This window comes from Mustela nivalis, assembly GCF_964662115.1.
Source record: "Mustela nivalis genome assembly, chromosome: 10".
NCBI classification, from domain to species: domain Eukaryota; kingdom Metazoa; phylum Chordata; class Mammalia; order Carnivora; family Mustelidae; genus Mustela; species Mustela nivalis.
This window is the reverse complement of record NC_139029.1, coordinates 60,512,908-61,021,466: the sequence shown is the minus strand read 5'-3', so window position 1 is coordinate 61,021,466 and position 508,559 is coordinate 60,512,908. Positions and strand designations below refer to the sequence as shown.

At 38.1% G+C, this 508,559-nt stretch overlaps 2 protein-coding genes across 9 annotated transcripts; one reads left to right on the top strand and one right to left on the bottom strand.

The window, feature by feature from the left end:
* The first annotated feature begins 29,842 nt into the window (after window positions 1–29,842).
* Window positions 29,843–425,751, top strand: SLC44A5 (solute carrier family 44 member 5). Of its 5 annotated transcripts, none has more exons than XM_082686573.1 (25): window positions 36,271–36,309; window positions 60,339–60,406; window positions 92,340–92,415; window positions 208,438–208,473; window positions 246,451–246,499; window positions 300,599–300,672; window positions 326,662–326,746; window positions 353,266–353,350; window positions 368,278–368,406; window positions 369,262–369,322; window positions 372,755–372,878; window positions 374,513–374,596; window positions 377,647–377,759; window positions 389,568–389,699; window positions 393,137–393,236; window positions 395,364–395,456; window positions 395,919–396,006; window positions 396,709–396,971; window positions 397,494–397,588; window positions 412,044–412,147; window positions 413,196–413,269; window positions 413,878–413,948; window positions 414,069–414,157; window positions 415,691–415,775; window positions 418,848–419,023. In XM_082686573.1, the coding sequence occupies exons 3-25, from the start codon at window positions 92,403–92,405 to the stop codon at window positions 418,958–418,960; spliced, it is 2,160 nt and encodes a 719-aa protein (XP_082542699.1). In that variant the 5' UTR covers window positions 36,271–36,309; window positions 60,339–60,406; window positions 92,340–92,402; the 3' UTR covers window positions 418,961–419,023. The 5 variants fall into 5 exon arrangements, with proteins under 5 accessions (XP_082542696.1, XP_082542700.1, XP_082542697.1 ...); XM_082686572.1 differs by having other exon boundaries at window positions 208,435–208,473; XM_082686570.1 differs by lacking the exons at window positions 36,271–36,309; window positions 60,339–60,406; window positions 92,340–92,415; window positions 418,848–419,023 and adding exons at window positions 29,843–29,926; window positions 422,506–422,642; window positions 425,514–425,751 and having other exon boundaries at window positions 208,435–208,473.
* Window positions 425,752–467,494: 41,743 nt separating this feature from the next.
* Window positions 467,495–493,279, bottom strand: LHX8 (LIM homeobox 8). Of its 4 annotated transcripts, none has more exons than XR_014299642.1 (10): window positions 492,987–493,279; window positions 490,927–491,013; window positions 490,371–490,532; window positions 486,382–486,503; window positions 484,152–484,372; window positions 483,548–483,651; window positions 478,296–478,391; window positions 472,349–472,532; window positions 468,457–468,668; window positions 467,497–467,569 (listed from the first exon to the last, which is right to left on the bottom strand). XR_014299642.1 is itself a non-coding variant. In XM_082686587.1 (10 exons), the coding sequence occupies exons 3-10, from the start codon at window positions 490,999–491,001 to the stop codon at window positions 468,592–468,594; spliced, it is 1,041 nt and encodes a 346-aa protein (XP_082542713.1). In that variant the 5' UTR covers window positions 491,002–491,013; window positions 492,728–492,800; window positions 492,987–493,072; the 3' UTR covers window positions 468,005–468,591. The 4 variants fall into 4 exon arrangements, 3 of the variants coding, with proteins under 3 accessions (XP_082542712.1, XP_082542713.1, XP_082542711.1); XM_082686587.1 differs by lacking the exon at window positions 467,497–467,569 and adding an exon at window positions 492,728–492,800 and having other exon boundaries at window positions 468,005–468,668; window positions 492,987–493,072; XM_082686586.1 differs by lacking the exon at window positions 468,457–468,668 and having other exon boundaries at window positions 467,495–467,569.
* Between the last annotated feature and the right edge of the window lie 15,280 nt (window positions 493,280–508,559).

Below are 508,559 nucleotides of genomic sequence, written 5' to 3'. Positions count from 1 at the left end.
GGTTGGGGAAGCAGGCTCTCTGCTCAGCAGAGAGCAGATGTGGGGCTCCATCCTAGGACCCTGAGATCATGACCTGAGCTCATGACAGAGGCTTAACCCACTGAGCCCACCAGCCACCCCTATTTCTTAGTTATCTAGATTTTAAATTCCTAGTGGCCAAGGTATTAATCATAAAAACAAGAACTACATCAGCAAAACAATGCTATTTGTTAAATGATTACAACACCTCAGGGATAGTGTTAATCATTATATACACTCCATTTAATCCTTTAAATAGATTTAGGAAAGGTGGTAGTGTTATCTGAATTCAAGATTAGGGCTTAAGAGTTAGGGGTAACAGAGCATGTTCGGGACCATATTCTTTTTTTTAAGATTTCATTTATTTATTTGACAAAGATCACAAGTAGGCAGAGAGGCAGGAAGAGAGAGAGAAGGGGAAGCAGGCCCCCCGCCGATGCAGAGATCCCTATGTGGGGCTCGATCCCATGACCCGAGCTGAAGGCAGAGGCTCTAACCCACTGAGCCACCCAGGTGCCCCTCGAGACCATATTTCTAATGAATGGTAGCATCAGTGATAGTAGGCTGGTTGGGTCCAAGGATTCAATGGTTCCCACAGAACCAGCCAAGTGGGTTCTTGGCATTGCGCAGGGTTGAAATCAAACATGAGTTGGGAGGGAGTGAGAGCAGAGTATATTGAAGATATGAAGAGGGTGCAGATACAGACAAAATGTCTGGGAGACTCAAAAAGGAAAGAAGAGTTAGCCTCTTCTTTCCTCAGGCTTTGGGGTTTTTACTGAGGATTGCGGTCTGGAGTCTATGTCTTGTCAGACATCCAGAAACTGGTTAAAACAAAAGCGAGAATTTAGATATCCTCCATAACTCACTTATACTCTGCAGTCAGGGGTTTTGCTGAATCAGTGGCCTGGAAAACATACCCGATGACCTCACTCTGTCACTCCTTAGACGTTACTCTATTGTGCTGGAAGAATCTGAAGAAATCATTAATTTCTTGACCTTCTCAAGTATAGGTCCTGCTAGGTATAGATCCTAGCAGTAGAAGAAGCAAAAGAAGCAGTCCTTAAAAAAAAAAAAGCAGTCCTTCACAAGGTTCCTCCAGTTACACTGTTTTGTCTTCTTGCTATGGGATTTTTATATTTCCAACAACACAAGAAACAAGATATGTTGGTGAGGATGCAGAGAAAGGGGAGGTCAATTACACAGTTGTTGGGACTGCAAACTGGTGCAGCCACTATGGAGAACAGCATGGAGGTTCCTCAAAAAAATTAAAAGCAGAACTACCCGGGACACCTGGGTGGCTCAGTTGGTTGGACAACTGCCTTCAGCCGAGGTCATGATCCCAGAGTCCTGGGTTCGAGTCCCACATCGGGCTCCCAGCTCCATGGGGAGTCTGCTTCTCCCTGTGACCTTCTCCTCGCTCATGCTCTCTCTCACTGTCTCTCTCTCAAATAAATAAATAAAAATTTAAAAAACAAAAATAAAAACAGAACTACCCTATGTCCCAGCAATTGCACTACAAGGTATTTACCCAAAAGATAACAAAAATACTGATTTGAGGGGATACAAGCACCCCAATATTTATAGCAGCATTATCAATAATAACTAAATTATGGAAAGAGCCCAAATATCTATCACTTGATGAGTGGATAAAGAGGTGATATATATACATACAATAGATATTACTCGGCCATCATAAAGGGTGAAATCTTGCCATTTGCAAAGATATGGATGGAGCTAGAGAGCATTATGCTAAGCAAAATCAGTCAGTCTGAGAGAGCCAAATACCATATAATTTCAGTCATATGTGAAATTTAAGAAATAAACCAGGTGGGGTCACCTGGGTGGCTTAGTAGGTTAAAGCCTCTGCCTTTGGCTCAGGTCATGGTCTCGGGGTCCTGGGATCAAGCCCCACATCGGACTCTCTGCTTGGCAGGGAGCTTGCTTCCACCTCACAGCTGCCCCCCCCCCCCCCCGTCTGCCTCTCTGTCTGTCAAATAAATAAATAAAATCTTAAAAAAGAAAAGAAAAGAAAAATAAAACGGGTGAACTAAAAGAGAGGTAAACCATAAATAGACTCTTAACTATACAGAACAAACAGATGGTTACCAGATAGGAGATGGGGAGGGGGAGGGGCTAAATGGGTGATGAGGACACTTGTGATGAACACTGGTTGTTGTATCTAAGTGATGAATCACTAAATTCCACCCCTGAAACTAATCACACTGTATGTTAACTCACTGGAATTTAAATAAAAACTTGTAAAAAAATATATGAAGAACCACTTTGGGGGGAAAAAAACCCCACAAGTTTTTCCTTGACTGCTATTATCAAATTCAAGGCCAACCTACTGTTCAGTTGTTGAAATAATCACATGCCCATGGGGTCTTGTTACTATCCCCAGTATATGGTAAGACTGCACAAATCCAAAAGGTGAGCCTTCAAAACTGAATGGCCTTTAATATCTTGACAAGGAGGGACCTATGCTCTCATTAAAAGAGAGTGTTGCCAGGTGCCTGGCTGGCTCAGTTGGTGGAGCGTGCAACTCTTGACCTCAGGGCAGTAAATTCAAGCCCCATGCTGGGTGTAGAGATTACTTAAGAATAAAATCTTGAAAAACAAACAAACCCCAGAATGTTGCATATATATTCCACATTATTCAAAAAATATTTAACTGAAGCCATGAAGGATTTAAACAAACACATCACTGCTACAGATGCCTTATGGTTGATCCTTTTGGCTGTTAGGTAAATTTGATTCCTTTCAAATGTAAATATACTTTGCTAAGCCTTCTTTTATTTGTTGTTCTCCTCCTCTTTGATTGTTTTGACTTTTTATCTATCAAACAGGAGTCTGTATTATTTAGATTAGCTTGGAGATGCCTTTACTGTTCTCTGCAGTGGGAACACAAGAAACCAAATTCTCCCACTCTGTCAAACTTCCATTGCAAAATCTCTACATCATACCTGGTCAGCAGGAAGTAGCTACAGAAGAAATGACTGTGGTTTGTTTTCCTTCCATATAGGAATGAAATGGTGTTTTGACCATGCGGTTCTGAAAGAGGAGTTCAGCTGCCTCATTTTGACTTTAAACTTTTTATTTTTACTATTTTTTAAAAAAGATTTTATTTATTTATTTGAGAGAGAGAGAGAGAAAGCACGAGAAGGGGGAGAGTCAGAGGGAGAAGCAGGGAGCCGGAAGCAGGACTCATTCCCAGACTCCAGGATCATGACCTAAGCCAAAGGCAGTTGCTTAACTAACTGAGCTATCAGGCACCCAACGTCAAACTTTTGGGCTCTTCTTTCCAGCTGCTCTCGGCTCAGGTGGAAGACTCTGAGGCAAAGCATCCCGTTCTGGGAATGGAAATACCTCCCAAGCAATAAGGACTGCCCTAAGCAACTTCTGTGATGGACTCCAAGGCAATGATCAATCTAAACTTTCACTGCCAACCCGTGTGTCCCGCATTTTGCTTATGTAAACCTGGAAGTCTGCAGCATTTTGGATAGCATTTGAGATACTAGTCTACTGTCTTCCCAGTGATGGACTCACTGAAAAAAATTCCTTTCTCGTTTTACCACCTCTTGTCTCTCTGCCTTTAGGTTTTACCAGTAGTGAGTGGCTGAAGCTGGTCTGTTTGGACACCTACCCCCCTCCCCCAACCAGGTGCTCTTGCGTTGCTGCGCCCTGCCTGCAGCCGGGTTCAAACTCCGCTCTGTCAGGTCCTCTTACAGGTCTGCTTACATTATTTTATCAACATTGCCTTGGGAAATCCTTACAAATAATCTAAGTTAACATATATTGGTTGTTTACTATGTGCCAGATCTTATCGTTAAGTCTACTTCAGGTATCCCCAGGTGGATGAGTAGAGAGAGGCCTTTCAGGTTTATACTATTTATAATAAAATAATTTTCAGGTATATAATAACTTAGTTCTTTCAACGATCTTATGAAGTAACAGTTGTTATCACCATCATTTTACGTAGATGATAATGAAAGGTACAGGAAAGTGAAATTCGAGTTAAGTTCGCTTGTAAATGGCAGAGCCAGGATTTGAACTGAAGTAGTCTGAGTCCAGAGCTTTTATTCTTAGTAATTGTATTATTTATAAATTTATAAATAAATTTAACCAACTTCTGCTGAGTGATTATGGGCCAGGCACTGTGTACAGTGCTAGGGATTTAAAGATAAATAGAGCAGTCTTTTCTAGGGGCTTCCTCTACTAGAAAGAACCAAATAAAAAAATCTTGTCATTAGTATGAAAGTTACTGAATGCAACTACCACCACCACCAAAAGACGAATAATGAATAATGAATATTTTCCAGGTGCTATTTTAAGTATTTTGTGGGCATTAATTCACTTAGACTCACAACAACTTGGTAAGTTCATCATTCTTATTATTCTCATTTTCAGATCAGGAAGCTGGGTGGCAGCGATGTCTGATCTACAAAGTGGGAGAATTGACTTAGGAACACAGGCATTCTGGCTCCAGAACCCAAGTACCTAAATGAATATTACCTGCGAGTAATAGAATTTCAACTTTCATGGAGTGTGAACAAGTAGTATTATATATAGTACATTAAAAAACTGGCTTTAGGCAATATTAGGAACTTGGAAAAATGGTACTCATTCTGAAATGAGATTCAAGAAGTTGCAGTTACTAGAATGACCAGCAGAGGGTGAAAGGAGGCAGCATTCCTGTCGCGCTGCTACATTAAAATGAGGCGAGCTGCAGAATTATCTCTGAAGACCCCTTGCTCTTAACAAGCCATGGTGATACTTGTCTGAGTTTCATTAGTTCAGCGCAATATAAAACACAAGGAAGAAAATGAAGCTGTTCCTTCTCAAATATGTGTAGGAGAGATGCTTTTTATCTGATTTAACATGGTATCCATATCAATATTTATGGAACGCTAAGAACTTCTCAAAGAACTAAGTACAAGATGGCCCATATTCTCAAAGAGCTCAGGGTCTTACTGAAGTGGCAAGATAAATAAAAATTTAAATAGTGATATAAAACATATATTAATAAAGCTTTGGAGGATTTCACAGATAAGGAGAAATTAATGGGGCTGAAATGGAACGGGACTATTTCATGGAAAAGGTAGCCTTGTTCCAGTACTAAGGTGGGGAGCGGTAGTACCTATATAGGTATAAAGGAAGGGGAGAGTTGTTTTTTCTTTAAAATTAAATTCAATTTCCCAAGCATTTATGAACTGTCTTGAGTGAGAGGGTGCCATCTCAGGCACTTCAGAAAAAATGAAGATCATGGGGCTCCTGGGTGGCTCAGTGGGTTAAGCCTCTGTCTTCGGCTCAAGTCATGATCTCAGGGTCCTGGGATCAAGCTGCCCATTGGGCTCTCTGCTCAGCGGGAAGCCTGCTTCTCCCTCTCTCTGTCTGCCTGCCTCTCTGCCTACTGTGATCTCTGTCCATCAAGTAAATGATAAATAAAATCCTAAAAAAAAAAAAAAATGAAGATCGTGATAGAGTTTCTGCCTGAAGGAAGTCACAAATACCCCGCAAGTTATACTGTAAGTCACAATATGGTAGACAAATAACTGGATTCTCTAATGGAGTTCCCAAAAACTAACAGCAGAGTAATATGTGCCTCTCATTCTAAACAAAGTTACCAAACCAGTCACGTAGAACTTTCTAAGTTCATGGTCAGAAAGTAGTTCTGCCTGCTTCAGCTATTCACTCATCTCCAGCCCATTTATGAAGCTGAAGATGAAGAGAGAGATTTTTTTTTAAAGAGGAGATGACAGAGCACTGGCATTTCACTCACCCTACTACCCCACTCTGATGTGGAAGGAGGAGGTTGTGTTCCTCTATGGTAGCAATCCCCTAAATAGACAGAAATTGAAACTCCTGGGTCCTGCACATTTTGCTCATGGAAGAGGAGATTGTCCCGGTGTGGAGACAGCAAGAATTTCAGAGCCTGGGGAATATGGCTCCTTGCCTTGCAGGGTTAAAGCCTTCTGTTGGTGCTCTAAGTTATTTCTGAGAATTGATGTAGCTGGTGTGAAAGACAGTGAGTCCATATCCTTCCTTGACCTGGAAAACTGGCAGGCAGCCAATTCCACTGAACTTCAGGTGGGCTTCTGTGGAATGTACACGAAGCATGGGGAGCTACATCCACTGAGCTCTTCTTACTTTATTTTTGCCAATGGCCGTTTATTTACTGCTTTGGGAATAAATAGAAGTAAAAGCAACCTCGTATAGAGGTCAGGTTATCTTTTCACCTGTCCTTGAACTTGAACCTGACAGCTCCTAGTGATGATGATGATAAGGCAGAATATGATAGATACCCCCCCTCCTTTCAAGTCAAGGGGAAGCTTTCCTAGGGAGCCACTTGGAAAGCTTTATGCTTGTCTCCAGGGACTTGAAGGTCTTACCAGTGAATATTCCAGAGGTGAGATGGTAGCTGGAACTGCCCTCTCTTGTGGCAAAACACACAGGTGATTTGGGACTGGGCTGTACTTCCTCCCATGGCAGGATAAATGTGCATGTTTAATTGAGTCTTGATAAGGACCCTGTGAAAATGATTCTAACCAGGTGTGCTGACTGGATGAACAGAGGTTGGGTCCCCTGTTGGAGGCTATGGCATGGTTGGAGTCAAGGATCAAACCAGGCCCTGACTTGTGTCTCCTTCAAAGTCCAGACACCTTGACAAGGTTAAGGACGGGAAAGTTGAGTAACACTGAGAAAAGGGTCTGTGCTATGTGTCGGGCACTCCCCTACGTGACTTCCCACACGCTCTCCCTACAGAAGGGAACAATGTGGTCAGGGTCATGAATTCTTAGTTGGTCCTTGTTGTTCTGTATCTCCCATAACCCACTCCCTGGTTGATTGTCTTGCTAATGGCTTTAGCTGAAACTACCTAGCATCAAGTTAATGTAAACTTGTTGTAGGAACTTGCGGTCATCTGACTAGGTACTGATGTATTACTCATCCTATTGTGGTCTGCCTTATAAACGATTGTAAGATGTGGAATAAAATCGGCACTGTTGGACGTCATCTTCAGTGTCCCTCCTGCCCCCATCTCTTTGTCTCTTAATTTCTTTTCACAATCCTCTAAGCCCTCACGTTTTCCTGGTCGATTTGTCGCACCGGCCGTGACAGTCCCAGAAATCCAGAAGCCAGACAGAAAAGAGGAGACCAGGCCACGACAAGATATTCACGAGGGAGCCACAAGGATACCTTATAGAGTCAATACTTGTACGTGGTCACCGGGAGGTCCCTGGGGGGTGGATTGGAAAAAGAAATGCTCCATTTGCTCAACACCTACCCTCCTACACCCCAGATATCAGAACAGTGACTGGCAAATTGGAGAGATGTAACCAGAAAGAAAGAGGTTAATTTTGACCCACTGTCCCACATAGGTTAGGAGATTTAAATTTGAATGGGTTTTGAGTTTGAAATTATATTTGATAGAGCTTTTTCTGTGCTTTTTAATTTTTTTTTTTTTAGTTCTATAATAGTTTTGCATGGTTCTTTGTTTTCTCAGCTTTGCATTTCTCCTCCCTTTTTTCTTTAATAGTGCTTTACATCTTATTTTTTAAAAGCTGATTTTGTTTCCTTTAACATCATGAAGCACTTGCAGGAGTTTTGTGTGTTGGGGGGGCGCTTTGCTAACTTATAGAATGTTTTATTTATTTGTTCTCTCCTTTCTTATATTTATTTATTTTTGCTGATATATACTTACAAAGTTGTGCCCTTTTTATCTTTTTCATATTGCAAATGAGCAATGTTGTTTACACCTTCTTCTACTTCTTCTTCTTCTTTTTTTTTTTGTTTACACCTTCTGTTTGCTTTCCAGTAGTGTGGGTGAATTCCACTTGCTTTTCTATCACCTTAAGTTCAGGGAGAAGGGAAGAACTCAAATGTGGCTGTATACAGCTTAGGTTGGAGGACTTCTGGCTCTGCTTTCCTGGGTTTATTAAATGTGTTGTGCTCAACTCAGTACATTTGTTGAGTTTTGCCTTCATCACACTAAGAAATATCATCATGCCCTGGGTTCTTTGCTTCCTTTAGAGCAAGTAATCTAAACTTTGATTTTGTTAATTGGGCTCTCTACTTCAGTGTTACCAATTTTCCCTTTCTATAGTTACCTATTTCTCCCCAACAGCAATTTCTCTTCCTCCCCGCCCTGGCTCTTTCTTCCTGGGGAAAACATAATAAATGGAGAGTTTTGCCCCTGTATCAGTAATATGTGTGTAGGTTACTTCCCTTCAGGCATTAAACATGCTTCTTCTCCACTTTCTTTTCCTCAGAGACTCTTGTCCTAATTATTCTCTCTTTTTTCTTCCCGTCTGCTAAGTCACTATTTATTGTTGGTGATAATTAACTCTGGATGTTTATGATTGTTCTGCTATCCTGTCCATTTTTCTCACAGCTGGAAGATCCTAAAATAGAAGATCCCAGTAGCTTCCTTTTCTGAAGACACAAAGGTAGCTGGAATGGGACTTTCCTCCCACGCAAAACTCTTTCTCTTCAAAGAGCTACCCCTCTCTCATCTGAATCTTGCTTTTCCATGCTGGGGTTCAGGTTGTCGAGCGTGCTTTAGAGTTTTCAGGGTTCTGCTTGTGGATCGTCCCTACGCAGAGCTCCTTTGGAGGATGATGTTAAGAGCCTTGCCATACCGCTCTGAAAATTGTTCCATAAATTCTTGGAAGTTCCTGCGTCTTTCCTTGCTTGATAGCCACCATTTTTTTAAGGTTACGACACAACCTTTCTCCTTGTTTGATTGCTATTGATATGTTTTTGCTGCTTTATAATGTTTTCCCCATTTGCCATCCATCTGATTAAGTTATGTGGAAAGGACATTTTTAGATTTGGTTGAAATCTAATATCTAAACCTTGAATTCTCGGGCACCTGGGTGGCTCGGTGGGTTGAGCCACTGCCTTCGGCTCGGGTCATGATCTCGGGGTCCTGGGATCGAGTCCCGCATCGGGCTCTCTGCTCAGCAGGGAGCCTGCTTCCCTCTCTCTCTCTCTCTCTGTCTCTGCCTGCCTCTCCATCTACTTGTGATTTCTCTCTGTCAATAAATAAATAAAATCTTAAAAAAAAAAACAACCTTGAATTCTCTTAAAAAATTTTTAAAAATGTTTTTAGTAATCTTTATACCCAACATGGAGCTGAAACTCATGACCCTGAGATCAAGAGTCACATGCTCCTCTGACTGAGCCAGCCAGGTGCCCCTAAACCTTGAGCTCTGTTATTCCCACTTATTAGTTGTAGAAACTAAAGGTCATAATATTGGATTTGCTTGAAACATGGCTTATCAAAGAAGGTGGCAGGGAAGAGTCATGATTTGAATCCAGACCCGTCTTTTATCCTGTAATCAGTACTCTTCTATAATCAATGGAGAGCAGTCAGGACTTTTAAAAAGGTGGCTAATGAAATAAAACATTCATTTTAGGTTTGGAAGCTGGCATGAGGTCTGAGGGAGATATGAATTTTCAGAAAGGGAACTATGAAAGCAATGAAACGGTTAGGAAATTTATATAAAGTCAGATATAAAGTAATGAGGGCCTGAAATAAAGAGGAACCTCTTTCATATTTTAGAATTTTGATTTTGGTAATCAGGGCCCTTTTCCTCATATGTTTCTAAGGTGCTGTCAGTTCATCTATCACATGCTCAAAGGTATAAGAATTTTGTATTAAAATTGGGAAGCTTTGTGTTAGGTAGCTAACCCTTTGGGTTAGATTAGCTTTTAGTCCTTTTTTTTTTTTTTTTGCCATATACTGTTGTAAAACCTACACCAAATCATTTCAATTTGCTGAGCCTCAGATTCCTTATGTTTAAGCTGGGGAACATTAGATGGGCAGATTATAAGTTCCCTTCCAGTTCATAGTAAACACTCAGCAACAGGGGAGTGACATTAAAATCGTAAGAGATCTCTTCTCTCTGCCCTCCCTCCACTTACATAACTCATTCGGCATTCATCCATGAACAAAAGTACCTCTGTAAGCCAGTGTCTGTGGGCCAGGGAGAAACCACAAATTGGAGCTATAGCTTCATCTTCTGGAAGACAAAAGAGAGATTTCTAGTAGTTAGCCTGGTGAGTTGTAAGAACCGAGTAAAATGGGGCGCCTGAGTGGCTCAGACCTTAAGTGTCTGCCTTCAGGTCCTGGGATCCAGCTCCGTGGCAGGCTTCCTGCTCAGCAGGAATCCTGCTTCTTCTCCTTCTCCCCCTGCTTGTGATCCTTCTCTGGCTGCCTCTCTGTTGAATAAATAAATAAAATCTTAAAAAACAAAAACAAAAAACAGGTAAAACATGTCATCTTAATAATTATGCCACAAGAGGGAGCAAGAAGTGTGGAGCAGGTATATCCATACAAGGCTGGAGAAATGACCAGATATAAGGTGAAGCCACAAAAAAAAATCTGCCAACAGAAAATAATAAGTAAAGATCTGGGGAGGTGTCTGCTGTTTAAATGCTAAAATAACAATGCAAAACTCCAAGGAACACGAGGAATCAAGGAAACGTCATCACCAAAAGATAACAATGATACTACAATGTCTAAATTCAAAGGCATGAAATGCTGACAAAGACGTCAAAATAGCTGTTTTGAGGAAACTCAAGGAGACACAAGAAAACACAGAAAGTCAATTCAGTGAAATCAGGAAAACAATTCATGAGCAAAAGGAGAAATTTAACAAAGCGATAGAAATCATAAAAAAGAACCAAACAGAAATTCTGGAACTGAAAAATTCAGTGAATGAAATGAATGAATGCAATAGATAGAGCAAAATAGATCAAACGGATGATAGAAACAGGGATCTATAGGATAAGAGCTTTGAAATAATCCAGTCAGAACAGAACAAAGAAAAAAAAAAGGAAAAAGAGTAAAGATAGCTTACCTGATCTATTGGACAGCTTTAAATGTACATGTAGTAGAATAGCTGGAGTTCCAAAAGGGGAAAAGGAGGGAATGGGGCAGAGAGTCTATTTTAAGAAATAATAGCTGAGAATTGTCCAAACGTGGGGAGAGATTTGGACATCCTAGTTCACTAAGCGAATAGATCACTCCATTACCTCAATGTAAAATGACCATCTCCCAGACACATTATAGTGAAACTGTCAAAAATCAAAGACAAAGAGAGAATCTAAAAGCAACAAGAGAAAAAAAGATTGTAACTTACAAAGATTCCCTATTAGGGTATCAATAGACCTTTTAGCAGAAACCCTATAGGCCAGGAGAGAGTGGAATGCTAGGTTCAAAAGTTTTAAAAGAAAAAAAAAATTCCAGCCAAGAATACTTTATTTGGTAAAGTTATCCTTCAGATCTGAAGGAGATAAAATCTTCCTCAGGAAAAAAAAAACAAAAAACAAACAAAATGCCGAGAGAGTTCATTACCACTAGATCTGCTTTACAAGAAATGCTGTAAGGAGTTCTTCGAGCAGAAGTGAAAAGATGCTGATTAGTAACATGAAAACATATGAAAATATACAACACACTGGTAAAGGTCAATACACAGTCAGACTTAGAAGCTCTAGTTATTTAATATGAGACTGTCCATTTAACTCTAGTATAAAGGTTAAACAGATGATTATTAAAATAACTATAAAATATATATGTTTTAAATTATAATATATATATATATATAAATTATAAAAATAACTTCAGCCTCTACAATTGAACACATGTACCTCTTTTTTATAAAAAGAGGTAAATTGTGACATCAGAAACATAAAAGATGGGAGTTAAGGAGTGGAGCCTTTCTGTGCAATCAAAGTTAAGTTGCTATTGGCTTAACAGGAACTTTTTATCCCTAAGATGTTTTCTGATGTAAGCTTCATGGTAACCATAATGCAAAAACCTGTAGCAGATGAACAAAAGGTAAATAGGGGAGTTTTCCACCACAGAAAATGACCAGCTCTCAAAGGTATGAAGAAAGAGAGGAAAGAGAAAAAATTAAAATACAAAACAACTAGAAAATAATAAGATAGTATTAGTAAGTCCTTGCATACCAATAATTAATAATCATGAATAAATAAATGTAAATGGTTGAATTCACCAATCAAAAGGCACAGAATGGCTGGATAGATAAAAGAAGAAGCAGCTGAATGCAACCTACAAGAAAGTCATTTCAGATTTGAGAACATAGGCTCAAAGTGAAGGGATGGAAAAGGATATTTCAGGGAAGTGGAAATCAAAAGGAAGTGGGAGTAGCTATACTTATATCAGACAAAATAGACTTTAGGACAAAAATAATAATGAGAGAAAGAAGATCATTATGTAATGTTAAGGGGTCAATTCATCAAAAAGATGAAACAATGGTAAATATATACATTCTGACATTGGAACACCTGGCTATATTAAACTAATATTAACAGATCTGGAGGGAGAAATGCACAACAATACAATGATAAGATGCGAGTTCAGTATCCTACTTTCAGCAAGAGATAGATCATCCAGACAGATAATCAGCAAGGGGACATTGATTTCTACCTTATATTATACTGAATGGACCCAACAGTCATATAGAGAGCATTTCATCCAACAGCAGCAGAATACAGTTTTCTCAAGTAGGACGTTCTCTAGGATAAACCATATGATAGGCCACAAAACAAGTCTTTGCAAATTTAAAAAGACTGAAATCATACCAAGTGTCTTTTTCAATCACAATGGTATGAAAGCAGAAATCAACAAGGGAGAGTTGGACAATCAATAAGCATATGAACACTAAACAACACACTCCTGAACAACGTATGGGTCCAAGAGGAAATTAAAAGGGAAATTTAAAAAAAAAACAAACAACAAGGCAAAACTAGAAACAAATGAAAATGGAAACACAACATACCCAAACCCATAGATAATGCAAATGCAATTCTGAAAGGAAAGTTCATAGTGATAACTGCATATATTAAATAGCAAGATCTCCAGTAAGTAATATAACTTTATTATATAACTTTATTATATTACTCTAGGAAATAGGAAAAGAAGAACAAACTAAGCTTAAAGTTAGCAGAAGGAAGAAAATAACAGAGATCAGAGTATAAGTAAATGAAATAGTGGCCAGAAATACAATGGAAAAGATCAATGAAACTAAGAGCTGGTTTTTTGAAAGGATATATAAAAAGACCCCTGGCCCAGTCAGTAGAGCATGTGACTCTTGATTTTGGGGTTGTGAGTTTGAGCCCCATGTTAGGTGCAGAGTTTACTTAAATATAAAATCTTAAAAAAAAAAGATACACAAAATTGATAAGCTAACTAAGAAGAGAAAACTCAAAATCAGAAATGAAAGAGTACCATAGCACTATATAGCATCATAAGAGACTACTCTGAATAATTATATGCCAACAAATTGGATAACCTAGAAGAAATGGATACATTACTGGAAACATACAATCTACTAAGACTGAATCGTGAAGAAATAGAAAACCTGAACAGACATATAGCAAGTAAGGAAATTAAATCAGTAAACAGAAACCTTTCAATGCAGAAAACAGGAGCAGAGGGCTTTACTGGTGAATTCTACCAAATATTTAAAGAATTGACACCAACCTCAAACTCTTCCAAAAATTGAATAGGAGAAAGCACTCCCAAACTCTTTTTAGGAGGCAAGAATTACCCTTGATACCAAAACTATATAAAGATACTATAAGGAAAGAAAGCTATAGACCAATATCTCTATGAAATTCTCAATGAAATATGATCAACCCAAATTCAACAACACATTAAAAATATCAGACACTTGGGGCACCTGGGTGGCTCAGTAGGTTGAGCGTCTGCCTTCTGCCTGGGTCACGGTCTCAAGGTCCTGGGATTGAGCCTCTCATCGGGCTCTCTGCTCAGCAGAGAGCCTTCTTCCCCCTCTTTCTCTGCCTGCCTCTCTGCCTCCTTGTGATAGCTGTCTCTGTTAAATAAATAAATAAAATCCGTTTAAAAAATGAAAATAAAAATATCATACATCATGATCAAGGGGGATTTATCCAAGGATTTACCAGCAAGGATGGTTCAACATATGTAAATCAATAAATGTAATATACCACATTAATAGAAGATAAAAATAATATGATCTTTTCAATAGATGCTGAAAAAATTTGACAAAATACAACATCATTTCATGATAAAAACCCTCAACAAATTTGGCATAGAAGAAATATACCTTAACATAATAAATACCTTGTTCTGAAATATCCACAGCTCACTTCATACCTAGTGATGAAAGACTGAAAGCTTTCCTTTAAGATCAGGAATACGACAAGAATGCCCACTCTCACCACTCTTATTCAGCATAGCAGACAGTCAAGAAAAGTAGAATGAATGAACGACATTCTAAAGAATAAAGGAAAATGTCTTTCCCTATATAGATGGGAAAACTCATTAGAATCTGTGGAATGAAAAGAAGATATTTGGATTATTAACCACTTAATTAAAAGGAATTCATTAAATATGTATTATATCCTAATGTCCTTTCTTCTTCATAACTTGACATTCAGAGACTCCCTGACTTAATCCCAGATTACTCTGTCTTTCCATACCATCCACCACTGCTCTAGCCAAATAGATTTACTTGTCAGTAATTAGTGGTAAGGTACCATTATAATGGCTAAGACAAAAAATATCAACCATCTAGTCAATAAGGAGGTAGACATCCACACAATTTACTAAGATGTAAGATAAATAAGATAAATATTAATAATAAACGCATAAACAACATGCTATGTAGTGAACCAAAGGAGCAAACACTTCTTAGCAGAAGATTGCAGTGAATATCATATATTCCAAGTCTTTAAGTATGAATCAGACTTTAATGGGTAGAGATAGAAAGTGAAAAAAAATTGTAGAAGGAACAATGTGAGCAAAAATGAAGATATGAACACACCTGACCTATGTGAGGAATTGTGAAGAGTTCAGTTTGGACTAGGACATAAAATGGTAAGGGCAAAAGTTAAAAGAAAGGAAGCTGGTAAGCTAAGCAGAGGCCAAACAGTGAAAACTTTGCATGACATAAGGAGCCTGTGCCTCTATTATATACAGTTTCAGAGTAGAAGAATAATGTGCTTTGCTCTCTGTAACAAGAAGACGACCAAGGCATCTGTGACTGTGAACATGGATCAGAGAAGTGAGAGAATGGAGGCAGCTTCAAGGAGAAAAGAAAAGAAGACAAGTCAATAGTGGGGTTGCTACTAATAGAGAAAAGGGGCCAATCTAATGAAAAAATAAGCTCACAGAAGACGAAAAGATTTGGTTAGAAGTCATGCTAGGGAGATGCACATGGAAAGAAAGAGAATAGTGCTAATTGCAACTCTATATTTGGATTATTTTCTTGCAGCCCAGTCTGTGCATGGTCTGAGTGTAGAGAGCAAAGGGAAAAGTGACACAAGAAGAGTGCTCTGGAGATAGTCATGGGACAGCTCATTTTCATGTAGGCACGTTGAGGATTTGGGACAATTTTTTATAAGCAGTAGAGCTGCATTGCTGTGATCTTAGCTGGAGAGTGAGATGATCAGGCTCCTCTTTTTGTCACAACTATCCCTATTCTGGCTAGATTCCAAAATACATTATTTCCTCTTCAATTTGTTATCCTTTTCTCAAATCATTGTCAATCCCTTCAACTTGTTACCTATCTCTTAAATCACTCCTATAAATCATACACTAAACCTTAATCCAGTTGTCTACATTTTCTAGTCCTATACATTGACCAAGTAAAAGAGCTTAGTTCTACTTAAATCAATTTTGTCCCTATATATGATGAGGGGTTAGGATCCAAAATCCATAAAGAACTTATCAGACTCAACACCCCAAACACAAATAATCCAGTTAAGAAATGATCAGAAGACAGGGATAGACATTTTTCCAAAGATGTCCAGATGGCTAGCAAACACACGAAAAGATGTTCAACATCACTCATCATCAGGGAAGTACAAATCAAAACTACAATGAGATATCACCTCACACCTGTTAGAATGGGTAAAATTAACAACACAGGAAACAACAGGTGTTGGCAAGGATGTGGAGAAAAGAGAACATTTTTACACTATTGGTAAAACAGTATGGAAGTTCCTCAAAAAATTAAAAATAGAACTACACTACAACCCAGCAATCGCACTATTAAGTATTTACCCAAAGGGTACAAAAATACTGAGTCATATGGATACATGAGCCCCCAATGTTTAAAGCAGCATCCTCAACAATAGCCAAACTATGGAAAGAACCCGTATCCATCAGCCGATTAATGGATAAAGAGGAACGGTGTATACACACACACACACACACACACACACAGGAAGATTTCTCAGCCATGGAAAAGAATGAAATCTTGCCATTTGCAACAATGTGGATGGAGCTAGAATGTATTACGCTAAGCAAAGTAAGTCAGAGAATGACAAATTCCATATGATTTCACTCATGTGTGGAATTTAGGAAACAAAACAGATAAATGTGTAGAAGGGGAAAAAAGAGAGGAGAGAGGGGGAGGCAAACCATAAGAGACTCTTAAGGACAGAGAATAAACAGGGTTGATGGAGAGAGGTAGGTAGGCGTTGGGCAAAATGGGTTTTAAGAAGAGTACTTGTTTGGATGAGCACTAGGTGTTATTTGTAAGTGATGAACACAAAATTCTACTCCTGAAACCAATATTACACTATGTGTTAACTAACTAGAATTTAAATAATAATTTGGAAGAGTAAAAAAAAAAAAAAATCAACTTGTCCTCAACAATGCTCAAGATTCTTTCACTGTTTCCTTGATTATCCCTTTCTCCTATTCTCCACAATAGATATGTTGTATCATAATATTCTTCTCAGAAGTTCTTCCCTACAATTTACTTCCTCACTCAGCGGGTGACTTTATTTCCTACTTCAAAGAAAAAGTAGAAGCCATTAGAAACTTTTCTAACTTTCTACAACTATGTCTGCAAACAGCATCTATACCCACCTGTATCAGTTAGGAAAGTGAGTGTATATATCAGGAAGCATATCAGCAGTTTAAACTTTAAGAGGTCATGTTTTCTCACATAAAAATATTGGGGCCAGAGACTAGAAGGGAATGGTGAAGACTTAGAATAGTAACTGGGAGACTGGGCAGGTGTACTGAAAATAAAAGGAATGAAAGACCCAGCATCACTGGCCATCATAACAGAAGATCAGTTAATGGCTACTGCTTTTATTTTTTCTACCATGTTAGTTAGCCAAAGTCACAAATCATATCAGTAGACAAGTTGTGACTAGACCAAATTTGTGAATTCAATATACTTTGTTTTCATGTGTGTGTGTGTGTGTGTGTGTGTGTGTGTGTTTAAGTAATGTCTACACTGGGTTCAAACTTAGGACCCTAAAATCAAGAGGAGCATGCTCTCCCAACTAAACCAGTTAGGCTCCCCAAGCCCAATTTAATGTCTTTTTTTTTTTTTTTTAAGATTTTATTTATTTATTTATTTGACAGAGAGAAATCACAAGTAGGCAGAGAGGCAGGCAGAGAGAGAGAGAGAGAGAGGAGGAAGCAGGCTCCCTGCTGAGCAGAGAGCCTGATGCGGGACTTGATCCCAGGACCCTGAGATCATGACCTGAGCCGAAGGCAGTGGCTTAACCACTGAGCCACCCAGGCGCCCCCAATTTAATGTCTTTTGGTAACCCTAATGAAGATAATGTTTTTGACCTAGGAAACCAATGCATATTTAATTCTTTGTAAAGCATTTGCCCCGTGGCTTCTTACACACTGAATCTATTACATTTATGGCTTCTAGGAGAGGATAATCCACCTAGAGAAAAAGAGAAAAAGGCTCTTTGCTTGGTCTTGAACCTCAAAGCCAACTTTCTGAAGTCCCTTGTGAAGCAATTGTTTTGAAATGTAGGCTTTTCGAAAGGTAAAAGATGCATCTGAATTCCAAAAGTGTCCCTTTACAAATCAAAAGGAGAGTTTAGTTATTTGAAAGTAGAGTTTTATAATAAGCCATTATGGAGAAAAGTTGGAGGATAGTATCCAAGGAAGTCCCACCATATGAAAAGTAGAAAGCACTAGAGAAAGAGTTAAGGATGGGTGTGTGAGAGACAAGGCAGGAAGAGATGAGACAGTGTCCTTCACTCACAGTGGAACTCAGTGGGTTGATAGTTTTGAGGGAAACTGGGGAGCACCACTTGTGGAGAGGTTAGAAGCCTCTGAGAGAAGCCCTTTGCTAACATGAGGTGGCTTCAGAAACAAACAAATAAAAAATTGGTATGGTATGTTAGGCAGAATAGTAGCTAGTTTCTCTCTTTTTTTAAAATTTTATTTATTTATGACAGATGGTGAGAGAGGGAACATAAACATGGGGTGGCTGGAGAGGGAGAAGCAGGCTCCCCACTGAGCAGGGAGCCTGATCTGGGGCTTGATCCTAGGACACTGGAATCATGACCTGAGTGCAAGACAGATGCTTAATGACACTGGGATCATGACCTGAGTGCAAGGCAGATGCTTAATGACTGAGCCACCCAGGCACCCCCCAGTAGCTGGTTTCTTACAGCTGGTGCACATTGCAGAGAAAATTTAGAGGTTCTTGAGCAATTCTGCAGAGATATAAAGGGTAATTTAGAAATAAGCATTAACATATTTTCCAGAAAGTCACAGCAGAGGAGATCTCAGTAGAGGTCTCTGTTCAAAGGAACATCATAGCAGTAACTATGAGTAGGCAGCTCCGAGTTGAGGTCCAGATGGAGGATATTGAGAAGTCTCAGAAGGTCAGTAGAATCATCAGCAACATCTTCAGTAGTGAAAATCAATGTAGACAGCCTGGGCTGCAGGAGATGGCTGAGTTTCTTGAGAGCAATCACCATGCATCGTCTATTCCAAGAGATCAGACTCTTGGTCTTTTTAGCAGAGGTCACAGTGAACATATAGTCCACCTCCCAGAGCCCAGGTGAGGCGAGCTATGCACCAGCCAGACATCATATGCATGCCTGGAGCGGACAACAAGAAAACCAGACAACCCCCCACACCTGCCGCAGTGTGCTATTGCTAAAATATTATAAACTTCTGTAACCACACCTCAAAAGATGAGAGCGTTAAGAAAAGGAATGGGGGGGTATCTTTGAAAAACTGAGCATTCCATTCAGTTTTCCCTCCCTTCCTCATGGTCTTCCATGCTATTGCTTATGTTCCACATAAGACCAAAACCATATGATAATTGTCTTTCTCTGCTTGACTTATTTCGCTTAGCATAATCCACTCCAAGTTTCATCCATGTTTGTTGGGGTCCATCATCAAAGGAACGAGACTGAGACAAAATGAAAGTTATGCAACGCTTTATTTTATGTCAAGCATTAGAAGTCAGACTGACCAGCCAGGGCCACCTCCGAAGAGAGGGATGACTCCCAGTCTTACAGGCTCAAGAATCGACTGGCTGGTCAGGGCTGCCTCTAAAGAGAGCGACCCCTCCCAGCCTCACAGACTAACTTTTATAGAGCAAAGGCCATGTGGTTAAGCTGGACATACAGGTGGCCAATGAGATTGTAACACACACAGAAAGTTGCATAGTCATGTTAATCCATATGCAGGTGCCCAAATAAATTACAATTTACCCGATAGCAGCTGTTTGAACTAGCCTGTCACTCTGGTCAGAACTGGCGCCCAAGTTTCGCGCCCAAAAGGCAGGGTTTACATTCTTTGGTGGTTAGGGAGATAGTATGTGTGCTTTTTACTGATTGGATGTCTCCACCAGGCCTGACTCATCCTTGTATTTTGGGCTCTGTTATTAGAAACTGGCCGACTACACTTCACTGCTTTCTCAGACTTGCTTCTAAGTAAGTTTCTTTGGGGGGGGGGATTAATTTAAGTTTACTGCACAAACAACAAAATGGCTGTTTAACCGAGATGGGAGTCACTCTGGCTAAGTAGGCCCTTACATGTTGATGCAAATTGTGGGTATTCATCCTTTCTGATGGCTGAGTAATACTCCATTGTATATGGACCACATCCTCTTTATCCATTCATCTGTTGAAGAGCATCTCCGCTCATTTTGCAGTTTGGCTAACTTGGACATTGCTGCTATGAACATTGGGGTGCATGTGCCCCTTTTCATTATGTCTGTATCTTTGGAATAAATGCCTTGTAGTGTGACTGCTGGGTTGTAGGGTGGTTCTTTTTTTTTTTTTAATTTTTTAATTTTTTAAAATAATTTTTAAAAAAATTTTTAATTTATTTGGCAGAGAGAGATCAGAAGTAGGCAGAGAAGCAGGCAAAGAGAGAGAGGAGGAAACAAGGCTCCCTGCTGAGCAGAGAGCCTGATGCAGGACTCGATCCCAGGACCCTGAGATCATGACCTGAGCTGAAGGCAGAGGCTTAACCCACTGAGCCACCCAGGTGCCCCTGGTGGTTCTATTTTTAACATTAAAGAAACTTCACACTGTTTTCCAGAGTGGCTGTACCAGCTTTCATTCCCACCTTTCTCCACATCCTTACCATACCTGTTGTTTCCTGTCTTGTTAATTTTTGCCATTCTAACTGGTATAAGGTAGTAGATTTGTATTTCCCTAATGGCTAGTGATGTTGAACATTCTTTCATGTGTGTTAGACATTTGTATGTCTTCTATGGAGGCACTCTTTGGCCCATTTCTTGACTGGATTATTTGTTTTTGGGGTGTTGAGTTTGAATCCTTTATAGATCTTGATACCAGGCTTTTATCTGTAATGGCATTTACAAATATCTTCTCCCATTCTGTAGGTTGCCTCTTAGTTTTGTTGACCATTTCCTTTGCTGTATAAAAGCTTTTTATCTTGGGGCGCCTGAGTGGCTCAGTGGGTTAAAGCCTCTACCTTCGGCTCAGGTCATGATCCCAGGTTCCTGGGATATCACCCCGCATAGGGCTCTCTGCTCAGCAGGGAGCCTGCTTCCCTTCCTCTCTCTCTGCCTGCCTCTCTGCCACTTGTGATCTCTGTCTGTCAAATAATAATAATAATAATAATAAAAACTAAAAAAAAAGCTTTTTTATCTTGATAAAGTCCCAAAAGTTCATTTTTGCTTCTGTTTTCCTTGCCTTTAGAGACATGTCTTGAAAGAGATCGCTGTGGCCAATGTGGAAGAGGCTATTGCCTATGTTCTCCTCTAGGATATTAATGGATTCCTGTCTCACATTTAGGTCTTTCATCAATTGTGAGTTTATATTTGTGTGTGGTGTAAAAGAATGGTCCAGTTTTGGGGCGCCTGGGTGGCTCAGTGGGTTAAGCTGCTGCTTTCAGCTCAGGTCATGATCTCAGAGTCCTGGGATCGAGTCCTGCATCGGGCTCTCTGCTCAGCAGGGAGCCTGCTTCCCTCTCTCTCTCTCTGCCTGCCTCTCTACCTACCTATAATCTCTCTCTGTCAAATAAAATAAAATAAAATCTTAAAAAAAAAAAAGAATGGTCCAGTTTCATTCTTCTGCATGTGGTTGTCCAATTTTCCCAGCACTATTTATTGAAGAGACTGTTTGTGATGTACTAATTGGCTGGCTAATTGAACATAATGAAAAAAAACTAAAGCCAATCACAAATTTAAAAAAAGAGAGAGAAAAAAAGGAAAATGGAGCATTAGTCTTCTGTAAGAGACTGAATCTATCCTAAATAAAAATTTTTTTTTAAGATTTTAACCTAATCTCTACAACCAACGTGGGGCTTGAACTCACAACCCTGAGATCAAGAGTCACATGCTCTACTGACTGAGCCAACCAGATGCCTCCTAAATAAACTGTTTTACCTTTAATAGAGAAAGCCTTATTTTTTCACTTTTTCTGCCCATTTTTCAACTTTATATTTTGAAAATTTTAAAACTAAATCAATAAAAAAGTTGAAAGATTTTTATAATGAACTTTCCTATTTTTCGCCAACATGCATCAGTTTTTAACATTTTGCCTTATTTGATTGTCTTATTTAGCTAGCTACCTACCTACCTACTTATATATCATCTATTAATTTTTTTTTTTCCTAACCTTTGAAAGCAAGTTGCAGACATCATGACATTCATGTCTTAATATTATGTTTAACCGTGTGAAATTGCTTATGTTTAGTAATTTTTGTATGTTCAACTCAATACTTCAGTGTCCATCTCCTAAGAATAAGGATTTTTCTCCCACACAACAATATTACTACCGTTGCATGTAAGAAAATTCAATCAGTTCTGTAATATCTAACATACAGTCCATATTTTAACTTTTTCCAGTTGTCCAAAATGTCTTTTAGAAGTGATTAGCCTTGCCCACTCTGGTCCAGAATCCAGCTGAGGTTCATCCGTTGCATTTGGTGTTTATATGTCTTTAGTTTATAGAACAGGTCTTTGTCTATTTTCATGATATTGATTAAAAATATAAAAGTACAGGCCAGTGTCTTCTAGAATTGTACATTTTGGATTTATTTGAGTTATTTCCTTGTGACTAGTTTTAGGTAAAATACATTTTTAAGTTTATTTATTATTTTTCTAACTAATCTCTGTACCTAACATGGGGCTCCAACTCTGACATCGGGCTTCAACTTCTGACTGACCCGATCAGGTGTCCCATAGTTGTAGGTCAAATATTTTTGATAAGAGAGGCACCTGAGTGGCTCAGTGGTTAAGCATCTGTCTTTGGCTCAGGTCATGATACCAGATGCTTGTTATCTCTCTCATTGGCTCTCAAATAAATAAACTAAAATCTGAAAAAAAAAATTTTTTTTTTATAAGAAAACTACATAGGTGACAATTGCATACTTACTGAGTCTCATTAACCAGACACATGACACATTGTTCAACTACTGGTGATGGTAAATTTGTTTGTTTAGTTAAGGTGGTGACCACACAGATTTTCCATTATACAGACACATTTTCCCCTTTTCAATTAGTAACTAATGTATGGAGGTGTGCCTGGGTGGCTCAGTCGTTAAGCATCAGCCTTCCGCTCAGGTCATGATCCCAGTGTCCTGGGATTGAGCCCAGCAGCCAGCTCCCGGCTCAACGGTAAGCCTGCTTCTCCCTCTCCCATTCCCCCTGCTTGTGTTCCTTCTCTTGCTGTCTCTCTCTGTCAAATGGATAAATGAAATCTTAAAAAAAAAAAACCAAAAACAGGGGCACCTGGGTGGCTCAGTGGGTTAAAACCTCTGCCTTCGGCTCAGGTCATGATCCCAGGGTCCTGGGATAGAGCCCCAGGTCAGGCTCTCTGCTCTGCAGGGAGCCTGCTTCTTCCTCTCTCTCTCTCTGCCTGCCTCTCTGCCTACTTGTGATTTCTATCTCTGTCAAATAAACAAAATCTTAAAAAAAAAAAAAAAACCAACAGAACCCTGATATGGAAAAATATTTTGAGACCATATGAATATCAATTCTAAAAACCTTTTATCCAAAGGCTTTAGCATCTGTTGATGATCCTTAGCTATTATATTGAATTGCCAAATGATGATTTTTCAAATTCTATCATTTCTTCTATACTTATTTGTCCAATCCTTAAAAAAAAAAAAGGGGGGGAAATAACTCAAATTCTATCTCTCTCTTTTGAATATCACTGTGGATTCATTCATTTTATTTTATTCAACATATTATAATCTATTATCATCATTGTTCTTTATGAGGTTCAAATTTTCTTTTTCTTTTCTTTTTGTTAAAGATTTTAAACAAGCAGGGTCAGTAGCAGACAGAGGGAAAAACAGACTCCCTGCTGAGCAGGAGCTTGATGTATGGCACTTGATCCCAGGACTCTGGGATCATGATTGGAGCCAAAGGTAGATGCTTTACCAGCTGAGCCACCCAGGTGCACCTGGTTCAAATTTTCATATATTTTATTGGTAGGCAACCACTTTAAGCTGGCTCTTTTATCTTCTTGGTTTGATCTCATTAGTCTTTGAGTATTTCCTTGCTTTCGGGCACATCAAGATGTTCCAGATTGACCCAGTACTTTGGGTTCTTCAGGGTTCTTCAAGTACTGGGTTCTTCGAGGATCGTTGTCTCCTTTTAGTGGAGAATGGTATTTAGAAACCAAGATCTGGGTGCTAGTTGTGTTCATTGCTGTGGAGTGCATTGCTTCTAAGCCTAGATGGGCTCCAGAGCACATCTGAGTCTTAGTGTGAAAACCTAACTCTCACCCAACCTCCAAATTATATTTATTAGGCTTATTCCAATGACTCATACAGTGATCAGAGTGGTATTTTAAAGGATTTTCCAGCTTAAAATCATCACATACTAAACTTCAGTCACATTGGTCTTCCTTAAGTTCCTCAAAAGCAATAGTCTCTGAAAGTGTTCAAAATAGTCCATTTTAAAAAACCTTATTCTTTAAAACTTTCAACTTTTTACGTATATTTTACAATGTACATTATGTTAATACATAGTACACACAATGTAAATATAACCAAACAAATATAGTTGGAGTTGTGCAAGCAAAAAAAATTTTTAATTGATGACATGCTCAATCACTTTGGAATTTGGAAACCACTGCTCTCATTCTAAATTTTCTACTGGGGGCCTTTGCTGTTTCCATAAGGAATTTACATGTTAATTTTGTCTGTCCTATAAAATTATGAATACCGTGTATGTATGGATCATGTTTTACTTCGTTGAATAACCAATCACCTAGAATAGTGACTAGCACATAGTATTATTCAATAAATATTTGTTGGATATATGTTCAATAGAATAAATAGAAAAGAGAAAAGGATGGGAAACACAATTTGGCCCATTGACAAAAATATTGCAGAAACAGTGATTTTTCATGCCATTTATTCCACATGTGAATTGCTCACTCACACATGAGGGAACCAGTTGGTACGTAACTGGTAGGCTGAATAAAAGACCACTGTCATAAATGGGAATAACCGTGGAGGGAGTTACTGCAGTTTTAAAACATTTAGAGGTAAATAGATGAATTAGAAACTAGAAGAGGTCACATTGAACATTCTGCCCTTGAGTAGGCCAACTGGAGTATCAAAACTATTTCAGTGTTTTATATATACTCCATAAAATCTTGATGGTTTAGCTGTGTTTCATACACAATGGACTATCGCTATCCTTGTATCTGTACTCTGCCTTATTTAGGCCAGGTCTGTGGCACTTCCCGCAGAGGAGTTTCTGGGTAATTTTTTTTTTTTAAGGTTTTATTTATTTGACGGACAGAGACCACAAGTAGGCAGAGGCAGGCAGAGAGAGAGGAAGGGAAGCAGGCTCCCTGCCGAGCAGAGAGCCTGACGCGGGGCTCAATCCCAGTACCCCAGGATCAGACGGGAAAGGCAGAGGCTTCAACCCACTGAGCCACTCAGGTGCTCCAATTTCTGGGTAATTTGAGTAAAGGCTTAGCTTTAGGGTTTCTTGGCTCTCCCAAATTCTTCTTCTTCTTGTTCTTTTTTTTTGTTTGTTTCTTTTGGGTTTCTGTGAGATTGAATTATAATAGGCATACATCTCACTGTGAGTGCAAAAATGCTCTTTGTTAACTTCCTTTTAGAGGGGTATAGTTCGAGAAGTTAAGTTACAGTAAAATAAATTCAGCAAAATTAAATGAAATTGTCTTGTGCACAGATTCAACATGATATTTTCAATTGCTAGTACTGATAGTGGTGTCATGGGTAAGTCAGCTATCTCTGTAGGAGAGGTTTGCTCTGAAATTAGTGGTGTTAGGGGATCTTTTTGTGAAGGTTTTCCTAAGAAACCTAGAATTTACATTTAAGCCCCTTAAATGATGTCTCTGAATTTGATGTCTTTCTGTGTAATTCAAATGTGCATAAGTCAAATTATACTTCTTGTGGCCACAGGAGAATTAGAATGAAGAGACAAAGACTCTATAAACTCTCATTCCAGGGGCCTTTCATTTAAATTCAGGTGAAATTTCATTATAATGAATCTGTGTCAGCCTGGTTACCAGAGATAAAGGGAAAAAGTGTTATTTAAGGCTTCATGCATCCATAGTGGTATGCAGGAAGGGGAAGGAAGACAGACTCCGTTTCCTCACTCCTTCACATATTGGATTTTGAGCAGTAAAGTCTCGGGTTTTGTGTTTTTTTTTTTTTTTTTTAATGCACTTGTTGACTATCCCACTCTCTTCCCATACACCATCCTTTCTTTCCTTTCCTTTTCTTTCTTTCTTTTTTTTTTTTTTAACCTTTTTTAGTTCTAGTCACAGAATTGTAGGTTCCCTTAAAACCTCTGCTGAGGTATTTTTTTTTTCTTTTTGCATGTCAATTTTAAAAATAAAAGATTTTTTTTTCAAAAGTGGATTCTTTCGACATCATTTGCTATTAACATGATTAAAATCATTGGGGCTTTTGTTTTCCCTTTTCATTTCCCCTATAGTAGTTAATTTGTAGTTAGACATTCAATATAGAATATTTCAGCAAGAAATACTCTTCTGACGATTATATTTTTCAACCTTTTTACTGCAAGTGCAGTAACATATAATTAATGCCAATTATGCCTTGTGTAGTATGAATTATATTTTCATTTTGGTCTTCAGTATAATATGTATGACAAGTTCATTTTCCCTGTTGAGCTCACTTGCTACTTTCAAATGAGGAACATGTATTCCTTTCCTTTATTCCGATTATCTTTTACTCTATAGGGAGTCTTGATAGGGCTAGAATGATCTAAGAAGAATGATTATACTATGTCTAACTAAAGTTGCCATTTTAGCACCATGACTATTTTTTCAAAGTATTCATTCAGAATATTTCTGTAAGGGAAATAGAGATTAGGCCAATTTTATCCTTCTTTTCTTCATCATCATCATCATCATCATCATCAAATAAAATGTGTAAGTTTCCTTATGCCCAGCAGAATCACATGTGACTTAAAAATTACTAGATTTACTGTAGTTATTCTCATCGGTGGCTCCAAGAACAGCCAGAAATGTAGAAACACCAATCTCTCAATATCTCTCTTTAGAAATCATGATTGATTGAGTCAAAATCTTGATCTTTAGTTCTGAGGGCATGTAGATAACATCAGAACCAGAACTATACCCAAGAATTCAGTTCCATCCCTGCTCTCTGATGATAAAACTCAGTTGATGAGATATAAAAACAGACCCAGAGACACAGCCCATAAGGCTGCAATGTTACTGGTAGATGTGGCTCGTTAGGCCTGCCATGTTTTACTTTGTTTTATGTGTTAATCAACATGAACAAAGGTTTGTTCTAGATTCCTGACTCCTACTGAAAAACCAAAATCCTGACCTCTCTAGGTTTCCATTCCTACAAGGTAACCTGGGAGTGTTGCACAGTCCCTATCCTTCAGTCAATACAGTAGATCTATTTAGACTGCTTGTGTCATATATTTTAATAGGCATTCTACTTGCAGCCATTAAACACAAATACGCAGTGTGAGCTAGTCAGGCAACACGTGGCCTGGGAGGAGGTGTTGTGACTTTGAAGTCCCCGAGTCTGTTTCCTCATCTGTTCAGTGGGGCTAAATAAAACCTCTAGATGATCTCCTGTGATAGTTGTGACCTCCAACTGAGAAAACACGTGTAAAAACACTTTGAAGTGCTACAAGTATAAAAACTTGTTAGTTACATCCATACACACACACACACACACACACATATATATAAATAATAGACATAATTTGTCAACTTAATCTTTGAGCTCCCTCTGCTGAGAATAGTATTATAACCATGGAAGGAGTAAGTAGAAAAAAAAGGAACCTCTCTCTGGTCTGAGGCAGGAAGATTTTATTTCATAAGTTGGTATCATGGGAAGAGCCTGGTATTGAGTTTGAAGGGCATCAAAGTACTGGAAGCCATGTACAAGTCAGTGAACCTTCATGAATCTCATTTTCTTACCTATAAAATATGGGAGACAGGACCTGCAGTCTAAACTCACAGGCATATAGTCAGGATTAAATGAAATAAAGGATGCAAAAGTAATTAATAAATGAGAAGACATTATTCTAAGGAAGGCAATAATTAGTACTTAATGATAACATATGAAACACATAAAATGGACTCAGAATATTTACAAGCCTAATACTTGTACACCTTAAGAGTTTGAAGAGATGACACAGTAGTTTTTTTTTTTGTTGTTGTTGTTTTTAAAGGAAACTCTACCCCCAGGGTAGGACTCAGACTCACCACCCTTGACATCAAGGATGGCATGCTCTTACTGACTGAACCAGGCGGGCATCCAGACAGAGAAGTTCTGGATTAAATCAGAGACTGGGCCTATTTTGCTAATTAAAATAAGCTTGTTATTTGTATTTTATATCCAATGCATACCTTTGTTGTTAGAGGGATTGGGTATTTCACATGTTCTTTAGATGACTTAATTCAATACACTACATGATGCAAATTCAGGAAGAGTGCAAAAAACGTGTTATGATTTTGGAATACAAAAAAAAAAAAATCTCAGGACATTTATTAGAGCTGGACGGAATCTTTGAGATGATATTTTACAGACCAGAAAACAGAAGAAGAGAGGACTTCTACAAGTTTTCAGAGGCAAAATTCAAAACCAGGCATTTGAACTCCAGTGTTCTTTCTGCTACACACCAGTGATGCTGGGGCTACTTCTGGCTAGTGGTACTGAATGGAATCACTAGATATTTAGATAATCTGATTAGGTTGGAAATGTAGGGAGGGAAGGGAAAGAAGTGTTAGTAAGATCACTGTTAATTAGTATGTGGGTTTAAGGGAAAAGTCAGCTCCTGTAAAGGGAAAAAAAAAGATTTTGTATTCTTTTTGTACACTGGTAACCCCCTCATTACTCTACCTCTTCTGCCCTTCTTTTGAAGCCTGGTTACTACTTTTACATTCTCGGACGGATCTTAAACTTTTGCATGCCCTTGCAGTCCTGGGTCACTGGGGAGGTTCCTTCTCTTATCAGCACGCAAGAAGAGGACAGCTCCTCTAGGAAAATGAAAACTTTCCAAACTCCCAATTAGAAAGAATGCAACCACAGGGACAAAATTTGTACCGGACACCAAGAAATCACTCCACCTCCCCCCACCCCAGTCCCCCCAACATCTGAGAGCTTGACGTTTTTTCCCTCTATTCCTACAGCCCCAAGGGAACTGTCTAGAGTCCTCGTTTTAAAGAAGTTTAGGGCGTGAACTAGGTCATTCCTTCCAAGTGTCTGGGGGAGGGCTGCGCCTGGAATTAGATTTCCCATCTCCACTGTCTTCCAGTGTTCCTCTTCCCTTTTTGGTTCTGGAGGGGCAGAGGCATTCGCGCGCCCCTGGGCTCATTCGGAACTGGTTCCCGGAGGAGGATTTTGGGGAAGTCGGTGGCTGGGCCGAGTTGCTCGAGCCCGTGCTCTTCTCTTGCAGTTAGCGAGAGTTCTTTTTGGCCTAAGGAGACGGGTGTCTTTCGCGCCCGCCCCCCGGCCCCCACACCACGTCCAGCCGCCTGGGAAGGGGTTTCACAGACCCGAAGGAAAGCTGGCAGGCAGAATGCGGGCCTCACCGGAGTCGGGCAGCCTGGCTTTCCACTTCCTGGCCCCAGAGAGCCGAGGGCTCCCAGCTTCCCCCAGCAGCCCCCCGCTGCCGCCACCACCGCCTTCCCCAGCAGCGGCTGCTAGATGACGGCGTCGTCCCTGGTTGGATTGGAGGTGGCGGCTCAGACGGGACACCGGGGTGGGAGAGTGGGGGAGGGAGGGTGTGGGCAAAGGGGAGGTCAGCTCTGGGCGGGCGCTCCGGGGACCCTGCGCTGCCCCCTCCAGCAGCTGGAGCGCCACAGCAGCATCAACAGTCGCCGCCGCAGCCACAGCGGCCACAGCAGCGCTAGCGCGAGGCTCGCAGCGCTGCGCGGCCGAGACCAGAGGGGCGGCGGCGCCCGCGCCAGACGAATCGAGCCGAGCCGAGCGCGCAGCCTGGCCGCCGCCGCCGTCTCGCAGATGCCATCACAGCAACAAAGGGCTTGCTGAGCAGAGAGCCGCGGCGAGAGCTCGCCTGGAAACCGCCGAGCGGGCTGCGGTAGCCCGGCGGCCGCCGGAGGAAACGCGCGGGGGGTCTGGGGGAGGGGCGGGGGCAGAAGATGGCTAAGAAGAGAGGGCCCCCCAGCATCAAGGGTGAGTTCCGCTTCGTTCTCACCTCGGCCCAGCCCACCTCCCACCCGCGGTGCGCCCCGGGGTCCTGCCTGTTTACATCCAGACTCCGCCAGGTGGAAGGTTGTCTGTAGGGGAAGAGTTTGCCTTCTCTGGGAGGTGGAGGGACCTCAGCACTGCCTTTGCCTCCGGGGAGACTCTGACAGGAGTTTGTCTCCTTTTTCTAACCTGGGGAAACCTGGAGATTCTTTCTCTCACCCCACCCCTTTCCTACTCCGAGAGCTTGGGTATCTGTTGCGCGTTCCCCCCCGAGGGCACTGGGGAGAAAAGAGACTCCTGGCTCGTAGCGTCTCGTCCTTTTAGGAAACAGGCTGCATATGTGTGCGTGTGTGTGTGTGCGCGCGCGCGTGCGCGCGCGAGTGTGTGTGCAGAGAGTGAGTTTTTTCCTTGGTCTTTCCTATTCCCTCCTCCCAACCTCCCCTCTCCTACCGCCCCTTCATCCCTAGGGTGACAAGTTCTGCATCCATTTTCCCAACCTCCAGCCCGAGGAGGTAGTAGCTGTCTGCCTGTCCTTTCGCCCAATGCTTAAGAGGAGTTGCTACCGGCCGGGTCCCTGCACGCTGTTTCCCCCTTCCCGACCTGGGCAGGCGAGCAGTGCCCCCTGTTGCTCCTTTGGAACCGGGGTTTCCAAAGTTGGGAAGTTCAGGGGAGGAGAAGCGATGGCAGAAAGGACAAGGAAGAGCTTGTTGCTGGGGTGGTCCAGGGCTGCAACCGGGAGGGAGCCTCGTGGGCAGCATCCGGCTTGGCGGGGTGGGGGACGGAGGGGTGTGTCTCCGGGACTCGCCGAGCGCTGCGCAGCGGGAGCTCGTGTACCGGCCTCAGGCGCGGGGACTCCTAGAGGTCGCAGGTCGACGGCTCCCTCCCACTCCCGTGCTGTCGCTGGGGAACCGGCGGTAGCCCAGAGGTTGTACGCAGCACTGCAGGGAGGTGGAAGTCAGCTCGGTAACCGCGCACGCGGAGGACCGCTGTGCGCCTGCGGGTGGGGGGCCGGACCTCAGTAACTTGGGGAGGAGGAAGGGCCGGTGCTTGAAGTTGGATTTCGACCCAATGGGCCTCTTGGACCGGTAGGCGGAGACATACGTGCTTTAGGGTTATATAAAATAGGACCACCACTCTGAGATGGGAACCTGTAAATTATTGAATATAACGGCTAGGTTACAGCAGCGCGCTCGGCTTTGACATGCTTCTTGCTTTCCCCCCAAGTCCTGCTTGTTGAAACTTAGCTCCACTTTAGAGGTCACTTAGCGGGACACAACTTCATCTTGGTGATTCAGCTTTCTTGTTAATTGCTCTGGGGTACTCAAATCACTTACTAGAAGGGGTTTTAAGCCATAATCCTTAATCTTTTGGAAGATTTTTGGAAGATGTTACTACAAAACATCTGGGATTCTGTTTGAAACTGATACACACACACACACACACACACACACACATATACAATACATACGTATATATGTATGTATATATATACAGAAAAGGCCTTAAACCTGATTTTTTATTCTACCAATTAATTAGTATATGTTTATAGTGGTAGACGACTTGAAGAATGAGAGGATATATTCATCTTCAATTTCTTTATGGTAATATCAGATAATTCCTCTATATCCAGATTGACAAGGTGCATTAGTTGCACTTTTGTTTAGCTCCTTTTTTATGGAACCATATGGCCTGATGAGCAAAACAGAAGGATTGTTTTTCAGCACTGCTGATGGGGCTATCCATTGGCAGGAATACATTTCATTTCCACTCCAAACCTTGCAGATTGTAAATGGTCCATGAACAGTAGAAAAAATTTTACAGTTTTGCAGTACATGCTTAAAGACAACCTTACTCTTGAAGTTAACCTGGACAGAAGCACACACACACACACACACACACACACAAATCCAAATTAATGAGAAGTGAACCAGTATAAGAGGTTTGATGAAAAGACACCTCCTCTTAATTCTCTCTAACCCACCAAAAAACACCCAAGAAATTTTTGCTTTGGATGCCATGGTAGGATTGTGTGTATTTCCTTAAATTTAAGTTGATGGTGAAATAATTGAAGAATAGTGGTTAATAGAGTTTTGTCATTTAAGTGTTAATAGTTCTTCTGGAAGAATTAATAACCAAGCTTTCCTAAGATTTGTGGCTTCAAGAAATTTCATTGCAGTTTTTAAAAAATAAGGTTTTCTTATGCTACATGTTTTCCTTAAAGGGAAAGGTATGTTATTTTGCTCTTACTGACTTGTGGGCATTTTCCCCCTCTCTGCTAATGTTGAATTTCTCTTTCTTTCTTTCTTTCTTTCTTTCTTTCTTTCTTTCTTTCTTTCTTTCTAAACCAGCTTATTTAATTCTTAGAAGGAAAGATGCTTGTTTTTCTTTTTTAAGCCTTGGAGTTTCACTTTGGCAAAGCAGGTTTAGTAGTGATACTTTGTAGATAACAAAAGCAAGCCCAGGAAGTTGTAATCCGTTGACCTGCCTCAATTTTTCCTTTTAAAAAACCAGCTCTACAAAAGCATCTGACTGCAGGCTTGCAGAACTGCTTGCTTTCAGACATCTGCTTGTAAGCTACAACTAGCTAAATGGAGACTGCCTGGTAGAAAACCAAATTGCTCGATTTCTGGACTTTTATTTTTATTTTAATTTTTTTTCTTTTGGCAGCCTCCTAGGGTAAATTTTGCAGAATAATAAACCATAGGTTTAAGAGTATTCTATGCTGTGTTGGTTATTATCTTAGGAGAGCTGCTTCTCTGCTTAGATACACTGCATAGGGCCAGAGATCATTTGTTGGGGCATGTGACAAGCAAGTTGCTCATTGGCTTCTGAAGTCCTAGCAATGGATACTATATACATAGAACAGCTAGAAATTGGCCAAAGGGAAATGTAGTTTCTTAACACTGACAGAAGAATAGGAAGAGTTGGCAGCATTTCTCAAGGAATCCTGGCATTCATTTGTGATATCTCATCAAAAGGACAGCTTTTTAGGGGCGCCTGGGTGGCTCAGTGGGTTGGGGCCTCTGCCTTCGGCTCGGGTCATGATCCCAGGGTCCTGGGATCGAGCCCCACATCGGGCTCTCTGCTCAGCGGGGAGCCTGCTTCCTCCTCTCTCTCTCTCTCTGCCTGCCTCTCTGCTTACTTGTGATCTCTGTCTGTCAAATAAATAAATAAAAAATCTTTAAAAAAAAAAAAAAAAAGGACAGCTTTTTAAAAACACAAGTGGAGGGGTGCCTGAGTGGCTCAGTGGGTTAGGCCTCTCTGCCTTCAGCTCAGATCCTGATCTCAGGGTCCTGGGATTTAGCTCCACATCTGGCTCTCTGCTCAGCAGGGAGCCTGCTTCCCCCTCTCTCTCTGCTTGCCTCTCTGCCTGCTTGTGCTTTCTCTCGCTGTTAAATAAATAAATGAAATCTTAAACAAAACAAAACAAAAATGCAAGTGGAATATTTATCAATCCAATATTTATATTTTATTGAAAAAATGCTGTAGTCCATGATCAATAAAAGTCTTATAAATACAAGGTAGTTACATTAGTTATAGTGACCTTAAACACTGTGCCCCCCTTCCAATATTAGTGCAGGATTTCTCAGTTATTTAAATTTAAATGTTAAGTTATGCTTCGATTCATCTTCATGCCTTCATTTAGCACATATTTACTGAGCACTGAACACATATCACGTTCTGTGCAAAACATGAGGGACACAGGGATGAGCATGATAGGCAACGCAGATTAAGTGCATTGGTAGGGGGCCTGGAAAGAGCAGGTAAACAATCACATGAACAAAAAAAAGTCACAGTTATGATACCATGAAGAAAATAAAATAAGACAAAGAGGCAAAGAAAAAGAAAAAGAAAGAGAGACAAACTCAGAAACAGACTCTTAACTATAGAGAGCAAACTGTTGATTATAAGAGGGGAGTGGATGGGGGAGATAGGTGATGGGGATTAAAGAGTACACTTATTGTGGAAACAAAGAAAAGAAAATAGGATGATGTGCTAAAAAGTGATTGTAGGATTACTTGAGGTTGTCTGAAGAGGTGACAGTTGAGGTGGGAACCAAATGAAAAGTAATTTACATGCCAAAAGCTGGAACGTAGCAATGCAGGTCTTAAGGCACGAATGATGTTGCAGTTTGGCATGTTCAAGTATGAAAGGAAGAGGGCAGTTCAGCTGGAGTGTAGTGCATGAGGTAAAGACAAGTAGGGAGTGGTTTTTGACCCTCAACAGGAGTATACGTTTTATTTTAGGTGCAGTGGGAAGCCAACTGGATGGTTGAGGTTACTTTCTTATCCTTGAGGCTGATATCAGAAAAAGCAGCTTTCATATGTCAGGGAGCAAGAATTCCTGTTAAACCTCAAAGGTCCTTCTAGCAGGACTAAGAAATTATTGACCTGGGGCGCCTGGCTGGCTCAGTTGGTGGAGCCTGCAACTCTTGATCTCAAGGTTGTGGGTTCAAGCCCCGTGTTGGTGTAGAGTTTACTTAAAAGTAAAAAAAAAAAAAAAAAAAAAAAAAAAGAAAAAAGAAAAAGAAACAGGAACATCTGGGTGGCTCAGTCATTAAGTGGCTGCCTTGGGCTCAGGTCATGATCCCAGGGTCCTGGGATCAAGCCCTGCATCGGGCTTCCCACTCAGTAGGAAGCCTACTTCTCCCTCTCCCACCCCTGCTTGTGTCTGCTCTCTCGCTGTGTCTGTCTCTGTCAAATAAACAAACTCTTCAAAAAAAAAAAATTGACATGAAGCAGATTAACAGGTTAAAGTGAAATTTATTAAGTATATATACGGAGATTTCACATAGATATGGAAATTCCAAAGACAGGCAAAATGAGGTATATATGTCACTCTGAACTTAGGAGAAGGAGTTAGGGGTCTGGAGTTCCAGAGGAAAGGAATGCATTTCACAAGGCAATAAGGAGAGCAGATGTTTATAATTAGATGTTTGCCCTACCATACAGATAGATCATTCAGATAAAATTGATCTCTATTAATAACCCTTATTCTGGGAAAGACCTCCAATTTGGTTCTTCTGTGTGGCTAAGGGAAGGACATAGTTTTTCTTGAGCTTGCAGGTGCCTTCATCTCAAATCAATCCATATGGCAAAGTGGCACATTGTGTGTGTGTGTGTTGGGGGCGGGGTTTATTGGGGGTCTGTCCAGAACCCCTACACATATATCAACTCCTTAGGCCAAGTAAAGCAACCCAATGGACTTCACTTTTCTAAAAGGCCTAGTTATAGTCAAGTGTCCTCTCCTACTGCTTACCAAAATACCTACAATATTTTGGGCAGAGATGTTGATAGAATTTCTAAAAATTTCTGCTTGAAAAACAATTCTAAAGAAAACAAGTACTAATTCAAAATTGTGGTAATGATTGTTGGGTTAGTTAGCCACCTAGCAAGACTCACAAAGAAGCCTAATCTTTGGACAAACATACTGTAATGTTAGAAGGGAGAATTGTAAAGAGTCTGGAACATGAGTGTGGGTAGGTGGAATGCGGAAGGCAGCAGGAGGGACTCCTAGGTAACGGAAAGGAGTCCATGAAAGAAGAGTGATGGTGGGAAAGGGGACATAGGAAAACCTCTACAACAACATCAGCCAATTCATGATTTTTGCCAAGAGAAGCGGAAGCTTGATGTGAGAGTGTTCCAAAAGAAACACTCTAATTCCAACACAAAGGAAGTTCAAATCAGGGTACCTTTATGCTTTTGACTGATCTTTTACTTGTGAAGCATTTATAACAAAGCATGCAGGCTTTTAAAAGATCACTTTGATTTTACTTAATCATTATTAGGTTGTTCTTATGGATTACAGATCTCACAGATGAAAGCAGCATGAAAGAATGATAAAAACTGTCATTTGTTGGAGGGAGCTGCTTGACAGCTAGTTAGCAGGGAAAGTTTACCCTTGGGTCTCTGATCTTATCGTGGAGATATTGGCAGGGGGTAGGAAAGTATGGGGTGTTTTGGATGATTTTCTACTCCCTAAGCATTTGTTATTAGAAAGTGCTATGGTGTTTAGGAAAGATATAAATGATAAACATTTTAAAGCCCTCCATTGCCTTTTTCCAACTCCAAACTGTCTACTGCTTTGCCAAAGATTAATACTGAGAATATACTAAGAATTTTTGTTGTGTTAGGGCTTTGTTTAGTCCCCTCTGTCTCTTTCTTTGAACTCTAAGTCTCTCTTTTGAGCCTAGCAAGGCTGGTAGGACCTCAGGGATTATGTAACTAAGAATGGATCTGGCCCTTAGTGATACTGCAACATAATGCGTTTGTGACATCAGCTCTTTTTCATAGTATTGAGAATCACAGTATGTTTGAGTTAGAAGAAATGCTCAGTGTCCACAGAGTTATTAGAAGAATGATAAAGAGGTGAGTGATGGCTGCCACATATGAATAGTGTAGGTCTGTAGGAATTTGATCAAGATTATTATTTATAAATATATATTCTGTATAAGCCAAGATTTATGTCCTGATTGTATATATGTGTGTGTTTGTGTGCACATGTATATATACATGCATGCATATTATATATTATATGTACATATATACGTGTATATAATTTAAGTCCAGAAATATCTATTTCAAATTTGGTTAAGTTTATTCTCTTTTTTTTTAAAAGGACTTTTCATGTATTTATTTGGGGAGAAAGAGAGCAAGAGAGTGAGCATGAATGGGGGAAGGGCATCTGGAGAGGGAAAAGTAGACTCCCCACTGAGGGCTGGATCCCAGGACCCTAAGATCATGACCTGAGCCAAAATCAGATGCTTAGCCAACTGAGCCACCCAGGTGCTCCAAGTTTACTCTTTGTAAAAACATATTCTGTGTAAGACAGATCTATATCTAGCTCTATTTATATCTCTATCTTTATATGTTACATATATATTTACATATGTATGATAGAGCTCAGTTTCCAATTTACATTCATACTTCACTCTTTACATATGTGAATGAATATTATTTGCATTTTACATATGAGGAAATTGAGATACAAAGACATTAGGTGCTTTCCTGAGGTCTAGGAGTAAATTGTATACTGTGGATAGAGACATAACCAAGTCCAGTGACTCTTTTTACATTGTCTACATCCAGTATTTTTTTTTTTTTTACATCCAGTATTTTAATATCTGTTCATTTCCCTCAAGGTTTATCAAACCTAATGTAGAAAGGTAGATCATGTTTTTTCCCTTCTGAATCAAGAGGATGATATATCTTCTTATACTTTCCTCAGAAGTGTCACAACTTTATTTCTTTTAAAATTAAAAATACATTGTTAATAAAAAAAATGCTCACAGATGTAAGATGATATTGTATAATGGGTTTATATTATATTATGTATTATATATATATATCACATTATATTTTGCCTCTCCATCACTAGAGATGGAAAGGCAAAACAAGGTGAATAAATGATCACACTTTTTGAAGTGGTATAAGCAGGAAAAGATGCATCCACGTCAACATTAAGATGAATTGAGATTATTTTTTTATTTTTTAAAGATTTTATTGATTTATTTGACAGAGAGGGAGATCACAAGTAGGCAGAGAGGTAGGCAGAGAGAGGGGAAAGCAGGCTTCTCCCTGAGCAGAGCGCCCGATATGGGGCTCGATCCCAGGACCCTTAGATCATGACCTGAGCTGAATGAAGGCAGAGGCTTAACCCACTGAGCCACCCAGCCACCCCTGAATTGAGGTATTTTGCTGTTCATGTGACAAACGATTTTACTGTTGTGGTAGCCAGCCTTCAAGATGTCCTCTATGTCCTTTGTCTACTGGTATTCATACCCTTACATTCTTCCCTCTTACACTGAATCTGGGCTGACCTGTGTGACCAGTAAAGTATAGTAGAAAGCTACATTGTACATAAAAGCATTGTAGCTTCTGCCTTGCTCTTGTGTATCTTTTGCTTTCCTATCTTGCTTACTTCAGGGAAAACTAGCTGATGTATTGTGAAAACATTCAAATATCCCTGTAGAAAGGCCCACTGTGGGAAGGAGCTGAGCCCTCCTGCTAAGAACCAGCACCAGCTTGCCAGCCATATGAGCGATCAACCTTGCAAACATACCCTCCATTCCAGTTAAACCTTCAGTTGTCCATTGCCTCAGTCAACATCTGACTAAATTTCACAAGAAACCCTAACCCAGAAATGCCCACTAAGCTGCTTCTGGATTCCTGTATCACAGAAACTGTGTGAGAGAATAAATGGTTACTATTGTGTTAGGCCACTAAATTTTGGAGTAATTTGTTGCATAACATTAGATAATAATATATTTGTAATTTATTATTTTTGCATCTCTCTCTTGGGAGATCGAGGCCCTCTCAGGGGTATATAAATATTAGGGGAGATGTGTGTGGAAGAATATATATATATATATATATTTTTTTAAGATTTTTATTTATTTGACAGAGAGATCACAAGTAGGCAGAGAGGTAGGCAGAGAGAGAGAGGAGGAAGCAGGCTCCCTGCTGAGCAGAGAGCCCGATGCGGGACTCGATCCCAGGACCCTGAGATCATGACCTGAGCCGAAGGCAGCGGCTTAACCCACTGAGCCACCCAGGCGCCCCAGAATATATATATTTTTAAAAACACTCTGCTACAATGGGATTAATTTACTTATTTTGACAGTTATCTTGAACCCTATCTGTCACTTTCAGTCTCTTAAGAATAAAAGGAACACTCTAGTTCACAATCTTTCTTACTAATCTCAGGCATGTCCTTGAATTTTAGACGTCTTTCCTACTGTAGTGAATTGGATTGAAAACCTAAAGTTCTCTTTTCCTGTTTTCCTGGAGTTTCTTTTAGCAGCCTGTCACTTTCCCATATTTTTTGATCCTCATCCCTAGCTCCTTTGTTTCTCTCAGTTTAGAAGATACCTTCCAACCAGAAGCCCCACTGAACTAAAAATCATAGTGGTAAAGAGAGAACACAGAAGTCCTAAAATCCCCAGACAGCCTGAGACTTCACAGCTGAAACTGAAAAGACAAAAAGTCTCTTAAAACCTATAATCTACCAGTAAAAAGGTCTCCAGTTATATTTGTCTACTCCTTCCTACCAAAGAATCCCTTCTCCCTCCCAGCCCAGCTAGTGCTTTGATGTGTAACCAGGAAAGTGAGAAAAAGGATAAAGAAAAAAAAAAAAAAAAGAAGAAGAAGGCTGCAATCCCTTCTATTTCAGAGTGGGATATTCATCCATTTTATTTCACTCATTCATTTGACAAATATTAGCTGAAGACGTATTCTGCGCTAGGTACAATTCTGAGGGACTTACCAGAGAAGAAAATGGAGGCTTTTTTGAGGTTTCCATTCTACATAGGGAAGATAGGTAATGAATAATAAACACTAATAAGCAAATCGTTGATATTAAAAATTGAAAAATGTTGTGAAAAAATGTAGAGCACGGTGAGGAGGATTTGGAACGCTGTTACGGGATGATGGAGAAGATCAGTTGTGGGTAGTAATAGGATGCTTAGGATAGACCTAATTGAGAGGTAATGTTGGAGAAGGTTAAATAGTTACTCATGGCAGGGGAATAACCTTCTAGATAAACAGAGAGCAGGTTGGGTGAATTTAGAAAGGTTAATCTTGGGTTCATGAGTTCAAGCCCCACAATGGGTATGGAGATTACTTTAAAAAATCACTAGCTTATTAATTAAGTGAAATAAATTACTTTGACTTTAACCTTGAAGGTTTTCAACAGGTTTTTAGCAGAAGAGTGATATGATATGACTTACATTTTATTTTTTTTTAAGATTTATTTATTTTAGAGAGAGAGAGTGTGAGCATGAGTGGGTGAGGAAGAGAGAATCTTGAGCAGTCTCCATGTCTAGTGGAGTGCCCACCACCACTGTGGGGCTCAGTGTCAGGATGCCAAGACCTTGACCTGAGCCCAAACCAAGAATCTGCTGCCCAACCAACTGCACCACCCAGCTGTCCCATGACTTACCTCTTGAAAGAATTGTTGGGGCTACTGTGTTGAGAGTGTCCTATAGGTGCAAGGAGAGAAACCAGAAGAGACTAGTAAGATGTTTGCAGTATTTCAGTTGAGAGATGCTAGTGGCATCCATTAGAGGAAAAGCACGAGACATGAGAAATGCAAGGACAACCGAATGTATTCTGAAGGTGAAGCTGATATGGTTTTCTGAACTAACGGTGTGTGGAGGGTGAGAGAAAGATAGGCATCACGGATGACTGCACGGTTTTTGGCTTGAGTGACTAATAGGATGGAGTTGCCATCAGTGTTATTAGAAAATTGTGGATGGGGCAAAGTTAGGGGGAAAGATTGGGGGTTCACTTTTAGACATACCTGGGTTTGAAACATTTATTTGATATTCAAGTGGAAGTGACAAATAGGAGGTTGGATATATGAGTCTGGAGTCTGGGAGAGAGGCAGTTTGGGTCATCAGAACATAGGTGGTATTTAAGGCCACAGACTGGCTGACTCACCAGGAAATGAGTGCAGACTGAGATAAATAACCTGAGCCCAGGCTTGCTGCGATATGAAGAGGAAGGAGAGAAGAGGAGGAAACCGGTAAAGGAGATTGAAAAACACTAACTAGTGAGTAAGGGGGAAATCAAGAGAGCGTGGGGTCCTGGGGCTAAGGGGGAAAGCGTGGGAAAGAGGAGGAATAATCAGCTGCCTTAAATGCTGTCCATAGGTGGAGTAAGATGAGGCGGACTTAGAAATGGCCACTGGGGGACGCCTGGGTGGCTCAGTTGGTTAAGCAGCTGCCTTCGGCTCAGGTCATGATCCCAGCGTCCTGGGATCGAGTCCCACATCGGGCTCCATGCTCCGCAGGGGCCTGCTTCTCCCTCTGACTCTGCCTGCCATTCTGTCTGCCTGTGCTCGCTCTCGCTTGCTCTTTCTCTGACAAATAAATAAATAAAATCTTTGAAAAAAAAAAAAAAAAAGAAATGGCCACTGGATTTATTAACGTGAAGGTGACTGCAAACCCTGGCAAGGGTGGTTTCACTGTGGTGGCAGTGATGGTCTGAAGGGACCAGGTTACGAGAGATGGGCGGAGGATTAGAGAAGCTTCCTTCGCTCTTTTGAAGGGTGTTGTTGCAAAAGGGGCAAAGCAGAGGTGCTGCGGCTGGGAGTGGGAGGAGCCCTAGAGAAGAGAATTTGATTTTTTTGAGATGGGGGAAATAATAGGTTTCGTTCCGTGTTGTGTGTTACTCTTTGCTTTTTGAGATGGACTTTAACCTCTCTTTTACTATTTTACATTTTTTGGTTGCTTTTTTGACAGTTTCCTGGGGAGATAAGGAAGAGTTCGTGTAGAACGACTTTCTGTCACTGAGTTATGTTTCTTTTTATCTTTATTTCTTTATAGTAAATATAGCACTAAAAGAGGCATATAAATGGACCTCTGGGCAAACTATTTAATAAAATATGCCACAATAGGAGAAAGTTGCCAGGAGAGAACGGTTTACTAGACATCATGTTTCTGGCTGTAGTAGTCCATTCTCTCAGGTGAAAAGCTCAAAAGAACTAAAGAAAAAATAAAAAATACACTGGAGTCACTTTTTGTAGTGTCTGGAGGCCGTCTTGTAGTGTCATGACTGGAGTAGTGGTATTGGGATCTAGTGAGTCGACACCAGAGAGACTGGTAAACATCCCAGGACGCTCAGGACAGACCCTACAGCAAAGAATGACCTGGTTTGAATTGTCAATAGCACGGAGGGAGGTTGAGAATTTCCGGGCTAGCCCCATTATTTTTCTATTCTTCCAGAGGGGAGCTAGGAAGCTATTTCTGAAAAAGGAATCCAAAACAGTTGGCTTTACCTATCTCATTATTCTGTTTAGACGAGGCACAACTTTTTAACAATTAGGGTTCAAAATAAGAACATTTCTCTCTTTGCTTTCTCTTTGCCCCCTCCTTTCTCCCTCGTCTGTTGGTTGCCATTGCATCTTACAGTTTTTCAGTAAACTTACACTGTTTCTCATTAGGGTTCGTGATATTAAAGGAACATTAAAGTCACAGTTAAAAATCGCTAGTTCAGTTGAGGTACCACAATTTCACATTGTTGATTCCTGTTTTGCATATGTCTGAATATTTTGTGAAAGAAAGGATCAAAACCACAATGTTTTGTTAAGCTCTGGCTCTATCTCTCTTTAATGTGAAAGATGAGTAGCCCCCAAACTACTTTTCTGTGGCTTCTTTTGGCCATTAGGACTTTAGCGGAGAGCTGCACTCTTACTAACCCTATCATGTAAAGAACACCAGTCAGGACTGGTCCTAAGTGCTTGAGCAATTTTCCTGTAGGAACAAAACATAATATTATATGTTAATTATACTGGAATTAAAAAAAATAAAATAAAAATAAAAAGATTAAAAAAAAGAATTGCCATATTCAGTGCATTTTTTTCCAAAATCCAGTTTTATAAGAAGCAATTTAAAATTTGTGCATTTTTAAGAACTTAAAGGATGGATTTTGGGGTGTATTTTGTAGATCATTTGCCTGTGTTTCAGTATTCAAATCATGAGAGAAAAAAAAAGATTTTGTAATTGACAGTAAAATTTTATTTTATTTTATTTTTAAGAAGTTTTTAAAAAAAGATCATATTTATTTATTTATTTGTCAGAGAGAGAAAGAGAGAGAGTGTGCTCAAGGCAAGCAGACAGAGTAGCAGGCTGAGGCAGAGAAGCAGGCTCCCTGCTGAGCAAGGAGCGTGATGGGGAACTCGATCCCAGGACCCTGGGATCATGACCTGACCTGGCTTAACCAGCTAGCCACCCAGGCATCCCCACAGTAAAATTTTATTAAAAAATTATTGTCACTCCAGGTTTTCCTTACAAAGAACTTAAAAGTCATTTTAAAGTTAGGCTATGATCGTGTCCATTTTGTAAATATTAGTTGAAAAATACCCAAAGTCACAAAATGAAAAAAAATATTATAAAACATTCTTAATAGACATTAATACTACACAAATTCAAGTATTAACAGTATTTTTCAGTTTGAATTAAGTTATTTTTTCTTTTTATTCACTGTTTTCAGCCTCTTATTCACAGTTCTTTTGTTTGGCTGCACAAGAAAGTCATCACATTCTTTTCCCATGGCAGTGACATTGATTCTGCTGACCTAACACCTTTACTGTAGTGCAAGAGTATCAGTGACTAAAGAAGAACCATTAAGTTGTGAAAAAATTTTTTGGTCATAAGTAAATGTGTCCAGAGGTATCTTAGCTGTACGGGGTAGGACAGACTTGTAGTTATAACGAATAAAATTGGAATCTGCCTCTTCCCTCATCCTTCTTACCCGCTACAAAAGCCTTACATTGAAATGCATACTTCGTGAAACTTCATGGAAACACTGCATTGAATTGTTATCACACTTCCCACACATTAAACTTTTATTTAGTAATCTATAGAAACAACATGAAGACAAAAGGAGGACGTACACTTCACATGCCTAATTCTAAACACTCCTTATGTTTTAACCTCTGTAGATTCTCACTGCTGGATTCTGAATTAATGCCCTAGGTATGATGAAGAGTAAGCAAAGTAATAGATTATACACAAGTTTCTGTGGGTCAAGAGAGGCATTGTAACCTGTTTAACCTACTTGGGAAGCACAGTTTTCAAGGTTTTGGCAGCACTAAATGTTAGGAAATTATATACGTTAGAAACAATTTTTTTTTTTTAAGATTTTATTTATTTGACAGAGACTGTGAGAGAGGGAACACAAGCAGGGGGAGTGGGAAAGGGTGAAGCAGGCTTCCTGCTGAGCAGAGAGCCCGATGCGGGGCTTGATCCCAGGACCCTGGGATCATGACCTAAGCCGAAGGCAGACACTCAACGACTGAGCCACCCAGGCGCCTCGAAACAACTTTCTAAAGGAAGTCTTCGAGGAATTTCAATGGGCATTTTTTTTTTTTAATTTTTAACTTTTTATAAACATATAATATATTTTTATCCCCAGGGGTACAGTCTGTGAATCGCCAGGTTTACACACTTCACAGCACTCACCAAAGCTCTCAATGGGCATTTTTAAAGCTAATTTCTTATATTAAAAAGATTGAAATATCTTTTGAGTATTTAGAATTTTTGTGAGTCTAGACTTCTTTCCTGTAATTCGTCCTGTTTAATGAGGTTTTATTCTGTATCCTGTATTTCTGAAAAATGGGGTTTTTAATGTATTAAAGCAGAAAAAACTCTAGAGAATTGCCATTGTTAAAATAGCAGTTCAATAATCAAGTCTTTGATTATTGGAGGGCTCTTTACGAAGGATTTCCTGAATAAACATGCAGTCCTTTGATTCCTATAGATATGCTAAAACTTTTTCTTGGAGTCAGCCAGACCCTGAAATAGCTCTTTACCCAGCTTGGGCTATTTTGGCCCCCACAGACGTGTTTTTGCTGATTTGTGCTTAGTTGTTGTAACATTGATTGACATTGAGATGCTTGACATCCTATTAAGTTTGCAGGTATTGTTTCTTGTGCTGATCACTATTTACAAAAGTATCTGTGTTATGAGTATCTGATGGAGAAGATTCTCGGAGAAGCCACTAGCTAACAGTGGATAAACAGAGTTCATGGCGTCTCTTACTATGGGTAGACAGCTAGGAAGCTCAGAACTGAGTCTGAGAGTTCACTCAAGACTTGTATATCAGACATTTGTGGATTTATTTTGTTTCTCGTCGTCTCCATATACTTTGTTTTGTTGAATTGTAGGTATTTCTGAAACTATTTTAAATCGTCTTCAAAACGAGAGGAATTATAAACAAATTAATATTGGCTGAAAATAAATCCATGGAAGTTAACTAATCTATTTAGTTATAAACTAGTAATTTGCATAGCCTGCATTTAAACCTAGATGTAGTCCCAAATAATTTTGTATGTACAATAGAACACTGAAAGGATTTTGGGAAACCATCCTACTGTCCTAACCCCCACTTTTATTTTATTTTTTTTCATTTAGTCTTTGTTCATGTATAGTTCTCCATAGCTGTGATTTTATTTTATGGCATTTTTATCCACTTGGTTTCACAAGCTGAAAATCTGAAGTTATCCTTCATTTTTCCATGCCCCTGCTTAGCCCTGATCCAGTCAGTCACTACTGTCGATCCTAAGCATCTACTTCTCTCTAATTCCAAGGTATAACTGAGCACTCATCATTTCTAGTATGAAACGAACCACCTGTACACTAACAGGTCTTCTTGCATTAGACTTTCATCATCTACAATTAATTTTTTCACTCTATTGCAAATCTTGTATTCCTACAAGGCAAATCTGATCACTTCACATCCTTAAAATCCAATAATGGCTCTCTGTTACCACCCCAGTGTAAAAATCAGAATTTCACAACAAGGCACACAAGGTTCTCTAGAATCTGACCCATAATTACCTTTTCTGCTTTATCTCCCACCACCTCCCACATCTATCCTAAGTTTAATGATCCTACCATTCTAACACTGGGGACCACACACATTCTTTTGTGCTTCTCTGTCTTTCTGATACTAGATTTTTTGGTTATGATGAAAATCCCTTTTTATCTTTCAAGCTTCAACACGAATGTCCCTACAGTCTCAGTGAAACTTTCCCCATCTTCCCCTCTGGCACTCCTGCCCTGCCCCTACCCTATAGCCGAGCTAAGCACTTCCTCTCTGGGGCTCCTGGACTTGCACATGCTTCTATTAGTGCTCCCAGATGATTTAAATTGTAGAGTCCATCTCCTTTCTCAGTCCTGTGGGTCTTCAGTTTTGCCACTGCCCTGAAGCAAAAGGAACCAAAAAATCTGACAAAATCAGTCAGCGCCTTAACAACCCAGGGTCGAAACATCGCCCGTGCCATAGCTGACTCCTGCACCCCTGCCTCCCACTGTTCTGGTGACACCATCAGGCAGTTCAGGCCAGCCAGTCTGTGCTTGGTGCCTGAAAGAACAGCACCCTTTCCCAAGCCAGTTGTCTGGAAGCATTCTGCTCTGCTCTTTGGTAGGGCTGCTTTCTGTCTTTCTGTATCTTGACTTAGTTCTCTTGGATCAAACCTGGCTTTGTGTAGGTTGTCATGTGCCCCAATTTGGACCTGCATTTTACTGGATTGCAGCAAAGGACTGCTGCCTCGCACAGCTTGGGGTTTACACATGCCCGTTTGCTATCCACTTCTTTAGGGCCCTCCATAGATGTCCACGACTACGCTGTGAGCTCCTTGAGGGTTCTGATTGTGTGATATTTATCCTATAATCCAAAATGTCTGGTATAACTCTGGGCATGTCATAGATACTAAATGGCTATAACATTGAATAAATCAAACATACATATTTCTCTATATTTTTACATAGTCTTCATAATTTTTATGGTTTAATGATAATCAGTAGCATAACTAACATATATAACATTTATAACTGAATATATATATACGTATATAAAACATATATAGCTGAATTTTCCAGGTTTTCTCTGTGTATACAATGTTTTAATAAACATCTGTGTGTATATGTGTGTGTGCATTTACCATGTTGAACTATCTATTTAGATTAAAGAGGCTCAGTAGCATCTGAGTCTAAAAGTTAATGTGGCCCATTAAAGGGAAAGTGAATTTATTATTGATGTATCTAGGGAATTGTACTGATTGGATAGTACAAAATCCGATGTTAGCTCCAAATTGTGAGAGTATTATCTTGTAATAATGCTATAAATTAGAAAGTTAGCTAGAAAATTATTCCAAGGTCTGATATAAAATAATAGCTCAAGTTCTAACAAAAAGGTACAGAAGAAAGTGATGCTAAATCATCTTCCTTTAACTAGAACTCCTATAGTTTTTATATTCATTTTTCTTTTTGTCCTATTCTTCCTTTATTGACAGTACATTTTCACATGAAAATGAAATTAAACCATAAACTTTTTTATTTTCAAAGTATGCTGCCCAGCATAAGCTCATTTAAAAAAAAAAAGATTTTTATTTACTTATTTGACAGAGAGATAGAGAGAACAAGTAGGTAGAGAGGCAGGCAGAGGGAGAGGGAGAAGCGGGCTCTCTGCTGAGCAGGGAGCCCAATGAGGGACTTGATCCCAGGATCCTGGGATAATGACCCAAACTGAAGGCAACTGTTCAACCAACTGAGCCACCCAGGCGCCCCCTAAAGTATAAACTTCTTAGAGACTAGTAAATTTTTATTTTGATGCCTAACACTTAGTAAGTGTTCAATAATAATTAGTTGAATAAATATGTGAGTGAATTTTAGGATGTAGTTCTTTTGCAGTGAATGGAATAGAGCACTTATGCCTGCTCCTAAACTGAGACTGATAGACAGAGCTCAGGGCAGGTGTTCCTTCTTCCCATAGTAGGAAGAGTTCCCCAGACTATTTCTGAATAATCTATAATGTGAATCTGTTTCTGGATAATAGGAAGCTGTTACTGTCTGTCTGTCTGTCTTTCTTTCTTTCTATTTTATTTATTTGAGAGAGAAAGAGAGGGCATGAGCAGGGGGAGGGGCAGAGGCAGAGGGAGAAGCAGACTCCTTTGTTGAGCAGGGAGCCCTATGAGGGGCTCATCCCAGGACCCCTCAGATCACAACCTGAGCCAAAGGCAGATGCTTAACCGACTGAGCCACCCAGGTGCCCCTACTCTTTTTATTCCTTTAAGACTTAAAAGAGGGAACTGTTGAACTCGTCTGCAGAAAAACTTATTGCATAAAAAGTTGGTTTCATGATCTACAGGGAATAAATAACTTCTGTGTCAGGGCCTTTGAGATGTTTTTGAAACACTGAAGTCAGGTATGTTTAGACAGAAAAATTCTGATTTAAAAATGTAGGCAATGGGATGAGAGTGGTGAACAAGGCATGAAAGGCTGCCCTTAGGCAGTATCTTTTCCAGAGGATATATCACTGTCACCTAGAGATACTCTTCAGTTTCTAATAAATGACTTTTCCACATTTGGAGTCTTTAAATCCCATTACTCTGGAATTATTTTTGAAATACCTGGAGAGATATTTTTTTCTCTTCCCTGCCTCTCATCCTCCCGCCCTTCTTTCCTTCCTTCCTTTGGTATAATTATTTTCTTATTTTGGGTTAGTCTTGGTTAATAAAAAGTAATTTATTGAAAATGGTTTCATTAAAAACCACAGCTATTTAATACCAAGTATAATTTTAAGGATTGTCAAATTAATTTATCTATTTGTATTTAACTATATACGTTTTGGTAAGATCTGGAGCTAAATATTATATCTTGAAAAACTAACTTGATGTGAAGGTTGTTATTATTTGACATTGTGATTTTAATCTTTCTTTTCTTATTAATATGATTTAAAAGAAAAAGGTACCATATGACCTGCCAATATCTGTTGCCTTGTTAGCTTTCCTCCAAGGTATGAAACCTTTTAATTGTTAGCTCATTAATCTTCAGGAGGGAGAGAAAATTTGTAGATAGTATTTTCCCCATTTCTAAAGATAAAGAAAGCACTTTCACCAAAGAATTTTTGTTGCTTATTATCAATTTACATAGCACTGGATGATTTCATTATAACTTTGAATGTCAGTTTATTTGTGACATATGGACAGTTTTTTAAAAGGTTTACCTGCAAATGGGATATTATTCATACTGAGGTTCAGCTTTCCTAACTTTTAATCTTGTTATTTTTCTACTCTGTAGATAGTCAGATACTATGATACAAATGAGAATTCTTTTAACATTTCATTTGAAGACACTAATGACATTTAGATCTGACTTAGACACTCTTATGCTATATTTAAACATGTTCTTTTTTCCCTTTTAGAACTTCATTTTTCATTTCAATTTTTTAAAAGCTGATGTATTTCCATTTGTGATGTCAGTTTTTCTTACCTTCTTTAGTATTGATTGTGAAATTCATGTGACTAGGGCTCAGCATATTTTTAAAATAATGTACCTTGAAATACTCATCAATATTAAAGTCTAAAATTTTAAGATAGTTTTCAATCAATTTCTGATTAGCAAGTTATGATACATAGTTAGAGATCATTAGAGTTAAAACTCCAGGCTGTGTTAAAAATGGAAGATTCTACCAATGGGTTCGCTTAACTTCATTTTGGATAAATAAACTTTGGCTCAGAGAGGTAAAGATTACTTTCCCAAGTTACACAGCCAGAACTTAGGCAAGTCTAGATTAAAATGACTTTAGTTCAATGTTGCTTTCACCACGTGCTCTGGAATTGGCTCTATTGTCTGTAGATGACATGGCAGGTAGGGCAACAGAGGTCTTTCATTTATGGACTGGAATTAGAGTGGTGTTTGTGTGCGTGCACATGCACACACAATACAAGAAAGTAGAAAAAAGGTGCTTTAATTCTGCTTACTCATGCTTTAAGTCCCTCTATACCTCCTTAGGCTTTCACTTGTTACAGCATTTATCAAACCATTTTAATTGTATGTATTATTGAGGAAATAAATGTATATATATATATATATATATATATATATATATATATATATATTTAAATAAGAAAAACATTATGGAGTCGATATGGGGATCAGATATCTTATTCTAGAAAGAATAATCCCACATCTCAGGGTCCTGGGATCAAGCCCCATGTCAGGCTCCCGCTCCACAGAGTCTGCTTCTCTCTCTGACCTCTCCCCTCTCATGCTCTCTCTCACTGTCTCTTTCTTAAATAAATAAATAAAATCTTAAAAAAAAAAAAAAGAACTGAGCCACATAGCTGAAGAAAAAGTCATAAAAATAAGCTAATTATCAAAATACCATCTGAAGGGAAGGGCTCTCCTGACATAGGCCATCATCTTGCCTCAGTACAGAAAGTGAGCTGTCAGAGGTGAAGCAACTACTGATGAGGTTCAGATTAGATAATAGACCAGGTGGCTAAGAGTAAAGAAGGAAATCTTAAAAAAAGAGTGTTTGACTCAGAGTGAGACTATTTTTTTTTCTTCTAATCTACCACTAACTAACTTTGTGATAGAGCCCCAGGTTACAAAGTCTGTTGGTAAAACAAACTGTTATATGCTTGCCAATTGTTGCTATTGGTATTATTTCTTTGGTTTAGGCCAAACTTTTGTTTAGGAGGGTGGTAGGAGAGTTTACCTCCTTTGAGAACCTCTGCTCTAATGAAAGAGGTATGACAGGGAGATGGTTGTCTGTATACCTCTAAACTTTACCGTGGGGTTACCATGAGACTACAATTAAAAAAAAAAATCACAAAATTACTCTATGCCAAGTGAGTTTCCATTCATTCATTAAGCATTTTATTGAGTGTCTGCAGGCACTGTGCTGGGCTCTGAGGGTACATAGATAAGTATGACCTGATCTCTACCTCCAAGGACCTTGCTGTCTACTAAATGGAAAAAGTAATGCTTTACCAGTTCATTTCCCTACAAAGCTAAGTGCAACGACACCTGGCAAATTGATACAAATTGCAATGGGACTGCAAAGATGTGACCTTCCCATTCACCCTAGGAGTCTTCTGAGGCTTTGTTGAGAAAGGTGTCATCATATAAGACTGTATTTCAGATCATCAAACAGTTAAATTCGCTGACATTGAAACTATAAAATTTTGATACTGTATTTCCTGACTATTGTTTGTTTTCATTTTATACAGACATAATTTTCGGATGTGATTAATGTTTCTCTAACGCAGTATTTTCTCCAAGTGTCATGACTTGGACAGCTGCATCAGTGGCATCTGGGAACCAGCTAGAAATGCAAATTCTTGGGTCCCACCTCAAGCCTACTGAATTGGAAACTCTGGGGGTAGGACCCAGCAATCTGTTCTTACACGTTACCTGACATCCCACTAGACTCACGCCAAAGTTTGAGAAGCACTGCTTTAATAATTCACTGATTATCTCATATGTTATATAAAATATTTTTATAAATATGCATAAAATAATGTTTTAAAAAGCAGGATGTGAGGGGCGCCTGGGTGGCTCAGTGGGTTAAACCTCTGCCTTTGGCTTAGATCATGATCTCAGGGTCCTAGGATCGGGCCCCCATCGAGCTTTCTGCTCGGCAGGGAGCTTGCTTCCTCCTCTCTCTCTGCCTGCCTCTCTGTCTACTTGTGATCTCTGTCTGTCAAATAAATAAATAAAATCTTAAAAAAAAAAGCAGAATATGATCTATATACTTATATGAATTAAGTATGTGTTCTTAATTAAGTATCTGTATGCATCTCCTCATTTAATCTTCACCATAGCTTTGAGAAGAAGCTTAGTGGCTCTCACTTCTGTGTTATTTTCCAAATACGTGTGAAGCATACAAATACTATTTGTCTAGACCTTGCCTCAGACCTACTGAGTCAGAGACTAGAGTTCCTCATTTGTGCTGTGATTGAGAATCACTGAAGTAGGTATTCTTATTGTATATTTTACATACATGAAAATTGAAGTTTGGAGATGATACACAATTTGACTGGAATTCTGACATAGGATGAGGTTGAACAAATATTTCATTATTTGCTCAGCAAATACCTACTGACCTTGAGTAATTGCTGAGACTGTCTGACTCCAAAGACTGTGCTACTAGTCATTCAAGTAAATTCTTCTTATGTGATCTAACAGAAAAAAAATTTTTTTTTTGAGAGAGAAAGCTAATATTTGCAAAGTGGTTTACAGTTCCATGACAAAGCATCCCACTGTTGTTATCATTGCTGTTATAAATTGGAAACCAAGGCTGAGTAAGAGTAAGTGATTTGTCTAAAATTATGCAGCCAGTAAGTTTCGGGGCCAAGAGTGTGAATGTGGATTTTCTGAGTCTGGATTTCAGCTTTTTCCCCAATTCTATCTAATGGCAATTTTATGTACAAAATTAGAATAAGGAAGCTAGTTACATGATATTTACAGGATAGTTTACTTTCCTGATCACGAAGTTTACTTAGAAATTGTAAACAAAATAAAACTAATGTAGTGTTTATAGTTGGATCTTATTTTCCCAAATCTTAAAGAAAACATTTGTGAATCATCCATCTTCTAAATATGCAGACTGTAGCTTTTTTTTTTTTAATATTTTATTTGTTTATTTGACTGAGAGCTAGAGAGAGAGCATAAGTAAGCAGAGCGGCAGGGAGAGGGGGAGATAGAAAAGCAGGCTCTCTGCTGAGTAGGGAGCCCGATGCGGGGCTCCATCTCAGGACCCTGGAATGATGACCTGAGCGGAAGGCAGCCGCTTAACCCACTGAGCCACCCGGGCGCCCCAAGACTGTAGCTTTTTAAGTTTACTAATAGATAATACTGATAGTCCTAATTCATTGCTAATGCAGGATACATTTGTCAATTTTATTATGGTCCAGATTTTTTATTTTAGTTGATAGATACCTGGGCTAGTTTATTAATGTAGCGACTGAAGCAGATGGGTTTATTTACACCAGGAAGAATGTAATTAGGATAATGTGCTGCTCTTTCTATCGGCCTTTTAATTACCTTTGCCTTATGCCCTTTCCACCTGGGCTGAATCACAGAACAGTTCAATAAAAGGACAGTTTCTAAGGAACAGAGCCATTTCAAGTGAGGGCCTTCAGCCTCTTATTTTGGATTTCTCCTTTTGAGGCAGTTGGGTGGCAATTCAGAAAGACAACGTCATAACATAGTTTTATTCGAAATCACATCTATAACATCTGTAACATCTGTTACATCTATAACAACATAAGGAATGGTAGATGTTCTGTTGTTTTAAATACTTGAGAATGCAAAACTTAGGACACTGGGTGAGAGTTACCTCCCTACTTCAAAAAAGAGGTGCTAGACACAACCCAACAGGAATTACTGAAAAGGGGTCAGATCACCAATCTGGGTATCTGTCTCTGGTCTATTCAGAAGAAAGATTCATTTAAATAGCGAAACTATTATGAAAAGATTTCTGAAAGGGACGCTGTCAAGAGTAGAGGAAGGGAGACCCGATGGAGAGTGTTTGGATGAAGTGATGAGAGAAAAATGAAGCTCGCTCGAGTTCATGAAATAATGGATAATGAAGGTCCTCTTTCTCTAACCGATAGCTTATAAGGAAAAGAAAAAGATGGAAGAGGATTCTGCTTTCTGAATTATAAACAATTTAGAATGTATAGGAACACTTCATTTAAAGGAGAGGCTGAATTAGATCATTTCCATGATACCTTCAAACTTCAAAAATCCATACCTTTTTGGTGTGTGGTGTCTGTGTGTGTGACTTTTTAATGGGTTGTGGCCAAGAATAATTTTTCAGCTCCAAGTATGCTTTTGTATATAAGTGGAGCGCAAATATTATTTTTGGAATACTGTCTACCTTTCCTGTATGATTATATCCCATATACATCATTTTTATGAGTTATTAGAGGAGAGTTTTCATTACAAATTTTGAAATTACATTCTTCATTGCTGACAATGCAGCTTTTAAATTGTTGGTCCTAATAGTGGTATTAACTAGTTGGCATTTTTATTATTTTGTGCCAGTGGACCAAAATGACTCAAGCTTTTTGAATATAGGCCAGTTCATTCATTCAGCTAGATCCATTTCTTTAAAGCCAAGATACACCATGGAACAATTTTAGCAGGTAGATTTCATGACCAATTTTTAGACAATGAACTTTGGTTTTGGAAAACTTGATCATACATTGTAATATAAAGTGCTACTTTCCCCTCCAATTTCTGTTTTAAGCCTCAGACTACTACTAATGCTAATGGTCTCTCTAGGTAATGAGAGAATTAAATCATTGGAGTCATTATATGGTGAATGTGGCTGTTTTCATCAGCCTTCAGGGTCTGGCCTGTCTAAGTTTTAAATGGGCGAAGTTGAATAATACCCTTTGTTTTTAAAACTTCCAGTGCCTTAGGCTATTTCTAACTTTTTGACATGTACCCAGAGCTAGGCATCACAGGTAGTAGGTATCTGAGAAAAACTTTTTTCTCCCCTTAGGCACTAATCTTGTATTTTAGGTTTTGATTTAAAAAAAAAAAAAAGTAGTCTCTGAAATATATTAAGTTACTGATCCTAACACGTTATTCTCTCTAGAGCCAATGAATTCTTAAGCAGTATAACTCTAGGGTGTCATGGTCCTTTCTTCTAATAAGCCTGGTTATCTAGTGCTTATCCCGTTTCTTCTCCATGAGCAGAAGACTATGGACTATACAGACTATAGAGACTATATAGACTATAGACAATAGAGATGATGTAAGAAAACATAAATACTTGCATCTGACTCTCAAATTGCAAGTTTTAGAGCCAGTCATATGAGAAGCTCACCCTCTTTATTTTACAGGGTGATAATTTGTTGTTTAAGATGCTGCAAATTTTGCTTCCTATTGTCTAGGCTCATAGATCCTACAACTGTCCATAAGTATTCTTTAAAGCTTAACTTCAGATTTTGCTTTTTTTTTTTTTTTTGCATCTTATAATAAAAGTAGTATATCTGAGATTTAGATCAGCATCTTTTGACCCTAGAAATATAATCACTTTACTCTATGCTGTGGGTAGTTTTGTTGTTGTTATTGTGTATTATTTTGGGAAGTGTCTGAATAAGACTCTACTTTTAACGTTTTAGCAATAGATGCTTATGTAATGTGAGTACAGTTGCAAAGACTGAATTACTTTCGGTAGTTTTCCAAGTGTGACACTCTCCTGATTACAACCACCTCTTTCCTGGTAAATTAAGGGTCATAATTCAGAGTCCATTTCATTTCCTGATTGAAATCCCTACCTTCAGGGTTTAAACTGCAGATTTTAACTCTGTGGTTTATAATAAGCATTTAAAGCCCAAAGATCCCAGTTTTTAATCAAGAATACTTTTATTGATGAGAATACTTATGATAATATGTCCAATTTTAGTTCACAGGGTAGATTTTGTATGCCAATGTTTTTATATTTCAAGTGCTGAAATTTGGCAACATAGATTTTTTTAAAACTTAAAGTACTTTGCAAAAATATATATGGCACAATATACCTATATTATTGGTTAGGAGGGAGAAAGAATGAGACATTTAATATGTAAAATCTTGGGTTAATTAAAGGTTATTATATATCTATATATATAAAACATAAGTTGGGATTTATTTATTTATTTTCTTTTTTTTTCTTTTTTTTTTTTTTTTTAGATTTTATTTATTTATTTGACAGACAGAGATCACAAGTAGGCAGAGAAGCTGGCAGAGAGAGAGGAGGAAGCAGGCTCCCTGCTGGGCAGAGAGCCTGATGTGGGGCTCAATCCCAGGAGCCTGGAATCATGACCTGAGCCAAAGGCAGAGGCTTTAACCCACTGAGCCACCCAGGCGCCGCTTCTTTTTTCTTTCTTTTTTTTTTTTTGCTGAAAAGTTTCCATGCCCAATGTGGAGCTTGAACTCCAACCCTGAGATCAAAAGTCACATGCTCTACCAACAGAGCCAGCTAGGCTAGGCACCTATGTATATTTTAAATTAGTAAGTGATTTGGCAAAAATTGTATTACAACAAAATGCCTAGGCCAGCAAAGTTATGCAAAAACAATCAAGGTTTTCTAATAGTGAGGCAGAATATCTACTATGAACACTTGCTATCCTTGTGCTGTTGCTATGGAGAGATGCTAACTCAGAGAGCTCTAGCTGTGTTGGTTTCCAAACAGCCACCTGAGTACTATTCATATTTTTGACTTATGATCCTGTTTTGTATGGAATTTAAAAAGAAGCAACGAGAATGATAGAAGAAGATAATGGTATGCTAGATTGTTTTCTTTGCTCTTTATGTAATTTATTTCAGTGCTTCCATAAAATTCTTTTAACTAATTGTTTTTTTTTTTTAAAGATTTTATTTATTTGTCAGAGAGAGCGAGCGAGAGCGAGCACAGGCAGACAGAGTGGAAGGCAGAGTCAGACGGAGAAGCAGGCTCCCTGCAGAGCAAGGAGCCCGATTTAACTAATTGTTTAAACTCATTTAGCTGATAACACTTAAGAAATCATAGAAAATGAATAGAGAAATATATACAAATTATGTATCTAGGACTTTTATATATAAATATATATATAATATATATAATATATATTAAATTAAATAATTAAAATTAAATTTAATTTATTTAAATTAAATAAATTAAAATTATATATTATATGTTACATATAATATATAATATACAAATTATGTATCTAGGACTAGGACTTTTTGTAATTCTCCTTACATAAAATATACTTAGGGAAAATGTATTTAGAGACTATTTAAAGAGATAAAATATGTATTTAATGGCTATTAAAAGCTAATTTTTAACTGATCATCCTTGTAGGGAATGTCGTTGGACCTTTATGATCAAGAGTTTTTAATGTTAGATTAATTGCATATTGAAGACAAAAAATAACCCCAAACATTAAGGAACAATAAAATGCTTTGAAGCTAAAATAATCTATGATCAAAGTATATACTGAGGAGACTTAAGAAACTAGAAGTCATTATATAAATGAATACACTGAATAAATAATAGCTAATACTTAGTATATACTTAATATGTATCAGACATTTTTAGATGTTTTGTACTTATTAACTTATTCAATTATTTAATAAATATTTATTGGGAAATGTCTCTGTGATGGGTATTAGTTTAGACTCTGGGGGATATATACCACCAGATAATTAAAAAAAAAAAAACAAAACCTCTGCCCTCTGGGGATTTATATTGTAGTGGGAGAAGACACGTAATAATTAAAACTAATAAGTAAAACATCATGTGTTATATGGTGATAAGTTTTGTGGTTTTAAAAAAAAGGAGTAAAGGAAGAAAGGGTGTGTAAGTGAATGTGGGAATTTTTTTTAAAAGATTTTATTTATTTGTCAGAGAGAGAGAGAGAAAGAGTGCACACAAGCAGGCAGAGTGGAAGGCAGAGGCAGAGAGAGAAGCAGGCTCCCTGCTGAGCAAGGAGCCCAATGTGGGACTCGATATCAGGACCCTGGGATCATGGCCTGAGTTGAGGGTCTGAGCCACCCAGGAATCCTGGGAATTCTTTAATTTAAAGAAGTTTAGTCAGGGAAGGCCCCCATTAAAACCATGACATTTGAGCAAAGACTCGAAATAGGTGCTGAAGACATCTGGATAGTTGGAAGAAGAAAGGCCGAGAAAGAGGAACAGGTGCAAAGCCTAGAGGAGGAAGTAGTTTTGCACATTCATTCCCAGTATATCAGAGAAGCCCATGAAGTGGGAACAGAGCAAGCAAGGAGGAGACTAACTGGAGATGAAGTTAAGGAGAAATGACGGAACTGATCATTTAGACTTGCACTTTCATTTTACTTTCTTTTAAGGATTTGTTTATTTTAGAGGTGGAGAGAGGGGCAGAGGGAGTGTAAGAGAGAAACATAAGCTGACTCTGTACCGAGCACAGAGCTCTGTCCCGTGACCCTGAGATAGTGACCTGAGTGGAAACCCAAAGTGTTGCCCAACTGGAGCCCAGGCTTATGCTTTTATTTTAGAGGCTATATGAAAGGTTTGAGCAGTGAAGTGATACAACCTGGCTTACATTCTAACAAGATTCCTCTAACTGCTATGATGAGAATAGACTATGGGGAGCAAAAATCAGAAGAGGAAGTCAATTGGGAAGCTGTTGGAGGTCTCTAAGCAGAGATTATGGTTCTTGGAATGGAATTCTGTAATGGGGAGTGAAGTGAGAAGTGGCTGGATTCTGGATGTGTTTGGAAGATAGAGCCAATAGGATGTGGTGCCCGAGAGGAAAAGAAGCATCAGGTATGACTCAAGGCTTTTGTCCTGTGCAATGGAAAAAGAAAACTATGGTGGAGATATGAAGACTATGGAAAGAGCTGGTTTGGAAGAGGAAGATCAGTGATTCATATTGGGCATAGTGAATGGACACAGTGAATTTGAGATGCTTGTTAGCTATGCAAGTAGAAATGAATCCTCACTACTACAGTTCTATGAGGTAGTTAGTATTGTTGTCCCTTTTCTACAAAGCATCAGTCTAGAAAGATTAACTTCTCTTTATTCACACAGGAAGGCTTGAAACCCAGGCAGTCTGACACCACAGCTTTTGATTTTAAACACTGAGGTGTCTACATCTAAAGAATTTAGAAATGAGGATCATCATGTTGTGTTCTATAAAATCATGACATGATGAAGTCCTACCATTAGGGCGCCTGGGTGGTTGAGTCAGTTAAGCATCTGCCGTCCGATCCCGGGGTCCTGCATTAGGGCTCTCCTCTCAGCAGGGAGTCTGCTTCTCCTTCTGCCCCTCCTCCTGTTCACATGTGCTCTCTTTCTCTTTCTGAAATAAATAAATAAATAAATAAAATCTTTATTACTTTAAAAAAATGAACATATAATGTATTTTTAGCCCCAGGGGTACAGGTTTGTGAATCGTTAGGCTTATACACTTCCCAGCACTCATCATAGCACATACCCTCCCCAATGTCTATAACCCAACCACCCTCTCCCTACCCCTCTCTCCCTGGGAGCCCTCAGTTTGTTTTGTGAGACTGAGTGTCTCTTACAGTTTGTCTCCCTCCTGATCCCATCTTGTTTCATTTTTTCCTTCCCAACCCCCCCAAAAACCTCCCACTTTGCCTCTCAAATTCCTCATACCAGGGAGATCATATGATAATTGTCTTTCTCTGATGGACTTATTTCACTAAGCATATTTACCCTAAAGATATGAATGTAGTGATCCAAAGGGGCACGTGCACCCGAATGTTTATAGCAGCAGTGTCCACAATAGCCAAATTATGGAAAGAACCTAGATGTCCATCAATAAATGAATGGATAAAGAAGATGTGATATATATATATATATATACATATATATGTATATATATATGTATATATATATATATATATATATATAATGGAATACTATGCAGCCATCAAAAGAAATGAAATTTTGCCATTTGCAACGATGTGGATGGAACTAAATAAAATCTTAAAAAAAAAAAAAAAGTCCTACCACCTGAGATCCGGGGCATCTGGCAGTATAGATGGCTCTATCTATGTCTGTGTTTGGGTCTATATCTATCTCTCTCTCTTAATCTTTATCCTAGAGAGCTAGTTCTCTGTATCTCTTTAGCTGGAGTGGGAAAGGGTTTTCCATACTGCATAACTGTAAAGAAATGTGGCAACAGTTCCTATTTTGATTACTCTATTTCTGGTACTGTTTGTATCTGATACTGTTTGCCTCTTAATCTCAAGCTTTCCACTATCTTAGCTTCAGAGAAACTCCCGTGATTCCTGATTACCTCTTGAATGTTGGTTGACACAACATTCTGATTGCCTAGATGTCCATAGCTAACGGCATTGTTCAGGCGTAGTATATCTTTATGGTTCCATTTGGCTCAATGTGCTCATCATTGTCCAGCTTACCACATGGCAGTTGCTTAGGCTTCCTTTTGTAAGCTCATCTCTCTACACAAGCCTTACTTGTGTTGCTTTGTGCATAATTCAGCAAAAAAAATTATTACCATTTTAATATATAGCCTCTGTATTAAGTAAGATAGCCTTAATGTGGACTATACTCTATATAATTTGTACAAAAACTTGTGGAGTGGAAAAATTTTAGTTTTTAAAGGATTACTTATGTTGTCGGCTAAGTTTTGTACTAGCTCTTAGGAAATGTTTTATATCTTGGCATGATATCCTTGGAAACATGTATTTGTAAATGAATGGCTGACATGCCATTAACTATTCAGCAATACATTCACTAATCAAAACAAATGTAGTGCGTAGTCAATAATATGAATCATTTGTCACTTGGCAGTTGGTCCCATCACAGTAAGTACAATATTATAAAAAGCTAAATTTTTTCTTTCCTACATGGTATGCTGTGTTATTGCATGATTAAACCAAAGCATTAAAGTCTGAACTCATTATATTTCATACCTACAAATAAAAATACATGTGTCTGGAAGCACTTAGTGAAACAATGTAAATAATTGAGGGAATTTAAGCTTATACTGTAGTGAAGCTATGTATGGCTTGGAGTTAAGCTTGATTAATTATTAAAAATGTGTTGGGTGCAGAAGTGAACTAGTTTTAGGGAAAGAATATGATTTTTGGATTTTTACTTATAGAAACTTTAATAAGCATTTTAATGTGTCATAAATGTCCTCTAGAAAATGGGAGTAATGGCATCTTTCTTTCCTGGACTACACTTTTTGGAGTCCCTTTCCCTAAGACTTCCCTCTTTCTTCACTGTCCTTGTTTATCACCCCAAAGGCATGTGTAGTGCTGCATTTTGTGTTTGACTCCTATTAGTTCTCAGACATGTTCCCTATAAATATTCATAAAAGCATAATCAGTCCTTCTCCTTCTGTATCTTTTTTTTTTTCTTTTTAAGATTTTAAAGTTTATTTTAGAGCAGGGAGAGGCAGAGGGAGAGGGAGAGAGACACTCAAGCAGACTCTGCCCTGCAAATGGAGTGGATGTGGGACTCCCGTCTCCTGACCCTGAGATCACTACCTGAACCAGAAACCAAAAGCCAGATACTTAACTAACTGTGCCACGCAGGCACCCCTCTTTCTGTAGCTTTTATTGTTTAAGTAATTTTCTTATGTTACATAGATACCCACGCTGTGGGCTTAATGCTTCTGCTAATGCCTGGGTCTAGGAGAGGACAGAGCCTCATTCAGGTGAGTTGTGTTTTACAAGGTAGTAGCCACACTGGGCTGATTTCGAAGGGTGCAGGTATGGTTTGTGGGGTGTTTGTAGGAGTGAGGAGCTCTGGTAGAGCTGGGTCACTGAAGGTTCCTTATCCCACAGTTTTGCCTAAGAGCCAGATCTGTTTCTGCTCTTTCTGTTATTAAACAGTTTGCTTTATCAGCATTGCTAGGTCATAGTTTAATATCAGGAATATTTATTATTTTCAATATTTCACCAAGATTTATCTGTTTATCTGTTATTTAAAACTGCATAAATTTCAGGTTGTACAGAAGAAGAAAAGTTCTCGAATTCAGTCACAGATAATAACTTACTATTAGGATATTCTTGCTTCAGTCAGGTACACCAAAGCCAGGTGTACACCGTTTAGATCACTTACTAAACAATATCAACGTATATTTTCTGTCCAGGCTTCCTTGAGATTAGTTTGCTGCAACACAGTCCACCTGGGACAACTTTTGAAAATGAAACTTAGAAAATGAGTGAAGCCCGACTTCTTACCAGGAGGACATTGTTCTTGTCCTCTAGTTCTGCTGTTTACTTCTAGGTGTAATCAAGGGTGCTAGTTCGGACGTGTTCTGGTTTCTCTGCTTGTTAGCTTTTTCCAAATGCCTCCTCATGAAGCTTATTCAGCTGAGACTGAAATGAGTTGAGACTTTTGCTGACATTGTCTCGATTTGCTGTGTTTGCTGATGCTTTGGGTGCACCAGTGCATGGGGTGCGTAAGTATCTTTACTGTAAATATTGAATGTAGATAGAAGATGTAGGCACTCTGTTTGAATCTCAGTGTAGGGACAACATGGACATGGTTCTCAAAGCAGCGAGTATTCTCATAGGAAGTGGAAGGAAACTTTTTTCCTGGCTTCATTGCTTGAATGATAACCTCATTTCTTTCTTTCTTTTTTTTTTTGTGCTAATTTACATAATATTTATTAGGGTGGCCCCTGTTTGTTTCACAAAATTAACCTGCATCATTTGTAGACCTAGGGCTCTTTTGGGGTGGGGCCACTCCTCTCGTGTCACCTTTAGTTGTCAGAATGAGACTCAGCAACCTTTAAACACATTCATTTTACATTATCTGTGAGGGGAACACTGTGAGGAATATTGTCATTTCTCCATACATTGATAAACATTAGATTTTATTGAAATAATAAATTCATGTGGTTAAAGAAAGTCCAACAATACAGAAGAATTTACAAAAAGTTACAATATCTCAGAGATGCAGTGGTAAGTAACTACTAGAAGGGTCAAAACAGAAATGTTTTAAAGCTGGTCATCCCTGTGGGTAGGGAAGGAGGTGGCTCAATATTGTGGAGATATATATATATATATGAAGAAATATGTTTTGTTAAGTAGATACACACACCACTATCAATTTATTTTTTTCTTTCTTTCACTGACTTTTAAAAAATTTTTTTATTTTATTTTTTCAATGTTCCAAGATTCATTGTTTAAGCACCAAACACAGTGCTCGATGCAATACATGCCTTCCTTAATACCCACAACCAGGCTCACCTAACCTGCTACCCCCTTCCGCTCCAAGACCTTCAGTTTGTTTAGTTTGTTTCTCGGAGTCCACAGTCTTTCATGGTTTGTCTCCCCCTCTGATTTCCCCCAATTCACTTTTCCTTTCCTTCTAATGTCCTCCATGTTATTCCTTATGCTCCACTGGTAAAGGAATCCATATGATCATTGATTTATTTAATTTTTTACAAATTTTGTTTCCTTCTTGATATGGTAGATTAGGACTGAACTGCTTTTCACCTCCTTATTGTCCTATTTGTACATATAATAATCAGTAGTCTGTTTCCATACAGATCACCTTTCATACTTGAAAAGCATAATTAAATCTTCCTTTCCTATTCCATTGACTGTAGACAGTGCTCTTAACTACTCACTTTATAAGATAAACATACTCCCATTTCTTTTCACCTTCCACTTCCCAATCTTTCAAGTCAATAAATAACATTTTCATTAGCATGACCAGATAAATATTATTTACTGTGGAGTCTATATAGTGAGATGGTATTAACACTTCCTTCCCTGTGGGTCTTATGTTGGGACTTCTCTGCCACTCAGTGCAGAATGTTCTTAGTTTCAAATCCCAGGAAGAATGAACTCGTTAAACATTCGACCAATAGACTTTATCATATCCTTATCTTTTTCAGAGTTCTCAATCCATTCAGTTCCCTCTTTTTCATCCCTCCTGGGACACTGTGTCTTTTGGGTCCTGTCTATACGGACTCCTCTCTAGGGTCCTGAGTCTTATTTTCTTTCTCTGAATAACATTCTGTTTCTTGGGTAGTATGTTTTCTCTCTGGCTTACATCCTCAAATTAACTTCTTGAGGAAGGGCACTCAGGAGGTAAAATGATCAGAGAAGATAGCTCAGATTTTTTGTGTAGGGTTAAGTGTCTGACTTCAGGCAGTCTTAATTCCTGAGGTGGGGGAAGGGCTTGTATGACAATTGACTGTTCTATAAACTGAGAGTCAGTAAGTGTTTTCTGTAATGACCTGGTGGTAATATTTAGACTCTATGGATTACATACAGTTTCTGTCAGATAGTCTTTTTTTTTTTTTTTTTTTTTTAAAGCAATGCTTTAAAAAAGTAAAAACTATCTTAGCTCACTGGATATACAAAAGCAGGTGGTAGGCTACAGTTTGCTACTCCCTGCAAAAAGACTTACAGTTAATTTATTTTCCGCCCTATGTTTCATTCTCAACCTCTGAGTCTCGATTCTGAGACTGGGATACCACAAAGTAGATTGAGCCCCAGACTGAGCTTTCCTCCTCACTTTTCCTGGGCTTAAACATTTCTCCCTGTGTATTCTGGGCTGTGTTTATGTTTCAGTCACTAGCTTTCCATCTTCTTTCTGTCTCCCAAGAATCTGTTGAAAATTTATGCCCACTTATGGCTCCCTCACCATTCTTTTGTTATTGTGTGTGGTAGATGCTGTTGGTACCTATATCCCCTCTTCACTTCCAGTTTCCCAGCACATATCCCATTTGCAACTGCCAGCACCTTCAACTCTTAGAGGGTTCTGTCTGGTTGTAGGAGTTTCCTTTGTCTGCCCATGGGGTAGGCTGGAGGAGCCAGAGACTGTCTGCTCCCCCCAGCCCTCAACTGATGTCTAACAAGAATGCATGAGTAAATACCCCAGCTCCCTCACACTACTGCTGGGATAACTCTAAGGTGCATGTTGTAGACTGGCTCTAGAGTTGCCTGGCAGGATTGAGACATAGGTTCTAATCTCTTGCTTGATAATGAACCCTTTGTTGGCTCTTCTCTGTTCCATGACTCATTTTCTCCTCTCCCTAAGTTTCTTGGGGTTACCTCTCACATAAATTCTTGATTCAAGGGACGCCTGGGTGGCTCAGTTTGTTAAGCGGCTGCCTTTGGCTCAGGTCATGATCCCAGGGTCCTGGAATCAAGTCCCATATCCGGCTCCTGGCTCAGCAGAGAGCTTGCTTCTCCCTCCCACTCTGCCTGCTGCTCTCCCTGCTTGTACTCTCCCTTTCTGTTAAATAAACAAATAAAACCTTAAAAAAATTCTTGATTCAAATCCTTATCTAGAGTCTGCTTCTGAGGAACCTAGATGGAGATACCATGGGCTAGTTTTTTAAATGATTATTATAATTTTAATGAGATCTTAGAAGAGCAGATAACTTTGGGTACTTATTTTTTATATTGAATCTGAATTCAATGAACTAATGTTATATTCAACATTTACTATGGACCAGGAATTATTCATGGGGTAAAACAAATAAATTTGATATGGATTCTACCTACAGGGAGCTGAGGAGATAATCCACACAGAATGTTTTATGTGTTGTTAAGAAAGGTTAAGATGTACACATTGTGGGGTTTTGCAAGCATGGGAAGTTATTTGCTGATGTGTGATGAGAGATGACTTTAAGGAGAGGTGATATTTGAATTCAGTAAAGAGGAAATTGATGTGAAAACAGAATGATGACTGGGTCAGTTGGTAGAGCATGTAGCTCTTGATCTTGGCGTCATGAGTTGGAGCCCTATGTTGGGGGTAGAGATTTTACTTTAAAAAAAAGAGAAAAAAAGAGAATGATGGGACTGGGCATTCCTTGGGAAGAAAACAGAATGAACACAAATCCTCTTCACGATGCACATAAAGAGGAATGGTTGACTCAAGAGAAACCTTCCATTTCTGAGAAGAGGACAAAATCATGTAAAACAAACATGAGTACACACACACACACACACACACACACACACACACCTTAATTAAAATTGTAGGGATATGCTCATATGAATATTCCTGAAGATAGGTGGTAAATGATTTATGTAATTAGGAGTTTGGATATGATGTGGGAAAAAATGGGAGCCATCAGATTCATCTATGAAGGGAAATTAAAAATATCCTTTAAGGGAGAATGTTGTGATACGAGATGTTTTATTCTAGTGAGGAATAGATTGAATGGAGGTGAGGAGGAGACCATTGCAGGCAGGTGCTGATTTTTCAGTCCGTGTCATTGTGGGGGACTGTGAGACTAGGTACTAAGGGCTAATTTGAGAAATATGGGGGAGAAATCTGAATTGCATGGAGAATGGGAAAGCAAGGAAAAGTCAAAGGAAGAGGTCAAGCTCTTCCTTTGAGAGGAAGAGAAATCCCTTGAAGTGTAAGGATACTAGAGCAGAAGAGAGGAAGACCTGTATCTGGGAGCTGGATGGAGCTCTTTCTGCTTTACCTTCCATTTGCCCTGTCACTATTTCTAACCATTATGCCCTCCAGAAGAGTTGGTGAAGAACTGTATAAACCAACTTAGGTTTCAGCTTTGGGTTTATTTAAAAAAAAAAATATATATATATATATATATATTTTTATATATATATATATATTTTTTTTTTGTTGTTGTTGTTGTTGTTGTTGGTACCTGTCCTCTAAAGGAGTTTGAATGAGAACAATTTTTTTAAAAGGTTTTATTCATTTATTTGACAGACAGAGGTCACAAGTAGGCAGAGAAGCAGGCAAAGAGAGAGGAGGAAGCAGGCTCCCTGCCGAGCAGAGAGGCTGATGCGGGGCTTAATCTCAGGACCCTGGGATCATGACCTGAGCCAAAGGCAGAGGCTTTAACCCACTGAGCCACCCAGGTGCCCCGAGAACAATTTTTTAAAAATAGAAAGTAATATATTCTTCACTGATAATAAAGTCTTGAGCCCAAGTGAAATACTCCTAGAGCCTTTAAATCGAACATGTGAGTTTCTATTTAAACTTGTTTACTGATGTAGTCATAACATTTACTTTGCTGATTTCCATGAGAAGCCTTCCTGTATACAGAAAAAGTACAAAATAGAATCTGCTGCTTTCCCACAATGTTAATTTCTAATATATCAATCCATGAATTAGTGTTATTAGTGGGGAAGGACACCCTCTGTCTAGCTATGTGTATTTAATCACACGCTGAAAAGATATGCTCATTATTGCAGCTATAAGGTAGATCTAGCTACACTTTAATAAGTTATGAGCTGCTATGTCAGAGAAATTGCTCCACCAATAATAAGTAGCCTTTATTCTATTTTCCTTCTCCCTTGAATATCTGCATGGAATAAATTAATTCAGAAAACAATCTCAGAGAAGTAGGAAAGCTTAAATCATCTCCAAACCCACTTTCGCTTCCATTCCCCAATCTTATCAAGCCGCATTTGGAATTATTCTAGCCTATTAGTTGCTCTGTCAGACCCTAAACTGTTAAGTATTTGTTTTAGTTCATATATACCTTCAAGGTTGCCTCCCACTACTTCTTCTGTTTGCAACTGGTAGAAGTGTTATCACACTCTTCTAGTTTTCTTTTTTACCTATCAGTCATTTACTCTGAAGATTCTTTCCTTTCTTCTTACATCCAACAACATGAAAGCTGACTATCCTCTAGGAATTCAGCTCTTTTCTTAGGACTTTAGAATGAGCAATTCCTGAAAAGCCCCTGGGTACTCCAAGAACACTTTTCTTTTAATTTCACTTATTTTTTTTTAAAGATTTTATTTGTTTATTTGACAGAGAGAGAAAGGTCACAAGTAGGCAGAGAGGCAGGCAGAGAGAGGGGGAAGCAGTCTCCCTGCTGAGCAGAGAGCCTGATGTGGGCCTTGATCCGACCTGAGCTGAAGGCAGAGGCTTAACTCATTGAGCCACTCAGGTGTCCCTCACTTTTTTTTTTTTTTTTTTTAAGATTTTATTCATTTTTTTAGGTGGATGGATAGCTAGCTAGCTAGCATGAGCGGGGAGCATCAGAAGTGGAAGGGGATATGGGGAGGGAGAGGGACAAGAAAACTCCTTGCTCAGCACAGAGCCCCTAGAGGGGCTTGAATCCAAGATTCTGAGATCACGACCAAGCAGAAATTAAGAGTCTGATGCTCAATCAGGGCACCCCTGATTTCACCTATTCTTTTAACAAATGTATCATTGCTTATAATCCACTGTGATAGAATATTGCTGCTTAGTTACTGTCAGATATTTCTGCTTAGCAAATTATGAGAAAGGTTCTTTTTAAATATTTATTTAAGTAGGATTCAAGTACAACATAGGGCTTGAACTCACAACCATAAGATTAAGAGTTGCACAGTATGAGAAAGGTTCAAATATGAGGGCAGAAGGTACATCTTCTGGGAAACTTCTAAGGTTGTCAATATATATGGTGTAGAGTTGTGCTTAACAAGGTACCATCTTTTCTGTTCCACATTTAGCTTTGGAGAGTGTGCAACATCCTGAAGGAATCAGGGATATTTGAATACTTGCAGTTGTTGTGTGACTCTGCCTGAACTTACCCACTTCCAAGATCATATAATCATTAGGCTAAGGAACTTGAAAGAAGAGACCATGTAGATTTGTGTACCCACCTCTGCTTTCACTCAACGTTCCTATCCAGTACTTGGCCAGTGAAAATATGAGGCAAAGATGGGACAACATAACATAGTAGCTGAAGTGTGAGTTCTGCAGTCAGACATTGAAATCCAGGTCTTTCACTTACAATTATATAATTTGGGGTGGGTTGATTAATCTCAAATTAACCTCAAAAGCCTTAATCCCCTCAAGCAGTAGACTAGTCATTAATAATACCTACACCATTGAATTGTAGAGATTAACTGAGGGATCTATAATGTCTTAAGTATTAAATAAAGTGTTAGTTGTTGCTATTTGTTACTTTCAGAACATTTAAGGGCCATTTCCTTAAGTTTGTGCTAAAATCTTTTATGGCTCTCATTAAAGAAATGCCTTGTGGGGCGCCTGGGTGGCTCGGTCGGTTAAAGCCTCTGCCTTTGGCTCAGGTCACGATCCCAGTGTCCTGGGGGGCCTGCTTCCTTCTCTCTCTCGGCCTGCCTCTCTGCCTACTTGTGATCTCTCTATCAAATGAATTAAAAAAAAAAAAATCTTAAAAAAAAAAAGAAATGCATCGTCAGTCCAACTTTTTGAATGAAATCTTTTGTGCTCTGTTCTGCATTGTATCAAACTAACTTAATAACATAATTTACATATTCAAATGATGTATATACATCTTTGAGTTATTTTTAAAAATCTAGCTATGTTTTCACAAAGTTTTAATAAAAAGGGCATTAGAGATGATAAAATATTTATCTTTTATCGGCACAGTTTATTTTCATGCTGTTATTAGGGCTCTGCACCAGTGCTATTTTATATGACTGCTTAAAATTACAATGAGAAAAACTGCTTTTTTACTATACCTGGCATTGACCTTTTTTCCATAGGCTCAGCCTCAGACCTTTGAAAAATAAAGACAGTTTTACTGATTATTTGTTTTTATCAAATGATTTCTGAATCTCATAGAACTTTAGTTGTTCAAAGTAGACTTGTGGTGATTGTCCCATGTATTTTTTATCCTAATATAACTAGAAATAACTGGAATAACCCCTGCCCCTTTTAATTTTGTGTTAGTTGGTGCTGTAATCACCAGGCACTGAGTCTCAGTAACTGCTGGTGACCGTGTGTTTTTTCCCAGTTCTCACAGGCCCCAAACACTTACTTCAGAAGTGCCTCATTACTGCAATAATGTTCCTGGATCATTGTCATGAACAGATAGCCTGAAGTGGAATGCATGCTATTTAAAGATAGCGGTGTTTTCTTTTTCTTTTTTACATTTGAATAATGCATCAGTGTGGAAAATAGCACTTTCAATATTAAGTTTTGGAAGAAAAATTGAATTGTACAAAATTTCAGAAGTTTGTGTCTCAAATGCTACTTTACTTCTTATAAACCTCTCTCCATACCGGGTAGGGAAAGCATCTCATATTTATTTAGTAGCTTTCCAGTGCCAAGCACTTTGGATAAATTATATCATTTTATTCTCATAATAGCTCCTAGAGGTGTAGGAATCATTACCCTCATTTTATGGAGGAGGAAACGGAGTGTCACAGAGGTAAAATGATTTGCAAAAGTAGTAAGTGCAAAGCTAGGACTTGAACCTGGATCGGACACCTTTCCACTCTACTGCCTTGAGTGAAGGAGAAAGAAATGTGTGCAGCGAAAATGCAAATGAGTATGACCATCTGGAAGGATAGTTCTGCCAAGTTCTAATACGAAAAGTGCTGGACCTCGTTATGGCAAACATTAACATAAAGTTGTACCCATTTACAGAATGATCCCAATTCCTATGAAACACTCTGATACGAATTTAAGTTCCGAGTTTTGTTCCCATACATGAAGGTACAGTAATGGCCATAATTATTGCTGTTGTAACTTTGTACATGAATGGTGATTTTGTAAGACTAGATGAATTTTTCTATTTAGCATGAGCTTGATTGTTCTCTCTAGACTTCCTTTAATCTCCTGCTGAGATCTTGTTAAACATTTTGAGGATGAACTAATCAGTGTTTTGCATCCTTTCAATAATGTGAATGCTTGTTTTTTTGGCATAATTTAATGTGAGACTATTCAGATGGAAATAGATGGAAAGATGCTCTCACCAGTTATGGTCTGGGAAAATGGGCTGGCTTAGTGATGCTGGTGAATAGGTGACCTAATTAAGATTTAACCTGGAGTAGAGGTTTTAGATAAATGTTTGTAGTGGGCAACAATTTATAAATACTTACTAGTCATTTATTCTCTCATTCTCAAAATTAATGGTTCCAGGTCAATTGTAGATACAGAAATTCCCCTGGGGTTATTATGAGAGGAAGGTGAGGATTCACAAAATCCTCATAGCCAAACTGATAAGCTTCTGATAGGGTCTGTTGATGCTTGAAAATCAAATTCGCTCTTCCTCCCACCCCAGTGGATCACTTCAGCATAAAATTAGAATGCCTAATTTGAAACTAATTCTCCCCGGAGGAGAAACAGGTCTAATTTTCCTGTCGAGGTTATTGGTACTTCTTTGGATCTAGGGTGAGTCGATTACAGTACTTCCCATGTTGCTCCTGGGTCAAGATCGTCTCCTGGTGTATTACAACTTATAACAAGGAGCCAGCATGTATTTAAATAGTATTTAGTATTTCAATGTATGAGATTAAAATATGTTTTGATGTCTTTGATGGCAACAGTCTTTAAATATAACTTTATACTATTTGAATTTGTAGAGATGGGGGTATAAACCAGTCTCTCTTTATTTTTCTATATATTGTACGGTACAGATTCTAAATTTGAACGGTATAATTCAGATTTTTGTCTTGTGTTCTCTGTTATTAATCTGAATATTTTCCAAACTTTTCAAGAGTTCTTATGATTTGGTTTAAAACAGAGTTGGAAATTATAAGCTGTTTATATAATTTTCAGACACCTGTATGAAAACTGAAATGGTCAAATGCCTAGATAAATAATATAATGGAACAGTTATGCTATTTTTAATTATTATGTGGTATAGGATGATGAGTTTACATAAATGTAACCATTTCTCTTACATTTGAAACCAAGATCATAACTCTGTCTTGTCTTATTAGGGGAGACTTTAAAATTCCTTCAGACCCATATATGCAAGCATGCTCTAAATTATTTATATTTATATCTGTATCTGTGTATAGATATTATGCTCTAAATTGAATATATACCCACAACTCATCTTACAGGATTTGTTTAACTATTCTTTTTTTTTTTTTTTAAGATTTTATTTATTTGAGAGAGAGACAGTGAGAGAGAGCATTAGCAAGGAGAAGGTCAGAGGGAGAAACAGACTCCCCTTGGAGCTGGGAGCCTGATGTGGGACTCCATCCTGGAACTCCAGGATCATGACCTGAGCCGAAAGCAGTCATCCAACCAACTGAGCCACCCAGGTGTCCCTTGTTTAACTATTCTTAACTAATCGGTTTGGCTATCATTTAAAATATTATATAAAAATATTTTTTCTAGGCGTGCCTGGGTGGCTCAGTGGGTTAAGCCTCTGGCTTCTGCTCAGGTCATGATCTCAGGGTCCTGGAATCGAGCCCCACAAGGGGCTCTTGTTTAGCAGGGGGCCTGCTCCTCCCTACCCCCTCCTGGCTTTCTGCCTATGTGTGATCTCTCTTTCTGTCAAATAAATAAATAAAATCTTTAAAAAAATATTTTTCCTAAATAGTATTAAAGATAGTATCTGAACTGGAATGACAGTACAACATTTCATTCAAGATTTTGGAGTCCAGACTACATAGAACAGATAAAAGACTTCTTTTACAGAATAGTTTCTAAATAAGTGAAGTTATCTTCACTGTTATAAAACAAATTTCTATTTTTTCCTTTTCTGTTGCCAAGAAATTTACTACTAATAAATTCTAATAGTATGGAGTTTCAGACTACAGTATAGAGTTTCTGAAACTCCATGTCTAATTACATATAATTGATTTCTCCACTTTTTCATATGTTGCAAAGAACAGATTATGATTCTAGGAAATTTGGATCATGGTGAGAAAAGATTTCAGATAAAAGTGGTCCATGAAAATATAGACTGACATCTTGCTTGCTACAGAAGCCACAATCAAATAGCTCGCTGAGTGCTGAATTAGCCTATGGACGAATGTACAGGATTCTTGAAATAGTTTTAATTAGAGGTGATTTTTAACCCTATCAGATTATTTTCATTAGATGTAGCTAAATAGAATTGAATATTTAATTATCAACCTGGTTTAGGTTTTGACAGTATACACTGTCAGTATACATCTAAACTGTAACTAGGAGTGGAATTGTTGGGTCATGCGATAACTCTATATTTACCTTTGTGAGGACTTTCAAAATGTTTTCGAAAATGTCTGCACCATTTTATAATCTTTTTTCTTTTTTTTAAAATGTAGGGCTTGAACTCATGACCCTGAGATCAAGATTTGCATGTTCTACTAACTGAGCTAGCCAGGTGCCCCCCATTTTACATTTTTATCAGCAATGTAAAAGGGTTCCAATTTCTCCATATCCTCACTAGCTCTTGTTATTCTCTTTTTTATTATAGCCACCCAAAATGTGAAATGATCTCTCATTGTTTTTGATTTACATTTCCCTAACTATAGTAATGTTGAATACATTTTCATGTGTTTATTGGCCATATGTTTATCTTCCTTGGATAAATATATATTCAGTATTTGTCCATTTATTTTAAATTGGGCTGATTTTTATTGCAGAGTTGTAAAGGTCTTTATGTATTCTGGATACAAATCCTTTATCACATATATGATTTTCAAATATTTTCTCCCATTCTGTGGGTTGTCTTTTCACTTTTTTCTTTTTTTAAAAATTGAAGTATAGTTGACCTACAGTGTCTTCTCACTTCCTTGATTGTATCATTTGCAGCACAAAAAATTAAATTTAGTTGAAGGGCCCCTGGGTGGCTCAGTCAGTTAAGCAACTCTTGATTTAGGCTCGGGTCATGAACTCAGGGTTCTGAGATTGAGCCCTGTGTCAGGCTCCACGCTGGGCTTAGAGCCTGCTTACGATTGTCTCCCTCTCCTCTCTCCTTCTGCCCCTTCCCTCTTACTCTTGTTCTCTAAAAATAAATAAATAAATAAACAAACAAACAAATAAATAAAATTTAGACGAAATCTAATTTATCTAGTTTTTCTCTTTTTTGCTTGTGCTTTTGATTTCATATAAAAAACATTTGAATAGTGTAGTCAATAAGCACCTATTTATGCTAGGCGCTATAAAAATTTTAAGCATGGGTGATTCCAGGGATTGGCAACTTTTCTGAAATTACATCATAAATAATCATGAATAATTTCATTATATTTCAGAGGATGTTTGTGATAAGGAGCACAATGTTTATGAAAGTGCTATGATTTGGAGTGGCCTGATGAAACCACTCAGTAGACATATGGATGGGAAATGCATTGAAGGTAGTATTTTTAAGAGTACTAAGAAGATTCCCTTCCCTTTAAGATTGAGAGTGTGATCATCAAAAGAAATGAAATCTTGCCATTTGCGACAACATGGATGGAACTAGAGCGTATCATGCTTAGCGAAATAAGTCAAGCAGAGAAAGACAACTATCATATGATCTCCCTGATATGAGGAAGTGGTGATGCAACATGGGGGCTTAAGTGGGTAGGAGAAGAATAAATGAAACAAGATGGGATTGGGAGGGAGATAAACCATAAGTGACTCTTAATCTCACAAAACAAACTGAGGGTTGCTGGGGGGAGGGGGGTTGGGAGAAGGGGGTGGGATTATGGACATTGGGGGGGTATGTGCTTTGGTGAGTGCTGTGAAGTGTGTAAACCTGGCGATTCACAGACCTGTACCCCTGGGGATAAAAATATATGTTTATAAAAAATAAAAAATTAAAAAAAAGAAGATTGAGAGTGTGAGGTCTGACACTGGCTCTGGATGGGTCGGTAAATCATTTACGTGTCATGCACTTTATCTAAATTAGTCATTTAATTTTCATTAGATCCCATGACCAACTTCTCCAATTCTTCAGGAAACGAATATTCAGGAAACTAATTCTTCCGTAGAGCTTCCCGGAGCGGGAGCTGCTCAGTCTCGCATGGTCCAAGTATCATAGATCCCAGAAATCTCATTTGAGTTGCACGCTATCTGGAAGTCACTCCCCGTCTGTTCTGTTAGCTATAATTTACTGGCACACTGGTTACTCTCTCATGCCCATCAAGGCTTTTGCACTTTGCTTGCGGCTTTCCCCTCCAACTGGAGACTTACCAGTATTGTGGGTGGGCATCTTCATCTGTTATTGAGCACTTATTTCTTCTTTATAACACTAGTCGATTTCATTAGATCAGATTCATACCTCTCCATATAATGCTCAGTGCTCCTAACTTAACTATCGCACAGTATCGTACCCAGCGCTTGGTGCCAACTGACCGTGAAAGCCAGTGTTACCGTTTTTGTGACCCAGACACTCCTACCACCTCTGTATGCTTCTAGCTTGTACTTTGGTTTATGCGATTCCTAGCATTTAGATTTATATTTTGACTTCTGATTCATATTTTGTCCATCATTAAAAAACCCTATTCCAGTTTGGCTTTATTTTCCTTGACTGCCTATTACTATTTCCTATTACTCTTGTTTGAGCCAGACAATTAAAACTTATTAGGAGCTATTTATTTATTCTAGTTTCTAATATTCTGTACAGTTCAGTTTAAAATTTTTTTTAAAGATTTTATTTATTTATTTGACAGACAGAGATCACAAGTAGACAGAGAGGCAGGCAGAGAGAGAGGAGGAAGCAGGCTCCCTGCCAAGCAGAGAGCCTCATGTGGGGCTCGATCCCAGGACCCTGAGATCATGACCTTAGCTGAAGGCAGAGGCTTTAACCCACTGAGCCAGCCAAGCGCCCCTCAGTTTAACATTTTAAGAATAGTACAATCTTATTTCCTCATGGTGCTGTGTTTGTAAGACTTCTTTTCAGTAGAGAGCTGGCTTCTTGTGAGCACGTCAGTGTCTACACGTCTATCCCATGGTAGTTTGGCAGATGGTCAGTAAGCACTTAATATACTGACTCCCCGGCCCCTTTGGGAATCTTGACTCTCTGTCAGTGAGATGATGAGTTTTAATTAATAATAAGTACGATAATAATAATAATAGGAAGAAGAACAAGAAGAAGGAGCAAGAGGAAGAGGAGAAGGAGAGGTTGAAGGAAGATGAAGAGATGAAAGGAAGGAAGAAGGGGAAGAGAAGCTATTTTATTTTTTGTTGATTTTGGGTTATAAATGTGTGACTAAGATCACTCTGCACTATTCTTCCCTTTGGGTGAGTTGATTTCAGGTGAATATGTGTTTCTCAGATCAGACAGTGTTGGTTTTATGATAGTGACTCAATATTGAAGTCTCAAGACCTGCATCAGAATATCACAAACTCATTGATCATAATAGAAGAAAATTATATACAGCTCATGTCCTATAGTTCTACATGAAAGTTTCCGGATTTTCTGAATATGCTCTTTATTTTCTTTTGTCTTTTTAAAAAGCAGCTAACCAACCAACAGTATCAAGGCAGCATTTATGTATGAATGTTTCCTTTTCTCTGAGTGGAATAGCAAATCACCAATGTGCAACTGCCATACTCACAGATGCCAAAGGGCAGGAAACTGTGCCTGTTTTGAATACCCACTTTTAGTACAATGTAATTTTCTGTGCTAATTTCTTGGCAGCATCTCCAACAGAAAAGAACTGATATGTATCTGTAACCAACACACTTGATCTTTGGCAAAATAATGTGAAAATTTGTGTTCCATTTTATCAAGTGCTAAAAGTTTTAGGTAGGATGTTTTTAAGATCTCTCAGGCATAAACTCCTCAGTGCTCTTATTACTTGATGTTCTTGCTCATCTATCTTGCTGTTGTTTCTTCTAAAGAGATGTTAAAAATGAAAAAATGTGAAGGCAACAGAAATCAGAATTAGAGGGACATTTGCTGTGTCAGTTACATACACCGGCTCTACCATGTATTAAACTGTTATTAGATCGTGATTTTTTTTTTTTTTTTTTTTTTTGAGGCAGGGACTATGCTTTATTTGATTTCTGAACCTAGCACAATGCATAGCTCACTGGAGATGCTTAGGAATAGATGTTTGCTGAATTTTTCCATATGTTTTTGGAGTGTGCTAATATATAAAATATAATCTTTAATAATTTAGACTGAAAAAGTGAATTCTTAATGTTTGACTCACCGACCAAATATTATAAATTAATAGATTCATAAAAAGCAACACTCACTCATATTTTATACTTGAAAAAATGTTCTTCATGTCTACTGAATTCTTGAGCAAATGAATGACATCCATTCTAATTGAACAGAATACTGGGTACTAACTGTGTAGACATAAAATGTCCAGGCTTGATATCATAGGTAGAAATGAATAGAGATTTGCTTGTATTTCAGTCACTGTGGAAGCATTTAAGCCTTCTAAACATGAACCATGTTTTTCTCTAGTTCATTAAAAAAATTCATTTTCTTAGATATGATGTTCTGCCTATCTTGCTTCTTCACACCCAGATTACACTTGTGGAACTTTCACATTTGTAAAAATTGCCCTGATAGAACATCAGAGAACTATCTAGATATGAAACATTCAGGAACTGGTACTGTATCACAGGGCAACACAAGAAGCAAAGCTATTGGGGGCACCCTGAGTGACTCAGTTGGTTAAGTGTCTGCCTTCGGCTCTAGTCATGATCCCAGGGTCCTGGGATCGAGTCCCATGTTGGGCTTCCTGCTCAGTGGGGAGCCTATGTTGCCCTCTCCCTCTGCTTGCCAGCCCCCCTGCTTGTGCTCTGTCAATAAAATCTTTTTTTTTTTTTTAAGATTTTATTTACTTATTTGACAGAGATCACAAGTCAGTAGAGAGGCGGGAGAGAGAGAGGAAGGGAAGCAGACTCCCTGCTGAGCAGAGAGTCTGATGTGGGGCTCAATCCCAGGACCCTGGGATCATGACCTGAGCCGAAAGAGGCTTTAACCCATGGAGCCGCCCAGGCCCCTCTGCCTAATAAAATCTTAAAAAAAAAAAAAAAAAAGCAAAGCTATTGGAAAGAAAATGTGTGACGTTAAGCCGTAGATCATCACTTCCCAACAATCCCCACTGTCATAGTCTCTCCTTCCTTTCTCTTCTGCTTTTTCCTTAATTATGCTTACTTCCCCCATAGATAAGAAACTGATCTGTCACTTAACAAATACCTATATGTTCCTTGTAGCACTCAAAGTGTATCAAATCCATGTTTCTCAGGATTAAATTTCTTACCCATATTTGGCATATTAAGATGCCTTTAGAAGAATTTACAGAAAACTATATGAATAATAGCATCATGGTTAATAGCCCAGGTTTGGGAAATAAATCAAGGTCAAATCCTGACTTTACCTGTTAGTAATTGTGGCAGAAATTTCTGGTTTGCTCCTCTGACTTACATTTGCAATCCTTTTCTTCTTAGTGACCTTACAGTTAGGGGAGGCCCTGTGAGATAATTCTAGCCAATTGTATATAAGCAAAAGCTTGCTGGGTAAGGCTGCTGGGAAAGCTAGGAGATTGAGCTAATGTCACTCTTTTCCCATTCTTTCTGCACGGAGTCCTGTGATGCCTGAAGGCATAGCAGCTGCAATGTAACTGTGAGGCAAGTAGTGTGCCACCCTTGTTGGAACAGAGAGCCTTCTTATCTTTGTCCACATTGTTTAGCAGTGAAAACAAATATGCATTGCATACCTATAGCCCTCTTGTTTTTTTTTTTCTGTTTTGTTTTGTTTTTTTTGTTTAAGATTTTATTTATTTATCTGACAGAGAGAGGTGTGTGCGTACAAGCAGGGGAGCAGCAGAGGGAGAGAGAGAAGCAGGCTTTCTACTGAGCAGGGAGCCCAATGCGGAACTTGATCCTGGGACCCTGAGAACATGACCTGAGCTGAATGCAGATACAAATCTTTCAGTTTTTTTTTTTTTTTCTTTTGTGTTTACTTAGTCGGTTACCATTTTATTTACACAAGATGTTAAAGAGTACAGATCTACAGCCAGGTGAAGAAATAAAAAGGGCAGGTATGGACAAAGAGCATGGAGTTTCCAAGCCAACCAGGTGCCCCACTCTCCCAGCACCTCCATGTGTTCACTAACCTGGAAATTCTTTGAACTCTGGCCTTTTAAGTTTTTGTTTTTGTTTTTTTCCTTTATGGTCTAATATTTAAATTTTTTTTAGATTATAAAACATGTAATCTATTATTTACCTCAAGAGTACAGGTCTGTGAATCATTAGGCTTACACATTTCACAGCACCCACCATAGCACATACCTTCCCCAATGTCCATAACACAGCCACCCTATTCCTACCCCTCCAACCCCCCAAACAACCTCAGTTTGTTTCTTGTGAGATTAAGGGTCTCTTATGGTTTGTCTCCATCCTGATCCCATCTTGTTTCATTTTTTCCATCCCTACCCTCCACAACCTCCTGTCCTATCTCTCAAATTTCATGTATCATAGAGATCATATGAATATTGTCTTGATCTGATTGACTTATTTTGCTCAGCATAATACCCTCTAGTTCCATCTGCATCATTGCAAATGGCAAGATTTTGTTTTTGGCTTTTTGATGGCTGCATAGTATTCCATTTACTATGAATACCACATCTTTATCCATTCATCTGTTGATGGACATCTAGGTTCTTTCCATAATTTTGATGTTGTGGACATTGCTGATATAAACATTTAGGCGCATGTGCCCCTTTGGATCACTACATTTGTATCTTTAGGGTAAATACCCAGTAGTGCAATTGCTGGGTAGCAGGGTAACTCTATTTTCAATTTTTTGAGAACCCTCCATGCTGTTTTCCAGAGCGGCTGCATCAGCTTGCACTCCCACCAACAGTGTAGGAGGGTTCCCCTTTCTCTGTATCCTTGCCAACATCTGTCACTTCCTGACTTTCTAATATTAGCCATTCCAACTAGTGTGAGGCAGTATCTCATTGTGGTTTTGATTTGTATTTCCCTGGTGCCAAGTGATGTGGAGCACTTTTTCATGTGTCTGTTGGCCAACTGGATGTCTTTGCAGAAATGTCTGTTCATGTCCTTTTCTTGGTTGGATTATTGGTTCTTTGGGTGTTGAGTTTAATAAGTTCTTTATGTATTTTGGATACTAGCCCTTTATCTGATATGTGAATATCTTCTTGCATTCTGTCAGTTGTCTTTTGGTTTTGTTAACTGCTTCCTTTGGTGTGCAAAAGCTTTTGGTCTTGATGATGTCACAACAGTTCATTTTTGCCCTTGCTTCCCTTGCCTTTGGCAATGTGTCAGGAAGAAGTTGCTGTGGCTGAGCTCAAAGTGGTTGTTACCTGTGTTCTCCTCAAGGATTTTGATGGATTCCTGTCTCACATTGAGGTCTTTCATCCATTTTGAGTCTATTTTTGTGTGTGGTGTAAGGAAATGGTCCAGTTTTATTCTTCTTCATGTGGCTGTCCAATTTTCCCAATACCATTTGTTGAAGAGACTCTCTTTTTTCCAGTGGACATTCTTTCCTGCTTTGTTGAAGATTAGATGGCCACAGAGTTGAGGGTCTATTTCTGGGCTTTCTGTTTTTTAACACTGATCTATGTGTCTGTATTTGTGCCAGTTACATACTATCTTGATGATGACAGCTTTGTTATAGAGCTTGAAGTCTGGAATTGTGATGCCACCAACTCTGGTTTTCTTTTTCAACATTCCGCTGGCTACTTGGGGTCTTTTCTGGTTCCATATAAATTTTAGGATTATTTGTTCCATTTCTTTGAAAAAATTGATGGTATTTTGATAGGGATTACATCAAATGTGTAGATTGCTTTAGGTAGCATAGACATATTTACAATATTTGTTCTTCCAATCCATGAGCATGGAATGTTTTTCCATTTCTTTGTGTCTTCCTCAATTTCTTTCAGGAGTACTTTATAGTTCTCTGAGTAGAGGATCTTTGCCTCTTTGGTTAGGTTTATTCTTAGATATCTTATGTTTTTGGATGCAATTATAAGTGGGATGGAGTCTTTAATTTCTCTTTCTTCTGTCTTGCTGTTGGTATATAGAAATGCAATTAATTTCTGTGCATTCATTTTTTTTTACTGAATTCCTGTATGAGTTCAAGCAGTTTTGGGGTGGAGTCTTTTGGGTTTTCCACATAAAATATCATATCATCTGCAAAGAGTGAAAGTTTGACTTTGCTGATTCAGATGCCTTTAATTTCTTTTTGTTGTCTGACTGCTGAGGCTAGGACTTCTAGTACTATGTTGAATAGAGGTGGTGATAGTGGACATCCCTGCTGTATTCCTGACCTTCGGAGAAAAGCTCTCAGTTTTTCCCCATTGAGAATGATATTCGCTGTGGGTTTTTCATAGATGGCTTTTATGATATTGAGGTATGTACCCCCTGTCCCTACACTTTGAAGAGTTTTGATCAAGAAAAGATGCTGTACTTTGTCAAATGCTTTTCAGCATCTATTGAGAGTATCATATGTTTCTTGTCCTTTCTTATATTAATGTATTGTATCACATTGATTGATTAATTTCCTGGTGACCCATTCATTCTTTAGTAGGATGTTCTTTAGCCTCCATATGTTTGAGTTCTTTCCAAATTTGCTTTTATGGTTGAGTTTTAGTTCCAAAGCGCTGTGGTCTGAAAATATGCAGGGAAGGATCCAAATCCTTTGGTACCAGTTGAGACCTGATCGGTGACCCAGGATGTGATCTATTCTAGATAATGTTCCATGTGCCCTAGAGAAAAATGGGTATTCTATTGCTTTGGGATGGAATGTTCTGAATATATCTGTGATGTCCATCTAGTCCAGTGTGTCATTTAAAGCCTTTATTTCCTTATGGATCTTTTGCTTAGATGATCTGTCCATTTCAGTGAGGGGGGTGGTAAAGTCCCCCACTATTACTGTATTATTGTTGATGTGTTTCTTTGATTTTGTTATTAATTGGTTTATATATTTGGCTGCTCTTATGTTAGGGGCATAGATATTTAAAATTGGTAGATCTTCTTGTTGCACAGACCCTTTGAGTATGATATGGTGTCCTTCCTCTCATCTCTTATTACAGTCTTTGGCTTAAAATCCAATTTACCTGATATAAGGATTGCCTCCCCAGCTTTCTTTTGATGTCCGTTAGCATGGTAAATTGTTTTCCATCCCCTCACTTTAAATCTGGAGGTGTCTTTGGGTCTAAAATTAATGTTTTTAGACATCATATCGATGTTTTTTGTTTGTTTATTTGTTTGTTTTTTAATTGATTCTGATACCCTGTGTCTTTTAATTGGGGCATTTAGCTCATTTACATTCAGGTTCACTATTGAATGATGTGAATTTAGTGTCATTATATTATCTGTAAGGTGACTGTTACTGTATATTTTCTCTGTTTCTTTCTGGTTTGTTAATTTTAGGCTTTCTCTTTGTTTTGAGAACCCATTTCGATATTTCCTGTAGTGCTCGTTTGGTGTTCTGCTATTCTGAATGATTGGTGAACTTGGTCTTGGCTGGATATTCTTGCTGATCTTCCTGGGAGGGGCCTCTTGCAGTGATTCTCAAATGTCTTTGCCTGAGGCAGAATTGCACTGCCCTTGTTAGGGGCTGGGCTATGTAATCTTCTCAGGTTTGGTCTCCATAGCTTTTTTTCCCTGAACACTTTCTGTACAGCTTTGGAGGAGGGGAATGAGGATGGCAGCCTCAAATCTCCGCCCTTGTAGGAGCTGGAAGCTTGGGACCCCACTCCCCAGCGCACCCTGAGAGAAAAGTAGTCAATCCTTTCTGTCTCCCTGGTCCCCAGCTACACTCTGAGGTCACCTAGCCTGTGATCCAGAGTTTCTGTCTCTGGCGCACAGCCCCGTTTGGTGTCTCCAAACCCAGCTGGTTTCTGCAGCGTGCTCCTGTGCCTCTCCTTCCAGAGGAGGAAGGTGAGTCTTCCCAGATACACTGCTTGTTGGGTCCCTGCCTGAATAGAAGTGGCTCAACGGTGCCTTGGATCATGGTTTAAGGTAACCCGGAGCTGAGCGCATACTCCTTGACTCTATCTCTGTTGCCAGCTTCCCTGCTCCGATACCTGGGAGCTCTGCCACACTCAGACATCCCTGGTCTTTTTGTGACCCCTCGGGTCCTGAGACCACACTGTCCCAGCGAGGACTCTGCCCCCCACTTAGCTTCTGGAGAAACATCCCTGAGTGGAGCAGACTTCTAAAAATTCTGATTTTGTGCTCTGCTACTCTTTCACTTTCTGGGAGCTGGCTCCTCCCCATGCAGTCTATCTTCCTGTTGCTTCTCTGTATGTCCTAACTTCCAGAAAGTGGTCGATTTTCTGTTCCTAGAATTGCCGCTCTTCTCTTTTTTCTCCCGTTGAGTTTGTAGGTGTTCGGATGACTGTCTAGTTGTCCTGGGATCCAATGACATTTCAGTCTCCTACTCCTCTGCCATCTTGCTTTCTCCCTCCTCTTTTTTGGTATTTTTGCTCATATATATATATATTTTTTTTTAGTAACAGTGGCAACGATTTCTTTTTAAACCATTGAAGCTGGTTTTTCTGCTACTCACAGTTGAACACATTCGTAATTCTGTGCCTTCAGTTTCTTCATTTATAACTTGGGGATATTAATACTATCTATTAATAGTGAAGTGAGAGACAGAACAAAGTGCCTGGTTCATTGTAAACCCTCAATAAGCATTAGCCAATGTCACTATTCCAACCTGAATATTTTTTTTCATTATTTTTATTGTTAGAAATTTATGCTGTAAATACAGATCATGTGTTAGTTGGTATAGGTATAGCATTTTATCTATCTCCTCTCCCAAGATTGTTTTTAGTATTTTTTTATTGCAGTTTTGTTGAGATATAAGTGACTACATAAACTGCATATATTTAGTCAGTTTGATAAGTTTTGATGGATGTATTACCTGTGAAACCAATATAAGTCATAGAAGTAGAACAGGATAGAGCATGATTCATTCTGCCTGGAAGAAGAGGGGTCAGAAAAGGTCTGAAACTCTCACTATCATTAAGATAATGGATATATGCAATGATTTCTTCATTTCCCTTTGTAATCTCTCCATTCCTTCGGGTTTTATCTCCTCCTCCCTATGGCCACCACCCTCATCTGCTTCCTGTCACTAAAAATAAGTTTTCATTTTTTGGAGTTGTATATGAATGGAATCAATACAGTATGTCATCTTTTTAGAGGAAGCTGGGTCTGGCTTCTTTTCATTCAACATAGTTATTTTTAAATTCATCCATGTTTTTACACATTCAATAGTTTTTAAAAAATTGTTGAATAATATTCCATTGTGTGGCTATACAAGCATTTGATTTTCGCCTGTTGATGGGAAATTTGTAGTATTTTTAACTATTTTTAAGCATCTTTCCCAGAACACATTGTTCATAATGCTAGTAGAACATATCTCAGAGCATATATGTTTATATGTGTGTGTGTGTAAATATATATATATATATGAAGGTTTTTATTTGTCAGAGAGAGAGAGCAGAAGTATGGAGACCTATAGGCAGAGCAGAGCAGGAAGAGGGAGAAGCAGACTCCCTCCCTGCTGAGCAAGGACCCTGATGTGGGAGTCAATTCCAGGACCCTGGAATCATGGCCTTAGCCGAAGTTAGGTGCTTAACTGACTGAGCTATGCAGGCATCCCTCAGAGTATGTTAAACTAAGTTATTTTCATATATCCTTCATTAGACTTGTGCTTACCCTTCAAGATTAGGGAACTCTATCTTATTTTTCCTTGCTCTCTCAGCCTCTTGCATAGTGAGTATGGAGAGCTGCAAATTGGCTCTCCATATAAACAGCTTTCTTAGGTGAAGCCCAAACTTTTTCTTCCTCCTCTACTGTCTCCATTATTGCCACTTACTGATTTGTTCAAGTCAGAAACTTGAGAGATATTTGCTTCCTATTTTTAACAAAATCTACTTTGTTTAGATGTAAGTTATATACAGTAATACTCATCCATTCTAAGTATACAGATCAGTTTCTTTGAAAAATGTATAGACCTATATAACCACCAAATCATTTATTTGATATGGAACATTTCATCTTAAAGGTTTACTTTTGTACCTTTGACTATATAAGACTGGCTCAAATGATCAGTCTCTTGTACTAACTCTGTTCTAGGCAACCACTGATTTGATATCTATCAATATGAGATGTTTTTTTTTGTCTGATTTAAACTTTTCATATAATTTCAGTTATTAAGCATGTACTCTTGGTTCATTTCTTTCACCCAGCATAATGTTTGTGTGATTCAACCATATTGCACTGATTTGTCCTTTAAATTGGGGATGTTTAGTCTGTTTACATTTACTATGATTATTGAAATAATTGCTATATTATTGCTATATTGCTATATTGCTAGTTTTTTAATTCTGTTTCTTCCATGTTTTCTTCTTTTCTTGATTTCTTTGGGTTAAATGAATTTGTGTGTGTGTCCCATTTTATTTCCTCTATTGGCTTCTTAACTATACTCCTCCTCCTCCTCCTACTACTGCTGCTTCTTCTTCTTCTCCTTCTTATTATTTCAGAAGGGGAGAGGGGCAGAGGGAGACAGAGAATCTTAAGCAGACTCCATGCCCAGTCAGGGCCTAATGTGGGGCTCGATCTCATGACCCTGAAATAATAACCTGAGCCAAAATCAAGAGTCAGATGCTTAACCCCACCCCCCACCAGGCACCTTTATTATTATTTTTTAAATGCTTGTTTAAGGGCTTACAGTATATATCCTTAATATGGCATAGTCTATTTAAAGGCAATAGTCTACCTTTTCATATTTCCTACTTCCTTTTCACACATCCCACTTCTCATTTCACAAATATAAAATGTTAATTATTATTATTCATTTATACCCTTTCCCAAATTCACTTTTTCATTTAAAATCACTCAAATGACTGTTGTCCATTCTTTTCTGTTACAAAATTTAAACTCTTCATATGGCTTGCCAAATCCATAACATTTGGGGCCTTATCCACATCTCTAATGACCTTTGCTGCCACTTTACCTCCAGTAATACTGATTTTTCTTACAATTCTTCAAACACAGCTTGCTGTTTCAGACCTCTGTGTCTTATGCATATTGTTCCTTCTGTTTGGAATACCTATCCCCTTTTGCCATTGGGAGAATTTTTCTGAGGAACTTTAAGTCTGTGAAATTTTCCTGGCTCTCCTCCTTCCAGGCAGAATTAATCGTTCTCTACTCTGCTCTACTTCTGTGCCTCATATATGCTTGTTCAGTTCTCCTTGTGCACCACTTCAAATTTTCTTGACCCTTTTATTCCAGTCCATGACTGCAGTGACAACTTGTAGGAAGATGCTGTCCATCTTCTTGCAGGAACAGTCTGACAGTGCCCTGCCTGAGGGCTTTGCAGTTTTCACTCTCAACTGGTTCCTCCCTCCTCCGCCCTCCTTCCCCGTCCCCCTTCGCTTCCCTGCTGTCCCCCAGGGATTCTTTACTTGATGGTGAAGTAGCATGGGGTACCTCTGGGATTTTTCCCGGTGCTCATGCATGTGCGATTCAGGAGTGATGGGGAGTTAATGCCCTAGGGGTATAACCTGGACAAGGGAAGAGCAGAGTAATGTATACATGCTTTCTGCTCACCCCACCCCTGCTCTGGGGAGGTTATCAGGGTGTTCTATGAGACTGAGACTCCAGCCATCTGTATGGGTAGCCAGTCAACTCGATAATGAATCTTCTGACTCTCCTTCCTTCTCTGGTTTGCTCCCTCTTTTCTGACTCTTACACCCTGACTCACATTCCTTTGTTTTAGGATCTGTATTCTGGGGAATCCAGGTTGAGAAAATACAATTATTACTTGTAGAACACTGTATGGTATTTATTTAAGTGTCTGTTGCTTCCTCTAGACCAGTGACTTTTTAAATATCTCAAAACAATAATATCTTATATCAACCCCCCAAACACAGAACCGGTGAACGGAGAGAAATTCTGGTTGATAGAATGGGACAGAAGCTTTGAAAAACAAACAAAAAATAATGTACTAATTAAGCTGTGAACTTCATGAATTAGAAAATATGTCTTGTTAAACTTTGACTCCTAAGAACCTGGTATAGTGTCTGGTCCCCAGCAGGTAGCCAGAAATGTTTGTTAAATTGATCTAAATTGAACTGAGGGGAACGGAAATCTAGAAAACATGATTTTATTTAGGCTACAATGATTATGGATAAAAGAAGGAAGAAAAAAGAAGTATAGTTCTAATACTTTTCCTGGAAACTTGAGAGGTTTATTAGAAAAGACAATAAAACTTCTTCTGCAAGTGTGTTTTCTCATTCTTGACTTGGTGTGCTAATTTTCAAATTATTGTCCTGTTTTTGTTTTTTGTTTTTGCCATATACCAGCAGTAATAGATTTAAGTTGAGTTTTTAAAAATCCCCTATGTATATACAGTGGAATATTACCCAGCAGAAAGATTGAATACCTGCCATTTACATCAATGTGTTTGGAACTGGAGGAGATTATGCTAAGTAAAATAAGTCAGTCAGAGAAAGACAGTTATCCTATTGGTTTCACTCATATGCGGAACATAAGGAATAGCATGGAGGACCATGGGGGAAGTGAGGGAAAACTGAATGGGAAGAAATCAGAGAGGGAGACAAACCATGAGAGACTGTTGATTCTGGGAAAAACTGAGGGTTGTGGAAGGGGAGGTAGGTGGGTGTTGGGGTAATAGACATTAAGAGGTGTGTGTGATGTGATGAGCACTGAGTGTTATACACAACTGATGAATCATTGAACACTGTCAGAAACTGATAATGTGCTATATATTGGCTAACTGAATTTAAGTAGAAGTTCCCTACATTCTTTAAATTATTTATTAACAAAGGTGAAAAGGTTGGGAAAGTTATCATTTATAATTACTTCATAGTGACCAATGTGGAACAGGTGAGATAGAGAGCTAAAGATAATTTCTAGAAAGTAAATATGCCACTAAAAAATTGAAGACTTGGAAGCTTCTCTTACATCCTGTTATTATAATCAATACTGGATTGTGCCATCATTTCCTAAAAGTGATAGAAACTCCAGAAGGATAGCTATCAGGAGCATTCTGAGATGGGGAAAAAACCCAAATGAAAAAAGCTGGGCAGGAAATTTATGCATTAAAAAGGTATATTTTAAAAGTGTACTTCTGTATGTATTTTGTATAAAGCATTTTGCTTGTTGACTGACCCATCAATCCACTCCCTCGTTCATTCATTCATCCTCATGATGTTGAGGCTCGAACGTAGAAGCCTACATGAGAGTCTATTCTTTACCTTCAGTCAATGGATTTTTTGTCAATAATTTTTCTTTATACAAGAACTTTAAACTTTTATGGATAACTAGTGCCTGATATCCATCTTCTTTATTGTAAAAAATGGGTTTGTTTATCAGATTTTTGAACAAAATAGAATCTTAACATCCATTTGTCTAGTTATCGACCTAAATGTCAATCACACCTACTTTGTGCTAAGTTCTGAGGATTCAGTAGTGAATATAGTTAGACATGGCACAGTTACTGATTAATAAGACATAGATATACCTATATATCTATATATCTATATCTATATCTATAGGCTAAATGACTTGCCCAAGATAACAGAGCTTGTGAATAAATTATTCCTCAGAATTTATAAGATTATTTTCATATGCCACTTTTACTGGCATTAAGCCTTCAAGCATTACCAAGTGATAATCTATGAAAGCAGCCAGTTGCAAAAGTCATTACACAAATGAGAGAACATGAAAAAGGAAACTAGATTGGGGAGATTTAGGAATAGATTGGGATAAAGTGGGAAAAAAGATTTTATTTCAGTTCATCTGGAAATTTTTCAGACTTGGATTACCCCCCTACTGGGTTACATATGGTTTGCATATTAAAAAATATGCAATATATTGCATATAAAAATAAAACATAAACTAATGTTTATTGACAGCCTAACCTGTGCCAGGCACTATAATATTTATTAACACATTTAATAATTACCAGTATCTGTGAAATATTGTATTCTTATACCTGGATGGCCGTTTCAACCTGATATTACAGTGTGCGTGTCAAAAGTGACTGTCATTGCCCAGAGTCTGACACACAGCTTTCAGGTTTGAAAACTGGGTTACTATGGGGTCACCCAGAAGTTAATAGGCCCAGGAAAATTGATTCCTTCTAGCTAAACTTACAAGAGTCTGATTATAAACCAGAACATCACTTTACAAGTCTCTATGAAGAAATTAACTGCCAAGTAGTTTAGAATACTCATATGAGTTGTCAGCACATTTTATTCCCTGTGGAAAAGGAAGGTTGGAAAATAAAATTAAGGACAGAAAGATGCCAAGGAAGTATAAAATTAGAAGAAAATGAGTTGGATGCTTTTTTTTTTTTTTTTAAAGATTTTATTTATTTATTTGATAGAGACAGAGAGAGAGGGAACAGAAGCAGGGGGAGTGGGAGAGGGAAAACCAAGAACCAGGCTTCCCGCAAAGCAGCGAACCCGATGCGGGGCTCGATCCCAGGACACTGGGATCATGACCTGAGCCGAAGGCAGACGCTTAACGACTGAGCAACCCAGGTGCCCCTGGAGGCTTTTCTTTTCTTTTTTAATTTAATTTAATTTAATTTATTTATTTGACAGACAGAGATCACAAGTAGGCAGAGAGGCAGGCAGAGAGAGAGAGAGAGAGAGGGAAGCAGGCTTCCTGAGGAGCAGAGAGCCCGATGCGGGGCTCGATCCCAGGACCCTGAGATCATGACCCGAGCTGAAGGCAGCAGCCCAAACCACTGAGCCACCCAGGCGCCCCCTCCCCCCCCCCCCCCCCGGAGGCTTTTCATAAGGAAATTGTTGTGCCATTATTTGAGCCCAGCATGCCTTCTCCACCGTAGAAATGCACTTGTCTAGCTAAGGGATCTAACTATAATTTTCAGTCAGTCAGATCTCTCAATACATCTCTGAAAATGGCCAGTTGTAGCCTCAGCTGCAGCAAGACAGAGCAGATTGGGAGAGTCTGAGATTGTTCAGAATAGAGCAGGCCAGGCTCCTGCAGGTGCTGGAAGGAGGAACAGAGAGGCAACGTATGGAGTAAGTACAGTAATCAGGCCAAAGATTGTAACAATAATGGTAATCTCTAACAATGATTGAAGATTTATTATGTGTTAGAAATTGTGCTAAGAACTTTGTATCAGTTACCTAATTTAATTCTCAGAGCAACCATCTAAGGTAAATACCATTCGTGTTCCTGTTTTATAGATGAAGAAACTGAAGTCTAGAAAAGTTTAAGTAATATACTAGAAAGTATACATTTCTTAACGTAGGGTCGTCCAGATGGTGTTGGGGCATGTCAGGGGTAACAGATCCAAAGTGGAGTTCTTCATTTCTTCTTAAAACGTGTTCGTCCTCTAGGTCTGAAGCTTCTGAATATCCTCTCCCTTCTTCCTGCCTTCCCTGCCTCCCTCTCTCCACCTCCGTTCCTGACATCAGCAATCCCTCTAAATTTTCCTTCCAAAATACACAGGTCTTTCCCCTTTCTAATCTCTACTGTCACTGCTCTAGTGCAGTCACGGAAACCACTGGTCTACATTTCCTTTCTATGAATTTGCCTGTTCTAGACATTTCACACACGGGATTGTACATAGGTCACCTTTTGTGTCTGGCTTCTTTCACTAAGCATAATGTTTTCATTATGGTTCATCCATTACATAGCATGGATTGGTGCTTCATTTTTTTATGACTGAATAATATTCCCCCATATGGATATCATATGTTGTTTATTCATTCATCTGTGGATGGACTATTATGAAAAATGGTCCTATGCTTGTTTGTGTACATGTTTTTGTTTGAAAGCCTCTTTTCAACTTGCCAGGGTAATCTTTTAAAAATGAAAATCATGTGGTTTTCCTGCTCACAGCCTTCAATAGCTTCTTGTTAGAGTTATAATCAAAATTCCTTTCTGTAGCTCCCAAGGGTTTGCATGATCTGCCTCTCCTTTAACACATAAGTATTTTTCCTCTCCCCTCAATATATTCCAACCCCACTGGCTTTCATTTAGCTCCTCCAACTCCCTAAGCTTTTTAGGGTATTCACACTTGGTATAGTTCAGCCAGAAATCCTCCTCTTTCCAGTGCTTTTCATGGCTAGTTCTTTTTCATTCTCCAAATCTCCAACCTCAGTGTCAGTCAGAAATGCTTTCCCTGATTAAACTCCATTATTTCCTATTTGTTTCCTAATACTTTTCATACCATGTAATTACATGGCTGTTTCTTTGTGTACCCACTTACTGTCTGTTGACCTCAGAGGAATACAGTTTCTTAAGCTCAGGAGTTAAAGTATCCCCCCCCCCTTCTTTTAAATCACTACTCTCTGCACATGAGTTTAGCAAAATATTAGACATAGAAGAGGTACTTCATAAATGTGTGTTGAATAAATGAGAAAGATCACAGGTGTGGGAAGTGAGATAGAGCAATTCAACATGTAGTGGCAGAGCTATACGAACAAGAAGGAAGAGCAACCTGGTGGAGAATTTTTAGTTACACTGATATTTAAAGATCTAGGTAGGGGATTGGTCAGCAGATAGTTGTTAGTTCAAGATGGGGAAGTCTGGTCAAGGAGTCAAGAGCTGAAGTCAAAGAAAGTTAAGAGAAAAGAGCATGTTTAATTTGATGTCAGTTGTAGAGAGGCTGGCTAAATTTCATGTCTAAAATCAGGATTGCTTCTAGAAACCAGGCTGGGACTAAGATTGCAGCCATAGCTTTTGGGAGAGGAAGGATGCAAAAGACGGGGGAACTTGGCAAGGCTTGACAAACCCGAAATTGCGTTTTAGAAATAGAAGTGAACTTTTAATTATTTTTAATTGTTCAGTTGCTTAATAGTAAACACATTTTAAAAGATTATTGAATTTCAGACTGTTAACATCCCAAATATTTTTTCACTGAGGTTATTGAATCAGTGTGTTTTCTGAGGATTACATTTTGATTTTTGTCTGAACACAAAATTGAACTAGGGGGATACAAGGTTCCTGGTCCTTAAATTATACGATTGGGCTAAGCCTTCCTTATTCTCCACCATGTGATGAATGAAGTGTGATAAAAATGAGAATTAGTTTGTACAAACCAGAGATATAGTAACAAGATTCTTGGATAGGAGTTAGACGTTTTCCAGGACTAATTAAGTAGCACTGTCACGAGGCAGAGGTAGTCTTGGATTATAATTGGAAGTTTGAAGCAAGACTTAGAAATTTCAGTTTTATGAGGTAGGAAAAGGGTTAAATGGGGCAATAGGAAATGTCAGTTCTGGGCTTCTTTTTTTTTTTTTTAATAATTTTGATTTTATTTATTTATTTAACAGAGAGAGAGAGAGATCACAAGTAGGCAGAGAGGCAGGCAGAGAGAGAGGGGGAAGCAGGCTCCCTGCTGAGCAGAGAGCCTGATGTGGGGCTCCATCCCAGGACCCTGGAATCATGACCTGAGCCGAAGGCAGAGGCTCAACCCACTGAGCCAGCCAGGCACCCCAGTTCGGGGCTTCTTAATGTGTAACATTGAGAATGTAAAATTTTTAAAAGCGTGATAACATTTAACAAAAATGATTTAAAAACAACTTGAAAAGTCTTGAATTGGGACATACTTCTAGGAATAAAAATACGAATCAAGAACTTTAAGAGAAAGGAATGGTGACATCTACTAATAGATATAGAAGAAATAATGGAAGTAGAAAAAAAAACAACTATTTTGGAACCACTGTGGAAACAACTGACTCAGAAGAATGATTAGTGGATGATAAAAGTCTGAGGAAGAACAGCATATATAATATGTATAAACAGAATACCTCTGCAGAGAATACTTATTAATTGCAAAATGAGAAATGGTAGTCTATGGAGGAGAAACCTCACTGACACTGCCTTACTGGGAGATCAAAATTAATATCACCCATGACAGAAACACTGAGATTTGATTCCCATTGTGATGCACTGAGAACGTTAAAACATGGTTTATGTAGTATTCTGGCCCAAGAGGCATAACCTGAGTCTAGTCATGTGGAAACAGGTTAGACGGACCCAAAGCCATATTCTTCAGAATAACTACTCTGGTGCTTCTGGAAAATCGTCATGAAAAGAGAAGTGTGAAAACCTGTTCCAGATGAAGGGGACCAACAAGATATGCCAACTACATGTGGGCTGTGGTCTTGGATCTGGACAAGAGAGAAATTCTTTTAAGGACATTATTGAGACAACTGGAGAAAGATGATATTAGATAGATTAGATATTAGAAGGATTTATATTAGATAAAAATGGTATATAGACCTTGTCAGAATACACATAGAAGATTTTGATAATTATACTATAGTATAATGGACGATCTTAGCAGAGGGGAAGCTGGGTGAAGAGTATACATAACTGTCCATACTATTTTTGCAACTTTTCTGTAGGTCTAAATTTTTTTCAAAATAAAAAGTTAAGAGACATACATAGAAAAAGGATGGACAGGACAAATGACCAAATTTTAGTGGTGATTTTCTACCTGGTGAAATTAGCTTTTCCCTTTCATTAAAAATATACTTTTTTGTAATAAGTTTTCACAAAGAGTTATGTGTTGCATAATCATTAAAAATACTTAGCCTAAAGTTAGGGAAAGAAGAACTAAACGCAAAAGAAAAATGCCACCTACTACAACCCTTTTGTTGATCAGCGTGGCAGCTAAACAGAAAAGCATTGATGGGAGTGTTGAATAAAAGGAGCATAAAAGTGGAAGACAGGATAGAGAAATCAGCTGGCTAGGGATGTGTGTTACAGGTGGTGTGAGGTGTGAGAGTAGATAATAAAAATAAGGACCGAGATTTAGGAGGCTGTGGCAGAGAGAATTTTATTCCAGTAGTAAAGAGGAGAACACAGTTTCCTTCAAAGAGAGTAGATGCCGGCAGTATTTTATGTGTTAGAAGAGCATTAGGCTAATTCTCCCGGTTCTTAGGGAGTATAAATTAGGGTTGTGAGGGTTTTCCCCACATGTAGGTTTTTAATAAGTTAAAACCATTTGCTTTAGATAATCATCTTCATACTTGTTTTTATCACAGACTCCTTTCTAAACAACTCAACCTGGCAGTGACTCAGGCATCCCCCGAAGAAACAGCCTCTTAATGAGTGACAAAGGTAATCACCTACTCGGGTTAAGTCCCTCTTGCTCGAGACTTCTGCGTAAAATATTATTGGTTCACTATTAAATAAGGACAGTAGGGAAATGAATATCCATTGCGGCGTCATGAGGAGCGGCACCTGAAAGCCTGCAGCGTGGTAGGCGTGATGGTTCTCCGTCTCTTCCTAGCTCAAGACCTCTGAGACGCAAGGTACCCTCTCTTCTGTGCCTGAGGCCTCCTGACAGCAGGGTTGCTGGGGCAGGTGTTGGGACCGGGGGCTACGTGGTTTGTAAAAGCCCACCCCCACGCATACTCCAGTCACTTCTTGAGTATGGTTCCCCTTTTCCTGTGCCGTTCCCCCTACCTGAAGAGTTATTGCTAGAACTGGAATCGTTAACCTTTATTTCAGAGGATGATTATTTTCAGCCCCCTTTCTCGTATTGTGACACCACCAGAGCTTCGCTCCTTAGAGAAGCAACACGCTGTCACTTGTTCCATGGAGAGGGACCACGGGGCTCCACTTCAAATTTTAACCCCGATTCCTACTATTTCTATCTCCGTAATTAGGTTTTAAGCGCCTGGCAGTCACAGACTGGGTCTCATCTATCTTTTTTACCCTCTTCAGGCCTAGCCTTTTACTTTCGAAAAGCTAGTTACTTAGTAAATGTTCATTGAAAATGAACACTGTTTTCCTTAAGAGCACATTTTTTTCCTTCATGAAGGAAAATCTATTCCTAGCTATGAAGAAAGAGCACAATGTTGCCCGAGTACAAATTAAAATGGAAGATCTAGGATGTGTAGCTTAAAGCTAAGCCATGGCTTTGGCTGAGCATTTTGAAAAGATTAAAAGGGTTATTAAAAATAAGATCTAAAGATCTAACAAGATGCTTAAAAGGGGTCCAAGAATGTGTCTAAATGTGTGTAGGTTCCTGAAGGCTGTAAATGTACTGTAGTATGTGGCTGGCCACCGACAGGAACCCCTGCTCCTTATGAACCTGTTCCTGGGGATGGCCTGTTCAGAGATTGGCTCTGTGAGTGGGGGTGACAGCTGTTCCTTGAGTGTGAGAACTGGGGAATAGCCAACTCACAGGGCATTTTCTTTTATGCAGATGTACAGTGTTACTAACATACTCCTGTCTGGGGCAGATGACGTTAGTATTTTAGGCTGGTTTGCTCATCAGTAATTATCACATTGACCAAGGCCTGAGAAGTGGTATGTATATGTTGAAGAAATGGTGGTTTTTATGATTGTCCACAAACTGTAATTCAGAAGTGTGTTACAAAAGGTTGAATGTGGGGGTGCCTGGGTGGCGCAGGGGGTTAAAGCCTCTGCCTTCGACTCAGGTCATGATCTCAGGGTCCTGGGATTGAGCCCCAGGTGAGGCTCTCTGCTTGGCAGGGAGCCTGCTTCTTCTTCTCTCTCTGCCTGCCTCTCTGCCTATGTGTGATCTCTGTCTGTCAAATAAATAAATAAATAAAATCTTTTAAAAAAAAAAAAGGTTGAATGTGTTTGAAATCAAATTACTAAGGCTGTATTTTACTTCAACAACACTGTAGTTTAGATTGGTTTATATGAGCAAAGAGCAAAGCATTGCTACCATGTGTAACAGTGCTCTAGGAAAATAATTTCTCAAAGCTATACCGTTAGTATTCTCCTCGACCTTTGGAGCCATGCTGCACATGTGTGCTGAGTGTTACCTAGCCCTTTTGCCTGTTGCTCATTTGATATTTACCTCTCTCCTCTGAATATTGGCCACTGATGATCTGGAAGAGGCATCACAACTTCACAACTTCCACCACCAGAAAGAAACCATTTCATTCACCATAGCACCCCCTTTTTTCACTTCCACTAATCAATGCTTCTGTCGGCCTCCATCTCCAGGCCTTAGAATGTAAATTAATAAATGACTTTCTCTATAGCATTTATAAGTCAAACTCCCTGGGCTTGAGTCATTACTCAAATCACTCTGTAAGGACACTTCCCTTTTATTTTGTAATCCCATTTTGGGGGAGGTTTTAATGTAATAAATGAAAACAACCGATGATGATTAGACATCTATAGCAAAAGTTCTACAGGGGATAGCATAGATCCTGGCAAAAACTTGTCCATTTAGAGGACAATACTTGTCCACTTGTTCGAGTGGAGGAGAGAAGCTGCAGCGTCACCAACACCACCACCATCAGTACAAAATAGCTCGTAAACAAAATGACCAGTGAAGCTGTGCCAGGCAGCACCATAAGAGAAGCACATTGAGAACAAGTGACCAAGAATTACTTACACAGAATTGATAGATGTTAAACAAATATCTCGAAATGGCACTGTAGTTTTCACGATATTCAAGTAAGGTACAAATGAAATTTTGGCAGGTCGTCCCAAAGGCCAATTAGGTGACCGAAGTCGAGATTAGAGATAAAATTTAAGGCTTTTGTGTTTGTCAGATTGATCTCTATGGGTAACAGAGTGATTTTGTTCTTTTGAGTCTGTCAGGGGATAGGGCATTTCACTTTTGGTAGCCACCAGGACAGGATATCAGGACAGAGGCATGGAGAGTGATGGCTGTTATTCTTTGGAGGGGGTTCTTCAAGGAGAACCCTGACTCTGGGTGAGCCTGATACTAGTACCTGGTTGCTGATGGCTCATGCTTCATTTCCAGAATGTGCCATTGGCTCCTGTGACTGGGGGAGGGGTTAGAGAGGGGAACACTAGTTTTTTTTATGCATGTAGTTCTGGGTGGTGCATGGCTTCAGGGACAACAAAGAGGAATGCCAATGCCAGAGATAATCAAAGGGCAAATAATCTAGCACCAAAAATGGCCTCAGAGATGAATAATAAATTTCAATTTTCACCTGATGTGAAACTGATGTGAATTTTGTATTTTTAAGTGCACGTTAGCAACAAAACCAGCAAATACTTAAATTGGATTTTCAAGCTAATAGTTGACTCAGAATGTCCATGTTAGCTTAAATGGGAACGCCTCAATTCACTCCTCATTCAATTCTGCATTTGAAAGGAAGCTTTTTATAGTAGACCTTAAAGCACACTGAGCGTTGATTGTATGAACATCTTAATTTGGCTAAATGTCAATAAATGCTATGCCTTTGAGTCCTTCTTCTGTTAGAAATTGCCCTTAATGAAAATGTTCTATTGTAAAACTTAAGAATTATACTGTAACTCATATTTCCTGAAGCCAAGATGCTATTTCTGGTTTTATCTCTAACGTTGACAAAGGATCTACATGTATATCCATATCTGTATCTATTTGTGGCCCAGTGGTCACACACTCAAACATACTTAGAGAAAATAGAAGTGGACATGGTTAGATAGAGTTGATAAGATTAAAAATCATATAGAAATTAGCAAACACACACATACTGAAGAAAAAAGGACTGTGATAGTGAAGGTAGAGGCAGTAACACTTTTTCTTCCACCCTAAGGCAAACAAGCTGATTGAGACCCATCTGTTTGTTCTTAGATTTTCTGTTCTATCTCTCTGGTTGACCTCACTTCTATAGCACACATAACAACACTGATATATTACAGAGCTTAGCATAGCTCCTGTGCCAGGCAGACTCACAGATTTGTGAAGTTGGCATATTTTTGCATAGTTAATGACTACTTTCTTTGGGTTCCCACCCCATATTGTATACACATTGGCTGTCATCTTTCCGTTTTATAATTTTTTGTTTACTTCTCTGTCTCTCTCATGAAACAGAATTTTTAAAAGAAGGAACTTATTCCTTTTTTAATTAAAAAAAATTTTACACCCCATGAAAAAAATTTCAAATTCACAACCCCAAAATCAAGAGTCACGAGCTCTTACCAATTGAGCCAGCCCGGCACCCCAGAAAATTATTCTTTGGATCCATCGTGGCTAGCATTGTGTCTGGCTTCTAGGAAACACCCAGAAAATCCTTAATGAAAGAATAACAGGATGAATAAGAATTTCGTAGTTTGTGAATAAGAAACAGGAGGCAATTCTTTGTATTCATCATCATGTATTCATCATTCATCACCCAGAAATTGATTCTGAAACAGTTAATCCTTTTCTTCCCTCCTCACCTTATCTTCCTGATGACAGAATTTCTATTTTAGTGTGAAGCCCACATGGCCACCTCCTATTGATAACTAGTAGGCACAACTCAGTTTCATGATGGACAGATGGACCGGCCTGCTGTTGTTCTTGGCCATGAGACTGTTACTGCTTATTCTCTTAGATGCATCCAACATGACGTGCTTCCCCTCTTTTTATTAATTTCTTTTGCAGGACTGTACATATTTGCTCCTAACACTGCCTTGCTGTATTTGTAGTATTCAGAGGCCCACAAGCAGGTTCTGGAAGACAGATTAGCAGAAATACTTTGAGAGGTGCATGTTAATCTAACACAAAAGAAGAGGACTCCATGGAAAAGAGGTCATAAAATGTTGCCATTATTCAAGGGAACAGGGGTAGATCCTCCCCCTTTCCCTTCTAACAGAGTGGGATTGACTGGAAGAAAAATACAGTTGCAATATATTTCTGGGAAAAGGGAACCAGATTATGCTGCCAATTTGAATTGTTCAGCTAGAGGACTGCAGAGTTATTCATTGAAATTTTGTATATAATTACATATATGAATAGTAGCTGCTTCAGATTAGTTATATAAACAATAATTCATAGACATCTAAACGCTGGCATGTTACTTGATTTTTTATTTTTTAAAAAATTAAAAAAAAATTTATTTATTTGAGAGAGAGAGCGTGTGCGTGTGAGCACATGAGTAGGGGGAGGGGCAGAGGTAGAGGGAGAAAGACTCTCCAGACCCCTCGCTGATGCAGAGCCTGATGTGGGGCTTGAACCCACCACCTTGAGGTCAGCTGATATCAGGAGTCGGATGCTTTACTGACCAAGTCACCCAGGTGCCCCTACTCTCTTGTTACTTAATTTTTTAAACCATATACAGCACCCAAAAACATTTTAGCATGGATGTCTTCTTTATAAGAAAAAAAGGAAATGGGGGAAGAAAATTATTTACTTAGTTTCTCTCATGGGTCAGTCATTTTTATGCCTTTTCCAGTGTTTTTCATGTAATCTCAGAATAAGCTGTGAAATACATTTCATTATGATTATTTTATAAAAGAGAAAACAAGGGCTTAATGACAGTACTGCTCATGGTCACTAGGAATGATAAAACTAATAACAAGGCAAGTGTTTCCAACTCAAATTTATTCTCTGTTTACTGTGTTGTATGAACTAGCATACAGTAAGTTTTCAAGAAATTTGGGCTTTAATTATGTAAATAACAGTGTTTTAAAGAATTTTCCATATTGTGAATGGTGTCTTAGAAACTAATTTCTTCTAAGTTAGGTAGGGTACTTGTCCCCTTGGTTAAAAAAAATATTCAGTAGTGTGCTGCAGGGGAAGTGATTTCTGAATTTTTGGAATGCCTAAGCCAAAAATCAGAGTGCTCCAGTGTTTCACAAATATGCCTTGGGAACTACTGTTTTTCTAGAAGTCATGATTTCTCTTGTGTATTCTTTTTGCTTTCAGGATCCATGCCTGGGCTAACATGATGGGGTCTGACCAGAGCTCTTGGTTTCATTTTGTTTTGACCAAATTCATGGACCACCAGTGCTGAGCAAGGAGCCTGATAAGGGACTTGATCCCAGTATGCTGGCATCCTGACCTGAACCAAAGTCAGACGCTCAACTGACTGAGCTACCCTGGTATCCCATCAAAGGGGGTTGAGGTGAAAATCACTCCAGTTTTCCAGGAGGCTCTTAGCAAGCATCAGTTTATGGCCAGATTTCTCTGAGGCCCATTGCGATTGTTCCTGTGTATATCTAGACCCTAGGAGAATCCTCTTACTGACTGCCCTTTTTTGTGGAGCAGGGGCAGTACAGGCCTTGAACTTCCTCTGTGTGTGTTTCAGCATACACTCCTCCTCCTCTGGTGTGGTGGCAGGGTCTGTGTCGAAGAGAAGAGATTCACATATTTGCTCCTTTCCGCATCCTACCCTTAAATATGAGTCAGACTCATTTTCTCAGGGTAGAAGGATAGAGTATGGGACCAACTGCTGGTAGCCTTACTACTAAGTAACATAGTTGTGAAAATGGATTAACTCTGCAAAGTAACAGAACTGCCAGTTGTCATCCTGGTTTCCTTGGGTAAAGCAAACAGTGCCAGAGGCAATTTCTAACTGCGTTAGATGATGGTTTCTCCCCCCAAATCAGCTTCAATTATAGTATACCTAAAAATAAGGCTTAATCAAGACAGAATTATCAAATGTCTAGGCAAAAATTTGATGTCAGTTTCATTCCAACTAAGTTGCAAAGGCAATGGCAATATTTGGAAACTGTGCTTTAGGGAGAGGATCTGGAAAATTATAATTCCTTTTTTTTGACAGACAGAGATCACAAGTAGGCAGAGAGAGAGAGGAGGAAGCAGGCTCCCCGCTGGGGAGAGAGCCCAATGTGGGGCTTGATCCCAGGACCCTGGGATCATGACCTGAGCTGAAGGCAGAGGCTTTAATCCACTGAGCCACGCAGGCGCCCCTGGAAAATTATAATTCTAAAACGTGAGCATGTTTTCTGTGATGAGGAAGTGGTTATTATTTATATTAAAATAGATGTTTGTTTCTCTCCATTATTTTCTTTTTTCATATTCCTTTAAATACATTTTTCTTATAATTTAAATTTAGTGATTAATCTGAACTCCTAATAATGCATTGCCATTAATGAGAGAAATAACACCTTTTACAAGTTGATTCAGTAGTATAAGTTATTTTGGGACTGGATTTGAGCCCAGTTCTTTAATGAAAACTATTCCCTTTTCTTTTTCTAGGATAGTGGAATGGAAATAATCTGTTTTGTCTATTTTCAGTCATGACACATTCTAGGCTTAAGTAAATAAACCCAACTGAAAAATAAGAGACTAACCAACTCTGTCTATCACTTGACTCAAAACTGTCATTTTTCATTTCAACGTTATATTCATGAGCATTAATATGAAAACTCTCTGTCAAAGGTTTGCTGTCTGTATTTTGGTTGCTTTAGAATGGAAACTTAAATACTGCATTTCAGAAATGAATGAGGAGAGAGCATAGAGAGAATTCTGAAGAGGAGTCAGGATGATGGTTCTGGTCTTGGTCTGCTATCATGTATGTGCCTGGACAAGTCAATTTAAATCTCTTGGCATCAGTTTTCTTTGCTTTTAGAACCAGGGGGGTTAGACTAAGTTAGGATGGAAATAGGTGTCCCCTTGTCTGCTAGATCTGACCAACTGGTAATGGCTGCCTAGAGGGCCACATTGGGGATGATTGTGGGCCTCTTCCAGACATAGATGACAGGAAGACTGGGGGCCAGAAAGCCACTAATTTTCATTCCCTGAACTGATGTATTTAAAGGTACTTTGTAAAATGTAGAGCACTGTTTTTGTTATTTGAGGACTACATGGCTAATTAATGGTGAATTTTTCCTGGGATTCCTTTGAGGACTCCTTCCTCTGTCAGTTTTCATGAATGCTTATTGTATGACGGATGCAGCCTCTCTCAGTATATTTAAATTTCAGTAAAGTTGCTCTTTCCATTGGTAATTAATTAAGATAAGTTAAGTGCTATTGTATAGTATAGACAGTAGACATTCAGAGAGTTAGTCATCAGAATTGTCAGGGAATATTAAAGAAATAGAATTTGAGCAGGGTCTAAAATGAGCAGAAGTTAAATAGGAAGGCATTGTTAGGTATGGGACAGAATTTGAATAAAGCATGTAATAATACATAAGCATAATTTGGAACAGTAAATGGGAAGTATAAGCTATTGTTTTTCAATAAGAAATATTTGGATTGCTATAATATTAATATTGATAATCATTAACATTTATTCATTCCTTTATCGCACCAGTTGAGTACATGCAATGTACCAGACCCTGACTAGTCACTGGGAATATAGCTCTTAACAAATGGACAAAAATCCTTGATTTTATAAAACCTACATCTTAGTGAGAGAAGGCAGATAATAAAGCAATTAGTGGATATATGTTATATGTTAGAGAATAATAATTGCAAAGGCAAAAATAAACCAAGGGAGGGGAAAAAGGGAATGGTAAAGGTGGGTTGTGATTTTGGACAGAGTGGCCATGAGGTCCTCCCTGCAAGAGTGACAATTGGGTAATGACCTGAAATACATCGCAGGCATTCTGCTAAGTCAGTTACATACACAAAATCACTGAATTTTCACAGCAACTCTGTGACAATAGGTACTATTATTATCCTCATTTTATAGATGAGAACATGAAACACAGACAGCTATAATAATTCCTTAAGAATACACAGCAATTAAAGATTTAAATCTGGGAAGAGCTTATACTGTTAGTCTGTTTAAGACCTGATAACAAAAGTCCTTGAAAAGCCTGTTTGAGGTCCAAGAATGATTCTATTTTAGAGCCAGAGGGAAATCTACTAGTTGTCTAATCCAGTGGTTTTCACCTGGAGAATCACCTGGAGAGCCGGTTAAAACCCAGGTTTCTGGGGTGCCTGAGTGGTTTAGTTGGTTAGACAACTGACTTTTGGTTTCAGCTCAGGTCATGATCTCATGGGTTGTGAGATTGAACTGAACACTGCATAGGGCTCCTACTCAGCAAGGGAATCTGCTTGAAGAGTAGCTCCCTGTGCTCTTACTCCTATTCTCATTGCCTGTCTCTCTCTCTAAAAATAAATAAATAAATACATACATACATACATAAAAACAAAACCAAAACCGTAAAACCACAACCCAGGTTTCTTTACCCTGTCCCCGGAGTTTCTGACTCAGTAGGTCTGTGGTGAGGCCTGATACTTCTCATTCTAACAAGTTTCTGGGTGTTGTTGATACCTGGGCAGCACTTTGGGAATCATTTAGTCCAGTCGTTCTCAAACTTGGCTGCATCTTAGAATCACTTGGGGAGTTTTTGAGAACTGCCCATTCCCTGTTGAAGGTGTACTGACAGCTTGTATTTTCATTGGTCTGGGCTGAGACTCTCTAATAGGATGATGTCCATGACTGCAAGATACATGGAGAGTTAAATACCACTGGTCTGGTTTAGCCCTCATTTTAAAGATTTTATTTATTTATTTGACAGACAGAGATCACAAGTAGGCAGAGAGGCAGGCAGAGAGAGGAGAAAGCAGGCTCCCTGCGGAGTAGAGCTCTATGAGGGGCTCAATCCCAGGATCCTGGGATCATGACCTGAGCCGAAGGCAGAGGCTTTAACCCTCTGAGCTACCCAGGCACCCCAAACCCTCATTTTATAGATAAGGAAATCAAGGTCTCAAAAAAGTAGCTCTTCCCTTCTTGTTTTGGTTCCTAGCATTCTGCACATTGTTTTTTACTCACCTACTTGGTACTCAACTGTATAAAGTCAGGGGCTCTATCTATTTAGCACAGAGTACAATTTCAATAGATATCTACTGTTGAGTTACTAATGTTGAAAGGAATGGGGGACCACTAAAATTTTTTGACCAGCAAGGAATATATATTGGAAGTAATATATATTTATTTTTTGTAAAGTTTTTGTTTTTTTAAAGATTTATTTATTCATATCCAGAGAGAGGGAGAGAGTATACGTGAGTGTGGGGGGGGGGGGAAGGGCAGAGGGCGAGGGAGAGAGAGAGAATCTCAAGCAGACTCCCTCCTGAGTGTGGAGCCTGATGGCAGTCTCCATCCCGCAACCCATGAGATCATGACTTGAGCTGAAATCACAAGTTGGACACTTAACTGACTGGGCCACCCAGGTGCCCTGGAAGGACGTTACTTTTAAAGGGTGTCATTTAAAAGTGTCATTTGACCCCCCAATGTGGGGCTCAAACTTACAGCCCTGAGGTCAACAGTCCCATGCTCTTCACACTGAGCCAGCCAGGCACCCTGAAAGTAATATTTTAGGAGGATTTATTATTAGGAAGGAAAAGATAAAGAGACTGGAGATGTGATGATCTTCTTACCGCTGTGGTTCTGTAGAGCCTCGCTGCTCAGCATGTGATAGAGACCAGCAGCATCAACATCACCTGAAGCCTTCTCAGCAGTGCAGACTCTCCAGCCCCAGCTCAGACCTACTGAGTCAGCATCTACATTTTTACAAGATCATATGTGCACATACAATCGAGATGCATGCACATATAAGTTTAAGAAGCACTGCTCTAGGACATCCTATGACCAGTGCTGGACTTACAGGGGAGCCCCATGGGATCAAAAAACCCTGCAAATATGAATGGCTGGTCAGGTCAGCTTTTCCTTAAGCCTATTCCTTGAAATTACTGGTTCTCTGGGATCTTAATAGGTCAAAAAGATTTAGCAAATCCCAGGTTAAACAATGTTAAACAAGTTTCTTTATGGGCAGACTTCTTTTATCTTTTAATATGCTAATGTACTTTCTGAGTCACCAAGAGAAAAACTGTATTACATACACCATGGAATGTGTTTGGGGGGCATCTTTCCATGTTATTATTTTGTGTAGCACATCTTGGTAAAGTTGTAAAATGCCTTTGTGATATTTAGGGTCTCAGACATAAGATATTCTAGCCCCTAGGCAGGAAATGGTCTTACTCCTAAATTTAATAGATGCCCACTCTTTCTGTCACTGGCCGGGGTATGTCCTTTCACTTCTGACTCACTTTCACTGGCTGAAACCTATCTGGATGGCATCATAGGATAGATTCATGGGTTCTGTTAGTGCTGGTCTGGGGAAAATTTTAAGAGTTAGTTGCTGGTTATGATGTTTAATGAAAATGAGGAGGAGACCCTGGAAAATGTTAGGGTCACTGGTAACATACTGAATTTTAGTTTGTGTGTAGCAGTGAAATCGGGGATGAGTGATTACTAGGTGAACAAAGAAGACAAAAAGAAATTTGATTGACAATTACGAACCACATAATCTGTCAGCAAATTTATAGTCAAAAATGAAAAGCAGCAGATGAACATATACATTTTAGAACTAAGGTTGTTTTGGACTTAGGACAGTCCAAAATTGGTTTTTCAAAGTTTATTTCCATTGATGCCTTTTTTGAAAATTTATGGCCCATTTTACACTGACATGTTGATTATCCTGCATTTTTTAACTCAGAAAGCATTTGATTTTAAATCACACTCACCAATAAACTACCTATATTTTGGATAGTGCTTTGTTTTATGTATCCTTGACATTAAGTTTCACTTTTTCTTTTTCTTTCTTTCTTTTTTTTTTTTTTTTTGTAGCAGTATACTTCCTGCTCTTCATGGTAAGAGGAATGAAAATACCTTCTCAATGATACCCTTACTGTAGGCAGTAGCAACATCACTTTTAATTTTTTTCTTTCTGTTAATAAAGCAATATAAAGTATTTTTGATTTGGATCTGTCCTTTCAAAAGATTTACTTTTAAAAAAAAAAAGATTTTATTTATTTATTTGACAGAGAGAGAGAGAGATCACAAATAGGCAGAGAGGCAGGCAGAGGGGGAGGGGGAAGCAGGCTCACTGCTGAGCAGAGAACCCAGATGCAGGACTCGATCCCAGTACCCTGATACCATGACCTGAGCCGAAGGCAGAGGCTCAACCCACTGAGCCACCCAGGTGCCCCAGAAGCTTTACTTTTTATTCCCTTTTTCTGACATAAAAAACATCATTTCTTGCAAAATCAAGGAAGTACTGTTATTTCTACTTATGATGCCAGTATGCTTTTTCTTAGGATTTTTTCTCTTTAATGGATAAATTTAGATATATAAGCCTTTTTGTTGTTGTTTTTTAGAGAGGGAAAGGGGAAGGGCAGGGATAGAGAGAATCTAAAGCAGGCTCCATGCCCAACATGGAGTTGACACATGGCTGCATCTCACAACCCTGAGATCAGGACCTGAGCTGAAATCAAGAGTGGGATGCTTAACTGACTGAGCCACCCAGGTGCCTCTGGATATGTAAACATCTTAAACCTGATTCAACTCAGTTTCTCTTTACTGTACCCTTAGTTAACAGAATTACCTGCATTTTCAGAAGAAATTTTAAAGAGAAAGGAAGAAAATTTATGAAAAATCAAGCAGAATATATTGAATTAAAGTAGTCTTTGGTTTCAGAAACTTCTAGAAGATGTTAGTGTAGTTTCAGCCCACTTTTCTCCATGTCTAAAATTGACAGTTCCCATAACACTATGACTAGAATGGTGATCTGAGATTTTATAAGCTATTAAGTCATCCTAAAGAAATTAAGTTTTTCTTATTTTACTAGATTTACTAAGACAGAAAAGTAGACTAAAGCATTATGTAATGCCAGCCTTTGGAAGGAATTCTAAGATGCTTGAGCTGTCCTATTGGCAGGATAACAATGGTGGGAGATGCCATTTACTAGACAATTCTGCCTCTGCAGTGGAGTGGGACGGGGGATTTTGTAGCAGCTGAATGACTACCTCTGGGCAGGTGGAGAGGTCTAGATGGGTGCTATGGGAACACCAACTGCTGAACTTTGGATAGCATGGATGGCTTGTCCCAACTACAAGCCCTTGGAATTGGTAGGAAAGAGATAATAGAGGCAGCAATTGTCCCACATATCAAAGGTAATTTACTAATAATGCTTATTTAATATACATGCTGAGGGTTGCCAATAATTATTCTAGAAAGATTTTCAACAAGCATTGGAAATAAGGATTTAAGTTAAGCTTTGGGTCACTAGACAATCCCCTTACTTAAATATTTGTACAACATCAAGGTAATAAAGTATCAAGTATTATTAGGGGTCATGTTCTGTGCTAAGTGTCAGAATGCCAGTGCAAGAAAAAGATACATGTCACCATTGCTATCACCTTGCATGCTGACTAGCATGTGACACAGATAAATCAACAAGATGATATAACACAATAATATGCCATGAGAGGCGAAATAACAGGGAACCATGATAGTATACAGAAGGGGGTACTTGGCTTTTAGTGACGGAGCCAGAGAGGCAGAGGCATCTACATGAAGGATGACTAAGCATTGGATGGACCAAAAGGAGTTGGGCAGAAGAAGCATTCTGGGCAGGGGAAAAAAGCATACACAAAAGCTCAGAGGAAGATCTTAAAGAATGTTTTGTCTAGAGCATACAAATCTTGGGAAGAAGGAGAAATGGTAGAAATGAGGTTAGAAAAGTAAACAGAATCTTGGCATGTAGGGTTTCATAAACATTTGGGCTTTATTATAGATGGAATAGAGAGCCACTGAAAGGTTTTCCAACAGAGAAATTATTTGATGTGCATTTTAGGACAATGACTCTGGGGGCATTCTAAAGAATAGACTAGAGGGAGGGAGAGAATGCTGGTGAGAATGAGACCATTCTCATGGGGAGACTGTTGCAGAGGTTTAAATGTGAGAAGATGGTAGCCTGTATTTCACAAATGATAGCATTCTTCTTCTTCTTCTTCTTCTTTTTTTTTTTTTATAAAGATTTTATTTATTCCTTTGACAGACAGAGATCAAAAGTAGGCAGAGAGGTAGGCAGAGAGAGAGGGGGAAGCAGACTCCCTGCTGAGCAGAGAGCCAGATGCGGGGCTCGATCCCAGGACCCTGGGATCATGACCTGAGCCGAAGGCAGAGGCTTTAACCCACTGAGCCACCCAGGTGCCCCCCAAATGATAGCATTATTAATGGCTGGTGCTTTCTGACACACTAGACACTAAAGTTATTTATTCTTACTTTAAAAGAATAAAGTGTTTATTATTTTTAACTTTGTATTTCCCATGTTATACTTATTTAAGAAACCATTCTTATTTTTCCTTTCTTGTACCTTTGTTAATTATTATGTCTGTTGCTTCCTGAATATTCTCCTGTAAATGTCTTTTCTGTTCTTGCCATGTATTTTCTACCTTTTGTCGTTGTGATTTCTTTTCCTTTCCTCCCTTCCTTCCTTCCTTCCTAATTTCTTTTTCAAACTTGAGTATAGAGTCCATGACGAGAGAAAAGAAATTATGATTCTAGTGAATAGATATCAGTTATCACAACTAGGGATAGCCTGAGATTTCCTGAAAAGGACAAGCAGAAAAAAATTCAGTTTCCAGCACTGGAAAGAAAGAACACAGTTTAAAGACAAACAATGTTTTTGGAGGGGAAGTGGCTTGCTGTACAGCAATCAAGACAGTAGAATTAGAAAAGACCAACATGAATCAACCCCGAAGCGCAACAAGTAATTAAGGGCACAAAAAGCACATAATGAATGTCAAGTACAAAACAGAAGCTGAGAAATTACAGAGTGAAGTTCAGAGTTTAAAAATGACAGAAAGACCAAAGGTGGTAAATGACAAAAACATTTCATATAAGACTAACTAAAAGTGCTAAAATATCACAACCATATTACATAGGACACAACAGGTCAGGACACAGCCTTGAAAGATGTCTAATGGATAGTAAGGGTGAATCTTTGAGAGGGTCTTATAGACAAGCAAGATTAAAAGAATTCTTTGTCTTAGAACTTTCAAAAAGCTTAGTCTTGCTAAACAGAGAAATCAATGTAAAATGAAAGACATAAAATTGTTCTTTGGAAATGTTACCAACCAGTAAGTGGCCAAGAAATTGAGAAATTTGAATCTTCATATAGGATCAGATATGCTTGCTTTTAGGATTAGTGATGTCCAAGGCCTTTAGAAATACTTTATTAAAAAGTATGTTGCTTTTGTGTATTTTTTTCCCAAGTCACCCAAGGTAGGCCACTTTTAAGGCTTCCTTGGCTTTCTGTGTGTTAGAGTATGACACACCTGTCCCTTACCAGGTAAAATGAAGGAAAACATCAAGAGGATGTACAGAAATCCTAGCAAAAGAACTTCCAACCTATTAAACCTTTTGGGGGGAAGTGGGAAAGGAGGATGTGCTCATTATGTGAAGTGGAGAGCTGGAGGAATGGGAATGCTCTGGAAATCCTTTGTCTTAAACCCTTTGGGCTGCTATAACAAAACTATCATGGACTGGGTGGCTTAAACAAGATTTATTCTGGGGGCGCCTGGGTGGCTCAGTGGGTTAAAGCCTCTGCCTTCGGCTCAGGTCATGATCCCAGAATCCTGGGATCGAGCCCCGCACCAGGCTCTCTGTTCAGCAAGGAGCCTGCTTCCCTCTCTCTGCCTGCCTCTCTGCCTACTTGTGATCTCTGTCTGTCAAAAGAAAAAGAAAAAAAAAAAAAAAAAAAAAAAAAAGACTTATTCCTCACAGTTCTGGAGGCTAAAAACTTCAAAATTTACCAGAAGCCTATTTCACTTGTTTCTTGGCTTCTACAAGAAGTCTTGTAGACAGCTGCCTTATAGTTGTGTGTGTGTGTGAGAGAGAGAGGCAGACAGAAAGGCAGGCAGACAGACAGACACATAGACTAATCCCTTCATGATGGCTTCACCCTGATGACCTAATTACTTCATCTCCAAATACCATCACTTTGGGGATTAGGGTTTCAGCATATGCATTTGGAGAGGACCAGGAGCATTCAGTCCACAGCATTCTCAGAGATAGAAATTTTCCAGAGAGAGCAATGGTTCTTTTGAAATTGTATGTTAGCGGCAGGATTCAAAGCCTGGGTGTGCCTGATTAATTTATGCTCTATTCTCATTATGCTTGGGGAACAAGGACCACAAAAGACGGAGCAGGCGGAGAAGGTGGTAGCACCTGAGGGACAGGAAGGCAACTGAAATAAATCACAGGAACTGAGGGAATCAATGGAAATAGAACATGAAGAGCTGGTCTTAGGCAATGCGGAGGATTCTGAATCCTCTGCAGGCTGTCGCGGGTTCTGCAACTGTTTTGTATCTGGTCCTGGAAAGACAGCGGTCAACTCTGGAATTACTAATTATATTACTTTAAATGTAATTATATGACTTCAAATGTAACTTCCAAATTTTCCCTTAATTTTATATTTAAGCATTTTCCAAACATCAGAAAACCTCAAAGAATGATACAATATGAGCACTTACGTACTCATTACCTTGATTCAGTAGTTGTTTATATTTTGCCATATTTGCTTTAAATAACTATAAGTATATATATTTTTTCTGAATGCCTTAAAAATAAGCTGCAGACATTGTGATATTCACCATAAATGTTTTATATAACCATAATATTATCAACAGACTTAAGAGAATTAAATATATATAATGACACATGGAGGCTTAAGTGGGTAGGAGAAGAATAAATGAAACAAGATGGGATTGGGAGGGAGACAAACCATAAGTGACTCTTAATCTCACAAAACAAACTGAGGGTTGCTGGGGGAAGGGGGTTTGGGAGAAGGGGGTGGGATTATGGACATTGGGGAGGGTATGTGCTTTGGTGAGTGCTGTGAAGTGTGTAAACCTGGTGATTCACAGACCTGTACCCCTGGGGATAAAAATATATGTTTATAAAAAATAAAAAATTAAAAAAAAGAAAATTAAAAAAAATATATATATAATGACAGGTTATTTTCAAATTTTTTCAATTGTCCACAAATGATTTTTATTTTTTTTTATTATTTTTTAAGATTTTATTTATTTATTTGAGAGAGAGCAGGAGCCAGCATGAGTGGCAGGAAGGGGAAGGATAAGAGAGAGGGAGAAGCAGGCTCCTCACTGAGCAGAGAGCCCAATGTGTGGGGCTCTATCTCAGGACCCTGGGATCGTGACCTGAACTGAAGGCAGGTGCTTTCACTGAGCCACTCAGGCACCCCAACAAATGCTTTTTAGATCTCCTTTTTAAAAGCCAGTATTCAAAGAGGATTCAGAGATTGTAATTGACTTCTACGTCTCTCCAGTGTCTTTTAATCTAGAAGTCTCAATTTCTTTCTTTATAACTTTGACTTTTTGAGGACATTGCAGGACAGTTGTCTTTTGGAATTTCCCACATTCTGCATTTACCTGATTTCTCTCATTTGGTGGTGCTTTCCTAGTTCTGATATTCTCTGGATATCCTTCAAAATCAAAAAGTAGATCTAATAGGTTGATTAGATTCAAGCTAAACATTTTTTTTTTAAAGATTTTATTTGTTTATTTGACAGACCGAGATCACAAGTAGGCAGCGAGGCAGGCAGAGAGAGAGGGGACAAGCAGCCACCCGGCTGAGTAGAGAGCCCAATGTGGGGCTCAATCCCAGGACCCTGGGATCATCACCTGAGCCGAAGGCAGAGGCTTTAACCCACTGAGCCACCCAGACGCCCCAAGCTAAACAAATTAGCAAAATATTATGCAGATTATGTCCTTATTTCATATTATGTTACTGCAAAAGGCATGTAATGCCAGTTTTTCCACTAAAATTATATTGTTTGAAAATTTGGGTAATATGAAATCAGCAGATCTCTTCATTGAGAAGGCATATTTTTTTCTCTTTACGATTAGCAAGAACCCTGTGAGATAATACCCTGAAACTTTGTGAATAACCAGCAATCTTTCACCTAAAGATTTTATTATTTAAAAAAAAATATGGAATGCTTCACAAATTTTTGTGTCATTCTTCTGCAGCGGTCATGCTAATCTCTGTATCCTTCCAATTTTAGTGTATGTGCTAAAAGTGTTTGTGTCCAACAAAACTCCTTGCCTGAAACAACTATATCATTAGGAATTGCAAAAGTTGTGATTTTTCTAATTTATATATAATTTCTTCAACATTTATTTGCTGGCATTCTTCTGTGAAGAATAACTGTCTCTCATCAACTGGCTCTTGTATTTCTTTCTAAAGAAGCAGGACTCCATCCTAATTTTAAAAAATGATTATAGCAATTTTGAATATAGAGAAAAATAATCCCAGCTATAATCTCAACAGATAGTTAACCAGGGTTAACAATTCGGTGTGTTTCTTTCCATTCTTCTTTCAAAGCCTATAAGTATATATATTACAAAATTTGATACATAAGTTTTATATCCAGCCTTTTATAGTTCGTATTATATCATTATCTTTACTATGTATGCTGTTAAATATTCTTTAAAGTTTTTTTTTTGCTGGCTGTCTGCCATTTCATAATTAGGATGTGGCATACTTTATTTCCCTATTCCCTTACACCAGGGGGCCATATATCCTGCTTTGTCCAGGGCAGTTCTTATTTATGACTGTCGTCTTTGCAAAATTATTAAAGCACCCCCTTTTACACCCAGAGTCATTTCAGTTTGGAAGATAAATTATATAATCACCCTATCATCACTGTACCTGCAATTGGCCACTTGCTATTTTTAATTTTCTAATCTATCTACTCTTGCATAAATCTTTAGGTGCTTTTCTTATTATTTCATCAGGATAGATTTCTAAAAGTGAAGTGACTGGATCAATGTGTATGAGTATTTTTGAGGTTCTAAGTATTGCCTTGTTTGTATTTCTGTTAAATAAGTAAAACACTGTACTGTTAAACTGGACTCAACAAATTTCTCTCCTTTGCCTTCCCTTTGGAAGGATTTATCAATATTGGCACTATTAATATTTTAGCCCAGAAAGTTCTTTTTGTAGAGGGCTGCCTGTGCATTGTAGTAGCACCTTTGGCTTTTACCTCCTACCTCCAATGGCACTCCCACCCCAGTTGTGACAATCAACACAATCTCTAGGTATTGCCAGATATCCCTTGGGAGGCAAAATAACACTCCATTGAGAACCACTGGCTTAGAAATAATAAATGTTTCTATTCCCCCTTATCTAGCTTATTTGTCCTAAGCTCTTAGTTTTTCTGGTAAAGAATTGTCTGTTTAGCCCACTGGTAATAATAAATGGTAAAAGTTCCTTGTTCAAGGTTACCTGATTAAAAATGATTGAATAGGAATTTGGGCTTAGGTCTGTCTGTTGTCAGTCTTCTCCTCGGGTCCTGCTGCCTCATGTAAGTACTGTCATCAGGTACCCACTATAGCTACACAGGCCAACAATCAGAAAAAGAAGTGTTTTGTCGCTGGTGAGTTTTTGGTAATCATTTGGGATTTGTTTGATTGTTACCAAGATAGTTCTTATTTATTTTTATCATCTGTAAATGGGATTGGCTGTGTGAAATAAATGTATTGAAACTTGCAGTTCAGGTCCTGGTACACAGTGGGTGTTCAATATGTGCTGGTTTCCTCCTATACTTATATTGGGTTATCATAACCATCTGCTAATGGGTCTGCACAGGGCTTAACGGAGAAGCAAACGAAGGGGGGCTGATCACCTTTCCATCTAACTACTTTCAAAAGCTGCTCTCTCTGCTTTTCCTCAATGTTGAGGGCTCACATGTTGAAGAAAGAACGGGAGTCAGACTCCAGGGCATTGACAAATGAATGAAGGAAACACAGTTTAAGTCACTGAAAGTAGTGTTGATCCCTCTTTTAATCTTCTATTTCAAAAGCTGTTTGTTCAGAATAAGAAAGCCGTCTTCAAGCTCTGCATATGTGGCTTCATTCCACCTTGATGGGGACAGGTTCTAACACATAAACATAGGGCTAGTGAGAAGGGAGAGGACAGACTGGGGAGAATATCATCCACTAATACTTCCCAGAGTCACTCCACCACTTCTGCCAGTTTAGTCCAAGTGATGACGGGCCGATAGAAGGAATCTGGCTGACTCTTCCCTCCTAACATAGGAGAAGGAGGTTTGGCTGGAGTTCAGCCGCTAAACTCAACTTAGAACCTTAACTATGATTATTTCAGGAAGCAAGGCTGAACTAAAGCTAGTTTTATTTAGGTTTCTCTTAAATAGTGGACACTGCTGACCGTGGAGGTTTTTGAAAGGAAAAGCAGAGAGACACTATGACAGAATCACGTTTCCTCCAGAAGATACTAGACAAGGAAAGAAAAAAGAGACTGGATGTGAGATACAGGAAGTTCTCATCTATTCTTAACCTATTTTTAACTTCAGAGTGTGACAGTTTAGGCTTTACAGTAGTCTGTGGTTTTTAAAACATTTTCATGAGGGGCACCTGGGTGGCTCAGTCATTAAGCGTCTGCCTTCGGCTTGGGTCTTGGTCCCAGGGTCCTGGGATTGAGTCCTGCATTGGGCTCCCTGCTCAGTGGGGAGCCTGCTTCTCCCTCTCCCACTCCCTCTGCTTGTGTTTTCTTTCTTGCTCTGTCTCTGTCAAATGAATGAATAAAATCTTAAAAAAGACAACATTTTCATGAATAATAGCTTTTTGACCACTGTAACATGGCCTTGAGAGGCAAGTCAGGCAGACCCACATTCTGGAAGAAGAAATGAAACAGGGAGAAGTTGTGATTTTCCTCAGAATTAGAAATGATAGGGGATCCTTGATGCTTACATCAGTATGGTCTGCATTCTACCCCAATGCTTATATAGTTCTAGAGCTTACACCATTTCTCCGCCCTTAAGACTTTTTTTTTGTTTTGTTTGTTTGGCTGGCTTTTTAAACTACTCCATTTGTGAATAGTTGTTAAAAGAATTATTATGTGGTTGCCTCTTCCAACTTCAGTGCAGCATTTCAGAGTATGCCTACCATGTTGTCTGAAATGTGGGTACTACCCCCTACTCTATTCTTGTTGTCTTCTTTTGTTTCCTAGTGTAAGGCTGAGCAGGGTTTATTGCTATACATATATCACATTTTGAATTTATGATAGCTTTCTATTAATGGCTTGGATATTATTGTGTTTCAACCTCTGTGACCCTATGTCAGGACAACTCAGCTTGGGGATATATTGCTGAATTATAATTTAAAAACCCTTGGCCCTTCTCCCCGTCAGACAAACTTGAACATAAAACAGTGTTGTCTTAAATAGGACAGAGTTAGGACTTCTTTTTCAGTAAACGATGGATATTTGAAAAACAGCGTATGCTTAAAATAGCATGTGTTCTCCCTCCCTCCCCCCTCCCTCTTTCTCCCTTTCAGACTGATCACAAGGTATGAAAGCATAATACAAAGTGGGAAATGATCTGTTTTAGTTATCATGGTGCTGTTTTAAAAAAAATCTTACTATATCTTGCTTACTAGAAATAATAACATCAAGCACTTATGTCTTAGTTACTTTTAAAAAATTTTAATTCCAGTATAGTGAACATACAGTGTTATATTAGTTTCGGGTGTACAATATAGTGATTTAACAAATTTGTTCAGAACTCAGTGCTCATCATGATAAGTGTACTTTAATCCTCTCTACTTTTTTCACCCATCCCCCTACCCACCTCCCCTCTGGTAACCATCAGGTTATTCTCTATAGTTAAGAATTAGTTTTCTGGTTTGTCTCTTTATTTGTCTTTAAATTCCATGTCTGAGTGACATCATATGGTATTTATCTTTCTCTGGCTCACTTATTTCACTTAACATTATACCCTGTAGATCCATCCATATTGTTACAAATAGCAAGATTTCATTCTTTTTTGTGGCTGAATAATATTCTATTTCATATATATATATATCACTTCTTCCTGTCCATTCTTCTACCCATGGACACTCAGGGAGCCTCCATAATTTGGCTATCAGAAATAATGGTGTAGTAAACATATGGGTGCATATATATCTTTTCAGATCATGGTGCAATTTTAACTTCTAACTCTTAACTATTTTATTTTATAAATCTTTCAGACCCAAATTACCTTATGTCCTAAATAGTCTTCAATTTCAGCCAGTTGAAATTCATAGTTATATTACTCTCTCCCTTTTTCTTATTTCCCTTTTCTGTTATATCCTATACATCCATCCATCCATCCATCCATCCATCCATCCATCCATCTGTCCATCCATCCATCTGTATCTCTTAGTAGAGGAAGCCCCCAGGGTTAGCGTGCATAGAAGCTAAAGCAGCACAATTTCAGAATTTAGTCTTAAAAAGTATTCTTAAATTAAGCAAGTGTAAGTGAGTTTGAAATTTATCTTCTCACTTCTATTTTGGAAGTGTTTCATCATGATAATATTATTATCTCTTAAATATAATCATATAACCAAGTGCTCATAATTTATTGACTTTATGTGGTATCACATTAAGAAGCTGAAGAGGTTGAAATTTGAAGTCAAAATTAGAGTATAAAATTTAAAGAATTTAAATTTATTGAGTTTAAATGTATCACACTTATTTATTTTTATTTTTTAAAGATTTTATTTATTTGATAGAGAAAGAGACAGCCATAAGAGGAACACAAGTAGGGGGAGTGGGAAAGGGAGAAGAAGGCTTCCCGCCGGCAGGGAGCCAGATGTGGGGCTCCATCCCAGGACCCTGTGATCATGACCCGGTGGAAGGCAGACACTTAATGACTGAGCCACCCAGATCCCCCTAAATGTATAGAATTTAAAGTTGAAATTTAGAGTGCAGATAAAAATGGCTTTCTGTGTCTATCCTCGTATGTTGCAGTAACTGATCTTTATGATTTCAGTGGCTGGGCCATTTCAGTGTCTCTGCCCGCCTCCTTGTATACTGCCCTCACAGCTCCATCTCCTCACAGGATGGAGTCAGTCCTGCTGGTATCATGCATCATCACCCCCAATCTGTTGCATTTTCGTCAGTTACCTCAAGATTACCTTCCACTCCAGTCTCTGAAGGAAATTGACAGGTGGTCAGAGAGTTTCAGCAGTTAAAAGAAATGTCTTACTTCCTAAGAGAAAACTATCTATAAATTTCCGTCTTAAGAAGGTATTGTGATGAATTTAGATAACTTGGAGCAAAGTGACTGGAGAGTTATTACATTGTAAGGATGTATTATTTTTAGGAGATGAAGGTCAGAGTCATGTAAACTAAAAAGTAAGAAAAAAACAACAGCTTCAGTATCCACATGTTTATTATTTGTGAAATGCTGCATATTTTCCAATGTAAAAGAGGGTTACTTATGTTTTATTTTAGGAAGTTTGGTGTGCATTGGGGAGGAGGGTACAAATAATAATGTAGTAAATCCAGAAGAATGTCTACCTGGTTTATGAGCTAAGAAATATATCTTATTCTCACACTTTGTTGTAAAGTTGTCTCTACTGTCTTTTGTTGAAATATGAGAAAAGAAAAAATAAAATTTAAGAACATATCCAGAGGTACAACCCTGAAGGCCTGTTTGTGAGTTCAAACTGAAAAAAACAAAACAAAACAAAAAACCTTGTAATGAAATAATCTTTACCAATACTTAAAATACCTGACTATCTTAAACAGCTTTACTGAGATAGACTTTCATTTTATATAGTTCTATTTAAAGTACACAGCTCAATGGTTTTAGCATATTTACAGAATTGTGTAAACATCAATATAATCTAATCCTGGAATATTTTCATCTCATTAATAAATTTCTTTAGCATTCACTCCCCATCCCCTACCCCAAGGCGACTACTAATCTTTTTTTTTAATTGATTTGCCTACTCTGGAAATCTTACATAAATAAAAATCATAAATACGTCCTTTTTGGAGATGGGCATCTTTTACCAATGATTTTTTGTTATTATAGAAGATAATTGTTTTCTATTTTTTTAACATATGATTTTTTAAAAGAAGAAAGAACCACTTCTATCAAATAACTCCTAACAACTTTAAATCATTCAGTCTTTCTCGATTTGTTATTTTTTCCTTAATTTGTTTAAGAAATATTTATTGAGTACATAATATGGATCAATCACACTGCTGGGTGCTGGACATATTGAGGTATACAAGATAAGCAGCTTAAGAGTTGTTGATAGAATAGGTAGTAATGGGGGTATCTTGGTGGCTCAGTTGGTTAGATATCAGACTCTTGGTTTCAGCTCAGGTCATGATTTCAGGGTTTTGAGATCAAGCCCTGGGTCAGGCTCTGCAATCAACATGGAGTCTACTTGAGATTCTCTCCCTCTGTCCCACTTATTCTCTCTCTCTCTCTCAAATAAATACATCTTAAAAAACAAAAGAGTAGGTAATAATAACCATTGTAGTGAGTGCCACAAAGAAGAAGTATAGGCTGCTGTACTGTACAGCGTGGACCTAATTTAGTTTTTCTAAAGAAATTATTTAATGTATGCCTATGTATATGTGTTTTAAATAATTGGGATCATATGATATATAAAGTTTAGTGTATTTTTTCTTAAAAGTATATTATGAATGTTTTTCCATTTCTTTTTTTTTTTCTAAAGGTTTTATTTATTTATTTGACATAGAGAGAGAGACACACAGCAAGAGAGGGAACACAAGCAGGGGGAGAGGTAGAGGGAGAAGCAGGCTTCCCATGGAGCAGGGAGCCCGTTGCTGGGCTTGACTGCAGGATGCTGGGATCATAACCTGAGCCAAAGGCAGATGCTTAACGACAGAGCTACCCAGGTGCCCCTTTTTTTCTATTTCTTTAAATATTCTTTAAGAATGCTGTTTCTTTCTGGTGATTCACAGACCTGTACCCCTGGGGATAAAAATATATGTTTATAAAAAATAAAAAATTAAAAAAAAAAAAAGAATGCTGTTTCTTAAAAGATTTATTTATTTATTTCAAAGGGAGGGGAGTGGCAGAAGGAGGGAGAGAGAGAGAGAATCGCAAGCAGTCTCCCTGCTGAGCATAGACCTTTTTTTCCCCCAACACAGGGCTCAGTCTCATGTGAGATGATGACCTGAGCCAAAATAAAGTCTGACGTTTAACTAACTGAGCCACCCAAGCACCCTATAGAATGCTATTTTTAAAGGCTCCATAATTTTCTACTGGATGTATATACCAAATTTATTAGAAACGAATATCCTGGAATTTAGACTGCTCACAAGTGGTTTTCATCCTGAGGCTTATAAAGACAAAAAGTTCACATGTGAAAGCATATGAATTTGTAACCAAGAACTACTAATTAATTTCTTTTAATTATGTCTGCCTTGTACATTTTGCTTTAAAAGGTCTCTAGTATCAGGACTTAGGATTTATGGCTCCTGGAGATAAGAAGGTAGTTATAACACTTCTTGCCTTTAATAACCTTGCTGTCACTGCTTTATGATATTTGGGAAATCTCAGAGAATTAAAATAGAAGGGAAGACAAAATGATGGCTGAGCTCTCATGGTCCTTCTGGACTCCAAACTGAGAGCTCTTTCTGGACTTAGTGTAGGTATTTAGCTGATGGTGGGGAACTTAGGGACAGGAACAGATACTGTTGAAAATAAACTTTTAAAAGAGATGGTGACTCCACAATTGTTGATGTTTGGAAAGCGTTTTCTTTGATATTTATTTATGAGTTTACTTGCTTTTTATTTTTCCCTTCCCAACTTTGTTCTCCTTTTTAACGTGTTCCTGTGTGCTCCCACCTTGTTTTGTATGACATGCCTTCTGTTTATCGGAGATCATTTCTTTTGTGTGCGGGTCAGAACTATTGTCAGATGTCTCACTGGGGTGAAAGTCATCTGAACATAAATCTTTTTTGCTCTCTTGCTTTCCCCCTCCTCTATGCGTGTTGTCTTTTTCTCCCCCCGTTTTGCATTCCTTCTTTTGTTTTCTTGAGCTACTTGTCCCACCTTCTTTCCTCCTTGACTTTCTTGGGTCCTAAGATCTCTCTCTCTCTTTTCTTTTTCATTTATTTATTTTCAGCATAACAGTATCATTATTTTTTCACCACACCCAGTGCTCCATGCAATCCGTCCCCTCTATAATACCCACCACCTGGTACCCCAACCTCCTACCCCCGCCCCGCCACTTCAAACCCCTCAGATTGTTTTTCAGAGTCCATAGTCTCTCATGATTCACCTCCCCTTCCAATTTACCCCAACCCCCTTCTCTCTAACTCCCCATGTCCTCCATGCTTTTTGTTATGCTCCACAAATAAGTGAATACCTAAGATCTCTTTTACACTCAGTGGTATAGCTGCTTCTTTTCATTCTACTGTGCTTTGATATTCTGTGCTGCCTTTCTCTTTCTCCCATTCTCTCTCCCTCTCTCTCTCTCTCTCTCAGTGTATTTAATATGTGTTTCACCTTGGCTCTGCTCACTTGTGCTTTTGAATTGCTGCAGGAACTTCTCACACATCCTACGTAGACTGAGGGAAAAGACAGATGTTGTAGTCACTAATGGAACAGCGGCTCCAAATGCAGATTCACTTAGGAAAGGGACTAACTGAAGAAGGAAATTTCCCTAATATGTTTCCCCTATTAAGAAGTTCCCTGGCTGGGACTATATCACACTAAAAAGCTTCTGCACAGTGAAGGAAACCATCAACAAAACAAAAAGGCAGCCTGTAAAATGGGAGAAGATATGTGCAAATGATAAATCTGGTATGTAGTCAAAATCCAAAATAAATAAAGAACTCATACAACTCGATTACACACACACACACACACACACACACACACACACACTCAAAGCAAATGATCAAATTAAAAGAGCAAAAGGCCTGAATAGACATTTTTTCAAAGAAGGCATGCAGATGGCCAGTAGGGATGTGAAAATGGGCTAAACATTACTAACCAAAAGAAAATGCAAATCAAAATCACAATAAGATATCATCTCATGCCTATCAGAATGGCTATTATAAAAAGACAAGAAATAACAAGTATTGGCAAGGATGTGGAGAATAGGGAACCCTTGCACAGTATTGGTGGGAATGTAAATTGGTAAAGCCAGTATGGGAAACACTATGGAGTAGAAGTAAACTTAGAAGTACAGGGGTGGGGATGCCTGAGTGGCTCAGTTGGTTAAGCGGCTGCCTTTGGCTCAAGTCATGATCCCAGCATCCTAGGATCGAGTCCCACGTCGGGCTCCTTGCTCGGTGGGAAGCCTGCTTCTCCCTCTGCCTTTTCCTACCACTCTCTCTGCCTGTGCTCGCTTTCTCTCTCTCTTTAACAAATAAATAAATAAAATCTTAAAAAAAAAATGTAGTACGGGGTGCCTGGGTGGCTCGGTTGTTAAGCGTTTGCCTTTGGCTCAGGTCATGATCCCAGAGTCCTGGGATTGAGTCCTGCATCGGGCCCCCTGCTTCACGGGAAGCCTGCTTCTCCCTCTCCCACTCTGCTGTGTTCCCTCTCTCAGTGTCTCTCTCTGTCAAATAAATAAATAAAATCTTAAAAAAAAAAAAGAGTAGAAATACCATATGACCCAGCAATTCTACTTCTAAGTATTTAACCAAAGAAGACACAAACACTCATTTGAAAAGACATATGATTTCTTATGTTCATTGCAGCATTATTTATAGTAGCTAAGATATGGAAACAACCTAGGTGTCCATAGATAGATAAATGGATTGTGTATATCTGTATGTTGTGTGCATATATATAGACCTACCTATATACACAATGGTATATTAGTCATAAAAAGAATGAAGTCTTGTTATTTGCAACAACATAGGTAGGCCTGGGGATGCTTTACTAAGAGAAATTAGTCAGCTAGAAAAAGACAAATACTGTATAATTTCACTTATATGTGGAATCTAAAAAGCATAATAAAGGAACAAACAAAACTAAAAAGAAACAGACTTATGGATACAGAGAATAAACTGATGGTTGCTAGAGGGGAGGGGTTGGATGAAATAGGTGAAAGGGAATAAAAGGTCCAGCTGTCCAGTTATAAAATAAATAAGTCATGTGAATGTATCATACTGCATGGAGAATATAGTCAGTAATATTGTTAACAGTTTTGTTTGGTGATAGACAATTATGAGACTTACTGTTATGACCATTTCATAATATATTTAAATATTGAATCACTATGTGATATAGTCAAACATAATACAATATTGTATGTTAGTTATTCTTTTTAAAAATTTATTTTAAATTTTTATTTTGAATTCTAGTATAGTTAACATACAGCATTATATTAGTTTGTGACATATGGTGTTAAATTACTTTATATGTTAATTATTATTTAATACAATTATAAAAATAAATTTATTTAATAAAATTATAAAATTATAAAAAATAAAAATAATTATTTAATAATTAGTCTTTTTTTCAAAGAAGATCTCTAAAAATAGGCTGGTCCTCCAAATAGGATTATTTATGGAGCTGCACCTGAGTCTCTCTGTGAACAGAACTATTTTAGAGACTTGCAATGGGAAAGATATTCTAAGAAGCAGCTTCTTAGAACCACTTTGAAATAAGTTTTAAAAATTTCAAAAAAAAAAAATTCACACATGATATGCTTCAATACTCCACGTGACAAAAAGGTTATTCCAGAAGTCTTAACCTAGCTTGCAAGAAGAAAGGTCAAAGAGTCAATCTGACCAAACTTACTGTGGGGCGACTATGAGCCTTGTCTTGTTGTGGTTGCTGGAAATGGACAGGTGAGTGAGTAGGCATACGTAGTACCTGCCATGGTCACAGTCTAACAGAGAACTCACATTCATCTTTCAGCTCATTCATGTGTTTATGCCACATAAATGAACTGTTTTCAACCTTGATTTCACAGCCAAACTGTTGCTTACCGTCCATGGGAACTCATGCTTTAGATAAGGAACTCACATTTTGCATACAAAAAAAAAAATAGTATGTAAAATCATTGCATAATGTGCTATGGAATATTTCATTGATACCAAATTTCAGATTTTGGATTGATACAAAATTTTTGAAATAACCAAGAGCTTTTCATAGTGGCCCTATTATACTTAGGCAATTGGACTGGATAATTTCTAAGGCCCCTTTCAGTTATTAAAAAACATGTTTTCTGATTTTATTCATGTCTGTTTTATAATACGTTTTATTAATAAATTGCTCTCCATCTAAGAATCATATACCCAGGGAGACAAACCATAAGTGACTCTTAATCTCACAAAACAAACTGAGGGTTGCTGGGGGGAGGGGGTTTGGGAGAAGGGGGTGGGATTATGGACATTGGGGAGGGTATGTGCTTTGGTGAGTGCTGTGAAGTGTGTAAACCTGGTGATTCACAGACCTGTACCCCTGGGGATAAAAATATATGTTTATAAAAAATAAAAAGTTAAAAAAAAAATTGCTCTCACAATTAAAGAAAAAAAAAAGCTGCAAAAAAAAAAAAAAAAAAAAAAAAAAAGAATCATATACCCAAAAAACCTTTGTGTAACTCAGACCAGGTGAAATAGTTTTTCTACCCAAACATCACATTTTCTTTTCAGTTAAAACAGGTGCCCTCAGATAGTACTGGATATAAGGTCTGGGTTTGTCCTCATAAATCAGTGTAATTCGCTGGCCTTGAGTAATTATGTCAAAATAATTAACCTTTATTCATAATTGGATATTTAAATAAAAAGTCTGTCATTGCCTTTGCCGAGTCTGAAACAAACTGCTTGGTTGATGCAATCAGTATGTTTTCCAACAATGTGTGTTTGAAAATACTAATCACCTAATTAAGTACTAAAAAATAATCCTTTTCCAAATTTATGTTGGTAAAGGAGAAAGATTAAAACAATTATCTCAGGTTAGAGAGGAAAGGAGTCCTAATAGAAAAGAAGCTCATTCATTTGGTGTCTGTGTCTCATTTTTCACTTGGACACAATGGCAGCATTTTCTTTAGACTCTTTAGAGTCTCTGGCCCTTCACAGGACAGCGGCATTGACTCACCTGTAAATGTAACACAATTTTATAGTTGTTGTCACCCTCAGGATCGGGGTGTGACAGGAAATTGTTGGTTGAAAGGCCACTGTAGAAGAATGTGGATTAGCTTTGAAGGGCTCAAAAGTTAGACTCAAAGAATTATAGAGCCATTAACAAGTTTTGGCTAGGGATATTTGGTTCTAATACATGTTACAAAAGAGACTGTAAACAAGAGCCACTGCAGGTTAAACAGATTTTTTTTCATATTAATAGTGGCAAGGTATAATTCGAATAGGAAATGATAGGCTAGTGGTCCTTTACATATTATTGATTTAAAAATTAGAGTGAGATTCAGTCTACTCATCATGCAATAAAGAGAAGAGGCAATAGGAAAAGTATAATTTCCCTTCACGGGCTCCCCTTTGTATGGGGGATTAGACCTCCTCCTGCACTTCCAGTTAAGTACTGATCAGTATGGTTGACTAGCATTCATTTTCAAGAGATCGGGTGGCAGTCTTTAACCATGAATTTACATCTAACTAGAATTGTTTTAGATATATGGAAGGAAACATTTTTTGTTTGTATGTGCCATTTAAGATAAGCTTTAAGTTTACCGAGAGCACTCTGTTATATTTCTTCTATAAATTCAGCATGATTTATTTTTAAGCTTTTATGTTATAGAGTGGTTTATGTCACTCATTATCTAGTAAAAATGGCTGAAGTTATGAACAAAGATGCACTTGACACATCCTTAGATTATGAGTTCTATGAATAAATTATCTAACAATAGTCTGAATTTGAGAAACCAAATGATTGTATTCTGATAAACATGATTCCCCCATTAAAATCATATGTATTGGCATAGCACATTTGAGAAATGTGTTATGCCAATTTATCTAATTCAAGCTCTGACATGAGATTTGCATCAAAATTATAAATGATGGCCACCTACACAAGTCGTTATAGAGTTTCTTCCTTCTCTTTAATGTTATTTGTGTGGTTCAGACCTAAGTCTTCCTCTAATAGCACTGGACCTGGAGTCAGACGATTGAGATTCCAATTCTGGCTTCACTGATGACTAACCATGTGACAATGAATAAATCCTTTTATCTTGGGCTCAAGGTTCTCATAGGTGAAATGAGCCTAACCGTATTATCCTACCGAATTGATAGAGTTGGTATGAGGATCAAATAGAATTAAGTAAGAGAGTGGATTAAAGAGCTCTGAATACTGTAATCACCTCAAGTAAATTAATAATAAAAATAAGGTAGACAAACTTATCAAATAGTTTTTAATAGAAAATTTGATTTTTTAATAACATGAAGTGAAATTTTTCTGCCATAAAATATATAAGGGAAACATAACTATGGAATATGATCCCATGGATGTGCATTTCCTTCCTCACCCCTTTTTGCCTAGTTAACTTTACTCAGACTTACTCATAAGAATCTTATGCAACTGCTTTATCCTTCGCTCATACCCCATTGCAATGGGTAATTATGCACTACCCCCATTATACAGCCCAACACTCACTAGACTACTCTTTTTTTCTTCACTAGACTACTTCTACATAGCATATATGACCTTTGTCTACTTCTGTGCATATTTGATTATCTCTCCCATTAAGTCATAAGCTTCGTGAGGGCGTGAACTTGTTCTGCTCACATACCTGAACACCAAATCATCATTGCATGACTGTTGGATAAAAGTTTCAGCTGTTAATATGTTTGTCTAAATCAGTTTGAGTCACTAACCAAAAACTGGATTCAGGATTGCTCAAAAAGTCAATATAGTAATCTGCAGAGATGAAGGAATAGTCAGTCATTCTACTTGAACTTGTATTAATTATGCTTGCTTTAGCCCAGATGCAGATTGCCATCTTTGAGGTCCTAGGTTCAAAGTAAATTCAATTCTTTTAATGTCATATGAAAGGAATTTCTGGTTTTAGTACTATTTCTTGAACTGCATTCAGTCATCTTAAATGTTCAAATCTGCTGGTTGTAAATAAAATTTTTTTAAAGATTTTATTTATTTATTTGACAGACAGAGACCACAAGTAGGCAGAGAGGCAGGCAGAGAGAGAGAGGAGGAAACAGGCTCCCCGCAGAGCAGAGAGCCGGATGCGATGCGGGGCTCTATCCCGGACCCCTGGCATCACGACCTGAGCTGAAGGCAGAGGATTTATCCCACTGAGCTACCCAGGCGCCCCGTAAATAAATTTTGAGTCAATTTTTCGTTATTCATTTATAAAATAATTCCTTTACGTAGGATCACATTTTCAAAGAGAAATATGTATCTTAAGGGTTTTCTTTTCTACTTGAGCTCTGCTTATTTACATGGGCATGTTTCCAGATTTACTGAGGCCAAACCACAGTACATCAACAGGATTGTGAACTGGACCCAGAGGCTTATGAGTTCCTGTCGCAACTCAGCACGTAACTTCTCTGTGGCCTTGTGCCAGTCGGTAAGCACTTCTGAACTTTAATGTCCCAGTCATGTAACTGGGATTATAATATGTGTCTCTTTCCTGCATCACTTGAATGGTGAGGGGATTAATGAATAGACTGGCTTGACCCTACTGGTGAGAAAGAAGTAAATCACTTGCTTTTTATGGGGTTCATTAACCCTTTGAAGCTAGTAGCTATTTAGTGCTTGGAAAAGATAATTCACTAAATGACCCCAGGTTAGCCTCAAAGATGTAATGCATTTCTCCAAAGTGAGAAATTGTCTCCATCTTGATGGCAGGAGTAGGCATTCAAGCTTGTATATCATTCTGCAGGAGTGGGTCTCATAGATGTGCATATTAGTCACATCACTTTGTTAATACTTCATAAAAATAATGATGAGATTGTACTGAGAATAGATGAAAGTGGATTTTATAGGTAGGTAACATTTGTTCAAATGAGAAACACTCTGCTTACTTGATATTTATGTTATTTTGTATTCCTAATGATTTCCTTGGGAAAAAAGTGTTCAAGCAAGTTCTAAAAATCATATTTGCTTCTGTCATAGCAATGTTTGTTCATTCACCGCCCTCCCCCACACAGTCTTTATTTTTTTAATTAAAAAATATTCTTTAAATTAACTGATATAATTACCATGTAAAGGTCTGTAAAACACATTTTATGTTATGAAAGAAGTCCCCATAACTTGAAAAATTTAGAAAGTACTGTCCAATAACAAGTTTGACTATATATAGAATGCACATCTGGCTACATTTAGTGTTCCTGTCCCTGACTTAAGATTTAAGGTAACGTTTTGGATTTTCTCCAATGTTTTTACCACTTCTGTTTCATTAACTGATTTTCTGATCTTTGTTGATCAGAATTGGGTTCAGAGAGCAGGTATCTCTATTCTTCCTTTTAACTCCTCAAACAAGTATTCTCAAGGCACACCAAAAATTTATCAGATGCACCAATTTTAGCAAATGGACTTCTTTGAGACACATAGCTACCTGAAGCCCTCCATAATTACTGTATCTTGAGATATGCTATATGTGAATGTGTTCTACACAGTATCTAGTAGCAACATATAGATGTTAAGTAAATCTGTTTTCATTCCCTTTTTGCCTTTAAAACATCTGTATCAGGTGTGCGACATTCACATCCTCCAAATGGTCAAGTGGCCTGTGGTATATGCCCTCAGTAGAGTCAGGTCTCTTTCTTTTTCCTTTAACCCTCTTACAAGTTTTCTATTCACAGCACTGCCTTTTCTCCAAACCAGGTTTCTTTTCACTGAAATATGCATTGTCATCTCTGAAATCTAGCCGCAAATTTATCCTGTCAGGTTTGGGAAATGCATGATTTCCTCTGTCTTAAATGCCCTTGCACTTTCTGCTCTTCCAGCCTCTTATTTAAGGACCAGCTACTCTAATTTCCCCAACCCTCTGCTTTGATTCAGGTAACCCTCATCTCTTATGTAATGAAAACCCATATGTATCTCTATTGGTATTTAAAACATTGTAATTGTTGGCTCCCTGATCTGCTTCATCCACTAGGCTGTAGGTCTCAGCCACTGAGGTTCTTAGCACTGTATTTCATCTCTGTAACCCAGGACTTAGCACATGATGAGCATTCAATAAATATTTACTGATTCTATAAAGAAAGTTGCACTTATTTGCTTGTGTTAGTATCTTCAATTTATTACCCATTGTGCTTTGGAGTGTAGACATCTCAGCTCATAACTCTTACTCCTGCCGCTCCTTTATAAATGGATTTCTCATGTAAATTATTGAGTATTTCCTCCGTTGCAAGTCTTCTTCCAATATCATTCATGTCCTCCAAAGTAACCATTCTATTTATATAGTTTTAACTGAACATTTTTACCTTACCACTTAGATTTCCCACTTAAAGCCTTCTTGGTCAAAGCTGTTCATTTCTGGGCAAACATATAGATTCTTATATTTGTGTAATCACCATCAACATCAAGAAATGTGCATTTTCAGCCCCCTTAGAATCCCTCCAGCAGCCCCTCCCAATCACTACCACTTCCCCTCAAGGTAACTATTATTTTAACTTCTAGTACCAGTTATAACTTGCCTATTTTTTATAGACTAAGATTAAAATTATAAAAGCAAGAAACACCCATTTGTAGAATAAGATAAGCCTTGGGGGAAATGGAAATTTTGTATATTAATTTACCTTAAGAGAACTTTACTACAGACATACACACACATATATGAAGCCACTTTATCAACTTAGGGTCATAAAAATGTTGTGTGTGGCTCCATTGGCTCATGGAAGTATTTAAAATGGATCATTGGGAGATATGAAATAAACAGGAGAACAAAAATTTTCCCCTCAGCATACAGGGAAAAAATATGTAACAGTCTGGAAACAAAATCTGGGATTTTTTTTTTTTTAAAACTTCTTTCTTTTTTTAAAGTTTGTACATTCTCTCAGATTTTGCATCTGTAGCCTGCTGATGTGGACACATTAGAGACCTTTTCTAGCTCTTATTTGGTCACTCAGAGTACTGCAGTTCCATGGCCATGATAGATTAGATTGGCTGAACATTACTACCGGAGTAGTCCTATGGCTCTTTATGTAGACACAGTCTCTTTCATTGCAACCTAAATACTATGACAGGCCAATAATTCTGTCAGCATGTGAGAACTTGTTATTGCAAATGGACAATGGTATTACTTCAAAGGTTCGTAAGGTTAGTACATTTTTTTTTCAGGGAACGTGATTCAAGTACTGAGATTTTGAGTCCACAAATACAAATTATTAATGTGTACTAACATTAGTAAGGAGAGCAATAATTTGAAATTACTTGAGAGGAGATGTTGAGAAAGGGTTGAGATAATGTAAGACTATTCAGGAATTCTGAATGTTTTTATAACTAATCTTGTGGCTGTGTCACTTTGTTTTTTATTTTTACACATATAGATTTATTGGTATGCTTGACATACAATATCCTGTTAGTTTCAGGTGTACATCAGAGTGATTCAGTATTTTTACATATTATGAAATGATCCTCATGATAAATCTAGTTATCATCCCTCGCCATGCAAAGTTATTACAGTATTATTGGCTACGTTTCCTATGTTGTGCATTGTATTTTCATGACTTATTTATCTTATAATTGGAAGTGGGTATTGCTTAATCCCTCTTACTACTTTTGTCTGCCTTCCTGCCCCTCTCTTCATTCTGGTAATCACCAGTTTATCTCCTTTATGAGTCTGTTTTTGTTTTGTTTTCTAGATTCAGCATTTAAATGAAATCATATGGTATTTTTCTTTCTCTAACTTATTTCACTTAGCATGATATCTTCTAGTCCATCCATGTTGTCACAAATGACAAGATTTAATTACTTTTTATGGCTGAGTAATATTTCACTGTATATATTTATATACACATTTATATACCACATTTTCATTATCCATTCATCTGCCAAAGGATACTTGGGTTGCTTTCATATCTTGATTATTATAAATAATGCTGCATTGAGTTTAGGGGTGCATATATCTCTTCGGATTGGTGTTTTCATTTTTTTGGATAAACATCTGGAAGTGGAATTGCTGTCATAGGATAGTTCTATTTTTAATTTTTTTGAGGAAACTTCATATTGTTTTCCATAGTGCTATACCAGTTTACATTCCTGGTTTTATACTTCTGTGGTCAGGAAAAAAATGCCTGGTAGATTTCAACCTTCTTGAATTTACTGAAGCGTTTTTGTGGTCTGATACGTGATCTGTCCTGGAGAGTGTTTCATGTACACTTGAACAGAATGTACATTCTGTAGTTTTTGGATGAAATGATTAGTGTATATCTATTAAGTCTATCTGGTCTAATGTGTTGTTTAAAGCCAATGTTTCCTTATTAATTTTCTGTTTAGATGATCTACCCATTTATGCAAATGGGCTATTAAATTCTTTTATGATTGTATTACTGTCAATTTCTCCCTTTATGTCTGTTAGTGTTTGATATATATACATACTCTCATGTTGAGTGCATTAATATTTAGAATGTTATCCTTTTTTTGGATTAACCCCTTTATCATCATGCAGTGTCCTATTTTGTCTTTTGTTTCAGGCTCTGTTTTAAAGTTTGCTTTGTCTGGTATAATTATTGTTATATCAGCTTTCTTTTTCTTTTTGTTTCCATTTTCATGGAATATCTTTTTCTTTCTTTATTTTCAGTCTATGTATGTCTTTAAATATGAAGTCTTTAGATATGAAGATACCTCTTAGAGGAAGCCTTATATTTTTGTCTACTGGAACATTTAGCCCATTTGTATTTAAAGTAATTATTGGTAGGTACATACATCATGAGCAGGGGAGCAGGGTAGAGGGAAAAGCAGACTCCCCCATTGAGCAGGGAGCCCAGTGTGGAACTCGATCCCAGGACCCTGGGATCATGATCAAAGGCAGAAGTTTAACTGACTGAGCCACCCAGGTGCCTGATAGGTATGTACTCATTGCTACTTTGTTAACTGGTTTCTAATAGTTTCGTAGTTCTGCTCCTCTCTTCTCTTGGTCTCTTCCATGAGGTTTGATGATTTTCTTTAGTCTTGTATTTGGGTTCCTTTCTCTTTATTTTTAAATTTATATATAAATATGTATATATATACATATGTATAAATATGTATATATAAATATGTATATTTATATATAAATATATATATAGTCTATTTTAATATGATAATTGGTTACATTTAAGTGCATTCTAAAAGCAATATATTTTTACTACTCCCCCTCCATGTTTTGTTTTTGATGTTTTATTTTACATCTTTTTCTTTGTTTATCCCTTAACTTATTATTGTAGTTATAGTTGATTTACTATTTTTGTCTTTTATACTAAGTGTCACTTTGAATAAGACATAGAGTCAGTGATATCCTTTGTTTATATAACATATATAACTTTAATCTCATTTAATTCTCAGAAGATTATGAGCCTGATAAGGAAATTAGGGCTCAGGAGAGGTTGAGTGGATTGAGGGTGAACAGAAAAAGTTGCTGGCCACGCAAAGACTAGAGCTCCCCTCCTGAGCTCTTAGTGCCAGGATTGTTGTATCACAGCACTTGGATTTATTTCAGAAATATGCTAAAGCCCAATTTGAGCCACTTATAAAGAATAGTAAATCTTTGTATGTCAGTTTACAGGACAAAAATTTTCTATTTTAGAAAGTATGGATCTTGAAATTCATCCTTATCCTCTTCATGCATGAATATTAATTGAGGGTGCACAGGATGGTTGGCACTGCGATTGACTATTTTCATGTGAATTCTGACTTCCCATGAGGCAATGATAAAGGTAAATGGTGCTGGACAAAAACATGCTGGCAGATATATAGGCAAAAATATTTTTCTGTTTTTGATCAGTATTGGTTCCGGTTACTGAACTAAACTTTTGTCTCACTCTGCAGGCAAGCAAGACATAGTAGGCACAGAGTTGCCACTTAATTAAAAGAAGCTCTGTACTCAGAGAAACTCCATGGGTTTGTTTACATGTGTGTATGTATGTGTATTGTGAGATTTGGCCATTTATTTGGTGCATGAAATTGTTGCTTTTCCTCTGTTGCTTTTGTTAATAAAAACTATTGTTGGCACTTCACTGGTACCATGCATCGAATTTTACACTGGCTTTTATGACTTGAATCTCTCTAATGCATCACAAAGATCTTTAGTAATTTTATTCACCTTGTATCTGAGTGATCACCTTTGTATCTGTGTCTTGGTGTTGTTAAATCCATTTTTAGCATGTGTGTGCCTAGAGAGAAAGCATGTTTTTAAAAAGAACAGCAGGAGTAATTATTTTGCCATATAATGCTGTTTTATTAGGCATTTGGTTTTGGTATTATTCATTGACATCTGTCATTTCTCTTTGAGTGAAGCTTTTAATTCAGATAGCAATTCATCAGAGAAGAACACCTATTAAAAAAGAATACTCTGTGTAAGAACCTGAAAAAAAAAAAAAAGAATACTCTGTGTAAGAACCTGGAGTATAAACTGTTTCATCTGTCTTTTGGAGTTATGTGGCAGCTTACTGATGACTAACAAAAACACTGTAATCTCTCCTTGCCTCATGAAATTCATTACTGCAAGGTTTTACTTCTCCTAGGTATTACTTGATCATGTTTCTTTCATTATAATGAGAAAATGGATGCAAAAGTTGTTTGGACTTTATAGAATGCTTAGCAAACATTAGAGTATTGTTATTATTATTTGTTATGCCTATCATGATGCCCGTCCTAATAATGTAAGATTACCTTGAAAAAGGAAGAAGAGCTGTTATCTTCAGTTATGTACTGGTTAGTGGAATGTCGTAACAAAGTCTAAGCTTGCAAAGAGATATCTGATTTATTATATATATTTTTTACTGCTTTTTAGGCTTTCAGAGCTTGACAAAAAAGAATGCAACTGAGGAGAGTCAGAAAAATCAAGAGATAAGAGGGAAATAATTTCCCGAGAGACCTTCACTGAGATGTGATTGAAAGGCTGGTTCTTGGTCTCTCTTCCACCCTATTATCCTGAGCTTGTATTGTGTTTTCTAATGTCCACTGGAGTCAGTGATTGGAGTCTTTTATTAAACTAAATTAAATATAAATTAAAATAAATAAATTAAATATACCAACTACTAATTTTCTAAGCTTTACTTAATACCCTGAGCTTAGTATAGGATTAGGAAAGAGAGTAATTGTGCACTTTACTCAAGGCCCAACTGTGTCCTAAGCATGTTGTATATGTTATAATATTGTCAAAACAACTCTACAAAGTAGGGTGGGTTCTCTCCATTTATATATGGGAATAAGGGGGCTCCGAGATGATAAATCTATTTAATCTAGGCTCTACAACTAGTAAGTGGTAGAGCTGGCATTCAAGAATATGTTCTGAGAACTCCTTAACAGTGCTTTTAACCTTGTACCTAGCATACTGACTTTGAAATGAAATTCTTATTGATTTGATGTTTTCAAGGTTCTTTCACCAAGGTAATTGTCTCTGACTTTACCAATAATTGTGTTGATGGGCATAAATACTGGGTGCATTTTTTCAAATGAGCTTCAGATTGTTTTATCAGTTAAGATAGCTGTTGCGGCAACAAGTCTGAAAGTGTTTTATGATTTTAAAATGACAGAAGTTCATTTTTCTTTCATATAAAATTAAAAAAATCCATACTTCTAATTGGTGGTATTGGCTATTTTCCAAGCAGTGACTCAGGCACCTAAGTGCCTTCCATTTGGTGGAATCTCCATCTTAAACATATGGTTACCAAGACCTGCTGAAGAAAGGGTGTAAAGAGGGAAATAGTCATGTCAGAGATCACTGAGAGCTATCCACATGACCCTACTTAATTGCAAGGGGAGTGGGAAGTGTAATCTCTGGCTAAGCAGAGCCATAGGGTCAGTGGACACAGGATCTATCTTACAGGTTTTGGTAGGTGATAGTTTTACCAAGTGTTTTGCTGCTGTATACGATGGACCTCCATCTTTCCAGCCTCTGACATTAATTACTTATTATTCACTGCTTCTCCGCAAAGCAATGGCATATATTTTAGGTTTTTCTTACAATAATATCCCATTTGAATGAATGGCTTTTCTGTATTGATTGTAATAGACTAATTTCTGTACCAAGTAACCCTTAGAATTGTTATGGTTTAATTCAGTAGAAGTTTATTTCTTGGCCACATAATAGCAATGTGGGTCCATATTTGTACGTTGCGGGTGAGGGAAATCAGGGTTGGGGGACTGTGCTCTACACAAGTCATTTGAACATCCTGGCATTCACTGGTTTTCCACTTTTAACAAGATGGCTTCCAAGATCACTTGGGCATTGACAACAAGATAGAGATAGGAATGCTTTGTGGGAGGCCCTAGTAGTGGAGCCCATCACTTCTGCTCACATCGCATTAGGCAGAATTAAACCACATGGCCACATCTAACTGCAAGGGAGGTTGGAAAGTCTGATATAGCTTGTGCCCAGCCAGAAGGTTGCAGTGGTTTGGTGAATAGCTATTCTGTTCCATAGTGGATAATAATTTTTAAAGCATATTTACATTGGCTTATATATACATTTGGCAAAGGACTGAGTATGTTCACACGAACTGAGCAGGTATTGAAAAATATTCGTGTCATCATACAAGGAGAATGAGAGCTAGTACAGTAAAAAGCTAGTACAGTGAAAAGCTAGTACAGTAAAAAGGTACAGTAAAAAGCCTCTCCTACCTTGAAAAATATTCGTGTCATCATACAAGTAGAATGAGAGCTAGTACAGTAGCTGAAACCTCCTGTGTCTCAATTGAGTAAATAAGATGCATTGCCAAATATGCAAAACACTAGGAAAACTGGTCTGATTCTATTTGCTGATAGTAAAAATTTGACTTACAAAGTGCTGCATATAATTCTGTCATTTGAGAGAAGGAGTATATTTGCAGAACTATAAATGAGTTCTCTCATCTTGAAATTAGTCCAATTCATTTCATAGAAAATTTACACACTGCTGATTTAAAGAATATGATTTTAATAACAGTATTTACTTCCTACCACTGACCATATATGACTTTAATCCCTTTGCAGAGGAAAAACAGACTGATGGTGTGACTCCTACTCTATTATTAAAACAAAATATTTTTAAGACTAAAGTCAAAATAACTGTATAGCATGCAAATGTTAGCATCAGACTTGAAAACTTATTATTTTAAGGATAATAGAGATTTAAAATAGTAGAATGAATGCTATATTTTCCTATGCATATCTTAAAAATGCAGCACAAGGTTCAAACTTGTAAAAAGGAAAGAGGAAATCGTAATTAAATTGACTGAAATAACATCCAATTTTAGTAATATGGTTCTATTTCAATAATTTTATTATGAGAATTTATTGCTGGTTCCTTGACATGTAAATATTTAAGACTAGATGTATGGAAAACAGAAAGCTGACACTGAGCATGTGTGCCGTAGTGTTCCATCACATGTGACCTTTTGAGAACCATGGGCCAGAAACTAGGTTTTAAGAATCATTGGTTGAGGGGGCGCCTGGGTGGCTCAGTGGGTTAAGCCTCTGCCTTCGGCTCAGGTCATGATCTCAGGGTCCTGGGATTGAGCCCCACATTGGGCTCTGTGCTCAGCAGGGAGCCTGCTTCCTCCTCTCTCTCTGCCTGCCTCTCTGTCTACTTGTGATCTTTAAAAAAAAAAAAAAAAGAATCACTGGTTGAATAAATGAATGGTATATTTTCAGGCTGTTTGGTCCAATGTAATGACTGAAATAGAAGCCTTAATTTATACATAATATGACTTTTTTTTTCTTTTTTTAAAGATTGATTTATTTATTTGAGAGAGACAGAGAGAGGGAAAGCATGCATGTATGAGTTGATCGAGGGGCAGAGGGAGAGAATCTTCGAGCGGACTCCCAGCTGAGTGCAAAGGCCAATGCGGTGCTTGATCCCACCACCCCAAGACCCTGACCTGTGCCAAAACCAAGAGTAGAGGCTCAACCAACTAAGCCACTTGGGTCCCCCAAATCATGATTTTTTTCTAACAATTTTAAAGTTAGATTGTATTCTTATCCAACTATCCAAATGTGACAAGAACCTTAGCTGATTTAAATAGCCATTAATTAGTATCCTTCTTATATTTCTCTCTAGTTTTTGCTGTCTAGAATTTTGATTTTTCATTTTTTAAAAGATTTATTTTATTATTTATTTGAGAGAGAGAAAGCTCACATGAGCGATCTCAAGCAGACTCTCAGCTGAGAAGAGAGCCCAATGGTGGGCTTGATCTCACCACCCTGAGATCATGACGTGGGCTGAAACCAAGAGTCAGACACCCACCTGACTGAGCCATGCAGGTGCCCTCATTTCTCATTTTTTAAATCATATAAGTAAGTTCCTTTTTTGATAGTCATTAATAATTTATCAATACTCAAAAACTTAATTTCTATGATTATCATTATTTCTTATGAACTGTACTTTTCCTCTCCGTGGTTTTTTTTTCCAGATAAAGTATATCCTCAAGTGATTTTTTTAATGGATGGTTTGCTTTATATTCTATTAATCATTAGGTATATCTGAAGATGTCAGTATTTTATCTTTATTTATACATGTATTTCCTCAGGATTTTGAAGATGTTGTTACATTGTTTTGTGGTCTTGTGGCCGATGATTCTGTTGTAGATTTAATTACTCTCCTCTTGTGGTTAGCATATTTTTTTTTTCCTGATAGATTTCCTCTCTGTCACTGATTTATCATTTATTCATATAATTATATCAATTGTTGCATAATATATTTTGAGTCTTGCATTGTTAAGTGCATATATGTTGACAGGGCATGTGTATTAACTGGAATATAAATATACCTTTGTCCTTGTTGACAGCTGATTTGAACATAAAGTTTAAATGCTTTCCAGGGTTAATTATGCAGGCAAAATCGTCAGTGGTATTCTCTATGTATTATTACTCTTTCAGTTTTAGAAATTAGAAATCTAACACAGAGTAGCTTAAACAAAAAGGAATTTTTTAGTTCAAGTAATTGTAAAGGGCAAGGATGAAGCTGGATGTGTATGAAATTGGAACCTAAATGCTTCTATACAGAATGCTCCGTCCATTTCTCTGCATTTGGTATTTATTTTCTTCTACTGTAGATGGGCCTCTTCCTGTGATAGAGCCATGCCCTTTGGCTACTCAGGGTTTATATATGAAAGCTTTGCGATCATATGACAAAGGGAAGTACTTTGTGAGCTCTATGTACTGAAGGCCTAGGGAAGGGCTTTGGTCCTCTCAGCTTTGGACATTTGCCCATCCCTTGTCTAGTCTACTCTACCCAAGTGGGCAGCATAATGGACCCAGTCTGTCTGAAAGGCTGACATGATAGTCAGGCAGAGTAGAGGTGGGATTTGTTACCCAATGATAGGGGAAGGGATGCTAAAAAGATGAAAGCAGTAGCTTTTACACCCTGTTTTTTTACTTTTCCTTGTTAGGAATATGACCCATCCTTAATTTTAATCCTGTTCTATCAATATATCTCTATCTTTTTGCCTAAGCCTTCCTTTATCTTATCTATGTGTATTTAATTACTTCTTTGGATGTCTTCTTAGCAAGTTGTGTTTCCTTTATGGATTATCACTTTGCCTAATGTTTATATCTGCGTATGTCTCCCTTATTGGACTTTATTCCCTTTTTGGTGAGAAATGTTTCCTTTTCATTTTCGTGATCTTCATTTATTCACTCATTCAAATAATACTTAGGGAGTGCTGCCTTTGTGCCAGGCACTCTGATAGCCACTGGGCAAGTAGTGGACATTCCATAAATGCCTTCTTGAGTAAAGCTTTCTGTACATTCTGAAAAAAAAAAAAAAAAAAAAAAAAAAACCCAAACAAAAAAACCCAAAAACATTTGTTATGCTAGTAAGGTTTTGACAGGCCAGATGCTTTCATTTCATTTTCCTGTTGTAATTTAAAAGCACGAAGTCTAAGGAATGACCTTTGAAATGTTGCACATGATGTGCATTTCAAGGGAAAAAATTTGGCTTGGCACACCAACCTCCTGACTGTATTTTAAGATGTGATACTTCAGGGATGAGGCAAAAGAGCAAAGCAGGCCAAAATCTTCTCCATGGAGAGATGAACCACAGGCCTGATACATCCCTGTTTTCATTAAAACGGGGAAAATACCCATAATGCTCAGGCAGCGACAGGCTATTTGAAGACAGTTTTTAATACTATAAAGTCACTAAAATAAATTCCAGTGCTTCTCAGGGTAGCATCAAATGAAACAAAGGGTAGAATTAAAAAAATGGAAGACATGAAGACCTCATATTCTACCTTCTGGACTACACTTGTCATAATCAGAAAAAGCATATTAGAGCCATTTCGTTTTCTAAGATAAAAATCACTTTTCTTTAGAAATAGGCAACTAGGGATGCCTGAAGGGCTCAGTTGGTTGAGCAGCTCTGACTCTTGGTTTTGGCTCAGGTCATGATATTGGGTAGTGGGATCAAGCCCTGCGTTGGACTTTGCACTCAGCTGGGAGTCTGTTTGTCCCTCTATCCCTGCTCCTCCCCCTGCTCATGCTCTTTCTCTCTCTCCCTCAAATAAATATGTAAATAAATAAATTAAATATAAAAAAGAAATATGCAAGTATTATTCCCATCTTCCTGAAGACCTTGTGATATTACCAAAGATCTAATTAACACAGTGTGTGTGTGCATGTGTGCATGTACCTGTGTATGAGTTTGTTAAAATCTGTGGCACCCTAAACTCTAGAGGTTTTCTGAGAACAACTCTGTGTGTGTGTGTGTGTGTGTGTGTGTGTGTGTGTGTATGTGTGTGTGTGTGTGTGAATAAAGCATCATAGAACCAGGAAGTGCTTTAAAAAGTAGAAAATATACTTATTCATCCAGTTTTATCCCATAGAAGTGTTCTTTCTCACTATTCTTTTTACTTTATGCATCTTGTTTCTTATCCCTGTATGGCTCCTCCCCCTTCCATGTATCGAATTCATACTCTTCCTTCAGCTGCAAGTAATAGGAAATCCCTAACTCAGATGAATTAACAAGAAAATCTATTATAGGACCTAACCTTTCCAGGGTTGGTTAATTCAAATCTTATTAACATTACTGAGAACCTGGGTTTTTGCCATTTTAAAAGTTTTTGGTTCTCAGTGTATCAGTTCAGTTTTGACATCAGGCAAATTTATTTTGTGGTTGCAAGATAGTTGCAACCACAGGACATCAGTCACGATGTCCTAATGAAAAGTGTACATCTTTTCCCACATGTCTGTTTTTCAGAGTGGGGAAGTTCCCTATACGCCCCAGCTGACTTCCCCTCACAGCTCATTTGCCAGGATTGGCCAGATGCCCTGACTAAACCAACCTCTAGAAAAGGGAATGAGATTAATACGATTGCCTTGGATTTACAGAATTAACTTTGAGGAATAAGAGGGAAGGGTGGATCCTGAACAAAATCAGGATTCTCCAATGAGGATGAAAGGAGAATTGGGTACTAGGCAGATCACCCTTGGTGCTGGCTATGCTCACCTGGAACATTGCTCTTCCTGACCACTTCAGGTAAAATTAATCTTCCTTTTCTATGCTCCCAGTGCAAACTTGAATGAGCATTTTTTTTTCTGTTATTTGAACTTAAAAGAAGTTACTACTAACATTTCATATGTAGTTTATGCATAATATTACTCCATTTATAACCCATGCTACCTTTGCTGGTCAAAATGAGGATTCCATCACACCAAAACAGACACCGGCATTCAAACCTATTGCAGTATGATTCCTTATAGATACATTCCCATGTCATCCATTCCTATGTCAACAATACTGTGATGTTTTTGAAAATATACCTATAAAATATCAATGTTAGATGCTGTCCCATCCTGTCTCTCTGCCTATTGTGAACGTTTGCTGGAATAACGGAGCGGACCTGGTTAGGAGTATTGAAGGGTGGATAGAAAACAATGGAATCTGAGAGGCAGCAAAGTTTGTGTCTAACATGCGGGGATACATAGCTTAGTTTGGGGAGAGAATAAAACTCTAACATTATTTTAAAACATCTCTTTCAAATTGTTTTCTCTTTAAAGAGCAATAGTGGCAAGATCAGATGAAGGCTGTGGTAATAAAGCAGAAGTTGAGTAAATAGTCTCAATAATCATCCTTCAGATGTTGACCTGTGATATAACAAGGAATAGCTTGGAGAAAAATGTTCTTTTCATAAATAGTAAACATTGCTTCTATAGAGAGACCAGTCCTATTAATTTAAAAAATGCCTTTATCTCAATGTGTTTTTAATGGAAAACCAGGAAAAAAGAAGTCACTGATAGGTGATAAATCTGAGAAATCATGTAGATAACCCAAATGCCTTCCTTAAAAACATAGCCAAATTTAAGTGAACAAACACATTAATATCAGTATTTAAATGTAATGTTCTGTTAACTTAAGTCAGTAATTACTAGATAATGATTTTTCATATTCTTAGATATCCAATGCATTAGTCATTCCTCCTTTGGCTGAGATACGAGAGAATCAGAGTGATCATAGGTTTTATGTAGTGATTTATAGGAAGAATAGATTATTTAGATAAATATTAAATGGAGGCATTGTTGCCTCACTGTTTATTTTTTGTGATGTTTTATTAACCTTCTTTATTGTTCTTTTTTAAAAAATCATTTTACAATGTAATGTTTTCATGAGGAGCGGAGGTTCTAATGGGTGTGAATTTTAGTATCCTTATTAGAAATCAAATACCCTAAAGGGGATTCAGCATGTAATAATTTATGTGGCATCTTGTTCTTCCCTTAATTTTTCACATGAGTTAGTGCATAATGAAATGGAGTAAAGAATTAATATTCTTTCTTTGTACTTATAAATAATTTGTTTTGCTTATTAAAAGTGAGTAAATTTGCTGTTCCAAAAGCTGGTGACTAAAGTTATTGGCTCTTAAATAATCTTTCTTGAATATTAAAATCTACTTATTTTATGTCAACTTCTTTGAAAATTTGTTTTGTTATCTTTTGTTTTTTTGACCTGCCAGTGTAGTCCATTCATTCATTCACTTGGTCACAAAAGGCAATGGGACCCAGACTCCACTGGGACAAACAGACCACACTTGGTTTGAAGCTTCTAGTTGCCTCTTTAATGCTGCTTCTGGTTTTTTAAGGACTTAAGCATGAAGAAGCCCTGTATAAAAGCAAACAACCTGGCTCTAGACCCTTTTATTTTTTTAAAATTTTTTTTATTTCTTTTCAGTGTAACAGTATTCATTATTTTTGCACCACACCCAGTGCTCCATGCAATCCATGCCCTCTCCAATACCCACCACCTGGTTCCCCCCAACCTCCCACCTCCCGCCCCTTCAAAACCCTCAGATTGTTTTTCAGAGTCCATAGTCCATGGTTCACCTCCCCTTCCAATTTCCCTCAGCTCCCTTCTCCTCTCCATCTCCCCTTGTCCTCCATGCTATTTGTTATGCTCCACAAATAAGTGAAACCCTATGGATATTGACTCTCTCTGCTTGGCTTATTTCACTCAGCATAATCTCTTCCAGTCCTGTCCATGTTGCTACAAAAGTTGGGTGTTCATCCTTTCTGATGGAGGCATAATACTCCATAGTGTATATGGACCACATCTTCCTTATCCATTCATCTGTTGAAGGGCATCTTGGTTCTTTCCACAGTTTGGCGATTATGGCCATTGCTGCTATAAACATTGGGGTACAGATGGCCCTTCTTTTCACTACATCTGTATCTTTGGGGTAAATACCCAGTAGTGCAATTGCAGTAGACCCTTTTATTCTATAGCTATGGTCCTTCGCTGTGCACCATTAATGATAGAGCATCTGGGAGCTGGCTGCATGTTTCTGTTTTCCATCCAGTTGTTTTGGTGTCAACACACTTTCGTCAGTGAGGCAAGAGTTACGGAGCAGAAATTTGGAGAATCTCTATTTTTAGTTCACTAAAGCTCTCTGACCCTTCTCTTCCTTATACACATGAATTTTTATTGTTTGTTATATCCACTCTCTAAATTCACAGAACAGATCTTGGGCTTATTTTCACTAATGAAGGCTCCTTTCACTTTGGATTGGAGAATAGCTATCATAGTTTTAGGATTGGTCTCAGCTATCATTGATGTTCGACTTAATTATACACATTTTTAGCAAGTTGTATATATGTCATCAGAGCATTTCACCACAGAACGTATAAATTAGTCCTATAATTACAGGGAAATGTCACATGCATCTCATTATCACATGGCAGAATTTGTCTTAGAGAAATAAGTAATTTCATTCTAAGAAAAGGATAAAGTTCAAGTATTTCTGGGTACTGCCAACACCCTAATGCATAATTGAATAAAAATGAATCTGGAGGATTAAATATGAGAGATGAGAATGATTTTCTAAAAATCCAGATTTAAAAAAAATATTTTATTTATTTATTTGACAGAGATCACAAGCAGGCAGAGAGAGAAGGAAGCAGGCTCCCTGCCGAGGAGAGAGCCCGATGTGGGGCTCGATCCCAGGACCTTGGGATCGTGACCTGAACCGAAGGCAGAGGCTTTAACCCACTGAGCCACCCAGCTGCCCATAAAAATCCAGATTATTTGAACAGTCCTTTCCAAATCCAGATAGAAATTGCTCCATACTCTGTTATTTTTGTTTAGATTTGGCCAAAAGTCAATGGAGTATCTTGACCCAAGGACCTTATAGAAGTGATCATAGTTCAGTGAGATCTGAATCAACTCTTCAGGTAGCTCATGTGGATTATGTCTTGAGGCTCTGGGTAATTTCCTAGTTCTTCGACATCCTTTTCTATGCAGTACGTGTGATTCATACTTCTCTTCTTCAGATTCTTTGAAAGTGCCATATTTTATCTTGTTTCATGGCCATTGCCCATGCATTTTCCTCTGCCCAGAGCTATTTTACTTGTTTAATTTGCATGGTTTTTCCATTCTCATACTTGAAGTTGCAGCCAAGTATCATCACTTCTGAAAGGCCATTTTTTGACTATTCCATCAAACTCCCTTTTTCTGTTATTCTCATTATATTTGTCTCTTCTTTCATTTTACTTGTCATAGTTTATAATTGTGGACTTATTTTATCTCTGCCTTGTCCCTATTCTGACCTCTCAGGGACCATAAACTCCAAAGGGATAGACACACATAGTAGGTGTTCAATAAATACTTGATGACTGAATGTATGTTGCTGGTATCAGGGCTGGAACTGAACTCTAGATCTCCAAAATTTCTACTTGCTGTGCTTCAGCCACTGTGCACTTCTACCGCAAAAGATATTGAATTATTTTGCCTTTTCTCCATAAACGAAGTAAGGCCCCGCATAGCCTAAATTCAACCAACATGTCATTTCCATATTATATTTGGAAAGTGTAAAAGAAACAAGCAAGTAAGGCCTCCCTCTGTATATTACTGATGTGTAAAACATCATCAAGAATAGCAGGATGCTGAACAAAAAAGTGACAGTTTCTTTTGACAGCTTAAATCTTCTGCTTTTCAAAAAGCCTGATTGACTCTGAAGTCAAAAGCTACCTTCTTGAAAGATAAATCATTTATTTTTTGGGGGGGTTTCCTGTGAATTTTGGCAAATTGATAGGAAAAGCACAAAAATAGGTCTTATTTCTATGGAATTCAGCCTTATTAAGCTGTTTATTTTCTTAAAAAAAAAAAAAAACAACCGATTATTCAACACCATATCTTATATATACACACATGTGCCCAGACATGTACAGACACAGAAGCCCATCCTGCATTTTTTTCAAGCACAAATTATCCTGGAGGCTTACTTGATTGACTTAGCTGTGAAATAATTTTCTTGTCTGTGTCAGGGATAGATATGTCAAATTTTTTCAGATTTCTCTTAGCAACAGTCAGTTCATTCGCTATCTTGAGTAGAGCCTTCTGAAGTTTCCTTTGTGGAGGAAATAGCATATTTGAAAATATGCCAGCATTTTCTTTTCCTAAAAAAAAGAAAAGATTATTTATTTATTGAGAGAGAGAGAGAGAGAAAGAGAGAGCATGGGAGGGTGGAGGAGCCGAGGGAGAGAGACAAACAGACTCTCTGCTGAACTCTGACTCCCATGTGGGGCTTGATCCCATGATCTTAAAATCATGACCTGAGATGAAATCAAGAATCAGATGCTTAACTGACTGAGCCACCCAGGCGCCTGTAAAAATGTACCAGCATTTTCATATTATTATGTTATTACTAGATAAAGCAATTTATACAATTTTAGAATTAGAAGGCTCCCTAGAGATAATCTGATCCAATACCCTCATTTATTATTTTATAGTAACAAAGTGAACTTTTATTTACATAATGCTTTTTTGAAATATATTTGAAATAAAATTATTGTGCATAAAAGTCTTTAAATAAGGAATATTTAAACATTTTCTTTCCTCTTAAAATAGAGAGGGAATAGAGAATTTAATCACCTGAACATTTTAGCAACTTTTTATTCTAAGGTCTTACTTATGTCCACATTTAGATGTTTCATCTCATATTTTTTAAACCCTAGGTAGAGAATATCTGTTTCATCTTTTTTCAATTTATAAGGACTTTCTGATAAATAAGTTGTCCCATATGCTAGTAGATAATTTGTGAGTTTAGGGAACAAGATGTCTTTAAGCTTCTTTTGAGGTTAAGAATTTTGATAATAGAGTAGTGTAGTTATAAAGAACATGCTGATTTGGGGATCAAAGCTTGCTAGCTTTTTAATTATATTTAAGGACTCTCTTTACCTCGTAATTTCACATTGAGTAATCTCCCTCTGAGGCCACACACTGCTCTTTCAGGTAGGGCGGCCAGCACTGTTTTCCCTCTGCCCTGAGGTAGCAAGCCTCACGTTTGCATTAGGAGCTTTCCTAATTTATTATTACGCCCAGCAAATAGTAGATGCTCAGAAAGTATTAACTGAATGTGAATGAAAATGTAGTTGATTATATTTTGCCCATAAATGTTATTTATTCAATTTTCAAGTTTATCTAGCTGCTAAACTTAACACATTCATGTGACTTTCTATTACTTACTTGTAACGTATTATACCAACATATCATACCATTTATTCTATACATCAATTTTTTAGTGTGTCAGATTTCCCTGAAAATCTGATGAAGTAATATAGGAAGAAAAGGAAATATATCTGAAGGTGAACAATGAAACTTGTCCTTACACTTCAAAACAAAAGATTTTATGGTTCTTAAAGGCAGAGACTATGCTGTATGTTTATTTTATGATCTCCCCATTTTCATCCACTGTTCAAGTTAAAGAGAAGATTGCTATCTTAAAAAACAAGAAATTGTATTAGACTCAAACACTTGATATTTTAGGACCAAAGGGAATTTCAGAAATAGTCCAATCTAGTCTTTTCGTTTTTCAGATAAGGAAATGGAAACATAAGAGTTTGTTGCCATTTGCACAGTGTATGGATATAGGGACCAATAATAATTACGTGTATTCAACACTTAGGCTACTAAGTATGATTCTAAATGCTTTTCATGTATTACCTCGTTAATCCTCATAACTCCCTGTTGAGGTATGCTTTGTTTGTCGATGAGAAGAAGCTCTGGCAGGTTAAGTGAACTCCTCAGCCCCACATGGCTAGAGTAAGTGGTAAAGCTGGGATTTGGATCAACCTCTCTGAGGTTGATTTTTGTATTTAACCTCTCTGAGCCTTACAGATGCTGCATATGCTATATTGTCTCTCTTATTAGAGCCAATATGTTCTGAACCCTGATTCCTAAGCCTCTAATGTTTTCCTGTTCTGAAAAGTTTAGAGATGGCTGAGTGTCATTAGTGAGGAAGAGATATTAGAGCAGCAGTGGAAATACTGGGGGAGAATAATAAAAGGAAGCTGGTGAAATGGGAAGAGGATACCAGAGATCTCTTAGGAGGTGGGATGGTGGTGTGGAATTCTGGCGCCGGCGGGGCGGGGGTGTGTGTGTGTGGGGGTGGGGGCATGTAATCATAAAATAGATCTTCCCGAGTAGCCAATGAAATATTTGTTGGAGGAATTTAAACTGATTTTCTTGCTGTTAGATGGGTGGTCCTTCCCAAGAGGAGGAGCAAAGCGAGAGATAATTGCAAAGCTCATCTGTAGGAATCTCTGCTAGATACCTTCCTTATCGTGCCTTTCCCTCTTCTGAAACGAATTTGCTATTATGATTGTTATTTGTCTTTTAAAAGGATCCCTCAAATGATATTGGAAGGACACCTAGACAGAGGACATAAAGGCCACTCTCTTCATTTGGCTTCTTGCTGAGGTGTGAATATTTAAGAGATGAGGCGTAAAATCATCACTATTGATGTTATTTTGCCTTATGAGGGGTTCTTTCATAAATGGCACGGAGGGCAAGTAGGAAAGGACAAAGAACTTAGACTCCTCATTTAGTTTCCTGCTGACATGTGAATAATTCAGGGGTGGTACATAGCGTTTTTATTTAATACCATTTGTTAGCTCATGCAGGCAGTTGAATTGCTGGAGATCTCTTGCTGGAGGTCTTAGTAGGACCTTCTTAGTAGAATAGCACTAGGGAAGAATTCAGAACTATTTGCAAATTCTGATTACTAAGGGGTGCTTTATAAACCAAATTAAATGAAAGGGAATCTTATGTTATTTACCATAAGGTTAGTACAAGGCAGAAGTTTCTGGATTTTTTTTTTTTTTAAAAGAAACACACTAAGATCATGGATTAAATGTGTTTAAGTGAGAGAAATTCAGGGTATGAAATTCCACTGTATATGGTTCTCTCTTATATTGCCATTTGGAAAGAGTGCTTCAGCCACATAATCCTAAATCCCAGAAAGCAAACAGTTAAATTGGCCTCCCAATTGGCAATAATAAGACAAAACATTGTAGCCAAAAGTTACACAGAAGTGTCTTACTATCAAAGTTAGTTAGTGGCCTATATCTTAATTTTATGAATGACAGTATGTCTAGTTTGCTGATCACCAAGCCAGGAAATGTTAAAGTCAGAGAAAAATATTAGTATTAGGTATCTATTTGAAATGATTAGTATTATAAGATTGAAATAACTTGTTCTAATAGATGACTATAAATATATATAAGGATAATTATCCTGGGCCATGTCTAACTTAGCTTTATTATGCAGTGTTAAATGATTTTATTTAATAATAAAATACGAAATGAATCTAGTAGGTCTAGTCTGGACAAATTTACTATAGACAATGAGTGCCTTGGAAATGGTAGGTGCAGAATGTATGATAATGAAACAAAAATATATATTGTTAGAGGCTTTTGGCTTTCTCTTACCAGATTGTTACCATTTTTCTCCCCCAGATCCTAGAATAAAATCTGCTATTGACTGAACTGATTTAATGAAGGAATGTTAATTATTCAACAAGGCAGTAAAACCGCTCACATTTTTATTAGCATATAATTTTGAAGAAACAAAACAAGTCTAAAGAAAAGACAGAGTCTGAGAGATAAGCATAAAATAAGGTCATGTTTTATGGACTAAATTATTTGGCCTCTCTGATTTTCTATGACAGCCACATAGCAGAGCCATAGAGCTTGTACTTAGAAGATTAGTTCCATTACTTCATACTAAATAGTCTACTGACAGCTGGTTTAGACATACTGTCATTGGAAAAAGTCTGAAGGGGCTACCACAAAGGAAAAAGATCATCTTATTTAAAAAGAATGTAATTTATAAAATTGTCAGAAGTATGTGAGAAAAAAATAAGACAAAGATCAAGAGAAAGAGCTTCTAAAATAAGTTGTTGATATGTTAGAATCAGAGATGTGTTAGAATCAGAATCAGAGGATCAGAGAAGCTGAATATACTCATATACTAAATTATCGTCTCTTGAAAATAAACAGAGAGATGTTTCCAAAAGAGAGATTAATGAAACATGTACATGCAGATGAATTTTGAATGGGGTATATAGGTAAGTGTTCTTGGCAAAGAACAGCACAGATCGAGTCCCTCTCCCTCATAAACAGAAAAGTGAAACCCCATGCTCCTTTCTACCTTGCCAAAAACTGTGTGACATAGTTGGTTTAAACCCATGCCATCAATTTAGGAATTTTGCTTTGGAAACCAGCCAGTGAAGTTGGATTATATCTCCAGACATCGTCTTCTCTCTTTGGAAAACTACCAATACATTTTTGTTTTACAAGCTGTTTGTTTTAATTTTTAACCTGCATTAATTTATTCAATTCTTGGCTCTCGAATGTCCCTGAAGAAGTTTTTGAAGGATTATGCAAAACGCTGCTTGCTTTGGAACTTCCATGTAGGCCCTGGAGATGTTGGGAAATGCTTCTGAGTAATTTTCAGGCAGAAAAAAAGGACACCCAGCTGAATGCTCAACTGTAATTCAATTGGGAAGTTCTGATGGCATTCTAAAACTGGAAAGTACAGTTTGAATGCTTTATGAATAATACCACATTGCCAACATTGAATTACAGCTAGTATTTTTACTCAAGGACTAGGAATACTAGGAACATAAAACAATTTTATAGAGAGAGATGACAATTCATCACACCAGAGGTCTTTAGTGCATGCCACAGAGAAGGATTGTAATATGTGTAGGAATGAGGGCTTGCCACTTGTTAATCTATAAGGAGAAGGATTTTAATATAGAGGACACTGTGGTCGGCAAAGCGTTATAGGGATTGCGATATGAGGACAGGATTGAAATGCTTTTGAGGATACCCGGGTTGCCAGGGACACAAATCCTAGTCCTCATGCACACCACATTGATACTTTCATCAGAAGAATTCTATTGAGAGTAACCTTTCAGCGAGGGAGTATTATCTAAACAGAACACAGTCATTTCAGTTGTTAGATGAAAACTTACATTTTATGAGCCTAGAAAGAAGTGAGTTGAATGAGTTGAATGTTATCGTGAGATAACACATGGTCCTGAGGCACCCAGGGGTGCTGATATCTCACATCCCAGCACAAGCTCAAAAACCCTTACCCTGCCTGATAATTTGTCAAAGTTATTTTCATTTGAGCCATAAGCAATTATTTATGTAAAAATGTACTGCAAAAATGATAGTTGGAAAAAAGAGATGATAGTTGGAGAGCAAGAACATGAAAATGTATTTTTTTCAGCCTTGTTGAGATTAATGAACCCTCAAAAATGTTATTAACTTTGCAGAATGAGTACCAAGTCTAAACAGCTCTGCATTTAAAAATGTCTTGGCTTTCTTCTTAGGAGAATGAATTAAGTTGATACTCATGACTGAGCCGGAAATGTACTCGAGGCAGGTGCTCAGCACATTTTCTCCTGCATGGCTCACTCTAAGGATACCTTAATTTTGCCACAAAAATTCTAGTTTTGCTCTTGGGTCTTATTTTGATAGCTCTATTCCCAGTGGCAAGGGAGTATGAAGAATAAATGCCCCGTGAGGCTCATGATTCAGTCCCTTTGGCCTTATGTTGGGTTTCACTATTTTTTTTTTTTTTAAACCCAGGGATATGTGCTCTCCCTATTGTCCTGCTTAGCCAGAGCACTACTAGAATGTGGTGCCTAATCTCTCCCAACCTGCTTCATGGGGATCTGAGGAATCCTAGAGGACTCTCCAAGGACATGCCACAAAACGGACAGAGTAGGGGCTGGAAAATAAGAATGATTAGAAGGTGGTATTACAAATAAAGAACAGGGGGGAAAAAACCCCCTCAGTGGCTCCTTGGTTATGGTTCTTAAGAATGTGCCAAATTTTTGGACAGAAGGTGTTAAGTAGCTTTATTTTTTAATCTTCCCTGTGAATAGAATAAGAGTAAATGACCTTAAGCAATGACTCTAGGGGTTGAGACTGAACTAAGAAAAAGCTGCCAGTCTAAGATAGTCAGCAGAAGAAAATTAATAAGAACTAGAGGATAGTGGAATGCCAGAGAAAGGAAACACCTTGAAAAGATTAGAAAAGGAAAACAAAACAAAACAAAAAAAGGTGATATCTGAAAAAGAGTCATTAGCTGTGTCTGTATCCTCTCAAGGGGATGATTGCTTGATTGAAGGATTGTGTTCTCCTGGCCATCACTGGGAGACAAAGGATATGGTCAGGTAGAGACAATGATCCTGAAAGCTGCTTATGCCAGTCCTCCCTCCCTTTCTTTGTCCTTGTTCTGATGTAGTTCAGTGTGTGTGTGTGTGTGTGTGTGTGTGTGTGCATGCACACACACACGTGTTAGATCGAAAGAAGGATTTGAAATAACTTTCCCTTGTTGAAAGGAAAGTGTCAAATAGAATGACAGTCCCTCTTTCAGAAAAATGTCCATCCTGGGGATCCCCTTTAAAGGCAGAGATTCAAGCAATGATGAGAAAGGTGCCTTTAGACTTGCCCTGTAATGAGATGTTACAAGCCATTAATTTTATGAAACTCCAAAGAAACCACAACCAGGCCATTAAAAAGGGGGAGAAAATAGATCTTACAGGAATCACTGAGAAAATACTAACTTTCCAAGTTCAGTGAATGAATTTGACTGTATTTTCTTTTTTTCTTTTCCCTTTCTCTGTTGCATCTGAAGCTATAGTGTTTAATTAGCTTTTGCCTTTTCCCTGAAACTCTTGTAAAATGCTTTAGTTCTAGGGTTTTCAAGGCATCAGGGAGCTGGAAGCCCCAAGAAGAGAGGAGGTCAAAGAAACAGTCAGTCACTCGAGAGACTTCAGGAGCTCTCCATTGTTCTGAAGATGAAGCCCATGCTTTTAGTTTACAAAGAGTCAGAGTATCCTTCATCCTCTACTTTTATTTGTCTACCTGAGTCCCCTACCCTCACACCCATACTTCTCTCAGTGTTTTCACATGCCGTGCCTCTCCCTTCCCTGGCCTTGGAACATCCTGTTTCCTCTTCTTTAAACTCCTTTCACTAGGCTAACGCCTACCCATGGTATAGTTTTAGTTCAGGCCTCACTCTCTGCAGGAGGCTGAACCCCCATCCTACACCCTTCTCCTCCAGTTATGGCCTCTGGGGTGTGCTTCCACCACACCTTCCATATCTTGCCGGTCATCACACTATTTGATCATTTAGATGCCTGTTTACTTCACTGTGGTTGTCCTCACTGGACTACACATTCTACTGTTATGTGCCAGAAGAGTTCTTACAAACTAGCTTTTGTGGAAAGATTATTTCAAACCTGGAGGCTTACTTTTAGTTGTGGCAGCACGTAAGGAACCTTTCTAAGGGGATACCAACTATACAATACGTGTTTTCTCTGAGTGCCCATTCCCTTCCATCTTTGGGTATTTTTTTTTTAATGGGAGTTGTAAAGTACGAACCTGGGATTTTGATAAAAATGGAGGTTTTAGTTTCACTTGTGGATGGCATTCAGGAGTTTGCTGGTGGTGTTAAGTCCTTCTTGTCCTGAGGATGGATTGGAAATCTTGGCTTTTATCGAAAGCTTTTATCTTTCCGGGGTCATTCCTCAGTTGCTCTTGCAAAAACACCTGAACTGTGAGAATACCTGTAATGTGATGACGTGAAGTGGGTGTGATAAGTACTTGCCTCTAAAGAAAGTATTTGGTACTTAGGAGATATGCAAGTCATCCTCGAAGGCCTCCTCCCTTTGAACTGCAATTTTTCATTGTGAGAGGCAAGATATATCGACTGCTTTTCATTTGTCTTGTCACCAGGGCATCTTACCCCAATGACACAATATTTTTGTTCTGTTATACTCCATAACATTTGCTAAGGTTTTTAAGTTTTAATGTTTGCTAAGTTGTACACATATTGGTTTCAGAATGCTATACCAAAGGAAAAAAAGGGGGAAAATAAGCTTTCAGCTAAGGATGGTAATAAAATCTACTTCTAAATTGCATCATTTTATTGTCTTAAATTGCAAACACATAGTGTTAAAAAACAATGTGTATTATATCATAATTTATCTTACATACGTATTTTTTCAACATTCTGTCAGCAATCACTCTCTCTTCCATCTGCGTTATTCAAGACAGTAGCTCCCAGCCAGGTATAGCCTCTGAGCACCTGAAATATGGCTAATTTGAATTGAGATAAGCTATAAATGTAAAACACAGACTAGATTTCAAAAACTTAGTTAAAAAAATAAAAATACTTCATGAATAACTTTTATGTTGACAATAAGTTGAAACTGATGATATTTTAGATATCAGGCTTAATAAGAGATATTATTAAAATTAATTTCATTTGTTTCTTTTTACTTTTTAAATGCAGTCAAAGAAAACTTAAAATGACAATATTGGCTTGCATGTATGCCTTACATTATATTTCTATTCTACAGTGCTGGTCTAGCCAGTGTCTAAATAATGAAGACCTTTGTTTTCTTTTGCTAGAAAAGGAGGCTATTTAGTCACTATAGCAATTAAAACTTGGTAACTGGTTGATTTGTAGAAATGGGATCCCCCAAAGGCAATTAAATATCCCTAATGTCTTGGGATAAACCACTCACAATACTATTAATAATTATAATGACTCCAGTGAACTACTAATATGATTTACCTCTTTGAGTTATTTGAGATAATATGTGAAAACAGGTGACCTAAATAATAATGCCTTGTGGAGAGAAGGGTGCAGGTGAAAACTATCAGGGAGCAATGTAAAAATTATTTTCAAATATACATAGTAGTGATGTGCTCTGTTTTCTACGGGTTCAATGAATGTAGAAGAGAATAGGCTTCTTTTGGTTTATGTGAAGACTTGTCAGCTAGCAGCATTGGTATGTAGCTATACAATCTGGGTAACCATCCTTTTAAATGGTGTGTGGTATTTTATTTAATTGATAGATTAACCCTTATGTAATCATTCCTTTATTTTGGGGTGCTGGGTTGCTCTGGTCATTCTCCCACCCCACTATTAATATTGTAGTGATAAATATCTGTAGAACGCTTTCTATATTTTAGGTGATTTTCTAAGGATGTCCAACTGATTTTGAAGTAGATAATGAGTTACGTAGGGGTGGAAAAACCATTCAAATTCCTGGCTAATACTGAACAAATTATCCAAGTAGGAGGTAGTTGAATATAAGCTGTTTCTCATCTGTCTGACATTTCTAGGGTAGGAAAGATAAATGCGGCAAAGATTTACCAAATGTTACACGAGGTTGTTCCCATTGTGAGAACACTGGTCATCAAATAGTAATAAAACCAACAGATCTTTTGGATATTTCCATTTCAATATCTAGATCTTGTTAGAACTGAAATCTTGAATGTAGAGTTTTAGCCCCATTGAACAACTGTATCTAAAGCAGTCCAGCTGAGAGTGCCCTGCAGCTATATAAAGGCTCATAATTGAACAGCATCACATGTGAATTAACCAAATCTGCATACTGGGTTTGGGGCGAGAACATTATTTGTGTTTTAGACCTTTCAGTTCCATAAGAAAGGGTCTTGGAAGAAAGGTTTCATTTTGCCAATGACTATATGTTTGTAAAAGTTTTATTTTCAGAGCAGATGTTTAAAGGCCTGAAAGCTGCGTTTACAATTTGTGAATCTATTTATTGTCTTAATCACACAGAGCTTCTGTGACTGGTAGCAGGTTAGAAATTGCAACCCATTCCAAATAAAGTTGGGCGGAAATAGGAAGGCAACGCAAATTAAGGCAGGGCACTTTAATAGTGATCTCTTTTAAAATACAGCTTCTCATTATCATAATGTTACAAACCCCGTTTGTCGCCAGAGTTCCAGAGTTCAAGAGCAAGTGTTAAGAGCTCATTCATATGGAGAGAACAGAGCAGAGAATATATATTCAGCGAGGCCAATTTGTGTAGTTTATGTTCTATGCATATAGAGCTGTTAATTTTAACACAGTTACCCTTACTCTCAAGAACACCTGCTACCTGAATAATCCAGTTATAAAATCAACTCTCCCAAGATTTACTACTTCTGTTGCTTGGTTTGAAGAGCAACGCTTGAACACTGCTTCTATGTAAGAAGGTTTTGAAGTTTCAATTGCTGTGATACTGGTTGAACACGTGAAAGATTCTAGGCACCTTGCAGACCATGACTATTGCCCCTGCGTGGGACATTGTGAATTCTAATGACAGTGTGCTGATAATCTGACGTTGCAGGCATGGGAGGAAAGGTGTTCCATTTAGAATCAAAGCATCTGGCTTGGGTGCTGGCTCTCTTGGGCCAGTCACATAACTTCTGAAAGCTACTGAATTTCCTTGTTGGAAACTGAGTGCAGAGCGGATGGTCCTGATTGTTTTGGGATCTTGGTCTGCATAATTTGTTCATCTTTCCCAAACTTTGGGTTAAATAAAATGGAACTTTTGTTTTAAGTGGCATTCCTAGGACACTCTCTTTTGCCAGTACCTCCTCTCACTCTCTGAGCTCATCCATTCCCATTGCTTCTGTTATTCTGATGATATCTTACTCTCTTCCACTTGGTTTTCTTTCCTGAGCTCTACACCTATATTAATTTCAACTGCAAATTTCTACTTGAAAATTCCACAGGTATCTTCAAACTCATTAGGTTCAATACCAAACTCATCATTTCCACCACCTCCTTGCTTTTTCTCATCAGTTCGCATATATTATTGACTGCACACTTTGTGAAGGCTTTGGGCTAGACACTGGAAAAGGAGTGATAACATAGTTCCTTCACTAAGATCATCCAATAAATATACTTTAAACAAGTAATTTCAACACGTGATAGGTATTTTCTTCCTTAGTTTTTGGGAAACTAGTTACTACCCTTGATTCCTTTTCCCTATTTTTTATCCTTTCCAATCAATCAATCTGCCTTCCTGACTATCTCTCAAGTTTATTTCTATCTCTTCATCCATCTATAGTATAGCTACCTTAGTCAAGGCCTTCAGCATCTCTTAACTATATCATTGCAATAGCTTTCTAGTTGTCCTCCAAGCTTCTAGACCTATTTCCCTCAAATCTATTATCTGTACTATTATTAGAGTATGTTATGTTTTTCCAGATAGAAACTCTTTAGTAGTTCTGCATCACCCATACGATAACACTTAAGGTTTAGCAGGATATTAGTTCCCTTTCTTTTTACTCCAGTTTCATGACCAGACCTTTGTTTCATGCTTTGTATCCCAGAAATACTGAACTACTTATGTTTGGTTGCTATCCTACATATTGTGCCATTTATCTTCCTCAAACCTGCACTTTTCTTCTTCTCCTGCTGGTAATACATTTTCTAACTCTATGGTACCATGTTTTGGTTATTTCCTATTATTTTTTTTCTTCAAGATTTATTTATTTATTTTAGAGGGAGAGAGCACAAGCAGGGGGGGCAGAGGGAGAGTGAGAATCTCAAGCAGACTCTGTGCTGAGCATGGAGTCCCATATGGGGCTTGATCTCACTCACGACCCTGAGATCATGACCTGAACCAAAGCCAAGAGTCGCATGCTTCACCAGCTGTGCCACCCAAGTGCCCCTAATTATTCTTTAAGACTCATTTAAGATGAATCTTTTTAAATCTCTTCTAAGATGAGGTAAGTTCCCTTCACTGTGGATTCATTTATCACATAATGTTGGGATTCTCTGTTTATGTTCCAGGTTTCATTCACTAGATTACAAGCTTGTTGAGAATAGGGACTGTGTCCTATTATTCTCAGTGTCTGGCACATAGTGTTCAAAAAGTGTTTACTGAACTGAATCAAAGGCTCCTGCCTTTCTCAACTTCATTTTGTGACGTTTTCTTCCCACTTCACTGAATTTAGAGTTCTTTGGAAATGACATGGTGTAGCTTTTTGGCTATTTATGGGAATGATGCTGTTTCGTGGCCTGCAGTAACTTTCCTCCTGCTGCTCTGTGCAGTTTGTTACCATTTATTCTTTAAGTCTGACCACTAGACTTAGGTATCTCCTCCCTAGGAAGTGCCCATGCTTCTTCCCCAGCATTCCCATTTTATGACAGATTAGAAGTCCACTTTTGTGTTCTTTAAGTATTCTTTGCTATCACAGTACTATTTGAACTGATTGTCCTTTTAGTTATTTGTCTTTCTCCCCCACTAGACTAGGACCTCTGTGTCTATCACTCTGCCTACTTACAGTAGGCACTTAATAAAGCTTTCTTTAAAAAAAAAAGAGCATTTTTCTTTCTTACATTAAAAGGAGAAGAAAGAACAGGGTGCCTGGGTGCCCTCTCTTGATATCGGCTTGGGTCATGATCTCGGGCTTGTGAGATTGAACCCCACATTGAGCTCCGTGTGGGGCATGGAACCTGCTTAAGATTCTCTCTCTCCCTCTCCTTCTGCCCTTTGCTCCTCCCAGCCACCCCTTAAAAAAGGAGAAGAAAGAATTAGCATTTTGAGAACATAGTCTGTGCTATCACAGTGCCAGATATTTATATCGTTTTGGGAGAAGAGCAATTAGAAGAGGCTTGGCAAACAAAGCATTTGCAATTCCATAATCTTAGATCTGTGCTTACTCATAGACTCAGGAATCTACATGTTTCCCCCCATGTGCTATAAAAGTCTGTCTTTCTCATTAAGAAGTGTGTGGACCTACTGGGGATGTCCACAGATAGTTTATTTTGCAATATTCTCTGCTTTATTGCAGGAAATTCTATTTAAATAGACTATAAGGTGTTGCTTAAACTGGGGCAAGCATTCTCTTGGGAGTGTGAAACCACGGAATAAATAAACACATCTTCTCAGCATGTGAACATTTACTCATTGCTACAGATACTTCTAGTTAAAGAGGGTGGCCTCAAGCCATCTGATTGCTACACATAAAAACAATAAAACAAACAAAAACCACACCCTCCCTACCAAATCTCCAAAGAGTATAAAACAGAGGAGAAAACTCTGTTTTTAAATAATGATGAAAAAGTATCAGCCAAATATCATGAAATTTGGATCAAATACGGGAGACTACGGAGAACCCAAGTAAACTTTCTCAGACCTTGAGCAAAATAGATTCTAGAAACGTAAGTGTCAGAGACCAGTCGGCCCATTCAGTGATCTTTTGATTACAGTGAATAGACACAGGGGCAGGGGGAGGGCTACAGAAGTGAAGAGTGTTCCTGTGAAGTCCAAGTTCCGTACTCAAGCTCAGTTCCCATTCCACACCCAAGACTCCACGGGAATGGTACAGAGAGGAGACCACATGGGCCAGCGTCCCAGTTACCTGCCACCTAGATTCTTAGCTGAGGTAGATTGTGAGAGGTAGGGTTGAATAAAGGAATGAAAAATGGAAAGCTAATATTATCAGAAGCTATAACTTAAGGTTTTTCTCTGGAAACCGGACCAGCCTTATGAATGCCTGTGTGCAGACATGGAAAGACACCTTTGAAAGCTGCAGATTTCCCTAGATCAAATAATCACAAAAATAAATGTATAATTACAAACAGGGACAAAATTACAGAGTGCTAGGAGAGGGTTTAATGAGGGATCAGCATCATCTGTGACGGTGGGAAGTTTTCCCTGAGAAAGCAGTTTGGGTTGAAAGCTGAGGTATGAGTCAGGGGGGCAAATGGAGGAGAACATTCTTATCAGAGGGACTAGCAAGTTCAAAAATCTTTGTGGCAGGTGAGAGCATTCTGTGGGTGAGAAACAGAGAAGGCACATGTACCTGGTGTACAGAGAGAGGGAGTGAGATGGAGAGAGAATAATGAGAGGTGAGACCAGAGGAAAAGAGGGTAAAATATGTAGAACTTTAGTGTTCTCCTTAGTGAATCCTAAAAGCAATGAGAAGCAATTGAAAGATTTTAATCAGAGTTATGACGTGATTAGATTTGCATTTTAAAATATAACAAAACAGTTGATTTGGGAGCAAAGGAGAGTGCAAATATAAGAACCCGGTTAGGAGGCTATTGTAATAGAACAGGTCAGATGTGACCGTACTTCGGACAAGGGCTGTGACGGGGAAGATGGAGGTAAAGGGACAAATGGGAGTTTTTGTGAAGTATATGGGTGGCCCACAGACCTTACTTGATAATTACTGGATTTTAGGACATGTATGGCAGAAACTACTGGTTGTCCCCAGTATCTATATTTCTTTTCTTCCTTCTAGAGATAGTACTGACCCCACCCTGACTTTGAACCGTATTTGTGAGCACCTAACTAGAGTTTGCATTAGTCAAGCTCCCTTATAGTTAGATGTGATTATAGACTAAATTTGGGCCAAAATCCAGGTCCTTTCCTTCCTAAAATACAAGGTTGCTTGCTCTGGACTCGAACATGGATGTGATGCTGATGGTCTGATTTCCATTTACACAAACTAAAACATCAATTTAAGGGCTGGCAGAAGATAGAAAAAACTTAGGTTCTTCAGTGACCTTGTGGAGCAGAATCTCCCCCCTGGCTCAATTCTACTCACTTTGCATTTTTAGGCATGACGGAGATCATTTCCTATCCTCGCTGAGTCTCTGTATTTTGGAATGCTTTGTTTCAGCAACTTAGCCTAATTATTCCAGGTGGCAGGAGAGGACTGAACTGGATGACTGGTAATGTCATTCACTGAGATGAGAAGCATTCATTATCTCTTTCAGCTTTGAGTCATTTACATATTTGATTAAATATTATTTTGTATCTTAATTTGAGTAATTGATAAAAATATTTCAAAACTAGATGCCTCTTCCTGGGTTGTCACAGATTCATTCTTCTTGTAAGGTTAAGCTTTGCCAATTATAATTTTATCTAATTGTGCTATCACCCAGTTCATATTTCTCAAACTATTCAGGGATGATGTAGAGCAAAACTGACTTCAGGAACCCTAGATATATTTATTTTGATACGCTTGAACTGATTTGTCAATCTAGTTAAACAAACAACAAAGGCAGACAAGGCAAGAGAAATTCCAATAAAGAGGAGAGAAAGGAAAGAGAAAATAAGGTAAACTTAGAGTGAATTTATTTTTTAGTTTACCTCTAGAAATCACCACCTTCATTTTTTTTTTATTTAAATTCAATTAGCCAACATATAGCGCATCATTTAGTTTCAGTTACAGAGTTCAGTTATTCATCAGCTACATATAGGACCCAGGGGTCAGGCAGAGGAAGACCATTATCATATGGTTTCACTCACATGTGGAACATAAGGAACAGCACAGAGGATCGTAAGGGAAGGGAGGGAAAACTGAATGGGAGGAAATCAGAGAGGGAGACAAACTCTGAGAGACTCTAACTATAGGAAATAAACTGAAAGTAACTTAAGGGGAGAGGGTAACTGGGTGATGCGATGACCACCTTCTTTTTTTTTTTTTTTAAGATTTTATCTATTTATTTCACAGACAGAGATCACAAGTAGGCAGAGAGACAGGCAAAGAGAGAGAGAGAGAGAGGAGGAAGCAGGCTCCCTGCAGAGCAGAGAGCCCGATATGGGGCTCGATTCCAGGACCCTGGGATCAGGGCCTGAGCTGAAGACAGAGGCTTTAACCCACTGAGCCACTCAGGTGCCCCATTTTTTTTTTTTTAAAGATTTTATTTGTTTATTTGACAGAGAGAGACCTCAATAGAGAGGGAACACAAGCAGGGGGAGTGGGAGAAGGAGAAGCAGGCTCCCACTGAGCAGAGAGCCGAATGCCGGGCATGATCCCAGGACCCCAGGATCATGACCTGAGCCAAAGGCAGACGCTTAATAACTGAGCCACCTAGGCACTCCAACCACCTTCATTTTTGAGAGAGGTTTATGTACTCTGTACTTAATAGTTTACTTAATAATTTTGTTTGGAATTATAAACTACATTCAGTATTCAGAATCCATCTACTTTCCTTTTAAAAATCAGGACAGCAACCCCACTTACAGACTTCTAACATCTCTTGTTTTCTGTAGTGCTTCAAAGATTACTAAAAAACATTCTATCAAACACTTCCTTTATTATTTACCCTGAGATATAATTATTACATTATCAAAGTATCAGAAAGTATTCAAATCACCATGTTGTATATCTGAAAGTAATACAATATTGTATATTAATTATGCTTAGATAAAACACATAAAGTAGTAGGAGGTAAAACAAGTGGTTAATTATTATGAGAATTATCCCTACCCTACAAAATCTATATTAAATTCACTTGGAATTTTATGAAATTTTCCTCCAAGTTCAAAGATAAATCAGTGAAAGATCTCAATAGTTCCTGTAATAATCTTCATAAAAAATATTTTATGACTCCTGTTTTAATAATTCTAATTTCCCATAGAGAACTTATCTATAGATAATTCTTTGGATGTACTTTAGGGCAGCTGTTTATATTTAACAGAATTATTAAGTAACAGGTCTATATACCAACCAGAGACCAAATAAGGAATCTGCTCTGAATTTTCTAATGTCCAGTCCAGGGTACCCTCTGTAGGACTGTGCTGGATTTGGCCAGCAAACCTTGAGGTAGTGAATGAAAATATTACTCCAGACACCTAAACAGGAGAAAGGAAAGGGTGAATGGACCAGTCGCTCTAGTGGCAAAAGGTCTCAAGCCACATTTAGTTTCCACTTTTCTTGCAAGTCTTATCAATACATCAAGTAAGAGCAGAAAAATAGGAATGTTAAGCTTTAATAATCAAGCAGAGACGTATGGGGCAACGCATGATTGAAGTCAGTGGTTATGATGTGTGTGCAGGCTAAGGGTATGATGAATACGTGACCATAAGGTGAGAGTGTTTCTCATCTAAGTTAAACATCCAATCCTTGGGTGAGAGCGTTGAACCCCGGTAAAGATCTGGCTGTTTTTAGCTCAGAAACTTTAAAGGAGACCCAGTGTTCCAGGCACTCCTCCTTTGCTTTTCAATGGGTCTCACCTCAGGAGACATATTTCACTTAAATCTTATCTATGAACAGATATGAATCTCCACAGGACTGTGCTTTCTTACGGAAGTGGAAGTTCATCGTCAAGTTAGAAAGTAGTAGAAATTATTTGGAATGATGCTGATGAATGAGCTGATTTCATCTAGATAGTACTTTCTGCAGGCACTCCACTTCCAAATCTTTCAGAGTCTTTTTAAACATTGGAAAGTTGATGTAAGACATGATTATTCTTCTAGGAAGTAAGCTTACTTTAGAGTGTACAGTGATGCATAAATCCATAAACTTGATGTACACAGAATTACTTAAAAGATAGATTTGCCAATTAGAAAGAGACCATTCAGTTGTGACTTCCAAAGTTACTTGAAATGGGCTCTAACTCATTCAACCGAGTATCTTTGGCTGGCCACTGTCACAGTTCACAATGGTGAACAGGACAAAGCCTTTGCCTTCACAGAACTTTCCTTCTAGTGGGAGAGGTACACAAAAAGTGTGTAAAACCGAATGCCATCTGTGAAGTCAAGAAAACATAAAGCAGAATAAAGAGATGAAGAGGACTCTTTTGGATAAAAATATTAGCTTCAAGAGGTAATATTTAGCTGAAACGCTAATGAAAGGAATGGATAACCTGAAACTTTCTAGGGCACCATTGGAAACTGGTGCAAAGTAGAGATGAGCCGGACACCTACTAGAAACAGGGAAAATGCTGACACGGCTAAAGCAGAATGAGTGAAGTGGGAGTGGTGGGGAGAACGGTTAACAAACTAGCTGGGGCTAGATCATCTAGGGCCCAACAGACCAGAGTGAAGACTCTGGTCTTCATACTAGTGCAATAGAAAGAAAGCATGGAAAGATTTGAGCATGAGAGTGTCTGATCTGACATATTTATAAATGATCACTGTGGCTGCATGTGGAGAATGTCCTGGGAGTGGGGGTAGAGCCAGTATGGAGGCAGGGAACTATTGTAGTGATATAGAAAGGAAATAATGGTGTCTTAGAGCAGGGTAGTAGTGGAGGAGATAGTGAGGATTAGATTTGGGGTGTATTTTGAAGGTGAAGCTCATGTAAGTTGTTCATGGATTGGATGTGAGGTAGGAGATAAAGATGAATATAGGGCAAAACTGGGTTTCTGCTCTGGGCAACTGGAAAATGGTGGTACCATCTACTGAATAGTGGAAGACTGGGCAGAGAGAAAAATGGGCAGAAAAATTAAAAAATTATTTTAGACATGTTAAATGAGATGTCTTTTAGATGTCCAGGTGTAGACCTCACATGAACAGTTGGATATATGAGTCTGAAGCTGCTGACGGAGGGAGAAGCTGCCCATACCAATTTGTGAGTCTTTAGCATGTAAATGGTATCAAAAGCCCAGGGACTAGATAGGTTCACATAAGAATATAACAAAGAGAATATATCTGAGGACTGATCTAGGCATTCTAATATTCAGAGATCAGGGACAGGGGAGAAATCCAGCAAAGGAGAATTGATACAGAGTGGTCAGTGAGATGGGTGGGCAGGTGGGAGATGTCAAAAGAGTGTACATGAAGGAGGATGTCTCCTTACATTTTCTTGCTCAAATTTCTCCTCTACCCTCAAAGTTAATCATTTCCCTCCTTCTCTTGTCTTCTCAAATCTCTAGTCTTCTCTCATTTACCTACCCTACCTCATTATCATATATAACATATTGCATGTAATATATTATATGCGTTGAGGAGAATGTTATGATCTTCCCATCAACAAATATATTTAGCTATATTTACTCTGCCTACCCATCTGTTAAAACAAGTAAACTTTCTCTGCCATATTATAAGATGGACCACTCTGCTTAAGCACTCACATTTCTTCTTTCCTAACCAAGAACTTTCCTCTTGTAATTACCTTCTCTCCTTTGCATTATTCATCGTTCCTCTGTTATTTGTATCATCTCTATTACCATAAAAGCATGCTGTATTTTAAATAAATAAATAAATGAGTAAAAGCGAAATAATAGGGCTGCCTGGGTGGCTCAGTGGGTTGGGCCTCTGCCTTCGGCAAAGGTCATGATTTCTGGGTCATGAGATTGAGTCCTGCACCAGGCTCTCTGCTGGGCAGGGAGCCTGCTCCTTCCTCTCTCTCTCCTTGTGATCTCTCTCTGTCAAATAAATAAAATCTAAAAAAAAAAAGCACAAAATAATAGAATCCTTTCTTACTCCCTTGTCCTCTTCCACCGTTAGCCCTATTTTTTCCCTCTTTATGGTTAAGACTTAGGTGCGATGTCTGCATATGCTATTTCTATGTCCTTTCCTCCTATTCTCTCTCTTTTAGAAAAATGTTTTTATGCTGAAATATTTGGTATATATAAAAGATAATTTTTAACCTATCTGTAAGATATGAAACGTGATAATGAACACCCAACTAACTAGCATCCAATTTAAGAACTAAAATCATTAAATATTGTCGGACCTGGACCTTTGTACCTTCCCTGTTTTGCCCATTTCCTCCTCCCCCAGGGAACCTCCATCCATAGTTTGTGTTTTTAATTTGTTTCCCCATTTTTCCATTTTATCTCATATATATGACTTTACATATATGTATATATACATATATTTACATACATACACATATATATTTAGTCTTGCTTATTTTGAGCTTTATAAAAGATTATATATGAAAACATATATGCTTATTTTTGAGCTTTTTGAAATGGTACAAACTGCATGGAGTCCTCTGCACTCTACTTTTTTTCACTATATGATTATATTTCTTAGATTCTTCGAGGTAGCAGTGTTTATTTGTTTTCACTGATGTGTAATATTCTATGATGTGTCTATTTCAACAGTGTATTTATACATTTCCCTGTTGATGAATATTTGGGTTGTCTCCATTTCTTTTGCTATTACAATTAATGCTGCTGTGAATATATTTGTACACCTCTCCTGGTAAACTTAATAGAGGAGTTTCTCTAGGTTAGGATTTATAAACCCAGGCATAGAATTGCCAGCTTATAGGATGGATAAGGGAAGTTTAATTTTTTTTGAAAATGACAAATTGCTTTTCTAGGTAGTTGTATAAATTTACCCTCTTGCTAGCAGAATAGATGAGAATTTTTGCCATCCTATATTGTCAAGTATCTTATTTTTGCCAGTGTTTAATGGTATGTCATTGTGGTCTAAATTTGCATTTTCCTCATTATTAAGATTGATCAACTTTTTATATGTAAAATAGCAAATTTTTATTTCTTTTTGAGGGGAGAATGCTTCCTTATGTCTTAAGGTGGTTTTTTTTTGTTTATTTGAATATAGTTCACACAAAATGTTACAATAGTTTCAGGTGTACAACACAGTGATTTGGCATCTCTATACATTGTTTTGTCTAAGAAATTCTTTTCTGTCCAAATGCATGAAGCATGCTTTTGTCTTGCCTGTAAAGTTTTTAAGATTTTGCCTTTTACATTTAAGTTTTAATTCATCTGTAATTGGTATTAATGTATGGTGGAGATTATTTTTCTTCCTAATGAATAACTATTTGTCTCAGTATTATTTGTTAGAAAGCTCTCTTTCCCCCCAATGTTCTATATGACTAACTCTTATTTTTAAAGGTTTATTTATTTATTAGAGAGAGAGAGAGAAAGAGCATGAGCAAGGGGAGGGGCAGAGGAAAGGGAGAGAGACAATCTCAAGCAAACTCCCCACTTAGGAAGGAACCTGATGCCCAGTTTGACCTCATGACCCCGAGACCATAACCTGAGTCAAGAATTGGATGCTTAACTGACTGAGCCACCTGGGCACCCCTAACTCTTTTTTTTTAAATTAAATTTATTTATTTTCAGCATAACAGTATTCATTAATTTTTTCACCACACCCAGTGCTCCATTCAATCCGTGCCCTCTATAATACCCACCACCTGGTACCCCAACCTCCCACCCCCCCGCCACTTCAAACCCCTCAGATTGTTTTTCAGAGTCCATAGTCTCTCATGATTCACCTCCCCTTCCAATTTCCCCCAACTCCCTTCTCCTCTCTAACTCCCGATGTCCTCCATGCTATTTGTTATGCTCCACAAATAAGTGAAACCATATGATAATTGACTCTCTCTGCACCCCTAACTCTTTATTTGATGTTCATATATGAATCTCAGTCTATTTGGGGTGATTGTATTCTATTCCATCTGTCAACTTATCTTTTTGCAATAGCAAGCATACTTCTTAAAAACATTTTTTCTTTATAGTTTTCTGAGTATAGATTCTGTGTCTCTTTGGTTAGGTTTATTCCTAGGTATCTTATGGTTTTGGATGCAATTGTAAATGGGATTGACTCCTTAATATCTCTTTCTTGTGTCTTGCTGTTGGTGTAGAGAAATGCAACTGATTTCTGTGCATTGATTTTATATCCTGACACTTTACTGAATTCCTGTATACGTTCTAGCAGTTTTGGAGTGGAGTCTTTTGGGTTTTCCACATATAGTATCATATCATCTGCGAAGAGTGATAATTTGACTTCTTCTTTACCGATTTGGATGCCTTTAATTTCCTTTTGTTGTCTGATTGCTGAGGCTAGGACCTCTAGTACTATGTTGAATAGCAGTGGTGATAATGGACATCCCTGCCGTGTTCCTGACCTTAGCGGAAAAGCTTTCAGATTTTCTCCATTGAGAATGATATTTGCGGTGGGTTTTTCATAGATGGCTTTGATGATATTGAGGTATGTGCCCTCTATCCCTACACTTTGAAGAGTACTCATGAAAGAAATTGAGGAAGACACAAAGAAATGGAAAAATGTTCCATGCTCCTGGATTGGAAGAATAAATATTGTGAAAATGTCTATGCTACCTAAAGCAATCTACACATTTAATGCAATTCCTATCAAAGTACCATCCATCTTTTTCAAAGAAATGGAACAAATAATGCTAAAATTTATATGGAACCAGAAAAGACCTCGAATAGCCAAAGGGATATTGAAAAAGAAAGCCAATGTTGGTGGCATCACAATTCCAGACTTCAAGCTCTATTACAAAGCTGTCATCATCAAGGCATCATGGTACTGGCACAAAAACAGACACATAGATCAATGGAACAGAATAGAGAGCCCAGAAATAGACCCTCAACTCTATGGTCAACTAATCTTCGACAAAGCAGGAAAGAATGTCCAATGGAAAAAAGACAGCCTCTTCAATAAATGGTGCTGGGAAAATTGGACAGCCACATGCAGAAAAATGAAATCGGACCATTTCCTTACACCACACACAAAAATAGACTCAAAATGGATGAAGGACCTCAATGTGCGAAAGGAATCCATCAAAATCCTTGAGGAGAACACAGGCAGCAACCTCTTCGACCTCTGCCGCAGCAACATCTTCCTAGGAACAATGCAAAAGGCAAGGGAAGCAAGGGAAAAAATGAACTATTGGGATTTCATCAAGATCAAAATCTTTTGCACAGCAAAGGAAACAGTTAACAAAATCAAAAGACAACTGACAGAATGGGAGAAGATATTTGCAAACGGCATATCAGATAAAGGACTAGTGTCCAGAATCTATAAAGAACTTAGCAAACTCAACACCCAAAGAACAAATAATCCAATCAAGAAATGGGCAGAGGACATGAACAGACATTTCTGCAAAGAAGACATCCAGATGGCCAACAGACACATGAAAAAGTGCTCCATATCACTCGGCATCAGGGAAATACAAATCAAAACCACAATGCGATATCACCTCACACCAGTCAGAATGGCTAAAATCAACAAGTCAGGAAATGACAGATGCTGGCGAGGATGTGGAGAAAGGGGAACCCTCCTACACTGTTGGTGGGAATGCAAGCTGGTGCAGCCACTCTGGAAAACAGCATGGAGGTTCCTCAAAATGTTGAAAATAGAACTGCCCTATGACCCAGCAATTGCACTATTGGGTATTTACCCTAAAGATACAAACGTAGTGATCCAAAGGGGCACATGCACCCGAATGTTTATAGCAGCAATGTCCACAATAGCCAAACTATGGAAAGAACCTAGATGTCCATCAACAGATGAATGGATCAAGAAGATGTGGTATATATACACAATGGAATACTATGCAGTCATCAAAAGAAATGAAATCTTGCCATTTGCGACAACATGGATGGAACTAGAGCGTATCATGCTTAGCGAAATAAGTCAAGCAGAGAAAGACAACTATCATATGATCTCCCTGATATGAGGAAGTGGTGATGCAACATGGAGGCTTAAGTGGGTAGGAGAAAAATAAATGAAACAAGATGGGATTGGGAGGGAGACAAACCATAAGTGACTCTTGATCTCACAAAACAAACTGAGGGTTGCTGGGGGGAGGGGGTTTGGGAGAAGGAGGTGGGATTATGGACATTGGGGAGGCTATGTGCTTTGGTGAGTGCTGTGAAGTGTGTAAACCTGGTGATTCACAGACCTGTACCCCTGGGGATAAAAATATATGTTTATAAAAAATAAAAAATTAATTAAAAAAAACATTTTTTCTTAAACTCTAAAGATCTTATTTATTTGAGAGGGGAGGGGCAGAGTGGGAGGGGTAAAGAGACTCCCCACTGAGCAGGGAGCCCTATGCAGGGCCTATCCCAGGGTGCCAGGATCATGACCTGAGGCTTGAAGGCAGATACTTAACCAGCCGCAAAAAACATACTTAACTTCTATAGCTTTATAATGTCTTAATATATGATAGCACAAATTTCCACTTATTCTTTCTCAGGTATGTGAGATATTCTTGGGCTTCTTGTTCTTTCATTAATTTTAGAATGATTCCAAAGCTCTTTTGAGATCCTTATGGAAATTATATTGGATTTATTGATAAAAATTGGTGAGACTTGCCATCTTAATGATATTGAGTCTCTTTATCTATGAACATCATATGTTTTTATTAACTTAGGGCTTCCCAATGTCTTATCTTTGCTTATAAAAATGTTATCTTTTTAAATTAGCATTTTCTAACTATTGCTTGTGGGTAGAAATGCAGTTGATATTTATGGAATGATCACAGGTTCAATTGCTATGCTAAACTTTCTTTCTGATTGTGATCATTTATCTATAGATTCTTTTATTTTCTAAACTGACAATATCATCATATGCAAATATATACAATTTTGTTTTCTCTTTTACAATAATCATAGGCATTATTTCCTTTCTGTATTTGCTCTGCTGGTTAGGATGTCAGTAAGTGCTCAATATAAGCAGTGATAATGGATACCATTGTTCTTTATTTTAAAGGGAATGCTTCTAAGGTTTTATCATTAAGGGTGAGTTTATTGGGGGTGGTGCCTGGGTGACTCAGTGGGTTAAAGCCTCTGCCTTCGGCTCTGATCATAATCCCAGGGTCCTGGGATCCAGCCCCATATCAGGCTCTCTGTTCAGCAGAAAGCCTGCTTTCTCCTCTCTCTCTGCCTGACTCTCTGCCTACTTGTGATCTCTGTCTGTCAAATAAATAAATAAAATCTTTTAAAAAAAAGAGTAAGTTGGGATTTTTTAGTAGATAGCTATTATTAAATTAAGAAGATCAACTTTTATTCCTTATTTGCTAAAATTTTGAAAAATTATGAATGCATGCTTATTTTTGTTCATTTTACAGATGATCATATAATTTTCTCCTTGAATTGCTTAATGTAGAAATCTCATTTATAAATTTTTCTATCTTTTTTTTTAAGATTTTTTAATTTTTTCATTTGAGAAGAGAGGGAGTGAGAGCATGAGTCGGGGGAAAGGGTAGGTAGAGGGAGAAGAAGTGTCCCTGGGTTGAGCAGGGAGCCAAATATGGGGATCAATCCCAGGTTCTGGACCTGGGCTGAGAAATTGCTCAGGGAGAAATTGTCCCATACAAAATACCATTTGCATTTTCTTTGAGAAAACTTGCTCTACGGGTTTGAAACTTATACACTATTTCTACCCTTCTACTTACCCTTGAAAGGTTACCACAGACACTTAATCTAAAATAATTTAAAATCTTAATTCCCTCTTCAACAATTCAAGGATCCTACATTTGTAGTCTAATTAACCTTATGTCATATATGCTATTGTCCAGAATTTTAGCTTTGCCATTTTAAATTTTGAACCTAAGAGATTTTGTATTATTATCATTATTTTATGTTGATGATGTTTGTTTATAACAAAATTTCCAATATCACTGCCTACTCTTCCTTCTTAAATCTCGGAATTTTTTTCAGGGATTATTTCCTTGCTTCCTGAAATTCTTTTAATGAAGGACTATTGCCAGTAAACTCAGATGCCATTTTTCTGAAAACGTCTTTGGTCCTATTTATTTACTGCTGACTCCCAAATTATGTCTCCAGTCCAAACCTTAAAAATCCCACACTCCTGTATCCTCTGACATCTCCATGTGAGTAATACACATTTCAAACTTAACATGTCCCAAACTGATCTCCTATTCTTCCCTCCAAGCTGCTCTGTTCAGTTTTTCTCTTTAGAGTAAATGTCAGCTGCATCCTTCTAGTTGTCCATCTACAACTCCTCTATGTTATAGACTACTTCAAAACCAACACAAATCTTGTTTGACCCTTCTTCAGATCTGACCACTTCTCACCATTTGCATTCCTACGACCTTTGTAGATGGCACCGGGCTCTTCACCTTGATTATTGCAGTAGCTTCCCAGCTGGTTTTCCCTGATTCCCCTTTCCTTCCTAGAATCTATTTTGACTCAAGCCTTTCAAAATACAGATCAAATCACGAGATGGCTTTGTTCAAAACTCTCTAAGAGCTTTCCATCTGATGTGGAGTGAAAGCCCAAGTCCTAACAGTCATCTGGAAAGTTCCATGTGATATCCTTCCCTAGCTCTGCTGACTCTCCAACCTCATTTCCTACCGTTCTGGCTCACTTCCGCTGCTATAGCCATGTTGGCATTATTGCTATTCCTTAAACATATCTTTGAGCTGCCAAATGCCTTTCAACTTGCCATTTCTTCCTTTAATGCTTTCTTCATAGCCATCCACTTAGCTCCTCCAACTCCGACGTCCTCAGGTCTTTGTCTCAATACCAGTTTTCCAGTGATACCTTCCCAGACCATCATATTAAAAATTACAAACTCTCCCTTCCCTTGGTACTACCATCTTCTTTCTGCTCTATTTTTCTCCATATCATCTGACATATTTAATTAAATTTTTATCTGCCCCTACTAGTACAATGTAAATTCCATGAAAGCAGTGATTTTTGTCGGTTCCTGACAGAGTAGCTGCTCAGTAAATGTAAATGAATAGATGAATGAATGAATAGATGAATAATCTAAGTTGAATATTTTTTTCCAGTGCTTTTTTGAATACATTTTCCTTTCTCTCTTCTCGGCTTCCATTTTTTCTGTTAAGAAGCTTGCCATCAAGTTTTAGGTAACATCTGTGTTCTTTCTGAATAGGCTTAGATTCTCTCCTTGTTTCCACTTCTTTGGTTTTTTTACTCTAGTGCAGTTTGGCATGGATGTGTTTCATTCATCCTGTGTGGTAGACATTGTGCCTCCTATTCCTGTGGACTGATGTCTTTTGTTGATTTTGGAATATTCTATGTCATTATTTCTTCCAATGTTGCCTTTTATCCATTCTCTCATTCTTTCCTTCTGGACTTTGTGTAGAGGATTATTTGATCTTTGCATTCTATCTTTTATTTCTCTTATATCTCTTTACTATTATGCATCTTACATTTTCTGTGCTGCAGATAATTTATTCATGTCTGTCTTCTAATTACTGACCTCTCTTCAGCTTTGTTAAAATGTCATTATCCCATCCATTTCAGTTTTTAATATGAACAATAGTGTTTTTAATTTCTAAAAATTTAGCTAGTTATTTTTTTGGTCTGCTTGGTCATTTTTATTAGCTCTTACTACTTGCTAATTTTATACTTTCATCTATTATGTCCTTTTTTTTTTTACATACAAATTTTCCCTTGTGTTTTTAACTATTATTTTCAATGTATGAAGTCTTTGGAAAGTCTAAAACTATTGTTTGTTGTTTTGTTTGGTTCTTGCTCATTTGTTTGGTGATTTATTAATTTAATTTTTAATTTAATCTTTTTAAATTTGATCTTAATTTGGGGGAGTACTGCAGGCCTACATTGGAACACTTTTCTCTAGATAAGATTGACATTTTCTTCTGCTCAGGGTCCAGGATACTCTAAACCTAGGACCACTTTAGTTTCTTTGAGGCATTTGGATGATGGAAGGGTTTGAGGCTAGGGTGCTTGCAGTTGACCCATGGCTTAGTCTTAGTAATGGTGGTACCTGCATTTGTTTGCATTTGACTTATTCTATTTCCTTTTCTTATTTGGTATTGCACAGAGCTGCCCACTTAGGTTTCAGCTCTGGGTTTTTTTTTTTTTTTTTTTTTTTGGGTTTTAATTTTCAGTTGTGATGGTAGAGATGCTTAGATATTTTTCTTAGTTCCTGCAAACCCAGCATTTCTTAAAAACAGTATGTATTATTCATGATTTACTTGGTTTGTAGCAAAAAAGGCTCTTTTAGAAAGTCTGGTTTACCATTCTGTGGAAGCCATCATTGTGTCTTGAAGCCACTCCAATCAGACGTTTTTTCCTATCCAGTAAAACCAAACTCATCAAGATTATCACTAAGCTTCAGATTTCTGAATCCAGTGATCAGTTCTCATTTCTTTTCCTCTCTTAGTAGCATTTGAGTGACAACTTCAACATCCCTTAACATAACCTGTTGAATGGCTGGGCTTTGAATTGCTTGATTCCTATATGCATCTTTTGTATTAAAGTAAATAAGAAGATAGATAAGTGGGTTTTTAACAGTGCTCCACTCTGGAGGCTAATCCTACTCAGGGTCACTGTGGCCCACAGTTCATTATTCAAAGGAACAAATACAGTGCTTATAATAAATAAAAGAAACATGCAGTGGGACATCTGGGTGGCACAGTTAGTTAAGCATTGGACTCTTGGTTTTGGTCATGAGATAGAGCTCCACAAAGGGTTCTGTGCTCAGTGCAGAGTCTGCTTGGGATTCTCTCTCCTTCTCCCTCTGTCCCTCCCCGCCACGAGCCATGAGCCCACTCCTGCTCTCTCTCTCTCTCTCTCTCAAATAAATAAATAAATCTAAAAAAAAGAAACATGCATTAATTAAAAGCCACTACACTCATACACAAGTGAATGTGAAGATGATCTTTTAACAAGGAAGGCAATATTCTTTTCATAGTCTCCCCTCAGAAGTAGGGGTGGTGAGAAAAAAGAAAATACTGTTCTCTAGCAGATTCTGATAAAATTTCAGAAACGTCACAAAAAGTATGGCCCACCTATTAATACCAGCTAGTATTAGGGACAATAGTAATCGTTTTGGTGTTTTTGTGCCACCCTACTTTATCATTGCTGTGATTTTCCCAGAGGCCCTTCTGTACTGTGGATCCTATTACTATTGTGTTGTGCTGCTGGCCTAAGTGTAGTGGGGGATTCCTGATGACCTTGAGGAGCTTGCTCCAGTCTGGCTGAGGAAACTTTCATCTTCTCACCTGTAATGGAGGATGCAGTTCACTGTGTGCTAGAAAGAAGTACAAAGTGCTAGGGTATACAGAGTGGGGAACAACGATTTCTTTTGGGAGGAATTGGAGAAATCTTTATTGAAGAGGTGAAATTTTAGTTTGACCTTAAAAATTGAGTAGAATTTCCATAGGCAGAGATAAAAACCAGATATCCCTGGGTCACCTGGGTGGCTCAGTCCATTGAGCATCCAGCTCTTCGTTTCGGTTCAGGTCATTGTCTCATGGACTGTGAGACTGATCCCAGCATTGAGCTCCTTGTTCAGTGGGGAGTCTGCTTCAAGGATTCTCTCCCTCTGCCTCTCCCCCCCACACACTCTCATACTCTGTCTCTCTAAAATAAGTAAATAAATCGAAAAATAAAATAAAATAAAATAAAAGAGGTATTCCAAACAATAGAAGTAGGTAATAAAGGGTGGATTCTTGGAATAAGTAGAAAGAGTATATAGTGTCATAGTGTGTGTGGCTGGAGTGGCAAGTAGAGAGGCGACATAGGGTAGTAGGAGATCAGATAAAGCAGTAGATTCAGAGCAGACCATAGAGGACTCTGAATATCATGCTGAGTTTTTCTTTTTTGGTTACGAGAGTCACTGAAGATTTGAGAGCTGTGAATTTACAGGATCAGATATATGTTTTAGATTAGGAGGATGACTGTTGGCAGTGAAAGTTCAGTTCCACAGATATGTATTGAGTGATTGTGCTGGAAAATAAAAGGTGACAAAGATATTCTTGCTCTCAGAGAACTTAGTCCATTGCTATGAAAAAAAAACGAGTTGGGAAAGGATGAGATTGGTGGTGGAGAGATCACTTAATAGACTTCTGTAATGGGTTAGATGAAAGATGATGCAAATTTGAAGTAGGACAGTTGCAAGAGGAAGGGAGAGTATGGAGCAGAATCAAGAAACATTTCAGAGATAGCATCAACAGGACTTGAAGCTGATTGAAGTTTGAGGGAAGAGAGATGGCAGCCTCAAAAAAACCTCTGAAGTTGTTGCTTCTGTTCATTCATTCATTCTAAAGATGGTGCTTCTATTCATTAAAGTGAGAGCACAGAAGGAAAGTAGGCTTAAGAATGGGAGGGAGGGCAGATTGACTTCTGTTTTGGATCTACCAAGTTTGAGGTGCAGCGTAAGATCTATGAAGAGAGGTAAAAAAGGAATTTAGAAAGGCAATTTTGAGAGATAGAAGAAAAATGAGAACCAGAATTATAATTCTGAAAGGTGCTGACAGAAGAGGTAGTTGAAATTGGGTCAGTGGTTGAGAAATCCTGTTGCAAGAGCATAGAGTAAGCAGAGGGAAGGGTTAGAAAAATGGGTCATCCATGAGTTTGGGAGGATTGGTGATATAAGGATGGGGAATCTTATGATATTGCAAGGAAACGTGAGAAAGGGAACATTAATAATAGAGGTTGGTTAGCAATGTGAGTAGAGGTCAAATAGAATGAAGGGCAAGGAGAGCTCATGGATTTTTTAAATTAGAAAATTATTGGCTACCCCTGGAGACTGGTTTTAGTAGAGGAGTGGGCTCAGTAGTTTCATTAGATTGCAGTAGAATGAGGAGTAAATGTGAGATGAAGCCATAGGGAAATCGATTTCTTTTCACTCATTTAATCCATAAATATTTATTGAGAATTTGCCTCTCATTTGTGAAGTGAGGGTAAGAGGGGAGATGGGCTAGTTATCTTAAAGGGAAAATCAGGGTCAAAGAAAGATTATTTTTTGATGGGCAAGTCTCTGGCAGAGGGAAAGGAAGCAGTGCAGAGGGAGAGATGGAGGCTAAAAGATGAAGAAGTAATAGAGCCAAGATGCTAACAGATAGGAGGGGATGAGCTCCTAGGGATAGGTGTTTTACTGTGGCCTAGGGAATGTGCAGGTGGGTGGGAAACAGGGTGACATTGAACCAAAGCTCCACAGTGAGAGCCCTCACTTTAAATCCACACTAAAAAATGATTCCTTTGCCACATGTTATAGTTTGGCATACATTTGCAAAATGGCATAATAATAGTATTTTTTGGGGGGGTGGATCTTCACTTTTATCAGGTGAACAGGGTTCTCTGAACACCATCTGAAATATCATTGCGGACACAGTGTTGTTAAGACTCCCCCTGGTCATTTAAGACAATATTACAAGATGAAACTGGGTGTAATTTCCAGTAGTGCAGCCACACAGAAAGAGTGTCTTCCAAGCAGTAATTTACTACTATGTAGATCATAATGGTCATTTTCTGGAAATGACTCCTGTTGGAGTCAACTGATGGTCATGAGAAATAATAGCAGTGTCAGTGTCTGAATGTGTGATAATATGCATGATATTTAAACATTTATGAGAGCTTAAGGAACTATGTTTTTGTTCATAAACATGGGACAGTGTTTGGAGCATATCATAATCTTTGGAGCCTAAGCAAAGAGAACGTTTCTTTGTTTACGTTGTGAGACAGGGGTGATTATTTCCCACTATGTGAGCAGAAGAAAGTATCTGCAAGGGATTAGCTGTGGGACAAAAGAAGCTGGGTTTGTTGTAAAGAACATTCTCATTTCAATTCACTTTGTATCAAACCCACTTTTGCTGCTAAGGTGTTGTTTAGTGAAGAATCACCTGAGGAAGGTTCACCACGCAGCACGAGAAATGGATTCTGAGAGTGTAGAATAACTGAAGAGAGATCAGAATCAACAAAAAGACTTAACCTTGGTTTAATTCGTTATAAAAACTGTTCACTAAAATGAGTGGGGGCGGCTAAGAGGGAATTCTGTTTTCATTATTGACAAGAACTGTCTTGACATTCACATATCCTAAATGGCAACTGTCTACACACAGGCAAGAACAAAAGGAAGGCAGAAATGCTTTAAAACTTCTACATTTTAAAATAATTCCTCCCCCATGGGACACCTGGGTGGCTCAGTGGGTTAAAGCCTCTGCCTTCGCTCGGGTCATGATCCCAGGGTCCTGGGATCGAGCCCCACATCAAGCTCCTTGCTCAGCGGGGAGCCTGCTTCTCCATCTCTCTGTCTCTGCCTGCCTCTCTGCCTACTTGTGATCTCTGTCAAATAGATAAATAAAATCTTAAAAAAAAAATAATTCCTCCCCCAAAAAGGAATGAAATTTAAAACAGGCATTCCTTTTTGATTGTGAGGAAATAAAGCTGCTATACATTTGACCATTTACTTGAATTATATGTTTTCATCTAAAGGACTGGTCTGTTCCTCCCCTTCCCTTCAGATGGCAGCTTTTATTATTTAGTTTTTGCTACATCATCAAAAGTGTTCTATATTTCTCATTGGACATGAATTAATAATGCTTTACCTGCAACACAAAGAGTTACTAATGTGATAAAATGACAATGAGTGTATTTCAGCTCTCCAATAAAAACAAAAATCAACTCTTCCTCTTTCCCTCTAGACTATTAAATACTAAAAAATCCACAGACTTTCTGCAAAGAAAGTCACATTAAGGATCTATTAAATAAATACATTAATTAAACCTTGACATTCTGAAACCATTCTGAAAAGTTCTAATTAATTTTTTAACAATATTGAAATAATGACTTGGTACCTCACATTCTTTTAAAATATTATAACCCAATCAATCCCACACACAGTATGCCACTGTAGGCTGCTGATTTTCTAATGGTTAGAAACACAGTTCAATGGTCTCGGTGGTAATCATGATAGCTTGGGTCGAGGGGAGGGGACAAAACACCACTGAGGTTTCATAGAAGTGACTAGAATTTTTAATGGCTTCATTGGCTTTCCAACTATTTGCTTTGTTTCTTCCTTGATAGGAAATAATGTATTCAACTTCAATCCTTTTTACTTAAGCCAGTATGTAGATAAGGTGGTTGGGTCAACTCTTTTCACTGGATTTTCCCATTCAGTAAAATAGGTCTGGGTGTTTTCCCTATGGAATTGTCCAGTTATAGCGCAATTCTCCTTCATACTGTAGACTTCATAGTGTAGACAAACCACTTTGTAATCACTGGTAAGAATTCATCTAATTTTTGTTATTGTGGCTATTGCTGCACTGGCATGAGTTCAGGGTGTTTGAATGGAATTCTGTGCTTGGACAAGAAATACAAGAGAATTGGTGGGGACCTGTAGAGAGGGAGCTGAATCTGGCAGAGGCCTAGAGGCCTGAACTCAAGACCAGTGGTCTTTCTAAAATGGGGAGCTGTTAGTGAGACAGCCTACATCATTTGCAGCAGAGTTTCTTACCACCTGTTTGAGAGTTTCTGATGTGCTGATTAAAAAAGGCAGATTCAAGCAAGGGCTCCAGTTCAACCTGTTGAATCAGATTCTCTGGGGATGGTATCTGCATTTTTAACAAGATTCAGGTGGATTTTATACTTTAAAATCTGAGAACTTGACCTTAAATTTTAAGTATCTTCACACACACACAATAAAGACAGCCCTCTCTGAAGTGTTGTCCATCATCTCTCACCATTCCCAGACACTAACAGTTATCAGTAGGGAAATGCATGCATTTCACAATTTAGGATCCTCTGTACGAGACTTTGCTGAGAAATGCTCACTTGACAATTCCTTTTTTTTTAAATTTTAAATTTTTTAAAAATAAACATATAATGTATTATTAGCGCCAGGGGTACAGGTCTGTGAATCGCTAGGTTTACACACTTCATAGCACTCATCATAGAACATACCCTCCCCCAATGTCTATAACTCCACCATCCTCTCCCTACACCACTGCCCCTGGCCACCCTCAGTTTGTTTTGTGACATTAAGAGTCTCTTTTGGATTGTCTCCCTCCCAATCCCATCTTATTTCATTTATTCATCTCCTACCCCCTAACCCCCTGCCCATTGCATCTCCACTTCCTCATATCAGTGAGATCATATGATAGTTGTCTTTCTCTGATTGGCTTATTTAGCTAATCATAATACCCTCTAATTCCATCCATGTCATTGCAAAGGGCAAGATTTCATTTCTTTTGATGGCTGCATAGTATTCCATTGTTTATATATACCTCCTCTTCTTTATCCATTCATCTGTTGATGAACATCTAGGTTCTTTGCATAGTTTGGCTATTGTGGACATTGCTGCTATAAACATTCAGGTGCACGTGCCCCTTTGGATCACTATGTTTGTATCTTTAGGGTAAACACCCAGTAGTGTGATTACTGGGTCATAGGGTAGCTCTATTTTCAACTTTTTGAGGAACCTCCATGCTGTTTTCCAGAGTGGCTGCACCAGCTTGCATTCCCACCAACAGTGTAGGAGGGTTCCCCTTTCTCCACATCCTCGCTAGCATCTGTCATTTCCTGACTTGTTAATTTTAGCCATTCTGACTGGTGTGAGGGGGTATCTCATTGTGGTTTTGATTTGTATATCACTGATGCCAAGTGATGTGGAGTACTTTTTCATGTGTCTGTTGGCCATCTGGATGTCTTCTTTGCAGAAATGTCTGTTCATGTCCTCTGCCTATTTCTTGATTGGATTATTTGTTCTTTGGGTGTTGAGTTTGGTAAGTTCTTTATAGATTTTGGATACTAGCCCTTTATCTGATATGTCGTTTGCAAATATCTTCTCCCATTCTGTCAGTTGTCTTTTGGTTTTGTTAACTGTTTCCTTTGCTGTGCAAAAGCTTTTGATCTTAATGAAGTCCCAGTAGTTCATATTTGCCCTTGCTTCCCTTGCCTTTGGCATTGTTCCTAGGAAGAAGTTGCTGTGACTGAGGTTGAAGAGGTTGCTGCCTGTGTTCTCCTCAAGGATTTTGATGGATTCCTTTATCACATTGAGGTCCTTCATCCATTTTGAATCTATTTTCGTGTGTGGTGTAAGAAAATGGTCCAATTTCATTTTTCTGCATATGGCTGTCCAGTTTTTCCAGCATCATTTGTTGGAGAGGCTGTCTTTTTTCCACTGGACATTCTTTCCTGCTTTGTCGAAGATTAGTTGACCATAGAGTTGAGGGTCTATTTCTGGGCTCTCTATTCTGTTCCACTGATCTATGTGTCTGTTTTTTTGCCAGTACCATACACTCTTGATGATGACAGCTTTGTAATAGAGCTTGAAGTCCGGAATTGTGATGCCACCAACTTTGGCTTTCTTTTTCAATATTCCTTTGGCTATTCGAGGTCTTTTCTGGTTCCATATAAATTTTAGGATTATTTGTTCCATTTCTTTGAAAAAAATGGATGGGATTTTGATAGGGATTGCATGAAATGTGTAAATTGCTTTAGGTGGCTTGGAAATTTTCACAATATTTGTTCTTCCAATCCATGAGCATGGAACATTTTTCCAATTCTTTGTGTCTTCCTCAATTTCTTTCATGAGTATAGATTATTTGCCTCTTTGGTTAGGTTTATTCCTAGATATCTTTTGGTTTTGTGTGCAATTCTAAATGGGATTGACTCCTTAATTTCTCTTTGTCTTGTTGTTGTTGTAGAGAAATGCAGGTGATTTCTGTGCATTGATTTTATATCCTGACACTTTACTGAATTCCTTTACAAGTTCTAGCATATTTGGAGTGGAGTTTTTTGGGTTTTCCACATAATGTATCATATCATCTGCAAAGAGTGATAGTTTGACTTCTTCTTTGCCAATTTGGATGCCTTTAATTTCTTTTTGTTGTCTGATTGCGGAGGCTAGGACTTCTAGTACTATGTTGAATAGCAGTGGTGATAATGGACATCCTTGCCGTATCTCTGACCTTAGGGGAAAAGCTTTCAGATTTTCTCCATTAAGAGTGATATTTGCAGTGGGTTTTTCATAGATGGCTTTGATGATATTGAGGTATGTGCCCTCTATCCCTACACTTTGAAGGTTTTTGATCAGGAAGGGATGCTGTACTTTGTCAAATGCTTTTTCAGCATCTATTAAGAGTATCATATGATTCTGTTCTTTCTTTTATTGATGTGTTGTATCACATTGATTGATTTGCAGATGTTGAACCAACCTTGCATCCCTGGAATAAATCCCACTTGCTCATGGTGAATAACCCTTTTAATGTAACTGTTGTATTCTTTTTTTTTTTTTTAAAGATTTTATTTATTTATTTGACAGACAGAGATCACAAGTAGGCAAAGAGGCAGGCAGAGAGAGAGAGGGAAGCAGGCTCCCTGCTGAGCGGAGAGCCCAATGTGGGGCTCGATCCCAGGACTCTGGGATTATGACCCGAGCCGAAGGCAGAGGCTTTAACCCACTGAGCCACCCAGGTGCCCCTCTACTGTTGTATTCTATTGGCTAGTATTTTGGTGAGAATTTTTGCATCTGTGTACATCAAGGATGTTGGTCTGTAATTCTCTTTTTTGATGGGATCGTTGTCTGGTTTTGGGATCAAGGTGATGCTGGCCTCATTAAATGAGTTTGGAAGTTTTCCTTCCATTTCTATTTTTTGGAACAGTTTTAGGAGAATAGGAATTAATTCTTCTTTGAATGTTTGGTAGAATTCCCCTGGGAAGCCGTCTGGCCCTGGGCTTTTGTTTGTTTGGAGATTTTTGATGACTGTTTCAATCTCCTTACTGGTTATGGATCTGTTTGGGTTTTCTATTTATTCCTGGTTTAGTTGTGGTAGTTTATATGTCTCTATGAATGCATCCATTTCTTCCAGATTGTCAAATTTGTTGGCATAGAGTTGCTCATAATATGTTCTTATAATTGTTTGTATTTCTTTGGTGTTGGTTGTGATGTCTCCTCTCTCATTAATGATTTTATTTATTTGGGTCCTTTCTCTTTGCTTTTTGATAAGTCTGGTCAGGGGGTTATCAATCTTATTAATTCTTTCAAAGAAACAGCTCCTAGTTTCATTGATTTGTTCTATTGTGTTTTTGGTTTCTATTTCATTGATTTCTGCTCTGATCTTTATGATTTCTCTTCTCCTGCTGGGTTTAGGCTTTCTTTGTTGTTCTTTCTCCAGCTCCTTTAGGTATAGGGTTAGGTTGTGTATTTAAGACCTTTCTTGTTTCTTGAGAAAGGTCTGTACCGCTATATATTTTCCTCTCAGGATTGCCTTTGCTGTCCCACAGATTTTGAACCATTGTGTTTTCATTATCATTTGTTTCCATGAATTTTTTCAATTCTTCTTAAATTTCCTGGTTGACCCATTCATTCTTTAGAAGGATGCTGTTTAGTCTCCATGTATTTGGGTTCTTTCCAGATTTCCTCTTGTGATTGAGTTCTAGCTTTAGAGCATTGTGGTCTGAAAATATGCAGGGAATGATCCCAATATTTTGGTATCAATTGAGACCCGATTTATGACCCAGGATGTGGTCTATTCTGGAGAATGTTCCATGTGCACTAGAGAAGAATGTATATTCTGTTGCTTTGGGATGGAATGTTCTGAATATATCTGTGATGTCCATCTGGTCCAGTGTGTCATTTATTTCCTTCTTGATCTTTTACTTGATGATTTGTCCATTTCAGAGAGGGGTATGTTAATGTCCCCTACTATTATTGTATTATGGTTGATGTATTTCTTTGATTTTGTTATTAATTAGTTTATATAGTAGGCTGCTCCCATGTTAGGGGCATAGATATTTAAAATTGTTAGGTCTTCTTGTTGGACAGACCCTTTGAGTATGATATAGTGTCCTTCCTCATCTTTTATTACAGTCTTTGGCTTAAAATCTGATTGATCTGATATAAGGATTGCCACCCTTTCTTCTGATGTCCATTAGGTAAATTGTTTTCCACCCCCTCACGTTAAATATGGAGGTGTCTTTGGGTCTAAAATGAGTTTCTTGTAGGCAGCATATTGATAGGTTTTGTTTTTTTATTCATTCTGATACCCTGTGTCTTTTGACTGGGGCATTTAGCCTCTTTACATTCAGGGTAACTATTGAGAGATATGAATTTAGTGCCATTGTATTGCCTTAAGGTGACTGTTACTGTATATTGTCTCTATTCCTTTCTGATCTACTACTTTTAGGGTCTCTTTTGGCTTAGAGGACCCCTTTCAATATTTCCTGTAAAGCTGGTTTGGTGTTTGCAAATTCTTTCAGTTTTTGTTTGTCCTAGAAGCTTTTTATCTCTCCTTCTATTTTTAATGATAGCCTAGCTGGATATAGTACTCTTGGCTGCATGTTTTTCTCATTTAGTGCTCTGAATATATCATACCCATTCTTTCTGACCTGCCAAGTCTCTGTGGATAGGTCTGCTGCCAATCTAATGTTTTACCCTTGTATGTTACAGACTTTTTGTCCCGGGCTGCTTTCAGGATTTTCTCTTTGTCATTAAGACTTGTAAATTTTACTATCAGGTGATGAGTTGTGGACCTATTTTTATTGATTTTGAGGGGTTTTCTTAGCATCTCCTGGATTTTTTTAAAAATATATTTATTTATTTGACAAAGATGACAAGCAGACAGAGAGGCAGGCAGAGAGAAAGAGGGGGAAGCAGGCTCCCTGCTGAGCAGAGAGCCTGATGTGGGGCTTGATCCCAGGACCCCGGGACCATGACCTGAGCCAAAGGCAGAGGCTTTAACCCACTGAGCCACCCAGGCGCCCCCAACTCCTGGATTTTGATGTTTGTTCCCTTTGCCATATTAGGGAAATTCTCTACAATAATTCTCTCCAATATACCTTCTGCTCCCCCCTCTCTTTCTTCTTCTTCTGGAATCCCAATTATTCTAATGTTGAGTCGTTACATGGTGTCACTTATCTCTCAAGTTCTCTCCCCCTGGTCCAGTATTTGTTTGTCTCTCTTTTGCTCAGCTTCTTTATTCTCTGTCATTTGGTCTTCTATGTCACTAATTCTTTCTTCTGCCTCATTTATCCTAGCAGTAAGAGCTTCTATTTTTGATTGCACCTCATTAATAGCTTTTTAAATTTCAACTTCGTTAGATTTTAGTTCTTTTATTTCTCCAGAAAGAGCTTTTATCTCTCCAGAAAGGGTTTCTCTAATATCTTCTATGCCTTTTTCAAGCCCGGCTAGAACCTTTAGAATCGTCATTCTGAACTCTAGATCCATCATATTACCAATGTCTGTATTGATTAGGTCCCCAGCCTTCGGTACTGCCTCTTGTTCTTTTTTCTGTGGTTTTTCCGCCTTGTCATTTTGTCCAGATAAGATTTGCTTTCTCCTCCTTTGGAATTCCGCTGTTCTCCTTGATGAGTGAAGTTGGTCTTGGCTGGATTTATTGTTGATCTTTTGGGGAGGGGTCTGGTGTAGTGATTCTCAAGTGTCTTTGCCCCAGGCGGAATTGCACCGCCCTTACCAGGGGCTGGGCTAAGTAATCCGCTTGGGTTTGCTTTCAGGAGCTTTTGGTCCTTGGGCGCTTTCCGTAGAGTTCCAGAGGACGGGAATGAAGATGGCCGCCTCCTAATCTATGGCCCAGAGGAGCTGAGAGCTCGGGGTCCCGCTCCTCAGTTCGACCTCAGAGAAGAGTGCCCAACCGCCCCCGTTTCCCTGGCCTCTGGTTGCGCTTGGAGGAAAGCACTCAATCGCTTGCACTTGGAGAGAAGCGCTCGGTCGTTTCCATCTCTGTGGCCTCCGGCTGGGCTCAGAGCTCACCCAGCATGTGACCCGTTCAAGGTAACCCTGATCTGAGAGCTCACTCCTCTGCTTTGTCGCTGTTGCTGGCTTCCCGCTCTAATACCTGTGAGCTCTGTGACACTCAGACAGCCCCGGTCCTTCTGTGACCCCGTGGGACCTGGGGTTACATTGACCCTGAGTGGGTTTCCCCCCAGTTTACCCTCTGGAGCTATGTCCCTCCGTGGAGTAGACTTTTTTTTTTTTTTTAGATTTTATTTATTTACTTGACAGACAGAGATCACAAGTAGACAGAGAGGCAGGCAGAGAGAGAGGGAGAAATAGGCTCCCGCTGAGCTGAGAGCCTGAATGCGGGACTCGATCCCAGGACCCTGAGGTCATGACTCGACCAAAGGCAGAAGCTTTAGCCCACTGAGCCACCCAGGCACCCCCATGGAGCAGACTTTTAAAAAGTCCTGATTTTGTGCTCTGTTGCTCCGCCGCTTGCCGGGTGCCAGCCCCGCCCCCCGTGGTCTATCTTCCCGTAACTTTGGATTTACTTCTCTGCAGGTCCTGCCTTTCAGAAAGTGATCGATTTTCTGTTTCTAGAATTGTTGCTCTTCTTCTCTTCGATTTCCCATTGGATTTGTAGGTGTTTGCAGTGGTTAGATAAGCTATCTAGCTTATCTCCTGCTACCTGATGTCGTCTTAGCCTGCTACTTCTCTGCCATCTTGACTCCTCCTTTTGGACCTAGTTTTAACATGAAACTAGTTTGTGACTTTTAGGATCTAGGTCAACTGACCCTGCAGTCTCTTTGCTTAGAATACATTCTCTAACGAGAACTACTCCCAATCGACAACAGCAGCAGCAGCAACAACAACAATTTAAGATACTATTAGACGTGTTTAGATTTGCAATATTAGGAATGGTTATTGCTGAAATTGGCAGTGAATTCCGCTGTCACCAAGCCCCAGCTTCACTACCAGAGTCTCTAAGGATATGGCCCAGGCATCCATTCCAGAGGAGGAGAAAATCCAGGATGCCTGGGTGGCTCAGTTGGTTAAATGGCTGCTTTTGGCTCAGGTCATGATCCTAGTTTTCTGGGATCGAGTCCCACATTGGGCTCCTTGCTCAGCAGGAAGCCTGCCTCTCCCTCTGTCTCTGCCTGCCTCTCTGTCTGCCTGTGCTCACTCTCTCTCTCTCTCTGACAAATAAATAAATAAAATCTTAAAAAAAAAAAAAGCTGCAGAGAAGATTCTGTCATTCAACCAGAGTTGAACCACTGCTTACACTACATGCAAAATGATGTCCTTAGTGACCCTCTAGTAAGTGTGTATTCTGTGAACTACTTGGCATTGTGGGAAGAAAGGAAAACTGAGTCTTTTTTTTTTTTTTATTTGGCAGACAGATCACAAGTAGGCAGAGAGGCAGGCAGAGAGAGAGAGAGGAGGAAGCAGGCTCCCTGCTGAGCAGAAAGCCCGATGCGGGGCTCGATCCCAGGACCCTGAGACCATGACCTGAGCCGAAAGCAGAGGCTTTAACCCACTGAGCCACCCAGGCGCCTGGAAAACTGAGTCTTAATCACTGGCACTAACTAGCTATGTGCCTGAGGCCAATTATTTATTGCTCAGGACCTTTGTTCTGTTATCTTTAAACTGAGGGGTTGGGTAGGTAATCTCTCAGATTCTTGACAATTCTACACTTCCATATCCTTAGGATTGTAAGCCAGGTCAGGTCAGACACTGACATGGCAGAGTTGCACAGGTGGTATATGTAGTTCTGTGATAGCTATCATTTATTTTTTCCTAAATAAATCATTATAAATTGGTTCTGGCACTGAGAATGCCTGTCAGGTTTAGTTTATTATGCTAAATAGTACCTTCTTAGATAAGCTAATTTAACCTCTGTGTCACTTGGACTAACAACTTCCACAATGAGATTATCTGATCGAATCACATTTTACACTCTTACAATTTAATTTGGGTGCACAAACTTTTCCTGAGTTTCAACTAGTAGAACATGCACTATGCTAAATTCTGAGATACAGAGATTAATATGATATAGTTACTGTCCTTGAATTGCTAACAAGGATAATGTGTAAATAGAGATAGTATCAACAGGGTGATTGCCCATAATAGAAAACAGAAGACTTTTACTTTTCTTGTTTTCACCTGAGGTCACTGTATTTCTAGGTTTTTTCCTCCAGCTATCGCCAAATTTTATAATCTGGTGCTAAGATTCTGAAGGATAGAGACTACATAGGTCAGCTTATTTTTTAAGGAAGATTGGACAAGAGAAAGTAGCTTTGACTTGAAAGTGAGTTTCAGAATGAAAAAAGAAATGATGTGGAAAAACATGCATTTCATTCCATTTTACACTTGGAAATCATTGAAATGTAGGTACTAGGACATCTGAGAGGATTTGTAGGACATAAGTAGCTCACTAACTATGCACACATATGGTTTATGCAGAGAGGAAAACAATCTAGGGTTTCTAGACTCATTGGAAACATGGTAAGGTGCTCCTCTGCACTAGGCTCAGTTTATGCCCAGTCTTTGGTTTTCAGAGAATAGAATGAGGTTAACTGGATGGAAGATCTGAAAAACTAGTAGCTGCTTAGATGAGTAACTGGTATGTTGCCTTGGCATTCTGAAAGAATTACAAAAAGCAGAGGGACTTGTTCTGCTTGACTTGGAAATTCTGACTAATTTTCATGCACTTTAAGAGACAATGCAGTCAGTGCTTGTGGGATGCTCTGGCAAAAGACCCCATTTTAGTTGAAAATGATAGCAGCTAACATTTTTCGCATGCATGCTATATGCTAGGCACAGGGGTAAGTGCTTGGCATTCATTGCCTTATTTAATTCTAACAATAACTCCTATTTTTTTTTTTACAAAGGCACAAAGATATTAAGTAAAATTGCCTAGATTCTAATAGCTAGTAAGTGGTGGATCTAGAAATGAAGTGCATAAGGGAGTTAGGTAGGTAAAAGAGGGTAGGTACAAGAAATTAACCTAAGCCTGCCTGTACATGGCCCTCTGGTGCAAGTCACTGAGGGGCACGGGACTCCAGATCAGGAAGGGGTTTACTCTCTACCTCTCTTGTTCATTTCTTCTCCTTCCTATGTGTCTGGCTTGTTGCCTCTTTCTTGTCAACCATCTTGGCCCCTTGCCTTAGAACTGACAAAGTAACAGCAGGATTTAGTGGTTAAAGTCTTGACATGGGGAGTCAGACATGAATTTTGCAATAACTTACCAAGGTGGCCTTAAGCACGTCACTGAGGCTGTACTGAACAGTCGTCCTTGTAGTTGACTGGGTCTGGCTAATATTGAGTGAGCATGGATCTTAGATAACTATTATCATAATTAAATAGTTGCCATGCTTTTCTCCCACATACATAATTCTTTTCTGAATTACATATCAGAAAGACCTTCCAAGTTTATCTCCAAAATAACTCTTTGCCTGCCCTGATTCTTCCTGGAAATAGAATGGATAAATGCATTCACTTGTGTGCGTAAAGATTTGGTGATTTATGCATTTCCTACCCCAGGTTTTATGCTGATTCTAAGGGACAACTTGAGAGTGAGTCCCAAAATATCTTCAGGATGAAATTTCAGGCCCCTAAGGAAAGGCAGAGACAAGGCAGATATTTGGGGACATCACGGAGCTAGGCAGCATTCCTCACTTATTCTTTACTGGTAATATGTCACTCAAGGTATATTCCTAAGGATGGAACTCACTGGAATAGAGAATAATATTTAATTGAAATATCCAGATAACTGCCTTTCTTTCTGCATTACTCAGGGGAGTAAAAGTTATGCTGTGTAACAAACACTCTCCAAAAGGCCAGTGTCTTAAAACAAAGGTTTATCTTTTGCTCACACACACATACCCCCTCAGAGCAGCAGGGCACCCTGTGCTCATGTTAATTACTCCAGTTCCCTAGTTTCCACCATGTCAAACATTCCTAGTTGCTTTGCCAGAGGGAAAAGAGTGCTCTAGAGAATCTCAAGCTGCCATTTAAACACTCTAATTTATTCTATTTATTCACCAGTGGGAGATGGAAGCACGGCCCCACGTAAGCATGGGGAGGCAGGGAATGTCCTGTACTAAGGAGAGAGAATTTTACTTGATGATAGCACAAATCACTGTCATGCATTTTTAATAGTTTTCCTGTAGAGGCAGAATTTCAGGATATAACAAAAGCATACATTTCAATGCTGTTTACTGCATCAGGTACTGTTTTCATCATTTTGTGAGTATCATATCATTATCATTTAATCCTCGCAACTCTTTATTATTCCCATTTTAAAGAAGAGAAAACTAAAGCATACGGGATTTAATAGTAATTTGTCCAAGATCCCACTGCAGACTGACTCCAGGCAAGGGAGTCCATGCTCTTAACCACAAAGCCATGTCCTATATACGAATTATTTATAAATTATGTGGTTTCCCTGAGACATGCTTAATTAATGACACATTTGTTGGGAAAATTCTGAGTTTATAGTCATAGCAGAGGTGTCAAATCTAACTATTGCTAGTATTTTGGAAGTCTACAAAAATAGAGGAGGAGACGTTTTGCGATTCTGGTATACTTTGAAATTTTAGTGCATGACTGGTGTCCTGATGGCAAGCTCTCATTTAGACTGATTTGTTTAGAAGAAATAAATGATAGGTTATTTACAGAGATCAATGTGCAATCTAACTTTAGAGCATGTTTGCCTAAAAATTAATGTAGGTAGCCTGTAGGGGTGTTAACTTTTGTTGATGAGAGATAATGAGGGTACAAACATAGCTGAGAGAATCTGGCTGTGGGGTAGAAGGTCCCTCAACAACTTGGAAAGCCTGGGGCACGAGTCAAGGGCAGGGGGTGGCAAGCAGCAGGACGTGATACCTTGGTTGACTTAAGTGGGAAATCAATTTATTGAAAGGCATCAGTGTAGCTGACAGAGCTGCTGGGGAGGCTGCAGAACCAGCCGTAGAAAAGAGGGCGAATGAAGTGGAGCTGGGCTCCTGAAAACACTGCCAGTATCATGAGCTCTTGTCCTGTGAGGGCATGAACACTAGGTGCTGCAGTTTGCCTTATTAGCAGAGATGCCATTGCTACAGCTGGAAACCATGCATTGCTGCTGCCGTCAGCACCACCGGGCTGGATTCTCCCCATCCCTGCTTTTCTGTGCCATCCGCTCCACATCCATAGTCCCAAGTGGCTCTAGTCCCAGGCCTAGGTCAGGTGCCACACTCCAGCTGCTAGAGAGACTGGGAAAGTGAGTCTCCTTTTCAGCTTTATAGTGGGCGGTAAACTCTCCCTCATATGTGGGGCCTTCTCTAAACCTGGGTTGGGAGTTCTGATGCTGAGTAGCCAGGAAGAAAAAAAAAAAAGCAAATGTTCACCATAACTGTTGGTTCTGACTTTCTGCAATATCGTTTTGCATGATGAATCAGGAAAATGCATCCTTGTTCTCTTGTCTATTTTGCCATTTTCTTTCGTAGAAACTTGCCTCCAAGAGACTTTTCTTTTCTTTTTTTTTTTTTTTAAGATTTTTATTTATTTATTTTTAATTTTTTTTTTTATTTATCTGACAGACAGAGATCGCAAGTAGGCAGAGAGGCAGGCAGAGAGAGAGAGGAGGAAGCAGACTCCTTGCTGAGCAGAGAGCCTGATGCGGGCCTCGATCCCAGGACCCTGGAATCATGACCTGAGCCAAAGGCAGAGGCTTTAACCCACTGAGCCACCCAGGCGCCCGCCTCCAAGAGACTTTTAATATGCTCATTTATTTATGTAGTTAAAAATAGTTATTGACTTCCTGTAACATGTGAAGCCTTATCTGAGGCACTGGGAGAATTACAAAAACAAAATCAAAAGACATAGACTCTGCTCCTCCATTGGTCAGATTGAGTGAGGGAGGGGTGAGGAAGTGGTATGTACACTCAAGGAAAGGTTTTGAGGAAAAAAGGCAGCTGAATTGAGAAGTGTGCTTACGGAGATGGGATGACAGACATTTCACACGGGGAAAAGATGAGAAAGCGATAGTGTGATTGTATTGAGGGAAGAGTTGTTTGACTGATGAACACAGAGATAAAGTGGGAAAGATAAATCAGGCCTACATTATGGATGTGTTTGAATTATTCACTGGGAAGCTTGAGTTTAAGTTCATAGGTACTAGGGAACTATTAAGGATTTTTGAGCAGAGTGAATGACAGAAATGTGGCTGAGATCTAGGAAAATAAATCTAGCAATAATATATAGAATGAATAGTCAGAAAAAGAAACCAGAGGCAGAAAAATTATGGACTCTGAAAAACAATCTGAGGGTTTTGAAGGGGTGGGGGGTGGGAGGTTGGGGTACTAGGTGGTGGGTATTATAAAGGGCACGAATTGCATGGAGCACTGGGTGTGGTGAAAAATAATGAATACTGTTATGCTGAAAATAAAAAATAAATTAAAAAAAAAAAAGTGACAAAAAAAAAAAAAAAAAAAAAAAGAAATCATATAATCCAGGGCAAAGATATTAAGACCCTAAAAGAAGTTGGTACAATTGAGAATAGAGAAGGGACTATATGTGAGAAATAGTCTGGGGGCACCTGGGTGGCTCAGTGGGTTAAAACCTCTGCCTTCGGCTCAGGTCATGATCCCAGGGTCCTGGGATCCAGCCCCGCATCAGGATCTCTGCTCAGCAGGGAGCCTGCTTCCCCTTCCCCTCTCTGTCTACTTGTGATCTCTGTCAAATAAATAAACACAAAATCTTTAAAAGAAAGAAAGAAAGAAACAGAGAAAGAAAGAAAGGAAGAAAGAAAGAAAGAGAGAGAGTCTGTATACTATACTGTAGCCAAGAAAGGAATTTTGGGGGGGATGTGGTCACTGAATTGAGAAAGAAGTTCTTAATAAGGGCCAACCATAGACAGTCTTAAGAGAGAGAACGAGAGAGAGAAAGAGATTGAGAGAGTGGTAAACTAGACCAGTCCTTTTCTCAACACAACATTTTTGGACCTTGCTATCTTGGCCTAGCTCTAAACAACTAATCTTTTTCATTAGCTCTTCTGAAGTAAGATTGGGACTTTTCCCCCCAAATAGTAACATGCTACCATTTTTGACTGCCTGTTATACACCAAGCATTTTTCATGCCTCATTTACAGTCTTTACCACAACCTTGCCAGGCAGACTTTGGATCACTTTCAGTATAAAGAAATTGGGCATTAGAGAAGCGGTGGACAGCACTAGCTTTCAAACTCATCTTTTTCCCAATAGCCCATGTTTTTTTCTACTCTTTATGCTACCTTTCAGTGAATTTTAACACAACAAAATGTAAGTAAAAGAGAAGGTTAAATAAATATATAAGAGAAAAAAATTTAAGGAAAAGGAAAGCAAAATCACAAGTCCACACATGGGTGACTTTCAGAGTCAGATTTTTCCACCCTAAATTTACTATATCCTGCTCCAGTTTGGCTTGAGTGCTAAAGCTTATTGGACAGAACCTACCTAGTTTCTGTCGTTCTCAGTGTAGCCCTGTGTAGAGCACCTGAATCTCACAATCCTTTATTGTTCATCTTAGCGCATTTCTTCTTTTTGTGGAGGTGTACTCAAGAGGAGGTTATGTGGTTTGGCATCCCTGGCCAATAAATCCAGTCAAATCTCTCAGACACCCTCCTTTCTTGTGAACAGTCAAGGGCCACTTCTTAGAGACTAATAAAATCAAATAGAGGTGAAAGCATGGGGAAGATCACCGAAGGAAGCAGAAAACTGAGGGAAGGGTTGGCTGGGTCTTGGAGTGCTGGCAACAAGACGGGTCTTAGGGTAGCCTTGTCCTGGTATTTTCTATCCAAGCTACTGCTAATGTTCTGCAGTGTTGGTAGAACCATGAAGTCCAAGGCAGACTAGGGCCAATAGCATGGTGTGTCCACAAACAATTCTAAATCTGACAACATGATTACTGGGGGAATCCACACCGGGGCTCACACTACTCATGGTCTTGCCTCCAGGAGAAACATTAGGACAAACTTTGTAGATCTAAAACAAGTTTCTTAATTATGTTGGCCTGTTTCTGACCGTGTCTGGGTTCCTGAGAAGATAGTCATCTGTGAAGCCTCTGTCTCTTCCACTAGGGCCAAAACCTCTTGATTGCTGAGAGCGTTCCTACAAAATGTAATGCTTCTGAAGTTTGCACACTCCAGGTCTCTATAGCTTTATCGACCACCTGCCACTCTCACACAATTAGTCTGGCCCTTTCTCTCTGATTGTAATTGTTCCAGTTTATGAAATTCTTTACTCTCCACAAGTCTTTTATTATTCAGTCAATCAACCACCAAATGCCTAATGACATCTGCAACCAGGGCTGAATGCCACTGTGCAGGCAGCTGCAGGGAGCTGCGAGCCCAGGGTGGGCAGCTCTGCCCACACGTGCTCTGCCTCCTTTTTGCTTTCACCTTCCACATGGAGAATACACTGGGTTAGTGTACTGTCTTATTTTAATTTTTGGACAAGTTGTGTTGAAAGCGCTGCAAGATAAAAATTTTAACAAGAAGTTGAAATTGATACAAAATAAAATAGAACTCAATGGAACAATGCTATTGTTTTTATTTTTTTTATTTTAAAATATTTTATTTATTTTAGAGAGAGAGATAGTGACAAAGATAACGAGAGAGAGCATGAGCATGGAGCACAATGGGGGTCTCCACTTCAGGACCTTGGGATTGTGACCTGAGCTGAAGGCAGACACTTAACCGACTGAACAACCCAGGTGCCTCAGTGCTATAGTTTTTAATGCTTCCTACCATGAAATGGTTCCTGTTGTTCTAGAAATGTATTTACTATTTCTTGTGTTGCTTATACTTTTTAAATGAATTGTTTATAAATGTTTTTATTGTCTGCTGAGTTAAAGATATAATTGGCTCACTAAGTTCTTCATTTTGCATCTTCTTTGTAAGAAAAAAACTATACTGAGATACAGTAACTTAAAATTGCATTCCCTGCAGTTGATGCGGAGAACGTATTATTTGAAATAAAACATCTTAATATTTCATCTCTTCTTAGATATTTAAACCAAAAGCAAACCTCAGAAAATAAGAAGGTTTTTCCTACTAACTTATTGTTTTCACTATCAATGAAACTCAGACTCTTGTTATTACTGAGAGCTTTGTTATTGAAAAGTATTATAATGGGGGCATCTGCATGGCTCAGTCAGTTAAACATTGGACTCTTGGTTTCAGCTCAGGTCATGATCTCAGGGTTGTGAGATTGAGCCCTGCGTGGGGCTCTATGCTCAGCATGGAGCCTGCTTAAAATTCTTTCTCTCCTTCCTCTTCTCAACCTCCCCCTTGACTGTGCATGCCCTTTTCTCTCTCTCTTTCTCAAAAATAAAAAAAAAGTGTGATAATGTATCAAATATTTAAAACTACCTTAGGGAAAGCCTTCAGAAACTCTGAGAGGGGTCTCTTTGTTAATCTATTGATATAGAGGTTTAGAATGAGAGTTGTTGGTTCTATAGAATTAGTATTTATATAATGATTTTTAGAAGCAAAGCAAGCCTTTGCACAGCTTACAGCAAAATAAATTATCCAGAACCTTTAAGCAAGGAGATGTGTTAAAAAAAAAAAAATCCTCCTGTATTCTGGGAGGTGGTCTTAAAGATTTGGAATGCCTGATTATTTCCAGAAGTGGAAGGAAGGTGACACATAGCAAAGCCAAGTTTGAATTCTCCAGAGACATATGGGCTTCCAGCAAAGCAACACCTTTTCCAACCACTTGATGGTGTGTTTGCTGCTTCTACCGTGAGCAACAAACCATAGGAAACTAATGGTGTTTTAAATGAAAAACAGCAGTTCATTAGGATTGGCTAATAGGTTCTTGGCAAAATTTCAACTTAATGGATATGCAAGTGTGTCTGTGTGTGCTCAGCAAGGCCAGTCCCAAGCTTTCAATGGTGTCATTCAGCACTGTAAATTTACTTTGCCTGCTAGTAAACAGATAAGTCTGTCTTTTTAAAAAATATTTTATTTATTTATTTGACAGAGAGACATAGCGAGAGAGGGAATACAAGCAGGGGGGAGGGGAAGAGGGAGAGGGAGAAGCAGGCTTCCCGCTGAGCAGGGGCCTGATGTGGGGCTTGATTCCAAGACCCTGGGATCATGACCAGAGTCAGAGGCAGATGCTTAACAGGCTGAGCCACACAGGTGCCCTGATAAGTCTGTCTTGAGAGCAGGGGGCATGGAGCCAGTAGCAATACCCTAAAGGGGGCAGGACAAATAGAGCCAGGCACATATTAACACAGCAAACATTGAACTTTTATGCTCTTCACTCTTTAATTGAATGTTAGTAATGTAGCAAAGCATCATGCCAAATGCTTTATTTCTTAAAATTCCAAACTCACGGGCACCTGGGTGGCTCAGTGAGTTAAAGCCTCTGCCTTCGGCTCAGGTCATGATTTCAGGGTCCTGGGATCGAGCCCCACATCGGGCTCTTTCCGCAGTAGGAAGCCTGTTTCCTCCTCTCTCTCTGCCTGCCTCTCTTCCTACTTGTGATCTCTGTCAAATAAATAAATAAAATCTTAAAAAAAAAAAAATTCCTAACTCACAGGGGCACCTGGGTGGCTCAGTGGGTTAAAGCCTCTGCTTTCAGCTCAGGTCATGATCCCAGGGTCCTGGAATCAAGCCCCTCATCGGGCTCTCTGCTCAGTGGGGAGCCTGCTTCCTCCTCTCTCTTTGCCTGCTTCTCTGTGATCTCTGTCTGTCAAATAAATAAATAAAATCTTAAAAATAAATTCCTAACTCACAGACTCTTATTAGGAATTTCATATTAGAAGCAAATTATTAAAAATTTATAAAAAATAAAAAATTAAAAAAAAATTCACATTTTAAAGGAAATAACCAAGGGTCAAGCAATTGTTCAAAGATACTGGCTGCCTTACACAATGTTAGATCAATGTTTCTGTTGGCTCCAGCTGAGTTAGTAGAAGAGTCAAATAACAAGCAGACAACTATCTAATTTAATTCTGCTCTCTGGAGGAAACTGCAGTAGGAGCTGTTCATGTTTCATTGTTTGCTGAGGAAGCTTGACCTTAGTAAGCAGATTGTAAGCATGGTTTTATGGTGTATATATGAAATTGCTATGTGCATGAGAAATGGCTATCAGTGTTAATCCCACAGAGAGACCTGTAGCTTTCTGCTCTTGTCCAAACAGTCAGAATAACACAGCCGACCCCAGAGAATGTTTCCCCCCAATCTTACAAAAGACGTATTTAAGAATCAGGTTTAGTGTCAGTGAATGGAAGTAGCTTGTGCTTTGAGAATTTTTGGAGCAGAGAAAATGGAAGGAAGGTTTTACTTTTTTAAAATTTATTTAAATTTTATTATTATTATTTTAAAATTGGCACATAAAAGCAGCAGGAATGGAAGAGGGCTGGTTTCTGCTTAGTCTAGGTCTAGAGTAGAAAGCAGTTATGGGTAGTAGAAAGAGCAGGAGACCTGCAGCCCAGATGGAGGCCCAAGTTTCAGTCTGGCCATTGAATCATCTTGCTTCCTGGAGAAATTCACATAGGCCTTGCAGGCAAAGGGAACAAATAAGGCTTCCCTCACGCTAAAGGCGTTCTACAACTGCCACGTGTCTTAAGGGCATCTTAACATATAAAACTTGCTCATACTTGAAATTTTTATTCTACTTTTACTATTTCTATTTCTATTTCTATTACATTTCTCCCAGCCAAAGCATCTCTAATCACGGCTACTGTGTGTTGTATCAGTTAGTTGGGGATATGGATTATTTGCCTAAATTTAAGTTTATTTTCTAAGTTTCTATTTTTACACATATTTTGAGATGAAACAAAGCTAGTTTGTCATAAGACAACTATTTTCATTTGTCTGTCGCACAGCTAACCACTAACGGCCTGCTAAGTGCTGTGCGCTCTGGGCATCTGGATGAGGACGAGAGTAAGACTCTCTTGTGGCCCGCGCTGAGCTGGCAGCTTAGTGAAGGGTTCAGCGTGTCCCTAACTAACCCTGATACATGAAGCATAGCTCTTAGAAGATCTTTCCGGTCCCTCTAACTTGGAAGTATTGGCACCTCGCAGTATTTACTCCAGAAAGGGCACTTACTTTTCCTCACATGCTGTCTAAATTTTATATCACAGCACGCTGGTCAAAAGCCCAGTCTCTTATTCCCCTCTCTCTCTCTCTGTCTCTCTCACACACACACACACACGAAATTGTCTTTCACCAACTATTTCTTGAGTTTAGTAATTGTACTGAATACCTGAGGAGTTGCTGCAGTGTGACCACGTTGTATGATCATATCTTTCTCCTCTACTCCCTCTTTTTGTCACGCAGATAGCAATTCCATGATAGTCCTTGATCTGTGCTCCACAACTAAAATGGCTCACCATTTTACTCCCCCCCCCCAAAAATAGCACTGTTCTTCTCAAGAGGGTTTCTGGCAAATAAAATTTCCCACCTCTTACCCCACAAGATTTTATGAGTTATAGACAGAGTTTGCATAACAAAAGCTTCTTTTCAGCTACATGTTTCCCTTTCTCCTATTATGTTTTGATCTGTCTTAGCAATGCAGCAATGAACTAATGACATATATAAAATGAATAACTAGTAATTGGCCCTTCAAGAGCTATATGCAAAATGGTGGTCTTAATGAAAGAAGAGGAAAGCCTTCGTAAATTTCTCAGATCACTAGGGCACTATTGAGTACAATTCTGAAACAATGTCTCCATGCAGTCAGCAAAATGGGGCTCTGCACACCACAGTGCAGTGGTCATTGGCAAAGCCTTCTTGTTGAAAGAAAAATTAAAATGAGAAGAATAACTAGTCTATCATCCATTAATTTTTTGCACACATGCACAAAATTTCTAGCTAGACATTATCCTTCTTCGTGTAGAATAAGAAGCAACTCTGTTGCTTCCTCCTCAAGTTTGCAGTCCTTGGGCCAAACAGAATATCTCAAAAATGGTGGCCGTGTTAAGCACTTGTAGGGTCACAAGTGCCAGATGGGTTGTACATATCACATTCTCTATATGCTAATTAAAATTATATAGAATGATTTTGTAATACCTAGATATATTTTATATTAACTGCATATGGTTACCATTTGAAAAACTATTTCATGGTAAATAACTACTGTGTTTTATAAGGACAATGTTTGAAGTGGACCATATCATATTAGAAAATGGTCCTGTGTATAAAATAAAACAATTGCCCTTCTGAAACAGTAAAATTATATTAAATTCCAAAAAGATAATTTCTTAGAAGTCTAAATGCTTGCTATTTTCATTTTTGTGAAATGCATGAATTTACTCTATAGCCATTATCAAGTAGGGCTCATAATATGTGAGTCAGGGAAGAAATTTCTAAAGGCGGGTACTGTGAAAGCAATACTGCAACTATGGCCTCTAAACTCTTTTTCACTTGACAAAAAATGATAGATGAAAGCTAAACATGAGGAATTTTAGTGTCAGATATGCTTGCGTTTTGTAGATTCCTTTACAAACTCATCTGTACAGCTATCAAGATATGGTTATTATTAGCAAAACAGTGTTAACTTATCAACAAACAAGTATTTTCCTTGATTGAGTGAAGAAAACTATACACACCACAATAATCTGAAGACCTAGGGTCTACTCAAAGCACTCAAAGCCTAAGAGATTGAGGGTCCCGTATTGAAAAAACAGTCACACCCAGGATTTGTTGACGCCAAGTAGTTGAGTCTTGTACTTTTTAACTTTTTGTTGTTTTTTATTTATCTAAATAAAAGACATTCTCTGTCTTTTAATTGATGTGTTTAAACAGTTTACTTTTACTCTAGCAATAGGGTTAGGTTTTAATGAAGCATCTTGCTGTTCATTTTTATTTGTCCCATCTGTTCTGTGTTCTTTTTCTCCTCTTTGCTTTCTTTCTTTTGATTATTTCATGTTATTCCATTTTATCTCCACCAGTGATTTAATAGGTGTCCTTCTTTGTTTTATTTTTTAGTGGTTGCACTAGGGTTTAGAATACACATCTTTAACTTAAACAGTATACCTTTAAATAATTTTGTGCCACTCCCTGTACAGTATAAGAATCTTACAATTGTATGCTTCCATCCCCCTCCCCTGTCCTTGGTCTGATTAATGTTGCTCATTTAAATTACTCATGTATTAAAAAAATTACTCATGTGTTATAAATCCCACAATACACTGCTATTATTTTGCTATAGACAGTCTATTACCAATTAAAATGATCTAAAAATTGAGAAAAATGATTTTATGTTTACCTATATATTTACCATTTCTGCTGTTCTTCATTCCTTTGAGTAGATCCAACTTTTTACCTGGTATCATATTCCTTCTGCCTAAAGAATTTTCTTTAACATAACATGCAGATCTTTTTGGTAGTGAATACTCTTACCGTCCGTTGGTTTGAGAAAAGTTGTTATTTCATCTCCAGGTTTGAAAGATTTTTTTTCTTTCATGCCAATAGTACTTTTTTCTCCTTTAGTACTTTAAAGATGTCATTCATTTTCTTAGATCTCTGATAAAAAGTCTACTGTCATTCATTCTTTCTTCTTCTGTACATATGCTGTCTTTCTCTGGCTGCTTTTAAGATTTTATTTTCTATTCTGCTTTTTCTTGTCAGTTTGAATGTGATGTTCTCTGGTGTGGTTTTTTTCATGTTTATTCTGCTGGTGGTTTATGGAGATTCTTGGCTGTGTGGGTTTATAGTTTTCATTGAATTTGTAAAAATCTCATCCATTATTTCTTCTAATATTTTTCTGCCCCCTCCCTCTTTCTAGAATTCTAATTACGTAAGTATCAGACTACTTGATATTGTGATATTCTTAATATTCTGCCTACAATTTTTAGGCATCTCTGCCTTTTCAAACTCTGATCTTTTGGGAAATCACTGAACTCTGGCTGGGTTTCCTTCTCTGAGTTGCGGCCTGAACACGATTCTAGGTAATAATCTGGGGCAACTTGCTTTGATTCCCTTCCCTCAGAGATCACAGGCCCTTGCTCTGGAAACTGTTCTTTTATTTTTTATCTTTTCTATTGTTCTAGTTATTTATGGTGGGTGGGAACGCAGTATCCATAGCATTTAATCCTTCAAGGGCAGAAGCAAAATTCCCCTGCTTTATTTTTAAGCAATTCATAAGTTTTAAAGAAATAATTGATCATTTCAAAATATAAATATGAATCTCCTGGACACATATATTGCATTTAGGAAAAAGCTTCCATCCTTTCCCTGACTTACAGATTCTTTGTAATCTGGCCCTTCCTTTCTTTCCTTTTTTCCTTACCCTCTGCTACTCTTTCCTCCACTCAAACCCTCCAGTGATACTAGTTAAATCTTTTTATTCCTCAGAGTAACTATGCATGCACTTGCCTCTGCCTGGCATGCTTCCCTCAATCATTTCTTAGGTACCTCTTATTCATCTTTTGTACTGAGCTTCAATGCCCTGTATTCGGAGTGATCCTTTCCCTGATCCTTCATCATCCATGTGTGCAAAAAAACCTAGAATCCTTTATTACATTTTATCATAGCACCCTGTAGTTTTCCTCTGCAGCATTGTACATAATTTATAGTTAGATTTTTATTTGTATGTTTATATTTAATTGCCATCTGCCTGGTGGACTATAAGTTCCAGGAAGGCAGGGTCTGCAGCTATTTTGTATGTCCTTGTATTTTAGGGTCTGTAACATAGTAGGCCCACAACAAGGTTTGCTGGTGGATGGTTGTGCAAGCTGAGTAATAGTTCTACAAGTTGAGGGGTATGGGATAAGGAATAGGGTCATTATTAGGAAAACATGCAATTCCAAAAAGATCCCTAAATGTCACAGCTCCTCTACTGTATTCTTAGTGGTACAAGAAAATGGGCATGAAGGGTAAAAGCAAAGGGAGTTGCCACTTTGTGATATTTTTTGTGCTTTTTGTGCTTCTGTTAGTTGCTATAATCCTATGGTTTTAAAAGTATAACACAGATGATCTACCATGAATGTTCTTTTTTTTTTTTTTTTAAAGATTTTATTTATTTATTTGTAAGAGAGTGAGAGCGAGCACAGGCAGACAGAGTGGAAGGCAGAGTCAGAGGGAGAAGCAGGCTCCCTGCGGAGCAAGGAGCTCGATGTGGGACTCGATCCCAGGACGCTGGGATCATGACCTGAGCCGAAGGCAGCTGCTTAACCAACTGAGCCACCCAGGCGTCCCAACCATGAATGTTTTAATTCATTTTTTCACTTCAAAATAATGACTACTGCTTTTGGTTTATTATGAGACATTCTAATTACTGAAACTTTGGAAAATAAAGAAAAGTTTTCCTGGTATCTCCTAGTCTCCTTTGTGGATTGATCACCTTCTGCCCATATTTTCCGTCTGGGCTTAAGATTAGCCTTGGCTTTCTTCTTTCCTCCTCGGACTATTTCTTTCTTGCTTTTTCCCCTTGCCCGCAGTTTCTCTGTCAAATGTACTTTTTTTAAAAAAAAGATTTTATTTTTATTTATTTATTTGACAGAGAGAGAGATCACAAGTAGACAGAGTGGCAGGCAGAGAGAAGGGAGAAGCAGGCTCCCCACCGAGCAGAGAGCCCGATGTGGGACTCGATCCCAGGACCCTGAGATCATGACCTGAGCCGAAGGCAGAGGCTTTAATCCACTGAGCCACCCAGGCCCACCCCCCCAATGTACATTTTTAATTCCGATGATTCCTCTGGGCTGCAGCCTCATATACCCAATGCCAACATAATACCTCTACTTAGTGATCTAATGTAAGTCCAGAAGCAAACTCATCATCAGTCTTCCAAACCCATCCCATGCCTATCATATTCCATCCCAGTGTCTGGTATAACCATCTACCTAGTTGTCTAATCCAAAAACATAGGTATCATCATGAGCTCTTCTTTTCCCCTTACTTATAACTCTGGCCAAATTCTGTCACTTTTACAATCAAATAACTTTTGTGTCAGTGTATGTCTCTTCATCTCCACTGGCATTTTCTTGACTGATCTGTAAACTGTTTCACCTGGAATACTGCTCCACGGGTGTCCTTGCATCATTCTTATTTCCCTCCCTCCTCTTCTCCACACTGCAGCCAGACTAATCTTTGAAAAATACACATTATTTCACTGCCTAGGACTCTTCAATGGCTTCCCACTGATGTCAGAGTAAATTCTAGCCTATAAGGCCCCACATAAAGCCTTCCACCTATTATTTTGGCCTTCTCTTTCTCTTTTAGTTTTTTCTTTTTCTCCAATCACACTTAGACTTTTACCAGGTCCTCTTGTGCATGCTCTTTTCTTCCTCGTAAGATTCATAGATGCTGTTCCCTCTGCCTGGAATCCCCATTCTATGAGGAATTCTCTGAACTATGGAATCCCCTGAACTTTGGCCCATTTAACCCCTGCCTTTCTTTCTACACCTAACTAAGCTTTTTTTTTTTTTTTTTTTTTTTGGCTCTCAAAGTAAAGTCAGGTTTTCTTGTTTTATGCTTTTATAGTACCACATACCTCTTCTTTGTGACACTTCAACACAAATGTAACTTGATAATTAACCAAATTAGGTGATTATGACCTTCACTTACTAGAGTGTAAGCTTCATGAGAGCCAAGCCTATGTCTGTCTTATCCCTCATTAGCTCCAGCACCTGGCATGGTTTTGAATAAAGTAGGTTCTCAGTAAATACTTTTGGCTTGAGAAATCCTTTGAAGGGATTGCTGTTGTAGTCTTGCCTCCACAGAGAGGAAAAGGCAATCTAAAACAAAAAAACCCAAGCTTTTGTTTTGTTTTGTTTTGTTTCGAACCTGATCTTGACCAGGTCATGGGTCAATGTGACTCTGATTTAGAGAGGATAGTAGTGGGGACCAAGGACAATTAGGCAAAGCATGGACATTTTTAGCACAGGATGTTTTTGATAACTCAAGTTTCAGTTAAAGGAGAGGAGGGTGAGGGGGTAGCCAAGATCTAATCTCTGCAGAAAAGAACTTGATGGAAAAAAGGTGAAAGAATCAGGTTTCCCTTCTGATTATGGAGTTTCATTATCCATATTCAAAATGGATGGCATGAGAAATTGAGCACAAAGAAGACACTAAGGCAACAGGTAAAGAAAGAAAAGTAAGACTGGCCACATAAGATAGGAAGCTAAGGAAAGTGCACCCAGCTCCTGAAGGGTGTCTGGGGCTCTGTTTATCCCTAGCTGTATGTTTTTTTGGTCTGGTTTTTGTTTCTGTTTTTGTTCTTAGCATGGGGAACAGGGTATTCTCACAATCAACCTGCCACCTTGCTAGTGGAAAAGGGAGTCCTTAAAAAATGTACCACTGGACTTGCATCACATTAACCTAGAGACCTGGCTAGAGTGAAATTTGTAATTTATAGGTAGGACATTTTATTGTGGCCTGTTCTGTGAGGGTCAGAATAGACAGAAACTGTCCCAAATACTCGTGCTCAGCATGGTAAATGTTTGCAGTAGGGAGAAAGGAAGATGTAGGACCTGAAAATGTTATTATGCAGTTGATCAATAAATAACTCTTAAGCACTTCATATGTCCCTGGTACTAGTGATTCCATGGTGATCTAGACAGACATTAAATAAATATGTAAGATCTCAGATAACAGAAAAACTGATGTCAAATTTTATAAATATAGTACTTGTCTAAGTGTGCACATTTATTTTACTTATAACAAGGATATCAACAAAAGCTGCCTTGTGCTGGGTCTGTGGTCTGCTCATGACTTACGAATGTGCATAGTAACTTGCAGGAGAGAAAGAAGAAGACAGAATAACAGATTCTAAAGTATGTTCATGGATATAACAGTTATTAGAATTGTTAATATGTATGTTGATACCAGAGGAGAAAATTTGGAAAAATCTTTCCTTCTTGTGACTTGGCTGATGGAGACCTTTATTACAGTGATAGGAATAGATTTAACTCTAAAAGCCAGCTTTGATGTAGTGGACTCTAGCTGCCTGGAGGACTGTGTTGAGAAGGATTCTGAGACATGTTTAGGCTTGTGATTGAAATATTTGAAATGGGCTCCGGATGTAGTTACGGAAGCAGTCATGTTATGAATCCGTTCTCCTTAGTCTATGCGGCAACACAACTCATCCACCCTTCCCTAAATGAAATTAATTCTTATCTATTCATTATTTGTTGAATATGAGATGTGCCTGGCACTATACTATGTATGGGAGATACAGAGATAAAAGGACATAATGTTTGCACTAAAAGAACTTATAGTCAAGTAAAATAAAACTACAATGCTATTGCATAAAAAATGACATGTCTCTGTGTTTGAACAGTATTGTAAAATGTTACATTTTTGTTCTGTTTTTTTTTTTCATCAAATCCTAGTAAATAAAATACGCTCAGTTTAGTTAAATACTGAAGGTAGGCTGAAAACTGTCATTCTGAACTCATTTGGAATTTGAGATGAAAAATTTTGCAAAATTCACAAATCATAGTGAATTGTCATCCAACAGAGAATATTTCCATCTAAGGATATGGGCTACACTGAGCTAACAATTGTATTTTGGCACACATTCTAAACCCCATGGCAATGAAAACAATGAAATACAACATTGTGGTGTGGCAGCTGTTTAGAATAAAGATGGAAAAATATTCCCCAAAAGACCTATTAAGAGTATATCTGTGCATATATAATGATCTCTCTGTATTTCTTTGTCTTTATTTTTCTCCTTCCTCCCCCCACCCCCAACTGATCATACTAGAGTTTTCTTGTTTCTCATTGAGGATCATGGTTTGTTCCCTCTGTGTGTGGTGATTGGATTCCGTTATGGGTTAATGACTGTCAAAGAAAGAACCCCTCACGTTCTCTTTTTGTGACTGTTTAGTCTTTTCCTATATTCAATATATCACATCCTTGGTAGCTTATGCCTATTCAACTTGTGCTTTTTTCTTCCTTGTCCACTATCTGGACTGAAGTATGGCCCTTGTTTTTACTTCTGACCTTTACAAGGGGAAGCATCACTGGGTATTCTCCAGGGGCTGATGAGTCTATATGAAGTGATCTTTAGACCAACCTTCAGATGTTTTTTGGTACCAGACAAATTTGCTTAACCTACTTCATGGACAAATTTTACTCTGACTGCTTTGTTGCTCTTGAAACCCCCTTCCTCTTCCTCTTTAAAGATGATTAAGGTAATAGAATGGAATGAATTGGTTTGTTAATGCCATTCCATTTATTTATTTCTTTGTTCATTTATTTTTATGTTAGTCACCATACAGTATATCATTAGTTTTTGATATAGTGTTCCATGATTCATTGTTTGCATAGAACACCCAGTGCCCCATGAAATCCATGCCCTCCTTAATACCCATCACCAGGCTCACCCATCCCTCTACCCCCCTCCCTTGTAAAACCTTCAATTTATTTCCCGGAGTCCATAGTCTCTCATGGTTCATCTCCCCCTCTGGTTCCCCCTCTTCATTTTCCTTTTTTTTTTTTTAATTTTATTTTTTTAGTGTTTCAATATTCATTGTTTATGCACCACACCCAGTGCTCCATGCAATATGTGCCCTCCTTAATTATACCCACCACCAGGTTCACCCAAGCCCCCACCCCCACCCCAAAACCCAGAGTTTGTTTCTCAGAGTCCACAGTCTCTCATGGTTCATCTCCCCCTCTGATTTTTCCCAATTCACTTTTCCTTTCCATCTCCTAATGTCCTTTGTGTTATTCCTTATGCTCCACAAGCAAGTGAAACCATATGATAATTTAATTTCTCTGCTTGACTTATTTCACTCAGCATAATCTCTTCCAGTCCTGTCCATATTGGTACAGAAGTTGGGTATTCATCCTTTCTGATGGAGGCATGATGTTCCTATTATATATATGGACCACGTCTTCTTTATCCATTCGTCTGTTGAAGGGCATCTCATCTCTTTTGAATGCCATTTCTTTATCTAATAAGCTTTCTAGTCTTGTCAACCTGGATATAATTCTGTGAATATAATTCTGTGGATATAATTCTTTGAATGCTAGCATTCAAACATGGATTATACCATTATGACAATAGTCCAATTTGAATCCTCCAAAGTTGCTAACTTCCAGTTTCTATATTTCAGACACTTCTAACTTCCCCATATCTTACAATGGTGAGACTCTTATATATTGTCACTTTCTGAAGAGATATAGTAAAATTCTCATCCCCACTGGAGCATAAACTATTCAAAGGCAGAGGCAGGGTCTTGCTATTTCTTTGTGGGCCTAGTGCTATTCTATTAGCATGGGACAGGTGCCCAATAAATTCTGGTTGAATGAATAAAAGCCATACAAAACTATTTTATTTTAAAATAGTACATAAATATTACAAGCACCATTTCTACAACCTCCCTCTCTCAAAACACAGTGCAGAAATTTGTAAAATCAATGGTGTTAATTTTTCATAGACTTGAGATGTTCAAGTTTGTATTTTTTTAAAAGATTTTATTTATTAATTTGAGAGAAAGAGTAAGAGAGAGCACAGGTTGGCAGGGGGGAAGGGGCAGAAGGAGAGGAGAGAGAATCCCAGCAGACTCTGCCCTGACCCTGGAGGCCAACATAGGGTTCGATCTCACGACACTGAGGTGAATTCAAGAGTCGAATACTTAACCGGGTAAGCCACCCAGGCACCCCTCAAATTTATGTTTCTATATGAAGCTTTTAGATTCTGTCTTCTACTTAATATTTACCTTTCCTTTCTTCACCTGCTCCACCATACATCACTATGACATATTACAGAAGCTGATATGGAAAGAAATTGCACCTTTCCTCATTCAAAGAATAGTGTTGATCTGGACAAAGGAGATGAATCCAAGAGGCAGGGTTATATTTAGGATGACATTGCTTGAGATGATATCATATGGATCTTCTTTATTCAAAGGACTTGGTCATTTTTGGGGGGTGTGGAGGGATTGGCTTTTAAAAAAAGATCTCAATTGGGAAATGTGACATGACATAAACAGGCATAGCAGGTAATTGCATGATGAATTCAGAAATGGCACAATTATTGTCAAATCTATTCTTTACTTCCCTTTGTCTGAGCTATATTATTTGGTTGCCACAACTTTTGCAAGGAATTTGTGCTTTAGGTTTCTTTTTTTGGGGGGGGGGTTAAAGTGTAGTTACTACAAATATGGATAAAGTATTCAGTTTTATTCTAAAATATGTAGCACGTTACACTAATTTACACTGTAGTATTCAAGACATCTGTTAAGAGAGAATTTAAAAGTAGGACAGATTATATCTGAATATCTGGAACAAGGCTGAGTTAATTGAGGGGAAGATTGAAAGGGAGGAACAGGTGAAAAAAAGTGAGTTCAAGAATCCTGGAAAATATATGTATGTATGCAGAGAAGGATGTCCATCGTAGTGGTAAAAGCCCCTGGGCCATCAAGTGGGTAAACATTGAAACAGCCTTGGGCCAAAATTGCCTGGGTCATGTTTCTTAAAAGAGTGGTGTGAGACTCCTGCCAAATATAAAAATCAGTGATCATCTATGAAATACTGTGGTTTTAGAAGGGATACTTCTGTGGGCATTTTGAGGTGCCTAAATTTCCTTCGTAGTTCAGATTATTTCAAGAAATATCAATGATTTGGAAAATAATTTCTTCTTTATTAATCACAACTTACCACCCATTTTATTTTCATGTGCCAGCATCTTTCAGGGCTCCCATTTCTATAAGGAAAGGTATTCACATTCATGGACTGTTATGTGACAGACACTGTAGTGAGCATTTGAGTATCATGTTATTTCTCACAACAGCCCCGTGATGACACTCTGTCCTATTTTACAGCTGAGATGACAGATACAGCAAATGTGACACAAGCCACAGAGGGACTGAGGGTCTCTCTGACTAAGCTGTGGCCAAACAGAAAGGAGAACTTGATTTCATTGGTCTGAATTGTACTTTTTTTTAGGCTCTGAGTTTTCAAACCTTCTACAGTCTATAAAAACATATACCATTTCTGACTACTGAAAGTGCTTAATTTCCTCTACTCTGTAACCTTGTGTTGCTTTTGAATTCATAGACCTTTGTCATTTTATCTCCTAGCCTGTACCACTTCAGTGGTACCTGTCCTGCCAAGGCTGTCCCTATGAGGGATGCCTGGGACCCCCAGGCCTGGCCCTCTTCCGCACCATCATCTTTTGTGAAAGATGCTGAACTACATTTTCTGGCCCTTTCTTTCTTGACTTTCCCTGGGCCTTCCCTCACTCCCCTATAATTTTCTTTAAATTGTGGCTACTAGAACTGCAAATAAGGTGACTCATGAGTAGGATAATGCTTTTTATTTTGTTTTCAGTACTTGACCATGGTACCCAGAATATGGTTACCTTTTCAGACTCAACTGCAGTTCTTCTTTTGGATACCATAAAAGGTTACAGATGATACTCAGTTGAGTATAAACTCAACCTCGAGTATTATTGCTATAAGCGTGTCTAAGTGGGACCCAACCTGGGCCTTTTACATGGTAGTCAGGGGTCCCATTTGCCTTCCTTCCTGCTTCTCTAGCTCCACCTCACCTCTCCCAGCGTCTGACCCATTGTCTTCTAGCCATGCCAGCTTTGATTCTCTCCTGTGTAGCCAAGCTCCTTCCTATCATACGGTCTTTGCCCATGCTGTATCATTTGTCAAGATTGCCGACCATCATGCCAACTCTAACTCATCCTTTAAGTTTTTGTTATCTTGTCCTCCTACATTGTACTGGTCCTTCATAACACCTATCATATCCCATTTGGAAGTAAATAACTATTGGTGTACTTATTTGCTTAAAGTCTCCATCCTGATGTATTACAAATAACTCCAGGGCAGGGATTTCTTTGGTCACCTATGTAGTCTCAGTGACTAGCATAGTATTTGATAGCAGATAAGAGGTCAATGAATTTAGAATGACTAAATTAAGAATGAGAAGAAATAATGACCCTATGGGCATAGTTGTGCACACTATGGTTCCAGCTCTCCCCTTCAGCAAGACTGGCTCGTTCTCAGATTCTGTAGGCTTAGTATCACATCTGTCTTGGGTTTGCAGACTGCCAGGTCTCTGTAGCAGGGATTAGTGAAGCCAGGACAGAGAGAGAAATGATGTCAGCAGAATGGCCAATGGCCAGCCACCTTGCTTCTTGCTGTTTCCCGAGTATGACAAGTTCGGGTAAAGTTTGAGTAGGCAATTGCACCAGAGGTTGACAGGCAGGACACAGTAGTGAAGGTTCCAGCTACCAGAAGGTGCTGAAAATTCAGAGAAATGGCAGCACTGTGACTCTGAGCATTTTTTATATTCAGACCAAGCCAAAGAGTTGGTGTACGGAGAACAGGATCCAGGGCTGGCAGGAGTTAGGCAGAATCTCAGGGCCAAAGCCAGCCATGTGAGTTCAGGAAAAGAAATGAGATTTGGGGTAAGAATCCAAGGCAGAAGCCCAAGTTCTCCATTTGATGGGCCTGACACAGTGGGTAACCAGAGGCAGCTAGCAGAAATGCTAAGGCTGCATAAATACTGGGACTCATTCCTAGTACTTAAAACCCAGGATATGGACAGAAATTAAGGTCAGCCTTTGGGTTTTATTCTTGATTATCTACTGACTAAATGTATATTATGCATATTTAAAAACCAGCTCTGTGGGAGGGACCATGCACTTCCATGTAAATACCTAGTTCTTTTTTAAATTAAAATGTTTTTATTGCTATAAAAGCAGCTTTATGCATATTGTAGAAATTTAAAAAATATATCAAAGTAAAATTAAATAAAGTACTACAGATACAATCACCACTGTATATAACCTTTCTCATATTTCCTTCCAGATCTGTAGTATTTTTTATAAGAATTTGCTTTATGTGTTGTTTGCTACCTGCTTTCTTTTGGCAGACACTTTTCCAGTTCAACAAATGTCAATTTTATCTAATATTCATTCTATGTTCAGATTTCCCCAATTGTGCCCCATGGATGTCTTTATAGCATTTTGTCCAAATCAGGATCAAATCCAGGGACAAACCTTGTATCTGATGGTTATGTCCCGCAAGTCTCTAATCTAATTAGCAAGGCCTCCTTCTCTCCTAATACTGACCTGTCCTGCCAGTTGTCCTGCTGAATATCTCACTTTCTGGATAGGTTTGGTTCCTTCCAAGGGGTATCATTTACATTGTTTTTTTAATTTCCTATATTTCCTATAAGGTGCAGGTTAGGTTTTAAGGCTAAGTGATTGGTGGATTCCTGTCAAACATTTTTGTACCAGAATACATTCTAGGTATGCTGTAGTGATCTCCATTGCCTCCAGTCAGGAGAAACATAATATCTGGTTGACTCACTGTTAGTGATGCTGAGCTCGAATGTAGGACTAGGTTCCTGGTTGTTGTTGGTGTTGTTGTTGTTGTTCTTTTTCTTCTCCTCCTCCTCCTCCCCCTCCTCCTCCACCTCCTCCTTGTTCTTCTTGTTCTTCCTCTTCTTGTTCTTCTTCTTTCTTCCTCTTTTTCTTCTTAAGATTTATTTATTTATTTGAGAAAGAGAGAGAGAGAGAGAGAGAGAGAGAGTGTGTGTGTGTGTGTGTGTGTGTGTGTGTGAGAGTGTGTGTGAGAGAGCAGGGGCAGGAAGAGGTAAAGGGAGAGGGAGAGAGAGAATCCCCAGTAGACTCCCTGCTGAGCATAGCACCCAATGCAGGGCTCTATCCTATGACCCTGAGATCATGACCTGAGATGAAATCAAGAGGCAGACCTTTATCCGACTGAGCCACCCTGACACCCTAATTCTTTTTAGTAATGTTCCAGACTCGGACACAGCAGGAACATGACTCTCACCAACTTCCAGCCTGGCTCCACTCATTGCTACTCCCTCCTCCAGCCCTTTCTCCAACCAGACTTTATCGTTATCCCCCTAAGCACCTTTCAAGCAAGAAAGACTAAAGGGAATAAAGGTGGTAAAAGATAAAGCAATCAGACTGGGAAGTGTAGGCCAATAGTTCCCCTCTCAGGCTATTTGCTGATGCTCTCGCACTAGATATAAGAAGGCAGAAGCATGCATATCCAGGAGCTCATCTCATTTGAGGTTGCAGTCTTCCCAACAATTACCAGGGTCAAAATAATTCTACTTTGGTGTGTTTATGCATGATAAGGCAGTTATATGTATGTCTACATACATTCATGATGTGTGAATGTTCTCACAACTTTCTCACAGCTTTTGAAAAAGATAAAATGTTATATAGAAAGCTGGCTCAGCCATCTTATGAAATGATCACATGGAAAGAGAGAGAGAACTTGGATCTTTTAACTCAGAAGGAGTCAAAATTATATTGTATGATATTCAGTCTGGGTAATGGGAGACCAGCATCTAGGTTCTGCTTTGTTTGTTTGCTTGCTTTTTTTTTTTTAAACAGTAAGACTATGCAAACTTGGTTACCTTCAACACTCTGATTTTCCATTCCTTATCTGAAAATGGGAGTAATTACACTCCTAGTGTACAGCCACAGAGGATTTAACTATGTCTGTAAAGCACCTTTATTACACTGAGTAGCCAGTTTCCTTCTCCTTCAACTGCTGGGACCGAGATTACTGATCTGCTTTCTGCCCTACCCAGCACTGATTGCAATGACCCTGAGTCTGCAGGTGGAGTTCATTGGTGTCTATAACTGGAGAAGTTGGAGAAGATCAGTCGGGAGCTTGAGGCAGAGGCTAAGCACTTATTGTATGAGCTAGCACTTGATTAGAACAGTGTACTCTTGGGCCATTCACAAAAATCACTGTGATGTGATTTTTTAAAAAATATGGCTACAAACCTCAAATTTTTTGTTCTTTAAATTATTTTTGGCATATGAAAGGCAAGTCTAGTTACTTAGGGCCCAGGAATAGGAATAAAGCAGCTGATCCTGGATGTTGACATTTTATTTTCTCTCTCAAGTACTCAGCCTTAAACATACATGCTTTTAAGTCTAATAAAACCAGTGAGAGATGGCCATTCTTACCACATTTGGGAGGCTTTATTTGGCTTTTCAGATGTTAACTCTGAAAGCTATATGCCCTGAGACAAACCTGGGAAATTAAATAATGCTTGTCATCCTAATGAATCTGGTCCAGAATTCCTATTTTAAAGGGGATCTGGTGGGGGATGAGGGAAGTGTAAAAAACTTTATGAATAATCTTTATTTTTGTGATACATTGCTAGTATCAGAGGCTGGAAGCTGTACTGGTTATGAGTGGACGTAAGAGCTACACAAACCTGTTTGAATTTCAGATCCATTGCTTACTAGCAGGGTGGTGACTCCACGCAAAGATTAGACCCTAAGTTTCACATTGCCTCTGGGAACCTCAGCTTTTCAGTTTTAGAGGAGAATTGATTATTATGACTACAGCAAGGGATGCTGTGAATATTAAAAGAAATATGTAAATGAAACATGGCTCCTAGTGCATAATAAGTATTCAAAAATTGGCTGCTATTTTAATTATCATAATCTTTCCTAAGGGAACACAGTTTACAAATGCTCACCTTCCCTAGAGTTTTTATCTCAATTCTGACTCTCCATGATTTTCTATTGTTAGATTGATGAGAAGCATCCATGCTTAGACTATGTGTTATAATTTCTGCTATTGGCTCTATAGTGGGAATTTTTTTTAAAGACTTCACAAGTGTGTTAAAGTACCAGAGAGTGGAGTGTTCATAGAAAGTATTAATGCTTTTGTTTCACACATGTGTGGGATTATTTGGGCAGTAAAACCTTAGTGTGCTATCATTGTTCATTATGGAACTTGCCATAGCCACCTCCCTTCCCCCCCAAAACCCATAAATTGTATCTTCCAAATTGAACCAGTTGTGTTACTAGTTACCATGTGCAAGCTACTGTTAAAGCAAAAGGTCACATGCAATTTGGCTGCAGAATTCCAGTTACATCTTTTTTCTCTAGCCTGTACTTACAATTCTGCATGTAATTGAGAGTATTTAATGCATGTTAAGTTTTTCATGACTAATACATCTTCTGAGGTCAAAGCATGAACATAAAGTGAAAGTAAACAAAGCACCTTATTTCTTGGTGCTGAATTTCCCGAGACTGTGCATATCGCCCTGTACAGGGCGTGGATGAAAGTGGAAGTTTTATTCCTCCACCTCAAACTTCTTACCTTCAGTACCTTCGTGCAACTTTTCTTGGACTTCCTAAGATTAAATGCTCATGATTAGTGACTTTGGGTATTGAATATATGTTCAGCTAGTCCGACTGACCTTATATTATTCTGTGTGTTAAAGTCTAAGAACTAGAATTTTTATGTCAGAGAGAGATGGGTATGGAGCTTTAGAATCACCAGTCCCTACAAATAAAGATTTCTTTGCCCTTGTGTTTTTTCCTAGAAGAACAACCAGACACTTCCTTAGACGTTGAGACCTATGGTAAGTCATAGTCTGAGTGTTAAGTGATAAGTTAGTCTAAGAATTCTTCATGACAGTCCATCATTTAAGAAATACATAATTCTTTCAAAATCTAGGAACACTTAAATATTTGGCTGGTAAAGACCAATTGTTGATGGCATGTTTGGTCCTTCTTTCAGGAGGCTGATCTCTTCTTTCTGAAGGGATTTCCTCTCATTAGAGTTATTAAAAAAAAAAATCCTTCAGAAAGAACATCATATAGCTGTTGATGCTTCATTAACCCAGGCAACCCCCATATCTTGCTTTCTTCCTGTCCTTGAATCATAGCTTATGACCCTGACCCATGTGTCTTATTTAAATCTCCCTTTCGAACAAAGATGTCTTGTCAGGCTTCTTGGCTGTTTCATGACACTGTATCTTACCCAGTCTTCTTTTTGGGACACCTGCCTCATTCCTCAGCTAACCCCAGAGAGTTGAGTCTTGCTATGCAAAATATGGTCTGTGGACCAAAGCAGGGGCATTACCTCTGAGCACTTCTAGAAAGGCAGAATCTTGGGCCCCAACCTAGTCTTGCAGAATAAGAATCTGCATTTTCACAAGTTCCTCAAGTCATTCATGTACAAATGAAAGTTTGAGCAGGCACTGGTTTCAAGAGTTGTTCTTCCTTGATGTGCTCTCATTCCTGAGATATATAAATAAGTAGTTTCCCCTGTGACTTCCAACAGTACTTGGACCCCAAATCCTCAACTGAAAGGGTTATCACATATGCACTTTCCTATCTCTATTCTCAAAGCCTCTTTATTGATGCTTGTTAGGTTTCATTGTACCTAGGCAGATATTCTAAGGTTTGCTCTTAGACAGATAATAGCATTTTATAGTCTTCAAAGTTCCTTCTCACAGATTTTATTTGATCACATATGATCCTGTAAGATGGGAAGGTAGGTAAAAAAATAGTCATTTGTAGAGGTTGTTTTATAAATTTCCATTTGTATTTTTCTAAACTTGGGGTGGAAAATATACAAGCAAGTACTTTTTTTTCCTATTTTGGAAAAAATAGAAGCCAAGTCTTCTGGGCTATCAGAAATCTGTGAGTGAGTTGTTTTAACTCCAAATGTATCATGATTCAAAATGATGTTTTACTGCTCAATATGATCAGTTATATTTTCATTCATAAACCTTGTATTAATGAGGATATAGTAATTGGGACTATAGTGAAATTATCATTTTTTTGACAAAATTCTTGAGCTAAATGGGCCAAAGAAGAATAAGCCTCCACTTCTGATATAATAGACCAAGGAGAGAAGGACCCTAGAGCACTGCTTCTGCTGGGATGAACAGGAGTTTTCAAAGAAAGGGGAAAACTCCAATGTAGAATATTGCCTTGAGACCCTTTGCAATTTCCATTCCTTGGAGAGAAGATATATCTGGGAGATTCACTGCTGAACCATGGGCCAGGAGGAACTGTTGGTTTTGCAAGCTCTGGAAGTGCAGCTATATTAGAGGAAACACCTCCAGATCCTAAGAGTGTTATACCCAGGAGTTGGGGGTGAGTGGATGAATAGGCATGGCAGGTGTATTGGATGTCATTTTTGGTCTTTTCTCTTTGACCTGTTCACTCAACATTTACACTTCTTTTGAAGAGTCTTATGTTAAAGAAAGCTTAACTGTATTCAATAATGTAAGTGAGCGTGGGAGAATTGGAATACTGTTGAGGTTAGCCCATAGGAAATATTCTTCAGCAGCCTCCTCTTCCAAAAAAGCTGGGAGCCAGAGAAGTTGGTGACTTTGTACCAAGGGCTCCACCTGCTCTGATCTCACAAGGAAGAGGAGCTCTTGTCCTCTTGAGGCTAGTAGCTCCTTGAGGACCTTTCTGTAAAATCGTCCCTTGTCCCTCTGCCACCATTCCCACCTACATACAAACATGCCTAATTACCAGCTCTGTGAAAAAAACTGGTGAGGCCTCCATTGACCCTTTTACCATCTTCCATCTACCATTCTATTTCTTTGCTTTTTCTCATAGAAACTCCTAGGTGGCTCAGTCGTTAAGTGTCTGCCTTCAGCTCAGGTCACGATCCTAAGGATCCGGGGATTGAGCCCCACATAGGGTTCTCTGCTCAGTGGGAAGCCTGCTTCTCCCTTTCCCACTCCTCCTACTTGTGTTCCCTGTCTCACTGTCTCTCTCTCTGTCAAATAAAAAAATAAAATCTTTAAAGAAAGAAGGAGGGAAGAAAGAAGGAAACTTCCCATTAATGTTGTCTTCAGGGACTGACTCCTCCACTTTCTTCCCTCCTATCCTCTCATTACCCGACACCAACTGGAACTGTATCTGCGCTACTTCTGGGAAACGCCTTTTTATATATTTCTGAGAACATCTCTTTTGCTCCTCCAGTGGAGAATTATTCTCTTTCTCACCTTATTCTCCTTCAGCACATGTTGCCACTCTCTTTTTTGTAATATTTTCTTCTCCTTCCATGAAGGAAGCCACAGAAACCAGAGAGCCACACTCTTCTGGTTTCCCTCCTTTCTCTCTGATGTGTCCTCTTCCTTTGCTCAATCTCTAACATTTAGAGTCTGAATGTTGGAGAATACCAGGTACATTTTCTCTTTTGGTATTCTTCTGGGTGATTTCGTCTTGTCCCATAGTTTAAAGACCATAAACAAACTGCTTACTTCTAAATTTATATGGCTGGCCTTGATTGCTCTATCTTGCTCCAGAATCATTAATTCAGCTTGACAGTGCACCAGATCCATCTGCCTGTCTTCCATCCCCCTTCTCTCGTCATACCATCTCCACTGTAAGACTTCATTCTAACAACTGTGCTTTGCATTTAGATACTTACAATAGCCTCCTCAATGGTTTTTATGCTTTAGTTATTGCCCTAAATACAGTTATGCTTTCTTTAACATAAATCCATTCTCCACAGAAGAATCCGTTTATATAATATATAATATATATTATATAATATATAAATTTTATATATTATATGTATTTGTTCATAATATATGAAATTACACTTTATTTAATGTACCAATTTAGTCAGTTTTAAAATTCTTAGTACATAAATGGAGCAATCATTAGAGCAAATATATTAGCCCAGTGGACAGTGCACTATTTTGGATATTGGCTATTTTGGCCTTGCCTTTTTGACCCCTGTAATTTGCTTCTGACATTTTGACCCAGTTTAAACCTGAGGATATTTTGGCTGTTTCTGTACACCAACATTTAAATCTGATTTATACTAACATTAATGAATTGGAGTCAGTAAACTATTCTTTTATTTGATGGGCAGAGTAAACTCTATTAGTTAACTTGATTCCTTAATTTTTTTGTATAACAGTGTTAAACTATTTATGGCTCTATCCTTTTTTATTCTACCAGGATTATTTTAATTAGACTACCATATTTTCTGTGTCAATTTTAAAATAAAGACTTGATTCATTGATTATGTTTTTATCCACATTAAGGTTCATCAACTTTATTAAATATTTTTGTGGTTCCAATTCAGTTTTTCCACATCAAATTTTTATAAGATGATATGATTCTTCTATTGATTTTTGATCAATAAAATTTTTACCTTATGTTTTACTTAGTTTATTTTTTGTTAATTACTACTCTAAAGATTAAATTACTTCTGAAGTCAATTTTTGCAGTTTTTATTGTTATTAATAATATGTGATTCTTCAAACTATTTTTTTAAGGTTATTTATTTATTTATTTGACAGAGAGAGGGATCAGAAGTAGGCAGAGAGGCAGAGCAGAGAGAGAGGGGAGGAAGCAGGCTCCCTGCTGAGCGGAGAGCCCAATGTGGGGCTTGATCCCAGGACCCTGAGATCATGACCTGAGCCGAAGGCAGAGGCTTAACCCACTGAGCCACCCAGGCGCCCGGGTCAAGTTGTATTTTGTGCTAACTGTCTTCAGGGTCAAAATGCCAGGGTTAAAATACCAGCTATAATCTTAATTGCTCCTTATTTTTTCTTTTAGACTATCAGTGTTAGTAACACTGTAACAATTGAAAATTACTCTTAAAACAAGGTTGACTCCAAGTACAAATTCCAGAGAGCCTAGAGGGATCTTGAGGGGAACAAATGTAAACTTAAGGAAAAGGACACATTTCTTTTTTAGGCAAAACATGTAAAGTTGACTTCTCATTTCCTGGGAAAGAGCTCTTGACATACCTTGAAGCTTTTATTTCCCCCTGGCAATCCAAGCTGACTTTCTCTCTCTAGATAGTGTTGACTGCCTCTTGGCGCAAAACATCGCAATCAAGTATTCTACATTTGTGTGAACAAAAGCTCTTAGAAGAAGGAATTGATAAAAATATATGGTCTCCTTACACTGTTAAATAGGACACCCTTCATTTTAGCTTTAGATAGTTTGCTTTAAGTAGGTACAATGTGTATATCTCTCATTAATAATTCTTGAAATGGTTTGGATTTTGCCTGCCTACTCTTCAAAATTATTAAAAATGGATAAAGTTGGGGTACAACATAGGGAGAGTTAAGATGGCAGAGAAGTGGGGGACCCAGGGCTTTCCTCAACACAGCTCAACACAGCTGTCACACACAGCTGTCAAACACACCTGTCACAGCTGTATTGTAGTCAGATCACTTAGAACACTCAGAAAATCGATATGAGTTTTGGAAACAGGATCTCCATGATTTGAAGGGAGAGTGTGATGTATGTGCATGGAAGGGAGTTGGGGGAGAGAAAAACTCATGCTGCAGAAGGAAGGGAGCCCTTTCTGCAGGGAGAGAAAAGAGAGAGAAAGTGAGAGGGGTTGAGAGAGTGTCCTCTCTCTTTTGGGTCTGCACAAGAAAATCTCCCCACACTGCAGACTGGTGTGTGAGGAGATCTGTGTATCACAGGTGTGTGACTTTCAGTGGAGCGGAGCTGTGGCTCATGCTCCTGGGGAGGAGGGTGCCAGCCAGAGAATGCACGAAGTGGTGTAGAGGTCTTCTGGGTCACACTGGGAAAAACCATTAGTCTCTCCAAGGACAAAAAACCCTGTAGGCACTAGCAAATGGCCTTTCAGGGGCAGGGGACCGTGGTGCCTGCACAAGGTGAATAACTTGATTGGTCCTTTTCCTGGTGTTGCAAAGTACATTCTGTGCATTGTGCAGGCATGGGACTGTTTTTTGGGACAAAGGACACTAGACACAGCATGATGGGGAGCCTCTACTCCAGAAGAAGGAGTGGATCCATGTGGTGCCCAGTCCTTTAGGATTTGGAGTTTTGAAACCTAGCTGCATGCCAAAAATAAAATGCAAGAGAGCTGTGGTGTGACGAGTGCAGACAGCCCTTGCTTTTCTGTGAGGGCTTTCTGAACTGCAGGGGGTGTGAGATCTCCCATCCAGGGATGAGGGTCAGATGGCTCCATTTTCTCTTCATCACCAACATGGTAGGACTTCAGAGAACTACAAACACTGTGGCCCCCAGTGGAGGTGGAAGCTGCTTACACCAAACCCTGTGCCTGGGAAGGGCATATTTACTAGGGCAGAACTGACTCTGAGCCAGCACAGAGGGCCTCTCCCTCTCAGAAGACTAGCACAGATAGCATGCCGCATGCACCAAATTCTACTGAACATACAGTGCTTCAAAGGCTGACCTGGAGTTCTGGTAGAAATGGGATGAAGCTGTATTTTTCTTCTCCTCCTCCTCCTCCTCCTTCTTCCTTCCTTTGGAATCAGGCTTATAGTTTTTTCCTTGTTTGTTAGCTTATTTTTTCATGTCCTTTCCCTTTTTTGGGGTCAGTTTTCTTTCTTTTTTTTCTTTTATTTTCTTTGTTTCTTTTTTTTTTTTCCTTTTTATTTGGAATCAGCATATAGTTTTTTTTTTTTCTTATTGTAGCTTTGGGCTTTTTAAAAAAAAGTTGTTATTATTAATTTTTATTTATTTCTTTTCAGTGTAACAGAATTCATTGTTTATGCACCACACCCAGTGCTCCATGCAATCCGTGCCCTCCTTAATACCCATCACCTGGCTCCCCAACCTCCCACCCCCCCATCTGAGGTTTAAAACCCTCAGATTGTTTTTCATAGTCCATAGTCTCTCATGGTTCATCTCCCCTTCCAATTTCCCTCAACTCCCTTCTCCTCTCCATCTCCCCATGTCCTCCATGTTATTTGTTATGCACAACAAATAAGTGAAACCATATGATAATTGACTCTCTCTGCTTGACTTATTTCACTCAGTATAATCTCTTCCAATCCCATCCATGTTGATACAAAAGTTGGGTATTCATCCTTTCTGATGGAGGCATAATACTCCATAGTGTATATGAACCACATCTTCCTTATCCATTTGTCCGTTGAAGGGCATCTTGGTTCTTTCCACAGTATGTCAACTGTGGCTATTGTTGCTATAAACAGTGGGGTACAGATGGCCCTTCTTTTCACTGCATCTGTATCTTTGGGGTAAATACCCAGTAGTGCAATTGCAGGGTCATAGGGAAGCTCTATTTTTAATTTCTTGAGGAATCTCCACACTGTTCTCCAAAGAGGCTGCACCAACTTGCATTCTTACCAACAGTGTAAGAGGGTTTCCCTTTTTCCACATCCTTTCCAACACTTGTTGTTTACTGTCTTGCTAATTTGGGCCATTCTAACTGGTGTAAGGTGGTATCTCAATGTGGTTTTAATTTGAATTTCCCTGATGGCTAATGATGAACATTTTTTTGAACATTTGAACATTTTTTCATGTGTCTGTTAGCCATTTGTATGTTTTTATTGGAGAAGTGTCTGTTCATATCTTCTGCCCATTTTTTGACATGATTATCTGTTTTGTGTGTGTTGAGTTTAAGAAGTTCTTTGTAGATCCTGGATATCGCCTTTGTCTGTACTGTCATTTTGAATATCTTCTCCCATTCCGTGGGTTGCCTCTTTGTTTTGTTGACTGTTTCCTTTGCTGTGCAGAAGGTTTTTATCTTGATGAAGTCCCAAAAGTTCATGTTTGCTTTTGTTTCCTTTGCCTTCGGAGACATATCTTGAAAGAAGTTGCTGTGGCTGATATTGAAGAGGTTACTGCCTATGTTCTCCTCTAGAATTCTGATGGATTCCTGCCTCATGTTGAGGTCTTTTATCCATTTTGAGTTTATCTTTGTGTACAGTGTAAGAGAATGGTCGAGTTTCATTCTTCTACATATAGCTTCTACATATAGCTGTCTGGTTTTCCCAGCACCATTTATTGAAGAGACAGTCTTTTTTCCACTGTATATTTTTTCCTGTTTTGTTGAATATTATTTGACCATAGAGTTGAGGGTCCATATCTGCGCTCTCTACTCTGTTCCACTGGTCTATGTGTCTGTTTTTATACCAGTATCATGCTGTCTTTGTGATCACAGCTTTGTAGTAAAGCTTGAAATCAGGTAACGTGATGCCCCCCGTTTTATTTTTGTTTTTCAACATTTCTGTAGCAACTTGGGGTCTCTTCTGATATCATACAAATTTTAGGATTATTTGCTCCAGCTCTTTGAAAAATACCGGTGGAATTTTGATCAGAATGACATTAAAAGTATAGATTGCTATAGGCAGTATAGACACTTTAACAATGTTTATTCTTCCAGTCCAAGAGCATGGAATGGTCTTCCATCTTTTTGTGTCTTCTTCAGTTTCTTTCATGAGTGTTCTGTACTTCCTCGAGTACAGATCCTTTACCTCTTTGGTTAGGTTTATTCCCAGGTATCTTATGGTTCTTGGAGCTATAGTAAATGGAATCGATTCTCTAATTTCCCTTTCTGTATTTTCATTGTTAGTGTATAAGGAAGCCACTGATTTCTGTACATTGACTTTGTATCCTGCCACGTTACTGAATTGCTGTATGAGTTTTAGTAGTTTGGGGGTGGAGTGTTTTGGGTTTTCATTTCATTCCCTTTTCTCTCTCTCTATTTCTCTATTTTGGATCAGCCTTTTCTTTTCTTTTCTCTCTGGCCTAATTTCAACAAATAAAGCTAAACACACCTAGTTAGAGGTCCAGTGCACAAAAGGGGGGAGCCTGCAGAGGAGTGACCAGTGATAAAAAGCAGCAAAAATACAACAGCAGAGTGCTCACAGCATACATCAGAGACACTTCCTGAAGTGTCAGGTCCTGGACAGTGTATGACCACTTTTTAATATACCATTACTCTCGGTTCAGGGAACATAACAAGTTTTCATAACATGCAAAAGATAAAAACTTAGCCAAAATGACAAGATGGAGGAACTCCCCAAAAGAACATTCAAGAAGAAATCACAGCCAGGGACTTGCTCAAAATAGATAAAAGCAGTATATCTGAGTAAGAATTTAGAACAACAGTCATAAGACTACTAGCTGGACTTGAAAAAAAGCATAGAAGTTGGGGTGCCTGGGTGGCTTAGTCGGTTAAGCATCTGACTCTTGGTTTTGGCTCTGGTCATGATTCCTGGGTTGTGGGGTCAGGCCTTGCATCAGTACATTGGGGAGTCTCTCTCCTCCTCTGCCCCTCCTCCCTTTTTCTCTCTCTGTCTCTAAAATAAATAAATAAATCTTAAAAAAAAAAAGAGAGAGAGAAAAGCATAAGAGACACCAGAGAAATACTTGTTGCAGAGATAAAGGACCTAAACATTGTCCGGCTGAAATTTAAAAATGCTATAACTGAGATGCAAACTGACTGGATATAATGACAATGAAGATTGAAGAAGCAGAGAAGATAGGTGATATAGAAGATATAATTATAGAAAATAATGAAGCTGAAAAGAAGAGGGTAAGAAAACTATTAGATCATGAAGGTAGATGAGGGGTGGATGAAGGTAGAGAAGGGGAACTCAGCAATTCCATAAAGCAATATCCATATCATAAGAGTCCCAGAAGAAGAAGAGCAGGAAAAAGGGACAGAAGGCTTATTTGAACAAATTATAGCTGAGATCTTCCCTAATTGGGGGAAGGAAACAGACATTCAAGTCCAAGGAGCACAGGGAACTCCTATCAAAATCAACTAAAACAGGCAACACCATGGCATATCATAGTGAAACTCACAAAATACAAAGATGAGGTGAGAATTCTGAAAACAGCTAGGGATGAAAGATACTTAACCTACAAGGGTAGACACATAAGGTTAGCAGCAATCCTGTCCTCAGAGACCTGGAAAGTCAGAAAGGAGTGGAAGGGAATTTTAACATGATAATTGGGAAAATTGTGCAGCCAAGAATACTTTATCCAGCAAGGCTGTCATTCAGAATAAGAGGAGAGATACAGACTTTCCAAGATAAGCAAAAACTAAAGGAGTTTGTGAACACTAAATCAGCTTTGCAAGAGATATTAAAAGGGACCCTTTGAGTGGAAAGAAACCAAAAGCAACAAATATTAGAAAGGAACAGAGACAATCTACAGGAACAACAACTTTAAAGGTAATACAATGGCACTAAATTCATATCTTTCAGTAATTACTCTGAATGTAAATGGATTAAATGCTCCAATCAAAAGATATATATCAGAATGGATAAAAACCCAAAACCCATCAATATGCTGCTTACAAGATCCTCAGTTTTGACCCAAAGATGCCTCTAGGTTGAAAGTGAGGAGGTGGAGAAAAATTTATCATGATAATGGACATCAAAAGAAAGCTAGAGTAGACATACTTATATTAGATAAATTGGATTTTAAACCAAAGACTGTAATAAGAAATGAAGGAGGGCACTATATAATAATTAAAGGGTTTGTCCAACATGAAGATTTAACAACTGCAAATATCTATTCCCCTAACTTGGGAGTAGCTAAATATATAAATCAATTAATAACAAAATTAAAGATAATAATATAGTAATAGTGGGGGACTTTAACACCCTACTCACAGCAATGGACAGATCATCTATGTAGAAGATCAACAAAGAAACAAGGGCTTTGAAAGACACACTGGACCAGATAGACTTCACAGATAATATTCAGAGAATTTCATCCTAAAGCAGCCGAAGAAAAACATTCTTTTCAAGTGTACATGGAATATTCTTCAGAATAGATCACATACTGGGTCACGAATTAGGCTTCCACAGATACAAAAAGCCTGAGCTCATGCCATGCATATTTTCAGACCACATTGCTATGAAACTTGAAGTCAATCACAAGAAAAAATTTGGAAAGACCACAAATACATGGAGGTTAAAGAATATCCTACTAAAGAATGAATGGGTTAACCAGGAAATTAAAGAAGAAATAAAAAGAAATACATGAAAGCAAGTGAAAATGAAAACACAAAAGGTTTTGGACTACATCAAATTTGAGATGCAGGAAAGGTTATCCTAAGAGGGAAGTATATAGTAATACCGGCCTTTCTTAAGAAGTAAGAAAAAAGTCTTAAATACACAACCAACTCATAAAGCCTAAATCTAGCAGAAGAAGGGAAATAATAAAGATTAGAGCAAAAATAAATGATAAAGAAATAAAGAAACCACAGTAAATTGGATCAATGAAACTAAGAGTTGGTTCTTCAAAAGAATTAACAAAATTGATAATGCCCTAGCCAGATTTTTCAAAAAGAATACAGAAAGGACCCAAATAAAATCATGAATGACAGAAGAGAGATCACAACCAACACTGCAGAAACACAAACAATTATAAGAGAATGCTATGAGCAGTTATGTGCCAACAAATTAGGCAATCTGGAAGAAATGGATAAATTCCTAGAAACATATAAACTATCAAAACTGAAACAGGAAGAAATAGAAAATCTGAACAGACCCATAACCAGCAAAGAAACTGAATCAGTAATCAAAAATCTCCCAACAAGTAAGAGCCCAGGGCCAGATGGCTTCCCAGGGGAATTCTACCAGACATTTAAAGAAGAGCTAATATCTATTCTCAAACTGTTCTAAAAAATAGACATGGAATGAAAACTTCCAAACTCATTTTATGAGGCCAGCATTACCCTAATTCCAAAATCAGACAAAGACCCACTATTAAGGAAAATTAATAGACCAATATCCCTAATAAACATGGATGCCAAAGTTCTCAACAAGATACCAGGAAATTGAATCCAAAATTACATTAAAAATATTATTCACCACAACCATGTGGGATTTATTCTTGGGCTACAGGGGTAGTTTGATATACCCAAATTGATCAAGGTGATACACCACATTAATAAAATAAAGGATAAGAACCATATGATCTTCTCAATAGATGCAGAAAAGCACTTGGCAAAATATAGCATTGTTTCTTGAAAAAAAACCTTCAAAAGAATAGGGATATGAAGTACATACCTCCACATCATAAAGGCCATATACAAAGGACCCACAGCTAATATCATCCTTAATGAGGAAAAATTGAGAACATTTCTCTTAAGGTCAGAAACAAGGTAGGGATGTCCACTCTTACCACTGTTGTTCAACATAGTACTGGAAGTCCTAGACTCAGCAATCAGACAACAAAAAGAAATAGATGGCATCCAAGGAGGAAGTCAAACTTTCACTCTTTGCAAATGACATGATAATCTATATAGAAAACCAAAGACTCCACTAAAAAGTTGCTAGAACTGATAAGGAATTCAGCAAAGTTGCAAGATGTAAAATAAATGTACAGAAGTCTGTTGCATTTCTATACACCAATAATGAAGCAGCAAAAATAGAAACCAAGGAATCAATCCCATTTACAATTGCACCAACACCAAAATATTCCAGGGAATAAATCCAACCAAAGAGGCGAAAGACATATATTTTGAAAACTATAGAGCTCTCTTGAATGAAATTGAGGAAGGCACAAAGAAATGGAAAAACATTCCATGCTTTGGATTAGAGGAACAAATATTGCTAAAATATCTATACTACCCAGAGAAATCTACCCCTTTAGTGTAATACCACCAGCATTTTTCACAGAGCTAGAACAAGCAATTCTAAAATTTGTATGAAACCAGAGAAGACTCCAAATAGGCAAAGCAATCTTAAAAAAGGGAAAGCAAACATGGAAGCATCACAACTCTGGACTTCAAGCTGTACTATGAAGCTGTAATCATCAAGATAGTATGGGACAGGCACAAAAACAGACACATAGATCCATAGAAGAGAATGGAGAAACCAGAAATGGAACCACTACTATATGGTCAACTAATCTTCCACAAAGAAAGAAAGAATATCCAATGGAAAAAAGACCATCTCTTCAACAAATGGTGTTGGGGAAACTTGGCCAGCAATATGCAGATGAATGAAAGTGGACCACTTTTTTATGGCATATACAAAAATAAATTCAAAATGGATGAAAGACCTACATGTGAGAGAGGAATCTATCTAAATCCTGGAGAACACAGGCAGCAACTTCTTTGAAATTGGCTGCAGCAACGTCTTACTAATCAAGTCTCCATAGGCAAGCAAAACAAAAGCAAAATGAACTACTGGGACTTCATCAAGATAAAAAGCTTCTGCACAGTGAAGGAAATAATCAACAAAAGTAAAAGGCAACCTGGAATGGGAGAAGATATTTCCAAATGATGTATCAGATAAAAGGCTGATATCCAAAATTTATAAAGAACTTATCAGACTCTGGGGCACCTGGGTGGCTCAGTGGGTTAAAGCCTCTGCCTTCGGCTCAGGTCATGATCGCAGGGTCCTGGGATCAAGCCCCACATCGGGCTCTCAGCTCAGCAGGGAGCCTGCTTCCTCCTCTCTCTCTGCCTGCCTCTCTGCCTACTTGTGATCTCTGTCTGTCAAATAAATAAATAAAATCTTTAAAAAAAAAAAAAAAGAACTTATCAAACTCAACACCCCCAAAATAAAAAAATACACTTAGGAAATGGGCAGAAGACCTGAACAGACATTTCTCTGATGAAGACATACAGATGACTGACAGACATATGAAAAAATGCTTAGCATCACTCATCATCAGGAAAATATAAATCAAAACCACAATGAGAGATCACCTCACACCAGTCAGAATGGCTAAAATCAACAAGTCAGGAATTGACAGATGCTGGCGAGGATGTGGAGAAAGGGGAACCCTCCTACACTGTTGGTGGGAATGCAAGCTGGTACAACCTCTCTGGAAAACAGCATGGAGGTTCCTCAAAATGTTGAAAATAGAACTTCCCTATGATCCAGCAATTGCACTATTGGGTATTTACCCTAAAGATACAAACGTAGTGATCCAAAGGGGCACGTGCACCCGAATGTTTATAACAGCAATGTCCACAATAGCCAAACTACGGAAAGAACCTAGATGTCCATCAACAGATGAATGGATCAAGAAGATGTGGTATATACACACAATGGAATACTATGCAGCCATCAAAAGAAATGAAATCTTGCCATTTGCGGCAACATGGATGGAACTAGAGCATATCATGCTTAGCGAAATAAGTCAAGCAGAGAAAGACAACTATCATATGATCTCCCTGATATGAGGAAGTGGTGATGCAACATGGGGGCTTAAGTGGGTAGGAGAAGAATCAATGAAACAAGATGGGATTGGGAGGGAGACAAACCATAAGTGACTCTTAATCTCACAAAACAAACTGAGGGTTGCTGGGGGGAGGGGGGTTGGGAGAAGGGGGTGGGGTTATGGACATTGGGGAAGGTATGTGCTTTTGTGAGTGCTGTGAAGTGTGTAAACCTGGTGATTCACAGACCTGTACCCCTGGGGATAAAAATATATGTTTATAAAAAATTAAAAATTAAAAAAAAAATAATAGCTAAAATTAACAACTCAGGAAACAGACGCAGAGGAAGGGGAACCCTCTTACAGTCTTGTTGGGAATGCAAATTAGTACAGCCACTCTAGAGAACAGTATGGAGCTTCCTCAAAACATGAAAAATAGAACTACCCTAAGGCCCAGTAATTGTACTACTAGGTATTTTTCCAAATGATACAAAAATAGTGATTTGAAAGGGCACCTGCACCCCAATGTTTATAACAGCACTGTCCACAATAGCTAAAAATTGAAGAGAACCGAAAGTCCATTGACAGATGAATGGATAAAGAAGAGGTGGTATATATATGGTGGTATATATATGTGTGTGTGTATATACACACACAATATATACATACAGTACAATATTACTCAGCCACCAAAACAAATGAAATCTTGCCATTTGCAGCCATGTGGATGGAACTAGAGGGTATTATGTTAAGTGAAATAAGTCAGTCAGAGAAAGACAAGTACTGTATAATTTCACTCATATGTAGAATTTAAGAAGCAAAATAAATGAATACAAGGGAAGGGAAGGAAAAGAAAATAAGATAAAGACAGAGAGGGGGGCAAACCATAACAGACTCTAAAATATAGTGGAAAATACTGGGTATTGGTGGGGGGATGGGTTAACTGGGTGATGGGCATTAAGGAGAGCACTTGATAAAATGAGCGCTGGGTGTTATATGAAATTGATGAATCATTGAATTCTACCCCTGAAACTACTACTACGTTATATGTGAACTAATTTAAATTTAAATAAAATCTTGAAAGAAAATAAACCAGATAAAGTTGGTTATTCTGGAATGGAATGCATTTAGTTCCCAAATGTTTCTTATTTTGGATTTTCTTGGAAATCAAGATGACTAATTGTTATGCTCTGTAAAAAGCTATCTGGTCGTTGAGTGTGATGATGTGACAGCAGCAATAACAAAATATTTGTGTATATGGCACTTACTATTTGTTGGATACTATTCTAAATTGTTTTACTTATGCTAATTTACTCAATCTACTGAAGAACTCTTTGAAGTTGGTTCTATGTTTCTGTTTTATAGATGAGGAAACAGGCATAGATAGGTTATGTAAGTTGTGCAAACAAGTGCAATGAAGATCTGACAAACTGCATAAAGTTTTCTATTTTTCAAAAGACTTTTTCTTGATTAAAAGAAATTCGATTCCCCCCTTAGGAAATGGGGTGAGCCTGTGATTTCCCATTTACATATCCTTGCTGCCCCCAGATAGATAGAGCATGAAGTTTAAAGTATTTGGTAAAACAACTCCAACTTGCTGGGTGGTAACCACGTGCAACAGGGAAACGGAAGTGATTTCTCCGTCTCAGATTGAGACCACAGCCCCAATCTGCCTCCTCACTCCTCTTTCCTAACAGGCTTCTTAGTTTAATTCTTCCCTCTAGCACATGTGTGGTCTTTCATATAACCAACAAAAATGGTCCTAGCGATAGACATATTACTAATGTCCCCAAGTGGAGACAAACCACATTCAGATGAGATTTATTAAATTCTCAGTTTCCTGTTACTTAAACAAGGAAGTCACCTTTTCCCTCCCGTTCCTGCTTTTCTGTCTCTGAAAGCACTGATCCCTGTCACTAGCCTGCCGCATTCCCACTCTGATCCTGTATCAGAGCTTTGGAGTACTATTCAACTTTCTGTTTGATCTCTGCAGGAAACCAAGATACACCTCTGAATTTCCCTTGAATATTTTTTTTTTCTGTAAATTTATTTATTTGAGAGAGAGAGAGAGGAAGAGTGTGTGCCTGAGTTGGGAGGGGGCAGACTCCCCACTGAGCACAGAGGAGCCAAAGTGGGGCTCAATCCAGGAACCCATCAGATCACAACCTGAGTGAAACCAAGAGTCTGCGGTCCAGTGGACTGGGGCACCCAGGCGCCTCTCCCTTGAATGTTCTGAACACAACCTGCATATGACCTCTACTAAAGTTGCTCGGGTATCTGCTCCAGGAATTTTATTGCTTCTGTGCCCTCTCTACAGACCTACTCTGAAGTGTCCGGTTCTCTACTTAACACAACTTTGGAACAGAGCAGTCTGGGTAGGCTCTATCCTGAATTCTCTATCTCTTGGTCTTTGGCAATTATAGGTATTTTTATTCAACGACCAAAGGAATTTGGGGATTGGCTCGATCCCTTTGTTTCAAGGTTAGGAGGTCGAGCCTCAGAAAACTTAAAGAACTTGCCTCATGTCACTAAGATTGTTGGCGCTGGGCCAGGATTAGGCTTGGATCTTAGAACCTGGGCTTTTTTGTGCTTATACTTTAAATATATGGTTTTTGGTTGTACCTAGACTTGCAGAATATCCTTAAATTTCCCCTAAAAACTTAAAAATATTAATAAATATCCTCTTGCTTTTGTAATCAGATAACAAGTATGCTTTATTATACAAAATGTTTCTTATGTTTCCAATCAGAGATTCATGATACGTGTTTGCATATTAACAAGAGTCCACTTTCATTTATTTCTGTCTACTTCTATAGCTACATATTTATCATATTTGGGTGTGCTTTTATAGGCTAGGTTGGGAACAGAACATGTTAGCACAGGGCAAGAGGTCAGGAATACTATTCCATATAGGTTATGTGGAGGATGCCACCTTTAGGCATCTGTAGACACAAAACCTTGGCCATCTTTGCAATAGGAAACAATGCTTGGGAACGTTCTGAATACAAAAAGCCCAGGAATACTTTCTTTCCTCCTAGATCCAAAGGAAAGCCTATAATGTGAATTTTAGGAACTTGACATTCTTTTTCAGGTTACCAGGTCTGGCTTATAAAGCCAGAGAGTGAGACATTGACAAATATAATTTTTCTATTCATTGAAGAAAGTGTTTCATCCAGTCAGGACCACCTTTAGTGGAAAATATTTAACCTACTCAATTTCACTTTGAAACATAGACGGTTTCTTAGCAGCTCAGAGCTTGCTGAGAAAACTGAATTGTTTATGTGGGGAAGTATGATTGGGGTTTGGGACTATGAGCTGAAAGCAGTAACATGGTCAAGCAAAAGGAAAAGCTTAGCCAGAAACCTGTTTTTTTTTTTAAGATTTTATTTATTTGTCAGACAGAGATCACAAGTAGGCAGAGAGGCAGGCAGAGAGAGAGGAGGAAGCAGGCTCCCAGCTGAGCAGAGAGCCCGATGTGGGGCTCGATCCCACGACCTTGAGATCATGACCTGAGCCAAAGGCAGAGGCTTTAACCCACTGAACCACCCAGGTGCCTCAGAAACCTGGTGTTTGATTAACCTGGTTCACTTTTATTTTCTACTCTTCTAGTGAAGTTTTATTTTTTCCTTTCTTTATAAACTTATCTAACGTCTTCAGTTATTCAAAAAGAAAGCTATTTATTTTTTGTAGTGATGAAACTACAGAATGGCATTTAATTAGAAATGTGAAAAAAAGAATGAGTAAATTTTGATGTTGATTTTTTTAAAAAGATTTTATTTATTTATTTGACAGAGAGAGAGATCGCAAGTAGGCAGAGAGGCAGGCAGAGAGAGAGGGGGAAGCAGGCTCCCCGCTGAGCAGAGAGCCCAATGTGGGGCTCCATCCCAGGACCCTGAGATCATGACCAGAGCTGAAGGCGGAGGCTTAGTCCACTGAGCCACCCAGGTGCCCCTTGATGCCCCTTTATGTTGATTTTAAGTAGTAATTTGTGTGCTGAAATTATTATTACAAAATTAATTAAAAATCAACCTCTGTTTGGAGACTGATCTGAATTGTCTTAAAAACTAAATTAATAAATATATCCTCAAAATAGAAAGTTGTACCATGGCAGATTTCTGTGAATCACTGTTATCATCTCAATTTTAATCATTGCATTGAAAAGAACAAGTAATTATCTTCTCCTTACCACAGGAATTCTAAAAGTTCTAATCATCCTTAAAACCAAAAATACAAAAAGTAACATTATTTAAAAGTATTTCTGTGATAATACTTAACAGATTACCTCTTTTATGCCAAACTATATAAGTAGTAAGAAGGGATGGAATTGATCACATTTGTTTTCTTTGGATGTCTTCCATAAAACCATAAGAATAAGAAAGATGTATGCCTGCAGAGAAAATTTCTGTTATACCATAGTTTAGTATTGTTGACAAATCTTAATGTTCATTTCACTGGTTAGTACATTTAATGTTCCATACAGAAACTTCCATGTCCTGTAATAGATTGTGGCAGAGTGTGGAAACAGTAAACACACAGAACATTCTCATAGTTGCATATGCCTCAGGGAGCAGAATTCCTTTTGACAATATAATAGACATTCTTTGGAACACATTTTCAGGACACCAATGCTTGATTGTGAGCATTTGTTCTGAACTTGTGAGTGTATTATGTGTGTGTACAGTGTGAAAGAGAGAGGAAGAGTCAAAATTGATTTTATTGTCATATCAAGGTACCCACTTACAGCAGATTTTACAAATGAATCTTTCAAAAAACACTGAGTTTATGCCACCTGTGTCAGAACCCATTGGGATCTACAGAACAAAACTCAAGTTAGTAATTGTGACAAGGACCTTGTCCTAATCGGTCAGATGATCTTGTTAAATGTGATATTTAGCAGGAGACTCTTTGTTTTTCTTGATTGGTTGCTCTGTCAAATAATTCTGGTAAAGTAAAATTTCTTGATGATACTGATATTTTTTTCTAATACTTGGCTTAGTGATGTGATACCAGCCTGAATAAATATTGACAAAAGATTGTTAGTTATTTGTTAAACTTTTATAAGCATAGCTAAATGTTCTTTTGCAAAAACACAAACTAATATATTCCTTAAGCTTAGGGAATGTGATGTAAAAATGCAATGCAAAAGTTGGCTTTTTGTATGATGAACATATTATACTGAGTCTAAAAAACATAAAAGGTATGGCATTAGCACAATTGCTAACAATGATTTAAATATACCAAACACGGCACACATGCTAATCAAGCTTCTGCCGTTCGTAACATTGCCCCTGTGCCTCACATATTCACTGCATCTTGATTTACATCGTTTCAGCATTTTTTTCTAAAGCACATTTTGAAGAAATTTGACTGCTCAAACATATCTGTTTTCCATTCTTTATATGTTTACAAAATACTTAAACTACAAATCAGGTACAGTTTCTATTATGAAATAAAGTAACTTATCGAGTAAAAAGCTCTCCTAAGGAAAAGTGTAAAATTTTTTTTTTTTTTTTTTAAGTGACATCAAAGAAATGGAGGGCTGGAAACAGACTGGTGCAAAAGCCATGTTAAATTTTATTTTATTTTTTTTAACCTATTTTATTTTATTTTATTTTATTTTATTCAGTGTTCCAAGATTCATTGTTTATGCACCACATCCTGTGCTCCATGCAATATGTGCCCTCCTTAATACTCATCACCAGGGTCACCCATCCCTCCACATCCCTCCCCTCCAAAACCCTCAGTTTGTTTTTCAGAGTCCATAGTCGCTCATGCTTCGTCTCCTCCTCCGATTTTCTCCAATTCACTTTTCCTTTTCTTCTCCTAATGTCCTCCATGCTATTCCTTATGCTCCACAAGTAAGTGAAACCATATATAATTTAATTTCTCTGCTTGACTTCTTTCCTTTTTTTAAAGATTTTATTTATTTATTTGACAGAGATCACAAGTAGGCAGAGAGGCAGACAGAGAGAGAGGGGGGAAGCCGGCTCCCTGCTGAGCAGAGAACCCGATGCGGGGCTCGATCCCAGGACCCTGAGATCATGACCTGAGCCGAAGGCAGAGGCTTAACCCACTGAGCCACCCAGGACCCCTGCTTGACTTGTTTCACTCAGCATAATCTCCTTCAGTCCCATCCATGTTGATACAAAAGTTGGGTATTCATGCTTTCTGATGGAGGCATAATACTCCATTGTAGGGACGCCTGGGTGGCTCAGTTGGTTAAGCAGCTGCCTTCGGCTCAGATCATGATCCCAGCGTCCTGGGATCGAGTCCCACATCGGGCTCCTTGCTCAGCAGGGAGCCTGCTTCTCCCTCTGCCTCTGCCTGCCATTCTGTCTGCCTGTGCTTGCTCTCTCTCCCTCTGATAAATAAATAAAATCTTTAAAAAAAAAATACTCCATTGTATATATAGACCATATCTTCTTTATCCTTTCATCAGTTTAAGGGCATCTTGCTTCTTTCCATAGTTTGGCAATTGTGGCCATTGCAGCTATGAACATTAGGGTACATATGGCTCTTCTTTTCATTACATCTGTATCTTTGGGGTAAATACCCAGTAGTGCAATGGCAGGGTCATGGGGTAGCTCTACTTTTAATTTTTTTTGAGGAATCTCCACACTGTTTTCCAAAGTAAATCATGTTAAATTTCAAAGACAAGTTATCATCCAAAATTTCTGAAGTTCAGAATAGGTTTTCTGGAAGCAATATGTGACATATTACTTAATGAATCTTACTCATTGGTTTTTCTAATGAGGTGTGAGAACAAGGTTAAATTCAAATTATTAGGAAAGGTAAAACTAGCTGATCTGAACACATCTTTAAGTTAAGCTAGCCATGACCATACTTACTCATTTTCTTCTTGTATGATTCACTATTTCCTGACACTGAATTCCCCCATCCCACATTTTCCTTTCTTCGCCCACTGGGCCCAGTCTCTCTCTCATCTTTCCAAGTCCTGATCAAATGGTACCTCCTCAATTTAAAGGCCCTCCTGGTTTCCTCAGCTAAATCCCTCCCATTTCCAGAGGCATTTGTTACACTCCCAGGCTCTCAGTTCTTCCTGTGTTGGTGTGCGTGCACATGCACATGCCCACTTTTGCTATGCAACACTCTTCATCAGAGGGCTCATTTCGGGCTCATCTTTGTGTCTGGTCGTGCTTCACAGTGTAAGTGCTCAGTGAAAGAAAATCAGTCCTGTCTGATACTCAGAGAAAACTGTTCAGAGGTTGAAATCACCTGAAAGGGAAGTTTTTGGTCAGGACATGTTTGTATTTTAAGGTCTTTCAGTCCATAAATAGCATCATAGGTTGCCTGAGCCTCTAAGTTTAAGAGCTCTTGGAGGTGGGGCATGTAAGAGCACTTTGAGCCCTGGTGGATCCTGGAAAACAGAAGCTAAAGCCAAGAAAGGAAGATGTAAAGATGATCCTTTCCTCTAAATTCTCACTAATAAGATAAAAGAGGACAGAGTGGGTGGCATGGGTGTGGGGGGTAAAACGGAGCCAGCTTCTTAGGAAAATAGGGAGAAGAAGGGAACATTTTTATTGAGAACCTATGATGTGTCAGACATTTTACATATGTTCTCTACTGTAAAATAGTAATAATGATCACAAGTATACTCTTTCACATTCATGGAAATGTCCTTTTTATAAATGATTTCTCATTGTGATTTCATTTGATTTTCCCATCTGTGACTTAAGTAGTGTGTGGGTTATATCCTTCTTTTAATAGAAACTAAAACATCAAAAAGCAAAATGGTTTGTTGAATGTTACAGATTGAACCAAAGACATAAGGACTCACATATAAACGGTTATCTGTTTTACTCTCTTTCTGCTACATCTTTATGTGTTATAAACCCAACAATGCAGTTTTATAATTATTTTATATAGTTATCTTTTTAATCTGTTAAGAGATTTTTATTTCTTCATTTGTGCATTAACATTGGTAATATTTTATTGTAAAACTTTCATGAATTAGAATGTGCATGGGAAATTTTTCTGTATTGAACAGAGAATACCATAATTTAAAAGTTTTGACTATGTATTACTAAATGAAGAAGCACATCTAACTAAGATTGGGGGAAAAGTGAACATTAAGAAATAGATATAAATTTCAGAGGTAATGGAGAAATGTTTCTCAGTCTTCTGATTCTAATCTTGGCCTAAGGGGAAACAGTGGTGAAGTCCCTTGGGTTGGTATGATCTTGGCTTAGAAAAGATGGCCAGAGCTGCTCTTTACTTGAGAACATAGGGCTACCTAATAGACCTGAGTATAAAAACAAGTGTCTCAGAAATTCTGGAGATTCCTGCAAGAATGAGAAGACCCAGGAGGTTTTAGTTAAGAGCTCAAGTGTTGGTTGGACTGCTTGATTGATTGGTTGCCTTGGTTGGATTGTCTGATTTTATAAACTAATCTAGCTACCTTAATTCAGGTATCCTACTAGTTAGGAAGCTGTGAGAAAGATTGGGTTTTGGCTGTAACCTCAGTTATCTTCAGCCTAAAATACCGACTTGTGCACAGCTGTATGGACCTTTCTTTTTTTTTTAATTTATTTTTTCTTAGATTTTATTTATTTACTTATTTGACAGAGGGGGTCGGGTGGGAGAGTACAAGTAGGGAGAACAGCAGGAGGAGAAGGAGAGGGAGAAGCAGACTCTCCACTGAGCCCGGAGCCCAGTGCGAGGCTCAATCCCAAGACCCAGGGATCATGACCTGAGCTGAAGGCAGATGCTTTACTGACTCAACCACCCAGGTGCCGCTGTGGACCTTTCTGTTAAGCTCCCCTAAAGGATGCCACCTCAGTCCTCTGAGAACTTTTTCCTAGGGCACTGAAATCAACAGGGAAATCTATGGCTAAAGAAACAGATAAGATAGAATCAGTGTTTTTTGAGAGGTAGAAACTGCTCTAAAATCTCTCTAAAATATTTTACTCATTTAAAAAAATAGTAGTGAGAGGGAAGGTAATGTTAATTTGCAGGCCTTTGGGGTCAGTAAAATTGAAAGAAGAATCACCCTTAGAAAGTGCTGAGAATCTTACCCCATGTTATTTCTTCTTTGTGAGCCTGAGGCCGGAATGCCACCCATCCTTAGCTGCCTCAGCAGTAGGGAATGTCTATTGGCAGAAACATCACTGAAATAACCCAAGTGACTAAAATGTGCTTGAGAAGTACTCCCACCTTGCAAGCTCATCTTCATTATCTCTCTCCAGAAAGCAAGTTGGAAATCTGGAGGGCTGTCAGGCTTTTAAAATGTGAAGGCGCCACATTTCTTAAGTCAATGTTACGATACATTCTGGCCAACACTTGCATGCACAACATTATGAAAAGTCTAACTGGCATCTGCCTACGTTGGAGAGTAAGTATAAAGTAGTAGCACAAATAACTTTAAAAGGACATCTCTAAGAGATACTCCATTATATGTTCATAACTAATATTGAATCAGCAGCTACTCTGGACCAGAACTGCTGTTCCAGGTGGTGGAACATACAGTAGTAAACAAACAAAGCCCATGTCCTTTTAGAACTTATGTTCTTGTGGAGAAAACAGAAGATTAAATAAATAGTTGTATTGATGACTAATATGTAGTCAAAATATTATGTACTTTGAGTCAGAGAAGTGACTTGCTAAAGCGAGACAGGCTTTGCAGCTATAATCAAGATGCTAGATAGTTGGGCTCTCACTTGGTTCACTAGAGGGACTCTTTGAATCTCTGAACTTGGATGACCTGCATCTCTGAAGTAATATGAATATCCTTTGTGGAGCTTTTTGTTTGGAAAAAGTAGAATTTTACTTTCTTCCATGTTCATGAGTATGTGTGTGTTTCTGTGTGTGTCGGACAAAGAGAGAGAAAGCCCACAGACAGGCACATGAATCTCACAAACCATGATAAGGGAGAAAGACCAAAAAACCCCACAAAGCCCCCAAACCATCCCATATTTCATTTGTGTACAACCAAAAATAACCAAAACTAAGTTACATGATTTAGGAATACATAAGAGAGGATAAACGACAATAAAAATAGGGAAACAATGATCACAAAACTCAGGACACTTGTTACCTCAAGTAAGGAGGTGACTTCTTAGTATTTCATTGTGACTATACTGTAATTTATGTTCTCTATTTTCTTTCTTTTTTTTAAATTTATTTTTTATTTTCAGCATAACATTATTCATTATTTTTGCACCACACCCAGTGCTCCATGCAATCCGTGCCCTCTATAATACCCACCACCTGATACCCCAATCTCCCACCCCCCACCCCTTCAAAACCCTCAGATTGTTTTTCAGAGTCCATAGTCTCTCATGATTCACCTCCCCTTCCAATTTCCCCCAACTCCCTTCTCCTCTCTATCTCCCCATGTCCTCCATGCTATTTTTATGCTCCACAAATAAGTGAAACCATATGATAATTGACTCTCTCTGCTTGACTTATTTCACTCAGCATAATCTCTTCCAGTCCCGTCCATGTTGCTACAAAAGTTGGGTATTCGTCCTTTCTGATGGAGGCATAATACTCCATAGTGTATATGGATCACATCTTCCTTATCCATTCGTCCATTGAAGGGCATCTTGGTTCTTTCCATAGTTTGGCGACTGTCGCCATTGCTGCTATAAACATTGGGGTACATATGGCCCTTCTTTTCATGACATCTGTATCTTTGGGGTAAATACCCAGGAGTGCAATGGGAGGGTCATAGGGAAGTTCTATTTTTAATTTCTTGAGGAATCTCCACACTGTTCTCCAAAGAGGCTGCACCAACTTGCCTTCCCACCAACAGTGTAAGAGGGTTCCTCTTTCTCCACATTCTCTCCAACACATGTTGCTTCCTGTCTTGCTAATTTTGGCCAATCTAACTGGTGTAAGGTGATATCTCAATGTAGTTTTAATTTGAATCTCCCTGATGGCTAGTGATGATGAACATTTTTTCCTGTGTCTGATAGCCATTTGTATGTCTTCATTGGAGAAGTGTCTGTCCATATCTTCTGCCCATTTTTTGATATGATTGTCTGTTTTGTGTGTGTTGAGTTTGAGGAGTTCATTATAGATCCTGGATATCAACCTTTTGTCTGTACTGTCATTTGCAAATATCTTCTCCCATTCCGTGGGTTTCCTCTTTGTTTTCTTGACTGTTTCCTTGGCTGTGCAGAAGGTTTTAATTTTGATGAAGTCCCAAAAGTTCATCTTCGCTTTTGTTTCCTTTACCTTCGGAGACATATGTTGAAAGAAGTTGCTGTGGCTGATATCGAAGAGATTACTGCCTATGTTCTCCTCTAGGATTCTGATGGATTCCTGTCTCACATTGAGGTCTTTTATCCATTTTGAGTTTATCTTTGTGTACGGTGTAAGAGAATGGTTGAGTTTCATTCTTCTACATATAGCTGCCCAGTTTTCCCAGCACCATTTATTGAAGAGACAGTCTTTTTTCCACTGTATATTTTTTCCTGTTTTGTCAAAGATTATTTGACCATAGAGTTGAGGGTCCATATCTGGGCTCTCTACTCTGTTCCACTGGTCTATGTGTCTGTTTTTATGACAGTACCATGCTGTCTTGGTGATCACAGCTTTGTAGTAAAGCTTGAAATCAGGTAATGTGATGCCCCATTTTATTTTTGCTTTTCAACATTTCCTTAGCGATTCGGGATCTCTTCTGATTCCATACAAATTTTAGGATTATTTGCTCCAGCTCTTTGAAAAATACCGGTGGAATTTTGATTGGAATGGCATTAAAAGTATAGATTTCTCTAGGCAGTATAGACACTTTAACAATGTTTATTCTTCCAATCCAAGAGCATGGAATGGTCTTCCATCTTTTTGTGTCTTCAGTTTCTTTCATGAGTGTTCTGTACTTCCTCGAGTACAGATCCTTTACCTCTTTGGTTAGGTTTATTCCCAGGTATCTTATGGTTCTTGGTGCTATAGTAAATGGAATCGATTCTCTAATTTCCCTTTCTGTATTTTCATTATTAGTGTATAAGAAAGCCACTGATTTCTGTACATTGACTTTGTATCCTGCCACGTTGCTGAATTGTTGTATGAGTTCTAGTAGTTTGGGGGTGGAGTCTTTTGGGTTCAATGGCCATTGAGTTGTTTTGAATTTTTGGCTATTACAAAAAATGCTGATATGAACATTATTGTCTCCGTATCTTTATACACACATGCAGTAGTTTGGGATAAAATATAGGACTGAAATCACTCTGTTGTAGGCTGAGATCAGGCCAAACTTCCAAAGCAGTATTTTCCATACTAATTTCATTTTTGCGGGCAGTGTACAAGTTCTCACTATTCCATGTCTTTGTCAATATATCCTATTATCAAACTTTTTCCTTTTTTGCAAGCATTTGCAGGGCCTATAGTTACTTCTTTTTGTGGTTTTCATTTATATCTGCCTAATTATTAATGAGATTGAATGCTACTTTATTATTTATTTGCCATTTGGATTTCCTCCTCTGAAGTTCCTGCCTAAGTCTTTTGCTCCTTTTTTTTTTTTTTTATTGCCACCAGCCTTTTTCTCTTTGATCTATAGTTCTTTATATATCCTCGGTATTAATAATTAAATATTATCCTGTCACTACTACCCTCTATGGATGTCATGTCCCTCTCTTTATTTTTTTGATGAACAGAATTTCTTATTCTCATTGTAGTTAAATTTATCACTTACTTCCTTTATGACTAGTACTTTTTGTACTATTGCTTAATAAATCCTCTCTCTGAGGTCATAAAGTCTTTATAATTTTATCCTTTACTTTAGGTCTTTCTGTCTAGAATTGATGTTTATGTCTGATGTGAATAGGGCTCCAAGTTTATTATTTTTTTCTTTATGGATATCCATTGTCCTATCACCATTTATTGAGGAGAATGTACATTTACTGATTTTTTAATGTTTTATAATAGTGAGAAATTCTGAGAAAGTATGTTATGTTATGATTGTGGATTTGTCTATTTCTCCATGTAGTTCTAAATAAACATTTACATTTTAAATTTTGTTAAGTGCATGTATTTAAAATTATTGTCTCTTCTTTGTTAATTGGACTTTATAATTCAAAGTGATCCTCTTTATTGCTACTAATGCTTTTTACCTTAATTTCTGTTTCAGGCATTACCTATAATTTCTTTCTTTTTGTTAAAATTTACATACTATTTACTTTTTCATCCATTTGCTTTAACCTTTATTGGGGGATATACATACAGCATATGGTTCAATTATTTTTCTAGTATGACAATTTTTATCTTTCACAAGCACATTTAGTCCTTATTAGTTAATGTAGTATCAATATATCTGAGTTTATGTATGTCTTAGTTTGCTATAACAAAATGTCATAGACTGGGTGGCTTAAACAACAGAGATTTATTTCTTGCAATTCTGGAGACTAGGAAGTCCAAGATCGAGGTACCAGTTAATTTGGCTCTCCCTGGGTCCTCACATGGCAGAGAGAGTTAGTTCTGATCTCTCTTCCTCTTCTCATAAGGACACTAATCACTAATCCCACTCTTAGGATTCTCATCTAAATCTAATTACTGCTCAAAGACACTATCTCCAAATACCATTATATTGGGGGTTAGGACTTTCAACATATGAATTTTGGGAAGACACAACATTTGCTCCATAACAATATACATCACATTACACTGTGCTTTCTCATTCCTTTGATTGTTCTGTGTTTATTTTTCTTCTTTTTCTTCTTTGATTTTGGATTGGCTAATTTTTCTTTTTTCTCTTTTTTTAAATTAAATTTATTTATTTTCAGCATAACAGTATTCATTATTTTTTCACCATCCCAGTGCTCCATGCAATCCGTGCCCTCTGTAATACCCACCACCTGTTACCCCAGCCTCCCACCCCCCGCCACTTCAAACCCCTCAGATTGTTTTTCAGAGTCCATAGTCTCTCATGATTCACCTCCCCTTCCAATTTCCTCCAACTCCCTTCTCCTCTCTAACTCCCCATGTCCTCCATGCTCTTTGTTATGCTGCACAAATAAGTGAAACCATATGATAATTGACTCTCTCTGCTTATTTCACTCAGTTCTTATTCTATTTTCCTTCTGTTTTCAAAGTAATATATGGTGGTTCTACTCTTTTAAAAACTGTTGCATGCACAATTTTGAGGTTAAAATTTATTAATATTTTACCCTTATCTTTGGATTACATTCTATTATTGAAATGATTTTCTCTCATTTTGTTTAACCCCAGAAGACTTTATTATTATTGTTTTATATAGTCAGTGATCATTCCTTTTTGCCCCTGGAGTTCTTCATTTCTTCTTTCATCAAAGACCTTCCATCTGGGTCACTTTTTTTTCTCTCAGAAATAACTACTTAAGGGGCACCCGAGTGGCTCAGTTGGTTGAACATCTGACTCTTGGTTTCAGCTTAGGTCATGATCTCATGGGTCATGGGACTGAGCCCCAAGTCAGGATCCAGCGCTCAGTGGGTGGTCTGCTTGAAGATTCTCTCTCTGCCCTTATCCCCACTTGCACACACATGTACTCTTTCCCTCTTTCTAAAATAAATAATTAAATAAGTCTTTTTTTTTTTTTTTAAGAAATATATACTTAATATATGTTAATGAGACTCTACTGATGGCAAATCTTTTTTTTTTTTTTTTTTTTGCCTTGAAGTTTCTTCATTTCATTCTTTTTTCTTGAACAAACTGTACTTGAATAAATCTAGAAATCTGATTTGACATATATTAAAACTCTCACCCTATGCTCATTTTATCAACTAGTAATTTGGTAATTTCCATTCTTAGTTTCTTTATGCTATATTCTGAATAATTTATTTTGACTTACTTTCTTGTTTGCCAATTGCCTCTTCAGCTATGTCCAATCTGCTATCAAACTTATCCATGGAGTTGTACATTTTATTTATTGTGTTATTCACTTCCAGATTCAATTTTCTTCATTTCTGAATCTGCCAGGTAGTTTTAAAAACACAGTTCATCACATTTATTTTCACGTTGGTCTTTTATTGCTGAAAAGAAAAAAAGAAAAAAACAGTAAGCTTAGTTGTTTTATAATTTGGGAGTAATCATGTAAATATCTGGAGACTTTATGGATCTATTTCTGTTGTCTGTGTATATCTAGTTCTTTTACGGTATCTTGTTTCTTTATATGATTTATTATTTTTTATTGTTTGCTATATATTTTCTTTGGAAATTTATTTGTGAGAATTTTTAGAATAAGATACATTCCATCAGAAGTCTGTTATTTGTCTGTCAGCTGCCTAGGAATACCAACAGATTGAACTTACTTGAGATTACTTCACATACACTGCAAATTCAAATGAAGGTATTTCCCCCATCTTTCTGCTCAGTGTCAGGTGATTTCGGTAAGGGTGAGGTGGGTTTCATCCTGAGGGTGTATCCCTTTGGAGTTCTGACTTAACGATGTTTTCCTATTTGATTTCTTCTCTTGAGCAACCTCTGATCTCTCTCTTCTGTTTCCCTTGTTCCTTGAATTTGCTAACTTGGTAAATATCTTTGGGACTATGGTAGCTTTGGTAGTATCTTGCTCTCTCCAGGTCTCCACTTTCACTTAGGTTTTGGCCTGGAATTTCTTCATTGCTTTATCAGCTTTTCAGTGCTCTTTAAAAGATACTCTTTAAGCTTTATATCCATAATTTATAGATTCTGGATATGGAGAGAGTTGAACCTCTCATACTTCTGGAATTAGAGCTGACAAGTAAACTTTTACTTGCAGATTTATCTTCACAGTTTTGTTTTACTACCATCATGGCAGATTATGAGGCAAACCCTTGTCTTGAGGGCTAGATTTTCCTTCCCTATTCTTTCACTCCCTCCTCCAAATCTATATAGAAGGTCAAGAAGTAAGAACAAAGTTTTCTTTTGACAGTGAGTTCACAATATGTTCAGTCTCTTTGTGGAAAATCCATTTTGTGAGGAAAAAATATTCATGAGCATTTCTTCCTCACAGATGCTCCATAGAATTTACAAGTATAAAATCTGGCCATTTTATTTTTGACTCCATCCAAGGAGACAGGACTGTAGGAGGAAGTGAGGTAAGTCCCGAGGCATCCATTCCAAGTGATTATCTTGTTCTGTAACACACATCCATTCCCCTCATCCCAGCTCTGAGGAAGAAGAATCTTAATCTCTTTCTCTCTTTCCTCTGAATGCATATAACAATTTAGGGTGGGTCATCCAGTAGGTTGTGTGTAATCCCTGTTGTCTGCTATTCCCCCATTTGTCATTCTAAGTAACTAGTCTGACCCATTAGTGAAAGAACATAGTTTACCACAATTTTCCCCCAATTATCCTATAAATAGAGGCATTCATCTAACACAGATTCTAATAGTGTATTCCACCTGAGCTTTTAATTTGTTGGATCATGATGTCTTGTGGGTAGAAAGTATGCGCTAAATCATGTTTTTCTTCCTACATTCAGGCCCAGGGATAGGGATGTTTTGCCAGTGATTATTATCTTCCACCATCTTGAGTTGTGGCAAAAGTCAGAGTTGACGTGCAGTTTAATTTTGTTCTCATCAATAACCTGTGAACAATATGAAGAAGTAGGAGAAATGTTATCACTAGCTATCAAACTGCTTTATGCGTTTGTGATAAATTGACAAATTCTTGCTATTTTTCTTTAGTAGTGTTTATTCCTAAATTCAACAGAAAGTCTTTTACTCAACTATATCTTAAAAAAATTTTCTCCTTCTTTACAGAAGTTCATTTTTGTATCTGTATAATGATGAAAACTATCATTTCTCCCAAACTTTATTCATTTACTGTGTTATTGCCTGAATTCTGCAGATGGAAAGGCAAGATGAAGTCACTTATTTTTATATTCAGGGCAAGCAAATATACTCTTCATTTCCTATCTCTGATTGTGAAATTGTTATATTTTATAGGAGCCAAGGGAATAGAGTCCTGTGTAATAATGAAACGCATAACCTATGATACTGAAATAAAATAAGGAATTTCTCCAGTGTAATTAGAGTATGTCGTTGCTCCTTTTTTTTTTTTTTTTTGAGTGCCTCATGTTGGGCAATAAATACAAATATGGCTAGAAAGAAATATTAGAAACCCCAAGCTGATAACCTTCAGACTCAAATCATGTTCTTGTTTGCTTCCAGACTCTCTTTTTAAATCAATATTGATTCAGAATTTTATTTATTCTGAGAAGATATGTGATTATCCAATAATTCATGGCTGTTCTATAGTGCAAATTCACTGCTTTGTCACAGTAGTCAAGAAAAATCATTTTTTCAGAAGTACATTTCCAATGCCCCCAAACGTGCATCTTTCAGCACTGCCTATAAAATCAGTCCATGAAGAAGCAGCCTGAGTGCTTTATGAATGTTTTCTTTTGCCTGTTCAGTGGAAGTGGAGGTTGTTTCTTCTAGGTATTACTTCTAAGGTTGACATTTTAACTGAATGTTAATGACTTGTGTTCATATAGAGTGAATTATTTCAAATGATGATGCAAACTATATAGAAACCAACTCCACAGATTAGAAAACCCTTTCTTAAAGCAGGGTATTGGACATTCTTGATGTAACAGTGGGTGATTTATTATTTTGTATGTTTAGGAAGTTACTCAGGCTGGGAGAAAAACAACCACTATAAGGTCATGCTGCCACAGTATTGTGTGGCATGAATCTGTGCTGAAGAAGTCTCATTTGCATTTTCATTAATCTTGCCATGTCCAACGTGGGGTCATGTTTTTGCCCTAGATGTGTTTCTGGAATGCACATCATTTTCTACATGAGGCACTGCCCCATCATCAGGTGATGAAGCATGGTGCCCTGCCCTTTCTAACAACCTTCACTTCCACCAAGTGTGTTCCTCTGCAGTGCTTTTGGGATTGCCTCATCCTCTCTCATTGCTGCAGCCTCCGTCAGGCATCTACCCTCTTATCTCTGAAATACAGCAGCAATCTTCTTGTCAGTCCCTCTGCCTTAACTTTCCTATTTCTTCTGCATCATACAGGTACATAAACACATGTTAGTTGTATTACTTTCTCAGAAGACTTGAGGAGATTCGTAAATCCTACTCCAACTCTGGATGATGTGTGTTTTTCTTCTAACTGCTCTCATGTCTCCTCCCCCAGGAATAACTCTTTGCTATGGCTGAGCATGTGCTTTTTCCAGCGTTCCCACATGGTACAGTCTTCCCTTTAAGCATCCTCAAAATTTCTCTCCTCCAAAAAGTTATTCCATAAGTGTCATATCCAGCTTAGTCATGGAAACCTTTCTAGAACCACTGTCAATTATAGTCACTGTGACAATTTGACTTAAGTTGGGTTGCATTGATTCTACAATGACCTACTTTGGTTATGAGGGTAATTTACACATAACTTTCTGCTTCAGATGATCATCCCAAAGGCAGAAATTGTGTCCTTCTTTTGTTATTTTTAAAATATTTTTTGCTACTATCTTTCATTTAATAGATGGAAAAATGGAAGTTCACAGAGAAAAATGGGAATCCTGCCAAGATCACAGTTTAGTAGATGGCAGAGATGACATTTGATACCAAGAAATTTGATGCCCACTTTTTATTCACCAGTATGGGATATTGTCTCCATTACTTCTTTTGTTAACTCCTACTGGTCTAAGACATTACAGATTGGATGCTGAGTTAATGGAGTAATTTTTCACATCAGTGCAATTCTAGGAATCTATTAACTTGCCTTTAATCCAGGTTGAATTCCATCTAAAATGATTAGCTGGTAATTGTCAAGATTTATCTCCTATTTGTATCTTCATAATCTAAATTAAAGATATGAATTCAAAATTACATTGAAATTTAATAAAAATTTACTACAGAAACATCTATTGAGTGCCTGTTACATATGTATACATGAGACACCAAAGTAGGTAATAGCATTAGACTAACAACCAAGATCTGGTGTCTGCCTTAAAGGAGCTATTCATCTAGTAGGAGAAACAGTCTTGTATATTAGCTTCCTCTTGCTGCTGTACTGGTTACCACAAATGTGGTGGCTTATAATCGCACAAATTTGTTATCTTATAATTCTGGAGGTCAGAAGTCCAATATAGGTCTCAGTAGGCTAAAATGAAAGTACAGGCCCAGCTGCATTTCTTTCTAGCGGCTCTAAGGAAGAATCCATTTTCTTACTTTTTCCAGCTTCTAGAGGCTACCACATTCCTTGGCTCATGATTCTTTCCAACTTCAAAGCCAGCAATGGCCAGTTGAGTTTTTCTCCTATCATATCAGTCTGACCTTGTTTCCACAGTCACAGCTCCTTCTTTGATGTTTTTGTCTCCTTCTTTCCCATGTATGGACTGTCGTAATTATATTGGGCTCAACCAGATAATCCAAGAGAATCTCCCCATCTCATAGCCTTCAACTCAATCATACCCACAAAGTCCCTTTTGCTGTGTAAATTAAAATAATTCACAAATTTGTGGGATTTGGATGTGGGCATCTGTCTACCACAGCACATGCCTTAAGGCATAGTGTACCAAGCGCAATAATGCAAGTAACAGAAGTATGTGTGTCTCAGAGATAAATGGAATTAGTTATGTTGGGATGGGCTTATATGAAAGTTCTCAGCATTAGTCTCTAATCAAAGTAGGCCCCACCCACCGGCACAGTAGCCAGTAGAAGGTTTCTGTCCTTGTCCTTCTCCTAGAGGGTGAGTGGGAATTTCTAAGAACTATAGGATTTCCTTAGCCATTGTCAACAGCACAAAGAGGGGAAAGGAACACTGTTCAAAGGGCACTCAGCAAAACACCTGATTTGGGCTGAAATCATAGCAGTACAGAATTGCTAGAAGATCAGGTTTGAAGTGAGGGATGGTAGGAGATGAGGCTGGGAAGAGGGGCCTGTTGGTGAGAGGCCATGTGTGTTGGGCTGAGAAGTAGGAACATCTCCCTATAAGAAATGGCAAAGAATATGATTCTTTATCCTTTGTTAAGACTTGGAGGAAAGAGACTTCTTTCCCTAGATGAAGTGGCGGGTCCTCACTTATAGACAGAACCATAAACATGTTTGTAAAAATCAAGTGTAAAACAAGTATTTGATGATTCACAATTTTCCGGTAGCTGCTGTTGAATATTAAGGGAAGACTTAATTTTGTGGTATACCATTTTTCTTTGCTTTTCGGAAAGCTATCTGACTTGGTCATTTGTAATAATTCCAAGTCCTACTTTTTCCCACCTTAGAGTTCTCTTTTTTGATATCTAAACCACACTACATTCTCTGAAAAATATACCTGAGGGAATAAAAGGTCTCAGATTTTTGGTTTTTATAACTGATTAGTGGTAGTTATATTGCCATTTTTCTTTCAGAAACAGATTGCTTTTAAAGAAAAGAGTCTTTCCAAGCATGCCTGGCTGCTTTATCTTACCATTTGCATTCAACGGAGTCATGTGAAATCCGTACCCATGAGTTGAATTAATTACCTGGACTATTTTCCTTAATCCTCATGAATGATTTCTAGTAACAAAAATTGCATTGTGTAATTTTTGCACTGTGCAATACAGTTAACTATAATAACAAGTGTGTAACTTCTTTAATGAATATTTTGTAGTGACTCTGTTGTCATAATAGTTTTGGTGATCTGAAAATCACATGAACTCAAGACGCTCTTAAAATGATTACTTAATTATAATTACTTTTTCTGTAAGTTAGAAATATGAATTATATTCAGCTAGCTAAGCCGTGTGATAGTTCAGCATTGTGGCTCTTTTCACTTAGCTGGCCTTTCAGTCTATTTATTCCAGAGATGCAATTAGAGCACATGAGAGCCTCCGAGAAAGCAAGGGCCTGTATTGATTTCAGGAAATAAAAAATTTGCATGACAATATAAATTCTGCCAGCACATGGGGCAGGCTGAAGTCATCACTTTCCAGCTGTCATTACTATATGGAATCAGCTAAATCTTATCATTAGACTGTGGCATTAGTGTATTTTCAGCCGAAATATAAGGCAGCCAGGATTTATAATCAGAAAGTGTCAGCTTTTCAGACAGATCTGACAACAGCATTTCATTTACACTGTGATCCACTTTTTCACTTTGTAAGGTACAAATCACACCAAAATTGGAAGCCAGCCTAGATACTTTTTTTTTAAAGTAATCTCTTCGCCCAACATGGGGCTCGAACTCACAACCTCCGAGATTGAGTCACATGCTCTCCCGTGTGAGCCAGCCAGGTGTCCCTTCAGCCTAGATACTTTTAAAGCAGTTTTGCCTATCTTTAATGTAAAAAATGAATAAGATCGATGTAAGTTGCTAATCCCTTTTCATCTGCCTCCTCTCCCCACCCATCTGTGGAATTTCTGAGATCACCAGTGAGCAACTTCCTGCCAAGTGGCTCAGTATAGGCTTGGGTGTCAGACCATGTGCCTTCCAGGCCCACCTCCACCTCTTGTTAGCTGAGGGACTAGGGCAAATTAGCTTACCCGTTGTACCTCAATTTCCTCACTTGTAAGATGGAATGATAACAATGACACACCTTACAGAATTATGGAGCATGAGATAACATACACTGTGCAAGGGAGTATCATTCACATTGTTTTCTCTGTGGAATTGTGCAAAATGGCAGATGCATGTGCGAAGTACTTATAGTAGTCCCAGATACAAATAAACATTCGTTTAGTAATCATTTTTCTGTGGAGTTTATCATCTTCCCTCTTTCTTGCAATTCTTTCACTTTACTGAATGTCACTTTTCTGTTTCCCATCCTATAACTGTTTGATTTTACCTTTTACCCTTAATCGTGAAGAGGTCAGTTCCCAGTTGGGCAAAATCAGACAAGCAGTCAGAAAAAGAGAAGTTGACGGTGTGTCAGAGAACCCAGCACTGAAGTATATATAGACCATCTCAAACAGGAAGTATTTTATATACTTCCCCTTGAAGTAGAAACAAGTATTGGCATTGTAAGATATGGCCAGCTAGACACAGTGGTAATCCCAGGTGGGAATAGGTTCTTAGTCTCTCTATGGCTTGTTTTCTTAATAGGCTAATAATGGTTTTCAGTCTACCTATATAATAAGGTTAATAAGAAATTGGAACAGCACTTAGCATTTAATGCTAAAAACATGTTAAATACTATTGTTCTTGTTGTTATAATAACATTATAACTGACAGATCCTGAAGTTCTCCTTTATGGAGTTCATCACTTCATGATACAAACTTTGTGACTTCCACGTATTCATCTCAAGATTTGACCCAAGATTCCAGTTTCTTAACTCTGGATGAATAATGGACTTACAATCAGATGTCACTTCAAAATCAACCTCATGTTCTTTTTCTTTTAGCAACTTTGCAATTTCTTCCCCCTGCTAATGTGCCCAAACTATTTCAGTAGCATTAATCTTTCCTTAAGTCTAGGCAAAAGACTAAAACTGATTGAGAATTATGGGTTCTTGGTCTGTAGTCACTTGATTTGAAACCATATTTAATTTCTTTTACCCTCCAAGTCATTCATGAAGTTCTGTTTGTTTTTTTCATGTAATTACATTGACTAATGATGAATATTCACTGGCAACTTACTAAGTGCCAGACACTGTTCTAAGCACTTTTGCATGTATTGATTCATTGAATCCTTATAACAACTTTATGGCATAAGCACTGTTGTTATCCACATTTACAAATATGGAAACCAAGGCTCAGAGGTGAAATGATTGCTTCTATGCCACACAACTGCTTCGTGATGAATCTTGAATCTCTCTTTCCATCACTTCTGCCACCAGATGGGCAGTGGCTCACATTACTTCACCTCTATTATTACAACAGACTCCAAAGTTGATCTCCTTGATTTTGCATTTTGCCCTACAACTTGTATACTGCTGGTAGATTGCTCTCTTTAAGCACTGCTTTTACCATGTCATTCCTTTGTTCAAAATCATTGTATGGCTCCCAGTGGCCTAGGATGAATAAAATAAATTCCATCCCAATTTTTCAGGCTTTCTGTAGTCTGATTCTGTAGTGTCTATTCAGCTTTGTTTTCCCCTCCTCTTATCCTATTATCCCCAGTCAGACTGAGTTTTTCACCATCCCCACAACCACACTAATCATCTCTACCTTCATTCATTGCTACATGACTTCATTCATTACTACAGGTCTAAACTACACCCTTCCATCCCCAAATGTTGTGGCTCTAGGAACCCTTCCTTACTAATCTCAACTGAAAGTGACCTTTTCTTCCCTAGAACTCTCCTAACACTTTCTTTGTACCCTTCTTATGATATCATGTTCTGCTTTGTATTGTAGCAATTCTTGTACTTTTCTTATTTCTCTCCCCACTCATCAGTTCGTTAGCTTGTTGAAGACAGAGACTGTTTCAGTAATTTGTATCCCCTGCAGTGTATATTTTAATGCAGAACACATAACAGGTGATCAATAAATAGTTAGTGAATTTAACAGAATTCTAGTTTCATCCACCCAAAGTGTTTCTCTTTTCCCTCTTGTTCTATTCTAATCTTTCATAATCTCACTCCTTGAATGAGACCCTCTTGACTGTTCTAGTCCTTGATGAAACCGACTTTCTCAGAACTCTTGTAACACTTAAGGCAGATAACCACACATTTGAGTTCTTGATTAATTGTTTCATTTGGTATATTCACTGCTCATATGTTACAACACAGGACCTGGTAAATAAAGATTCTCAAGAAGTATTTGTTGAATGACTCAAATGTTGATCTTGTCCCACCAGTTAAGGTCTCCAAGATGCTGGTGCTCTTGGCATATCATAGGTTCTTTATAAATATTCACTGACTCTTAGATTTCTGTTCCATGTGTGCCCTGTTGTCTTTTCGTCAGCCTGTGATTACACCAAATAGCCCTCTGAGTCCTCAGAACACATGTCCCCATTTACAGGCAGAGTTGGATTCCTGACACATGGGGATTTTTGCCAATCCCTTTTGAATGCTCTGTTTAGTTTCAGGATGAGTCCTTCTCACAGGGACAAATCCCTAGAGGAAGTGGTGGGAATGCTTAGGTTGGGAAAGAAGCATCAGGGATTTGGGATTGCAAAATACAGGTCACTGACCAGAGACGATTTTACAGAACTTAGTGTCCTGGGTCTCATTACACAATGCATGTCATGGGAAAAGGCCATTCTGTGTGTACTTTGTCTTGTTTAAAAATAGGGATAGCATATCATATTCATGATGCAGTAATAAATGACATCTCCCCAGATGGCATGAAGCCTGCCAATAGGATCTTCAAAAACTCAATTAAAAATAATATTTATATAATATAATAATGACTGGTATATACCATATAGCCAGTGTGGCAGACCCAACTAATATTTCAACTTCTTGAAGGAAAGCCTTATCTACTGAGAAAAAGGGGAGAACTAAATAAGCAGGCATCTCTATTATACTGTGCATCTTGTGAGCACTCAGCAATACTTGGTGATGGCAGATGGGAGAATGGCTTTGCAGAGCAGAAGGGCTGCAAGTTTTGTTACTCTGAATGGAATCTATAATATTTCCACATAGAACAGTGGGAGATATGTGTATGCTATGCATAGACTATGGTCCTTAAATCTTCCCAGTCTTGCTTCTTATCGGAGAGAGAGGGAAAGGACTGGCAGATGTAGCCAAGGCATAATTGATGTTTCCCTGGACCAAAGGATGAATTCAACAGTGTGCTGGACAGTAGCCAAGATGTAGATTTTTCTTTATTCATATTTCATATATATTTATTTGCGATTTCTTTGGCATACATGCTTAAAAAGTCTTTGTTTTAAATGCAGGTAACCCAAGGACATTTGATCCTAACTTCAAGGGGCCTATTGCCAAAAGGTAAGCAATTCTTTCCCTTGAAATATATTTTTTAACAAGCACAGAAGGTTTAGTTTTGGTACCATTTTCTGGTCACTGGAAAATTGTATCTGCTCTGAAGGGGAAATGACTTATTTTTAGCCAAAATTTCACCTTATTTATATAGAGAAAATATGGAAAATAAATATTTCCAGGACTCATGAATATCCTTTCCTATTCAGGAACTGAAACGTATTTAATTATTAGACCAAAGAGTTTGTACTGCTTAAAAAGAGAAGCTTAAAAATGTTCTACAAGACATAATCACTCTGTAGAGGAGAAAGCACGTTGAAGCCATTGTTTTGTTCACCTGTTTACTCTATGTTTCACCACTGCAATGCAGAGTTGCTATGCCAACTTCTTCCACACCAGGTATTTCTGCTACCCAGTTTCCAAAAGCAGAAAGCTTTTTTAGAGACCGCCATTCACCACTGCATCATGTAAGCTTCAGATATTTTAGAATGCTCTGGGGAAATAGGTACTTATCTCAACTGGTGCTTCTCTCTAAGTTGTATGGCATGTAAAAACTATTCAGTAGTTCACAGGTCTCTTTTATTATTACTTTCACCCTCTATTCCCAGGCTTCCTGCTAATCAGGAAGGGGTTTGCAGGGCAGAATAGGTAAAAATGAGGAGAAAATCATGCTGTTGGTAGCTGGGTTTTGCTTAGCTTTGACTTTGATTTCTGGTACTTGTATGTCATAATAAACTGCTAGACGAAATAATAATCAGCATGCTTGTTTGCTCTTGCCAACCATCAGCATGTAGATTAGCATTTACTGTTACATGCCTGCGATATCCCAGCTCTAAACAAATATGCGTTCAGTATTTTGCAGAATTAGTATTCTAATTCTGCAAAAAGCCAAGTTGGGATTATTTATTTGAAGGTGTACCAGTGCTGCCTTTAGATTAAGTCTGAAATCTCTCATTCTTTCCGTGATAACACCATGGGTACATTCTGTTGTCTGGTATACAAACAGCCCCATTCAGTGTGTAGGTTACTTTTACTGCATTTGCATTGATTTTACAATAACTAATTTGTGAGAATTGAATCTAGCTTATTGGCCCTAAGGGGCCTCTAGATAGAATTGGATTCAACAGTAGTAGTAGTTGTAGCAATAATAATAATAATGATAATAATAATAATAATAGTAATAATAACGTGATGCCACATTTGGACAGACAAAATACAGATTAAAGGTGTGCCTTTTGTAGCCATAGAGAAGAAGGCAAAGTTACGCCTGGCTGGCTTTAGGTGTGGGGATGAAGTTGAGATCTGACTTTAGTTATTTAGAGTTTAATGATGGAAGCAGGTAATCCAGGTAAAGTCTAAACTACTGTGATAATCACTATGAAGAAGGTAATTTATTTTTTACTAAGGGATGATTTAGGCACCACAGAGGCCTTCAAAGGTGAAATGGTCATTATTTGGGCATACCTCCCCCATTCTTAAATCCAAGACCAGGGGAAAGTGTTGTAAAACCACAGGGGCTTAACTCTAGGAAGACACAGTTAACCCATTTGTAACTTTTCTATAACGCCCTTCCTGGGAAAGTAATTGGGGTGTTTTATGAGCAAATGAGAAAGCCCAGATTCTTTACATTACCTTGGGCAGCAGGGCCAGCTTTAATAATGCCTTTTGCTTACAGATACCACTTCCCCTCATAGAGATCCGCATTATTATCAGATATTCAGGCCAGCCTTTCCAGCATTCTTTCCTTGTTAGTCGACCCTGTTCTGTACACCTGTCTCCGTTCACAAGGATATCATTTGTACCTAGTGATCACTCAACTGTAGTTATTTCTAGGAGAGGTGAAGGAGTGATGGTAGGGCCATGGGAGATATTAACTCAGTTTCTCTTTTGTTCCCATCTACTAAGAATTGGACCTATGGGAACCAATGACCCGTAAAATTGATCCTCTCCACCGAAGGGTGATTTTGATAGTTTAAATTGTTTTTCCAGTTCCTTTTGAAAAGTTGTTATCCAGTGCTCAGGCTTTGTCCCCTATATTCAACAGATTTTTTAAGAGTTTTTTTTTAAACATTGGATTGAGATTATGAGCTTGGTAAAATGAAGTGGCAGTGAAATGAATGCAAATAGAAAAGAAAGAAATAAGCCTCTTTTGTAAGATGCTACATGAGAAATTCCATGTGTGATTTAGAACCAAGAAAAAATTTTTATTTAATGGAGAATTAATTTACTTTCTTCTGTTAGATAAGGAGAACTGTGTAATCCACTATATTTCTCCTTTTGTACTGAATAAGCTGATAAACTTAATTTCAATGCCAGCAACTATATTAGTCTTTGAGTCAAGAATTTATTTTCGGGAGTTTGAATTTCTATTTCTGTTTTAATAACTGTTGCACCCAGGTGTTTTAAGTCATTTCATTTAAGTTTTCTTTTTTTCTGGAAAGAGGCAGCATATAGGTAGACAGGTAAATAGAAATAAAAGGCCTACATATTCCATAATTGCCTTTTCCCTTTATACACAAAACAGATGAAGGACATATGACTGATACTCATCAAATTGTAGGTTTCACAATGCTGAAAATAACTATTATTATGAAGGGTAGAAAATCTGTCTGAAATGTAATAAAATGACTTTATTTCTACCTTAAGCATTGGGAAGATGTGACAAATCCACTATCATTTAGGAGTTCAAGAAGAGAAAGAAACAGGGTTCATTAGGGATGTGGTAGAGGGGATTCACTCACACAAAAGAGCTGGACTAAATGACCTCTAAGTCCTTTCCAACCTTGAAATTTCATGACTGATTCAATTAATGCCAAAGCATAGAAGGAAGAATCCAGCTTCTGGCCCAAGTGATAAACATGTAAAGTACTGTAGTGATATCCTCTTGTGAATTCTGAAGTGCCATTATCAAGTACACATCTCAAGTTATTGTGAGAATATAATGCTTTCTCTTAAATTTATGCAGTTCTCATTGGCTACTTGTTGAAATAATTGGTGTGCTTTTTTGGTTATACCAATTATAACATCATTATTTTTATTTCCTTCCATTTCCTTTCATCTTTGGAGACTATTTTAAAGTTTTCAAAGGGAGTGCTGTGGATATAGGCTTTTTATTTCAAAATATTTTACAAGTCAAAATGGCTTGTAACTTCCTTTCTTCCCTCACGTTCTCTCCAGTAATGGTTTATTCTCTAACACTCTCCTCACACTGATTTTGTGAAGGTTACCAATGATTTCCATCTTTCCAGGTGGTTTCTTTTGTTTTAACCTTGCAGCAATATTTGACAAAGGTGACCATTCTATTTTTTGAAACATTCTTTTCTCTTGTTTGTTTGTTTGTTTGTTTTTTTACCTCATACTCACCTGAAACTTCTTTTACCTTATTGGCCTCTACTTTTCAGTTTTCTCAATCTTGGCTTGATCTCCAAATGTTGGAATGACATAAGACTTGGTCCTTGGCCATCTACTCTTCTCCTTCTCTAGTCTATTTTTAGACTAAGCCAATACCTCTAAGTATTATTTGTATGTCATTGACTCCCAAGCTTGTATTGTTACCAATGATTCTTCCATTGACCTGGGTATTTCTGGATTTCTCTGCCTACTTGACATGTCTCTTTGAATTCTTAGTACTTACTCACACTTAATGTGGCCCAACCAAGCTCTTGATTCCTACTCTCACCCCAAGTTCTAAACCTGCCCCATCAGTTTTCCCCATTTCAGAAAATAATACCAATATCCATTAGGTTACAGATCCTTGGTTTCTTTTCTTTTCTTTTTCCATCTCTCACATTCGCTCCATTAGGAAGTCTTACTGGCTTTAGCTCTACAATATATCTCCAGGCCAATGGCTTCTCCACCTTTCCCGCTACCACCTTCATCCATGTCTCTATACATTCTGCCTATACTTTTGCACTGGACACTAGAGTGGTCTTCCTTTTTACACTCCTGCTTTTCTTAAACCCATTATCCACACAAGACCCTGAGTGAACTTTCAAATCATAGATGAAATTATGCAGCTCTTCTACTTATATATTTTTAGTAGCTTCCCATAGCAGTTTGATAATATCTCAAACTTACTGGGCCTTATATGAGTGCCTTTTGTGTAATTCACTGATTTTTTTTCTCTACCACTCTTTCTCTCTTTATCCTCTCATTGTAGCTGTAGTGGGATTCTTTGAAATTTTTGAACATTCTGAACTTACATCCATCTTGGAGACTTTGTGATTGTTATTCCTCTACCTGAAATGTTTTGCCCCCAGAACTTTATATGGCTGGCTGCCTCTTATCATCCCTCTCCTAACTGCCATTGCCTAAGAGGTCTTAATGACACTTCCCCCCCAACCTTTTTTTTTTTTGAAGATTTTATTTATTTATTTGACAGACAGAGATCACAAGTCAGCAGAGAGGCAGGCAGAGAGAGAGGAGAAAACAGGCTCCCCACTGAGCAGAGAGCCCGATATGGGGCTCGATCCCAGGACCCTGGGATCATGACCTGAGCCAAAGGCAGAGGCTTTAACCCACTGAGCCACCCAGGCGCCCCCCCCCACCTTTTTTTAGTAGCTTCAACTTTTTATTTAAATTCTAGTTAATGAACATAGTCACTCTCTGTGACATCACTTAGTTGTATTTATTTTATAATATTTATCACTACTGAAAAACTGCTTTAGTCCTTTCTTTGCTTACATAGTTAATGCCCAGTCTAAAATATCAGGTCAATGAAAAGCAAGAACTTTGTCTGTTTTGTTGATCAGTCTATCCCCTGGATTTAGAAAGTCCCTGACACATATGTATTTGTTGTACAACTAAGTGAACTATTACCCTAGCTTCAAGATGTGCTGGAGATGTGCTGGGAAGGATGGAAGCTAGTTGGAATAAAGGCAGGGTACCATTTAGAAGACTTACTTCAGTAATCCAACTGAGAAATGATTAAAACATGGACTAAGGCAGTGGCCCTGGGAGAGAAGTTTAAGAGCTAATGAAAAAGCAAAGCCTTTAAGGCTTTTGTACTGACTGTATGTTGGGGGTAGAAGAGAGAATTTAGCATGACTGGGCCTGATAGTCAGATGGGCTGTGGTTATGATTACCAAATCAGGGAACATAGGAGGAGAAGAAGGATGGTTACGAAGGGTAGAGAAAACCGTAAGTAAGTTTAGATTTAGAAGTGCTGAATTTGGGATTCCTGTGGCATGCCCAGGGAGGAATATTTAGTACAAAGTCAGGAATATACTTCTGAGGCTCTTTAAAATATTGATATATTTCTTTTAACTAAAAAAGTATGTAAATAAAGAGGAAAAATTTAAAGAATATTAAAGTGTAATAAAAAACTTTAGGGGTCTACTTGTGCCTGAGTGGCTCAAAGCATCTGACTTTGGCTCATGTCATGATCCCAGGGTCCTGAGATCAAGGCCCACATTGGGCTCTCTGCTCAGTGGGGAGCCTGCTTCTCCCTCTTCCACTCCACCTGCTTGTGCTCTCTCTCTCTCTGTCAAATAAATAGATGAAATATTAAAATAAATAAAACCTTAAAAAATAGTAAGTTTTCTCTTTTGAGAAATACTCCCTGGTCATCTCTAGAGTATACTGTATGTACTTTCTTGGTGCTCTCAGAATACACTGTGTACTTACAATACTGTATTGTAATTAGTTGTTTTCTTGGCTTATTCTTCAATTAAACCATGGGTTCTGCTAAGTAGTAACAGTTTTGATCATGTTGCGCCCTCTATTCACATTTCACCAGTGAGTTCCCACTGCTAAACATTAATTCCCATGCCTAATTTATCTTACTATACACAAATTTATCTTACTATATCTGCCTAAACTACTTTTCCTTTCTATGCTCTGTCTGTCTCTTGCTCTCTCTCTTTCTCTGTGGAGTTTCTAAACCCTTGAATGAACTTTCTGTTGAATCAAAACAGTCCTGTATACTTCTGCAGGGCCTGAAAATTTATTATATCAGTGCCCTAGAATTACAACTCAGGGATGATAACTGGCACTAACAAAGTCACAAGAGACTGATGTATAGCACCAGAATACCAATGCAGTAATTTACATTAAGAAATTATGCTGAGCAGACCTGGTGTTCATGTTGGCCTGACCAGCACATTGCTCCCTTTAGGCAAACTGCATGAGAAACCTAATTATTAAAAGGTTGCTTGATGAGTGTATAGTTCGAACAAGGGAATTGCATGAGTAGAATATCTAATGGCATCAGGGGCTGGCTGCCTATGGTGTCTCTCAATGGAGTGGGATCCTTATATGAGTTTGATTTGGTGCTCTAACCTTGAGTGTGCTTGAAGGGCAGAGCTGTTTGATCATTATTTGCAATTCTCTTTAGATATGTTAATAAAGTCAATAAGTTTAAAATCAGGCTTGCTGGACTAGGAGGCTTATAATATCATAGAACTGATTATGTACATTTCTGCTTTAATTTTGTGTTGATTTCTTAGTTTAACTCTTAGAAAGCAGCATTATTTTGTGTACTCTCAAGTTTTGGGGAAACACTTTACTGTTACATAAAGTGATAGTGTTCCTTGCTTAATGGCCCTGCTCAGGAACCACCCCTTCTGACCCCAGTCTCAGTGTATCTTCCCTCCACTGAAATCCTGCAGCTTTTGGTGTGAATGATATTCAGTACATTCTACTTGTGATTGCTTTTTAACTTCTGTACTCGTGTATTATTTTGTCATTTGACCTATAACTCCCTTGAAGGACAGAGATCTGCATTCAGTATATATGTGAGTAATTAATGACAAGGGCTGTCTTTCCCCCACCCCCAATAATACCACTAGCTAGAGCATCTGCTCCTTTGATGACATTCTGATTTTAAAGAATGGGGTTATTTCTTTCATGGCTGTGTTTATAAATGTTAATATTCTTCTAATCTGCACCTTTCAGATTTTTCCATTAAAAAATAAATAAAATCAACAAAGTCCATCCCCATGTCCTGAGAAGATAATATATGACCTTTATTATAGGCTACTAACTGTAGCAATTTGGACTTTATTTTTTCAGACTTGGACCCACAGGTCAAGCAAATGGTCATAACATTTTAATGGCTTTGCTCTAACATAAAATGAATGAGATAAACAGAATAAACTGAGCTTTTTACACTGGGACCTATAAATCTTTGACCTGCCTTGACCTGGAATACTCGGATCTGCACTGCATACAGTGTCATGCCCTCTGTGGACATTTCATAAAAACTAACTGAATTGAAAATTGGTCTGAGGTATATTCCAAAAGCCCTAGTAATACAAGTAGCTCAGAGAACTCTGATGCTATTTCCTTATTAGCTGAGAGTTGAATTTAGGAATTTGAACTCTCATATCATACCACTGTCATCTGAAAATGGTATGGAATTTGGATAGCTTCTCAGCAAGAGTTTTAAATATGACTTTAAAGTCCTAGAGTTAAAACCTGTTAGTAAGGGTTTACTTATATATGGTGACTGTTTTGTCTCAAATATGATAGTGCTATGGCGACCCTGCAGCCTCTTGTGTTTTTCCATAGGTTCTATGTCACTCTGCTTCCTCCTCAGCCTCATTTACCTTTATTCATTGAACAAATATTTTTATACATGTAACTCTGTGATAAGAATTATGCTAGTTGGTGATAACACAAAAATAAGATGTCCTTGTCCTCAAGGAATTAGACAATAGAAGAAACAGGCAACTGAAAAAAACTTTATGGTTCAATGTAGGAAGTACAAGTGGTGGGAAAAAACGACCTCTTAGCTGTGGAAGTCTTATGTGGCTGCTGTTCCAAAGACTAGTATTGACTTATTTTCATTCAACAAATATTTATTGGTCATCTGATATTTTCCCAAAATCTTATAGGCATTAAATACATAGTGATAAGCAAGATAGATACAGCACCTGTGTTTTTGGAAGAGGGAAGAGACAGGGCAGACAACATCTGAAAAATGAACTAACAGTATTACAAAGTGAAAACTATGAGAAAGAAAACAAAACAGTATGATGTGATAATGCATAGCTGAGGATGGGGGTGGGCTCTCATTTAGACTTTGTGGCCGCAGTAGACCTCTTTATAGAGCTGACAATTGAAATGAGACTTGAGTGGTAAGGAGGAACTAGCTATACAAAGATTGAGGACATGGCACTTCAGACAGAGGAATAGAAAAACATTAAGTCTTTAAAGCAAGAATAAGTTTCTGTGTTCAAAGAGCAGAATGAAGGCTGGTGTGACTGCAGTATGATGGAAAGGAGATGGGGTTGGCAGTGGGTTGGTAGGTAACTCCCGCAAGCACATTACAGCTTGTGTGTATAAGTGTGATGCAGAGCCATTGGTAGGTTTTAGGGGAATGAGTTAATCTAATACATGTTCTTAAAACTCATTTTACTGCTGTGTAGAGAATGATTTTTAAGAGTCCAAAAGCAGCAGCAAGGAGATCCATAGGAAGTCTTTGCAGTCATCTAAGAGGAGGAGTCAGACTTAGACTAGGGTGGTGGTAGTGGCGATGGATAGATGTGAATACATTCAATATATTTTTTGGTAGTAGAGATGACGTACTTACTAGTGTGAGATGAGAGAAAGAAGTCAAGGAAAACTGCTAGATTTGTAAGTTGAACAACTAGGTGGATGATAATTCTCTATATGAAGAATGGAAATAGGGAGGAACAAGTTTGCTATCGTAGGACTTCTATTTTGGCTGTGTTATGTTTAAGTTGTAGAGTAATAGATATTCTTGTGATGATGCTATAAATGAGCCTGTAGCTCAGTGAAGAATAAGGTGAGGGCTAACCATTGAGAATTGGTGGGGGGCAGTTATTGGTGTAGAGATAATATTTTAAGCCAAATGTCTGAATTATATCACTTAGGAGGGTGAAGAAGAGACCTAGGGATAAACTCTGAACTTGACCACATTTGAGGGGGGTCATTCAGAGGTAGAGGAGCCAGCAAAGGAGACAGAAAAGGCACCCATGGGTTAGCAGAAAAGCAAGGAGTTTGCAACTTTTAGAAGCTGAAAGTAGTGATACAAGAAGAGGTGGATGGGTGGATAGATGGATGGATGGATGGATGTGATCAACTGTGTTGATTGCTTTGGGAGATCAAGCAAGATAAAACTAAGAAGCGACTATTGGTTTTGGCAATACAAGTTATTAGTGACCTCATCCGCTCAATCTCAGTGATGTAGTGGGCACTTAAGTCTGATAGGGAGAGTTCATTAAAGAATATGAGGTGAAAACCTGGAGGTGCCCACTAGAAACAACTCTTTCAATAAGTTTTATTGGAGGATGAGGGGTATCTGGGATTAAAGTAGAGTTTCTAAAGATAGAGGATACTAGGACATGGTAGTGTATGGTGCTAGAGATGATCCAGGGCGCTATTGATGCAAAAGAAAGGGGAAATTATAGAAAAAAAGTCCTGAAGATGAAATCCAGAACGTGACTGGAGAGTGGGCTTTGGTAGGAAGAGAGATACCTAATCCATATAGCAAGATGGTAAACTGGGGATTAGGTGTCAATAGTTTTGATGATGGAAAGAGGGAGATTCTTATTTCTTGCTTTTAATTTCTCAATGAAATTGAGAAAGACAAGGATGGGCTGTTGGTGGTAGTAGTGGTGGTAGCAGGCCCATGTGTGTGAGGGCTGAGAGGAGAATGTACGAAGCAAACATTTTGGAAAGTGAAGAGGTGAACATGATATATTATTAATCCAGAATACATATATTTTGCATTTCCCATATAGAGTTTATTATTCTAGTTTTATAAAAATTTAAGGGAACTCAAAATTTGGTCATTGTTCTAATGGAGCACAATGATTTTTAGACACATGTCAGATACCTAAATTCTGTGAACAAAAATATCCTTGGGGCACCTGGGTGGCTCAGGTGACTAAGTGACTGACTCCTGGTTTTTGGCTCAGGTCATGATCTCAGGGTTGTGAGATCAAGCCTGGCCTCGGGCTCTGTTCTCAATGTGGAGTCTGCTTGAGATTCTCTCCCTCTCCCTCTGCCCCTTCCCCCTCACTCACTCTCTCTCTCTCTTAAATAAGTAAATAAAAAATTTTTAAAGATTTTTATTTATTTATTTGAGAGAGAGACAGTGAGAGAGCATGAGCGAGGAGAAGGTCAGAGGGAGAAGCAGACTCCCCGTGGAGCTGGGAGCCTGATGTGGGACTCGATCCCGGGACTCCAGGATCATGACCTGAGCCGAAGGAAGTTGTCCAACCAACTGAGCCACCCAGGCGTCCCGTAAATAAAATCTTAAAAACAAAAAAGAAGATCCTGAGGTAGCTGGAATTGAACACCAGTACCTTAGGGGTACTTCACATACTAGGAATGTCTTGAATAACATTTTGAACAAAGAATCATGTTATTAAAGGAGGCTTCTTTTATGTGATGGCTTAAAGACAGGATAAGCATGTTCCATACCAGGCAGATGTGCTTAGTTAGTGTGGAAAGCAGGGGATATATATATCACATAGCTGAAAAATAGAGAAGATCAACATATGTATGAAATATTGGAGATGAAATATCAGCAGCATTTTTTTTTTTTAGTTATAATGGGGAAGATCATGCATTAGTCTTTTCTTTCATTCATAACTCTTATCTGTTATGTACTGTGGGCATTCAGAAATGAATAAGACATAGACTATGCTCTCAAAAAACTTAAACTACTAACTTCAATATAAAAAATTACTGACTTGATACACAGATATACAGGCATAATTCAGGGGGATAGAGTAAAATGAGTGAAATGAATAATTATTCCCAATTGGAAGGATGAAAAAATGTTTCTTGAAGGTATCATTTGAGCAGGATCTCGGAAGAGGAGAATGATTTTGATAGAGAATGAAGAACAGAATCAGACTCATGGAGGCCTATGTTGCAGATTAGGTTCTCCGGAAACAGATGGTGAGCTGGATTTGGGGTGCAAGCTCCTTATTAGGGGTCAACACCAGTGTAAAGGAGGGTGGAAAGTGGGAATGCACAGAGCAAGATGTCAAACTGTGACCACAAGGCCTCAGCCCACCCAGCACGGAGCTTTGGAGTGAGTACTGTCCCTCCCAGGGACAGTGAAATGTTGAGGCAGACTCGTGTGAAATGGTTGAGGCATTGTGAAGGTCCTGGCACATAAAGGCTGTTTATGACCACACTTTCCCCAACCAGGCAGTAAGTCCTTCTTGAAGGGAACCCAGGTGGTGCATCTCCATGGGGACCACAGAATGTGAGGGCATGGTGTGTCCGATGGTGTTGCAGAGGGGCTGGAACAAACACTCGTGCAAAACCTGCTTTGGGAATGAAGCTGAACAGATTGTTTGGAATTATGGAGAAGTTTAAAGGGCACCATGAAGATTTAGGACTCGCTTTGCTTCGGGGCTTTGTTAAGGAAGTTATGTAGGACTATGTGATCATTTAATGCTCTGCTTTCAGGCGAGAACCCCGCGTAGTGAAGCTAGGGCAGCAGCACCTCTTAGAAATAAGAGCTGCCACAGAACACAGCTGCTTAATGAATTTGTATGTTGGGGGGAGAGAGACAGACTACATATTGTGTCTATTTCCATCTGGTCTCTTATTCTTGGATAATAGTATCTTTGATGTTTCATTCACCACAGACATTTGACTCTTCACCTTTACTATGACTACTAAAACGTTTCTCATAGACCCATAGTTTCTTTTCTTGGAGAAGCTAATGCTTGTTTTTATTACTCTACACCTGTATACCACACACCATATTATTATATCCCTGTGTCAGAAGAGTTTATTACCACATGCTTTTCAAATATTGTTGTATTCAGGCTGTTTTGCAACTGAATGAATTTGTTTTTCATTTGTTCTTCACCATTTTAACACTTACAGTTTGAATTCTTTTGGCAGGACAATGGGAAGAGAAACTTTTTTTTTTTCTGTTTAAAAATTGGACGTACTTTGTGTCCATTTAGAGCAGGAGACATGTGAGTGGGCACAGTGGGGAAGCCAATAGGGCTGAAGGCAACAGTTTCTAAAGGCTTGGGCACAGGACTGTGGGACTCACTCCGTGACTGTGAAATGAAACCTCTGGAGGCAATCCTAGTAATAGCATCTCATTATGGAATTTCTGAGTCATTCAGACACCAGCAGTGTGGAGCCAGTTTCCTGAGTCTTAATAGAACCAAAAATACTTGTTCTATACTCCAAAAATACTCCAGAAAACCCAGGAGTAGAAAGAGCATTATCAGGAGACAGAAAGGAAAGGCCTACTAGAATTTTCTCCACTCACTAACAGCTGACCTTAATTGCTTTTCTTAATGTAATGACTATGCAGCAGTTTGACTTGAAGGTTATTTTCCAGTTAGATCTGTGAGGAAAAATTACTGAAGTATTATCAAACTTTATTTAGGTATTGGTATTTAATTTAAATCTCTTCCATATTGTACATTAGGCTTTTTTTAGATGATTTTTTTGCTTGGTTGTTTAAGTAAGGAATTATTAAATAAATGTGAGTTAAGCAGTTCTTGAAATGCCTTTCTATTTTGGTAATGAAACTGTCACTCAGGCACAGCCCTTCACTTGATATGAGCTTGTCCAAATCCTATATATAGCCTCTCAGAGAAACAAAACAAAACAACAACAGCTTTTTACTGTTAATGTTATAAACCCAAATGGACAAAGTGACAACAAACCTCACAGCTGTGTATTTTAAAAGTCAGGACATGATAAAATAAGGCTAAAACTTCCCAACACATGTCATATTGTCATTTTGATTTAAGTGACTTGTTGGACATTTATCCAAGATGTCACCGTGTTTCATGATTTACAAGTATAGATATCACTTTATGTGCTCTAGACTTTAGAATTCAGATCATTCTACATTTATTTCAAGCTGGAAGTCTCCTATTTATTTGATGAAATATCTTCAAGAATTAATTCCTTCATGTTGGTAAAGTTGTGGTCCTGTGAAATATTATTTATCTTATGTTTTTTGGTAATCTGTCATCTATTCTTCATGGGATGTTTTCTGTCAGAAATGTAAAAAAAAAAAAAGGCTCAATGTCAAAAACTAAGAAAAGTGTTTGCTCAAAATTTAAAGTAAAAAAATTCACACTAGAGTTGATGGTCTCCATGTGCCTTATTCTTAATGTTTCACTCCTAAAAACATTCCATGGTAATGTGCATTTACATTTTATAGGTCCCTCTTGTGCCCTGCAGTAAGGATGGAGGAAGTGTGGAAGGCGCTGTTAGTTTACATTTGTGCATTTGATATCACAACTTGTTTTTTAGATTTAGGAAACTAAAGTTACAACCACATAATCCAACTTCTCCATATGCATTATCCATAATTTAATTTAATTTTGTTCAATAAAAGAGGGATTGGAACTCCATCTCTTCCTTTCTGGAAGAAGTTTGATTTCCCATCCCACTGCCTTCACCTTCCTCCCTAAAACTCTGGCTTTGATATGTATGCATTATGTTTGTGCTGAATTTATAAATTTATTTAACATTCTTGGTTCCCTAACTATGTTATTATAGTTTTGGTGTGCTATTTATTGACTCTGTGATCTGTTCTGGATTAGTAGACCATGTCTACATCTCTAACCTGATATACTGTCTGTATCATTTACAATTCCATGAGGGAGTTAAAACTAACACACATAAATTTTAGCAGGTTGTTAAGTGCTAAACCATGATGATGATTGTAAGGGCAATAGAATTCCCAGTTATAACAGAAAGAGCTCAGTCAAGTGATAAAGATCAGAATTAATGTACAAGAGAGCTTTTGAACTGAACCTGGAAAGATGGATTGGATCAGTATTTTGGGGGGGAAAAAAGGACAAAGGATTCCAAGTTAAAAAAAAAGTCTATAAAGGCAAGAAGTCTTCACTCAGCATTTGGGATTCTATCCTAAACATAGGGCTTCATCTCTAGTAGATATCCTCAAGTCCAGTTTGCATTAGGAGCGCAGCCCAGTTACTGAAATTTACTTGACTTGTTCCCTCTTTGAACTGGACTGTTTTTTTCCTTGGATTGGTCATATTGACTAATTGACTTGATATTGAGTAGATATAGTCTCAGCATCTTTAATGAGGAGCACAGTATTTTTCTCTTAATATCTCTAACTTTTGTTGCCTGAATATACTAAAATATGAGGAGCCCTTTAGCTACAATCTTAGGATTTGAGAGTTCAGTTTTAATTCCCTTAGAAATCAGAAGCTGGTATGACCAATGCTGAATTGTTTATACCCCTGAAAATATGCAGAGTAAAATAAGAATTTGTTATTTCCTAGTTGGAACAGCCATAGAAAGTATTTTGTTTTAAGGAATTTATTCATTTATTTAAGTAGGTAATACATGTGGGTAAACGTTTCAAACAGTACAGAAAAGGCATAGAGTCCCTAGCACCTCAGAATCCTGTCTCAGAGACAACAAATACTATCAATGACTTGTGCAGCCTTTCAAATAAATGTATGTATGTAAAAGTATATATGTACATATATATCTTGTATTTCCCTTTTTTCATATAAAAAATAATAGCATGCCATAATAGCTTTCCCTACTGTTTATTTTTTTCCTACTGTTTTTAACCTAACACTACACCTGGGAAATCAATTCATCAGTACATACTGAAGTCATAGGAGTTGGAAGAGAGGTCTTGAAAGAAATGTATTAGATTCTTAAAATTTTATTATTATCCATACTATTTCAAGAAATAACTTCTGCAGTACTCTTCTTTGTCTTCTAGTCACATATAAAAGCCAAATCCACATGTTTCTTGTCTAACTCTTAGCCCTAGTTACTCCCTGGCAGTTGCTCTCTTATCTGTGTTCTCTACATCTTTTATACATTTTACATACTCCATTTGGACCCTGGTCATATTGAGGGTTTTTTGTTTGCCTTTTTAAAGTCTGTTTTTATCTGTGAACAGATTGTGAGTGACTTGAAGCTTTTCTTTTTAAGGCAAAGGAAACAAAAGCGAAAATGAACTTTTGGGACTTCATCAAAATCTCTCTGGATCCTTATTCCTAGTATAGAGTCTGGTATATAATAGGTGCTCATTACATGTTTGCCTGATTTTTAAAAAATATGAGGCCCTTAATGTTCACTGTTAATAGAGTCCATATTTTTGTTTTCTTGCTGTAATCCTTTGGCATTGTTTTGAAATACTTATTTCCCCAATGATAACTACTTTTCTTGTTTGTTTATTCTCTGTAGAGCAGGAAAAGATTATGGGTGAAAAATAAAACAAAGAAATCACCTGCACATATTTATATATCTTTTATGAACTTTTATGAGAAAAATAGATGATCCTCCCCATTTTGTGTTACAGATTGCTGAGGAAAAGCTGATGTGGCTAAAACAAATATACACCCTCCAGCTTGGAGTAATTACCCATAGATGTGTTTGCATATATACACTTCTTGAACCTACTCTGTGATGTACGCACATACTTGTGTAATGCTCACAAAGATGCTTCATGTCATTACTTTGAAAATCGTCATGTTCGGCTTAGTCAAGCAAAAGTGCTTTAATAGCATCTTAGATTTTGTTGCCATGCTCTGAGACTACAGAACTGTATTTTCATTCATATAGCACTATGTGCTACTCATTTATATCATCCTTCGTTGCTTGCAATATACAATAGAATGTTTGATGTAAATGCAAATAGTTGAAAGAATTATTTTGTATTTGTTCATGGTACGGAGCTTATGGGTCTGCTGTAACTATCCTTACTCAGAGAATGAGCATTTTTCTTCACATTGCTTCAAAGATCATTTAAGACTCATCTTTAAACTGCCTCATTATGTCTTTCAGAAATACAGTTCTCATATAACAACTAATCAGGAAATTCGGAGTATTTGAAATATGTTAAGAAAAACAGATGTTTTCTATTTAAAGTACTGCAGATGATTGTTATTTCTTTTCCTCGTAAAAGAAAAAACACATTCATATCCACTAAATAAATGTATTGTCTTTAAGTGTGCGTCTTCTGTGTCACAGTGGTGGGAAGTCTACACTGCTAGAGTTACAAATGGACCTGTTCTGCTAATGTTCTGCTTAACTATTCATTTTGCACAATAGGAAAGCTTGGGCTGGGAAAACATCAGTAAATTTCATTCCTCTTAGCCTGACATGAGAAATAGACAATGCTAATGGCAGTTGTTGGCTGGTTGCTTTGAAATATGCTGAATGATTCAATAGGCATTTTTTTTTTACCCAAAATAAACTTAGCTGATTTTTTTTTAAAAGACTTATTTATTTATTTAGAGCAGGAGCAGGGAAGGGGGTGAGCGCGTGAGCCAGAAGAGGGACAGAGGGAGAGGGAGAGAGGGAATCCCAAGCAGGCTTCCCACTGGGTGTAGAGTCTGACGTGGGACTTAGTCTCATGACCCTGAGATCATGAACTGAGCTGCAATCCAGAGTCAGATGCTTAACCGACTGAGCCACCCAGGCACCTCTAAACTTAGCTGATTTTGTGGAAAGACTAAATCTTACAGATAAACATCTTACAGATGTTAAAAGGTTAAGCAATAGAGTAAGAGCAGGAAGAATTAGCCAGATGTATTTAATTATCCATTGAATTCAACTATAGAATTTAAAAGATATAGTATCCTTTAATACTTTTTTTAAAAATATTTTATTTATTTATTTGACAGACAGAGATCACAAGTAGGCAGAGGAGGCAGGCAGAGAGAGGGGAGAAGCAGGCTCCCCCCCTGAGCAGAGAGCCCAATGCAGGGCTTGATCCCACAGACCCTGGAATCATGACCTGAGCCAAAGGCAGAGGCTTTAACCCACTGAGCCACCCAGGTGCCCCTTTTAATACTTTTTTAAGAAAGATTTTATTTATTTATTTGACAGAGAGAAACATAGCGAGAAAGAGAACATAAGCAGGGTGAGTAGGAGAGGGAGAAGCGGGTTTCCTGCTGAGCAGGGAGCCCGATGCTGGGCTCTATCCCAGGACCCCAAGATCATAACCTGAGCTGAAAGCAGTTAATGGGCCACTCAGGTGCCCCTCCTTTAATACTTTTGTTGAAACAGAATCATTATTATCCATTTACTTTTAAAACAATTTGAAAGTTTATTTAGTTCAGCCTTCTGATTTGGGGTGGGAAACAAAAGCCTGGATGAATGGAAAATCTTAATTAACCAAGATTACCTGATGACTTGATGGCAAAGGTGGGGTTTGATTCCAGGTCTCCAGGTTATGAGTCTGGAGTTCTTTCCTCTGCATATCTCTGACGTCATTTTTCAGTAAGTCTGTCACTTTTCATTTCATGGCAGCATTTTGTTTTTTGTTTGTTTTCTGTTTTTGTTGTTGTTGTTGTTGTTGTTGTTGTTGTTGAGTGGAAAAGCAAGCTGAGAGTAAGAGGAAAACTGCATCTATGCAATGGATGGAGGAAGAAGAAGGAATTTAAACTAGATGGCAGAAGAGAGGAGATTTGGAGAGCAAAAATGCCCACTGGGGAGTATTTTCTTTTTTCTGATATATTGCATACAGTGTGTGGCCTCTTATGGGCCCCACCATGACCTTCTCAGCAAACTTCTATTCTTTAACTCATTGGAGAGCTGGATTCATTTTGATGGATGTGATTGAAGTGCTGAGGGTACCCTCGGGGTGGATGGGGTCAAGAGCCCAGCTTGTCACTTGGAGGACTGCCTTACATATTTATTTCTGGGATTATTTGACTACATCTCTTTTGAAAACTATGAGCACGACAAGAGTGAGCCATGGGTCTGTCTGTTCACTTTTGCATCTTCAGTACCAATATGTTGCCTGGTTAGATGTAAATAGCACGTGCACAGTAAGTTTGTTGGAATCTATTAGAACTCAAATGTAATAAGGTGATTCCTTCTTCATGATGGCTATATATCAGACACTTGATCCCCAGGAGAATTTAATCTCAGGACAACTCCCCAAGGTTTTTATTTCTATCTACCACTTACAGATTAGGAGCTGAGATTTAGGGAGAGCAAATCACTATCCAACAGCATACAACTCATTAGTGCCAAAGCTGGTATATCCAGAAAGTGGTAGGCTATCTGGCATCAAAAGTCAGTCTTTCATCATGCTCTTCTAAATAGTCTTGGTCTTCAAAATCCTACAGACAGAGCCTTACTAAAAATAGGATAAAAGGATCATGATTTCACTAGGAGATAAAAGATTTTATTGCTTTTCAAAGAAACTATGAAGAGGATAGCAACTCAACCTAACAGACTTTCTGTACTGCCCAGTAAGAATAATTTTTTTCTGCAACAGCTGAAATTTACTTCAGAGGGTAGCTCATGGCTGCAACATATTATGCTTTATTGAAGCAATTAATCAGACTAGGAAGATTGTTCTAAGTCCAGAATTTCCTCAGAAATACCCCAAATTTCTTATTTTTTCTTGTTGCTGAATACTTCTGGAGTCCTAAGAATAATCTCCCAATTACTGAGTGATTTCTCAATTACTTTATCTAGAAGAATTAAGTAATATTTGGTGAAGAGATACTGGTGAGTAATAGAGAGCTACTTTGGGATTGCTCTAGAGATCACCTGATGAAATGAGATTTTAAAAAAAGAGTGGGCAAGTAATATAAATTTATTACTTCTGGCTGTAAGATTGGATGTTATTATAAAAACACTCAATTAAAAATCAATTTTTATGTTGCATCACCACTTCCTCATATCAGGGAGATCATATGATAGTTGTCTTTCTCTGCTTGACTTATTTCGCTAAGCATGATACGCTCTAGTTCCATCCATGTTGTTGCAAATGGCAAGATTTCATTTCTTTTGATGGCTGCATAGTATTCCATTGTGTATATATACCACATCTTCTTGATCCATTCATCTGTGGATGGACATCTAGGTTCTTTCCATAGTTTGGCTATTGTGGACATTGCTGCTATAAACATTCGGGTGCATGTGCCCCTTTGGATCACTGCATTTGTATCTTTAGGGTAAATACCCCCTGGGGATAAAAATATATGTTTATAAAAAATAAAAAGTTAAAAAATTAAAAAAAAAATCAATTTTTAAAGCAGTACAGTAAGTAGTTATATTATGGAGACCACAAATGAGAAATTTGGAATTAAATTTCCTATGGAATATCACCAATAAATGAAAAAACTTTGTATCTCAGACGTCTTAGAGGAGAAGGTGTTGTGTGGTCTGGACAACTAGACTGTATGACTAAGAAATCCAGTGATGACAAAGATGTGGATATTAAAGATGAATCAAATAATTTTTTGGTGAAATTTGTTTATTTATTTATTTTTAAAAGATTTTATTTATTTGACAGAGAGACACACAGTGATAGAGGGAACACAAGCAGGAAGAGTGGGAGAGGGAGAAGCAGTCTTCCTGCTGAGCCTGGAGCCTGATGCAGGACTCGATCTCGGGACCCTGGGATCATGACCTGAGCCAAAGGCAGACACTTAACGACTGAGCCATCTAGGCACCTCTTTTTTTGGAAAATTTAAAAAGAAAAAGTCACTAATACCTAGTTAATATATCATTTATATTTATTTAATGTATGATTTTACATATGCATGTGTGAATAAACTTATAAATCAAATACATAAGTGGATCTTTATCTATTTCATTATATTTTGATTGATCCCTCCCCCATCTTTGTTACTTTCTTCATTTTTTAAGATTTTATTCATTTATGAGAGAGAATGCAATAGGAAAACCAGAGGGAGAGGGACAAGCAGACTCTGTGCTGAACCTGGAGCCTGACGTGGGGTTGATCTCACAACCCTGAGATCATGACCTGAGCTGAAACCAAGAGTCAGAGGTTTAACTGACTAAGCCACCCAGGCTCCCCCCACCCCCCATTTTTAATCTTCTCACTGGGAAGATAGGAACTTGTCACACATTTGGGGCTGTAATTTTAGGAGTTTTTTTTTTTTTTCTAATTATTTGAGAGAGAGAGCACAAGCAGGGGGAGTAGCAGAGGGAGAAGCAGGCTTCCTACTGAGCAAGGAACCTGATGTGGGGCTCTATCCCAGGACTCTGGGATCATGACCCGAGCCAAAGGCAGTCCCTTAACCAACTGAGTCACCCAGGCACCCAATATTGGTTATATAGTATTGGTTCTCTCTGGCTTTTTTCCTTCAAATAACCCAATTATAAAATTAGTATTTGTAGAGAGATAGGATTTGTTAGTTCTTAGGATGATGCAATGGAAAATAGTAAACTTGTTGAGAATGGAGCATGCATTCACTAGAGACAAAATACCAACAAATAAAGGAAAGTGGCCCTTTTTTAAAATTAAAATTGAGATATCTGTAATTATATATAGATAGAAATTTCTGAGAAATAAGTGCTTTATTCTGATGTCATAAATAAATAAATAATTATCTCATTATAATATGATACTAAATTCCAATTTGTATTTTCTCTTACAGATTTATGATAGAAAATTCATATTTCTTTGCTTTTTGCCTTTGATAGCAATACAACAATGACAAATAAGCATACTCACTTAGAATCCCAGCCTGATTTTCTGAAACAAGGTCATGTATCACTAACTTATTTGTGCTGCCCCAACCTTTTACCAGAAGGCTCTTCGGGGATTTGTGAATTAAATCTCTGAGTGCTTTTGAAAAGCTTGCTTGGTAATTGGACAGAAAGAGAACTTTAAGAACAAGGTCACCTAACCAAAACCATTATTTAGGTCACATACCTCTCTAATATTAAACAGTTAGGAAGACACACATATAATTAAATGATCCATACTATTTAATGAATATCTATTTGTCATTCAAAATATTGCTCCCATTAGGGAATGATGGCAACAATTAACATTCAGCCCTTTAGGCTATAACTTAAAGATGAATTTATATCCTTAGGCATATAGAATGGATTTAACCTCCCTCATATTACAAGAAAAGCTATGTACATTTTTGTGGCTTTTTCTTGGGCTATGTTAAATCTCTTAGAGCACAAAAGGTTGGTATTTCTTTCCATAGAAATTAATGTCATGTTGTATTCAGTCTCTAAAGACTTTTCACATAATTTTGATATTTGCTACAGGGCAGATGAGTTATAAAATCATGCTTTTTAAAAAAATTTTTTATATCTTTCATTTATAGGTTTTGTGTGAAGAATTCCCTTATCTTTTATTATTCATTTTTCTTCCTACGAATTTCTTTGATTGTTCTTAGGCTTTGTTTCTTTTCCTGGTCAGTTATAGCTTGATAGCATTGCCTATTATTGTTTTCAAAGATGTATTTCTTTTTGAGGCTACTGGTAGGTAACTTTTACTAAATTTAAGTTTGAGTTTTTTGTAAACCCTCTTCACTTGAGACTTATATGCATATTTGAATTACAAATAATTAATGGTCATTTTCTGTTTATAAGTAATTATCTTTTCTTTATGCTAAAAGGATCTAAAACCTTTGAAAAGAACCAGGTAATAATGAGGCAGGGAAGAAGATTTTTGGAAAGTTAAGAGTAATTGCTTTTCTAACTCAGGTGCAAAAGCCAAGCATTTAATAATTTCCTGGGACAATGAAATGAGAACTTTACAGTGTATTCTTAATTTAAGTGATTTATTTCATCATTTGTTCCCTTTATTGAAGTGTATCTTCTTTCCTTGTCTAGGATATATTATTATGTTACCTATTTTATTTTGGAAGCCTTCAGCTGAGCTGCTGATAATATGTAATCATTTTACGTTCTGTTCCCAGTGATCCATGCTAACCTAAGAAAACTAATACATGCATGACCCAAGACAATTCAAACTGAACCTGTTACACTAGAGTTGAACAGACACAGCTTTGTCTCTCCTTGAAGAAGGATGGTAGCAGGGAGGCAGAAATGCACTGGTAGACTTACGTCTTTGTGGGTCTACAGAAGAAAGTTCTGGAGAATAAAGGGCAGATCTTGGGTCTTGGAACTAAGATCCTTTTCCTTTACTGCTCTTAGAAGAATTGGTAATGACTTAAAAAAAAACAATAATAAAAATATTTTAATAGAGCTAAGATTTTTTTTTCATCTTTTAGTATTGCCTCTGAGAAAGAATAGTGTACCAATACCCTCAGGATTACTGAGTTTGCATGAAAACAAACTAAAAACACTTCATAACAAATTTTTAAAAATCGATGAGCCAGCAGTTATGTTTATAAATATTTCTATCATCTGAATTGATATGGCATGTAGGACAAATGCTCTTTCTTGTCTGCTACTCGTATACTTGGAGAGGGTGTATTTGCCTGGGATTTCAGGGTGGAGAGGGGAAGGAGAGATTATATTTCTCTTTTGTACCAATATTAATGTATCCCAAAGCACACAGAAGTCTCTACAGAATCATATAGAGCTAAATAAAAAATCAACATAATGCACTGTTTACCAGCCTAGTGTCCAAATGTCAGCTTGGCTAGAATTTTGAGGGGCCTTCTTAGTTGATAGTCTCGATGTGCCTTTGTTAACTAAGCACACATCTCTGACGATTTGCAGATCCAGAAAGGCCTTGAAAATATGGAATAGGGAGATGTGTGTTGGATGTGAGATTTGGACTGGATATTTGGAATGAAGAATGCTAGATTAATTTTGAATACTGGCTCTGAAGAATAGGAAGCAGGCTTTGCCCTTCACTTTATTCTGGTGCTCACCTCTCCATAAGAGACAGCTGCCGAGAATACCAAGGAGACCATGTAACAGGGGAGCCACAAAGACAGATCCTGGCCAAAAGCTCTGGACCAAAAATGAAGCTTAGAGTAGAATATTAAAGAGACAGCCAAGGAGGATGCTTCTGCATCGAAAGCCAGAAAACAACATGGATTAACCTGGCATTCTTTTGTCTCTTCTGGGGTTTTATGTATCCTAAGATTCAAGGACATGAAGCCTGAAGTCAGTATATGAAACCCATATGTACGTGTCATAAAACTCCACTTTATGTAACTTATTTATCTGTGATTTTGGATAAAATAGACAAGATCATTTGCTTAAAATGAAATATATACTTGCAAAAGTCAAATGTTTAAATATTACTTTTACTTTTGGTCTCTGTGGAAATTTAAATTATCTTCTTCAACTCTATTTTTAGAGAGAAGTTTTAATGTAAGAAAGAAATAGATGGCATACCCAGTCTGGAATAGGTTCTACACTGATACTACACGATAGCAGACGCTACTTGCTGTTATGGACTGGATATTTATAGTCCCCCAAATGCACACATTGAAACCCTACTCCTCCGGTGATATTTGGAGGTAGAGACTTTGGAGGTAATTGGGTTTGGAGAAGGTTATGAGGGTGGGGTCCTCATAATGGAATTAGTGCCCTTATAAGAAGAGATGAGAAAGCCCGCTGTCTCTCTGTCTCTACCATATGGGGATATGAGGATACTACAAGTTGGCAGATATCTGTAAGTCAAGAGAGAGCTCTCACCAGAACCTGACCATACTGGCATTGTGAACCCAGCCTTCCCAACCTCCAGAACTGTGAGAAATAAATGTCTGTTATTTAAGCCACTCCATCTATGGTATTTTGTTACAATATTACAATATTTGTAACAATATTTTGTTACAATGTTACTCAGCCTGAGCTGAGTAAGCTGCATAGGCTGTTCACTCTACCTATTAGGATAGGGTTTTTATTTTATTTTATTTTGACTGTTAACTTTCTTGTATTGAATACTATACATAAACATTATCAGAGTAAGTACTCAACTAGGATAGTGTTTTTTAAATGATGTATGGATCCCCTTTGTTTAAGAAACTTCCCTTAGCTGTGTGTGAAAGGAATTTTATGATAACTACAGAAACATTGAGAATATGTATCTGAACCCAACTCAGGAATTTGCTGTGTATAGTTTTTCAACAGATCTTGACAAATCAATTTCAGTCATAGGCTATACATAGGCATCAGAACAATCTGATTCTGGTATTAATTCCCAATTCTGTTTCATTAATATGTGGGAAAAACTGGCTGGGAACGTTTCTTTGTCCTAGTCCCAGTTAAGTCCTTCCTTAGTCTCAGTCTGACTGTAGTGTTGGTCTTTCCTGGGTCTTTTTTTGTTCTGTACATCCTGTCTATTTCTAGATCAGTCCAAGCTAAGTAGCCATCTTTGTGTTGTTGGAGGTGATTGAAAAATTGGAGCATTCATAATCGCACTGTCTAAAATCATACATTTTGAATATAGAATATTCTATGGTCTGAGATCCAATATTGTAGTCATATGTGCAGTCCAGTCTTTAAAGTATAGACTTCAGTTTTTCTTTTTCCATTGTTACTGGGATTTTCTTTTCTTAATCACTGATTCCACAGATTTGTAAAAGGCTGAAGGTTATGTTCTTTCAATATAAATAGGCTCTGCAAAAATGTCTGCTATAAAATGCCTCCTGTACATTTTTCAATGCCTGTGAATATCCTTCATGCATTTTCATGGAGGACTTTCACTGATCTCTGTAGCTTTTGGTGAGTAGAAAACACCTTTGGTTGAGTGTTACCAGAAATAATCTTAGAATTGTTAAGAATTGTAATCACATTACTTGATATTTATTTTTATTTATTTGATAGATGAGATCACAAGTAGGCAGAGAGGCAGGCAGAGAGAGAGAGGGAAGCAGACTCCCTGCTGAGCAGGGGGCCCGATGTGAGGCTCGATCCCAGGACCCTGAGATCATGACCTGAGCTGAAGGCAGAGGCTTAACCCACAGAGACACCCAGGTGCCCCAAGAATTGTATTCACATTATAGCTGCTTCTTAAGTCTGCTTGCTGCCTCCTGGAGTTTTGCTGGTTGAATCATAAATGTCTGCTTCCCTGTGGATTACATACATATAACAGGACTCACTGTGACCACGTGGTCTGGTTTTGTATCATCATTTCTTTCAGGGCTACATAAAATCCGTCTGGTAAGAATAAATACATTGTCCAGTAAGAAGTAAAAAGGGGAATATGATATAAAAAGAGGAAAAATGCATTTGGGACAATATATTAAATCACTCTCTCTCCTCTCATTTTTAACCAAAATATCACCAGCTTTTTTTTCCCCAGTTAGTGCTTTTTTTATTAACTTTTTTTTTGTTATGTTAGTCATTAGTTTTTTTTTTTTTAAGATTTTATTTATTTATCAGAGAGAGAGAGGGGGAGAGAGCGAGCACAGACAGAATGGCAGGCAGAGGCAGAGGGAGAAGCAGGCTCCCTGCTGAGCAAGGAGCCCAATGTGGGACTCCATCCCAGGACGCTGGGATCATGACCTGAGCCGAAGGCAGCTGCCCATCCAACTGAGCCACCCAGGCGTCCCAAGTCATTAGTTTTTGATGTAGTGTTCCATGATTCATTGTTTGGATGTAACACCCAGTGCTCCATACAATCTGTGCCCTCCTTAATGCCCATCACCGGGCTCACCCATCCTCCTACCCCCTCCTGTCTAAAATCCTCAGTTTGATTCCCAGAGTTCATAGTCTGTCATGGTTTGTCTCCCCCTCTGATTTCCCCCTCTTCATTTCCCCTTCCTTCTCCTAATGTCCTCCATGCTATTCCTTATGTTCCACAAATAAGTGAAATCATATAATTGTCTTTCTCTGCTTGACTTATTTCACTTAGCATATTTTTGTATAACAAATTCATTCATTCACTCAACAAATATTTATTTACCCCTGATTAGACATTGTTCTGGAAGTAATGATATAGATGTAATTAAGTCCCAGTTTCTACTGTTAAGTTTTCCATATTCTAGTGGCACAGACTAATTATGTACAAATAATTAAAACACAGTGCTGTGGCAGAGGTATGACAAAGTGTTAAGGGGGCACAGAAAAGGGGTCTGTCTTTAACCTAGTGTGACCAATAATTTCTTCCCAGAGGAGTAGACATTTGAGCTGGTTCTTGATGTTTTGACAAGTAAGGGTGAAAGGGCATTCAAGGCAGAGCAAAAACATTATTAGTTGAGCCATATGAAATTACCATTTTTAAGGTCAAAACCAGTTAAATATCAGCAATTTCATATGGCTCAATCAAATACAAAGCCACTAAGATTTGAGAGAGCATAGGTTATTTGTGAGAGAGGATAGAAGATAGAAAGTAATTTTTAGCAACTAAGTGAGGGCCAGACTAAGAAGTTTGGATTTTATTTTGTAAAAGGTTGAGAATCTTAAAGGTTTTGACCAATGGGTTTATAGGTCAGGTTCTGCGTTTTATAAAGTGTGTATGATGGGTCAAAGACAGCAAGATGCTATTTGGAGGCTGTGGTATCAGTCCTGATAGGGGATGATGAGGCATCAACATAGCTACTGGCGGTAAGATTGGAGAAAAGGAAGCAGGGCATTGTAAGATGGAGAATCAGTAGGACTCGTCAATCAACTAGATGTGGAAGATGAGAGAAGAGTCAAGAATGGCACAATTTTGGGGTTAAGAGTGGGTGATAGAAATAGACAATGAAAAGAAAGAAAACTTTTGGGACTTTGAGAGCAACAGATAGTTCAATTTTGAGCATTTCAGTTTAAAAATAAGGGCCTGGAATTCAAGAGAAAGGTTATGGCTGTTCATAGCTGAAGCTCTGAAAACCATGTAGATATAGATGAGATCACCTTAGATTAGAAGGAGCATAAGAGATGAAAGAAGTATGCATGTGAGAGAGTTTTTCTGGAAGATCCGATAAGAGGATTTTGAGGATGGAGTAGTTAATAATTGTGGTTTCCCGGAAAATTCATGCTTGGCAATAGGCTGAAAGTAATCATATATTGTGATGTTCTGCCTAGTAAAATGAGAACCAATATTAAATCTTATTGGGAGGTTTTAGACCTTAGTTGTTAAAAAAAAATGAAGATGTTTTAGACTGGTACAAACTTTTTCCAGCCCTAAATCTTGATTAATTCAAACTTTTGCATATGGATTTTTATATAATGGTGGTAACAATTCAATCTATGTCCAAGTTTCAATTTTCTGCTTCTCCATGTGCTTTTCTATTTTTTTTTTTTGGAAGATTTTAAAAAATTAATTAGAGAGAGAGAGAGCACGAGCAAGGAGAGGGGCAGGAGAAGCAGGTTCCCCACTGAGCAGGCAGCTCAACATCCAGCTTGATTCCAGGACCGGGAATCATGACCTGAGCTGAAGGCAGAAACTTAACTGACTGAGCCACCCAAGCACCCCTCCATGTGCTTTTCTAAACATACATTCATGGGCACATACTCTGAACTCACCTTTTCCTATGGGGAGTTCTATATGCTTTATAGATGTTGCATAATTCAGTTTCCACCCCTCCACTCTCTGTTATTGATAGAAATAGTAAGACTCATGCTATTTTTTCCACTCTCTTTCAAATAAATAAATAAAATCTTTTTAAAAAAATAGTAACTTGGTACTCAAAGCTTCATAAAGGGGTGCTAAGAGACTCACCATGTGTTAACTTTATTTTTTTTAAATATTTTATTTATTAATTTGACAGACAGAGATCACATGTAGGCAGAGAGGCAGGCAGAGAGAGAAAGAGAGGAAAGGCTCCCTGCTGAGCAGAGAGCCCGATGCCCGGACTTGATCCCAGGACCCTGAGATCATGACCTGAGCCGAAGGCAGAGACTTAACCCACTGAGCCACCCAGGTGCCCCGATGTGTTAACTTTAGATAGAGCATAAATTCCCGGGCTATGGTCCTCAAGGCAGTCTTTATCTCAAGGAGAAAGCCCGGACTAAGAAGAGATTATATTTTGAGTATCTTCCCTCTGTTTACAGTGAGTGAGGCAGAGAAGAAAGACGAAAAGATGCAATACAGCTGCTTAAAATTAAGACTTTATTAAGACTTTATTCTTCTGGGAAAACTCTTGGTGAACATAAACTAAGATGAAACAATCATATTAATTTGCTTGTTTAGATTTAAGATCAAATTTGATGGATTAAAATTCTGAAAAGCTACCAGTAAGCTGAACAGAAGTATTCATCAAGAGTCTGGGATGGTTCAGTTATTTGATGATTCCATGAGAAGAGAGTTCTAGGAGTCCCAGTTACCCTACCAAATACTTGCAGGTATTAAAGTAAACTCGAGTTCGTTCTGTACCTAGCATATTTCATTTTGGCTTTAAGTCTTTAGACAGTATCTTAGCTGTGGTTATTGTTGATACAGCAACCCCAGAGTCAATTAAAAGCTAAAGACAGGCTGATCTGCTGCCCCCTAGGGCACATTTGGCTAAATGCAACTAAAAGATAAAGTAAGGGTGGGAATCTGCAAGTATTCTAGCTTTAATAATAAACTGCTGCTGAATGTATACAGTTTTTATACCAAAGTGAAAGAAGATGCTGGCATGTTTCCTGTTACGCAGCATTAATTAGCGACCCTTCTGGCACCAGGCTGCACACACATGAAGTTTAGGTAGATTCTCCAAGTGAATTAATGGGGGAAACAGGAACATGGGGTCCATTGATTGGCTTTCTGGTCATTGACACATAATAGTTGTATCAGAAAGGAATTAGCTATAAATGTTTTGAGGAGGGGAACAATGGATACAAAGAACACACGCCCTTGAACTTTGCTCTAGTGTACAACCTTTATTATTTGACTGTTAGAATCACTTAAAACCACAAAGTCACAATAGGAAATTAATTTTCAGGTAATTTAATAACCATGATCAGCTGCATTTTTTTCTTATAAAATACTACTTACTATTTTCTTATAAAATACTACTCTTATAATTGGATGTGTGGACTTGCTTTTAGCTTTTCTCCAAACCCAGACAGATTTCAGTAAACTTCCCTATGTATAACCTCTCGACATTTCCCTCCCTTATGCCATATCAGTCTTTCTTTGCATTTTTTCTTGATCTCGTTTCTCTAATTTCTTCTCTTTTGCTTTTTCTTTCTCAGCCTTTACCTTAGTTCTTCTGATTTTCATCAGGGACCCTACTTTTTCTCCCTTTGTTTTTCTTCTTTAAATCTCTTTTCAGTTTATTTCTCTCTTGGTTTTATCTTGCCTTCAGATGTCACTTTTCTCTTTCCCTTCTTGTCCTTTCCCCTCTCTTTGCCCATTTATATACAGTTGACAAGAACTAGAAACAACACAATTCAGTAACTTGTCACATGTGTTGTTAGTAATGGACAGTCTACATCCAGGAGCGTTCAGGGCCAGCTCTCTTTTGATGTGGCCCTTGGGGATTAAAACCAACAAAAGAACAACAGTTTATGTCTATTACAGAAAAGACAGATGTCAGCTAACCACATTCACAGCAGAAAACTGAAAAATAAGATCTTTGATCTCCAAAAGCTCAGACAAAATATATTTTTATCAGGTTGATATAATAAAAAAGGGGAACAGAGTGCTTTGAAGACCACAGGAGAGATAAATTGAAGATGGTGTTGAAAGATTTGTGAGCTTCCCTTTCTCCCTCTGCGTTAAAAACCATTAGGGAGAAATCCATTCACATCCATTCCAGTTTATGAGGCATCTTTGTGGAGTTGTAAACTGTCTCCATGCTGTGGCATTTATCTTCACAATATCCTGGTGACCCAGGAAAACAGACGTGTACAGGAGGCTGGTGATGCTGATGAAGCAGATTGGGCCCTCGTCTCATTCTCTTCTGTCTTGCTACCTCCTAGCTCAGCCCTCATCGCCCTAGTTCTCATCCTTCTCCACTCACCCCTTCATCCCGGTTCATTTTTCATCCTGGTGCCAAATAAACCTAACTAAAATGCTGCTTTTGATATATTACTCCTCTATTCAAGAACTTTCAGTAGAAAATGAGCAAAAATTGTAGTTACCTAATTTATAAAATGATGTGTGAGAATGCCTCTCATATCACCTTGATAGAGTTGTACTGATCCAAATGAAATAATATATGTCAAATGAACTTTGAGCTGTGAAGTCCTTTTATGCATAAAATATTGTAACTGGAGTCCCCAGATAGACAAGTCCAAACTGAGGACTACTTAGTCATTCTGTGTAACAAACTACCCATGTGCTTTCTCCTCTATGTTGTGTTCACATTGACTGTCAGCCTCCAGGACAACCCTGATCTCACCTGTACTCAGGGCCTTTGCATTTGTTGTTTCCACCCCCACCACCCTTTATTTCACCTCCCCATCCCACTTTACTGAGATGTAATTGACATGTAACATTGTATAGCTTTAAGATGTACAGTATGTTTGGGACGCCTGGGTGGCTCAGTTGGTTGGACGACTGCCTTCGGCTCAGGTCATGATCCCGGAGTCCCGGGATGGAGTCCCGCATTGGGCTCCCAGCTGCATGGGGAGTCTGCTTCTCCCTCTGACCTTCTCCTCACTCATGCTCTCTCTCACTGTCTCTCTCTCTCAAATAAATAAGTAAAATCTTAAAAAAAAAAGATGTACAGTATGTTCATTTGATACACATGTCTTGCAAATTGATTACTACTGTAGTGTTAGCTAACACTTCCATCCCATCACAAAATTCCATTTCTTTGTGTGTGTGTGTGTGTGTGTGGTGAGCACATTTAAGACTCGTTTCCTAGCTACTTGGAAGTATGTAATACAGTATTGTATTACACTGTGCATTCATCTTCTTACAGCAAGTTTGTACTTTGACCTGCATCTCCCCATTCCCCCACCATTCTACTTGGTTTCCACAAGTTCAGCTTTTTTGGATTCCACACATAAGTGATATCATACAGTGTTTGTCTTTCTCTGACTTACTGCAATTAGCATAATGCCTTCAAGTTATATGTTGTTGCAAATGGCAGGATTTCCTTCTTTCTGATAACTGAATAATATTCCATTGGGGTGTGTGTGTGTGTGTGTGTGTGTGTATTTTAATCAAGTTGTTGCTATTGAGTTGCTTTGAGGTTTTTATATATTTTGAATATTATATATTTTGAATATTAACTCCTTATCAGATACATGATTTGCAAATGTTTTCTCCCACTCTGTAAGTTGCCTTTTCACTTAGTTGGTGGTTTCCTTTGCTGTGCAGCAACTTTTTAGTTTGATAGAGTCCAACTTATTTATTTTTGCCTTTGTTGCTTATACTTTTGAATATATATAAATACATATATTTATATATATAAATAATTTATATATAGTATAGAAATATATATAATATATAAATATATAAGTTATATATATTTATATATTATATATAAATAATTTATATTGCTAAGACCAATGACAGGAGTTTTTCCTTGTGTTTTCTTCTAGGAGTTCTTCAGTTTCATTTCTTATGTTTTAGTTTTAATCCATTTTGAGTTGAGTATTCAATTTTGTAAGTGGTACAAAATAGGGGTCCAATTTCATTTTTCTGTATGTGATTATCCAGTTTTCCCAACACCATTTCTTGCAGAGACTATTTTTTAGCCACCGAGTAGTCTTGATTCCTCTGTCAAATATTATTTGACCATATACTTAGGGAGTTTATTTCTGGATTCTCGATTCTGTTCCACTGATCTCTGAGTCTGTTTTTGTGTCAATTCCATATTGTTTTGATTAGTATAGCTTTGTAATATAATTTGAAATGAGGACGTGTAATGGTACCAGCTTTGTTCTTTTTTCTCAAGACTGTTTGGCTATTTGACGTCTCTCCTGGCTCCGTATGAATTTTTATCACAACAGAATGGTACTCACTTCCTCTTTAGAGAGCCCTTTCCCATGCATCCTATCCTTATTATTCTCTCCCACAGTATCATATTTATTTTTTTCCTAGACTTACTGTGCAATCACTCAGTCATTTTATTTGTTGATCTTTACTTATGTATTACCTGTTTCTCATACTAAATTGTGAATTCCATGAGAGTAGATATCTTGTCTACTTGTCTATCTTGTCTGGTTCACCTTGTATTTATAGAATGTACCATAGTACCTAGCATAAAATAGGTATCAAGTAAATATTACATGAATACAAGAATGGATATATTTGGGGCACCTGGGTGGCTCAGTGGGTTAAGCCCCTGCTTTCAGCTCAGGTCATGATCCCAGGGTCCTGGGATCGAGCCCTGCATCAGGCTCTCTGCTCAGCAGGGAGCCTGCTTCCTCCTCTCTCTCTGCCTGCCTCTCTGCCTACTTGTGATCTCTGTCTGTCAAATAAAAATAAAATCTTAAAAAAAAAAAAAGAATGAGTATATTTTTTGGTTCCCTGATACGATGTGGTCTGTTTTATAATTTCTACCAGTACCAGTATCAACCAGTCTGGTTTTCTTAATCCTATCAGACATCCTTAATTTCACATCTTTGTTCCTTTACTTGTTTTTTGCCTCGACGAGACCACTCTTCTTCACCAGTCAAAATCTCTATAATTCAAAACATAACCCATCTCTTGTGATTAAAGTATCTCACGTACTCTAAATCACACTGAGATTTTTCCACTTTAACCATCTAGATAATTTCTACCCACGGTAGTTATTTTTACCTCTACATTTTAAACTTTATTTTCTAATGTTAATCTTTTAAGTGCATTACTCTTTTATTTTTAAATCACGAAATTAGACTATTTGAAGGGTAGGATCATATTATTTTTATGCTTTGTATTTTGTCCCCCCTAACAGTCTTGGCTTCCCTTCATTTCCATCCTGCCTCTCGCTCTCTCTCTCTCTCTCTCTCTCACACACACACACACACACACACACGTGTGTGTGCGCACGCACACATGCATATATACATATCTCTCACCATAGTAACAAATAATAGACACTTAACAAATAGCCATTGAGAAAAGTTGCTAGGGAGATTTTGTAAAACAAAGAGGAAGGACTTAGAGTTAGCAAAGTCTTGGAAAATATGGGTCCTCCATGAACTTACATCTCAAAATGCCAAGAAAGAGAATAGTAAATAGGAACTGAAACCTGTTATGTATGATGCATTTTAGTACTTTGTTAAAGAAAACCGGGAATATTCTTGGACAAAATTGAGTATAAGATTGCCTAATGACTCCCAGACTTACTATTAAGATGCTACTCTGAATATCTTGTGTTGAAATAAGAGATTTACTGGCATAGTATGTGATACATTTTATGTCCAATGATTAATAGAAGATGTATATGAACTTAAGGAAGGTTTGTATTTTAATATTCAGCTTAGGAAAACTGCATTTGTATGTATTTCCTATAACTGGATTTAAATTTCAAACCCTATTCCATTGAACATGAATGTCAAGAATTACTTAACTAATTGAATTTGAAATACGAAATTATTCGGAGATAAGATCTAACATCTTGCTATTTTGCTGTTATTAATATCAGTTCTAGAATATACTTTGCTATGAAATTAATCTTGGTTTGACTTAAATTCTGTGACAGTATGCACAATCCAGTTTTCCTTTGTTAACCTTTTAAAATATGTTTAATATTTAATAATAATTGCAGAGGAAAACACACATTCTTTGGCATAATCCACTGGGTTATTAAAAATTATTAGAATGAGAAAATCTTATTTAAAAAAAATTTTTTTTAAGATTTATTTATTTGACAGAGAGAGAGAGAGAGATCACAAGAAGGCAGAGAGGCAGGCAGAAAGAGAGGAGGAAGCAGGCTCCCTGCCGAGTGGAGAGCCGGACACAGGGCTCAATCCCAGGACCCCGGGATCATGACCTGAGCCAAAGGCAGAGACTTTAACCCACTGAGCCACTCAGGTGCCCCTTATTATTATTATTATTTGTTTATTATTATTATTATTTATTATTTTATTATAGTTATTATTATTATTTTTGTTTAAGTAAATGTCACTAGTAGCTGTGGCATATTCTGTAATTTGCCTCCCTGGATATTCATTCCAAATCATCATCTCTCTTGGTTCCTCTATTACAGAAGCTAAAAGACTAAACACTCAATATTCCTTACCACCTGCAGGGATTGCCATGAGACACAGTTCTAGCCAAGAAATCAAAAGGGAAGTCAGGAAGGACCTTCTTTTCTATGTAAAAAGTCACAGTTTTATTGAATAGATTGAGGTATCTTCAGTGACTTGTGACATGAAGTACAGCACGAAGTTCAATGTCTACAAGCTAAGGATGAAGGAGTAGAAAGATAAAATGAGTTAGGTCTCTTACAGCATTAGTGAATGACACACCGTACCAGCTCAGGACTGTCAACTACAGGATTTCTTGTTGTGTGAAACAGGTAAATTCCTTGGAATCAAACCATCGTTTCTAGTATTAATTTTCTGTTGTTTGGAACTGAACACATTCTTAACTGATACACCTAGGCTCAAATTTAAACTGGATTACACAGAGACTGCATTTAATAACTTCAAACCACTAAACATTGAGAAAACATTTAGTTTTATCTGAAACACCATAAAAAGGTTAAGTCCTTTTTAAAATTAATAACTATGACCCTATTCTTACTTTCCTTTTTAATAGTATATACAACTTGTAGAATGAAATGTATTAGCAGATCTTTGCAGTTAAGAATGAACAATTGATATACCACTTCAGGCTCTAGACAAATGGTTGGAATTTCCCACTTTGCTGAACAAGTTGAGAACAGAGGGACAAAACATTTTTTTTTAAATTTATTTGTTTGACAGATAGAGATCACAGGTAGGCAGAGAGAGAGAGAGGCAGAGAGAGAGAGAGGGAGAGAGAGAGGAGGAAGCAGGCTCCCTGCTGAGCAGAGAGCCCGATGTGGGGCTCCATCCCAGGACCCTGGGACCATGACCCGAGCTGAAGGCAGAGGCTTTAACCCACTGAGCCACCCAGGCGCCCCAGGGACGAAACATTTTTATACATTTTTGAAAATGTCTGCAATATATTAGTGTTTAATGTTCAGACAACCCTTTGACTCATTTATTCAGTAAACATGTGTTGGATGCCCCTGCTTCTTTTCTATGGACATGTCATGGAAACTATTTCTTACTGTAGCATTGTACAAATCTATTAATTTTTTTCCTAAAACTGGTAGAGACCTCCCATTTCACAGTAAGGATTTACCAATGGCATGCTGGTATAATGTCCAGTATTACTCAAGTCAAATTTATCATGTTGCATTTGTTATTTTCTTCTGAAAACTGAAATAATTGCCAAAACAAACAAGTAAAAAAATTTTATGATGAAGAAACTTTGTTTTCTACGTGCATGATTTAAATAATTAATAACCAAAATTCAATCTTAATCAAGATTAATAGGTAGATCTATAATCACAATAAAGGATTTTAACTGAGTATAATCCTGATAACTTTATAGCCATATAGATTGTAGTTTGATTTCTATTAAGTTTATTTCTCTCCCCCATTCATTTTAATGGTTAATAGTTGACATTTCTCAGGTTATTTCTATTCTAAAATAATAGCAAATTCATACTCAAATGATTTTGTTTTAGAATTTAATTATTTTCATTAGATTTTTAATTTGTGTTTGATATACACTTTACCAAATTATTCTTTTTTTTAAGATTTTATTTATTTATTGGACAGAGAGATCACAAGTAGGCAGAGTGGCAGGCAGAGAGAGAAGAGGAAGCAGGCTCCCCACTGAGCAGAGAGCGGGATGGGGGGTCGATCCAGCACCCTGGGATCATGACCTGAGCCAAAGGCAGAGGCTTAACCCACTGAGCCACCCAGGTGCCCCGATATACATTTTAAAAGTTACAAAAGAACATATGTGACAAGTTTCTTCCCAAACACACAGTTCCCTGTCTTTTAAATAAATTTTTTTTCATATATAATTTTTTATTTTTTATAAACATATATTTTTATCCCCAGGGGTACAGGTCTGTGAATCACCAGGCTTACACACTTCACAGCACTCACCAAAGCACATACCCTCCCCAATGTCCATAATCCCACCCCCTTCTCCCAAACCCCCTCCCCCCAGCAACCCTCAGTTTGTTTTGTGAGATTAAGAGTCACTTATGGTTTGTCTCCCTCCCAATCCCAGATTCTTTCATTTATTCTTCTCGTACCCACTTAAGCCCCCATGTTGCATCACCACTTCCTCATATCAGGGAGATCATATGATAGTTGTCTTTCTCTGCTTGACTTATTTTGCTAAGCATGATATGCTCTAGTTCCATCCATGCTGTCGCAAATGGCAAGATTTCATTTCTTTTGATGGCTGCATAGTATTCCATTGTGTATATATACCACATCTTCTTGATCCATTCATCTGTTGATGGACATCTAGGTTCTTTCCATAGTTTGGCTATTGTGGACATTGCTGCTATAAACATTTGGGTGCACGTGCCCCTTTGGATCACTATGTTTGTATCTTTAGGGTAAATACCCAATAGTGCAATTGCTGGGTCATAGGGCAGTTCTATTTTCAACATTTTGAGGAACCTCCATGCTGTTTTCCAGAGAGGTTGCACCAGCTTGCATTCCCACCAACAGTGTAGGAGGGTTCCCCTTTCTCCGCATCCTCGCCAGCATCTGTCATTTCCTGACTTGTTGATTTTAGCCATTCTGACTGGTGTGAGGTGATATCGCATTGTGGTTTTGATTTGTATTTCCCTGATGCCGAGTGATATGGAGCACTTTTTCATGTGTCTGTTGGCCATCTGGATGTCTTCTTTGCAGAAATGTCTGTTCATGTCCTCTGCCCATTTCTTGATTGGATTATTTGTTCTTTGGGTTTTGAGTTTGCTAAGTTCTTTATAGATTCTGGACACTAGTCCTTTATCTGATATGTCGTTTGCAAATATCTTCTCCCATTCTGTCAGTTGTCTTTTGATTTTGTTAACTGTTTCCTTTGCTGCGCAAAAGCTTTTGATCTTGATGAAATCCCAATAGTTCATTTTTGCCTTTGCTTCCCTTGCCTTTTGCGTTGTTCCTAGGAAGATGTTGCTGCGGCTGAGGTCGAAGAGGTTGCTGCCTGTGGTCTCCTCAAGGATTTTGATGGATTCCTTTCGCACATTGAGGTCCTTTTCAGTGTTCCAAAATTCATTGTTTATGCACCACACCCAGTGCTCCATGCAATACGTGCCCTCCATGATACACATCACCAGGCTCACCCAACACCCCACCCCTTTCCCCTTTAAAATCCTCAGTTTGTTTCTCAGAGTCCACAGTCTTAATGGGTTGTCTCCCCCTCCAATTTCCGCCATCTCACTTCTCCTCTCCATCTCCCAATATCCTCTGTGTTATTCCTATGCTCCACAAGTGAAACCATATGATAATTGACTTATCTGCTTTGCTGACTTCACTCAGCATAATCTCCTCCAGTCCCATCCATGTCGATACAAAGTTGGGTATTCACCCTTTCTGATGGAGGCATAATACTCCATTGTATATATGGACCATATTTTCTTTATCCATTCGTCCATTGAAGGGCATCTTGGTTCTTTCCACAGTTTGGTGACTATGGCCATTGCTGCTATGAACATTGGGGTACAGGTGGCCCTTCTTTTCACTACATCTGTATCTTTAGGGTAAATACCCATTAGTGCAATTGCAGGGTGATAGGGAAGCTCTATTTTTAATTTCTTAAGGAATCTCCACACTGTTTTCCAAAGTGGCTACACCAATTTGAATTCCCACCAACAGTGTAAGAGGGTTCCTCTTTCTCTGCATCCCCTCCAACACTTGTTTACTGTCTTGTTGATTTTGGCCATTCTAACTTGTGTAAGGTGGTATCTCAACGTGGTTTTGATTTGAATCTCCCTGATCGCTAATGATGATGAACATTTTTTCATGTGTCTGTTAGCCATTTGTATGTCTTCTTTGGAGAAGTGTCTGTTCATATCTTCTGTCCATTTTTTGATGTGATAATCTGTTTTGTGTGTGTTGGGTTTGAAGAGTTCTTTATAGATCTTGGATATCAGCCCTCTGTAGTGTCATTGCGAATATCTTATCCCATTCCGTGGGTTGCCTCTTTGTTTTTTTGACTGTTTCCTTTGCTGTGCAGAAGCTTTTTGATCTTGATGAAGTCCCAAAGGTTCATTCTTGCTTTTGTTTCCTTTGCCTTTGGAGACATATCTTGAAAGTAGTTGCTGGGGCCAATGTCAAAGAGGTTACTGCCTATGTTCTTCTCTAGGATTCTGATAATTTCCTGCCTCACGTTGAGGTCCTTTATCCGTTTTGAGTTTAACTTTGTGTATGGTGTAAGAGAATGTTCAAGTTTCATTCTTCTACACATCGCTGTCCAATTTTCCCACCACCATTTATTGAACAGACTATCTTTTTTCCACTGTATATTTTTTCCTGCTTTGTCAAAGATTATTTGACCATAGAATTGAGGGTCTGTATCTGAGCTCTCTATTCTGTTCCACTGGTCTGTGTGTCTGTTTTTGTGCCAGTACCATGCTGTCTTGGTGATCACAGCTTTGTAGTAAAGCTTCAAATCAGACAATGTGATGCCCCCAGTTTTGTTTTTCTTTTTCGATGTTTCCTTAGCAATTTGGGGTCTCTTCTGGCATCTACTATTCCCAGTTACTTGTGTAGTCTGACCTAAAATTATTTTAAATTTACTCCTTTACCTAATGGACACTCAAACAATTATAAGTATAAAAATGTTTTACAAATGAGGTGATTTCTTTGCTAAATTAATTTCTAAACTGAAGTTTTATCATGTTCAGAAAATATAAGGATGATTATAGGACACTGTTAAAGGTTAGTGTGGATGTAATAAACATTCTAAGCAGAGGCAAAGTTCTAAGATCTCCACTGAATAAATATCAACTTAAGATAATTAACAGAGGTGTTTTTGTTATTAAGCTTTGCTAAATATACATAGAGGAAATGACAAAAGATAGATATAACATCAAATTGTAAAGACTTGATTAATGAAAGTTTAAAGGCCAACTCTGTTTTCATTTTATGCCATCCTTCAAACGACTGTATCTTAGAAAGCTTATGAGATTATTATGTTCACTGGTTGATGAAGTTGTGACTTGTTAGATGTCTTAATGAGGCATTTATGGATGCACATTTTAAATTCCATTCCCACTTATGAATCTTTGAGCATTAAGAAAGTTTAATCAGAAAACAATCCCTCATCCCCTCACGCACTTGTAGTAGCAATTTTTGTTTAAAGATTACACAGAGGAATGTTCCCTCTATCCCTATACTTTGAAGCGTTTTAATCAGGAACGGATGCTGGATTTTGTCAAATGCTTTTTCTGCATCAATTGAGAAGACCATGTGGTTCTTCTCTCTTCTCTTATTAATTTATTCTATCACATTGATTGATTTGCGAATGTTGAACCATCCTTGTAGCCCAGGGATGAATCCCACCTGGTCAGGGTGGATAATCTTTTTAATGTGCTGTTGGATCCTGTTTGCTAGGATCTTGTTGAGAATCTTAGCATCCATATTCATCAGTGATATTGGTCTGAAATTCTCCTTTTTGGTAGGGTCTTTGCCTGGTTTGGGGATCAGGGTAATGCTGGCTTCATAGAAAGAGTCAGGAAGTTTTCCTTCTGCTTCAATTTTTTGAAACAGCTTCAGGAGAATAGGTGTTATTTCTTCTTTGAAAGTTTGGTAGAATTCCCCAGGGAATCCATCAGGTCCTGGGCTCTTGTTTTATGGGAGGTTTTTGATCAGTGCTTCAATCTCATTACTAGATATTGGTCTATTCAGGTTGTCAATTTCTTCCTGGTTCTATTTTGGGAGTTTACAGTTTTCCAGGAATGCATTCATTTCATCTAGGTTGCTTAGCTTATTGGCATATAACTGTTGATAATAACTTCTGATGATTGTTTCTACTTCCTTGGTGTTTGTTGTGATCTCTCCCTTTTCATTCATAATTTTATGTATTTGAGCTTTCTCTCTTTTCTTTTGGATTAGTGTCGCCAATGGTTTATCGATCTTATTGATTCTTTCAAAAAACCAGCTTCTAGTTTCATTGATATGTTCTACTGTATCTCTGGTTTCTACCTCATTGATCTCAGCTCTAATCTTGATTATTTCCCTTCTTATGTGTGGAGTTGGTTGGATTTGTTGTTGATTCTCCAGTTCTTTAAGGTGTAGAGACAGCTGGTGTGTTCTGGATTTTTCAATTTTTTTGAGGGATGCTTGGATGGGTATATATTTCCCCCTTAAGACCGCCTTTGCCGTATCCCATAGGTTTTGGATCGAAGTGTCTTCATTCTCATTGGTTTCCATGAATTGTTTAAGTTCTTCTTTGATTTCCTGGTTGATCCAAGCATTATTAAGCAAGGTGGTCTTTAGCTTCCAGGTGTTTGAGTTCCTTCTGAACTTTTCCTTGTGATTGAGCTCCAGTTTCAAAGCATTGTGATCTGAGAATAATCTCAGTCTTTTGGTATCGGTTGAGTCCTGATTTGTGACCCAGTATGTGGTCTATTCTGGAGAAGGTTCCATGTGCACTTGAGAAGAATGAGTATTCTGTTGTTTCAGGGTGGAATGCTCTGTATATATCTGTGAGGTCCATCTGGTCCAATGTGTCATTCAATGCTCTTGTTTCTTTATTGATTTTCTGCTTTGATGATCTGTCTATTTCTGAGAGAGGCGTGTTAAGATCTCCAACGATCAAGGAAACAAAGAGGCAACCCATGGAATGGGAGAAGATATTTGCAAATGACAGTACAGACAAAAGGTTGATATCCAGGATCTATAATAAACTCCTCAAACTCAACACACACAAAACAGACAATCATATCAAAAAATGGGCAGAAGATATGGACAGACACTTCTACAAATGGCTATCAGACACGTGAAAAAATGTTCATCATCACTAGCCATCAGGGAGATTCAAATTAAAACTACATTGAGATATCACCTTACACCAGTTAGATTGGCCAAAATTAGCAAGACAGGAAACAACATGTGTTGGAGAGAATGTGTAGAAAGGGGAACCCTCTTACACTGTTGGTGGGAAGGCAAGTTGGTGCAGCTTTTTTGGAGAATGGTGTGGAGATTCCTCAAGAAATTAAAAATAGAACTTCCCTATGACCCTGCCATTGCACTACTGGGTATTTACGCCAGAGATACAGATGTCATGAAAAGAAGGGCCATATGTACCCCAATGTTTATAGCAGCAATGGCCACAGTCGCCAAACTGTGGAAAGAACCAAGCTGCCTTTCAATGGACGAATGGATAAGGAAGATGTGGTCCATATACACTATGGAGTATTATGCCTCCATCAGAAAGGACGAATACCCAACTTTTGTAGCAACATGGACGGGACTGGAAGAGATTATGCTGAGTGAAAAAAGTCAAGAGAGAGTCATTTATCATATGGCTTTACTTATTTGTAAAGCATAACAAATAGCATGGAGGACATGGGGAGATAGAGAGGAGAAGGGAGTTGGGGAAAATTGGAAGGGGAGGTGAACCATGAGAGACTATGGACTCTGAAAAACAGTCTGAGGGTTTTGAAGGGGCATGGGATGGGAGGTCGGGGTACCACGTGGTGGGTATTATAGAGGGCACGGATTGCATGGAGCACTGGGTGTGGTGCAAAAATAATGAATACTGTTATGCTGAAAATAAAAAATAAATTTAAAAAAAGATTACACAAAGGTGTGTGTTTTGAATTTTAATCAATAATGGTCAAGAAAAAAGTGAAAGCAGAAGATCAATTTTTAAACATATTTTGATGGGATCACAAGGGAATTAATATAATGAGTTAAGTCAACAATCTATTTATAGTCATCAAATGTAGTTTGTGTCTCTATTGCAAATGCAATTGGTGTCCATTGTGGAAGTTTTGAAAAAAAAAAAAAAAACAGATAAAACAAAAGAGGAAAACAGAATCACACAAAACTGTGTGTGATTACTACCCAGAGATAATGACCACTAATTTTTTTGTATATTTTTGTCTTGCTAAGCATTTATATAGATTTTATAAACACTTATAAGCATACTAACATGTTCTATAATCTACCTTTTATTGAATATATTATGAATGTGTCTTCATATAATTATTGTTCTAAAAAGAATTCCCATCTTTTCTTTATTATAAGGAATACAGTGTTTTAAATCCTTACAAATCCTTACTTCTTCTCTATGTGTTTCCATGGTATAAATTACTAGAAAAGAAGCATACAATTTTCTAAGGCTCCTATCATCAATAATCAATGGTTTTTATTATTAACAGTTTTGGTGACAGGTAGTGATCTTCTCTATTTAATGTGCATGCCTTTGGATACTAAAAACATCAGCTACTTATTATATATTTATTAGAAGGCATGAAGTTTAAAAAAAAATTTAATAGCTGAATTTCAGTAACCATCCCAGTTATGAAAATGTTCGTGTTTCAACAAATATTTTGAGCAGCTACTCTGTATTTCTGTGTAGAAGGGACTATAACCTAGTCTCAAGATTAAAGAGCATTCTAAACTGATACAGATTCCCTCTAAAATTAGTTGATAACTTTGGACTAATGTTCCAAGGCTGTTTGTTCTAAGCCGGATGTCTAGCACCTCTTCTATATAATACCTTTTATCCAGAATACCACATGTAATATGAGCAATGACTATGATCTGGCTCTCACTTTACTAGCAATTTATTTAGTGGTTTCCACCTACTGACAGGTTCTTGAATGCAAGTTTTACAATGATGATGAATAACATAGTAAGACCAATTATGTCTGACCTTCTCCCATTTTAAACAAAAGAGACATTTATATAAGCATCACTAAACTCTATATAAGAAAATGAGGTTTTATTTACTCTTTACAAGTAGAAAATACAAACCACACCAAGTTAAAGCTATTCTCTCAAAGTAGTGGAAACCCAAATGCAAATGGGATGGAAGAAGGGACTAACCATCGAGTATAGAGAAGCTTTTTAGATCCAAATATCATCTTATATGCTCTAAGAAATTTGAAAGACATTATCAACATCATCCTATAATTTCTTAGGATATCAAGTAATTTGGTATATTTTATTTTTCAGCAAGTTTAAAATGTGCTAAAAAATAATAATCTCACAAAATTAACACTCCTTAATGATTGGATGCTGGAATTAAATTTTAAGGTAGATGTTAACCTCAAGTCATCCTTAAAGCTTTTTTGAGATTTGGAAAAACTTGCATTAAGATTGAACACCTGAAAAAAACAAGTTCATGTAATTAAAAACTCACTTGCAGCTTCCTGTCAAATTTCTGATTTCAGAATAGTGGAATTCTTCAAGATACTCTTTTAACCTCATATTATCCTTGTAGAAATGGTAAGTACAAGTGGGAAGGATATAATTAACCCCCTCAAACACAAGTTCTTAGAGAATGTTTCTCACAAAATTACCAAATTGTCCACTAATAGTGAAGAGTGGAGGAATAAAGGTAAAATATATTTAACATATAAAATATATAAAATATATTTAACATATTTAATTTTACCCTGAAATAGCCCAAATTTTGAGTTTGCTGACATATTAGTGTCAATTCAGATGATTCGGATGATTACTCTCCATTCAGATGATCTGTCCAATTCAAGCCATACTCCGTAGGTGCCAAGTGTATCTCAGTGAAGCTTGGAGGAAGTGTGGTCCCAAAGTGCATTGTTCCATAGTAAAGCCTCTAGGAAGTGAAGCAGTCTTTCTATTTCCTGGGACAGACTTCTGCAGGGAGAATCTGAGAGGTGACAGATGACTTTAATGTCATTATGCAGGTGCCAGCAGAACCACAGAGGAGCAGTGGTTCTAAACTGTGAGTTATAAATGCAGCCATGTTGTAGACAGATGTATCCAGGTGACACTAAGAACTTAAGAATGGGAGGTGATCATCCAACAAGAATTACAAGCAGTGGACAGTCTCTAAACTGACTCATTCAACACAAACAGATGATCTGTCAGAGAATAATGACTTTCAGGACTTTCATTCTCACTCTAATGCTTGATATTAATGACCTTTCAGAATGGTTGATGTCAGTGGGGTTTCATCTGCTACAAAGAAAGAAAACCAGTAAATGAATCAGTTTCTGAATAAAGGTACAAAACTGTCCCTGAATAGGAAGCAGAATGGCAGTTCTTGGAGAATAAGAACGAGTGTGGAACTGAAGTATGCATTTAATAAACAAAACTCTCTTATGACCTCCTAATTTAATCTCATGGGGGTTGTGTGAAGTGGAGGAGGGAGGGAGAGAGAGGGGGAGGGGAAAAGAGATTGATTTATTTTACTGGAGACAGTAATGTCATCAACCTAAGCTTGACCACAAAATTGAATCCCTGGAGAACATATTCACTATATAGGGCTCCTCCTCCCACAAAACCCTGTTAGATGTAAGACGTGTGTCTTGATGATCATTCATGGGATTGTATGTCTTTAGCATGCAAGGCTCTGTATCAAATGCTGCCATAGAGGATTTTATGGTCTAGGTGAAAATTTCTATAAAGGTCCAGGTAGTAAATATTTCAGGTTGTATGGGCCAGGGAGTTTCTACTGCAACTACTCAACTTAGCCCTTGTAGCACAAAAGTAGGCTTAGAAAAAGTATATATGAATGAGTATGGCTATTTTCCAAAAATCTTTATTTATGGAATCTGAGATTTGAATTTTGTATAATTTGTATGGTATGGCACAAAATATTATTTTTCAGATTTTTTTAATCATTAAAAATATAAAAAACACTCTTAATTCACAAGCTATGTAAAACAGGTAGTAGGCCAGATTTGAGTTAATCTAACCCCCTGGTCTAAATTATAATAAATGGAAGATAGTTGCCTTGGGGATGTACAAACAAAATGTCGGTAAGTCTACAAAGATAAAAGGGATCTCTTCCAGTTGAAAACTTCATGAATGAGTTGATATTTGAACCGGTTTGAAGGGTGAATTTTTTTTTAAAGATTTTATTTATTTATTTGGCAGAGAGACAGAGAGAGAGAACACAAGTAGGCAAAGCAGCAGGTAGATAGAGGGAGAAATAGGCTCTCTGCTGAGCAGGATGCCCAAGGCAGGGCTGGATCCCAAGATCCTGAGGTCATGACCTGAGCTGAAGGCAGGTGTTTAACTGACTGATTTACCAAGGAACACCTGAAGGATAAAATTTTAATTTAAACAAAGTTTACATGTAGGGACACTTGGGTAGTTCAGTTGGTTAAGCATCTGACTCTTGATGTCAGCTCAGGACATAATCTCAGGGTTGCGAAATCGAGCCCCACATGGACTCTGTGCTGGTAATGGGGCCTGCTTAAGATTCTCTCTCTTGGGGTGCCTGGGTGGCTCAGTGGGTTGAAGCCTCTGCCTTTGGCTCAGGTCATGATCCTGGGGTCCTGGGACCGAGCCCCGCATCAGCTTCTCTGCTCAGCAGGGCGCCTAATTCCTCCTCTCTCTCTCTGCCTGCCTCTCTGCCTGTAATCTCTGTCTGTCAAATAAAATAAATTAAATCTTTAAAAAAAATTGTGATATATACATACAGTGGAGTAGTACACAGTCCTAAAAAATGAAGGGAATCCTATCATGTGAAGAATGGGATTTTATAGATGGGTTGAAGAGCCACACAGGGGCACTTTTGTGAGTAAAATGGAGCATTGCTAATGGTTACTAGGTCACTAGGACACTAGTTTTAAACGCTGGCTGTTCCATGCAAATCGGAACATATAGGTTATTCCAGGAGGAAGAATCTAAAGGGGCCATTTAACAGAGTGCCCTGAGTGTAGTCAAGGGAGGCTGCATAGGTGTATTCAAAGAATGAAAAATTCTGAGTTGGTTGAAGCACATTGAGAGGAATAATGGGAGAAAAAGCTAGAAAGATAGTCTGGGGCTTGAACTAGGATTGAACTTGTAGGTTCTTAAACATAAAGCTAAGACATCTAGAAATTATTAAGTAGGTGGAGGAGGGACAGTGCTATTTTTTTTTTCAACAATAGAATGATACCATCACATATAACTGATAATCAGTGATCTACAGAATGAATCAGATCAGGTAGAGACTACATACAGGAGCTCAATTAGGAGACCATGGCACTAGTTTGAAGACAGGATAAGAGAATTTGGATTGAGTCCAGGCAGTAGGAATAGAAAGGAAGGGGTAGATGAAAGACACATCAGAGAGAAGTAGACAAGAGAACTTGTCAATTCAATACAAAAGATAAGCTAAGAAAGGAAAAGTCAAAGGAAACTCCCACGATTTAAGTTGCGCTTACTAGACACATAGTATATTTGTGGGTTCCAGATAGAAAGGAAGGAAAAATCTACAAATGCATCTATAATTGGGATCCTATTCTTCATTTTGCAATTTGAAAAATAGGATAAGATAGCAATGGGATTTCTGTAGTTTAACTTTTGAAAATAGTTTTGTATCAGAGTGGCTCGATCTGAATAGAGTTTTGAATAGCTTTCTGAATAAATGTGAATGTGAACATTTTTTTTTAAAAAGTTGGACTTTGATTTGGAAGGAGGGTGACAGAGAGGATTGGGGCATATTTATCTTTAACTATTCTTTCTTTCTGGGTCCTAGTGGGATGCAACCCATTTTTAACTTAGTACAGTAGCTTATAGTGCTTGCTTTGAAAGTAAAAATGAATGCACTTGAGAAAAAGGCACAACAATGACAGACCTCTAGGTAGAATATGATTCAGAATGATTTTCAGCCATGAGGTGGTATCACCCAGGTATTATAATAGCTGTCTTAAGAGTCTTAAAAATTATCCAAACTAAATAAATAAATAAAAAAAAAACCCACCCAATTTCTGGTCTTGTGATTGACTTCCAAGTTTCAAGACTGGAAATGATCTATAAACTAAACAAACAGTAGAACAGGTCAGTGAAATCATGAGCTGGTTCTTTGAGGAAAATAATAAATTTGATAAACACCTTGCCAGACTTATCAAAAAGAAATGAGAAAGGACTCAAATAAATAAAATCACAAATGAGAGTGGAGAAATAATAACCAATAACACAGAAATACAAACAATTATAAGAGGATATTATGAAAAATTATATGCCAACAAATTGGACAATCTGGAAGAAATGGAATAATTCCTAGTAATACATAAACTACCAAAACTAAAACAGGAAGAAATGGAAAACTAGAACAGACCCATAAGCAACAAAGAAATTGAATCAGTAATCAAAAATCTTACAATTAACAAAAATCCAGGAACAGATGTGTTCCAGGAGAATGCTACCAAACATTTAAAGAATAAATAATATCTATTCTCAAACTATCCAAAAAAATGAAATGGAAGGAAAACTTCTAAACTCATTCTATGAGGCCAACATTACCTTGATTCCAAAACCAGACAAAGACTCCATTAAAAAGAACTAGAGGCCAATATGCCTGGTTAACATGATATAAAAATTCTCAAAAAATGCTACTAAATAGAATCTAACAGTATATTAAAAGAATCATTCACCACATTTGAGTGGGATTTATTCCTGGGCTGCAAGGTAGTTATATATTTGCAAATCAACATGATATAACACATTAATGAAAGAGAGGATAAGAACCATATGATCCTCTCAAACGATGCAGGTAAAGCATTTGACAAAGTACAACATCCACACATGATAAAAACCCTGAACAAAGTAGGGATAGAGAGAATATACCTTAATATCATAAAAGCCATATATGAAAAATCCACAGCTAGTATCATCCTCCATGGAGAAAAACTAAGAACATTTCCCCTAAGGTTAAGAAAAGACAGAATGTCTACTTTCACCATTGTTAATTAATATCATCCTGGAAGTCCTTGACTTAGCAATCAGACAACAAAAAGAAATGAAAAGTGTCAAAATCAGCAAGGAATAAGTCAGACTTTCATTATTTGCAAATAACATGATACTCTATATGGAAAACGCAGAAGACTCCACCAAAAATTGCTAGAACTGATACACAAATTCAGTAGTGTTTCAGGATACAAAATTAACAGACAGAAATCTGTTGCATTTCTGTACAACAATAATGAAACAGCAGAAAGAGAAATCAAAGAACTAATCCCATTTACAGTTGCACCAAAACCCATAAGATACTTAGGAATAAACCTAACCGAAGAGGTAAAAGACCTGTAGTCTAAAAAGCATAAAACACTGATGAAGGAAATTGGAGATGTGAAAAACATTCCATGCTCATGGATTGGAAGAACAAATATTGTTAAAATGTGTATGATACTGAAAGAAATGTATATCTTTAATGCAATCCCTACCAAAATACCACCAGCATTTTTAAAGGAGCTATAACAAACAATCCTGAAATTTTTATGGAACCAGAAAATACCCTGAATAGCTGAAGTCATCTTGAAAAAGAAAAGCAAACTGGAGGCATCAGCATTCTGGACTTTAGCTCTATTACAAAGCTGTAGTCATCAAGACAGTATATATGGTACTGGAACAAAAGCAGACCCATAGATCAATGGGACAGAACAGAAAACTCACAAATGAACCCACAACAGTGTGGTCAACTAATATTTGACAAAACAGGAGAGAATATCCAATGGAAAGGGGGGAAAAAGCAATCTCTTCAACAAATCATGTTGGGAAAACTGGACAGCCACATGCAGGAGAATGAAACTGGAGGATCATTTTCCTATACTATATACAAAAATAAATTCAAAATTGTGAAAGACCTGAATGTGAGACAGGAAACCATCAAAATCCTAGAGAACACAGGCAGTAACCTCTTTGACATTGGCCATAGCAACTTCTTACTAAATACATCTCTTTTTTTTTTTTTAAAGATTATATTTATTTATTTGACAGACAGAGATCACAATTCGGCAGAGAGGCAGGCAGAGAGAGAGGAGGAAACAGGCTCCCAGGACCCTGGGATCATGACCTGAGCCAAAGGCAGAGGCTTTAACCCACTGAGCCACCCAGGTGCCCCCTAAATACGTCTCTTGAAGCAAGAGAAACAAAAGCAAAAATGAACTATTAGAATTTTATCAAGATAAAAAGCTTCTGCACAACAAAGGAAACAATCAACAAAACTAAAAGACAATCTACAGAATGGGAGAAGATATTATAAATGACATACCTAGTAAAAGGGTAGGTTTGCAAACCCATAAAGAGCTTATAAAACTCAACACACAAAGAACAAATCATCCAGTTAAAAATGGGCAGAAGACATGAACAGATACTTTTCTAAAGAAGAATCCCGATGGCTAACAGACACATGAAAATGTGCTCATGAGAGAAAAATCAAAAATACAATGAGATACAACCTCACACCAGTCAGAATGGCCAAAATTAACAACACAAGGAACAGCAGGTGTTGGCAAGGATGTGGAGAAAGGGAACCCTCTTACACTACTGGTGGGAATCCAAACTGGTACAACCATTCTGGAAAAATGTATAGAGGTTCCTGAAAAAATTAAAAATAGGACTAGTCTATGTCCCTACAATTGCACTACTATGTATTTACCAAAAGGATACGAACATACATTATTTGAAGGGATATGTGCACCCTGATATTCATAGCAGCATTATCAACAGTAGCCAAATTATGGAAAGAGCCCAAACGCTCCTCAACTGATGAATGGATAAAGAAGAAATGGTACCCTTAAACCATTGTGCCATCCAGGCACCCTGCCCCCTATTTTTAAGAAGGAGTTTCTAAAATAACAAAGAGTGGTCCAGGTGAAAAAATGTGAGGGTAGCTGGCTTGCTGATTTCAGGGCTGCTAGGTTGGTCTAGGGTGCAGCTGGGGCCATCAAGTGGCACCCAGGAGGAGGAGGGCTCAGCTTGCATGTGGAAGGCCCTCACCGACTTCTAGTGCTCCTCAGCGGGAAAGTGAGCACGCCAAGTTGCTTCATGGAGAGCTGAGAGACCCAAGTTTCTTACCCCCATCTCCACATCAGGGCCAAGCCCTTTTCCTGGGGAGAGTCAGAAGTCACTTCATGCCTGGCTATAAAGATGAATAAAGAGAAAGAGAATCTGAACCACTGCCCTTTGGGAACACAGCACTAGTTTGGACCATGACTCTACACACAGACCAGAAAAGTATATGGGACCTTAAACTCACCTTCCTTACTTGTATCAAATGACAACCAGTTGACTGATTTTCCATCCCTTTGCTTTTGATGGGGGAAAATTAACTGGTCTGGCTAGAGGGTATGGTCTACTTTCTCCAAAGCAATGTACCAGAAAAGCAAAGCAGATTTGAATACATTATCCTCCCTGGTCCAAGAATATAATCCCCAAACACCTCAAAGTGTGAATTACTGAGAAATGCTATCCCACCATGGTAGGGAGACTACTGGGGGATAGTTGTGTGGGCATGGAGTAGTCCCTGGTGCTGTAGCCTATACCTGGCACCAGGAGAGGGAGAGATAGAGAGAGAGAGAGAGAGGGAGAGAGAGAAACCATAGTGTAAAACCCCATATGGAACCAAAATTCCAGGTGATGCCCATTCATCAGTGGTAGTAGCTGAGGAGTGAGGGTTTTAGTTTTAAAAAATTTCCTTTTGGGCTCTGCTGCTTTCTATGTGCCCTGTCCTTTGAGATTGGCAAGTTTTTTCTAGTCATTTCTAGTATATGTTTACCTCTCCTTGTGCTTGCTACATAATATTATAAATATATAACATTATAATACTATGTAACATTAGATTATTATACATAAGAATTATATAATTATATGTTATATATAATTATATAATATATAACTTTATATAATTATATATAGTATATAATTATTGGTATAAACATATTATAGGAATAAACATATTATAAGTATATAATTATAGGATTCTGGCCAATCTGATTCTTCTGGTCACACCTGATCTTCCTCTTCTTGGTGGTTCTGATTAAACAGAAGGGCTTTAACAACTTCAAAATTTCTAATTAAGGCACATCAGTGTTCTAATTTTTCTCTCCTTTAGCTCTTTACCCACAGGCATTTCTTACTAGATTTCCCCTATTTAACTACTGCTGTCAATTTAACAACCTCCTGGTAGGATGAGAACCTGATCTTGAATAAGGTCTGTCAGAATGCATGTGAATCAGATACTCTTCCTCACCTCCAAGCAGGTTTTTGCTTTTCAATGATTGTTAACCAAAGAAAGCTAGAGTACCTGTTTTCTTCTCTTTTTATTATTATTATTATTATTATCACAATTCTTTAAGTGAAATTTAAAATTCCTGGGTTGAAATTGGATTTAAGCAAATGATAGTTTGTGGATTGAGCGTGATTAACTTTCTCCATTAATGATTCATTTCCTATTGTAGAATAATCAGGATATGGATGACATTTTAGATATGGTCAATTTGAGGCTTTACAGAAAACTGACATAATATTAGAACAACTGCTAAATGAAACGGTTAAGAATTGGAGATCTAGATATTTGTTCGACTTTACCCTCTCTCTACTTCTCTCTCATGGACCTTAAATAAGTCAAATCACCTTACTACCCCTAAAAACCCAAAGGTATTCTTAAGAAACTCACAAGGTATGTGAAAGCAGTAAAGGTATAGCTGGGCTTTAGCAATGGAAGGTATTACTGTGTCTGTTACTGTACAGTTATTATTCATTATTATTCCTACTACCATCACAAAAAATAGTGTGTAACTTCAACCAGCCTGCGCTAAAACATTAGAGGATATATCCTTACGCTCTCAGGAACAAAGAAGTTTTTGCTATGAAAATTCTCATGTGCAACTTTTAATCCTGCCAAATAGTTTGATCTTTTTTCTTTACTAATAAATTTTTCATTAAGTTTCAAATAGAGAATTGTGGGATTATTTCTCACATTCAAGATACAGTTTTGGCCTTCCAGACCACTTACCAGCTGAACAAGATATAATATTAGGGTTAGGAAATTAATTGAAAGCCTTGAGTATCCCTGCTGGATTTTTTTTTTTTTTAAAGATTCCATTTATTTATTTGACAGGCAGAGATCACAAGTAGGCAGAAAAACAGCCAGAGAGAAAGGAGGAAGCAGGCTCCCTGCTGGGCAGAGAGCCCGATGCGGGGCTTGATCTCAGGACTCTGGGATCATGACCTGAGCTGAAGGCAGAGGCCACCCAGGTGCCCAAAATTCAATATCTTTTTTTGAAAAAATATTTTATTTGTTTATTTATTTGACAGAGAGAGAGAGAGAGAGAGATCCCAGGTAGACAGAGAAGCAGGCAGAGAGAGAGGGGGAAGCAGGCTCCCTGCTGAGCAGAGAGCCTGAATCCCTGCTGGATCTGAGCTTGATTTGTTATCCTTTGCGAATCAATGAGTCTCTATCAAGCCAGTTTTTCTCTAAACCAAGTCTGACAATATCTAGTTTATGAAATGGCTGGGAAAATTACAGTTTTGAGCCATTTCATTTTTTAATGCATTATATACATTATTGTGAGTTTGGTTGCAAATCTACCCCCTATCCAAGTTTATGTAGTCAGTCCTTTACTTAATAAATAGTACCCTTTTTTAAGAGAAGGAGAGAGGTGGGGGAGTGGCAGAGAGAGAGAGGGAGAGAACCTTAAGAAGGTTCCATGCCTACTCTGTTCCACTGGTCTATGTGTCTGTTTTTATGCCAGTACCATGCTGTCTTGGTGATCACAGCTTTGTAGTAAAGCTTGAAATCAGGTAACGTGATGCCCCCAACTCTATGGTCAAAAGTCCATGGAAAAAATATACAGTGGAAAAAAGACGGTCTCTTCAATAAAAGGTGCTGGGAAAACTGGGCAGCTATATGTAGAAGAATGAAACTCGACCATGCTCTTACACTGTACACAAAGATAAACTCAAAATGGATAAAAGACCTCAATGTGAGACAGGAATCCATCAGAATCCTAGAGGAGAACATAGGCAGTAATCTCTTCGATATCAGCCACAGCAACTTCTTTCAAGATATGTCTCCAAAGGCAAAGGAAAGAAAAGCAAAAGTGAACTTTTGGGACTTCATCAAAATCAAAAGCTTCTGCACAGCCAAGGAAACAGTCAAGAAAACAAAGAGGCAACCCACGGAATGGGAGAAGATATTTGCAAATGACAGTACAGACAAAAGGTTGATATCCAGGATCTATAATGAACTCCTCAAACTCAACACACACAAAACAGAAAATCATATCAAAAAATGGGCAGAAGATATGGACAGACACTTCTCCAATAAAGACATACAAATGGCTCTCAGACACAAAAAATGGGCAGAAGATATGGACAGACACTTCTCCAATAAAGACATACAAATGGCTCTCAGACACATGAAAAAATGTTCATCATCACTAGCCATCAGGGAGATTCAAATTAAAACTACATTGAGATATCACCTTACACCAGTTAGAATGGCCAAAATTAGCAAGACAGGAAACAACATGTGTTGGAGAGAATGTGGAGAAAGGGGAACCCTCTTACACTGTTGGTGGGAATGCAAGTTGGTGCAGCCTCTTTGGAGAATAGTGTGGAGATTCCTCAAGAAATTAAAAATAGAACTTCCCTATGACCCTGCCATTGCACTACTGGGTATTTACCCCAGAGATACAGATGTAGTGAAAAGAAGGGCCATCTGTACCCCAATGTTTATAGCAGCAATGGCCACGGTCGCCACACTGTGGAAATAACCAAGATGCCCTTCAATGGATGAATGGATAAGGAAGATGTGGTCCATATACAGTACGGAGTATTATGCCTCCATCAGAAAGGACGAATACCCAACTTTTGTAGCAACATGGACAGGACTGGAAGAGATTATGCTGAGTGAAATAAGTCAAGCAGAGAGAGTCAATTATCATATGGTTTCACTTACTTGTGAAGCATAAAAAAAGCATGGAGGACATGGGGAGTTAGAAGGGGGTTGGCGTAAATTGGAAGGGGAGGTGAATTATGAGAGACTAGGACTCTGAAAAACAATCTGAGGGGTTTGAAGTGGTGGGGGGGTGGGAGGTCGGGGTATCAGGTGGTGGGTATTACAGAGGGCACAGATTGCATGGAGCACTGGGTGTGGTGAAAAAATGATACTGTAATGCTGAAAATAAATAAATGAAAAAAAAAAAAAAGAAGGTTCCATGCCCAGCCTGGGCTTTGATCTCACAACCTGAGATTATGGCCTGAGCAGAAATCAAGAGTTGAATGCTTAACTGACTGAATCATATAGGTGCCCCAATAAGTAGTACCCTATAAATGTGTATGTAGAAAGATACTGGGGGGAGGGAGAAGTGGAAACTGGCTTTTATTTTTTTTAACTATACCATACAGTGGGGAGGCACAATGAGGAAAACCATAAAATCAAATAAATTACCACTTCAAATAAAATATTTTACTTGATATTGCTAGACTTCTCTCTAAAAACATCATACAAATAAAGAACCAAAAGAAAATAAATACTAAGAATTCTGATGGAGCTCCTTTAATCCTGGAACTGTGACCATTCTATCACCGCCAAATCTCTGATTACAGGAATACATCTGATATACCTTTTGGAAATACTGGATATGAAATGGCATAATTACTATTACTGCTTTTCCCCCTTTCCTATATTTGTTTACTAGGTAAGATGCTGTTCTGGGCCCCTTTTAATTCTGTATTCCTTTCTGTCTTTAGGAATTGTACAGATGTCCTGTGCTGTATCATCTTCGTACTGTTTATCATTGCCTACATTCTTTTAGGACTCGTGGGTGAGTAAATACAGGTATAGGAGAGATTTAAAATTTGCTAATGGAATAACAACTAAGACAATGTCACATTTTTAATATTAATCATTTTCTTCCCCAAACCTTGTTATTATTGATTATTGTCTCTTCTTGAATGACTGTGCCTCACCGGTACTCATTGGGTAGCAGACTCAAACAATAATAAAAAGTAGTTTATTCAAAGGCAAGTCCATATTACTTGAGTACCTACAATTATAAAGAAGGAAGAAAAATATCTTATGGTTTTGGGGCACCTGGGTGACTCAGTTGGTTAAGTGTCTGCCTTCAGCTTGGGTCATGATCCAGGGTCCTAAGATCAAGGTCCCACTCAGCAGGGAGCTTGCTTCTCCTTCTCCCTCTGCTCTCTCAAATAGATAAATAAAACCTTTAAAAAACCCCCAAACTTATGGTTTCTTATTAATCATTTTTACTCATGAAATTCTCTTAAGCAGCTAATTATGTTCATGTTGCTATTTACTAGTATGCACTAAGGTCTAGATTAGTTTAGGTAATATATAAACTTTTTTATAAGCAAATTAAAAAGAAGGAATAATTATTAAGAATTTCACCACATTGTATATATACAATGGAATATTATACAGCCATCAAACCCCCGAAATCTTGACATTTGCAATGACGTGGATGGAAATAGAGGGTATTATGCTAAGCGCAATATGTCAATCAGAGAGGGACGATTAACATATGTTCTCACTGATTTGAGGAATTTGAGAAACAAGACAGAGGATCATAAGAGAAGGGAGGGAAAAAATTAAACAAGATGAAACCAGAGAAGGAGCCAAACCTAAGGAGACTCTCAATCTCAGGAAACAAACTGAGGGTTCCTGGAGGTGAAGAGGGTAGGAGGGACGGGGTGACTGGGTGATAGACATTGGGGAGGGTATGTGCTAGGGTGAGTGCTGTGAATTGTGTAAAACTGATGAATCACAGACTGTACCCTTGAGACAAATAATACATTTATGTTAATTAAAAAAAAGAATTTCACCACATAATTCATTGATGTTTAAGAAGTCTTATTGTCTTTAACCACGAGGAAGGGATATTCTGTTATTTACTGTTAGGCTGAAGATTTTTCTTTGAAGGTGAAAATAAAGAGAAAAATGTACAAATTATTAACATTTTTAAAAACCTACCAAAGGGTAGGGAATAGTTTCTGTAAAAAAAAGTTTTCATAATTGCATGCGAATGTATCACTTTTCCCTTTGAGACCGAAGTCCTGTTCCTTAGATGCTGACTCAGGAAACTTTAACGTATTATTATGAGAGCAGGGGTTAGAAAACCTCAGTAATTCTAGTACCAATAATGAATGGGCTGAAGTGTGTGGACAGAATGCATAAGCAGAAAGGAGGCTGTGCCTGCCAGAGGAACAGTGGAAAATCCTCTTCCCGGTTCTTCAGTTTTATCTCCCATTAGGAGAAATACTTTGAGAATAGCAATTGGAAGTAATTTTCAAAATATCACCTCATTAATACCATGCAAAAACTATGCAGAATTGGAGGATTCGAAAAAGTAAGGCAGTAAGAAAAATAGGGAGGGAAGAATAAAGGAAAAGAAACCACAATACTAAATAATGTTCTCTAAGACCTTCTGAAGATTCCTTTGTTATTTCTTCCAAGCATTTTAACTTCTCAACATTAAGGCAGTTGTAGCACAATACACAGTCTGTATGTTGAATATTATAATATCATAAATTTTCTTATGCAGTTAAAAGAATTTTAGCTTCTCTAACTTTGGGACTCATCTCTAACTTTGGGACTCATCTTGCCTTAATTTTTTTTTTTTTTTGATTACTGTTACTTTTTGTCAGAGAACTGACATTGGTTGCATAAGAGAAAGAAGACTTAGAGTCAGGTTCTTCTAGGGTTTCCTTATATTACTTAGTGGATTTGGGCTACTTTCCTAACCTCGGTTTTCTCATGTGTGAAGTATATAAACACCATCTACTTTGCAGGGCTGCTGTGTGGAGTAAATGAAATGATATCCAGGTACACCAATAATTCAAATTACTGGGCAGTATTTCATTTGCTATTATTGTGTATTCTAGGTGTTCTGGATTTTAATAAATTGCTTTTAAGTGTAATTTACTATATTATTTCTATGGCAGCTCATAATTTGGGTTATTAAAGTTTGAATACACACAGGGACTTCATAAGGATCTCGTACTGTCTCCTCCATTTCTCAGGACAAAGTTGTAGCCCACAGAGAAATGTGTTCTGTCCTTATATAGAGCTGGAAAAGCCACAGTCACTCTCTTACCTGCTGACACAGTAGAGAAAAAAGATGGGAGTGTACCCCATCATCCCCTCTGGAGCAAGATAGGAATTTTGCTTCTTGGTTTAAGATCTCCAGATTTGGTTTATAAATATCATCATTCACATGAAGAAATTGAAGGATAAATGTTCCCTAAAGAAAAACTGTGTTCAGTATTGGATTTAGTGATTCTTCCAAATTAATCCTGATGCCACTGATTAAAATGAATGACTCATAAAATTTACTTTATATATATACATGCATATACACACATTTATATATAAACACATTTATTATATATATGCTTATATATATATATATATATATACACACAGTTATATATATACATATTTACTCTCTATATATACACTTGTCTCATTCCTGAACTACAGATAGCCTAAATAGTCTAAGATAAACTTTAGTCTTCAGTTATGTCCTGTGTTGGATTAAAAGAAGAATGAAGGTAAACGATTAGCAGAGATTACTAGGAGTGTGAAAAAGTTTTTGACAAGAATATGTACTTCATCTGATGAGAGACGGTGCTAACTCAGTTTCACTGATGTGTATTATAAGTAGTGTGAAATCAATGAAAGGTAATCTTGCTTAAAGTGGCTCTTCTGCCTGCCACTCCTCAATGATTGCAAATCCAACAGGAAGAGAGGTACCCCAAGTCAGCACTACTTTATTTATTTATTGAAAAAGATATACATGTTTTTATTTTATTTTCAAATTTTAACTTCAGTATAGTTAACATACAGTGCTATTTTAGTTTCAGATGTACAATATAGTGATTCAACAAGGTCAGTACTACTTTTGCTGCTATTTTACTATCCCAGAAGGAGGAAGAAATGTTCTCTTCCCCAGCAACAGCCCAGCAATGACCACTGAGGGACAGTCATAACTCAGCCAATGAGAAACCACTATACTTCAAATTCCAGGTTACTCCAATTGACTTTTTTTTTTTTTTTTTTGTAAATTATAGCCCTCTCAGCTTCCCTTTTCCTCTTCTTAAAGCTGTGTTCATCTCCTTTGCTCAGTTTTGTTGTAGCTTGCTCTTGTTATTCCCGGGTTAAGCCCATTTTTGCTGGTGAAACAACTGGCAGTTTTATTTTTAAGGTTCATAGTACTTTGACATCTTTTGCTGTTTTGTTAGACCAGGGCCTTCCAAGGTATATCGTTTGTCCATTTCTTTTTATAAGAAGTTTTACCATGAAAAAGCCACGTTTTTTGCAAATTCTGCTGTGGGGAAAAAAAAAAAAAAACTGTTCTGTGCCCTTTATGTGGAATATGGCCAGCTAGGATAACACTTGGATGCAACAAAGGCACTTGATATTCGGCTAATGAAAAGCAGAACTTCTGTTCAAGTGAGTAAAGTGGAGTCTGGATAGAAGATAATCATATCTTGAAAGATCAAACTAACGTTTATGATAATCGCTGCCTTTTGTCCCACTTCACTGACGGTTGCTATCCAATTATTGTACTAACTAGAAAAATGAATAAGAATATTTATCATGCAAATTGTCCTTTGTTATCCTTGTGCTAACATTATACAATAATAGCACAATTTTAACATTTAATAAATTTTTAGTTCTCCTCATATCCCTTTTAAAAGAATTTTAATTTCAGTATAGTTAACATACAGTGTTATATGAATTTCAGGTGTACAATATAGTGATTCAGCAATTCTATACATGACTCAGTGCTTATAAGAAAAGTGGACTCTTCTTTATCCCCTTCACCTATTTCACCCATCACCCCACCCTCATTTGTCTCTATAGGTTAGAGTCTGTTTTTTGGTTTGTCTCTTCATTTTTCCTGTTTGTTTTGCTTCTGAAATTCTTTGTGTGAGTGAAATCATTTGCATTTGCCCTATTTCTCATTTTTTTTTTAAAAATGTATTTCCAGTTGAGTATGTCAGTTCATTGTTGTATTTACATATAAAGCCCTTGGAGTTAGGGTCCAAAGTTTGTTTTTTGGTTGTGCTTTTCAGTCTTAGGAATAATTATTCCTATTAGTTGAAGTGATAGGACATTAATACAAAAGTAAAATAATGTAAACAAACTGAGAACTCTCACCGTGCTGTGAGAGGCCCAACCCACGTGGAGAAGCTCTGTGTGGGGGGTCCGATCATCAGGCTCAGCTGAGCTCCCAGGAACAGTATTTACTGTCCACTTCACAGGGTCTTCAGATGATTGAAGCCTCTGTCAACATGGGACTGCAGGGGCCCCGGCTGAGGCTTCTCCAGTTTTCTGAATGCCAAAATCACTAGCAGAATAAAATGGTTGTATTGAGCCAGGGGGTTTGGAGGTATAAAAATAAATAAAGAGAACAAAATTTTGTACCTGGAAGTGAGATGCTGCTTAACCAAACCTGAAACACAGGCATTGGTTTTTAAGCCAGGGTATGTTCAGAAGCCCAATGAGTTTGAAGGAAACTATTAGAGTTTGAAAGAAAATGAGAAAAATGCAGTTAGAAACAGGAGAGGTCACTTTACTACATGGAAGCAGCAGTTTGGCAACCCTGTTGCAGCTGGTAATGTAGGAAGTAGGAAATGTACCTAATGAATTCAGTGATCTAGCTGACTAGAGCGTGCCTATGAGAGGAACCAACCCTGAAGGGCCTCATCCACACCTGGCCCTGACTTGGGTGATGAGATCCAGACTTGGAACCAGAGCCTGATGCTTTTTTTTTTTTTTTTAAAGATTTTATTTATTTATTTGACAGAGAGAGATCACAGTAGACAAAGAGGCAGGCAGAGAGAGAGAGGGAAGCAGGCTCCCTGCCGAGCAGAGAGCCCGATGCGGGACTCGATCCCAGGACCCTGAGATCATGACCTGAGCCGAAGGCAGCGGCTTAACCCACTGAGCCACCCAGGCGCCCAGAGCCTGATGCTTTAATTGGATGAGGCTTCTGGGGATCTTGGGAGAGTATAAACGTGTTTGATTGCAGAGAGAATGTAACAAATGTGTTGCTGGAGGCTGGACTAAGGTTGTTTTAACACATAGCTGTGACTTTGCCCCTCTTTCTGCGGAGAAGTATGGAATCCCAAGCTTCACTTTGCTGGTGAAGCTTGGGATTCCTTCAATGGAGAAATGAACTAAGCCTAATAAGACTAGTTGGGGCCTTGATGTGCAAGTGATTTATAGATTGGTGGCAAAGGATAAATGGAAGGCCATCATGGGTCCACTGCACTTTCCAATAGACTGAAAGTACCAAGTACAGAAAGGAGGAGGCTTTGCATAATTCAGTCTTTTTTTTTTTTTTTAAGATTTTATTTATTTGACAGACAGAGATCACAAGTAGGCAGAGAGGCAGGCAGAGAGAGAGGAGGAAGCAGGCTCCCTGCTGAGCAGAGAGCCCGATGCGGGGCTTGACCCCAGGACCCTGGGATCATGACCTGAGCCGAAGGCAGAGGCTTTAACCCACTGAGCCACCCAGGCACCCCTACATAATTCAGTCTTAAATCTGTCCTAGAATGAGGTAGAGAATAAACAAAGGAGTTAAATTAATAATTAAATGTGGTCAAACTTGACTCCATCATTTCTGGTGTTAGAGTATATGGGGTAACAATATGGCGTTATGTGTACTTTATATTCATTGCTTCAGGAAATCCAGCGTATAATTCTCTTCCCTAACTTGAACTGCCCCCAAATGCCAAGGAGAGTGGAGTCTTACTTCTGATGTCTAGGTGGAAGGAGAGACCTTAGAGTCTACTGGAGCACTGACATTTCTGTTGGTGCCGTTTGGTATCCTTTCTCAGTCAGTTGCTCATCTGGATCCTTCCACTACTTCAGTGGTTTCCTATGCTAGGATCCAAAAATAGAGCCTATAGGTCTTTATGCAGTGCTCAGCCATTTCTCCCTGAAGCACTACTAGTGTCTGAATGCAGCCCCTATTCTTAGGCCCCAGTATTCAGCCTAGGGGACCAGCTCAGTCTCTGCCTTCATGGCATGGTCCCTTTTGGAGTATTTGTATTCCTTTTGGCTTTCAGCCTTGGTTCAGGGTCATTCTCACCTGTCCTAAATTGAATTCTCAGTAAGGTTTGAGTTCTTGTCCATTTCTCATGAAGAAAGTTGATCTTCCCCATCCCAAAGAATGCGGAACAAAAAGGAGAAACCATGTTTTCATCACTGAGAAATCACTCAGGTGAGCTTCTGAAGAGCAGAGGTAATTCCAAGGTGACTTTGAGTCTGTCATACCCAGAAAGAGTGAAGAGTTTATCTTACTAATAAATAAATCTAATGTAAATATGAATTACGCCTCACCAAGCATCCTGTTACAGTTTGTGATCTTGATGGCATGATCCTAATGTTCATGGGAAGGGGAAACCTGTGATGGACAGCGGCTCTGACAGGATACCCCACCATGCTTTTAGTCTACCCTAAAACTAAAACGTGCCTTCCTATCAGATCACAGCTTGGAAACATTGTTCTAGCAAGAAATTTGAAGAATTCTAGTTCTTTTATTTTTAAAATTGTTCTACTAAACTTCATCTTTTTTTTTAAGGTTTTTGTTTTTCAGATGTTAATTCCAGTATAGTTAACATGCAGTGTTATATTAGTTTTGGGTAAACAAGATAGTGATTCAGCAACTCTATAAATGACTCAGTGCCCATTGTAAGTGTACTCTTAACCCCTTTCCTTTATTTCACCCATCTTCTCTCCAGTCTCCCCTCTGGTAACCATCAGATCGGTCTCTATAGTTAAGTCTGTTTCTTGGTTGGTTTGTTTTTTTCTTAAATTCCCCACGAGAGAGGAAATCATATTTGTCTTTCTCTGACTGACTTAACTTCACTTAGCAGTCTACTCTCAACACTCATGTTTTACAAATGGCAACATTTCTTTTTTTTAATGGATGAGTAATATTCCATTTTGTGTGTGTAAGCATGCATGTGTATGCTTGTGCGCATGCACACACACACACACACCCCACTTCATCCATTCATTCATGGACAGGCAGCTTCCATAATTTGGCTATTGGAAATAATGCTGCAATAAACATAGGGATGCATATATCTTTTCAAACAAGTGTTTTCATATTCTTTGAAATATGAAATATCCAGTTGTGGAATTACTGGATCATATGGTAATTCTATTTTTATTTTTTGTGTTACATACATACATACATACATTTCACAGTGACTGTACCAGTTTGCATTCCCATGAACAGTGCATGAGGTTTCCTGTTTCTTCATATCCTGACCAAGAAACTTGTTGTTCCTTGTGTTTTTGATTTTAGCCATTCTGACAGGTATGAGGTGATATCTCATTGTGGTTTTGATTTGCATTTTTCCTGATGATTAGCAATATTCAGCATCCTTTCATGTGTCTGTTGGCCATCTGTATATCTTTTTTGGGAAAAGTCTGTTCATGTCTTCTGCCCATTTTTAAAGTAGATTTTTGGGGGGGGTGTTGAGTTGTATGAGATCTTTATATATTTTGGATACTAACTCTTTTTTTAGATATGTCATTTGCAAATATCTTCTCCCATTCAGTAAGTTGCCTTTTAGTCTTGTTGAGTTTTTCCTTTGCTGTGCAGAAGCTTTTTATTTTGGTATAGTCCCAATAGTTTATTTTTGTTTTTATTTCCTTTAGGAGACATATCCAGGAAAATGTTGCTATGGCAATGTCAAAGAAATTACTGCTTGTGCTTTCTTCTAGGATTTTTACAGTTTCAGATTTCACATTTAGGTTCTTAATCCATTTTGAGTTTATTTTTGTGTATAGTGTAAGAAAGTGGTCCAATTTCATTCTTTCACATATGGCTAACCAGTCTTCCCAAGCTATCTGTTGAAGAGACTGTCTTTTCCCATTGCAAATTCTTGCCTCCTTTGTCAAAGATTTGACCATGTAATCATGGACTTATTTCGGGGTGCTCTATTCTATTTCATTGATCTGTGTGCTTATTTTCATGCTAGTCTCATACTGTTTTTGATGCTACAGCTTTGTAGTATATATTGTAATCTGGGATTATGTTACCTCCAGTCTTTTCTTTTTCAAGATTGTTTTGGCCATTGGGGGTCTTTTGTGGTTCTGTACAAATTTTAGGATTATTTGTTCCAGTTCTGAAAAAAAAAATCTGTTGGTAGTTGTACAAGGATTGCATTAATCTGTAGATTGTTTAGGGTAGTATAGACATTTTAACAATATTTATTGTTCCAATCCATGAACATAGAATTTCTTTCCATTTGTACTATCTCCAGTTTCTTCCCTCAGTATTTAATAGTTTTCAGAGTATAGGTCTTTCACCTTCTTGGTTAAGCTTATTCCTAGGTATTTTATTATCTTTGGTGAAATTATAAATGGGATTGTTCTCTTAATTTCTCTTTACTTCATTATTTTTGTGTAGAAATGCAACAAATTTCCATATTGATTTTGTAACCCATGACCTTACTGAATTTATTAATCAATTCTAGTAGTTTTTGGTTCAGTCTTTATGGTTTGCTCTATTTATAGTATCATATCATCTGCAAATAGTGCCGCTTCCTTACCATATGGGACGTCTTTTATTCTTTGTCTGATTTCTGTGCTAGGAATTCTAGTACTATGTTGACTAAAAGTGGTGAGTGGGCATCCTTGTCTTATTCCTGATGTTAGAGGAAAAGCTCTCGGTTTTTCAGCATTGAATTTGATGTTAGCTGTGGGTTTTTCATTTATGGTCTTTAGTACATTGAGGTATGTTCCCCCCACACCCAAACCTCTTTCTTTGAAAGTTTTTACATGAATGGGTGTTGGATGTATAACAACTTTTCTGCATCTATGGAAATGATGCTATGGATTTTTTCTTTTTTTTTTTTAAAGATTTATTTTTATTTTTATTTATTTATTTGACAGACAGATCACAAGTAGGCAGAGAGGCAGGCAGAGAGAGAGAGGAGGAAGCAGGCTCCCCACTAAGCAGAGAGCCCGATGCGGGGCTCGATCCCAGGACCCTGAGATCATGACCCAAGCCGAAGGCAGAGGCTTTAACCCACTGAGCCACCCAGGCGCCCCTGGATTTTCTTTTCTTGATGTGTGTATGTATCATGTTGATTTATTTGCAAATAATGAGCCACACTGCATCCAAGGAACAAATCCTCTTTGATCATAGTGAATGACTTTTTAAAAATGTGTTGTTGGATTTAGTTTGCTAATTTTGCTAATTTTGTTGAGGATTTTGCATCTGTGTTCCTCAGAAATATTGGCTGATAGTTCTCTTTGTAGTGTCTTTGATTTTGTATCAGGGTGAATCTGGTCTCATTGAATGAATTTAGAAGCTTTTCTTCCTCTTCTGTTTTTTGGAATAGTTTGAGAAGAATAAATATTGCCTCTTTAAATGTTTGGTAGAATTCACCTATGAAGCCATATGGTCTTGTACTTTTGTTTTTTGGGAGGTTTTTGATTACTGATTCAGTTTCATTGATGGTAATCAGTCTATTCATATTTTATATTTCTTCCTGATTTAGTTTTGGGATATTATGTTTCTAGGAATTTATCCATTTCTTCTAGGTTGTCCAATTTGTAGATATATAGTTTTTCATAATATTTTCTTTTAATCATTTGCATTTCTGTGAGATTGTTTATTTCTTTTTCATTTCTGATTATGTTTAAGTCCTCCCTCTCTTTTCTCCTTTTTCTCCCCCCTCCCTCCCTTCCTTTGGATGAGTCTGGGTATAATCTTATCCATTTTGTTGATCTTTTCAAAGAACCAGCTCCTGGTTTTTCCTTCTGGCTTGGGGCTTTATTTTTCTTTTTCTGGCTCCTTTAGATGTAAGGTTAGGTTGTTTGAGACTTTTATTTCTTCTGGAGGTAGGCTTGCATTGCTATAAACTTGCCTCTTAGAACAGTTTTGCTGCATCCCAAAGACTGAACCATTGGGTTTTCATCTGCATTCATCTTTGTGTATTGTTTGATGCCCTCTTTGACTTCTTGGTTGACCTGTTCATTGTTTAGTAGCACGTTATTTATCCTCTATGAATTTGTATTCTTTCCAGCTTTTTTCTTATGGTTGACTTCTAGTTCCAAAGCATTGCTGTCGGAAAGAAGCATGTTATGACTTTGATCTTTTTGAATTTGTTGGAGATTGTTTTGTGGCCTAATATGTGATCTTTTCTGTAGAATGTTCCATATGTGCTTGAAAAGAATGTGTAGTCTGCTGTTTCATGTATCATGTATCATTTAGATCCATCCATCATGTCCAATGTGCCATTCAAAGCCACTGTTTCCTGGCTGATTTTCTGTTTGGGTGATCTATCCATTGATATAAATGGGGTGTTAAAATCCCCTACTCTTATTATATTACTATTGTTCATTTTCTTTGTTATACGCTGCTCTGTGTACTTGGGTGTTCTCATGTTGGGTACATAAATATTTACAATTTTTCTATCTTTATGTTGGATTGTTACTTTTATGATTATATACTGTCTTCCTTTGTCTCTTGCTACAGTCTTTGTTTTAAAGTCTATTTTGTCTGATGTAAGAATTGCTACCCCAGCTTTCTTTTCACTATGGTTGCAAACGTAGTGATTGCATATGGTTGCATATTCAATGCTTCTTATCTCTTCACTTTTAATCTGCATGTGTGTTTAGGTCTGAAATGAGATGTAGGCAGTATATAAATGGGTCTTGCTTTTCTATCCATTTTGTCACCCTATGTCTTTTGATTAGAGCATTTAATCCATTTACATTCCAAGTAATTATTAGTAAGTATGTACTTATTGCCATTTTGCTACCTGCTTTATGGTTGTTTTTGTAGTTCTCTGTTCCCTCTCATACTCTGTTTCATGGTTTATTCGCTGTCTTTGGTGATCTACTTGGATTCCTTTCTATTTGGTTTTTGCTTCTCTACCAGAGGTTTTTATTTGTGGTTGCCATTAAGTTCATCTTATGCATATAGTAGTCTATATTAAATTGATGGCTTAAGTTTGAATCAATTATTTTCTCCTTTCCCGTGTCCCCCCCCCACATTTTAGTTATATGATGTCATACTTTATATTCTTTAATTTTGTGAATCCCTTTACTGATTTTATAGGTATACTTAATTTTACTGCTTTTGTGCTTCCTACTTTTCTTGCTTCTGTTTATGGTCTTTTCTTTCCATTCATAGAGTCCCCTTTAATATTTCTTGTGGGGCTGGCTTAGTGGTCATGAATTTCTTAAACTGTTGTTTACCTAGGGAACTCTTTATCTCTCTTATTCTGAACGAATAAGAATTGATTATAATATAATTAATTATAAGGCTAGCTGGATAGAGTATTCTTGGTTGCAGATCTTTTTCTTTTAGTATTTTGAATATATCACAGCACTCTCTTCTGGCCTGTAAAATTTCTGCTGAAAAATCAGCTGATAGGCTTTTGAGGTTCCCCAAATATATAATTGTCTTTTTTTCTCTTGAAACCTTTGATATTCTTTATCACTTTTTTTTTGCCATTTTTCTTTCTTTTTTTTTTTAATTTAAAGATTTTATTTATTTGTTTGACAGAGAGACAGAGAGAATGAGAGAGAGCGAGAGAGCATGAATGGAGAAAGGTCGGGGGGAGAAGCAGACTCTCTGCTGAGCAGGGAGCCCAATGTGGGACTCACCCCGGGACTCCAGGATCATGACTTGAGCCGAAAGCAGTCACTTAACCAACTGAGCCACCCAGGTGCCCCTTTTCTTTTGCCATTTTAATTACTATGTGTCCTAGTGTGGATCTCCTTGGGTTGATTTACTTGGGGATTCTCTGCCTCTTGCATCTGGATTTCTGCTCTCTTTCCCAGATTTGGGAAGTTTTCACCTGTTTCCTCAAATAAATTTTCTGCCCCCCTTTCTGTCTCTTCTCTTTCCGGGGTCCATATAATGTAAATATTATTTTTGGTGGTGTCACTAAGTTCCCCAAGTCTATTTTCATTTTTTTTTCTCTCTCTCTCTCCTATTCAGTCAGATTGCTTTCCATTACTCTGTCCTCCAGGTCACCGATCTGTTTCTCTGCTTCCTCTAGTTCTACTATTTATTCTATCTCTATATTTTAAAATTTAACTATTGTTTCTTTGTCTCTGATTGGTTATGTTTTCTGTCTCTTTGTTGAAGGTCTTACTGAGGTCTTTTCTCAAGCCCATTGGGCATTTTTGTGACCATTACTTTAAATTCTCAATCAGGCATATATAATTATCCCTATTACATGTGGGTCTTTTCTCACATCCACTGAGTATTTTTGTGACCATTACTTTAAACTCTCTATCAGGTGTATATATTAATTATCTCCATTACATTTAGCTCTCTGGTTATGATTTTTTTCCTGTTGCTTTAATTGGGACAAATTCTGCTGTCTTCTCATTTTATGTAATTCCATGTCTGTTTCTATGTGTTAGGAAAGTCAGCTATGTCTCCTACTGTTGACAGCCATGGCCTTATCAAAAAGAGGTCCTATAGTGCCTTGCAGTGTGATGTCCCTTGTTCACCAGAACCATGCTTCAAGGGCATCTTCTGTGTGTGTTGCATGCACCCTACTATTGTGGCTGAGCTACATTTACTTGTAGGCTACTTGTCTGAAATGGCTCTTTGTTGTGACCAGCATTTGGTACCTGTGTTGTTAATGGGCCATTCTGGAACTCAACTGCTTGAGTTGAGTTAGACCAGGTGTTTGCTGGAGTTGAGGTAGCAGCAAACTGCAGTGTGCTTTTCTTGTATTGTCCCCTGAGAAGTTTTTATTAATGGGGCAGGGGAGGCTGCAGTCAGATCAGATATCTTTCCCCAGCCCCCTACTGGAGCCCCAGTCAGTCTGGTGTTTGTGGTTATCTTTCCCTCTTCCTGGTTTAGAGACTCTTTAAATTGTACTGGCCTCTGTCAGGGCTGCTTGCACACTGCCAGGTTTGTGGCCAGATGTTCTCTGGCTAAGGGTGTTTGGGAAAGTACAGGTCCACAGGTGAATGTGGGGACGAAGCATGTGGTGCCAGCAATGTCCTCACTTGTCTACTTCTGGAGTGGACCAGCAACTGCCAGGGAGAATTTCTGTAGAGGCCAAAGAGGATGGAGTGTACAGATCTATAGAAACCCACAGGGGTGGGCACACTGTTACCAGTTTAGGTGAAATGTTCAGGCTGCACTGGTTCCTGCAGGTGTCTCTGTATTTAGGTTGGCAGTGGAGGAGGAAAATGGCACCTGCCAGTTCCTTTGTTCTTGAAGTATCCCAAAGATCCCTGCCCCTCCAGCACAAGCTCTAAGATTAGTGAATACATCTCCATTTCCTAGGCCCCAGGCATTTTATAAAAATGCTGCTTCTAGGGGCACCTGGCTGATTTAGTTGATAGAGTATACAACTCTTGATCTCTAGGCTCTGAGTTCAAGCCCCATGTTGGGTGTAGTTATTACTTAAAAACAAAAATCTTACAACATAGATGCAGCACTTCTTTATTTTTTTAATTTAAATCTCAGTAGGGTTGTTTGTTGTGCTGTCTCTTAAACGGTGGGAAGGGCCACCTTCTAAAACAGAGTTTTGTGTTTTGTGGCTCTTCAGCTTTCTAGAACCAAGTTGCTGATTTTAAATTTCCAGGTGTTAAGCCCCATGATTATAAGAACTTGCAAAGTTAGGCCCCTTTGGTGTTTGAATATTATGGGTATTTGTATTCCAAGTACAGACCCCCTACCTGGGAGTGCAAGTTTCTGTTTCTTTTCCCTCCTTGTGCCTGTGACATCCCTTTCTTCTCTGGGCAGTCCTGTTGGTCCATTTAGCTCCCAGCTGCATTTCTACCCTTCTTACCCTCTGGATGTGGTCTCTTCTCTATATGTAGTTGTGGAGAGTCCATTCTTCCAGTTCCTGGGTTGTTTTCTGGATGTTTACATTGTTGTGGATGTTATCTAGTTGTATACATGGGACGAGGTGAGTTTAGGGTCCTCCCCATTCTTTTTCCCAAAAGTCAAGTAATCTTTTATTAGAAAAAATTTATTATATTTATAATTAACCAAAACCAGTTTTAAATGTCTTTTTTCATTATCTTTACAAATATATAAATATTTTGTAAATTAAACTAGATACCTACACTTCCTCTTGTTTAGGAATCCTTCATTTTAAGAAAGATAGCACCTAGTTTTGTTACTTGAACAGATTTTTTTTAGTGTTTTGGTAAGACTTTTTTGCATTTGTTATATTTTGCTGAATGCGTGCATTCTTGATCTTTCTAAGTAGAATATTGTTAGCATGAGAGAGACTGATTTGTGCTCAAGGGCATGACCTGAAGCTCACCATTGGGTGGAAGAGGCCACCTGTGAAATGGTAGACAACATTTTTCTTATCCAGGCAACTGAATATCGGCCTGCTTCCAAAAATGTTTCTACAGCAGAAGTGTCATCAACACAGATTTTCAAATTCGGTATCATGTGTCCTATTATCTGCTTCATTGCATTTGTAAATTGCTTGTGTTAAAAAGCCATAAGCACAATTTGGCAGGCCTGTTTCTCACATATTAAGACAGCTAAAATGTACCTTTAAGGGATACAGAATAATGATTTGAAAGCCAACATTCCCAACCAGCAAGTGTTTGGGGAATGCCTTAGCTGCCCCAAACAGATTTGTAGTTAATTTTTAAGTGTCAGTGCAAGCAGTTGGTCTAATCACGTTTTCTCCTTGACAGAGGGCTTTTTAATGGCTGCAAGTTCTGACTCAACCCTAGAGCACAACAGGCACATGCTTTGCAAATGTTGAAAATGAAAGATAATGCTAGATAATAATGCTTGCTCCTGGTACTTCAGTAACATGCATATCCTTGATAGGAGTGAAAGGATAATTTACTTGCATAAAGCTTTTACCTATCTCTTACGAGTCTTCGCTTATCTGCTATGAATTACCCAAATAGGAGTGCTTCACAAATAACTTCTCTTTCTCTATATGCAACACACACACACACACGAATGTACCAGTTTTGCTTAAAGTGGTCCTTCAAAGTTATTTCTAAAGCCGAAAATTAAAGGGAGTAGGCAATTGATCTAGATTTGTATCAATTGCTATGTCACTTTGTCATTTAGTTTTATTCACCAATACAACCCAGAGAGTTTAATTCTAGAGCCTGTGCTCTTAACCATCATACTATAGTGACTTTTATTTAATGAAGAAGAAGATAAGGAATCTTTTAAGTAAGAAAGGGGACTGACTGACCAGAACCCCATGATAGTCTCCTAATGCTTTTCTCTCTCTCCTTCTCTTCCTCTCCTAATTTCACACACATAGAGTTGGGCTTAAAACAGCAAGTGTCAGAGGAGTAAGTGGAAAGCAGGTATTCTTCTGCAAGCAAAAGCCATGAATAATCTAATAGCTTTGGTCTTAACACTATGGGACTGAGTGTGTGTTCACTTCACTGTGCTGTCATTGTCTACATTCCGTGGTTGTTTGCAAAATTAGCCTCTAATAAGTATGCACTAAAAAGGGAAGCACAGTCTTTATGCTAATAGACACTTACTAATATAGGCTTGATTTTTTTTTTCTTTCAGTTAATGCTCATCCTATAGAGTAAATAAAATTATGTCAGACAGTATCTCATTCTTTGGGGGTTTTTGGCCAGGAAGACCTCAAATGATTTCATGGATCTTTCAAAAAAGATGTATTTATTAGTAGATATTAATGAATATTACATGGAGCATTTTCAGATGTAATAAATTACATCAATTTTCAGGAATGATGAGAGCTCTTCCTTCATATAAAACAAGGGGGTGTTGCCAATTATGGAACTACAATTAAGCAAACACCATGATGAGTGACACTGAATGTGTGGTGACCTTGAGGTTTTTCAAGGAAAATTTGAATAGGAAGAGAACAGAACTTCTGCTATGGATTGTATGCTGGTACTGATCAACATATTATGCTAGAACCATCTCTCTGTACTTCATTATAGAAAATAACCTAGGATACTGCCTGTCTATTCATATCGGAACCATGAGTCAGCCTGTCTCTGCACCACACTGCTTTCCTTTTCCATTGCAGTACCCATCATGCCCCACCCCTCCTAGGGACTTCATCCGTGTGTCCCTCTAATGGACGCCTCCTTGTGCATCCGTTCATTTCTCAAGTCTCAGCTCCTGCATTACCTCTTCAAAGACATCATCCCTGACCTCTTTCATTTGGTCATTGGCTTCTATTAATCCTTCTCTTTGTACCATTTTTGCTCATTTGCATTGCTTGTCAGAATTGTAATTTTATGTTTGTGCAATTCATTCATTAAGATCTCTTTCCTCCAATAGACTTTAGGCTCAGAGAGCAAGGACCTTCGTGCTGACACATAGCGGGTACTCAAAAAATATCTGTAGAAAGAATGAAGAATGAATAAATTTCTGTCATTATTTCCAACTACTTCCTTACCTTTAAAAAAAAAACCTCATTTTCCAATGTGAATCAAAACCTTTAAACAGGTTATGAATGTGATAGATTAACATTACCTAGAAAACTAGAAAAAGTATATTAAAGTAAACAGCATAGAGTCAGTCTTGCTAATGAAGAAAACAACAAAGATGTAAAAAGGTTTATTTAGTTTTTTGGATTATTTGGTTGGTTTTCCATTTTCTTTCAATGCTTTTTCTATTTTTTTCCCAAAGATTTCTTAAAAATATGCATTTCCCACTTTTACCTCCTACTGTCACCCCTTCCATTTCAGACTCTGAAATTTAGAATGTGTGTCTTTCTTTTTTTGCTCTTTTCTCTTGCTCCTCTATGTGGCACTAAATTCTGACAAAAGAAAATCTGAAATCTTATACCTCTGGTTATTTTGTTTACTCTTTTGTTTTTAATAATGTTGTAAAGTTTTTTTAAAAGATTTTATTTATTTGACAGAGAGAGAGAGATCACAAGCAGGCAGAGAGGCAGGCAGGGGGAGGGGGAAGCAGGCTCCCTGCTGAGCAGAGAGCCTGATGCAGGGCTTAATCCCAGGACCCTGAGATCATGACCTGAGCCGAAGGCAGAGACCTTACCCACTGAGCCACCCAGGCACCCCATGTTCTAGATGTTTTGCTGAATATATCGAAAGTTCCATCCTTGGGTAGGCTGGTCACTTATTCAGAATACAGGCTGGGTATTTTTCTTTGTCCCCTCCAGTCTCCTCTACCTGTTCTTCACCCTGCTCTGTCCTCTGAGAAACTAACATATAACCCTAAGGATTATATCAACAGGTTCTCTAGTCCTGCAGCTTCTGATATGGTTTGGCCAGTAGGAGGTATCAGTAATAGCTTGGAGCGTAGGAGAATGAGTTTGTGAAATGTATTTTTCTGGCTCTCTTCCTGGCAAGTCCTTTCAGGTTAGCTATACCTCTCTCCCTAAGGCTTCCAGTCTTACCAGTCGGTGTTTCCATTTCGCCTTTCTTTCTGGATTTGGGTAACCTCTTTCCCCTTTGCTAGTTCAGTCATAGAAGCAAAAATGGCTCCCAATTGTTGCTAGCCTCTGGGTACTGCATCAACTCTTATTTCCCATAACTCTACCCGTGTCTTTATTTACTAAATTCTCTACAATTTTTCTGTGTGACTATAACGTGTATTTCCTGCTAGGATCCTGCTCTACTCTAAAAAAATAACAACCCAAACTTGAAAGGTATTGCTTCTTAAGTAGTGCTTCAAATGGATCTCTGATAGGGTATTCAACTATTCATAAGGTTGGCTAGTTCAGGGTTGGTCATCCACTACTAGCAAATTTGTCACATAAGCATTGTTAGGAGCCAAGTCAGCCCTTTTGGATAAAACTCCATGTTATCAAAATTCCCGCATAATCTTCATCCCTGTTGTCGTGATTACTTTTCAATGAAATCATTAAATAAATGTCTTAACATTTAATCATAAAAGATACCGCTACAAAAGGGTCTTTACTCAGTAACCATATGAAACCTCAACATCTTCATATTCTAGGTCCATTTTAAGTTCAGTCCTTCTAGTTATTTCTCTAACTTCCTTGTCTAATAGTTCTATTTTCAAGTCCATGACAATGTGGCCAAATTGTTGACTTCTATTTATGAATAAACAAGTAATTCAAGTCATCTCTTCTTCCAGTCAAAGTAGATAACCAGGAGCATTTCCCCTGATCGGTACCAACAGATCCTCTGTAGCCATCTATGAATCTAGTTTAATTTTTTCCCCCAGTGAACTATCATAAGGTCCCTTTCATGAGTCATAGGTCCATGTTAAGACAGCACCTCAAGAGTCAACATACTATTGTAACCAGTATTTTTATGTAACTTTCTCGTGCCTTCATGACTTTCTCAAGCACCGTATGAATATACCACTTCTGCTCAATAATGGAGTGCTGTGGGGCACAGCTAACTTTAGGCTTGATGGATCAGATAACATCTAGTTTATGCTGGGCTTCTTATGTCATTGAGTATGATTCAGGAGCAACTTCTCAAAAGAACAATCTTTTGCTTGAAACCACATGAATTTTCTCCAAAACCCCAGGGAACCCCAACTATGACTCTCTAAAAGACATTTTCCATAGGTTGCATACAGCATCCTGTTCTGACAGATATTTTGAGCACCATTGAGTACATTATGCCATGCCTGCTGGTAGATCTACATATACAGTAGAATGGATTCTGTTGAAAAACATTTTATTACTCTGGGTTTTGCTCAAATCTGGTAGGTGATTAGAGTTGTGCCTCTTTCTTAACAGAGAATGCAAGGTGCAGCAACTTATCTTTCACCTTGGAGGAGCTGTCTTACTGGACTCCTCAAGTCTGTTTTAGAAGACTTGCATTTTCCTAAGATTTATTTCCCATTCATTAGCGTATGTAAGTCCTTTGGAGGCATCAAAATCACATGCTTTCTAATATTCTCCAGATCTTAGAATGCCACCAACGTAAGGAATTTGTGTGGTGCCCTGTGGAATAAGAGTATCAAAACTCGGCAGACTAAATTGTGGCAAAGAGCTAGGCAGTCCTATGACTTTGAAGGAAGATAGTGAGGATGCAATACTATCTTTTCCAGGTGAAAGCAAATTCCCTTGGTGTTCTCCACTTATTGGGAAAGGAGGAAAGGACCAGCTGCTGCATTCAAGGCAGCAGAGACCACTTTGATGTGTTCTGGTAAAGACTACAACCCGAAGAACAGTTAAAATTAAGGTTGTGACTTCATTAAGCTAAAGATAATTCTTATCATTCTTTAGAAGCCATTCTCTTGCTACAATGGCCAATCATGATGAAATATAGTTTCCTTAGGGAGAATGTGTTAATTATGAAATAATATACTAAATATGAATGTGTTCATCTCTATATCCTCAGAGTCTTTATGTGCCTACCACAGTAAGTATGGCCCAATGAGTGAATGACTAAATGGATAGAAATGTGATAATTGACCATCCTGTATGTATGAATGAGTGAATGGGAGTTTGATCATTTTCTAGACTGGCACTTTAAAGCTTTTCATGCTAACTTTCTTTTAAGAATTAAGGTTAATAGGTATCAGGTGCTGTATAATTGGTTAGGACCTAGGGATTATCTACATCAAGTTGAGGACTCCATGTATTAAATCATATAGTGAAGAAAAAAATTACTAAAATCCTAGCAATTGTAGCTATGGGTTAAGAAACATAACAAAGTGAATCAAATAGAATAGGGGATTTAATTATTATGAATATTTAGATCAGAGAAGAGAAAAATGATTAAATCTTTCAAGTATATAAAATATTTTTAAAAGCTGTATAGTAATTGCTTCTTTATTGCTACACAGTTGATCACTCCATAAGGCAATGAATGTTTCTTATTTCACAGTGTCTGTGGTCAAGAATTGGGAACTGCTTCGCCAGGTGGCTCTGGCTCCAAGTTCATGGCTTCATGAGATTTCAGTCAAGATTTAAGCCTAGGCTACAGTCAGTTGAAGGCTTGTTTCAAGTGGAGGGCCAGGCTTTAAGATGACTCACTTACATGAATGTTGGCAGGAAGCTTCAGTACTCACAGACCGCTGGCAGTCATGTGGGCTTTTCTGTAGGACTTTCTGAGTATTGCAAGCCCTAGAGCTAGTGATCGAAAGGAGAGCAAAGATGAAGCCGTGGATGCCTTTTATGACCTAATTTTGGAAGTCACCCAAATGTAATTTCTGCCACATTCTGTTCATTAGAAGCAAGTCACTAAGTCTAGTCCACACAGAAGAGATGGGGAATTATGCACCATCTCTAGAAGGAAAAAGGTCAAATAATTTTTGGACCTATCTCAAAGTCATCATAGGTGGTGGTCAGCTGAATAAAAGTAAATGGTATTAAATTATAAGAAAGAACTCCATGATATATCCACCCCCATAAAATATGGAAGCAAAAAAGATAATTTGGGATATACATACATATGTATGGGTTTTTTTTATATATATATTTTTGAGTGTGTGAATGAACATATAAACCAGTGGAACTCAACTGAAGCAGTACCGCTGACTAGGTCTTTCAAAAAATTTGAGTTGACTTTTTGTTTTTGTTTTTTTTTTAAAGATTTTATTTATTTATTTGACAGAGATCACAAGTAGGCAGAGAAGCAGGCAGAGAGAGAGAGGAGGAAGCAGGCTCCCTGCTGAGCAGAGAGCCTGATGCGGGGCTCGATCCCAGGACCCTGAGATCATGACCTGAGCCAAAGGCAGAGGCTTTAACCCACTGAGCCACCCAGGTGCCCCTGAGTTGACTCTGTGATTGTCATTGTGTTTGAGGGGGAGTGCTACTGGCATTTAGTGGATGGGAGCAGGAAAGGTAGATGTTTTACAATATCTGGGATAGTTCTATACCACCAAGAATTGTCTCACTTACTGCCTGACTTCCCCATGTCCCTCATGTAAACGGCTACTCATTTTTTAAGTCATTGAATCTAGAACTTCTGTTTTAAAATTACAAACATTATTTTTGCATGGTTTCAGTGAATACCAAGGGAATTTAAAGAGTGTAATTTTTTGTTAGAAATCACTAAGATTTATTCACTTAAGAAAATCATATCGTTAATGACACATTTGTATTATTTAAGTCTCTTACACAGTAAGTACACCTACATATTCTTGTAGTTATAGTTGTTACATTCAGTGATTCTATCTATAGGTGCATACAACTAGCTTCATTCACTATCTTTTGGTTTAGCCACTTAAGCATTTGCATATTGATATGCATACTTTATAAACTATTTTCTATTTCTCATTTACATTACATGAGGACATGATATTGATTTTTTTTAAGATTTTTTAAATTTATTTGACAGAGAGAGAGATCACAGGTAGGCAGAGAGAGGGGGAAGCAGGTTCCCTGCTGAGCAGAGAGCCCGATGCGGGGCTCGATCCCAGGACCCTGAGATCATGACCTTAGCCGAAGGCAGAGGCTTAACCCACTGAGCCACCCAGGCCCCCATGATATTGATATTTTAAAAGAAATTATGTATGTGGGTGAGTTTGTTATGTGTATTATTTAAAATTGTAAAAGGAACATGGCAAAATATTTATTATAAAAAGGATGCATGGGGTATGATGTGGTTAGAGAAGGACTGACTTGCAAATCTGAAGTTACAGCACTATTTTTTTTTAAAGATTTTAAAAATTATTTTCTAGAGAGAGAGCATGTGAGTTGGGGGAGGGGTAGAAGGAGAGGGAAAGAGAGAATCTCAAGCAGACTCCCTGCCAAGCACGGAACCTAATGCAGGGCTCAATCTTATGACCCCAAGATCATGACCTGAGCTGAAATCAAGAGTTGAGCACAGATGAATGAGCTACCCAGGTACCCCAACAAATCTGTGATGTAATGGCACTATTAATCAGTGTATATAACAAATCCTTGACATTCGTGGGGAAAATTTAAGAGTAGATCTATCCAGGAACAACAAAATGTGAGTCACGTGTAATGTCAAATTTTCCAATAGCCATTGTTAAGAGAATAAAAAGAGATAAGTGAAAAATTAACTTTAATAATATATTGTATTTAACAATAACTATGAGTTCAGATATGATCAATATAAAAATTATTGAAATTTTAGTTCTTTTTTTCTGCATACTGTCATTAAAATCTGATGTGTATTTTGTACTTCGAACGTGTCTCGGTTTAGATAAGCCACAGTTAAGTGTTCCGTGGACTCAAGTGGCTAGTGGCTACCATATTGGACAGCAGATTCCAAGAAGTGCCATGAATAGAGAAATTCTAAGAAAGGGAGTAAAATGTGGCAGTCCCGATTTGTTCACAGATAAAATGCTGTTGCTGCATGTCTCCATTTCCTCCTTTTTTCCCCCTGTCCAATTCCTCCAGTGAAGGTGTGACAAGATGGGGAACTGATGGAGGAGATAAAACCAGATACCCTTGGCTGAGGTGACTTGGTTGAAACTGGTCTTTGCAGCTGGTAGCAAAGATTTGACGTTCCAGCTCAAGCACAGATGGTCGGCAGCACAGCTTCTGTGCCAGAGCTTGTCTAGAGAGGTGTAGCAGCAACTTCATATCCCAGCCACCTGTCTCAATTTAAAACTACAGAACCATAAAAGGGCATTCTTCCCTTGACAATTAAATCTTTGTCTCTTTCTCCTTTGTCCCCAGGCACCAGCTCCCTCCCAACCAGATACTTGTCCTCTCCTGCCAAGTACAAAGTTTTTCTTTTCAAGTGACAGAGTTCCAAAATTACCTGTGACATCTCCTTTCCTACCATATGTGTCCAACATCCTGCTGATCCTCATCTAGCCAATATCCCTGTAGTTTCCCACTGCTAACAAGCTCATTCCTAATTTATCCTCTAGCAGGCAGCATTACAGCTGCCTGGCGGTTAAAGCTTAAGCTTTAGGGGCGCCTGGGTGGCTCAGTGGGTTGAGCCTCTGCCTTCAGCTCAGGTCATGATCCTAGGGTCCTGGGATCGAGTCCCGCGTTGGGCTCTCTTCTCGGCAGGGAGCCTGCTTCCTCCTTTCTCTCTGCCTGCCTCTCTGCCTACTTGTGATCTGTCTCTGCCAAAGAAATAAATAAAATCTAAACAAAAAAACAAACAAAAAAAAAAGCTTAAGCTTTAGACAGCAACAAGCCTAACTTTAAGCCCTGTTCATGCCACTGAAAACCATGACCCTGAGAAGTAAATAAAATTCTGAGGGGCACTTGGGTGGTTCAGTAGGTTATGTGTCCAACTCTTGATGTTGGCTCAGGTCATGATCTTGGGGTTGTGCAGTCGGGCTTACATGCTGGGCATGGAGCCTGCTTAGGATTCTCTCTCTCTCTCTGCCCCTCCCTGCCATCTTTTTATTGCAGCTTTGTTTTTTTTACCCTACAAAATCTGAGTGAAAATAATATCTACCTTATAGAATTACTGCGAGACTCAAATAAGACAATGGATGCAATACAATTAGCATAGTACTTGACCCATTGTAAGTGATTAATACAGTGAAGCTCTTATCATTATACTGTTTCCTCAATCTATAAATTCTTCCCTGCTCCTGGCTACCTGGTCCAAGTTCTAGTCATTTTTCAATCTTTGCCACGTTCAGTTCTTCTCTATGGCTTTGGTAAATTTTAAAGATTTTATTTATTTATTTGAGAGGGCACACGGGCATGAGGGAGGGGCAAAAGGAGAGGGGGAGAGAGAGAATCTCAAGCAGATTTCTTGTTGAGGGTGGAGCCCGACTTGAGATTCAATCTCACCTCCCTAGATCATGACCTGAGCAGAATTCAAGTCAGATGCTAAACCAACTGAGCCACTCAGGTACCTGCTTCTGCAAATTTTGTTGCTCCGCTTCTCTTTTCTTGAAGTCTGATATAAACTATATTGGTATTGACTTCTAGTACCGGATGCATAGTGGCCACTTAGTAAATTCTTTGGTTAATTGATGAAAAAGGGAAAGAAACTATGGCAGATTCTGCTAATGCCCCTCACATCCCTTCCATTCTTCTGGGTTTGCTTACAGCTATGGTAGGCTATTTCACCATGCCCCTCAGTAAGCATGTTCTATGTGGCTCCTCAGAAGGTCCTCAGCAGGATGGAGTCCCCACGTCCCCAAAAGTACCCGTCTTGTGAACATGCCTTTCATTGGCTTTGCTTCCTTCCCACTTACGCTTCCTAGAATTATCTCCTAAATTAACCTACCCACAGCAAAGTCCTTATCTCCGGATTTACGTCTGGGAAACCTAAAATAGGAACTAATGTTACCAAGTCCATATTGCATGCAAAGCACCATGTTAGGTATTATACTTTATTATCTTCTTTAATATTCTCAACATTCTTATAGGATTTGGTATTTTTGTGCCCATTTTGTAGCAACAAATTAGAAAGCCAAAACTAAAACAATTAAATGACTTGTTCAGTGTCATAAGTATATTAAGAAGCCAACCTAGCAATCTAAATACATCCTTATGTGCCATTTCTGAGTTAATATTTGTATAGGAAAGGAATAAAATATTTCAGGATAAAAGAAAAATATTGCAGGAAATAGGTAAAAGTGGACCTCTTAGCTTTAGTTAAAATGTGACTCAAAAAAAAGACATAAAAGCAGAGTATAATGAAATAGCATCCAGAGACATTGGCCACTGAATGCTTAGATGACATTTAAATGCTTTCTTTGCAGTCGACTCTCTTTGTTCTGGGAAATACAGACAGGAAGATAAGGCAGCAGAGGACTGCCTGAGTGAATCAGATTTTATAAGACTGTATTAGAAGATGAAACCTATTTGGCTCTATGACATTGAAGAAAGAATGAAACAAAGACTTTTCTGGGTACTTAGATAGTAACAGGAAAGACTTGGATGGATGAGAAAAATTATTGAGAAAAATTTCTCTTCCATATTAAAATTCTCATTCAGAATTGATTTTTTTTTATCTTCCTGAGTCACATAGGCCATGGACGTGAGGGTGATTGAATTATTACATGAACTGTCAAATCCAATAAATGTGAGTAAGGAGATAGCTGGGCAACTGTTAAAGGAAGCAAAGGAAAGAGAGATAGGTTTTCCATATGCAGAGGCAAGTGTTTTCAGATGGCTAGTGCATTTTCTAGATTTTTAGGAACTACATAAATCAGACTGAAAAAGTTAGAAGCATTCAGTTAGAATTAGATGGTACTATTTAGCTAATGCCTGTTACTTTCTGTCATTCTATATTCTCGCTGTCAGTCAAGTTCATAATTCTTGGAAAATAAAGGTGATGAGTTTATATGATATAAAGCCCAGCATTTTCTGAGAAAACAGAATCAAGCCTTCAGTTTTCCTTAAGTTTGAGAACACTTGTTATTTATACTAAGCGTTGAGATTATCTGACAAAATGCAGAAAAAAATCTTTATTATATATTGCCACTAAAGTTGCTGATGTTTGCCTTTCATAATGGCACATAAAGTCATAAAGAACTAGTCAATGTGAATTGGGTACTACAGTTTCATTCGGTTGAATTTTTAAATGGTTTTCACTTATATATAACCCAAAAGAATTACATCATAATATTTACTGTAAATTTATTAGCTCTGCTATGAAGTCATTTAGTTTTAAGCCCTAGAAAAAAAGTGACTTCTAGCCAACCAAGCATTTGTAGTGTGCCCTCTAATTCACATTCTAATAAATGTCATTTTCTAAGTGCATTACCTCAGGTTTTGGCTACAACCCAGATGAGTCCTGAGAGATTAAGAGAAATGTGTTTTCTGACTGATTCATCCATATTTTATTTTACTTTTCATTAAGAAATTACTCTTTGAAGAAAATCAATAATCTCCTGTGACTGAGGGGAGAGGTTAGTGTGTTGCAGTCATGCATTCTAATTTCTCAAATCAGACTGCCTTTAGTCAGCTGTCGCTGATAGAGTTTTTGTCCTTTCTTGTTCCTGCAGCCTGGGTACATGGAGACCCCAGGAGAGTGGCCTACCCTACAGACAGCAAGGGTCACTTTTGTGGCCAGAAGGGCACCCCCAATGAGTGAGTATGGCTGCCTTTCCTTTGTCTGATATTACTGTCTAAGGGGGAGCCAAGAAATTGTAACTGAACCAGCGTGAGCTCACTCCTTGGTGAGTCTCAGGTAGAAACTACACCAGGTGAGTTGTCACACAAAGGAAACTTTATTTGCACTAAATAAGTTGATCACAGGAAATAAGTTGTAACTCTCTGAGCAAGGATGAATGGGTCCCTTTTATTTGAGGTTAGGATGAATATTTAGATAGGAAAGCCTTGTCATCGTATGCAGAGATAGGTATAAGGTCATACCTGAACCTTAAAGAACTATGCCTAAAGATATATATATATATACTTTTGAGATATATATCATATGGTATGTAAATGAGGCTCATGCTCCATCTTGGGCAGAGATTTTAGTATTACAATGAAGTAAAGGTAATTGAAGGTCATTCCAGAGGTCACTCCATGTTCCATCTGTGCAGAAGTGAGTCAGGGTTTAGCTCAAACTGGCTTGGTGGTCTGGGCCACCGGAGCTCTTCCTCAGGCAGTCATTATTGCTTGAGGTAGTTTCAATGTCCATCATGAGACGTTATGCCCATAAGGTCCTTTGTCTGAGTTAAGAGCTAAGTTGGGAAGAAGAGCTTAAGGAAAATGTGGGACAAATGTTGGTGGGTACAAGCAGGTGAGCCGTAATGGCCAGGACTTGGGGTCTCGCTGGTGAGAAAATAATTTGTACAATAATCCTACTAGACTTTGTAGGAAGATTGAAATTCGAAAAGAAGTTTTTCCCATCAGTTTTTCTTAGATACCTTTTATAAGCAATTGGGAAATTTCATACCATATGACTTAGGACAAGTTGTCATTGTTATGCAGCATTTATTAGAATGCATGAAGACTCTGCTTAGTAAAAGTATAATTATAGTGGATGAATTGGATGAGTGATTTTTATCAGAAACCATTTTTTAAAATGCCTTATGAAATAGGCTTTTAGAAGTCTGAGTTCTGACTAGCTAAACGTTACAGTTAGAATTGTTTTTGCCACAGTGCCTACTGGCAAATTACTTCGCTTTTGAAAATGTGTGTCACCCAGAAGTCTTCAGTGAGTGGTAGGCTTTTCAGGGCTTCTTGGTTACCACAGATAATGACTCTGACTAGCTGAAATAAAGGAGTATGTTCTATCAAATTCCTTTCTAATGCTAATCATAACAAAAGTTTCCAATTTCCGAAAGCAAGTTTTCTATTTCTTTACCCTAAAAAAACAAAATAAAAACATAAATTTCACATTTTTAGAAACTCTCCTCTCCTTTCCCACTGGTCCATTTCTTTTCTGGCAATACCTGGGTTTTTACTAGATCTCCTGGTTCTTCATAGCTAAATCCATTTCTGTAAAAGTTAGCATTGAATAGGTAAAAAAAAAAAAAATATATATATATATATATATATATATATATATATATATATATATAAGCCCTCACTTCTACCAAAAACAACAAAAATATAAGTCCCAAAACATTTTTTGTGTGCTTTCGTGTGAACGTTTGTTGTGTTCAGTCTGTTGCCCACCCATAACTTTGGAGCTTATTATTCCAAGAGATACAAATTTAAAAAATAGATTCAGGAAAGTATTAAAATTCACAGAGTAGAATTATTACAGATGATCGAGAGAAACTAGAAATTTGGGCAGCAGGGTGGGTGAGGATCAAATCCTTAATCATATCAGATTGAGTTTATGACAGAGGAGCGAACTCCTACAAAATGTCCTCGTTGCCCATTGGAGACTGAACTAAGTCCTCATCTAGAGCGGTAATTCTTATTTTAACCTCAGTAACTCAGAAAATCCTAGACATTGCCAAAAAACTTTTACACTATGAAGGACAAAGAAAGCACCAGATGGTGTAAAAAAACAAAACAAAACAAAACATACAACTGTCTAAATCTCTAGTTCTTAAAATAGGCTATTTTTTTTTAAAGGATCTGTGTAACAGTAAGTTTTCTAGATCTAAGCCAATGACCTACTTATTTCCAACAAAAATGGGATACAAATTGCAGCACCTACAGATCATTCAAAGACAATCCTAGTGTAACACAGACATGTGCATTAACCTATGATTTATAACAACAATATATTGGAAACTCTACAGATATCCAGAAATGTGTGGATGATGATAAATTATGATACCTCTAATGTAATGGAGCCATTAAAAATTATGTTTATGTTTTTAGGAGGTAATTCTGTTGATTTTTTTCCATTATAGTTTTTAGATTTTTTTATTGTTATGTTGGTCACCATACAGTAGTACATCATTAGTTTTTGATGTAGTGTTCCATGATAAATTGTTTGCATATGACAATCTGTGCCCTCATTAATACCCATCACCCAGCTCACCCATCCCCTCAACGCCCTCCCTTCTAAAACCCCCCAGTTTGTTTCTCAGAGTACATAGTCTCTCATGGTTTGTCTCCTGCTCTGATTTCTCTCCCTTTGTTTTTCCCTTCCTTCTCCTAATGGCCTCCATGTTATTCGTTATGTTCCACAAGTAAGTGAAACCATATGATAATTGACTTTCTCTGTTTAACTTATTTCACTCAGTATAATCTCCAGTCCCATCCATGTTGATGCAAAAGTTGGGTATTCATCCTTTCTGATGGCTAACTAATATTCCATTGTGTATATGGACTGCATCTTCTTTATCTGTTGAAAAGCATCTAACCTCTTTCCACAATTTAGCTATTGTGGACATTGCTGCATTGAACACTGAGGTGCATGTGACACTTCTTTTCACTATATCTGTATCTTTGAGGTAAATACACAGTAGTGCAATTGCCGGGTCGTAGGGTAATTCTATTTTTAATTCAATTTTCGAGGAAATTTCACGCTGTTTTCCCAAGTGGCTGCCAACTTGCATTTGCACGAACAGTGTAAGAGGGTTCTCCTTTCTCCACAACGTCTCCAATCTTTGTTGTTTCTTGTTCTGTTGATTTTTGCCATCCTAACTGGTGTAAGGTAATATTTCAGTGTGGTTTTGATTTGAATTTCCCTGATGGCTAAGGATGATGAACACTTTTTCATGTGTCTGTTAGCCAATTTTATGTCTTTTTTGGAGAAGTGTCTGTTCATGTCTTCTGCCCATTTTTTGACTTGATTATTTGTTTTGTCTTTTTTTGGGGGGGGGGTAATGAGTTTGAGAAGATCTTTATAGATCTTGGGTATCAGCCCTTTCTCTGTAGTGTCATTTGCAAATATCTTCTCCTATTCTGTAGGTTACCTTTTAGTTTTGTTGACTGTTTCTTTTGCTGCTCAGAAGGTTTTTGTCCTGATGAAGTCCTAATAGTTCATTTTTGCCTTTGTTGCCCTTCCCTTTGGAGAAGAGTCTTGCAAGAAGTTGCTGCAGCCAAGGTTGAAGAGGTTGCTGTGTGTGCTCTCCTCAAGGATTTTGATGGATTCCTGTCTCATATTGAGGTCTTTCATCTATTTAGAGTTTATCTTTGTGTAGAGTGTAAGAGAATGGTTGAGTTTCAGTCTTCTGTATATAGCTGTTCAATTTTCCCAGCACCATTTATTGAAGAGACTGTCTTTTTCCCATTGGATATTTTTTCTGCTTTTTCAAAGATTATTTGACCATAGAGTTGATAGTCCATATCTGGGCTCTCTATTCTGTTCCATTGGTCTATGTGTCTGTTTTTGTGCAGTACCATACTGTCTTGGTGATCACAGCTTTGTAATGTAGCTTGAAATCAGGCAATGTGATGCCCCCAGCTTTGGTTCTCTTTTTCAGCATTTCTTTGGCAATTTGGGGTCTTTTCTGGTTCCATACAAATTTTAGGATTGTTTGTTCCAGCATTCTGAAAAATTGCCATTGTTATTTTGAGTGGGATAGCATTGAAGGTATAGATTGCTCTAGGCAGCATAGACATGTTAATAATGTTTATTCTTCTGATCCACGAGCTTGGAATGTTTTTCTATCTTTTTGTGTCTTCAATTTCTTTCATGAATGTTCTCCTAAAGTATAGATCCTTACCTCTTTGGCGAGGTTTATTCCAAGGTATCTGATGGTTTTTGGTGCTTTTGTAAGTGGAATTGATTCTCTGATTTCTCTTTGTACAGTTACATTGCTAGTATATAAGAAAGCAGCTGATTAGTTTCTGGATTTTGTGTCATGACTAGAACTGCTTTCCTACTCTTGAAAATAACATTCACCTTTATTTTTGTGGTTCCCTTAATTTTATATTTAAATTTCTAATCTACTTAGAATTTCTGTTTTGTAAATGGACTGAAGTAGGAATCCAAATTTTTTCTAACTGCAGATGCAATGATCTGAGAATAGTTGGTAGTTGGTTGAGCAATATGTTTTGCCCACTGATTTCTGATACCATAACTATCATGTAATAATTACATAATACATGATAAATTTATAGTTTTAAGCATCTCAATTGTTTTAATTCTTATAATAGATGTATATTAATATGAAAATTTATGAAGGAGGTTTAAATGATGGTTAGTTTTTAATCATAAATGAAAATATTTATGAGAATGTCAGATTTCAATCACTTAAACAGTGTGGAACTATCATAGAAATAGGCAGAAAGCAGTAAATACATTTATAAATATAAATTTGGAATGTGATAAAGGTAGGATTTTGAATCAGTAACAAAGATGAATTGTTAAATAGTACTGGATTAATGGAAATACTATTCAAAAATTAGATATTTATCTCCTACCTTACACCAAAATGAATACTGAAACACTGAAGATTTTATACATAAAATATACAATAAAAGAAGTAACAGAAGAAAGCATAGAAGTATGTTTATAGAATTATGGGTAAGAAAGTCTATCTAAAAATATATTGCCACTATGTTACCACTTAACTCATTATATACAAAGTTAAAAGATAAGTGGCAGTCCAGAAAAAAATATTTTCAATGTATGTATCTAACAATGGGTCAATAGCTTTATTATATGAACTGCGTGACAAAATCAAAGAGGAAACGAATAATTCAATATCAATGCTGGCAAAAGTCATAAACAGAAAATAACATAATGGCCAATAATCATACGAGACACTGTTCAACTATAGTTAAAGAAATGCAAATTAATACTTTTTTTGTTTATTAGGTTGTCAGATTTAAAAACATTAAAATTTTACAGTGCTAAACAGTAAGGGGGGGGAAGCATCTCATTTTCCACTGTGGAATTAAATATAATATATGGAATGAAATATAATATTTATCAAAACTGTGGTATCTAAATGTGGTGTTTCCCTCTCAGGAGGAGGAATGGAGGGGGGCACCAGGTGTGAGGCTGCTATCAGGTGGAAGACAGTGGCGCTGGCAGTAGCAAGAATTCACCTGAGGCAGGGGTGCTTGGGTGGCTCAGATGTTTTGGCATCTGCCTTTGGCTCAGGTCATGATCTGCAGGTCTTGGGATGGAGCCCTCCAACAGGCTTCCTGATCAGTGGGGAGCCTTCTTCTCCCTCTCCTTCTGCCCCTCCCCCTGCTGTTTATTGAATACATCTCAAGAGAGCTGCAGGCCAGACAGATCTGCAAGGAAGGTAGTGAGTGGGGGCTGTTTTTAAAGGGGGAAGGTGAGGAGATATGGAAACGTGAACTTCCCTGTTTTGGTAACTGTGGCTGGTTGTAAGTGGCCCATGGGTTATCTCTAACCTATGGACCTTTTGAGGTGGGTCCCCTGATGGGCCTCTTGTATTCATTCAGCCAGGGTCACTTTGGGCCGGCCCTTCTGGTTTGATCGAGTTTCCATTGCCCAAGCCTGTTGTCTAAAAGTAGCTTCTCCTCAATACTCATCAAATTTGTATGTTTTTTCTGATTCAGCAGTTTTCCTCCTAGAAACTTATCTAGTGGAAATTTGCATAAAATTTCCTAATGTTACAGCGATACAGGTACTATGAAATAGTAGTAAAAAAGTGGGAACAGCTTACATGACCATCAATAGAGATTAATTAAATAAATTATAGAACAGCCTTTGATAAAGCGTTGCATATTTACCAGTCCTAAAAACCTTGAACATAAACTGGTAAAATATCATTAAAATAACACACACACACACACACACACGTACGCACACATTTCTGTTGTAAAATGAAATGCATCTATGTTAGGATGTGTAATTAATTTAAGAACCCCAAACAAAACAGTCCAGGAAATTCTTGTTAGATTATAACAGAATATTTGTACTAAGTTAGTGTCACGATGTACTTACAACAACTTTTAGATTCTCAGCTCTCAAAAACCTTCCTTATAACTAAGCTTAAATTTCATGTTTAGAAATGGCATGATAATATTTGAGATGTAGAGTTTGTCCATTTTGTGTTTTGTTTATCCATGCCTAACCAAAAGGACTCTTGGAGAAGCACTGGAGTTTTCTAAAATGTTGAAACAGATAAGACAGAGACCTCAAAGGAAAACAGAGTTCTCTGTTGATGTAACTTTCTCTGCCTATTGAGTTTCAGGGAAGTTATTCCTGATACTTGCATATGTTCCTGTTCTTTGGGATTTCCACTCAATTGATTTTGATGCCACCTTCTGGCTACTACAAAAACTTCAGCTTATAGAAGTGTTTTGAACATGGACGCAGTACAGTTACCAAATCAGAGGGAAATACCATCCCTAGTATGTGATTCAGTTAGAGACACAGGTAAGATTAAGAGCAAAACTCTTCCGTTTAAGTTTTGGCATCTACGTCAAGCAAGAAAACTTGTCTTCAGTTTATTGTAGAACCTCTCCTAAAATAGCAAGAAATTCTCACCAATTTGTTGGAACACACTACAAGCCCAGATATATTACTTGATTTAATTTAAAAAATCTATATTGATATAACAGGTATAATATATACATGTAAAGATAAACTGAATATTACTGAAAAGCTTATAAAGGCAATAAAAGCAATGGTTTTCTGTCCTATGACTCCTTACTGACAATTTCAATCCAGAGACCCTCTCTTCTTTCTCTGGTTCACTTAGTGAATTCAGGCTGCTATAACAAAATACGATAGACTGGGTGGCTTGTGAATGACAGAAATTCATTCCTTACATTTCTGGGGACTGGAAGTCCAAGATCAGGGTGCCAGTGTGGTCAGGCTCTTGGTGAGGGCCTGTTCCCCAAGGTGCAGACAGAAGTCCTCACTCTGTATCTTCAAATGGAGGAAGGGGCTCGAGAGCTCTCTAGAGTCTAAGAGCATTAATCCTGTTCATGGGAGCTCCACCCACATGACCCATTCACCTCCCAAAAATTCTACCTCCTAGGATTATCACATTGGGGGTTAGGATTTCAGCATATGAGTTTGTGGCTAGACACAGGCATTCAGTCTGTAACACTGGCCTTAGTTTTCTGGTGGTTTTTTGCATAACTTTAAGTAATATGCTTATTCTTTTGTTCTGTGCTTTATTAATGTTAGAAATATGCATTTAAAAAAAGTATTCATTGCCAGCCTGCTATGAAAAATGAAGATTTAACTCAGGATCTTCACCTGATCCCTTCGTCCTCCCTTGTTTGCAGTTAGATTATTACCTTTAGATTTTCATATGGTTGCTTCTGTGACGTTAAATAGTGTACTAACACCTCTATTTCTTGTTCCATTAACTTTTGTCAGTGTTTTGATTCCTCTTTATATAAAAGGAGGATATTATCCTGCTACCCTTCTCTCCCTTCCCCTTCCACTTTCTGTATTTATCTTTTATGTAATCAAATTTGTTATGATGTTCAGTTCCACAACTTTAACAGGACCTTTCTTATTCCACTGGTTGGTTGATTTTAGAAGTTGGAAGCAAAAGACTTTGTGTTATAACTCTGTAAACTTTATTCAATACCAGGCCATATCAAAGTCAGATCTTTTGCTTTATTAGTGGCTTAGTATCATCCCACATTTAGTTTGCTTTAACATAGGATATTAACATTCTTAATTATATTTTGTTTGCCAACAAGTTTTTTTCCTTAAAAATTTTTTAACTGGCCTATAGTTGACTTATACTGTTACCTTTTATGCAATATAATATGTAATTATATGTAAAAATGTAGACATACTGTTTCGGGTGTGCAACGTAGTGATTCAACAACTGTATACATTTCCATACGCTCACCATGTCAAGGGTAGTTACCATCTGTCCTCAGAGAAAGTCATTACAGTATTATTGACTCTGTTCCCTATGCTGTGCTTCTCATCCCTGTGACCTATTTATTTTATAACTGGAAGTATATACCTTTTAATCCTCATCTGCCTATTTTGCCTATCTCTCTGCTCCTATCCCTCTGGCAACCACCAGTTTATTCTCTATATTTATGAGTCTGTTGCTCTTTTGTTGTATTCATGTGTTCACTTGTTTTGTGGCATATAAACATAATGGAATATTAGCCATTAAAAAGGAATGAAATCTTGCCATTTGCAAATAACATGGGTGGAACTAGAAGGTATTATGTGAAGTTTTTAATGAACAACCTTTATCAGGACCACAAGTTTTGCTACCCAATCACCCCATTTTTCAGAGGCCCTTTTTTTTTTTTTTTCTGAAGACAACCCTGGAGAACCTCTGTCCTTTTGTTTCACTCAGGACCTGGTAAATTTTAGATCTACTGCATAACTTTAATTTTGGGACCTGTCTACCCCATTAGATTGGATCCTGATTCTAGAGTTGCCAGATTTAGTGAACAAAAACACAGAATGCCCACTAAAATTTTAATTTCAGATAAACCACAGACACTTGTTAAAGTATGTACATGTCCCAGGTATTGTTTCCTGTTTGCGAATTCATATTCCTTGCTGACACCCTTGTTTTGATGGAGAACATTCTCGATATTCCTAGGAAAAGAAAGCACAGGAAGTATATTTCCCGAGTCCCTAGAAATACTTTTCTCTCTTTATAGTTAATTGATGGCCTACTGAAAGATTTGTACTTATTTTATTTTATTTTATTTTATTTTATTTTATTTTATTTTATTTTATTTCTTTCCAGTGTTCCAGCATTCATGGTTTATGCACCACACCCAGTGCTCCATGCAATACCTGCCCTTTAATACCCACGACCAGGCTCACCCAACCCCCCACCTCCCTCCCCTCCAAAATCCTCAGTTTGTTTCTCAGAGTCCACAGTGTCTCATGGTTTGTCTCTGCCTTCAATTTCCCCCAACTCACTTCTCCTTTGAAAGACAATTTTTGTCAGAGATTTGAAGACATTTTTTTCAGTGTTTTTGAAGTCCAGTATGGCTAATACCAGTCTGATTCACATACTTTGTGGTGACATTTTTCCTTTTGGAAAAGACATTTAAAATCATTTCTTTTTCCTTAGTGTTTTGAAATCTCACAATGTGACATAGAACTTTTTCTCTTCTTAAGTTCTTTTTTTCAGTCCTGAGTCTGTCAATTCTGGAAAACTAGGATTCTTATTAGCCCTGGAAAATTTTCTTCAGTTATTTCTTTGCTGTTTTCATTCTTTCCATTTTATTGGTTGTCTCTTTGGAATTCTGTTATTCATACCTTGGACTTCCTGGATTAATTTCTTTTCTTTTCTTTTTTTTTTTTTGTTTCACATTTTTATTTAAATATCAGTTGGTTAACATACAATGTAATGTTAATTTCAGGTGTAGTTCAGTGATTCATCACTTTCTATAATACCCAATGCTGCTCACAACCAGTGCCCATTTAACCCATCCCCCCACCCATCTCCTCTCCAGCAACCCTCAGTTTGTTCTCTATAGTTAAGAGTTGGTTTTATGGGTTACCTCTCTTTTTCCCCTTTCTATTTATGTTTTGTTTCTTAAATTCCACATAGGACTGAACTCATACAGTATTTTTCTTTCTCTTACTGATTTATTTCACTTAGCATAATACTCTAGTTTCATCTACTTTGTTTCAAATGGCAAGATTTCATTCTTTTTAATGGCTGAGTAATATTCCTGTGTGTGTATATGTGTGTGTGTGTGTGTGTGTGTGTGTGTGTGTATGTACACACACCCCAAATATTCTTTATCCATTAATCAGTTGAGGAGCATTTGGGCTCTTTCTACAATTGGACTATAGTTGATAGTGCTGCTATAAACATCGCGATGCATGTATCCCTTCAAATGAGTATTTTTCTATTTTTTGGGTGAATACCTAGTGGTACCATTGCTGGGACATAGACTAGTTCTATTTTTAACTTTCTGAGGAGCCTCCATACTGTTTTCCAGAGTGGCTCCACCAGTGTGCATTCCTACCAACGGTGTAAGAGTGTTTCCCTTTCTCCACATCTTTGCCAACATTTGTTGTTTCCTGTGTTGTTATTTTTAGCCATTTTGACAGGAATGTGGTGATATCTCACTGTAGTTTTATTTGCATTTTTCTGATGAGCAATGATACTGAGCAACTTTTCATGTGCCTGTTGGCCATCTGGAAGTCTTTTTCGGAAAAATGTCTGATCATGTCTTCAGCCCATTTTTTAACTGGATTATTTGTTTTCTGAGTGTTGAGTTTGATAAGTTCTTTTTAGATTTTAGATACCAACAGTTTATCAGATGTGTCATTTGCTAATATCTTCCTCCATTTCATTGATGCCTTATAGTTTTGTTGATTGTTTCCTTTGCTGTGCAGAAGATTTTTATCTTGATAAAGTCCCAATAGTTCATTTTTGCTTCTATTTTCTGTGCCTCCCGTGACAGGTTTAGTAAGAAGCTGCTACAACTGATGTCAAAGAGGTTATCATCAAAGAGGATTTTGCTGGTTTCCTATCTCACATTTAGGTCTTCAATCCATTTTTATTTTTGTGTATGGTGTAGGAAAGTGTCCAGTAAATGGCATTGCTTATGGTTTTCCCTATCCATTCAAAAGAGTCTTTTTTGTAGGGCTGGTGTAGTGGTCATGAGTTCCTTTAATTTTTGTTTGTCTGGGAAATTCCTTTTTTCTTTCTATTCTGTCTGATTGCCTTGCTGGATAGAGCATTCTTAGTTGCAGGTTTTTTTCTTCAGTATTTTGAATACATCATGCCAGCCTCTTCAGGCTTACAAAATTTCTGCTGAAAAATCAGCTGATGGCCTTATGGGATTTTCCTTGTATGCACCTGTTTTCTTTTGCTGCTTTTAAAATTCTCTACCACTACTTTTTGCCATTTTAATTACTATATATCTTGGTGAGGACCTTCCTGGATTGATGTTGATGGGAGTTCTCTGGGAGTTTTGAATCTAGATTTCTGTCTCCTTTCCCCAGATTTGAGTTTTCACCTATTATTTCTTCAGATAAATTTTCTAGCTCCCTTTTTTCTCTGTTCTCTTTCTAGGATCTGTATAATGCAAATGTGGATACACTGGATGGTGTCACTGAGGTCCCTAAGTCCTTTTTCATTTTGTATTATCGTTTTCTCTCACCTGTTCAGGTTGATTCCTCTCTATTAGTCTGTCCTCCAGATCATTAATTTTTTTTCTCCATCTCCTCTAGTCCACTATTTATTCCATTTAGTTTTTTTTTTTTTTAATTTTTGTTATTTCTTCATCTCTGGTTTGTTTTTGTTTTCTGTCTCTTTGTTGAGGGTCTCATTGAATTCCTCCACTCTTTTCTCAAGTCCACTGAGTATTTTTGTGTCCATTATTTTAAATTCTCTATTTAAGAGAAGGTATATATATATTATTTCATTACATTTAGTGCTGTAACTATAATTTTGTCCTTTTCTTTTATTTGGAACGAGTTCGTCTGTCTCCTTAATTTGTGGAACTCTGTGTCTATTTTTATGTGTTAGGAGAGTCAGCTGTATTTCCTGCTCTTGAAAGTAATGGCTTTATAAAGGGGAGGTCCTGCAGTGCCCTGTCCTGGAATGTTCTCCATTTACCAGAACCTGGCACTTTAGGAATGTCTCTGTGTTTTGGGTGTGCCCTGCTGTGGTGGCTGAGCTGTATTTGCCTTTAGTCCAGTTATCTGCAATGGCTCTCTCCTTGTGGGCAGTGTTGTGCCCTGTGTTAGTGGACTAGTCTGCAGCCATCTTGCACTTGAGTTGAGTCAGACTAAATGTTTGCCAGAGATGCTATAGCACCGAACTGTAAGGTTCTCTCCTCTCTGCTGTCCCTTGAGAAGCTTTTGTTGGTGAGAAGGGCCAGTAGTCAGGCCAGATGTCTGCCCATCCTAACTTTGTGGCCAAATTCAGTCTGGTATGTGTGGTTATCACCCCCTTTCACCTGGGCAGGAGTCACTTTGAAGTTGTGCTGGCATCTCTCAGGGCTGCTTGCACATTGCCAGCCTCATGAGAGAACTTTGAATGGTCTCTCCATGGTTGTATTGGAGGGGGCAAGTCCACAGGGGAACACAGGGGTGAGGTGCACAGTGTCAGGAAGCTTTGCACAGGTCTGCTTGGGAGTGGCCCTAGAATAAAGGCTTGGCTGTGGAGAGGCATGTCTGCTGGAGACTGTGAGGGCAGGGTACAGTGTTAGCAAGCGAGGATATCAAGTGTTGGCACTATGTTGGTTAGACACATTAGAGAAGGCTTAAGTACATGGTACATCACAGTTGTCCCTGTGTCTAAGCTGAGGGGCATTGTAAGGGGAGGAATGACACCTGTCCTCTTTTGTTCTTGGTGAAATCCCCCCAAATCCCTGCCCTTCCAGCCTTCACTCCCAGATTAGTAAACAAATCTCCATCCTGTGTATCCCAAGTGTTTTTCAAACTGCTGCTTCTATACTATACCTTAGTGGGACTATTTGTTGTGCTATCTTTTTAAGGGTGGGGAGTCCGTTTCCTCCTGTCTTCCAGGCTCTCCCAGCTCTTCCAGAGTCCACCCTGATGACTTTTACAGTTCCAGGTATTAAGCCCCAGTGACTGTAAAAACTCACAAAACTCATTCTGTCTGGTTTTCAAAGTCAAATGCTGTGGTGGTTTATCTTCTCCATGCAGATTCTCTATGCCTGGGATACCTGGTTTACTTGCATTGTCCCTCTGGGGACAGTCCTGTGGGTCTGTTTAACTCCTCTCTGTATCTCTGTTCTTCCTACCCCCTTCAGGGTGACCTCTTCTTTACATTTAGCTTTGGAGAATCTATTCTGCCAATCTTTTGGTCATTTTCTGGATTATTTATATTTATGGGGGTGTTCTCTTGTATCCATGGGATGTGGGGAGCTTAGGGTCTTCTTACTCTTCCATTCTCCTCATTTTTTTCATCTTTAAAGGCTTTATCCTCTATTCCTTTGTAATGTTATAATATTTTTATTTTATGGACAGCCTGCTTGAATTACCTTGAAAATACTGGATTTTCTTTCAAGGTCCATACTATGGACTAAATTATTTTGTTTCATTCAGCATCAGTTTTAGTTTTTTTTTTTTAATTTAGTCTTTCTCTTTCATATTCTGATTCCTCCTTACATTTCTGATTCTACTTGATTACCCATTATTATTTTTTAAAAAAAATAAGTCACCTGTGTGAATTGGTCCCACAGCTATGTTAGTAAGTCAGCTTTCCATGTGAGACCTCTGCCCTGTAGAAGGTAATGAAGCCATGTTTGCTGTTGTATGTCACTGCAGCATGAGCTCATGGGAAGCTGGCTGTCAGGCATGTGCTTGGGAAAATGCCAGAATATGAAGGCATGTAGGCTGGGACACCAAATTCCATAAAAGCCTTTGCTAACCCCAGAAGGTTCATTCCATAATGGAGGCCTCAATTTTGCATGTTTTTCTTGGATGCTGGAATTCTAAGTGCCGAGATACGGGAAAAACAGAGAGATGCTGGTTTGTACTATAGCTCTGTACTTTGGTGATCAGCCACATTTTTCATTTTCATCTCCGAATCCAGCATCTTGTGATTTCTAACAGGGAAGTTGTATTTCACCCTTTCCCTTCCCCTCTGTGGTGCATTCATCACTCAACATACTCTCATATGCTTTCCATCTTCCAGAAATTGTGGAGCTCTCATACAGTTGTGAACAGATCCTGTCTTTCCCACTTTCAGCTGGTGTGGTGAGGTTTATTCCTTTTTGTACTTCCATTCTTTTATTTCTGTGAGTCTCAGGAAAGAGGAGAGAAGGCTTAAGTGCATGGTACATCATTTTAAACTAGTAGTTTGCAGTTGATTTTACTTTGTTTTTTCTTGATGGAAATACAGTTTGTTAGTTACTCCCTCATTCACTCCCATGGCATTGCTCAGTTGCAACCACCATCCCCAAGGCTGTACCTGAGGAATATGAGGTTCATTGAAGTTTGTTTTTGTTTTCTAAGATTTATTTTAGAAAAAGAGTACATGGGTGGGGGAATTGCAAAGAAAGAGCACAGAACTCAATGTGGGGTTTTGTCCCAGAACCCTGAGATCATGACACTGAACTGAAATCAAGAGTCAGGGGCACCCCATGAGGTTCACTAATGTTTAAAGATATCAGACCAGGGTTGAATGTAGATTTGTCCTGGGAATCTAAGGAGGTTTCTTTCTTTCTTTCTTTCTTTCTTTCTTTCTTTCTTTCTTTCTTTCTTTCTTTCTTTTTTTTTTTTAAGATTTTATTTATTTAACAGACAGAGATCACAACACAAGTAGGTAGAGAGACAGGCAGAGAGAGAGGAGGAAGCAGGCTCACTGCTGAGCAGAGAGCCCGATGCGGGGCTCGATCCCAGGACCCCGGGATCATGACCCGAGCCTAAGGCAGAGGCTTTAAACCACTGAGCCACCTAGGCGCCCCTCTAAGGAGGTTTCTAAGATGAAACAACATTTTACTCTGGAGTTATTCTCATTCATTCAGCAACACTTAATAAATATCTAGAATGGGCCAAGTACTAGGATAAGTGTTGGAAAAGTGGGATATAAAGGTGAAAGAGGTATAAACCTTACCCTTGACAATAGCATAATCTGGTGAATAACTTGAGCTTTTGTAGCATTTTGCCATTTGTAAATCAATTTTACCTATAGGGGACTCTTGACACTTAGTGATTTACCATTCACAGTTTTAATTACTCCCAAGGAACTCCAATAATGCATGACATGCAATAATTTATTCATTTGCATAGATGCAAATTCAAATCACATGTACCACAAGACTGTGTGGATGATAGGGCTGTTTGGTGAAAGAGCAAAGTTGGCTCTTGTGGAATCATGAAGTACCTATGTGCATACTATGTGTAAGATGATGGCAATATTCTTGAGTCTCTGAACTTGATAGAATTATAAACATGAAATGGGTTTATTTTTCCCCTATCCTTGCCTTGAACAAAGTTCTTTCAAGTCTGTCTTCTTACTTCAAGGTCTCTGGTAGATTCTGTATTTTTCCAGACCCTTTCTGTTGTTAGAGTTTAGTGTCACCCTGTATAAACTTTGACTCTCTCTTCTTCCAATCCCCCAGCTCAAGTTTGAACTCTGAAAGGGAACTGAGAGAGGAAGAGAGGGCCTGGTCTGCTGTTTCCCTTCTCTTCCTTCTCTTTTGGTTCTGGCTCTTTCATTGTGTTATGAGGGACGGAAGGAGCAGGAGTGTCTGGCCATGGCTCTAGTCCCATGTGGCTGTTGCTACTACAGTGAAGACATGATTAAATAGACATCAACACCTTCTTTGGAGTAAGCATCTAAAAGTTGGCTCTCTCATGGGGATTCTCGGGGGGAAACTCCTTACTAAATAGTACTTCAATTTGAGAGATCAACTCTGGCTTGTCACCCCCCAAACCCCTTCAGCTCCATCTCTGGTGATGCACCTTCTGTCTCTTGGTGTCAGATGAGGTATCACCAGGGAAGTACAAACCCATTTGCTTGATTCTACATCCTTCCGTAAGAGGCTACTTCAGGGCTGCCCTCTTTCTGTGCCATTGGCTTTTCTAACCCTCTGTGGTCTCTTCGGGTTTCATTTCTCACTTCTAACATGGGCACAAAGTAAGTCGGCCACAGAAGAGATGTACAATTGAAAATGAGATGCTGGTCTGCCCTTCCTATAGGTACCTTCAGTTTTTATGAGAGGTTCTCTCAGAGCTCTCTGCAATTTGGAATTGGGAAAAAATTCACCCATTCTAGGGGAGGAAGAAGGTAGAAATGATGCAAGAATCTAGCCAATATTTATTGTGGAGAGCTTTCTTTATTTTTACATTTGGATCCTACTTGGCAATTCTGAGTCAACAATCTATTATACATTCTGCTGTGTATGCAGTTACATTAATTAATGGGGACTTAACAAATGCTTGAATGTTTAGGGCTGTGTTTCTCAAGGTATGGTTTATAAACCACTAGTATCTAAATCTGGGAAGGAAGTGGAGGGAAGATGGCAGAACAATAGGGCCCTTGTTTCATCTGCTCCCTTGAATTCAGCTAGATATCTATCAAATCATTCTGTATGCCTGAAAACTCAACCTGAGATCTAAGAAAAGAATGGCTGCAATTCTACAAATAGAAAATCGCCACTTTCTGCAAAGAGAAGTATGGAGGTGTGAAGTTAATCTTAACCGTCATATTGGAAGAAAAACTGTAGGGAGAGGGAGCCTCTGTAAACTGACAACTGGAAAGTGATATAGCAGCAGAGCATAAAATCGGAACTTTTGGAAGTCTTCTCAGGTGAGTGACATCTCTGCCTAAAAGGTGTTCAGGCGGTGAAGTGGGGCAGAAAGATAGGTAGGACAGTGTGGTCTCAGGATCCCCAGGGTCACAGAAAGAATGGGGGTGCCTGAGTGCAGCAGAGTTCCCAAGCATTGGAGCAGGAAACCAGCTATCATTAGCAAGCCCCAGAGTTGCCTCTCAACTAGGTGGGAGACCAGTCCTGGGAGGACTGGTACACTGCAGGAGTCTGTGGGCACTGCAAGAGTCTGTGGAGTTTGATGTACAGAAAAGTGATTACCTGCTTTTCCCTGAGAGTACACTGAAGAGTGGGGGCCACAACCATTCAGCCCAGGAGCTCTGGAGATAGGGTTGCCACCATTTTTTTTTCCCCAATCTAAAATGGCATGAAAAGCCTTCAGGGAACAAAAGCCACTTAGAGCAACCCAGAGCAACTTATACTGAGCCCAGCCCCCTGGCAGGGGATGGTGTAAGTCTGCCCAGGAAAAGACACCTGAGAATCAGCACAGCAGGCTCCTCCATGGAAGATCAGCAGAAATATCAGGCGAATACAAAGTTTATGGATCACACAGAATGAAAAGCTCCTGCAGTAGGGGAAAATATATATAGAATTTGAGGGGTTTTTTTCTTATAGTTCCTTAATCTTTTAATTTAAAATTTTCTTTTTCTTTTGATTTTCTGTTTTTCCCTTCCTTTAATTTCTTTGCAGTGTAAAAGAATTCATTGTTTATGCACCACACCCAGTGCTCCAGCAATACACGCCCTCCATAATACCCACCACCAGGCTCCCCCAACCTCACACCCCCCACCCCTTCAAACCTTCAGATTGTTTTTCAGAGTCCATAGTCTCTCATGGTTCATCTCTGCCTCCAATTTCCCTCAACTCCCTTCTCCTCTCCATCTCCCCATATCCTTCCTATTATTTCTTAATGCTCCACAAATAAGTGAAACCATATGATAATTGACTCTCTCTGCTTGACTTATTTCACTCAGCATAATCTCTTCTAGTCCCATCCATGTTGCTACAAAAGTTGGGTATTCATCCTTTCTGATGGAGGCATAATACTCCGTACTATATATGGACCACATCTTCCTTATCCATTTATCTGTTGAAAGGCATCTTGGTTCTTTCCACAGTTTGGTGACCGCGGCCATTGCTGCTATGAACATTGGGGTACAGATGGCCCTTCTTTTCACTAGATCTATATCTTTGGGGTAAATACTCAGTAGTGCAATTGCAGGGTCATAGGGAAGCTCTATTTTTAATTTCTTAAGGAATCTCCACATGGTTCTCCAAAGTGGCTGCACCAACTTGCATTCCCACCAACAGTGTAAGAGGGTTCCCCTTTTTCCACATCCCTTCCAACAGTTGTTTTTTCCTGTCTTGCTAATTTTGGCCATTCTAACTGGGTGTAAGGTGTATCTCAATGTGGTTTTGATTTGAATCTCTCTGATGGCTAATGATGATGAACATTTTTTCATGTGCATTAGCCATTTAGATGTCTTCATTGGAGAGGTGTCTGTTCATGTCTTCTGCCCATTGCTTGACATGATTATCTGTTTTGTGTGTGTTGAGTTTGAGAAGTTCTTTATAGATCCTGGATATCAGCCTTTGTCTGTACTGTCATTTGCAAATATCTTCTCCCATTCCATGGATTGCCTCTTTGTTTTGTTGACTGTTTCCTTTGATGTGAAGAAGCTTTTGATCTTGATGAAGTCCCAAAAGTTCATTTTTGCTTTTCTTTCCTTTGCCTTTGGAGACATATCTTGAAAGAAGTGACTGATATCGAAGAGGTTACTGTCTATGTTCTCCTTTAGGATTCTGATGGATTCCTGCCTCATGTTGAGGTCTTTTATCCATTTTGAGTTTATCTTTGTGTACGGTGTAAGAGAATGGTCAAGTTACATTCTTCTACATAGAGCTGTCCAATTTTCCCAGCACCATTTATTGAAGAGACTGTCTTTTTTCCACTGTATATTTTTTCCTGTTTTGTCAAAGATTATTTGACCATAGAGTTGAGGGTACATATCTGGGTTCTTTACTCTGTTTCACTGGCCTATGTGTCTGTTTTTATGCCAGTACCGTGCTGCCTTGGTGATCACAGCTTTGTAGTAAAGCGAGAAATCAGGCAATGTGATGCTGCCAGTTTTGTTTTTGTTTTTCAAAATTTCCTTAGCAATTTCGGGTCTCTTCTGATTCCATACAAATTTTAGGATTATTTACTCCAGCTCTTTGAAAAATACCAGTGGAATTTTAATCAGAATGGCATTAAAAGTATAGGTTTCTCTAGGCAGTATAGACATTTTAATAGTGTTTATTCTTCTGATTCAAGAGCATAGAATGGTCTTCCATCTTTCTGTGTCTTCTTCAATTTCTTCATGAGTGTTCTGTAGTTCTTTGAGTATAGATCCTTTACCTCTTTCACAGGTATCTTATGGTTCTTGGTTCTATAGTAAATGGAATCATTCTCTAATTTCCCTTTCTATTTTTTCATTGTTAGTATATAAGAAAGCAACTGATTTCTGTACATTGACTTTGTATCCTGCCACGTTACTGAATTGCTGTATGAGTTCTAGTAGTTTGGGGGTGCAGTCTCTTGGGTTTTCCATATAAAGTATCATCTCATCTGTGAAGAGAGAGAGTTTGACTTCTTCATTGCCAATTTGGATACCTTTATTTCTCTTTGTTGTCTGATTGCTGTTGCTAGGACTTCTAATACTATGTTGAACAAGAGTGGTGAGAGGGGGCATCCTTGTCGTGTTCCTGATCTCAATGGGAAGGCTGTGAGCTTTTTCCCATTGAGGATGATATTTTCTGTGGGTTTTTCATAGATAGATTTTATGAAATTGAGGAATGTTCCCTCTATCCCTATACTTTGGAGCGTTTTAATCAGGAACGGATGCTGGATTTTGTCAAATGCTTTTTATGCATCAACTGCGAGGACCATGTCGTTCTTCTCTCTCCTCTTATTGATTTGTTCTATCACATTGGTTGATTTGCAAATGTTCAACCATCCTTGCAACCCAGGGATAAATCCCACCTGGTCATGGTGTATAATCTTTTTAATGTGCTGTTGGATCCTATTAGCTAGGATCTTGTTGAGAATCTTAGCATCCATATTCATCAGGGATATTGGTCTGAAATTCTCCTTTTTTGGTAGGGTCTTTGCCTGGTTTGGGGATCAGGGTAATCCTGGCTTTATAAAAAGACTCTGGAAATTTTCCTTCTGCTTCAATTTTTTGAAATACCTTCAGGAGAATAGGTGTTATTTCTTCTATGAAAATTTGGTGGCATTCCCCAAGGAATCCATCAGGTCCTGGGCTCTTGTTTTTTGGGAGGTTTTTGATCACTGCTTCAATCTCACTACTAGATATTGGTCTATTCAGGTTGTCAATTTCTTCCTGGTTCAATTTTGGAAGTTTATAGTTTTCCAGGAATGCATCCATTTCATCTAGGTTGCTTAACTTATTGACATATAACTGTTGATAATAACTTCTGATGATTGTTTCTATCTCCTTGGTGTTGGTTGTGATCTCTCCCTTTTCATTCATAATTTTATTAATTTGGGCCTTCTCTCTTTTCTTTTGGATTAATTTGGCCAATGGTTTATCAATCTTATTGATTCTTTCAAAAAACCAGCTTCTAGTTTCATTGATGTGTTCTACTGTATTTCTAGTTTCTATCTCATTGATCTCTGCTCTAATCTTGATTATCTTCCTTCTTGTGTGTGGAGTTGGCTTAATTTGTTGTTGATTCTCCAGTTCTTTAAGGTATAGAGACAGCTGGTGTATTCTGGAATTTTCATTTTTTTTGAGGGAGGCTTGGATGGCTAGGTATTTCCCCCCTAGGACCGCCTTTGCTGTATCCCATAGGTTTTGGACCAAAGTTTATTCATTCTCATTGGTTTCCATGAATTGTTTAAGTTCTTCCTTGGTTTCCTGGTTGATCCATGCATTCCTAAGCAAGGTGGTATTTAGCTTCCAGGTATTTGAGTTCCTTCCAAACTTTTCCTTGTGGCTGAGCTCCAGTTTCAAAGCCCTGTGATCTGAGAATATGCAGGGAATAATCTCAATCCTTTGGTATCGGTTGAGCCCTGATTTGTGATCCAGTATGTGGTCTATTCTGGAGAAGGTTCCATGTTCTCTTGAGAGGAATGAGTATTCTGTTGTTTTAGGGTGGAATGTTCTGTGTGTACCTATGAGGTCCATCTGGTCCAATGTGTCATTCAATGCTCTTGTTTCTTTATTGATTTTCTGCTTTGATGATCTGTCTATTACTGAGAGTGGTGTGTTAAGATCCCCTGCTATTAATCTATTCATTTCAATATGGCTCTTTATCTTGATTAACAGTTGTCTTATGTAGTTGGCTGCTTCCATATTGGGGACATAAATAATTACAATTGTTAGATCTTCTTGGTGGATAGACCCTTTAAGAATGATGTAGTGTCATTCTGTATCTCTGAATATAGTCTTTAGTTTAAAATCTAATTTACCTGATATGAGAATCACTACCCCAGCCTTCTTTTGAGGCCCATTGGTATGAAAGACGCTTCTCCATCCCTTCACTTTCAGTCTGGGTGTATCCTTTGGTTCCAAAGGGGTCTCTTGTAGACAACATATGGATGGGTCCTGTCATTTTATGCAATCTGAAACCCTGTGTCATTTTATGGGCACATTTAGGCCATTCACATTGAGAGTGATTATTGAGAGATACATTTTTATTGACACCTTGTTACCTGTGAAGTCTTTCTTTCTATACATTGCCTCCATATATTTCTGTTCAATGATATTCTTAGAATTTTTCCTCTTTTATAGAACCCCCTTTAATATTTTCTGCAATGTTGGCTTGGTGGTCACATACTCCTTTAAACCTTGCTGGTCTTGAAAGCTGTTTATCTCTTCATCCATTTTGAATGTCAGTCTTACTGGATAAAGTATTCTTGGCTGCATGTTCTTCTCATTTAGTGCCCTGAATACGTCTTGCCAGCCCTTTCTCTGTTTTTCCTTTTCAACTAGCTTCTTTTTTCAACTCCTTATGTCTTTTTTCGATTTTCATTTTTACATATACATTTTATAGATATATTCTTCATTTCTGGCTTCTTTTCACTGTATTCAATTTTGTGCGTGTGTGTGTGTATTTCCTTTCTTTCTTTTTTTCTTCCTTTCTTTCTTTCTGTCTTTCTTTACAGTTTTGGGATCAGGTGTCTTCTAACAAACAGACAAAAGTGTATCCAGGACCCGGGTAGCACCTTGTTCTACCTGTTTGATTATAGTCTCTATTCCCACCTTTTTTTCTTTTCTTTTTTGGTTTTTAATCTCTTCTGATTTGCCTAGTGTATATTTTACTGGGGTCATGGTTGATATTTTTTTTTTATTTCTTTTTGGTTCTCTTGTTCATCTGTTCCTTCTCTAGACAAAATGAGCAGAAGGAAAAATTCCCAGAAAAGAAGAACAAGAAGAAGTAATCACTGTAATAGACTTAATAAATATGGATATTGGTAACAATGTCAGAGCTATAATTAAGAACAATGATTATAAGGACACTAGCTGGGCTTTAAAAAAGCACAGAAGACATAAGAGAACCCCTTTCTGGAGAAATAAAAGAATTAAGCCTTAATCAGATTGAAAAGGTTAATGCTGAGATGCAATCAACAATGGAGGCTCTTACTGCTAGGATAAATAAGGCAGAAGAGAGAATAAGTGATATAGAAGATAAAATTTTGGAGAATAAAGAAACTGAGCAAAAGAGAGATAACCAAATACTAGACCATGAGGTCAGGATTCAAGAGATCAGTGATAATATAAAGCAAAACAGGATTATAATTATTGGTATTCCAGAGGAAGAAGAAAGAGAAGGGTAGAAGGTAGGTATCTTTGAGCAAATTATAGCAGAGAACATCTCTAATCTGGGGAAGGATATAGGCATTCACATCCAGGAGGCAAAGAGAATCTCCCTTAAAATCAATAAATATATATCAGCACCCTGACAAAAAACAGTGAGGCTTGCAAATTTCAGAGATAAAGAGAAAATCTTGAAAGTAGTTTGAGACAAAAGGTCCTTAACCTAATAGGGTAGAAACATTACACCAGCAAAAAACTTATCCACAAATATCAGGAAGGCTAGAAAGGGCTGAGATGACATGTTCAGGGTACTAAATGAGACAAATATAAAGCCAAGAATACTTTATCCAGCGAGGCTGTCATTCAGAATGGAAGGATAGCTAAAGAGCTTCTAGGACAAACAGAAAATAAAAGAATTTGTGATCGTTAAACCAGCCCTGTAAGAAATATTAGAAGGGACCTCTCAAGTGAAGAGAGAGCCCAGAATTAACATTGACCAGAAAGAAACAGAGGCAATACACAGAAGCAGTGATTTTACAGGTAATACAATGGCACTAAATTCATATATTTCAATAGTTACTCTGAATGTAAATGGGCTAAATTCTCCAATCAAAAAACACAGGGTATTTGACTGAATAAAAAAGCAAAACCCATTGATATGCTGTCTGTAGGAGACTCATTTTAGACCTGAAGACCCCTCCAGACTGAAAGAGAGTGGAGAATGATTCATTATGCTAATGGACATCAAAAGAAAGCTAGGGTTGAAATCCTAATGTCAGACAAACTAGATTTTAAACCAAAGACTGTCATAAGGGATAAAGAGGGATACTATATCATACTTAAAGTGTCTATCCAACAAGAAGATCTAATAATTATAAATATTTATGTGCCCAACATGTAAGCAGCCAATTCTATCAACCAATTAATAACAAAATTAAACACATTGATAATAATACAATAATAGTAGGGTATTTTAACACCCCACAGATCATCTAAGCAGATTAACAAGGAAACAAGGGCTTTGAATGACACACTGGACCAGATGGACTTCACAGATATATACAGAGCATTCCATCCTAAAGCAACAGAATACATATTCTTTCTGAGGGCACATGGAACATTCTCCAGAATAGATCACATCCTGGGTCACAAATCAGGTCTCAACAAGTAATGAAAGATTGAGATTATTCCTTGCATATTTTTAAGCCACAAGGCTTTGAAACATGAATTCAATCACAAGAGGAAATTTGGAAGGAACTCAAATACTTGGAGGTTAAAGTACATCCTATCAAAGAATGCATGGATCAACCAGGAAATTAAAGAAGAATTTTAAAAATTCATGGAAACAAATGAAAATTAAAGAACAAACAAACAAACAAAAACAACCGTGTTCAAAATCACTGGGATACTGTAAAGGTGGTCCAAAGTGAGGAAGTACATAGCAATACAAGCCTTTCTCAAGAAATTAGAAAAGTATGAAATACACAAGCTAACCTTACACCTAAAGAAGCTGGAGAAAGAACAGCAAATAGGGCCTAAATCTAGCCAGAGATGAGAAATAATAAAGATTGGAACAGAAATCAATCAAATTAAAATCAAAGGAGCAGTAGAACAGAAGAACAGTAGAAGCTGTTTTTTTGAAAGAATTAATAAGATTGATAGACCTCTAGCCAGACCTATCAAAAAGAAAAAAAAAGCCCAAATTAATAAAATCATGAATGGAAGAGGAGAAATCATGACCAACACCAAGGAAATAGAAATTATAAGAACATATTATGAACAAATATACACCAAAAAACTAGGAAACCTGAAAGAAATGGGTATATTCCTAGAGATGTATAAACTACCAAAACTGAACCAGGAAGAAAGAGAAAACATGAGCAGACCCATAACTAGTAAGGAAATTGAAGCAGTAATAAAAAAGTCTCCCAGCAAACAAGAGGCCAGGGCCAGATGGTTTCCCAGGGGAATTCTACCAAGCATTTAAAGAAGACTTAATACCCATTATTCTGAAGCTTTTTCAAAAAAAAGAAATGGAAAGACAACTTCCAAATTCTATGAGGTCAGTATTACCCTGATCCCAAAACCAAAGACCCCACCAAAAAGAATTACAGACATGTCCCTGATGAACACGGATGCCAAAATATTCACCAAGATACTAGCCCATAGGATCCAACAGTACATTAAAAGGTCCTGGTCACCAAGACCAAGAGAGATTTATTCCTGGGCTGCAAGAGTTGTTCAACATCTGCAAATCAATCAGAGTGGTATGCTACATTAATATTAAGTAATATAGATATTTGTAAATGACAAATCAAATAATTGATTTGCAAATCAATTTTCAAATGACAAATCAGATAAAGGGCTAGTATCCAAGATTTATAAAGAACTTATCAAACTCAACACCAAAAGAACAAATAATCTATCAAGAAATGGGAAGAAGGCTGAACAGACATTTCTCCAAAGAAGACCTAAAAATAGCCAACAGACACATGAAAAAATGTTCAACATGATTTGGCATCAGGGAATAACAAATCAAAACCACAATGAGATACTACCTCACACATACTGGGTCACACTCAGAATGGCTAAAATTAAGTCAGGAAACAACAAATGTTGTCAAGGATGTGGAGAAAGGGGAACCCTCTTACATTGTTGGTGGGAATGCATGCTCGTACAGCCACTCTGGAAAACAGTATGGATGTTCCTCAAGAAGTTAAAAATAGATCTGCCTGAGACGCAGCAATTGCATTACTAGGTACTTACCCCAGAGATACAAATGTAGTGATCTGAAGGGGCACATGTACCCCAATTTTATAGAAGTCCACAATAGCTGAACTATGGAAAGGGCTGAGAATGTCCATTGACAGATGATTGGATAAAAAAAGATGTGGTGTATACATATACATGCACACACACGTGCGCACACACACACACACACTCACAGAGGAATATTACTCAGCCATCAGAAAGGATGAATAGCACCATTTACATGATGTGGTTGGAACTGGAGGGTGTTAGGCTGAGTGAAGTAAGTCAGAGAAAAGACAATTATATGGTTTCATTCATATATGGAATATAAGAAAGAGCATAAAGGATCATAGAGGAAGTGAAGAAAAACTGAATGGGAAGTAATCAAAGGGAGAAAAACTATGAGAGACTCTAAACTATAGGAAACAAACTGAGGGTTGCTGGAGGGAAGGGGGTGAGAGATGGGCTAACTAGGTGTTGGGCATTAAGGAGGGCACGTGTTGTGATGAGTACTGGGTGTTACAACTGATAAATTATTGAACTCTACATCTGAAATTAATGATATATTATATGTTGGCTATTCAAATTTACATAAAAGTAATTAGAAGAATAAATCCACTGGGGAGAATAGGGGGAAAAATGTGAATTCCAGAATTCTCAAGGGTTGAGGAAGAGTCAGGAATCATGATTTTCAACAAAGATTTCAAATTTTAGAAATACATATTGGAGTTGGACAGCCACTTGTCTTGAGTTCACTACATATTCTCTTATGTCCTTCCAACACAACTGTGAAGTTAGTAGGGCTGGTATTATCCCCCATTGTACAGATGAAATTGAGATTCAAAAGAGAATCATGGATTGCTAAATGGCAGATTACTACTCCACTCAATGCTAGTGATAGTGAATATCACCCTGCCCCATTATTATGCTACTGCCCACAATTTCAAACAGAACATCTCACTGAATTTATTTATCTTTTTTTAGTTCACTAAAGTGATACCTTTATTTTAGAAAATCCATAAAGGCACAAAAATTAACTGAACATGTTATCCTGCTATTCATATATATTAATTTGTTTCTATATATGTTTTATCTGTTTTTGAAAAACTAAAATCTAATTATATTTTAATACTTTTTAGTGACCTGCTTCCTAAAATTAATGTATTGTGAATTTACCCATCTGTTAAACATTTTTTTCAATATTATTTTCAATGGTAATATAGTCTTCCTTGTGGACATAAAATTCTGTAACTAATCTACTGTTGATGGACAATTTCATTATTTCAATTTTTTATTATTACAAAAAGTTTTGAATGTTAGGCAGCTTAAAGGGGAGTTATGGACTATAGTGTAGCTATTTGGGGAAAATGAAGCCAAATTTTAAAGGTCATTATATTAAAGGTGTACAGGGTCTGAAATGATATAGACTATTTCCACCATCACTAAAAAGATTATTTTATGCTGTTTTCTTAACAGGAACAAGACCATTTTGTTTTACTTTAACTTGTTCAGCTGTACCAGTCCTTCCGTGGTGGTAAACCTACAGTGCCCTACTACACAGGTAAGGCAGAAAATGTGTTTCAATTTTGAACATTCTTGGATAAAAGAATAAGCAATTCCATTTGAATCCTGTGTGTATACTTAATGATAAATTTATGGAAGATGGGAAGACATAAGTATGAGCACATGTTTGTTCATATACCATCAAAATAAGGCAGGATTAATTATTGTAGTATCACTAAAGATTTTCTTTGACCACCTAATTTTATAAAATGAACAAACTGCTGTACTGAGAAGTGGCATTTTTTTCTCAAGGTCAGTATTAGGAAGAGCAAAGCTAGCTAGTATAATGAATAAACTTGAGTTTCTTAAGTGTCTTAACACAATAAAGCTTATTTCTGGTCATGTTACAGTATAAGGCTGGTGTTTGTGGTCAGTAGGCAGCTCTTCTCCAAGCTCCTTTCACCTGGTCGCTCTGCCTTAAGACCTTATCATCTGTATCTACCTGCCAGAAGGAAACATAAGACAAATAAGCATCCCTGCTGTTTTTTAATTTTTAATTTTTTTATTAACATATAATGTATTATTAGCCCCAGGGGTACAGGTCTGTGAATTGCCAGGTTTACACATATCACCGTACTCACCATAGCACATACCTTCCCCAGTGTCCATAACCCAACCACCATCTCCCTGCCTCCCTCCCCCCAGCAACCCTCAGTTTGTTTTGTGAGAATAAGAGTCTCTTATGGTTAGTCTCCCTCCCAATCCCATCTTATTTCATTTATTCCCTTCCTACCCTCCAAACCCCCAACACTGCCTCTCAACTTCCTCATATCAGGGAGATCGTATGATAACTATCTTTCTCTGATTGACTTATTTCATTAAGCATAATACCCTCTAGTTTCCATCCACATTGTCGCAAATGGCAAGATTTCATTTCCTTTGATGGCTATGTAGTATTCCATTGTATATATATATATATATATATATATATATATATATATATACCTCTTCTTTATCTATTCATCTGTTGATGGACATCTAGGTTCTTTCCATAGTTTGGCTATTGTGGACATTGCTGCTATAAACATTCAGGTACACGTGCCCCTTCAGATCACTACGTTTGTATGTTTAGGGTAAATACCCAGTAGTGCAATTGCTGGGTCATAAGGTAGCTCTATTTTCAACTTTTTGAGGAACCTCGATGCTGTTTTCCAGAGTGGCTGCACCAGCTTGCATTCCCACCAACAGTGTAGGAGGGTTCCCCTTTCTCTGCATCTTTGCCAGCATCTATCATTTCCTGACTTGTTAATTTTCGCCATTATGACTGGTGTGAGGTGGTATCTCATTGTGGTTTTGATTTGTATATCACTGATGCCAAGTGATGTGGAGCACTTTTTCATGTTTCTGTTGGCCATCTGGATGTCTTCTTTGCAGAAATGTCTGTTCATGTCCTCTGCCCATTTCTTGATTGGATTATTTGTTCTTTGGGTGTTGAGTTTGATAAGTTCTTTAAAGATTTTGAATACTAGTCCTTTATCTGATATGTCATTTGCAAAGATCTTCTCCCATTCTGTCAGTTGTCTTTTGGTTTTGTTAATTGTTTCCTTTGCTGTGCAGAAGCTTTGGATCCTGATGAAGTCCCAGTAGTTTATTTTTGCCCTTGCTTCCCTTGCCTTTAGTGTTGTTCCTAGGAAGAAGTTGCTGTGACTGAGGTGGAAGAGGTTGCTGCCGGTGTTGTCCTCAAGGATTTTGATGAATTCCTTTCTCACATTGAGATCCTTCTTCCATTTTGAGTCAATTTTTGTGTGTAGTGTAAGAAAATGGTCCAGTTTCATTCTTCTCCATGTGGCTGTCCAATTTTCCCAACACCATTTGTTGCAGAGTCTCTTTTTTCCATTGGACATTCTTTCCTGCTTTGTCAAAGATTAGTTGACCACAGAGTTGAGGGTCTATTTCTGGGCTTTCTATTCTGTTCCATTGATCTATGTGTCTGTGTTAATGCCAGTACATACTGTCTTGATGAGGACAGCTTTGTAATAGAGTTTGAAGTTTGGAATTGTGATGCCACCAACTTTGGCTTGCTTTTTCAACATTCCTCCGGCTATTCGAGCATCTCTGCTCTTAAAATCCTTGGCTTAGAAGTGTTCTTGCATTGCATTTCTACTTAAACAACATGATTATTATTTTTATATGTTCACACCTAGGTGCAAAGGAAGGACTAAAGGAATGCCACTGTGGGATAAAGCACAGACTTCAATGGGCAGTTAGTTGGGTCTTCCATAGTCTAACCCTCTTTCCTCCAGAATGTTCTTCTTCCCAAGGGAGATAATCCAGCATCCCACTTAGTACTATCTTTAACCCAAAGTCCAAGGATCTCTGGGTGGTAAGTCCTCTTTAAGGTCTTTACATTGAATGCACAATGGAGAATGAGGCTCGGACTATTAGAATACAACTCCAGATAGGAAAAGGAGGAGTGATAAATGCACAGTGGTTTCTGGTGCATGGCACTGGAAAACATTCTTATTCAACCTGCATTATATTCCCCATTTCATCCTATAGTCCTTTACTCAACTACTTGGAAGGTTATTTCCTGTCTGCTATCCTCAGACCACATCATTGCTGAGCATTGGAGATATATGCTCTTTTGAGGGCCATAGAACTTTGAAGCTCCCTTCCTGTTGTGCAAATTTAGCACGTCAGAGATTATTTTAACAAAGGCCTTTTCATATTAGGTCATGAAATCTTTGGCAGCATAACTGCCTCAAAAATGTAATAGGCTTCTACCTTATTTGCTTCCTCTTTGCTCCTTGTACTAGTAAATCACACCCAAAGATCTTCTCTGATCTAGTTGTAAATCTGTTTGCTTGCTTTCTTCCTCATTTCTCTCAAAGAATTTTGATATCTTATTTCCTACTGAGACAAAAGCTAACTTGAGATATTGGCTCTTAGTTCTGTGACTACCTCTATCACAAGACTTCATTTTCTATCACAGCCACCCACTCCCAAGATCAAATATTTGAACTCTTCATATCAGTAGTTACCACCCTTCATAATCTCAATTTCAAACATCCCTATATCTGACCATCTCAGTCCCTCTAACATTCCAATTACAATCCTTCTATTTCCCCGGGACCTATAAATCCCTAATGTTAACCCTTTCACAGTATCCCTTAGTTCCCTCATGTTTTCATTTCCATCTCTGTCTTAGATTTCATGACTCCTCTTTAAATTCATTCCCTTATGTAAACCCTCAATTCCTTTGCCCCCTCCCAAGTAGTTGTACTTCCTTACAAAATTTCAATCCTTAGCTAAGTGCAACTCTCTGCCTATTCTATGTCTAAATGCAGGTAGCTGTGAATTTTTGGAGAAAACATATATAATAGTTCTTCTGATTCAGAACCACTAATTTCAGTGGGCCCTAGTGTTATCCCACAACCATGCTACAAACCCCTTGTCTATTCACTAGCCTAGCCTTCTAAAAAACAATTTCACAACTTTTCCTCTTAAACCTCTAAGAACTCTGTGTCAATCTCTTTGTCAACCTCTGACTTTTCTTCCTATTTCATTGAGAAAGTGTAAGCATTCAGAAGACAACTCTTAAAAGCTCCTACAGTAATATCCTCTTGCCTACCCGTCATCATTTGTGTTCATTTATTTGTTCAGCTTTTCCTTGTCATAATGTGGATGAACTGCATGTGCTCTTAAGGTCAGCCCATCCGTTTGTGCATTATATCTCACACATTCAAGCACAGCACTCCAGAAATTTTCTGTTTTTTTTTTTTTTTAAGATTTTATTTATACCTTTGATAGAGAGAAAGATCACAAGTAGGCAGAGAAGCAGGCAAAGAGAGAGGGGGGGAAGCAGGCTCCCTGCTGAGCAGACAGCCTGATGTGGGTCTCGATTCCAGGACCCCGAGATCATGATTTGAGCCAAAGGCAGAGGACTAACCCACTGAGCCACCCAGGTGCCCTTGGGTTTTTTTAATTACCACTTTTCCTTCTCTACTAAATCATCTCCATCAGTATAAAACATGCTGTTATTTCTTCTGTCTCAAAGAATTCTCTCTTTGATCCCACACACCCCACCCTCCAGGCACTGCTTCATATCTCTGTACCTCTTTTTTGCAAAAGTCCTCAGAACAATAGTCTCTATTCAATGAATCTAAATCCTCTATTCTCATTCAGGCTTTTATTCCTACACCAATTTTTTCCAAGTGATACCATTGAACTCTGTATTATTAAACAAATGGCTAATTCTCATTTCCACATTTACTTGATCTAACAGCATTGTTCATTCAAGCTGCCCTCCTTAAAACACTTTCTTAACTTGGCTTTTAGGAAACAACATGCTTTTAGGTTTCCTCCCAACTCTCTGGATACTCCTCGTTAGTCTCCTTTGCTGGGTTTTCTTCATCTTTCCAACACCTTGTAAATGTTGGAGTTCCCTCCCATCACCAAGCTTAGTCCTTTTCAAAATCTACATTTACTCTTTTGGTGATCTCATCTAGTCTCATGGTTTTAACATCATCTATATGCTGCCCTCCCTAATTTATATCTCCAGATAAATCTGCTCCCTAATCTCCTGATCTTTATATCCAACCACCTGTACAATGTCTCTACATGGATATTTAGTTTGTATCTCAAATTTAACATCTCCAAAACTCAATTCCTAGCCTCTGACTTTATCCTTTAAACTATTTTCCCATCATAGCTGTCTTCCTTCTTTCAGTTAAGGCCAGCTCTAGATACCATGGAATCAATTCTTCATTCCTCTTTTTCTCTTGCACTTCAGCTAATTCCTCTGATCTCCATTCAAAATATGCCTAGACCAAATTAGTTTTCACCATCTCTTCCTTTTTTCAAAAAACCATCATCTCTTATCTGCATTAGTTCAATGACCTTCTGACTGGTCTCTCTGACTCTATCCTTGCCCTAATTTCTACCCCTTACAGTCTCTTTTCTACTCAGCAGCTAGTGTGATCCTATTAAATATGTCACATTTATGTTTCTCTTTCATTTAGGCCTTGTCCCCATAACTTCCCAGGTTACTTAGATTAAAAGCAAAGTCTTAACAGTGGCCTTACAGGATCCTTCACTATCTGTCCAACTTTGACTACATTTGCTGTTACTCTCTCTCTGCTCACTGCACTCGGGTTATATTACCCATCTATTGTCTGTGAAAGGATCCAGGAGTGCTCCTGCCTCAGAGCCTTGGACTTTGCTATTCTCTCTGCCTAAAGTACTTTTTCTCCAAATGACTATGGTTTGATGAATAGTCTTCACATCTTTCCTCAAATGCTACCTTTTTTTAGGGCCTCCCTTGATTACCCATTTAAAACCGGAATCTTGGTTACCCTAGCTGTTAGAGAATTTAGATAAGATTGGATATCATTGATAGCAATTTTAACTTCTTCCTGGGCAGTTTCACTTCTGCCTTACTTGATACCATGCTGTCATTAATGATTTTCTCCAATCTAGTTATTGTCTGGATAATTGTTACCCTGAATTCCCTTTCCTACATACTGTTTATGTGCATATCCAATGGCTCTGATGGAGAGGGCACAGTCTCTGAATTTTTCCTCTGTTAGGCATTCCTCCTCCTAGTCATTTTGGTGAGAGGTGGTTGAGGGGATGTGTAGCTGAATATATCAACCATGATCCAGGAAAGGTGTACCCTGGAATGCTTCCGAGCAATCAGAAGTCATTACCAAACAGAAAGAAAAAAGAAAAAGAGAGAGAGAGAGACAGAGAGACAGACAGACAGAAAACAAAAAGAAAAGACCCAGCCAGAATGGGCCCCAAAGCTAAGGTTTGTAAGGTATACAAACAAAAATGGACAAACAAAAAGACCGACAAAAGTAAATGACAAGAAAAGAAAAAGAACCCAGCCAAAATGAACCCCTAGGATAAGATTTATATAATACTAGAACAGAACAAATACACAGAAACATGGATGGAAGAAAAAGATGAGAGGGTGGTTATAAATCCTCATTGTGGGCAAGGAAGGTTACTTTGATTCTTCCTGGGTGTATCTTGATATCTTTGTTAAAGGACTCAGCTTTCCAGAGATAAAGGGAGATTAAAACTCATTTATATATAGGGGTAGTGTTGATTAGGGAAAGAGGATTACCTTAAGCTTATATATATCTGTATATTAAAAAAAAAATAGAAAAGCAAAAGAAAAACACAGGTATATGTACGAAAAAAGTTCAAGTTAAAAGGTAATTATGGAATATGTTATATTAAACTCATTGTAATGGTAAATAGGTTAAAAATTAAAAAGAATAAGAATAGTGAGAATGAATTAAAAATAAAAGTTGTATCTATGAAATAAGAGGTTTTAGGGAAATACTGGGAGCTTAATATCTTGTTTTCCCCTGATATTTGGGTTTTACAGTTTTATGGGGACCCTGTGGTCGTTGTCTTCTTGTTCTTTTGGCTGGCTTTCTGGGGGAGGGGTCTGCCGTGCTGCTTTTCAGTCAGTCTTGCTTGGGTTGAGTCCTCCTGCTCCCTATCAAGGTGCTAGGCTCTGTGGAAACCTTTTTTTTCAGGCTTTTCTTCTCTGGGTTTTTTTTCCCCCCTTTGGCGACTTTTTGTGGACTTTCAGAGGTTTAATGGAAAGCAAACTGCACCCAGACCTCCATCTCAGAGAGAAGCCTCAGTCTGCTTCTCTCTGGGTTGTTCAGAACACACAGAGTCCCTTTTTGCAAACTCCGCTGAGCCGGGCAACCTCCCACAGGCAGTGCACATCCCCAGCCACTGTCTCGGGGATCATCCAAAGCACCGGCTTGTCTCTGCACCCCTGTGCCACTAAAACCATAAGCGATACTGGTCCAGGGAGTCCACTTCCAGTGGCCGCCTCTGCTGGGACTGCTATCTGGGGTCCAGACCTCCCCAGAGATCCCAACTAGAGATAGCATGCTGAGATTTTCAAGCCCAGGCTGGGAGTGTTCAGACTCTCGGCCAGTCCTAGAGACCACTGGCTAGTGCCCGCACGGAACTTTCTCAGGTGCGGGTAACCAAGGCAGAAGATAGAATTAATGATCTAGAAGACAAACTGATAGAGAAAAGGATCAGGAGGAGGCCTGGTACAAAAAGCTTAGAAGCCTTTAAAATAGAATTAGGGAAATAAATGATGCCATGAAATGTTCCAAAGCCAGAATTATTGGGTCCCTGAGGGGGAGGAGAAAGAAAGAAGACTAGAAGATATACCTGAACAAATTCTCCATGATAATTTTCCCAATCTGGGGAATGGAGCCGGTGTTCCTGTCCTAGAGGCAGAAAGATCACCCCTCAAATCAATGAATCTAGAAAGACCTCAAGACACTTGATTGTGAAACCGATGAATCATAATTTTAGACAAGATCTTTTGAGAGCAGCGAAGGGGAAGAGATTCCTTGTGTAGAGAGGCAGGTCCATCAGAATAACATCAGACCTGTTCATAGAAACTTGACAAGCCAGAAAGGGCTGGCAAGACATAATCAGGGCACTAAATGAGAAGAACATTCAGCCAAGAATACTTTATCCATCAAGGCTTACATTCAAAATATATGGAAAGATAAAGAGCTTCCAAGACTGGCAAAGTTTAAAAGAGTATGGGACCACCAAGCCAGACTACAAGAAATATTAAGGGGGGGTTCCATAAAAGAAGAAGGAACCCAAGAGTGGCAAAGAACAGAAATTTACAGAGACAATCTGTAGAAACTAAGACTTCACAGGCAACATCATGTCAATAAAAATTTATCTTTCAAAATCACTCTCAACGTGAATGGCCTAAACACTCCCATAAAATGGCACAGGGTTCCAAATTGGATAAAATGACAGGACCCATCCATATGTTGTCTACAAGAGACCCATTTGGAACCTAAGAATACATCCAGACTGAAATTTAAGGGATGGAGAAGCATCTTTCATGCCCATGGGCCTCAAAAAAAGGGGGGGGGGGTAGAAAGAAAATATCCATCTGATATGGATTCTCATATCAGATAAATTAGATTTTAAACTAAAGGATGTAGTCAGAGATAAAGAAGGACATTATGTCATTCTTAAAGGGTCTATCCACCAAGAAGATCTAACAATTGTAATTATTTATGCCCCCAATATGGAAGCAGCCAACTACATAAGACAACTGTTAAGATAAAGAGCCATATTTATATGAATACATTAATAGTAGGGGATCTTAACACGCCACTCTCAGTAATAGACAGATCATCAAAGCAGAAATTCAATAAAGAAACAAGAGCATTGAATGACACATTGGACCAGATGGACCTCATAGGTACACACAGAACATTCCACCCTAAAACAACAGAATACTCATTCCTCTCAAGAGAACATGGAACCTTCTCCAGAATAGACCACATACTGGATCACAAATCAGGGCTCAACCGATACCAAAGGATTGAGATTATTCCCTGCATATTCTCAGATCACAGGGCTTTGAAACTGGAGCTCAGCCACAAGGAAAAGTTTGGAAGGAACTCAAATACCTGGAAGCTAAATACCACCTTGCTTAGGAATGCATGGATCAACCAGGAAACCAAAGAAGAACTTAAACAATTCATGGAAACCAATGAGAATGAATAAACTTTGGTCCAAAACCTATGGGATACAGCAAAGGCAGTCCTAGGGGGGAAATACCTAGCCATCCAAGCCTTCCTCAAAAAAAATGAAAATTCCAGAATACACCAGCTGTCTCTATACCTTAAAGAACTGGAGAATCAACAACAAATTAAGCCAACTCCACACACAAGAAGGAAGATAATCAAGATTAGAGCAGAGATCAATGAGATAGAAACTAGAAATACAGTAGAACACATCAATGAAACTAGAAGCTGGTTTTTTGAAAGAATCAATAAGATTGATAAACCATTGGCCAAATTAATCCAAAAGAAAAGAGAGAAGGCCCAAATTAATAAAATTATGAATGAAAAGGGAGAGATCACAACCAACACCAAGGAGATAGAAACAATCATCAGAAGTTATTATCAACAGTTATATGTCAATAAGTTAAGCAACCTAGATGAAATGGATGCATTCCTGGAAAACTATAAACTTCCAAAATTGAACCAGGAAGAAATTGACAACCTGAATAGACCAATATCTAGTAGCGAGATTGAAGCAGTGATCAAAAACCTCCCAAAAAACAAGAGCCCAGGACCTGATGGATTCCTTTGGGAATGCCACCAAATTTTCATAGAAGAAATAACACCTATTCTCCTGAAGGTGTTTCAAAAAATTGAAGCAGAAGGAAAATTTCCAGACTCTTTTTATGAAGCCAGGATTACCCTGATCCCCAAACCAGGCAAAGACCCTACCAAAAAAAGGAGAATTTCAGACCAATATCCCTGATGAATATGGATGCTAAGATTCTCAACAAGATCCTAGCTAATAGGATCCAACAGCACATTAAAAAGATTATCCACCATGACCAGGTGGGATTTATCCCTGGGTTGCAAGGATGGTTGAACATTCGCAAATCAATCAATGTGATAGAACAAATCAATAAGAGGAGAGAGAAGAACCACATGGTCCTCGCAGTTGATGCAGAAAAAGCATTTGACAAAATCCAGCATCCGTTCCTGATTAAAACGCTCCAAAGTATAGGGATAGAGGGAACATTCCTCAATTTCATAAAATCTATCTATGAAAAACCCACAGAAAATATCATCCTCAATGGGAAAAAGCTCACAGCCTTCCCATTGAGATCAGGAACACGACAAGGATTCCCCCTCTCACCACTCTTGTTCAACATAGTATTAGAAGTCCTAGCAACAGCAATCAGACAACAAAGAGAAATAAAGGTATCCAAATTGGCAATGAAGAAATCAAACTCTCTCTCTTCACAGATGAGATGATACTTTATATGGAAAACCCAAGAGACTGCACCTTCAAACTACTAGAACTCATACAGCAATTCAGTAACGTGGCAGGATACAAAGTCAATGTACAGAAATCAGTTGCTTTCTTATATACTAACAATGAAAAAATAGAAAGGGAAATTAGAGAATGATTCCATTTACTATAGAACCAAGAACCATAAGATGCCTTGGAATAAGCTTAATGAAAGAGGTAAAGGATCTATACTCAAAGAACTACAGAACACTCATGAAGAAATTGAAAAACACACATAAAGATGGAAGAGCATTCCATACTCAGGATCGGAAGCATAAACATTGTTAAAATGTCTATACTGCCATCTATACTTTTAATGCTATCCCAATCAAAATTCCACTGGCATTTTTCAAAGAGCTGGAAGAAACACTCCTAAAATTTGTATGGAATCAGAAGAGTTCCCAATTTGTTAAGGAAATGTTGAAAAGTAAAACAAAACTGGGGACATCATGTTTCCTTGATTTCTCACTTTACTACAAAGCTGTGATCACCAAGACAGGATGACACTGACACAAAAACAGACACATAGACCAGTGGAAGAGAATAGAGAGCCCAGATACAGACCCTCAGCTCTATGGTCAAATAATCTTTGACAAAGCAGGAAAAAATATACAGTGGAAAAAAGATAGTCTCTTCAATAAATAGTGCTGGAAAAATTGGACAGCTATGTGTAGAAGAATGAAAGTCAAGCATTCTCTTACAGCATACACAAAGATAAATTCAAAATGGATAAAAGACCTAAATGTGAGGCAGGAAATCTATCAAAATCCTAGAGGAGAACATAAGCAGTAACCTCTTTGACATCAGCCACAGCAACTTCTTTCAAGATATGAAAGAAGGCAAAGGAAAACAAAGGAAAAGCAAACAAAGGCAAAGGAAAGAAAAGCAAAAATGAACTTTTGGGACTTCATCAAGATCAAAAGCTTCTGCACAGCAAAGGAAACAGTCAACAAAACAAAGAGGCAATCCATGGAATGGAAGAAGATATTTGCAAATGACAGTACAGACAAAGGGCTGATATCCAAGATCTATAAAGAACTCTTCAAACTCAACACACACAAAGCAGATTATCACATCAAAAAATGGGCAGAAGACATGAACAGATACTTCTCCAAAGAAGACATACAAGTGGCTAATAGACACATGAAAAAATGTTCATCATCATTAGCGATCAGGGAGATTCAAATCAAAACCACATTGAGATACCACCTTACACCAGTTAGAATGGCCAAAATTAACAACACAGGAAACAAGTGTTGGAAAGGATGTGGAGAAAGGGAAACCCTCTAACACTGTTGGTGGGAAGGCAAGTAGGTGCAGCCACTTTGGAAAACAGTGTGGAGATTCCTTAAGAAACTAAAAATTGAGCTTCCCTGTGATCCTGCCATTGCACTACTGGGTATTTACCCCAAAGATACAGATGTAGTGAAAAGAAGGGCCACCTGTACCCCAGTGTTCATAGCAGCAATGGCTATAGTCACCAAACTGTGGAAAAAACCAAAATGCCCTTCAACGGATGAATGGATAAAGAAGATATGGTCCATATATACAATGGAGTATTATGCCTCTATCAGAAAGGATGAATACCCAACTTTTGTAGCAATGTGGACGGGACTGGAAGAGATTATGCTGAGTTAAATAAGTAAAGCAGAGAGAGTCAATTATCATATAGTTTCATTTACTTGTGGAGCATAAGGAATAATACAGAGGACATTGGGAGATGCAGAAGAAAAGTGAGATGGGGGAAATCGGAGGGGGGGTACAAACCATGAGAGACTGTGGACTCTGAGAAAAAAACTGAAGGTTTTGGAGGGGAAGAGGGGGGTTGGGTGAGCCTGGTGGTGGGTATTATGGAGGGCACACATTGCATGGAGCATGGAGTTTATGCACTGGGTGTAGTGCATAAACAATGAATTTTGGAACATTGAAAAGAAATAAAATAAAGCTGGAATCTTACTCAGCTACCTTTTATCCTCTAACCTTTCTAGCCTTATTTTTCTCCATAGCACTTATTACCATCTTATAAAAAACAATTATACTTATTTGTTATTATCCATCTCTCCTCTATTAGAAATTAAACAGCTTGAGGGCAAAAATTTTATTTGTTTTATTCACTGTGTTTCCAGTGCCTAGAACAGGCTCCGAGCAGATGATCAATAAGTATTTGTTGAAGGAATAAATGAGTGAATTAATATCTTCCTACTCCCAGTCTAGGAAATTTTCCACTGTACAGATTCATCATTCCCATGAGGAAACAAAAATATCTTTGTACAGATTTTTTTAATATACCCATGTACATTTTATTTACATTTATGTAAAGTACCCCACTAGATCATGCTTTTTTCATAGCAAATGTAGTGTTGTCACCTACAGATAGCTCTTCTACTCAGCAAATTCTGATTTGTATTAGAATGTTAAACTATATGAATTGCAGATTTGAAAATAATGATGAAGAACTATATTTTAAGTGCCCCTTTGTGGTCACACAAAGAGGCAGAATGAGTCAGAATGTATTTTTGCTGCCAGTCATGGAGACTTGCTTTTAGTCTGCCAGATTAGTTTATCTACTGATCCAAGCCATATTTTTATGCATTATGTTTTTTGTTAATTGCCAGCATAGTCCAGACATGTGTCACAAGCGTTTAGAGGACAGACTGTGATCAATTAGGATACTGTGCCTCAATGTGACCTTCATTTTTGGCTAATTATATGTTGATTGCTACTAATCAGCATCGTATTTGAAATGAACAAATTGGCCTGCTAGAGGGAGAGAGTAAAGAGCAGTTGCTATATTGTATTTTAACAGCTCGTTTGTGTCTGGAATGAAATTTGATGTGCTTCTCTTTAACAAACCACTTTTTACCATCTTAATTACTTTCTTGTATATGTTGCATACACAGCACTGTTAATATGGAGTATACATTGTGTGTGTGTATTTAGGAATATAGAAATCATGGTCCCAACTCAGTAGTTCTTATTGTCATTTAAGGCCTGTGAAAGCATTAGTACTTTCAGTATTCGTTTTATAAATCCATTTAAATCTACCTGAGAGGGGAACTAGTGAAGTTATGTTTCAAACCATATTATTGTCAAAGTCTAAATGTAAAGTATCTTCCAATATGTTAAAGGTTTACTCAGTCAGCTTAGCTCCAATCAGAGTGAAATTTTGACATTTGTATTGATGATAACCTTAACCTTCTTTTTTTTTTTTTAAGATTTTATTTATTTTATTTGACAGACAGAGATTACAAGTAGGCAGAGAGGCAGGCAGAGAGATAGAGAGAGAGAGGAGGAAGCAGGCTCCCTGCTGAGCAGAGAGCCCGATGCGGGACTCGATCCCAGGACCCTGAGATCATGACCTGAGCCGAAGGCAGCGGCTTAACCCACTGAGCCACCCAGGCACCCCTAACCTTAACCTTCTTTAAAAAAAAAAAAAAAAAAGTGAGCCTCTTGGGGGCTTTGAATGTCCCTAAACAGTACTTCAGCTTTTGCAGAAAAATCTGTAAATTTAAATATTTCCTCTAGAGGTGTGTGTGTGTATGTGTGTGCACGTGTGCACACACACCTGCGCATGAATGCCTATGTATATATGAGTAACTGACACAGAGGAAATACATACAGAGGTGTGAATGTGGAGACAGGTTGTTTGCCATGTCAGAACTTGTAGAAGAAATTCAGTTGCTGCTGCTGCTACTACAAAACAACATTAACGGTGAGATTTGACATATCTATTTAGTTTTCTAACTCTTCCCTTAGCTGTGAAGTTGACATCAAATGTTTTTGTGTGCAGTAGAAACATGACCCAAATAATGGGGAAGAGCTGTCAGCTAAGCAGCAGTGTTTTTACCTAGCTGCCAATGGATTGAGCTAGAATCTGGCCAGTGAGAAGTTAACAAATTACAGCAGGCTTGTGGACCAAGTCAGAGCTGAGAAGGCTTTCATAAGGAGGAACCAAAGGTGGGGGAGAAAATGTCTAGGGACTGCAACTCTGATGGCTTAATGGGATCTTTGTTTTTTGCTTTTTGTTTTTTTAAATTACAAATAAAAGCAAAACCGATAGAGTGTATCTTTCTGGATTCTGCTTTCTCTCTGTGGAGTCTGTACTTAGATTTCAGTCACTCCACAATGGCTCTGTAGACTAGTAGTCACAGTGATCTGGTTTGGTATTAATAGGCCCTCTAAAGTCATTAATGTAAAATAATTGCATTGGTGAACTCTCTGCCCACATTTGGCTGGTGTTGTTGGTAAAAGACTATAATAATGAGTGCCACAAATAGTCCCAGTTTTGTTATTTTCTTATAGTAGTAAGTCCAATATTATATTTTGAGAATTGTTGAGAATTCACTGACATGGATAGTTATTAGTGGCATAAGTTATCAATATTTGGAGCATTTTTAATGACAATTTTATTCATATATAGGAAAGGAAGCAAGATTCTAACCCTGAATATACATAAACTACACAGGCAAAATTAATCTTGTGAAAAATTAATCTTGCATTATACTCTTATCTACTAACTCAGAAACTAATAAGGGAATATTTTATTAAAAAAATCCATCACTGTCCTGTGGTAGTGGTCACATGAATCTAAACATGATAAAATTGCATAGAAATGTAAATGCATGGATGCACACACACACATACACACACAAATAAATGAGTGTATGTAAGACTGGTAGAATCTAAATAAGGTTAGTGAGTGGTAACAATACCAATTTTTTGGTTGTGATATTGTTCTGTAATTGTACAAGTTATTACCATTGATTAAAACTGGGTGGAATATGTTATTTCTACAGCTACAAGTAGATCTACAATTATTCTAAAATCAGATGTTAAAAACAAGCCGTCATTGTACAACATCTATTGTCTTAACACAAATCATTGTCAAAAGGCAAGAAGTAGAGATTGATAACTATTACATGCAATTTTATTCTTTACATAAATTAGAAAATTAATGCAAGTTTCTTTGATGGAAAATGGTGCTTTGCTTCTTGTAGTGGTAGATAGGTTAGAAGTCTAATCTTACAGATACTTCCTTGGTTTATTCAATTCAGTTGAGTCTCCACCACTGTGTTTTCCTTTTCTTCGCAGATCTGTGTCTCCAAGTGCCCAGAAAAGTTTCTAACCTACATGGAAATACAATTTTCATACAGAACAAACAAACACTATTGGACATACTACAGCCAATTCTGCAAATCCCCTTTTGTTAAGCCTGTGAAGGTATGAGTGTTTAAACTTAAAACTAGACTTTATATAAAAGAAGACTTTAACTCTTGTTTCAATCTCAAGTGTAAGATGAGCATTTGTAATGGACAAGCTCCTAAATCCTCTAGGAAATGATTATTTATTATTCCATTAAGACACAAATGCACGTGTACATACAAATTTACATGCACCATTTATAGCATATCATCGTGTAGACTTTGGGTATTATTCAAAACTCTTAAGCCTGGTAAGTTACCTTTAGCTTTAACTATTCCCTGAAACCAACAAATTCTCTACTTGGCTGGACCCTGTCATCAAGATCTAGGAGCTAACTAATGGCAATATTAATATTATCATTTCATTAATGTGGTGATGAAGATCCATGACTTAGTAACAAGTAGAATTTTACTTCCAAACTCAATTTGATAATTATTCATTTAAGAATAAAATCCTCAAACCCTACCTAGGTTTGGGACTTAAGAAGGAATTCTAAAGCCCCATTAATTTAAATAGTATTAATGGCTTCTAACTTAGAGAAAGATGCTGTTTTTCCAGAAAACAAAAAATGAAGAATTAGAGACTCAAAATGTGACTAAGACATAGATACACACTTTCAAAATTGTGTCTTGACTTCAGTGTGTCTGGTTTTATTATTGTTGATTTGATTGAACTACAGTTAGAAAATTTTAGAGAATTTGTCAAATAAGTATGTGTGTATGATAATCTTAAAATCATTGTTATAGGGGAGTAACATGAAATAATGAGATAATTATGGAGTTAAATTTTCAAAGGACACAATTTTTATACTGAGAATAAAAGTTGTCATTACATAGCCTTTGAAATGTTAATATACTCTTCCTTCCATTTTAGACTCTCTCACAAGTCTTACTGGATGATGATTGTCCAACAGCAATTTTTCCAAGCAAACCATGTAAGTGGTTATTACTTATCTTATCTTAGAATATATAAGAAGTTACTTAATTCAGTTCCCTTAATTTCTCTGTTGACAAAATTGAAGACAAGAATAGTTGTATGATTGGCCCAGTGTCCCAGAATTAATTAGGAGAAAACCAAAGCTAAAGCCCATTCTCCTGACTCCAGCCAGAGACATTTCTACAGGAGATCTGTTAGTTTTAGGGTTTTGCTGCATCAAGATACACAGAAAAGATTAAAAACTGATTCTAAAAGCCCAGATTGATTACTTACATGTGCTCTATAAGCACATGTAAGCGCACAGACATAAACTTGCATACTCTCACCCCTGAATTCAGCCAAAGAGTTTGTTCCGAAGTTGCCCGGGGTGTGATGGTGGGACATAAACTTGTCCCATAATTTGAAATTTGAAATATTTATGTATCTCTTAAAGCAATCGATATTTTATATTTTTAAATTTTATTTAAAGTTTATATAAACTTCATTTCATTTTCTTTTTTAAAAAGTTACACAATCACTAATATTCCATTCCTACAAATATAATCCTAACCCAAGAGAAACAATGTTACATAAAGATGCCCATCACAGTGTGATTCAGAAGAACTAAAAATAAAGAGAAAAAAAAAAGAAAATTAAAAGAAATACTCTTATGTCCAAGAGCAATAAAGTGCTTAAATAAATGATGATGTATTCATTAAATGGAATATTTTAGAGTTATTAAATATAAGTACTATGTAATATAATGTTAATAAAATGTTATGTACATTATAATGATATTTTATAATTATATATTATGTAATTAGAATATAATTATATATAAATTATTATAAATTATAATAATTTAATGTATAAATTAAAATAAACAAAAAAAGCTATTCAAAGAAAAATATTGGAAAGAAATATGCCAAAATAGTATGGATATTTTGGAGATGGTAAGACTGTGGGCATTTCCTCTCTTCTTTCTTTTTTCAATTGGAGTAGAAGGTCATGTACCATTTTCTATTTGAGTAGAAAGTCAGGTACCATTGAAGTAGCTACCGCCAAACACAATGCCTTACGTTCCCCTCTCCCTTTTCTTTGGGTCACTGAGGACCCTGATGTAAGATGTAGGTCTTTCAAACAACTTCATGCTGCCAAGAATAATGTTACAAAAGGATAAAAATGAATCCTTAGTCACTGAAGATATAGTAGGCATAAGAATATAAAACATCCCTGCCCTTACAAGTGTACTGTTTAAATCACACAATATAAAATGTACACTGGGGATACAAAAATGAATACAGTACAGTGGTGCTCATTCCCCCAATAGGTAATTAAACATGTTACTTAATTGAATAGTATATAGCAAATAAAATTCATTTATTAAATAGTTTATGAAAAGAAATAAGTAATATTTTTAAAAAAAAAGAAACAAGGGGAAACCCTGCATTTATTTTATGGTTATGACTCTCAAAAAATTTTCTTGCAGAGAAAGACTAAAAAGAAACTAATCTAAAATGTTAGAGTTCATTTTGGGTGGTAGGACTATGTATTGTTTTGCATTTTCCTTCTTATTTTCTCTACTTTTCAAATATATAAAGGACATATTTCGCCATTGGAGTTAACTGAATAAAATTGCCCAGAATAGGATTGGAGGACTCTGTGGGTGGAAAGAGTCCTATTATAAGGCGTGGCAAAGGAAAGAATGCACAGTAAAACTAAAGGGAGGCAGGAGAGAGCCTGGGTATGTAAGCCAAAGGAAGAGAGTTTCAAAAGACAGGGTTTGTCTACCATGTCAAAGACTCAGAAAAGTTAGCTCAATTAACAGCCAATATTGACTGAGTTCTACTATATACCAAACACTGTGCTAGATAATGGTTGAGTTCAAGCAGGATAATTACTAAAAGATATTTGGAGGTTTTGGCCATTAAAAGATTATTGGGATCACTGGGAGGAAAATTTCTTTGGAGTGGTGGGGACAGCATGTGATTGGATTGAGAGGTAATAGAAGCAGTTGGTAGAGACTACTATGTCAAATTTGCCAGGGAAGAATCAGAAAAAGATGAGAAGACACTGAAGGACCCAGCCTTATTTTAAATGCTCTAGGAGATCAAAGTAGGTAGACAGGAGATCATTTTAAGCCCAAAAAGTCAGGAAAGGCTTGGTAAAGACCTATTTCTTCATTCCCTATATCAACTACTTTAATATTTTCAAGCTTAAATTCCCTGAAAAGTCAAGCAAATCTGTGATGCTTCCTGTAAGAAAAAATATGAAAATGATCCACTTCTGATTTCTCTTCCCTCTTGATTTAAAATTGGGGTTTTAAAATATTTTTAGTAATACAGGTATGTAAAGAAGCAAGGATTCTATTTAATCAAAATAAGTGTATAGAAAATTGAACAGTGAAGTAAATCTTCTGAGGAATTATGCTAGTCTACAAAGTGTGGGCCATTTTGATAGCTTTAGAATTTCTATTTCCAGTCCCTCCAAAAAACCAGGTAAATGAGAAAGCTGGAAGACACAAATTATTAAGACTTCACAAATAAAATTTCAGTTGTCTTAATGGCCTGAAGTTTGAGATAGTCCTTATTTTTTAAGAAATTATTTACTAATCTCCAGTTTTCAAGGTTTCAGTCAAGGAGTATCTATTTTTTTTTTTTTAAAGAAAAAGTAAACTCAGAAGTCCTGGGTGGCTCAGGTGGTTAAGCATCTGCCTTCAGCTCAGGTCATGATCCCAGGGTCCTGGGATAGAGCCCCATATCAAGCTCCCTGCTCAGCAGGGAGTCTGTTTCTTCCTCTTCCTCTGCCTGCTACTCTGCCTACTTGTGGTCTCTATCTCTCTGTCAAATAAATAAAAAAATTCTTAAAAAAAAGTAAACTCAGGACATCTGGGGGGCTCAGCCTAATAAGCATCTGCCTTCAGCTCAGGCCATGATCCCAGAGTCCTGGGATGAAGCCACACACACACACCTGGTTTCCTGCTCAGCATGGAGTCTCCTTCTCCCTTTTTTTCTCCCCCTCCCCACTGCCCTCTCTCTCTCTCCCTCTTTCTCTTAAATAAATAAAATCTTTTATAAAAAAAAAGAAATAAACTCAGTCATACAAGTAAATATAGCCTTTTTATTAAATTTTTTTTTACCATGTGAGATGTTATCCGTATTACTCTTTTTTAAAAACCTATGCTGTGCATCTTACTTATTAGCGACTTGATGAATGTACCATGAGTAAAATAACAAGTTTAGAGTGTAGACTGTGATCATATTTGCTTTCTACAGCTGTCTGAGAACCATCAGAAAACCTTCTGACCATCAAGTAATGGACAATGTTGAGCAATATGCCTATACATTGTCTAGCAAGAATTTGATTATAAATAACAGAAAGCTTAAGAAAGGGAGAATATTACATAGGAAGAAGTAGAAAAATAACTACCATAATTTTATTTTTTTTACAGTTCTCCAGAGATGTTTCCCTGACTTCACTACTAAAAACGGCACTTTGACAGTAGGAAATAAAACAACATTTGAAGATGGAAGTGGAAAAACAAGAAATGCTATAGAACTCAGGACAGCTGCAAAGTATGTTTGTTTGCACTCTTATTTTCAGTTTGGATGAATCCTATTACTGTACACAAAACTAAAACTTCCATTAGGTTAAGGGCTATAGAAGAAGAATATGCATTATTATGAAATACACATGTCACTGTGGTTTGGAGACCCTGGTGTGTATTGTTAAGAAAAACAGATAAAGGAGAAACCAAAGTGAATTAGAAAGTGCAATGATGTTTTTTTAAATGGTTAAATCTTTCATTATCAACAGATAAAGAAATGAAATTTCCGTAAGCATATTGAAAGACCTTAATGTACTTGTTGAGGGAACACAATAAAAAGATGATGTTTAAATCACCATTCAAAAAAATTGACTAAAATTATGAAACTGCCAGATGTCTTAAAGGGAAGAGGGCCTTAAGAAAGTCAAGACAACCATGGTAATGTTTCTATGTACTAACTACAAGGAAGTCAATTTACTCTTTCCCTTGCATACACATCATGATGTTTCAGGTTATAGGGAAATATAATTCTCTGGGCGGGTAAAGTCCCATGTGTGCACAAACAGAGTATCATTGTATAGCTCAGTTGTTGAATTAAAAGTGAAACATAAAGATACTCTAAAAATGTTTTTCTCTTCCAAAGAGTTTAGCAGTCCAAGTAGAATACGGTAGGCCCTGCATATTTCAAATGTAATAGCAACATGATGGATTTCACGACTATAAATCTGTGTGAACCAAATCACAAAATAATAGTACAAGTGCAGTTCCACTGATAGAAAAATTCAAAACCAAGTGCAACTAAATTAAATTACCCAGCGATGCATAGGTAAGTGGTAAAACTGAAAAAGAAAACCAGGGAATTATTAGCACAAAAGTCAGGTCTGTGGTTACCTTAGTGGAAGGAGGAGGTGTTTGTAACTGGGGCCACTGGGAAAGGGACAACAGTGTTGTAGTTACACAGTACATTCACTTCTGATAATTCGGCAAACTGGACAGTAATGATTTGTGCACTTTTCTGGATGTGCTCCATGGTGCCTTCCTGCAACAGCTGTCAGAGGATTAGAAAAGGGAATTAAGGATGATGGTCATTGGGGCGCCTGGGTGGCTCAGTGGGTTAAGCCGCTGCCTTCGGCTCAGGTCATGATCTCAGGTCCTGGGATCGAGTCCCACATCGGGCTCTCTGCTCGGCAGGGAGCCTGCTTCCTCCTCTCTCTCTGCCTACCTCTCTGCCTACTTGTGATCTCTCTCTGTCAAATAAATAAATAAAATCTTTAAAAAAAAAAAAAAAAAAAAAAAAAAAAAAAAAAAAAAGGATGATGGTCATTCTTGACTCTATGGAGTTTGTAAGCTAAGAACTGATCTTATTTAAATTCATTTCTTACAGTGAAGTTTCTGCAATATTGAGGACATGTCACATATGTTGAAAAGGGATCTGTTCACCATTCTTGAAAGCCACGTTCTCTGTGTGTGGCTATAGCTGCCTTTGTAGTATACCAAAGTGACATCTCACATATTGTGGTGGCTGGGGAAGGAGTGCCTCTTGATAAATGGTTTCTAAAAATATGTTTTGAACAGCATCTTGCAAAACCCCTTTTATCATAACAAGAACATTTCTGTTTAGTGGCAGTCAAAATAATTGACTTTTTCCTCCTTTGAATTCAGTCGTGTCAATAAAATCCTTGATGCAAGGACAATTGGAATCAAAGTATTTGAAGACTATACAACAACTTGGTATTGGATTCTCATGTAAGTGCAAATGCTGGTGTTTCTTCTCCAGCCCCATTTTATCCTTGTTTTTATTTTATCGCTTTTGTCAAACTCCCCATTCACGGCGTCTAGGTGGCTCAGCTTGTTAAGCGTCTGCCTTTGGCTCAGGTCATGATCCCAGAGCCCTGGGATCAAGCCCCACATCCAGCTGTCTGCTCCGTGGGGAGGCTGCTTCTCCCTCTACCCTTCCCTTCCGCTCCTGATCTCTCTGTCTCTCATTCAAATCTTCAAATAAATTTTTAAAAAAGAAATTCCCCATTCATATTTGTGAATAAAAGTTTGACTCAGTTCCTGCCATTTTCTTTTTCAGATAGGCTGAAAATGGGGCAAAGATATTTGCAAATATACCCAGTGTTACAAAAGTTAGAAGAATGAAAATTTGAACTTTATTCATTAAATTCCCAATAAAAGTACTTGTATAAATATACGTGAAGTCATGTGGGGACAACATCTGTAGTATGTTTGCTTCTTACTGTTAAGTTACAGTGAATGCAGTTTTATTTATTTATGAGTCTGTTTTCTCATTTGTACTTCCCTTGACCTCCAAAGGATCACTCTTATTTTATAACACCTTTTCACATAATGTTTGTTATCGTCAGCACCCAAGGTCACTGTAGTTATGAAGAGCTGAAAAATATATATGAAAGGAGGAGGAGATTAAGAATTTTTAGACATAAGATTTGCATTCCTGAAAGGTATGGGAAAATGCAGTCACTCTACTGGAGCAGGTTCATGTGTCTGATATATTTAAGGCTATTGTTACCCTCTGGCTCTTATATCACCTTCTTATGCTGTAAAAGCATCTATGGTTCCCTAGTGATCAAAGAGCAAAGAGAAAACTCCTCCAGATAGTTACAGGGCCCTTTACAGCCTTGTCCAACTAGTTTCCCAGATTCATCTCCACCCATGTTACTTGATTAACCCTATAAACACATGAAATAACACACCCATTCTTAGACTGTCAAGTCCCCTGTTTTTGCACATTCTGTTCTCTTTCCTAGCACATCCTTCCTGTGTCCTGGGCAACTCTGTCAAATTATTTAAAATCATCTTTTGTGTAAATTTTGAAGTCTTTCTTGACTTCTCCAGATATAATTACATTCCCCTTCTGTGTTGCTCCTAACCACACACATGCACACACATGCACACACACACATACCCCTATACATACACACATGCTTATCGTCCAGATAGCACCTAGAATTGTATGTTATTTACCTGGCTCTCTGATAAACTATGAATTCTTTATGTAACTATGTCTAACTCATTCTATTTTTCTACCTCCCAGTTTGGTCCTTGAGACATAGATGCATAGAAAATGTGGGTTCAAGGAACAGTTATAAAACCACGAGGGGAACAAGAGAGATATAATATATATAATATAATATGTAATACTTAATAAAGTCAAAATTGTTTTGTGTGTAAAATAGTAGTGATTAGTTTTTAGAGCTGTAAAACTAGCTAGTGTTTTTTGAGATTTTACTCATTTCGATGCTTTGTCTTAAACACAATAATTATTTTCAGTGTGTATCAGTATTTCAGGATCTCTCTCCATAGCAGAGATTGTAGTCTACACTTGACAGTGGTAAACTTGTTCCCCTATTGTCAAACTCAAATATCATTAGATAATTTGCATATTTCTTCTTTATTTTGGCTTTTTAACTACTGTCTGAAAAAGTATACATTATGATAGACCTTTCTATTTACCTCATTCCCAACATACACTGAAACCCTCTCCACCCAGGCACAGCTCACACCACTAGAACCTAAATACTCCTTATCTTTGACTCTTCTGGTTCTCCATCTATCTCATAAATATAAAGCCAAAGACTAATATGCTGTGCCTTAGTTTATTCAGTTACAATTTTATGCAGGAATTAAAACCACAGAGAATAAACAGCTATATTTCTTTTCTCCCCCTGACCTTTTTGTTTATTCCTCTGGGACTATGCCATAGAATAATCTTTCAACCATATTAAATATGTAAGCATTAAAGTATCTGTGATTTTAGTAGGGAATGCCTTCTGGAGTTGAAAGCATAGGCTTTGCAAGAATTGTGACCTTAGAAATTACTTTGATACAATGCTATCATCTATTCAGTGACAGTATTTATTAAGATTTTTTTTTTTAAAGATAATACTTGGAGACCAGAAACTCAGTAAATTTACCAGGTAATGTTTCTGTTTGGAAACTTACAAAGAGTATCAGAGGTATCAGTTCTTAATGGAAACATCATCCAAATTTCTAATCTTAATGAGTTCTGTTTAATGAAATTACCTAGAAGAATTCAATATGGATTTAACCTGGATATATGGGCTGGGGGTGGGAGGTGGGGAAGTAACTCTAGTATTTCAAACTCCAGGATAAAATTAAAACCAAAAACATAGTCATGCTGCTGATTGCTTTATAAAGTCATATGGCCCAGGAGATACAGAAGCTGTATCATAGCTCCATATAATGGCCCACAGATCACTGGGGACCTGAGATAGATGTCTGGTGATGTCAAACATCACAAATTATTAAAAATAATTAGACTGTAATAATGACTACAAAGCCATGGATTCAGGAACTGTGTGGGCAATTATTTTTCTTTTCTTCCCTAAGACTGCTTTCTTACTTCTAAATAGTTCTGATGTATAAGGTTTCCTTCTGTTACTATCATGGATATGTTTTATAATTTGTCACTTAGTGAGATGTGTGGAGGGGAAAAAAAATACAGCATGACAACTGGGGCAGATAGGCCAAAACTCTCCATAGCAGTTTTTCTTTGAACAGTGGTTGCTACTGGACTTCCATTTACCGAGGTACACAGATTTTGACTCAGGTATGAAGTTCCCGATGGTCCGACTCTTTCATATGAAAGTCTTAATAGAAACTATTGTTTGTACTTTTTAATATTATAAATATTTCCATAGCCAGCTAAAATAGAATAATCTGAGATTATTCTGAATAGAAATGTTGTCTTGCTGTTAACTTTATGTTATGTTTAGCACACTTGACCCCTGTGTGTTTTATGCTTTTTCCTCTAGTGGCCTGACTATCGCCATGCTCCTCAGTTGGATGTTTGTGATACTCCTGAGGTTCATAGCTGGATTCCTTTTCTGGGTCTTCATGGCGGGTGTGATTGGAATTATAGGTTACGGTAGGTATCGCCCTTCTTAAAAATCACAACTATTCAAAATAGTCCTTTTCTTCCAGTTGCCATTATCAATTATCAGAAAGCATTTAACTTGCAGTAAGTTTAGTTATTTACTTCTCACCCCAAAGTATTAAATTGAGAAAAATTATTTAATTTTGCATATATTATTCCTATAACTTTTATCTTCTTTATCTTGAAAAAAAGTGCTATTAAAATGTTCTACATGTTTTCCTTAGTGACCTTTGGTCCCATGCCTTATGGTTATTAAGATGGAGATAAAAAGAATACCATTTAGGTTAATGAAAAACATTTCAGAAAACTTATTTTATTCATTTAACTTTTTTGTTTGCTCAAAGGCTAGGTCTGTGTAGTTACAGAAGTGTGATCTCTTTTTCTCTTTCAATTTACTAATTTTAATCCAGATACTGTCACACTTTCTAATAGCTGGCCAGTACTCCATAATGAGGCATCACCCTCTAGAGGCAGGTATTCTGAATTACACTCTTTGGGTGGAGAATTACTTTGTATCAAGTTTGAAATCTAGCCAATCACCCAGTCCCCTCAAAAGCAATACAGGTACAGTGTGAACACCAAAAAAGGAACTGAAGTTTCTTCTAAGGAGCAGTGTAGCATTTATGGCAGCTTCTTTCAGAGCGCTAATAAACAGATGGGGCCAATATATGAATGTTTGTGAGGTTTCTATTCAGGAGAAATTTTCCCTGCAATACCAGTTGGATTGACAATGCACTTTTATGGTAGCAGACACCAAAAAGAGAAATTTCCTATTATTGTCACCTGAAGAAGAGCTTTACACATATCAATATAAGAATGATGTTGAAACCCCGGGTTGTGTAGTTAACCTAGTTCTAATCCCGGCTCCATAACGGATAACTGAGGAACTTTGGAAATGCTTCCTAATGATTATAAGACCCAGTTTTCTTACCCATAACAGAACAGTAATGGTATATATCTCCATCTCACGAGGTTGTGAGGATTAACTGAGACAATGAATATAAAGCTCTTAGAACAGTATCGGAAAAACAATAAACTCTTAGTATGTTTGTGTTGGTTTATTGTTACTATCCTCCTTGTTATCCTCAATAGGTTTCTAGACAGCTTCAGGTCTCCTCAGGGTTTCCTTATCTGCAGCTACATGTGAAAAGGTTGGGTCAGTCTGGTGGAGGAATGTAAGAACTGCTACCCCTTAATCAAAGACTCCCAAGAAACCTTATTGAATAAAAGTCTTTTGTGTATGTTTTTGCTTGGAGCTCAAAATAAACTCTGCCCTTTACTACTATATAGCCTCGGCATGTGATTCAGTCACTCTTATTGTCATCAAGAAGGGAAAGACAGTAAAGCCTCGTATTGATTTCAGTAACTTGTTGTAGGGGGAGCAAGAAAAATCTGAGATTTGACAAGTTTGACAGTGGAAAGAAGGAGAGAGAGTGTCAATATATCAAAAATACAGGAGAAACAACCAATTTTAGCTCCCTGTTGACTTCCTAGGTAGTTCTAACTCAGCAGTTAATGGTGTGGCAAGTCAGCTTAAAGCCATTCAGTGGGTGGGGAAATGTCCACTTAGACTGAGAAGTGTAACACTGTGACTCACCTTTGCTACTACCTGGGACAACCGATTTTCTCTGTATCTTGGGAAACCAATCATTTCCCAGTAATGGCACCCTATTTCCTAGGGCAAACAACATATGAAAAAGCCAGACTATTTGTGGGCAAGTGCCCTTGAACATCAGTGGAACAATTCTTATTGACCAGAACAGGTTAAGATTTATACAGGAGAGGTCATAGAACAGTGGGGTTAGAGACATGGATTTGGAGTTTGAAAAGGCACAGAGACATGGATTTGGAGTTTGAAAAGGCACAGATTCATTGCACATGAACTGTGTGAACCTCTGCAAGTACATACTCTAATTAGTAGTTTCTTCAACTATACAATAGGATTCTGTGAATATTTTGAAAAATAATGTACTTAAAGCCCTTTGAAAGAGGCTTAGTACATATTAACTGTTCAGTAGAAAGTCTCAGTTGTAGTTGTTAACACAGGAATGGTTGTTAAGTTTTCTTGAATGCTTGTCTGCATCTATTGAGATTATCATGTGATTTTTATCTTTCATTTCATTAATGTGGTAGATCATATTTATTTATTTATGGATGCTGAACCATCCTTGCATCTCTGGGATAGATCCCATGATGTATGACATTTTTAATATGGTGTTGAATTCAGTTTGCCAATATGTTGTTCAGGATTTGTACATCTATTTTCAATAGAAATATAAATGAAATATTTGTTCATCGGGGTATTGGCCAGTAGTTCTCTTTTCTTGTGGTTTCCTTGTCTTATTTTTCTATCAGGGTAATGTGGGCCTTGGAAAATGAGTTTGGAAATATTCTCTCCACTTTTGTTTTTTGGTAGAGCTTGAGGGGGTTGGTGTTAAATCTTCTTTGAATTTTGGTAGACTTCACCAGTGAAGCTATCTAGTCCCGGCCTTTTGTTTGTTGGGAGACTTTTGATTACCAACTCAATTTTCTTAGTAGAAATTGGCCTGCTAGGTATTCAATTTTATCATGATTCAGCCTTGGTAGGCTGTATCTTTCTAGGAATTCATCCATCTCAGTTGTTGAATTTGTTGGCATATAATTGTTCATAGTGTAGTTGAACTTTGAATATCATGGATTTGAACTGCATGTGTCCACTTATATGCAGATTTTTTAATAAACTCAGTACTGTAAATGAATTTCCTTTTCCTTATGGTTTTCCTAATAATGTTTTCTTTTCTGTAGCTTACTTTATTATGAGAATACCTAATACATATAGCATACTAAGTGTTAGGGGTTAATGTTAACTGTTAATCAGCTGCTTGTGGTATCAGTGAGGCTTCTGGTCAATAGTTGGCTATTAATAGTTAAGATTTTGGGGAGTCATAATTTACATATGGGTTTTTGAATGCATTGGGGTAGGTACCCCTAACCTTCCTGTTGTTTAAGGATTGACTGGAGTCTCTTATGATCCTTTGTATTTCTGTAGTATCAGTTGTAACCTTTCCTCTTTTCTGATTTTGAGTGCTCTCTTTCTTGGTGAGTCTGGCTAATCACTTGTCCACTTTTCTCATTTTTTCAAAGAACCATCTCTTAGTCTCATTGATCTTTTGTATTGTCTTTTTAGTCTCTGTCTTATTTATTTCTGCTCTAATCTTTGTTATTTCCTTTCTTCTAAATTTGGATTTCATTTGTTCTTTCCTTTAAACCTCAAGGGAGGTATAATGTTAGGTTATTTGAGACTTTTCTTGTTTCTTGAGGTAAAGCTGTGCCCTTAGGAACTACCTTCTTAAACTGCTTTTACTGTGTACCACAAATTTTGGTATATTTCTATTTTCACTTGTCACAAGGTATTATTTTCCTTTTGATTTCTTCTTTAACCTATTGGTTGTTTGGTAATATGTTGTTTAATCTCTACATATTTGTGAATTTTTCAGTTTTCCTCATGTAATTTCTGGTTTCATACCAGTGTGGTCAAAGAAGATACTCAATATAATTTCTATTCTCTTAAATTTACTAAGACTTGTTTTGTGGCCTAACATATGATCTGCCCTTAAAAAGACTTATGTGCGTTTGAGAATAATGTGTATTCTGTTGTTTTTGTTGGGATATTCTATATACATCTATATATTAGACCAGTCCACCTGGTCTAATGTGTTGTTTAAAGACTGATGTTTCCTTACTGATTTTCTGTGTTAGTGGTCTATCCATTTATAATCCTATTTACAGTTGCATCAGAAGAATAAAATAACTAGGAATAAATTTAACAAAGGAGGTAAAAGTCCTATGTATTGAAAACTATAAGACATTAATAAAAAAAGATTGGAGAAGAAACAAAAAATAGAAAGATATTCTATGCTCATGGATTGGGAGAATAAATATTGTTAAAATCTGCAAACTACCCAAAGGATCTACAGATTCAGTGCAATCCCTATCAAAATTCAAATTTCACTTTTAAAATAAGTGGGGAAATAAATAAATAAATAAAATAAGTGGGGCAGATAGTCCTAAAATTTGTATGTAACCGCAAAAAAAAAAAAAAAAAAAAAAAAAGAAACAGAAAAACACAAACCCACAAAACCAAAAAGCCAAAGCAATCTTGAGAAAGGAGAAAAAAACTGGAGGTATCATATGCCCTATTTCAAACTATATTACAAAGCTATAGTAATTAAAACAGTATAGTATTGGCATAAAAACAGACATATACATCAATGGAACAGCATAGAGAGCCCCCAAATAAACTTACTCATGTATCAATTTATGACAAAGGAGCCAAGATATACAATGGAAAGGACATTCTCTTTAATAAATTGTGTTGGAAAAACTGGACAGGCACACACAAAAGAATAAAATTGGACCACTATCTTACAGCATACACAAAAATTAACTCAAAATGGATTAGATACTTGAATGAAGGACCTGAAACCATAAAACTCCTAGAAGAAAACATAGGCAGTAAGCTCCTTGATACAGGTCTTGGCAATGATTTTTTTGGATCTGACCTAAAAATCATAAGCAATAAAAACAAAGATAAATAAGTGGAACTATGTAATCTACAAAGCTTCTGAACAACAAAGAAATCCCTCAACAAACTATTGGATAAAGAAAATATTTGCAAATCAGATACCTGATAAGGAGCTAATATAAAGAATTCATACAACTTAGTAGCAAAAAAGGTAAAGTTAAAAAAATCAAACAACCCAACTTAAAAATGGGCAGAAAATATGAATAGATATTTTCTCAGAGAAAACCTGAGTATGGCCAACAGTTACATGAAAGGTACTCAACATCAATATTCATCAGGGAAATACAAATCAAAACCATAATATGATAGCACCCCACACCTCTTAGAATGTCTATTATCAAAAAGACAATGATTAAGTGTTAGCAAGGATGTAGAGAAAAATGAACACTTCTGCACAGTTGGTAGGAATATAAATTGGTTCAGCCACTATGGAAAATATTATGGAGGTTCCTTAAGAAATTAAAAATAGAGGGGCACCTGGGTAGCTCCATTGGTTAAATGTCTGCCTTCAGCTCAGGTGATGATCCTAGAGTCCTGGGATCGAGCCCTTCATCGGGCTTGCTGCTCAATGGAGACCCTACTTCTCCCTCTCCCTCTGCTACTCCCTTTGCTTGTACTCTCTCCCTGTGTGTGTGTGTGTGTGTGTGTGTGTGTGTGTGTGAAATAAGTGAATAAAATCTTTAAGAAAAATTAAAAATAGAAATACCATCTGATTCAACAAGTCCACTTTTGGATGTTTACCTGAAGAAAATGAAAACACTAGCTTGAAAAGATATATGAACCCTCATGTTCATTACAACATTATATACAATAGCCAAGATATGGAAACAACCATGAGGGAATGAATGGATAAAGAAATTGATTTTAAAAAATGGATTAAAAAGAATGAAACCTTGCCACTTCTAACAACATGAATCCATAGAGTATTATGCTAACTGAAGTAAGTCAGATAAAGAAAAATACCATATGATTTTACTTACATGTGGAATCTAAAAAACAAACAAGCACAGAAACAGACCCATAAATATAGAGAACAAATTGGTGGTTGCCAGAGGGGTGGGGAGTGGGGAGTGAGATAAATGAAAGAGATTAAGAGTTACAACAAGTCATGGGGATGCAAAGTACAGCATAGGAAAAATAGTCAATAATATTAAAATAGCTTTATATGATGACAGATGGTAACTATACTTTTTCTAGTGAGTGTTTTGTAATATATAAAATTGTCAAATCACTGTTATACTAATATATTGTATGTCAACTATATTGAAATTAAAAATTAAGAATATAAAATTAAAAAAAACAAGCTTGTAGGTACAAGAACAGATGAGTAGTTGCCAGAGGCAGGAGGTGGGGGGATGAGGGTGGAAGAAATTGGTGAAATGGGTATAAATTTTTTTAAAATCATTAACAGAAAGCTGCAGTTGCCATATTAACCAGACAAAACAGGTTTAAAAATAAAAAGCATTATTAGAGATAGAAGGGATTTAATTTGCTTAAAAGATATACCAAACATTTAAAGAAGAATTAATGCCTATTTTCTTGAAATTGTCCCAAAAAATAGAAGTGGAAGGAAAACTTCCAAACTCATTTTATGAGGCCAACATTACCTTGATCCTAAAACCAGACAAAGACCCCATCAAAAAGTTGTATACTGTGAAGAGTTTGATCAAGAAATGATGCTATACTTTGTCAAATGCTTTTTCAGCATCTATCAAGAGTATCATATGGTTCTTGTTCTTTCTTTTATTAATGTATTGTATCACATTAATTATGTGATTGATTATGATTAATTGATTATGTGATTATGTGATTGATTGATTTGCAGATGTTGCACCAACCTTGCAGCCCAGGAATAAATCCCCCTTGGTTGTGGTGAATAATCCTTTTAATGTGTTGTTGGATCCTATTGGCTAGTATTTTGGTGAGAATTTTGCATCTCTGTTCATCAAGGATATTGGTCTGTAATTCTCCTTTTTAATGGGGTCTTTGCTTTGGGGATCAAAGTAATGCTGGCCTTATAAAATGAGTTAGGAAGTTTTCCTTCCATTTCTATTTTTTGGAACAATTTCAGTAGATTAGGTATTAATTCTTCTTAAATGTTTGGTAGAACTCCCCTGTGAAGCCGTCTGGCCTTGGGCTCTTGTTTGTTGGGAGAGTTTTGAGGACTGCTTCAATCTACTTACTATTAGGTTTTCTATGTCTTCCTGGTTCAGTTTTGGTTTATATGTCTCTAGGAATGCATCCATTTCTTCCAGATTGTCAAATTTGCTGGTGTATAGTTGGTCATAATATGTTCTTGTAATTGTTTGTATTTCTTTGGTGTTGGTTGTGATCTCTCCCTTTCATTCATGATTTTATTTATTTGGGTCCTTTCTCTTTTCTTTTTGACAAGTCTGCCCTGGGGATTATCAGTCTTATTAATTCTTTCAAAGAACCAGCTCCTACTTTCGTTGATTTGTTCTACTGTTCTTTTGGTTTCTATTTCATTGATTTCTGCTCTGATCTTTATCATTTCTCTTCTCCTGCTAGGTTTAGGCTTTCTTTGCTGTTCTTTCTCCAGCTCCTTTAGGTGTAGGGTTAGGTTGTGTACTTGGGACCTTTCTTGTTTCTTGAGAAAAGCGTATATGGCTATATACTTTTCCTTTCAGGACTGCTTTTGCTGTGTTCCAAAGATTTTAAACAGTTGTGCTTTCATTTTCACTTGTTTCCATGAATTTTTTAAATTCTTCTTTAATTTGCTGATGGCCCATTCACTCTTTAGTAGCATGGTCTTTAGCCTCCACATATTTGAGTTCTTTCCAACTTTCTCCTTGTGGTTGAGGTCTAGTTTCAAAGCATTGTGGTCTGAAAATATGCAGGGAATAATCCCAATTTTTGGTACCAGTTGAGACCTTATTTTTGATCCAGGATGTGATCTATTCTGGAGAATGTTCCATGTGTACTAGAGAAGATTGTGTGTTCTGTTGGTTTGGGATGGAATGTCCTGAATATATCTGTTATGTCTATCTGATCCAGTGTGTCACTTAAAGCCTTTATTTCTTTTTAATCTTTTGCTTAAGTGATCTGTCCATTTCAGTGAGGGGAGTGTTAAAGGCCCTTGCTATTACTGTATTATTGTTGATGTGTTTCTTTGATTTTATTATTTATTTATTTATGTTAAAAATATTTTATTTATTTATTTGACAGACAGAGATCACAAGTAGGCAGAGAGGCAGGCAGAGACAGAGAGGAAGGGAAGCAGGCTCCCTGCTGAGCAGAGAGCCTGATGCGGGGCTTGATCCCAGAACCCTGGGATCATGACTGGAGCCAAAGGCAGAGGCCTTAACCCACTGAGCCACCCAGGCACTCCTGATTTTATTATTAATTGGTTTATATAACTGACTGCTCCCATGTTAGGGGTATAGATACTTAAAATTGTTAGATCTTCTTATTGGACAGACCCTTTAAGTATGATATAGTGTCCTTCCTCATCTCTTATTACAGTCTTTGGCTTAAAATCCAATTTACCTGATATAAGGATTGCCACCGCAGCTTTCTTTTGATGTCCATTAGCATGGTAAGTTGTTTTACATCCCCTCACTTTAAATCTGGAGGTGTCCTTGGGTCTAAAATGAGTTTCTTGTAGATTGCATATTAATGGGTTTGGGTTTTTATCCATTCTAATACCCTGTGTCTTTTGACTGGGGCATTTAGCCCATTTACATTCAGTGTAACAACTGAAAGATATGAATTTAGTGCCATTCTGTTGTCTGTAAGGTAAGTGTTTATATTTTCTCTGTTCCTTTCTGGTCCATTACTTTTTGTCTCTCTCTTTGCTTAGAGGACCTCTTTCAATATTTCCTGTAGGGCTGATTTGGTGTTGGCAAGTTTTTTCAGTCTTTGTTTGTCTTGGAAGCTTTTTATCTCTCCTATTTTCAGTGATAGCCCAGATGGATGTAGTATTCTTGGCTGCATATTTTTCTCATTTAGTACTCTGAATATTTCATGCCAGTCCTTTCTAGTCTGCTAGGTCTCTGTAGATAGGTCTGCTGCCAATCTAATATTTCTACCATTGTATGTTACAGACCTCTTATCCCAAGCTGCTTTCAGAATCTTCTCTTTGTCACTGAGACTTGTAAGTTTTACTATTAGATGAAAGGGTGTGGACTTATTTTTATTGATTTTGAGGGGCATTCTCTGTGCATCCTGGATTTTGATGCTTGCTCTCTTCACCATATTAGGGAAATTCTCTGCTATAATTTGCTCCAATATACCTTCTGCCCCTCTCTCCCTTCTTCTTCTGGGATCCCAATTATTCTAATAGCATTTCATCTCATGGTATCACTTATCTCTCAAATTCTCCCCTCATGGTTCAGTAGTTGTTTCTCTTTTTCTTAGCTTCTTTATTCTCCATCATTTGGTCTTCTGTATCACTAATTCTCTCTTCTGCCTCATTTATCCTAGCAGTAGCATTTATCCATTTGTTATTGCACCTCCTTAATAGCTTTTTAATTGACACTTGGTTAGATTTTAGTTAATTTCTCCAGAAAGGGATGCTATTTCTCCAGAAAGGGATGTTATTTCTCCAGAAAGGGATTGTCTAATATCTGTCATGCATTTTTCAAGCCCAGCTAGCACCTTGATAATCATCACTTGGAACTCTAGATCTGACATCTTACTAATGCCCATATTGATGGGGTCCCAAGCTGTTTGTACTGCCTCTTATTCTTTTTTTTTTTTTGAGGTGAATTTTTCTGCCTCATCTTTTTATCCAGATAAGAATAGATGAATTAAAGAACAAAATACTAAAAGGGTAGCAATGACCCCAGAAAAATATACACTAACCAAATCAGAAGAGACCTGAAACCTTTGGTGGTGGGGGGGTGGAGAAGAAAGGTGAAAAAATATATATGTATATGTGTATATACATACATACATACATACATACACACACACACACACACACGTGCGTATATATATTAGATTGGTGAATAGAACAGAGCCACACACATGAATTTGGGTGTACTTTGGTCTATTAGAAGAAACTGCCTCCCAAAATTTTAAAGAACGAAAAACTTACATATATACAAAAATAAGGGTAAGCACAATGAAGGGATGGAATATGACTGTAAAGATGAAACTTTAAAAAGATTCTCAAAAAGGAATTGAAAAGAAGTGGGTTGAAAACAGAAAAAAAAAAAAAAAAGAGGAAAGAATGTGATCAGGCCGGAGACTAGAACAAAGCCATACATTAGATTTAGCGTATATTTTGAGCTGTTAGAAGAAACTATCTCCCAAAATTTTAAAGAAAGAAAAACCTATATGTATTCAAAAAACAAGGCTAAATACAATAAAGGGATTGAATATGACTATAACAATGAAAATTTAAAAAGATTTTTAAAAAGGTATTGATAAGATAAAGTAGTTAAAAAAATGAAAGAAGAATAATTTTTAAAAATAGAATTAAAAAATTTTTTAAAATTTAGCTTTGAAAAACTAAAGAATCATGGGGAAAAAATTCCAAGTGAATTTTAAAATGAATTCTATGTGTTGCATTCCCCTAGCTCTGGAGTTCCACAGTTCTCATTGATTTGTGAACTTGGTCTTTGCTGGGTGTTCTTGTTGATCTTCTGGGGGAGGGGCCTGTTGCAGTGATTCTCAAATGTCTTTGCCTGTGGCAGAATTGCACCACGCTTGTCAGGAGCCAGGCTAAGTACTCTGCTTGGGTTCACTCTTGGGAGCTTTTATTCCCTGAACACTTTCAGAATAGCTTTAGAGGACAGGAATGAAAATGGCGGCCTCCCATCTCCGGCCCCAGAGCAGCCAAGAGCTCAGGGCCTTACAGTTCAGTGTGCCCTCAGAGAAAATCAGTCAGTTAGTCCTGTCCCCCAGTGTCTGTCTGCACTCTATGCTTACCTGGCCTGTGACTGAGGCCTTTGACTGAGCGTTTTGTATCTCTGGTGCATGGCCCACTTTGGAGTCTCCAAACCCAGCAGATTCCTGCAGCATGCTCCTGCACTGCTCTCCCAGAGGATGGAGGGTGGCTCCCCAGATCTGCCACTTGTGGGGTCCCTGCTTGAGGAGCAGTGGTCCTACTATGCCTCGGATCACAGTTTAAGGTAACTCCAAGCTGAGAGCATACTTCTTGGCTCTGTCTGCAGCCGGCTTCCCTGCTCTGATACCTGGGACTCTCAGACACCCCTGGTCTTTTTGTGACCCCCACAGGTCCTGAGAGCACACTGTCTCACCCCCTGCTTAGCCTCTGAAACAACGTCCTTCAGTGTAGCAGACTTCTAAAAGTTCTGATTTTGTGCTCTGCTGCTCTACCACTTGCCAGGAGCTGGCCCCTCCCCCTTTGGTATATTGTCTTATATGTCACCTCGGATTCACTTCTCTGCACAGCCTACCTTCCAGAAAGTGGTCACTTTTCTGTTCCTAGAATTGCTGCTCTTCTTCTCTTCAATCCCCTGTTGAGTTTGTAGGTGTTCAGAATGGTTTGGTAACTATCCAGCTGAACCCCTGGGATCTGATGATATTAGGTCTCCTACTCCCCTGCCATCTTGCTCCTCCCTCCAAAAATATTTTTTTGAACTCTAAAGTATTTTTTCAATACTTAATGATTTTTACAAATTTGCTTCTTAAATTGATTGTATATCTATGTGCTTCAAATTTCAAAAGGTATAAATTCTATACAGTGAAATATCCTTCTTGTTCTATTCCTTGGTTGGTAAGTTTCCTTCCCTGGAGGTAAAAAAATACACTGCTGTGTATCCTTCTAGAGATACTCTACGTGTATATAAGTAAATATATGTAAAGATTATTCTTATTATGTGAATTATAGCATAATTTTATGTCATTTTGTACCTTGCTTTTTTCACTTATCAAAATAACTTAGTGATCATTGAGTATCAGTGTACTTTCTCTTATTTATATGAAAAGCTAGTATTGTACAGTACACACATATCATAATTTATTTAGCCAGTCCCTGTTGATGGACATTGAGGTTGTTTCTAGTCAAAAGGACATTTAAAGCCAGAAGTCACTGTAATCAGCCAGGTAAATACTGATAACATTTATTTTGAATATAGAATATACAGTTAGAATATTAGAGCCATATACAATGTTTACTTTGTAAATTTGAATCTTGCCTTTGTAGAATGACCAGCTATTCGATTTCACGTAGATATGTATAAGTGTGTAGCTTACATTTCAGGAAATGGAATTTTATATTAGTCTGTTTTTCTTTTCTTTTCAAGGAATATGGTACTGTTACCAGGAATATAGCAATCTTCAGGGACGGCCAAATTCTCACTTAAGTATATATGACATCGGGATTCAGACTGATATAAGCATGTACTTCCAACTGAAACAAACGTGGTTCGCATTTAGTGAGTGGATTTTAAAAAACTAATTTTGTTAAAGTAATAATAATGAAAGAGAATCTTTGTCTAAAGGAAATCTTGGGTTGGTGTAACCTGTTAGATACACTTATCACAATGTCATTAAAGTAAATGTGTCTGTAATCTTTATAGCTAGAGTAAATGGCAAAGTCATTTAGGGGAATTTATTATATCGCCTAAGAAAATAGTACTTTACAATGATGTCATGCTGTTTGCTTTCACCTTAGAATGGTTTGGATGTGGATATTTATAGCCTTTAACTTGATACCCAAGAAAGGTGTTTTAAAAGGAAAAAAAATGGTTGATTTTTTAAACTTGTTTTAAAAACAGAAAAAGACCAATTTTTTCACAAGACTTTTAAACTATTACAGGAATTGAAATAATGAGTAATTTATATTTTTGAAGTATTTATTCAAACTATTGAATTAGTTAAGGATAATATTAATAAAAATTTTAAAGCAAGATAATTTCAGAGAGCTTTAATTTATTTATATTTATATTTACATTTATTTATATAGTTTTAACTTGTTCCTAAAATGGCTCTAGTATAATATTCCTCCAATTTCATGTTCTTTAATCAAGATTTAAAATAATCTCTAATTACATGTTGCTTTAAAGAAAGAATTCTTCATATTGTTTAAGTTAGAGAGCCAAACAAAGCACTTCAAGGAGGCCTGGTAAGAAGCCCAGAGATTGCCTCAGAGTTGACCAGTATTTTGATGGGAGGCATCACGGGTCCACGTATGGGTCTCATCTCCATAAATGTGAAAACCTGGTTTTGCCACTTCCCCTAGAAGTCTTCAGGCTTTCAAGGACAGGCTCATGTTATGTAACTAGTGTGCCATTTTAGTTGTTTCTATACTAGGATACCCATCCTGACCAAAATGCAGACTTAGTCCATCTAGGACACTGCTTTCCTGGAATCAAGGCATGTGAGGAACAAAATTAATAATGAGTAGCCTTTTTAGCAAAGGTTTTTGCTTCGAGAGATTTTATTCTATAGGCTCCTGGCAAGCTTGATGACCTAGCCTTGCACAGAAGCCCCCCACCGGATTCCTTTTGTCTGCCACATTGAGTTTTTCTCTTTCCCTTGGGCAGTGTTGGATCAAAATGCCACATCCTTGTTCCTTGGCTTCCCCCTTCAGTTCACGTGCAGATTAGTTCCTTTATTTAACAATTTTTTTTTTCCAAATATATTGCAGAAAGATTATTTCATTTGTAGCCATTTCTTTTTAATTATAAAGAGCAGGCATCTTAGGACGCATATCCTCACCATTTTCCCTGAATTTGAGTGATTCCGTACGTTCTCAGCAATTCGCTTGCAATTATCTGTCATGTCAAGAGATGATGAATCTCATTCATTATGTATTGAAACCTCTAGTTTTATTCTCAGGTGGCTCTTAATTACAGGTTCTGTGGTCATTCCACCGTTGTTTCTTAAGGGATTTCAACACAAAAATTATTAGCATGATGAGAATCTGACATTGGAGGAGTTAAGAGATGTCCTTTGAGGAAAATATAGAGTTTGCTTTTATTTTTAAGTCTGGCAATACCAGTCTTTCCTCAAATCAGTCGCCACTTTCACAACCCATTTACTGGACATTGATTGATTACATACTCTGGGATTGGACAAAATTCTAGGTATCAGAGAGAAGGGCATAATGTAAAACTATACTCTTTGATGGAAACGCTGAAAATAAGCAGAATTACACATATAAAAACTATCATTTTTATGAGTCTCATGTGTTAGGAGATGGTTCTATTCTCATTTCTGCTATGAGTTTTCTCAGTCTCCTCTTCAGAAGAGTTAGAGTTATACCAGCTTTTCAACAGGGTCTCAGAAAATAGATTTCAAACACAAGAAAGGGATATAATACATAAATTCAAAAGACAATAAAATTTCTCTAATTGTTTTGGATATGCGATTTTGTATAAGCTTCATATGCAATGTTGTTCACCAATGCAATTTCAGAATATAAAATGATTCTGGGTATATCTCGTATTCTCAGGTTTGTCTGAAGATAACAATTTTAGCTTAATATGGCCATACCCCATAATTTTGGACTCAGTTTATTTATTTTAAGAGAATCAAATATGCATGACAACATATATAATTTAACTAAAAGGAGACATGTGCTTGGTGACATCAGAATCTTAGTGGTGTAACAATTGAGTGAAATAATGAGTGCCTATCACTCAAAGTGCTCAGACATGAGCAGAATTACTGTCTACCAAAGGATGTAATAGAGCAGATTCTTTTGCAGGTGGGGCTTTAAATTTCCATTAAGTTTCTTCTATAATTTCAGAGTCTATGATTAGCAGTGCTATATTTCCTTAATTTTAAGATCCAGACTTTTCACTTTAAAACATCTGAAGTCAGGATGCATCTTATAATCAATGAAAAGATGAAAAATGAAAAATAAAATCCTTTCCTGAAAAGTTATTACTTAATTAAAGATGTGTCTTAAAATTGAGAAAGTATAGTGATTATGACCATTTGGCTTAAAGTAAAAAGAAACTAATTGAGGGTAGCCAAAAAGAAAAGAAAATTGGAACAAGCTGGGGTCAAGGGATTGGTACTTATTATAAGAATATGGAAGTAGCTCATCGAAGTAAAACAAAACAAAACAAAACAAAACAAAACAAAACAAACAAAACAAAACCAGAAAAACAGTTCTACTTTCAAGTGTACTTGGATCCAGCAAACAGAAAGCCAAAAGAACTCAAGATTGCCTCTCTGCTGCGTTTCTTTAACACACATACACTTTATTCTTTCTTTGCAAATACACTTATTTCACATAAAGGTGACACTGTTCATTAAGTTTGTATAAATCGAAGTTCAAGAGGTCCATAACCTTCAATTCAAAACTGAAGTAGATTCCCTTAATTGTAATCCTGAGACTTTTATTAGAGACTTTTATTGAGTTTACATCCTGAGTCCATCAATGGTAACCATGATGGGTAGAGTCACAAAATAAAAATGCGGCAGCCAAGAGCCTGCCCTGTCAGTCAGCAAGGTCAGTTAATGAAGAGGCATTGTGAACGGGGTGGGCAATTCAAAAAGTTTCTCCTGTAATGACTCTCTTACTCAACGAAATGAAAGTGAAAACATCTGAAATAGAGCTGCCTGTAGCAGTCCTTCCTTCTCTCATTTCTACAAATGGTGTGAAATATTTCTATAGATAAAATGGAGCCTGACCAGTTGAGTTGCTCAAACTCTAGCTAGATGTTTTAATCTAGATTTCTTGGAGGTTTTGAAAGTGAATTTCTATTAGCATTTTGGGAGACGTAGCACTGCTTAAATTAGAATGTCAGAATTGGGAGAAAAGTCATGAAACTCAGTCCTGACTTTTGCAGAGAAGTTTGTTTTGGGGGTTGATTTGAATCACACTGATTTTTTTTTTTTTTTTTTTTCCTGTTTAAAGTGATAATACTCTGCCTTCTTGAAGTGTTTATCATCCTCATGCTGATCTTCCTCAGGGGACGAATCTGCATCTCCATTGCCCTGCTGAAGGAAGGGAGCAAGTAAGGCCCTGATGGAGAAACTCACAGAACTTTTATCTGTCATTCAAATCAGTCACTGCCTATTGTGTAGATGCCCCCAGATGACTTCCCCTTTAAGACTTGTTGAAGAAATCTGCTTGCCATTCAAGAAGACTGAAGTTCAGACTTTGCCACTTATTAGAAAGGTCATTCTAACAAATCCTTCAGTATCTCCACACCTCAATTATCATAGGATGAACTAAGGCTCAAACCTGTGTAGTATAGGTATTAGCACTTTTTGAACGCATTAGAATAATGTGTGAAAGTATGATAAAGTGCTGTATAATGGTAACTTGTATTATATATTGTATTATTCCCCTGCTGAATCATATGTTAATATTGATGATTGAGATCATTTGCCATACATCACCATAATTCTATGAAGTTAATTATGTGCTATTACTATTTCTATGTGAATGACAAAATTTGCTTATAGAGGGAATAATTGATCCTAGGAGCACCAGACTATACATTTTGTATCTATAGCTCTTAATTCAGAACACTTTATACCTGGGGCCTTTTTTGTTAAAAAATGCTGTAAAATAAACACCAAAATTCATGCTGGAAGATAATGATCCCTACAGGTTCTAAACTATTCCAAAGGTCACTTGACGGTAATACTTTAAACCTTTGAATAATGCATGGAAGAAACAAAAAGCATTACTATCAAGCCAACAGACCATGCATTCTATTTAGAATGATGAAAACCTAAATTATTAGTGACCAAAGCCAAAATTATTTTAAATAGTCTGTAAGATTATTTTAACAAAATAATCATCTATAATTGTAATAATCATCTATATATTATATAGATGACTAAAATAGTCATCTGTAATTGTAATAGTGCCACTGGAATCTAATGGTTTAAATAGTTAATAAGCAGTTTAAATTCTCTCTCCTTTTCATAACTCAAACCCTATCATTAGCCCCTGAAAACTCTGATTTGCTGAGTTTATTTTTTAAATAAAATGATACTGTACAATTTACTATAACTTGCCCCATTGTTATGTGTGTGTGTGTGTGTGTGTGTAAGGACCAATACAACTGTGACAACTTAATTTTTTTCAAGAGAAAATAAGAGCTGGAATAAATTGGTGTGAGAATACAGGGTAGACACAGAGATGCTCAGTTTCACTTAATTAGCAAAATCTGGATGAAGGAGGGAACTTAGCTCAAATAGTGAGGTGAACGAGGTAACGGATGCAAAAGGCATCTAAACTATGCCAGTGCATTACATTAGAGCTGGAAATAGTTTCATCATCGGTCTTGGTGGTTATATCAAACAGTATTGGGCTTCCAGTGTCATATGCTGAAAAGACCATTCAAAAGTAGGAACAGGGGAACTAGGATGGTGAACATTTCAGACACCACAACTTATGGGGAAATATTAAAGGAATGATTATATTGGAGTATAAAAGAATAAGGAGTTTCATGAAAGGGAGCTATATGGAAAAGTGATAATTTCTTCTCTTAAAGGTAGTGGATATGAGTAGCAGGCTAGCAGATAAGGAAGAACTTTCTAATATTTTGGTTGTTGTTAAGCACTGTCATACAAAAGTAAGTTTTTATCACTCCATATGATCACCAAAAACTAATAAACATTTAAAAGATAGTACAGTCCCTTCTATTCTTCCTGAATTAGGAAGGGATTCTCACATTTGATCAGATGATCTCAAGGACTTCTCCAATTTTGAGAGTCTAAGAATCTTAACAAAAGGAAGAACTATGATTATAATATATCAAATCTTTATGAGTCATACAGAAATAACCAAAGAAGAGAAGATTTAGGGTATCAGATCTTTGAGTCATACAGAAACCTGGGGGAAGTTTGGGGAACTTTTGACAAGAATCAAATATGAACAATAAAAAAGGCTTCTAATTACTAAAAACAAATAAATAATATTTAAGTAAAATTTAAAAGCCAATCAAAAAATTTAAAAATGTTTAAGAAAATGCCAGAATGATCAGCAAAAAAGAGTCAATGGTTATTACCATCATTCTTAAATGGATTTAGTTTAAAGCTTATTTCTAATTTTAACAGGTAAAGATTTAATTGAGAAATTATATCTCTGAATTATTTTTAATTTCAACTATTTTGCTTTATTTCAGAGCCATTGGATACCTCCCTACTACATTAATTTATCCAGTTTTAACTTTCATTTTCCTCTTTATCTGTATTGCCTACTGGGCAGTGACAGCAATGTATCCTTTGGTAACTGACATTTTTAAACCTCACGTCCACACTACTATTCACACTATTACTATTGTTTCCGGTGCTTTCCATCCTTGGAAGACTAGAAACATCATAAACGTTTTTCATTTGTCTGTTTTTTTACTAAGCTCTAAAAAATCTTTGTCTACTTATTGAATTTCCCTCCCCCCACAGATAGGTCATGTGGTAGATTTTGTTTTGGCTTCACATATGGTGCTTCTTCTTGGCAGTAACCTAAGGAAATTCCTTTGTATTTGAGTATGAGGGGGCCACTGAGTGTAGCTGACCCATGTTATATTATTCCAGGTCTGAAAAAAATGTATGAATTATTAAAAGATTAGAAGTTTTTTGAAGTTAATCTCTCTGCAGACTTTTGAGGTTTTTGCATTATTTTCTTGTCCATCTACTTTCCTTCTACCAGCCGGTAGTTTTTTCTTAATAGGTTAACCCAGTTACTTGGCTACATCAGGGGTACCTATATACAAAGTCATATCCCCAGAAAGGACATGTGAACATGAAAATACAACCTGTGACCCAGAGGTAAGTCAAAGAAACTCTCTCTCTTTTACTTACTTCAGTATAGCGCTCTACTACATTTCACCTAGCGGTTGTAAAAACAATGCAGAAATAGAGAACTTAATGGGAATCACTATTAAGGGCAGGTGGATCAGGTGTTAGCAGGAGAGCACTGAAATGATAGGCAGAATAGAGGAAAAGCACTATTATTTCCTGAGACCCTGGAAGAGGCAGGAATGGTTAACAACAACATTAATAAATGTGAAATTTTAGTGGGTGCGGAGTGGTAAACGTATGACAGAAAATGAAATACTTTACAGTGCTCATTAAGGAATAATATAAAATGATGGGATAGAAAATAGGAGCAACAGAGGTGTCTGGGTGGCTCTGTCATTAAACATCTGCCTTTGGCTCAGGTCACGATTTCAGGGTTCTGGGACTGAGTCTCTTGTTGGGCTCCCTGCCCAGCGGGGAGTCTGCTTCTCCCTTTCCCTCTGCCCATCCCCCCACTTGTGCTCCTGCTGTTTCTCGTGCTCACTCAGTCTCACATCTTTAAAAAAATCTATATATTCAAAAAAAGAAAATAGGACTAACAGTGGAAGTTAATGGGAAAAGAGTAGGACAGGCAATTGAGGGTTACGAAAGAAGAGAAGGCAGGGAAGGTGTTATTTTGGAATGGCATTTCATACTATCTTATCTGTATTTTTTTTTTTTTTCTGAGTACAGATTTTTAATACAACTGAAATTGCCAAAGCTTGCCCTGGGGCTCAGTGTAACTTTGCTTTCTATGGTGGAAAGAGCCTGTACCATCAGTATGTCCCTACCTTCCAGATATTCAATCTATTTGTCTTTCTCTGGCTTATAAACTTTGTCATTGCACTGGGTCAGTGTGCCCTTGCTGGTGCCTTTGCTTCTTATTACTGGGCCTTGAAAAAACCTGATGACATCCCACCATATCCACTTTTTACTGCATTTGGGCGAGCCATACGGTAAGTTCCACATTCAATCCTACATCTATCATCCCAGTTATGTTTAGTGTGCTTAAAATTCAGTCTTAGGCTTATATAATTCAAGTGGCAAAATACAAATGAGGTCAAAGTTATGATTTAAGATTCATGGATGTCCATTGCTTATGTCTGATTTTATAGCCATAGTTTTACAATCCCTACCCAGGCCAACTTCCTTCTAAAAGCCGTAAGTTGCTGAAGACAAATAGTAGGGGAGGGCACCAAAATAAAAATTAAGAATTAACTGGGCTCTATCTCTCCATTGCTTAGCCCAAACATTGTATTTTATGATGACAGGCTATTGGTATTTTTATAGACATGTATCATCATAGACGTGTATCATTTAAAATCCTCTAAGGAGACCTTTATCAACCTGAATAAGAAAGTGTGATAAACCCTTTCTTATCCTTCTGCAGATCCTTTTTACCTATTAAAATTATTTAGCATCCTATTAGCTAGTAATGAAGATATTTTAACTTTGATTCTTATTTTATCTTTTCTCAGTTATCACACAGGATCCCTAGCATTTGGATCTTTAATCCTTGCATTAGTTCAAATGTTTAAATTCATCCTAGAATACTTGGACCGCCGTCTGAAAGGTAAGACTCTAGAATTCATCTTTTCTCAGACTTCCTGACTTTTGTAAAAATAATGGTTTGGGGCAAGGATTTAGGGGAAATATTATGACTACAAGTTGGACTAGGGAATAAGGATGGAAGTAGTCAGATTGGGGATATGTTTGGAAGGAAAAGCCAACAGGACTTGCTGAGAGATAAAATATGGGACAGGAGAGGATGTGAAGAGAAGCAGGGTAAAGAAAAAAGACAAAAAGTGTGTGATGCCATTTATGAAGATGTAGAAACCAGGTAAAGCAAATTTCAAAGAAGAGATGAAAAACAGTGTTTGGGGCATGTTGATATTGAGAAGCTTGGTGGAGATGTCAGGTAGTTTTAAGCCTGAAGCTCAGGATGAGTCAGGCTTAAAATATAAACATGGGTGTCATCAGCAGAAATCTTTACACATAACAAATATAGTTTACAAACTCTACCTTGAATATACTTTGTTTTTTTTTTAATTTATTTTTATTTTCAGCATAACAGTATTCATTATTTCTGCACCACACCCAGTGCTCCATGCAATCCGTGCCCTCTATAATACCCACCACCTGGCTTATTATTAATTGCCAAAACAGTCTTCAAACATAGCTAAGTGGGACATTCCCTGTTACATGATTTTAAAAATTAGTATCAAACTACAGTAATCAAACAGTGTGGTGCTACCATAAGGACAGACACATAGAACTGGAATAGAATAGAAACCCCAAAATTAACCCTCATACATAAGGCCAATAAATGGGGAAAGGACAGTTTTCTCAACTAACATTACTAGAAAAATGGATATCTACCTGCAAAAGAATAAAGTTGGACCCTTACACAATATACAAAAGTTAATTCAAAAAATGGATCAAAGACTTAAAATCTAAAATAGAAGTAAAACTCTGAGAAGAAAGCATAGGAGGAAATCTTTAGGATGTTGGATTTGATGAAGATCTCTTAGCACAGGTAATAAAAGAAAAAAAAACAGACTTTATATACATGCACAAAGTCTGTGTATCAAAGGACACTATTAAGAGAATGAAAAGACAACCCATAAAATAGGAAAAAATATTTGCAAGTCATTTGACAGATAAACAACTGTTATTCAGAATATATAAAGAGCTTCCACGGTGGCAAGATGATAGAAGAACAGGGGACCTTATATCATCTGGTCCCTTGACATTAGCTGGATATCTGTCGAACCATTCTGAACACCCATGAATTCATCCTGAGATGTAAGAAAAATAAATCTGGAACTCTATGAGTAGTAAAGCAACTGTATTTTGCAAGGTAGGAGATATGGAGACGTCAATCTGCAGGAAGATATTGGAACATAAATGGAGGGAGAGGGAGCCTCCATAAGCCAGCTACTGGAAAACGATACAGCCCCAGAGGACAAAATTGGAAACCTTAGAAGTCTGCTCCAGTGAGCAGATTTCCTGACTGGAGCAGATTTCCTGTCTGAAAGGGGCTCAGGGGATGAAAAGAGCAGAATTCTAGGTGGGTCATTGTGGTCTCAGAACCCCAGGAGTCACAGAATGAATGGGGTATCTGAACTGGTAGAGTGCCCAAGCATTAGAGTGGGGAAACTGGTTATAGTCAGTGAGCCCAGGAGGGGACTTTTAGCCCAGGTCACCATAAGCGGCAAGCCAGGCTGGTTTGGTGACCACTCTGCCTGAGCACCCTGAAAAGAACGGGAACATGTGGCCATTTGCCTTACCCCAGAAGGGGCCAAAAGGCTGCACACATGACTGAACAATAGCTCTCAAGGTGGCAGCCCTGGAAAGGACAGTACGGTGACACCCAGCAGTCCCCTAGGAGCAGTGGAGCAGGTTATGCACATGAGCCTGCAATTACTCTCAGTCCCTGGGCACACAAAAGGCAGTGACACAGGCCCCTTGGGTACCTGCCAGGAGGATTACAGTGGGCACGCACTGCAAGAGACTGTGAGATGGGCACGCACAAAACTGAAGTCTATTTGTCCTAGAGGTTTTATTGAAGTGGGGGACTACAGTCTTTCAGCTCTGGGGCTGGGGATCTGGGCACATCTAAAGAGGTGCAGAAAGCCTCTAAGGAACAAAAGCCACACAGAGGACCAGCTTACACTGAGCCCAGCGCCCTGGCAAAGGGCCATGCAAATCCAACCAGGCAAAGACCTGAGAAGCTGCACAGCAGGCCCCGCCCTAGGAGGTAATCTGGAAGAACAGGTACAAACTAGGTTACCGATCCCACAAGACTGTAAAATTCCAGAGCCAGGGGAAAACAGTATATTGAGCTCGAGGTTCATTCTTATGATTTGGTTATCATTCAGTCTTAAAATTTTCCATTTCTTTTTTTTTTTAACTTTCCCCCATTTCAACTAGTTTCTTATTTTACCAACTTATTTATTTATTTATTTATTTATTTTTAAGAATTTATTTATTTAACAGAGAGAGACACAGTTAGAGAGGGAAAACAAGCATGGAGAGTGGGAGAGGGAGAAGCAGGTTTCCTGTCAAGCAGGGAGCCCAATGTGGGGCTCGATCCCTGGTATCATGACCCGAGCCAAAGGCAGATGCTTAATAACTGAGCCACCCAGGCACCCTCCCAACTTATGTTTTCAAGTCACTTTTTAACTTTTTCTTTTACATATATGTTTAATAGATATATGCTTCATTTAATCCTTATCTTCACTCTATTCAATTTTATTTTTGTGTATAGATAAGAACTTATCTATATAAACCAATTAATAAGCAAAATAAGGAAACACATTGATAATAATATATTAATAATAAGGAACTTGTATACCCCACTCACAGCGATGGTCAGATCATCTAAGCAGAAGATCAACAAAGAAACAAGAGCTTTGAATGACACACTAGGCCAGATGGACTTCACAGATATATAGGGAACATTCCATCCTAAAACAACAAAATACTCATTATTCTCAATAGAACTTTCTCATAGAACTTTCTCTAGAACAGACCACATACCGGGTCATAAAATAAATCTCAACTGATACCAAAAGACTGAGATTATCCCCTGCATATTTTTTGACCATAGTGCTTTGAAACTTGAACTCAATCACAAGAGGAAATTTGGAAGGAGCTCAAACACTTGGAGGTTAAGGAACATCCTGCTAAAGCATGAAAGGTCAACCAGGAAATTAAAGAAGAACTTAAATGATTCCATGAATCATTTCAAACCAGAAATGAAATGAAACCAGTGAAAATGAAAACACATTGGATCAAAACCTATGGGATACTGCAAAGGCAGTCCTAGGAGGAGAATACATAACCATCCAAGCCTTTCTCAAAAAATTAGAAAAATCCCAAAGATACAAGCTAACCTTACTCTCAAAAGACCTAGAGAAAGAACAGCAAATAAATCCTAAACCAACAGAAGAGAAATAATAAAGATTAGAGCAGAAAACAATGAAATAGAAACCAGAAAATCAGTAGAACTGATTAACAAAACTAGAAGCTGATTCTTTGAAAGAATTAAAAGATCGATAAGCTTCTAGCCAGATTTATACAAAAGAAAAGAGAAAGAACCCAAATTAATACAATCATGAATGAAACGGGAGAGGAACAACACAAGGGAATAGACAATTGTAAGAACATATTATGAGCAACTATATGCCAACAAATTAGGCAATCTGGAAGGAAGAAATGGATGTATTCCTGGAAACTTTTGAACTACCAAAACTGAAAAAGGAAGAAACATAAAATCTGGAAAGACCAATATCCAGCAAGGAAAATGAAGCAGTAATCAAAAATCTCCCAACACATGAGTCCAGGGCCAATGGCTTCCCAGGGGGAATTCTACCTAACATTTAAAGAAGAAATAATACCTATTCTTCTGAAGCTGTTTCAAAAAATTGAAATGGAAGGAAAACTTCCAAACTCATTCTATGAGGCCAACATTACCTTGATCCCCAAACCAGAAAAAGACCCCATCAAAAAGAGAATTACAGACCAATATCCCATCATCCCTAATGAACATGGATGCCAAAATACTTACCAAGATACTAGCCCATAGGATCCAATAGTACATTAAAAGGATTATTCACCATGACCAAGTGGGATTTATTCCTGGGATGAAATGGTGGTTTGATATCCCCAAATCAATCAATGTGATACACCACATTAATAAAAGAAAAGGTAAGAACCATATGATCCTCTCATTTGCTGCAGAAAAAGCTTTTGATAAAATATGGCATCCTTTTTTGATTAAAACTCCTCACAGTGTAGGGATAGAGGGTACATACCTCAATATCATAAAAGTCATATATTAAAAGCCCACAAGAAATGTCATTCTCAATGGGGAAAAAAATGAGAGCTTTTCCCTTCATGTCAGGAACATGACAGGAATGCCCACTCTCACTACTATTGTTCAACATAGTATTAGAAGTCCTAGCTTTAGCAGTTAGACAACAAAAGGAAATAAAAGGCATTCAAATTGGCAAAGAAGTCAAACTCTCACTCTTTACAGATGACATGATACTTTATGTGGAAAACCCAAAGACCCCACCCCAACATTGCTAGAACTCATACAGCAATTCAGCAACGTGGCAGGATACAAAATCAATGCACAGAAATCAGTTGCATTTCTATACACTAACGATGTGACTGAAGAAAGAGAAATTAAGCAATCAATTACATTTACAGTTGTACCAAAAACCATAAGATACCTTGGGATAAACCTAACCAAAGAAGTAAAGATCTGTACTCTAAAAACTACAGGACACTTAGGAAGGAAATTGAGGGAGACATAAAGAGATGGAAAAGATTCCATGCTCATCCGTTGGAAAAAGAAACATTGTTAAAATGTCTCTGTTGCCCAGAGCAATCTACACATTCAATGCAATCCCCATCAAAATACCATCAATATTGTTCAAGCTGGAACAGACAGTCCTAAAATTTGTATGGAACCACAAAAGACCCCAAATAGCCAAAGCAAACTTGAAAAAGAAAAGCAAAGCTGGTGGCATCACAATGCTGGACTTCAAGCTACATTACAAAGCCATTATCATCAAGACAGAATGATAATGGCACAAAAAAAGACACATATCATTAGAACAGAGTAGAGAGCCCAGAAATGGACCCACAACTCTATGGTCAACCAATATTTGGACAAGCAGAAAGGAATGTCCAATGGAAAAAAGATAGTCTCTTCAACAAATGGTGTTGGGAAAATTGGACAGCCATAAGCAGAAGAATGAAACTGGACCATTTCCTTATGCCACACACAAAAGCAGACTCAAAATGGATGAAAGACTTAATGTGAGACATGAATCCACAAAATCCTTAAGGAGATCACAGGCTCTGAACCTCTTCAACCTTGGCTGCAGCAACTTCTTGCAATACACTTCTCCAAAGGCAAGGGAAACAAAGGCAAAAATGAACTATTAGGACTTCATCAAGACAAAAACCTTCTGCACAGCAAAGGAAACAGTCAACAAAACTAAAAGGCAACCTACAGAGTAGAAGATTTTTGCAAATGACAAAGGGCTGGTATCCAAGAGCTAGAAAGAACTTATCAAACCCAACACCCAAAAACCAAATAATCTAGTCGAGAAATGGCCAGAAGACATGAATAGACACTTCTCCAAAGAAGACATATGGATGGCCAGGAGATATATGAGAAAATGTTCCATATCACTTGTCATGGGGGAAGTACAAATCAAAACCATAATTAGAATGGCTAAAATTAATAAGACAGGAAACAACAAATGTTGCCAAGGATATGGAGAACAGGTAACACCCTTATACTCTTGGTGGGAATGCAAGCTGGTGCAGCCACTCTGGAAAACAGTATGAAGGTTCCTCAAGAAGTTAAAAATAGAGTTACCCAATGACCTGGAGGTTGCACTACTGGGTATTTACCCCAAAGATACAGATGTAGTGAAAAGATGGGGTTACCTGCATCCCAATGTTCATAGCAGCAATGTCCATAATAGCCAAACTGCAGAAGGAGACAAAATGTCCTTCAACAGATGAATGGATAATATATAATATATAATGGAATATTACTCAGCCATCAGAAAGGAGGAATACCTACCATTTACTTCAACATGGATAGAACTCCAGGGTATTGTGCTGAGTGAGGTGAGTCAGATAGAAAAAGACAATTATGATATGGTTTAACTCATAGGTAGAATATAAGAAATACTGCAGAAGATCACAGGAAGGGAGGGAAGGAAGGGAAGGGAGGGAAAACTAAATGGGAAGAAATCAGAGAGCAAGACAAACTTTGAGAGACTCTGGACTCCAGGAGACAAACTGAGGGTTACAGAAGGGAGGTGGGTGGGGGGATGTGGTAACCAGGTGACGGGTATTAAAGAGGGCATGTGTTACGATGAGCACTGGGTGTTATATGCAACTAATGAATCACTGAAAACTACATCAAAACCTAATGATGTACTATATGTTGTTTAATTGAATTTAAATTTTAAAAAATTAGGTAGAGGATTAGTTGCTACAACTCAATAATAAATAATCTGATTCAACATGAACAAAGGATTTTTAAAATTATGTAACATTTTTTCAGCTTTGTTGAGGCATAATTGACAAAACTGTAATATATTTAAAATGTACAACATGTTTTTTTGATATGCACATGCATTGTGAAAGGAGTGTATACACATACACATTCAAGGTAATAAACATGTCCATTACCTCACATATTTCTCTTTTCCTCTTTTCTTTCTTTCCCTTCCTCCCTTCCTTCTATGAGAATGTTTAAGTTCTCTATAAGCAAATTTAAGTTATACAATGTAGTATTATCAACTGTATTCACTGTTAATACAGTGGCTCAAAAGAACTTATTCATCTTATAACTTAAAATTTATACTTTTTTACCAGCTTCTCCCTGTTTCCCCCACCACCCCTCTGACTATTTTGACCTCCATTCTCCTCTTTCTATGAGTTATACATTTTTAAAAATTATACATGTAAGTGATGTCATGTGTATTTGTCTTTATCTAGCTTATTTCTCTTAGCATCATGCTCTTCAGGTTAATCTGTTGCTGCAAAAGCAGCATTTCCCTCTTTTTAAAAGCTGAATAATATTCCATTGTGTATCTATATCACATTTTCTTTATCCATTGTTCATTCACTGACATGTTGTTTTCATACATTTGATATTGTAAGCAATTCTGCAGTCAACATAGGAGTACAGGTATCTCATTGACATAGTGATTTCATTTTCTTTGGATATATACACAGAAATGGAGTTTCTGGATCATATGGTAGTTCTATTTTTAAATTTTTTGAGGAGCTTCCATACTGTTTTCCATAGTGGACACACCAATTTACCTTCCCACCAACAATATAAAAGAGTTCCCTTTTCTCCACATCCTCATCTTTTATCTTTTGGATAATAGACATCCTATCCTCTACCTTGTTGTGGTTTTCATTTACATTTCTCTGTTGAGCAGTAATGTTGAGCACCATTTCATGTACTTATTGGCCATCTGTATGTCTTCTTTGGAAAAATGTCTCTTTGGGTCCTTTACCCATTTTTTAAAAATTGGGTTATTGGTGTTTTTCCTATTGAGTTCTATGAGTTCCTTGTATATTTTGGATAGTAACTCACCATTACATATATGGTTTGCAAATAATTTCTCTCATTCCATGGGTTGCCTTTTTATTTTGTTGATGGTTTTCTTTGCTGTACAGAAGCTTTTTACTTTGATGTAGTCTCACTAGTTTATTTTTGCTTTTGTTGCCCTTGCTTTTAGCATCAAATCCAACAGGCATTGCTAAGACCAATGTCTTGTTTTCTTCTAGGAGTTTTATGGTTTCAGATCTCCATTCAAATCTTTAATCCATTTTGAATTGTTTTGTGTGATGTAAGAGTCCAATTTTATTCTTTTGTATGTGGACATTCAGTTTTCCCAGAACACTGAATTGAAGAGACTAGCCTTTCTCCATTGTATATTATTTACTTCTTTTTTGCAAATTAATTGACCATATATGTATGCATGTGTGTGTGTGTGTGTGTGTGTGTGTGTGTGTGTGTGTGTGTATTTCTGGGTTCTCTATTCTGTTCCATTCATTTGTGTGTCTCTTTCTTTCCCAACACTATAATATTTTGATTATCATGCTTCATAATATAGTCTGAAATCAGGAAATGTAATGCCTTCAGTTTTATTCTTCTTTCAGATTGCTTTGACTATTCAGAGTCTTTTGTGATTCCAAACAAATTTTAGGACTGTTTTTTCTATTTCTGTGGAAAATGCCATTGGAATTTTGATAGGTATTGCATTGATTTTGTTAATTGTTTGGGGTATTTTGGACACTTAACAATATTATTTTTTCCAAGCAATGATCATAGGATATTTTTTCACTTATTTGTCTTTATTTCATCAATGGCTTACAGTTTTCAATGCACAAGTAATTCCCTACCTTAGTTAATTTTTCCCTAGGTATTTTCTTGTTTTTGATACAGTTGTAAATGGGATTATCTTCTTAATTTCTCTTTTCAATAATTAGTTGTTATTATATAGAAATGCAGCTGAGTTTATATATTGACTACCTTTCCTGCAACTTCACTGAATTCATTTATTAGTTTTAATAGGATGGGGTGTTCTGGTGGTATTTTTTGTTTTGTTTTGTTTTGTTTTTGGTGGACTCTAGGGTTTTCTATAAATAATATCATTTGATCTGCAAAGACAATTTTACTTCTTCTTTTAGGTTTTAATTTCTTTTATTTCTTTTTCTTGCCTAATTGCTCTGACTAGGACTTCTAGTATTATATTGAATAAAAATGGCAATAGTGGACATCCTTGTCTTATTCCTCATTTCAGAAAAAAAGCTTTCAACTTTTTACCATTGAGTATCATGTTAGTTGTGGCCTTGCTGTATGTGGTTTTCATTATTTTAAGGCATTCTATAATAAATTTATTGAGTTTTTATCATGAAAGAAGGCTAAATTTTGTCAAGTGAATTTTCTGCATCTACCAAGACGACCATGATTTGGATCCTTCATTTTGTTAATATGGTACATCACATTTATTGATTTGCATATATTGAGCCATCCTTACATCTCTTGGTAAATCCACTTGTTCTTGGTGTATGATCCTTTTACTGTACTGCTGAATTCAGTTCGCTAATATTTTGTTAAGAATTTTTGCATTTATGATCATTAGGGATATTGGTCTATAATTTTCTCTTAGTGTAGTGTCTTTCTTGCTTTGATTATCAGAGTGATGCTGGCCTTGTAAAATGAATTTGGAAATGTTTCTCTTATTCAGTTTTTTAGAAGAGTTTGAGAAGGATTAATATTAATTCTTCTTTAAATGTCTGATAGAATTTACCTGTAAAGCCATCTAGTTGTGGCCTTTGTTTGTTAGAAAGTTTTTGATTATTGATTCAAAATCCTTACTAGTAATTGGTCTTTACAGATTTTCTATTTCATCATAATCCATTCTTACTAGGTTGTGTATCTGTAGGAATTTATGCATTTCTTCTAGTTTATCTAATTTTTGCACAACTGTTCATAGTAGTCTCTTATGATCCTTTGTACTTCTGTGGTATTGATTGTAATACCTATTCTTTCATTTCTGAAATGAAATGTTCCTCTTTGTTCCTTGGTCTAACTAAAGTTTGTTAATTTTGTTTATCTTTTCAGAAAACAAATGATTATTTCCACTGATGTTTTCTATGGTCTTCTTAATTTCTATTTCATCTGTTTCCACTCTGAAATTTCCCTTCTCTTTCCTTCTACTAATTTGTGCTCATTTGTTCTTCTTTTTCTACTTCCTTAAGGTGTAAAGTCAGATTGATATCTTTTGTTTTTCTTAATATAGTTGTTCATTGCTATGAACCTTCTTCTTTGAATTACTTTGCTGCATCCCATATGTTGGCGTGCTGTGTTTCCAGTTTTGTCTCAAGATACTCTTTGATTTCCTCTTTGGCTCATTGGTTGTTCAGTAGTATGTAGTTAAATCTCCACACACTGGTGAATTTTCCAGTTTTCTTCCCGTAATTGATTTCTATTTCAAACCACTGTGGTTGGAGGAGGTTCTTGATATTATTTCAGTCTTATATTTATTAAGACCTGTTTTGTGGTCTAGCAATGATCTATCCTGGACAGTGTTCCATATGCACTTGAGAATAATGTATATTCTGCTGTGTTTGGAAGGACTGTATTGTAAATGTCTAATCTGTCTGGTCAATGTACAGTTTAAGTCCAGTACTTCCTTTTTGCTCTTCTATCTGGATGATCTGTTGTTGAAAGTGGGGTATTGAAATCCTCTAGTATTAATATATTGCTATATATGTTCCCCTTAATATCTGTTTATATTTTTCTTTGTATATTTTGGTGTTCCAATGTTGGGTACATGAATATTTATGATTTTTATATTCTTTTGATGAATAGACTCCTTTATCACAGTATAATGACCTTTATGTTAGTTTTTGGCTTAACTATTTTTGGCTTAACCAAACTCCTTTTGGTTTCCATTTGCATGAAAAATTTTTTCCAATCCTTCACTTTCATCCTTTATGTGTTTTTACAGGTGAAGTGAGACTTATAGGTAGCTTATAACTGAGGGTTTTTTTTTTTTTAATACACTCAGACACTTTGTGTCTTCTGGTTGGAGAATTTCATTCACTTATAGATAATTATGGACTTAGTATTGCTATTTTGTTGATTGTTTTCTGGCTGTTTTATCTTAAATAAAATATCTTGTATCTATTTTAAGCTGATAACTTAATTTCAAATGTGTACAAAAGCTCTGCATTTTTACACTTTCCCCACATTAATGCTACATTTTTGATGATTACGATTTACCTCTTTTTATGTTGTGTATCCATTAACAACTTGCTGTAGTTACAGTTATCTTTAACACTTTGTATTTTAATCCTTATACTAGAATTGTGATTTATCTGCTACCATTAGTTAGAGTATTCTGAATTTAATTATACATCTACCTTTTAGTAGTGAATTTTATACTTCCACATATTTTCATGTTACTAATTAGCTCCTTTGTTTCAGCTTAAAAAAAAACCCTTTAACATTTCTTGTAAGGCTGACTAGGGAGGATGAACTCTTCAGCTTTTATTTGTCTGGAAAACTTTACCCTTCGATTCTAAAGGACAGTTTGGCCCCATAGAGTTTCTTGCTTGGCAGTTTTTTTCCTTCATCACTTTGAATATATCATTCCACTCTCTTCTGGCCTACAAAATTTCTGCTGAAAAACTCACTTTTCTGTGACTTTTTTTTATCCCCCAAAAAGTAGAAGTCACTTTTCTCCTGCTGCCTTTAATTGCCTTTCAGCTTCTGAAAATTTATTTGTGTTTCAATATGGATCTCTTTAGATTCATCTTTTTGAGATTCTTTAGACTTTCTGGATCTGAATGTCTGTTTGTTTCTACAGATTAAGGAAATTTACAGCCATTATTTCTTCAGTTAAGCTTTCTGCACCTTTCTCTCTCTCTGTCTCTTCTCCTTCTGGGACCTCCAATTTGGTCTGCTTGTTGTTAATTTTGTTTATCTTTTCAGAAAACCAATGATTATTTCCACTGATGTTTTCTATGGTCTTCTTAATTTCTATTTCATCTGTTTCCATTATTTTTCCCTTTTGCTTCTCTAATTGGATGAATTCCACTTCCTTGTCTTTGAATTTGTTGATCCTTTCCTCTGCTTGATCTGGTCTGCTATTAAAACCCTCTATTGTGGGCGCCTGGGTGGCTCAGTGGGTTAAAGCCGCTGCCTTCGGCTCAGGTCATGGTCTCAGGGTCCTGGGATTGAGTCCCACATTGGGCTCTCTGCTCAGCAGAGAGCCTGCTTCCCTCTCTCTCTCTCTCTCTCTCTCTGCCTGCCTCTCCATCTACTTGTGATCTCTCTCTGTTAAATAAATAAATAAAATCTAAAAAAAAAAACACTCTATTGAATTTTTTAAGTCTGTTATTGTATTCTTTGGTTCTATAAATTCTGTTTAGTGCTTTTTTATATTTTCTGTCCCTTTGTTAAAATTCTCAATGTTCATGCATTGTTCTCCTGACCTTGATGAGCATCTTTATGGCTATTATTTCAAACCCTATCAGGTAGACCACTTACTTCTGAAATATAGGTTTCTAGAGATTTATCCTGTTTTTTTATTTGGAATATATTCTCTTCTTTCTTCATTTTTTTCTTGAGTCTCTATGGTGGATTCATTGTATTAGATAAAACAGTCACTTCTCCCAGTCTTAACAGACTGGTCTTATACAGGAGATGAATTTCATCAATCAGCCAAGCTTCTAGGTCTCTCAGGCATTTGTGATTCTCCTAGCCACCAGATTCTTAATGTTCCCCAACAGCTGAATATGTGCCAAGACCTCAGTGTTCCAAAGAGACAGATCACAGTCAGAACCTATATGCAGGCTAAATTAGAAGCCAGACCCTCAGGCAGTAGGTGGGAAAGTATGCAGGTGAGGCTCTTCCACAGAGAAACTGAGAAGTAGGTATTTGCCTATTCCTTCTGCACTGAGCCAGGGTGTGTATCCATGCTGGGATTGGAGGAGGGTGCTCCTGCACCACTTAAAAACTGCTTATTTGTTTGTTATAGTCCTATAGGACTTTTCAGTGCAACCCCCATTGGCAATCAGAGCCAGGGAAGGTGTGGACCATCCTCAGGCAGCAACTGTAAAAACTAGGGCAGTAGGTTGTATAAAGTCTCCTTCTAATAGTGGCCTAATTATATAATTGGAGTTAGCTAGAGGGAGAAAGTAGTAGAATTGCCCACTAGCTCCCCTGGACAACTCCATTAAGGACTGTAACTAACAACTAGATATGTGCAAATTATAAACCAGACCCTCAGGCGGTGGGCTATAAAGTATGTAGTCCACTCCCTTCCAGGAAAAGACTGAAAAATTGACCCTTTTTTCCCCCCCTGCTTCCTCTGTACTAAGCCTCTTGGAGGACAGCCACAGTGAGTGCTAGCATGTAAAGAACTAGCTTTGTTTTCTGTGGTGCTGTGGGACTTGTGCTTATAAACTCCACTGGCTTTCAGAGCTAGGAATTTGGGGCACCTGTCCCTTGGTTGAGAACCTTAAAAGTTGGAATCCTTTATGTCCTGTCCAAATGCTTTTCTTCTCAGGAAGAGGCTGAGAGTTGAGGGTATCTTCCTTATAGTATGGTTCTGTGCCAGAAATGGGTTTACAATATGTTTGTCTCATCTTCCCTACCCATTTCACTGTGGTTATTTTTTTTAGTTGCCTGATGTGGTAGGAGTCAATCAGCTAGTTTCCAGTTTTTCTTTTGCCACGGAAATTGTTCTGTGAGTAGCTGTACTTTATGTGCATCTGTGGAAGGAGGGAAGTTCAGGGCCTCCTATGTCACCACCTTGGTCCCTTCTACAAAGGAATGGCATATACATTGCTCCAAAGAAGATATACAAATGGCGAATAAGCACATGGAAAGATGCTCCGTATAATTCATTAAGGAAATGCAAATCAAAATCATAATAAGGTTACCACTTAACATCCATTGGAATGGCTACTATTTTTAAAAAATGTAAAATAACAAGTATTTGTAGGATGAGGATAAGCTGGGAACTTTTGTGTATTGTTGCTAGAAATGTAAAATGGTATAGCCATTATGGAGAACATTACGATGATTCTTCAGAAAGTTAAAAGTAGGATTGCCATATAATCCAGCAATTTCACTACCATCCATAGATATATACTCAAAAGAATTGAAAACAGGGACTCAAATACTTGCATACAAGTATTCATGTTAGCATTATTCTCTGTAGCTAAAAGGTAGAAACAACCCAAATTTCCATGAACAGATAAAGGATAAGCAAAATGTGATATATACATGCAATGGAATGTTGTTCAGCTTTAAAACAGAATGAAATGATGAATCTTGAAAACCTTGTTAAGTGAAATAAGACACAAAAGGATAAATATTATATCATTCCACTTATATGAGGTGTCCAGAAGAAGCAAATTCATACAAACTGCAATAGAAGTTATCAGGGGCTTAGGGAAGAGGAGAATGAGAAGTTATTGTTTAAGAGGTACAGAGTTTCTATTTGAGATGGTAAGTTCTAGAAATGGATAGTGATGATGATTGTGCAACACTGTGAATGCACTTAATGGATTGAATTGAACTGACTTGTACAATATTGTACATAATTGAATAGTACACTTAAAAGAGTTAAAACGGTAACTGTATATTTTATCAAAAATTTTTTAAAAGCCTATTTTTTTAAAAGATTTTATTTATTTACTTGACAGACAGAGATCACAAGTAGGCAGAGAGGCAGGCAGAGAGAGAGGAGGAAGAAGGCTCCCTGCTGAGCAGAGAGCCTGATGCGGGGCTCGATCCCAGGACCCTGGGATCATGACCTGAGCTGAAAGCAGAGGCTCAACCCACTGAGCCACCCAGGCGCCCCTAAAAAGCCTATTTTTAAAATTTTTATTTTTTGATCATAAAGTCTAGTTACAAATCATTAATAGATTTGAATATTTCATTTTCATAGAGGCCCAGAACAACGTTTGTAAATTTCTACAGTGCTGCCTAAAATGCTGTTTCTGGTGTTTGGAAAGAATGGTAAAGTTTTTTAACAGAAATGCCTATGTTATGGTAAGTAGATTATTTTTTATTTACTGATTTCTTCTTTGCAAACCCAAACCCCATTTGCACATTTCCATCTCTAACACTTTTTACCTCATGCAGTTGAATTTATCACCATGTTGATACAAGGATTTGTGATTCCCATGTATGATTCAGAGCTATGCTTTCCTAGTTGAGATAACATCTAAACTGTACTTCATTATTACTGTTAATACATTTTTAAAGAGGGAAAATATTATTTACCTTAGAAATTTTTAAATATGCTAGATTGAAAAGATTTTGTGTGTCTTTGACATTGTTTAGTGGAAGGAGAGGTTAGTCTGTATTCCACTCTGAGAAAAAAAAAGTCTTTCTAATTCTGGGACTTACGTATTTCTAGGGAATGGTCTATTTCTTCTTGTAAATCTTATGTTGAAGTGTGTGGGAATCGATAAGGCCTAACTAAAGTGTTACTTCTTTCCTGTGGGGAATATGGAGATTTTTAAAAACAGGGGTTCCAAAAACAATTCTTCTAGAATTTAGTAACTACAACCTTATGATACTTGCTGATTATCACCATGACACAGAATCTGCAGGGGTGATTCAAATAGTCCTGAAGATTTAAATAGCCATTGATTTACCTCCAGTAAGAATACTGTATTGAGCCTTTTAATCAATAAATCAATGTATCGAAAGGTGTTGTTTTCCTGAGAATAATCTTTAAAGTAAATGCTGCAACATTTTTCCTATTCACAACAGACCCTACCTATCCCAGACACTTCAAAGACAGAAACCATATCCTGGGATTTGAGAAAAAGATCTACTTCTGTGTGGATTCCCATGGAGTTAATAGGCATATAGTATCTGAAGCACACCTTATTGTAAACGCCCCTGACAGCTGTGCAGAGTTGAGGATGTACAGTTCTCTGGTCTCATATGTACCCAAAGGCTAGAAAGAGGAATGACAGTAGCAGGCTGGGTGATAAGAGAATTAATTCATTTTCCTGTCATTGGATTGTCTGTTGGTCTTGTTAGGGCATGTTACTGACTCCAGAATAATAACAACTGTTTTCCTCAGATTGCAATATATGGCAAAAACTTCTGCAGGTCAGCAAGAGATGCTTTCAATCTGCTGATGAGAAATGTTTTAAAGTAAGTAATCAGGTTGAATTTGCAAAAGAAAATTTGGTGAACCTTGAGCATCAAATACTTCACATGTGATTTAAATTGATGGTGATCTTATTAGACATGAATATTATCTTTCAATTGGATAGATTTAAATCTCTCTCACACTATTTCTTTTGTATCTTAGAATGTTGCTTCTATCATCCATCTACATCTTCACACTCACTGGCATTTTATTGATTTTTATTATCCCTTCTGCTCAAGAAAGTCTCCACACAAACATCATGTCTCTGACCATTTCCTTCTCCTCAAATTGACAGAGTGAGCAAAAGCAGGGAAAAAATGAAACCTTCTCAAAATTCAGGGTGTCTTACTTGGGCTTTGAAACAGAGGCTGACATATCTAATTATGCCAGATAGCCCTACAATGCCATCTTCTGTTTACTTCATCAAAAATAAATCAGAACTTCATTTGGGAGGTCTACCTTCATTTCTTGCATTTAACAAAGGCCAAATAAAATTTCCAGCGAACACATATCAAAACGAGTTCATGAATTATTTACTCTCATAAATTTCAAGTGACAAATGTAATTTAAACACAAAATTATACTTTCTTTTTTTTTTTCTGATTCTCAGAGTTGCAGTTATGGATAAAGTTACAGACTTTGTTCTAATCCTGGGGAAAATTCTGGTTGCTGGATGTATAGGTAAGTGATAATAATAAATATAGTAGTAAGTCTAAAAAGTACTTGGAAAAACTTCTTTGCTATAAAAAACTATGTTTCTTTGCAAATACATAATATGCATGTTCTGCCTGCCCAATGTAGGTGTGCTGGCCTTTTTACTCTTCACACACAGATTGCCAACAATGATAGAAGGACCGACATCTTTAAATTACTACTGGGTACCTTTGCTGGTAAGATCTGGTGTCTTAGTCAGTTCAAGCGTCTATAATAAAAATATCATAGATTGGAAGGCTTAAGCAAGAATTTATTCCTCACGGTTCTGAAGGCTGAGAAGTCCAAGATTAAGGTGCCCACAGAGTCAGTTCCTGGTGAGAGCTCTCTTCCTGGTTTGCAAAGAGACACCCCCCTCCCCCCGCCGTCTCACTATATCCTAACATGGTGGAGAGAGATCTCATCATCTCTCCTATCTCGTCTTTTAATGGCACTAATCCCATTCATGAGGGCTCCACCCTCATGACCTACTTACCTCCCCAAACCTCACCTCTAGATATCCTCATATTAGGGATTAGGTTCAACATATGCATGTTGAGAGGACACAATTCATTCATAACCACTGTGTAATATTGACTCTGATTTATCAGAGATGGCAAAAAAAGAAAAGGGGGGGGGAACAAGAAAAATAATAATAGTTAACATTATTGGTCCTATTTTGTGCCAAGCCTTATTCTGTTTCAGATTGGATTGCTTAGAAACAACCTCTGAGACAGGATTGCATGCAGAATTAGGAAGTGTTTTCCTGAGATACCCTGGTAACAAGGAAGTGAGGAGGGCAGGCATGGGCAAAGGAAAAAGCTGCAGTTAGAGTGGGGGCCTCAGACATATTGATGGGAATTCTTCTGAAGGAAGAGGTAGGCCTCTGTATGTGGTGGTTGGCCAGGGATTGCCCCCTGGATGGGGGTGTAACCTTGGGAGAGGCAGTTCCTGGCAATAAGGGCAATTCCTAGTGAGGGAAGCCTCTCAGTCTTCTGCAGGCTACATTCCTAACAACTGGAGGAGAGATACAGCAGTTGGAGAGGACCTGATGGGAGCCTGGCAGCATCCATAGCAATTAACTCATTCGCTCAATCCATATGCCATGAATACTGTTATTATTCACATTCTCCCCTCGCCCCCCAGTAATTTTTTTTTTCAAAGATTTTATCCATTTACTTGACAGAGAGAGATCACAAGTAGGCAGAGAGGCAGGCAGAGAGAGAGGAAGAGAGAGAAGCAGGCTCCCTGCTGAGCAGAGAGCCCGATGTGGGGCTTGATTCCAGAACCCTGGGATCATGACCCGAGCCGAAGGCAGAGGCTTAACCCACTGAGCCACCCAGGCGCCCCTCACCAGTAATTTTTTATAGGAAGCAGGAGGCACAGTGAGGTTAAGTAACTTGTTGAGTGAGTGCCTGGCAAGTGATTCAACCCCTAGGCAGTGTGTGCTCTTAACTCACATGCTTTCCTGCCTCAGTGTACAGGATCCTAAATCTGGGATATTTTTGTAGGCATTGGGGATAGTGGTAAGAAAATTAACAGGTAATATAATATTTTTAAATCCCAGTGCAAAGTACCCAAAATTGTTATTGGATTTTTTGGGGTCTCTATGTTGAAATCTTTTCTACATAGGGTACTTCAAAGTTTCTCATCCTGACTTTCATTTAAAGCTGAATTATTGTGCTTCTGGACAAGTTAATGACATCTTCATTTTGTTCTTTACTCATTTGCAGACTGTCATTATTGGATCTTACCTAGTTGCCCATGGATTCTTCAGCGTCTATGCAATGTGTATTGATACAATTTTCATCTGCTTCTGTAAGTTTTCAGTATATGTGTTTTCTCCCTTTGGAGAGTAACTGAAAGATAAGAAGGTTAAGACCCATGTACTTAGCTGGCTTGTGGATTTGCTATGGTTTGGGCTGCAACTACCAAATATTGTTTATTTGGAAAGAGACTCTGTTTAGTAGATGCTCTTTAAACCTTAACAGCTGAGAGAATGAAGTTGGCAAAGCACAGGAGAGTCCGCTACTGAAATGAACCTCAGGCTCCACTGCATGGTGTTAGCATGAAACTGTTTTTTTCGTTTCTTAGTATTTTCAAATTTTAATGATAAATCACAACAGAATCGTATCATTAACAGAACTGAGGACATAACTGGGCTTTGAGACCAGAGTAGAGGAACACTTTGAGGAGAGCTTTTATAATTCTGATAAAGCCAAGCTGGCAATGGTTTCAGAGACACATAGAGCCAATTCACACTATATTCACTGAGGGGAATGTCTGGGAAACAGCTCGATCATTCTGATGCTTAGAGTTAAAATACTTCTTGCGAGCTTTCATCACTGACTTATTTCTGTGCCTCTATGTGGCATTTGTAGCTCATAATGGATAGGTTTTCTATTAGTATCTCATCTTAAAAGCCTTGGAGAACCTGGTGCCCTAGGAACTTGACCTGGCCCTAGAGAAAGGAGGTTCAGCAGGTGAAAGAACAAATTGTTAAGCCCTCCAGCTATGCCCTGTAGAGATTATTTCTCTGGCACCTTGTTCTTAAGAGAAGCAGAGAAAACATTCTATGACAGGTCATTACTGAATGATCCACTTGTGTAAAATTAACAGTTTATTTTTTGGCATCACTCACGACACCAACTTTACACAGGGGTCAGGGGAGGAGATACTACTAATAAGGAGACATATTCAAGGGGGAAAAAAACAAACTTCCTAGAAAGTGGTTTGCCTTTTTTTTTTTCTTAATATTTAAAAATTATTTTCAGTAGCTGGACAATTCAGAAATCAAGAAAACTAGACATACTAGTTAGTTCTCTCTGGCTATGGACGAAACAGACATGTTTAATCATCTTCTAATGCCACTGTCGGTGGTTTATTAGGAGAAGCCATCTACAAAATGCCACATTCTAATGCTACTGTCAGTGGTTTATTAGGAGACGCCATCTACAAAATGCCACATGAACAAACGTCAGCTCAGGTTGGAGATGGAGGAAGGAGCACAGAATTGTAGTGCCTGAGACAGAGGTCTTAAATTTCAAAGATCTCTTTTTTCATCTCAGATACTAATGATAGCAACAGTGGGAGATCCCTTTAGGATCTTCCCCCTTCTTCTAACTGAAAATGTCTCTGAAAATGTATCTCAGGGAATGCACAGAAGCCACTAGCTCCCAATCTTTGGAAGCTTTGGAAAAATCTTACGGATTTTAAATTTGACAAGGATATTAAATTTGAGTGGTAAGAACTGTTTCCCAACTTTTTATGTTAATAATTGCCAGCTTCTGAAAATCAGGTGTAATTTCAGCTTTACTCAATCTTGTGTGTTGAACATGAACAGTTTCCTTCTGGAGACTCTTGTCTTTGAGAATAAAGAACAAGGGATACCAAATTCTATTTCTCCTCCTCCCTAACCTTTACGATCGCAACATCTTACTTTGGAAAACATTCTTCTTAAATGGTGCTAGAAGCCAAATTCTGATTGTGTATAACTGTACCCATATAATCTTTATAATTTTTTATATAACCTTTTATAATCTCTTTTTATACTTATTCTCTCGGCTGCCAGATAGCTGGTATTTTTAAAAATGCAAACCATTTGCAAACACTGTGTTTATAGAAACATGGCATCTTTTTAATATTACCAGGCAATGAGAATTTTGATCCCAGTTTGAGAAAAAAGTAATGTTATTGATGATTATTAATGTGATTCATACCAAGCTTCCTTATAATGCTTCAAGGGTAATAACAATATAGATATACTATATATGATATAGAAATATGGTTAAGGAAGAAAGAACAAAAATGTGTTCATCATATTCACTCCTCAGCTTTCCATTTTGTCTGAGAAAGGTCACTGTGAGGTCCAATGTAAAAAATCTAAATCAGTAATCCAACCATTCCCCCAAAAGGATGAAAAACAATGTAGAATTATTCCATAAATCTATGATTATCTTGTATGTTTTTACATAATATCTCTTATCCTTTGTCAAAATAATGGCTATGAATAACAAAATCTTTAATACACTTAGTGAAAACATAGAGTTAAGTTGTACTTGTATACTTATTGATAGATATTATCTACTGCGAATTCTATCTTTAGGAAGCTTAATTCTGTGCCAACTTCTTACACTTCAGCATCATTTTGGGGCTTTCCCTGAATCACCCGATAGGTATGTGCTCAGTGAACACTCCGTCATTTTATTATTAGCCTAGGCAAAGCAGGAAGGTAAATTCATGTGTTATGTGAAGTCAGGAAACACTGCCAATAATTTTCTAATGCAATTCTGAGGAGATTTAAGACAGGATGACTTATAGTTAAGTAGAACCAGAACCGAACTAGTTGTTTGAGAGGCTGGGTCCTCACCTCATTCTGACTGCTCCAGAGCTTTTGACGTCAGGAGAATCATTTCAATACGTGGGTCTCCGTTTCTTCATCTATAATGTTACAGGTATGGACTTTCATTAAAAGTGACTTTGGACTGAAATTCAATTACTATTCTACGTTTATCACAGACTTTTTATTCAGCTTCCTCTCAGAAGACGTGGCATTTTACCTTTCTGAAATGAACAGTCACAGATTTAGAGATGATTCTGTTGAAAGCACATGAAGGATCTTATTAACCTTTAAACTATATAAATATAAACCTTTAAACTATAAAATAAACCTCTTTGGGCATTGGTGGGATTTAGGAAGTTTCAGTTCTTCCTGGAAGAGATTGAAGTTTCTTACTTGGTCCAGCAATTTAACAGTACTAATTGTCTTATATTTGACTTTCTAACACTAATTTCTCTGATTTTTCCTTGTTTGATTCTCCAATTCATAAAAATACATTTAATTCTGCTGCCGCTTGCTGCTTTTGCCTGCTTTGGCTGCTGCATATACAGGTGAAGATCTGGAAAGAAATGATGGATCCAGAGAAAAACCCTACTACATAGCCCCTACCCTGCACGGAACTCTGAACAAGATGCAACTAGTTCCCCAGAAGCAGAAAGAGTAGAAAAGCTCCAAACAGTGACATTCATTTTTTAAATAGAACTTTTGTAAATTAGATCATTTGTAACTTGAAAATGATGCTTTTGAGTAATGTGAAATTTCTGAGCTTATTCCTGAAAAGCCAGAACGTGGTACCACCTGAGGTGACAAACCTTTGATGACAGTAGCCTCTGTGAACTAGGATACTTTATTGACTGTGGTCCCAGCTGAAAAGCAAGGTGTAAATGTCAAACATTTTTAAAGCCTATAGCCAAAAGTGTTTTAAATGAGACTTTTATAACTCAGAGTGCTGTTTCCCACTGAAGCACTTTGCTCGCCTTTCTTTTTATAAATGTATATTTGTAAAGGGTATTCAGGCAATTTTTTGAAAGCACTATAAATGTATAGTCAATTAGCCATAAAGAGATGATATAGCTAACCAGCATATGGTACTAAATTTGTAAATATGGTGCTATGGTTATAGCTGCTCCAGCTAGTGGACAGCTTTCTCGACTGTGATTAAACTTGTATAAATGTTTTCCTAGGAACTATATTTCAGTGTGTGATTCAAGACCATTTGAAACAGAGATGTTAATGTTATACAAGTTCCATAGAGAACTCTGCTAGGTAAAAATTACTGGGGAACCTCATAGCCCACTTTGTTTTAGTGAAATTATATTCATAGTAAGGTTGAATCTGGGTTTTGGGATATCATTTCCAATAATATGAACATCTAGCCACCATGAATATATTCTGAACAAAACTGAAATAGATACATAACTTATACCTTTTGTCTCTAACCCAGATGGAGACCAGTTCCTATTTTCCTATTCCCACCATACAGAAAATTGGAATGGATTTGTTTCAGAAGAGTGATTCTGTCTTTCACAAGCATATCTGTTTTTCTAGATGAAAGAGATTTTTTTTTTTACTTCATTCTACAAAAGGTTTAGTTGTAGCTCAACTTATGTGAGGAAAGAGAAAAGATGATTAAGACACTACAGATTTTATCCTAAGGGAATATACTACTAGCACTCCACTGTTTCCTTTTCTCGTACCTTTATAGGGGTGTACTGTGCATTAGGAAATCTCTCCCTTGAGAGTTTTAGTAGGAAAGTTATTTTTATACTCCATCCTTGCTGGTCACAGCAACAAGCTGGTTGCTGGCAGCCATACCTTAGTCTTTTGCAGAGTGGAGCAGAACATGAATCAGACACTCAAGTACTTTGCCCGTCTACTCCTGTGTGCACACGTGTATGATTTGGCTAACAGTTACCCCAAAGGAACACTAAATCAAGTAGTATCCTTGGGCATTTACACTAAGCTTGTGTATAGGGATTATTTATGTATTGATAGAAAGAAATATGTTTATCTAAGATTGTGGTCGAAATGTGATCTAACTATGATCCATGTATTTAAGAAGAGTCAGAAATGTATCATCGTGTCACAAATTAATTTAATTTATGTGACAAATTAATGTCACAAATTAAAAACCAACTTACTTAATGATCCTGAAGTATGGGAACATAGATTTAGACTGATTCTGATAGCTTAATAGCAAGAAGTCAATGAATATGGAAGATTTTCTAAATAGGTCTTTATAATGGCCACCATCTTGTTCTTGGCTTATTTTCTTGAGATTATTAGAGTCAGAAGTGTCACTTGGCTTCACCTAGTGGCAAAGGGCCTTCACTCTCATTCTCCTTGAAGCATAAATTCAGAGAAGGGTAATAATCTGTCTTTCTGGACGGTTATTGTTATCCAACAACACAGAAGTCTCAACCAAGATCTAGTAAATAGTTACTTCTCTTTTTTCTTTTCCTTAAATTTAAAAAAATTTTTTTTTAAGATTTTATTTATTTATTTGACAGGCAGAGTTCACAAGTAGGCAGAGAGAGAGGAGGAAGCAGGCTCCCTGCTGAGCAGAGAGCCTGATGTGGGGCTCAATCCCAGGACTCTGGGATCATGACCTGAGCCGAAGGCAGCGGCTTTAACCCACTGAGCCATCCAGGCGCCCCAACTTCTCTTTTTTCTTTTTCTCTTTCTTTCTTTTCTTTTTCTTTTCTTTCTTTCTCTCTCTCTTTCTTTTTTTTTTTTTTTTTTGAGAGCGAGAGAGAGAGAGAGAGTGCAAGTACATGTGTGTACACACGAGCAGCAGAAAGAGGAGAGGGAGAGAATCTTAAACAGGATCCACATCCAGTGGAGAGCCCAGTCCTGGACCTCTTGACCCTGAGATTATGACCTGGGCCATAATCAAGAGTAGGAGGCTTAACCATCTGAGCTACCCAGGTGTCCCAGTTACCTCTCTCTTAAGTGTTGAAAAATGATAGAGAATATATCCTCTTCAGGAGTAGTTGAATGATACATAATGATGAAACAACACAATTCTAATTCTTTTTGGTAGGCATCAGAATCATTCTGAGAACTTCTAATAGACATCTGTGCCCCTTCCCTAACAGATTCTGATATGTTGTGTTTGGGCACGGGGTAGCTTGTGAATTATTATAAAGTTCTCTAGTTGATTCTGATACACATAAAAGTTGGAAAATCACTTGAATAAAATACAAATCAACACGCAAGAAACTAGTTGCCTGTATTATATTCTTGACTGTTTCAGGAGTTAGAAAATTAAGACAAAGATTAATTTGTAGACTTTGAATAATCATAACTACTTCTGTCTTTTAGATTCTTGGACTAGGTGGGGCCCATGTGTTATTACATGTTTAATATTATATCTGCTGATCAGACCAAAAAGTTCACTAGAGTAAGAGTGGCCACTGAATTATATGGAGGCACATTCTATAGCTGGTTATAATTTAAGGATATAACCCATGGGTACAAAATCATAAGAAAAGAAATGTCATTTAGCTCAATATTTTTAAATAATTTCTTTACTACTTAAAGGAAGAAGTTTTAACTATATTATGGACCTAGTTCTAGTTAGAAAGAGTTTTCCTCATTAGTTACTTCTTTGTGTAGAAGAGAATAAAAATGAGCATTATTTTTGAGGGAAGAAATTAGAAGCTATTATCTTATAAAGCAATTAAAGTAATTAACTGCAAAACAATATTTTTCAAAACTTGCAGTTTAAGGCTTTGAAATACATTAAAACTTTACAAATCTTTAAAACTGTGCTACCCAAACTGTTGATGGCAAAACAAAAGCAATTTTGAACAAACACAATAATTTAGAAAGTAAATTGAGTACATATTACTTTTCAGGAATTTGAAGGTGAATTTAGAAATTCCAGATGAGGCTTTTTGTTTTTGTTATTTTTGGTTAGTTTGCCATCCAAAAGAAGGTAGAAGTTATTTCCTCAATCATGCCCCTGAGAGGCATGCATTATTGGCAGACTATGACTTCATACACAGAATTAGATGGTATTTTACTAACATGATAACAAGGGCTGCTTGTTTTCTCATAGGTATGTTTATAATGATGATACCAAACTATGCTATTTTTAATAAGAGAATGTTTTGAACTGCTGTAAAGCAAGTGTGCAGCAGATGGCGACCTTACTTCTCTTACAGTTTTGCTTTGATATTTACTCTGTGCCATTCTTCCTCCTAGTGGAAGATATAGAAAGAAACGATGGTTCTCCTGAAAGGCCCTATTACATGAGTCAGTCTCTGCTGAAGATTTTGAACGAGCCAAATATGCAAACTAAGAAGCATTAGAAGTGCAAACTGTGGTCATCCTGCAGCGCGGTGTGTAACCTAATCTTCATCTGCTTGAAACACTTGTTTCATAAGTGCTTTGTATTTGGGACACTGTATTCACCACCTTGTTGGCTTTTATTTGCATGTTTAATACCAAAGCTTATACTGTAATATGTGAAGCCATCAGAAGTCGCAAGGGAATTGTTAACAACATGGTACATTTTTATACTAAGATCTTTTGTTGTGTAATTCATTTTTAAATACAGTGGCTTGGATGTTTTGAAAACACTATTGAATATGTTCATATTCTTTATATATTACATTGAAAAATGAAACGTTATTTAAACTGATAGCTCCTAATATATTTTTTAAATTACAACTAAAAGACTTCTGCAGGGAAAATTGGTCAACAAAGTGAAATAGAAAATTCTAAAGTTTTCCCCACTCCTGTTTGACAGTAAATTGGTAAAAGGACTGCCTGCTCCAGATTTTGCTCTCTTTAGGTATAGAATGTTTCCTATTAAACAAATTGCCAATCATCCAGCCTTTACTACTTAGTCCTCTCTGACAAAGTGCCTTACTGGCTGTTTAATATTACCCAGCTTTTGTGGGCAAGTTTACAAACGCTGCTTAAAAAAAAAACAAAAAAACAACCTGCAATGTTTAGTGATTGAAACAAGTCTTCTTGAATTTGTTTTCCTCTTAGCTCACTGGTTAGAAACCACTTGTCATTTCAGTATGTTTGATATCTTCACTATATAGAGTACGTTTTGCAGCATAAACAATTTCCCTTGCGCCTAGTGGACATTCATGAATGTGTACTACACGCAAGAAAAAAAAAAAAGTGAAAGGTTGCTTGTTAGTTTTTTTTTTACTAAAAGTGAAAAGTTTAAAAATCTAATCTTTTCTATAGTAAATCTTTGAAAATAGGTATAAGATTACATTTCTCAATGTTTTACACAGTTTGGAAAAGGACACCTTGAGAAATTACAAAGGGAAACTTTACCCCTGGAAAGGGTGCTCACAGGTGTCATGTACTGAATTGCTCTGTTTTAAATGATTGTTTATTATCATCAAGAAGTGGTCTATGTATGTTATTTCATTTTTTAACTTTTGATATGAAATAATCACTTTATTAATAATGTTAACTTTTATTGTGCTAATGTAAAAAGGAACATGATTTCTAATTCAATTTTAAGTAATTTTACTAGTACTACTAACTTTAAAGAAAATGAATTCAGTTGGTTACTCAGTGTTAAAGTATTCACCCCAAGGGAATGTCAGTCAGATATGATAATTTGTGAAAAAGCCTTGAGAATCAACTGTAAGTTACTATCAGCTTATCTATGATCACATTTGTTTAAATGTGACTTTAGATATTCTTTTATGCCAAAAACAAACTCACATGAGCACATGACAGTCTGAGCTCTATAATCACTGTGTTTCTGCTGTGCAGAAATATTAGGAACATATTGTCTAAATATCTTTGATAACTAAAATGTTTAATATTAAATAAAATTTGTTGTTACTCATCATTTTAAGTCTGGTTTTTTTCTTCTAATAAAGATTTAGATTAAAAAAAAAAAGCCCTGTCTTTTTATTTCTTTAAGCTAGAAAATGAGAAAAGCTTTAGTTTTTAAAACCTACCACAGGCTGACAGAATCTTCTCTGTATGAACTAAGGGTTTTGTTTATTTTTTTTTAACTAGATTTATCCTTTTAAAAATTTCCATTTTTCTCTAGCTGTGCATTGTCCAATAACTGTAACTGATAATTTATATGAAGTGAATAGGTAAAAACTAAATGGATAAGAAATGGATTTTTAAAACCCAAACAGTGGCCTAAATTAGTTGGTCTTTGTTTTAATTTACCAAAGGTTTGCTCAGTCCCTCGTTTGGTTTTACCAACATTGGAAGAAGCAAATCTCATTTTAAAGGCAGGGATGAATTTAGGGAAGGTTTAAAAAATGTGAACACTAATGATAGTTTTCTAAGACAAGATTAAGTATACCTATCAATAGCTCATCTTAAGCTAAAAGTTTTCTTTTACATCCAGCTCTTCCTTAACAAATGTGTAAAAATTCGTTTTTTACTTAAGTCATCAAAATTAATTTTTCTTTAAAATTTAATGGATTTCTTTCAATGGAAACATAAAATATTCTTGCAGTTTTCAGTGTTCTTTTAAAATGTTCCAAATCTAATTAGATGCTAATACAATTAGTGATTCTTACTAACTTAAAATAAAAATACAGTTTGGTTTCTGGAAGAAATCTAAATTCTACTTTAGATTTTAATAACTCTTACTTTTAGAAGATAAAGCACTAATCCTATTTCTAAAGTGTTTGAAACTAGACTATGATTAGATTTTTCTGTGTTGCCTACAAAGTTTAAGAAGTTTGTAAATCCATACACTACAATTACACTATTAAAAGTTCTGGGGAATCACCAGGCAAAATGCAGTTATTATGTAAACTAATATTGGAAATGGGCTCTGTGTAACAATTCTGTATTTTTCTTTTACTGTGTAGATGAATAGCACTCATTCCAATGTATGTTCTTTCACTTTTACAAGTGGTGCCTCAGGAAATTGCTCTTAAACTCTAACCAGGCACAATAATTATCTCCAGTATTATCTGGTTCTGGGCTGGGGAACATGCTTTATAAATCAGTCTTTGTTGGCATAAGATGGACAAAATTGAACTAAAATTATTATTGCAGACCATGGTATATGAAATAGTGTCTTGACATTTTTTCCAGTTTTTTTGCAAATATTATCCTTAATGTTTGTTTTTAAAGTATAGCTATATGATTATAAGAATACAATTCAATAAATTACAGATGAAAATACATAGCTTACCAATATAGCAGTAATAATTTACTTTCCCAAAGTAATTGTCCATATATCGTGTTTTTTCCGCTAGAACTAACATGGATATTGAAGACTTCTCTGAGGACCTAAGTTACTTCTGGCCCCTGTGAGTCTATACATCTCCCAGAAAACAAAACTATCCCTCACTAAAACAAATGTGATTAATTCACTCATGAAAATTGAGTACCACATTATACAAGGCTTGAACATCAGGATAACTTCAAGGTCATGGACTCTCGGGCCAAATTAGCCAACTTCTCCACAACCTTCCAAGAATAAAAGGTAGCTAAAACAGCACAGAATCTGGCAATATCTTTTCTAATGTTTTTTTTTTTTTGTGCTGGGAAGACTGGGGACTGTTATGGCACATTTGAAAGCAATCAAGAGTTCCAGGGAAGATGACAGAGTAGGAAGATCCTAAGCTCACCTCCTCCAGGGGATACAGCCAGATAACACCTACATCAGGGGAAACAACCCAGAAAAGAACCCAAAGACTGACAGAACAGACTCTGCACAACTCAATGTAGAGGTCACATCAAAGAGGGTAGGAAGGACAGAGATGCCTTGGGAACTAAACAGACCCATAACAGTACTGTCTGCAGGAGGGAGGGAGGCCCTGGGTGTGGAGGGGGAGAGAAGCAGAACTTCACACTAGGCATACCACACATGGGGAACCTGCACAAGAAAGAGGAATCTCTATAACGTTTGGCTTTGAAAAACCAGAGGGGTAGATTTTCCAAGTCTTACAATCAGTGGCGCTTAAAATCTGTAACTTTAAAAATCAGCAGGCTGGCCCCTGGGCAAGCGAGGAGGGCAGTAAGAATCTGAGTCCCTACACTTAAAGAGACAGTACAACCAATATCCCCTCAGAGATACTGCACAGAGGCTGCAGTATGAAAAAGTCTGGGCTAAAGAAGAGGGAGATTTGTTTATTATCCTCAGTGTGTGTGCTGGATGGGGAGGGATCTCTGAGAGATTTTGAGAACAAAATTTCTGGAGGGTGCCATTGCCCTCCCCTGACTCCTAGTCTAGATACACAGAAGCCTGCAAGAATAAGCATAGTGTCCACCCTTTCCACCTTGCTTATGAACAGTGAGCCCCACCACTGCACATGTCTGTGGATTTAAGCCCTCTAACCCAGCAACAGTTTTGCCTGTCAGCTGCAGGGCCCTTCCCATAGCAAAACTGTACACCTTGCTGGCACTGTGCACCCCACTTCCACACTCTCCTGTGGAGTCACCCCCCCTCTAACCCTGTACCAGGAGTTCCTAAAGCAGCTCAGTTCTTCTCCCACAGCAGATCTGTCCAAACCTTGCTAACATTGTGCACTCTGTCCCTGCAATCTCCTGCAGACCTGCCCCCTCCATTACATCATTTGCTGAAGGATCCTGACAGTGTGCAAGCACCCAATAAGGGTCAGAAGCTCTCCAAAGTGATTCCTGCCCTAGGGAGAGGATAAGATAACCACCAGTTCAACTGCAGCTCTAGCAAGGGGGCAGACTTCTGGTCTAACTGTGGGCCCCCTACCAACAAAAGCTTCTCAGAGGAAAACAAGGGAAAGCACCCTGCAGTTCAGCGCTACAGCATCTCTGGCAATTACTAACTAGACTGATGCAACTGAAGGCAAAGGCAGCCCCAGACTGGCCCACCGATGACACAGGGTCCAAATGCTGCCCACAACAGGGAAAGGGAGCTATTGCAAATGATTGGACTAAAGGCAAATGCAGCTCAGCCAAAACAGTAGGATGCACACAACATAGGAGACACTTCTGAAGCACCAGGTTCTGGGGAATGGGTGACATTGCACTGCAGGTCACTACTTTCAGGAACAGGAGACATAGCTGATATTCCTAACACATGGAAACAGACACAGAGAGCTAAACAAAGTGAGACAGAAGTATATATCTCAAATAAAAGAACAGGACAAAAATCACAGCAAGAGACTTAAAATGGAGGCAAGTTATATACCTGCTAGAGAATTTAAAGTAATGGTCATAAAGATACTTCTTGGACTTGAGAGAAGAGTGGAGGAACTCAGTGAGACTCTTAAATAAGAGAAAACATAAAAATTAATGAATATAGATGAAGACTCAATAACTAAAATTAACTATACAATAAATGGAACATGTAGTAAAACAGAGGAAGCAGAATTGATCAGTGACCTAGAGTACTGAGTAATGGGAGCAATCAAGGTGAAAAAGAGAAAATAATAATAAATAAAAATAGTCTTAGGGACCTCAGTGACATTATCAAGCATAGTAACATTCACATCATACAAATCCCAGGAAGAAAAGAGAGAGAAAAGGGGGAAAATGTATTTCAAGATATAATAGCTGAAAAATTCCCCTAATCCGGGGAAGGAAACAGAAATCCGTATCCAGAAGGCACAGAGAGCACCCAACAAAATCAACCCAAAGAGGACCACACCAAGACACATTGTAATTAAAATGGAAAAAAGTAGTGATAATGGATTTTAAAAGCAGTAAGGGAAAATAGTTACATTCAAAGGAAACCTCATAAGGCAATCAGCTGACCTTTCAGCAGGAACTGCAGGCCAGAAGAGAGGGGGCCATGGTATATTCAAAGTGCTGGAAGGGACGAATTTGCAGCCAAGAATATGCTATGCAGCAAGGTTATCAATCGGAATAGGAGAAGAGATAAAGAGTTTTCCAGACAAACATAATTAAAGGAATTCATGACCACTAAATAATCCCTACAAGAAATGTTAAAGGAACTCTGCAAGTGAAAAACAAAAGCTATAAATAAGAGTAAGAAAAATATGAAGCACAAAAAAAGTATATATTAAAAATCAGGCAAGAGAAACACAAAAGGATGCAAAATTTGAACCGAATATCTGAAACATGGAGAGGAGAACAGTAAAGGATGAGATCAAAATTAAACAACCATCAGCTTAATATAGACAGCTATATACAGAAGATGTTATATATAAAATGGTAATCACAAGTCAAAAAATAGTACTATATATGCAGAAAATAAAAAGTAAGAGATCCAAGAATTTTGCTAAAGAAAACTAATCATGGGAGAAGACAGCAAGAGAAGAAAGGAGCAGAGAGGAACTACCAAAACAACCATAAAACAAGTAACAAAAAAGCAATAAATACACACATTTTAAAAATTGCTTTGAATGTAAATGGACTAAATACTCCAATCAAAAGACATAAGGTGACAGAATGGATAAAAAAGCTAAATCTATCTATATGTTACCTACAAAAGACTCACTTCAGACCTAAAACACTTATAGGTTTAAAGGGATAGAAAAATATTTATCATGAAAATGTAAGTAAAGAGAAAGCTGGGTTACCAATATTTATATTGGATAAAATAGACTTTAAAATAAAGATGGTAACAAGGAACAAAGAAGGATACTACAAAACCATAAATGGTGCAATTCAACAAGAAGATATAACAATTGTAAATGTTTTAGCACCCACCATGCAAGTACCCAAATACATAAAGCAGCTAATAACAAACATAAAGGAAATGATCAATAATAATACAACAATAGTAGGGGACTTTAACACCCCACTTAAATCAATGGATAGATCACCCAAACAGAAAAGCAGCAAGGAAACAGTGGCTTTGAGTGAAACAACAGACCAGGTGGATCTAACAGATATATTCAGAATACTGCATTCTAAACAGCAGAGTACACATTCTTCTCAAGTGTACATGGAACATTCTCCAGAAGAAATCACAGGTTAGGCCACAAAACAAGTCTCAACAAATTCAAAAAGATAAAAGTCATACCATACCTCTTTTCTGTCTATAACACAATGAACTAGAAATCAACCACAAGAAAAAATATGGAAGGAACACAAACACAAGGAGGTTAAATAAAATGCTACTAAACAATGAATGGGTCAACCAACCAATCAAAGAGGAAATTAAAAAATATATGAAGACAAATGAAAATGAAAACACAACAGTTCTGGAGCACCTGGGTAGCTCAGTTGGTTAAGTGTCCAAGTCTTGGTTTCAGCTCAGGTCCTGATCTCATGGACCATGAGGTTGAGCCCTGCATTAGGCTCAAACTCAGCAGGTATGCTTGAATATTCTCTCCCTCTTTTGCTTTTTTCCACTCATGCTCGCTCACTCTCTCTCTCTCAAATAAACGAAGAAAGGAAGGAAGGAATAAAGGAAGGAAGGAAGGAAACACAATAGTCCCAAATATTTGGGATACAACAAAGGGTGTTCTAAGAAGGAAGTTTATAGCATTACAGGCCTACCTCAAGAAGCAAGGAACATCTCAAATAAATAACCTAATCTTACACATAAAGGAATGAAAAAAAGAAGAGCAAAAACGTCCAAAACTAGGAGAAGGAAGGAATTAATAAAGATCAGAGCCAAAATAAACAAAATAGAAACTAAAAAACAATAAAACATCAATGAAATGAGGAGCTGCTTCTTTGAAAAGATCAACAAAATCAATAAGGCTTTAACTAGACTAATAAAAAAACAGGACTCAAAATCATGAATGAAAGAGGAGAAATAACAATTGATACAACAGAAATACAAAAGATTGTAAGAAAGTATTATGAAAAAATATATGTCCCAAAAATGGCAACCTAGAAGAAATGGATAAAGTTCTAGAAATATATAACCTCCCCAAACTGAATCAGGTATAAACAGAAAATGTGAACAGGCCAGTTACTCACAATGAAATTGAATCAATAATCACAAAACTATCAGTGAACAGGCTCACTGGTGAATTCTACCAAACATGTAAAGAAGAAAAAAGCATAAAAATCATTTGAGGCGCCTGGGTGGCTCAGTGGGTTGAGCCGCTGCCTTCGGCTCAGGTCATGATCTTGGGGTCCTGGGATTGAGTCCCGCATCGGGCTCTCTGCTCGGCAGAGGGCCTGCTTCCCTCTCTCTCTCTCTCTGCCTGCCTCTCTGTCTACTTGTGATCTCCCTCTGTCAAATAAATAAATAAAATCTTAAAAAAAAAAAAAAAGCATTTGACAAAGTACAAAATCCATTCAGGATAAAAACTCTCAACAAAGTAGACTAGAGTGAACACACCTCAACATAATAAAAGCAATCTTTGAAAAAAACCACAGCTAATCTCAAACTCAATGTTGGAAAACTGAGAGCATTTCCCCTAAGGTCAAGAATAAGACACTATTAAAAACAAGAAGTCCTGGCCACAGCAATCATATAATAAAAAGAAATAAAAGACATCCAAACTGGTAGGGAAGAAGTAAAACTCACACTATTTGCACCCAACATGATTGTATGTACAGAAAGCCCTAAAAACTCTACTAAAAAACTCTAGAATTGATAAATGATTTCAATAAGTTGCCAGGATAAAAATAAATGTAAAGAAATTTGTGGCATTTTTATGTATTAATAATGAAGCAAGAGAAAGAGAAATTAAGAAAACAATCTCATCTACAATTACACCAATAATAATAAAATATCTAGGATAAACTTAGCCAAGGAGGTGAAAGACCTGTACTCTGAAAACTGTAACACACAGATGAAAGATATTGAAGAAGAAACAAATAAAAAGATATCCCATGCTTATGGATTAGAAGAACAAATGTTAAAATGCCCATACAACTGAAAGCAATCTACAGATTTAATGCAATCTCTGTCAAAATAGCAACAACATTTTTCACAGTACTAGAACAAACTATGCTAAAAAACTGTGTGGAACCACAAAAGACCCCAAATAGCCAAAACAATCTTAAAAAGAAAAACAAAGCTAGAGATATCACAAGTCCAGAATTCAATATATACTATAAAGCTGTTGTAATCAATACAGTATGGTACTGCCACAGAAAAAGACCCACAGATCAACGGAATAGAATAGAAAGCCCAGAAATAAACCCATAATTAATCTTTGACAAAGGAGTAAATAATATGCAATGGGAAAAAGAGAGTCTCTTCAACAAATGGTGCTGGAAAAACTGGACAGCTCCAAGCAGAAGACTAAAACTGGACCACTGACTTACACCATACACAAAATAAACTCAAAATGGATTAAGGATTAAATGTAGACCTAAAACCATAAAAATGCTGTAAGAGAGCACAGGCTGTAATATCTCTAACATTGGCCAGAGCAACATTTTTCTAGATATGTCTCCTGAGGCAAGGGAAATAAAAGCAAAAATAAACAATTGGGACTATGTCAAAATGAAAAGTTTCTGCACATCAAAGGGACCAAACAAACAAAAAACCAAGACAACCTACTGAATGGGAGAAGATATTCGTAAATGACATTTCCAAAGACAAGTTAGTCTCCAAAATAGATAAATAACTTACACAATTCAAAACAATCCAATTTAAAAATGGGCAGGAGAAGTGAACAGACATTTTTCTAAAGAAAGTATACAGTTGGGGCACCTGGGTGGCTCAGTCATTAAGTGTCTGCCTTCGGCTCAGGTCATGATCCCAGGGTCCTGGGATTGAGCCCCGCATTGGGCTCCCTGCTTGGCAGGAAGCCTGCTTCTCCCTCTCCCAGTACCCCTGCTTATGTTCCCTTTCTCTCTGTGTCTCTCTCTGTCAATTAATAAATAAAATATTTTAAAAAAAAGAAAATATACAGTTGGCCAACAGACACATGAAAAGATGCTCAATGTCACTCATCATCAGAGAAATGCAAACCAAAACCACAATGAGATGCCACCTCTAACCTGTGAGAATGGCTACAATCAAAAACACAAGGAACAAGTGTTAATGAGGATGTGGAGAAACAGGAACCCTCATGCACTACTGATGAAAATGCAAACTGGTACAGCCACTGTGGAAAAGAGTATGGGGTGGTGGGGGACACCTGGGTGGCTTTGTTGGTTTAGCAGCTGCCTTTGGCTTGGGTCATGATCTCAGGGTCTGAGGATTGGGCCCCGTGTTCGGCTCCTTGCTCGATGGGGAGCCTGCTTCTCTCTCTGCCTGCCATTCCTTCTCCTTTCTCTCTCTCCCTCTCTCCGTCAAATAAATAAATAAAATCTTCAAAAAAAAAAAAAAAGAATATTAAGATTCCTCAAAAATTTTTAAAATAGAATTTCCATGTGACCCAGTAATGATACTACTGGGTATTTACCAAAAGAATATGAAAACTCTAATCTAAAAAGATACATGCATCCCTATGTTTGTTTCAACATTATTTACAATAGCCAAATTATGGAAGCAGCCCAAATGTCAATCAATAGATGAATGGATAAAGAAGTGACATATATATATATATATATATATATATATATACTTATTTCATTTAGCAGTATACTCCCTACATCCATCCATATCACTGCAAATGATATGATTTCATTCTTTTTTATGGCCTAGAAATATTCCATATACAATAGACTGCTAAGTGAAATAAGTCAGTCAAAGACAAATACCATACGATTTCGATCATATGTGAAATTTAAGGTGGGGAAAAAAAAAGCAAAGAAGAAACAAAACAAACCAAATACAGACTCTAAATGGTAGAGAACAAAGGTATGGTTACCAGAGGGAAGGTGGGTAGAGAGATGGATGAAACAGGTGAAGGGAGTTACGAGTACTCCCACCATGGTGATCACTGAGTCATGTACAGAATTGTTGAATTACTATATTGTACACCCAAAACTAATACAACACTGTATGTTAACTATATATAACTAAATTTTTAAAAAAGCAATCAATTCAATTTTACTATTTAAAGTCACTTTCTTTTTTAAATGCCTTGTTTCTTTTTGCCCAGTCCTTTACATCTACTATATGATTTGTAATACTTCAAGGGAACTCAGACTTGATTCATTGTTAGAGTAATCTTGAAATCTCTACATTTTCCCAGCCAGATGAATGTGTGCTACTGCAATAGTGTCTGTAAGGTACAGAAAAGAGAAAGGGAACAAGTTGGGAAAAGCACTGGCCTTCAAGGGGAGAAGAGAAAAAAGTTAAGGATAGATTTTAAAAGTCTCCAGTAGGATTCAAGAAGGCAATATTACAAAAGTGGGGTGCCTTCTGAATGCAATTCATAAATCTACTGAAAAAGCAACTCAGTAACAAATTAGAAGGCAATAATAAATAAAATACTTTCCATTTTCTGATAAACATTGAAAGATTATAATAAAACCAGTCACATAGACGAATTTTTAGCTCAAGCAAACAAAGAAAAAAGAATGATGTCCCAACATGATTTATGATTAAGGGATTAAAAAACATCTGCCTCCTTTTCTCAGTGCTCCTGTAGGTTAGCCAAAGTTTTGCTATTATGATAAGTTGGTGTATTTTTCTCTTCACTCCAGCTCACTCTCTCCTTCTAGCTCATTTCTCCTTGCCTATAAGAAATTGAGGTTCTAATAAGGTCTTTGAAAAGAAATGGGGTTGGAAGAGGAAAAGGAAGAATAAAAATGAAGACATCCAGTAGAAACCTGGATTGTGCTATAAATGTCGGGTTCATGGAATGAGTTCTGAGCACCAGGGCACCAAGGATGGCAAATGACAGAGATCAGAGCATATTGGGTATTAGGATGGGCTTTAGAACCAGGTATCAGGTTAGCTTTGAATCTAAGTTACCCTGTTACTACATGACCATGGACAAAGTGTTTAACTGCTCAGAAGCTTTTTTAGCTGGAAATGGCACCATGTGCATTGTGCCTGGGATTGAGAGGGCCTGGTACACAGAAACACTCCCTGCCTACTAGGCATTAATGATGTTCTCTTGACTGAGGACCTATTATGCCCCTGATGATTGGACTTTGCCACTCCCTTTGATCCAGCAGGCAGCTTACTTTGGCTTCTCTGTGAAGCTGGTGAAGGGCATCATAATGGGGGTCTCTTCCCATCACCAACACCACAGCTAGGCCAGAATAAATGTCCTTGGTACATGGGTGGCTCTCAGTTCTTCCCTGGAGTTTCATTCCAAATCCCACATGAGATGTCCTTAACAAAGCTTGAATTCTTGGCTCACTAATGCAGACCATTTTTTAGTAGCCAAGGAAAATTTCACTGAGATGTCAGCTTTTCTGACTCATATTCTGTCACTATCACCTTCCTCTTTTATTCTAAATTCCTGCATTAAGCCAGGTTTGTGAAGTTAGTAAATTGGATGGCATTCCTATCATCTCTTCACCTTTACTTGTTCTTTAGGTAATGCTGAAAACCAGTAACATTTCAATTTAATGTTGCACAATGGCAGAATTGCAGCCTTCAAAACTGGGGCCAAAGATCTGCACTTTATGTATTTGGTTGGTAGCTTTTCTCTACAGACACTCTCCAGGAGTTTCTGTAGATCCATGGAAGATCTTTCATTCTGCTTCCCTACCCGGGTTCCTGGGCAGGAAGCCCTCGATAAACTGCAAGTTTTAGGCCTTTCTTGAGGACTGTTTCAGGCTTCTATGAGGGCTCCTGTTTTCCTGAGGCAGAAAAATATGGCCCCACAAATATTAAATAAAATCATCTGAGAAAGAAATAATGTTTAAAAGCAAGTGTTCCTTTTCTTTTGACAGGTCCTAATTAGCTTTTGGTGGCCATTAAAAAAAAAAAAGGAGTGGCTAGAAATCATTTTATGCCATGTCATTTAAATAATTACAGTGTTTATTTCAACTCACCATGTAAAGTGATTAATAGGCAAATCCTTTTGTCATCTACAACATGGAAACTTAAATTCCAGTGTGTTGTTGGAAGATGGCATTAAGAGAAATCAAACTACTAAAAGATTTTAGAAATTATACAATCGTGTTCTTTTTAATAAGGCTTGCTAATTTATCAGGTATTTTTAGACTGCTAATTTAGCATTTATATGATAGAGGTAAAGCATATCTGAGCACAAAATGTTTCCTAATTCAAAAAGTACATGTGAAAGGAACAAAGTTCGGTATAAAACATAATAAATGTTGAGAATGTTTCCACATTTTCCCTAGTTTATAATTTTAAAATTAAATTATTTCTTTAATTTCTAATTTGAAATTTTTTTGGAAGACAAAGTTGCTTTATATTTGCTATTTGGAACTTCTTTTTTAAATGATTTTCATTTGCTCCTGACACAATCTATTGTCCTTGTTGCTGTTTTGCATATGTGAGTCTTGGGCATAGAAACTGTTCTTGAGCTGGTTTTTATCAAGTGTGGGTCATTATGAAATAGTCACTCTCAAATGATACTTAATGGAACTTAAAAGCAGAAAAAAAACCACAAATAGGGAGGCCCCTTGATGGGCCTTGATTGCCTCCAAGCACTATGCCTGCAGCGTGTGTGCCTGCACGTGTGCAAGATGGGCAAATGTGTGTGTATTAAGAGGGGGGTATGTTGTGTGTGCCTGGCATACAGGAGAGCATGAGTCCATCTCCTCTACTGCTAGTGTCTCAGAAATACAAAAACTATCTCTATAAGAAGCTAAGCCAGATACCAAAACTACCTTAGGATTAAAAACAGAAACAAGAGCTGATCTAAAATGTTTCCTATTATGCTCCGCTATCTCTCCCCCAAGCCACTGAAAACCCTCATTAGGTTTATAACATGGTGAGTTTGGAGGGAAGACCAGTACTGACACAATCTTCAAAGGGAAGAGTCACAACTATGGCAGCGCCAGCTATTTGGCTGTCATTTGTTCTCCAGCCAGCTTTTAGCTGAATTCACATTAAAGTGTGCCATGTGTATTTCATTCAAGCTCCAGAGAATTGGAATTCCTGCCAGTACCACCCAGTAAGCCCCTGAAGAAGCAGCTGCTTGATCCAGGATGTGCTTACATCCGTGCAGAACTGCTCCAAGAATTTTTCCCACCTGGCAATTACCACTTGAATATCAAGCATCTATGAGGTGTCCCAGGTCCTCCAGGACCCCAGAGTACTGGCAATGGTCCTCACAGGACCCAGAGGCAAATGCATGGGAATAGACCCTGCCACAAGGTCTTTTCTCAGCTTTGAAAAAAATTCAACTTGATAGTTAACAAACTCTTTCTGGATGGGAGTAATGTAGAAGAATTGAAAGTGTATCAAATTTTCCATGCCCTGTGCTTTCCCTCTAGAGAAAACATTACAAGTACTTATTTATAGCCCCCACTAGATTATAAGATCGATGAGGACACATACTGCATCTGTCTTGTTCTTTACTCTCTCCTGCTCCTGTCGTATAAAACTGCTCATTAAATGTTTCTCCAATAAGTGAATGAGATGGGAGAAGATTTCATGGAAAAGGTAGAACTTGTATTGTCTTTGGAAGGATATTGAGGGTTGGTATAAGATAATGAAGAAATATGTTATAGATAAAAAGAAAATAGGAATTCCCAAAGGGAGGCAAAAAAGAGAAATTAATTCCACATTTTGAACACGGTTTGTGCACTGTTGGGGCAGGTGTAGCAGACAGTTCTTGATGAATGACTACAGAGGCTTGAAGTACAGCATAACAAGTATTTAGGCAAGGGACCCATGAAAGCCCCAGGAGTGAATACCATCTCAGAGAATGGTGTGAGGCAGGAGGGCTGGGGAGGCATCTTGGCGTGAAGCCCACAAAGACTGAACAATAAGATTCAGAGAGCAGAAGAGAGAAAGAGAGAGAGAGAGTAACCCAAAAGGTAGATTAAGGATATCCTTATCATTTAAGGATCAAGACTGTTTCTTTTATCTCCCTTTCGTATCACCAGCTGGCAGGGCTCCTCATTGCTGGCTACCAGGGAAAGTCTTCCCTTGAGCCAGAATTTGGGGACATGGTACAACACCTACATGCTCACTCCTGGACAAGTTACTTTACCTCTCTGAAATTCAGATTTCTCAGTAACGTTGGGGTGAGACCTGCCTCTTGGAATTGGGATAAAAGTGTTAAATGTGATAAGGCATCTAAAGCACCAAACACACAGTACCTGACATATCACAGAAGAGACTGATTATAGATAGATAGATAGATAGATAGATATAGATACAGATACAGTTATAAATATAAATATAGGTAGATGGATACAAATATCGTTTTCTTTCTCCCACTTAACCACTTACTTCTTAGAAGACAAGTTTAAGACCTCGTTTAGCCAATACATTGACGTGTGATCATGTTCCTCAATTTCCTCACTGAGGAAACATGAGGGAATAGGATGGTCTATCTCTAAACTACCTTCAAGCTCTAAAACTCTCTAATTCCCAGGATGCAAGGAGGAATGGTTGGGGATCACATTTTTAAGCTTTGTAAGAATGGGATTTCTCAGGAGAGGCGAAAAATTACAAAATAACTAGTCTTCTCTTAGCCTCTTTACTAAACTGTAAGAATGCCATGACAGTACTTTCTGATCTTCTTCCGCGCACAAGTAATGGATGTGTCTGTGACACTTAATTCTTAGGAGAATCACCCATGAGTGAAGGGAAGGACTGAAGTCCATGAGAGAAATTCCTTGCTTTCCCTCGAGGCACGGGAAAGTTAAGTGTGTCAGCTTGGAAGAAACACTGGAGTGAATCATGAAAGCACAGGTGGTGGCTATAAATGCTGAGTGGAAGGATATCAAATGCAGACTTGGCATTACACTGAAAGCACATTTCTACACAAATCTTCATGGTGTTAGTTTAGTAAGTGTACTATCTCCAGAGCCATAAGCTTTTATAACAATTATGTCACCAACCACACTTACCACCTCTCCCCACCACCACCCCCAGCCCAAAACTCTGCCTCAGGCAAGGGCCTAACAACCCATGGTGCTTCAGTACCTGGCTCCTACTGTCTTTCCCACCAGATAATGCTGGCCTTGTCCTTTGGGTCCCGCCACAGGCCTCTCAGGATGGGGTTTTACATAGAGACAGCACTCAGAAATGCAGGGTAAATTGAATAAAAGGTAGGAGGCATGCCCCCAAAGTCCTAGTCACCCTCAGTAATGGCTAACAGTATGAAGCTATCTGAGCCTTTTTAGAATTTGTTTCATATTTTCAGCCTGTATGAGTTTAGATAATTAGTGACAGAGTACTTCCATTCATTTGTTTCGAACATTCTTTCTGCTTTGAAGCATCTCCTCAAGAAGCGCTGGGTCTGGGGTTCCTGGGTGGATCAGTGGGTTAAGGCCTCTGCTGTCAGCTCAGGTCATGATCTCAGGGTCCTGGGATTGGGCCCTGCATCAGGCTCTCTACTGAGCAGAGAGCCTGCTTCCCCCTCTCTCTCTGCCTGCCTTTCTGCCTACTTGTGATGTCTGTCAAATAAATAAATAAAATCTTAAAAAAAAAAAAAAAAGAAGAAGCAGCAGCAGCTCTGGGTCTGATGGAAGAGGTAGCAGATATATAAATAGAAATTACAGAGCAGACGGTGAATCATCATAAATAAAGTAAAAAAAAAATACCCACTGTGAATTAAAGGAGAAGGTAATGTTCGAGGAAACAGAAAGGTTTCGTGGACTGAGGGTATTTGTGTGAAGATTCTGAGTAATAGAAAGAAAAAGAGCAAGACGACATCTTAAGCAAATTATAGAGCCTGAGCAAAGCATAAAAGGGAAGAACACATCCTGAAAGGAACTAGTCAGATTAAATGTAGGCTACTTAGATAAATTAAGTTAAATGTACGCTGGGGATTGTAAGGGTTAAGGCAGAAGCACAGGTTGAGGTTTAATCGTGAAGAGATTTTATTTACTATTCAATTATGTAAGCCACAATATTTTAGCAGGAAGAACAGGATCAAAGTTTAGGAACACTAACCTGAAAATTGGACTAAAAAAGAAAACATCTGGATTCTGGGGCTCTCACTAGAAGACTAAGTGTCTTGCTTCCCAGAGTGTGGTAGGTAACCAGCAGCTTTGGCACCACCTGGAGCTTGTTAGGAATGTGGAAACGGGTTGTTCCAGGCCTACAGAATCAGAATCTGTATTTGAACGGGATCCCTGGGTGATCAACATGCTCATTAAGATATAAGAAGCACTGGTCAAAGGAGGGCTGAGGGGAGCCTGAACATAAGCAGCTGCTCAAAGATGATCGAGGAGACCCAGAAGAGATGTGGAGAGACAATGCAAGCCATCTAGGGCATTTGAGGCTTTGCACTAGGACCAAGAGAATGGTGGGGTCCTTCTCAGGAAGGAAACGATGTAGAGCTCATAGGATGATAGGAAAGGTGAAATTATGCATTCACTTACAGAGGTGGAGAAGCCTTCAGGGAATACCTAGGTATAGATGCCCAGAAGGTATTTGGAGCACATTAGATTACAAAGTCCACTTATAGACATGTAAAAAGGTTAAAAAAGAAAGAAAGAAAGAAAGAAAATCACCTGTAGTGTTGGAATAGAATAAGAAAATGTCAGAACTCAAAGGATAACACGGATAACACAGATGTCATCTAGTTCAACCCTCTCTTGTAATGGGAGGAGTTGTAGGCCCAGGAGGGGGAAGTGATTTGGACAAGTGACGCAGAAAAAACTACCTCATCCAGATATTTGTCACCTGACTGCCAACCCAAGGTTTATTCCACGTCACTGTTACTCTAAAAGTATTGACCTTTTTTCCCAGGAATGCCAAAACTGGCTTCCAGAAAAATATAGCTAGAAATCCCAAAAGAATCAATGGAAATCTTAGCAAATGCCTCAGCAAGAAAACTTCATGAATTTTGTAAACTAGTCACCTTGTGTGGTTCACAGACTTCAGTTAGGTTTTAGGGTTATTTCAGAACATACTTAGTATTGGCATACCAAGACCAACTCTAATCTGGGAAGTTTATTATATGATAATCATATTAACTAGAATTTATATAGCACTTACCATGTGCCTGGGACTCTAGTATGTGTGTGTGTGTGTGTGTGTATGTATGCATATGTATATGGACTCACTTAATACAACAACTACATGAAATAGGCACTAACCCTCTCTTCCATTTTACAGATAGAGAATCTGAGGCACAAACATATTAAATAACCTATCCATGGTCACACAACCAGTAAGTGATGCTGCTAGGATTCAAACAGGCTACAGCTTAGGAGGAGATCAGATGTTTTTCCTCTTTTTCATGTAAAACTGTATAACTTTCTGCAAGCATCAGTTCTGACTCCACAGGCTGTTGGGCTAACAGAAGTGCTTGGCTTGGGGTCATGCATTAGACTATATCCTCTTTGGTTAATCCATGTGCAGTGCTGATCTAACACTGGCTTCTATCCAGTGATGTTAATCCACTTCCATATCCTTTTTAACGCTTTTCAGTCCCATTATCTTGAGGTCATTTCTAGTGACCACCTTAATGTGTTTGCCTCTCAGTGTGTTTCAGTAACAGGACTGCTTCTATTGTTTTCCAAGAACAAAGACTTCTTAACTGGGATTTCCTTTCTTCATCTTTGGAGTTGAGATATCTGTTTCTGGGGAGTTGAGTTTCCTTAGATGGAAGTCAGGGGCACTGGCTATGATTGTCTCCCTCTTCCATCCTGAGGAAGATTCTTCCAGCGTGCCACCTGTGCCTCCTTTGCAGCATTGTTTGGTAACCATGCTCCGACTGTGTTTCCCTTGGAAGATGCTGGCACAGCTTCCCTAAAATAAATCCTCCCAGCTGGAGAGAGAGCCTGGGCTGAGGGCGGGGTGCAGAAGCAGAGACTCTCTTATGGGGACCTTCATTAATGGCCTTGTGGGTTGCCTTGATTTTCCACACGTCTGACCAAGTCAATTTCCTGTCTTGGATCTCTTTCCTTTTTGTCAAATCCCAAGTTTTCTGCTCTTCATTCTTGGCCTGCCTGTGTGGGTGATTGATTTTAATTATTCTGCTTGAAATGTACCAAGTGCTTGCCTTCTGGAAAAGAGTCTGGAGCAGTGTCAGAAGAAGGACCCAAAGTTTAGTTTCCCCAAATTATAAAACAAAGTCTATTTTCTTCCCTTCCTCCCTCTCATCTTTTTTTTCTTAAAAAAAAAAGGAAAAGAAAAAGAATTTATATACAATGAAATTGACCTTTTAAATCTATGATTCTCTGACTTTGAGCAAATGTAGAGTCATGTAAGCAAATGTAGAGTCATAATTAATCCTTTTTTTTTTTAACTCCAACTCTTGGAACAAAATATTAAACAAACATGCTAATACTCTGTATCATAATAAAACTATTATTAGCATAAGACTTGGTGGCTTTTCTTCCCCTAGGATTGTTATTCAAAACATTTTAAACATTGCAATATTTTGTTTCTCTTTAAGAGGACTTTCTAGTTCCTGAATATGCAAATATAAATAAACAAGATTAAGATTTTCATGGTCGAATACAGTTGATTCTACCAAGTGTACCTTTAAATTTCTTGGACTCGTGAGTATGAATGGTGTTTTGATCATTCGTTTTGAAGAATCTTGCTTTTATTACTTTGAGCAGTTACTTATTTAGGGCAAGACAGGTAAATCTTATCCAGCTGAGAAATGATGTTTACATTTCATAATGTAAGAAACAATGTTGTGAAAACAAAATAAGGGACACAAATGTAGTCAACTTTGACTCTCATGTCGAACCACAATTTCCAAACTTGGGGAAAAGTAATCATCATATGAGAATGTGGCCAAGGGGAACAATCTGTTTTCAGCTTTATATTTGAAGTTAAAAAAATATAGAGTAAAAAAGAATTTGATTAATGAAGAATAGTCTGTATGATTCTGAATGGAAAAACCAAAAAGCTCAGAAAGTCAACTTAAATAGTCTTGACTTTTAAGTTCTTGAGAAAAATATTTTTTCCTTAGATTTCTTTACTGAAGAGTCTTTGCACACTACATCCGTTTCTTCCTCCCACCTCTCATTCTCCAAAACCCAGCTGAGAGAAATCTTTCCCTGAAAAGCAGTTCTGATTCTCAGGGTAGAATTGGGTGTTCGGCTCAGACATCTTCTAGAGATAACCATCATGTGCAACAAACCTCTCTTTATAAGTCTGTCTCCCCCCTTGAGCTGTGGTAATGGCTTATTCACTCTTGTTTTGACAGAGGCCTAGCAAAGAACCCACTTGCTGATGAATGAAAAATGAATGAATAAATATCACTGAGCAGTTAATTAAATGGCCAATATTCATACTCATTTAAATTAATATTGTTAGGCACAGCAAGATGTTGGGAATACAATGATGAATAAAAAATTGTCTTGGTCCTTGTCCTTGTGGTGCTTACAGTCTGGTGAGGGAGAAGAATAATAATATCAATTTCAATTTCAGAGAGGTTTTTTTTTTTATGATTGGTAGAATGCATTTTAAATCAAGTGGGTTAATATAACTTGTATTACCATTTTTATGGCACTATTAAGTTTTTTTAAAGATTTTATTTATTTATTTGACAGATATTGAGATCACAAGTCGGCAGAGAGGCAGGCAGAGAGAGAGAGGGGGAAGCAGGCTCCCCACTGAGCAGAGAGTTTGATGCGGGCCTCGATCCCAGGACCCCGAGATCATGACCTGAGCCAAAGGTAGAGGCTTAACCCACTGAGCCACTCAGGTACCCTGGCACTACTAAGTTTTGATATTATTCTGATGAGATTTTAGTTTCAGCAAAGAGCTACTAAATGTGACACTAACATAATCAGAAAATATTTGGGTGTTTTTATTTCTTGGGTTTTCTTGTTTGAGTTATTAGGTTACAATATATAAATATTAAGTTTCATGTATTTAATATCAATGGAATACTTTGTAAAGAGAACAAAAAGTCAGGTTAGAACATGGCAGTTCTAATTCTAGATCTGCCACTAAGTAACTCTGTGTCTTTAATTGTTAACAGATCTCTCTCTTCTCAGCATACAGAGCTCTAAGAAAGGATGTTATGAGGCCTAGATAAAAACTGCAAAATCTAATAAATTTAAAAATACAGTGATACCATAAATTTTAGAGAAGTTATCCAATTCAGGTAAGGGAGTATTTATTGAGTGTCTTCTCTGTTAGGCACACTAGCCCAGGTAACATAAATGAGAGATCTGAGAATAGGAGCTACTCTGTAGAGGGAGGAAAAGGAGTTTGAGTCTAGATTTTTTTTTTTTTTTTTTTTTAGAATTAACTACAATTTATTTGGGAAAAGGGGAGAGGAAAGAAAAGGTCCAAATGGAATTTAATTTTCTCTTTTAATCTGAGTTCTTGAAGGAAAATTTTGAGATACTTCTTGACATTTCCACAGTACCCACAGTTGAAGGGGCTGTCCACTGAGAGTTAGGAATCCCCACTGCAGATAGAATCAGAGGAAATTATAAGTTACTCTTCAAGGTTTTAAGCAACTTTCATCTTGAGAATGTATCACAAAGAAATAGTGTCAGCATTGATGTTGTTAGCTTCAGCGGACAAATGAGGGTCTTCAAATAAACCATTCGATGGAGAAGGTAAGCTTCTAAGGCAGAATTCCTTAGTAGAGCAGGTGGGAGGAAAAAAAACAAGCTTTAACCACCAGAGAGCCTTTTATTTATATTTTTGTTACATACTGGAATTTGATACTAAATTAAACTTACATGAGTACAAGTGAAAAAATAAAACTACTACTTCAACCTAATACTATTTACTCTATAAATTCTGGTGAGATTTGAAAATCTCTGGAAGGTTGAGGCATGACAGGCTTGATGTTGAAAACTTGCCTTTGAGACCCAATCCATACGTTACATTGTAGCCACAGCTGCATGTGCTACATATAGTGACATCAATAGAATGGGATGCTAGTGCCTTTCTCTTCAAAAGGCTTGAGTTATATTTATGATGACATTTTTGTAAACTAGTGGTTTTCTTGGCTGATCTAGTAACTTGCATTCAAATCAGTCAAATGTTGATGGCAAACTTTGTCTTTAGAAAATAGTCCAGTTAAGGAGTTCCACCAAAATGGCAGAGGAGTGGGAAGACACTGTTTCAACCCTTCCGACTGGTCCCCTGAATTTAGCTAGAAAATCTACCAAGCCACTCTAAACACCCACAAAACCAGCCTAAGAATATGTGTCTGGATCTCTACAGGGGCAGAGTATCATCAGTTGAGAGGTACAAAAGACAGAGCTGGGATTGCACAGACAGATATTGGAGGGTAAACAGAAAGGGGAGGGAACCACTAGAAGCTAGTCACTGGAAAGCAACATGCCAGTGCTCTGCTCTTGGGGATCAATGATAGTTGGGAGCCCAGTGGCTGTGTGAGATGGGAAGGGACTGATAACAGTGCTCAGACAGAACAAAGGTTTTAAGGGACAACTGCTGGGACCAAGCGGCTGCAGGCACAGACCTACGGTTCCCAGGACTGACCAGAGCAAATGCCCACCCATGGCTGAGAGAACCCAGTGCAGACCTGAGTCAGTGATCCCTGGGCTGGCCATGGCTGTCACTGCAGCTCCCTCTGATGCTGCAGCTGCAACTGAGAGGACCCAATTTGGACTGGAGACGATGGTCCTGGAACAGCAGCTGTAAGGGCCAGGCTCACCTGGAAAGGTATTACTTATGGTTTTGGTGGCATGGGGTACAGAGACAAGTGGGGCATTGGCTGATCACTGGGAAGGTCACTGGGGGGCACCAATTTATTTTGCTCTGACCCTCCAAAAGGTTGGAAAAGCCACCAGGGAACAAAAGCCTCCAGAGAACAAAAGCCCCAAAAAACAGTTTCCAAGGAGCCCAGCCCCTTAATAGGGGCAGGGCAACTCTGCAAAACAACTTGGCAGGCTCCTCCCCCAGAAGAAAAGCTAGAAGAACAAGAGGACAACAACCACAGGGTCCCATTAAACTGTAAAACCCCAACACTAGGGGAAAACAGTATATCAAGCTCCTGGTATTGCCTCATAGCCGGTATATTTCTTAGATACAAATTTTCCCTCTTTTTTTACTTACTTATCATTTCAACTAAATGTTTTTTTTTTTTTCAACTAAATGTTTAATACAATGTATTCCATAGTAACTTTTTAACCTGAACTTTTTCATACATACACTTTTTTTCCTTTTGTTTTATTTTGTACTTTATAAATCTTACTCTTGGAGCTCATTTTGGCTGGATTTTTTTTTTTTTAAGTGGTAACTTCCAATTGCTCCCAAACTTCCCATGGTGCACATTGTCTAGATAGTGATTGATATTTTCAGCTGTACATTCCTTCAACCACAACTCCACAGAATAACTAGGAGGAGGAATTCCCAACAAAGTAAGACCCAGAGACAATGGCCTCTCCCATAGATCTAATGGATATGGATTTAAGCAAGATGTCAGAAATAGACTTCAGGGTAGCAGTTATGAAGACAATAGTCAGTCTGGAGAAAACTATTATGGCAACACAGATTTGTTAAAGGCAGAAATGAGATCTGGCAGAACTTAAAAATGCTATCAGTGAGATACCATCTAATCTAATTATCTAACAGTTAGGGTAAATGAAGCAGAAGAACGAATTAGTGATCTTGAAGACAAACTAATAGAAAAGAAGGAGGGGGAGGAGGCCTGGAACAAACAGCTTAAAATCCATGAAACAGAATACACCAGTTAGAATGGCAAAAATTAATAACAAATGTTGGAGAGGATGTGGAGAAAGGGGAATCCTCTTACACTGTCGGTGGGAATGCAAGTTGGTGCAGCCACTTTGTAAAATTGTGTGAAGGTTCCTCAAAAAATTAAAAATAGAACTACCCTATGACCCAGCAATTGCACTGCTGGGTATTTAACCCAAGAATACAGATGTAGTGAAAAGAAGGACCATATGCACCCCAATGTTCATAGCAGCAATGTCCACAATAGCCAAACTGTGGAATGAGCAGAGATGCCCTTCCATAGATGAATGGATAAAGAAGATGCCATCCATGGAATATTACTCAGATGGGATATTACTCAGCCATCAGAAAGGATGAATACCGAACTTTTGCATCAACATGATGGGACTGGAGGAGATTATGCTGAGTGAAATAAGTCAAGCAGAGAAAGTCAATTGTCATATGTTTCACTTACTTTTGGAACATAAGGAATAGCACAGAGGACATTAGGAGAAGGAAGGGAAAAATGAAGGGGGATAATTAGAGGGGGAGAGGAACCATGAGAGATTGTGGACTCCAAGAAACGAATTGAGGATTTCAGAAAGGAGGGGGCTGGGTGAATGGGTTGGCCCAGTGATGGGTATTAAGGAGGGCACAGATTGCATGGAGCACTGGGTGTTATGTGTAAACAATAAATCTTGGCACACTACATCAAAACTAATGACATACTGTATGGTGACTAACATAACATAATAGAAAATATTAAGGAAAAAAAAAAAAGAACAGACCAAGATGTTAGGAACGTATGTGCTAATGCCAAAGTCTGCGTAAAATAAATAGTGAGGCACAGAAAACCCTCTTTGAAGGACAGAGAAAAGGTTCAGAAGATTATTAAAAGCAGGCAATTCCCACAAAGTGTGTTGAGGGGGGCTAGTAAAACTGTCTGATAGTGGGACTGAAAATGGAAAAGCGGTAGCCATAGTTGCTCATGCCAGATTGTAGCATGTTTTCATAATGGAGGTTAGGGAACTGATTTCAGTGATGGAGGGAAGAGAAAGCAAAGCCCAGAAATCTTCACATAGTTGGAACTAGGTAATTTTACCTGCATTGATCTTCCAGTGAAGAACATTAAGAATTCTTTCACAGTCACCCAAGAAGAATCAAGCTTCTACATATGCTGTACTGGTCCCAGACCTCCCAGGCTCCACTTGGATGACAGGCAAGACAAATGTTGGCATCAGTTCCAGAAAAGGGAAAAGGGAACCCCAGGGAGAGGGAACTATGAAGCTAAGGTCCATGAAAAATGGAACAGGGAGACAAGGGGTTGAGAAGAAACAGGACAAGCTCCATAAATGTTTTAAGAACTGTCATATACAGTCTTGGTCTGTGAATTCCTGGAGGCTGGGCTAGAATCCATACAAAGAAGTCATAAAGTGTATAGTTCACCTGAAATTATGTTTAACCAATATCTTGGATAAGCAGAGTGTGAGGGTATAAACACAACTGAAAGTTGACTTTCACCACACACCATCTCTTTAAATGTGCTCTTTGAGAGCAGTCTTTCTCTATCTGGATGAAAACTTGGGCAATCCTACGATTTTTCTGTTCCCTTTTACATAAAAAAAGAAAGTTTTATGGCTACTTAAAGTAAAAAATACAACTTCAAACCAGTAATTAGAAATGATGGGGTCCAGAGAAAAATGGCAGAGTAAGAAGACCCTAAGCTCACCTTCTCCCATAGATACCACTAGATAACACCCACATCAGTTTAAATAACCCAGAAAACTACCTGAAGATTGGCAGAACAGACTCTCCACAGTTAAATATAGAGAATAGACCACATGAAAGTGGGTAGGAAGGGCCGAGATTGGTGTCCTACGCTAAGTGGACCCATGGGACTATTCACAGGAGAGAATGATGCTGTGTGGACATGGGAAGCTGGAGAGAAACAGACTCTGACTATAAGGGAAACCACTCTAGGAAGACAAATGCCCATGACATTTGGCTTTAAAAACCAGAGGGGCCAAGTTTCATGTGTTCCTAGAATCAGTGGGATTGCATACCTAGAACTTTAAAATTAATAGGCTCATGGGAGATCTGTGAAGGTAAAAGGGTGAAAGGAAACAAAGTCCCCATGGAGACATGGCATAGAAGCAGCAGTTTGAAAAACACTTGAAATATACGGGAGAGAGATTTGTTTACTAATCTCAGAGTCAGGAACAAAGGAGTTGGTGGGCACCATTTACCTCCCCTTCCCCCAGCATAAACACACAGACACCAGTGTGGCATCAATACCCACTACCTAACTTGCTAACAGTGCACCATGCCCTTGCATTCTCCTACAGACAAGTTCCCTTCAGCCAGGCCTCATCTCCAGGTCCTTTCCCACAGCAGACTTGGGAAAACCTTACTAACACCATGCATCCTGACCCTGCGCACTTCTGCAGATCTACCACCTCCAAACAGGCCCATCTTGTCCTGACAACTACAGGTGCACCCAGCTAGTGCAGATCTTCTTGGCATTGTGCACTCCATCCCCATGGTCACCTACAGTTTTGTGCTACTGCATCTCTGGCAAACACCTGGTCTGACTCAACTCAAGTTGAAGGCTTCCCTGGGCTGGACCACTAACAACACAGGGACCAAACACTGCCCACCACAGTCTACTGAAGATACCTGGACTGAAGACAAAAGTGGCTCAGCCATAATATCGGGGTGAACAATACATTTAAAAGAAACTCTGGAGGTGCCAGGTTCTGAGAAACAGGGGACAGTGCACTGCAGGGCACTACAGGACCTCTTCTTCATAAGGTCACTACTTTCAAGAGCAGGAGATGTAGCTGACTCTCCTAATACATAGAATCAGACATAGGGAGTTAAACAAAGAGATAGAGGAATATGTCCCAAATGAAATAACAGAACTAAATCAAATGGAGATAAGCAATATATTTGACAAAGAATTTTAAGTAATGGCTATAAAGATACTCACTGGACTTGAGAAAGAGTGGAGGACCTCAGTAAGGCCTTTAACAAAAAGATAAAAAATAAACATAAAAAAGAACCAATCAGAGATGAAGAACTCAATAACTGAAATTAAAAATACACTCGATGGATTAAATAGTAGGAAGCAGAAGAATCAGTGACCTAGAGGACAGAGTGATGGAAAGCAATCAAGCTGAACAGGAGAGAGGAAAAAAATAATAATAAATGAAAATAAACTTAGGAACCCCAGTAACATTATCAAGTATAGTAACTTTTGTACTCTAAGGATCCCGGAAGGAAAACAGAGAAAAAAGAGAGCAAAAACTTCACTTGAAGAAATAATAGCTGAAAAATTCCCAAATCTGTGGAAGGAAAGGGAAATCCAGATCAGAAAGCACAAAGATTCCCCAATAAAATCAACCCAAGGAGGGCCACACCAAGACACATAGTAATTAAAATGGCAAAAATAGTGACAAAAAAAAGAATTTTAAAGATTGCAAAGAATCAGCAAGGTTGCATACATGGGGAACCACAGAAGCCTATTAGCTGATTTTTCAGCAAAAACTTTGCAGGTCAAAAGGGACTACCATGATATATTCAAAGTGCTGAAAGAAAAAACAAAACAAACAAAACAAAACACTGCAACCAAGAATATACTATGCAGCAAGGCTATCCTTCAGAATAGGAGAGATACAGAAAATCCCAGACAAAGTTTAATAAATCATGATCACTGAACCAACACTATGAGAAATATTAAATGGAACTTGTTGAGTCAAAAAGAAAGACCATAAGTAGGAGTAAGAGAATTAGAAAACATAAAAGCAGTGAAATTAAGTATACATATAAAAATCAGTCAAGGGATTCACAAAATGAAAGGATGTCATGTATGACACTATATACCTAAAACATGGTGGTGGGGAGAAGAGCGAAGAATGAAATCAAACTTAAATGACTGTCAACTTAGTATAAACTGCTCTATGCATAAGATGTTATATACAAACCGAATGGTAACCAGGAATCAAAATCCAGTAATAGATATGCAAAAAATAAAGAAAAAGGCATCCAAGTATGTCACTAAGGAAGCCAGAAAACCATTAAAGAAGGGAGCCAGAGAAGAAAGGAACTGGGAACTACAAAAACAATGATACAACAAGTAGTAAAATGACAATAAGGACATACTTATCAATAATTACTTTGAATATAAACTAACTAAGAGCTCCAATCAAAAGGCACAGGATAATGGATAGGAAAAAAAGCAAGACCCATCCATATGCGGCCTACAAGAGACTCATTTCTGACCTAAAAATATATGCAGATTGAAAGGGAAGGGATGGAAGAGCATTTATCATCAAAATAGAGGTGAAAAAAAACCTGAGGTAGCAACCTTTGCACCACAAACTTTCTAGTAAAGACTGTAACAAAGATAAAGAGCCACACCATATAATCATAAAGAAAACAATCCAACAAGAATATATAACAATTGTAAATATTTTTTTTTAATTTTATTTATTCCTTTGACAGAGACAGATCAGAAGTAGGCAGAGAGGAAGGCAGAGAGAGGCGGAAGCAGGCTCCCTGCCGAGCAGAGAGCCCGATGTGGGACTCGATCCCAGGACCCTGAGATCATGACCTGAGCTGAAGGTAGAGGCTTTAACCCACTGAGCCACCCAGGCGCCCCAACAATTGTAAATATTTTTGCACCCAACATGGGAGCACCCAAATGCATAAAGCAGCTAATAACAAACATCAAGGAAATGATCAATAATAATACAATAATAGTAGGTGACTTTAACACCCCACTTAAATCAATGGATAGATCACCCAAACAGAAAATCAGCAAGGAAACAGTGGCTTTGAGTGACACAATAGACCAGATAGATCTAACTGATATATTCAGGATACTGCATCCTACACAGCAGAGTACACATTCTTCTCAAGTGTACATGGAACATTCTCCAGAAGAAATCACACGTTAGGCCAGAAAACAAATTTCAACAAATTCAAAAAGATAAAAGTCATGCCATGCATCCTTTCTGACTACAACACTATGAAACTAGAAATCAACCACAAGAAAAAATACAGAAGGAACATAAACACAAGGAGGTTAAATAAAACATGAATGGGTCAACCAACCAATCAAAGAAGAAATTAAAAAATATATGGAGACAAATGAAAATGAAAACACAACAAATTCTGTGGGATACAGCAAAGGCTGTTCTAAGAGGGAAGTATATATTAATATAGGTATAACTCAAAAAGCAAGAAAACTCTCAAATATATAACCTAATCTTACAATCAAAGGTCCTAAAAAAAAAAAAATAGAAAAAAGCAAAGAAAACCCAAAACCAAGGAAGGGAAGGAAATACTAAAGATTAGAACAGAAATAAAATGCATACAAACTAAAAACAAAACAAAACAAAAGAAAAATAGCCAAAAACCCAGATCATTGGAACAGATCAATGAAACAATGAACTTGGCCTTTGAAAAGATCAACAAAATGGTTAAACCTTTACGTTTATAGACAGAAAACTTTAGGTTCATAGACAGAGAGAACTCAAATAAACAAAATCAGAAATGAAAGAGAAATAACTTACACCGCAGAAATACAAAGCATAACAGAATATTACAGAAATGTATATGCCAAAAAATTGGACAACCTAGAGGAAATGAATAAATTCTTAGGAACATATAACCTACCAAAAGTAAATCAGGAAGAAATAGAAGTTTAAACAGACCAATTATCAGCAATTCAATTGAACCAGTAATTTAAAAACTCCAGAACCAGACAGCTTCACAGGTGAATTTTATCAAACATTGAAAGAAGAGTTAATACCTATTCTTCTCAAGCCATTCCAAAACATAGAAGAGGAAGGAAACTTTCTAATCCAGTCCATGAGACCAGCATTACTTTGATATAAAAACCAGATAAAAACACTACAATAAAAAAGAGAACTATAAGCTAATATCTCTGAGAAACACAGAAGCAAAATTTCTCAACAAAATATTAACCAACTGAATCCAACAATACATTAAAACAATCCTTCACCATGATCAATGGGATTTATTCCTTTGATATGAGGGTGGTTCAATATTCACAGCTTCTCTTCTGCAGAGGTTTTAGTGCCCTTGGGGTGGTCATTAAACAAACCCCCCACGATGGCTTGCTCTACACACACACAATGTGCAGGTCTTCCCCATATAGCAGCATTTCTCCCCTGTTCCACCTGGCCAGGCCTTTCTCTCTTCCTCCTCCCTTGGTCCCTGCCCCTGCCAGCTGGAGGAGGCAAGTGGACCACTAACGCCCCTTTCCCTTAAATTGAGATGACGGTAAAGAGGAGACTCTCTAAACTTTTCCCCATAAGATCATATCCAATTTCAAAGAACTTGACCCTTTATACCCTGTATGTTGCAGACAAGTCCTCTAGCAATTGCTTAGCCATAGCAGTCTGTTTCACAATTCACTTTGGAATTTGGTGGAGAGGGCTTTTCAGATATGTAGTATACTATCATGCTGAGTTGGGGGCTAGAGTCAGTTGGTACTTTCCAAACTTTATTTTGGCCTTGTTTTATCATTTTATGGCAGTGCCTCAGGTGAAAAAAAAGAGGAATGTCTCAAATGTTGCTCTACATCCTTCACTGTTACATCATCTGGAGCATCTCCACTATTATGTTTCTGACATATTGAGGTTTTATGTAAGATTTTATTGGAAAAGTATTATGCAGCCAAATAAAAGATGGCTTACGTGTTAAAAACATCTTGACTGATGACTCATTCACTTATTTGTCTACTCTAAGTAAGATAGCAGTTAAGGCAAGTTTACTCTGATCTTAAGCTAGCACAGCTAATCAGCTGTTTTCAATTCTAATTATTATAAAAAGAGCTCTTTCTAGTTAGGCCATTTACTTGCTGGGGGAACTTGAATGAGTTACTGGAATTCTAAAAATCTCAACTTTCTCATCTGTTAAAAACCTGTCTGGTAAAATGCTTTGAATCTTGTACATTGAGTGGCTAACATGATGTCATAATCATTGTTGGTACTCGGGAATTCAGTTATATGGCCCTCTCAAAGCTGTCTGGAAAGTCAATGAGCAATGTTCCTAGAAACCATGCTCTACTGTGTTACCAGTTTGAAGAACTTTGCCCTAGTGATACCTGTGCCAAGGGGACACAATGTCCTCTCAAACCATTTCCTTTTCCTATTCCTTAAATGAGAGATTTAAACTTCTCAGAGAGTTTCCTTGGAGACTTTTATCATGGGTACAGGCACAAAAAGCCCATCTGGGCAGCTGCTCCTAAACAGAAAACTGAGCAAACATTATTGGTAGCCCAGAAATGTCCTCTCTAACTTGAGTGCAGACTAGTCCCAAGGAATGGAAAGAAAGCTTTATGACAAAAGAATTAACAACTGTTATAGATTCTATTTGGAAACTGCAGTTACCTCAAGTCTGCTAATTTCCAACACCTCTTAGTGTCCCCAAAGAATAATTCCCAACACCATAATTTCCAGATGAAGTATGGATCTTGTGATGGTTAATTTTACATGTCAACTTGGCTAGGCTATAGTGCCCAGTTGTTTGGCTTAGAAATTGCTGTGAAAATATTTTGCATGTGATTAATATTTAATCAGTAGACCTTAAATAAATGGGGGTGGGCTTCATCCAATCATTCAAAGGCCTGAAGGGTGAAAACCGGTTTTTTGGAGAGGAACAAATTTGGTCTCAAGTCTGCAACACAAAAACCCTGCCTGAGTTTCCAGCCAGGCTGCCCTGATCTACAGATTTTAGAGTCAAAGACTTAACATCAAATCTTACTTCATTTCCAGCTTTCAGGACTCTTGTACATATTTCCAACTTGTCAGCCCCAACAATCACATGCGTCAGTTCCTTAAAATAAAGTTCTCTTTCTATGTTGTATATATCTGATTGGTCGTTTCTTTGGAGGACCTTGACTGATAGAGAGCCCATCTCGTACTTCTTATAGTACCTAGCACAGTGCTGAACTGACTTTTCGTGGGAGAAGTCATCATTTCTCGAAAATGAACTATAACGCTATCTGGAAAAGTTCTGCTCTGAATTTGAAGCTGCCCTGCGACGTACCACCTCTATCAGACTCGTCTTTTTGCTCAGCCCTACACCTTTTTGGCAACTCGACCATATGCAGCCTAGATCATTCCCTAATGTGGTGTCTGCCCACATTAAGCCCTTCACGGCAGAAGTCACAATGACTTCAGTACTAAGGCCCAACTGACAGGACTCATGGAGACTGTTTTCCCGAAGAAGCTGCCAAGAGGGAACAGGTGACATAAATTGCAAGTGCAGGGAAATTAATGTCACCTCAGATAGAGATTGATAAAAAGAAAGACTAGAGATAGAAAGGAGTCAACAGAGAATTGTTGCTCGAAGCTGTGTTGTTCTGAGATACAATGGCTTCACATGGATATTTAAACTCCTTAGAGAAGCCCATGTAACCAAGCAAATAGTAGTGGAGTAAAACACCACTTTGAATTTGCTATTCTTTCTTCTGCCTCACTTTTTCTTCATTTATGATCTCCTAGAATGGCACAACCCCCCTCTCCCGCCAAACCAAAGTGTTGGCATGTAAGTTTTGTCTAATTTTTGTTTTCAAAAGACCTGGGCTAAGACACTAGCTGTAGGACCTTAGTAAATCATGTGACCAATCTAAGTTCCAATTTCCTCATCTTTTTTATTTATTTATTTATTTTTTGACAGACAGAGATCACAAGTAGGCAGAGAGGCAGGCAGAGAGAGAGGAGGAAGCAGGCTCCCCGCTGAGCAGAGAGCCCGATGCGGGGCTCAATCCCAGGACCCTGAGATCATGACCTGAGCCAAAGGCAGCGGCTTAACCCTCTGAGCCCCCCAATTTCCTCATCTTTAACATGGAAACCATAAGAGTAATTTCTCTGTAGGAACGTTCCGAGGACCAGATGAGATAATGCACAACTCTTGGGGATGCTTTTAATGAATGACAACTGTGGCTGTTGCTACCCCCTGCAGAAAGTGCATAGGGACAGCCCTACATGGAGCAGGGGCTAAAGCTTTCCAAAGATGCCAATAACCAAATGACTCAATCTGTCTAATTCTGGGGCCAAGCCTATTGCTGCTGTGTACATAAACCACGTGTTGTAAAACCAGCATTGTAAAACCAGCAGAGCCGAATGCCTATTCCCTCAGGGCAGCTGGCCTCCAAGTGAAAGAGGAATAAGGAGGGCATTCCCAGCATTCTTCCTAACCTCATTCATCTAGTATCTCTGTTTCAGAAGGAAGGTGTAATGGGTGGGCCAATCAGCCAGCAGTGTTTAAAGAAAGTGCCTTTTCATGAAGACCAGGGGTGGTGACGACATTTCCCATCCGCTGCCATACTTTGTAACATTTTATCATGTCCTACCTCAAATAAAAAGTTGTTGGGGTGGGGTTGAAGGGATTTCTTTAGAAGAAATGTCACTTATCCTGAAAGAGGAAATAGGATAGATTTTGAGGTGGATTTCAGGGTTAGAGTGCAGAATTAGAGGAAGCAGTTGGTCTAGGTTCTAAGCCCTTGCAGATCTATCTTGGGGAAAATGGTTGCAGAGTATGGTGTGTGTGTGTGTGTGTGTGTGTGTGTGTGTGTGTGTGTAAAATAAAGAAGTTACAGAATCAAGCATATAAAATGATTGAGAACTTGGGGTTTTGGGGATAAGGAGATTCTATAACTGAGTGTACCCAGCATGGGGAATCAGAAGAGAGGCATCCTCTTCTCTATACAGGAAAACACCCAGCTACACCAGGGACAGAACAAGCCTGCACCTGCTGTTACTGCCTTTCTTTAGTGGACAGGGGTTATACCAGGCTCCAGGATTTCTAGTCTGGAAGGTGGCAGGGAGGGAGGAGGTGAGATCCAATCTCTAGACTACCAATGTTTCAGCTATACCATATGAAGAATGGGAGTCTTCAACAGAACAAAAAATGTTCTCTTTTCAGGACCATAATAATGGAGAGACCTTCTTAGACTGAGGAACTATAGTTGGGAGTCTAGAAGCTACTACAGTAGGAAGGAAGGAAGACACACCTGTTGATGTTAGAAGGAGGTCTTAGATTAATTTTATTAGAATATTTGAAAGATCAGATCCTTTAGTAATTCCCTGAGTTGGTAACTTAAGATGGCTTCTTGTTTACATCTTAGTTTTTTGAAAAAAGGCTAGCATAATGATTAAAAATATATATTCTGGGGCACCTGAGTGGCTCAGCCAGTTAAGCATCTGCCTTTGGCTCAGGTCATGATCCTAGGGTCCTGGGATGGAGCCCACTATACAGTGGGGAGCCTTCGTCTCCCTCTCCCTCTGCTTGCTGCTCCCCCTGCTTGTGCTCTCTCTCCCTCTCTCAAATGAATAAATAAATAAATAAATAAAATCTAAAAAAGAAAAAAGAGAGAGAGAGAATATACATTCTTGGGGTGCCTGGGTGGCTCAGTTGGTTGAGAGGCTGACTCTTGATTTAGCTCAGGTCATGATCTCAGGGTTGTGATATGTACTCTGCACTGGGCATGGAGCCTGCTTAAGATTTTCTTTTTGCCCTTCCCCACCAGCTAACATGCATGAGCTCTCTCTCTAAAAACAAAAACAACAACGTCAAAAAGAATATCTATTCTGGAGTTAAACTGCCTGCATTTAAATCCTGGCTCTGCCACTTACAAACTTTGTGACTTATGTTTCAGTCTCCTCAAATGTGAAGTCAGGATCCTAATAACTAACTCATGCGATATAGGGATGATTAAAGAAAGTTAACACATGTAAGCATTTGGCACAGTACCTGACACATAATAAATGTTCACTAAATGTCAGGTAGTAATGTGGTCTTTTTTTTTTTTTTTTAAGAGTTTATTTTTTTGACAGAGAGAGATCACAAGTAGACTGAGAGGCAGGTAGAGAGAGAGAGGGGGAAGCAGGCTCCCTGCTGAGCAGAGAGCCCAAGGCAGGGATCGATCCCAGGACCCTGAGATCATGACCTGAGCTGAAGGCAGAGACTTAACCCACTGAGCCACCCAGGCGCCCCAGTCTTCCCCCACCCCGTGGGGATCTTCGCTTCCCTCGAGGAAATGGAGGTTCCCAAAAGCCTCCCAGAAAAGGCTGAACATGCTCACAGTCAGCTCTTAACGATGGAGCCTTTCTTCAGAAGGAAGAGCCTGAGTGGAACAGAGTCAGAAAGATAAAATTCAGAGTTTGACATAAGGGTTTCTGGCTCAGAGTTATTTGAAGGTACAAACAGGTAGCGTCCTGAAGACTTGGAAGCTGCTCAGTGATCCCATAGAGGTACCACGGGCAAACAAATCATTTAGCAGAGCCCGGAGTGTTCCTTGGAGATTCAAGCAGGGGGCCTGAACTGAATTATTTTTGTTTCCATTTCCAAAGAGAAGCTGGAAGGGAGGGGCATTTGGATTCAGAGAGTAAAATGGGGTTATTGGATGAGATGATCTCTAAAGACCGTTCCAGAATTCTGCAAGACACTGAGTCTCCGAGCATGACGAAAAGAAGGGGGATTAAAAACTATTCAATGCAGGAGAATTCAGGCAGATGCTCAGGAAAATATGTCTCAATCAAATTCCTGCTGAGCCCCAGAATACCCTGGTAAGGGAAAGGATGTGAGATTCATAACCAGAGTTATGGAAAATAAAATGAAGCACGAAAGGTTGGGGGAAAGTCGTACATTGGCAGAGAGGAAAGCCTCTTTTCCAGCCAGTCTCATTTCACCATGACTAAAAGTTATGTTTTGTCAAAGAAAGCTTTAAAAGGATTTGGATGGACAAGTTCAACAGTGGCTACGGACAAATTATCCCTATTCTCTTTTAAAATCTCCTGCTTAAGCAAGAGTTGTTAGGCCCAGACTTACAAGGGTAAAATAATTCACAAATTATATTCAATTGTGACTGTCTAAAGATCTCAGGACTCATGTAATGGTCCCACATGTCTCTCAGAAGCAGTCCAAATAGTCGTGATATGCAGTATAGTTTGTGTGCTATAAGGTCATGAAATTAGACTGTAAAACCCCATTTGATGGATAAGGATATTAAAATGGAATTAAAGTATTATTGCAAGAGAGGAATTCTTGTGCTTCAAGAGATGAAAGATGGGGGAGGCTTTGGCAAGTCCAGGGATGAGACAAGCAGCTGCTCTACAAATCTCTATGCTATTAGTTTACCAGAGCATCCCTAAAGTTTCCAGTTCACAATCTCTTGACCTACACAATCACCAATCATTCTGCCAAGATGTTGACTCCACATTCAGTACAGAAGCTGCAGCCTCTCTATTCAGTTGCTCAGCAAAGCCTCAGACTCGCCATGTTTTCTCTCTCTTAGCCATTGAATCTCTAATATGGCCTTTGTCACCCTGCTTCTTATTCTTTTCTTGGGAGGAAAGAGGAAGGGAAGGGAAGAGAAATGTTAAAAGGCATCAGCTGAAATCTGAGATGAGACAGCAGTCTTCCCCTAGTGCTGTCTTCCTGCTCACACCAAGTTTTACTGTCTTAAAAGCATAGCACAGTTTTCAAAAGCAAAGCAAACCATTAATGTTATGACTCCAGCTTGGGTAAACTTTTCTTCAGAAACAGAGGACATGCCTGTTAACATTGATTCCCTTTATCTCCAGCTGTCATCCTCTTTGGGAAATGGATTCTCATATGGGAATGACCTCCAACAACACCAAGCATATTGGGACCTTACCATTTTTGAAAGAAGTGGCTATATTCACTCATATCAGGTAGAGAAAATGTACACCGCCCCCCCAAAAAAGTGGTTTCATCTCTTGGTCACTCAGTGACTCAGATTTCCTACCTGAAAATTAGAAAACTAATCTCAAGCCAGTGTCTCTGTGACAAGCCAAAACGTCTGAATATTTGAAAATGTGTGCATGTAGGGTACCAAGTGCACTCATCCAAGGGACTGACTCACATTTGGCAACTGTGTAATGCCAAATAGCATCTCGGTCAAAAATTTCGTGGAATTAAAAAAAAAAAAAGTCAGCACAAAGAATATTTGTTGTAAACAAAACAGACTCAGTTGTTTGTTCTAATTTTTCTGAGCCCCCATGATTGATTTAGCTCAGAGTGTGCCTTGGTTGGTTTGCTCACAGGCCACCTGTCTCACTTTTGTCAATCTTTACTGTGACATATGTAATGGCAAAAAAATCTAAGACTTGGGTTCAAATTCCAGCTTGCTAGGAACATTTCTAACTACCCTAAATCTCAGTTGTATCATCTGTAAAGTGGAAATGAGAATATTTTTCACTGTGATAGTGTTGTGAGGAGTAAACCTAAGGTACTTGAAGCCCCCAGTTTACAGCAGACCCTTGGTAAGTAAAGAGCAGCTTAAGAAGGGCAAACATTGTGAATGAGTGATTTTGCACAGGGCGCAATCATTCATTTATTTAAAGCCCCTCCTGTTGCCTCAGGGTTTCTCAAAAGTGTGATCGCTGACCATTTGTTGCAGGATCCCTCAGGGTGCTTGTAAGACACAGAGATTTCTGATCCCCATCCCAGATATTGTAAATCAGGAACTCTGGCTATCACCATATGTAACGCCTACCCCTCTACCCCCCCACCCCGTGCCCACCGAATCTCCAGATGACACTTGAGTGCCTTAAATTTGAAAACCATTGATTTTAGGGCACTAGCTACAATCTATTATCCTTTTTAGTCACTGCTTTGTAAAAGACATAGATAGGTTATAGGTTTCAATGACTAAAAAGGTTTCTGATTCCTGAGATCCATAGGTCCTCTGAAAGATTAGATAATATCATTTGGGGGAAGTTTAAAAAGCCAGTCAAGATACTTTGTAGGAAAGCTATTTTTTATTTTTCCTTTTTTGCTGGTCAACTGAGTAATTCTGTGCTATTATTTAGGCCCAATGGACAGCACTTACTCAATTCCCTGGGCTATTAAACACAATTTTATATTATTTGCTCATTTAGCTTAATAAAACACCAAATGCTATAGAAGACACTAGGTGTCAAATCCACTTACTCTTATATTCAATAGTCCAAAAGAAACATTTGACCCAGGAGCACTGAAGTCTTGAATTTACAGTTCAGTAGAGAAAATTATTCAGCAGACAGGAGACATCTGGCTAGGATGGATACATATTAGCACAAAGGTAAGAACAGTCTCAACAGCAGACACTGGCCACTCCTTCGGCAATGGAGAAGTGTGGCCCCAAGGTATCTACTGAAAAAAGCAAAAATAAAGTTGGCAGAGATGTCAGATTACCAGAGCTCATGTAGCAGTGAGACCAAGAAAGCCCCATGAAACCTGAAATATGGGCCAATGTCACTGGTGAAGACTAGAAGTTCCAACTCCACTTTGGTAAAAAGCCTGTATTGAATGGGACCTAGAGCTGAAGAGATACAGAGAACTTGGACAGGAGCCATGAAAGGCAATCAAGATCAATCAGGCTTCAGAGAAATACATTCTCGGAGGGACTGGCTTCTTTCAGACCAGAGCAAAGAGTTGTGGGCTGGGAGGATGGTTGCACAGAGGAGATTAACAGTGCCTTTAAATAGGTAACTGATAGTAGTGTAAATGTTTCTACTAACAACATCAAATGTAGGAGTTGGGCTGAACTTCAGCAGAAATTGGGCTTGAAATTGAAGACCTGGTTGCCAGGGAGAGTGGTAACTCCGTTTTTAGTGTTTCAGGGAAAGCTCTAGTGCTGCTTTCCTGCCTCAGAGCACCCTCTCCCTTTAGCCTCATCTTTCATTCCAGTAGCCACCAGTTCCTGACTTAGGGCTGACAATATGCCAGGTACTGGGCTAACTGCTTTATCTGTCCTTTCTCATTTATTTAATCTTCATTGCAGCCCTGCAATGTGGGTAGTGGTATGCTCATTTATAGAAGAGAAAACAGGCTCCAAGAGCATAAGCAACTTTTCCAGAGTCACAGAGTCAAAAAGTGGCAGACCCAATGTGTCTTCTAAATCTTGAAAGCACTATTTTATCCTTTTTATTTGTCTGAAGCCCCCTGGAGGCCAGTGTGACTGGAAGCAAGAGAGCAAGGGAGTGAGTGAGTGGGAACAAGGGGAAAAGACAAGGTCGAAAAGTAAGAGGTTAGAACCAGGGCAGCTACCTGATGAAAAGTGCCTTTCAAGGCCATGGAGAATGTTGGATTTTCTTCTGAATGTGAAGGGAAGGCACTAGAGACTTTTGAGAAGAAAAGTATTAACCTAGGTTTCAAATAGATCTGTGTGAACGTCTTTTAAGGGAGAGGAGGTGGAAGCCGGGAAAATAATTGTGTAGCAATTTTAATAGCCCCGATGAGAGAGGGTGGCTTGCACTGTTAAGTGTTAAACAGCATGTGATATACTGGTAAATGATATATCCAAAGTCACATAGGTAATAAGGCTGAACTAGGCTAAATTCAGAATAAGGCTCTATCTGAAACCAGACCCTGTGATCTTTCCCTGACTACAGTGAGCCAATGGTCACAGGTTAATGAGAAAGGGATGTCCTGAACCTGAGGCCAAAATATAGACAGTTTCCAGTGTGCAACACTTATGACTGAGTTGTTTGGTTTTACGCGAATATATGTGTATGTATCCTGTATGTCCCTGGATCTTCTTCCCTCACACCAAAAAAAAAAAAAAAAAAAAAAAGGAGAGTTGACAGCTGATTATCCAAAACACAGAAGAAAAAAAAAAACAAAACAAAACCCCATATCCAACATGTCAGCCTACTTTGAAGATTAATAGAGGTCAGCTACAACCCAGAACAGTACCATGATGATGGTGAAAGGTAAAGTTGTTTTAAGCTGTATTCAGTAGAGGATGGGAGGAGCCACTCAACAAATGAAAAGACTCTGTAGCCACATTTGCACAGCAAAAGCCAAGTGGAAGATTGAGCAATTACCTAGTAACTGCAGGCTGGGGAGTCAGCCAATTTGGGTAACTCAGATAAAAACATGTGCTTTGGCTGCTTCTCTTGCCTGAATTACTCGATAATGGCCCAACTGTCTGTTTTGCTTAGCTGAAGAGAACAAGAAACAGGTCCATCTGAGTTGGAGACCTTCCATGGGTCATGGTGCAGCCCAGGCTGAGGAGGCAGCATGGGAAAGGCTGCCCCTAGGAGCCTGCCTTCAGGCTGGCATGAGGTAGTCAGCCTGGTAAAGACTGCTCTGTTGGTGTCCTCTGCCACGTTCTGGACACCCAAAGATAAACAATCCTTATTTTGATGTTTCTCAAAACTTAGTCTTGTGACAAAGTTGAGAAAATATAATTACAAAAAATCTGTGAAATGTAGAGATATTCTCTGAAGAGATGATGGGAAGACAAAGGCAGTAACTGACCCATTCTGGGATGGGGTAGATGGTGGGCAACAGCTATGGAAGGCTTCCTGGAGGAGATGATGCCTGAGGTGGGACCTAGACATGAGTAATTATTAGCAAGAAAAGAGGGAGGGGAAAGGGTGAGTGAAAGCTAGTGTGAAGGCTTGTGGCATTTTTCCCCACTTGGTAAAAGTTAAATTCCCAAACAATAATAATTAATAATATTCAGGCTTTACTATGCCCATGCCATTTTACTAAGTACTTACCAGGAATTATATTACTGCATCTTCACAATAACCACGTGGAAATGGGGCTATTATTATTCTGTTTTGCTTATGAAAAAATTGAGGCACAGTTCAATAATTTGCCTATAATCACACCAGTGGGGTATGGCAAAACCAGGACTTCAGACTATCGGACTTCAGAGTTTTTTCAGTTTTGATTATATCTGTAATGTGGCTCTTCTAGCCCTAGGTACCACCGTGCAATGTCCATACCGGTCCATGATAGGTCAGATTAAATGCATGCTTCACAGAGGCCAGAAATCTGCTCTTAGAGTAGAACTATCTAGCAGCCGAATGGCCTGCCTGCTCCTGAGTCAGTTCAACACTACCTGAATTCTCTTTGGTACCTGGCACCTTGCTCCCAGCGCTATGTGAGCTCAGTGTGCTCTTAGAACCCATGAATTCCCTGTAGACACCGACTGCCTTCACTTAGTTCCACTACAGTCTCCCTCCTCCCATTGTAGCAGAAGTGCAAGCCTATCTTTGTTAGAATTTTCTTGATCCCTATCCCACCTTCCATTACTGATCTCCTGCACGTGCCAGGCTCTGCTAAGGACCCTGTGAAGCTAGCTTTGCCCACCAAGACTTGTAAGACACGCTTTTACAGTTGTCATAAAATGTACCAGGCCATGTTCTGAAAGATGAATGATGAACTTGGAGAATTGCACATGGTCTCGCTTGGAGGAGTTTCAACCAAAGATGAAATTTTGTGGTTCAGAACCATACTGGCAAAGTAGCAGACTCACTCCAGTGCATCTGAAAGAAATGAGCTAGTAACTAGTAGTGGTTCTCTAGAGACTTTACCCTGGTTCCGGGAAGTAAATATTTTGAAATCGAATTTGTAACAATGGTTTCCATCTTCAAATATAGCATCATAACTCTGTTGGGTTTAAAAAAAAAAACATTTTTGCAAGCATTCAAATCACCTCTGTAATCTAAATTATATAGAGTTTTTCTATGCCCAAATTACAGAAGGTGACACCTCTACTGGTCTGAAAAACTCTTTTAAGATTAAGAAGTGAGTTTATGTGGAAAGCAAATAGATGTTTTCCATTTGTGCTGAGGTTGGGATATGAGAACATGGAACTCATTACCAGCATAGATACTCCACCTCTGACTTTATTTGAAGAAATGGATAGAGCACTGTCCTCCTGGGGTTGCCTGGGGTAGGGCAGGGCTTGCCAGACTTCTGGTGCTCTAACAGCCCGGCCTGGGCTTGCCTGATCTCCTGTCACGAGCTCCACCCTCCTAAATTAATAGATCATATTTTTACTGTGTGTTTCTCATTCATCGTCTCACTTTTGCCTCATACAAATCTTCCTTCTACTGTTGAGGAAACTGCCTTCAGTGAAGTTAGAGTTTTTATACAGTTTATTGGTGTTAAAGAATGAGCTAAAATCCAGGTGTCCCATCTCATACTAAGTGATATATGAATATGAAAAATGTCACAGGTATAGACAAGATCTTTGTTGAAAAAAAAGGATATTTTGAGACTTTATAAAGAGCTCTTTCGGAATTTGAAGTTTTCTTAGGGTGTTCAGGTATATTATTCTGATTATTTTCCTTTAAAACTTACTCTATTAACTGAGTATTTATCTAGTGTTTACCATATTACACACTGGAATACAATGGAAAGCAAGTCCCTCCCAGGGCTCATTATCTTTTATTTATTTTTTATTTTTTATTTTTTTAAGATTTTTATTTATTTATTTGACAGAGAGAGATCCCAAGTAGGCAGAGAGGCAGGCAGAGAGAGAAGAGGAAGCAGGCTCCCTGCGGAGCAGAGAGCCCGATGCGGGACTCGATCCCAGGACCCCGAGATCATGACCCGAGCTGAAGGCAGCGGCTTAACCCACTGAGCCACCCAGGCGCCCCTATCCTTTATTTTTTAATATCCTTTTCTCTTGCTGTCCACCCCTAAACTCTGCTCTCAGCCCCCACCAGCTACAGATTCTAGGTAGATCCTTGGTAAGTATTGTAAATGTTGATACAATTTAAAAAGGGAGAAGAGCCTTCCCTGCAGGGGGCTTCACATACTCTGAGCCTTTGGAAATCTATCTTCTTTGGAATGGCTTAGGAAACCCAAACAACCAGAAACCACTTACAATTTTATTCTCCTGAGGTCTCCACAGATTTGTAAAAATAATCTGGTGCTCTGGAGAACTCTTGGATATTAACACCAAAAGCCTAATTATGTTAATCAATGTTCCTTAAATTTCAGGTCCCCATTTGTCACATGAGGACATGATATACAGAAAACCATTAGAAAGGTGTAAAGGACCATGTAAATAAAGGTACCAATGTGATGATCAGTAAAGCTAATAAAATACCACAGTATAAAGAGTACCAGGTACTAAAGTAAAATATGATAAACTTTATAATATTTTAAATATGATAAAATATCATAAATATATGATTTTTGAATAAGTCCTAAAGAATGTTCACTTAGCCATGTAAGCAGAATAACTAAAAGAAGAAATGTCACCAAAGTGGTAGCTTATGTTTAACTTCATCCTTTTTTATAAGAAACTAGTTCCCCAAAATGTAAATTAAAACTTTATATAAGAAATAAATGAAATATAACACTTTAAAAATTATCTATTAAATTAGAAAAATAACTAAGATATTAATTCCACTGGTACACAGGAGAGACATGTTTTGAAGAATACCTCAGACACTGCTGGTAGGGATATAAGTTAGTGCAGCATTTTGGGGACAATTAATGATTTTTAAGAGTCTTTAAATTGTGTATGTACATCCATTCCAGTTCTAAGAATTTATACTTGAGAAATACAGATGTGAATAAAAAGGTAGCTAGGAGATGTTCATCATGGTGTTACTTAAAATAGTGCTTAAAGTACAGAAATTAAGAATATGGTACCTGATATCATTGAGCTGCTAGATTCGAACCCTGATTTTGTTATTTCTTACTGAGATTCTAGACATATTGCTTTATAACTTCTAAATTTGCAAAATAAAGCTGATAATAACAGAACCTGTTTCATGAGGTGGCTATGATTGTTTAACAAAATACATTTAAGGCACTTAGGGCATACTAGGAAGTGCTCATGGTGTTAGGTTATGTTCATTATAATGAACAATTACAAAAAATCTACATATCTAATAAATTGTTTCCTCCTAGCAATATAGTGCTATATACCAATTAAAATGATACTGTAGGTGAATATTTGACTTAGAAAGATAATTATTATGTTAAAGAGGAAAAGAAGGCTATAAAATAGTATTTACTATGTGACTGAATCCAAACAGATGTTAACCAGACATTATCTAGTCTACCTGAACTTGTTTTGAATTTAAATGCATTTATGCCTCTAAAAATGTAGTTGTGTTTCACAAGGGCAAAAATCAAATAGTGCTAATTTCAGTTCCTTTACCTTCTGAGGTGGGGGGTCAATAAGATTTTTTTCTGGGCTAATATCCTTTTGGTACTTAGTGTGCTGCAATCCAAATGACTTCTAATAATAAAAGAGAAGCACTTCTTTTACTAACTGGTGAAGTCCTCCATGCCATAACAAAGTCCCAAAATACTATCTAATGTCATAATACTATTAGAGTAATTATATACATAATTTACCAAGTCAAGAAATACTCTAGCTACCAGCATTCAAGTTGCTATAACAATTTTTAAAAGCTTGAACTATGATTCTAATAATGTTTATTATGAGATACTTATAACAGATATCATTTACAATAATGTGGGATTTTAAGAATGACATTTGCATAATATAAAAGTACTGCTAAATAGGAATGCTCTCTTGTCCAACAAACAAGATTCACTTAAGGGTACTTAAGTGAATATAGTTTATATTGTTTATAGTTTATATATTGTATAATCATAATTTCTATTTGATTCATATTTGATGAATCATATTATGATTCACATGAATCATAATTCATAATTTATTCATGAAGTACAGGGTCTTAAGTGAATATAGTGAATATATCACTTAAGTGATATAGTGTGACTTCAGTTTCAATGTCTGAATTTGTGATTCAATTGATTTACATACCAAAAATGTATCCTTACTCTCTCAGATTATGAATCTCTGAATCCCTAAGAGATACTATTTGTTACTCAGGTCTTTGCTAATTCAGTGATAAAAAGTCTTCCTTTAATCCTCACAAAAGTTGTTTGATCACCCCCCAATTCAAGCAAAAAAGTACTGTGCCTACACGTGTACTCTATTACTAACATGGAAACACTTCAGTTCTTTGTTGATGTTACAAAATTAGGACCTCTGACTTCCACCAATAGAAATGAAAACATAGGCATATGTTTGTATCATATGGAATTTTTTAGTACTTTCAAATCTATCTCATTTCGTTATTAATATTAACTTTATATGCAGGATATATAAATCTCATTCACTTTGACAACTTTGAGCCTCTTGGTTATGGAAGTTCTACTTCCACTTTGGGCATTCATCTTCGGAAACAAAAAGTGTAGTGATGTGGTTTATAAAAATTCTCTGAACAGTTAGAGGGTGGTGAGCACAGGAAAATGACAAGAGAAGAGAACTAACACTCACAATCAAGCACCTCCCAAGCTAAATGATGCCAATTATATCCAGCTGGGAAATGCTATATAAGCTGCTAACAGTGCAGAGCTTGGCTAGACTACAAGAGCTTTCCTCCACATCTGGTAGAGGTAAAGCTGACCTCACTACTTCATGCCTGGGACAGGTAGACAAAAACCCAAGGAGATTAGCATCAATCTCACAAGATCAGATAGAGTGACTATTGGCTGTGTTCTTTGTTTTTGGAAAAAAAAAATTCTAACTGGAGTAGCAGGTTTCAACAAAACAAAACAAAAGCCTTTTTTCTTCCTTTCTCTTGTAGTGAAACTTAGGCTTATTGCCTCTGGTTTGAGGCAGATAGTGAGTTCCTTACACCCACGTGATTGCTTTCTGGTTGCATTTATGATTACTAGAATAGAATTACAAATACTCCACTATTACTTCCAGTCCTCAGCCAGATGTGAATCTGCTAAGTTAAACAAAGACTTAAACTTAAGATTCTTAAGATTTTTTTTTCCGCCATTACCTTTTTCCCCCTTACTGGTCTATGAAAAACAAGAAGTGAGTACTGATTAAGTTCTTTAAATCCAAAAATTAGTGAGGGTGGCACCACTTACTTTTGTAATTCCAAGATAAGCGTCCACGGCTACATATGATAAAGTCCTGGGGTTTAGATTTCAGCTCTCAGAATCACAATCCCTAAAGAGTGTTCACTAGGAAGAAAAAGTAAAGAGTCTGCTCTAGAAACATTGCTCATAAATTCCAAATATTTTTAGTTCTCCTTTTTCACCCCTCAAGAATATATTCTCATGACCCATATTTCATTTCTGACTTGGGATACCCAAAAAGGTAGTTTTGAAGAGTGCTCTTTTCTTTCACATTAATTTTATTAGCTAGTTTAAAAGGGATAATTTGCCTGATTAGATGTTTTCATGTGTTCTTTTGTTAAGTGCAATCATCTACAAATAAGTTTCGTATTAAAATGTACTCAAAACACAGCTCAAAACAAAATGACTTTCTAAAGTTAAGAGTTGTGATATTTGAGACTAACGTCAACTTAATGCTGAAAACACACACACAAAAGGACAGATTGGTTGAAACTTTCACAAGAATGGAAAATGTTTAATAAACTTAGAGTGGTGGGCTTATTAAACTATAGTGTTATTTACAGCCATAATTCATCAACCACAAACACAATAATGTGTTTGCATGGCATGCTACAACAAAAGCTTTATTCTATTCATTCAGAAAACATTGGCAAAATAAATTTCAGTTGCAAATTCACAGATACAAGCTTCAAAGTATAAAGTTGTATATAACAAAAAATACAGGTAGTATTTATAACAATAACTTACAGATACAAACTAATGATAAACTACGATTTCACAAAGGATTGTAAACATTTTGCACACTTGTCAGTCCTTTCTTTTAGGCAAAGTGCTCTTTTGATGACAAATAAATTAACAGATACACACTAGCGTGAACTATTTCCAGACAATACAAAAAAAAGTTCTGATTTATTTTCTTCTTGTAAACATAAATTTTACAAAAAAATGAAGACTCAATAAAAGTGTCTTGCAGGCCAACTATAGATACATACCTGGTTAGCAAAGTGATGTTGAAAATGCTTTGAGTGTTAAATAAAAAATTAACATTAATATCTTTTCAATGGTATTTTATACATAATAAATGACAAGATTATATCCTTAATCATTTCTATCCCTGAAAAAAGGAATTAGGTATGACTTATTGGCAGTTGTGTCATTGAATGGGGTAACAAAGGCTGGAGTCCAAGAGTTGTTGGTGAATGAGCTATAAAATAGAAAGAAATTTGTGAATCAGTTTTGTAGGGTGAATAAAACTGATTTAAAAACAAACAAAAACAATCCAAGGCAATGTGATTTCATTACTCATTATAGCTGAGGGCACCAAGCTACACTCATTCCACTAACCTCAGCAGAAACATTAACTTATTCAGCATAGTGAGTACAGTATTAAATGAGAATCCAGGAATAGCTTACCCCCAAAACCATTTTTGGGGCCACAAGCTTTTGACACTTTAATGTCCTCCATCCATACCCCATTCACTGCACTTTACCCTGAAGTTAGAAAACATAAAAGCTTTGTCTGCAGAGATGCTGCTGTCTTCCATATAAAAATGTCTATAGGATGATCCCCCCCCCCACAATTTTCCTTTATGAATGCTTAACCACCTCTTTCCCAAACATACATCAAAGCGCATTTGACTCAGGCAACACTATAGTCATTCTTGTGAACACACACAATTTTAACGCTAGTATAATAGCAACAATGGTATAGGTTCTGGTTTTTTATTTAACCAAAACTTTAAATGAAGTTTCCATTCTCTGCAAGGTCTATGACACTTCAAACCAAACCTCCCTCTGAGAGCAACTAGGAAGCCGGCCAAAATTTTTAAAAATCTGTTGGAAGGCATCTGAAAGATACCAAGATAATGAAAAATTACAAAGCAAGTCCCAAAAGAGAAGGGAAATAAAATGAGGCAACTTTCCACCATCCACCCCCCCAAATTTAGTGACAATTTTAAAAGAAAAGGGATGTCTGAGAGGCTGAGAATTTGAGCAGACTCTCAGGAGTTAGATTGGCTGGATGATGGGGAATAAACATGAAAGATCAGAGACCACTGAAGAGAAGTACCAGTTTAAAACAACAGGAAAAAAACACAACAAAATGAAAGCTTTGTCTGGGATCCCCAAAGGCAAAATCCAATTAGTGACCCAGAAATATATCAGCCTTCATGAAGACTGATACTCATTGGATTAAGTTGATCTTACCCTAACCTAAATTCCTGCCAGAGGCAAAACCAAATCCTCTCTGGTGGAGGATCAATCCAAATTTGAATCCAAAGCTTCAAATTATTTCTAGTTTTTCATACCCAATCTAACATCTGAAGTGCAATAAAAAAATAAAAAGGTAAAGAAGAAGACATGACTTGACTGAAAACCAAGAGATCCAGATATTGGAGTTATTAGACATAAACTTTAACTAATTAATATAACAATAATTTTATTAAGGAATAAAGCAGCAAAAATAGAAGATTTCAATAAAAAGGTGAAAACTATGTAAAAGAATGAAATGGAAGTTCTAACACTGAAGACACAATAACTGAAATTAAGAACTTAGTGGGTGAGTTTTATACCATATTAGAGACTTAGTGACCTGGAGATAGGTCAGAAGAAAATACCTAGACGAAAGCATGGAAGGTCAAAAACTGGAAAATACAGAATTTTTTCATAAAGAGCAGAAACAATATCTGAAGAGACAAAAACAGACGTTTCCATAATGAAATACATCAAACATACTCAAGAAGCATATCATTATAATAAAACTGAAGACCAAACACAAAGAGAAAACCTGGGATAAAACAACATTTACTTTCAAAAGAGCAAGAATAAGATATTTTCAATATGAAAATATATAGTCCAATAAAATAGAATGTATAGAAATTAACACCTACATTATATGAACAGTTGATGTCACTACTAAACAGTTGGGAAATTAGTATTTTTATCAATATAACAAAAGAGTTTTACTTCCTATCTCATACTACACATAAAAATTCAATTCCAGATGGAGTATAACTCTAAATGTCAAAGGTAAGATAAGTGTCAAGAAGATAACATTAGAGGAATATGTTCACTATCTTTGAGGCAAACCAATTTCTTTAATAGGTTACAAAGAAAGCACTGTCCATGAAGGAAAAAAAAATTGATGAAATGAACTACATTAAAATTAGGAACTTGTGCTCAACAAAACATACCCTTAAGAGAGTAGAAAAAGGCAAGCCAATGAATAGGAAGGGATGCCATCAAAAAGCTTTTCTATATGCAAATTTAGTGAGAACTAAGAAATCAAGAAAAAATCAAAATGGACAAGCCAATAAACCAACAGGCAAAAGACATGAAAAGGCTCTTCACACACACACACGCGCACACACAGGGTTTACAAATGCCCAGTGGAAACATGCTCAATCTCATCAGTCATGAGGGAAAAGAAAACTAAAATAATGAGCACTACCCCACCATCAACTTGGTTAAAATTAAGAAGTCACACCATACCAAGTGTTGGCAAGGATGTGGAGCACCTTGAACTCTCACACAGTGCTGGTCCCAGTGTAAACTGGGTCAGCCACTATGGGAAACTGGCAGGATCAGCTGAAGTTGAGTATGGGTAGCCTATTACCCTAAGTTCCACACCCAGGTGCATACCAAACAGAAGTGTGAATTAATGTACACCGAAAGGCATGTACAATGAAGTCCATAGCAGCATAGTCATAAAAGCCTAAACATGCTCAATCACAAATGTAATCTACCATAAAATGGTTAAATTGTGGTACATTACCACAGTGGAATTCAATAGAACAATAAAATCACGGATTCTTGCAACAAATACAAGTGAATCTCACAAACAATGTAGTTGAAAGAAGTGAGATACACAAGAATACATTCTATATGGTTCAGTTTATATAAAGCTCAAAAACAGGCACAACTAAAACATTATTTTAGAAGTCAAGGCAATGATACTCTGGAGGAAGAGGATAATAATTGGAAGGGGGCATAAGAGAGGTTTCTGGGTGTTAAGTATGCTCTACTACTTCATCTGGTATTTACATGGATATGTTCACTTTAATAATTCATCCAGCTGGATACTTGTTGTGTATGTATATGTATGTTTTACTTCAGTAAAAAAGTTGAACAAAACTCAGTATACTAACTCTGATCTAAAATTCTGAGTGTGCCACTTGCAACAACATGGGTGGACCTACAGGGTATTACGCTAAGTGAAATAAGTCAATCAGAGAAAGACAATCATCATATGATCCCTCATATGTGGAATTTAAGAAACAAAATAGAGGATCATAGGGGAAGAGAGGAAAAAAATAAAAGATGAAATCAGAGAGGAAGACAAACTGTAAGAGACTTAATCATAGGAAGCAAAAGGAGGGTTGCTGGAGGGCAGGTGGGTGGAGGGATGGGTAACTGGGTCATGGGCATTAAGGAGGACATGTGATGTAATGGGCACTGGATATTATATGCAAAACTGAACTCTATCTCTCAAACTAATAATACTGTATGTTAATTAATTGAATTTAAATAAATGAATAAATGAGTAAAACTATGTGTGTGAATACTTTCTCTGGCCACAGGAAAATAAATTATTTAACTATTGGGTGAAAACAACAAAGAAAGTTTTTTTCTAAATAAAAAAATCAAGCACTGTATTATCAATATTTGTATTTTAGCTGTGAAGTGGGTGTTAAATTTGTCCCTACAAATGTAGTCACAGAAATAAGAATGTTTGGACATTTCTGCTCTCTCCTTCATCCCCCCCCCCCCAATTTTTCAGCTACGACTGAGGTAATATTTCAAAATATGCATCCTATCGATCAGCTAATGATAGCAGTTAACAGTTACTGTGCCTGAGCAACAGCTGTTAAAGGTTGGGATACCTACCATCCATGTAACTATGCAGCGCAGTTAGCATCGTCCCATCTTGGGGCACATAGGCAGAATAAGCCATTTCTTCTAACATGGGTGGAGATAGCCTGGAGGGTGGGACTGCTGTGACTGGGGCAGAGGAGGAGTGATTAGGACTGACGTGTTTCTTATGGCGTGCTCGACAATTCTGAAACCACACCTGAGAGAGGAGAAAAGCAATGGAGGTACATCACATGTCAACTTCTGAGTATATTATCAACTTAGCTTACAAAGAAATGTATCCTCAATTTTTTCTACCAGATAACCACGGTATAAATCTATAAACAAGCTTTCTAAACAGTTCTGTAGGCAGAAGAGAAACATTTGCATAAATATCAATGGTCATTTTCTTTGCTCATATAATGACCATCTGGTGATTTACTTAAAAGCCAATTCTATACTACACCAGCATCTTCCAAAATAAAAAGGGAGAGAAGAAGTTCAAGAATTCCAGAGACATTTCCTTGGCTTTCACTACTGGCATTTGGGACAAAAAGAAAAAGAGAAAAAATCCCTTTAAATCAGAACTTAACAACAACAATAAGAAACCCAACTAAACGTATTCTTAGACACCTGCTGGACTTATTTCAAATCCATTTCCAAATGACTAATATCCCCACTGAGAACTTAAAGCTTTCTACAAACCTCTTGATTCAGTTATTCCAATCACATTTTAGCCTGCTGAGTTCAATTTCTCTTAGTGAATGCACAGACTATACCCTACGAAGTATGTTAAGGTCAGGCTTGTAATAAGAAAAAATGAGTAATATTTAAGCAGAATAAAATACAAACACATCCACTAGCGAAACAGTTCACAAAATGTAAAGAGCTAATCATCCTGTTGTCTACTTTGTCACAGAAATAAAGGAAACAAATTCAAGGCAAGCATAGTTTTGCATCCAGGTCAGGATGAATGAATCTAGACTGCCCAGAATGCTCCCAGTAATTAATTTACCTGTGTTTTGACTCCCTGTTGTTAGATAAAACTTGACTATAGAGGATTACTTACTTTCTATCACTCCAAAGAAGTCTGTCATGAGGAGAAAGAGAAGTGAAGGAATAAAAAGTTTAAGGAGATAAAGATAACATTTTAGTGTCAGGGGAGAAGGCCAGGGAGAGATCAGGGGCATAAATCTCTGCCCAAGGCTGGTAGGAAGTTATCCGATGGCACAAGGGAATCAGGGCTGAATAGTAGAAAGAATGTGCAAAAAGTTTTATACAAAAAAGCTGACCTGATTTCAAAGACACATCCTGCCCTGAGGACCCAAAAACAGAAGACTGACAAAGTACAAACTCTAGGGGTTAAAACTAAAGTAATAAAAAGTGATCAGGTAGAAGGGTATGCGGCCCTGGGCAGATGGATGGAAGGTGACACCTGAGGAATGTTTCAGAAACAAGACATAGGCATATATCAAGGAAAAGCAGTGGGAAGTCACAGCCTTCTCTTCCATTTCTGGAGTATTAGACTCTTGGATACTTACACAGACACCGAACCCAAAGTGTTCAGTCACAGTTCTTCCACAGGCTCCTTAATAACGGGCGTCACTACTGTCGCTCACCCAGTCAAGAAGATATACTCACATGTTCTCCAACTTGTAAAAGAGAACTACTGTCACCAGCATTTTCCCCAACAGTACCCAGAAGAGATGCACCCCAATGGGCCACATATAACCTAATGGACACGGCACTATGGTTCCCAGAGTTTCTCTAAAGTATCTTATGTGTCCAATAAATTATATCCTGGGTGGAACCTACTCAGTTGTTTAAAAAAAAATCCAGACTTTGGAAATAATATGAAAAAGGCATGACATATCAGCAGAAAAACTACCTTAATTCTGATTCAAATAGCTCCTTGGAAAGATCATCAACAGGTAATCAAGTAGAGAGAGGTTTATAAACACAAAATGTCATGTAACTAGCACAGAAAAATATAGTTGACAATTCCAGACCATCAGAAAATAACTTCTGGCTTGGGGGCATCTCAACTTCAGAATTCATATACAAGTCATTTTGATCCTCCTCACTGACTTAAAATTCTTCTGTTTTGCAAACTTCCAAGAGTTAAAATTTCTTCTGAGCAACATATTTAAAAATTTTTTGAGTTCTAAATTGTATAATATATAAGCTAAGAGCAGGCTATATGGACATTCTGGAAAAGAAAAGACTAATCCATAAGATGGATCTCTGAAAAAGCCCAAGGAGCCAAATATCAGACTTTAATGTAGAAAAAAGATGGAAGTTTAAATTGTTGAAAAAGCATGGCATAACATTGATTTAGAGAAACTGGCTAATCATTTGTGAGGGGGAAAAAAGTGGTAAAATTCTTACCTTAATAATAACCAAATGTTTAATTCCAGATAACTTAAAGATTAGATGTATGTAATTGGAACCATAAATATTTAAGGGAAACAACAGTCAATATTGATAAACCCTACAAGTGGAGAAGCCAAAGCTAAAAGAAAAAAATACTGAGAGATTTGAATATGTAAAAATATAAAACTTTTGGAGCTCCTGGGTGGCTCAGTGGCTTAAGCCTTTGACCCTTGCTTTTGGTTCAGGTCATGGTCTCAGGGTTGTGAGACTGACCCTCACGTGGAGCTGCGCACTCAGGGAGAAGTCTGCCTGAGATTCTTTCCCCCTCCCTCTCCTTCCCCTCTGCTCTTTCCTCCTCTCTCTCTATACTTAAATAAATAAATAAACAAATGAAAAAGAAACTGTTGAACTATGGAGGTTTAACATGATAACTAGAATAAAAATCAGCAAGATGGAGAGAAAAGGAACCACCCAATAGAAAAGTGGACTAAAAACATACAATTTTTAAAATTACAAAATAAACAAACATGTTATAAAGGTCACTGATACTCAAAGAAATATAAATAAAAACGATTTTCTACCAAAACTGGGAGGAATGTAAAAGAATGACTGAATTCAGGATTTGCATGGGTTGGTGAAAGAGAACTTGCCTATGTAGCTCCTGGCAGAATAAACCGGTATGAACTTCCAGGATAGTAATTTTTGTACTATCAGTTAGTCAGTTAAAGGCCTTAAAAATGTTTTATCTTTTGACTCAACAACCCCACTTTTAGAAATTTATCATATGAAAACTAAGCAACAAGGGAGCAAGGTGTACATACAGTGATATTCATTACAGAATTTTTAGGATAATGAAAACATGGAAATAAACACACACACACACACACACACACACACACACACACACATAACATATTTTTGCATGCTAGTACTCCATCCTTTGCTATCCTATCTAAAATAGTTAATTTAATCCTCACATATTAAAAACCACCGTCTAACAATATATTCTTCAAGTTCTAGTACTTGGAATCAAGATAACTTGCCCATGATACTGGTGAGCTAAATACTTGGAAATTCTGTGACATTGTCTGGGGGCCTTACTTCTTCAGATAATAAGAAAAGCTCTCAGAAAATCCTTCATTTTCTTTTATTTCCAATTTCAAAATAATCTAAAACATAATAGTCATGAATTGACTTAGCTGGAGTAGTCATTGTCATTGAAAGTATAGACTCTTGGATTAGAAGGAACCCTCAGCCCACTGAGTCTGTACTACCTCAACAAAGGAAGCTCACTACCTCCAATGGCAGCCCATGTCATTTTTGTAGACTTTCATGCTGAGAAAATTCTTCATCATGAGTGAAATCTGCCTTTTCCTTCATTCCCCTGCAAAGACATGATTCTACTATCTGCAGGACAGCCTTCCATATATATTTAAAGATACTTTTTCTGTTTATACCATTCCTTCTCTTACTTTCTCATCTCCTGAGAAATATAATATTGCTGTTAATATTAGCGTATGATTTCTAATTCTTTCATGACTTATTAACTTGTCTCTAAAGGAAGCAGTCTGTTTGGGTTGGTTTCTTGTTAGACCCTTTTTAAAAATTTGGTACTCTGAAATAAACACAGTATCCTGAACATTTGAAAAGCACTGAGAACTCCTCAGAGAACCTCATTACACTGTAGTCAGTCCAGTCTACTGGAATCTAAGTCTTTAGAGAAGCTATAGCACCACCAGGTCTTTCCCAATCAGATTTTTTGTATAGATGATTTAACTACAAAATATTTCAGGCTTAATAACAATGAATGAAGAATGAGCACCCCAAGGGCGCCTGGGTGGCTCAGTGGGTTAAGCCGCTGCCTTCGGCTCAGGTCATGATCTCAGGATCCTGGGATCGAGCCCTGCGCCAGGCTCTTTGCTCAGCTCCCGGGGAGCCTGCTTCCTCCTCTCTCTCTCTGCCTGTCTCTCTGCCTGCTTGTGATTTCTCTCTGTCAAATAAATAAATAAAATCTTAAAAAAAAAAAAAAAAAGAATGAGCACCCCATTTAAAAATATCAGCCACCCAATTCAAGAAGTAAAACATATAAACAATGTTGGATTTTACCTGCCCCCCCCCACCTAAATTTCATCTTGCTGGTTATGTTTACTTTCCTTAATTCTGGAAACAGTTCTGAACCCTGAATGTTATTTATAATTATTTTCCATTTCCCTGACTTCTCTATAAGATCTTGAGACAGCTGGCCAGCCCCATCTTGGGACACATTCCTTTGGCTTCTATGATGTTTCCTACCTTACTCATTCCTTAATCCCACCTGTTACTATGTCCCTTCCTAATAGCATCACTTACCCTCCTCTCTCTAAAGTCCATTCTTCCTTTTTTTACTGTCTATGATCTCATTCCAAAGGATCTTACCCAATTTCATGGCATTGGATCTTTTTGTAGGAGTCCTCTTCATCTTTTAAAATATGTGCTTATAGGGGCGCCTGGGTGGCTCAGTGAGTTAAGGCCTCTGCCTTTGGCTCAGGTCATGATCCCAGAGTCCTGGGATAGAGCCCCACGTCGGGCTCTCTGCTCAGCGGGAAGCCTGCTTCCTCCTCTCTCTCTCTGCCTGCCTTTCTGCCTACTTGTGATCTCTGTCTGTCAAATAAGTAAATAAAATCTTTAAAAAAAAAATGTGCTTATATGCCCAACTGTCCAAGACAGACCTAAAAGAAAATTCATCTCCCTCCCAATTACCAAACCACCTTATTGACTTGAATATTCCTGTCAATAGCACTATTCCTATGGAGACTCTGACTTCAAATTTAAGAGTCATCCTTCACTTCTCTCTCCCTCCTCATTTATAGTGTCCAGGTCCTCTTCTTGTCTGTCTGCCACCAGATTGCATGCAATAAAATGTTTCTCAATGAATTTCAGGTCACTACCCCCATTTAAATCTCTTCTAAAAATATCACTCCTTTGCAGGGCATCCCAACAAATCTGAATCTCTAATCTAGCCTCTTTCAACCCTAATTCTTGCCATCTACTGCCATCAGCTACCATGGCTTTCTCCTGCTCAAGACAGAACTCATCTATAGTCACATGTCCCTATTAGTTAGTTCAGCTCCAACAATTTCAACTCTCACAATTTGCAGATATAAAATTAACATTTCGATGAATTTGCTCTAATTCATCCTTCCCTAGCTTTGTTCAAACGATTTCCTCTACCTGGATCAAGCCCCCCTACACACACATGCACACACACACACTCACACACTCATTCACTCACATATACAATCATAGAAAAGTGGGGGAAAAAATTACTGGCTTCAGAACCAGATCTAGCTTGGAACCACAGTTGTGTTTTTCAGCTTGAGTATCTTAGGGTTGCTCCGAGCACTGAATGAAGTAACTTGTACACAAAGTCATTTAACAACTGATAGCTCAGATCAAACAGGCTAATTATCAGGTGTAAAAAAAAATTGACATAGAATGTAAAAGAGACCTAAAATGGGAAGCTAATGCTTTGATATTTCTGCAAACACACACACATATACACACACTGAACATTCATAACGACCTAGAATAGATTGTTTAGTATCTCTTGATTAACCTTTAAAATAATCACCTGTATCACACGTCTGCTCAAGCCTGTCCTTTCTGCCAGTTTCTGAAGGGTCTGTGCATCTGGGTTGTTGTCCTGAGCAAATTGTGCTTGCATAACCTGTTTAAAAAAAAAAAAAGTAGTAAATAGCTAAATATAAGAAACTCCAATCTTCTGCATCGATGACCCGAGAGATAAGACATGCATAAGAAAATAAGATACTTGTATTTTATGAGTTGAAAATAAAAATGGGTGAATACACATAAATGAAAAGAAAGCATATGTTGCAAATTTACAAACAAGTCACTACATGGAGATCTGTAAGAAAAAAAAAATCCATTTCAACATAAAACTTGTCTCTCAACTATGCTGCTAAAAATGAGCTCACATTTGCTCTTCCATTCTTCTATGCACAAATGAAATGAATAAATGGTAAGTCCATTTACTATTTCTTCCCATTTTGTTAAAAATTTTTTGTATTAGAAAACTTAAAAACACAAAAATCCTATCAAATTTTTCTCCAACCTCTACAAAGCTAAACAGACCCAGATTACAATTTTTCTCAGTCAGCAAATAGTATGGATGGATTCCATTTAATTGTAATAACTCCAACATTAACTACAGCATTTGCACTCGCTCTATGCAAAAAAGTATCAGGGATTTTAAAAAAGGATATCAATCAGCCCACTGAATAAGAATTTCCTGGGATCTAAACATCTATATATTGAAAAAGCTCTCAGGTGATATGATATGACCCTTTGGATTAGAATCACTGTGCTAAGTGTCATGAGACAGTGATATGTCCATGGTCTCAACTTTCTGAGACAAAGATGTGGACATGCCAATAACTACAATACAAGGTAAAGGGGAGAAGTACAGAGCGTGAGCGAGTACCAGAATAAGCTTAAGCCAAGGGTTTTGGATTCTTTCTGAAGAGGAAATCATGAGAATTAAGACGGATATTTGAATTTTATTACTTAAAAGTCAATCAACTGAGGGAAGTAGAATAATATATGAAGAAAGTATTACAAAAAATGGGAGAGCAGAGCCTGTCATCCAACATAATTGTGCGATGGGGTTAACCAATCTACCCAAAGACTGCAAGCTACCACGGGCCTCAACACCATTTTCCATAGGCAAAATTATTGCATTGTCCACATGCTTCTCATATGCTTCTGCCACTGCACATATCACAGCAGCTAAATAACTAATGGCAAGTCTAGCTCTCCTAAGCAAAGTAAGCTTCCTGAGGACAAAGGGAATGTCTTATTCTTCATATCCCCAGGAGCTAATACACTTTCCTATCACACAGTATGTGCTGAAGGGTTTGTAACACAACGAACCCTGACAATTCAAGGAAAAGTTGAAGATAGTGTGGAGAAAAAGACCAATGTTGTTCCAGGAAATTTATGAAGTTTACAAATTCTCTTTTTCAGTTAAGTTTTCTCTAATTAGTGACTACTGGAATAAGGTATTCCTGCAGATCTCAACTCCAAAGTTTACCCTTAGAGAGAACTCCCCTGGCCCCCACCAGCTAAAGCTTTTCTCTCTCCCCATATCAAAACACGGTCTTCAGAGAATTTCACATTATTTGAAGTTATTTTAACTGATCACATCATTAGATATCATTAAATTGTTGTTACGTGAATGAGTTTAGCATAGGAATTAAGAACTCAACTAGGACCTGATCTTCCTAAGCAAGTCTTGGCCCTGATATTTGACATCCATAAGTCTGTGGGCAAATAACTTATCCTCTTTGTGAGTTTCCTCAGTTTCCCTATCTACACAATGAAGATGGCACCTACTTTATAAAGTTAAGATTAGATAAATGAACACATGCGCTAGAGAGGAACAGTGCTTATGCAGAACATCATATACACTGAGGAAAGTCAGTTCGTAATTTAAAGAATTACATTTACATTTCTCACCATGATTAAAGCTGAAAAGCATTATAGTAACTACACAGGTTTAAGAAATGCTAAAGGTTTTAGGGGGAATGAGAACTCTCCATAAAAAAAAAAAAGAAAAAAAAGGGAAAAAAGAATAAGGTATTCCTGGCTTCCTGTCCAACCATATTTGTTCACACACTTACTGTAAATAGCATGTGTATTTTTACTTTAAAAAATGGGCATAACTGGCCTAAGAGTTTATAATTTCACTCAGTTCACCTCATTCTTCCTTTCTTATTCCACATGCGTTACTTCAATATTGTCATATACAAATAGTTGTGTTCCTATGTAGCTGAGCATGTAATATCCCAAAGAGAAAAAGAATGAGCAAATTAATGGTCTTTGTTTTTTTAATTTTTCAAGAGGAAAAGCTAAACAGATATTTAAGGATTTGCTTATTAGGCCATTATTGATAATTTATGAAACAAAAAAACCAGCATGCTTTTTCACAAATATATTTCAAATTCACAAATTTAATAATGAAACCAAGTTATACTTAATAAAGCAATTTCTCATAAGGAATAAAGCAAAACTTAAATGAATAGTGATGGTTTAGAATTGGTATATGCTAAGGGGAAAGATGTGCTTTTATCAATGTTTAATCTCATACACACACACACACAAAAAGCCTTTTAATTGCTACTTAATTTCATTATTCTCCAGTCACTAATGATGTTGAAACCCAGCCCACTTCTTTTCTGAAGGCTTTTTTAACATGATCAAGGAATGAGCCTTTGTAGACACTCATCATTTTAAGGCCAGGAATTCTCAGAAATGACAGGTATTTGCATAGTAGCAGCTGACCAAGTCATTCTGAAAGTAGATTAAAATAGGTGATAACCTTGGCATGTTTTATATTCATCATCATTGAGCAAGAGCTTCCAACTACAATAAGCAAACCACAATATTGGCAGGAACTTCTTAAATACCATTTCTACAAATGGGACAATATTTGAGATACTCTTGCCAACACAAAATGTTACTCTGTTGTGAGCCTTAAACTAATTTTTCTTCCCGTAAATTTCTAAATAATTTTGGCAAATTATCTTGCTTATTCTTCCCATGTTAACTCTCCTCTGTCCAAAGCAGTACTTTATGAATAGTTTTGACTTATTGATCACCTATAATATTTTATTATTTTGCTGAATTCAAGCACTACTTGAGTATGTTCAGTTTTCAGAAAGGACAATTTGACAATGAATGTACATTATGTGATTTAGTAGAGGTTCTAGCAAAATATAATGATTTAAGTTTTTTAAAAATTTACAACTATGTTTTCCAGATTCTTAAGGTATAAGGAACCACTTGAGGACAAAGATTGTGTCTCATTTGTTTCAGCTGTCCCTGGCAAAAGACAGATACTAATAAATATTGAAAAAATGAGTATGTGCTTTGAAGGCATATCACTTCTATTTTTGTTTTTTTATTTTCATTTTTTAAAACCTATTGTTCCACTATACATCTTTAAAAATTAATGAGTGAGATCACATTTTCATATAATAATGGATATGATGATGCAAATAGCTTAGGTATGTTCGCAATTTAAAACTATAAAGCTATCCACAAGATTTAGGAATCTCATTCTTGTTTTAGCTGCTGCTGCCATTAAGTGGAGCTTTTATTCCACTCATGGTCTGGTGGTTAAGAAAAATGAAAAGACCAGAGGATTGGGGAAGTTTCCAAATCTCTTCTCTGTCATTCCCTTGGTAGTCTGCCTTGAAGGGAGTTCCTGCACTTCTTGGATGAGGCTACCTACATCAAGGAATTATTGTTAAGAATTAAAGGAGAGAATGTAGATAAATGTCTGGCATAGGACTTGACACACAAAAACCTTCACAAATATTATTCTCTCTTTATTTCTTTAGTACCTGTAATTATTTTCCTATATGAAATTATAGTTTTCACTATTCTAATTTTAATAAGCTTAATTTCATATAAACTTTCATTGTCAGCCTTATAATTATTAAAATTATAGCCAGTCCTTTATGGAAACAGCCCATTGTAAAAAACAATATATTTATATTAGAAATTCTATTTTAATTCCGACATCTTTTAGCTACTGCATATTTTGCTGCCCGGTCTTCCACCGGTATTCTTATCTCCCATTTTAGGGTTTTATGTGATCTAAGTTCCCTTGAAATACTTGTATCACATGAAGGATTCTTTCCTAACCACTCCCCAAATAAAAGTTCTCTCTTGAAACTCCTTTACTGTGTTCATCTTAAACACTGACAAGTCTTAGATACCATAGGTGACTTTCAGAATATTACTTTTGTGCAATTGTTAATGCTGTATAAATATCCTTTAAAGTTTGAGCTAAGATATATCCTATGTGTAAAGCACCCAGTAGTGCATGGTAGGCACTCAATAAATGTTACTTTACCTTACCATAAAACAAATACCTCATCCACATTACTGTTTTAGGAAACGTGATTTCTTTATCTGAAAAGATTCCGGCAAGAATCATCATATATGTAGACTTAAAGTAAGGAGTAATTATTTAATTTTTTTTGACAGTCGACTTGAATTGATCTTATAACAATTATATTTAATTTTTTTTGATAGTTGACATGAATTGAACTTATAACAATTATAAACTGAAATAATCTCTCCTTTTTCAGGGGACATAATCAACCTTCAGCATCCAACTATAGAATTAGCTCCCTCTATACCTTTTAAAAACAAGTATAGGTTTATTGGTTGTAGAGTCAGTCAATAACTAGATTCCTGTTGTAATTTTATTATAAGGCATATTTAATTCTCTCCTATTCAGAAAGCTCTATAAACTTATCCATTAAAAGGCTCATTGTAATTTGTTAAAAAGGTGAACACATTAGTGTTTCATAGGCCCACAAACTGTATGTCTCTTTCTGTTAATAGTCTTAAAATATTTTGTCTTCTATCCCCATTGTATGTAGTAATGTAAATAAATGCCTGGGCTAAACTGATTTTATCAGGAAGTCAGGACCGATCAATATTTTGTTTGTACTTTGACGTTAATGCCAATAAAACCGAGGGAAATAAAGCTTGAATGACTAGTTCATACCAGGTCAGGACTCTGGAAATATTGACAAACATTTTAGAGCTATAAATATGTTTTCATACATTCACCAAGTTAGTATTCATTAAAAGCACAGGCTGATCTTTTTGAAAACATGAAAATATTCTTAGGCAGCAGGAAATTGTTTTGGGCATTTTGGGGAGGGGACAGGAGAACTGGGGGGGGGTTGTTTATATGAAATTAAAGTTATCAAAATTATGTTTTTGTTGTTTGTTTGTTATGGTCAGGAGAGACTTGAAAAATCATAAATTCATTGTTATGTCTACCTGGAGCTGATCTGCTGTAAAGCTGGTCCGAGCTCTTTTTGCTGGTTTTGGATGATTAACATCTTGCTCTGTGAGGAGGGCGCCTTCAACACTAATCCCATTGCCTGTATTTAAAAAAACAGCATACATGTTGGTAACTCAAATGGGTCCACTGATCAAACAATAATATGTTTCTTGCATCTCTTGGCTTTGTGTGAAATTGTAGATTGTCCAAATCTGTCAGTTAAGTTTTAAAACACACTAAAATATTCTGTGGAAATAATATACAGGCTTGTATAATTACTCAAAAGCACAAAAAGTTAGGAGAACACACATTTAAGGTTCATGCTTAAAAGGCAAATCCAGGAAAACAACTGGCTATGAAAGCAAAACAGCCTTAAATTCAAGGCTGCTGCCTGAGAATATGGTACAAGGCTAATCCACATGCTATGACTTTTCCTGCATATAAACACATGGAGATCATCACTAACAGGAGAATGCTTAATGAGTTTTACCACAATTACACTGCACAAAATAATACATTAAAATGACCTTAGGAAAAATCATTTTATTCCCTGTATTCACTGTCCCAAAAGACTCCAAAGTATTTTAAGTGTATATTTACCATTTTCCACTTCTCTTTTTAAATTATCCAGCATACAGTCATAATGCACTCTGCAGAGGACTTTCTCTTCCACCAAAGCAAACTCCTCTCCCGTAGAAAGCTGCCTTTTGCAAGAAAAGCAGGCAAAGCATGCCAAGTGATAGACATTCCCCTTGGCCCTCCGGACCCAGTCAGTAGAATGGATGTGCCTCCCACAACGAGAGCAGCGAGTTCCATACCTTCTACATAAATAGAAGAGCAGGAGGTGAAGATTTTACTATTTGGGGAGATATTCATCAGCCTGAGTAAACTAATACACTGTATTACTTATTGGATAAGTTTAAGTGTTTACATCTTTTGAAAACAAAACAGGAACCAGTTATTTTTCTTTAAGTCAATATGGGAAGCAATCAAGACTTGAGATAGGGCCATGGTTCAAATCTGTTTATAAAACAAAAGCTTCTCATTACTTTAAAGGAAGACCGGATTTTTTTCTTTTAAAATAAATGTGCTATGAGTTTCAATACCTCGTTTGTAACAAATTTTCAATGCATTTATAAATTACCTAGAGATTCAAGATACAAACACACATATACTCCAGACTGAAACCTAAAAGTGCAAAAACATACAATGAAAATATAATGACTTCCTAAAACTAAATTGAGATAATTCAGAAAGGTTTTAAATATCATTTTTTAAGTTAAAATATTTAAACATTTAGAATTGACATTATCAAACAATGGGTAGAACAAACTGTTCACCCTGAGAGTGAGGAATGAAAACTCAGACATGTTTCCATTGGTGAATAAGCTATAGTACTGCTAGTCACAAGAAGGGGAGAAATACCTAAAACTTTCAGAGACCTACCTAGACATTAAATGCAGGTTAACTCTAACAGAATGCTAGATGGAACTATTTCTTTTTTCTCCTGGTCTGAGTAACTGGACATTCTTTGCTATGTCTCCTACCATAATCACAGTCATGGCCTTCATATCCACATCAAACAAGATATTCTGTTTCTATTCATTAGCTTATCTTTAGAGGTATTGCCAGTTTTGTTTAAGTTAATCTGAAAAAGTGAATCCTAAAACTAAATTTCAGAATATAATATGAAGTATAAAAAAATCCAGAAGAACGAGACTTTCAATAACTTGCTGAAACTAAACCTTTCAAAAAGCTTTAAATTATGAAAAAATTAAGATTTGCATATCTTAAGTCAAAGAGGAGGTAGATTGCTATGATTTTTGAGGAAATGGAGAGTAAACCTGATGAGAAATATATGTTTTTGGTAATTATAAAATTTTTTGACTTCATAAAATAAAGCATCTGGGTTTTATGAAGTGTTTTTAATTAGCAATTTTATTCAGTCACTAAACTCTCTGAAACCAGTTTTTGAAACTGAGTATAAACATAATTAGTATTACAAACTTCATTATATAGCATTAATTTCCCAATTTCACGATGAACAGTTTTCTTCATTTGGAAATTCAAATAAAGAAAAAATATATGGTAATTTAAAAAAGTCATGCTTAGGAATAATTTCAATTTCTACACAGCTATCCATTAAGAACTGAATTATATCCTACAAGAAACTGTGCATTTCAATAATTTATAAAGAGATCTTAGAAAAAATGTTACATTTAATATCTTAGGCAAATACAATCTCAAAAAACAAAGATCAAAGAACAGATAAAAAGAAACAGGATTTTTAGACAGAATAATCAGACTTGGTATATTTCTGATACTGAAATCCTCTAAATTATTGGTTTATCACAGTCTCCAAACTGCTGTTATTTTAAAGGTATAACTGGGATCATTCTTATAAACTGGTAAACACTTAACAAAACCTTCATTTTTTTCCAACCATAATTATTTCATTTCACCTTAGCATCACCTGCACATCACGGACTTTGTCACAATAAGTCATCTTACATTTTATACTTTACCTATGCACAGCAAGGAGAAGTTTCCCTGTTTTTAATATCTAAACCTTTCATTCCCAAAGAGGAAATAAATATTTTAAATTAGTTTTTGTATACAGAATTCTTAAAACACACAAACATTATTTTTTATTTGTTTTGAGAGAAGTCAGACCTCAAAAATGTGAGGTATTCTCATTTTGAAATCCATTATATAAGAAAAACTGGTTACAAAAAACTGGATACATAAAACCGGACAAGAAAGCTTGTTTACAAAACTCTCTTTTTGTATTATCTTGGAGTGTCTACTAAAAATATGTTTCACAGTTTACCTGAAATAATCAAGTTTGCAGAAAATGTCTTTGTCTTTAATATAACAGCTGGTATGCCTTCCTAAGGAGGTCCTGCAGACACTGCATGAGAGACACCGAACATGCCAGCACAGGTCATTCACCTGTAAAGGAAAAAGGGGAAGGGTAAGAAACAATTTTAATACCACACTCACAGTATCATCCATTGGTTTTGTGCAGTAAGCAATTTTAAAAACTGACTTCTTGATATTTTAACATATGCTCTTCAATGCTTCTACCTAAAAGGTGTCATTTACACAAACATGTGTCTAAATGTATTCTCTTTCAGACCCCAACCAGAAAAATCACAATAACATATTTTACACTGTGTTAAATTCTTTATTCCTTTGAAGAATTCAGGGCGTGTACTTTTTTTTTTTTTTTCCTTTTTTCTTATTGAAGTCGAACTTCTATGAACACGGAAAATTTGGGTCACTTTAAAGTCCTACATACAGGCTTGTTTTATTTTTTCTTTTGCCAAATTCTTTTCACCAGGAAACCTGAGAGCAAAAGAAGTCAAGCCACACAACATCTCAATGTATTTTTTGGCCAAACAATTATATTTGGTGCAGTAGTTGAAGTGAGAGAGAAAGAAAATTAGAAAAGAAGCTTTGTAAGATACTTACCCTTATAAAGAAGGCAGGCAACATTTCCCTTAACAAAGAGAAATTGCTAAGGTAGATTTAAATGTTGATCTGGCAGAACTCCTGGATACCTTCTAACATTAAATAATAAACTCAAGGAATGAATTATTGGAATCCTAACTAATAATTTGGCTACTGGACAAAAAAAATTAATCTGATGATAAGTGGTTCTAAAAAGGCACCCAAATATTGTTTGCCATTTATACTTCAAGGAGTAAGGCACAACATAGTGTCTAATAAATCATACCACTTCATATTTTCTAAATAAGCACATGAAATATTGTCAATTCAGGAAACAAATCTTAATAACCCTCACCTCAAACTGTTGCTGTAATACTATAAGCACCACAACTTCATCCCTCAAGAATGAAGATGTATATATATTAGATTGAACTTGCTTATAGCAGAGGCTTCCAGCATTTGCTCTTGTTAAATGGACACAAGAATTGGGTTTATGTTTAATCAATTAACTATAATTTCATTTCATGTAAAAGAACAGCAATGATGTAAAAACACTAGTTACACCCTACAAATGGATCTAATATCTTAAATAGTAATTAGGAAATTGTGAAAAGGGGAAATTGTGAAATAATCTTGATTATGAAATAGTGTAGCAAAAATCCTATCTGTCCAATGATTCTATCAGATTAGCACTACTGTTCAAAAATTTTTTTCCAAAATGTTTGTGATACAAAATATAAAAAGTCCTTTGAAGCTGAAGGAAAAGTTTCCCTTGCTACTAATTGTAGTTATAGGCCTCTTTCCAAGGCATTAATGAAGAGTAACATTTTGATGAAAATTTTTTAAATATTAAGTTTTGGTCTGGGATTAGATGCTTACTACATAAGAAAACTTGGAATATACAAACAAGCAAACAGAGGAAGTCAGAATAAAAAATATTAACAATGGTTAATACTATCCTAGAAATAAATATGTATTTTCCTTGTATTCTTTCCTAACATGGGACAATTAAAGTTTAAAAATACAGGCTTCCTTTAGCACTCCAATGTTTAGGGACGTCTACGTTTTTGATCTTATCCAGGCTCGCTTTTCTCCCCCTCTCCCCAAGCAAGTGTAGATTCAGGCTACAGAGCAGAGTCATGGCTATCTTCTAACTCCCTAATGCCAAACCTAATGCCTGCTTTACCACCTTTCTTTAAAGTTTATTTAAAAAAGAAAAAAAATGTTCATTTTCAATTTCTTTTCCAGGGAAGAAAGTAAGGTAAAGAGAAAATTCTAGAGAATATCAAACTTTCCTGATGGCTGTTATTGATCCAATCTGTATATGTATATGAGACCAAGCCCAAAAAACCATCCAAACAACAGGGCACTAAAATATTAGAGGAGGCAAAAGACACATCTAATTCCTCTCCTACTTTTTTGTTTTAACTCCATTTTACTCACCTCATGAGATGATGTTTTTCTATATTAAATGATTTCTATATTTTCCATAGAAAATAGTTGTACCCTCAAATACTCCACTAAGTCTAGCAATTATTTTTCACCAGTGACTCAAATTGAATTTAAACTACTCTTTTAGAATAAGTACCCAAATTAAAAAAAAAAAAAGAACTCAATAATCATATAATGTCAAACTTTCGTTAGAACTAAGATACTAATAGGTACAAAAAGGGATAGAATAAGCCTGTACATAGAAGACTTCACTGGGAGGACAACAGTCCTACAACAAAAAGTTTTATGTAAGATATTTAGATAACTTAGGTATTTTATGTAACACAAGTAAATATAATAAACAAATGTATTTTTAACATATAAAAGTGAATATTAGCAACAATATCTATTTCAGAGGTGTGTTAAGAGTCACTTTATAATGCCCTTTTTTCCTAAATCCTCTCTGGTATGAAGTATTAAAGCCTTTATAGACCCATTCAGAAACACTCTTAAATATTATGTTTATTATTGAGAGGGCTCATTGAAAATAACAAACTAGTTTTGGTCCAAAAGATGATTTTGAGATATCTAAAAAGGCTCAGGTCTAGAAACAGTGAAAAAGAGTATCTTAATGTAGATTTAAAGGGAGAGCCATGTTAATTTGCTAGCTTTAAGACTCAATCCCCAAAGAAACTTAATTTAGTTAATTTCAATTTTTCACCAATACTTCTTTTGGTGATTTATCTGGGTCGTATCTATAACTTATTATTTCCACCTTACATTTTAAATAGCTTTCTACATTGAGGTAGAAATTTGAAGAAACCCAGTAACTTGCTTTTTGAACTCCTACTCTCCATAATTAATCCTTCTGAAAAAATGGGGTAAGGGGGTGGAGGGAGATTGATGAGGAGGGAATAGAAAGTGAACTGGTTTGCTACTAATTCAGTGTATGAGAGATCATTATTTTAAATAGTGGTTTTAAAGAGCTGTTGAAGTTGAAAAACCCATGGTATTAGAATTAAGACACAAGGGACCATGACCTTGCTCTCAATGATATAGTTAACTGTGGCCTGCCAGAATTTCTACTTCAAAATCCCTGCACAATATTTTGAGAGAAGTGAAACAAATTAAGACCATCAAATTCTCAAACTAGCACTTCATCCCAGGCATTCATCTATCCATCTATCTTTCTTTTGGTTTCCCTTCCTGCCTTCTTTCTCTCCTGCGTGCATCCTTTCTTTTTTTTTGGGGGGGGGGGTGGGTAGCAGGGTGAGAGGGTGTCTAACCATCCATTTCCTTTTTTTTTTTTTTTTTTTTTTTAAACAAGCACTGGAAGGGACATTAAAAAAGCATTGGGTGGCCTCCAAATACTAGTAACAGGAAGGAGGTACTGAAAATGCTCCTACAATCTTTTACTTTGAAAAAGTCTCAAGCGACTGCTACTAAATATAAAACTATGTAAAGGCTCTGTCCAGAAAAGACACTTTACTAGAGTCCTTAACAAAGGAGACACTGCAAAGGGGAATCAACCAACATATACTAACCAGAAACTCTTAGAAGCAGGCACGTGTAGGGGTGTTGTTGGGGGTGGAGGGACAACCCAGTCTCGGTAAAAATAATCAGGCAGGACCCTGTTTCAAAAGTGAGTAAAAGGATTACCCACTTTTGCTCCCCTACAAGTCGGTGGCTGACGCTAGTACAACCAGCCCGGCGTACGGGCACTTCTAGAGCACGACGTGTCATATGCATAAGTTGTTTTGCAGCAATGTGGAAGAGTCTAGGATTTCTTCTCCCGCTCTTTCGACTTGCCCTGGACTGGGCTGCTTTGCTGAGAAAGCCTACAACCTGCACGAGAACTTGAAATTGAAAAGAGGGGAAAAACTGTTCTCTTTTCCCAGAGTTCCCGCTCCCCTTGGGCCTCACCGCTCCCCCTACCTTGAGAAGGTACTTGTCCACGATCTCCAGGCCGCAGCTGTTGCACACACACTTGCCAGGGGGGCAGACAGAGCCCGAGGCCATGGACCGGGGCGAAGACGACGGGGACAGCGGGGCCGAGGAGGAGCAGGAGTCCTCGTCCCCCGCTCCCTCGGGGCTCACCTGAAAGAAGCCGGGAGGCACAGTCGCGGGCGGTTCTAGACCCCTCCTCCTCTCCTCATCCTACGGAACTCCCGGAGCTCCCCCACCTACCCCTCCTTTTTCCCGGGCCACCCTCAGTTCGTGAGTTCTCGCTCCCCGCTCTCTCCCCACAAGCTCCTGCCACGCACCCGCTGGGGCTGTCGACCCCTGACCTCAAGGACCCAGGGAGCTTTACAGCCCTGCGCCGCCCGTCGCGCCGGTTCAGCTTTCCACCCCGCCCTGCCCCAGGCCCTCCTTCCACCCGCTCCCCAAGGGGCCAGCTGGGCCCTGGAAGGAGCGCGGGAATAGCGGCCCTTGGTTCTGGGCCGTCTCCACACGTCCAGTCTTGCCAAAAGCCATGTCCCTCCCCACTCACCAGTCCCTCTTCCCCGGCGCCTTTCCGAGTCCTCCCGGCCGCCAGGGCTGCAATCCGCCCGCACTCCTCCGACATGAGCCCCTGGCACTGCGGGGTGGGAGGAGGGGGAAAGGGGGAAAACGGAGAGCAGAAGTTCAGAGCCCGCACGCTCAGCCCAGAGCCGCGGCTTCCGGCACGCGGAGTGGGCTAATGAAGGCCCCCAGCGCTACCGGCCGCGCGTGCACCGTCAGGGCTCCAGGAACGCAGCGCGCGGGTAAACCCGCGGGAGCGCAGCCTCTCTTGTCAGACGTGGGGCGCCGCGGCGTTGACGGAGCGCGCGGCAGGGCTGCCACCGCAGCGCTGAGGGCTCCCCCGGCGCGCTCCGGCGCTCTCGGGGCCGCAGGTCCCTAGCGCTCACCGGAGCAAGTCGGTTCCCCGCCCCCCTGCCGGGGGTAACAAGTTAATAACAATCATCCCAGCACAAAGCATTTTCTTTCTAGACGTCAATCACCGCGGAGCGGGGATCACCAGGCTAAAGCGGGTGCAACGGGCGGGGTGGGGGGGAGTGGGAGAGAAGAAAAGAGGATTGAGGAGGGGGTGGGGGAAGAAACTTGATTTCTTTAATAACCTCAATTAAAAGAGCAAGACACATATATATTTTTAAAAGGGGGCTTTTTGAATTGGATAGCCCGAAAGGTGAAGAGGTTTAATAGGATACTTGAAAGCTAATTACAGCGGGATTTAAGAAGCCTGGTGTTTGTTCCGATGACAATTTGAATGAAAATGCTTCAGATTACACCAAGCCAGCAGCTCTTTCGTAAACTTACAGCAATTAGAGCTGCGAGTGATTTACACTCGTTTCTTTAAGGTGTAAATTGCCACTTATTGCTCAGTAAGTCAACATTTGAGCTACTAAAGGATTATTTTTAACCAGCGCGAAAAGCGGGACGAATAATGGAAAATATCCAGCTGAATTTAATTTGTGCCATTAAAACTCACCCAACCTCGGTCAAAATGTTTTAAAGCAACAGCGCGCATTACTCAAGTGTTTCCAAGCCTTTGCTGGAGTTTTGTTCTTAAACGAAAACGCAGCCTCTGCAGGCTTTTTCTGCCTTCGTTCAGGAAAACTCCAGTTTGGGGGAGGGGGTGCGGAACTCAGGCGACCCACACCTGCGATTCTGACTTTTCACCTCCCTCCTTCCGGCTGCGCCAGGCAAGATACAGTCCAAACCCGAGAGCCCCCCGCTCCCTGCCCGGCCCTCAGTGGGGACCCTCGGGTGCGCTCCCTAGTGCGGACCCAGCGCCGCCGCTCAGAGGCCGCATCCTCTCAGACACAAAGCAGAGAAGTCCCGCGTTCGCTGGGTATTCCCCGCCAGAGTCCGACAAAGTCAGCGGTTCCCAAGGCGGGGCCCTCTGAGGAGCTCAAACAGGCTACAGATGATTTTCAAACTTAAAAAGCGAGACACCAACGGGCCTCCAGAGAGAGGTGAGCGCTTGCCAGTTTCCCCCATCTACTCTAGGAAAGGTGTGACTCACTGGTCCTGGGTTTTGACTTTTTTTGGGGGGGGGGGCGGGTATTTTAAGTAAAATCTCGCGCCCTGGGATTCCCCCAAGGCCTTCCAGGAGCCACGACTCTGTTTCGTCGTGGGCCCGCGGCGCGGCGGGTCGCCCAGCTGCGAGCCTGTGCGCTGGCAAACGCCCGCGGGCGGCTGGACGCAAAGAGCCAAGACTCTGATCCCACCCGGACAGCCGCCCCGACCTCCCGACTCGCTCTTCCCACCGCCACGATCACCACGGCAAATAGAACAAAAGCACGACTCACATGTACCCGAGAACGCCTTAGGCTTGAGGCTTCGTCTCCCAAATTACAGTCTCCATGCCTCAGGTTATGTGAGCTTGTGGGGAGGGGAGGCAATGATTACTGACTAACGCTACTACGTAATAAAAAAAAAAAAAAAAAAAGCGAAGTCTGAAGATGAGGCCGTTACAGGTAATTTCTGAACCTCGTTTAGGAGCCCAAACAGCTCGCGTTTCAAGGGAACTGCAATTCAGCTGGTCTGGCCAGGCGTCGGCTCGCTCACCTTCTCAGTGGGAACTGCCAGCTCCGGCACGTCCTTTTCTTCTAGTTTACACACAAACATCTGATCGCTTTTCCAATACATGGCACTGCTAGGGCTGCTTATCACATACCAACTCCAGGGTCAGCGGCCGTCCGTGTCTGCCGATCTCCCCTCCTCCCCCGCCCCAAAGCACTAATAAAAGCTGACACCGAGAAGAGCAGGAATGCTACAAGCAAGTCTTCGTCCAAAGAGGCCGCTGTGGCTGTTACCACTCTGGTGGACTGTTCTTAAGATTCTTATCCCAACTTCACTGAGGTCTGTCCCTCCAGGAAAAGAAAAAAAAAAAAAGTTTTGTTATCCAGAGGGTGGAACCTTACATAAAGGGAGGGAAGGGGGTGTGTGTGCGGTGGGGGGGAGTCTTCTCCTGGAGGAATAGCCTCACCTCCTTAAGGAAAACCCGCCTTCTGTACATGTTAAGATCTTTATCAGAGCAAGCCAACTTACTCCAGATTTAGTATTAAGGGGGGGGGGGCAACACTGGGAATGGCCTGTTAACTTTTGACTTAAAAAAAAAAATCTGCTCTCTGCATTTGCCCTGGCTTTTTAATTCTCGCTCCCCAACCAAAACCTAAACAAAGATTCAGGTTACATCTCTTTCCGCAGCAAGCAGAAGGGGAAGCGGAGGTCTGAGTGACTTAAACTTTTTAGTCATTCTCCTGAAACACGCAGCTCTGGGTCTAGCCGGGAACTCCACCGCTCCCTGGCAGCCTCGGGGCTGACTTATCTAGTGGTCCGCGCTCCCTTTGCGAAAAGTTTTCTCATTAAGATAAAGAAGGAACATCTGAGCAGCACAAAAGCTTATGATTTGCGACTAGATTTGAAATCAAGGCTACAAGAAAGACAAAAGTATGTTGCTAATAGTATTGCTCTTTCATCTCGTCCTAGACAAAATTTAAGCCCTTTCGAAGGGACCAGTTCCTGCCTCAAATGTTGGCTGTGGGTTTGTGGAGGGGGGCGGTGTTCGCAGAATACCTAATTTTGATTAGGATTGGAGGGTATGTTTGCTAAAGAAGTTTCTTGGTTGTGCAAATTTTACTTCATTATTTAGTGTGTAAAGTGGAATTTAGTTAGAGACCATTTAACTATATTTTATTTCCAATTCTTTTTTTTTTTTTAAGAAACGAAACAAAGCAAAACGTAGCTTAAGAATACTTGGAAGTTTCTGTTTCCTAAAGGCCTTTAGTAAAATCATGTGATGTTGCTCCAGTTAGATGGATATATGTATCTGTGTATCTACTTATCTATCTATAATCAGATATTCTTATCTCCTTGCCTCGTTTGTCTAGAAGAGTAAGATGGCTCTCAGGCAGATACCTCAATAGCAGAACAGAGTAGGGGCAGTAGGCAGAGCTAGGTAGCCTTTCCTGTAATGAAGTGAGATTATATAACTCAGGACCGAGCAAGGACTGCAAATTTAGTTTTCCCTCAAGTACATTTTTCTCCCATAAACACGAGGGTCCCTAGAGCATTTTCCTATTGCTATTGTGTTCCTTTTCCTTAACTGCGGACACGTTAATATTAGCCATCCCCCTTCCGGTCCTTTCTGGGAGATCTCGCTTAAATTTATGAGTTGTGAGGTAGAGGACGCTGGGATCTGTGCGCTCTTACAGAACTGAAGGCTTGGGGCGGACCTACTTCTCCTCGAAAAGCTAACCTGTGCGTGGAGAACAAAGTCTTGAGTTTTTCATCAAGTGCAAAAATTAGTATTTGGGGGGAAATCCACCTAATGCATTTTCCATGAAATAGCATCGGCTTCGAGATGGCTCTTCCGAATGGAAAGAGTCGTCAGAACATTGGCTCTATCAGGGTGTTCGTAGAGAACAAAATTGAAAGTGGAATTAAAAATAAAGACCCAGTTCAGATTTAGTTACTATTCATTTGGTCTGCAAAATGAATCTGGGGTACTGCTTGGCTACTCTCCGGGAGAATTAATCGCTCCGGTCATTTGGAGATCCGGAGAGCTGGAGCTGTTTGGGGGAAGTAGGGCGGGGGCGCGGGCGTTTGTGCGGTCGTTTCACCCACCCTCGCCTAATCAGTCGGCTCGGCTCTCAATCAGGTTTTCAAAATACTAATCTTGATCTAAGAGCCCCTATCTCTACATCAGTGGAGGAAATGATCATTTTTAGAGGCTTCTGGGCATGGGGAAGAAGAATGGTTTTCAGATCGCAGAAGACCTGAAAGACTGGTCTGGCGTTCTCTTTACTGTGGACGCACTGCTGGACGAGGACCTTTTCCCGGGGTGTGATTGTGTGCACACAGCCTTGCTCTGTAGGCCTCCCGGTGGCGGTGAGTCTGTTTGTGTGTCCTGAGCATTGTAAACCTTTGGCAGAGGTTGTATGTGGAGGTGGGAGGAGGGGGTGGTGTGCAAGTATTTGCTGTGAATGTCGGGGCTGAGCCTGTTGGTGATGGGCCCAAGGACCTCCTGACCCTTTGTCAGGGGTGAACATATGCAGGGGTTGCTCCTGAACGTGGCCCGGCTTCCTGGAGCTCGCGTCACACCTCTTACCCACGCTCCTCCTCCGCTAGGGCAAGGGGGAAAGTTCGCCCGCTGCTTCTCCAGAGTTGGGTTCCTGTGCTAAAAATAAGGGCTCTTTTTGTCTTTCTAATAAGGGTTTTGAGCCCAGACTCCAATTGAAACCAATTTTGGTCGAAGCAGGACAAACCAAAAAACATCATCTTGTGTTTCTGCAGGTGGGAGAGGAATCACCCGCGTTGGGTCGATTCCTACCTACTAACTTAAAATTTCTAGGTGGCTACCTCCACTTAAATAAATCAGAGACCACAAGCCCACCCAGGGGACTAACCAACACCCCTGGACTGCAAAGGGTCTTTGCAAGGCACGAGGAAGAAACCCAGAAGACTTGGGAGGACGCCCTAGCAAGTTGGGAGGCGCTGGGTGTGTCTCCCTAAAGTCCGAGGGGGTTAGGGAAGGGGTCTGGTCCCCTGGGGTCAGGCCTTGATTGGAGGTCCGGGGATGGAGAGCGGAAACATCAACCCGCTCTCACCCCTACAGATTCCACTCACCGCGAAGAGCTGCCTAATTGGGCTGCGAGCAGCTGCGAAATTTGTAATCGCCTAATAAGCCTTCCACCTCGGTAATTCTTATCAAAAGGCATAAAACTGATATTTTCACACTTGGCTTCCTCCACAGGAGCCGTTTATAAACATCCTTCATCAGTAGGATGAAATTAAGCCTGCATTGACAAAGGTCTCTGGAACTCGATATTTAAAAGCAATAGATCCGAATTAGCAAATTACTACTTTAAGTAGGGGAAGTCCCCACCAACTTGACTATTGAACCCTTTGCCTCTGAGCTCCTCGCCGTGAGTAACCACATGTTTGAGGGAACTTAACCTGGAGTTTCCGCGTTACTCAAGCAACCTCCGGAATCTCGCTTCCCGAATCCGCGCGCGCCCTGACTCCCGCCCTTCCACCAGCCTTCGAGGACCCACTCGGGTCAGAGCTGTGGAGACCTGGGCGAGGACTGCTGGGGGCCTGGTCGGAAACGCGGTTACACCAGACGCTCCTAGGACTCCGGGGCCTCAGGCGCAGGGCCAGCGCCAGCCATGGCACCTCTACGCTTTCCCCCCTGCGCCGGGGGCCAGCCCGGAGCCCTGTGGGAGGTTGAGGCAGGGGAGACCTCCGCACGGATAAGAAAGCGCAGCTTCTCGCTGATTCTTGTGGCGACCTCTTCACCCATGAAGGTAAAAGCCAAGAGAGCTCTGAAACTGCGAAGGTCACGCTTGTTTCGGGGTTAGGAGTGTGTCCTTTGATTTTTGCCCACCCCGTCTAACCATAATTAATACATATTTGGAAAGAAACTGAAGGAGATAACTTCCAAAGACATTCTCCCACCAACCTGAGCAGCTCAGAACCCACGTCACCCCTCAGAGATCGCGCAGCGGGACGCGCGCTCACCTTGGGACTTACCGGTCCCAGGCTCCTTCTCAGTTTCTGAGGGAAAAGGAAGGGCGTGTTTATTCACGGCAGTGGAGGACGCCCGAAGGTGGAGAGGGCCTCCGTCTGGGACCTTCTGGTGTTTGCTGCGGGCCGAGCCGAGGTTCATTAAACTTGCCGGCGAGGCTACCGCGCTCCGCGTGGGACAGCCGGGGACGCACTGGCGGGCCGGCCGCGCCTGGACTACGGGGCCGCGCCGGGCGTCTGTTGCGCTCGCTGCAGTCTTGCGCGCCTGCTGGGGCCAGCGGTCTCCCGCGGTTCTAGACACCCAACTACCGAAAACCACGTTCTGCGCCCCTGAGTGTGGGGCGTGTGGATTCGGTGTCTCTCTTCAGCGGGTGCCCCTGTTCCCCCACAACGCGAGTAAACTTGCCCAGTCCTCTGCGGAAGGAGAGAGGGGAAGCGTTTCTCGCCTGATACGACGGGTAACAGGCGTGATGGAATTGGGAGCTCTCTGGAGCCTGAAATTAGTCAAGACGCAGTCTGGGACGCTCTGGACCAAATGCTACTGGGCAAAGCGCGAAAGTCCACTACACTATTTTCCCACTGTAACATTTCCAAGCCCACAATCTTCGCCTTGAGCACACTTGTGGTTTAGAGCTGCTAATTTTATAGGCATTTTATCGTTCAGAATAAGCAGCGCGGCAGGACCAGGGGAAACCTGATTCTAACCTGTTTCTGCAGACCTCGGCCCACACAACGATGTAAAAAACCGAGCTAGGAGGTTGGCGGCGGGGCATCTCACCCCCAATTCCCCCGCCCTGGGTTTTCCTACATGTCCTAGTAGGCTCTCCAGGAGGATCTAGAGTGGAGCTCACGAATCTAGAAGGACGATGGAAACCCTAGCCTCGCAGATACCCTCCTCCTCCACTCTCCTCTTCCCCTGCGATCCCTGAGCGGCGCACTAAAACCCGGCCAGGGAGCCAAGAAAGCCACAGTTGATCTGAGTGTAAAAAATGGGCGCCTGAGAGTGTCGGGTGGAGTAGGGAGGGGTGGTGGTGGCTGCGGGGAGCTGTGTGAGCCTCCTATTCGCAGCCTTCAATCCGGTTTTGATAAGGGAACACAGGGCTCCGGTTCTTAGCCGACCTGAGTGTGCTGCAAGCAAACTCGGGTCGTCCCGCCCACAGTCTCAGCAACACTGATACATCCCGTCGTTGCTTTACCGATTGATCCTATAAAATGATGCTATTTAAAAAATCTCCGGAATAATCTTAAAATATAACTTTAAAAAAGTTAACTATTTTTTTTTATATGGTTTCTCCTTCAGGAGACTTGGTTGTGTAACTTTGGCAGTGTTTTCTTCCTTTCCTCCTTGTCCTTTCCCTCTCCCTCCCTCCCTTCCGTCTTCCCTACTAGCTTGACTGCCCGCCTGCCTTCATGGGAACTCAAGGTTTAGGAAGCTAGGCAACGTGCTATTAGAGTGAGATTATGAGATTTGAAATTAGTCTAACCTGTAATGGATTTCAGAGCAATTTAACAATTTAACACCTCGGTTTTCTCATCCAGAAAATAGAGATGACAGCACTAATGTTGAAAAGTGTTCACTGATGCGCAGTAGATTCTCAATCTCATGCTCTTCCTGAGCCCTTCTTTTGCTGTGGTAAGAGAGGTCTAGATGCAGAGGCATCAACAAAGGTCTCACTCCCCAGGTGAAGGGGACAGGCCAATGCTCCTCCTCAGCACCCAGCTGGCTTCCAGTTGTCTATTTCTGGGAGTTCCACAGATCCAGTGGTCAATGCCAGATAAGCCTCCCAGAGCTGCAGACTCTGGAGAAGAGCTGGCAGCTGAAGCCCCTCTGCTATGGCAGTTTGTCTCAAGGAAGCACAATGAAAAACTTTTTCTCCTCTTTTGTCACTTGTTTATTGGGGGGTTAATCTGGCACATTTAAATGCTTGGCACCCTGACTCCTGTCAGTTTGTATAAACTTCTGAATATTGTGAAAGTGGGAGCAATCATAGTTGTTGCTTGCTACCTGTCCAATGTCCCCAGTGATGCTGAGGTGTAAAACACTGCTTTATTTACTTGCCTGCGACCATATCACCAAAGTGGGTTGGAATTCAAACCAGAGGCCAGATGCGAGGTTCCCATGCCCATGTTGCCCTATTTTGGTCAGTTCAAAAACAGACACCTCTGTTAATGGATTCATTTACCCATCTCAAGGTGGTTCTTTATATCGTCCGCTTGATCTGAGTTGCAGCTCCAGCACATCTAGTCCCGCTACAGGCCTCTTGCTGACACCAGCTTCCAGCCCAGCTTCAGGCTTTCCCAGATGCAAGGCATCTGGTATCCAGTGGGAAAGAGCGCCCCCTTCCTACCCCCACTCTTGCTGTGTGGAGGTTAAATAGCATAGAAGGATTTGGAGCGTCAAACCAGCTACAAAGGGGGAAAGGGAGCCAACCTAGGCTTTAACTGGGCAGTAAAACCTCTCTCTTCTTGCAAATTACAGAATCCAATGACTAATCATCAGCAAGTGGATCAAAGCCTGGATTAAACAACATCACTCTCTGTATCTCCTGTGTTACAAAGGCCTGCGCTCAGTTCTGGAACTTTTCTTTGGCTTGGACCAAAGTTCGGGTCACTGCGTGGAGTCCAGCAGAGGCCGCGGTGCCCGACTCTGTCTGGGCACAGGTCATCTCGCGGCACCCTCTGGCACCCTCTTTCATCTCTTCAGAGAAGTCTTCGGAAATAGTTTTCCCAGACACAAACCTCACCAGACTTTCCTGCAGGCTGCGAGCACCCTAGAGGCAGGAAACTTGCACTGTTCCTGACTCTGGAACCCAGTTCAGTGCCTGGCACTGGGCAATAAAGGATGGCTTTTTGAATGAAACAAAGTATGTGCTGGCAAGTACAGATGGTTTCAAGTCTTGCTACATTTTCACATTGGCCCTTTCTTGTCCAGAACTTAAATTTTTTAGTCTCATAGAAGAGTGAGGCAAGGAAGGGCATGGAGATCCCGACAATTTAAATTAAGGGAATTCCTGGACTTCATTTTTCTTTTAGGGGGAGGGACTTGCAGCCTCCACTGGATCTTCTGGCACAGTGGTTCATTTTGACACTTCTTGAGAGTCCTTCAGACCTTATTATTTGCAATTATTAAATGGGAAACCTACTCTGGGTGCCTAAGAGACCATACAGGTCTGAACCTCAGTTATGGAAAAGGAGGCTATTGAGAGTTGGAGTAGGACCATGTTGGACCTCAGAAGTCTCCATGACACCCTGACTCCTGTCAGTTTGTGCAAACCTCTGAATATTGTGAAAGTGGCTGAGTAAGCTTCCATGGCCCCATTTTGATTGCATGCATGGAGATGCTGTGCATGTTGGCCATACTATAAGTCAGCACAAGTTTGGGTTTGCCCGGGAACCAGAAGGGGGCCTGGGGGGACAATCAGGATGGGAGCTGAGGTCATACAGAGCCACATACTGGTGCTCTCAGACTTCCCTGGCTTGGAAAGGAGATGCATACCTGTTTTCAGTCTTTAGCAAGGCAGAAGAACATGGAGGAGACATGTGGGCTGTAGATGGAGTCTTAAACAGGACTGATCCAGTCTCTGTGCCATGTCATAACCATGTGTCTTGGGTTCCCGTGTGGCTTGGCCTTCCCAGATGCAGTCTATCTCAAACAGGAGTATGGAGGTCCTGAGCAGGAACAGTAACCCTAGGACTCAGAGAGTAGCCTGGGGTCTTGGAAAAGGGCTGGAAGAGGTCTCTAGACCTGGGATGATTGCACCAGCCCCCTTGGTCATGAATATACCCAGACTCTAAGGGAGGAAAACATTAGGGTTCTATCTGAAAGACTATGGTCTCTTGCCAGACACTTCGGACAGTTTGCAAACTGAGTCACAGCTCCTACAGGCATACCAATGTGTCAAAAATCATTTCAAAAGGGTTTAATACCAGTTTTCCTCTGAGTAGCCGCCCCCCCCACCACTTGCAGCTATCTTGTTTCCTAAAAAAACTTTATTTTAGCGGTAAGTGTATACATGTATGTACTACACTTTTATAATAAGAAATATCATTTATTGTTTCATATCACCCACGTTTCAAATATGTTGTAACGTATATTCCTTAGAATTATCTATGAGGTATGTATTCGTATGCCCAATTAACAGATAGGGAAACTAAAGCTCAGACAGAAGGGCCAAGTTGTCACGCTAATTAAAGACAGGATACGAATGCAAAACTATTCCAAGGTCTTAACCGTTGTGCTTTATATAAAGGATATTGTGTGAGCCTTGCAGAGTGTAAAGTGAAGTCCCCACTGCTGGCCGGTAGGATGTGTGGCTCCTCCCTTTCTTCTGGAGTCCTGGAAACTGGAATTCTTTTAGGCTCCGGGTGCGCCGGCGGGGAAATGAGACTCAGGGACCTGACCTCCGCCTTTGGTCAGTTCTCTAAGGTTCAGATGCCCTCATGGAGCCCGCGGGGAAAACGGACTAGAGGGATGAGAAGTTGACGGAGGATGGGGGTAGATCGCAAACTGGGAAAACGCTTTTTCATCTCCTGCTGGCCCTAAATATTGTTGTATTTCCTTGGTAACCCCTCAGCCCGAGGCGGAGGCCTGTAGGCTGCCTCCTGTGGGTATAAGACTCTTTCCCGCCCGCAGCGGCCTTTGGAGGCGACCACCCCACGCAGGTCCTCACGGCGTTCAGGACCTGGTCCTTCAGCCCCCTGGGTCTCGGTCCCAGCCCGGCGGCAGCCCGGCCGGGACCGTCCCCGCCTCGCGGTGCCCTCCGGGAGGCTCCGCGGCGTGTGGGCGCCGCGCGCCGCGAAGGGCAGACGCCAAGAAACGTGTTCTGGTCGGAAAGGCAGGCGGGGGGACCTTGCGTGAACCTGCAGCTCACCGACCCAAACTCGGGGAGGCGGGTGGCCGCGGCCCGGAGCGCCAGAATGCCTGCCTCAGACCCGGCTCCGCGGCAGGGTCCTGGCCCGGGCGGGTTTGCCCACTGCCCTCCTCGCGCCCTTTTCCGTGGGCGACCCTAGGGCGGAGGCTTGGGTTTCAAATGCGAAACATTCGTCTCCTGGAATCAGATTTGGCTTCCAGAGGGTGTTAGGACTTTTCTTTCCTGAGAAAGTCAGCGTCTGGAGGAGACCGAAGGCCCAAGCCTTCTTGCCCTCAGCCGTATCTGCCCATAAATAGGTAGGTAACATTGGCTCTACTCTTCCACAGCCCCGGAGCGGTCGTCCTGCCGCCCCACAGAAAGCTGTTCAGTGAAAAGGTAAAACTAAAAACCCCAGCCAACCACAAAGCAAGGAAGGGGGCAAGGCCTAACGAGGCCAGAACAACGTGTGTCTGAGCTGTCCCGCCAAGTGGACAGGCCGAGGATGCCCAGTCGGGAAGGAGGGCTGGAGCGAGGGCTGGAGGCACGCGATCTCCCCGGCCCACTTGTCTTTCCCCGAGGCGCGGGGCTGACTCAGGCAGGCCGGCCCCGGGAGAGCCAGGTCGTAGGGGCGGGAGGCCTGACCTGAACCCAGCGGGGAAATGATGACAGCCTCGGAGGGCCTCTGCGGGGTTCCAGTCTCTCCTACTTGGCTTCAGTTTTTATGCCAGTCCTAGTCGCTTGGCCCTTAGTACTTTTAATACTGTTGTGTAACGCTTGGGCAAATAATTTTAACCGACCACGCACTTGTATACACTTTACTAAAAGGAGTGTGTCTGTGTGTGTATGAAAGGGGGAGAGAGAGAGATTACTTTCCGGACTGATGAGAATATTTTCAGTTTCAAATGCTGGATAGGCGGAGCCCAGAGATCTGCTAAATTTCTCTTATTTTCTTTTAATATTGGTTTTTAAAAATGTGTCTAATAAAATAATTTGGCCACCCTGACAGAGAGGAAATATCAATGTATAAAGGGAATCCAAAGCAAGAAATATGTGTGTGCCAACCTTGGTGTGAAAAAGTATTGGTAGCATTTCTTATTTGACAAGGAAATGTATTTGCTCAGTGTTTTTTTCTTTCTTTCTTCTTCTTCTTCTTTTTTTTTTTTCAGTTGGCAGGAACATCATTTTTAATATATATCCATGTTTATTGTTTCTGTTTGGTACTTTGGTCATTTGCGGCACATCTGTTTCTGATATTGTTCCTGTGTTAAGCACACACTATTGTGTTAGCAAGATTTTACACCATCTGTTTAAGAAAATTCTTGCCAGTGCTATTTGATGCCCAGTTGAACTTTAGCCAAACTTCTTCATTTTATAATGTTCTCTCAGTCCTGAGCATATATAATACACTTTAATGAAATTATGCTTTTATACTTGCTGACAGACATCAGAAACACATTTATGCAGGTCAACAGCAGTTTAGCTAAATGTTGGATAGGAAGAACAATATTAAATTTTAAAGATGCTAAAAGTAAAAATATTTGGAAACAAAACTATTAAAATCAAATAATCGCCCAAATAAACAACTGCTACACACACATGTACACACACAAATGTGGACACAGTGGCTATTGAGAGTTAATGTATGGTTTTGATGATTTGTATATTTCTGAAATATGTTTATGTTTCACTATATATATTAAACCTAGGAATTTGGGTTCCTGATGCTATTCCCAAGGGTGTAAACTAGTTTAAATAATAAAGTAGAATAACCTTGTAATGTGACTGTATCAAATATATATTAAGTGTAACACATGCAGGTAAACTTAATCATTGAGCTTAACTAAAGTAGTATTTTTTTCTTTTTATCCTATGGCCACTCATATAGATTTTACACAGTATTATCAAAAGCTAACAGGCAATGTTACCCACTTCCGAACTCTTTAAAAGGAGAGCGATTTGTGACAACTCAAAAAATATGCAAGTGTCATATTTGGTGGCCAAGCATATGTAGCTAATAATGGCACAAATACAAGACCAGGCTTGGCTTGAAAAAGCAAATACTGGCTGCATGTTTTCAAAATTTTTTCTAAAATGTAACATTCCTATTGATAATATTACTTATTTTGTTTATACCTAATTTGTATATCCTGGTGTAAAACTTAAAAACAGTTTTACATGATATGTTAGTTGTAAGCCCAGAAATATATGCCTTGACACTTGGGTTAATAAGCTTCTGACATTTATTCTGGGAAATCAGTATTCTTCAGTTGACAAAATTTGCTTTGACTGAAATCTGCCCCAAACAGTTTGTCACATTCTTTAGTTGTTACCTGGACAGACTGCTTTTATTGTAGATGCAGTGATTAAAGTTATGCCCATTAGATAACTGCTTAGAGGTGTTTCTTTAAGAAAACAAATCTTTGTTTTGGTTACTTAATTTGTACATAAAATGTATCTGTGGTGATGTAGGTAATTGGCATTATTTATGTAAGACTGTTGGAATTCAGTATATTGTTACTGTGAGATAAATCTGGTTGAAGAAAAGAGAACCATTCTCATAGCATTTCTGCCTCTATACACTTCTAGGAAAGTATTTATCAAGTTCCATACTTTCCTTAAACTATTAAGTTAGATGTGCTGAAGTGCAACCTATAAATTTTGTCTTTAATAACTGATATTACAAAGAAAAGCAAACCTTATGAATCTTCACCTGTCTGGTTCCAATTAATCTGCTTAGACTATTTAATGGATAAAATAGCCTGATTTAGGGGCACCTGGGTGGCTCAGTTGGTTAAGCAACTGCCTTCAGCTTAGGTTGTGATCCCGCAATCCCGGAATCAAGTCCCACATCAGGCTCTCTGCTTGACAGGGAGTCCGTTTCTCCCTCTGACCTCTCTCCTCTCATGCCCTCTCTCTCTCCCAAATAAATAAATAAAATCTTAAAAAAAAAATCCTGATTTAGTCAATTTAGAGTTTTGCACCACCAATTTTCTATGTGCTTCTTTAAGGTCTGATGCTTTTTCCTACACATATTTAGTTCATAGCTATACTCATATAAAACCTAGGATTAGAAAAATAATTAACTAGATATATTTTCTTAATTTTTTTTGCATTTATGTCAGTATAAAAGGGAGATGTTCTCAAAGTTAACATCAATAATTATTGAAAGAACACTGTATACATCTTTGTGAGTTCAATTAATCAAACACCAACAATGTATCAATGCTGGGGTATAAAGAAGAGTAAGACATGGGTGGTCCTTGTTCTCAGAAAATTACCAATCTATTAAGGAGACTGACAAAAATACAACTAGCTCATCCCTGCGATTGTATAATGATCTCTATCTACTCCTTGGGCTCTGAATTGACAAAGTAGATGATCTCATCACAACACTTTGTATATGTTTTAAAAATTTTAAAGGCTTTCATTTGTGTGGAACAAAATGAACAAAAATGAACTATCCCCAGAAGGCTGTATGGCTTCTGAGATAACATATCTTCTGTACTTTTTCAGGTTTAGGAAAGGGACAGTATTAACTTCCTGAAACATCTGCTCGATTATTTTGAGAATTGCATCACAATTATTTCTTGGGTCTGCTGTAGAATCTGCTGAAAGAATAGTGGTGGGGTCCTGTATTGAGCTAGAAAATTTTTTTTAGTTTGTTTAATTCTAAAATTTAAAATAGTTCTTTTCCTCTTACCACTTCCCTCTCTCCTACGTAATACTTTTATATTTTCATCACTGTAAACTTTTGTAGGTGACTGGGAAAGGAAAGAAGGATTCTCAAAGACTAACATTTAAGTCTAAAAATTTGCTTTTTTTTTGCTATTATTTTTTTGCTAAAAAATTGCTATTTTTTCCAACACATATTTACTAGCTTTGAGAATTATCTTTTTTTAAAAAATATTTTACTTATTTATTTGACAGAGAGAAATCACAAGTAGATAGAGCAATAGGCAGAGAGAGGGGAAAGCAGGCTTCCTGCTGAGCAGAGAGCCCAATGTGGGGCGTGATCCCAGGACCCTGAGATCATGACCTGAGCTGAAGGCAGAGGCTTAACCCACTGAACCGCCCACTGAACCAGGTGCCCCAAGAATTAATTATCTTAAAACTACAAGTCTGGGCTTATTTTTCACAAAAACAAATTTGGGGATTGACTGTTTAGCAGACTTTTTAGAAAGTTTGGTTTATAAAAAGGTTTGTTGGGAATTTAGAGTAAAAAAATGGAAGTTTAAAGTTTCTTTAGCACTTGTAAGAATTAAAGCCAAGTTGAAATGAATTACTCTCTCTAATACTTTTAGAGATAAATTTTTAGAGTATAATTTTAGAGTATAATTTTCTTCTATGTATATTGATGAAAAATATCAGGAGAGAAAGGAGCAATCATTTGATTGAATTAATTGAATGCCTTTTACCCTTGAGAAGACATTGCATTTTAATTGTCTTTTGTTTAATCACGGTTTTTGGAGTAAGTCTGTATTATGTTTTCCTTTTAGAGGCTATTTCATCTCATTTTGCCTCCCCATAATCACAGATCTGTTTAAGTGATCAGTTGATTCCTACTGGGTATTGTCACACTTTTCATTTCTGATTCTCTCCATTTTCCTCAACCCCTTGCTTCCACTCCATCATAAGTGAAAGTTCTTATTGTTATAGTCTGCTGACCTGTAGTTCACGTTCAGCTTCTGATTTTTTAGCTGTGTGATGACCTTGGGCAGATCACTTAACTTTCTGAGCTTCTGTTTCACCAGTTTTTGGGGGGAGGGTAAAGGGTCATAAGAGTAATTTATCACTGAACATCTTTCTACTTTTTAATGGTAAATCACTGCTCACAAATTTTCAAGAGCTTTTCTCAAAACAGCTTTGATATCTTAGTTATGACTGTCCTCCACAGGGAAATTTTTCTTTAGGTTATACCTCTGTTAACGAGTACCATCGTATCATACATAGTTTATTTACTGAGACTAAACTCTGATCTATAACCAGCAGCAGTTCCTTCTCCAAAGATAGGCAGAATTATCTTAAGAAAACTTAGCTGACTCCTGACAAGAGTAAGAATCCAGGTCTAACAAAATGCGAGGATTCCCAAACAGGCATCCTTTATCCAGTGCTCCTCCCTCAATCTTTAAAGCCTGCCTTAAATGCTGCCTTCTTCTCAAGCATTTCCATCCAAACTGGAGGTGATTTTTCTTTGAGCATCATATTCATCAAGTTGGGCAGTTGCTAGCTTGTTTAATTAATGTCCACTATAGGAACAGCTGAATGTGATTCTTCTAATGTTATGGTGCTGGCATCTTATTTTTGGTGGTTCAGCCTTAGAGTCTGATGTGAATAAACCCTGCTAATGATGCAGATGAAGCAGAGGTAAAAATTGGTAACATGATCTGATATGTCGTTTGTTAATAAGCTCAACATATTCTTCTTTGTGTCCTTTATTTCAAGAAGACCTTTTACCCGTCATGAGTATGACATGCATTTTTTGCTTGTTTTCTGGTAGTTATAATGAATCTGGCCATCCTCTATTCGGGCCTCTTTAGGTGATGGACTACAGTCAAGGGTGGAGACTGTGGCCATGGAAGAAAGTGAAGAGGGAACTAAAACAATGTAGGCTTGGTCTGGAGCATGATCATATTTTACTTTCTAAAAATACACATTAAAAAAAAAAAAGTTTTACAGAATAGTTCCTGACATTAACTGTGGTGGTAAAAACAGTGGCGTGGCTAATGTTTTATTTTAGGTGGCTGACATCTCGATAGTAGCTCGGTAAAACAGAAGTCTCATCATCCTGGGGATGGGATTTGTAACCTATTTCACAATTGCAGGAGATTACTTCCATTCTCCTCAAGGTATGGGTTATTTCCATATAAAGTAATTCTATACATGCATTTTCAACTCATATAGAATTGTATATTAATTGATCTCAATAATTATCTATATCCATTGCCAAAATATTATCGGGTCAAGTGATGAACAATGCAGTTGTCTTACCAACATCTGTTCCTTAACATTGTGTTGTAGCCATGTGGTTTGATTAGGATTGATCCTAACACTAAGTCTACAAGTGTCAAACGAATGGAGGTAAACTAGTCCTCACTGCGATTGATTCAGGGATGGTTTCAGGAACTTAAGCTGTGCAAAAATAGGGAATATGTTTTGTTCATTGCTATAGTCCTAGTACCAAGAATAGTACCTGATATACAGTATGTGATCAATAAGTGTTTGTTGAAAGAATGAATGAAACAAGATTGATCAAAGCGATCCTTGGGAGTTTTGTTTGATCTTTAGAATATTGGAGTATTCCTCTTTTCTGTATGTATAAGCAAGGAAGCATGTAGCTAATGTACTCATCATGTGGCCATGAAGGAAATACCTAAGGATGAAATTGACATGGAAGAGAGATGGGAGTAAAGCTCAGAAAATGAGTGAGAAACATCTTCTGTGTTAACTTATATCTCTACTTCTATAGTTTATCTTGAAATAGATATTTTTGATTTAACCAAGAGCATCCAGAATGATGTATTGAGAAGGTTCAGAGTATACAGCAAAGAACAGTTAGCACCTTCTTCTTTCTCTGTACATACTGAGTCTTGACGCTTAGATTTTAAAGACTTGACTATAAAACTGTCACATGCCAATCTTTGACTGAAATAGGGTTTTTGGTAAAACTTCCCAAGACATGTGAAATCTATACAGTTTTCATGTTGTGGTTGAGCCAGAGCCCTTTTAACAAATCGACAAATAGTTTTAAAAATATAATTTA

Excerpts from the sequence above, each read along its gene's own strand:
- SLC44A5 (XM_082686570.1), top strand. The coding sequence starts at position 29,893 with ATGGCTAAGAAGAGAGGGCCCCCCAGCATCAAGG. Across the intron at positions 368,407-369,261 it reads CTTTTGTTAAGCCTGTGAAG|ACTCTCTCACAAGTCTTACT; the intron begins GTATGAGTGTTT and ends CTTCCATTTTAG. Across the intron at positions 413,949-414,068 it reads TCTGGTTGCTGGATGTATAG|GTGTGCTGGCCTTTTTACTC; the intron begins GTAAGTGATAAT and ends TGCCCAATGTAG.
- LHX8 (XM_082686585.1), bottom strand. The coding sequence starts at position 493,067 with ATGTATTGGAAAAGCGATCAGATGTTTGTGTGTAAACTAGAAGAAAAG. Across the intron at positions 486,504-490,370 it reads TGGACAAGTACCTTCTCAAG|GTGAATGACCTGTGCTGGCA; the intron begins GTAGGGGGAGCG and ends TTTCCTTTACAG. Across the intron at positions 468,669-472,348 it reads GCTGCATAGTTACATGGATG|CTCATTCACCAACAACTCTT; the intron begins GTAGGTATCCCA and ends TCTATTTTATAG.